This window comes from Pleurodeles waltl, chromosome 3_2 (assembly GCF_031143425.1).
Source record: "Pleurodeles waltl isolate 20211129_DDA chromosome 3_2, aPleWal1.hap1.20221129, whole genome shotgun sequence".
Classification (NCBI taxonomy): Eukaryota; Metazoa; Chordata; class Amphibia; order Caudata; family Salamandridae; genus Pleurodeles; species Pleurodeles waltl.
In genome coordinates this window covers 66399032-66975747 of record NC_090441.1, presented here as the reverse complement: position 1 = coordinate 66975747, position 576716 = coordinate 66399032, and the positions used below count along the sequence as shown (strand labels likewise).

Genomic DNA, 576716 nt, shown 5'->3' with positions numbered 1-576716 from the left:
CCGGAGGTGGGGCTACAGCTGTATAAGGCTATCCCTACCCAGTCCCGATGCAGTTTAGCAGACTCCGCCCTATCTAGGTGGGTCTCTTGTAGCAGAGCTATATCTGCTCACTTCGATTGGAGGTATGAGAGGATCTTTTTTTGTTTAATGAAATGGGTTAGGCCATTGAGGTTCCAGGATACGATCTGCATAGAGGTAGATGTAGTTGGGGGAGAGCCTGTCATGTGAGAACTACTGTGCTGATCGCACCTGAGTATCAATAGAGGGTAACAGATGTATGCGGAAAAGGTGAGGGGTAATACAAGGGCAGTTAGAGGGTTAAGAGCGAAAATATGTGAGCTATGGGGGGAGGGAAGGTGGGTACTAGCACTAGCTCAAGAAGACAGGCGAGATGGAAGACAAGGACAAGAATCAGGAGGAGGGGATGGGAAGGGTGGAAGATTAGGGTGGGGGTATAGTTTCAGGGGGTGGAGAGTGCAGGACGGAGAGGATACAGAGGTAGGGCAATCAAGAGACAAAATACAATTAGGACGACCAAGGAAGAGGGGAGAGATAGAAAGAGATAACAATAGGAAAGAGGAACGAGGGGGTAATAACAAAGAGCTGTGAGGAGGGGGGGTTTGTAAATGGTTACACAAACAAGTAATAGCAAGAAGGAAGTGGGGAAAAGAAGAAGAAAAGAAGAGGGTAGAAGGGGGGGAGAAGGGATAAAGGGAGCTGTAGCAGAGCACTAAAGCTCCGCTCTTCAGTGACTGTAGTCTGCGGGTATAAGCCCAGACCGAGAAACCCCTATCCTGACCACCAGGCCCCACAACTAGGAAGGGCAGGCGCCCATGGAATAGCAAGAATGTCGGAGCCCCCTTTTATCGCCTCTCCACCCTTAACAACAACATCTTGCAGCAGGATCCACCATGGGGGTACCAGAGAAGAATCACAAGTAAACAAGTAGGAGTTTGACAGTGTCGTGAGGGTGGCGGGGGGAGGTGGGAGGGAGGGGTCAATGCAAGTGTGCAGTGGTGAAGGAGTCAAGGAGTACATGCAGGGGAAGAGAGGGGAAAAGGGTGAGGCGCCGGTCAAAGGGAGGGGGAGGAGAGGACTTAATTGGCAGAGAGCGGGAGGGGAGGTGCCGCATCAGAGGGTCCAGGCAGAGGGGGAGGAGGTAGGGGAGAGGGACACGGCTCTCAAAAGGGGGAGGGCCGACTCTTAGGGTCGGGCCATGATCCCGCTGGCCCGTTATTACAATGCGACCTTCTTGCGGTGTGAAACATCTGTGTTAAAGTACGGGAAAGGAGCGAGAGGGGGCGTGGAGGTGGAGAAAAATTGGATCAGTCGTATCTTGTACAGCGATTCAGTGTGTAGGTGTGGGGAGGGGGGGAAATTATTTTATATGCTATAAGAGTAACGGTGGTGGGGGGAGCATCAAACAATCACTGATTACTTGTAAGAATCGACCGTTCTCTCCATGCGAGGAGCCGTGGGGGAGGGGGGCACAAAGTCGACCTGGTTGCAGAATGTGATGGCTATGAGGAGGGACAAGGAGTAGAACACCAGAGTAGTACCAGTGGCTAGGTTGCAAACCAATGGAGACATGTCTCAAGCTTAGAGCAGGATAAACAGAGAAAACAGAGCACAGTGGAAGAACAGTACTCAGTACTCATCTGCCAGTTGTCGTGATAGTAAGTTCGATAGAGATAAGATCGGTACATCATTTGGAGGGTGACGGCGTCACCTTCAGCAACCTGCAGGTTGTACATCCAGTTCTCTCACTCTCAGGTAGGCTCTGGAGAAGGCTTTAGAGGAGAGCGCGACTTGTCTCTGTCTGTTACCTGAGTATACTTTGCCACTGCGTGCAATACCTGACCCTGTTGTTGTGGTTCCTAGAGAGTCTTTCAAGGTCTCTGCCTCTGTTCAAAGTCTCTAAGGGGTCGTGATCCGGTCGCTCGAGAGCAGTTTCCTTAGGTAGTGAATTCAAGGCCATTATGATCAGAGCCTGGGATGGGGACCGGCTGGCCGTGTCCATAGGGTGGTCTGAGAAGCTGTTGAGGTAAAGGCTCAGGTCCATCGGATCGCAGAAGTCCTTGGATACATTATTCTTTGTGATACACATCCTTGCCGGTTTCAATAAACCAAACTTGATCTCCAGCTGTCGCAGACGGGGATGGAGGGCTAGAAATGCTTTTCTGCGCTCACTAGTCTCTTTGCAGAAGTCAGCCATCATCCGTATCTGGAGGTCGTTCATACGGAATGGACCCTACATACGTGCTTTTTCCAAAAGCTGTTGAGCCTGCGTATGTTGCAAGAAGCAAGCAATGATAGGCCGTGAGTGGTTGGCACCCTCTCGACGTTTGGAGCCCAGTCTGTGTGCTCTTTGAAACTCCAGGGGGGTCAAAGGTTAGGCCAATGAGTTAAGGTAAATTATTCTTTAGGAAGGACTGCACGTCCGCACCCTCTATTTCTTCTGAGAAGCCAAGAAAGCGGACATTGTCTCTACAACTTCTGTCTTCTAGATCGATGACCTTGCTGCGGAGATACAAGAGCTCCTTGTCTCTATCCGAGGTGAGCACGGCCTGCGTCTCAACTGTCGTCACTCGCTGCTCCAGTACAGTCACTCTCGACTGGAAGCCCGCGATATCCAGACGCATTGACTTTGTATCCTCTGTTAGGGAGGTCATCATGCTATCCATCCCCTCGAGCCTGCGGCCCACCACCGAGATCTCCTGCAGGATATGGTCCATGGTTGCACCCTGTGAGGTATCCACCATGACGCGAGACTGGTTAGTTGGGTGCTCTTGGGATGCCGGGGATGGGTTTTGGGTCTGTCTCAGAGCTTCTGAGAAGAGCAATTGTCTTGCTGGCTTACCCAGGTGTTTATTTGGTGATCTGCCCACTGGCATTGCCGGTTTGTGGGCACTGGGGGGGGGCTGCAGGCGAGGTGTAATCTCCTCAGTGGTAGGCTGTGCGATCAGTGGGTGGACACGCCCGCAGCATCAAGGGGTCACTGCCGTGGTCACCGCAGGCTCATGCAGGTCTTGTCCTACACTCCCAAATGCTGTGACAGACAAGCCCAGGTCTTGGATAGAGAAGCGGGACGAGGAGGGCAGCAGGGGGGAGGACAGAGCCCAGAGTTCTGAGTATCTCCTCTCCACGTGGTAGAGACGCGGCAATAGCCTTCCTGCTATGCCCACAACTCCTTTCTCTTGCAGCGGTGGCAACCTGGTGGTATCATGCAGAGGCCAGTCGCGGTCCCCTCCTGGCACAATATGGAAGAGTTCTCTGTATTAGAGAGGAGGGAAGGAGGGAGGGGGGTGAGTACCCCGTGTTGGTTGCTCCGCAATTGGGGCAAAGTGGCTTTGCTTTCTCTTGCAGCCCCTCAGCATTATTCTGTACTTCTCCCATTTCGGACAGGGGTGGGGGGCGCCTTCCCCATCCAGTCGCCTCCCCGAAGGATTGAGGATGTGGTGGGGAGGGGAGGGGCATACAGGGCTCCAGCAGGATGCCTGAGTGGGGCCTCACGCCCTCCCCCCTGTGCAGCGACTGCTTGGCGTGACCGTGGCCGGAGAGGTCAGGGCCGTTTCACCCCCACCTCCTCACCGTGTTTCCGTCCGAGGCCCGCTGGCCCAGGGGGTTCAAGCGAGGCCGTGGCTTCTCGGGTGGGTGTAGGCCCCGGCAGTCGTCGGGACCACAAGAGGCAGGATCGGGTCGGTCACGGTTCGATCCAAGGGGCTCTGCAGAGACCTCCACCCCTCACAAGCACCTGGCTAGTCTTCCAGGAGGGGGGCACACAAGGCCAGGGCACCCCCCAGCCTGGCTCGGGGCCCGCTGTCGGTCGGAGAGGCTCGGCTAGGGGGCCATTTTCAAATGTGGCCAGAACACGCCCCCATACAGTTTTCATTCTTTTAAAATTTAACAGTTGCAAATGAAACAATGTGCAGGAAACAGTCTTTTATAGGAGCACATTATGAGTTCAGCTGTAAAATTACTTGTGTGTGATGCAGTTTTACCACATCAATAACAAGGTAAAATTGTTCTACAGCATGCAAAGACCATGATCTATTGCTACTAGAATAGCACTGGTAATAAATGAAAAAGTAAAATTCTGCAAAAAACTATTTAACTCTGTTACTAAACACCATGTCTTGCTTTTCCCCAAATAACCCCAGATCAAGTGATAAAGTACAGAAAGAAACATTATTTCCCCTTTTGTGCTTTACCTCTCAATTTAGTGTGTGATTGGAATGAACACTGCTTTATTTCTTTTAACTTTGTGAACTTGTATGGTCCACAATTTTACAATGTATCATGTTATGATTTGCCCTTTATTATTTGAATTTTCTCAATGAGATATTGGCCCCTCATTATGACACTGGTGGTATATCCTGCTTACCACCACACTGACGGTGGCCAACTTACCGCCACGCTGGTGGATATCCGTTCACCATATTATGACACACACACCCCACCCCGACAGAATACAGCCACATACACAAATCCGCCAGACCAAAGGTCAGTGATAAACTGGCAGTCCCAAAACCTGCACCGTTACGCCAACAGAACAATGCCCATCACATTATGACGCAAGAATCACCACAGCGGACATTCAATGGCGGTAAACCACTGGCGGTACATACCGCCACACTCACAATAGACACCCACAGACCAAAAACACCACATTGGCCAATTCAAACACACACCTGACACCCATACACACACCACACCCACACCACTATAAAACACACACCCACAGTACCCACAACCCCTTACAAATACAAATCATTGGCACGAGACTGACACCAAGACCACTGCGACAACTAGAGCAACACACCACTCACACACATACATCCCTCATGCACTCCAAATCACACACCCCAACACATTACCCACCACACTCTTACCAACACACATCACATAACACCCATGGCACCACAAAGGCACCCCCGTTTCACTGAGGAGGAGCTAAGGGTCATGGTGGAGGAAATCAGCAGGGTTGAGCTACAGCTCTTTGGAGCACAGGTGCAGCAAATATCAATAGCAAGGAAGATGGAGCTATGGCGGAGAATTGTGGACAGGGTAAATGCTGTGGGACAGCACCCCAGAACAAGGGACGACATTAGGAAGCGGTGGAACGACCCACGGGAAAAGGTATGTTCCATTGCAGCAAGACACCAGCTCGCTAGACAAAGACAAACCCAACATGCCAATGAAGGACATCCTCACACTGGGGCGCTCACAAGAATTAGCGCGAGCCAGAGCAGCTCACATGGAACAACCGCCGGCAGCACAGATAAAGGCGGAGACGGCCAACGCGGTAAGAGCAAACACACCACGGCCAAAAAGAGAACCGTATAAAGGAAGATTGTGGGGCAAGCCGTGCAAGTGGTGCGGTGGCCCGGCACCACACCCGACCACCTGCCCCGCCTGGGGAAAAATATGCAGTGCATGCGGGAAGCTCAATCATTTTGCAAAAGTCCGCAAATCAACACCGAAACAGGCAAACAACCCCACAAAGAAAACCGTCAAGATGGTGGAAGCCTCACTGGCCCTAGACTCAGACAGTGACGCGGACAACGATCAGCACACAGTCCATGTAATTCACGCTGTCAGAGGCCGACGTTTACCCACATGCACCGTCATAGTCAAGGGCTCCCCGACACAGGCGTTGGTGGACACAGGCGCGTCCATAAATTTAATGGCTATGGACGTGTACAACAAGCTGTCACAACCACGACCAGCACTCCGGCCCACAAACATACAAGTGTTTGCATTTGGAAACAGCCGACCGCTAGACATAGCAGGAGTTTTCACAACTGACATTACCCACGATAACACGGAAATGGCCACCAAAGTATATGTCTCCAAAGACGGAACAGGATTCCTACTTGGTTGCCGCACGGCCCAAGACCTCAACCTGGTACACTTTGCTTTCGCAATCCACGTGAGCGCGCTCCAAGTCCTAATGCAAGATTTCAAGTCTCTATTTGAAGGCATCGGATGCCTCAAAGGATCGCCACTACGCCTACACATTAACAAATCTGTGGCCCCCACAGCACTCAGACACCGTCGAATAGCGTTCCACCTACGACCCAAAGTGGAACAGGAACTACGTCTCCTAGAGCAAGCAGGAGTCATTGAAAAGGTGTCAGGCCCGACACCGTGGGTCTCCCCCATCGTAGTTGCCCGGAAACCCAAGCAACCGGAGGCGGTCAGAATTTGTGTCGACATGGGCATACCAAATCTAGCAATCAAGAGGGAGCGACACTTAACTCCTACAATAGATGACATCCTCAGCGAGTTATCAGGATCCTACTGGTTCTCCAAAATGGACCTTCAGTCAGGTTACCATCAAATCATGCTACACCCAGAATCACGGCCCATCACCACCTTCTCCACCCACAATGGCCTCTGGAGACACAAGAGACTAAACTTCGGCATCTCTAGCGCAGCGGAAGTGTTCCAGCATGTCATCAAAGAGGTCCTGCAAGGACTCCCGGGAATCCTCAACGTGAGTGATGACATCTTAGTCCACGCACCCACTGTGGAAGTACATCTGAAAAGGTTACGAGCAGTGTTCGCCAGACTACAAAGAAAAGGGCTAACACTACATAAGGACAAGTGTGACTTCGTAAAACAAGAAATCTGTTTCTTCGGATCCCGGATCTCTAAAAACGGAGTCGGACCTGATCCCCTGAAAGTCAAGGACATCCAAGAGGCACCGGCTCCCACATCAGTTTCAGTGGTAAGGAGCTTCCTAGGCATGGTCACATACTGCAGTCGCTTTATGCAGAACCTGGCGGAAATCACAGGACCTCTGCGGCAGCTTACACAAGCGAATCGACAATGGCAATGGGGCGAGGAACAAGAGAATGCATTCCAAGCCACGAAGAGAGCGCTATCCGCAGAAACCACACTGGCGTTCTTCGACCCACAACGGCAGTCACAGTTAGTCGTCGATGCCAGCCCCACGGGACTAGGAGCAGTGCTAGCACAAAAGCAAGATTGCGGAGAATGGGCACCCATCGCGTTCGCCAGCCGCACACTTACACCAACGGAGCAGCGATACTCGCAGATCGAACGTGAAGCCATTGCTATACACTGGGGATGCCGTTATTATCACCTCTACCAGTATCGAAAACCATTCTCAGTGGTGACAGACCACAAACCCCTACTACCCCTGTTCAAAGGCTCCTCCTCAAAACCACCACCGAGGATAGAAAAATGGATCCTACAACTACAAGAATACGACTTCACACTGGAATACCAACCAGGCACAAGAAACCCAGCTGACTTCCTCTCCCGACATGCCCGCACAGCCACACCACAAGAAGCAGAAGAAGCACAGGAAACAGAGGAGTACGTCAGAATGATAGTGGAGCGCACCAGGCCCCTACCCATACCACTCAGCGAAGTGGTCGAAGCAACTGCCCAAGACGACTGTCTACAGCTAGCCATTGCAGCCACCAGGACGGGGAACTGGCGAGCCCTACAACGCCCGACACCTTCAGAACGCAGGAAGCTCAAGCCTGACTGCATGCATTGTTCAACATACGGCAAGAACTCTCCGCAAGCGAAGAAGGCTGCCTACTGAGGGGCCTCCGTTTAGTTATCCCGTCCAGTCTGACAACCAGAACAGTATCCCTAGCTCATTGGGCGCACCAAGGCATTGTAAAATCGAAAGCCCGCATCAGAGACAAAGTGTGGTTCCCGGGCCTGGACAAGCTGGTGGAAGATACAGTAAAACGATGCCTAGTATGTCAGGTCAGTGGCAGCCCAGACCCCCCCAACGCCGATCATCACAGAGGAGGGGCCCACAGCGCCGTGGCAACGAGTCAGTGCAGACTTCGGAAGCCTTCCCGATGGCTCACATATGATCATTGTGGTAGACGACTACTCGCGCTATCCGGAAGTCGAAATCGTACATTCCACCTCCGCCCATACAGTCATCCCCAAAGTTTAGAAAATGATGGCCACTCACGGACTCTTCGGAGAAGTGCGCGCTGACAATGGGCCCCCTTTCAGCAGCCATGAATGGGCAGAGTTCCTAGCGTCCACAAACACTAGACATCGGCGCATCACGCTGCGATGGCCACAAGCAAACGGGGAAGTGGAGAGATTTGTAAAGACACTTAACAAAGTTATTCGCATAGCGGTAGCAGAAGGCAGAGATCCGGAACGAGCGATATATACCTTCTTAAGAGAAAACAGAGTCACGCCACACGCCACCACAGGAGCCACCCCCAGCCAGCTTTGTTTTGGGAGAGTGGTGTCGGATGCCATCCCACATCATCCATCATGGGCAGCGAGGTTACCACCACCAAACAAGTCAGAAGCACGAAGAACCGGCACCAACGCAAAAGCCTCCAAGAGACGGAGAGCCCGTGAAACAATGATACGAATTGGGGACACCGTCCTGGTAAAGGAAATTGTTTTTAAAGTGTTGCTTTTTTTAAATGGAAGTGTGAAAAATGCATTTTTTTCTTTAGGCAGTTCGCTGAGGATGTTTAGTGTTCAACAATAGGGGTTGTTTGGTTCCATTTTGATAAGTGTGGAAAACTGCACTTTAATTTGCAGACTTAGGGCCAGATGTAGGTAGAAAGCAAATTGCGAGTTGCAAATTGCGAGTCCTTCTGACTCGCAATTTGCAACTCGCAATTTGCTATGCAGAAAGGTGTCTCAGACACCTTCTGCGACTCGCTATGGGGTTGCAAAGACCCACCTCATTAATATTCATGAGGTGGGTCGCAGTTTGCGACCCCATAGCGAGTCTAGGCACTCACGGGGATGGTGGCCTGCTGGAGACAGCAGACCACCATGTCCCTGACTGCTTTTCAATAAAGCAGTTTTTTTTTCTATCTGCAGCCCGTTTTCCTTAAAGGAAAACGAGCTGCAAATTGAAAAAATTACCGAAACCTTTTGTTTCGGTTTTTTTCAGAGTAGGCGGTGGTCCATAGGACCACTGCCTGCTCTGAAAAAATAATTTTGTGATCATTCAAAGGTTTGCGAATGAGTTACCATCCACTTCAAGTGGATGGTAACTGCGAGTTGATTTGCGACCGCTTTCGTGGTCGCAAATCAACTTACATCGCGGTACGAGTCGCAAATAGGAAGGGAACACCCCTTCCTATTTGCGAGTCGGAAACACATTTCACAAAATGTGTTTCTGCATCGCGTGCGGGCATTAGCACCTCGCAAACGGCGTTTTTTGCTGTTTGCGAGGCGCTAATGCCTTGCTATATCTGGCCCTTAATCCCTTTTGTAGTGTGACTTGATTTCCGTTTTTCTGTGCTGGATATTTTAATTGTCATCTCCGCTGTACAGTATTTCTGGTGGGATCTTAGTAGGTAACGTTTCATTAGCAGACCAACTACGCAGACCCGGGTTTGAAAGGAACCTTATTTAAACTGAAGGACTGCCCGCTGTGGGTGGTCCCTCTTTCCCCATAAGTGAAGTTGTTTGACTGGCAGTTTGTGGGTCGGTGAAATAGTGGTGTCCATTTGGAAAGCAGCATTAGGTGCATATAGTAGTTTCTCTGCAGCATGTTTTCGATTCCTTCCAACATATCCCTTGTACTTTTATACCCTTGCTTTTTAAGTGTAGGTTTCTGTCGCCTTTCTTTGACTATAACGTACCCATTCGTCTTTAATAGCAACCCCCCTCTTGTTCTGGGTTTAAGATACAGCCACACATTAACCAGTCCAAATAGGCTTGTGCTTGGGTGTCCTGCTCTGGGATTAACACTCCCGCTTAATCGGGAAAACGGTAGTTCATTTCAAACCATTGTATCTAATTCTGTTTGATCAGAAGCCTGGCATTCCTGCAGGAAGAACCCATAAATATAGTGTATGTGCATATATGTGTGTATTCATGTGTGTTTGTATGTGTGTGTGTATGTATATATATATATATGTATGTATGGGTATATGTTGTTTCTGTGTTTGGCATGTTCGTGGGTCATTGCATGGCTCCTGGGTGGGTTGTTATACTAGATATCTATGAATCCCTGCTCTCATCTTATCACACTTATCTACCCATCATCATATGTCATGTCTCTATCAAACTATCCTCCATTCCCACTCTGACTCATCCCAAATCCTTTCTACTACTTTCATCTCCTAAATAACTCTGCCTAAGCTCTTCCCTCCACTTCCACATCTAACTCACCAAACCTCAAACTACTACCATGACCTCCCAAACAACCCTACTAAATTCTCACTCATTTATCTCACCCTGCTACTATGCTGTCCCTAACCCTTCCACACTCTTCCCTCCTCCATCCCCCTTTACTCATCCCAAGCCTTTGGTTTGAGTAAATGAGGGATATACTCCCAATTAACACTTCTGGATTTCTTTCCTCCTCCACCCCTCCATTACTCCAGTCAATCTAACTAACAAACTCTCATATCCGCGGCTCAAATTAACTCATAATAATACTAAAACTGCACTCATATTTCCCGATACTAATCCATCACTAATTCTTGTTGGGTTCCAGAGTAGCATGCTGCTCCCGGAAAAGTGTTTCGACGCCTCGTCAGGGGTAGTAAGCGCTATATAAATACTATTACAATACAATACAATACAAATATTGCACTCATTATTAGTTGTCTTGCACACTCTAAAAGTGAGCCAAGTGATGGAACTGATGTCGAAGATCACATAATGTTGGTCATGTGATGATTCTGATGAAGCCAGGATTCATAGGCTGGTCTTCTGGTTCTGAAATAGGCCGCGGAGTCACTAGTCTCTCCTCTTGCCCAATTCACCTCACACTTCTCCACTTGATAAAGGGAAGAAGAGTGAAAAATTATGACACTGAAGTGGGAGAGAGACAAAGGGGGGAATCATTATGTGTCTGCGTAAGTGACAATTTCTGAGAATGTTGCACTTGTTAGCACAGTATTCTGATTACACTCTACACTACCACAATGTTTCTATGTAAATGGCTTTTTAAAAATGTATCCTATTTGTTTTTCACAGAATAACATCGCCGACGTAGTATTATAAATGATACAATGTGATACACGTGCATAGTATTCCTAAGATTCTTTTAAACCCGCTCTTACAGCCGGTATCTCTTTTTCACTAATATAGCTGGCATATGCTCTTTAAAATGTATCGTCTAATCCTTCAAAGTCTGACAAGGGCATTAAAAGATAAGGCAATCCATTTTAAGTATGAGCTCCAGTCCATTACATTATGTAAGCAGTTGGGGGGACAGAAAGACATACCGATCAGATGATGTGTCATTTCATGAGAAACAGGCCGAGGAAGCAAAGTGAATGCTTAGGGTAACACACTATGTCAAATGGCTAAGCTCTTATATGAACACACATTTCATGACTTCACACCCGTGAATGAACAATAGACACGTCTACGAGAACTATTGAAAATGAGCCTTTATGGAAAGAAATGATGCACGTTTCAGAGAATTTATATATCAGGAGACCGTTAAAATTAAATTGATCGCACATTAAGCAATTTTTTATCGTTCTCTGCATTACCTACATATTCTCAACTTTTGCATTTGAAGACTTTGCAGTGCCATCAGTTACTCCTTGAAGATGAACGGGATTTTGCTGCTAATTCTATGTCAGGACCGGAGGCTCCGATTATGCTTTCTCTTTCTTTACTGACTTAAACAGCAGCCAATCAAATACAAGTAACAGAAAAAACTACACATCCCAAGATGCCTAACATACTATCACATGGTCCAATCACTATCCATGTCCTCTGTCATGGGTCCTTTGATCTTTGATGTCACTTCCTCTTTCTTTGCTGCTTCGCAGCAGATAAGTACACGTTTTTTCATTCTCTCTTATATCACTGTATTTACTTAATGCTAAACGCTTTAACAATTGTGTTTTAAGCGTCGCGATTCAGCGCGCTTTTATTATGTTTGTTTAAGCGCTCGAGCGCTTTGTTTTTCTTGGCCTTTTGCCAAGTTTTGAGCCCGTTTCGGATAGTGGAGTGGGAGCGGGAGCGGGAGCGGAGCTGCGTTTCAGCAGTCTCCTTTCTATTTGTAACTTGCGCGCGCGCGCGCGTCTTATCGAGCCGATCTCTTTCCAGTTGTGGAAACGATCGGCTCGAGTGTACTGCGTGCTTGCTCGTGTGCCCCCTTTTTCTTTCTGCCGCTTGCTTCCTGACGCCCAGCAGAGTCAACTGACTGGGTTGTAAAATTTAATAAGGCTATTGCTGAGAGTGCCTTTCAGGCAGCTCCCTCCACACTTTAATAAAGGGCTCCTTTTTTCCTGTGCCTGAATTGGGGTTTTTGCACTCCCCCTGATTGATTCCTCTTTAACCCCTTGGTATTACAGTACTCCTCAAGACTTTTATACCTTTATATATTAATCATGGCTCAGTGGGATGACCAGGAAACTGAATATTATGCAGAGGAATTGGGCAATCAACTGGAAGTTGATCTGGTGGAAGCCCTTGATACCAGGGTTCAACAATCCGTAAATGATGCCCTGGTGAGAGCTCTGGGTCCCTTTTCAGGGCAGCTATTTGACTTTGCTCATTCACAGGGTTGGACACAGGGTCAGCAACCACAACAAGAGCCTAAAAAAGTAAAGGACAAAACAAACAATTTGGAATCTGGAGCGGAGGTTAGTGACACTCATGCAGACGCATTCGAAAAACTGCGCAAGAAACGCGGCGGTGAGCATAATTACAGCTCAAAAAAGGAAGCATCCTTTTCTTCCTCCTCCTCTGACAAAAATTCCTCCTCTGATGATTCGGATGATTCCGACGCTCCTATGCCTAGTAAAAAAGCTAAAAAAGCACCCCCTCCCTGTCAGGTTTTGGACTTCGATCCCACAGAAATCATACACCCCAGGGTCTCCAATTGGGTTCCCCCTCCCGAAGTGGCTCAACACGTTCAATCCAATTTGCGGAAAAGTTTCGATAAGGAAGTCAGGTCACGATTGAAAGCAGAGTGCCCCAGACCTGACCTAGAGGGCAAAGTTTCTGATACCCAAGAAATAGACCCCACCATAGTCACCGTTATGAGGAAATTTTCTAAGGACCCCAAAAAAGGTTTGGATCGATCCTGGCGTAATTGCCAAGACAGATTGTTGGATTTTTCAGGGCCTTTGACCAAGATCCTGGAAATGGCATATGTGGCCAAGGAATCAGGATCCCTGGTGGACACCAATGTTCTTATTGGTTGGGCACAAAGATCTATTTGTCTGTTAGGAAACTCTAATTGTGCCATTTCTGCAGAACGCAGAAAATCTGTGCTAATGCGCATTGATCCTAAGTTATCGGATCTTGCGACCTCAGAAGCGGGCCCTTCGGCTGAAGGACTTCTTTTTGGATCTTCTTTCATCAAAGACTTAGCTAAGTTCTGCTCCACCTTTTCTTCTCTTGACAAGGCCCAAATGTCTCTCAAGAAGGTTTTTAAACAAGGCCTTTTTGTCAGGGCCGGTCGTTACGGGGGACGTATGTCCGGCCGAGGATCATATAACAGTCCCCAAAACTACTACCCGAGAGGCAGAGGCGGCTGGTACGGGGAGCAAGACTCCACCTTCTACCCCACACGTCACAGGGGAGGACATCCCCGTTTCCGCAGGGGCCATCGCAGAGGGCACCAAGGAGCCATACAGGACTCAAGTTTCACAGGTGAGCATTATTCACTTCTCTCAGGTCAGACTTGGGGGCAGAGTAGCATCTTGCTTAGTAAATTGGAAACGGATATCCGGAGATCCATGGGTCCAAGGATTTCGTCTGGAGTTCATCAGTACTCCCAAACAACTCTCCCCTCCGTTGCAAATGTGTTTTTCCCTAGCAAATCAATATTTTATAGACAAAGAAGTGCATGCTCTATTAGACAAAGGAGCCGTGCAGTTTGCTTCTCCTCATCCTTACGGTTTCCTAAGTCCTATTTTTGTTGTAGACAAGAAAGGAGGAGGTCACCGTTTAGTCTTGAACCTAAAGGATTTCAATCATTGGATCCTATACAGACACTTCAAGATGGAGGGCATCCACATGCTAAGGGATATCCTTTTGGAAGGGGATTGGATGGTTCGACTGGATCTAAAAGATGCTTACCTGTCTATTCCAATTTTTCCTCCTCACAGGAGATTTCTACAATTCCAGTGGAAGGGACAGTGTTTGGAGTTTCTTGCCCTTCCATTCGGTCTGTCGTCAGCCCCTTGGTGCTTCACGAAGCTCCTGAGACCTGTGATGGAGTGGCTCAGAGCCAAAGGAGTCAGATTGATTATATATCTGGACGACATTCTTCTGATGGCCCAATCCCCTCAAGTCCTACTCTCACACTTGGATTGGACCATCAGCCTTCTGCAAGACTTAGGTTTCCTTATCAATGTGCAGAAGTCATTGTTGAAACCTTCTCAGGTGATAGAGTTCCTGGGGTTCCAGATAAATTCCATTTTATGTCAACTTCTTCTTCCCTCTCAGAAGATCCGCAACATCAAGAGGGAATTGAGAGCGGTTCTATCCAGTCAGACCATCTCATTGAGGAATATTGCCAGAGTAGTGGGCCTACTTGCTTCATCTATTCAGGCGATCTTCCCTGCACCCCTACATTATCGAGCACTTCAAAGACTCAAGATCAGACATCTGCAATAGGGTCTGAGTTATTCAGAACAAATCCCACTGACTGCCGAAGTGAGATCAGAGGTTCAGTGGTGGCTCCAGCACATGGAAGCATGGAATGGCAGGGTGATTTTCAGATCTCACCCAGAGGTAGTGATAGAATCCGATGCCAGCAGATGGGGTTGGGGAGCTCGCTGCAACTCCCTAGTGACGGGGGGCAGATGGTCAGAATGGGAACAATCCCTTCATATCAATTGCCTGAAACTTCTGGCGAGATCCTTTGCAATAAAGAGCTGCACCCCCCCAAAAAAAAATTGTTGCATACTCTTACGGATGGACAATGTCTCAGTAGTGAGGTATGTCAACAAATTAGGAGGTACGAAATCCAGAATCCTAGCGGAGATTGCCAAGGATTTCTGGCACTTCTGCCTAACTCAACGTCTAGTGGTCATAGCGGAATACCTTCCGGGGGACCAGAACATCATCGCAGACTGGAACTCCAGATACCTGTCGGATTCCAGCAACTGGAAATTGGACCCTCTGATTTTTTCTCAGATAGTCAGGGAATGGGGCAGTTGCGAAGTGGATCTGTTTACCTCACGACTCAATTGCCAAATTCCAAAATTTTACAGTTGGCGTCCAGCCCCTTGTGCAATAAAGACAGATAGATGCCTTTCTTCAGGATTGGTCCCAGTTTCGAGGTTATGCTTTTCCACCATTTCTGATGATTGCCAGGGTTTTGTCTCAGGTGCAGAGACAGAAGACAGAGATTTTTCTGGTGACACCTTTTTGGAGAGCACAGCCTTGGTTTCCCATTGCTCTTCATTTAGCCTGTGCCTCTCCTCTTCTAATTCCGCCTCGTCCGAATCTTCTTTTGAGTCCGGAGGGCCGTCAGCATCCACTGGTCTTGTCAGGGAAGTTGACTCTTCTAGCCTGGTTAATTTCAGGTCTAGATGGAGTACCCCAGACGTTTCGAAACAAGCTGCAGAGTACAGTAAGCAGGCCTGGCCGGTAGTACCCATAAGAGATATGACTCAGCCTGGCGCAGATGGTCTAGTTGGTGTGATGGAAGGGGTACCAATCCAGTGGAAGCACATATTGGTATGATTGTTAACTTTTTAGCAGAGCTAGCTAGTTCGGGTTTGGCTTATCGTACGATCAACAACTTTAGATCTGCTATTTCAGCAGGACATTCGCATCTAGAAGGTAAGCCCATTGGAGAACATCCGTTAATCTGCAAACTTTTGAGGGGTATACGTCTTTCGAAACCTCCTCAAGCTAAATATTCTGTATTATGGGATGTTAGCATTATCTTAACATTTTTAGATTCTTGTCCTACCAACAGGTTTTTATCTTGCAAGCAACTTTCAGCCAAGCTGACCATGCTTTTATGTCTTATCTCTTGTAAAAGAGTTTCAGAAGTCAGAGCCTTGGATTTAGCTGGTAGAACCTTTTCGCCAGAAGGAGTCACTTTTTCAGTGACAAGAAGGACTAAAACAAATTACAGGTCAGTATCCAATCCAGTTTATACTGAAAATTCGAAATTATGTGTAGTCCAATGTTTAAAGGATTATGAAGTTGTCACAGAAGAATTTCGACAAGATGCTAAAGGTCAATTATTAATTTCTTTGCAAAAACCTTTTAAACCAGTTACCTCAGCCACTTTGGCTAGATGGATGAGATGGTTGATGAATGAAACGGGTATTGATACCTCTGTATTTAGGGCTCATTCTGCTAGAGGGGCTATGGCTTAAAAATCTTTTGCCTTAGGTTCCCGATTAGAAGACATTATGAAGGCAGCAGATTGGTCTTCAGAAAATACTTTTCGTAAGTTTTATCACAAACCAGTATTGGACGTAGCTACTGTAGTAATGGAACAGCTTTAAACTAGCATAATCGGAGCCTCCGGTCCTGACATAGAATAACAAAAATTCTAGCTATCACGACAAGAATTTTCAATTCTATTAAGGACACAGAGGCGAGGATTATCCCACCCTTATATACAATGAATATTGAATATCAATTATTGTGCATATTTTTGATCTATTGTTATTTCTCCCTCCCATTTATTGTCTATTATAGAGATATTGAGTCATTTCAATTTCGTTGGGATATTACCTACCTGTTTATTGTTACAGGTTCTGAGCAGAAGAATTCCTGAAATTCGTATCTTCAGGGAAGTTTGGTTTTAACGTTTTATCCGGGTGATTATCCGGTGTTGAGCTATCCAGGAGTCGGATCTCCAGTAAGAAGAAGATGTTCATGGCTCCGGATTTCGGGATGGCGTAATAAGTTTTGTTTTCAAGTTGATCTTATCTGTTCTGACCAAAGGAAGAGGAAGTGACATGAAAGGTCAAAGGACTCATGACAGAGGACATGGATAGTGATTGGACCATGTGATAGTATGTTAGGCATCTTGGGATGTGTAGTTTGTTCTGTTACTTGTATTTGATTGGCTACTGTTTAAGTCAGTAAAGAAAGAAAAAGCATAATCCTCGCCTCCGTGTCCTTAATAGAATTGAAAATTCTTGACGCGATAGCTAGAAAAAAATGTATTGACAGACTAAAAGTAGCAAAGCAGATTTTGAAACTTGGCTGCCTCATGTGACCACTTTGTGTGATTCTCACCACACCAATCATTCCTCTGAGCCACAACGCCTGTCTATGGCGAGGGACCTGTAAGTGCCTTTAAGAAATTCAGGTGCATATTTACAAGGAAGTGGCGCAGAGCAGGGTTGCTTCACTTCAGAAATGCAGGGATGAGCTGTATTCACAAAAATAAGGCGCACCCCTGTGTTTCCCCTAGCACTGGCGCTAAATTTAGCTGCACAGCACCAACACAGGCACCCTTGCACTATAGTGCAAGGGTGCATGCGTTGCAGGGAATGATTGTCTGTGTGCAGGAAGGTGTCCCTTCCTGAACATAAACAATCTACAATACTGATTTGTTACTCCTACGTGTGCTGCAGAATGCAGCACACTTAGAAGTAGCAAATCGTCAATATTTAATGATTGTCTATATGATAAAAAAAGGACACCTTCCTGCACACAGACAATCATTCATGGCATTTTGCTCTTTCTATGTGTTCTCCAGACTGCAACACACATAGAAAAAGCAAAAACAAGGAGAAATAAAAGTATTTCTCCTCATTACGCCCCTCTAACGCCACTCCTGGGATGCCATTAGATTTTGGCAATGCCTCAGATTTACATTTTCTTGTAAATCTGGGCCAGTGTCATAAAGCAATGGGTGTTGCTTGGGTATGCCCACAGCAAAACCCACTGCACTCCCCTCTGCTGCAGAAAACTGCATCGGGCCCATATTTACCAGGCTGAATTAAGCCACAAAAAGTGGCTTAATGCTGCCTTGTAAATATGGCGCAGGGCACAGCGCCTCCGGAGTGTCACAAAAAGTGATGCTCCAGTGGCGCTAGGGGCTTGTAAATATGCCCCTCAGTTTGCAGTATTTTTTATGCAAAACATATTAGACATTCAGTCATTCATATTGTTGTGACAATGAGTAGCTCTTCAATGAGGAGTGTCTTTGGGCAACATTGGAATGGCTTCCAAATGTTCAAAACGATGACCTGTGTCTTGACATGTGAAAAGGACATTTCAACATGAGCTTTTAAGCCAACAGGTATATCCTTTTAGAGAATACATGTGAAGAAATGTGCTTTGAAATGTGCTTTTCCTGTGTATTCAAAACTCTACTGCGTGAGAACCTCATCTACAACCATTATGTGTTTTTGGCTCGCTCTCTTTACCTGTCCTATGGGTGCCTTTGACTTCTGGTACATTCCTGGTCACAACTGGGTACCGTAGTTTTACTGACTCCTGAGTAGTTTTGTTCAGAGTTTCAGGTAGAGGGGTGCATGCTGGCCGCAATGCTTGGCATGCTCTGTTGTATGAATTAATTATACTGATTAGACCTATGCCTAGGCTTTCAAATACACCAAAGCAGCGGCCTCCCTTAAGTGTGTTGTTTTCTGGACTATGACTAGAAGATATGGTTCTGTTGCACTGTTTGTAAGGTGACGATCTTTATGGCTGTGCTCTGTTGGATTGAACGCGCTGTGCTGCCTAACCATTGTAAGCTTCCATGCTTTTCTCCAGGTGGACAGTTATTGTGATGGTGTGCATCATCATCTTTGTGTCCTGTGGGCTCCCAGGTTACAGGTGGCATTTTTTGGAGTACGATTGGATGGAAAATGCTGGATACGAGGTGCACATGAGTGCCATTTCCAATATACTGCGTGTGGGGCAGTTGTGTGTGGAATTAGTGGATTGCAGTGCTGTTGTGGTGTGGACTTTTGGCTAGGCTCCTGAGAGTCACTTTTCAATGTGTGTGAAATCTATGCCTGTCTCATGCATTTTCTTCTGGGGTTTTAACCTAGGTCTTTTAAAACTCCAACTCCTTTCATTATTATTCAAAGTGTGGCTTTCAGTATAACCTTCTGTTTCAAAAAATGTGTGGAAAACATACAGATTGTGCTTGGTGGCTGTGATAGTGAATTTCACTTCTAGCTATTTATGGAGGTGGGGGGCTACCACAGGTGCAATCCTTGCTCTGCACATAAACATACATAGCGGCTTTCTTCCTACTGTTTTGGATGTTTTTTAAGTGACGCTGTGCTCGAAATAAGAAGACCCGCTTTAAAACGTCATCATCATAGGAGTTTCCTGTTTCAAGGTCATGGACTTGTGCTTCCGGGGCCTGTGAGTTTATGTCATAGAAACAAAATAATGTAAATATACATGAGCTCAAAAACTTGAAGCAACCAAGAGCACTCTTTGGACAACGTTAATATTCTTTCTCTATTAGAAGTAGTTCTTGTTTGAGAAAGAAACAGACCCTGTCTTTGAGCATTGATATCAGTCTACTTTCCAGTAAATACCTGATTAGCACCATAACTTACATTTCTTTACAGTACTTATACGGCTGAAATACTAGAAGTGGGGTATCCTGCCAGGCTGCCTCTGGGGTCACACATGGCAGCTCCAATACTCCTGATCAGCGCTTGTCTTGCTTATCCTGTGAGTGACGAAGGTTGGACATTTGGTATCCTGCAGCACCAGAGCACAAGCAAAAATGCAGACCACCCAACAGGGAGGACAACCTGCTAAAAACAGAGCAGTTGTCACCCTGGATATTGCCCCCAATCCTTCGAGCTCTGCTTGCTCTTTCGAGTAAGTTCTTTTTGGTTACCCGATCTGCATGCAATACGTGTTTTCAGCCCTGTAGCTTAAGGCTCTTAGAAGAGAGATGGTCGAGGGGTGGAAAGGTTTGATTCAATCCCAGGTAACCCGCCCTCATCTTAACAAAAACTACAGACATGGCCACACCTTTGTCATGTACACCACATCACCCTCACTCTGATGGAACTTGACAGTCCCCCTTGGCAGTTCACACTGTCTTCAAAACCAGCTATTTCTCAAGAAACTGAAGACCTAGCAGGTCAACTAGGAGCACAGCTGGACCTGGATACCATTGCAGGTGATAAGCTGCGCCATACAAAACTACATAAAGTAACATAATATATACAAACCCATCACAGCCAGGACCCCTGGATGTCTAGCTGACATGCTCACCATCTCTGGTGGTGATGTGCACACATGCAACCAGGATACTATCAGATTGGACACAAACAAGTGCAAAAAGAGAAACAAGGCAGCAGGCTTTCTCCATACACTCAGGAATTAAAACAGTAGTCCCATTTGCAACACGACTTCCCCAACCCTGCTCCAATGTAGAAAACCTCTAAGCACACACTTCTTCAGAGAGCATTACATCATGCAGTAACAGTCCTACCACTGTTAGCCTTCCATTACATATTGACTCTAGGCCTGATAACAAGTTTGGTGGTCGGCCCGTGGTGAGGAGACCGCAGCGGAGCTGACGGTCTCCCCACCAGCCCCATTACCAATTTTCCACTGGGCTGACCTGCGGAAACCAAGCCCAGTGGAAAACGTGCGGCGGCACTGAAATTGGATCCACAGGGAGCCGAGTACAATGCTGTTGCACAGGGGGCCCCACTAGCACCCTCGGAATCCACACTGCCTGCACAGCCCCCCTGGAATCCCCGCACTTGTTCTCCACCAGTCTTTCCATGGCAGTTGAAACACCATGAAAAGCTGCTGGAGAACATGGTTGTAATCAGCACAGTGGCGCTGACTTTAGTGGCGCCGTGCCTGATTACCCCCATGACTGCCGTCATGCCTTCGGGATCAGAGATCTTGACGGAGACAGCGGTCTTTTGGCAACACTAACAACAATCTTGTAATATAGTGGTCGGAACGCCACAGCTGCGGCAGTCTGATCTCCACCGCAAGCCTGGCAGTCTTCGGACCACCAGACTCATAATCACGTCCTAAGTCTTTGCCTTTGATCATATATAGCACATTTATACATACAATGTACTGTGAAATCCTAAATCATCTTTGTATCATGCAGATAAATGCCTATGTATTACAGTATGCATAAATATTTATGAATATAAAAAAGAATAAAGTAATGTTTCCTGCATCAAATATGGATGTATTTTACAGCAGTTATGAGCTTCTAATAGTTTTCCATATGCTTACTAATTCTCATGATTCAGGTAGGCCCAGGAACCATGTAACTAAATGTCGAACATTCGACATAAGTAAAGAAGCACAACCTCACTTGTGAATCTGGCAAGGGAAAGCAAGATTTTAGAAGAATATTATTAAGTTATAGTTAGGCTCACATTTTAAACATATGAAATCATAGAAATTTACCAGTTATAGTTAGAGTTACTGCAAGTAACTATAACTCGTGCCCTCAAGTAACTATAACTCGTGCCCTCGCCATGCACAGTTTTTTTGTGAAAAGTTTTACTGCAAGTATTACATTGAAATTATCAATGATGCTATCAAAGATGTCCTGAGTGCTGACATTTGTGGGGCAATCTGTAGTGTATGGCGACGGCACGAGTCCCATGGGTGGGTGGTCTCTAGGGCCATCACTAGCTCCTCAAGGGGAGCCGCGTGGCCCCCCTCCAACCTTAAAGAAGCCCTGAGGAGGTGATGATCCCTGGGGCCAAGGGTGTCTGAAACGGACCTTGTATAATTATTTCTAATATATAGAATCCCACACACTATTAAAATATAGCACCGGGGAGGTGGTGGTCCCCAGGGCTGTGGGGGAGGCAGATGGGCCTCCCCTACACCAGTATTCATTGTAGCCCTGGGGAGGTGGTGATCCCCAGGGCATGGGAGCTGTGTGGCCCCACCACACATCATTTCTACATTGCCCCGGGGAGGTTGGTGGCTCCGGGGGCTGATGGGCCTCGAGCACACACCCATAATTATTTTTGTTCTGGGGAGGGGGTGGTCCCCGGCATGCAGGGGGCATGCACCCCTGCTAACAATTAGAGCTTTGCCCTGGGGAGGTGGTGGTCCCCGGGGCTGCGAGGGGGCCAGGTTGCCACCCTCGCACTTCAACAAAACAATGCCCCCGGGACTTGGCCCACCCAGGGGCTTAAGAAAAACAAAGCACGGAAGCCTGTGCTTTTTTTTTTTTTAAAGTTTTTGCCAGATCTGCCACGCATCCGGGTAAAAATTTGAAATAAAATGCTTCTGAGACCCCACCACCAGAACTAAAGGGTCAGGGTGTCTGTACCCTGTCCTCTTATCTTTTCTTTTAAAAAAATTTCTGGGACTCGGCTAGCGAGTCCCAAGATGGCTGCCAACACTTACTGGTTGAAGTGTTGACAGCCAATCAGATCTCAGCACGGGGACAGTTGGACGGAGGATAGATAGCCCTATATATCTATAATTCCAAAACTCTAATTTCTCCAAAACTACTGAAGGGATTTACACTAAATCACAAAAAGCTTGTTTTTCAGGACCTAGAGCTAGCTTTCAGCCAAATTTGATGTAATTCCGTCAAGCGGTTCGGGTTGTAGTCACGTTCAAAAGTTTTGAAAAATCCTATTTACTTAAAATAGGGAAAAACTGTTTTGGGACACCCCTTTTTCTTGGCCTCGCCCTGACGAATCACCCATGAACCTTCAACACAGCAGCTGATTTGACAAAGTGTAAGTTTTGAAAATATAGAAAAAATGGTCCTAACTATAACTACCTACTGGCAACCATATATATATATATATATACGTATATATATATATATATATATACTTTACCTACTGGCAGTTGCCAGTTGGTAGTTATAGTTAGGGCTACGTTTCCATAGGAAAAATATTTTTGACTTGCCTATATCTTTGGCGTTATTTGACAAATCTTCACAAGATTCTCCTAAAAAAGTGTGGCGGTGATTCTAGTTGCACATGGAAAGCTTCGGGATGATCTGTCAAGCAGATGCCAATTATAAGGGAGGGGCTAAAAAAAAAGTGTGTTTCAAAGGTAATTCCCATAGGTGTTTTGAACACAACTACAGTCCGAACTGCTTCACCAAATTTGGCAGAAAGGAAGAAAGCTAGATTTTGGTGTAGATTCATTCAGTAGTTTTCGAGATATTAAAAGGAAAATCAATTTGGATATCTGGGCGGAGCCTAAACAGAGATCTCATGGTGCGATCTGATTGGCTGTCAGCACTTTAACCAGAACCTGATGGTAGCCATCTTCGGACCAATATACATGATAACACTCCTTTTAAATGCATTATAGTGAATGGCAGGTTTTGAGGGTCACAAAAAGGAGAACGTATAAAGGGTGATAAATTGTAGTTACAATATAAATCATTTGTTGATGGTACCACACTAATTTTATTATTTGTGGTATGCTCTAAGGTCATTTTAGCCTGCTGGGATTTCATGAATCGTGTCTGAGAGAGAACTGTCTAATAAGCAACTACAGTGCTAACATTCTGAATTTATGCCAAAAGTTTGGCACATCTGAATGCCATCTTGATGGAATCCAAGTAGAAAACTGAAAGCATTTTCTACTGAGGATACTGCAGTAAATAGCATTGGGGGGTCACCAATACGCTGTTATTTTATTCTGCAACTCTCTTTTCCAATCTAAGTTGCTTACCCTTGGTAATTAGATACTCTTTTTCAGAGGCTTCTTGAATCTCTCAACAGCTTCATTCAGTTCTGGGTGATACAAAGAGGTTTTTCTCTGAGTGACACCACATTCACTTAGATATTGCTCCATCTCTTGTAATCAAAATTGCGGACCATTATGTGACAGTATGTACCATGGATAGCGCTCTCTTTTGAACACTTTTTCTAAAAATGTTATTACATTAAAAGAAATATCTTGCACACAACTTACTTCTACCCACCATGAATACAAATCCAATAACACAATCAGATAAGCGGTATGATGTTCTCCATGTAGAGGACCCACAATGTCAATTGCTACTTCCTTCCATAGAAGCTTTGGTAGATCCATAGGCACATTTATGGTCTTATTTACCTTATCACTCATGTTACATTGAATGCAATCCCTAACTGCATGTTCAACCATAAGAGCTAAACTAGGCCACCAAAAATCCTGACGAATCCGCTCTTTTGTTTTTGCAATCCCCATGTGACCTTCTTGTGCCAAAATATTTTTTTTTTCTCAAAGATTCGGGCGGAATTAATCTCAGGCCACTCATTAAAACACATCACTTACTGCTAATTCTTCTTTAAGAATTGTCCATGGTTTACTCAGCTTGTCTATCTGTCCTGACAGTATCAACTCCATGATGTTAAGTAACTCAGAATCTCTTGCTATCTCACTTTTCCATTCATTCTAATGTATGGCACAAAGGGTTACTTCACACACTTTAACTTCTTGCTCATTCAAGTCATCCAACTCATCTTGAAAATGTTGAGTGTCCACTATTTTCACCAAAAGTGATAAACAGTCTACCATAAAATGCCTTGCTCCTGGAATAAATTCTACAGTGAAATCGAAATCTTCAAGGGCAACTAACCATCTTCTAATTCTTGAGGATATGGCATCTAACCCTTTCTTTTCAAATATTTCCTTCAAAGATTTATGATCTGGCCTAAAAGTAGTTCCTCAGATCAAATTCCTAAATTTGCCCAAGGCCTAAAATAATAACTGAGTAATTCAACTCAGCTCCATTCAAACATCTCAAAGCACAAGCAATTTGGTATTCCTTGCCACTCTTCATCTGAGCAAGTACTGCTCCTAATTCTTTGCTACTAGCATCAGTGATTATGCAGGTATCTTCTCCTGGAATGAATGCTTGTAATATGGATGCATTGGCAAGATACTTCTTCACTTGTTTAACCCCTTCCCCGCCACGGACGTAATGGTTACATCCATGGCAGCGCCCGTGTGGCGCCATGGACGTAACCATTACGTCCAGGGACTGGCAGTCGGGGGAAGCGCTAGCGCTTCCCCCGAGGGCCGCCCCCCAACACCCCCAGGCCAGGGCTGAAAGGGGAATCCCTTCCCCTTTCACGCCCACCCCCCCCCGCCCCCCCCCATGACGTCAGCGCGCGATCGCGCGCTGATTTCATGGAAACGGGGAATGACGCGCTGGAAGCCATTTGCTTCCAGCGCGTCAAGGGAGAAGGTGAGTATTTCACCTTCGTGCGGGGTGGGGGTGCTCTCAGAGAGGCATCGAGGGAAAGGAAAGGGTTTTCCTTTCCCTCGATGTCTCTTTGAGCATTCCTGCTGCCCGATCGCGATGCGATCGGGCAGCAGGAATGCCCACTAGACACCAGGGATTTCTGTATGTGTGTGTGTGTGAGTGAATATTAGTGTAGGGGAGCGACCCCTTGGGCAAGGGTCGCTCCCCTTTGGGGGCACATGCTTTTTACGTCGTTTCTGCCCCCCCTGGGGGCAGATTGGCCCTATTTTTAGGCCGATCTGCCCCCAAGGGGGGCAGAAAGCCACTAGACACCAGGGATTTTATTGTTGCTGTGTATTTTTTGTGTTGGGGGGCGGCCCCTTGGGCAAGGGTCGCTCCCCTTTGGGGGCACATGTAATTTACGTCGTTTCTGCCCCCCCTGGGGGCAGATTGGCCCTATTTTTAGGCCGATCTGCCCCCAAGGGGGGCAGAAAGCCACTAGACACCAGGGATTTTATTGTTGATTTGTATTTTTTGTGTTGGGGGGCGGCCCCTTTGGCAAGGGTCGCTCCCCTTTGGGGGCAAATGTATTTTACGTCGTTTCTGCCCCCCCTGGGGGCAGATTGGCCCTATTTTTAGGCCGATCTGCCCCCAAGGGGGGCAGAAAGCCACTAGACACCAGGGATTTTATTGTTGATGTGTATTTTTTGTGTTGGGGGGCGGCCCCTTGGGCAAGGGTCGCCCCCAGGGGCCCTCATGTATTTTTGGGCAGTTCTGCCCCCCTTGGGGGCAGAGAGGCCTATTTTTTTTAGGCCTTTCTGCCCCCAAGGGGGGCAGAATCCCAATAGCGCCAGAAATAGTATGTATGTATGTGTGCTTTGTGTTGGGGGGTGGCCCCTTGGGCAAGGGTCGCTCCCCCCAGGGGCGCAATGTATTTATTGTCGTTTCTGCCCCCCTTGGGGGCAGATTAGCCCTATTTTTAGGCCGATCTGCCCCCAAGGGGGGCAGAAAGCCACTAGACACCAGGGATTTTATTGTTGATGTGTATTTTTTGTGTTGGGGGGCGGCCCCTTGGGCAAGGGTCGCCCCCAGGGGCCCTCATGTATTTTTGGGCAGTTCTGCCCCCCTTGGGGGCAGAGAGGCCTATTTTTTTTAGGCCTTTCTGCCCCCAAGGGGGGCAGAATCCCAATAGCGCCAGAAATAGTATGTATGTATGTGTGCTTTGTGTTGGGGGGTGGCCCCTTGGGCAAGGGTCGCTCCCCCCAGGGGCGCAATGTATTTATTGTCGTTTCTGCCCCCCTTGGGGGCAGATTGGCCCTATTTTTAGGCCGATCTGCCCCCAAGGGGGGCAGAAAGCCACTAGACACCAGGGATTTTATTGTTGATGTGTATTTTTTGTGTTGGGGGGCGGCCCCTTGGGCAAGGGTCGCCCCCAGGGGCCCTCATGTATTTTTGGGCAGTTCTGCCCCCCTTGGGGGCAGAGAGGCCTATTTTTTTTAGGCCTTTCTGCCCCCAAGGGGGGCAGAATCCCAATAGCGCCAGAAATAGTATGTATGTATGTGTGCTTTGTGTTGGGGGGTGGCCCCTTGGGCAAGGGTCGCTCCCCCCAGGGGCGCAATGTATTTATTGTCGTTTCTGCCCCCCTTGGGGGCAGATTGGCCCTATTTTTAGGCCGATCTGCCCCCAAGGGGGGCAGAAAGCCACTAGACACCAGGGATTGTATTGTTGATTTTTATTTTTTGTGTTGGGGGGTGGCCCCTTGGGCAAGGGTCGCCCCCAGGGTCCCACATGTATTTTTGGGCAGTTCTGCCCCCCTAGGGGGCAGATATGCCTATTTTTTAGGCCTTTCTGTCCCCAAGGGGGGCAGAATCCCCATAGCGCCAGGGATACTATGTATGTGTGTGTGTGCTTTGTGTGGGGGTGTGGCACCTTGGGCAAGGGTCGCCCCCCCCCAAAGGGTGCAATGTAATCTGGGTGATTTCTGCCCCCTCCCCTTGGGGGTAGATTGGCCTATTTTTTTTTTAGGCCCATCTTCCCCCAAGCAGAGAAGACTAGACTCGGGAAAATGAAAAAATGGTTAGTGGCGGAGTGTTTGTCAACTGGCGAAGTATTTACTTTTATGATAATAACAGTTTTTCTCCTTTTTGTTTTAGTTCTAAGCTTTTGCTGACTTTGCTGTGGCTTGTTGCAGTTTTGGCAGTAGTTGTCCTGCGGTTTGCGTAGTTGCATGTTTTAGGTAAGTAAATAAATTTACTCCAAGTGAGTATTGTTGCAATGCATGAATGACATGTTTGTAGGTGGTGTACTGAATGCAGGATTGTGTGTGAAATTGTCCTTAGAGTTATGCACAATGATTATTGTGTTGTCTTATGTCTAATTTGCTTTTTTTTTTCTCTTTTTAGTGGGATATCGTTGGTGATTGCTGTGGCTGTGCAGAGTAGTTGCTGGTGAGTCAAGCTTTTTCAGGCAAGTGAGCAGTATAGTTTTTGAGTTTATAATTCTTAGTGATAAACCTATACTTTGTTACTTATCTTACACAGTGCTGGTTGTTGGTGGTGTATTTGTCCAGTTAATTTTAGTAGGAAGGATCATGGCCAGCCGTAGGATGACCGCTCAGCAGGTTGTTAGTGTGCTTTTTGAGTCATCTTCTGACCATGAATATGAGACTGACTCTGCATCTGAGGCAGAGGAGGAAGTGCAGGATTCTGGAAGTGAATTTTCTGTCAGAGATGAATCATCTGATGATGAAGCCACTCTCAGTGCTGATGAAGGGCCTGTTTTAGAGGAGGACAGTGATGTGCCAATGGTGCAGGAGCCAGCGGCTGAAAGGCTTCCCATTGGAAGACCTGACGCATGGGTTGCACCAAACATGGAGCAGCCACAGTTGCCTGCGTTTACTGGTTTTCCAGGGTGTCGAGTTAATACGGAAAACTTTTTGCCCGTCAACTTTTTTGAGTTGTTTATGGACGATATATTTTTGGAAGAGATTGTTGAGCAGACTAATTTGTATGCAGAGCAGTTTTTGAGGGACAACGCTGCCAGACTTAGGCCACACTCTAGAGCTAGCCGGTGGATTCCCACAAATCTGGAAGAGTTGAAAAAGTTCTTGGGTTTAACTTTTTTGATGGGGCTGATAAGGAAGCCGTCGCTGTCTTCATATTGGTCTACTAGTCCCTTGATGGCAACTGCTATATTTCCTGCCATCATGAGTCGTAACCGGTATGAGCTTCTTCTTCGGATGTTGCATTTTGTAGATAATGCTTTAGCCTTGCCACGAGATCATCCTGATTCTGACCGTCTTTTTAAGATTAGACCTGTCCTTGATCATTTGGTAGATCGGTTTTCAGAGATCTATGTTCCAGGGAAAGAAATATCTGTAGATGAGTCTTTGGTCCTGTTCAAGGGTCGTTTGGTTTTTAGGCAGTACATTCCTAGCAAGAGGGCACGGTATGGAATTAAATTGTATATGCTGTCAGAAAGTAGTACAGGATATGTTTATAATTTCCGGGTCTACACTGGTAGGGATTCCAATATTGACCCCCCTGGTTGTCCTCCCACTTTTGGAGTTAGTGAGAAAATTGTGTGGGAACTTGGTAGACGACTGTTTAACAAAGGTCACCATTTATATGTAGATAACTTCTACACTGGAGTTCGGTTGTTCAAGGAGTTGTTCAGAGTGGACACTGTTGCTTGTGGCACAATCCGCTCTAATCGGAAAGGCTATCCAAAAGAGCTTGTCTGTAAAAAACTTGAGAAGGGACAGTGCAGTGCCTTGCGGAATGATGAGCTGCTAGCTCTGAAATTTGTAGACAAGAGGGATGTATACATGCTAAGCACCATCCATGATGAGAGTACTTCACCTGTGGCTGTTTGGGGTCAGGTTGCCGAAGTGCGCAAACCTGTGTGCATCTTAGACTATAATAAGCACATGGGTGGTGTTGATAGAGTAGATCAGAGGTTAGAACCTTACACTGCTGCTCGTAAGTCTTATGTGTGGTATAAGAAATTAGCGCTTCACTTGTTCCACTTGGCAACTTTTAATGCTTTTGTTGTGTTTAAGGATAGTTCTCCAGAGTCAAGGATGACATTTGTGAAATTTCAGGAGTCTATCATAGCTAGCCTTGTTATGCTGGAACAGGCAAGAGTTCCTAGAGAAGCAGTGGTGGAGGATGTGGCTAGATTGAAAGATCGTCACTTTGCTGAGCACATTCCTCCCACGGCCAAAAAAAACTTTCCTGCTAAGAGATGTAGAGTCTGTGCTCGAAGAGGTATCAGGAAGGAGACTAGGATGTACTGCCCTGATTGTCCTTCAAAGCCTGGGCTGTGTGTGGGTGGCTGTTTCAGGAGCTACCACACACAGAAGAATTATTGGGAAATTCCGTGAGCGTAAACTGGTGTTTTATATTTTTATATGTTCGGTTTCACGGTTGGCATTAGTCATGTATTCAGTTAGAGCTTTTGTGTTTGTAGTTTTGTACTAATTTATGATTAGTGGTTTCTTTGTTGTTTAAAAACAAAAAAAAGGGGATGGCATGTGTAAAGTGGCGCTTGGCTGGCGGCGTGGGTGTGGTGGCGCTTGGCTGGCGGTGTGTGTGGGGTGGCGCTTGGCTGGCGGTGTGTGTGGGGTGGCGCTTGGCTGGCGGTGTGTGTGGGGTGGCGCTGGGCTGGCGGTGTGTGTGGGGTGGCGCTGGGCTGGCGGTGTGTGTGGGGTGGCGCTTGGCTGGTGGTGTGGGTGGGGTGGCGCTTGGCTGGCAGTGCCGGCCAAACGCCAGTCCACACACTCATCATCTGGTGTGATTGCTGTATCAGGCATGTGGGCGTATGAAAGTGATGGGCCCTTGACTGGCGCTGTCTGTGGATGCGAGTCTTGAAATGTGCTGGGCCCGTGGCTGGCGGCGTGAATGGTCTAGTGCATGTCATGTATGAAAGGTGTGTGAATGGACTGTAAAGCGGTTGGTGCCTTGTCGTGGCTTTACAGCTCACGAGCTGTGAGTCATTGGTTCAGTTTTTTGGCCTTTCAGTTATTACCAGTGCATTTCACTTTTGTGAAATCTCTTGTTAATAAAATTTGATCTACTGAACCATCACTCACCCTCGTGCCAAATCCAACCAGTATGTGTGGTACAAATGACAAAACCTGCTCCGCTGTAATCAGGCGTCGCAGCACACTTGAGACACGCTAGGTGCCTCAGGTGGGACCCCGATGATGAAGCATGCCACCAACTTGGTTGGTGGGTGAGGGGTCTTCTTCACATAACCTAAGTGTGTTTCTTTTCACAATTTTAGTGTTTGGCACATCACGGACGTATGTGCACACATCAAAGTGATATATTCCAAAAATACCTGTGTTTGGGGGGGAGGGCCCACCTATGTTTTTGGTCCTGGGTGCGGCCGTCATGTAGGGAAACCTACAAAACCCAGAAACTTTTTAAAACTAGGCACCCCAAGGAGTCTAGGGAGGTGTGGCTTGTGTGGCTCCCCCAACATTTTCTTACCCAGACTCCTCTGTAAACCTCACAATTTGCATAAAAAAGCATATTTTCCTGATTTTTCTTAGTAGGATCACCGCTCCAGCACAAAATTCCTACTCCCCAGTTTTCCCCTCAGTCTCCCAAGTAAAATGACACCTCACTTATGTGGGTCCCCAAAGCAGAGTCCGTCTAAAGATGTATAAAAGAATATGCCCTTATAAACTTGCTGTGCTATCCCTTCTATCCCTTCAGGTTTTGGGCCTTATTATTTTGCAGGCACCTGGGCCACCCACACAAGTGAGGTATCATTTTTATCGGGAGACTTGGGGGAACGCTGGGTGGAAGGAAATTTGTGGCTCCTATCAGATTCCAGAACTTTCTGCCACAGAAATGTGAGGAACATGTGTTTTTTTAGCCAAATTTTGAGGTTTGCAAAGGATTCTGGGTAACAGAACCTGGTCCGAGCCCCGCAAGTCACCCCTCCTTGGATTCCCCTAGGTCTCTAGTTTTCAGAAATGCACTGGTTTGGTAGGTTTCCCTAGGCGCCGGGTGAGCTACAGGCCAAAATCCGCAGGTAGGCACTGTTTTCTCCCAAAATTGTGGATGTGTCCACGTTGCGCTTTGGGGTGTTTCCTGTCGCAGGCGCTAGGCCTACCCACGCAAGTGAGGTATCATTTTTATCGGGAGACTTGGGGGAACGCTGGGTGGAAGGAAATTTGTAGCTCCTCTCAGATTCCAGAACTTTCTGCCACAGAAATGTGAGGGACATGTGTTATTTTAGCCAAATTTTGAGGTTTGCAAAGGATTCTGGGTAACAGAACCTGGTCCGAGCCCCGCAAGTCCCCCCTCCTTGGATTCCCCTAGGTCTCTAGTTTTCAGAAATGCACAGGTTTGGTAGGTTTCCCTAGGTGGCGGCTGAGCTAGAGGCCAAAATCTACAGGTAGGCACTTCGCAAAAAACACCTCTGTTTTTTTCCAAAATTTAGGATGTGTCCACGTTGCGCTTTGGGGTGTTTCCTGTCGCCGGCGCTAGGCCTACCCACGCAAGTGAGGTATCATTTTTATCGGGAGACTTGGGGGAACGCTGGGTGGAAGGAAATTTGTAGCTCCTCTCAGATTCCAGAACTTTCTGCCACAGAAATGTGAGGGACATGTGTTTTTTTAGCCAAATTTTGAGGTTTGCAAAGGATTCTGGGTAACAGAACCTGGTCCGAGCCCCGCAAGTCACCCCTCCTTGGATCCCCCTAGGTCTCTAGTTTTCAGAAATGCACAGGTTTGGTAGGTTTCCCTAGGTGGCGGCTGAGCTAGAGGCCAAAATCTACAGGTAGTCACTTTGCTAAAAACAGCTCTGTTTTCTGTGATATGTCCACGTTGTGTTTTGGGGCATATCCTGTCGCGGGCGGTAGGCCTACCCACACAAGTGAGGTATCATTTTTATCGGGAGACGTGGGGGAACGCTGGGTGGAAGGAAATTTGTAGCTCCTCTCAGATTCCAGAACTTTCTGCCACAGAAATGTGAGGGACATGTGTTTTTTTAGCCAAATTTTGAGGTTTGCAAAGGATTCTGGGTAACAGAACCTGGTCCGAGCCCCGCAAGTCACCCCTCCTTGGATCCCCCTAGGTCTCTAGTTTTCAGAAATGCACAGGTTTGGTAGGTTTCCCTAGGTGGCGGCTGAGCTAGAGGCCAAAATCTACAGGTAGTCACTTTGCTAAAAACAGCTCTGTTTTCTGTGATATGTCCACGTTGTGTTTTGGGGCATATCCTGTCGCGGGCGGTAGGCCTACCCACACAAGTGAGGTATCATTTTTATCGGGAGACGTGGGGGAACGCTGGGTGGAAGGAAATTTGTAGCTCCTCTCAGATTCCAGAACTTTCTGCCACAGAAATGTGAGGAACATGTGTTATTTTAGCCAAATTTTGAGGTTTGCAAAGGATTCTGGGTAACAGAACCTTGTCCGAGCCCCGCAAGTCACCCCTCCTTGGATTCCCCTAGGTCTCTTGTTTTCAGAAAGGCACAGGTTTGGTAGGTTTCCCTAGGTGGCGGCTGAGCTAGAGGCCAAAATCTACAGGTAGGCACTTCGCAAAAAACAACTCTGTTTTTTTCCAAAATTTAGGATGTGTCCACGTTGCGCCTTGGGGTGTTTCCTGTCACCGGCGCTAGGCCTACCCATGCAAGTGAGGTATCATTTTTATCGGGAGACTTGGGGGAACGCTGGGTGGAAGGAAATTTGTAGCTCCTCTCAGATTCCAGAACTTTCTGCCACAGAAATGTGAGGGACATGTGTTTTTTTAGCCAAATTTTGAGGTTTGCAAAGGATTCTGGGTAACAGAACCTGGTCCGAGCCCCGCAAGTCACCCCTCCTTGGATCCCCCTAGGTCTCTAGTTTTCAGAAATGCACAGGTTTGGTAGGTTTCCCTAGGTGGCGGCTGAGCTAGAGGCCAAAATCTACAGGTAGTCACTTTGCTAAAAACAGCTCTGTTTTCTGTGATATGTCCACGTTGTGTTTTGGGGCATATCCTGTCGCGGGCGCTAGGCCTACCCACACAAGTGAGGTATCATTTTTATCGGGAGACGTGGGGGAACGCTGGGTGGAAGGAAATTTGTAGCTCCTCTCAGATTCCAGAACTTTCTGCCACAGAAATGTGAGGGACATGTGTTTTTTTAGCCAAATTTTGAGGTTTGCAAAGGATTCTGGGTAACAGAACCTGGTCCGAGCCCCGCAAGTCACCCCTCCTTGGATCCCCCTAGGTCTCTAGTTTTCAGAAATGCACAGGTTTGGTAGGTTTCCCTAGGTGGCGGCTGAGCTAGAGGCCAAAATCTACAGGTAGTCACTTTGCTAAAAACAGCTCTGTTTTCTGTGATATGTCCACGTTGTGTTTTGGGGCATATCCTGTCGCGGGCGGTAGGCCTACCCACACAAGTGAGGTATCATTTTTATCGGGAGACGTGGGGGAACGCTGGGTGGAAGGAAATTTGTAGCTCCTCTCAGATTCCAGAACTTTCTGCCACAGAAATGTGAGGAACATGTGTTATTTTAGCCAAATTTTGAGGTTTGCAAAGGATTCTGGGTAACAGAACCTTGTCCGAGCCCCGCAAGTCACCCCTCCTTGGATTCCCCTAGGTCTCTTGTTTTCAGAAAGGCACAGGTTTGGTAGGTTTCCCTAGGTGGCGGCTGAGCTAGAGGCCAAAATCTACAGGTAGGCACTTCGCAAAAAACAACTCTGTTTTTTTCAAAAATTTAGGATGTGTCCACGTTGCGCTTTGGGGTGTTTCCTGTCACCGGCGCTAGGCCTACCCATGCAAGTGAGGTATCATTTTTATCGGGAGACTTGGGGGAACGCTGGGTGGAAGGAAATTTGTAGCTCCTCTCAGATTCCAGAACTTTCTGCCACAGAAATGTGAGGGACATGTGTTTTTTTAGCCAAATTTTGAGGTTTGCAAAGGATTCTGGGTAACAGAACCTGGTCCGAGCCCCGCAAGTCACCCCTCCTTGGATCCCCCTAGGTCTCTAGTTTTCAGAAATGCACAGGTTTGGTAGGTTTCCCTAGGTGGCGGCTGAGCTAGAGGCCAAAATCTACAGGTAGTCACTTTGCTAAAAACAGCTCTGTTTTCTGTGATATGTCCACGTTGTGTTTTGGGGCATATCCTGTCGCGGGCGCTAGGCCTACCCACACAAGTGAGGTATCATTTTTATCGGGAGACGTGGGGGAACGCTGGGTGGAAGGAAATTTGTGGCTCCTCTCAGATTCCAGAACTTTCTGCCACAGAAATGTGAGGAACATGTGTTTTTTTAGCCAAATTTTGAGGTTTGCAAAGGATTCTGGGTAACAGAACCTGGTCCGAGCCCCGCAAGTCACCCCTCCTTGGATCCCCCTAGGTCTCTAGTTTTCAGAAATGCACAGGTTTGGTAGGTTTCCCTAGGTGGCGGCTGAGCTAGAGGCCAAAATCTACAGGTAGTCACTTTGCTAAAAACAGCTCTGTTTTCTGTGATATGTCCACGTTGTGTTTTGGGGCATATCCTGTCGCGGGCGCTAGGCCTACCCACACAAGTGAGGTATCATTTTTATCGGGAGACGTGGGGGAACGCTGGGTGGAAGGAAATTTGTGGCTCCTCTCAGATTCCAGAACTTTCTGCCACAGAAATGTGAGGAACATGTGTTTTTTTAGCCAAATTTTGAGGTTTGCAAAGGATTCTGGGTAACAGAACCTGGTCCGAGCCCCGCAAGTCACCCCTCCTTGGATCCCCCTAGGTCTCTAGTTTTCAGAAATGCACAGGTTTGGTAGGTTTCCTTAGGTGGCGGCTGAGCTAGAGGCCAAAATCTACAGGTAGTCACTTTGCTAAAAACAGCTCTGTTTTCTGTGATATGTCCACGTTGTGTTTTGGGGCATATCCTGTCGCGGGCGGTAGGCCTACCCACACAAGTGAGGTATCATTTTTATCGGGAGACGTGGGGGAACGCTGGGTGGAAGGAAATTTGTAGCTCCTCTCAGATTCCAGAACTTTCTGCCACAGAAATGTGAGGAACATGTGTTATTTTAGCCAAATTTTGAGGTTTGCAAAGGATTCTGGGTAACAGAACCTGGTCCGAGCCCCGCAAGTCACCCCTCCTTGGATTCCCCTAGGTCTCTAGTTTTCAGAAATGCACAGGTTTGGTAGGTTTCCCTAGGTAGCGGCTGAGCTAGAGGCCAAAATCTACAGGTAGGCACTTCGCAAAAAACACCTCTGTTTTTTTCCAAAATTTAGGATGTGTCCACGTTGCGCTTTGGGGTGTTTCCTGTCACCGGCGCTAGGCCTACCCATGCAAGTGAGGTATCATTTTTATCGGGAGACTTGGGGGAACGCTGGGTGGAAGGAAATTTGTAGCTCCTCTCAGATTCCAGAACTTTCTGCCACAGAAATGTGAGGGACATGTGTTTTTTTAGCCAAATTTTGAGGTTTGCAAAGGATTCTGGGTAACAGAACCTGGTCCGAGCCCCGCAAGTCACCCCTCCTTGGATCCCCCTAGGTCTCTAGTTTTCAGAAATGCACAGGTTTGGTAGGTTTCCCTAGGTGGCGGCTGAGCTAGAGGCCAAAATCTACAGGTAGTCACTTTGCTAAAAACAGCTCTGTTTTCTGTGATATGTCCACGTTGTGTTTTGGGGCATATCCTGTCGCGGGCGCTAGGCCTACCCACACAAGTGAGGTATCATTTTTATCGGGAGACGTGGGGGAACGCTGGGTGGAAGGAAATTTGTGGCTCCTCTCAGATTCCAGAACTTTCTGCCACAGAAATGTGAGGAACATGTGTTTTTTTAGCCAAATTTTGAGGTTTGCAAAGGATTCTGGGTAACAGAACCTGGTCCGAGCCCCGCAAGTCACCCCTCCTTGGATCCCCCTTGGTCTCTAGTTTTCAGAAATGCACAGGTTTGGTAGGTTTCCCTAGGTGGCGGCTGAGCTAGAGGCCAAAATCTACAGGTAGTCACTTTGCTAAAAACAGCTCTGTTTTCTATGATATGTCCACGTTGTGTTTTGGGGCATATCCTGTCGCGGGCGCTAGGCCTACCCACACAAGTGAGGTATCATTTTTATCGGGAGACGTGGGGGAACGCTGGGTGGAAGGAAATTTGTAGCTCCTCTCAGATTCCAGAACTTTCTGCCACAGAAATGTGAGGAACATGTGTTTTTTTAGCCAAATTTTGAGGTTTGCAAAGGATTCTGGGTAACAGAACCTGGTCCGAGCCCCGCAAGTCACCCCTCCTTGGATTCCCCTAGGTCTCTAGTTTTCAGAAATGCACAGGTTTGGTAGGTTTCCCTAGGTGCCGGCTGAGCTAGAGGCCAAAATCTACAGGTAGGCACTTCGCAAAAAACACCTCTGTTTTTTTCCAAAATTTAGGATGTGTCCACGTTGCGCTTTGGGGTGTTTCCTGTCGCCGGCGCTAGGCCTACCCACGCAAGTGAGGTATCATTTTTATCGGGAGACTTGGGGGAACACTGGGTGGAAGGAAATTTGTAGCTCCCCTCAGATTCCAGAACTTTCTGCCACAGAAATGAGAGGAACATGTGTTTTTTTAGCCAAATTTTGAGGTTTGCAAAGGATTCTGGGTAACAGAACCTCGTCCGAGCCACACAAGTCACCCCTCCTTGGATTCCCCTAGGTCTCTAGTTTTCAGAAATGCATAGGTTTGGTAGGTTTCCCTAGGTGGCGGCTGAGCTAGAGGCCAAAATCTACAGGTAGTCACTTTGCTAAAAACAGCTCTGTTTTCTGTGATATGTCCACGTTGTGTTTTGGGGCATATCCTGTCGCGGGCGCTAGGCCTACCCACACAAGTGAGGTATCATTTTTATCGGGAGACGTGGGGGAACGCTGGGTGGAAGGAAATTTGTGGCTCCTCTCAGATTCCAGAACTTTCTGCCACAGAAATGTGAGGAACATGTGTTTTTTTAGCCAAATTTTGAGGTTTGCAAAGGATTCTGGGTAACAGAACCTGGTCCGAGCCCCGCAAGTCACCCCTCCTTGGATCCCCCTAGGTCTCTAGTTTTCAGAAATGCACAGGTTTGGTAGGTTTCCCTAGGTGGCGGCTGAGCTAGAGGCCAAAATCTACAGGTAGTCACTTTGCTAAAAACAGCTCTGTTTTCTGTGATTTGTCCACGTTGTGTTTTGGGGCATATCCTGTCGCGGGCGCTAGGCCTACCCACACAAGTGAGGTATCATTTTTATCGGGATACGTGGGGGAACGCTAGGTGGAAGGAAATTTGTGGCTCCTCTCAGATTCCAGAACTTTCTGCCACAGAAATGTGAGGAACATGTGTTTTTTTAGCCAAATTTTGAGGTTTGCAAAGGATTCTGGGTAACCGAACCTGGTCCGAGCCACACAAGTCACCCCTCCTTGGATTCCCCTAGGTCTCTAGTTTTCAGAAATGCACAGGTTTGGTAGGTTTCCCTAGGTGGCGGCTGAGCTAGAGGCCAAAATCTACAGGTAGTCACTATGCTAAAAACAGCTCTGTTTTCTGTGATGTGTCCAGGTTGTGTTTTGGGGCATATCCTGTCGCGGGCGCTAGGCCTACCCACACAAGTGAGGTATCATTTTTATCGGGAGACGTGGGGGAATGCTGGGTGGAAGGAAATTTGTCGCTCCTCTCAGATTCCAGAACTTTCTGCCACAGAAATGTGAGGAACATGTGTTTTTTTAGCCAAATTTTGAGGTTTGCAAAGGATTCTGGGTAACAGAACCTGGTCCGAGCCACACAAGTCACCCCTCCTTGGATTCCCCTAGGTCTCTAGTTTTCAGAAATGCACAGTTTTGGTAGGTTTCCCTAGGTGCCGGCTGAGCTAGAGGCCAAAATCTACAGGTAGTCACTTTGCTAAAAACAGCTCTGTTTTCTGTGATGTGTCCACGTTGTGTTTTGGGGCATATCCTGTCGCGGGCGCTAGGCCTACCCAAACAAGGGAGGTATCATTTTTATCGGGAGACTTGGGGGAACATAGAATAGCAAAACAAGTGTTATTGCCCCTTGTCTTTCTCTACATTTATTCCTTCCAAATATAGGGGTGTGTGTAAAAAAGACATCTATTTGAGAAATTCCATGTAATTCACGTGCTACTATGGTCACCCCGGAATTCAGAGATGTGCAAATAACCACTGCTCCTCAACACCTTATCTTGTGCCCTTTTTGGAAATGCAAAGGTTTTCTTGATAGCTATTTTTTACTCCTTATATTTCAGCAAATGAATTACTGTATACCCGGTATAGAATGAAAACGCACTGCAGGGTGCAGCTCATTTATTGGCTCTGGGTTCCTCGGGTTCTTGATGAACCTACAAACCCTATATATCCCCGCAACCAGAGGAGTCCAGCAGACGTAACGGTATATTGCTTTCGATAATCTGACATTGCAGGGAAAAGTTACAGAGTAAAAAGTAGAGAAAAATTGATGTTTTTTTCACCTCAATTTCAATATTTTTCTTTTTCAGCTGTTATTTTCTGTAGGAAACCCTTGTAGGATCTACACAAATGACCCCTTGCTGAATTCAGAATTTTGTCTACTTTTCAGAAATGTTTAGGTTTCTGGGATCCAGCATTGGTTTCATGACCATTCCGGTCACTGACTGGAAGGAGGCTGAAAGCACAAAAAATTGCACAAATGGGGTATGCCCCAGTAAAATGCCAAAATTGTGTTGAAAAATTGGGTTTTCGGATTCAAGTCTGCCTGTTCCTGAAAGCTGGGAAGCTGCTGAGTTTAGCACCGCAAACCCTTTGTTGATGCCATTTTCAGGGGAAAAAGCACAAGCCTTCTTCTGCAGCCCCTTTTTCCAATTTTTTTGAAAAAAACGAAATTTTCACTGTATTTTGGCCAATTTCTTGGCCTCCTTCAGGGGAACCCACAAAGTCTGGGTACCTTTAGAATCGCTAGGATGTTGGAAAAAAAGGACGCAAATTTGGCTTGGTTAGCTTATGTGGACAAAAAGTTATGAGGGCCTAAGCGCGAACTGCCCCAAATAGGCAAAAAAAGGCCTGGCACAGGAGTTGGAAAAGGCCTGGCAGCGAAGTGGTTAAATTCTTCATTACAAGCTTCATTCCAAACAAATTCTACCTTTTTGGTCAACAAATCACTTAAATTAATGGTCTGCTCTGTAAATGATTTCACAATTTTTTATTCAATTCCAAGAGAAGATGTAAATTCTTTCTTTGAACAAAATCTCTTTCAAATTCATTATGGTTTCAACTAGATCTTCCTTCGGTTTAATGCCATGTCCTGATATGTGATGTCCTAAATAGTTAACTTCAGTTACACAAAATTTATACTTATCTCTCCATAGAGTCAAACCTGCCATTAATAACCTTTCCAACACCCTCTTTACCCTGACATCATGTTCTTCAGATTTCTTAAAAGTAAATATATCATGCTGATAACAACAAATTCCCTGTGTTCCTTTGAAAATATTGACCATTACCCTTTGGAAAACTGAGGCCACTGACACCATACCAAACGGCATGCGTATAAACTTAGAAGCCTCCGTGGGTGTCATGAAAGCTGTTAGTTCTTGAGATGATTTGTCTAGTGCGACTTGATGATAAGGAGAAACTAGGTCTAAGGTAGTGAAATATCTAGCTCCTACCATGGTCGACACTATCTCATTAATGTGGGGAAGAGGAAATCTATCCACTACAGCTTCTCTGTTGAGTGCCCTCAAATCAACATACAAAAGAATCTCATTGTTGGTGTCAGGAAAACTATTGCCAGCATTGTTAAGTTCTTCCCTCAGCAAAAACGATTCCCCTTTTCCTTGTACCTACGTTGGTTGCAGCGGCATCCTCACGCCCGGTGGTCCTTGCAGAGGCTGTTCTTAGAAATAGCATCTTCAGGTTTAAATGCCACTCAAGATGGTGGTCGCAAATACTTTTGAGGTCAGCGCTCTAGTGTTTCTACCTTAGTCTTGTACTGAAGCTTCCCTCCAGCTCTTTCTCTCTGGGAGCCCTGCACTTCAACTGTCATCCTGAGGAGAATGAGCAGTGTTCCTGGGAGCTTCGTTTCATAGAGAATTCTTCCAGTTTTGAGTAATAAATTATTTTTCTTGTTACGGTGTGCACACCAGCTACTTTTTACCATTTGAAGAAGCTGAATTTTTTAATTCTTCCAACAACTGGCTATCGGGTTTCTGAGGAGCATTCATTTTGGCTTAACAAAACTTCAAACAACTGCAGAAAGGAATCCTTTTGTATGACTTCCAGACTTACCAATACATATATGTACATATATATTCAAGAACTCTTTGCTTTGCAGACTTGTCAGTCTTAGAGAGAAACCTCAGTGCTCATACTAATTCCTAGAGGCTGTGATTGAGAACACTGAACCTTGAGAAGGAGTTTTCGTTTCCTGTAAAAGACATTAGTAGTTTGTATATTTGTGAACTTTTGAGCTGTTCTCCAGAGAACCTTGCCTTGGAAACCTCTGACTCCTGGAGAAAAGAAGATATTAAGTTACCATTGTTCTTTTAGAGAGAGGCTAGTCTCTCAAAAGATCCAGGTTAGGATAACAATAGAATTGGGTGAATGAGAATGGCTGAACAGTTGAATGTACTTATCTATGCTCTTATCACCCGCCTGCAGGTCCTCCCTTTAGAAAAATCCCAATAAGTAAAAAGGTGCAGGTTTACAGAGGCACACACTGAATATCCTATCTTGAAGTGGGAAACACAGGCTGGAAATGGATCTAGAGGCGGTCTCTCTTTTTCCATTCCAATTCCCCTTTCCCCCTAGTGGATGCAGAGTTCAGATAATCAGTTAAAGTCTGAGCACGCATCTGTTGGAGGGAGGTGGATAAAAGGCATCTGCTCCTGTGGAAGTTTGATTTAATCTTCTGACAGTTGGACTTGTTTTCTTCTACAATGGGAGCTAACCTTTCTGTGGCCTCTACAGGCTCTATATTGGCCATTTCAATGAGTCTTGTGATCTCTCTCTGAACTCCTTCTTGTACACTGATGGGTATTCTTCTTAATTTAGCTATTACAAATTAGGCCCCCAGCCTCAACTTAATGTGATGACTGTAACCTTGTAGACACTCTAGTTCATCCCTAAACAAGTCTTTGAACATATATATTCGTTTTCATCTTCTATTACTTCTTGTACCTGAATAGGTGGATTAACATTAGGATTAAGTGTAACTCCCAACCGGCCCTTATGTGGCCAACTTATTACCTTATCACCTTTGTCTGACACATATATCTTGGCAACTGTAAATCTTCCATTGTACTCTAGAAACCTAGAAACATCTTTATAGGTGATCCATCATACCCTGGGGGTTTTACATCTGGCTTATACAATTTTACATTGCCTGCAAAATTGTTAATATGTACTTCTTTATAAAACAAAGTTAATTGTGAACAGGAATCAAACTTTATTTGAATTTTATGATTCTCAACATTAACCCATTTCGAAGGATGTCCATTCTTACATTCATTCACTTGAAACACGATTTCCTTTACTTCCTGTTTTTGTTCTTTCTTGTTCCTTCCTTTACAACACATTGAGAAGTGACTTTTTTGCTGCACCAATTGCACACAATATGAATCGCAGGGCAAAAACTTGCATTGGCCTTATGTCCAGCAGTCCCACATCTGAAACAGGAACCTTGAAATTCAGAACTTTCTTTTGGTTCTACTATACTTCTTTTTTACCTGAAGTGTTAGATTTCTGCTTGACCTGACATACAACTTCCGTAACATTGTCTGTGTTAATTTTCTGTTTGTTCTTCTTGCTTAATTCACCTACACATTTCATCATATGTTCAACACACTTGGCAATAAACTTTTCTAGTGGTAGTTCATTCTTTCGCCACAAGTCTTCTCTTATCTTATCCTAAAAGCATTTTAGTTCAAATTGGTCCCTTATCCTTTCTTCTGTTAGAGCTCCAAGTTTTCCACTTGCTGCCAATTTCCTATGTGCTGTAGCAAAATCCTCTACAGATTCATCCTTCACTTGTTCTCTAATGCCAAAGTATTGCATTTCATTACGGTGCTGACTTTAGGTAAATAGTGGCGATCTAACTTCATAATGTTGATTTAATATTCATTCAAGTTTCCTTGTTCTGTATTATTTAAGTCTGGCAAATCCTCCAAGATTTCTTCTCCTTCCCCTCCTAAACAATGAAGCAAAAGCTCATTCTTTCGCTCTGCACTAAGGTTTGCTCAACAAATCTTACATAATTCGCAAAAAGTTTCTTTCACTTCTGCCATTTGACAAGTGGCTCTCCAGGACTTTTGAGAGAAAATGAGGGAGACGTTTTGCATTTCTGTCTATCTGCGTGACCTTTAAGCTGTCCAACTTATGGGGTTTTATTAGTATAGCACCACACACACACTTTCCACCACACTCAATACTAAAACTGTATATGTAGGCAAGAATCAAAACTTACCCAAAGGGAACCTTATAGTATATGTGCTTCACTGACCCTCAATTCACCTATGAAACAATTTTGGTAACAACAGTCTTATTTACATTAATGCAACCTAATTTAGTTACTATATTTTAGAATTAACATAAGTAAAGTGAGATTGTCACCGTATTTCTGTATGTCTTCCTGTTGAACAAGCAATGTAGAAGGTATGCTTGTCACCGTTTCAAGGACAAGCAACAATCAGACTGGGAATTGTGCATTGTTTAGTGTATATGTGCCTGTCACAGAAGGTGTGCTTGACACAGTGAACAGGACAAGCGCTGTAACTGACCTAAGTTTTAGTCAATCATTCAACTTCCTCAGATTGTGGACGGTACTCCTCACGAACGCTGCACAGGGTGAAAGAAGCTAGACTGCTATGATGCTCACTTTTGTTACCATTGTTTGTTGGGCCTGCTACTTCCCATCCGCCAATGGCAAATGCTCTGACAATGCTCAATCCAATATGGACACTTCAACATGAACAGATATGCCCATGTTACCGTCGATGGCGCAAAAGTGTGATGACGCTTATGGCTCATCTTGTGCTTTTGACTCAAGCGTAGGTCCACGCCCGAGTTCCACTCCTCGTCCAGGAAGCTTGTGACAATCATGGCCTGAACCCAACAGCAAGGCCACTAAATTGTAGCGAGTATGCCAGGACACACCACAAATATTTCTTAAATCTTTGCTGATCCACAAACATGTGATCCACTCCTAGATTCAAGCATAGCGTTGCGCCCAAACAAAGATAGTAAGACTAACTGTACAGCAGGTGCCGACGTCCTTAGTTGCAGCTAACCGAAGCAAACAAGTCCCGAATCAATCTTGAGGTGATAATCTCATCGCTGGTCGCCAAATGTGAAGTTGTAAATCCCCATATAAGACGCTAGATTCAAGAAGTCCTTCATTTATGCCTCAACCAACTGGTCACTCTAACAACTGCAGCCTCTTGTTCAAACCCACACCATTTTTTCCTCATCAGGTTCTACATTTTCGTTCTACTTCAACGTTCCACATCAACGGGAGTCCTCTTGAGAACACAGCCATCTCACAGTATATTACTGTCAAATGTGTTTTGTGACAAAGTAATTTTTATTTGCATACACGTGTATCTAACAGGTTGTCCGTTGTTACTTTCAAAGTATGTTGTGTTGACGCAACCGTGTCCATATGCGGGCTGTGTCCTTGTCGCCATTATTACTGGAACTTTGCAGCTCAAGTACAGTCGTAATTGGTTCTCCACGTCAACTTTGCTCTTAGTTTAGGCCCAATTTTGGTAGATGCATTTTGTGTTTTTAAGATTTGCTGATGTTGTTTCGGCGCTTTAGTCCTGGACGATTACACATATTGCTTAATTCTGGAAGGACTGCTGCTTTGTTAGATATGACAATTTATCAGATATGCTATCTGGCTGACCTTGTTTCACATAGTAACGGGGATAATGGTGCATGTAATGCGCCCCCAGCGCTAAAGCGCGGCTAAGAAGTGGCCTTTCCTGTGCCGGGTTTGCAGTAATTACACAGCAGGGCATCATTTGCCAAAACACTGGCGGAACAAATACTGAATTGCCTGGATCCTTCAGGCCCCCAAATTACGTTAGTGAAAATGTCTTGTTCATCAAATAATTGGTTTATTCAGCTTCTTCCGTGCTATTTGCAATGCCTAAAGCATCACGTCTAGAAAAATTGCTACGTCTTTCTTTCTGTGGAGCTGAAATGCAGAGATGTACGTCTTCCGCGCTGTAATACGTCCCCTAAATAAGAGGAGTGTAGTTGCCCCACTCACTGGGAGCCACCGGCTCACAAGATGAACAATCTAGACCGCATCCTTCCGGGCAGGAAAAAAGATTTGCCAGCGCAGTAGTTGTTGACATTAATCATCTCATCTGATACTTCACGTGCTATTTCTCAGATATGGCCCTTTCCTGCTGGCCTCACATCCATCTCCTTAATGCCTCAGTCGCCATCGACGACCTGCTTTATTCGAGATAAATAAGTAATTAATAGTAATGTCACTAGACTGGACGCCTGCATCCCAACTACCCTGCACCATTCCCTGTCAGCATGGTTGACAGTCTCACACCACTTGCATCCCACACTGCCCTACATGTCCTCCTGCCCAGCTCCCCTCTCTACCCCACATCGCTGACTTCCCAGCGTCACTCCACATATCACATCTCTGATACCCCACACAAACCCCTGCCCTACACGCTCAATGGTGACGCATCCTCAGCAGTCGTACACTACTCTCTGTCCCCTACTGCCTTGCATGCTCCCTCTCTAATATCTGTAACTGCCCCACACCACTTCCTGTCCGGTACTAGCCCCTTTCTCACATCTCTCCCTGAACCTGACTGTTTTCCGACCCTGCTTGTCCTACTCTAATCCCTGCTCCCCAGCCTTTCACTATTTCTACTACCCTACATTCACTCTACAGTTCAAGTATGGGTGTTCCACATTTGCAGCACGTGTTGTTTTAGTGTACTGAAATATTCACTTCTTATTCGTGAGCTGTTTCCTAATTAAAAATACAAGTGCAGACCGAGCAGAGCAGGTACCCGAATGGTCGGAACCTGTTCCCTGAGCAATCCATTCAAAGCAACATTTTAAGAACAAAAAGTGTGGGTGTCGACACAGACTACCTGCCATGGCTTTTAGTGTTAAAGGATTGAAATGTTGAGTGATGTTAAGCATTCAGATTTATCTTAAATGGATCCTGAGTTTTGCTAAAGCTTCAATAATTTTAACTCTATGTTTTTGTCAGTGTGATGAAATGTTAACTGCCCAGGAAATAAGGGCCCTTTGGGACCTAACCCTGTCTCTTAAAGGTAACTCAGTTGCAGCATCAAGTGGAGCTTCTTATCTGTCTGCTGTTGCACCATAAGGCGGAGCCTCTTTTTCTTTCTGAGTGTGGTGATGCTTTAAGAGGTTGGTGAAGGACCTTTACTTGCCGTCAGTACCATTAATGTGAAACATACAGAAGGACAAAGGGCCCGATTAGTAGGTTTGTGCAACAGCGACAAAGTACTCTTTCTGCCAAACTTAAGGTCCACCCATCTCAATTAGAGTTATGCCGACCTTAATGATGCCAAAGGTGGAGACTACCCTGTCTTCTCCATCAACATTCATTCCTGACGGCCTGACATAGTAGGAGCTGGCAGAGGCTTGGCCACTTGTCTGCCTACCATATTTAGAATAGGTGGACAAATTGATAGTGTTCACTGTCCATCACCACCAGGTAAAATCTGGCAGTAAAGGACAGTGCAAACTGTAAAGAGGACCCTACGTAATGAGAGAAACCTCCCATGGCGAGGAGTTCATTGTATTTTATTTTCAGAAATAAGATCCCACTTTGGGCACAATGCCAGCTGCACTTCATGAATTGATTTCCCATGCTAAAAAATGAAACAACCAAAGTATCTTTCATTCTGTCCTACGTGACCAAGGATGCCTTGATGAGGGCTACAATTCTCATGCTTAAACAAGATACTTGTTTGTCTCAATTCAACACCTTTTTAGATCGATATCGAGCAGTCTTTGAAAGCCACCAGATTAAACAAGATGCTCACATGGCATTCCTTTAATTGAAACAGATTTCCCAAGAACTCGTAATTTATATTGGTCATTTTCAATGGCTTATTTCTGAAGCAGCTTGGATGGATGAGGAGGCTATCACTTTCTACCATGGGTTACATGCAGATATTAAAGATGCATTATCCAGTCCAAATAATGTAACCCGACAAATGGAACAACAAATAAAAGGGAGAACAAGAAAAAAGAGACTATCTCCACGAAGATTCACATTTATGTGCAAACCCACCTCAGTGGTTGATTCCAATTCCTCAGCTATTGAAGAGCCAATGCAGATTGGGTCATGAAACAATTATCTAATGACGGAGGAGAGTGAAAATGAAAATGGTCTATTGGACCACTTTGTATTAAATTGCCGTGAGCCTCTGAAAAGCTGCCATGCTTGTCCTTAAGTAGCAGGACTGGGATGAGCTCAGTGGCTGTAATTCTTGCTGAAAACAGAGCATTCTCCATCATGGAAATTAATTTATCCTTACTGACAGGCCCACTCTATATTCCAGCACTGGTGGCATCAAGAGCCTCCAGCACTTTTGTTGATCATGCATTTGGAATGAAAATGGTCATGCCATTAGTGATGATGGAAAAGACAGAACCCATATAGGCTATTTAAGGGAAGGTCCCGATCTGCAGAGACATGGTCAAGGAAAGTGAAACACTCATCACGGTGTCACTTACAGGCCATCCGTAAAAGATAATTTTCAGTGTCATTGACACACCCACATTTACCATCATTTTGGGAACTTCTTGGCTCTGAAAGCACAACCCACAGATAGACTGGACTAAAGGAACCATCTGCTTTTCTTCAGCCTATTGTCAAGAAGACTGTTTTTCGTCCAAGATTTGTGCAGTTTTTGGAACAGGGATATTGAGTTGTCCAGGCTGAAAACTGAATACAAGGAATTTGAGGATGTATTCTAGTAGTAAGGAGCTGACCAACTACCTCCAAGTAGGCAATATGACTCACAGACAGATTGGACTAAAAGAACACTTTGCATTTCCTCAGCCATTTCTCCAAGATTTGTCCAGTTGGTGGAACAGGTGATACTGAGTGGTCCAGACCGGCAACTGAATACAAGGAATTTGAGGATGTACTCTCCAAGAAATGAGCTGTCCAACTACCTCTACCTACGCCATATGACTGTAGAACTGATTTAGTTTCTGGGGCCACCATCCCTCATGGCCAGATCTATGCCCTTACACGACAGGAAGAAGAGGGACTTAAGAAACATATTGATGAAAATCTTGCTAAGAGATTTATAAGACATTCAAACTTGCCAGCAGGGGCTCTATAATGTATGTACCAAAAGCTAATAAGGAGTTGAGACCGTGCATCGATTATCACAAATATAACATTATCATCATCAAGGACTAACATCCATTGCCTCTCATCTCTGTCCTTTTAGATCAGCTACATAATGTCCAATACTTCACAAAACTCGACCTCTATAGGGCCAACAACCTGGTTCGTTTTCTTCTAGGAGATGAGTGGAAACTTTTAACAGAATATATGGGCACTATGAATATTTGGTGATGCCAGTTGGCCTTTGCATTGTCCCAACTGCATTTCAGGTCTACTGAGACAACTTATTGGATCAACATGTTGCAGCCTACCTAGATAACATTTTAATATTTTCCTGCAATCTCCAAGAACATCATAAACATTTCAGGGAAGTTCTTTATCAATTATAACAGTACAGGCTGTATGTTAAGCTCTCAAAATATGTTTAATGCTAATACAGTCACCTTTCCGACACATTACATAATTGCACATGGAATAAGTGTGGACAAAGCAAACGTACAAGCAGTTGCCCAGTGGACCCCGCCAAAGACTATTGAAAACATTCAGAGATTTGTTGGCTTTGCCAATTTCTTTTGTCAGTTTATCCACTTGTTCTCAGGCTTGATTGCACCAATCACTGCCTCACTCAGAAAGTGGTGTCCTTACAACAGAATACAGAATAGAAGCAATCCTTCTTGGTGCTTATAAATGCATTTACCGCCATACTTATCCTCAAGTATCCCAATGTTAACTTTCCCTTCTTTGTTGAAACAAATGCATTTGCCACTGGTATCTGATCCATCGTATCCCAGTGGAAGATAACTCCACAAAAACAATGCATCAAGTCGCCTATTATTCCAGAGCCTTAACAGAATCTGAAAGACAGGACACAATTGACAATTGCAAGTTATACGGCAAAAAAGCTATATTTAATCATTGACATCAAAATCTAAAAGGAGCCATTTATGAAGTAACTGTATGGACAAACTATAATAATCTGTGCTTTTTAAAATCTATGAGGCATGAAAACAATCAACATGCCTTCAGCAGGAAATCACCATGTGAAGACATATGCATTGTTGGAGAAACAACACTGTGCTTGAAGAAACTTAACCACCTACTCATTCTTTCAGTATTTCAATTGAATGCTTAAAAAGCAAAATCTTATTTAGATGATTTGAAGATGGTAATTAAGTCAAATGACAGGAAACAACGGGTACAAAAACAAGTTTCCAAAAGAAGGAAACAAGGGGGGAGAGCCACCCTTTCACCAAGGAAAACTTTATTGTCCCATGACACAGCTACAGAATCAGCTATTGCAGTGACATCACGGTATCGCTATGGCTCGTCATCTTTTTTATTAGACGCACTAAAGAATTGCTAATCGGCATCTTCTGGTGGCATAATCACCCTGAATCCATCTATTGCTATGTTTCCACCTGTGTCACCTGTCCCCAAGCAAATAGCAGTCCTAGTAAACCCCTCGGCTGTTGTGACCCTTGCCCACCATAACAGCCCTGACAATTCATATCATGGACTTTATTGCTGATTTACTGTTATCTAAATCTTGTACAGTCCTGTTGGTTGTAGTTGACTTGTTCACTAAGCTAGGTCATTTTATTCCTTTACCCACACTTTCAGCCTCACAAAAACTGGCAAAGTATTTAATGAAGGAAATAGTTTGATTACATAGGGGGTCATTATGACCCTGGCGGAAGGCGGAGAAGCAACGGTAAGACCGCCAACAGGCTGGCGATCTTTTTCTTTGTATTATGACCATGGCGGTTACCGCCATGGTCATCCGCCGGTTCTCCGTTCCGCCCGCCAGGGCGGAGATGACTGCCGGGCTGGAGGCCTGGGTCTCCAGCCCGGCTGCTGTCACTAGACTGCCGGCGGTATTTTGACCCGGCTTACCCCCGTGGATTTCCTGCGGTTGGAACCGCCATGAAATCCATGGCGGTAAGCACTATCAGTGCCAGGGAATTCTTTCCCTGGCACTGATAGGGGTCTCCCCCACCCCCCACCCCCACCCCGACTCCCTCCTCTACACCCCCCACCAGCTCTGCCACCCCCCAAAGGTGGCAGGGTCCCCCTCCCCACCCCGACCCCCAACATCACAGAACACACACACACACATGACACGCACGCAGGCAACACCAACACACGCACGCACACACACTGACATACATGCCTACATCCACACACACAGTCAGACACGCACACCCACATACAAACATACACGCACACATCCATACAGACATACATACAGACATACACGCACTCATTCCCAAAACACACAACACCCCCGCAAGCATACACGCACTCACACACCCCCTCTACATACACAGACGCACACCCCCATGCACCCACACAACACACAACACCCCCCACCCCCTCCCCTAACGGACGATTGACTTACCTGTTCCGTCGATCCTCCAGGAGGGGACGGGAGCCATGGGGGCTGCTCCGCCGACACCACACCGCCAACAGAACACCGCCACGCCAAATCACAGGACGTGATTCAGTGGGCAGTGTTCTGTTGGCGTGGCAGTGAAGGTGGAGCAACCTCCACTTCCCCGCCGCCCGCCAGTATGGCTGTTGGCGGCTCTCCATCCGAAAAGGACGGAGAGCAGCCAACAGTCATAAAACGCCGAGCGGCAAACCGCCACTACTGGCGGTCTTCCGCACGGCGGTCCCTCGGCGGTCTGGTAAAAAGACCGCTGAGGTTGTAATGACCACCATAGTCTTCCTGCCACCATCATTTCAGATCGAGGCTGTCAATTCACATCCAAATTCTGAACATCCTTAATGGCCCTGCTGGGTATTAAACCTAACATCTTAAGTAGCTACCCTTTTCAGACTGCTGGACAAAATGGCAGGGTAAATCAAACCATCAAACAATATCGCATATGTTTTGTCAAAAATTATCAAGGTGATTGGCTCCGCTGGATTCCACAAGCTGAATTCATGAATAACTATTTTTTACACAGTTCCCTAAAGATGTCACCATACTTCAGCACTTATGGATTGTATGTACAAATGCTCCCACTATAACTGCTCCATTTACAAGTTCCTTCAGCCAATCCCTTGATCACACTGATTATGCAAATTAATGAGGATATTGTCAAGCACTTGCAGAAAGTGAAACCATTTACGAACATTTTGCAGGCCTACATGGTTCCCCTACAACTTGTCAAAACAGAAGACGCAGGACCTGATTTATATTGGCTGATGGATTACTCCATCACAATTGTGATGGATATCCTGTCCGCTCTATTACAAATGCCATATATCCTATGGTACTTGTAATACGGCAGAAAGGATTGTGACTGAGTATTCCATTCGCTCAGATCTAAATTAAACCATCAGTTTGGTTACACATTTTCTTTGACTTCCCAGACAACATAGAAAATTCAAACACTGATTTTTAGGTCCATTTCCATCTCCAGGATAGCCAACCCAGTAACTGTCCAATTTCAATTATCCTCAAACTGTTTCCTTATTGTAGGATACTGGCCCTCTATGTAGTGTGCAAAGCTAGGCACACTGTGCATGGGGTCCAGGCAACCACACATTGGTTTACAGAGGTAAAAACTAGATCACCTAATGCTCTAATTTTTAAAGTAGCATGGTCGAGCAGTTAGGCCGTTCTTGGAGAACTGCAAAGCATTTGTTGTACTCACAGTATCAATCATGCATCTCACACATTCAAAGAAATAACTTGAGATCAATTTATAAAAAATACTTCAGATAATTATATAATTTTTAAGACCAAGATTATCAAAATTGGTTCAGTACTTTTTGAGATATGGATTTTTGAAGTTTAAGAAAATTAGTCTTTTTGTGCATAATTACACACCATAGGAATCAATAGAAGTCACATTTAAAAATTCATATAAAATCACACAGTTAGTTTACTAAGTTCTTCTTTTACAGGTTGGTCAAGGTCATCAGTGGGCACACTGTGCCAGCTGGAGAAGTATGGGCAGCTCCTGGTTCTGGTGGGAGCAGCAGTGAAAAGTCTCTGGAGCTGGTGCAGGGCAACTGTGGGGAACCACTTGGAAAAGGTCTGTGTAGGTAAGTTTAGAGGTGGTTCCTTGGGGTCCCCATTGAGTGTTGAGGTTGCAAGGGGTAAGGGACACTTAGGGCACAGTAAGTTCTTTGTTGCAGGGTACAGGGCGGCCGGGTGCAGAGCGACTTGGTGAGCCTTGAGCTGTGCGCAAAGATGCCCTTTGGATCTGGAGGTAAGTCACTTCAAGGGTTGTTTGCAGGGCAATGGAGGCACTCTGGCGGGAGGTCCATGGTGTTCCTGAAGTCCCTCGCCTGGGGCTTCCTCCTAGTCCTTTTTCAGCCCAGTGTGGGCTGGTTTTCCTGGTGTCTGATGTCAGCTGACCAGTACCCAGGGTATTGATAAGGAGGGCGCAGTGCCACCAAACCTGTCGCACTTTCAAGGTTTGTTCTCATGGTTGTTGGTGTTTTGTCAGGTCAAGCTGCAACTTCCGGTTCAGGAGTTAATGGCCGATCAGTGAATTGACCCTCACTGGGTTGCTGGTTTCTTCCTTGTTGCAGAGTGATACATCCACTCTGGAGGGAGTTCTTGGGTGATTGGTGAAGCCTGGAGGTCCTCTGGGGTTCTTGAGGTCAGTCCAGTTGTCCAGCTTCTACTCAGCTGCAATTGTCGGGTCCTGGGTGCAGCTGGAAGGGTAAGCATCTTTTCTTTGTGCAGCAGGTCCACAGTTCTCGTGCCTTGGATCTTCTTGATGCTGGTCTTCTTTGTGTCTTTTGAATCTGATTATCTGGTCTAGGGGTGCCCATTAAATACTGATTTAGTGGATGTTTTAGGTGGAACCTGGCAGTGTCCAATGGGACACTTACCTTTGGGGGGCTACACCCACTACAGTGACCACTTCCTGTGGGGAGAGTCACTTCTTTATCCCTGATTGGCTATTTTCCTTCCATCTAAGATGGAGGAAAATTAAATGGAGTGCCCACCTCACAGCAACACCTTAGGGGTGGTACATGCCAGATGGGGCAGCTCCCCCTACTCTTTGTGTGGTTTCCTGCCTTTGCTCCTGCCAAAAGTGGGGGTTTGCAAAATGGGTTGGTCATCTGCTGTTAGCAGCAGGCCTGGGGGTCGAGTTTGAAAGGCAGGAGGCCCTTTGAAGCTCACCGCCATGGCAGTGCACATTTCTGAGGGAGTGGGTGTTTGCACCTTCACCCAGGAAGGGCATTGTTCTACAAACCAGAGAGACAGGGCTCTCCCTTAAGGTTTGTAAATTGTGTGTCTGGAGGTGGCAAGCTGGATAGAACCAGTCAGCAACCATGCCAGGATATTTAGCATTTGCAGGGGGCACCAGTAAGGTGACCCGTGGGTACATTTAGGGATAAATCCAATACTAGTACCAGTTTGGATTTATCATTTTGAGTTGTTTGATACCAAACAACCCAGGGTTCAGAGTGGTAATCATGTAGCTGGGATACTTGTGTTGACCAGTGTCCATCACATGTATTAAAACTGGCTGCTCTGTTCACTCACTATGTCCCAGGTTTAGCAAGGACACAGTGGGGGCATATTGCTCATGCAGCTATGCCCCTGCATATGACATGGTGCACTCTGCTTTAGAGCTGTAAGGCCTGCCAGAGGAGTGTCTTACCCATAGTATATGCAGCGTATTGTGGACAGGGCACACAGGCAGTGTGCCATGTTGAGTTTGTGTTTGCACCAGTACACCAAGCCTGCAATGGCAGTGCTGGGGCATCTAAGTGCATGGCCCTAGAGGGTAGCACAATCAATGCTGCTGCCCTCCGGAGCCTACCCATAGTACCCCATGCCATGGGTACCTATGTACCCTTTTACTAGGGACTTAGGGCCAGATGTATGAAGCCTTTTTGCATTCGCAAACGGTGCGAATGCCCGTTTGCGAATGCAAAAAGGCCTTTCAGAATGTATGAAAGGCATTCTGAACGCAATTTAAAGGAATCGCTAAAATAGCGATTCCTTAAAATTGCGACCCCATTTAGAGAATCGCAATTTGCAATTCTCTAAATTCAGCATCGCAAATAAGGAATCCTTATTTGCGATTCCTTAAGCACATGTATGAAGCAATTCCTTAATGCGAATTGGGCATTAAGGAATCGCTATTACCACCAAGTTGACCTTGGTGGTAACCATGTGCAAATTTAAAAAATGCATTAAAAAAGCATTTTTAAAATTGACATGAAACGCACACATGCCCTTTTGGCATGTGTGCACCTTACATGTCATCCAAAATTGTTTTGGGGTGCAGCAGAGGGGGCCTTAGGCCCCCAGCACTCTGGAGTTTGCATTTCCCAAATTGCGAATTCCAGTTAGGAATTCGCAATTTGGGAAATGCAAAAAATTCACACTTATGGGCCGGCAGGCCCATAGGTGCAAATGGGGGCTGTATCGCAATTTGCGATTCTGTAATAGCATTTGCGATTTTTAAGAAATCGCTATTACCGAATCGCAAATATGATACATTGAATTTTGCGAATCAGAAATAGCGATTTTTAAAAATCGCTATTTCCGAATCCAAATGGCTTTTTTCATACATCTGGCCCTTAAAGTGGTAGCTAAAGATGTATCCATTTGTGCCAATGAATTACAACAGTTTTAGGGAAAAAGCACTGGCCCAGGGAATCTGATTAGCAGGGGTCCTGGGTACTACCATTTTTAGGCTACATCATACATCAGGCAAAAAAGTGGGGGCTAACCATGTCAAAAATTTGCCTTTTCTCACACTTATTAAAAACAGTAACTAAAATACCATTATGTAAACACCTCCTGCACCTCCTGTAAAATACTCTGAAGTCAAGTACAGCAGCTGGATGACTGGAAAGGATAATGACCAGTGGATCGTTCATGGGAACCTGCATTGTTTGTAAATCCATTATGTTTGGTCAAATACTTCAGTTGCCCTAACAAACTAGCGTGTGTTTTTGGAGTGGAGGGAACCATTAGGGTTGTAGGGAGGTTTCACCATTTTATGGACATATCACACTCGACATGCATAAGAAAAGGATATGGAGACCGTGGAGCGTACAGTAGTGAGTACTTTCAACTAACTTGGCACATACCAAAAGTAATGTTTTTCAATTGATATCCACACATAATAACATATTGGGTCTGATCATCGGTGGTAAACAACTACAGCTTGAGGGTTTGCAGTACTAAGAAGTCCATGGCACTATTCCAGTGTTTCTGCCTTCCCTTATCCCTCTTCCCTGTTTCCCCTAGTGTCTTATGTGTATTGCTCGTTCTATTTAGTACTTGTAGTTGGAGGCATTAGGATGGCACAGCCATCCATACCACAGCATCCTGAATGCTTTATTCTGTAATTTGTGCCTTAGTTGGTTACAGCATGTTGTTTTGCTTCATTATGCTCGGATCTTAGCCAGTATGTGTTTTGCCTCTTATATCGTTTGTAAATTGGTACTGGTACACTATATATGTGAGAAATATTTATTGAGGTATGTCTTCCTGTTAAGTATTGTGTTGTTTGTCCTTCTTGTAGTCTGGCAATGGTAAGTTCCTCAAAGCGGTTGGTCCACATCTAGCTATGAGATGAGTGCGGGTTCAGGTCTCGCTCCTTGATCTCCAGTCAGATGAGCTAGTTCTACTTCCCTTTGGGAAAATGCAGAGCTTTGCAGTAGACAGTTAAACCCAGCATCTCCTGTGGATAGTCTCTTTGTCAGTTCTAGCCAGACGAGCAAGCCTCCTGACTTCTCGTATGCCCCAGTGACACATCTCTTGTGGTGTGCAGGTTGCAGGTGGGAGGGTGAGTACCATCCTGTCCATGAACATAGAGCCATACAACAAGGAAAAGGCCAAAATTCTGGCTTAAGCGTTTGGGCTCACTGTGAGTCCACTCAAAAAAAGAGGCACTGTGAAATATAGAGATGTACAAGCTCCACCGAGATATCCTCAGAGCACTCAAGGGTTGGTAGATCCCTCGCCCCCAAAGATGCAAATCATACAAGGAGTAAGTGACCCTACCTCCCTTCCTGCCAACTGAAAACATGTAAGAACAGGGATTTGTAGCTATACCCAGGATGCAGCTAAAGGGCTATGGTTTTTCAGTACCAACATATATGCTCTGGTTGCTTCCTGAAACTGCAGTAGCATTTGAGACCCAGCTGCAGTTGCCCCTCCTCTACCGGCACCCATTCCAATACAGAGTGCCAGTCCTGATTATCCCAGCCAGGGCTTTCCCCATGGACCCTTCCTCCATACCGAATTCTTACAAGAAGGTATTCATGGAAGAACTGGCAACTGAATACAAAAATTGACACTGAGGTGAACTTCAATCCAGAATCAGAAACCCTCAAGGACTTGTAAGCATTTAGGTGCTAACATACTTTCATGGCCAACATTTTCGGAGGACTGTCCATTGAGGCACCGATGCACAGGCTGGTGATTGAAGGTATCTATTCACTGGTGGCACAATAACTCCTCCCCAGAAAGCTTGCCTTGACATTTGAGCCCCAATTCCTCAAGTACACTTTGAAGCTTTAAAGAAAACCCTTTTTTGAGCTTGCAATCTCAATGTCTTTAGATAACAAACTGTCTCCCATGGACAGTCCAATCTTTGTCCCTCGGAAAAGTCAGCTCAGTCTGTTGTGATGATAGTCATTCCCATAAAGGACAAAGCATCATCCTAACCTGCAAAACTCAGAGCCACTGAAAATCAATTATAATTCAGAAGGTTATTTGAGACTTGTTTATTCTCAATGTGATCCAGCAAAGAATTCACACATTCACATTTTCTACCTACAGACAGATCCGCTCCAGGACCCCAGTAGCTCAGGGATACTGGCCTCGTGTATCAGCAGAATTCCTTTACAAACAACCCCTGATATTAGGTAGAACCACATCCCCCTAGAAACGTACCACCCACATATCAGTCTCAAACAAATACATAAAAGATTAATCAACACAAACCCAGGAATTGTACACTTTTCAAAATTGCACCAGACAAACCTAAATTATCCGCTATCTGGACAGATCACATTACGCAGTACCCTGTGTTTAAAAAACAAGTAGAAAAATAAAACAATTTCAATAATGTTTCAATGTTTAAGTGAAAAAAAGCAGGCTGTATCAACACCATCAAATAGAACAACCTAAGATGCAACAACTTATATCACCTGCCCACAGGTAATCAACTTTCAACCTTTCTTTTCTACTCTTTATACTTCCCCAGATTGCATCCTCTTCTTGTCTTTGTACCTCTGAGTGTACCTTACTCTATCACATGGCTTCCATCATACTGTCTACTATACTTCAATAAACTAAACATATTTCCTTCATACAAATCTTAGACTCTCCTTTTTGGGTGTGCAAGACTTGTATACTTTGCTGAAGTGTAGTTAAGTGAAACTGCCAAAAAAGTATGGACATTTTGCGTGTTTATACAAAATGCATCTTGCGCTTAAGAAATTACCCAAGTAGTCTGTTCGGGTAAAAGTTTGAATTGAAAATGCAATTTTGAGTTGATTTCCAGTCACCATGTTCAAAATGCACCCGCTCACTTTTGGATTTGTAGTTTTGCACTGAAAATGTATCAGAACGGTTTGCTCAGGTGAAAAAATCTACCTAAAATATTTGTTGACCTCCCATGTTAAAGGAACAGCCACTTAGTTAAAAACCCTGCTGCTAACTTTCGGATTTGTAGTTTTACGCTAAAAAATTACCCAAATAATCCGCTCTGGTAAAATGTGTACCAGAAATGCCACTCGGGCTGAAAAATTATCCGAACAGTATATTTTGCATTCACATTCCTCTCTGAAATTATGCAATGTGATTTAACAGCGAAGTCACAGTAAGCTTGCGTAAATGTTGTTATGTAAAATTACCAAAATTACACCAGGTAATTAAAATGTTGCCCAGGCCTACTCTCTTTCTGAGTAATCAATCCTCCTTTACCTAACCTTTTTTCAACATGTCTATACATCCCGCTACGCATCCCACTCCCATGAATCACAAGTTCTCCATTGTAACCTCTCCTTGAAATCTCACAATATCTAACCTCTTCCACCCTACAGACTAGTCCTTTTTTTACTCGCATGAAGGCACTCTAATTATTACACCTAACTCCTAATAATTAAATTCACCACTAGAAACTGGGGATATGCTTCTGTTCCCAGACGAATTGCCAACACATTTACAACAATAATGAGTAATCACTTGACTAACCAGTAACTTTCAGGGTCGGAGTAGTGTGCTACTAGCCATGAGGTGCTTGCAGGTCTCATTATGGGTGGTAAGCGTTATATAAATGTAATTACAATACAATACAATAAAATACATATCCACAAGGAGACCAAATCTCTGCAACATAGTTTGGTGATGTACCTGAGGCCAAGGTTAATAATAAGACTGAGATCAGGTACTGGCTGCATCTGACAAGTCACCTCACTGTCCTCAGGCTGTGCTCATGAAGAGTACAGGTTTATTCTAACCTGGGCAAAAAAAGCTGCTGCAGTCGCTGGACTTAATTGACATTGCGAGAGGTACATGAACTTTCGTCTCTCCTCGTGACAGCAATCATGTCTCAAGTACTTTGACCTTAAGATGGATGCCCACACGTAGATAATCATCCTTCCCTTTGTGAATTTGTTTAGTCCCTTAACAGACAAGGGCGGTCATTACAACATTGGCGTTAAAAGCCGCTTATCGCCGTGCAGAAGACCGCCAACACACTGCCGCGGCCGCAAAATCCGCCACAGCTATTATGACCCACATCTCGGAAGCTGCCAAAAGTCAGACACCCACACAAGTCCGCCACACCAAAGGTCAGTGATAAACTGGCTAAAACAAAACCTCCACCATCACGCCAACAGAAATACGCCCACACTATCACGACACACGAATCCACGTGGCGGTCTTTCAACTGCAGTATTCCATTGGCAGTACACACCGCCGCGCTGAAAACACACACCCACATCGCCCACAAACCCCTACGACCACAATTACCGAGAGAAGGCCAGAGAGAGACACCACAAACAACTACCAAGCATCCACAGGCACACAACACCCATCACCCACACATCTACCACGCACCTCACACAACACACCACTACATATCACCACACTTATCACCACACACTCCACCCCACACATCACCTACACCACCCCATGGCACGGCAAAGACACCCCAAGTTCTCAGAGGAGGAGCTCAGGGTCATGGTGGAGAAAATCGTCCGGGTAGAGACACAGCTATTCGGATCACAGGTGCAGCACACCTCCATAGCTAGGAAGATGGAGCTATGGCAAAGAATAGTGGACAGGGTCAACGCAGTGGGACAGCACCCAAGAAATCGGGAGGACATCAGGAAGAGGTGGAACGACCTACGGGGGATGGTGCATTCCGTGGTCTCAAGACACCACCTGGCGGTTCAGCGGCCTGGCGGCAGACCCCCACCTCCTCACCCACAACTAACAACATGGGAGGAGCAGGTCTTGGCGATTCTGCATCCTGAGGGCCTCGCAGGAGTAGGTGGAGGAATGGACTCTGGTAAGTCAAAGCTTTACTATTACATCCCCCACCCTACCTGCAAGCTATCACATACCCCCACCCTCACCCTCACCCCAGCACCCCAACTCCTCACATATGTCCCAAGATCACAAACCACACATCCCAACACCAAGCCCTGCATGCAACAACAAAGCATGGATGGCCATCACCAAAGCATGCCCACTGCACATACCCATACACCCCCCTAAACCATCATCACACAAGCTTCCACACAGGAATGCTAGCACTGGGGTATACGGTCACCCACCCATTGCACACCATAACATACACAGATTTAATAAACATCCTTTTATTCCCCTGCAGGACCCCTACCCAACGTCACCGGACAGGAGGGTCCACACATGTCCACACCACCAACAGAAGAGGCCCACAGTGATGACAGCAGCTCTGTCCAACTGGATCTAGATGACCAGCCCGGACCATCGGGGACCTCTGGACAGTCGGTTCCCCTCACACAGGCACAGGCCACCACAGACCTTCCCCCCTCTGGAAACACCAGCACAGCACCCACCCAGCGGGCCCATACCTCCGTCCCCAGGACACGTCAATCAGCAGTGTGTCCATCACTACAGGGAACCCAGGATAACCCACCACCCCAACAACAACAGGGACCTGGGGGCAGTGGTAGTGGGCACACGGTCCAGGGGACGGAGGCCCAGGAACACAGGGGAACTGGGAGGGCTGCTGTGTGACAGGGGGCGGACATGCCCAGGGAACCCACTCTCCACGAGGCCCTCTCCTCCATCATGGGAGCCTACCACCACTCCCAGAAGACGATTGCAACGGTACTGGCCAAGTTTCAGGAGACCCAGCGCATGCAGGATGAACAGTATATGGGCTTCAGGGAGGAACTCAGAACCATCAGCTCCACCCTGGGCACAATCGTAGGGGTGCTGAAGGAAGTACTCAACACCAGGAGGGACACTGTGGCACTACAAGGGGCCCCTGACACTAGCATGGACGATGAACTGCCCACCACCTCCACCGCAGCTAGTGGACACTACGCCCCGCCACAGGACCACCACACCAGCACCCCACCTCCTGCAGAGGGAGAACCACCCTGCAAACGGTCCCTGAGATCCAGGACAAAGACATAGCACGATGCCAAGACCCCTGCCAAGAAATGAGACCACCCTGATTGTCATTCTACTGTCCCACTTTGTCACCCCGTCCATAATTAAACTGCCCCAGCTCCACTTCCTATGCCCATATGGGCAATGCACCTGTGAGACTAATAGACTGGACTCTGCCATGGACACTCCTCTGCCATGACCCCTCACCATTTCACTACCCCCTCCAATATTGAGTATTTAAATAAACACACCTAAAGCACAAAACGATCTGGAGTTTGTCTGTGATTTCGAAATAGTGTATTAGCAATTACAGTTCTAAAATGTTTTTTAAATAGTAATGTCAACATACCTATGTCACACAGCTCTAGTCCATGAGGAATCTAAGCAGATGTCGCACAGTGGGACCCACATCTGTGAAATCGTATGGGAAAGTGACAACTCAGTGACCATACATTGGGTGAAAACGACAGACAGGAGAGAGGTAGTAGTGTCAAAGTACATGTAGTAGGCAGGTTTGGATTCCTACCTGTGTCTCACTGGAAATATTGCAGAATCCCTGAGTCCCTGTTGTGTATGTCTTCTTCCTCTGCTTCCTCCTCATCACTGTCCACAGGCTCCACAGCTGCCACAACACCGCCATCTGGACCATCCTCCTGCAGAAAAGGCACCTGGCGTCGCAAAGCCAAGTTGTGAAGCATACAGCAGGCCACGATGATCTGGCACACCTTCTTTGGTGAGTAGAATAGGGATCCACCTGTCATATGGAGGCACCGGAACCTGGCCTTCAGGAGGCCGAAGGTCCGCTCGATCACCCTCCTAGTTCACCCCTGGGCCTCATTGTAGCGTTCCTCTGTCCTTGTCCTGGGATTCCTCACTGGTGTCAGTAGCCATGACAGGTTGGGGTAACCAGAGACACCTGCAAATGGCGAGGGACAACTGTTAGACACACACTAACCTGTAGGGATAACCCCAGACCCAGACAACCATTCCCAATGACTTGCTTCCAGGTGCTCACCTATTAGCCACACACGGTGCCTCTGGAGTTGACCCATCACATAAGGGATCCTGCTATTCTGCAGGATGTAGGCGTCATGCACTGAGCCAGGGAACATGGCATTCACATGGGAGATGTACTGGTCTGCCAAACATACCATCTGTACATTCATAGAATGATAACTCTTCTGGTTTCTGTACACCTGTTCACTCCTGTGGGGGGGGGGACCAAAGCCACATGGGTCTCATCAATGGCACCTATGATGTTGGGGATATGTCCCTGGGCATAGAAATCACCTTTCACTGTAGGCAAATCCTCCACCTGAGTGAAAACGATGTAGCTCTGCATGTGTTTCAGAAGGGCAGACAACACTCTAGACAATACGTTGGAAAACATAGGCTGGGACATCCCTGATGCCATGGCCACAGTTGTTTGAAAAGAGCAACTTGCAAGGAAATGGAGCACTGACAGCACCTGCACTTGAGGGGGGATTCCTGTGGGATGCCGGATTGCTGACATCAGGTCTGGCTCCAGCTGGGCACACAGTTCCTGGATTGTGGCACGGTCAAGCCTGTAGGTGATAATCAAATGTCGCTCCTCCATTGTCGACAGGTCCACCAACGGTCGGTACACCGGGGGATACCGCCATCTCCTCACATGTCCCAGCGGATGGTGCCTATGAAGGACAACAGCGAGCACAGAGTCAACCAACTCAGAGGTACGTACCCACAGTTTACACAGAACACCATCCATACACAAAAGGATCCTGTATGTGTGTTGAGTCTGGGCCTAGGTATATGTGACGCAGTTGAAAATGAAGTCATGTGGGCCCCTGAAATGGCGGCTGCCTGACCTCTTAAGTGGGACAATGGGATGTGAGGTAACTGCGCTGGCGTTGTACACCATCGCGGTAGGCTGTCGAAGACTGCGCGCAATGCTGCAATGGTTAACATTGGACCCTATGGGTCCCAGGAGCCAATGACGATGTACGCCGGCGGTGACGGTACGCACCGCCGCGGACGTGACCGCCATTTTCTATCTGTTCAATCACTCTATACCTGATCTTCAACAGGAGGGGACCTACACTGCAAGTGCTGCTGTGACCTCGGTCTGGAAGAGACAATGGCTTGTGCGTCTGAGGAAAGGGCCCCTGCCTTCACATCGGAGGAGTTGGAGAAAGTCGTGGACAGGGTCCTCCCCCAGTACAACCTACTCTACGGTCCTCCAGACAAACAGGTAAGTACACAGGGAGCATGTTGTATGGGCTATGCCTGTGTGGAGAGGGCTGGATGTAAGAAGGAAGGGGGCAAAGTGCTGCCTGCATGAAAGACGGTGAATGAATGTGCCACATGGCAAGGGTAGGGATGGGGGTCACCCACTGTATAGACTTGAGAGACTGTGGCTTTGCACTCCCCAGGATGGAACAGTGGGCAAGCCACCCACTGTAGAGACTTGAGAGACTGTGGCTTTGCACTCCCCAGGATTGAACAGTGGGCATCCCACCCACTGTATAGACTTGAGAGACTGTGGATGCACTTCCCAGGATGGAACAGTGGGCATGTGGCCCCCTCGTGGATTTGGCGTTGTGCACTCAAGCGGCTGAGGTGCCCCCCCTTTCCCTCCCCCTGAGGTGCCTGTTTTCTTGCTGTCTGATGCCCCTGCAGTGTTCTCTCCGTCATGGTCGGGGATCTTGTGTGGGCCTCACCCATACCGTGTGGTCCCAGTGTTCCACGGACTTTCTTTGTGCAGTACCTGGACTCCTATGCCTGGTATTTATTTTGTACATTGTGTATATAGATATTTCTGCCTACTTGTTTTTAATATATTCCGATGGTTACACTCATTTTCTTTGGTCTTTGCATTCTTCCAGGGGTTTGGGGGGTGTAACTGTGATGTATTGATATGCATTAGTGTGTGTGTTGTGGTGGGTGAGGGTGGGGGTGTTACGTGTCTGTGTCCCTGTTTTTTCCCTCCCCCCTCCCCTGTGTCGTAGGTGCTGTACTCACCGTGGTCTTCGCCGCCGGCATTCGTGCTCCTGGTAGAGGAGCAGGAAGACTATTGCAGGGAGGATTTGGAGTTCCGGTTCCATGGTGTCCTCGTTCCTCGTGGAGTGTGTAGAGGTGAGCGTTTTCCCTTCGAAATTCCTGTTTCCGCCGTGTTTTTATCCGCGGTGAATCCGCTCCGGAAAAGGTGGCGGATTGGCCTGTCATAATAGTGTGGGCGGTACATTGTCTCCCGCCTGTCTGTTGGCGGTGACCGCTGCGCTGTTTGTTTGTACCGCCGTGGCAGTCTGAGTGTTAAAGTGGCTGTCTTTGTTGGCGGTTTCCGCCACGGTCGTAATTGCAATTTTTTTACCGCCGGCCTGTTGGCGGTCTTACCGCCGCTTTAACACCGACTGCCAGGGTTGTAATGACCACCAAGGTCTTTTAGCATTGCAAGATGGGCAAGGTCATGGAAAAATAGCCAGGTGTCATGCAAATGGTACTGCCAAGAACCAGTTCCCACTTCAAGTCTACAGTTTCTCAGGGAACCAACATTTAAAGACAAGACTTTCTGGAGAAAACAACAAGTCAACTTTCTAGATTTAACTGAGGATAAGAAGCCCAAATTACTTTTCCTGGACACCCTGAACATCATCATCTCAGGGGGCCTACTCAAGTCCAGTCAGTGGGTAGGACAGGGGAAAGGGAGTAGATTTGGTAATTTAAAAAAATATTGCACTTAATATATTAACACGCAGAATTAACATATAGTCCTCATAAGGAAGGCAGGTGACTTTAAACTGAAAAATTGTATGTAGCAGCCACATTTACACAAATTTAATTTTGAATAACTGAGCGCTGCATTTATTTTTTTACTCACAACTGACCTAGTTGATGAATGTGAAATGTAATGCTGCCTGCCCTTCACGTAGGCATATGTTTCAATAAAATGTATTAACTTGAGTAAATCGCTGGCACGTAACCTTGCAAATGTTTCTGATTTAAACAAAAAACATTGAAAAATTGTGAATAACGACCTTATATATTAGTGAGGTAATGTAGAAGCTGAAACATGAAAATGCAAGCTACTGAAGAAAATGAATGAGAGAACCAGATGCACAGTTATACAGTGCAGTGAAAAAAATGTATATTAGTCTAACAGACAATAACAGCTGTTGATAAAATGAATAAGACCACTTATTTAGTGGCTTAACTAAGAGTGTTCTCATGGGCAAAATGTATTCTTTTATGTGGACATTGAATCATATAAAGTAAAATGTAAGAACACTTCCTCATAACACTTCCTCATCAGAAATGAATGGGGGTACATACTGTTGCTGTTTGTGGTATTGTATCCCGGAGAAAAGACGAAGTAGTGTGCCATACTTGCAAGCTGATTGGATGCCTGGTTGAAGAAACATGATGCAAAAATCTAAGATTATTATTACCTAGTGGCGGTCACCACTAGGTAGTTATAGTTAGGACCATGTTTCCATAGAAAAAATATTTGTGGACTTGCCTATATCTTTGGCAACGTTTGACGAATCTTTCCGGAATTTTCCCAAAAAATGTGTCTATGATTCTTGTTGCGCATGAGAAGTTTCGGGTTGATCTGTCAAGCAGGGGTTTTGAACATGACTAAAGCCCAAACTGCTGGACGGAATAACACCAAATTTAGCAGAAAGCTAGGTTTTGTTACACAGATTATGCTTTTGGTTATTTGGTGTAAATCCATTCATTAGTTTTTGAGATAATAAAGGGAAAATACATTTGTATATCCCCAATGACTTTACGAATAATAAGAGCTCATGCTCAGAGCTGCGAGCTCTGATTGGCTGCCAACACTTCAAACCAGGAAGTGCTGGCAGCCATCTTGGGACTTGGCTTGTGCCCTAAGGTAAGTGTAACTTGTGCCCTCGTCATGCACTGCTAAATACCCCACAAATTATGGCACTCATGATATCTTTGATAACATCATTGATAATATAAATGTAATGTTTGCAGTAAAATCTTTGATGAAAAAACTGTGCATGGCAGGGGCGTGAGTTATAGTTACCTCAGGGCACAAGTTATAGTTATCTGAGATAACTCTAACTATAACAGGTGAATTTCTATGGTTCTGTATGTTTAAAATGTGAGCCTAACTATAATGTCCACTTAACCTTTGTTTTTTTAGGTGAATGTTTATTTGAATGCCTGTTCTTAGAGTAGCTCTACACACTTACACATTGTGACCTACCCTGACTGAGTCTATGCAGGCTAAGACTCTTGACTTTTTTCCAACCTCTCATTAAGGGAAGATGTGCTCTGATTGATTCTGATATTTGAATTTGAAGCTTTATACTTTGACTCTTAGATATTGTGCTCTTGATGGGTTCTAACGGACACCTTTTTCTTTGATGCTCCATTCACTTTTTTAGCCATCCTCACTCTTAGACTAGGGATTCTTTACTTTATGGAACATGCATTCTGAATTGCTTATTAAATATTGATTATGTATTTTGCTTATTGATTACTTTGATGAAATTGATCCTGCTTAAATATAGATGAGCATATAAAAATATTCATTGATAAAGCTTTCGAACTCTCATCAAACTCCCATTATTGATCTGAGAAAGATTGAAACTGTGATGACTAATTAACTAATATATAGCTCCTGCTTAATCTCATCTAACGTCACAGATCCCTACAGCCTAGCTGCTGGGATGTTACTTTGATAAGTTGGTTGAATTTTCTTGTAAACTAGTAATTGTGAAGGGATGTCCTAGGACTCTAGCAGGGGAGAGGGGAGTCATTCTCTCCAGTACAATCTATGAACCAAGGTAATGACTAAAGCATTGTCCTTTCATTTGTGAGGATGCCTATGTTCTAACCTCCTTACAGGTGCGTCAGTCCATCCCACTTCTGCCCCACTTGAGATCCCTAGAATCCTGTCAGTAGTTTGAGTCTCCTCCTCTTAAAAGTTACACAGATAGAATCCCACTCCCAGAAAGACAAATTGGATACTATTCCCAGTAAATCATTGTACAGAAAAGGAAGAAGGTCCCTGCCATATATTTGTCCTCTGCAATCTAAAACTTTTCCTGATGTGTGGGGCTATGTGCATTCCCCATGCAAGCCCTATGTGTGTGTCCAGTAGCTACATCTGGCAGAACACTACATAATCACTTCCACTCATGGCAGTTCAGCCATCCTTGCTACTGACCGTGCAGTGGGGGGCACAGACTCCCATCCTCTTTGTGTGGTGCCTGTTTGGCATCCTTCTTCAGCAGTTTCTATCCACCACCTACTCCTCATAGTATAGGTAGAATTGCATTATGTATTATTCTTCAGTCAGATTTGTATTGTGACGTAAATGTGTTGGAGAAGGAAAACAATATTTCTGAAATTGAAAGCCTTTTTTCCAGCAGTTAAATCCATGCTACTTGGGCAACATGACAGACCTCTTTTATATGAAAAGACAGTGAGAGAGCACCTACTACCCAGAGCTCCCCAGAGTTCTGGCTCTCAATAACTCTGTGGGAATGGGTTGGGTAACACGACCTGTTCTTTGTCTTCCTCATTGTAAAAATTGACAAAACAGGAGCAGACAGCCATGCCAAGCATAGCCACTCATTGCACAACTGGTAAATTCTCCACAAATCCTTAAACCAAATGTTCGAGTCATGTGATGGTCTAACTACAGATGCCTTTTCTACTTCCCTGAATACCACATGTAACCAGTCTGGTTCTGAGAGTTCAAGATCAGTGACTGTTCTTGATGCTTGGTCATTGTAGTAGCTCCTGCTTGGCATCACAGATTCTGGATTTTTAACCTTTGCATCTGCTTTGAAAGGATTACATCCACTTCCATCGAGGAATAGACACCTTGCCCTGGGTGCCTGGATGGAGTGAGAGTGCTGCAGCTCCCCCTACCATTGCTCAACTTTAGTATGTGGTTTTTAAGGATCTAATGTCTGCAGTTAATGGCATCAGAGAAATTGGAGGCACTGGCAGCTGCAGAGATTCTCCACCAGGTCTAGGTACAACAGCAAAATGGATGATATTGTGACACTGGGCACTACAACATCAACCTGTTTTGTGGATGATGTTACTTCTTTTTTGTATCAGCTTGCACCCAAATTACACTGGCAAGATTTACCTCACAGACATTTAATTCATCCAAAGACCTGGGTCGTCCTTCTTAATGTACATCAAAAGCCATATGATGAGCCGAATGCATAATTTTCATCCATTCAGAAGCTCCATGGACTCTTGTAACATCAATCTAACCTTGGCCAGGTACATGCATAAAAGTTTTATTTACTGGCCTCAAGTAATTTAAAGTTCTCTATGTGAAAGATTTCTTATTTGATGCCCATAACATGGGTAAGCCAAGTACGTGAACTGCATGCCTTTTGAGCCTCAGTACCTTTGACAGTTTTTCAAATTGTCCATAGTAGAATTAGGGGCTCACTCCACCTCTGCCTCAAACGTATTACTGCAGTTCCATCTGAACAAGGGGAGTTTTTCTTAAAACGTTCTCTTCATCGTCATGGCATCTTGGCTTAGCAGATACTACATATGAACATCGGTTGTGCCTATTGTTTTTATTGTGACAAAACTAGGGACAGCATTGTACAGAACACAATTCATTATATATGGAGGCAATGATGCCCCTGCAAACAGCTAATAAGGCTACCACTGCTATTCAGACCAAACTATGTATCACCAACAACTACACCTTGCAAGGAGACCAACCTTTGTCCAGTGACAAGGCATACACTACAAGATACAAGGTGGTTTAGATGGTAATTACGAGGTCCATCAGACATACATGAAATGTGGGCCCGCCTTATGCAAATCAGTATGGGAACAGTCCATCCCAAACTGCTCTAAGAGAGAACACAAGCAATCCCAGACCTGTTTTGGCCTAGTTGGGCCTTGTCAGAAATGCACAGCTTGGGTCTTCAGTCACAGTGAGAAAATGGACCTATGTCTAGAAACTGGCCATTTAGGGAGTTACATCAAACATACAAAAGGTGATGGGAGAGATTCTTGAAAATAGTCTAACAATTGTCAATTGTATATTGTCCATTGTGCCACTCTGGAGAGAGAAACACTTTATGCAAGCCAGTACTGACCCTGCTCCTCACAAGAACAGCCCATCCTGAACTGCCAGGCGTGGACCCTCAGTAAACTTTGGAAGGTTGAGCACTATGCAGGCTGTTAGGTTGAGGTGAGATGTTTATATAAATGTGTATTATTGGACCAGTGTGCAGGTGGTGAGACTCGCTGTTGCACAAGGTTGGATGTCAGTATACTGATATGAATTCCTGTATGTAGAATCACAATAGGATGCAATAGGTAGACATAGGCCTAGGGGCAACACAAACCATATACTTCAAAAGTGGAATGCGAATCACGAATGTTCCTCAGGCCTATTTGAAGTTGTAGAGGGTCGCTGGGACTGTAAGAAAACAGTAAGGGTGTCCAAAATACCCCACCCCAAGACCCTGAAAAGTAGGAGTAAAATTAACCTACTACCTTAGAAAGACAGAATAGTCATGATAGGGGATTCTGCAAGAACCACAAGCACCAGCAAAATACTGAAGACGGATTCCTGGACCTGAGGACCTGTAAAGGAAGGGGACCAAGTCCAAGAGTCACAAAAGTGTCCGGGGGGTGGCAGGAGCCCACTAAACCCCGGATGAAGGTGCAAAAGGCTCCCTACGGGTGAAAGAAGTCAAAGATTCTACAACAACAAAAAGGGCTAGGAACTTCTCCTTTGGATGGAAGATGCCCCTTGGAGCGCTGGAGGTTGCAGAAGTATTTGCATGCAGAAATACTGCAAACAAGCCTTGCTAGCTGCAAGAGTTGCAGTTAAAGATTTCAGGTGCTGCTGGGGACCAAGAAGGACCAGGATGTTGCCCCATGGAGGAGGAGACAGAGGGGGTGCTTAGCAATTCAGCAGGCAGCACCCGCAGAAGTATCAGAACAGGCACTTAGAAGACCTGAGGACAGCGGTCAACTCAGAGTCACAAAGGAGGGTCCCACGATGTCGGAGGCCAACTCAGCGAGTTGGGCAATGCAGGACGGAGTGCTGGGGACCCAGGCTAGGCTGTGCACCAAGGAAGTCCTGGAAAAGTGCACAGAAGCCGGAGCAGCTTCAAATCACCAGTACACAGGTTTGCTGTCTGGCATGGGGAGGCAAGGACTTACCGCCACTAAATTTGGACAGAAGGGCCACTGGACTGTGGGAGATACTTGGACCCAGCTCCTGTGTTCCAGAGACCACGTTCGTCAGGATGAGAGGGGACCCAGAGGACCGGTGATGCAGATGTTTGGTGTCTGTGTTGGCAGGGGGAAGATTCCGTTGACCCACGAGAGATTTCTTCTTGGCTTCCAATGCAGGGTGAAGGCAGACAGCCCTCAGAGCATGCACCACCAGGAAACAGTCGAGAAAGCCGGCAGGATGAGGTGCTACAATGTTGCTGGTAGTCGTCTTGCTACTTTGTTGCGGTTTTGCAGGCGTCCTGGAGCAGTCAACGGTCGATCCTTGGCAGAAGTCAAAGAGGGAAGTGCAGAGGAACTCTTGTGAGCTCTTGCATTCGTTATCTGAGGAATAGCCCAGAGGAGAGACCCTAAATAGCCAAAAAAGGAGGTTTAGCTACTGAGAAAGGAGGTTTGGCTACCAAGAGAGGTAAGCACCTATCAGGAGGGGTCTCTGACGTCACCTGCTGGCACTGGCCACTCAGAGCTGTCCATTGTGCCCCAACACCTCTAAATCCAAGATGGCAGAGGTCTGGGACACACTGGAGGAGCTCTGGGCACCTCCCTTGGGAGGTGCTGGTCAGGGGAGTGGCCACTCCCCTTCCCTTTGTCCAGTTTCGTGCCAGAGCAGGGCTGGGGGATCCCTGAACCAGTGCAGACTGGCTTATGCAGAGGTGGGCACCATTGATCCTAGACATGTTACATGGCCATGTTCGGAGTTACCATTGTGAGGCTACATATAGGTAGTGACCTATGTGCAGTGCACGCGTGTAATGGTGTCCCTGCACGCACACAGTCTGGGGAATTTGCCCTGAACAATGTGGGGGCACCTTGGCTAGTGCCAGGGTGCCCACACACTAAGTAACTTGGCACCTAACCTTGACCAGGTGAGGGTTAGACATATAGGTGACTTATAAGTTAGTTATCTGCAGTGGAAATGGCTGTGAAATAACGTGGACGTTATTTCACTCAGGCTGCAGTGGCAGTCCTGTGTAAGAATTTTCTGACCTCCCTATGGGTGGCAAAAGAATTGCTGCAGCCCATAAGGATCTCCTGGAACCCCAATACCCTGGGTACCTAGGTATCATATACAAGGGAATTATAAGGGTGTTCCAGTGTGCCAATGAGAATTGGTAAAATTAGTCACTAGTCTGCAGTGACAATTTAAAAAAGCAGAGAGAGCATAAAAACGGAGGTTCTGCTTAGCAGAGCTTCAGTGATACAGTTAGGCACCACACAGGGAACACATATTGGCCACAGACTTATGAGCCCTGGGTTCCTGGTTAGCAGGATCCCAGTGACACATATCAAACACACTGACAACATAGGGTTTTCACTATGAGCACTGGGCCCTGGCTAGCAGGATCCCAGTGAGAGAGTAAAAACACCCTGACATATACTCACAAACAGGCCAAAAGTGGGGGTAACACGGCTAGAAAGAGGCTACCTTCCTACAATTCCCATGTAAGGAACAAATCATTATCTACCTAGTCATAGTTATTATTGCTAATTATTCTTTTTAGCATGCAATATATATTAAATAAATAACCTTTCAGTTTGCTCGATTCATTTTTACTCTGTACAAGGTTATATTTCATCAGAATCATTTTGTAATAGACAGAGCACTCATCCACACACCATTCTAAAAACAGATTATATTGTCCACCTTGTGTACTCTCGATTTCATCCCTCACCAATACTCTGGACAACCTCAATCATGGTGAGTAGCCCATGCCTTCTTTAGATGTTCTGGGTGCCCTCACTGGCTCTTCTCCAACCATGGTGCCAAACAAGGAATTTGTACAAAAAGTTGTGATTCACAGTTGTGAGCCACTTTTTTCTTGATGCCTAGGTCTTTCAAGGGCTATATACCTAGAAATGTGTTTGGATTTGAAAGTCCTCGATTTAAAGTTAGGACAATCTCCTCCGGAAGCCACCTTGCCAGATGTGAAGGGAACACAAAACTGTTCCTCTACGGAAACTCTCAAGAAGAATGTGCTTATAACGATGGTACAATAGGCAAACTCGCAGAGAAGGAAGATAACTACAAGTAAGAATCCATACAAAAACACCCAGAAGCGTTGTGGCACATTAAGTGAAGTTTCCTTCTAGTTGAAATACTGTGTCCTGAACTAGAAGGGATCTTGGGCCCACAGTAAGTAATTTCCTCATACTGTATTGGAAACCTTCAATAAAGAAAAACTATGGCATGGCGGCCATGATGGAATAGGATGAGGACTAGGAAGTCCCACCCCATATTGATACATCACGTCCTGCACCAACTCTCACCCTGTTTTGGGAGCAACATGTGACCAACAAAGTCCTCCACATTCCGGAGAGAGAGCTGTCCTCACTTCAAAATGCTGAGGGAAAGAAGACAGGCAGCGGAAAGAGCTGCGTACTGGCAGTAAGTTCCTTTGTGGGCCATCCCTCTGGCTACGGCAGGAGCGCTCTGCGGGCCTGCCCGACGAGGTCTATTTTTGCCCCACCCAATCTCGTACTTCACATACTGAGCAGTGTGAAAGGACAACCTTTCCCTGTCCTTCTCAAGAGCAACAAAGACTGTGGTACAAAGAGGAAATGTTAAGAAGGACTCTAAGAGCAACATTTAGTTTCTGTAGGCTCCACGCCTTGCCCTTCTCTCTGAACAACAAATTAAAGACTGTTGCAAAGTTATAAAAACGTGCATTTAGCAAAGCCATTGGGTGCCAAGTGGTGGGTCACCTCCTCTACCCCTGGCATCTTGGTGAATTAATATTCATACCGTCAATGCCAATTACCCATACCCAGTTGTCTGAGATCACGTGCACACTTTGTGCAGTAGGCCTGCCACACTCCACTCTTTCATGCATCTTGTTCCAATTGCTATATATATCCCAAGAGCTTCCTTCAGATGTCTCAGCAGCTTTGCCAAGCGGCCATGGTACCACTCTTTCTCTTTTGAAGGGCTGGGAAGTTCTGAAACCTTCCACTTTTGCTTCAATATTTCTTTTCTCCTTTCTAACGGATCGATCAGTGCAGGAGATAAGAAGACACATTGAGCAGCCTTGCTTTATACAATGATAAGGCACATTATCAGGACTACAATTATGCAGGCAGAACGAATGCGGCACAGTCTAAAACTGAAAAAATATAATGACTTTCGCATGCCAGGCTGTTCTGCAAATTGCCTTAGCTTCAAGTATCTGATAATATCCCTTCGGTTCATTACATAAATGTATAGCAGCATCTCTTCGACACAGCTAGACTCTCTGCTTAGATTTCTCTGCACTAAGAAAACGGTTATGACTTACACACTGGAGGAAATGGTGCATTACTATGAATCATTATCAGAAGTCCATTGAAGGGCTTGAGTCTTCCATAGATTAGAGGATCCTGGGAGATTTCTGACACAGCTGTGTGTTCTGGAAAAGCTAAGAAAGCTGGGGCAGAGTTACATAGATGCTTTTGATTACTTCTCCCTCCATCCCATGCATGAATCCAAACTGCTGTGTTTTTTAAAGTCTCTACCAGCAGCCGTCCCAGTCCACCAGCCCTCGGAATCTGGCTGAGCTCATAGTCACTGAAGAAGCAGGAGAAGGGCTGGACCAGAGTAGAAGAAGAGCCTCTGGCCCACCTAGACATCAGTCTACCTTGACACTAAGGGACATATTTATGAGCCCCTAGAGCCATCCGAGCTCCACTTTTCATGGCGCTTTAGTGGCGCTATGCCCTGCGCCATATGTACAAGGTGGCCCTAAGCCACTTTTGTGACTTAACGCCACCTTGTAAATATGACCCCTTCACATGCATCCCTTTGCGTGGAAGGAGCGTGCAATGAGTGTTGCTGTGGGTGTCCCACAGCAACACCCATTGCATCTTGACGCTGCCTCACATTTACGAGTTTTCGTAAACCACCACACCTCATTTTTTTCTTTTTCTATGTGTGCTGCATTCTGCAGCACGCATAGAAAGAGCATAATGCCAGACATGATTGTTTATGTGTGGGAAGGTGTCCCTTCCTGCACATAAACAAAGGCAGAAAAATCATGTTACAAATGAATACATACATTAAGGTAAAATCCTATTTAGTAACATGCACAGCGGCGGTGGCTGAACATGTGGGGGGGGGCAACGACAGGGATGGGGAAAACACAAATACTAAAACAAATAACTTACCGTTCTTCCGCCTCGTTCCTCTGCTCTCCTGGTTCCAGCAGTTCCTGGGACACCAGCACAGGCTTCCAGCGCAATCCTGGCGCTGCTCTCATGCTATGCTCAGCATGAGAGCAGTGTCAGGATTGGTCTGAGCGGCTTGATCTGCCGCGCAGACAGTACTCTGGGGTCTGTGCAGTTTCTCCAACCAGACTGCAACACAGCCAGATTGGAGAAACCTAAGTGCGCATGTCAGTTTGGCCGACCTAAGACGGCAGGCCAAACTGACATGCACACTTAGTGCACTCCACTCCTCCTCCCCACTCCCATGGCACAGCACCGCCCCTCCCTGCACATGCTGGCTTAGCCATCAGCTGAAAAATAAAACGATAATGAATTATAGTTTTACTTTTCAGCTGCTGGCTGTTAGCAAGTGGGGCGTCGCTCCTCCGCCATCGTGGCTCCAAAAACCACAACAAATGGCCGGTATTTTTCTCCTGGACAGGTAGCAGCCCTAGCTTGTACTGAAAACTTCGTTGGGCCTGGGGGTATTTCTATAGGGATATTATGGATTTTCCACCCATACGAGTGCCTGGGTGAAAACGTCCTAACTCTTATATCTACGCAGTACTTTTAATTTCACTGTATCCTCCCAACTAAAAGAGCAGCTTTCTAGGAAGCGCTCAGGGAGTTCCGAGACTCGCATGGAACTTGCGCATTATCACTTCCGCCCGTGGGGGCGCCTCCATCTCGGGCAGATCGCTTTCCAGGAACGCATTACCATCCTGTTCAGACATCTTGCCGTACGCGGTAGAGTTCATTAAGACAGCCTTGGCCACAGCGCTGATTTAACAAGGTCGGGGCTCGGTAGGCCGCGTCTGCAGCCATGACATCCTGTTTGTTTCCGTGGCCGAAAGTACTTAATTAGGATATGCGTTTCTCGAACAGAGAAGATAAGAGAAGACAGTCGAGACTTAATTAAATTCTTAAGGGACCTTTGGTTACAACCCGTGTCAGCAGCATGGCAGAGGTGGGCGAACCCTCTGCTCGCCGGCTGATAGAGATAGGGGGCGCGATAGATCCACTCAAACGGAAGGGTAGGGGGCACGCTGAACAGCCTTTAGAGGAGGCAATTATTGCACACAAATAGTGTTTTGGTCATCTTAAGTGCTGTACAGAGCACTCCGACGATGTATTCCATGAACGTACCTTTGCATGATACATTTTTGATCTATCACCACAGAAAACTATGTTATGCTTGCAAGTGGGGGGACGTGGACTTGTTTATAGATAATGGGCGGGGCATATTTACAAGAAAGTGGCGCACAACTTTTCTTGCGTCGACCCTGCCCCACCTAACGACACCATGGTTGTGCCATATTCATTATACAGTGCACCATGGCGGTCGTTAGGAAAATAGCATCAACATTTTTGACGCTATTGTGGCGCTTTGCTCCATTAGCGCCACAAATGTTGACGCAAGTGCAGCAAAGCACAGGAAGGGCCACTGATAAAAATGGATGGGTCATTTTAACGCCTGCTGTGAGGAGGCATTGAAAATGATGGAAAAAAACGGCACAGTGAAATGTTGAAAATATTTCACTGCAGCATTTCTTTGGGCCTCCGTGCACAGGAATGCCCGCCTTGCATACATTATGCTTGGTGCAGGCATAATGTGGTGCAAGGGTTTACAAAGTGGCGCAATTCAAGCATTGCGCCACTTTGTAAATACGGCGCAAGAGAAAGGCCTCCTTAACGCCACCATGGCGTAAAATAAATTGACGCTAAAATGGCACAAGGTGGCGCTAGGGGCTTGTAAATATGCCCCATAGTTCTTATGCCCATTCCTCAGGATTTATATGCCCTGCACTACCTGGGGTGGGTACACCAGGATACATGCAGAATGCCACCGGACAGTAAATTATACCTGCCATTAGATGCTTTCTCATTGGGACTGACCAAAGGGATGCAGGCTGTGAACGTTGTTTTATCCTTTACAAGCTCCTAATGTGTTTGCAAGCGAGCTGGCACCAATATGAACCGAAAATTAGCTTTTTCCATTTTTGAAATGACATTGCAATATATCATGTAATTGTTGTTATTGTTTCTTCTCTGCCCTGAGAGCTTTTCCAGTTTTCAGATCGAAACGTACCTAACCAAGGACTACCTAACTGTCCTAGACCGAACTGAATACATTGTTTCAACTCATGTCACCTGAGTAGACTCTGAGAACGTCCAAATCCAATGTAATAGTATTGTGAGAGAATCCTCAAATGTATTTTGTAGTAAAATGATTCTTCTTGTTTATTTCCTATTGATGCATATCATGAGACCCCCGTACGTATCATGTAGTAAAATGTGAAATCCTTTGTCTAAAGTCCTATAAACGAACATACTTTTCCTCTGTTTAATGGAACACCATTTCCCATTCTTACAAGATGAATCTATGCTAGATTTTCTATTGAACGTTGCTAAATTCTTTGTACTTATGATTTATACGCCTTGATGCTATTTTATGTACGCTTCCTAAATAATCCTTTATATAAACCCTTAAAACATTGACCTGTGTCTGTCATTCCTATGGAGAATTATATTGCCTGTTCCTATACTGGAGCTCTTATGTATTGGAGACGGGTCCAATCTCTCGCAGAGGGACTACACCACTCCCAGTCTGAATCATTACCAAGCACTTTGTAAGTTTATTGTGAGACTGATTGGCGCACTGAAAAGGTCAACAACCTTTGCTGACCGCAACTCGCCATGAGCTAAACCATCACACTGTGTGGCACTTTGTGCACAACAGGCAGTACTTTATCGCACAACACAAAATAATATGGGGCAACATAAAACTAATATTAGACATTTGAGTCCATAGCTTATAGTTTGAAATCTCTCAGTCTTTTGGATGTAGCTGTGAACACACATTACTGAGATAGTCAGTTCTGCTCTGCTTGCCAATTAAAAACAAAACGTCAAGAAAACAAACAAACCTTATCACCACGAGAAAAGGGGGTGAAAAAAAGAGAGAGAAAAGGAGAGAGAGTTTGAGAGAAATCAACCAATTCAACCAGCAAGTTGAATGGAAGAGGACCTGGACTTGACTCCCTAGTTTACAGGATAGTGCAACGTCATGGATCACAAGGATGAAGTACAACTTATCTATGAAAATATACAGAGAAATAAGACAATATGTTTGTTGCAATAAACAGAGAGTCACAATGCTTTAAATTATGAATAACACACAGTCAGGGAACCACTCTGCGACTAGCTCCCAGATAAACCTGGAAACGTGCCCAAGAACTAAAGAAGGGACGAACTCCACAGTACCAGTGAGTCCGAGTTGTACTTGCAGCCAAGGAGGCGCACAGGATCAAAGGCAAGGAGTTGGGTGCACATAAGAGGTCGAGGGAAACTCACGAGGGGAAAACAACAACAATGCAGGAACGATATCGGATGTAAACTAGAAAGGAAGTGAGACAGTCATAAGTCCGGTGTTGCAAGACACCAGCTTTCAGTTCAAACACTTCATATGGCTCTACCTAATGTGACCTGGAAGTTCCCTAGTCACATACCGGCTTATGGTGGCTGAGGCAGTGTATTGCTTAGGCCTGGGCACACTTTTAATTATGCTGGTGAGGTCAAAGAAATTTTGTATTACTTTTTTAACAAGAGGTGTCTGAAAATTATTCCAATATGCCCATTCACGTAATTATGAGTAATTTGGTGCAACAGTCCTACCACAGGAGCACTGGAAAAACAAACTTAGGGAGCAGCTTCTACTGTTCCCCTTCTGTTTCATTTAGTGCTATTTTCTGTTTGCGCTAAGACAATATCGCTAAATGCTGGGTTACTCTCCTTACATAATTACATGTAATCTCACAGAAGTTTGTTGTAATTTCACGTAATTATGCTACGGCAAAGTATGCAAGTTATGCCCACCCCTATTGCTGAGATATCTCTGGAAGGGTCTATCCTACATGATTGTAGTTTGCTTCCATTGTCCTGTCCTCCATGTGTAGTGTTTCTTAATCATTTTCTGATTCATTCACCTTAGAGATCTGACATCAAGACTGGGGCTTGATCTTTACTCAGGTACTTGCAGATCAGGCAACTGTTTACTACAGTTTGCAAGTAAGTGAGAAGTTATAGCTTCTGGTGAACACAGACAGTGGTTACTCAAAGGTGCTGGTGTTACTAGGCATATGCCTCTAATTAATAGTTCATCATCATTATCACCATAATGATAGAAGCATTTTCCTTTCACATTCCATGGGAAGGGATTCTCTTTGGAGAATGGCTGGCCAGATGTTTTTATGAGTTACCACCAGGACTTATCGTAGACAATCTTCTGACACATGGATTTCACAGAGAGAGATGCACAAAGGTCTTGAGCCTTCAACAACATCCATTACATACTGCTCTGAATCTTCAACTGGCTGTTCTTCTTTGAGCATCGTAGAGGTCTGGAGAGATAATAATCCAGACTGCTAAAGCCAGACTCGTCTACCACGTGGAAACTTGGATAGATTTCTGCAGCTGCAAGAGTTTGTAAGTCTTCAGGGTGACTTGTATGAGGATCATTGTGACAGAGGGAACAGGGATTTGAGGTCCCAGCCACTCGGGTGGGATGTCTGAAGATGTTCTGATGTAAATATTGCCCCTCCACTCCCACAGGATGATAATTGCCTCTTTCTTGATGTGAGAATAGTTCATTGCTATTTTTCAGATGTAGAAGGGCAGCCCAAACGTTCCTGAAAGTATGACCTCCTCACCTCATATAGCATCCATTCTTGGCCAGATCAGAGAGATCCACACTGTCCTGAGCTTAAGTTGGTGCGACTATTAAAAAAGTAGATTTTGAAACAGGAAATGTTGTAAACAGCAGCAGAATTTTGTGAGGGAGCCTCACCCACCCCAGGTAGGTTTGGGAGCTTATCCTGATTAAAAAATGGGATCAAAGGGTGCATTTTACAGCACATTTTTCAGGTACATCTGTCAAAAACATGTTTTCTACCCTGCTCTGGGGTAGAGCACATGAAATATTTCAGTTCTTCCAGTGGCTCAGAGACACTGAGTTTTTGAATTCTGAAGAAAAAAAGAACACTTATTAACAGGTATGCTAGACCCACCTGCTGCTCCCACCATGTCAGCATTTATGGTGAAAAAAGGTCACCAAGTTAATGGTAAATCTTGGCGGGATGGCGATTGCTATACCTGGAGCAGCTGTGTATCTCACGCCAAGCACCAAGCCAGCCTTCCAAACTGTAAATTGGGTCCAATGGGAATATTCAAAAAGGTAAATTTAGTCATAAACGTACGTTTTTGACTAAATTTCCCGTTTTCAGGCTTGCCTGGTATTTACAAAGGGATTTGTGGCTGACATATATGCAGCTTTCTCACCATGAGGGTTGCAAAATCAGGACTTGTCAATCCCATTCAGTTGGTAGAGAGAGTTTCAAGTGTTTTGAGTTGTAAGGTTAGCTATGCCCACTTACATGAAAGTGTGTGGACGTCCCAAACTTTGATCCGAGCTTTGATCCGAGCCCACTCTGGCCTTGAATGGTCAGAGATTTACTCCAGCACAGAACTTGCATAACTCCCCTTTTAGAGTGGGAAAGAGAATGACTCACCCTCACCTTTGGTAGGGTTGTAGGGAAAAATCGTTCTCTGCGCAGAAAAAAGTGTGCCTTGCATGAATGGCTCTTTTTTCCGCTTTGCGGACTTCTCCACTATGGAGAGCACCACTCAGGGGGAATAGGAGAATTTTATCTTTTATTTATTTAAACTATGACATTCCCAGAAGTATGCCCAGAAACTTGTGTCTGGAGCTTTTCAGGCATCCTTAAGGGAATGTTCATGAATTCTTAAAAGTAGTAAACCTGCATGCACACATAGAAGTACATCTACAAATGCAGATTTACTATTTTTTCATGCATCGTACCGAATGAGTCTTATGATCCTGAGAGAGCGTAGCTTATATAATCTATATTAACATGAAATGTTTATGAATTAATGTGTGATAATGCCGCATAGAAATTGTAATAGGAAATTTTGCTTAAATGTGCACTTGAAATGTGACCACGGGGAGTGGCCACCAATACATACGTAAACTAATAATGATGACTAAAATGTTTATAAAATGTTATATTGAATAAGTTCTATACTAATTATTAATCATTGTGTTATTAAATTCATGCTGAAATTCTTGTAGGCCTTAAGTTAGCATGAGCTGAAGCTTAGCTCCTTGGTTCTCATATTAAACGTATTTTTCCTATCTTGCAGTGTGCTGACTCGCAAAAGGACATGACCCCTTGTTTTCTTCAAACTAGAATCTAAAAGTAACCATAGCAGATCCGTTCTCACGAATTCTTCATTGCTTGTAGGGTGATATTAGACAAAATGTAACAGTGTAGATTAATGTAATGTACAAGGTCATTCAAACCGGTGAAGGCAATGGAGCTACTGACCAAAAGATGTGCAAAGAATTACAGAAAGATGAAATCATACCGGACGTGCCACCTCTGAAGACGTAAATCATGTGGACCAATGAAGTGTCTGTAAAATAATATGGGGTGAAAGATTAATGACCTAATGTATTTTCTAATAGGTTAAAGATAGTGGGGTATAACAATTGTCCAATAGAATTTTAGGGGAATGTACAACGAAAAAGGGATAAAAACCATTGACACAGGGAGTCATTTAGAAATAGGTAGGGAATGCTATTGATTTTATCCAGAAACTTTGTCACTCTGTTTGGTGACTTATTGGTTTGCTTAGAACCATCCTTGTCCTTAGATTGCCCATTTTACACTTTACCTCCTTATTTTGCCCCGGAGCTGAGTTCTGACAGATGGCGATTTGACTGATGTCCTGAAGACGAAGACTGAGCCTGAGCGCTGACCTAAAGTTTGGAGGGTAATTATGACAATACAATTGTGATTTGTCTGTTTGCATTTCCTTTCTAGGTACCAACTGCTTACTTTCGACAGGGACCATAGTTAGATGTTTTCCAAATTGGTGTTCTAAAATTGTTTTGCATGAAGCCCAACATGCTAATGCTAATCAGTGGTTAGGTCAGGTGTTCACTAAACTGATGCAAATAGATAAACGACCGAAACTATGTTTTGTTGAACTGACGGGTTATTGACACTCTGCTAAATTGATCTATGTTCACGCCATGTTCTATTCTGATGTTTGTAATTCTTGCCTTAATGAAATCTTACCAAAGTTGCCATGTTGTGACCATGCTAATATGTTTCTTGGTTTTGAGATTAACGCATCTGCTTTTAGAATTGTAATCAATAGGGAATACAACTTCATAAAATTCTACTAAACTGGTGTGGTTACTCATGATTGAAAGGTCATGGTAGTGTCTTGAATTAATTGATGACTTTGACTAAAGTGAAATGTATTGTTGTGATAAATATTGATGACATTATTGACGTATTGATTGACATATTGATTAGCTATCTCGGCCTAAGGTGTCTCTCAACTGGGTCAAAAGATTCATTGGCCTGAAACGAGTCCTGATATGTAATAAATTATCCTAAAGGGACGCGTTACCAATCCTATGTATTTAACTGCTGCACGTTATGTAGATACTATATTAAAATCTAAAAATGGGTATTACTGTTTCTTCTTGTGGCTCTCCGAGAGGAATTATATTTCTTTTAATTTTTTCTAGAAAACAGGAAACAGACACTCCTTTCATCAATGATAATTCCATCAGTGGTTTAAACATGCTTTTCCTGTCCTTGTCCAAGGCAGAGGGATATCACACCTTCACAAGCAATAATTATAGTCCACACATTGTGAGTGACAGAAAAAAGATAGCTACTGGAAGTAGAAATGCTACAACTACAGACCATCAATTTGAGCATTGAACCCGAAATGTAGCTCCTAGAAGTTGGCACTGTGCTTGGCCCTATCTCCAGAAACTCAGAAGGTGTAAATCAGAAATAATCTCAAGAGCCATAGCTAGTTCTCTGATTATATGATGAAAAAATGGAACCCGAAAAAGATTTTCCATTGTGGCGATGGAAACAATGAGGGGGGCAGTGACTTCAGCCAATCTGCAATCAGTGCGCTGATGGTCAAGGACTATTCCTTAACAGTTCTTGGTTTATTTTTACCCAACCAGGCAAATAGTCAAATTACTGGTGCAGGGTATGTCTCGTGCCTTTCACAACAGCGTTTCCGTGGTCCTCCTGGCCTTGCTTCCTGTCACTCCTGACAACTATGAATATACAAGTGGCCTTTACCTGGCGAACCAATCAGAAAGTAACGAAGAAGCACGAATCAAAATGTTGGCCTATTTGAAATGCAAGACCATCATCTGACTACTAGATGGCACTCCTGATAGTCAGTAAGATAAGGCAACCTGTGCTGGGTCATGTTTGAATAAAATATTACTTGTATATTAGGTAAAGGACGTCTGCCAATGGTCACAGGAATAAACAGATTTTTGGTGCTAAGCCACACTTAACAGATGTCTCCACTTTCATGTGCTAGGGCCAGTGGACCCTTGAATTAGCATCCCTTTTCTGGGCCAATAGAGCTTCCTAAAGATGTAGATATTCCTCATTATGAACTTCTGGCAGAGTACGCTTGAATGAGTGCCTGCCATCACAGAATTAGGGGTGGGCAGTGAACTCCGCTCACGGAGTTTGCAGAGTTTTTCCCACTCCTCACAATATTAGAGCGCAGAGTTCCAAAAATTCTGCTAAATTGGCGAGCGCGAATTTTCAACACGGGAGGTTGGTGAGGATGGTCACTACCGCTCGTGTTGAGAAACCTTCCATTGGCAGTGAGGAAGCTGCAGCTTGGGTAGAAAATCTATTCGAGCTGCAGAAAAGAAGAAGCGCCCTCTTGTGCTGTGCAAGGTGCAGTTCGTGCTGATTTTTCAGTGCGGGGCAAAAAAATCAGTGCAAAAAATCAGTGCGAACGGCTCAACCTAAAGCACTCCGTCGCCTGCAGAATTCCGTGTAGCATGGCAGAGTTTTTTGGTCACTTTGCGGAGTTCCACGGAGTGGAACGCCGCAAACTCTGCCCAGGTTTACACAGAATAAGGTGCCCAATGTACTTAAACAGAGAGGTTAACTAATGAAAGGAGCAGTACAACTGGAGAAGTGAATGGTGTTATCTTTCGCACATGGCAAACCTATAGGTATCAATGTACAAATTGCTTATTTCTCTATTTTTCCATCTGACTGTGGATGCTAGAAAGAGGGGAGTTTTGGTTAAATGCAAACGACGGTTGAATTTCTTTCATAAGTAGGATCTGGATTCCTAGCTTTTGCCACTAACACCATGTAGAAGTATTTAGTGAATATTTTGTTTTATAAATTGTACAGATTGTAGCAAAAAATGTGGTTGTAGACCAAGGAAGAAATCTAAAGACAATGCATGCCAAGGTTGTTTTGGTGATGGTCATTGATGAAGTTACAGACATACGGTAAATGTTGGCATATTTTAACTTTATAATTCCGAATAAATGCTTTAAATTCTTTCTTGGTTACTTTGAGTCATTAAGTAGGTGACTTTTTATAACGTATCTTGGTATATTTAGAAATACCAACCTGTTTTCCTCAGCTACTTGTGCCATTTGTAAATAGAGTGAAATTACGTAATTCAGTCCCCCTTCGCAGTTGCGGTTCCATTCAATGGGCTACGGGGCTCCGCCCCTTTTCATTTCCTGAGTCGTCATTAGTTATATTCTCCAGAAATGCTAACAGCATTGTCACTCGTTGAGACCAGGCGCTTTCTTTGCAGACAGGTGTGGCAGTGCGCATGTGTCTGCTGTCACATTTTTTTGGGGGGCTTATTTTTCTTTAGGCCTGCCTCCCTAAAGCCTTCCAGGCCTCAGGAACACATCCCCTGCAAGATGATGCAGCCTTCTTAACTGAATGAACACAGCTGCCCTGCTCCCATTTTGTCATAGGGCAGGGTGTGATCAGACGTTACAGGCGTGAGTTGAGGAAAGGATGTCAGCCTTTCGGGCATCATGGATATACTCAGTGCTTGAAATGGGAAAATTAAAGTTCAGGTACTCTGTGCCAGAGTACCTGCTTTTGTTTATGAGAAGTGCTGGTACTCTTCAATTAAAAGTATTACGTTTTTCTTGAGATGAGCAGGTACTCTCCCTCTCAAAATAAAAAAGTGCCGGTACTCAGTACCGGACAGTACCAGCCCGTTTAAGGCACTGGGTATACTCCGGAACCAGCCTGATATGCAGAACAGCACGTGGGTGAGTGTTGAGAGTGTCCATAAACCCCACACCCCAGTACCCGCACGCACTTGGAAGTATTCTACCTGGAGTATTTAAACGCGTTATGGTAGAAAAGCTGATCTGAAACTGGAGGTGCAATTGGGAACACGTGAGCAGTCACAGCACAGACAAGAGCAAATGACTTAACTAGAAATGTATTGGGAATGGGAGAGTGCTAGACGGCCCCTGTGGAGTGCCTTCGCACACTCCGCATGCGATCGGCTGCTTGCTTTTCACATTATTGCATTTGCTGCTTTGTTCCGGGGGAAGCAGTCATTTGTGCTGTTCCAAGAAGTGTGGCTACCAGGAAAGTTCCAGCTTGGCTGGGAAATCTTGATCAGCCGACGATGCTGCAACTCACTCTCTTGCGCCCCTTTTTTGATTCCCAAGAGTCTCATTGGATAGAGGAGGTGCTATGCTGGGCACGTTTAATAGAAGATGATAAGTGTCCTCACCTGAGCCCCCTGAAACAGATTTTCAAAAGCTCAGGTCGGCTTCTGACAATTACATCAGCGTAGCAGCCAAGTTGTCCATCTGCCTGTATTTATTTCAACGTGTTATATTTTCGGCGTGTTTATTTATTCACGACATTTCATCAGGTGTTTGTGACACTTTGTAGAAAAAGGAACACATCAGTTATGCCCAAGCAGTGAAATACATGACTATTTTTTATGCAATGCAATGGTATTAAAGGGAGTAACCCAATGATCTTGAGAACGTTTCCATAGATGTAAGTGGCCAGCATATATAGGTGGGCGTTTCCTTGATTGCAGTGTGACTGTGTTTTTCACGTGTGGCTGATTAACTCTGATTGGCTCTGGTTTAGTGGCTGCCAAGGAGCTGAAATGGCGGGACTCAAGGATAGGGAGAAGACTTTGGCAGAATACAAATGCCATGCAAGTCATGCAGTGAAAATGAAATTATTTAAAATGTTGGGATTTTGTATTGTGCAGCAGACGGCATTGTTTGCTACCCATGAAAGACTGTAGTATTGCTAGCACTTCACCATAGTTGCAGACAATTTCAAGGAATTGAGCTTTGCTTTTGGATACATTCAAGTTGCTTGCATTGCATTGTAGGCTCGCTGAGAAAACTGAATTTTTCCTTTTCTTTGTTGATTAAAAATATTTACCTGACCATGGTCAGATTTCACATTCAGTTGGATTGTGTACTTCTTACACTCTCTTTCTTTGTTTTCACACATTAAATTGCTTGTCTATTAAGTCAGCTAAGTATTTGGCCTCAGTCTGGCTCAACATACCAAAGCATTCCTCACATTTAGCTACTTGTTAAGGTAACCTGTCAGCAATTTAGTTTCCATTTATTTTATTTTATTTTACCTATTTTTGCATTCCCTAAGAGTGGTAGCTATTTCCAAGATTTTTTTTGCCCCGTAGCCTAGTACACTTATAAAGTGCATACTTTGATCTGAGTCCCCTCCAGATTGCTATAACTGGTCACGATTGAGAGCCCTAGAAATGAGGGGGAAGGTAGTGCGAGCTTCTCACAGTGCGTGCCGGAGGGCCACAGCGGTATTTAGAGTTCATGGTCATCCAATCATTGGGCTCACTGACGAGCTCACAGACCAGTGGCCAAGTATTCCACTTCCAATTGTGATTCTGTGCAAATGTTTGAAGAGGGTACACAACATGGTAAAAGTAAAAGAAAATGCAGTGCTTACAGGTGAGTGGATGAGTTCTGTGTTGGGGATGAAGTGAAGGAGATTCAGGGAAGTGCATTTCAGGAGACAGTGAAAAGAGGATGCTAGAGAGGAAAGATGAGTTGTGTGATCTGCAGATGGAAGAGTAATATAGAGCTAAAGGATGTACATGACTGGCATAGCGTCAACATAAGAGGAGTGATTAGGCCACTATGAATAGACTACCCCTTCCACAGGCCTCAGAAATGCAGGAAAATGGGGGAGATCAAGGCATTTTCCTATCAGTGACTCTATAGCTCACATGGTGCCTTTCAAAGAGGCATCAGTATTTTATGTATGTATGAATCTATTCATTCAGTCACTGGGACTCCCCTGCCTTTCTCGCATTCTCCCTGCAATTTCAGAAAGGAGTTTATGCCCCATCAATTACACATTTCACCAACCGCCTCTGCCCCTTTGGCACCTCTAGTCATTTCACAGATCCAGTTCATGAGTATAATGGGCGAGGGCTTAAGTCACTTATCTGGCTCACATGAAAGTCTTTTTGTGATTGTATTAGCAAATGTAGCTTTACATTTTTTGGTATACTGTGACACTACAATTAAACTGAGAAGAATTAAGGTATCTGACAGTTCATTTATTGGGAGGCTTTTAAGTGTAGCAAATTGCAGTGGTCAATTTAGCCCCCATTTGTTACTTAGACTTAGTACCTCTCCTGTAAATGTTTTTATAAAAACATATAAGGGAGCAGGGAAAAATTGTTGCTTTTGCCCCTATCCTGTGGTTCTGCTGTGGGATCACATGGAAACAAAAAAAACCAAAAAACTGGCAGTTGCCATTTTTTAAAAAGTAAAATTATCCCTGGGGTGTGCCAGGGCCCGGGGTCAGAAACGTTAAATATTTGGGGAGGGGGCTATAGGGTCCCCCCTCCCTGAGCTGAGTACTGCCTCGGGGACCCCATCCTCCGACACATCTTTATTTATGAAGGGGAGAAGGGTGTGCGGTTCCCCTCCCTAAGCAGAATACGGCTCGGGGACCTCATCCCCAGAGGCCTATTGGGGGAGGTAGCGATGTTCAGCCCCCTCCTTGTGCTGAATTCAGGCCTCAGGAACCCCACCCCCCAAGGCTTGTGACTTTTGACTGTATCCCGACGAGCCTAACCCCAGGACACTGCTTGCTCCCTACCAACAATCTGCACTGTTCCTGATCCGGGCAGGAGCAGAAACAAAAGCTATTCCCACCCTGGAGCAAACTTGAAAACCAAAAAGTGTGCTGGCAGGGAGCTGAGGGTGCAGCGGGGTCCCCGGACCTCACCCCATGGCCCCTTTAGCAGCACTAGAGTGGGCTCCCAGCCCTGACTATGAAAATATAAAAATAGGTTGTAGAGCGGAGTAACCACTCATTGCACATTCAATGCTTCTGCCAGGAGGAATGCCCCATAATGCCTTGTGAGACTTTACATAGTTATTTTTGGTTCCTGGTGGTGCCCTAAAAATGGACGTTAGCACCACCAATACTTTTTTATTGTTGTGGAAACTGATGGCAGTGCAGTAGTCGTCCAGCAACAGTTAAAACATTTTTTTAGTCTCTGACCAGGGGACAGCTTACCATATTTTTAAAGCACTCCTAGCTGCAGCTCTATGCTCTTCAGCTGGAGTGTAGAGCCCCCTTGTGATTAGCTCTATAGCTGCATAATGTAGTCTGAAAATTGTTTAAAACTTTATTTTTTAAATAAAACGTTACCATTTTTTTAATACAAACCCTTTTGTTGTATGCTACACTGTGAAGTAATGAAACACAGATTTGATTATATTTTTGGTGATATTTTGACAAAGACAATAGGAGTTATTTATATTTGTTGATATGTTGACCCCCCCTTCACAAAAGCCAATAGGCCCGCTTTTTATATTTTGGTGTTCTGACCCATTGACAAAGTCAGTAAGTTTGCCTAACTTAATGTGACCCAGTTTATGTTGTTTCATTGCATAGTCAGCCATGAGCACCGAAAGGACTATGGGCACCTGGCCCTGTGCCCAATGCCCCACCAGGGTTTGGCGTTATGTATGGTAATAAAATATTACTTCACGTTAAAAAGCAACCAAACAAATTCAGTAAAAAACAAACATATAGTGATGTTATAGGAAATGTAATTTTATCTTAATTTACATAAGAAAAACGTTAGAACTTCACTGAAAAAAACAACTGTTAAGGTGATGTAATAGGTGAAAAGTTCAAAAACAAAGTAACGTTTTACACTTTAAAAAAACACTGAAATTCACCAGTAATAGTTATCACAAGTAATTTTAACTGATGCCTGAAGGTAACTATAACTTTCACCGTCACCACTGTTCTGGACTAGTTTTTGACATGCCATCGGTGAGCATTTTTTGCTTTGCTGATAACTTTGGCAAATCTTCATGACGAATCTTCATGACATTTTCAAAAAATTGTTTAAGAATGCAGATTTTGTAGGCCATATGCCCGTAGGGGGAAGCAGCCTAAGCAACAACTTGGGAACAACGAGGTGCGGTGTCCACAAAAGCGGAACAATGGTTTCATGAACAGCATCCCTGTTTTTCTCTGCCTTAACCACGCATGTCCTAAACAACAAAAATGCGTGGTCACGGCAGAGGGAAACAGACTCAGGATCGGAGAGGATGCGGTGAGGTAAGTGGGGCTGGGGAAGGGTTGTGGGGTAGTTTTAGGGGCGGGGTGGGTATAGTTTTAGTTTTCAAGGGTGGGTGTGGGGGTCGGGGTAATTTTAGTTTTTAGGGGCAGGTGCGGGGTAATACTAGGTTTCAATGGTGGGGAGTCGGGGTAGTTTTAGGGGTGGGGGTTGGGGTAGTTTTAGTTTTAGGGGCGAGTTGGGGGGTCAGGATGGTTTTAGGTTTTCAGGGCAGGGGTGGAGGGTCGCAGTAGTTTTAGCGGCAGGGGTGGGGGGTCGGGCTGATTTTAGTTTTTAGGAGTGGGGGAGTTTTAGGGATGGGGTGGGGATAGTTTTAGGTTATAGGGACAGGGGTGGGGGTTGTGGTAGTTTTAGGGGCAGGGGTGGGGGTTGGGGTAATTTTAGTTTTTAGGGGTGGGGTGTTGGGGAAGTTTTAGGGGCAGGGGTGGGGGAGTCAGGGTAGTTTTAGGACCCACTTTTTATATTTTGGTGTTCTGACCCATTTACGAAGTCAGTAATTTTGCCTAACTTAATGTGACCCAGTTTATGTTGTAACATCACATAGTCAGTCATGAGCACCGAAAGGAGTATGGGCACCTGGACCTGTGCCCAACGCCCGACCAGGGTTTGGCGTTATGTATGGTAATAAAATATTACTTCACATTAAAAAGCAACCCGAGAAATTCAGTAAAAAACAAACATATAGTGATGTTATAGGAAATGTAATTTTATCTTACTTTAACATGAGAAAAACCTTAGAACTTCACTGAAAAAAACAACTGTTAAGGAAATGTTATAGATAGGTGAAAATGTCAGTAAAAAAGTAACGTTGTACACTTTAAAAAAACACTGAAATTCACCAGTTATAGTTATTACAAGTAATGTTAACTCATGCCCTAAGGTAACTATAACTTGCACCGTCACCACTGTTCTGGAGTAGTTTTTGAAATTCCATGGGTGAGCAATTTTAGTTTTGCTAATAACTTTGACAAATCTTCATGACGAATCTTCATGAAATTTTCTAAAAATAAAATTTGTTTACGAAGGCAGATTTTGTAGGCCTGTAGGGGAAAGCAGCCTAACCAACGAAGTGCCTTGTCCGCGAAAGCAGAACAGCGCTTTCGTGAACAACGACCCTGTTTTTTCTGCCTTAACCATGCATGTCCTGAACAACTAACATGTGTGCTGAAGGCAGAGGGAAACAGACTCAGGATCGGAGAGGATGCCGTCATGTAAGTGGGGCTGGTGTAGGGTTGGGGGGTAGTTTTAGGGGCAGGGGTGGGGGTAGTTTTAGTTTTTAAGGGCGGGAGTGAAGGGTCATGGTAATTATAGTTTTTAGGTGCGGGGTCATGCTAATTTTAGGTTTTTAAGGGGGGTGGGGGACCGGGGTAGTTTTAGGGGCGGGGTGGGGGTTGGGGTAGTTTTATGTTTTAGGGGCGGGGTGGGGGTAGAGGTAGTTGTAGGGCCCACTTTTTATATTTGGGTGTTCTGACTCATTGACAAAGTCAGTAAATTTGCCTAACTTAATGAGACCCAGTTTAGGTTGTAACATCACATATTCAGTCATGAGCACAGAAAGGACTATAGGCACCTGGCCCTGTACCCAACGCCACACCAGGGTTTGGCGTTATGTGTGGTAATAAAATATTACTTCGTGTTAAAAAGCAACCCGAAAAATTCAGTAAAAAACAAACATATAGTGATGTTATAGGAAATGTAATTTTATCCTACTTTACATAAGAAAAACCTTAGAACTTCGCTGAAAAAAACAACTGTTAAGGTTCTGTTATAGATAGGTGAAAATTTCAGTAACAAAGTAACGTTTTACACTTTAAAAAAACGCTGAAATCCACCAGTTATAGTTATCACAAGTAATTTTAACTCATACCCTAAGGTAGCTATAACTTGCACCGTCACCACTGTTCTGGAGTAGTTTTTGACATTCCAGGGGTGAGCATTTTTTGTTTTGGTAATAACTTTGACAAATCTTCATGGCGAATCATCATGAAATTTTCTAAAAATAAAAGTTGTTTAAGAATGCAGATTTTGTAGTCCTGTAGTGGAAAGCAGCATAAACAATGACTCAGGAACAACAAAGTGCTTTGTCCACGAAAGCAGAACAACGCTTTCATGAACAACGACACTGTTTTTCTCTGCCTTAACCATGCATGTCCTGAGAAAGAGCATGTGTGCTTAAGGCAGAGGGAAACAGACTCAGGATTGGAGAAGATGCGGTTAGGTAAGTGGGGCTGGGGTAGGGTTGGGGGTAGTTTTGGAGGGGTGGGGATAGTTTTAGTTTTTAAGGGCGGGGTGAAGGGTTGGGGTATTTTAGTTTTTGTGGGGTGGGTGTTGGGGTAATTTTAGTTTTTAGGGGTGGGTTTGGGGGGTCAGGGTAGTTTTAGGCTTTAGGGGCAGGGTGGGGGTCCCGGTAGTTTTAGGGGCGGGGTATTTTTAGGTTTTAGGGCCGGAGTGGGGCGTTGGGGTAGTTTAGGTTTTAGGGTGGGGTCGGGGTAGTTTTAGGGTCAGGGATGGGGGTCGCTGTAGTTTTAGGGGCAGGATTAGGGGGTGGGGGTAATTTTAGTTTTTAGGGGTGGGGGTCGGGTAGTTTTATGTTATAGGTGCGGGGATGGGGGTGGCGGTAGTTTTAGGGATGGGGTAGGGGATTGGGGTAATTTTAGATTTAGGGGAGGTGGTGGGGGGTCGGGTAGTTTTAGGTTTTAGGGGTGGGGTGGAGGGGTCAGGTAGTTTTAGGGGCAGGGGTGGCGGGGTTGGGGTTGGGGTAGTTTAGGTTTTAGGTCTGGAGGTCACAGTAGTTTTAGGTTTTAGGGACGGGTGGAGGTCGCTGTAGTTTTAGGGGTGGAGTGGGGGTTGGGGTAGCGTAGGTTTTAGGGGCATGGCGCAGTAGTTGTAGGGGCGGGGTAGGTGGGGTCCGGGTAGTTTTAGGTTTTACAGATGGGGTGGCTGGTTGGGGTAGTTTTAGGGGCAGGTGTTGGAGTAGTTTAGGTTTTAGGGGCAGGGGTGGGTGGTCGGGGTAGTTTTAGGTTTTAGGGGCAGGGTTGCTATAGTTTTAGAGGCGGGGTCGAGGGTCAGGGGGATTGCATGTTGGAACCATGCATGGCGTTCCACACATGGCTTTACCTGGCATGCCTTTACAATGAAAAATCGTTGTTGAGGCATTTGTGGTAAAGGCATTAGTGGTAACAACGTGGTCGTTGATCCGACTGCATTGTTCAGGCATGCATGGTTCCAGTGGGTACTGAGTTAGCCTTAGTAAGAAAGTTGGGTTAACATAGTAGCTTTAATACCGCTTGTAAAGTTTTGCCATTGCAATCCCTCGGTGCAGTTCATACATACGTAATTTTCAGTTCGGTTGTTCTTTACAAGATCCTTTAAAATCCCTGAAAAGACGATATGGGACAATATATCTCATTATCCAAGGCAAGATCATGATCCATGTACACCTCCAGGACACACTGCTTTTAATTGCAAAATTCCGTCCTGTTGAAGTCCATGTTTTCTGTCCTGAAAAAAATCATACATTTGATCAGTATGCTTAAAGACATGAAGACCCTTAACTTTGTGTGAAGGTGCTACAGGCAGCCAAATTGATCCATGGTATTTGACTATTAGCAGCCATGAGCAATGCTGTCTGTCTATTATGTTCCAGTGTGGAGAAATAGTGTCATTGAAGGAGGCAAGCCTCACTTTGTAAGGACTGTTACAAGGAAGGAAGGGCGATTAGCTGGAAGGGTTTTAGGCAATAAACAGTGCAGACAAACAATATGTAGCAATGTACCAACTAGATATGGCATGATCAACATCATTATGACAGAAGTTCAGGAGGACTCTTATGCAGTCATTGATATTGCTATGATCACAGCCACTTGCTTGAGGTAGTAACAGACCTCCAATTTGTTGCCCCCACCAGTAATAATGCGCATGAAATGAAAAAACTAATCATATTAAGCAATTGCTGTGTGGGACACAAAGTGACAGCAGATCAGTTGCTTTGGGGTTTTTTGTAATCTACTTAGGCGTTAGTGGACACTGGAAGAGATAAAAAAGGCCATTGTTAAAAGTGGTAAACAAGTTGAATAGTTCATCATTTCTAATGGCGGTCACTTCTAACAGTGCTTTCTTTTCTATAATCCTAACCAGTGTACTTGGTATTAGTTTCACTGCTCTGTAGGGAAAGGTAGCTCAAGAGAGCAGTTGATTTTTTTAAAAAGTAGCAATGTCTACAGGATGTGTCATATTCATCTAGACGAAATGCTGCCTATCCTCATGGCCTTGCCTAAATTCTGGTAGGGTTGAAGGGGCCACCTTCACCTTTCCCAAGGGCAGAGAGGATGGATTCACTATCATCATCACTGTTTTGAAGCTGCAGAAGAAGAAGACATCTGAGAGCAACACTATTGTGACTTTTGGACTTGGTCCCCTTGTTCCACAGGTACCCTAGATTGGAAATCCACAGTTGTTGCATTGCTGGTTTGTGTCTTTCCTGCATTATTCCTCTAACACGACTATTTTGTCCTTAGGGGAACTTTAGTGCACTTTGCACTCACTTTTCAGGGTCTTGGGGAGGGTTATTTTTCTAACTCTCACTATTTTCTAATAGTCCCAGCGACCCTCTACAAGGTCACATAGGGTTGGGGTCCATTCGTGGTTCGCATTCCACTTTTGGAGTATATGGTTTGTGTTGCCCCTATCCCTATGTTTCCCCATTGCATCCTATTGTAACTATACATTGTTTGCACTGTTTTCTAAGACTATACTGCATATTTTTGCTATTGTGTATATATATCTTGTGTATATTTCCTATCCTCTCACTGAGGGTACACTCTAAGATACTTTGGCATATTGTCATAAAAATAAAGTACCTTTATTTTTAGTATAACTGTGTATTGTGTTTTCTTATGATATTGTGCATATGACACTAAGTGGTACTGTAGTAGCTTCACACGTCTCCTAGTTCAGCCTAAGCTGCTCTGCTAAGCTACCATTATCTATCAGCCTAAGCTGCTAGACACCCTATACACTAATAAGGGATAACTGGGCCTGGTGCAAGGTGCAAGTACCCCTTGGTGCTCACTACAAGCCAGTCCAGCCTCCTACAGCCCGACTGATCCTCAACATACCCCGCCGAAGTCACATCTCCCCTCACCTAAAGGAACTCCACTGGCTCCCGGTAGACAAGAGGATCACCTTCAAACTCCTGACCCACGCTCACAAGGCACTTCACAACACTGGACCCTCCTACCTCAACACCAGACTCCACTTCTACACCCCAACACGTCAACTCCGATCCGCCAACCTCGCCCTCGCCATCGTACCCCGAATCCAGCGCAAGACATCCGGCGGCAGATCCTTCTCCTTCCTCGCCGCCAAGACCTGGAACTCTCTCCCCACATCCCTTCGCCAGACCCAGGACCTCCTCGCATTCAGAAGGCTCCTCAAGACCTGGCTCTTCGACCGCTAAACCAGCAGCGCTCCCCCCCCCCCCTCAGCGCCTCGAAACCCTGACGGGTACATAGCGCGCTTTATAAATACTATGATTGATTGATTGATTGATATGGTGTGCAGTTCACAGGACCCTGGAGCAGCCATTATTTGCATCGGGACCCCTCCCCCTTTACTGACATTGTTGTGAGGGTGAAAGAGAACTAGGGCAGCTAATAGCTGTCCCTCTGTGCCATGTTGCAATGCTCCCTTCCCTGCCCATGGTGGGATAAGTCTACAGGTATTTAGGATAAAGCGGAGGGAAACAGTATAAGGTCATTTGGGCTGGGTGCTGGTCTCAGGGGCAAAAAAAGGCATAAAAGAGAAATAAAGCCCAACTACAATTTGTGATATCTTTGGAACAGCTCATTGTGGTCAGAAAATGTCAGTAGACTTGCATTACATGTGGACTTTGAGGATGCAAGGAACTAGATGTCCTGCTTCTAGAAAGAGATCTGCCCCAGCTGAAACTCTAGAGTTTGAAACTCCTCAGCCAACCAACCTATGTATTTTCCTGGGCTTCCCACAATGGAGCAAGAGAAAGTAGAAAATCCAAGTGTGTTGAACCTGCGGCAGGATAGATCGTGGTGCTGATTTGCGCAGGCTAAATAAAGGTTGTAGTTAGGCACTGTTGTTGGGCACACCTCCAGGTCTACATTTAGGAGAGCCCAGAAACCAGCTATGGAGAAACCACCAGAAGGTAAGGGAGGAGCAATGTACTACCAGCATTTGATGTTTTTCACATTGAAATATAAAATATCTTCTGCAGGATATCAACTACCACTATATCATGAAGGTAAACATATGTAGGAAAGTATAGATTTAGTACTCTTAAGTCTACATTGTGGTTCTTGACAATATATATTTTTTTATGTATTAATTGAAAAGTCATATGTTAAAGTGTGCCATAGAATGACACTATAGTTAGGTATAGAAAAAAAACATTAACTCACAGTTAAGTGACAGTGTCAGTCATAGTGTTACATATTACAGACAACAAAAACATTGACATTCACCAGTTATAGCTCATTGAATGTCACTTTTTAACGGACATTTTCACCTTATTACAAAATCTCTTCAACATTCGGTTATTATAGTGAATTTGTTATGTTTGTGACATCTTAAATTACAATATTAATGACATCAGCTATTCTCTTAATACTGTTCAATTTACTCTATATTAGTAGTGTGAATAGTAGTGGGGTCATACAGCCTATTAACCAGGAGATTTGCTATGATTTTGAAAATAAAACATTTGTTGGAGGGGTGCTCCCTGTAGCCCACTAGAACACTTAAATTCATTTTTGGTGTTTCCCCTTCCCCTCTGTGGGGTTCTACAAGAATGAAAGTATGTAAAAAAAAAAAACACATGTAGGGCATTATGGGGTACTCCAGCTGAGTGTAGTAAATATTTAATGAGGAGTTCTGCCACTTTCTTTAATGAAGTGGGAAGGCTGTGACTCTTTTTTAATACATTTTTATGCTATGGGTACCTTGGACCCACCCGGGGCACTTACAACACTCCATTTTTTTAAACAGCATCATGGAGAGCCCACTCCTGCACTTCCCGGCTGACTGTTTGCTTCATCTGTCTGTAATGTTTTTTGGGGTGGCCCAGTCTCACCCAGGGTAACAGCAGGCTTTCTTTTTTTTAAAATAGCAGAGTGGGGAGCCCGACCCTGTGCTGTTGAGCCAGCTCCCCATCTGCCAGCATAGTACGTCAATGGCGTGGGAGCCAGCAGCTTCTTTCTCCCCGCCAGCTCCATGCAGGCAAGGTGTGCAGCTGTGGTACACACCCCACTTCCTTGATCATAATGAGCAGGAATGACACATCTCTGTGCGAACAGTATGTGAAAGCACCCCTCTTACTTTTCCATTTCTGGGACCCTATCCACCATTCGTTGGCCGCCGAAGAGATAGGGGGACCCTGGAGAAATGGGGGCCACATGGGCTCCACATACCACTTCGGGGAGGTAGCCCCACACACACACCCCTTCCCCAAATGTATTTAATAATGCAAAATGCACTTTTGGGACGGAAAAGTCCCTCACATGGTATTTGGTATCCTCAGTACTCCAACTGTAAAGATGTCTGTATCCCTTATGGTGATTTTTATTGCCATGGGCAAACATAGATCATGGATGCGAGCCATGATAAAGGCCTGTCTCATGGATTGCAGTGTTTTGGGACCAGGAGCATTCTTAAAGAGCTACCCTTATATTGGTAAAAGGCTACTGCCTTTGCCAGGAGTTATGCAGCGCTAGCGGGGTGGTAGCATATCGTGGCAGCATATTGTATAGTGATCAGTAGGACTGAGCACGCCTTTTTACCTGTGTCACTGGAGTGAGGCCTTCAGACTCACTCATTAATAGCTCTGCTGTTGTATGTTGTGTGCTTAACTCACCCTTGGCCTACATTTGTTTGGTGTGTAGTGTTTTGCAGTACGTGTTAAACTTGTGCTAGGTGAATGTGTTTGTGCAAATGGTACAATACATGGATGATACGGCACTGTGCACCTTACCTTGTGTGTGCTATATGGGTATATTGGGTCTATGTGTGCCTGTGAATGGTATAATATATGGAAAATTCTGGGTTCTGTTTTGGAAGACTCCGAGCTTACTAGAGCAACATGAAGAGGTTGAGAAATCCCCCTAGAGAGATTTGTGGATTGCTGCTCTGTGGGAAACACCGGAGGAAGGAATGCATAGGGCTAGGAAGAGCAGCTCATCACTTGGAGGGGCTCACAATGTGCATATCTCTTGATGAAGAAACCTAACTTTTTTAGAACTAAAACCGTCACCCAGACTTAGGTGACATGCTTCATCATTAGGTTCCTCCTCACACCACTCACCAGGTTGGAAGTGGTGTGGGCTATAACTCTCCAAAGTTGACAGGAGCACATTTAGTTGTACTCTGGGATAAACACTAATGTGAGCTATCTGGTATGGATGAACGTGAGCAGAGTGGGGGATGAAAAAAGTGAACATACCTAAAAAAAAATGCTTCTTAGTGGACTAAATCATGACTTTATTAGGTCTCCTCAACGTACAAATTAAAATGAAAAAGGGGATGTGACTTCAACCAGTCATATTAATGAGGTCAACATGTTGCTGCCAATTCTTATAAACCTACAAAAAGTTGTATGGCATTTGTCAGGGTCTAAGTTGTAATCCTATCACTCTGCAGGTAGAAGTGTTAGTGAAAAAAGAGCAGAAGTGACTACAGGGTGTAAATCAAAAATACAATCGGTATCCCACATTCAGTGTGTCTTGATCACTGGAGTAAAACAATAAAGAGACAAATAGAGAGCATTAATGTGGTGGCATTTATCATTTAAGATGGGCACATTTGCATACCTTTCAATAGGCTGTAATCATACCAAACATGCCAACGGTCCCACCTAAAATCCCATAATGTGAGAAATTCAAACCCAAATACCAGTAATAGTGTCTATTTTGTGTCTTTGATTTGAGTTCGGAATGATGAATTATGGGTCTATAAATGCTCCCAGATGACCCCTATGTGGTAGTAGTAATATTTTGATACACATATCACTGTGGCTGACATTCAGGTGTGAACCTCTAGTCATTCCCATGGCCTGTGTTGCAAGGCTGTCAGATCTGGAGTCGCTCCTGCTGTGACAGACTGCTTTCTGGAGGAAAGTCTGGGCACAGAAAAGAAGAAGACATACCGAAAGTAAGCAGACCCCCAGCATAAACTTCAATGACTCAGATTTAAAATCACATTTAGCCCTTCATTACGTGTCTGGTGGTCCTGGGACCGCCAGACTTGCGGTGGTGGTCAGACCACCACCAAAGCACAAGTCCAGCCTCCACATTACGACTCTGGCGGAGCCGCCACGGTCCGACCACCGGCACCGCCAGGTTTCCGCCAGTCGACAGCCTGGCGGTGCCGGTGGTCTTAATCCACCAGGGCAGCGCTTCTCCATATTACTAGTCCCCTCTTCACCGATTTTTGCATGCTGGTTCCACTGCCATGCAAAGAGTGGCAGAGACAGGGGGCCCCCTGGGGACCCCTGCACTGCCCATGCACTTGGTATGGGCAGTGCAGGGGCCCCCATGGACAGCCCTGTTGCACTTTTCACTGCCTGAATCACAGGCAGTAAAAAGCGCGATGGGTGCTGTCTCACCCGACACACCGCAACACTGCCTCCGGCTCGATTACAAGCTGGCGTCAATGTTGTGCCTGTTTCCCACTGGGCCAGTGGGAAACTCGTAATAGGGCCAGCGGGCGGAAAACCGGACTAGCGTTTGAGCCTCCCACCATACCCTTAATGAGGGCCTTAGTGTCTGGAAAAAGACTATAAGAAGAGGACCTGGAGGCCCCAAAACTGTCAAGTGTCATGCAGCCAGTCAAGCTGTGCAAAACGTCGGCATGTGACCAGGACTGCAGTCCAAAGCATGCTAGTCTCCCAGCTGGGTGAGAGAACATCACCCAGGGTTTCAAAAAACAACTGCCCCTGGATCCTGGAGCTCCCATACTGTCTGCTTGCCAGGACCAGTGCTGCCCGTGAGGAAGAGGAGGGCTAGAGTGAGCGGCGAGGCCCAGTGGTGGATCCTAATGATTGGATCCCTGTAGCGAGCAGTGAGGAGATGTCTGCTGCACCGATTGGGTCATTTCTCCTGTGAAGGGAAAAGTTGATGACCCCCGTGTGCTAGAGGAGAGCCGCCGTAAAGTGAGGTGTGAACTTTACTGCACAGATATGGTCATTGCCTGTGTGCATAGAAATGTCAGAGACCCTGTATGCCAGGTAAGGGTACTGTGAAGATTGCCGCTGTGCAAATCAGGCCATAGCCTGTGTGTGGAGCAAAGTCAGTGACCAATATGCCAGGTGGGGCTGTCGCGAAGATTGCTGCCATGCTGATCGGGCTGTAGCCGGTGTGCGCAGTGAAGTCAGTGTTCAGTGACTCTGTATGCAAAGTGGGCCAATCAGGCCTAGTCCATGTGTGGAATGATGTGGGTAACCAAATATGCCAGGATGGGATACTGTGAAAACTGCTGCTGTGTGGCTTGGGCCATAGCCCGTGTACAGAATGACAATGATGACCCCGTATGCTGGTGGGAGGGGCCTACAGACACAAGGAAAGGAGTATGGTCTGGTCAAGTCCTTTGACGTGAAGTGGAGGCCATCGTAGAGACCCGAGCAGCACAAGCCCAGAAGGAAGACCAGTACCAGGAGCGTTGCACCCCACACCCCACCTGGGGGGAGAGTCTCAAGAAAGGTACCAGCATTGAAGGAGATTTGAGGACCTCCCAGTTGCCACCTCCGCAGTACCACATGTGTGGAACATGAGGGCACTTGACTGCTGCCCCTCGTGGGTCACATGTGAAGAACTTATCAGAGACAGCCTATGCAGCTTCAGTGCCACCAAAGGGGGTGCGCTGGGAGACACAGAATGTTCAGATCTTGGTGGAGCAAGGAAGACTGCTGTTCATGCCAGATGGCCCTGAGAAACTTGCCTGCCCTATAGTGCTCCAGGACTCATGGGCCCCATATGCCTTTTAAGACACTAGAGCCATGACCTCAGGGAGCTATGTGTATTATTTGTGAATGATGTATTTTACTTTGTGTTTCTATATAAATACTCCTTTTTTCATGAAACAAAGTATTTGACTGGACAATAATTTATTGCTGCTAAGGAACGTATTTTGAGTTGTGAGCCTGTGACTCCCTGTGTCTACCTACCCCTCAACCCCAGAGAAGGCTTGCACTACTACTGAGAGTCAAGAGCTGAAGGGGTACTTGGCCCAGCTGATCAGGGTCCATAGTAGGTCGAGTCCTGGGGAGTGAAAGGCCCCAACACCCACAGTTGAGCCCAGTAGCTCCTGCTAGCTCTGTGGCCCCCTGAACACATTTTTAAGTGGGCCCGAGTCCCTGGTACACCCAGGGGGAATTTTATTGAAAAGGGGCTTGCTGTCCATTTTTTTTTTACAGCAGTACTGCAGTACTAAAGAGATACTACATTACCAGAAAGGACATTTTCATTTAGGCCCCAAAAGGACGCTCTCTCTGGGACTCCCACCCTCACCCCACAAGGCTCGGGGGTCAGGATACCCCCACCCTGCCTCCTTTTGTCCTTTTTGTATAACATTTTCTGGACTAGGGACCAAGTCCAGAGTCCTACAGTGGCCACCACCACATTTATGTTTCAAGTTGTGTCAAGCCTATCAGAGCCCTCTCCCCAAAATGCTCTCCTTGGTCAATCAGGAGGCTTGCATTTTTTAACTTCAGCACAACTATCGATTTATCCAAAGATCTTGAATCTTAATTTCTCAAAAATTACTGAACTGATTTAGAGTTATAGTTAGGTCAGACTTTCCATAATAGGAATGATTTTTGTTTTGCAAATAAATTTGATGCCACTTGATGAATCTTCACAAAACTTTAAACAAAAGTTGATCCACCTCAACTCCTTCCTGGAATGTTTTTGGGTGATCTGTCAAACCGGGCTGAGAAAAAGGGGGTCCGAATTTTTTTTTTTCCCATGCAGTTCCTACAGGGAGTTTTAGACATCGCTACAGCCAAATCAGCTGAATGGAATTGCACAACATTGGCAGAAAGCTAGATCCTTACCCAAAAAGTGTTATGTTTTAACTGCCATTTTCATCTAATTATAACATCATTTCATGCTTTTGTTTTTACAGTGACTTTCTGAAATTTTGTTTAGCCTAAAGTAAGATATTAATAACATATCTAAATATGGGCCTGATTTAGATCTTGGCGGTGGGGATACTCCGTTGCCACGGTGATGGATATACCATCCGTCGAAATCTAATTATCATAGAAAACAATGGTATTTAGTTTTCGGCAGACCGGATATCCATCACCGTTGCAACTAAGCAACCCCTCCATCGAGATCTAAATCAGGCCCTATGTCACTTCAAGATACGTAGAAGTGAATTTAAGAATAGTAAATAATCATTTACAATTTCACTTACATTGATGATAAGTTCTAGTCGATATTCTGGAGTCAATATTTCTCTTCTAGTGCTACATGTAATGTGTCATTTCTTTTTGTTCTAAATAAAGCACTGTGTGAATCACACAAGTAACCAGACAGAGGGCCAGATTTACAAGGCCCACACTAGCATCATTTTGTTTACGCTAATGTGGCGCTAAGAAGGCCATTCTCCTTCGTCATATTTGCAAAGTGGCACAATGCTTGCATTGGGCCACTAAGTAACCCCTTAGTAACTTCTTGTGTCAGTATGCCTATGTCAGGCATAATGTCTGCAAGGGGGGGAGTTCCCCCCGCAGGGAGGCCCATAAAAATACTGCAGGGAAATTTACAACATTACTTTCAATGTGAATTTGACTCCCTTTACTTTGCAGGAGTAGCGCCACAATTTATGGCGCTAATCCTACAAAGTACCACAATAGCATCATAAGTTATGATGCTATTGTCCTAACGTGCGCCATGGTGCTCCTTATTGTAAAATTCAGTGCACACATAGGCCCTCATTCTGACCCCGGCGGTTTGAAACCGCCAGGTCAGAGGGCCGGGGAAGCACCGCCAACAGGCTGGCGGTGCTTCATGGGCAATTCTGACCGCGGCGGTAAAGCCGCGGTCAGAAAAGGGCAACCGGCGGTTTCCCGCCGGTTTACCCCTGCCCAAGGGAATCCTCCATGGCGGCGCTGCTTGCAGCGCCGCCATGGGGATTCCGACCCCTTTCCCGCCATCCTGTTCCTGGCGGTTCTTACCGCCAGGAACAGGATGGCGGGAACGGGTGTCGTGGGGCCCCTGGGGGCCCCTGCACTGCCCATGCCATTGGCATGGGCAGTGCCGGGGCCCCCTAACAGGGCCCCATGAAGATTTTCAGTGTCTGCTTTGCAGACACTGAAAATCACGACGGGTGCCACTGCACCCGTCGCACCCCTTCAACTCCGCCGGCTCCATTCGGACCCGGCTTCATTGTTGAAGGGGCTTTCCCGCTGGGCCGGCGGGCGGCCTTCTGGCGGTCGCCCGCCGGCCCAGCGGGAAAGTCGGAATGACCCTCGCGGTCTCTTGACCGCGGAGCGGTCTTCCGACGGGGTTACTTTGGCGGGCGGCCTCCGCCGCCCGCCAAAGTCGGAATGACCCCCATAGTGTCGTTAGGGGGATCCAGGGGCAAGAAAAGTGGCACCTCACAGCTGATGCGTCACTTTCTTGTAAATCTGGCCACGTGTTTCCAGAGACTTTCCCTCACTGCATCAAGTCAAGGACATTTCAGCTGTCCCAGGCTTTCATTATACAATGTATCAATTAGAATGCTTGAATAAAATTTCAGAATGCTGCAAACCGAATGTCTCACTACCATGAGAGAAACTTAAAATGTATTCTGTAGTAAAATGCTTCATCTCTCATTGGTGCACATCTTGAGAACCATGTACTCATGTAGAATGTATCAACGTCTTTGTTAGAAGTCCTTAAAAAACAAGTAGATTTCTATGTACAGGAGACTTTGTCCCAACCCTTAGAAGGCAAATCTATGTCGGATTTTATTTTGAACTGTAACCAGTTCTCTGTACTTATTATCTGTATTCTTTTTTTTAATCTGTTTTTAGTAGTCGCCATTGCAACAAAACCAAACGATAATCTGTATTCTTTACTACTAAATTTACTGATCTTATGTCCTCTGTGATTTGCATATTAATTATTTATATAAAGCATTGAAACGGTCAACCTTGTCTATCATTCTTACAAGAATGTGTATCACCTGCTATGGAGCTTAATTTCAGCCAGTGATGGCTCAAGTCAGGGAGCACCAAAGTCCGTATTGGGACTACACCACTCCCGGTCCTTGCTGTTGCATGCCCCATGAGCTGGAATTAGGATAGGTTTGCTCGACCACAAGGTCATTCAGCCAAAAATGATAGCAGTCACCAGAAAATCAACAAATGGGATGACACAGGATGACACAGCTGTACAAATAGTGCAAGAACTTTAAGCTGAGGGCAAGATGAATTTTAAAGAAAAATGTATAGAGCGCACAACTATCAACTACCAAGTTCCCCAACTTAAAAAATAAGCGAATATAATTATCCATGCCAAGTTTCCTGGGTCAATGCATGACTAGCTTCTCCAGTCCAAGTTTTTTCTTTGATTTTCAATACTTGTAGTCTTGGTGGTCCATTATAAAACCAGGACTGCAAGTCTCAGAATGCAAATAAAGAACCTGGGGCCAGATGTACAAAAGGATTTAGCATTCAGAAACGGCGAATTGGGCCATTTGCAACCGCTAAATAGCCTTTTAATATGTACCAACCCTATTTTCCGATTTGGTAACCTATTACTGAATCGCAAAATAGGTTTTGCGAGTTGGTATTAGAAAGGGGTGTGTCCCCGCCTAATAGCAAGTTGCAGGGCCATGCATGAATGTTTTGTGACAAATGCGGTCGCAAAACATTAATCTTTTACCAACTCCATTAAGAAAGTGGCAACCCATTCGCAAACAAGACCTTTGTGAACTTAGAAGCCAACTTTTTATTAAGAGCAGGAAGTGGTCCCATGGACCACTGGCTACACATAAGAAATGAAAATAAAACTTTTCATTTTTGTTTTTGTTTTGTTTTTGCTTTATTTAAAAAGCAATCACAGGCATGGTGATCTGCTGACCCCACTAGGCTACCATCCCTGTCAGTGCAGGCCATTCCGAATAGGTCACAAATTGCAACCTGCCTCATGAATACTGATGAGACAGGTCCCTTGCGACACATTTGGGAATTGTAAACAGAGTTCAACACACTGTTTTTCAATGCAGTTTGAGACTTCCTAATAGTGAATGACAAAACTCCACTATTAGGAAATCGCAAACCACTTTTTTGTTACATCTGGCCCCTGGATTGGAGCAGCACATCACAAATGGACCAGGGACATTTTGCAGCTATGCATAATATAGGCCAATAGCAGTTCTATTCTACAACCAATTTAATCTTCTTTAAGCCCTTTCAACATTGAGGTCGTTTTATTAGATGGCATTCTGGCAACCAAACATTTATTGGCTTCACTAGAAAAGAGATACACACAAGAGGGTTAAATGATTACTGAAAATAGCTCTGGAAATATATATAATAAATATAAATAAATAAATGCATATTATATAAATAAATACATTGAAATAATAAAATAAAAAAATAAAATAAATAAAATCTAATAAATATCACCTGAATCTGTCACCCAAATATTCACTGTCCAGGGTTGATACTCCTGGCCAAAATGCCTTCAAATTACCTATCACTACAAAAGTAATTAATGCTGGAAGGCCAAATCAGTTTAGCTTGCATAACGCAAGCTAATGTTAGTCTTCGTGACTAACCACTTACCAGGCTTTAACTACTCAAGAGAGGAGCTACAGTGCAGCTTGACTTCATATTACTGGTGTCTACCTATTAACTGTCTCCATTCTCCCTAGCATGGTTTATTTTCCTCTCTGTTTTTTTGTGTGCTTTTAGTTTGTGTTACTGCTGTGGACATTGGACAGAATGCATGTTGGAATTCGAAGGTTCCTTGCCGCACCTCAACCTCTGCATGAGACCTCCCATACATGAATACAAGAGAGCTGCCATGTTGTGTTGAATATTGTGTGCCAAGATGTAGGTCACATCCATCGAGTGAAACTAAACATAAAGGTGTGAGATTCCTACCAAATGAGACTGTGCACAATGGTGCAGGACTCGCACTCAGTGAAGAAGTATGGGCTTCAAGATGTCAGGATTGGGTGTGAGAGTGAGCGATACACATTTTACATTTAGTGAGTGCCAAACTACTTTAAAGCAGAACACTTATAGCCAAAGAGTAAGACCTGTACTGCAATGTGTAAGGAGCGCAGTCTATGAGGAAGAAGTATAGCAGTCATCCTAAGAGATTGTGGCACTACCACCAGCATGTACGTAAAAGTTTAGAATTCACACTGAATGAATGAGACTGCACCAAAGTGTAACACTCCACCAAGTGAGGCAGGCTGTGCTCCTGGAATTGAGACTTTCAAGCATGGTGATGTTGTGCCCCCAAAAGCCGGAACAGCAACCAATGAGTGTGAGAGGGTTCCCGAACAAAAGGCTAAGAATCAGAGAGTGACATTGTGTTCCATGATGTAAAACTCAAACCCAGTGTGAAATATTGTGGGGCCAAGGTGTAGGACTCCAAGCAGGTGAGGGTGAGCTACAAGTGAGACTATGAATTAAACTGCACCCCAATAACTGGCAGCCGCGCCCAGTGAGTGTGACTGTGTATTGTAAGTTAGGAGACTTATATCCAGTTCATGAGACTGAAAGCACATAACTTAGCTGTGCCATTATGCTTTGAAAAGAGTAATCAGCCACATATATAACTTAGGTAAATTGCTTTCATGTAAATGTGATGCACTGCAAAACCATATTATCGAAGTGCACATATAACTAAAAGCCTGCAAACTTTTAAACCTAATCTATGCAATTATTATTCAAATGTATTGGTGTTGTAATGTCAAGAAACAATATATTTCTATAACCATTTTCTCCTTATTTTGTGATTATGGGACTTTCACGAATAAACCTCCATCTCCACAGCAACCTTCCAGATGAATGGAAGCATGCAGAGTTTAGACCCCTCTGAAAGAAACCCTCCACCAACCCCAATGACCCCAAAAAATGCAGGCCGATCTCCCTGCTCCCATTCCCAGCCAAAGTGCTCAAGAAAGCCATCAACTAACAGCTCACCGACTACCGCAAACTAAACCACCCTCTTGGCACGTCACAATCAGGATACGGGGCCAACCACAGCCAGAGACTGCACTGATTGCCTCCAATGAGACATCAGGACTCTCCTCTACCAAGGAGAGTTGGCAGTTCTGATCCTTGTGGACCTCTCACATTTGATACAGTCTCCCAACACACTCCTCTCCACAGATGCCACAACATAGGCATTCAACAAAACGTCCTCAAGTGGGTCGCTTCTCTTTCCTCTCAGGCCACACGCAGAGCATCCGCCTTCCTCCCTTCACTTCTACACCCAAGAATATCACTTGCAGCATACCCAAAGACCCCCACAATGCCAAAGCCAACTTCCGCAACACGATGACCAACATAGCAACATGGATGAAAAACAGCTGCATCAAACTAAACACCAACAAAACTGAAGTCCTGATCTTTGGTAAGAACACCTCCATATGAGACCACCCCTGGTGGTCAGCTTAACTTGGACCAACGCAATCTCCATCAGACCATCAGCATCATCCTCGACTGGCAACTATCCATGAATTGACAAGTAAACTCAGTCGCTTCCTCCAGCTTCTACATTCTCTGTATGCTTTGCTGAATCTTCAAATGGATCCCTACCAACACCAGAAAGACAGTCATGCATGCCCGGGTCACCAGCCCCCTCGACTAAGGCAACACTCTCTATGCCAGAGTGTCCTCTCAGCCTCTTAAAAGACCCCAGACTCCACAGAACACCGCAGCCAGACTCATCTTCAACCTCTCCAAGCCCTTAAGCATCACCCCACACCTCAGGAACCTCCACTGCCTCCCCGTCCAGAATAGATGCCAGGTCAAAATCCTCAAACTCACATACAAGGCTCTCCACAACCTACGACCATTTTCTGAGCTTCTACGTCCCAGTGAGACAACTATGCTCTGCCTCAGTAAACCTCACACACCCCCCGCATTCATCGCAGCTGCAGCGGAGGCTGCTTCATTTCCTACACACCCGCCAAGTCCTGGAACAGCCTACCCCCAGAACTGCCCTGTCCCTGGTGGACTTCAGATGTGGACTCAAGATGTGGCTTTTCGACTGAGGCATGGTACCCTCACTGCCCAGATTCCCTTAGTGGTGATAGAGCTGTGCTTACAAATGCTATGATTGATTGATTGATTGATAATCAAATGTATGTCAAAGGTCTGTGTTTGACCTTTCAATGTGAGGTCTGTTCTTGTTGTTTAATCTATTTGATTTCCAGGCACCTCTGTACCAGCCTTCAATTAACGAGAAGCACATTGTTAAGTACAGATAAGGTGGCGTGAAGATGGGTTGCCAAGGGTTTGGAGTACTAAGGAGGAGCTGTAAGAACAAACTCCCCTTTCAGATTCCTGAACTTGGGAGTAATCCAAGGTTGTGCAGATGTGTACTCGAGAGAATGAAGGCTAATTGGATATAACCCACAATGGTGCCAGTGCAAAATGGAAAATTCCTTGGCTGTGATAACAGCTACTGGAAGGTTCAAGATTGGTTAAAGAGTTGTTTAGTTAGTTCAAGATTCAGATTCCTTATGCCCTTTGACTAGAGAGGACATTTAGAGAGGCGCAGACCTCCTTTTTTTGTTAGACCAAGTGGCTTTGTACTACTCACATCTCTCTTGGTAGAATTTCTACTGCCATTTTTCTCCGAACTTATCCTTAGTTTATTAGAATAATTAGGAACTTTGGAACAGATGTATGTAGTTTAATGTTTGCGTTTTCCTATTAGCAAATCTTAGATATTAGGAAATCGCAAACTACAATGTATGACTGTGTTGGACACTGTTAGCAATTCGCAGTGGGTCGCAAATGGACCTGCCTCATCAATATTCGTGAGGCAGGCTGCAATTTGTGACCCGTTGTGAATGGCTACAATCACAGGGATGGTGGCCTGAGGGGATCTCCAGACTCTCATGTCTGATTGCTTAGAAATGAAGTCATCTTTTTTTGTAATGCAGCCTATTTTCCTTCAAGGAAAACGGGATGCATTACAAAAAGTAAACCACTTCCTCACTCTTAAAAAATGTTTGCACCCCTATTCGCAAAAGGGGGAAGGGTCCCTTGGGGACTCCTTCCCATTTGCGAATGGCTTACCAACAACTTGAAGTTGGTGGTAACTGCGAATGTTTTGCAATCACATTCTTAGTCGCGAAACATACTTACATCCCTGTGAGACTCGCTATTAGGAAGGGGCGACCTTGCTACACCCCTTCCTAATAGCGACTTGCAAACCCTATAACTCGCAAAATAGGGATGGTACATGGCAAAAAGCCTTTTACCGGTCGTAAATGGCCCAATGGGCCGTTTGCGACCATTAAAGAGCTTCATACATCTGGCCCGTAGATTCAATGGTGAGGCAGTAAAATCTGAGCTCGAATTCAAAGCATCATATGCTTTTTCTTATATACTGCATTGTTGCCATAGAGATATGTTTTTTACATACTGGTGAAATGTAATATTGTTTGACGCTTTTTATTCACCTTTGGTTATCCTTTACATATGTAGTTTGCTTTTGAGACTCATTTAAGTAAGTTTGACTGTGATTCTGTAATGAATTTCTTTCTAAACGTTAAGCTTGTCTCTCAGATTTAATGTGTGACCAAATGGGATACACTGTCATTTAATGTAGTGAGTCGGCCTCAGAAGATTTCTCGGACTCAGAAGATTGGAGAAAAGGCAGATCTGGATCAAGACTCTACTCCTTGCCATTTGCACCTTCTCAATTTCCGTACCCTGCTTCTGTGCGTTCTCCTCTGGTACATGTGCTCCTTTGCTGACCATTTGCTCAATGAGTTTCCCCACTGTCTGGCCTTTACAGCTTCTGCCTCAAGCATACTTTTGCGTTTGGAGTTGGATCCCGGATGTTGAACCTCGGAGCACTGGAAACAGTGACTGCTTGACAAGCTATGCAGTCAAGAGGCTCAGTGTCCATTTCAGACAAAATTCATAATATCCTGGTCAGTGGGCTTCACATGCAGTCGCTGCATTAATGCAACCAGATAGCAGGGCCAAACTCCCATTTTACAGGGAAGTTCATTAGGGCCCTCCTAACCTATTTTCATGGCATACGGAGCAGGGAACCTTAATTGTTTTACAGTATTACTTCATTATCCAGGCGTTACCCACCCTCCTCTTCTGTGCACCAGCTCCCTCATTCATATAACACAGAAGGTAGTTGTTTGCAGTGTGAAAATGTAGTCTGCAACACTCTTAAAATGTACTCCATGGATGGTTAATGTCATCAAACTTTGGAGAGTTGAAAACACAGATATGTACTAGAGGTTTATCATATTCAATACTAAAAATCACTGTAGCAAGATGAATAATGACATTCAAACCTTCTTCTTATAGATAGCTGTCGACCTTCTTCCAGCTGATGCCAGTGCCCAGCTGTCTGTCCAAACGAAGTGGCACTATCCAATGTTTCTGTCCTTCTCTCTTATGCCAGTCCTCTTTCTCTTGGCCTACTCCTAGCCAAGACATCAGTCGAGCTATGGTTGGAGAAGCAAGGAAGCACACTTCACATCTGTGGGTTCCGGACTACAAGGTTAGTGCTCTCTGGCAAAACCGAATGCCCCAGGTGGTATCTTGTAGGCATGCACTCTCCATCTTAAATATCAAGTGAATAATGTGCGTCATGTGAGTGTTTATACCTCAAGAAAAACTAACATTTGGCTCAAGACTGTGCTTTAGAAGCTAAGAAGATAACCGAAAAGGATGTAGAGGGTGTTTACACTACATTAGTGCTGGAAACTGAGAGATGTGAAATTGATATCGTTGATTTGAAACACCTGTTGGTCAAAAATGTAGAATTAATATTAATTGACAAAGTGATTGAGAACGTTATTTTAATGACAAAAACAATACATTTGACTTTAATTGGCATATTGGTAGCAAGCATAGGCCCAGATTTAAGAGGGCCTAGTGCCATCTAATGACACATTAACATAATTATTTTACACTAATGTGGCGATAGATGGGCAAAAACACCACAAGATTCACAAAGTAGAACAATGCTTGCATTGCGTCACTTTTTAATCCCTTGCGCCACATTATGCCTGCACCAGGCAGAGGGGGTCATTACGACCCTGGCGGAAGGCGGAGAACCGGCGGTAAGACCACCAACAGGCTGGCGGTCTCACCTTGTGGAATTATGACCATGGCGGTTACCGCCATGGTCATCTGCCGGTTCTCCGTTCCGCCCGCCGGGCTGGAGACCTGGGTCTCCAGCCCGGCGGCCGTCACTATACCGCCGGCGATATTTGGACCCGGCTTACCGCCGTGGATTTCCAGCGGTTTGAACTGCCATGAAATCCATGGTGGTAAGCACTATCAATGCCAGGGAATTCCTTCCCTGGCACTGATAGGTGTCTCCCCCACACCCCCCACACCCACCCGACTCCCTCCCCAACACCCCCCACCACCCCTGCCACCCCCCAAAGGTGTCAGGGCCCCCCTCCCCACCCCGACCCCCAACATCACATAACTCACACACACCCGACACGCATGCAGGCACCATCAACACACACACGCACACACCCCGACATACATGCCAACATCCACACACACAGTCAGACACCCACATTCAAACATACACGCACACATCCATACAGACATACCCACAGACATACACGCACTCATTCCCAAACACGCATCACCCCCACAAGCATACACGCACTCACACACCCCCTCTACATACTCAGACGCACACCCCCATGCACGCACACAACACCCCCCACCCCCCTCCCCTAACGGACGATCGACTTACCTGGTCCGTCGATCCTACGGGAGGGGACGGGAGCCATGGGGGCAGCTCTGCCGACACCACACCACCAACAGAACACCGCCACGGCGAATCACAGGACATGATTCGCTGGGCGGTGTTCTGTTGGCGTGGCGGTGGAGGTGGAGCAACCTCCACTTTCCCGCCTCCCGCCAGTATGGCTGTTGGCGGCTCTCCGTCCGTAAAGGGACGGCGAGCTGCCAACGGTCATAATAGGCCGAGCGGCAAACCGCCTGCACTGGCGGTCTTCCGCACGGCGGTCCCTCTGCGGTCTTTAAAAAAGACCGCCAAGGTCAAAATGACCCCCATAATGTATGCAAGGAGGGCGTTCCGGCGTTAGGTGGCAGAAAAAAATATGCAAAGAAATCTAGGGGATTTCGCACTTTTAACGGCTGCTCAGAGCAGACGTTAAAAGGAGGCTTACATTGGTTTCAATATTTTTCACGCTAATCCTGCAAAGCGGAGAACTAGCGTCAAAAGTTTTGATGCTAGTTCCCAAACTACCACCATGGTACATGGAATAGTAAATACAGTTCACAATTGGTGGCATTAGGGGGGCGCTAAGGGGCGCAAGAAAAGTGGCGCTGCACTAGGTGTAGCGCTACTTTTCATAAATCTGCCCCATAGTTTTTTATCTGGTTGTAAGGACCTGTCTGCAGCGAGAGATAATAAACCTGCATATCAAAGACTGTTCAAAATTCGGTGGACACTCAGCTCCTATAGAGACTCTTGTCGCAGTTATCTAACCGCTACACTTCACAAATGTGAGAGAAACCTGCAAGTCAGCAACTTAACCGTGACAAAACAAAATAACTTCAGAGGGCCACACCAATTTTTGAATATTTTTCTAATTGTAACACGTTTTTTCTATACAATAACATAATGTGCTGTGACAAATTATTTTCGGAGGCAGTGCCATGTGTAAATTACACATTAGAATAGTAGATGATTATATGGCAAGTTATGGCGTGACCCAAAATGATGTACCCCTAGGCCCTGGCAGAATGTGATGAGGGGACACAAGTCTCCCATATCTCACATATATTCATTGCTCTTGAGCTGAGTGAGGCCCCTCTTGAATGCTTGGGAGCCCCCTAGAAGTTTGGGGGCACCCTACACCACAGGGCTGCAGGGGCCTGCATTACGCCCCTGATGGGAATTCAAACCACGGAGAAAAATATGTCCTACTGCTATGTGTTTTGGAGTATACCATGCTGGTATATGGTGAGGTTTGTGGGTCTGTGCCATATTATACAAAATCCTAGGCAGGGCAACATCGAATTGATCCAAACGCATTTGGAAGATTCAGAAGACAAAAACCTGAGTGTTGGCAAGTCAATATTGATGAGGACCTTCAATTGTTTTTACACTGATCATTATGTTTCTATCTATTGAAAAGATCAATCTTGTAGATTTGACGGGGTCTTTGCTTTTCTCAAAAAAACTATGTATTTCTTTATGTGTGGGCAGTATCTTTGATTTTTTGTCACTGTTTTCATCATAGTTTTTTCAACATATATTTATTACCTTGTCTATATTTTTCAAAATCATTTACTTTTTTCAACATAGTTAATGTTGATATGTGGGTCATTACCCATGGGTAGGTTTACAAATAGTTAACCATCAATTAATTCTATGAGCATTAGTTGCTTGTTAGTTTTCCTGGCCAAAATGTGGTTATGAAGGTATTCAATATCCCAAAAGGTGCTTCTCTTCGTGCTCTAAATTTGAGATAACTCGTATAATGATTCATACATGACACTACACATGCCGCAATGTTGCAGGGTCTTATAAAAACAAAACTGATAATTTTCAAGGGTTGAACCTGCTTTTGTGTAGTGGATATTTATGATCAGGCGAAACGTATGGTATTGTATTGTTATGCCACATTATTTCATCTAAATGATACATAGAACTCTGTAAGGCTGCTTTTTAAAAAAATGGTGAAAGTTCTGTGTTTTATATGTAGTACCTGGTGACGTAAATAAATATATCTCCTACACTTGCCTTTTCTATCTCATAGCGGCCACTGAAGTGAATCAGTCTGTGTCTTTAAATCCTGTGTGTTTAAATTTCCATAGAAGCAGAAGAAATACATTGTCAATGTCCCAACAACATATTCTTCACAGCCAACACGTGTTTTGCGGACTCTCTGCTTTTTCATGGCTTGTGAAAGAGCATATGTCAGAACAAAGAGATGAAACTATGGGTCTGATTTTGAGTTTGGCGGAGGGTGTTACGTCACTACAAATGTGACAGATATCCCGTCTGCCAGATTACTATCCCATTATAGGCTATGGAGATCGCAATACGGGGAACGGGATATCCGTCATGTTTGTGACAGAGTAAACCACCCGCCAAACTCTAAATCAGGCCCTATGTTATCTTTTTACAGATAATAAGACAGGTTCTTTCACATTAACATGCTTTTGAGCTTCATTACACCCAGTCTTCATACATGTTTATTCTACACTAATTGGAACCCTAAATATGTTAATACAGATCTCTTCATTATACATAATGTTAATATTGTATCCCAGTAATAATGTTCATTTAACAAATGAAATTACATAAATTGAATAGGTATGGGTATAAAGAAAAACAAAAAAAAATATCAGAAAGACTTTGACACTGGAAGGAAAGAAACCAGAGAGATAGCTTATGGGGAAGGACCAAAAGAACAATATGAGAGTCTGAATAGCATCACTTATCATGTCAGGTGAATCCTCAATCACACCTTCTATGGTGATCTTATCAAATCAAATCAATGTATACCTGCAATTAGATATGAAAGATTGATCTTACACCCTAAAGTATCTATAATTGCTGACACCCATTCTGTCCATCTCTGTTGTCCAATCACTGATTTGAAAAGCACGTTGTATGATTAAAACCGAGCCGGTGGACTTTCAATCAAAACACAATCACTCCAAATGCCAAAAAATTGCTGTAAGCCTGTGAAAAATAATTAGATCTAATCACTTCATCATATGGGAAGAAATGTGAGAATCATTTTCTCATGTTAACAGCGGAAGCACATCTCACCTCAGTTAACCTTTCATGCAACAACAGTCCTCACATCATATTGGGAACCTCCAAATTAGGAACACTTTCGAGTTTCTGTCTCTCTTCAATTAATATTCTTACAAATCAATCAAAAAAATAGTTTTCAATATCTAAGCCTTGCAGCCACAACCAGCAACATGGAATCACAAGAAATCCATTCTCTGTTATCATGAAGGAGACCCACGATATTGCAAATCCATGCATATTCTATTCTCACTTGTCAACAGCGGTTGCATCCAAATCAAATACAAAGATTTCTCCAATAGAGTAGAATACTACCAACAAACATTATATCCATGACCATGAACGATCAGCCACTTATCACTGTTCCTCTAGTCTGATCATACAGAGTCACCCTTTGCAGAGACCGCATTTTGGCTGTTGGTGTTTGCAAACCCCCGACTCCCTGTTTGGTGCGTTCTTTCAAATGCCTGCCAACATAGGCCCCAAGTATTCCAAACAACTGGAAATCTAGACTTTAGTCATGTTAACTATTTGCTCCTAAATTTTCAAATTTCAATAGTGTCCCAAATTAACACAGGGTTTGTTAACATTAGATGGCAATATCTCCATGGTCCTCTGTATAGTCTTCACTATATACCTAAAATGTCATGTGCAGACTATCATTTTACTTGTTTGATTCTAGTCGCAAAACGTATAGGAGAGACGTAGAAAGAATAACATATAGAGGAAGTTAGCAATGACTCAAAATCAGTACAACCATCTATTGCTTCCTATAGAGCGTTTTACGTAAGAGCAGCTTTTATTACAACATTCAGTATATAGTTTCACATGTTCCACATCACTCCTTATTTAAATTAAAGAAGAACGAAAAGAATTCTGAAATCTTAAATTAGTGGTCTGGTCTGCCTCAAACTACTATCTCGCCATTATATATGGTGACCCACACCCTATATAAGTGTATTTGTAAAACCACCTTAACCGTTATGAGTGGTAAGATTTACAGTTGGTGGTCATTCACAAGAACTAATCTGATGGCTATTAATCGTTTTAATCATGCATAATATTACTTTACATTAGCCTAACGTTATGCAGGGGTAAAACCACTGCAAAGGGGCAAAGTGGCAAAGGGTGCCCAGTGGGTGGTTCAATGCATTATTTGCCTTGAAATTTGTGAATGCCATCAAACAAGTCTGTTTGTGAGCATTAAAAAAAATAATTTCTGACCATTAACCAATTTAGTAATGGTTTGAGATTTACAGTCAATGACTAAAGAAATGACAATTCCAGGGTGGAAAGTGGAACAGAATATCCTGAAACTTTTTGGGGTTTGCAAAGAAAGGGGTTTCTCCACTCGAAAAAATATTTTGTCCATGTAGGGAAAAAAAAAAAATATGTGCAATTAGAGGTAGGCATTGGCTACTGTAGTGCTGAGCTGTACTATTTGTCAGGGTCGGACTGGCCTGTAAGGCAATGAGGCAGTGCCTGAAGGACTGGTGCGACAGGTCAGTGAGTGGGCCCCTTTTTTGGTTGTTTTTGGGCCTGCTGTATGACCTGCTGGACAGTTTTTTTTACTGTTGATTTCCCTGATGTTAAACCAAATATTGCTTGTAGCAAAGTCAAATCCATGCAGGCTTCCAGGTGGACGTCAATTCTCTGAAATGCTAGGGGTAACAGAAGTGACATCTCATGCTCTTTGACCTTTTCTTTCACTTACACACACATACACATTTACATGCACTCTCTGTCACATAAACACACTCTCACCCACAAGCAAGCACACAACAAACATCTAAAAGCATTTTTACTTACCTCAGCTCCAGTGGAAGGGCATATTCCAGCTGATTGTACTCCATTTTTATTACACTGGTAGTGAATAATATATTATTATTTACTATTAGTGTGATGAAAAAATTGCCAGAAAACAAAGAGGGCCCGATTCACAATCAGAGGAGTAGTATCTTTATGTCTGCACTCGGGGTGGATCTCTGCCCGAGTGCGGGTGTAAAGATACTAATCATAAATGCCCTTTGTGAATTCTAGACCAAACGTCTAAGTTTACCTTTGTGAATGGGGCCAGAGAGTGGTTGAGTTGCCCAGTGTTCCTGGCACAGAATTTGCCACCGCTGAGACCAGGGGTCGCAAAGACAGTGCCAGAGGTCACAGAGGGGCAAGGCAGGGGTCGCAGCTGTGACCTCTGGCGAACCTTAAATGAAGACCATGGGCTTCCATATCTTTCATTTCAAAACAATTATACAGCGTGTCTTTGCAAGTTCAAAACTGCCCCAATTTGCAAATATGGGCGACTTTTTTTTAGCTACCTGATTCATTAATAGGTGCCAGTTTTATTTTGGTGCCCGTTCGAACCTGCTATTTGTGCCGTACCACACTGTAGGAATAGTAATACTAACATCTAGGTCAGTCACATGACATTCCTAGCCGTAACGTTTCACATATACTGGGAAATTTTGTAAATTGTCTGACGTGGTAATACTTTGGAGGAGTATGTGCACAGGTGTATATTTACCCATTTCCTTTGTGAATCTGGTCCTACGCGTTAAACTTAAACTGTTTGCTAAATTTATTTTTGCAGTTAGTTTCACGTGTTACCAAATGCATAACTTACACCTTGTCCACAGTCATTGAAGTTTCTAAAATACATCCTGAGCTGGCCCTGATGTGATCTTATTTCAGAGTTGTGTGGATTTGATGTCCTGCTATATGCTCCACTCACTCTCAACACTGACATTGGAATGCCCTTTCGTATTTGTTACACCCACTTCTTCCAAACCAATCGATGCCCCACACCCACTTCGTTCTGTCTAACTTCCTGTCTTTAATGGTTTTTGTCTGCCTTTATAAACAGGGTAAGGTCTCCTCCTTTTAGTACAATTTTGATGATGTGTGTGTCAGTATGCAGGAAGATTGAGACTGTGACAATGTCCCAAGCCTCCACCTTGGTGCTACAGCGAACCAAGCCAACACTTTATACCAATGCGCAAGCTTTCGTAATAATTAACCAAAGTACGCATTTTAGAAGGGAATCTTTAAATATACAGATTTTAAGGGACATGCTTCATTTTCGTAATTGTACCCTAAGTTTAAGTTGCTTTCCAGCTTTTCTAGCTTATTTTGAGAGGTGAGATTAAGAGTAGCATGGCTATCACAATTCATACATTAGTTTTTCACATCATAGTAGCCACATTTCTGACCCATGACAGTCTTTTTCAGAATAGCAGCTCCTTTAGAAATATTATCTTTGATGAAATATGCCCACATTACCCTCTCACAACAGAAAATGGACATCAGTGATGCAGTGTAATTATTGAGCTGTATCTTTGTGTTCAACACTAATTGCACCGGGATGCTCTATCATGTATCTGATCAATTTTCATGCTGAGCTTTGTTCCGTGGGCTTTCAAATTCACTCTAGCACCGTGCATGGCTGAGCATCCAGTATTCCTTGTATTCAGTACTTGGTAAAATACGAACCTCCCATTACGTTCACAACACTTCCTCACCCCAGTCCTTACCATATGAGGTGCAGCCACCTCAACCCAACACCACGTGACATAGCCCAAAATACTTACAAACCATCCTTCCCTTCAGGCCTCTACCCATCATAATAACATTTAAAAGGGGAGCAGACCTGCACCACGTCCTGTTCATTTGTCTGTGTGCCTTAGGCAGGCCCGTAGCCAGAAGTATAATTTTAGGGGAACATGGCTGTCAGCTATAACCAAACATTAAAACTGTTCATTATAGGTACATTCTTTCCCAAGTACTTGTAGGATAAAGCTACATTATGCAAGGTTTTAAACCACACAAAGCTTTTTGGTGCCTTTTTTTTGTCATTGATGTGATTGGTTGTACTACTTAACATCGTCCCCTCAGAATATCATGGTGCAAGAATATTCAGCACTCCGTCCATCATCCTTTTGTGTTGCTAAAGTTGCCCTAAGTGGGAAGGGTATGCCCAGACGTGGGTCCCGTGCTCACTGTGCCACTGATTTCAAGCTAGCCTGGATGATGAAGGGTGATACCCTGAAACCGGTCCCAGGATGCTTGTTTCCGGTCCAGGGAGGACCTGGCTTGGCAGTTCGAGCTGGACTGTTCCCATGAGGAACAGGGTCAAGACTGATTTGCATATGGATGGGTCCAAACTGGGGTGGCATGGTGAGCAAAAGAATGATGGATTAAACCCAGATCTGTGACTGGGGGTGAGTGTTTGAAAAGTTTCAGCACTCCGTCCATCATCCTTTTGTGTTGCAAGAATATCGATGACACAAGATTGAAAGATAAGTGCATATTTGGAAGTATAGATTTACTATGCTTAACTCTACATCTATGTAGGCTGAAAATATATAAATATATATATATCTATATAGATAGTAATCCCAATAGTAATTCACACCGTAGTCCGTGAACTTCTTTAATTCTTTATCTCTATTATCAACAACAAATAGCAACTGCACCAATGCGTTTTGACCTCGCTGTCTTTCTCACAGTTGGTTAGTCTTTCCACTATGATTGTCTTATATACTGACATTCCAAACTACCCATTATGAGGTATCATGGAACATGTAGTAATTACTTTAAAATCGCGCTTTAACTTAGTCTTGTCAATACGATTTTTCAGAATTATTCCCAAATCAATTAAATCAGTGTATTGTGCAATTATGTGTTTGACCTAGTGCATTGTCATGAGAGTTCCAAGCACAATAATAATTGCATACTGGCAGGTATATCCAGATATCTAGCATCCTGTGTATTCATCAGAGTTTCGGTATAGTAGCTCTGGACTTTATTACAATTACCTTCACTATTAACACAATATGCACTGTTAACAACAATTCTGTCATTGGTGATCCCCTTTCAATTAATCAGATCTAGTATGAAATTATTGATAAATCTAACCCCTAGACATTGGCTTCAACTAAAAGGGGTGTTTCAAGATGTCATTCTTGACAATATGCACAAAACCTCATAAATATTTCTCTTATGTGATAACTATCATCTCAATTTCCCAAAGCAGCCAAAACTAAACATAACATTTTCAGATGAACATAAAGCTCTTTATCATAGTTCAAACCAAAAGGAGTCTTAGGCCCTGATTTATACTTTTTGATGCAAAACTGCGCTAACTCAGTTTTGCGTCAAAATGTTTAGTGCTGACTAGCACCATTATTTAAAGCCACCCAAAGTCATATTTATGCTATGACACTGGGTGGCGCTAAAAATAGTCTAGAGTCACTTTTTTTGTCAACTTTAACCATTGCGCCATGTTATTAGGCAAAATGACTTTAATGCAGGAAAAATTACTTTAATCCATTTTACGACATATAAAAATATGTCTCAAAATGGAAATGCACCAGTTTTGCCCACAATAGTGTCAAATACAGACGCTTATGGAGAAAACAGTGCAAAGGAGAGGCAAACTGGACCCAGGAAGTTAGGAGAGACCCCATGGAGACCCCAGTGAACCAGGAACCAACCAGGAGGACACAGACAAGACCCAAGGGAGGTAGACAAAAAGGAAAAAGTGGCGTTTCAGTGAGGAGGAGCATTAAATACTGGTGAGAGACGTGACGGACCATCAAAATCAACTCTTCGTCATCTCAAAATTGCCAATTGGAAGGAGAGACGCAATTTGGCAGCAGATAGAAGATTAACAGTGTGGCAGAGGTCAGGAGAACCGTAACAGAGTGCAAGAAACGCTGGCATGACTGCAAGCGAAGGACAAATGAAAAAATGTAAAGGAACAAGAAGGCAGCACTGCAAGCTGGAGTTGGGAGTCCAGCACCACAAGAAGACTTGGACGAGATCAAGGAGATGGTTGCAGCGGTCATCCCGGAGGAAATCGTCACAGGAGTCACAGGACAGGACAGTGCAGACTACCAGGAAACACCACAAAGTTGCATGGTGGAAATGTCAAGCTCAAGAAGGTGGAGGCACATAGGACTCACACAATGCATGTCAAAGGAGTGCAGAGGGACACATTGCACACGAAGCAAGTTGCAACGTGCTGACATAAGCTACACATGTTCCTATGACTTGGGTGTGCCATGCACCATAACACATACACAACCTGGGCATATTTTGATCACTAGGCCTAAATACCTACATGTACAAATGCAGCACATGGGATGGATGGCATGTATAATCACTCAGCCTCTGTTGTGTCATCACAACATCCCTTGCACATAGTCATAGCAACCCTACCAACACAACCAAGACTTCAGAGACTAGGTAGTCAGTCAATACCATTCCTGGGGTAACGTCATGGTGGTGTCCCTTGCAGTAACACCTTGCAACTGCCTTGCCTCATAGGCCAAACACATGTGTGCTGCATCTCACAGGACACAAGTCATTGCAACTGTCCCAACAGTCCCCAGACATGTGCCAGTAGCACCACCACCCTGCACATTGACAACACATCCAAATAAGGCAGCCACTACTCCATCATGCAGTCAGGATGCCCCCTGTGTGCAGGGAACAATGAACTGAACAGGTGCTGGAGGAATAGCAGGCTGGTCCTGTATCATTGATAACATGCCACTACCCAGACCAACTAAACTGGTGTCGTGTTGAACCACACATCTGGATGCTGAACAGAAATGTGCCACTATAGATAATATAGACCACGGATAGGTCACAACAATCATAGGCTGAGCCCACAACTACTCTGACACAACCATGTGGGACACATATGACTGGGAAAATAAACACACACATACAACACATGGGGTATGACTGTGAACATAATGGCGTATAATTCCACATCGGCGGGTGGGGGATGGTGCATGGGCAAGTCCGGTCTTGGTAAGACTGCCAGTGCAGTGTATCCTTTGCAGCTGGCTGTATGAGTTACACGTTGGGATGGCGGGTGGAAATCTGTCTGCTCATGGTAGCTCTGTGGGGCACAACATCGTTGATGGATCAAATAGAGTCTGTACCAGTTTTGGGGTGCATTTGGTGTGACAGGACACGCTGCACTTAGCCATGCAAATCAGGCAGTGGAAAGGGCAAAGGGCCCGGGCATGGGACCCCCTGCACTGCCCATGCCAGGTTCATGGGCTGTGCAGAGGCACCCAGGAGCACACCACACCACATCACCACCAGCCTTTGCATGGGGGTTTCACCACCATGCAAAGGCTGGTGGAAATTCAGAAACAGACTTGGAGGTTAGCGTTGAACGTAACACTGGTCTGGTGTCACAGGACAGCTGGCATTGCCAGTATGTAAGCTGCTGGAATCCTGAAAGTGCCAGTCCATTGGCCCATGAGGCATTCCCCATTGACAACAGTTGCCACTACCACCTGTGCTGTTGGGGCTGGTCGAATAGACAATGGCAGTCAAGTGCCCATAAGACTGACGCACATGGAATTAGGGACCAGAATGACTACCTGCACAATCACCATCAAACTAGCTTTAGGCCCTGACCTAAGTTCAACTCCTATTAACTGGATATGTCCATAGACTCATTTACCATCAGGCACTGTCACATACATAATGATGTACACAACAGAAATCTTATTCCCATGCTGGCCTTCCCTGGGTCAACCCCTGTGCCTGTGTCAAATTAGCAGCACTGCCACCATGCTGCATCTCATGTATCATAGTGCAAGGAGGGCTGCATTGAGGGGGAGGACACAGGTGTGTAGGAAGGCGAACCCACCTGCACAGACCAAAGATGAAATTGAACTCTGCTAGGTCCATGAGTGCTATGCAATGTAGCACACATGCACAAACATCAACATGAGGAGCTATCAATGGTAACAAGCATAGTGTCCTGGCAATGCCATCCCTGGGGTGGTGCAAGGTCTCAGCACCACATGGGTGTATGTGAAACATGTAAGATTGGGACAGGGGGAAATTGCCATGTGTTGTGCTGTGGCATGAGCACAGCAACACCCTTTGCAAGGCCTCACAATGCAAATTGATGCATAGGGAGGGTTGACAATGACAGGATAGTGTCAAGCCATAAAAAAGATATACATCACACCTAGAAGATATGACGCAGCCAATTGCGTAAACTAGGCTTCCCTTCCTGTGACACGCAGGCGGGGCATTGAGCTGATAGACTGCAACCATCATGTACAGGAACAATGTTTGGGTGCTAAGATGATAATGATCCTCCAAAACCAAGTCACTGACGTGACACATCAACTGTCACAACACAGATAGACTGATTTTACACCATCTCATTGCAGAGAATGATGGCTCTCCAACGGATCTGCCTGTCCTGGAATATCCTGATGACCTGGATGACCAGCTGACAACCATCAGCCAAGAGATCCTCCAAGAAGTCCTTGTATCCCTCCAGACACCACCTCCAGTCGCAAGGAGGAGTATTAATGTAGCAGCCATCCCAGAGGCCCCACCCAACACCTTAATAGTATGACCTGCCAGCACCGACACAGCTGAAGACTCTGAGGCCCCAGGGACCAGCTTTGAGAGGACAGTTGTAGGAGTCCAGCAGGAGCTGGCCAAGGAGGTGTGGGTGGGAATGCAAACTATGGCAGCTAGCCTAGAGGGTATGCGCATGTGCATTGTTACGGCCACTAAACAGACAGCAGCCAAACGAGGCACACACTCGCCAATGCATGGAATCCAGCAGAGTCTGTGGGACATAGCTGCTGCCATGAGGGAGAGGCCACAACAACTGCCCTCCCAAACTGGCAGCAGGGGGATTGAAGACAAGCTGGACTCCAGGCACTGGGAAGTGGCCTCCCTCAGGGTAGACATGGCTGTCTACCACAGGAATTTTGCTGCTATCTTCAAACATCAGCAGCTCCTCCTTGCTGCAGTGATGCCATATGTAGTTCCACAGATGGCAGCTGCCAGGAATTGGGAGTCCACATCTCCAACCACTGAAGTGTGTGTGGCCCCCTCTCCATCCCCACACCACCATCAAGGGCAGAGAAGATACCACACACTTCGGAGGATGAAGATGTGGAACAGATCATCTTCACCTGTAGGAGTTCCCGGTAGCACCAGCCCATGCCACATGGGCAGTGATTTTCCTTTGTCCTGTGCTTGACATCATGTCAGTATTAGCACAGTTGGAGATATGCACTCTTCTGCAACACACTGTTGTCCTTTCTGCTATGGATTGCAATTGTCTCTCACTTCTCAATTGGCAATTCCTGTTCCCCTGCACTGAACAACACTTTACCCAAGCATGTTCCATGACATGGCCCCAACCCTGGACTTGTGTTGTGTCACAATTGGATGGATTTCACTAATGGGGTCACAGACATGGACATTGTAAAAATTACACTACAACACTTGTAAATAAACACCACCTAAACAAGCAGCATGTCTTTGTGTATTGTGACACATCTACTACGCTTAGGATTTGTGATGTGTGTAACATGTCTTTAGTCACAGAGTGCCAGTAGAAGAGTGCAGGAATATGGGGACACATATCTACGCACAAGGCACCTACATGATGAACGTTGATGCTGGTCTCATCCCCTACAAGCAATTCACTGAGTATGTAAAAAATGTTGAACACATGTATGCTTCACCCACTACATACGGCAGGAATGGCTGTGAAACAGTTCTCGGGCAATATCGTCAGCTGGGAGTACCAGTAGAGCACATGGGTGTGAACCAGAGGTACTTAACCTCATCTGCAATTGGCACTGGTCAGTTTAGCATGATAGATATTAAATGTAGGCTGTTGTCAGATGTCTCACAGTGCCCAGCATTCCTACACAGGACCCAAACAATGACAGCTGAATTACCACACCCACCTGTCCAATACAAAGTTAACGTAGACACCTTGAGTGGTGGGTACACTCAATGACAGATGCATAGACAAGTAGATGTAAGTAGATGTGTTGTAGCTGCCAATGTGACAGCTTATTTGTAAGAAGGTGATGAACATGTCAAGAGAGGGATTTGGAGGCATGACGGAATCCCTAGGCCAACACACAATTTTCACTGTACACTTATGGGAAGACCCTGAGACCCAAGCTTATGACATATAAAGTTAGGGAGTACCCAAAGATTTTTAATAGGAACTAAACTAAACTAAAAAGAATGAAGAACACCTATCCTAACCTAACCTAAAATCCCCTAACTATACTTAACCAACAACTGACCCTAACTACCCTATGCTAAATTTACCTAACACATTTAACTACACACTCTAAACATTGGCCCTCCCACCCACTCTATATTATGAGACACATGCAGGACAAAATATACTAAACTACACATATACTACCTTTATCTAAACAAATATATATATATATATATATATATTTTTTTTAAATATTATATATTTTTTTACTACAACACATAAATGCCCCAACATTACCCCCCACCCACCCACAAAGTAACATGTAAAAAGTAGTAAACCTACCCCACAAATCCACTTATCCTAACTAAACTACTAACCTAATCTAACCTGACATTAACCCCCTAAAACCCACTATGAGACATTAAAACAAGTGAGGAGGGAGGGGACAGAACTGGGGTGACAGTCACAAAGCCAATTACAGCTTTGCTCTCTTGAGTTTTTTTTTTTTAATGAACATTAAGTCCCTTTGTGTTTTTTTCTACCTCCTTCTCAAGACTGTCCAACTTTGTAACGACCAGTGCGACATCCCTCTGTAGCTCCTTGATCATATTCATGTCCATTGCAGCAGGTGGTGTGGGTTGCTGTACAGATATGGATGGTGTAGCAGCTGGGGCTGTACTGGTGGTGGCAGCTGTACCCACCTGCACAGCTATGGAGCGTGGTCCTCTCTGCGTGGCCAGTGTGGGTCCCCCTTGGGTGATTGCCCACCATTCCCCGGTGAATCTCTCCCTGCGATAGTGGCGTGCCATCTTCCAGAACCCAGATTCCACTGCCTGGATGTGCCTATAGTGGACTGCCCTCTTCTGAAATGCCTGCAGTTCCTCATTGTTCATGTTGGCAGCTGCTAAATTGAGACAGGCAACCATCAGTGTCAGCATTGTGTGGAGGATGTACAGATTATTAGTTTATACTCTACATCTAATTGCACATGCACTCCAACTCACATTCCAGAAAAAACAAAGGCCCTGATCAGTGGTTCCCAACCTTTTGACTCCTGTGGACCCCCACTTTATCATTACTGGAACTCAGGGACCCCCACTGAATCATGTTTGGAAACCGGGGACCCCTCCCACTGAGTCATTGCTGAAAGCTGGGGACCTAGGGCCAGATGTAGCAAATTGCAACTCGCAATTTGGAATCTCAGACACCTTCTGCAACTCGCAATGGGGTCGCAAAGACCCACCTCATTAATATTAATGAGGTGGGTCGCAGTTTGCGACCCCATTGCGAGTAGGGGCACTCACGGGGATGGTGGCCTGCTGGAGCTAAATAAGGCAGTTTTTTTTTTCAAAGTGTAGCCCGTTTTCCTTAAAGGAAAACGAGCTGCACTTTGAAGAAAAAAACGAAACCTTTTGTTTCGGATTTTTTCAGGGCAGGTAGTGGTCCCTTGGACCACTGCCTGCTCTAAAAAAATATTTTTATGTCCAGTCACAAAGGGGAAGGGGTCCCTTGGGGACCCCTTCCCGTTTGCGACTGGGTTACCATCCACTTCAAGTGGATGGTAACTGCAATTCTTTTTGCAACCGCTTTCGCGGTCGCAAATGGAATTGCATAGCATTGCGAGTCGCAAATAAGAAGGAAACACCTCTTCCTATTTGCGAGTCGGAATCCGACTCGCAAAATGCATTTCTGCATCCGGTGAGGCTTTTGCGACTCGCAAACGGCATTTTTCGCCGTTTGCGACTCGCAAACGCTTTACTACATCTGGCCCTTAATCTGTTAACATTATTTAATTTTCTAAGCAGTAGTGGACCCCCTGAGGAGGCTTTGTGGACCCCCAGGAGTCCCCGGACCACAGGTTGGGAACCACTGGCCGTGATAAATACAACAACAATGCTGCCTTAGCATCATTTAATTGACACCAAAGCGACCCACAACAAGATTAGGAACCAAACCAAATTAGGTGTGCATAGATTTTGTGCCATGTGTAACAATGCAAAGGCAGCGTCAACTTCACATAGATCAGGGCCAAAATTCCTCATCATCTGTGTCAATTTTCAGCCATACATCACCAGTATCTTGAATATGTTATTGGGAGTATGGAATGCTGTTGGTAACCATAAGGGGTCAGTGTTGATAGGTACACATGCAAGCTTGATCAATATGACTGTCACCTACACTGTGAGCATCACATCAACCTACAAATTTGTTGTTCCTCTCCCCCTGTGCCTCGGGGGGTGGCCATGCAATCCATCCACTCAACTGTCCTGGTCATCTACCAAGGCATGCCCACTCATACATGGAGTCAGGGAGTAGACCATATGTTAGGAGGGCTGCCAACTAGGAAGCTGGTATCCATAGGTCTATCAAATCTACATTCATGTGTCCAGGTGTAGACACCCATCAATACCTGATCTGCCAATACTATTCCTAACACACCCATATCTATGCCAGCACACGCCTGGCCTTGACCTGCATGCACACCTATTACATTCCACATAAGTGTTACGAAAATGGAGTACAAAATAAGGAGCATCATGCTGGGGGACAATTGCCCACCTAGTCCTACATATACATTACAATACAGGAATGCACCAAATTGTGTTAAAAATGGTGCATGACTGTGTTGTGAGAATGACGGTGTGTCCCAGTGTCATATTCTCACAGCGGTGCACTGCTTAGTCACATATGGGCCTACATGTGGCTTGTCATCACCTTGTTTACACGATGCTGCCCATTGAGCACCACAAGCCTCACAAGATATGACTCTCTGCTCGTGCATGGGGAACCTTTAAATGGGACACAATGTCACCATCCAGCCTACTTTGATATCTGATCATTTGACAGCTTATCATTTCTAGCATTGTGTGCAACCACACCAATCACACCAATGACTCAATCACACCAAACCCTCAATTATTACACAGGACAGACATTATCACACTTACTGGATACATCTGGGTCCTCAAATCTTGCCACTTCGCCAAATGTGTAGGGGGCAGGTCCACCTGTAAGCTATGGATGGAAAACCATGCTTAGTGTCATATCACTGTCACTACTAGTGGACAGCATATTACAGTGTGTAGTATTTTAGAGGCGTGAGCAAGTTATGCTGGTGTATAACAGTGCAACAGACACACCTCTGCAAACTCACAATGACACTGACACTCGGGTGAGTGAGAGCCAGACATCTGCACACTTACACTGGGCCTGAGACTCATGTAGCGCTACACCCTGCAACAACCATATGTGGACAATCTATAGAAGATGAAATTCCATGATATGAGGGTGAGTGGGTTGACAAATACATGACACTACCCTGGTGCTTTGTAAGACAATTGATACAGGTATTGAGGCTTGTCCTGCAAGGCACCCAGAGGCACTTTGTGATGAACATGCGGCTCAATTATCAGTCCGCAATGATCATGTGTTGAGTATTCCATGACTGATGTGGCAAAGTTGTCTGATGGTATCTAATGCCCCATTCATAGTGCCCCCAAAGGGGGTAAGCCCCCTTTGCTAACATGATGGCAATGATCATGTGTGTGCAATGATGACAATGTAGCACCATACGTGCATTGCCCTACTTTGTTGACACAATCCATTTAAATATGGTAGGCTGGCGGTGTCTTGGTGAGTCAAACATAACACTATACTGGGGCACAGGTGCTGCCTTGGGCCCTGAAATGTGTGACTTGGTGATGGTTGTGCATGACTCACCAGAAAACTGATCTGCATTGGTAAAATAGTAGGTCATGTGAACTCCATGTCTAGACTGGTGCAATTACACTTCATTCTGGTTGCATGCAACCAGTCCACAAGCATAGCATGCAACACTCCAACACATCTGCTACTGTCATTCAAGAGCGGTGAACAGTAAATAGTATGCCAATGGGATACTCACCAACAGGGCCACCGATCACCACACCAAGATGGTCAAGCCGATGCTGCTCACTGGCCACCAGATCTGCCCAGCGATGCTTGAGCTACTGCTCATTTCTGGTGCTGCGAAACACCCTCTTCAGGTGGTGGAGCACCTTGGCAGAAATGCAGAGAATGACGGCTGTGAGACAACAGCAACCAGGGCACCCATTGTTTGGAATGAGCCACTTGCCAGCATGTGCAGAACAGCTAGCAGCTTTGTCACAGGTGGTGTGTTGTGTGGAGTCTGCAGGCTAGCTGTGATTAGTGGTTCAATGTGGTGCAGCAGGTGTAGTATGGCTTGCCGGTTCAGTCTGTAGGTCCTTATGATGTCCCGGTCCCTGAGGCCAAGGAGGGATGTCCTGGTTCTGAAAAGACTCTTCTGCGTTCTGCGTTGCCTTTGTGGGCCACGTTGTGGTGGTGGTGATTGCTGTAGTTGTTGTTGTCCTGTGCATTGTTTCACAAGCTGGATCAGTATCACCTCCATCTTCTCCTGTGGGTTGATAATGTTGCTTCTGTGTGTTCTCCTTAAGTAGTGATGACTTTGCCTCATTTTAACGCCTGCACTGACACAGGCATTAAAATTTGATGCAAATTGGAGTTAACGTAATTTGTTGGGCCCGCCTCCCACCCGCATGTCTTTTTTGCCTGGGTGAATAAATATGATGCTAGGGGGTTAGAGTCATTTTTTGGAAGGGAATGCCTACCTTGCATCTCATGGAAGCAAGGAGGTTTCACACATCTGAACAATGATAACACCAATATTTTGATGCTAGACGGGTCTAGTGTCAAAATATAAATATGGCGTTGTTTGCACTGAATTAGCATAAAAAATGTAGCTAATTCAGTGCAAACAGAGTATAAATATGCCCCTTAGTTTGCAGTTGAATAATGTATCTTGATTCAAGCTCCCACATTCTTTTTGTTCTGTCGCTACCTCTCTCATGTTCTGGTACATGGTCAATACCATAGTATCTCAACATTTTCTAGTCACTAGTTTGATGTACCCACAAGTGCTTGGCCACTGCATAAGCCTGATCATCATGTTTAATCATCCTACTGTGTTCCAAAATTCTTTTCCTCAGTATTCATGTAGTACTTCCTATATACCTTAAACAACAATGGCATTCAATGTTGTAAACTGTGAATTTGGTCTCATGTAATTCTATATTTGATCAATATTTCCACATTATCTCTATTAGAGAACACGTTTGTTTTTAGTCCAATTTTGCATGCCTTACAATAATTACATTTAACACTAGTTGTTGCTTAATGAACTAATTGCTTGCTGGTTTTTGAGAGACATGGCTCCTGACTAATTTGTCTTTCAAGGATTGTACTTTTCAATGTGTAAGTAAAGTTTTGTTACCCACTCTGAGGCCAAGGTCACGATCATTGCCTATCAAATTCCAATGTTTCTGTAAGATCTTCTGTATTGCCCCACATTCCTTACTGTAGGTTGTGATCATGCTAAAGGATTTCTCCTCTTCTATCTTTTTGCTGTACTCGGCCTTTGGAATTAAAACCTCATTTCAAGTCTTGATTCAGATTCTCTCCATACTTTTATTCAGGATACTCTGCTTATAGCCTCTGGCCTTGAATCTTTGTATTGTTTCAATGTATTTCATTTGTACACCCTTGTCATTGGAGCAATTTCTACGCATATGTATCAGTTCCCCATATGGTATACTGGTCAGGAATGCTTTTGAATGAAAACTATTGCGATGCAGCACACTATTTGTAGCTGTTTCCTTGCGGTAGGGGTTTGCCTCTATGTGACCATTTTGCACATAGACTGTGAGATCAAGAAAGTGTATTTGTTCATCACTTGTGTCACATGTAAATTTCAATTCTAAATCATTGAAGATAAAGATGTAAAAATATGCCTTGAACTCCTCTTTAGTGCCATGCCAAATCTCAAAAAGGATGTCTATGTATCTTACCGATGACACAATTTTATTAAGGTATCATAGCCTTGGCTCCATCCTATTTTCCTCTTCCACCAACCCATTACCAAATTTGCATATCAGTGACAGAAAAATGTCCATAGCTGTTCTGCATAACTGATGATAAATCTCATGGTTGAAGAAGATGTTATTTTGAAAGCAGAGCTCTATCATTGACAACAGCATTTTCATGTGCTCCAATTCTTTAATGTTGTGTTGTCTCAAAAAATACTCGCAAGCTATCAATCCCACTTCATGAGTTTTTGATGTGTATAATGAAACTACATCGATGGTTGCCAATAAGTTGTTTGTAATTACTACTGGGACAGATAAAAGTGAAGCTTCACCATGAAACAGTTGATTTCTATACTGACTCCCTAGGATATCCTGATTTCACAATTAGCAAAACAATTGCGAAATCAGCATGTTTGAAAAAATCCAGTAATTTTTGCAAAAGTGCCCATAAAAAATCAAGGCTGATCCTCCTTGTATTGGCTTTGCACTTTGCTGAGACAATAAAAGGAAGGTGAGGAACAGGTTAACAGACGGCATAAGTGTTAGGTTGCTCTGTTGCCTGCCTTTAAAATGCACAAGCCCTCCTCCTGTGCTATCAGCCCCCTGCCCTGCCCCTGCCTTTTGTTTCCTAGGCCCTGCTGCCCTTCACTCGTTATTTATTGTTGCACCTTTCTATAGTGCAAACTCTGCATGTATTGGAGCGCATTCAATCAGCTCCACTTACATTACACATGTTTTCATGTTTTTTTAGGTACTGCCAGTTTAAGTGATTTGCCCAAAATCATATGTTGAGCTGATGTCAGGACACAAACCTGATTCTGCAGGTCCAAAGTTTGCAGCTCTGGCCATAAGTTTACCACAGAAAAGAGGAATCACCCCTCATGTGTCACCTCTCTCCTGTAGTAAATAGCCCAGCCCCCAACAACACCTGGACACTCATGGCTCCCTCTCCTCACCCCACTGCCTTCCCACTCCTGAGTCTCCAGTGTACCCTCCACTCCATTTGCCCCCTGCTGCCCTGTGCACCTCAGGAATAGCATTCGTTCAATGCCAGAGGGCAGTTTTCAAATTTAGAAATGCACTCTGACATCAGACACTGTCCTGTTCCGAGATGCAGCGCTGCTGGATATTTCTGCCAGGTCACAGAAAGTGACTGGTCAGAGTCTCCAGTAGTGACCGAGTGGTATTTTTGTGACAAGCACATGTTCTGCCTGCCACAAGACTACTGCACAATTTGGGGGTTGTGGATTGCAAATGTTCATTTTTTTGCCACAGAATTTGCCATCCCAGGCCGCAAAATCCTGGGGGGATCTGTCTATATTTAAATGTACACTAGAAAGCCAAATCTCATCTACAGGTGAACCTGGACTTCTCAGAAAGTAGATTGTACTGTCCACCAACTATACCAGCAAATATAGATATGGCAGAAATGCATTTAGAGGGAAGACATCAGATCTTCTCACCAATAACATGTAGCAACAAATAACAAGAGAATGCCATTGCTGAGCAATTTGTAAAACGTAATATCAATCAAGCAAAGATGGTTAGACTTTAACAAGACTTCTAAGATCACTATGCAAGGTAATTTTCAGATCTTACATTGCAATTCATTTTAGAAAATGTGTGCCCTTTCGTGCATTCAAACAATACTGCCCCAGGTGTGTTTGCTAAAACATGATAAGCTATGAATTCCGATCTCTTTCTCTCTTACCTCATCATCTCCTAATCTCTGTCTCCACTGCCTCTCTCATCCTTTTTCCCATACCTTTTTCTATTTGCTGTTCTATCTATTTATTTTCCTTTTTCTGTCTCTCCTGCTCTCTCATGCGTTTTCTATTTACTCTCACTTCTTTCTCTACTTCTCTTCTTTTCTAGAACCTCATCTCTTTATCTTCGCTGCTATTCTCAGTATTTTTATTCTATTCCTAGCCCTCTTCTCCACAGATCATGTATGGCAACAGAAACTTTCTCTCGACTGTGCATGGCCATGAACCTCAACTGCCACCTTTCTTTGGCCACTGTGCTTCTAGCTGTTCTCCAGTCCTGGCAGCCTACCATCACAGGGGCCTTCAGGAATTGGAGAAGTCCCCTACGACCATAGGAAAAAAGTTAGGGTAACGTGGCCATTAAATCCATGCAGCTTGTTGTCCATTCTTGTTAGACAGGACAGCAGGTCCCATGGATATTGGGGGATTTAACTGATTTAGGGTAGAAGTCAGCCAGTTGATGTCCACTGAAATACTTACACGATACAGTGGACGTTAATGGGTCATCCACAGTATTCCAGAAGAAAATGGTTCTAGTAAAAACATCTGAAATATTTTCTTTTCCAAAATACAAATCTGTATGAATAGGAGATTCTTTCCTTGAGTCCTGAGCATGATTCTTTTTTTTTTTTGCTGTATTGTGTAGCATGATGTGCCTGCTGATATCACAGCAAAACAGAAACTGAAAGTAGACTATTTTAATGGAATCTGTGGGGATACACAAATGTCCTACCATGCAGCATTTCTACTCTTCTCCCAGTAAAAATAGTACCCCACTTGTGTGGCTGGGCCATCACTCCTGAAACGAAAGGCCCTGAAGTCCCCAAAGAAACATCAATGTTTTGCAAATTGACCCACTGTCAGGGAGACCAGATCCTCGAGGTCTGCGCACGTTCCCAACATGTCCACCACTAGACAGCTCCAAGACTCCGATAGATAAAATCACAGAGCCTGAGAGAGTCCAAGCGGGGGAAAAGGGGATTAGGATGGGAACAGCTGGGAAAAAGACCTGTAGGAAGCAAAAGGTTAAACCACAAAATATCAAGATTATATCACATTGATTTTCACTAGACTATAGAAAAGGACTAAAAACTAGGCCTCAAGACGTCTGGGTACCTGGGAAGAAATCAAGAATGATTAATACAACTTCTCAATGAAACTTCTCATGAAATGTTACACATTGTCTAGGATTATAAGAACCTTCTAGAATTATGTTTTCACAACAAACATGGTCTTTTTACATGAGGACAAAAAGTAATCTGAAACATTTCCTGGAACACAATAGGAATTGTATTAAGGACTTAATATGCATATATAATGTAACATCTTGAATTTTAACACCTAGTTTTAAATGCAGGAAATGAATCGTGCACACTGCCGATTTCAACCAGGATATGTAAATGCCATGAAATGATCGCGCACTCTGCAAGCGATCTGAAAACATCAGTTTTAAATGCGGGAATGAATCGCGTGTCTTGCCGATTCGAATGCCACCATGTAAATGCCAAGAAATGGTCGCGCACAATGATTATCAAAGTTTTAATGCAAGGAATGAATCGCGCGTCTTGCCAATTCGAATGCCACCATGTAAATGCCAAGAAATGGTAGCGCACCATGAGTATCAAGAGTTAAATGCAAGGAATGAATTGAGTGTCTTGCCGATTCGAATGTCAACATGCAAATGTCTAGAAATGGTCGCACACACTGTTGCCGACCCGAATCTCAAAAGTCAAATGCCAAGAATGAATTGCGCGTCTTGCCGATTTGAATATCAACATGTAAATGCCAGAAACCACAAGCACATTCCCATGCACAAGGAAAAATCTTCCAACATTAAACTAGGCCCAAAAACTCGAATACCTTCGAAAACGGGATCGGGGGCCCAGCCAGACCTCCGTCTTACCGCCCTGATCAAGGATCACCAATACAATGAAGGGCAAAGGCCTGGAAGATCAAGGTAGGCCTCCGGAACAGGAGCTCAGGAAATTGCTGCTGCTCTGCACCGGGACCTCTGAATAGTGAGCACGTGGAGCTGGGCTGGCTCCCTTATATAGAGCCTGGCCCAGCCCATAAACCACACCCAGTCATGCTGCAGAGAAAGCTTTTAGAAGGCCCTGGAAAGGGACCACACCCTGACACACTCTGAAAGCCTGCAGCAATACATTGCGAATGAACAGTATTTACAAGCACCTTGAATATAAGCAAAAGGTTAAACCACAAAATATCAAGATTATATCACATTGATTTTCACTAGACTATGATTCTAAGCATTTTCATACTGTAACCATGGATAACTTAAGAAAAGGACTAAAAACTAGGCCTCAAGACGTCTGGGAAGAAATCAAGAATGATTAATACATCTTCTCAATGAAACTTCTCATGAAATGTTACACATTGTCTAGGATTATAAGAACCTTCTAGAATTATGTTTTCACAACAAACATGGTCTTTTTACATGAGGACAAAAAGTAATCTGAAACATTTCCTGGAACACAATAGGAATTGTACTGTATTAAGGACTTAATATGCACATATAATGTAACATCTTGAATTTTAACACCTAGTTTTAAATGCAGGAAATGAATCGTGCACACTGCCGATTTCAACCAGGATATGTAAATGCCATGAAATGATCGCGCACTCTGCAAGCGATCTAAAAACATCAGTTTTACATGCGGGAATGAATCACGTGTATTGCCGATTCGAATGCCACCATCTAAATGCCAAGAAATGGTCGCGCACAATGATTATCAAAGTTTTAATGCAAGGAATTAATCGTGCGTCCTGCCGATTCGAATGCCACCATGTAAATGCCAAGAAATGGCAGTGCACAATGAGTATCAAGAGTTAAATGCAAGGAATGACTTGCGCGTCTTGCCGATTCGAATGCCACCATGTAAATGCCAAGAAATGGTAGCGCACCATGAGTATCAAGAGTTAAATGCAAAGAATGAATCGCGCGTCTTGCCGATTCGAATACCACCATGTAAATGCCAAGAAATGGTCGCGCACAATGGTTATCAAAGTTTTAATGCAAGGAATTAATCGTGCGTCCTGCCGATTCGAATGCCACCATGTAAATGCCAAGAAATGGCAGCGCTCAATGAGTATCAAGAGTTAAATGCAAGGAATGACTCACGCGTCTTGCCGATTCGAATGCCACCATGTAAATGCCAAGAAATGGTAGCGCACCATGAGTATCAAGAGTTAAATGCAAGGAATGAATCGCGCGTCTTGCCGATTCAAATGACACCATGTAAATGCCAAGAAATGGTCATGCACAATGGTTATCAAAGTTTTCATGCAAGGAATGAATCGCACGTCTTGCCGATTTGAATGCCACCATGTAAATGCCAAGAAATGGCAGCGCACAATGAGTATCAAGAGTTAAATGCAAGGAATGAATCGCGCGTGTTGCCAATTCGAATGCCACCATGTAAATGCCAAGAAATGGTAGCGCGCCATGAGTATCAAGAGTTAAATGCAAGGAATGAATTGCGTGTCTTGCCGATTCGAATGTCAATATGCAAATGTCTAGAAATGGTCGCCCACACTGTTGCCGACCGAATCTCAAAAGTCAAATGCCAAGAATGAATTGCACATTTTGCCGATTCGAATATCAACATGTAAATGCCAGAAACCACGAGCACATTCCCATGCACAAGGAAAAATCTTCCAACATGAAAACTAGGCCCAAAAACTCGAATACCTTCGAAAACGGGATCGGGGGCCCAGCCAGACCTCCGTCTTACCGCCCTGATCAAGGATCACCAATACAATGAAGGGCAATGGCCTGGAAGATCAAGGTAGGCCTCCGGAACAGGAGCTCAGGAAATTGCTGCTGCTCTGCACCGGGACCTCTGAACAGTGAGCACGTGGAGCTGGGCTGGCTCCCTTATATTGAGTCTGGCCCAGCCCACAAACCACACCCAATCATGCTGCAGAGAAAGCTTCTAGAAGGCCCTGGAAAGGGACCACACCCTGACATACTCTGAAAGCCTGCAGCAATACATTGCAAATGAACAGTATTTGCAAGCACCTTGAATATAAGTCTTCAGGATTAAACTCTGCAATGCAAAAGGTTAAACAACAGCATATCAACATAATGCATGAATTACATTATCTCATAAGTGCTGTTTTTTTGCATTCCAGTCGCCCGTAGAGCGCGCACTGCCCTGATGTTGACAGTACTCCCCTCACCCAGACGCGCTCTAGGGCCTGGCTTGCCTGGATTGAGACAATGAAAACGCCTCACAAGTAGTGGAGCATGAATATCAGATGCGGAAACCCATGAGTTACTTTCAGGGCCATAACCTTTCCACGAGATTAAGTACCATAGGTTACGCCCTCAAAGTTTGTAATCCAACACCTTCTTGACTTCGTATTCCACTTCCCCCTGTACTAGAACTGGAGCTGGATGAGGACGGACCTTCTGGACTGCCTTTTTGAGGAGAGAAGTGTGGAACACTGGATTATGACCTTGGTAATTGCAGTTTATAGGTCACAGGATTGATTTGCTGAACGAGAGTGTAGGGACCTATGAATTTGGGATTAAACACGTGCTTTTTCTTGAAGTCTATGGGGGTTATTCTAACTTTGGAGGAGTGTTAATCCGTCCCAAAAGTGACGGTAAAGTGACGGATATACCACCAGCCGTATTACGAGTTCCATAGGATATAATGGACTCGTAATACGGCTGGTGGTAAATTCGTCACTTTTCCGTCACTTTTGGGACGGATTAACACCTCCTCCAAAGTTAGAATAACCCCCTATATGTCTTGTAGAAAGCAACACTTTATCACCTGGTTGATACTGAGGTCCCTCACAATGTTTCTTGTTGTAATGCTTTTTGTATTTTTGTTTGGCTTTTTCTAAATGCTGTTGAATTCGTTTCTGGGTCTGGTGAAGGTGTTGAATGGTTTCTGACACAGCTGGTGTAAGAGAACTTTCTTGAGGGATCGTGATGGGCAAGATGTCAGGATAATAGCAAAACAAGCCAAAAAAGGGTGTAACACCAGTGGAGGTGTCAAATGAGTTATTGTAGGCTAACTCAGCTAACCAGAGCAATGATGTCCAAGAATTAAGTGCTTTCTCAGGGTAAGCACGCAGGTATTGCTTCAATGTCTGATTTAGTCTCTCAGTTTGACCATCTGTTTGAGGATGATGGCTAATAGATAGTGTGGACGTGACTTGAAGTGTTCTGCACCATGTTTTCCAAAAATTGGAGGCAAATTGCGACCCTCGATCAGAGAGAATCATTTTCGGCAGCCTGTGATAACGGACCACTCTATTCAGTAAGATGGTTGCCAGTTCGCTGGAGGTGGGCAATTTCTTACAGGCAATGAAATGTCCATATTTCGTGAGACTATCTACTACCACAAGGATTACTGAATGTTGTTGAACCACTGGTAGTCTTTTAATGAAGTCTAAAGAGATGTATTCCCAAGGTCGACATGGAGTTGGGAGCGGATGCAACAGCCCTTTCGGTTTTGAATGACTTGTCTTGATGCGAGCACAGACTTTGCAGTTGTTTACCATTGTTTTGACATCTTTTGTCAGAGTAGGCCAAAAAAAGTAGCATTGGATTAATTCAAGAGTTTTGGGAGTACCTGGATGACCTGCCGTAGGTATAACATGCAACCAATGAAATACTAACTTGCGAAGCTCGGTAGTGGGCACAAACAAACGAGCGTAATGGAAAGGTAGTCCTTGCTTGATTGACCTTTTGGGATCTGCTTGAGCCCATGTCTGCCATTTCTCAATGGTGAAGGAATTACGGATGTCTTCAAAGAAATCTTCAGTTTTTATGATGCATAGGACTTTGTCTGGAGCAATGATAGCTCTGGAGGGTTGGACTGTAGGCAACATGGTAGACTCTTGGCGGGACAAGGCGTCTGCTTTGCGATTGTCTTTACCAGGATGGAAAGTTACCCCAAAATCAAATTCAGCAAAAAACAACATCCAGCATAATTGCGAGGAGTCAAAAGTCAGGCTGAACTCATGAACTGGAGATTGCGATAATCAGTGTAGTTGGCACCCAACAAATTATGGCCCTCATTACAACCCTAGCGGTCGGTGTTAAAGCGGCGGTAATACAGCCAACAGGACGGCAGAAAAAAAAATGGAATCACGACCCTGGCGGAAACTGCCAACACAGACAGCCACTTTAATACTCCAACTGCCACGGCAGTACAAACAAACACCCAGGCGGTCACCGCCAACAGACAGGCGGAAGACAAAGTACCGACCACCCTATCACAACTCGGCAATCCACCACGTTTTCCGGGGCGGAACCAACGCGAACAAAAACACGGCGGAAACAGGACTTGGAAGGGAAAACACTCACCTCTCCACACCCCACAAGGAAACAGGACGCCATGGAGCCAGAACTCCAGATACTCCCTGCACTGGTATTCCTGCTCCTCTATCAGGAGTGCCAAAGACGGTGGCGACGACCATGGTGAGTACTGCACCTACAACAAAGGGGAGGGGGGAGGGAAAAGAGAGTGACACACACATGCAACACGCAACACCCCCACCCTCACCCACAACACCATACTCACAAATACATGCTGCAACATTACATATCACCACCACCCCCCCTTCAAAAACGCAAGGACAAAAGGAATTGATGTGAACGAATGTAATCAATAAAAATCAGATAATGAAATTTCAAAATTCATTAAATACAAATATGTACACCAAGTACACAAGTCCGGATATTACTCAAACATCGTCCGTGGGGATGTGTGAATGGTAGTGGGGGTGGTGAGTGCACATGAGCGGTGTGTGTTGATGGGCGTGATGGTGATGGAGGTAGTGGCTGAAGATGTAGTGCATGCAGGTGTGAGTGGAGATGAGACAGGGAGGGAGGAGGACGACTTGGAGGAGGGGGACACAGTGGAGACAGTGGATGCTGGTATGTCTGCATGGGTATAATGCTTGTGTGAGTGTATGTGGGATGTGTGGTGCTTATGTTTGCCTGAGCCACCCTTGTGTGTTGAGGTGTGTGCATGCTGGTCTGATGGTGTGCTTGGGATAGGCTGAGGCACAGGGGATCAGGTCTGGGTGGAGGAGGTTGGAGGGGGAGGCTGGACACAGGGACAATGGCTGCCATCAGTGCTGAGGCCAGAGCCTGAAATGCTCTCTGTTGGGCTGCCACGCCAGAATGAATGCCCTCCTGGTATGCATTTGTTTGTTGCAAATGCCTCTCAACACCCTGGATGGCATTCAGAATGGTTGATTGCCCAACAGTGAGGGATCTCAGGAGGTCAATAGCCTCCTCACTGAGGGCAGCAGGGCTGACTGGGGCAGCGCCTGAGGTGCGTGGGACGAAGGAGATGCCCACCCTCCTGGGTGAGCGGCCACGGGATACACGCTGAGGGGCTGCTGGGAGGGCGGTGCTGGTAGGGGGGTTGGCGGCTGTACCTGTTGATGCGGGGGGCACAGAGGGGCCCGCCACCGCAAGGGAGCTCCCATCAGAGGAGGAGTCGCTGTCACTGATCTCTGCTCCTGTTCCCGCCGTGGAGCTCCCCTCGCCCTCCGTCCCACTGGTGGCTTCAGACTCCGTTTTCTCACCCTCCAGGGTCAAGTGGGATGCAGCTCCCTCCTGCTCCGGTGCCACTGCTCCTCCGCCTGATGATTCTATTTCACACAAGAACAGGGAGATCACAAAAAGGGGGGGAAGACAGAAGAAAGACATGTTCAGTGCATGCAATACCACTACCGTTGGCGGACACTACAGACACAGCAGCCCTCTGCACTATGCCATACACTTATAGTTCCTAGATTATTCACAGGGCCATGGGGTACAAGGTCTGTGCCCGATTGCTGCACACATGGAAGTCACAGGAGCCTGACTAGGTGTAGATGGCTCTTACCATTGGTGGGGTTGGGGTGCCACATAGCCTGCCTCACAAAGCGACTTTGCCTACAAAGCTCACCCTGGCCTAGGGGAACCCACTGCCCACTTCCCCCACCCAGACACCTCGTAAAGCGCACAGAGTCAGATGGATGTGACGTTACTCACCCCCTTGTGGCTGCTGTGATGCCCTCAAGCTCCCATCCAACTTCGGATACGCCACCACCAGGATCCGGAACATCAAGGGGGTCATGGTGTGATGGGCACCCCTCCCACGTTGGGAGGCCATCCCCAGCTGGGCCTCCGCCATCTTCTTGCTCCAGCGGCGAATGTCCTCCCATCTTTTCCGGCAGTGGGTGCTCTGTCTGTGGTGTAACCCCAGGGTCCGGACGTCCTTGGCGATGGCATTCCAAATATCCTTCTTCTGGTGGGCGCTGACCTTGAGGAATAGTACAGGGGAAAAAGAAAAAAACTTTAACTGTCCGGACAGTCACAGGCATTGGCCCACGTTCCCACCCTTGCCCTGATGCACATACACTCACTGTCCGCTCATGCAGGGCTCAGTCCCCCCCATGTATCTTCCATCCACACCACTCCAAACAGGCATTTCCCATGCAGCATGCTCACAGTGTACTCACCTGTTTGTCTGGAGGACCGTAGAGTAGTGTGTACTGGGGGAGGACCTCATCCACTAACTTCTCCAACTCCTCCGAAGTGAAGGCAGGGGCCCTTTCCCCAGACACATGAGCCATCGTCGCTTCCAGACTGAGGTCACAGCAGCACTTGCAGTGAGGGTCCTCTCCTGTCGAAGGTCAGGTATCAAGTGAGTGAACAGACAAAAAATGTCGGTCACGTCCGCGGCGGTGTATACCATCACCACCGGCGTACATCGTCATTGGCTCCTCAGACCCATAGGGTCCAATGTTAACCAATGCAGGATTGCGCTGCGGTGTTCGACCGCCTACCGCGACGGTGTAGAACGCCAGCACAGTTACATCATACCCCCTTGTCCCACCTTACAGGTCAGGCAGCCGCCATTTCAGGGGGCCACATGGCATTAATAATAACTGTGTCACACCTATCTAGGCCTTGCATACACACAGTAACAGGCACATTGTGGATTGACAAATGTGTGCTAAAGACTTTTTGTAATACCTCAGTGTTGGCTGACTCTCTGCTCGCTGTTCTCGTCCATAGGGCACGTCCGCTGGGGCAGGTGATGAGATGGCGGCATCCTCCGGTGTACAGACCGCTGGTGGACCTGTCGACAATGGAAGAGAGACATGTAGTAGTCACATACAGACTTGATTGTGCAACAATCCTGGAACTGTGTGCCCAGTTGGAGCCAGACCTGATGTCAGCAATCTGCCATCCCACAGGGATCCCCCCTCTAGTGCAGGTCCTGTCAGTACTCCATTTCCTGGCAAGTGGGTCTTTTCAAACTACAGTGGCCATTGCATCAGGGATGTCCCAGCCTATGTTCTCAAACGTGTTGTCCAGAGTGTTGTCTGCCCTGCTGAAACACATGCGCAGTTACATCGTGTTCCCTCAGGAGGAGGATTTGCCTACAGTGAAAGGTGACTTTTATGCCCTGGGACATATCCCCAACATCATTGGTGCCATTGATGGGACACATGTGGCCTTGGTACCCCCCTCCGCAGGAGTGAACAGGTGTACAGAAACCGGAAGAGCTACCATTCTATGAATGTGCAGATGGTGTGTTTGGCCGACCATTACATCTCCCATGTGAATGCCAAGTTTCCTGGATCAGTGCATGACGCTTACATTCTGAGGAATAGAAGCATCCCTTATGTGATGGGGCAACTCCAGAGGCACCGTGTGTGGCTAATAGGTGAGGACAAGGAGCCCTTACCCTGTGAATAGTTGTCTGGGGTTGTGCCTAAGGGTTAGTGTGTGTCTAACAGTTGTCCCTCGACATTTGCAGGTTACTCTGGGTACCCCAACCTGTCATGGCTACTGACGCCAGTGAGAAATCCCAGGACAAGGGCAGAGGAGTGCTACAATGAGGCACATGGGCAAACTAGGAGAGTGATTGAAAGGACCTTCAGCCTCCTGAAGGCCAGGTTCCGGTGCCTCCTTATGACAAGTGGTTCTCTCTACTACTCACCAAAGAAGGTGTGTCAGATCATCGTGGCCTGCTGTATGCTGCACCACCTGGCTTTGCAAAGACAGGTGCCTTTTCTGCAGGAGGATGATCCAGAAGGAGGTCTTGTGGCAGCTGTGGAGCCACCTGTGGACAGTGAAGAAGAGGAGGCAGAAGAAGAGGATATCGACAACAGAAACAACGTTATCCAGCAATACTTCCAGTGAGACACAGGTAAGAAGATGTCACTGCCTAACACATCTCATACTATTGTTGGAGCTAGCATAAGTTTGTCACTTTCACCCACTGTATGGACCCTGACTTGTCACTTTGCCTTTCCATTTCACAGATGTTTGTCCCACTGTGTGACCTCTGCTATATTACCTCATGGACTAGAGCTGTGTTACATTGGTATGTTGACAATACAATGGACATTGTTATATTCCATAGTTATTGCAAATACACATTTGTGAAAGCACAGACTGACTCCAGATTGTTTTGGAATTCAAGGGTATTATTTCAGTGCTAATTAGTGGAGGGGGTTGTAAAATGGGCAGGGGTGATGGTGGAGGAATGTCCATGGCAGAGTCCAGTCTATTTGTTTCACAGGTGCATTGTCCAAAGGGGCATAGGAAGTGGAGCAATGGCAGTTTAAGGATGGACAGGGTGACAAAGTGGGACAGAAGGATGACATTCGGGGGGGCTCATTTCCTGGCGGGGGTCTTGGCATTGTTCTCTGTCTTTGTCCTGGATCTCAGGGACCGTTTGCGGGGTGGTTCTCCATCTGCAGGGGGTGGGGTGCTGGTGTCGTGGTCCTGTGGCGCTGCCTCCTGTCCACTAGTGCCAGCGGAAGTGGTGGGGTGTCCATCATCCAGGCTAGTGTCAGGGGCCCCTTGTTGTGCCACAGTGTCCCTCCTGGTGTTCACAAGGTCCTTCAGCACCCTTACAATGGTGACCAGGGTGGTGTTGATGGACTTAAGTTCCTCCCTGATCCCAAGATAGTGTTCCTCCTGCAGCCGCTGGTTCTCCTGAAAGTTGGCCAGTACTGTTGCCACCGTCTCCTGGGAATGATGGTACGCTCCCATGATGTTGGAGAGGGCCTTGAGGAGAGTGGGTTCCCTGGGCCTGTCCTCCCCCTGTCGCACGGCAGTCCTCCCAGTTCCCCGGTTTTCCGGTGCCTCTGTCCCCTGAACCGTGTGCCCACTGCCACTGCCCCCAGGTCCCTGATTTTCTTGGGGTGGTGGGTTTGCCTGGGTTCCCTGTAGTGGAGGACACACTGCTGCTTGACGTGTCCTGGGGACAGAGGGATGGGCCCGCTGGGTGGGTGCTGTGCTGGTGATTCCTGAGGGGGGAGGCTCTGTGGTGCCATGTGCCAGTGGCAGGGGAACTGACTGTCCCGAGGTCCCATATGGGCCGGGCTGGTCATCTTGATCCAGTTGGACAGAGCTGCTGTCATCACTGAGGGCCTCTTCTGTGAGGGGAGAGGACATGTCTGGAACCGCCTGTCCGGTCACTTTGGGTAGGGGTCCTGCAGGGGTGTAAAGGCATGATTATTGCATCTGTGTGTGTCATTGTGTGCAATGGGTGGGTGACCCTGTACTCCAGTGCTTGCATTCTTGTGTAGGACCTTGTGTGATATTTGGTTTGGGGTCTGTGTGGGTATCAGTAGTGGACATGCTTTGGTGATGGGTGTCTATGCTTTGGAGTTGCATGCAGGGCTTGGTGTTGTGATGGGTGGGTTGTGATAGTGGGACATTTGTGAGGTGTTGGAGTGATGGGGGTGAGGGTGAGGGTGGGGTATGTGATAGCATGCAGGTAGGGTAGGGGATGTAATAGTTAAGATTTGACTTACCAGAGTCCATTCCTCCTGCTACTCCTGTGAGGCCCTCAGGATGCAGTATAGCCAAGACCTGCTCCTCCTATGTTGTTAGTTGTGGGGGAGGAGGTGGGGGTCCACCGCCAGTCCTCTGTACTGCAATCTGGTGTCTTGAGACCACGGAACACATCTTCCCCCATTAGGTCGCTCCACCTCTTCCTGATGTCATCCCGTATTCTTGGATGCTGTCCCACTGCGTTGACCCTGTCTACGATTCTGCGCCATAGCTCCATCTTCCTTGCAATGGAGGTGTGCTGCACCTGTGATCCGAATAGCTGTGGCTCTACCCGGACGATTTCCTCGACCATGACCCTGAGCTCCTCCTCAGAGAACCTGGAGTGTCGTAGAGGTGCCATGATGTGGCGTGGGTGATGTGTGAGGTGGTGTTGGTTGTGATGTGTGAGGGGATGTGTTTGCGTGTGTCTGAGGTGCGTGGATGTTGTGTGTGTGATGGTGTTGTGTGCCTGTGGATGCTAGTGTTGTTTCTGGTTGTGTCGCTCTCTGGGCTACTTTCTCAATTTTGGTCGTGAGGGTTTGTGGGTGATGTGGGTGTGTGTTTTATATTGGATTGGGTGTGTGGGAGTGGTGTGTGTATGTGTATCAGGTGTGTGTATTTCGAATTGTCCAATGTGGTTGTGTTTTGTAAATGTGTATGTAATTTGAGCACGGCGGTGTGTACCGCCAATGGAATACCGTGGTTGAAAGACCGCCACGTGGATTCGTGGGTCGTGATAGTGTGGGCGTATTCCTGTTGGCGTGACGGTGTCGGTTTTGTTATCGCCAGTTTATCACTGACCTTTGGTGTGGCGGACTTGTGTGGGTGTCTGGATTTTGGCGGATTCCGGGCTGTGGGTCGTAATAGCTGTTCCGGAACTCCGCCACCGCAGCGGTGTGTTGGCGGTCTTCTGCACAGTGGTAAGAGGGATTTACCTCCAATGTTGTAATGAGGGCCTATGTCTCCATTCTTTAAAGGTGTCACAAATCACCAGAAGCTCTTTTTCAGCAATGACATGGGGGGTCATTCTGACCCTGGCGGCCGGTGACCGCCAGGGTCACCGACCACGGGAGCACCGCCAACAGGCTGGCGGTGCTCCCAAGGGCATTCTGACCGCGGCGGTTCAGCCGCGGTCAGAAAGGGTAAACCGGCGGTCTCCCGCCGGTTTACCGCTGCCCCATTGAATCCTCCATGGAGGCGGAGCGCGTTCCGCCGCCATGGGGATTCAGACACCCCCTACCGCCATCCTGTTCATGGCGGGAAACCCGCCATGAACAGGATGGAGGTAGGGGGTGCCGCGGGGCCCCTGGGGACCCCTGCAGTGCCCATGCCAATGGCATGGGCACTGCAGGGGCCCCCGTAAGAGGGCCCCACAAAGTATTTCAGTGTCTGCTTTGCAGACACTGAAATACACGACGGGTGCAACTGCACCCGTCGCACCCCTGCAACTACGCCGGCTCAATTCTGAGCCGGCGTCCACGTTGCAGGGGCATTTCCGCTGGGCCGGCGGGCACTCTTTTGGAAAGTGTGTGGTCGGCAGGTAAAATATAATTCCACTTGAGCCAGGAAAGATTGCTCTTTCAAGGGATCGCCTGAAAAACGTTCTGGAGGAGCTAGGGGAATGGCCGAAGGAACGTTGAGGGAAATGTTCGTAGGAGGATTAACTCCAGAAGCTTGAGAAGAAGGACCAGGCCAAGACACACCTAAGGGATTTTGTTCCTTCTTCCCTACCCTTTACTGTAACTTACTCACTCTCTCAGCTAGGCTGGCTGCTATATCTTTTGATGACACTATCTCTGCTTGGAGCTATGTGGTAACCTTGACTAGCTCATCCAATGTGGCCATGCTGAGAGCACACGCAAACCAGGATGGATAATTAATTAATGGGCTCACTATTCTCTCAGGGAGACAAGAACCTCGGGGTCTGCGCACGTTCCCAACATGTCCATCACTAGACAGCTCCAAGACTCCGATAGATAAAATCACAGAGCCTGAGAGAGTCCATGTGGGGGAAAAGGGGATTAGGATGGGAACAGCTGGGAAGGAGAGCTGTAGGAAGCAAAAGGTTAAACCACACAATATCAAGATTATATCACATTGATTTTCACTAGACTATGATTCTAAGCATTGTCATACTGTAACCATGGATAACTTAAGAAAATTACTAATAACTAGGCCTAGAGACGTCTGGGTACCTGGGAAGGAATCAAGAATGATTGATACAACTTCTCAGTGAAACTTCTCATGAAATGTTACACATTCTCTAGGATTATAAGAACCTTCTAGAATTATGTTTTCAGAACAAACATGGGGGGTCATTCCTACATTGGCGGGCGGCGGTCGCCGCCCGCCAAGCGGGAACCGCTGAATGACCGCACCGCGGTCAAAAGACCGCGGCGGCCATTCTGGCTTTCACGCTGGGCCGGCGGGCGACCGCCAGAAGGCCGCCCGCCGGCCCAGCGGGAAACCCCCTTCTACGAGGATGCCGGCTCCGAATGGAGCCGGCGGAGTCGAAGGGGTGCGACGGGGGCAGTGGCACCCGTCGCGATTTTCAGTGTCTGCTTTGCAGACACTGAAAATCTTAGTGGGGCCCTGTTAGGGGGCCCCTGCAGTGCCCATGCCACTGGCACTGCAGGGGCCCCCAGGGGCCCCACGACACCCGTTACCGCCATCCTGTTCCTGGCGGTGAAAACCGCCAGGAACAGGATGGCGGTAAGGGGGTCGGAATCCCCATCACGGCGCTGCAAGCAGCGCCGCCATGGAGGATTCCCTGGGCCAGGGGTAAACTGGCGGGAAACCGCCAGTTGCCCTTTTCTGACCGCGGCTTTACCGCCGCGGTCAGAATGGCCAAGGAAGCACCGCCAGCCTGTTGGCGGTGCTTCCGTCATTTTAGCCCTGGCGGTCACCGACCGCCAGGGTTAGAATGACCCCCATGGTCTTTTGACATGAGGACAAAAAGTAATCTGAAACATTTCCTGGAACACAATAGGAATTGCATTAAGGACTTAATATGCACATATAACGTAACATCTTGAATTTTAACACCTAGTTTTAAATGCGGGAAATGAGTCGTGCACACTGCCGATTTCAACAAGGATATGTAAATGCCATGAAATGATCGCGCACTCTGCAAGCCATCTAAAAACATCAGTTTTAAATGCGGGAATGAATCACATGTCTTGCCAATTCGAATACCACCATGTAAATGCCAAGAAATGGTCGCGCACAATGATTATCAAAGTTTTAATGCAAGGAATTAATCGCGCGTCTTGCCGATTCGAATGCCACCATGTAAATGCCAAGAAATGGTCGTGCACAATGATTATCAAAGCTTTAATGCAAGGAATGAATTGTGCGTCTTGCCAATTCGAATGCCACCATGTAAATGCAAGAAATGGCAGCGCACAATGAGTATCAAGAGTTAAATGCAAGGAATGAATCACAGGTCTTGCCGATTTGAATGTCACCATGTAAATGCCAAGAAATGGTCGCGCACAATGATTAGCAAAGTTTTAATGCAAGGAATGAATCGCGCGTCTTGCCGAATCGAATGCCACCGTGTTAATGGCAAGAAATGGTCGGGCACAATGATTATCAAAGTTTTAATGCAAGGAATGAATTGCGCATCTTGCCGATTCGAATGCTACCTTGTAAATGCCAAGAAATGGCAGTGCACAATGAGTATCAAGAGTTAAATGCAAGGAATGAATCGCGCGTCTTGCCGATTTGAATGCCACCATGTAAATGCCAAGAAATGGTGGCACACCATGAGTATCAAGAGTTAAATGCAAGGAATGAATCGCGCGTCTTGCCGATTCGAATGCCACCATGTAAATGCCAAGAAATGGTAGCGCACAATGAGTATCAAGAGTTAAATGCAAGGAATGAATTGCGCGTCTTGCCGATTCGAATGTCAATATGCAAATGTCTAGAAATGGTCACACACACTGTTGCCGACCCGAATCTCAAAAGTCAAATGCCAAGAATGAATCCCGTGTCTTGCCGATTCGAATATCAACATGTAAATGCCAGAAACCAGGAGCACATTCACACACACAAGGATAAATCTTCCAACATGAAAACTAGGCCCAAAAGCCCAAAAGCTCGAATGCCTTCAAAAATGGGATCGAGGGCCCAGCCCGACCTCCGTCTTACCGCCCTGATCAAGGATCACCAAGGACAAAGGCCTGAAAGATCAAGGTAGGCTTCCTGAACAGGAGCTCAGGAAATTGCTGCTGCTCTGCACCAGACCTCTGAAATAGTGAGCACATGGGGCTGGGCTGGCTCCCTTATATAGAATCTGGCCCAGCCCACAAACCACACACAGTCATACTGCAGTGAAAGCTTCTAGAAGGCCCTGGAAAGGGACCACACCCTGACACCTTTTGAAAGCCTGCAGCAATACATTGCAAATGAACAGTATTGACAAGCACCTTGAATATAAGTCTTCAGGATTAAACTCTGCAATGCAAAAGGTTAAACAACAGCATATCAACATAATGCATGAATTACGTTATCTCATAAGTGCTGGGTTTTTGCATTCCAGTCGCCCGTAGAGCGCGCACTGCCCTGATGTTGACACCCATTCTGGCAATGTGAGAAGCTATGATGTTTAGGCCAGGGCTCTGTCCACATCTAGGGAAATTTGCAAGGCTTATACATTTCTGAAAACAATGCACAGATAGTAGTCCAGGGTGGTGTGGCTTGCATGGAACCCAATACCTTTTCTTACCATTTTTCTTAAAAACACCTAACATTGGCTAAATCACAAAGGCCCCTCATATTTCTGTGAAGAAAACATCCAGAGTTTATGAGGATAAATTAAAATTCCTACCACTCAGTGTTCCCACACATCTATCAATAAAATCAGTAGCCCAAATGTTCACTAAGAATTATCCATTTAGTACATTTATTACATAGGACCTCATAACAGCAATGTATTTGCGATAACCATAATTTAGATAAAGATAAAGTAGAATTTGAAAAGAGTCAATAAATTTCAAAAAGCAGATTCATACTACACATAGCTGCAATTGGTCTTACATTCATGAGAGTTAGAGCTATTGGAGTTGACAATGACAATGGCCCTCATTACAACCCTGGCGGTCGGTGATAAAGCGAGGATAAAAGCGCCACATTATGACCATGGTGGAAAGAGCTCAGACACACAGCCACTTTACTACACCGACCGCCAGGGCGGAATCAACAGCCACCACGGCGGTAGCCGCCAACAGCCAGGAAGAAGCCAATGTTCTGCCCACTGTATTATGACAGGCCAATCTGCCACCTTTTTGGGGCGGTACCAATGACATCAAAAGCCTGGCAGAAACACTGCACTGAAGGGAAATGACTCACCAAGGAAGAACCACGCCGCCATAGAGCCTGAACTGCAGATCTTCCCCATTATTTTCTACGTCCTGCTCCACCACGAACACCAATGACGGCAAAGACGACCACAGTGAGTACAGCCACCTAACACATGGGGGGAGGGGAAGAGATTGACCCACATGCAACACGCAACACGTAACACCTCCAACACCATACACACAAGCAGATGCAGTAACATAAAATATTGACCCTGTACCCCTCAGGAATGAATATAAATATAGTAGAAATATGAAAAATCTATCTAAAAGTATATACATTTGTACAAACAAGGGACACTGCCCAGTCTGCGTGGGCCACATGGCCACATTACAAAGTCCAAGGCCCCACTTAACTCTTGCAACAACATGGAGGGAACACTGCAGGGGCATCAGTACAAAAACAGGCAGGCACCTCGGGGGGACAGGGGAACGGGGGGTACCTCAGCCTTAAGATGGAACAAATCCACTGGTCCTGGAGGGGGCAACATGGCCTGTGCTTGGTCCTGGGGAGTGCAAGACCACAATCTCTCAAGTGGGTGACTTGCCCACTGGCTCCGGAGGGGGCAACATGCCCTGTGCTTGGTCCTAGGGAGTGCAAGGCCACAGTCTCTCAAGTGGGTGACTTGGCCACTGGCTCTGGAGGGGGTATCATGCCCTGTGCTTCTGATCCTGGAGAGGATGGGGTGAGTGGGTGCCATACCCAGTGGTTCTGGAGGGGGGCATCGTGCCCTGTGTTCTTCCTCCTGGAGAGAATGTGGTGAGTGGGTATCCTCAACACTGGTTCTGGAGGGGGCATCGTGCCCTGTGATCTTCATCCTGGAGAGGATGGGGTGAGTGGGTGCCATACCCAGTGGTTCTGGAGGGGGCATTGAGCCCCATGAGGCAGATCATGGGGAGAGCAAGGTCACAGTCTCTCAGGTGGGTGTCTAATCCACAGGGTTTGAAGGGGGCAGACCGCACAACATCCCATGGACACAGGGCTACAGACTGTCTGCCGGCAGTGATGGCTGCTCAGTGGTGGTACTGCCGCTGGTGGTGATGGTGGGGGGAGGCTCCTGCCCAAACCCTGCAGCCTTGGATGGCTGCCCACTGCTGCTGGTGGCTGTGGTGGGGGAGACTCCTGTCCATCCCCTGCAGCCTCAGATGGCTGCCCACTGCTACTGGTGGTGGTGCAGATGCTGCTGGTGGCAGTGGTGGGGGGAGACTCCTAGCCCATCCCCTGCAGCCTCGGATGGCTGCACCACCATGGTTCGTGGTGGGGGCTCTGACCCAGTCCCAGCACCAGGCCCGTGTCCTTTCTGCCTGCTGGTGCAGACCCCTTGCCCTTCTTGGCAGCAGCTGGGGTTTTGTCCTTCCCCTTCCTGGCAGCAGCTGGGGGTGGCATGAGCTTCCTGTCAGCAGCTGAGAGTTCCTCCTTCCCCTTCCTGTCAGCAGCTGGGGGTGGCGCCTTGATCTTCCTGGCAGCAGCTGCGGAGGGCTCCTTGCCCTTCCTGGCAGCACTTGGGGCAGGCACCCTTCCCGTGTGGCTGGCTGGTGGCCGGGATCCTTTACCACCATGAGTTGCTGTGGATATTACTGAGCCCATGGACTGGGTGGCTGAGGTGCTTGCCTGGGTTTTACATACCCTGGCCAGACGTGAAGGACGGGGAGGGGATAGGGGTAGGGAAGAGGTCAAGGGTGGAGAGGAAAAGAAGCTTAGGGACATTGGGGCGGGAAGAGGGAGAAGTTTTGGGAGTGGAGGAAGAGGGAGTGGTTGTAGGAGGTGTCTGCCTGCTGTGTTTGGGTGCAGGTGCATGGGCTGGATGCTGTTGTGAGGTGGATGGCTGTTGGGTGTCTGAGTGCTTGCATTTGTGTACTTTGGGAGGGGGGTGACAGACACAATGGGAGAGGACACAGGGACGTGTGCATGGATGTTGGGGTGGTGACTGCCAGTGAGGTGTGTGTTCTTATAGATGTGCTGGTGATGGAGGTAGTGGATGAGGATATAGTGCATGCAGGTGTGAGTGTAGACGCAACTGGGAGGGAGGTGGTGGACAAGGAGGAGGGGGCCACAGTGGAGGCAATGGGTGTTGGTATGTCTGCATTCAGATGATGTTTGTGTGAGTGCCTGTGGGATGATGTGTGGTGTTTGTGTTTGCCATATCAACTCTTGTGTGTTGTCCTGTGTGCATGCCTGTGTGCCTGTGTGCTTAGGATAGTTTTGGGTTGAGGGGAATGGGATTGGGCAGAGGAAGTTGGAGGGTGGAAACAGTGACAATGGCTGCCATCAGGGACGAGGCCAGAGCCTGGATTGATCTCTGTTGGCCAAGCCAGTGTGAATGTGTTCCAGAGATGCATTGGTCTGTTACATTTGGGATGCCAGCCCCTGGATGGCATTCACAATGGTTGACTGCCCAACAGAGATGGATCGCAGGTCAATAGCCTCCTCACTCAGGGCAGCAGGGCTCACTGGGGCAGGGCCTGAGGTGCCTGGGGTGAAGGAGATGCCCACCCTCCTGGGTGAGCAAACACAGGTAACTCGATGAGGGGCTTCTGGGAGGGCGGTGCTGGTACGGGGGTGGCGGCTGTACCTGTAGCTGGGGTGGGCACAGAGGTGTCCACCACCGCCAGGGAGCTTCCATCGGAGGAGGCATCCATGTCGGAACTGTCCCTTCCAGTCTCCCCCATGGTGCTCCCCTCGTCCTCTGTTCCACTGGTGCCCTCAGCGTCAGTGGACTCTGCCTCCTGGGTCCTGTGGGAGGCAGCTCCATCCGTCACAGGTGCCTCTGCTCCTCCGCCAGATGATGCTAATGCACATAAGGACAGGGTGACAAAACAAAAAGGGGGGAGAGACAAAGGATACACATGGTCACTGGCTACATCAACACCACCATTGGTGTACATACCACACTCACACACAGGGAACAGCCCTACACACTATGCAATGCACTGTCATTAACAATGCTAGTCACCAGGGCATGGGGAGGGACATAGAACGCCAACTGCAGCATACCTGGGACCCACATAGCCCTGCCCAGTAGTGGATGCCTACTAGGGAGGTAGGGGGAATATCAAATCAGAACCCTGCCCAACATGGGACCTACTCTGCAATGTCATGCCTGGTCTAGGGGCACCCATAGACATACATCTCCCACCCGGATACCACCCCATCATGTGTACGTTTGTAATGATGGGCACTGTACTCACCCCCTTGTGGCTGCTGTGATGCCCTCAAGCGCCAATCCAGCTCCGGATAGGCCACTGCCAGAATGCAGGCCACTAGGGGGATCAGGGTTTGACAGGCACCCCTTCCTCGTTGGGAGGCCATCCCCAGCTGGGCCTCCGCCATCTTCCGTGCCCAGCGCCTCAGGTCTTCCCACCGTTTTCAACAGTGGGTGCTCTGTCTGCCGTAGACCTTCAGGGTCTTCACGTCCTTGGCGATGGCACGCCATATACCCTTTTTTTGATGGGCGCTGACCTGCAGAGGAAATATACACAGGGAAAGGTATTCATTAGACCGTCCTGTCTGTTACACTCATAGTCCACCATTGCCCTTCCCATCCCCTTTCGCACAGACATGGCCCAATATACATGCTGCACGCTGCCCAGGGCCCATCCACCAAACCCCCTACACAAGGCCTTCACACACAGCACTCCATGCACTCATGCCCTATTCATCGTGCTCACAGGGTACTCACCTGTTGGTCTGGAGGCCCATACAGCAGTCCGTACTGGGGTAGGACTCCATCCACTAGTCTCACCAACTCCACCGAGGTGAAGGCAGCGGCCCTTTCCCCAGTCACATGGGCCATAGTAGGTTCCTGACACAGGTCACAGCAGCACATGCAGTGTAGGTCCTCTCCTGTTGAAAGTCATGTAGTAAGTGAGTGAACAGAGAAAATGGCAGAAATTTTGAACGTGCACCACTGAGAGTAGAACAATTAAGTCCACTTAGTCCATCTCATCACAAGAATATCTTCTCTTTATTAGGTTTTCCTTGAATGTAAAAACAAAACAGCCAACGCGTTTCGTCCTTACCAAAGGACTATGTAGACTCATATACATTAATAATACATACAAAAAATATAAAATAATTTACATGTAAATTTCAAAAACAACATATTAAAGACATACCTAACAACATAAATTCATATAAAGGCAAGAGATAACAACACCAAAATATAATCAATTATCTGTATACATGAAAAAACATAAAAACAAGCAAAACTGTCAGAACAGACAGAACCAGCAGCGATTAACAAAAAATAGTACACCTAAAACAAAGACCAATAAACACTTTGATTTCATTACTGCATTACATTTCGGGTAGGTGCCTTTTGATGTCCACTTTCAGATCTCTCTGTATATGAGCGAAACTATCCAGTTTTTAGGACATTGTTGTGGCGTTTCAAGGAACGCTTATCTTTTCAGTGGGTGTCTTTAGTTTAGTTTTATTTATTCAGTTATTTAAATTTTTCACATAACTTTGAACGTGATGTAGTAAGTTACTATGACTTTTTGTGTGATACCCCTATATTGGTTTATATCCTGGGTCTTTCATGATCAATTGGTCCTTTTTGAGGCAGTTTATTTATTGTTATATATTATGCATTTTACTTCAATGAGAATAAGATTCAACACCATGGGCCTGATTCTGATGTTGGCGGGCGGCGGGAGCCGGCCGCCAAGCGGGAACCGCCAGAAGACCGTACCGCGGTCGAAAGACCGCGGCGGTCATTCTGGGTTTCCCACGGGGCTGGCGGGCGACCGCCAAAAGGCCGCCCGCCAGCCCAGTGGGAAACAGCCTTCCCATGAGGACGCCGGCTCCGAATGGAGCCGGCGGAGTGGGAAGGTGCGACGGGTGCAGTGGCACCCGTCGAGTATTTCAGTGTCTGCATAGCAGACACTGAAATACTTAGTGGGGCCCTCTTACGGGGGCCCCTGCAGTGCCCATGCCATTGGCATGGGCACTGCAGGGGCCCCCAGGGGCCCCGCGGCACCCCCTACCGCCATCCTGTTCCTGGCGGGAGACCCGCCAGGAACAGGATGGCGGTAGGGGGTGTCAGAATCCCCATGGCGGCAGAGCGCGCTCCGCCGCCATGGAGGATTCTCAGGGGCAGCGGAAAGTCGGCGGTACACCGCCGACTTTCCGTTTCTGGCCGCGGCTGAACCGCCGCGGTCAGAATGCCCAGCGGTGCACCGCCAGCCTGTTGGCGGTGCTACCGCGGTCATTCGCCCTGGCGGTTTTTACCGCCAGGGTTAGAATGACCACCCATATTCTTTAAGGATAATTATACTCATTATTGCCTTAGTATTAGATGATGTTTTGTTTTATTTTTCACCTTTTTTTGCTCTAAGTTTTATTTGTATGTCTTACTCAATATTTACTATTTCTGGCCTTTGGGCGTTATTTGTTTTGGTTCTCTTTCTCTTTCATGTATCTTCTGCCTTTTTTTATGTTTAGTTTACCTTTTTGGTATTGGTTGCTTATCGACATTTAGGATCAAAAAGAAGTGCCAGAATGTGAGGAGAAATTAAGTATCATGTATGCAATAAGGTATGATTCTTTCTATTCTTATCACTATTAGATAATCAAGATATAGGTTTATTTTTGTAAAAACGCTTTATTACATATAGCCTCAATACATTGTGTTGTTTTTTTATAATTTTCCTTACTGTATTGTTTCTATTTCCCTCTCTTTCCTCTCTGTCAGTACTTATTACTACTAACATTGGTATTTATGTTTATTGGTAGACTCTTTGTTTTAGGTGTACTATTTCTTTAATCGCTGCTGGTTCTGTCTGTTCGGACAGTTTTGCTTGTTTTTATGTTTTTTCATGTATACAGATAATTGATTATATTTTGGTGTTGTTGTCTCTTGCCTTTATATGAATTTATGTTGTTAGTTATGCCTTTAATATGTTGTTTTTGAAATTTACATGTAAATTCTTTTATATTTTTTGTATGTATTATTAATGTATGTGTGTATAAACACTTAGGCTACATATGTTTTTTATCAAGTTTCAGCCCTGAAGAAGTCCTTTGGTATGGACGAAACGCGTTGGCTGTTTTGCTTTTACATTCAAGGAAAACCTAATAAAGAGAAGATAGTCTTGTGATGATATGGACTAAGTGGACTTAATTGTTCTACTCTCAGTGGTGCACGTTCAAAACTTCTACTATTGTATCTCTTTTTGAGTTAGTACCTTGGTGGCAGGTACTGTGATCTGTGCACACATTGAATTATTAATATTATTTGTTTATAAGGATTATACACAAGTTGGTGATAGGAATAGGTGCATTTTCCCCTTTTTTTGAACCTGCTGCCAATCATCTTATCTTTTCTTAGATAGAAAATGGCAGTGACATTTGCGGCAGTGCATACCGTCACAACCGGCGTACATCACCATTGGTCTATGTACCCCGTAGGCCCCAATTTCATCCAATGAAGCGTTGCATGGCGGATCTCGACCGCCTCCCGCAACGGCGTACAACGTCAGCGGAATCACCTCACTTTCACCTGTCCCTCCATACAGGACAGGAGGATGCCATTTCAGGGGGGGCAGTGCATGGAACATAAATGCGTCACAGATCACGATCGTACATACAGGACATATGCCACTAATACATTTATAATTCACATCATGCATTGAACTGTAGAGGCAACAATGTACATTTTATGACTGGCTCCTCACTCTTTTGCCCCATAGATTGCAACTGCTTCGGATGAATAGGAGATGGAGATATCTCCCATGTACAAGCCCCTGGTGGACTTGGCGGCAATGGAGGACAGGCACATTATCCTCACCTACAGACTTGACAGTGCCACAATCAAAGAGCTGTTTGCCCAATTGGACCCTGACCTGATATCTGCTATCCATCACCCCACTGGGATCCCCCCTCTTGCAAGTGCTATCTGTGGTCCATTTCTTGGCAACTCGTTCTTTCCAAGTGACAGTGGGCTTGGCAGCAGGAATGTCACAGCCAATGTTCTCAATTGTGCTGACAAAAGTGTTGGGTGTCCTGATGAAACACATGTGCAGCTACATTGTTTTCCCCCAGGTGGAGGATTTGCCCATGGTGAAGGCTGACTTCTATGGAATGGGACATATCCCCAACCTAATTGGGGCGATTGATGGAACACATATTGCATTTGTCCCCCCACTGGCAAAATGAACGGGTCTTCAGAAATCAAAAAAAGTTTTCACTTGATGAATGTGCAGATGGTGTGTTTGGCGGACCAGTACATCTCTTATGTCAATGCTATGTATCCTGGGTCGGTGCATGATGCCTTCACCCTGCGGAATAGCAGCATCCCACATGTGATGGCCCAACTACAGAGGCACTGTGTGTGGCTAATAGGTTAGCCCAGTGGGTGTTGGTATATGGGTATTGTGTGGGCCATGAGGGATAGTGTGTGGCTAACAGTTGTTCAACAATATTTGCAGGTGAATCAGGTTACCCCAACCTATCATGGCTACTGATCCCTGTGAGAAATCCCAGGATAAGGGCTGAGGAACGTTACAATGAGGCACATGGGCAAACAAGAAGGATTATTGAACATACATTAGGCCTCTTGAAGGCCAGGTTTTGGTACCTCCATCTGACTGGTGGATCCCTGTGCTACTCACCCAAGAAGGTCTGCCAGACAATCGTGGCATGCTGCATGTTGCATAACCTTGCCTTGAGATGCCATGTGCCTTTTCTGCAGGAGGAGGAGGCTGGAGATGGACGTGTGGCAGCAGTGGACCCTGTGGACAGTGAAGATGAGGAGGCAGAGGATGAGGCCAACAGATCTGCACTGAGTAGACAATGCTTCCAATTACACACAGGTAAGACAGTGTTACATCGCATTTCATTGTCATTTTTTGTTTTACATTGTCACTGGCATGCTGTTATTTCCCACTTCTATGGCCACTTACTATACCCTTTGCCAACTCTTTTTGCAGATGTTGGTGCCCCACTATTGCTCCTGCTCCTGGTGTTGTCACTGCAGCCAACTACAGGTGTTTCCTATATTGACATTACTGTACTGTTGAATTGCAATATTTAAACCTTGTAAAACGAATACATACTGAAATCATTTGACATGCTCCATACTTGTATTTTTTCAAAATGTGTTTATTGCATTGCTATGAAGAAAAAGGGGAAGTGCATTGGGCTGGGGTGATGATGGAGAAAAGTCCAGGGTATAGTTCCAGTCTGTTTGTATCACAGGTGCAGGGTCCAAGGAGGCATAGGAAGGGGAGCAATGGCAGTTCAAGGTGGACAGGGTGACAGAGTGGGACACAAGGGTGACAATCAGGAGAGTCTCATTTCCTGGCGGGGGTCTTGGATTGCAGGAAACGTTTGTGGGGTGGTTCTCCTTCTGCGGGGGTGCTGGTGACCTGTTGGTCCCATGCGAGGCCTCCTGTCCACTAGCGGCAGCGGAGGTGGAGGGCTAGTGGCAGGAGCCCGCTGGTGTAACACTGTCTCCCTCATTATTATGGCCATGTCTGCCAGCACCCCTGCAATGGTGGCCACAGTGGTGTTAATGGCCTTCAAGTCCTCCCTGATCCCCTGGTACTGTCCCTCCTACAACCACCTTATCACCTGCACGTTGTCCAGGATCTGGCCCAGCATATCCTGGGAATGTTGGTATGCTCCCAGGATTTTGGTGAGTGCCTCCTGGAGAGTCGGTTCCCTGTGCCTGTCCTCCCCCTGATGCACAGCAGTCCTCCCAGCTTCCCTGTTGTCCTCTTCCCCTGAACCGTGTGCCCACTGCCACTGACCCCCAGGTCCCTGATTGTTTTGGGTTTGTGGTGTGCCCCGGAGTCCCTGTAGTGGTGGACACACTGTTGATTGATGTGTCCTGGGGACAGAGGTATGAGTACGCTGGGTGGGTGCTGTGGTGGTGTTTCCTGAGGAGGGAGGCTCTATGGTGGTGTGTGACTATGGCTGGGTAACTGACTGTCCGGATGTCCCTGATGGGCCAGGTCGGACATCCAGATCCAGGCGAGCAGAGTCACTGTCATCACTGTGGGACTCTTCTGTGGAGGGGACCGGATGTTGCTGGTCTCTCTTCTCCGGTGACATTGGCTAAGATACCTGTGAGGATGTAAATGCAGTGTTATTGTTTCTGTGTGTGACATATTGTGCATGGATGGGTTACCCCCTATGGTTGATTTTTCCCTGGCATCTTTCACTTGTGTACGTTGGTGTATGGTGGGGTGATTAGTTCTCTCTAGTGTGCATGCTTTCGTGATAGGTGTTCATGCAGGTCTGTGAGTGGTGTCCATGCATTGGTATGGCATGCAGGGCTTGGCTTTGGGATGAGTGGTTTGTGATGGTGGGGTGTGTGGGTAGTGGGGGTGTGATGGGCGTGATGGTGTGGGTACGTGATGGCATGCAGGTAGGGGGGTGATAGTATTATAGAGTTGACTTACCAGAGTCCAGTCCTCCTGCCCTCAGGATGCATGCTTGTTAAGACTTGCTTCTCCCATGTTGTGAGTTGTGGGGGAGGTGATGGGGGTCCACTGCCAGTCCTCTGTACAGCTAGGTGGTGTCTTGCTGCAGTGGAACGCACCTTCCCCTGTTGGTCGTTCCACCTCTTCCTGATGTCATCTCTTGTCCTGGGGTGCTGTCCCATGGTGTTGACCCTGTCCACAATTCTCCACCATAGCTCCATCTGTCTAGCAATGGATATCTGCTGCACCTGTGCTCCAAATATCTGTGGTTTTACCCGGATGATTTCCTCCACCATGAACCTCAGCTCTTCCTCAGAGAAACTGGGGTGTCGTTGTGGTGCCAGGGGTGTTGTGTGAGTAGTGTGGGTGAGGGTGTGTAGGGTAATGTGTTGGGGTGTGTGTTGTGAGGTGCGTGGGTGGTGTATAGGTGATGGTGGTATGTGGCTCTGGTTGTGTGAGTGGTCTTGCTGTCTCTCTCTCTGTTGGCAATTATTTGTAATGGTAAAGGGTAGTGTGGGTGGGTGTTTTATAGTGGTGTGGGTGTGGTGTGTGTATGGGTGTCAGGTGGGTGTAGTTTGAATTGTTCAATGTGGTGTTGTTTTGTTTGAGTGCGTGTATTTTTAGCACGGCGGTATGTACCTCCAATGGTTTACCGCAGTTGAATGTCCGCTGTGGTGATTTGTGGGTCATAATGTGATGGGCGTAGTTCTGTTGGCGTAACGGTGTGGGTTTTGATACCACCAGTTTATCACTGACCTTCGGTGTGGCGGATTTGTGTGTGTGGCTGAATAATGACGGATTGGTGTGTGTGTGTCATAATATGGTGAACGGATACCCGCAGCGGTGGCGGTATGTTGGCGGCAGTCAACATGGCGGTAAGTGGGATTTACAATCAATGTCATAATGAGGGCCAATGTCTTTTACCTATGTGTTTTGGTTTGGAGTGTAGTGGATGCATGCTAGGTACCACAGCAACCATCCCAGGCCTGTTGCTGCGGGAGAGGGCATAACAAGGCTGCCATTTTGGGTGTTTTTGCCTTGTTACTACAGGCTGGCTGTGATACCCTAGAGATGCAGCCCTTTCTAGTTTGTTTACCTAAATGTTTATAGCACCAAACAAGCCACAAAGAGGCACCTTCGTGGCATTTAACCCAGAGAATGAGGGAGTCAAAAGAATTAGGAGCAAAGAAAAGGGAGCAGCTGTATATTTTTGTGTGTGTTAAAGCTTTAAAGGAATTATTCCTCTACATTGGCAATACCAGCCTAACTTTTTTTTAAAAATTGACTGCATACAAAAAGAATAACAGAAGTGGTGGCTTAACTTAATAGGAGGCTTCAAATGTGTGCACATTGGTGAAACAGAGCTTCAGTGGTAGATTGGGCCAACAGAATAGGTTCCAGAGGTGCGACATCTGTGACCTTGGCTCAGTGTTTTAAATGGAAATACAGAAGGGCTGGTACTCTGTATTAATTTAAAGCACTGCTTTTGGTTAATATTCTTATGACAGCCCTCAGCTCAGGACTGGACTCTGTAAAACAGATACATGTACCTGAATCTCCTGGGCCTTGACGGTGCCTTTGAGGTGCATACATTTGTGCACAGGCTGATGGTTTTGATGTTGGACGTATCTCTATTGGGGTGCTACTCAAAATGTAAAGTCTCAGAATAGGGCGGGATGCCTGGGTTTGGGTTTTTTTTTTTTGCCTAGACCAATGGTGCCCACTGAGGTTCCTACAGGGCTGGTTCATTGGCATCTTTTCAGGCTATGAAAATAATTCAAATGTATGTTTTTTGGGGAATCCAACATCGGTCCGGAATCATCTCAGAGTTTCTTGATACCACATAAGATAAATTATGTAGAAATAATTTATATGGAACCTATTTACAAAGTGGATACCCTGCAAGCCTGCCATCAATCCTGCCTGCTTGTTGTGTTATACAAAAAAGACTTCAGTCACAATGGCACATTTGGGTTACATAAGTACAAGCAGTGGCTGGTTCTGCTGGCCAAAGTTTGTGAAAGAACAGTTCTCCTGTTTAAAACATCTCCTGCCCATGGAGTCCTTACTGTTACTGTCCAGGATTGACTTTGAGATGTAGTCCGTGGGGTATGTACCCACATAAACAAACACATCTACATTCCTATAGACATGGGATGCATGATGAAGCACTGAGTAGAAGCAGGAGTGAGAAAAGAGCACTTGATAGGGTCAGAAAGATATTTTCTTGACATTGATTTTCCATTTACTTGGTAACCATGGCAATCAGAAATAATGCATAGAGTTTACATCAAATGAGGCATGGGAACTTAGTGGAGTGGTTACATGAAGCCTGGGGTTGGAAGAGAGGAGAGCAGGTTAAACATTATTGGACTGTGACAGACGATGCTTGAATCATTATACACAGGAGTCCAGAGGGTGATGGGGAAGTGCTCTGCACCTATGACAGTGACTGTGGGGGGTATTCGAGGTAGTGCCTCTTCAAACAGGAAGCAGTGCTATTCAAGCACTGTTTTAGACAGCGGTTCCGAAAGTGGCATCTATAAGGTCACAGTAGCTGTGAGGGGACTGTCATCAAAGCCATGACACCAGTGAATTCTGAGAGGAGGAACTGATGGAGTTTGCTCCACTTTTGTGTCCTATGACATGCTGTTGCTCTCACTATGGCACCCCTGTGTTAGCTTCTTTGAGCTACAGGGTTAGGAAAATGGCTGCCTCTACTAACTGAACTTTATTTGAAGAGGCCCAAATTACATCCAAAGACTGGACTTATTTTGCTATCATGCTTGAGGAAGTGAAGTGCTTGGGCCTGGAGTCATAACTCTTTTTCCACCATTTTGGAGACAACACCTTTTGCCATCTTCTGGCCTAGAATTGACCTATGTGCCTGGTTGGTGACCCTCTGGAGGTCATTAAGAGCATGTGCTATCACCTAGTGTTAAACTCTACTTAAGTCAGTTGGTTAATGCACCCACTCCAGAGGTCTAGACAAAACGAGAATGTCACAGATTACAATCCTGACACAGCTTTTTCACCTCTTCATCTCTGCAAGGTTGATACAAATTAATTCTAGCGATTTTGTTAAGAATGGCACCTGCTTCGCAGCACTATGAAATGGCAGAACTCGTCTGACCAAGTGCTACATAAAAAAAAATGAATTATTCACAGACTTCCCCAACACGCACCAGTTAAAGAACCCTAGGGGAGAGAATGTGGCATAAGGGCCAGAGTGCTGGCTCAACATCCTGTGATTCTGGGCAAATTACTTAATCTCCCCTTGATTCCAAAAATGAATGTGTTCTTGTGTAATGTAAGCGGTGCTCATGTAAAGCGTTGTAATACCTCTGTATTAAGTTTGCGCTAACGGAACTCTATTTGAAGGTGTCCAATTTACATCCAAAGGCTAGATGTTTTTTGCCATGAAGCTTAAGGCCGTAAAGTGCTTTGATCTTGAGTCATGACTACTTTTCCACCATTTTGGAGACAACACCTTTCGCCATCTTCTTGCCTAGAACTAACCTATGTGCTTGGTTGGTGACCCTCTGGAGGTTATTAAGAGCACGTGCTATCACCAAGTGTTAAGCTCTACTCAAGTCAGTTGGTTAATGCATCAACTGCAGAGGTCTTGACAGAATGAGAATGTCACAGATTACAATCCTGACATAGCTTTTTCACCTCTTCATCTCTGCAAGGTCGATGCAAATGAATTACAATGATTTTGTTAAGAATGGCACCTGCTTCGCAGCACTATGAAATGGGAGAACGTGTATTACTAAGCGCTATATAAAAAAAGAGTTATTCCCAGACTGCCCCAACATGCACCAGACAAAGACCCTAGGGGAGAGGATGTGGCGTAAGGGCCAGCGTTGCCGACTTTGGAATTGGGGAACACGCTTTGAGTCTCGGTGCCGGCTCAACATTTTGTAATTCTGGGCAAAACACTTAGGGGGTCATCACAACATTGGCGGTAAATGCCGCATACCGCCGTGCAGAAGACCGCCAAAACACCGCCGCGGTTGCGGAATTCCGCCACAGCTATTACGACCCACAGCTCGGAATCCGCCAAAATCCAGACACCCACACGAGTCCGCCACACCAAAGGTCAGTGATAAACTGGCAATAACAAAACCGACACCGTCACGCCAACAGGAATACGTCCACACTATCACGACCCACAAATCCACATGGCGGTCTTTCAACCGCGGTATTCCATTGGCGGTACACACCGCAGTGCTCAAAATACACACACACTTACAAAACACAACCACATTGGACGTTTCGAAATACACACACCTGATACACATACACACACCACTCCCACACATCCAATACAATATAAAGCACACACCCACATCATCCACAAACCCTTCGACCAGAAATTTAGACGAAGGCCAGAGAGACAGCACAGCATAAACAACCCCACCATACAGAGGCACACAACACCATCACACATACACATCCACGCACAAAACACCACACACCCCTAAACATCACCCCACACATCACAACACACACCACCCCACACATCACCCACACCAGCCCATGGCACCGCAAAGACACCCCAGGTTTTCTGAGGAGGAGCTCAGGGTCATGGTGGAGGGAATCTTCCAGATGGAGCTATGTCGCAGAATCGTGGACAGGGTCAACGCAGTGGGACAACACCCAGGAACACAGGATGACATCAGGAAGAGGTGGAACGACCTACTGGGGAAGGCACGTTCCGTGGTCTCAAGGCACCAGATTGCAGTTCAGAGGACTGGCGGCGGACCCCCACCTCCTCCCCCAGAACTAACAACATGGGAGGAGCAGGTCTTGGCTATACTGCATCCTGAGGGCCTTGCAGGAGTAGCTGGAGGAATGGACTCTGGTAAGTCAAATCTTTAACTACTTCATCCCCCACCCTACCTGCATGTTATCACATACCCCACCCTCGCCCTCACCCCATCACTCCAACTCCTCACATATGTCCCACTATCACAAACCACAGATCCCAACACCAAGCCCTGCATGCAACACCAAAGCATGGACACCCATCACCAATGCATGGCCACTGCACATACCCACACACACCCCTAAACAATTATCACACAAGGTCCTACACAAGAATGCAAGCACTCGGGTACAGGGTCACCCATCCATTGCACACCATGGCACACACAGATGCAATAATAATGCCTTTACACCCCTGCAGGACCCCTACCCAACGTCACCAGACAGGAGGTTCCAAACATGTCCACTCCCCCCACAGAAGAGGCCCACAGTGATGACAGCAGCTCTGTCCAACTGGATCTAGATGACCAGCCCGGCCTATCTGGGACCTCTGGACAGTCGGTTCCCCTCACACTGACACAAGCCACAACAAAGCCTCCCCCCTCTGGAAACACCAGCACAGCACCCACCCAGTGGCCCATCCCTCTGTCCCCAGGACACGTCAAGCAGCAGTGTGTCCACCACTACAGGGAACCCAGGCTAACCCACCAACCCAACAACAGCACGGACTAGGGGGCAGTGTCAGTGGGCACACGGTTCAGGGGACAGAGGCCCAGGAACACAGGGGAACTGGGAGGGCTGCTATGTGACATGGGGAGGACAGGCCCAGGGAGCCCACTCTCCACGAGGCCCTCTCCAACATCATGGGAGCCTACCACCATTCCCAGGAGACAATGACGGTACTGGCCAAGTTTCAGGAGACCCAGCGGCTGCAGGAGGAACAGTATTTGGGGTTCAGGGAGGAACTCAAAACCATCAATACCACCCTGGGCACCATTGTAGGGGTGCTGAAGGAACTCGTCAATACCGGGAGGGACGCTGTGGAACAACAAGGGGCCCCTGACACTAGCCTGAATGATGAAGTGCCCACCACTCTGCTGGTGCTAGTGGACAGGAGGCACCACCACAGGACCACGACACCAGCACTCCACCCCCTGCAGATGGAGAACCACCCTACAAACGGTCCCTGAGATCCAGGACAAAGACAGAGAACAATGCCGAGACCCCCGCCAAGAAATGAGATCACCCTGATTGTCATCCTTTTGTCCCACTTTGTCACCCTGCCCATCCATCAACTGCCCCAGCTTCACTCCCAATACCACTTTGGACAATGCACCTGTGACACTAATAGACTGGACTCTGCCATGGACATTCCTCCACCATCACCCCTGACCATTTTACAACCCCCTCCACTATTTTGCACTTAAATAAACACCTGTAAATCACAAAACTATCTGGAGTCAGTCTGTGCTTTCGAAAATGTGTATTTGCATGAACTGTGGAAAAATGCAATATCCATTGTATTGTCAACATAACTATGTCACACAGCTGTAGTCCATGAGGAAACAAAGCAGATGTCACACAGTGGGACCCACATCTGTGAAATTGAAAGGGAAAGTGACAACTCAGGCTCCATACACTGGGTGAAAGTGACAGACAGATGAGAGGTAGAACTAGTGTATCAGATGTAGCAGGCAATGATGTATTCTTACCTGTGTCTCACTGGAAGTATTGATGAATCATTATGTTTCTGTTGTCGATATCCTCTTCTTCTGCTTCCTCGCCTTCACTGTCCACAGGCTCCACAGCTGCCACAAGACCTCTAGCTGGACCATCCTCCTGCAGAAAAGGCACCTGTCGTCTCAAAGGAAAGTTGTGAAGCATACATCAGGCCACGATGATCTGGCACACCTTCTTTGGTGAGTAGAATAGGGAACCACCTGTCATATGGAGGCACCGGAACCTGGCCTTCAGGAGGCTGAAGGTCCTATCTATAACCCTCCTAGTTCGCCCATGGGCCTCATTGTAGCATTCTTCTGCCCTTCTCCTGGGATTCCTCACTGGGGTCAGCAGCCATGACAAGTTGGGGTACCCAGAGTCACCTGCAAATGTCGAGGGACAACTGTTAGACACACACTAACTCTTAAGGACAACCCCAGACCCAGACACTTAGTCACACTGAATAGGCTCCATGTCCTCAACTAATAGCCACACAAGGTGCCTCTGCAGTTGCCCCATCACATAAGGGATGCTGCTATTCCTCAGAATGTAAGCGTCATGTACTGAGCCAGGAAACTTCACATGGGAGATGTACTGGTCGGCCAAACACACCATCTGCACATTCATTGAATGGTAACTCTTCCGGTTTCTGTACACCTGTTCACTCCTGCGGGGGGGACCAAGGCCACATGTGTCCCATAAATAGCACCAACGATATTGGGCATATGTCCCAGGGCATAGAAGTCACCTTTCACTGCAGGCAAATCCTCCACCTGAGGGAAAACAATGTAGCTGCGCATGTGTTTCAGCAGAGCAGACAACACTCTGGGCAACACGTTGGAGAACATAGGCTGGGACATCCCTGATGCTATGGCCACTGTCGTCTGAAAAGACCCACTTGCGAGGAAATGGAGTACTGACAGCACCTGCACTAGAGTGGGGATACCTGTGGGATGGCGCATAGCTGACATCAGGTCCGGCTCCAACTGGGGACACAGTTCATGGATTGTGGCACGGTCCAGTCTGTAGGTGACAATTACATGTCGCTCTTCCATTGTCAACAGGTCCACCAGCGGTCTGTACACCAGAGGATGCTGCCATCTCCTCACCTGCCCCAGCAGACATGCTCTATGGCGGAGAACAGCGAGCAGAGGGTCAGCCAACACTGAGGTACGAAAACACAACTTTAATACACATATTTTTAAATTCGCTATGTGCCTGTCTTAGTGTGTATGCAAGGCCTAGATATGTGTGACAAATGTAAAAATAATGCCATGTGGCCCCCTGAAATGGCGGCTGCCTGAACTGTAATGTGGGACAAGGGGATATGCGGTAACTGCGCTGGCGTTGTACACCGTCACGGTAGGCAGTCGTAGACCGCGGCGCAATCCTGCATTGGTTAACATTGGACCCTATGGGTCCCAGGAGCCAATGACAATGTACGCCGGCGGTGACGGTACGCACTGCTGCGGACGTGACCGCCATTTTCTCTCTGTTCACTCACTTGATACCTGATCTTCGACAGGAGAGGACCTACACTGCAAGTGCTGCTGTGACCTCAGTCTGGAAGAGACAATGGCTCATGTGTCTGGGGAAAGGGCCCCTGCCTTCAGCACGGAGGAGTTGGGGAAACTAGTGGATGGGGTCCTCCCCCAGTACACGCTACTCTACAGTCCTCCAGACAAACAGGTGAGTACACTGTGAGCATGCTGTATGGGCAATGCCTGTGTGGAGTGTTGTGGATGGAAGATAGGGGGGTGAGAATGAGGTGTGCATGAAACAACGGTGAGTGCATGTGCACCATGGGAAGGGTAGGGACGCGGGCCAATGACTGTGACGGTCCTGACTGTTATATATTCTCCTTTCCCCCTGTACTATACCTGTAGGTCAGCGCCTACCAGAAGAAGGATATTTGGCATGCCATCGCCAAGGAAGTCCGGACCCTGGGGGTCCACCACAGATGGAGCACCCACTGCTGGAAAAGATGGGAGGACATTCGCCGCTGGAGCAAGAAGATGGCGGAGGCCCAGCTGGGGATGGCCTCCCAACGTGGGAGGGGTGCCCGTCGCACCATGACCCCCCTGATGTTCCGGATCCTGTCGGTGGTGTATTCGGAGTTGGATGGGTGCTTGAGGATATCACAGCAGCCACAAGGGGGTGAGTACACTATCATTCTGCTTAATCAACGCACATTAGAGGTGTCTGGGTGGGGGAGGTGGGCTGTGGATTCCCCTAGGCCAGGACGAGTTTAGTAGGCAAGGTCCCTTTGTAAGGCAGGCCATGTGACAGCCCACCCCACCAGTGTTCAGAGTCAACTACACCTAGTCAGGCTCCTGTGACTTCCATGTGTGCAGCAATCAGGCATAGGCCTTGTACCCCATGTCCCTGTGATTAATTAGGGAACTCAAAGTGCACAGCGTAGTGCAGAGGGCTTCTGTGTCTGTAGTGTCTGCCAACGGTAGCGGTATTGCATGCACTGAACATGTCTTTCTTCTGTCTTTCCCCCCCTTTTTTGTGGTCTCCCTGTTCTTGTGAGCAATAGCATCATCAGGCGCAGTGGCACCAGAGCAGGAGGGAGCTGCATCCCACATGGCCCTGGAGGGCGAGACAACGGAGTCTGAAGCCACCAGTGGGACGGAGGGCGAGGGGAGCTCCCCGGCGGGACAGGAGATGAGACCAGCGACACGGACTCCTCCTCTGATGGGAGCTTCCTTGCGGTGGCGGGCCCCTCTGTGCCCCCGCATCTACAGGTACAGCTGCCACCCCCACTACCAGCACCACCCTCCCAGCAGCCCCTCAGCGTGTGCCCCGTGGCCGCTCACCCAGGAGGGTGGGCATCTTCTTCGCCCCAGGCACCTCAGCCCCTGCCTCTGTCAGCCCTGTTGCCCTCAGTGAGGAGGCCATTGACCTCCTCAGATCCCTCACTGTTGGGCAGTCTACCATTCTGAATGCCATCCAGGGGGTAGAGAGGCAGTTGCAACAGAAGAATGCATACCTGGAGGGCATTCATTCTGGTCAGGCAGCCCAACAGCGAGCTTTTCAGACTCTGGCCTCAGCACTGATGGCAGCCATTGTCCCTGTGTCCAGCCTCCCCCCTCCAACTTCCTCCACCCAGACCCAAACCCCTGTACCTCAGCCTATCCCAAGCACACCCTCAGACCAGCATGCACACACATCAACACACAAGGGAAGCTCTGGCAAACATAAGCACCACATATCCCACAGGCACTCACACAAGCATCATACCCATGCAGACATACCAACATCCACTGCCTCCACTGTGTCCCCCTCCTCCTCATCTTCCTCCTCCCTCCCTGTCACGTCTCCACTCACACCTGCATGCACTACATCTTCAGCCACTATGGCCATCACCAGCATACCCATCACCACACACTGCTCACGTGCACTCACCACCCCCACTACCATTCACACATCCCCTGTGTCCTCTCCCAGTGTGTCTGTGAGCCCAGCTCCCAAGGTATACAAACGCAGTCACACACCCACCCAACAGCCATCCACCTCACGGCAGCCTCCAGCCCATGAACCTTCAACCAAAGTCAGCAAACGGACACCTCCTACAACCACTACCTCTTCCTCCACTCCCAAACCCCCTCCATCTACCTGTCCCAGTGTGTCTAAAAAATGTTTCCTGTCCAACCTTGACCTCTTCCCCTCACCTCCCCCACCCCTTCAGTCCCCTAGGGCACGCCTTTCCAGGTCCCAACCCAGCACCTCAGCCACCACATAAGCGGGAACAGTGGTGCCAGCAGTAACCGGCTTCTGGAGTGCGCCAAGCAGCAGGGTAGCCAGTGTGCCAAGGAGCCAGACCACGGACAGTGCCCCACCTCAGAAGCACAAGAAGTTGGCCACTGCCCGGAGGGAGAAGGGCAAAACACCTGCCACCAAGGGCTCTCCCAGGACTACAGTTGGGAGTGGGAAGACAGCTGCGCCACCATCCAAGGTGGGGAAGGGGCACAGAAAGAAAGGCAAGTAGCCACAAACCTGCACGGCGGACAGGACCGCCACCAGCATCGCTGCCAAGGACACTGCCGCCACCAGCACCGCTTCCCAGGACACCAGCGCCACCAGCAGCACTGCCAAGGACACCGCCACCATCAGCACCGTTGCCAAGGACACCGCCGCCACCAGCACCACTTCCAAGGACACCGCCACCACCAGCACCGCTTCCCAGGACACCGCCACCACCAGCACCGCTGCCAAGGACACCGCCGCCACCAGCACCGCTGCCAAGGACACTGCCGCCACCAGCACCGCTTCCCAAGACACCGACGCCACCAGCACCACTTCCCAGGACACCGCCGCCATCAGCATCGCTGCCAAGGACACCGCTACCACCAGCACCGCTTCCCTGGACACCGCCGCCACCAGCATCGCTGCCAAGGACACCGCCGCCACCAGCACGCTCACTGAGCCACTCACCAGCACCGCAGGCCAATGAGTGCCGGAAGCACCGCCGCTACTGAGGCCGCAACGAGCAGGATGAAGCACTCTGGGCACAAAGCCCCCTCCAGAACCAGTGGAGATTCACATCCACTACCTCAGTCCTTTGCAGGATGAAGCACTCTGGGCACAAAGCCCCCTCCAGAACCAGTGGAGATTCACATCCACTACCTCAGTCCTTGGCAGGATGAAGCACTCTGGGCACAAAGCCCCCTCCAGAACCAGTGGAGAAAGACATCCACTACCTCTGTCCTTGCAGGATGAAGCACTCAGGCACAAAGCCCCCTCCAGAACCAGTGGAGACTGTTATCCACTTGAGAGACTGTGGCTTTGCACTCCCCATGATTAAGCAGTGGGCAATCCACCCACTTGAGAGATTTGAGAGACTGTGGCTTTGCACTCCCCAGGATAAAGCAGTGGGCAATCCACCCACTGGAGAGACTTGAGAGACTGTGGCTTTGCACTCCCCAGGATAAAGCAGTGGGCAATCCACCCACTGGAGAGACTTGAGAGACTGTGGCTTTGCACTCCCCAGGATACAGCAGTGGGCAAACCACCCACTGGAGAGACCTGAGAGACTGTGGCTTTGCACTCCCCAGGATAAAGCAGTGGGCAATCCACCCACTGGAGAGACCTGAGAGACTGTGGCTTTGCACTCCCCAGGATAAAGCAGTGGGCAATCCACCCACTTGAGAGACCTGAGAGACTGTGGCTTTGCACTCCCCAGGATAAAGCAGTGGGCAAACCACTCACTTGAGAGACTTGAGAGACTGTGGCTTTGCACTCCCCAGGATACAGCAGTGGGCAAACCACCCACTGGAGGGACCTGAGAGACTGTGGCTCTGCACTCCCCAGGATACAGCAGTGGGCAAACCACCCACTGGAGGGACCTGAGAGACTGTGGCTCTGCACTCCCCAGGATACAGCAGTGGGCAAACCACCCACTGGAGAGACCTGAGAGACTGTGGCTCTGCACTCCCCAGGATACAGCAGTGGGCAAACCACCCACTGGAGAGACTTGAGAGACTGTGGCTTTGCACTCCCCAGGATAAAGCAGTGGGCAATCCACCCACTTGAGAGACTTGAGAGACTGTGGCTTTGTACTCCCCAGGATAAAGCAGTGGGCAAACCACCCAAAGGAGAGACTTGAGAGACTGTGGCTTTGCACTCCCCAGGATACAGCAGTGGGCAAACCACCCACTTGAGAGACCTGAGAGACTGTGGCTTTGCACTCCCCAGGATACAGCAGTGGGCAAACCACCCACTGGAGAGACGTGAGAGACTGTGGCTTTGCACTCCGCAGGATAAAGCAGTGGGCAATCCACCCACAGGAGAGACTTGAGAGACTGTGGCTTTGCACTCCCCAGGATACAGCAGTGGGCAAACCACCCACTGGAGAGACCTGAGAGACTGTGGCTTTGCTCTCCCCAGGATACAGCAGTGGGCAAACCACCCACTGGAGAGACCTGAGAGACTGTGGCTTTGCACTCCCCAGGATAAAGCAGTGGGCAGACCACTCACTTGAGAGATTTGAGAGACTGTGGCTTTGCACTCCCCAGGATACAGCAGTGGGCATTGAGCCCCCTCGTGGATCTGGTGTTGTGCACTCATCCGGCTGAGGTGCCCCCCTTTCCTTTCCCCCTCAGGTGCCTGTTGTATTTCTATCTGATGCCCCTGCAGTGTTTTCTCCGTTTTGATTGGGTATCGAGTGTGGGCCTCGCCCATGCATTTTGGGCCCAGTGGTCCACGTAGTTTAATGGTGCACTACCTGGACTTGTATTATTGGTGTATATATTTGTTTATAGTGTATATATATTTTTGAGTACTGGATTTTAATAGATTACAATTGTTACAATCATTTCCTTTTGTGTTTGCATTCTTTTGGGGGTTGTGGGGTGTAACTGTACTGTATCAACATGTATTAGTGTGTGTGTTGTAGTGGGTGAGGGTGGGGGTGTTTTGTGTTGCGTGTGTGTGTCACTCTCTTTTCTCTCCCCCCTCCCCTGTGTCGTGGGTGCAGTCCTCACGTGGTCTTCGCCGCCGGCGTTCGTGCTCCTTGTAGAGGAGCAGGAAGACAAAGTCAGGTAGAATATGGAGTTCCGGCTCCATGGCGTCCTGGTTCCTCGTGGGGTGTGTAGAGGTGAGCATTTTCCCTTCCAAGTCCTGTTTCCGCTGTGTTTTTGTTCGCGGTGAAACCGCCCCGGAAAAGGTGGCGGATTGGCCTGTTGTAATACTGTGGGCGGTACATTGTCTTCCGCCTGTCTGTTGGCAGTTACCGCTGTGGTGTTTGTTTGTACCGCCGTGGCAGTCGGAGTGTTAAAGTGGCTGTCTTTGTTGGTGGTTTCCACCATGGTCGTGATTCCATTTTTTGGCCGTTTTACTGCCGCTTTAACACCGACCGCCCGGGTTGTAATGAGGGCCTTAGGCCCTCATTATGACATTGGCGGTAAATCCAGCTTACTGCCATGCTGACAACCACCAATTTTACTGCCGCGACGGCGGATATCCGTTCACCATATTATGACACACGCACCAATCTCACAGAATTCAGCCACATACACAATTCTACCAGACCAAAGGTCAGTGACAAAGTGGCGGTATCAAAACCCACACCGTTACACCAACAGAACGACGCCCACCACATTATGACCCATGAATCACCACAGTGGACATTCAATGGTGGTAAACCATTGGCGGTACATACCGCCGCGCTCATAATGGACACCCACAGACAAAACAACACCACATTGGACAATTCAAACAACACACACCTGACACCCATACAAGCACCACACCCACACCACTATAAAACACACACTCACAATTCATTGGCACGAGACTGACACCAAGACCACTTAGCCAACTAGAGCCACACACCACTCACACCCATACACCACTCACGCACTACACATCACACACCCCAAAACATTACCCAACACACCCTCACCAACACACGTCACATAACACCCATGGCACCACAAAGACACCCCCGTTTCACAGAGGAGGAGTTAAGGGTCATGGTGGACAAAATTGTCAGGGTAGAGCCACAGCTATTTGGAGCACAGGCGCATCAGATATCAATTGCAAGGAAGATGAAGCTGTGGCGGAGAATTGTGGACAGGGTCAACGCCAGGGGACAGCATCCAAGAACAAGGGATGACAACAGAAACAGGTGGAACGACCTACAGGGAAGGTACATTCCATGGCAGCAAGACACCAGCTCTCTATCCAGAGGACTGGCTGTGGACCCCCACCTCCTCCCCCACAACTCAAAGCATGGGAGGAGCAAGTCTTGGCAATACTGCATCCTGAGGGCCTGGCTGGAGTCAGAGCAGGACTGGACTCTGGTAAGTCAACTTTCAACAATTATCACCCCCCCATACCTACATGCCATCACATACCCTCACCCTCTCTCCCATCACTCCACTCCATCCCACACACTCCCAATGCCAAGCCCTGCGTGCTGTACCAATGCATGGACACCCCTCACAGCCCTACATGGACACTCATCACTAAAGTATGCACAGCATAGAGAACTAACAATCCCACCATACACCAACATACACAAGTAAAAGCGGGCAGGGCAACACCAACCATAGAGGGGAAGCCAGGGATGTACAATATGTCATACACATTAACCATAACACATCATTTACATCCCCACAGGCACCCCAGCCAATGTCACTGGAGAGGAGGATCCAGCACTATCCAGTCCCCCAACTGAAGAGGCCCACAGTGATGACAGTAACTCTGGTCTTCAGGATCTGGACGATCTACCTGGTCCATCAGGGACCACTGGACAGCCGGTTACTCAAGCCCAGTCACAGACCACCACAGAGCCTCCCCCATCAGGATACAACACCACAGCACTCGCCCAGTGTACCCACACCTCTGTCCCCAGGACACTTCAATCAGCAGTGTGCCCACCTATACAGGGACCCCTGGCCACACCTCATACCCAAGACAATCAAGGACAATGTGAGCAGACGTTAAATGTGACAAAAAAATGACACAAAGAAATCTCTTAGATTCCTTTGCGCCATTTGTTTGGCCCTCCTAATGGGGGAATGCCCCCTTTGCATACATTATGCCTGGTGCAGGCATAATGTAGTGCAAAGGAATACAAAGTGGCGCAATGCATGCATTGTGCAACTTTGTAAATTTGGCCCGGCGATTTTGGCCTCGTTGGACCACATTAGCGTAAAATATTAAGGTAATGTGGTGCAAGGAGGCGCTAGGGGCTCTTAAATCTGCCCCTTTGCATCGTCCATAGAGCCTCCCAAGAAAAAGAACAACTATGCCTACAAGTTAAATTCAAGATATCGTGCTCCAGGCTTGCACCATTTAGCAACATACCACCTTGACCAACAAAAAATCCATAGGGGGCACTACTTTCTCAGTACAAGCTGTCAAAGTCAAAAACTCACTACCAGACAGCATTTGCAGCATCCAGTAGCTTATACACTTCAGCATACAGTTGAAAGCATGGCTGTTTCCAAGATAACCACACCACTCCACATCCCAACTACAAAAGTCGGAAAAACAGTTGCACCCTCAGGCTCAATCTTCAGCTTACAATCCATAGACTGAAAACAACTCTACCGCAACTACTTTAGATAGGCACGCAAGTTAAAGTGGGCCGACCTGTGGTTTGCTGGGTTTTATATAATTATGAAATTTTCATAAATACCATTCCTAGCCCAAAATAATACTAACACTCATGGGTCAGCAGCAAACTGTAACATACACCTCTAGTCACATGAGATGTATGTGCTACAAGGGTTTCAATCACCATTACTGCACAGCCCAACGAGCCACCACCTAAAACACAAACTCAACATGGCACAATGCCTGTGTGCCCTGTTCACCATAGCCTGCATTTACTATGGGTAAGATACCCCTCTGCCAGGTCTTGCAGCCCTAAGGCAGGGTGCTCCATATTATACCTGAAGCCATAGCTGCATTAGCAATATGCCCCCACTATGTCCTTGCCAAACCTGGGACGTAGTGAGTAAACAGAGCAGACATTTTAATACATGTGCTGGACACTGGTCAACACGAGTTTACCAGCTACACAATGGGCACTCTAAACCCTGGGCTGTTTGGTATCAAACTAGTCAGAATGATAAATCCAAACTGGTGCCAGTATTGGATTTATCTCTAAATATACGCAGGGGTCACCTTAGAGGTGCCCCCGCAAAAGCTAACTATCCTGGCATGGTTTCTGACTGGTTCTAGCCAGCATGTCAACTCCAGACAGCCAATATACAAACCTTGGGGGAGAGCCTTGTCTCTCTGGTTTGTAAAACAACACCCACCCTGGGTGGAGGAGCTAACACCCTCTCCCTCAGGAATGTGCGCTGCCCTGGTGGTAAGCTTCAAAGGTGGGAAACTACACAACGGGTAGGAAGAGTGACCCCATCTGGCATGCATCACCTCTAATGTGTTGCTTGCGAGGTGGATCCTCCATTTCATTTTCCTCCATCTTAGATGGAAGGGAAGTGACCCTTCCCACAGAAAGTGGTCACTATAGTGTGTGAGCTACCTGAAGGTAAGTGTCCCATTGGACACTACCAGGTTCCCCAGTGTTTAACTTGTGCTTGTTGTTTCCAGTGCGGAGCACTAGCACTTATTTTTGAGGGTGGGCACCTATTTTTCTGCCTCAAGCATTTACTGTGCACAAAAGACACATTTGGGAAAGATGAAGGAAGAAAAAAATGAAAAAGCGTCACAATAGGAGAAAGCAGAACACTGGAAGAGTGAGCTGAAGGGGCAGCGAGTGGCTTTAAATGGACTAAAGAGGCCGGAGATGGCTTCAGGATTACGCTCCCTCAATATTCTGTGTTTGCACATTTAATTGCAGCAGCCGCATGTTTAAGAGAAGGGCTTTGGGCATCGATACATTTTTATTTATAAATTAAGCACTGAAGTTCCCCCTAAAACGCCCACTAATTTCAGTATTTAGTGGGCATCCATGGACCAAGAAATCAGATTTGAAAGAACAAAAAAGATCAGCCCAAAGAAGAACCAAGACACGATATCTGTGGACCTGCTGCACATGAAAAAGGCTCCAAACCCTGCCTGCTGCACCCAGGCTCCAACAATCGCTTCTATTGAGGAGATGGACACTGTGCTGCCCTCAAGAAACCCAGAAAACCACCAGGCTTGACCGGTCGCCCAAGATCTCCCTCCAGTATCCCCCGAAATGGCAGTTGCAGCTAGATCTGATGACACACCAACAACCACAAGGACAAATTCTGCAAGTGTGCCAAGTTTTGTGGCACTGCACCCACTGGTGGCCGTACCATACCAATACCCTGGGTACTGGTCGGCTGACATCAGACACTAGGAAAACCAGCTTGCCCAGAGCTCAAAAATGACCCGGAGGAAGCCCCAGTCAAGAGACTACAGGAACTCCCTGGACCTCCCACCAGAGTGTCCGTAAGTGACCAACAAATAGACCTACCTCCAGCCCCAAAGGGCTCTTTTTCCCTCAGCCTCTGGCTCACTGATTCGCTCTGCACTCAGCTGCCCTGTGCCCTGCAATGAAGAACCAGCTGTGCCCCAAGGGCCCCTCACCCCTTGTGACCTCGACACTCCAAGGGAACCCCTAGGCACCACCTTTAAATCTGCAAGAACAGACCTTTTCTAGGTGGTCCCCCCTCAGTGGCCCTGCACCAGCTCTGGAATCAGGAGCCACCTGAAGTTCTCCAGCTGGCACAGTGTGCCCACCAATGACCTTGACCAACCTGTAAAAGCGAAACTTGGTAAACCAACTGTGTGATTTTATATGCATTTTTAAAAGTGACTGCCTATTGATTCCTATGGTGCGTAATTATTCACTGAAAGCCTGCATTTAGTAAATCTTCAAAAATCCATATCTTTAAAAGTACTTAACCAATTTTGATAATCTTGATCTTAAAATGTAGTCTCGAGTTATTCCTTCGAATGTGTGACATTCATGATTGATACTGTGAGTACAACAAATGCTTTGCACTTCTCCAAGATTGGCCATACTACTCAACCAAGCTACCTAAAAAATTAGAGCATTAAGTGATCTTGTTTTTACCTCTGGAAACCAATGTGTGGTTGCTGGGACACCCTACACAGTGTGTCTAGATTTGCACACTACATAAAGGGCCAGCCTCCTACACAATGCCAATCCCAAAAGATCTCTCCACTTCTCTCTACATCCAAACATACCAACTCAGGCCCACAACAATACTGTCGCAGGTCGAACAGTATGAAGACCACTGAGGCTTTGTTTAGTTAGTGGTAAGTGGTTTATTTTTTTAATTATACGGAAAGTAGGGTATGTTTAACAAAAGCACAGGTGTTCTCGTCTTTCTTAGTCGCTTTGTTCTTCCTTCGTATCTTTTCCCCAGGTTCGTAATTGTATGTTCTTGCTTCTGCTTTTACAGGTGACCCAGCTGTCTTGCTCTCTCATCAGAATCCAGGGTGGTGCCAAAAAATAGAAGGAAAACGCTAAGGTAAGTATTGGGTTTTAATTGGGGATCTTCCTTTCCTATTATCTCTGGACTGGGAGGCGGTACACACAAAAGGAGGGGGTTGGTGCCAGTGAGGAGTGGTTCAGGGAATAGTGTGCACACATCTACTCTTAGTGTAGGAATAAGTGACACTGGTGAGTGGATTATAGTGCCCTTCCTTCTACCTCCCTTTCCACCCTTCCTCTTTGACCCCTCCCCAGTCCCTTCTCCCCAATTTCCCTTTTTCTTGTCCAAAAGGACCGTACCTTGTCTAGCCACGACCCTCCAGGGTCGTGGCTGGCTTGGTGGTGTTCCTCCTCCTGGTCTCCTGTTTCCAGGTCCTGGAGCTCTTCTTCTCTCTCTCTCTCCTCCAGCTCCTCGTCTGCTTCTTTCCTGGTCCTCTGTTCCTCCTCGATCTTCTCTCTCCTCGCTCTCTCCGCGTTCCTCGCCTGCTTCTCCCGTTCCAGCGCGTCTCCTTCTTCTGTCCCTCCAGCCCGGGAAACCGACGTCGTTTCCGGGCAACGCCGTCCTGCCTGCCGCTCGCGGGCCGCGTCTCCCTGGCAACGGGAAGACGCGGAAATGACGTATCGGCCTCGGCCGATACGTCATCCGCCGTGCTTGTAGCCGGGATCGCCCGGCTACAAATACATAACATTTCTGAGTGGACCACCCAGTACAGTAACCAGCTAGACAGACTATAATCTGTAAACACATATAGGGGGTCATTCTGACCCTGGCGGTCCAGACGGAAGCACCGCCAACAGGCTGGCGGTGCTTCATTCCCTATTCTGACCGCGGCGGTAAAGCCGTGATCGCATCGCCGGGGCCGGCGGTTTCCCGCCGATTTTCCCCCGGCGGTGATAATCCGCCAGGGCAGCGCTGCCCTGGGGATTATGACCCCCTTACCGCCAGCCTGTTTCTGGCGGTTTACACTGCCAGGAAGAGGCTGGCGGTAAGGGGTGTCCTGGGGCCCCTGGGGGCCCCTGCACTGCCCATGCCACTGGCATGGGCAGTGCAGGGGCCCCCTAACAGGGCCCCGGCCTGCTTTTCACTGTCTGCATGGCAGACAGTGAAAAGCGCGACGGGTGCAACTGCACCCGTCGCACGGCCGCAACACCGCCGGCTCCATTAGGAGCCGGCTCCTGTGTTGCGGCCTCATTCCCGCTGGGCCGGCGGGGATGTTGGAGTGGGGGCTGTGTTATTGCGGCCGCATGGCGGCCGCTTGGCGGTTCCGCCCTGGCGGGCGGCGGTAGCCGTCCGCCAAGGTTGGAATCACCCCCATAGACTGCTGCTGCTAGTTTTTTTTCCCTGTCTGCTGGATGTCCTACTGCTGTTACTCCTTCTGTTGGGGGCATTTCTGCTTGGTGGTCTGTATTGCCTTCTCATAACTTGAGGAATACAAACCTTCATAGGAGTGATACAGATGTGGTTATTTGCCCTTCTCCCACCATAGACACTTTGGGAAAGAGTAATGGGACAGAACGAGAGGGAATCATTGGTGTTCAGGGACCTGGTATGCTTCAGTTCCCAATGCATTTTTACCACGGACTAGACCTTATATGCTTGATGACTTTTAATATATATGTACATTTCAAATGATTAACTCTCAAATGGGGCAAAAAACAGTTGTGCAGCCATGGTAATACATTCATACCTAAATCCCACTCTCTGTACACTACAGAGTACTTGTTTCTCTAAAATATACTTGCCAAATATTGTATATGGCATTTTCAAAAAGGATATAGTGTTGAAAGAACTTCATGGTGTAAACTTCACACAAGAAAGGGTTGAAGCACAGGGTACATACAAATACTGCCATATTCCTACCTTATATCACGGAGTTCAAAGGTTCCACAAATAGGAATCTCATAGTGTATTCAACAGAAAACAAAGCCCTCAGGCCAATCTTGCCAATGTAGGATCATTTGGATTCTGGTACCTGAAACTGCCCATATGACAAGAGCAAGGATATCCCAGGGATGTAGCACTACCGTTGCTGGGAAGCCCCACACTTCCATGCTATTGCCTGTTACTAGTGGAAACAAAGATGCCATTCCACATCATGACACAGTAGCTTGCAACATGCTATCCACTTGTTTCTAGTGGAGTTCTGGCGTGCACATTTTCATTGCCCGCAGTTTCAATGATGCGATTGGCCTTGTTGTATAAGAACTTCATATCTGGATGAGATCTTGAGGAGCTGAGGCTGTGACTGTACTAATTTGTGTGGAATCAAGAACTTTTGGAAAAGAAAGATAAAGAAGATACAAGAGAAGCTTTTGAATCATTGTTTTGGACTGATATCTTTTGGATACACCTCTATGTTTTAAAACTCATGAAGATTTGGAAACGGTTTTGGGTTAATGGTGAGCCTGTTTTTGTGAATCTGTTGCCTGCTGACTCTGTTGTCAGGAGGACACGTGATCCATGCTGTGTAGCATCTCTGAGTATCTGTGTTCCTCCGTTTTGGCTTCCACTGCCTGTTGCCAGGCTGGGTTGTTCCTGTTATGTGATGCTTACTTTTGGGCTTTCTCAGGTTAGACCTCTATCTGGCGGTTGGGGTGGGGGGCACTTCACTTCCATTTTCTTGGGCTACTTCCTTTGCCTCTCACTAAGTTGATGAGTGCACAGCCTACGAGCATATTTGTAATGTATTTCTCTACCCTTATTGATAAATGGAGCGACTGATGCAGGCTATCCAGAGTGGGCTGTAGGGCACATATGAAATCTCTACTCTGTATTCAGTGGTAACAGAGAAGCAATCAATTGTCAAAAGATAACCATAGAAAGCATGATCATCAGTATTAGTTCCACATGCCTTCAATAAACAGGTTACCATGGAATGTACTTTGCCAACCAGAACAAAGTGGGGAAGGGTTAACTATGGGTACATTCTATATCAAATTGGAATTGTTATGCATCAAAATAGATACTTCTTTGCTGTACTTGCTGTAAGGAAAAGTGGGAGTCCTGACTTTCCAGGTGTTTCGTGAAAGTAGCAATTTGGTTTCCCTTGAAGGATTAATAATCCCATGGATGGAATGTGCTGTCATTTGGCGGGGGTGTTTAAAGCCCAAATGTTCTTGTTATGAATCAAACAGAGGCTGTGGGGGTCATTCTGACCCTGGCGGTCCGAGACAGCCAGGGAAAAAATTACCAAAGCACCGCCAACAGGCTGGCGGTGCTTTTTTCCCTATTCTGACCACAGCGGTACCGCCGCGGTCGCACCGCCGGGGCCGGCGGTTTTCCGCCGTTTATGCCCCGGCGGGGATAATCCTGGGGATTATGACCCCCTTACCGCCAGCCTGTTTCTGGCGGTTTGCATGGGCAGTGCAGGGGCCCCCTAACAGGACCCCGGCCAGCTTTTCACTGTCTGCATAGCAGACAGTGAAAAGCGCGACGGGTGCAACTGCACCCGTCTCACGGCCGCAACACCGCCGGCTCCATTAGGAGCCGGCTCCTGTGTTGCGGCCTCATTCCCGGTGGGCCGGCGGGCACAAACTTGGTTTGCGCCCGCCGGCCCAGCGGGAATGTCGGAATGGGGGCTGCGTGAGTGCGGCTGCATTGGCGGCCGCATGGCGGTTTCCGCCTGGCGGGCGGCAGTAGCCGCCCACCAAGGTCGGAATGACCCCCTGTGGCTGTAGCATTGCATTAATAAGCCGAGTGGAGCACCATGTGTTATGGCGCACTGGAATTGGGAGGGTTAATACATATGCTATGGGAAATGGTAAAGGATGGTGAGATAACTTTATCAGTGAAGGCATATCTTATTAAAAGAATCATGACGAAGTTCATGTCAGTAGATCCTATTTTGTCTGGTTAGTGTAAGTGCAAATGGATTTCTGGGCCATCTAGTTTATGGTGCTTTGGTTTTCAGGTCAAAATGTGGTCTTTCAGGGATTCTAACATGATTCCTACATTATATTAGATGCACCCTGGCTGTCTCCGTTCCTTTGGCCCATCATTGGTACTCATGCATTCCATGGCCCTCATTATGATATTGGTGGTAAGTGATAAAGTGGCAGAAATAATCCAACAGGCTGGCAGTAATTACCTCCAAATTATGACCATGGCAGTGAGAAATCCCATAGACAGCCAATGTACCACACCATCTGCCAGGGCGTTAACACCACACAGGCCGGCGGTCGCCATCAACAGCAAGGCAGAAGACAAAGTACCGCCCGCCATAGTATGACACAGCTAACCGCCAGGATTTCCGGGGTGGTACCAACAGCATCAAAAGCCTGGCGGAAACAGAACACAGAAAACAAAAGACTCACCAACAAGTAGACAGAGGACTCCGCCGTTTCCATGGAACCGGAACTTCAATTCTTTCCAATACTCTTCTACCCCATGCTCCACCTGGAACGCCAACGACAACGGTGAGTACAGCCGCCTAGCACACAAGGGAGGGAGAGAGGAAAACGAGAGGGACACACACATGCACAACACACACCAGACACACACACCATACACACAACCAGCTCAAGATGTAAACCAATGGCACACGACACACAGAACAATAAAACAAGGACCAGATTTCGGAAGTACTGAAAATGTATTAGAAAGGGAAAAACCACCACATGAACCAGATATCTACAATTGTCCACAAAGGGCCAATGCCCAGTCCAAAGTACAAAGGGCCCACATGGCCACAAGACACAGTCCAAGGTCCAACTTGTCTCCTGACATCAACTCCACAGAACTCTGCAGTGGCATAATTTTGCAAGTGGGCAGGCACCTCAGGGGGATGGAGGACACCTCAGCCGAATTCTGGAACTTTCGCACTGGTTCTGGAGAGGGCTCCATGCCCATTTCTCTGTGCTGGGGAGTGCAAGGCCACACTCTCTCAGGTGGGTGGCTTGCTCACTGGTTCTGTAGGGGGCTCCATGCCCATTTCTCTGTGCTGGGGAGTGCGAGGCCACAGTCTCTCAGGTGGGTGACTTGCCCACTGGTTCTGGAGGGGGCTCCTTGTACAGCAGTCCCAGGAGGGTAGCCTACATGCCCTCTGCTGGAGGTGAGGGCTGCACTATGTCAACAGGTGAAGGTGCCTCCTGCCAGCCTCTGCTGGAGGTGAGGGCTGCACTGTGTCAGCAGGTGAAGGTGCCTCCTGGGCAGCCTCTGCTGGAGGTCAGGACTGCACTGTCTCAGCAGGTGAAGGTGCAGCCTCTGCAGGAGGAGTGGGCTGCACTGCCTCATCTGGAGGTGAGGGCTCCGTGACCACTGGTGGTGGTGGTGTCATCCTGCCAGCCTCTGCTGGAGTCGAGGGCTTCTTCCCCTACATGGCAGAAGTTGAGGGCTTCTTCCCCTTCATGGCAGGAGGTGCGGCCTCCTTCCCCTTCATGGCAGGAGTTGAGGGCTTCTTCCCCTTCATGGCAGGAGGTGTGTCCTCCTTCCCCTTCATGGCAGGAGTAGAGAACTTCTTCCCCTTCATAGCAGGAGTCGAGGCTTCTTCCCCTTCATGGCAGTGGCTGTGTGATCCTTACTCTTCCTGCCTGGTGGAGTGGGATCCATCACTGTCTTGCCTCCACGACTAGGAGGTACCTCCACTGTTCCCATGGACTGTTTGGCTGAGGTGCTGGGCTGGGTTGTTGGGACCCTGCTCTAAAGGGCAGGAAGGTGGGGTGAGGGCGAGGGAAGAAGTCAAGTTGGGCAAGGAAAAGCTTTTCAGGTATGTGAGGTGGGAAGACGGAGGAGGGATGGGACTGGAGGTTGAGGGAGTGGTTGTTGGAGGAGTACGTCTGCTGGACTTGGGTGCAGGTGCATGGGGAGTGTGCTGATGTGAAGGGGATGGCTGTTGGGTGTCTAAGTGCTTGCGTTTATGACCTTTAGGGGGGGCAGACAGGGTTGGAGAGGACACGGGACACGTGCATGGATATTGTGAGGTGTGTGTGCTGCTTGGTGTGCTGATGCTGGTGGTGGATGTTGAAGCAGTGCATGCAGGTGTGAGTGTGGACGTGACTGTGTGGGAGGTGAAGGAGGAGGAGAAGGGGGAGACAGTGGAGGCAGTGGATGTGGTTGTGTCTGCAACTGTCTGGTGTCTGCGTGAGTGCTTGTGTGTTGAAGTATGGTGCCTGTGTTTGACTGTGCCACTCTTGTGTTGTCTTGTGTGCTTGCTTATCTGTATGTGTGCATGGGATGGATTGGGGATGAGGAGACTGGGACTGGGAAGTAGTAGTTCGAGGGGGGACAGTAGGGACAGGGACAATGGCTGCAATCAGAGAGGAGGCCAGAGCCTGAATCGATCTCTCTTGGGCCGCCAACCGACCGCGAATCCCCTCCAGGAATGCATTGCATTGCTGCATCTGGGATACCAGCCCCTGGATGGCATTCACAATGGTTGACTGCCCTACAGAGATGGATCTCAGGAGGTCAATAGCCTCCTCACACAGGGCTCATTGGGGCAGGGCCTGAGGTGCCTGGGGCAAAGGAGATGCCCACCCTCCTGGTTGAGCGGGCTCGGGAAACTCGCTGAGGGGCTACTGGGAGGGCGGTGCTGGTACAGGGGTGGCGGCTGTACCTGCAGCTGGGGTGATCACAGAGGTGTCCACCACCACCAGGGAGCTTCCATCAAGGGATGTATTTGAGTCAGTGTTGTCACCTCCTGTCTCCACTGTGGTGCTCCCCTCGCCCTCCGTCCCACTGGTTCCCTCAGCGTCAGTGGACTCTGCCTTCTAAGTCCTGTGGGATGCAACTCCCTCTGTCACCAGTGCCCCTGCTCCTCTGCCAAATGATGCTCATGCACACATGGACAGGATGAAAGAAGATAAAGGGGGGTAGAGGGAGAAAGGGAACACTGGGTCAATTACTTCACCAACACCACAGTTGGCATACACAGCACCGTCACACACAGGGATCAGGATTGAGCACTATGCATTGCACTGCCATTGACTTCGGTAGATGCCACAGCAAGATGAATGTCAATCACCGCCAACTGCATCCCTCCTGGGACCCACTATGCCATGTCTGACATGGAATGCAACCTTGCTGGGTTACCTTGTTTTCCCTTCCAACCATTACCCTGGAGCTGGATCACACTGCAATGTCTGGCCTGGTATTAAGGGGCACCCACTAACTGACACACACCACCCGGATCCCATGCCACCGACAAATTATTGTTGTAACGGCCACTGTACTCATCCCCTTGTGGCTGCTGTGATGCCCTCAAGCGCCCATCCAGCTCTGGGTAGGCCACTGCCAGTATGCCAGCCAACAGGGGGGTCAGGTTCCAAATGACACCCCTTCCTCATTGGGAGGCCATCCCCAGCTGGGCCTCCGTGGTCTTCAGTGTCCATTGTCTCAGGTCCTCCCACCGTTTCCAACAGTGGATGCTCTGCCTGCCATAGACCCCCAGGGGCCGCACGTCCTTGGCGATGGCACGCCATAATCCCTTCTTTTGATGGGCGCTGACCTGCAGAGGTGATACAGACAGGAGGACACCATTACGCATACAATCTAGCCTGTCACACATATTGCCCACCAATCACCTTTCCTTACACATTGGCACACACATCGTTCGGCACACAGCATGTACACCACCACATGACAGCACCCCCAATGACACGATGCTTGCACACACATCTCCATGCATCCTTCCCACATGCATTGTGCCCAAGATGTACTCACCTGTTGGTTTAGAGGCCCATAAAGCAGTCCGTACTGGGGTAGGACCCCATCCACCAATCGCTCCAGCTGCTCCAAAGTGAAGGCAGGGGCCCTTTCCCCGGTCACACGGGCCATAGTAGGTTCCAGACACAGGTCACAGCAGCACACACAGTGTAGGTGTTCTCCTGTTGAAGGTCAGGAAACAAGTGAGGAATCAGATAGAAAATAATGATCCATTTCGCGGCGGTGTACATCGTCACCACCGGCGCAGATCCCCATTGGCCACTGTACTCCATAGTGCCCCATATTATCCAATGAGGAATTGCATGGTGGTGCAAGGCTGCCTTCCACCACAACGCCCAACGTCGGCAGAGTTACCTCACTTCCACATGTCCCTATATACAGGACAGGCGGTCACCATTTCATAGTGATGGACAATCATCAGATTAACCTTTACTGCGTCACTGCCTAGATTTGCACATACCTTGCCATTCCCACTGTCCCATCACATAAATGCAACATGTACACTTAGGTTGTGGTTCCATTGTTCAAACTGTGACAGCCTACTCACTCTTGTGCCCCTTAAATACCTGCCACTGCGGATGAATGGGAAGAGAAGACAAAGGCCCGTGTACATACCCCTGTGGACTTGGCTACACTGGAGGACAGGCACATTATACTGAGTTATAGACTGGACAGGGCCACAGTCACAGAGCTGTGTGACCAATTGGAGCCTGACCTGATATCAGCTATCTGTCATCCCACTGGGACCCCTCCTCTTGTGCAAGTGCTATCAGTGCTCCATTTCCTGGCAACTGGTTCTTTCCAAGTGACAGTGGACTTGGCAGCTGGAATGTCACAGCCAATGTTTTCTATTGTGCTGGCAAGGGTCTTGTCTGCCCTGGTGAAACATATGTACAGCAACATTGCTTTCCCCCAGGTGGAAGATTTGACCTCTGTGAAGGTAGGATTCTATGCAGTGGGCCATATCCCCAATATAATTCTCCCACGTCACTGCCTTCATCCTGAGGAATAGCAGCATCCCAAAGGTGATGGCCCAACTACAGAGGCACAGGGTGTGGCTAATAGGTGAACCAGATCCCCCACCCACTGCATGTCAGTGTATGCCTTCAGGTGTTCTCCCCATTGGATTGTCTATGGCGAAATGTTGTCCCTCAATACTTGCAGGTGACTGGCTACCCAAACCTATTGTGGCTGCTGACCCCTGTGCGGAATGCCCGGACAGGGGCTGAGAACCGTTATAATGAGGCACATGGGCGAACCAGAAGAATAATCGAGCGGACCTTAGGCCTCCTGAAGGCTAGGTTCAGGTGCTTCCATCTGACAGGTGGATCCCTGTGCTACTGACCTGGAAAGGTCTGCCAATTAGTACTTGCATGCTGCATGTTGCACAACCTGGCCCTCAGACGACATGTGCCTCTTCTGCAGGAGGAGGGAACTGGAGATGACCCTGTGGCAGCAGTGGACCCTGAGGACAGTGAGGATGAGGAGGCAGAGGATGAGGATGAGGACAACAGAACATCAGTTATATGACAATACTTCCAATGACACACAGGTGAGACAGTGGAACTGACCTTTACTCTGATTATTGATTTATCTGTGTGGATGTACCATGATGGCATTCACTTCCTTTGCATCTCAACTTACTGTGACATATGGCTTCCCATTTTCCAGATGTTGGTGATATGACAACATTGTCCTGATGTGATCACTACAGACAGTTACAGGTCATTATTTGTTAGATATCACAGTGTTCAGATCATTTGTACTCGATGTGACTGTTCCCACAAATGCACATTTAAGACACATAAAACAGTGTTACTCAAATTGTGTTCAAGGGTGTTTATTGTAGTGCTATAAAATTGAGAGTAAAGTGCAATAGAATGGAGTGAGAGGAAAGTCCAGGGTATTGTTCCAGTCTGTTTGTATCACTGGCCCAGTGTCCAAGGGGCCAAAGGAAGTGGAGCAAAGGCAGTTCAAAGGTGACAAAGTGACAGGGTGGGACACAAGAGGGACAATCAGGAGAGTCTCATTTCCTAGTGGTGGTCTTGGTCTTGGCAAGTGTCTCTAGCTTCTGTCGCAGGGAACGTTTGCGGGGTGGTTCACCTTCTGCAGGGGGAGGGGTGCTGGTGGCCTGTGGGTCCTGTGGCAGGGCCTCCTGTCCACTAGCTGCAGTGGATGTGGTGGGCTGGTCAATTGACTGGCTAGTGGTAGGGGCCCGCTGCTGTGCAGTCCATTCCCTCATGATGTTGGCCTTGTCTGCCAGCACCCCTGCTATGGAGATCATGGTCGTGTTGAGGGCCTGCAAGTCCTCCCTGATCTCCTGATGGTGTTCCTCCTGCAGCCGCTTGTCTCCTGCATGTTGTTCAGGATCTGGCCCATCGTGTTCTGGGATTGTTGGTAGGCACCCAGGACATTAGGGAGTGCCTCCTGGAGAGTAGGTTCCCTGGGCCTGTCCTCCCCTTGGCGCACAGCGGTCCTCTCAGTGCCCCTGTTGCCCTGTTCCCCTGTCCCCTGAACGTGTGCCCACTGCCACTGACCCCAGGTCCCTGATTGTCTTGGGTATGAGGTGTGGACTTGGGTCCCTGTACAGGTGGGCACACTGCTGATTGACGTGTCCTGGGGACAGAGGTGTGGGGACGCTGGGTGGGTGCTGTGGTGTTGGTAACTGATGGGGGAGGCTCTGTGGTGGACTGGGAGTGGGCTCGGGTGACCGACTGACCAGTGGTCCCCGATGTGCCAGGTTATTAATCCAGATCCTGGAGTCCAGAGTTACTGTCATCACTGGGGACATCTTCTGTTGGGGGACTGGATAGTCTTTGCACCTCCTCTCCACTGAGATTGGCTGGGGCACCTGTGGGGATGTAAGTCATGTATTATGGTTCATGGCTGTGACATGTTATACATTCCTATCTTCCCCTCTATCGTTGCTGTTGCCCTGCCACCTTTGTTTGTGTATGGTGGTGTATTGTGTGCCAGTTAGTTCTCCATGCTGTGCATGCTTTGGTGATGGGTGTCCATGCATGGTTGGGAGGGCTGCCCATGCATTGGTATGACATGCAGGGCTTGGCATTGTGGTTAGTCATATGTGTAGGTGCACTGTGTGTGATGGAGTGGAATGATGGGAGTGAGGGTGAGGGTGTGAGATGGCATGCAAGTATGGGGGATACGTGGTAAATATTGACTTACCAGTGTCCAGTCCTCTGGCTACTCCAGCGAGTCCCTCAGGATGCATTAATGCCAAGACTTGTCCTCCCATGCTGTGAGCTGTGGGGGAGGAGGTGGGGGTCTACCACCAGTCTATATGGCGAGCTGGTGCCTTACTGCCATGGAATGTACCTTCCCCCGTAGATCATTCCACCTCTTCATGATGTCGTCCCTTGTTCTTGGATGCTGTCCCATGGCGTTCACCCTGTCCACGATTCTCCGCCATAGCTCCATCTTCCTTGCAATGGATATAGGCTGTACCTGTGCTCCAAACCGCTGTGGCTCTACCCTGACTATTTCCTCCACCATGACCCGCAACTCCTCATCTGTGAAACGGCGGTGCCTTTGTGGGGCCATGGGTGTTGTGTGGTGTGTGTGTAAGTGTGTGGGTGTTGGGTGGCGGGATTGGGTGTGCGTAATGGAGTACATAAGGGATGTATGGGTGTGTGTGTAGTTGTCGCAGTGGTCTTGATGTCTGTCTGGTGGCAATGATTTGTATTTGTAAAGGGTTTGGGTAATGTGGGTGTGTGTTTTATAGTGGTCTGAGTGGGTGTGTGTGGTGTGTGTATGGGTGTCAGGTGTGTGCTGTTTGAATTGGCCAATGTTGTGTAGTTTAGTATTTGAGTGTCTATTCTGAGTGCAGTGGTGTGTACCGCCATTGAATGTCCAGCATGGTGATTCGTGGGTCATGATGTAGTGGGCGTTGTTCTGTTAGTGTAACGGTATAGGTGTTGGTAATGACAGTTTACCACTGACCTTTGGGATGGCTGATTTGTGTATGTGGCTGTATTCTGTTAGTTTGGTGTGTGTGTGTGTGTCTGTGTCATAATATGCTGAATGTATATTCGCCACTGCAGCAGTATGTTGGAGGCCGTCAGCGTGGCGGTAAGTGGGATTTACCGCCAGTGTCATGATGAGGGCCTATGTCTGTTCTCTTGCCATTGCCAGGGACTCTTTTAGCATTCTTCCACATCTTGCGTTGGAAGCTAGTCATTTCCACAGGGATATTGTCCATTTTGTCAGAGAGTATTTTATTGCAAGCTGCAATGGATCTCTCACTATCGTTCAAGCTCTATTTAGCGGCAGATCAGAGTTGCAACCAGGGTCAAAACTTCCATCTCTATCCCTAGCAGAAGCATTAATCACAAGAGGTATCTTGACATTTTAACAATGAACTTTTCAGCAGGTGCTTTTAAGTCGCAGGTTTCGTAAGATATTGCTAAACACATCACCCCCCTGATGTCAGGCCCCTCCCAATCCAGGTCAGCACCTGGTGTGGCTGCACCGCTTGCACCACCCTAAAGTCGGCCCTAGTTGCAACATTGAGTCCCAGGTACTGATGTGATCAACTAGTCTCTAATGCTCTGTTTCAGTCTCTTTCAAATTGTGAACTTCTGAGCATCCAGTGGTTGTCTTTTGCTCACAGAGTTGCCATACTGTAGTGCCACTGGAAGCATGTACAGCAGGTAGTGCAGGTAGTATAAGTCACAGGTTTCTGCCCAGGATACAATAGAAGTGTGAAATACATTTGTGGGAGAAATGTGGTTGTGTAGGGATCCTCAATGGTAAAGCCAAAGAATACCTGTGGTAATGATTAGGGCAATGGGTGCAGTTGCCATGAAGAGGGGTATATTTAGTCTGTCCAGTTTTCAAGGTTTATTTTTTGTGGATTTCAGTGGTGTTTCCCAGTGTTTCCCAAACCTTTTGAAATCAGTGCTTAGCAGTGTTTATTCAGCTGTCCAACTCCTAAAATAGTCAAAAACTGTGTTTTTTCAGTATTACAGAACATTTTGCTTTTTTGCAATGACTGTTATAAAGCACATGTTTAATTTAAAGGAAAAGTAATGCAGGGTATGTAGTGTCTTAAATTTTAAGCATAAAAGGTCTGTGCATTGCACTCTCACCACACTCACATACCAGTACCCTCCATTATATCTCTTTATTTCTCACATGTACTCTGTTAGGACTGTCTCTTCTTTACTGGACTATTCATGGATAAAACAAGTAAGACTGTTATATTAAAATGTTTTAGTAAACAAATTCCTGGACTCAGTCAGTGGTTATTAACCATCTCTCTACTGCATATTAACACCTTTTACAGGTGGCAACCCTGCCAACTGCATAGTGCCTTGTGAAACCATTAATATTTTGAATGACACCAGATTAATTAGTAGCCCTGCATTCTAAGGCACCAAAAACATAATCTTTTAAGCATGGTTGTCAATGATTTTCTGCACTCTTTGCCTGACTTAATTAAGGTTGCACTTCTATTGTGTGTACATTGATAGCTGCCAAGTGCCCCCATGAGAAATGCCTCCCTTTCAGTCAGTCCTGACCTCTTAACTCAAATCACATTGTATCTGGGACTTGAAATGTTGCTGTTAACATTGTAACTATGGGCTCAAAAACCCCAGTAGTAAAGGTATGTGGAAAGACTTATGTCATGTTTTCACCACTATACCATATGTGTTTTATGACAACATTATTTTCACAGGTACCTGCCACTACACCTTGCATTGAATATTTAAAGCCTTTAGTGTTTGGCAGGTGACCTGCTATTAATAGCGACTTCTTAGGAAAGTGAGCTGATGTATCAAAGGGGTTTATCCATTCTGTGTCTGTGAGTAAATGTGAGTAAATGTGAAAGTACAAATTGGCCAAGATTCTTGAGTGCCAGCCTTTTCAGTGTGAAAGTGTTAAACACTGCCAAAAGATCAATTATGATTTTATTATTCCCAGATTCTCTACAGTGTATAAAATAATTAGATCAAGCTTTAAACATGCTTCAAAACTCTGCACCTTTAATGCAGGCATACACCACTAGAGGAAACCAAAGGTGGAAGAAACAATATTTTAGTGAGATCCCTAAACAGCAAAACACAAGCAAAACATGCTTAATTCAGTCTTTCTTCCTGTTACCTTGTAAACAAAGTTACATTGTGTTGGCTCCTTCAGACATAAATATTACTCATTCTCTCTCACTTTGCTTTTTTGAAATATGTTTTGTTTGTGGTTGTGCATATGTGTATCAGTGTTTATAAGTTTACACTGATGAGAGCTGTTATTGTATGTTTAAACCTAATACCGGATAGCCTAGGTATGTTAATATTTTAGATGGTCTCCTGTTATGGGTAATGTGACAACTTTACAGACATCTGCTCTGCATAAGGCAAAGTTTCACTCTCATCTCCTCACTCACTGTGGTTGCCCCTGCAGTCCGCCACAACAGCCCCCACAGACCACTCTAAGCAAAACCACTTATGGTCATCAGGTACAGTCAATTAATCTCCAGTATGTGAATGTTGCACCAGACAGTCCCATGGACAACCAGATCAAGCTAGGTGACGAGGCTCTACACTAAGGTTTTGGGGCCTTGGTCCATTTGTAGTCAGAGGAACAATGCAGGACACATAACCTCGATTGGAGACACCAACTTGTGGCTTTGGAGTGGTGCAAATCTGCCACCCTTGCACCAGTGGCCCAGTGGATCAATGCTGACCACAGGATTGTAGGGTTAAAGAGCTCATCCATTATGACTCTTCACAAAGCCCAAGAGCCCAGACATCATGCTGCTTAATTCAGGGCAATGGAGTCAATGGAGCAGAGGAGAAGAGACGGTACGCTGTCTCGGGCTGACCATGTAGGATTGGTTTGGTCTCACATGTCAAAGCAGGAGATCTATCTCTTGTTGTATGGTCTGGAACAGTAGACAAGAGGGGCTCCAGCAGTGGGAAATGCATGGACCAAGTCACATGTGGGAGTAGCCTAGAGGGTGGAAAGGTGTCCGAGCAGAAGGTCGCTTTTGCATAATAAAGACAGAAAATATAAAGATGTTCTGGTGCTGCGAGGTGTAGGATAGCCCAAGGAGCCAAAGTGTGCCAGTCCAGGTAAGTTGTGTGGAGAAAAACTTTGAGTTAGGAGGATTATACTGATCAGCTGCTTTACCAGGGCCCTTGAGCCCACAATTTTATTGATATATTTCTAAACAAAATAATACACTTTGCTCATTGTACTATTCATTTTGAAGGCACATTTTCCACCACAATCATAAATAAAAAACCCAATTTTCTGAAACATTCGGGGTAATTCCCTCCAACTTCCGAAAATTATCTATCAATTTCTTTTAATCATATTTTCCTAAAACCCGTAGGGTACGAAGAAAGACAAATAAATTATCATCAAGGTAGAATAAATCATTATATTCAAGCTGAACTTTAAATATTGCTGTTCAGCTCTAAATACAAACAATGAGGCCCACTACTCCTGGAAGCGCAAGAATCGCCTTAGATTTGTCCAAACCCAGAAAAGGTCTCATGTAGCAGCCTCCAGTCATGGTTAACTAACAGCTTAAATGGTTTTCCGTTTTTGGGTCAGATTACATATTTTCCCTCTGCAAATCCCACAGGTATTACACTGAGAAAATGGGACAGGGAAAAGCATCTATGATCTTGAAAGTAGGTTGTTAAGCGCAGTAAAACGGTATCCATACGTCATTCCCAATTCCGCCTACAGAACTGCCCAGGCGTACAGCAGCAAACCAAAATTGTAATGATGATTATGTTACAGTTTCACCTAAAAAAAAAAAAAATGTCACCAGTGGATGTATAAAGCTCACCAGGATTAAGAGAAGGGGTGCGGCCTGCACAAAAGCACGGAAATGTCTTGCCATGTGTGGGCCATCTGTCAGCTGCCATTCATCCATGTTATGCCATCAGAAGTGCTGTTCAAAGGGGCGGGGCTTTTGTGGTGGAGAATGGGTAGTGTGCTGCTGTACCACAAAGAAGTTGGAGTAAATGCATGGAGTGGTTCCCTTGAGAGCACAAAACTAATCCCAATAACGAATAACCACTAAACTAACCATTAACTTTGGGTTCCTGAGTAGAGTGCCACTCGCAGTAAAGCGCTTCGACACCTCATCAATGGTAGTAAAAGATATACAAATGCAACTTCCATTTCAAAGCGTTGATATTGTGAATCAACAGTAAGACATATTCTAGAGCAGTATTCCATCTGCAGAGATCAAGGTAGCAGCTGTTCCATAATCATAAAATTACAATAGTTTATCTAATGCTAAACGTTTCCCATATTGGAGCCCTAACATGACATAATTATTGCACAAATTTGAATTGCCATAACCCTATCCCTAATGCTAACCTATACATGTCCTTAACTTTAATCATTAATCTTTTTGTATGTCTAACCTATCTCTCATGCTGAGCTTATTTCTACTGACAAGCCTTACTCTAAACACAATTTCAACCGTAATTACTTTTATATTAATGTTATGTTGCTTTTTATTAGATTTTTTTTAGATTTTTTAGATTTTGAAAATATACTACTAGATTCTTTGGTTTTTTCATCTTCATCAGCTTTCTTCATTATTGCATATTTTCACTGCGAAATTTTGATTATTTTATTTCTGGATTATGGTTACTTTATTTTGAAATAACCCCATATTTCTCCGTTAGAAATAATATGGAGAAGTCAAGGTAGGACCAGCCTGGCATGGTCACCCATGTCAGCAGTTCAAAAGATTGTGTTCGAGGTGCCAAGCAGAGGCATATCTGGCCAGGCCAAAGGTTCGTTTTAAAGACATCTACATAGCGTTGCTCTCGGGTCCTCTGGCAACTTGCTGGCAGGACAGACAATGATGACGGGTAGTTCGGTGAACCTGGCTGAAGTTATGCTTCTTAAGTAAAGTGGTTTTCAAAGCCACCTACAGTGCTGGTGACTGTGTCTGAAAATTAAGTACGTTTTATTAGTGAGTGGAAAACAGTACAGTAAGGGCCATATGTACGAAAGCTTTTTCCCATAGACACAGAATGGGTAAAATCCTTTCGTACATCTGGCCCTAAATCACATATGCTACTGACATGTTCCATCACATATCTATGCTTCTTTGAAGCAGTTGAACAAGGGCACATCAGGAGAGTGATGGAGCTGTGCCTTATCCCTGGGATTTTGGGCTGATGGTGTAGTTTGCGTACAACGCCTGTGAGGTTGATTGTTTTTGCCAAGGGGTTGGGTCTGGGTTTGGAATAATTAAAATAAGTGGGCGTGGTGCTCTGTTGCTAGTTTGCCAGGATTAGTCCCTATAGGTTCGGATAAGATGAATCATTGTTTGCAGGGTTTTTCCAGGTAAACGTCCAGGTGTTTTGTAGTTCAGCAGACAGGCCACGTAGGCAGAACAGAGAGTGGTAGGCTCTGGAACAATGTAGGTTGGCACAGGTAACTAGGAATGGTAGAACTAAGATGGGGGACAAGCACCATTAGCCATGGGAGGAAACCAGTACTGGTAAGTCCAGGAATTAAAAGTCAGAAGCCCAGGAAAAGTAGGACAAGTGGGTCCAGAAATAAAGCGGAGCAAGTAGAAGACGGAAAGGGACTGGTCACAAGGAACCATGATTCCGGATTTACAAAGCCAATGGCAGGAAGGTAAGAGGAAGGATGGAGGGGAATGGTGAACCCAAGTGGTCTATGAATTTAGAGAACTGTGGCGCGAGGGATATCATTTATTACATAATTTCTCAATGTTTAGGTGAGGTTGCCATATTACATAATATCTCAATGTTTAGGTGAGGTTGCCATATTTTTATCAGAGAAATGTTCCACACCCACAGTCTCCATGTAACTACATGAGCCAGCAATGGGCGCGAGCTCACCTCTTTCTAAGTGTATTTGGGACATTGTGTCCCTGTATTGTTTTATAATTGCAAACTGGCCTATGCACAGAGTTTTACAGCACATTTGCAAACTACACGGACAAATTTAAACATACATTTAATAGAATTCTAAACGGGAAGATTAAGGCGTCATATTAATATTTAAATTTTTAATTCTGACAGTGCTCTAAAGCATCTGCGCTAGCAAGTGTATTTACATTAAATAGAGAGTTAATTGTGAGCAAGTCAGAAATATTGATCTGAAAAAAGAGGATATATTAAGAAGAGTGAATGGGAAGAAATAAACTTAGAGAGAAAGATAGCAAGAAGAAGGATGCAAATAAGTGGAAAAAGCTGATGATATAGGAGCGAAGACGAGAGGTAGAAAGAGTGTAAAAGCGAGTAGTAGTGAGAACAATAGAAAAGAAGAAGCGAGGGTTAAAAGAGCATAAAAAGAGAATCAGGACTGGCAAAGAGAAGGAAAGTAAGAATAAGAAGCAAGAGAACAATAGAAAAGGTAAGTGAGTCAAGAAGCAAGAGAAAATAGGCGGGACTGGGTATGAGTTTTCATTGACATCCACAGGCCATGTTTTACATCTGGTCCCTGGTCCCTGAACTTGCCCTCTGCATTCCAATAGGCTGTAGTGTTGTGGATACAATGCAGAGCGGCGTGCACTCCTTCTGCGGTGCACGTCTTTCCTAAGGATGGGTCCAGTGGTGCAGTCCCATCCAATGAGTACATTTTTATTCCTATGCAGTGCCCTCTGGATCCTGCGGTGCAGGCTTCTCCTGGGCAGAACTTCCCATCGCAGCGACAATCCGTAACCTGGAATATGTCTTGTCCAACCAGTGTCACCCGCTGCTGGGGTGTGGATACCAGGCACAGCTTGGCTGCAACCTCCAACCGCAGGGCAGTCAGTCATATTCACTTACTAGTACTAAACCCTTACTCCATCCCACTACACTAGGAGTCATCGCACATCGTCCACCTAAAGAAAGAAGAATTAAATTAAAAAAGAGAAGACCATGATATTTACTCCTAGTGCAATATGTAAGAACAGTTATGTAGAAGTGAAGGCTGATAAAGTATGACAACATTTTAGCAGAGACCTCAAGTTTCACTCACGGGGAGACTCACAGGTTTGGATGTTGGGTTCAGATTAAACTAGATATCACACCTGCTGGTAAGGGATATACCCTGACCTTAAAATGCACATCTATTCAGAGCTCTATATTATGCAAATTGGCATGTGCAAATTAGCTCATGGGAGCTGCAGAAGCGTCTGGAAGGAACACCACCTGTGGGGCTCCTCTAGACGCCTGCATTTGATGGAAGGAACTGATTTCGGAGCACTGCTTCACAATTTATGCAAGGCATTCTTTTGTCTTAGCTATTTACATTAATTTTGATTTTGTTATTTAGCTTACATCAGTTCCTATATTGTCCCTGAAGTCAAAGTTTGCCAGACACTCGTTCCCGCAATGTCATCAAAATCCTAATTAGTGCTCACACCGAACAGTTTTCAAAACGTGAGAGCTGTAGTTTACGTGATATGCATTCGAAGCCCAGACACTATTTAGAAAGTGGTTTACTTTGTTTCTACCTATATATCACAAAAAATGACCCCTGCCGTGCAAGCTGCACAGACACTGACCATGTCCTTCTGTATGGTGCAGTGACTGTGATAGAGCCAAAAGGAGGGTGTGTGCACCATCCAAAGGCTCGCTGCAGATTTTAAATTCAGCTGTTCTCGAGTGGATGGATCTTTGACTCAAACTGAGGCTTAACATTAGCAGTTCATAGCATATCAACAGCAGTGAAGCTCCTACTGCCCCACAAGAAAGACAGAGAGTATTCCATTTGCAAACTGTGAAGGTTAATTAGCAGAATACCAAATTCCAAATGTAAATCAATCAAATCAGTCTTAAAACGATACATTTCTAGTCACAGCATGTCAGTATAATCCAAGCAAATCTGAAAGGGCAAAAAAAAGTTACAATATAAAAACACAAACAGAAAAGTAATATAATAAACAAAAATTAGGGGTAAATAAGTTTTTTAAGTGTGGGATGGGACAGATTGAAGAGGGATAAAAGAAGGCCCAAGCACCATAAAAAGCAAAAAACAAGATGGCCGCACCCATGTGAATTGCATTGTGCTGTTTGCGTTAGAATTTCAATGAGAGGACATACTTCGCATTGCCAGTGACATTAAACATCACACAAATGGGCGTGGCAAGAAACTCCGCCTGCTAGTGGAACTCCGTGTAGCGCAACTGAGTTTTTTTGCAACTTAACATAGTTCTTTATAGCCGACTATGTGAACTCTGCACAGGAATTGTGGCCACTTGATTCTGGCATCTTGAAAATAAGATGTGCAGAGGCCACTCTAGCATCTGACTGGTTAGGCCAGGTAGATGACTTCCTTGATCACCTCTGATAGATGAGTCACCTCAGACAGTGATCAACCCCCTTTTAGGGCTCCCCCAAGGGTGGGTCCTCAGATTTGTTGAGCAAGACTCTACAAGGAACTCTCTGAAAGACATCTTCTGCTCCTGGCCTCTGGAACCGCTGCTGGTCTGCTTTGGAACGGAAACCCATCTGCTTCTGTTGGGAAGGCTCCCATTGCAAAATTGTTTCTACAGGTCCTGCAAGAATTCTGCAACATAAAAAGCTGTGCATCCTCCTGGGTCACAAGGATACATGGACGTATGAAGGAATCTCCCTTGGGGTGAAGAAGTCACTCCCCAGCATCCGCAGGCACCTCAAGAAAACATCAACCAGCTGGTGGGGTCTGCTTTTCCACGGATATCGAAAGGCTTTGCTTCACAGGTTGTGGGTCTTTGGCTTCCTCTGGGTCCTGCTAGTCTTCTGACCAGCATGGGAGACTGTGGGCCCCTGTTCCTCCCATTGGACTGGAACCCCTGTGCACCATGACTGTTGATTTTGCCAAGGCTTGTTGACTCTTCCACCAGGAGATCTTCAGGCGCCAAGAAGTCCCTGCCTCAAGCACTCTGCAACGCGAAGATCAGCCCCTGTCCTGCAACTCCTGCAACGTGGGGCTTCTGTTTTGTTGTCCTGCTGAGGCCTCCTTGGGACTCCCTGTGTGAGTCACCTGTGGGTTACTCAGGGGGGCTCATATGACTTCGGATGGCCCTCCTGGGTGCTGGGGGCTAGCCCTGACTCCCCCTCAAGGGTAGAGTCTCTGGATCTTGTTGGTCCCCAAACCAAAACTTTACAAATAGATCTTTAGCTCCTGCTTGTATTTGCCAGTGCTTGTTGGTGACCTGGCTGGGCATTGACCCTCCTGCAATCCAGCGACCTTGGAGGGACAGCTCATAGGTGACTCCTGGGATCTTCTGCAGCCTCTGGACCCGCAGCTGGACTTCTTCCTCTTCCAACTTGCAGGACCTTTACCTCCAGGAGGGTGGGAATTGCCACCTGCACCATCTGGGCACTTCCAAGGGTGCTGGACTGTGTCCCCTGCCTTTTCAGGTCCCCTACATCTGGAATACGTCCCTGGGTTCCACCGGCCTTGTCCACAGGTTGTGACAGCAGCTGGACAATCCGAGGCTTCCACTGACTTCAGAGAAAGTCCCTTCTCCCCTCTGTATCCGGGTCCCCTGGTGTGGGTACTCCTGTATTCTTGGTATCCTCGGGTGGGGGCACTCTCCAACCTTCCTCTTGTCTGTTTATTTCCTCAAGGTCCACTGGGAAGGGTCCTGAATCACACAAGCTCCAATCACTACTCCCTGTGTTGGTCTATGGGACAACTGGGTAGATAACTACCTTGCACCCGGTCGCTGGGGACACTTACCGTACTTGCCTCTGGTGTTTTCATCTAGCCTCAGCCTCTAGCTAACTACCCCACTTACCTTGGTTGGGTTCACTATTTTGCATTCTACTTACTTAGTATATGCATGCTAACCCCCCATAGGGCCCTGTGTATTCTATGCTATTCTGCAGGTTATTTTGTGTATATATTGTGAGTAGATATCTCCAAAGGGGGATATACCAATGCTACTAGTTAGTTCGGTAATAAAGAATCCTTTATTTTTGCAACACTTGTGTGGGTCTTTCTTGTGCTTGAGTTACTGTCTGACTACTTTGGTATTGCAAGTGCAGTACATTTCTCCTGGATACGTTTCAACTGCTTGCCTCAGTTACTATCACCAGGGGTTGCCTGGACTCAGTATAGTAAGCCACACCATAGGTGTACACCATAAATTGAGCCAGCCTCGTACAATGGCCAGGTAGGGTAATAATGAGATGGGGTGATAGTTTTTTAAGATGGAGGCATTACCCCCTGCTTTTTTCAAAAATGGAAGTCCCACTGCTTCCATAAAGGTACGGGGAATCATGTCCTGGCCTAAGGATAGATAAAGCAACGTCATAGCTGGGTCTGGGAACTCGGAGAAGACCGTTTTTAGGATGTGTGAGGGCCAGATATCATTGGGTGATCCAGATTTGACCTTGGTCATCAGTTTTGATAAATCATCTTTAGTGATAACTGGAAATGCTGTCAGTTTTGTAGGGTTTTTATCTTCCGGAAGGCCAGCACTAATAGAGGAAGTGGAAGGTATGTTATTTTTTATCATCTGAATTTTTTCGATGAAACATTAATTAAAATCTTTACACAATTTTTTAGTAGAGACCACCAGTGCATTTAAGCGGTCTGGGATGGCAAGTTTGATAACCGTGTCAAATATTACTTTAGTGTTGTTTACTGACTTTAAGATTTTGTTAGAAAACTAAGAATGTTTTGCCTCCCAAATCAATTTCTTATAAGCTTTGTGCTGCCATACAAAGCAGTCCTTTTTGTCCTGCTAATATGACGTCCACCATAGCTGCTCACATTGACGGAATGCAAGGTTTGCTTTCTTCAAATCATCAGTATGCCATTTAGATTCTATGTGATGGCATATAAATTTTGTTTGGCGCATCGGGATATACATGTAGCTGTCTACCTTGAGCCAAGTGGAGATAGACCTTTCAGAGTCATTTAGATTCTTTCTGACCAAGGGTTGGGACTTGGCCAAGGAGTTACGAAGGGTGTTCAGATTAACTCGCTTCCAACTTCTATAAGGAGTGCCTGGACAGAGGAAGGATTTCCTCAACTTTGTATCATGTAGATAAAATTTGATTAAAGGATGATCTGACCAGGTACAAGGAATACCCACGAGCTTGGATATACTCAAATTTAACAACCAGACCTCTATATGAGTAGCGGTAGACACTTGCTAATCAAAGTTTGGACTAGACAGATGGTCAGTAAGATCTGCAGAAATACGGCCTCCTGTTTCCTTATTGGCCCACAGATTGAAATCACCCAAAAGTAATATCTTTGCATAATTGACACAAATGTAGATAAGGCATCAACCAATGATTATGGCCTGGGAGTCTATATATTAGAATTAATATAAAGGAAGAGATGGGCAAATCTAACCTGATTACCAAGTTTTCTGCCATTGGAACAGGTAAGGAGGATAGTTTAATGAAGTATAAATGCTTTTTTATAGCTGTCGCAACTCCACCACCTTTTTTAACCTGGGGCCTATTGATGCTAAGTAGGCAATAATTTTGTGGAAGAGCTGCTAGGATATCAGGCACACAGTCATCTTTCAATCAAGTTTCTATGAGAAACAGTACATCTGAAGATTCTGACTCAAGAAGATAGCATATCTCAAGTAGATTCTTAACATCAAGAACGTATTAAGATAAACAAGAACCATATGTCTGGACGAGGGCCAAAGGCCATTATCAACCATAGTAGGGGGAGTAATATCTAGCAGCAGCCTCTCCGGCTGTGAAGAGGATGGAAGTTGGATTTTAAGAATTCCCAGTTTATCCAATTTTTCTATGAGAAGCGCCTCAAGATAGGAGTTAGTGGAGGCTAGGGACCTGAGGTCTTTTGATAAATATACCAATTTTTGGACATTATGTCTGGCCACTGACACTGGATGGGAGCAGACAGACTTGCCATTGGTGCACCTTTGGAGTGCTGGCAGTGCCCCTGCTGCGTGTATCCATGCTGCCGCCAGAATCAAATATAGCCAGGAGCTCTGACTGACTCCGCCCACTCAGCAGCCTGATTGGCTGCTCCTAGCGAATGCCTGACGGAGCTCAGCGCAACAGAGATGAGTGTGAACTGAACAAATTTAAAAGTTAAGAAAGCATCTGTTTAAAAATACATTACCCCCCAAGCTGCAACGTGTGCAAATGACAGTAAAAATGGCCAGAAATTTCAATTAAAATCTTAGACAGCATTCTCCCACCAGTAGAAATAGGTTGGCACTGCCTGAATTAAATAAGGCCGGGAGCTCTGACTGACTCTGCCCTCACGACAGCCTGATTGGCTACCCCTCAGCTAATCCCTGACAGAGCTCAGCGCGACAGAAATGAACACAAACGGGCAAGTTTAAAAGCTTCAAATGCATTACCCCCAAGCAGCAAAGTGTTCAAATGACAATAAAAATGCCCACAAAGTTCAATTAAAATGTTAGACAGGGTTCTCCCGCCAGTAGAAAACATGTCCGCGTGCTGCCTTGTCTCTCCTTCACACCCAGAAAACCCAGAAACCCAAAAAACTGCACTAACCAATCCTGCCGCTGCTCTTGTGCTGTTAAACAGCATGAGAGAAGCGTCAGGGAGTGGCCTCTTTCAGCACTCTTAAGAGCACTGGAGGCCTGTGCTTTCTCCAACCCAGCTGTCTTAGACAGCTGGGTGAGAGAGGTTTGAAATGTGCATGTCTGGCCGGCCATGGCAAGATGGCTGGCCAAAGGGGCATGCGCACTTTAAACATAAGTGACACGGTTCAGTGCAGTTGTTTAGTGCAGTTTCCTGGGTCACGCATTGGAGCTTCGAGGAGAAACGAGGAGGACGTCGTGCAGTAAGGCAGGAAAATAAGCGGTATTTTTCAAAGTTTATTAATGTGTCACCTGTATTTTGCGTGCCGCACCACTGTAAATACAAGGCAGCCGCCACTGGCGACACTTCTCCGCTCTCATGGAGGAGCCACTCCTATGCTTATTTGTGGATATTAGAATAATTTAGAGACTTGCTATAAATTTAATAAAAACTGACCCAGCACAGAGCTGCTGACCTTGACCTGACCCCGCACATGCATCCTCTGTCATGGCTGCTGAAACCTCTGCTTGCGGGGCCGCCCAATGTCTATTTTACAGAGAGCATGGAAACAACAGGACTGAAACCAATTACAGGTATGAAGGCTGAAATCCCCCGGTTGGGAGGAGATTACTGGCTTAATTAAATTGTGAAAATTCTGTTGCATTAATTTACGAGGCAACCGTTATGAAAATTACTTTTTTCAAACAGAATGTGACAAGGAATTAAATATTGGAGACAAGCTATTCGTCACGCAACTCCCTTTTAATCCAATTATTTGGGCCAACAATTACTATGAAATGACCTAACCTTTACTTCTTTGTTAGAAGACAACAGAGAGGGAATGTTGGATCTCACACCACTGATCGAGCTCCTAGAACTTGGTCATCATTACTCCTTTATTTCTTTATTATTGTGATTTTGGACTGCGCAGATATAACCTGGGGGCATCAGAGCACTTTACAAGCGAACAGCTACAAAACAATCACAGCATGACAGCATGAATACATTAGAGATGCAACCTCGGAGGAATTAACAGCAGGTAATCGAGTGTAAGTGTTAGTATAAGTTCTCAGACAATCACCTCAGGAGTATATTTGAAATACAGCATCGGGAATAGTAAAACACATTGGCAAGCAAAAGGGGGCAAAAATGAATTAACCAAAGTGTTTTTCTAAAAGGAGAGCTTTGAGATCTTTTTGAAGGTAGCATAGTTCATGAACCATTCTTGTTTGACAGTGGAGGCTCCAGGAGATGGGACTGAGTGTTTCTTGACCACTATTATGGAGACAACATTTTCATTTTTTTAGTTGGTATCTGGGTAAAGATGAGCACAGTGCTTTGAGTGTGGTGGGGCAGGTTTAAAAGGTGTCCTTACCTTAATAGGTAAAAATTGAAGGTTTGGCACCATAGGAGTAATGTAGTTAAATTTCGTTCAAGCTGTCACACAGCTGGCTGTAGCATGTAGAGCTGCTCTGAGTGCACCTAAATGAACTTTGGGGATGCCAGAGAGAAGTGCGATCCTGTAGTCACATTTAGAAAGAACCATTACCTGTGCAACTGATTTTAGGTCCTGTTCTTCTGGCATGAGTTGCCTGACTCCCCAAAGCAGCCTTTGGCCCTCATTTTGAACATAGCGGGATTTCCCGCCGTGTTCAGGCTGGCGGTCTTTTCATCGACCGCCAGCCCCCTGGAAAACCTGCCAGCTGTATAATTTTTTCTCCGCCAGGCCGGTGGGCGGAGACAGTGTCTTTGCCCGCCGGCCTGTCGGGGAACACGGGCGTAACATTAAGGGTGGCTCCATTAGGAGCCGCCGCCGCCAATATTGGTGTGCGGCGGTGCAGCAGCAGCCATCGCGCATGTCACTGCCTGTAAATTGGGCAGTGACATGCGCAATGGGAGCCTGCTTGGAGGCCCCTGCACTTCCCATGCAAAGTGCACGAGCAGTGCAGGGGCCCCAGGGGTGCCCCACGGCCCCTCCTCTGCCAGCCATTTCCTGGTGGGATATCCCACCAGGAAAAGGCTGGCGGCAAATGAAACATTATCCGCAGGGTAGCGCAGCTACCCTGGCGGATGGTGTTTCATCCCGCCTCCAGGCTGCCTGGGCGCGGGAGCATGGCGGTGGGTGATGACTGCTGCTGGCAGCCGTCAACCAGTTCATTATGTGGCGGTTCGGCCCGCCATGCCAGCTGGCGGCTTCAGCCGCCACTGCCGGCATGGCGGGCCGAACCGCCAAGTTCATAATGACCATCTTAGTTGGAACTGGACGTTCTTGGCTACAGGATGGCTCTGGAGGTTAAGTTGGCTGTTGAGGGTGAAACCAAGTGACTTGGCATTCTAGAGGTTTGGCCATCCCAGGCAGGGAGGCGTTTGCCCCAGTCTTTAACAGAAATGTTAGCTTTCTTCGAAGATATTAGAAGGAATGATGTTTTGCAGGGGTTTGTTTGAGGTGGTGTCTTATATCCATGATTGAATTCTTATCAAGTTGTTGAATTGTCCAGGGATGCGATCAGCAGCTAGATTTGGGTATTGTCAGAGTACAGGTGAAAAAGGATCCCAGAGTTCCAAAGGATCACACAGAGAGGTTTGAGATAGAGATTGAATAGGGTTGGAGAAAGGTCAAACATTGGAGGATCCCTTGCCACAGGCTAACTGGCTTTGAAGCAGAGTTTCCGATTTTCACTACTTGTGAGTGGTTCCTTAGATTAGAAGTGAATTATTGAGGGATTACACTCCCAATTCCCATTCAATGCTTCAGGGTGCTTTTTCAGAGCCTGGTGGCTGACCGTGTCAAATGCAGTGGAGAGTTTGAGGAGAACAAGAAGACAAGAATTTCTAGGGTCAAGGATGCAGAGAGCGTCTGCCACAATGTGCAGAAATGCAGTCTTTTGCTGTGGCCCTGGTGGAAGCCAGATTACAGTGTGTCTAGGAGGTTGTTTGCATGAATGTGATATGACAATTGAGAGGCTACGAAGATTTCCACCATGTTACCTAAAATGGGAAGTGTGGATACTAGATGAAACTTGTTAAAGTTATCGAGATAGATTTTTTAGACAGTCTGTGAATGTATCCTTTTCAAGGGAGAAGTTGACCAAAGTGGGCCAAACAGGGAGTAGATGTTTGGTGAGGACTTTTCTGATGGAGCCAAGAATAGTGTTGCAAAGATGATTCAAGGCTTTCACCTTGTGTATCGTCAACAAAGGTTCTAACTCTGAAATTGGGGTGAAAGAGGGCCATGACTTCAGTGCCCTGCAAGATAGATTCTCCGCTGCTTTATTGTCAATGGTGTCCAGCAGGGAGACGTTTATGTCTCTGACTTTATTGTCGAATAACCACACAAGGTTGTTGCATAGGGCTACAGAGGACTTGGGTGAGGTACTGGGCCCGCAGGGTTTGTCAGAAGGGGGAAGCCAACACCAAAGCATTGCCTACTACAGTAATCTCTGAGAACTCCTGTCCATGTGCTCTAATACAGTTTAATACCATTAGACTTTAAAAGTCTATTGGCTTTATCATATGATTTTCACAATAAATGTCAGGCCTACTAACTTCATGCATATAATTTGGTCCTGCCCCCTTCTCACACCATACTGGGCCTACATAACCAACATCCTCTCTGCCATCACAGCCAAACGTATGAAAGAATGGCCCACAGTAGCACTTGGGATCTTTAATGGGTCCAAAAAAGACCGCGTCGCAACTAAAGTAAGAAATCTGATCCTCAATCTAGCAGAGTGTACGATCAATTCCCAGTGGAAGTCAAAACTCTCAACCTGATGGTGGTGTGGTCCTGGTGCGGGCTGGTGCAGAAAGCTCTGCACCACGTTGAGAGGAGGCCAGAGGCCTCCGCAAGCGTTGTCTTGCATCGACTTTGGACATGTCCTTGGATTACTTGACAATGCTGGCTTAGCGTGCTCCCCCATAAGATTGCAACAACAATATTAACCTCATTTCCATCAGAGATTTCTCTTTCCATAGGGAATCCTACAGGATGTAGGCAGGTGCCCACTCGCCTGGCAGCTTTAAGTTTATCCACCAACCCATCTTCTCTTCCCGATTTACTCCCACCTCAGCCACACTGTTGAGAACCTTTACTGGCTCTACATGGGCTATTAGCCCATCTCCCTCCCCCCTCCTTCTTCGCAAGTTCAGAATTTACACTGTTAACTTTCAGCACAGCAGAACTGTTTCCCTGCTATTTCAGGGGTCTCCAACCTTTTCAGTAATAAGAGCTACTTATGTTCAATGAAACTCATTGAGAGCTACTATGATTATTAGTGTTGCAATAGTGACAACATCAGACAAGATTACATGAGTGGCCACCATATGAAAGATTAGTACCGGCGATCACCTCAGTGCCTCAGGCGTGGTTGCCAGCAGTATTTAAAAAAAAAAAAATTGCCAATATGGAATGCCTCTACTTGGGTAATGCATCACAGCCACAGCAGCAATGCCTCTGGTACCAAGGTAATAACATATATAAAAAGTCTCCCCAGTGACACATTATCACTCAAATATCAGAGGTAAATATATTTTGGAACTTCAGACATGTTTCTACAAATAGCTTATGAGTTATGGAAATACATACATTTCCATCTCAAATATACACTCTCAATTCTGGTATATATATGTTAATTCAGCCAGGCAAACACTTCTAGTCTAATGAGCTGAACGGGGGGGCTACTTAAAGGTGACTGGAGAACTACCAGTAGCTCAAGAGCTACTCATTGGAGAAGCCTGATTTAGATGTTCATGGCAGAGCAAGCGATCACTTGTAACATGTTGCCACCAAAGCAGATGTGATTGGTTTGAACTTTTTCTATAGCACACATCTGCACTTCGTTCTTAAACAACATCCTTTCTTGTAACTTTAAGAATGCTCAAAGTAAACTGCAGTGTTCCAAAATGATAAAATGCAAATAATTATACCTATGACTGTTAATATAACTTTTTTTCATGAGCCTATTGGACCTATTCCTTTTATCACTAGCAGTCCTATAACCAACTCAGACCTACTCGATTCCACATTAGCTTTCCCACAAGGGAACTATCTATCGCAATAGAGTTATTAAATCAAAAATATGTACACATTTACAGTTGGCAAAAGAATACCCTTCCTAAAAGGGGGCATAAGAAAGATTCTCAACGTGCAAATCTTCTATCCCAAAGGTTTGTCAGAGGATGTAAACAACAATCTATCCTATCGTAATATGTGAGATTGCCTTTAGTAAAATACCTGTGTACAGGCATTAGCATAGTGTAACAACAACTCAACCTGGAAGGTCCATTAACTTTAACACATGCTTTTTACAATAAATAAGTCTGGCCTGCTGGATTGTTGGCACTTTTCATAATAAACAGGTCAAACCTATAACCTTAATCAGTGGGTTGTGACAATAAACAACTCAGTCTTGCTGTACTGAGCGTAAGGTCCCACTAATGCAAAAAGATGCAATACAGTCTTTTTCAGTGGAAACACATACCTTCTGTTTTTAAGATAATAGACATGTGGGCGGAGACAAACCACTCTCTCAGTAGTGCTTGCTAAAGCTCTTATACTCTTATTTCCCATAAGGTATATGACTGCTGTGCTGTCAACCCAGACTTAAAACTGAGACTTGCCAAGGCTGTTACTTGCTCTGGAAGGAGGAGGAGAAAGTCTTTAAACTCAGGCCAGCATCCCCAGTCCAGACAGCCCAACCTTTGCATCCTGACGAGGACGCATGGGTTCTGAAACCCTCTTATCCCATTGGTTATTGAGGACTTGAACCACGGAGTCTAAGAGCAGGACACTCTTGCCAGCCTTTGACACTTAAACTATTATCTGCCCATTGAAGTCACGCGATGCTCCTTCTGCGGAGGTGGGTCGTCCGGATGCTTTCATAGGTGGGTAGTACCTACTATTAAGTCTTTAGAGATAAGGACGTGTGATTAGCGTCCTATTCAGATCTTTGAGTGTGTGCAAGTTTTGAAAGGAACCCAAGATAAGATCCACGTCCCAGCTATTGTTGTTTGTACGAGGCCTTGGCGCTAATGGCTCACGCACTGCTATAATGACACCTCTTAACGTCCCATCATGCTTCACATCTGAGAGCTCCCCGCCCCGCCCCCACCCAGCTGCCAACAGCAGCGGCCGCATCATATTTGTGAGTGTGCGCGTTTTGTAATTTATTATGCTCTTAGCGGTTTAATTATGCCATCAACTGCTTCTGTCACTTAGCGGGAATAAGGAAAGATGCAGTCTATTAGAGGGAAAGTGCATTGTTCTACACTGCCTAATAGCAGGGAATGAAGAGTTTCCATCCTCCGCTGCGCGCCTTCGTAATCACAGCCGATGACATCTGTCCAGGCTTTTTATAGCAGGAAGACAACAATTTAATTAACCAAGACTTTTGTCTGGAAGCGGCCCTTTGAGCATGTGAGAAGATGGAATCTTTGAAAAGACAGTGCCAGCGGTGCAGGGCACTGCACCAAGAGTAGATCATGGCGCCCAATAGTTTAATCTTCGACTACTCAATGGTGCATTTCATTGCCAGTGCCATTAGTATGTACTGGGTTTCTTTGGATGGCCGTAATTTCCCTTTCATAGAAAAATTGTACCACTAATTTAGATGCAAACGATAGGTGCCATAGAAACACAATACATTCTAAATCATTTGGCCAACAGAGGTATCCTCTTTCCATTCAAGCATAAAAGCCAGCTCTGGTGCCATTGATGCAGTCTGACTTCAGACACCTTCAGCTGCAGGCAGCAGACAGTACTGTCTACAGTAATTCCTAGACTGGACTTTATGCCAGCCTCCAAAGCATGATTGGACGGCTTTCTTGACTGACTTCACCCCTGCTCTTAACTAGATAGATTTGTCCATATATTTGTTTTTTCCCACCCCTGAAGCATTTCTTCTTTAGCCTTGCTTTTGATTGGATAATAAGTTTTCTTCCACTGCTGACGCCATCAAACTGCTCTTCTCTTTTTTTGAACTTCATGTGTTATTTGTCAGTCCATGGGACAAGGGTGGCTCCTCTGGAATGGCGGAGGAGCGTCTCCCCCGCCAGCAGCAGCAGCTGCAAACCTTTAAAAATAAAACAATAATAAACAATGTATATTATTGTTTTATTTTTAAAGGGGTGGGACAATGGGGGATTGACAGCCATGGAGGGGAGAGCACAGAGCACTCCCCTCAGTGCACATGTATGTTTGGCCGGCCATCTCTCCAACCCGGCACTGTTGCCGGGTTGCAGACAGCAGGCCCAGGCTCCCAGTCTGCCTTGGTGCGCCAAGCCAGGGCGATCCAGCCAATCATAACGCTGCTCTAAGAGGCGTTATGATTGGCCACAGGGCAGGCTGGGAGCCTGTGCCTGGAGTGTGGTGGAGAGCAGCGGTGAGCTTCAGGTACGTTTTATAAAAAAAAATTTTTTTTTCAAATGTTGTTTTATTTCCCCCGCCACTTTGCCCAGTCTCCAGCTGTGACTGCCATGGGAGTGCACATCCTGCTCCTTCCTCTGCTGAGACCATGCTTAAGCTCTTTCCCTGCTCTTTCCAACTCTTTTCCAGTTCTCCCACCCCATGTCTGCGCTCTTACATTCTCTCCCAGTAGTCCTCCACATCTTGCAATGCATTGGATGGCAGACTTGCAAAAGCCCTAGAGGTTGCCCCTCAGCCCGAACCTCCCCCCGTCTCTCTCACTAACAACTCTCCCTCCAGGGTTGGATTGGGAACCCAAAGGAGCCCTGGCAAATGTTGTCAGACCAGCTCACATAGGGAGCATAGTGAGTGAGCCTTACCACTATATTGGGTGTTGGGGGCTCCCGGCCCCCAGGAACTTTTGGGAAAAAATGGCAAACACTGCATTCTAGAACACATTTTTCATTATCTATTCAGTTGCATTAGTTTTTAAAGCATAGTAAATGATGACCTTGCAGTGCACCAGGATACAGCAATCTTTTTATGGGTCCTTCAATAATTTAATCACCATCTAACAGTGCCTCTCGTCTCTCCATAGCCCCTCTCTCACATGTATTTCATTTGTTTTATAGGACCTCTCCTGCCAGTGTTGGAGCGCTTTACCTCAAAAACGCATATTGAGTCAATGAATCGTGTGTGTAAATCAGTGTATATAAAATGTTGATAAGTGGGACTACAAGGTGTAGTATTCCCATGTCATCAATACTGGTAGGCATTTTTAAGAGTGCTTGGTATGGAGAAGCATAAACTCGTGATTAAGAATGTAGTACAGTGGTTAGGGTTGACTTTACTAATAACAATGTATTTCTGCCCAAATCAACAATTTTTAGCAAAATTAGGATAATCAAAGACTGGAAACATAACATAACCTTCTAACTTGTACCATGCAGTTTGTATGCAGCTCTTTGATGGCAGTTCACAGCTCACTGTGCTAGATAATGATTGTAACTTATGAATTGCACAGTAACAAAAGGATCTCTGTGACAAAAGCAGTAATGCGCTGAGTTATGCACCTAAAATACTGTTCTGTGATCTGCATTATACATGGTTTTTGTAGCAGGCATATTAACCCTATGTACTACCCTGGATTAGTCAAAACTGCCACTATACAAAACCCTGATCTCTCTCCATCAGGTACATTAATCACCAGAGTTATCTTGGCCCTTTTATTGTTGTCTGAAAACTGCTGGGTATACATGGAACTCTGCAGTGCTTTTCAAACTACTGCACTGTTATTGAAGTGGCTTCTATTAGGCCTGACGCATATAGGCAGCAGTTCCCCCGTATTTTTCACTTTTTTCAGTAGATTTTGTTAGTTTGCATCCACCAAGAGCCTAGGGCTCGGAGCCCTTTCCCTCTCATAATGCAAAGTGAAAGTGCACACGTCATCCATACGGCAGAGTGGCTCCTATAGGAGAGTACGCATGGCTGTAGTTATCACAGGGTGCACATTTACACCTGACTGTTTCCTAATAGGAACAGAGCCTGTGGGCTCGGGCTAACCATGATGCACAAGCACCATGTTGACAGCTGTGCCGAAGTGTCACCTGCGTTGGCAGGAGGTTGCATGCACAAGGGGATGCGTGCCTGGGAAGTGCCGAACACCCATGCATGTTTGCAGTACCCTTGGGATTTGACCTACTCACAAGGTATATGGGAAACTGAGTCTTATGTCCAGTTGCACAATTGGATTGCAGGGGAGCAACCTCATACTGTAGTGAATCCTAGTTTGTTTTAATGGGATACAGGAGTTAGCTTAGCCTGTGGCTTGCAGACTCCTGCCCCCATCACCCAGTGACTTTTACCCTACTTTGCTTGCTCTTTTTTAGTGCATTTATTTAATTATTTCTTTTAAGATGGCTGCCTTGTTTTGACTTAGGCCCATGTTTTAGTTTGCATTATCAGTGTCACCGCGCTAAGGCGTCAAGATCAGGCGACAAATACAAACAAATTGTAGGTGTTCACTTTAGGTACTTTCCCTCTTCATGCTTTCGAGGGAATTGTTTATATTAATTACCGTCCCAAGCACGCCTTGTTATCTATTGTTTGGGACCAAACCTACATCGGGGGTCCAAGTAGATCTGTATAAATACTCCATCAGATAGTCAGAGGGATTCCAACCAGATGCCATTTCTGCTATCAATGCTGCACGTTGCCTCAATGCTGACCCAGTCTTCGTGTTCCTACGGTGTCTGAGCTAGAGACCTCATTCCAAGGTAACAAGGGTTGGGGGCTCTTCTCATGGACATGGCATTGGCAGATTGAGGTTTAACATTCCTAGCTCTCTTCTAGGTTAGATGCTAGGCCTACCATGCTAGGGTATTAGGACATATATCATGTTATTTCATGATATTGCAGGATGGTGGGGGTCTTTGTATTAATGACTCTTGTCTTTACCATTCTGTTTCTAGCACTGTTCATTATCCTAATCATTGCAGCCCATGCAACTTATTGCAGATTGCAATTTTACTAAAATAAAACCTATTCCTGCATCTTCTTCATTGCCTGTGTGTGATTGAGACATGTTGCTAATGTGAGAATGGGGTAATCTCTGTTTAACCACAACACTCCCTGAGATGTCACACTCTCGTAAAGACTGCCACAAATCACCTTTGACTGTTTTGATTTTTTGGTGAGGTACTGCTTGTGAGCCGGAAGGGTTGGGATGACAGTTGCATTTTGTTGTAGGATTGGCATAGTCGCCTACAAACATAAGTACTGTCACCCTTAAACCAGCAGTCTTGCCTAGAACAAGATTCCAACTACGACAATACTGTTTGGTATCATTGAACTCAGGATAACAAACCTGCACCGTTGACAACAGTAGTTTGTCATCACTGCCCAAGAAGTGCCAATTCAGGGAAGTGGGCATATCTAGTTCGGGACTGGTTCAGGACTGGTTCAAGTGCCCCATAAATTAGGGTTCATTCCATTGGCCCCAGGGGAACAGCACACCTGTGCATTCCCCAGATGGCCGCTATAAAACTTTGACATCCAGAATGACAGATACCTGTCATATGGGGCCTGTACAAATAGATGGAGGAGAGGTTGTGACACTTGGCCTTCCTGAGCCAGAGGCTGGCTCCCATGAGGATACAGATCTGCATTCCAGGACTGCAGGGCAGACAGGCAGGAAATTTAGGGGAGAGATCTATGGTTCACCCTTTGAACCACCCCCAACTTCAGAGCATTGACCTAGCATAAAAAGGGGGTACGCAAAATTTGCAAATGCGAATACCACCTACAAATGCACAGGAGCAGTGCGGCTGGACCGTGTTGGTGCACTGGCAGAGGGATCTGGGTGCCAACGAGAGATAACTGTCAAAGGAGGGGATCCGTACCCCTTCCAGAATAAGAGATTGGCCTGTGGCTGATTGCCTGCTGCAGTGTGGCATCCTGAGAATGGCTCTCCAAGCTTGCCCCCTGTTTTTCGATGGAGGGCTCAGGGTCATCAAAGAGGGGGACTTACATCATAATCGGTAATATCTGTAGAGCGGTGCCCTCTGTTGTGTGTAAACTGTGCCATATTCCACCTGGTTGGAGAAGTGTGCATGCGGCCTAAAGAAAAAGTCCGGAGACTGGGCGCATCAGGTGCAGGGCAGGAAAGTACTGCGTGCATGACTGGTGTGTGGCCCTTGAAGTTGAGGACCACTGCATCCCGAGATGGCTGTGAAGTGAATGGATCACTATGGCGCAACCCTGCTGGGGCTTCACGGAGGACGAGAGGGAAGCATTTCTCTTGTGTGAAACCTCGACTGCATGCTCATTGGGTGCTGTGCCTGTTCATAGGTTGGGACCCTGAGAGGTGCGGGCACGTGGCCTATTGCAGCACGACCAAACTTGTGTCTAGTCGGTTTGTCTGGAGTGAGATACCAGTATGGCTAAGGTCATAGCATACTTGATATTAATACTTGGATTTGTATAGCGCGGCTAATCACCCGTCAGGGTATCCAGGCACTGTCCTTCGGCACAGGGAGAATAAGTGATTTGCCCAAAATCACAGGATGTTGAGCCAATGCCGAGACTAAAACCTGGATCCCCAGCTATAAGGTCAGCAGTTTTGGCCCTTACACCACATCCTCTTGAGTACCTCAATCCAGAGGGGTGTGGGAAACCAGGAGTTGGTTGGAATCACTTTGTGCCTCAGGGAACCCCAAGTCATCGTATCCCTGATTAGTGTCCTCTGTTGTGCGGGAACATGGCCCTGAGCACTTTCTACATTGGGGTGAACCTATCTGGGGGGCCAGTTGAGTTTCCTGGGTAACAGACAGGGTGTCTCCAGTCTGGAGGCACAGACCTGGTAACTTGAGGACAATCTGAACTGTATGGGGTGGGTCGAGCCAACATACCCTAAGAGCGTCTCTCCATTCCAGAGATGCTGAACTTGGTTACTATTTTGCAGCATTTGATCGTCTGGTGGGGCTGGGCACCTCCAAGTCTGTCGGCTGGTCTGGGGACCCTCCCCCTGTGTTTTATAGACCTCTGAATTAACTTCCTATTTGAAGTCTGAAAGTCTCTGCCTTGTCTGTCTGCTGGCCTTTGTTTTTCCTGTCTCCCACCTTAAGTGTGACATCTGGGGAGTGTGATCTGGCTGAAAGCAGCTAGGGGCTCAGGGGAAAAGTACGATACTTTAGAGGTTGCTGTGGGGTGAAGCAACTGGAGTGCTAGGTGACATGTGGAGGGTGGATTGGGACACAGGGTGTCTGAAATCAGAAGGGCATCCACCTGCTAGCTAACAGGCCACAGCGTCAGAGAGCCCAAAGTAAGTGCATACAAAAGTGTGTGAGTGCGCTCCTGTACCAACTGATACCCGGGCCCTGTGCCTAGGCATGGGGTGGATGTGAGACCTAGTGAGTACGACTGAGTACTGGGGTAGCACTGTGGTGTTGGTGGGTACTCTGGTTCTACCAGGGATGTCCTAGGATTAACATAGCAGTTTACAAGTGCGGCTAAGGTCGTGGGCCTGGGTGGGAGAATGTGAGTACTGTGATATACAATTTCTGTGCTGCTGATGCCAGCCCTTGGGCACATCCTGATTTACACGTGTTACACTGATTGTGGGGGACATGAGGGTGGGCCTAGTGCTGACAGCGGGTGGGCACCTTAAGCGGGTGCGGGAGGGAATGTGTGTTTTCTCCAAATGATTACACAGTGATTGAGGTTTAATGCAATGGGGCCTATCATCATGTGTTGCTTTCTTCATTGAGATTCACGCCTATGTTTACAGTGTCTATTATGTGTTGCATGCAGATTTACCTGTAGGCGGAGAACACATTGTAACAGAAGTGCGTTGATCATGTGTGAGTGTTGAATACAAGTTCTCTATACATGAAACCTGTGTGAAGTCTCTTATTGGGGTTGTTCAACGGGGGTGTTGTTGGAACATGCTGTGCTGTTGCTTTGCACATTGTTCTGAGATAAGCCAAACTGCTCTGTGCCAAGCTACTCAAGGGCCATCACAGGTTATCTAGCGGGTGTACCTGACCACCCAGGACAGGAGCAGCTTGTTCCGCCTGGCTGGGCCAACACCTGAGTCAGCTGGACCAAGCTGCCCCCAACAGCCCCCCAGTAACAAAATTGGCCTCCACCCTTCCATCCTCTGGGGACAGTGCCCAGTACAGCCAGTATGGCCCTGTCTCTCTCCCATTACTCCTCCACAGAATGGCAGGCTCCAGATAGCAGGCTTCATGATGCCCTCAGTGTTGTTCCGCAGGACTGTCCTGTCCCTCATTGTGCCCCTTGCTGTCTTTTCTTCCTTTCTCTGACACTCCTCTCTCACTGCATACTGTCCTCTGCTACCGGTTTCGCTAATGCTGGATGCTTTTCTTTTTCTTCATATATTTTTATTATGTTTCCTTGTAGCATACACCATTTATAGCAAGACATGGCAGTACTAGTGTGTGGGCAAGATTGGCCCAGTTGTCTTATACAGCAATATATCCATATAGTACTAAAATGAGAACCATCATCCAATGTTAATGCGAGCATCAGAATCATGCAACTGAATAAAAAATACCGGCCATCAATTCTATCAACCTTGCTCGTCTCCCTGTGCCCACCCCGGCCCCCCGATTTCCAGGAAAATAAAGCAGTATCAGTCAAGCATTAGGCTACAATGCTGCAAGACTCACAACACTGAGGCCCTCATTGTGACCCTGGTCGAAAATCCCGCTTACTGCCACGCCGATGGAGGAAACAGTATAGAGAGATCAACAAAAAATAGGAAAGGTTAGAAACAATAAGAAGTGAGGGCTTGAGAGTAATCTCTGGCAAGGGGGGGGGGAGGGGGGAGGGGGCATACCCATTGCGACGTAATACATTGACAAGTTAAATGAATCAATAACTGACATAAACAATTGACAGTTGAAGGCAGGCAACTACAGATGGCTCATCAATGTTGTCACAGCAGTTAGTAGCGCGCCCTGTATTATTCTGTGTGTGTTATTGGTTGAGATGATAGACGCCACAGCAGGTGTGTGGTGTTTTGTAATCCGCTATGTGTGCACTTAATGGTGTGGCTACAGGTAACTGTAGTGTAGCCATTTTTAATGTAGCTTTCTGCGCGTTTGCTTAATGTATTAGGCCTCTGTGCACTTTGCCCTAGATGCATTTTATTTAGCCTCGCACTGCTATTTTACAATAACCAGTTTCACGGTCTTGTTTTATTTTCTTCTATCACATTGTTTAGCTTACTTCAGCACTGAAGTTCTCAAACAATACATTCTTGCTCGCTCTGTGCTTCAGTCAAGGAAACAGTCTGGTACATTGCCGATAGACGTGGTAGAAGTTTAGTCTTTAGGGTTCGTAGAAAGTACACATTCTTACGTAGGGACGTTTCTTAGAACACCGGCGTGTTAGTTATAAAAACACTTCCTAGTCATGGTACACGTAAGAGGGAGATTCCGACCAGGAACCCAGAACTAGATGCTGACTGCCATGTTGCAGATGCTGATCCCGATCACAGGCCTTTGCTCAGGTATGAGGGTCGATTTCCTCCCGGGAGAACCTGAAAGGCAGGCTTAGAGCTTAACATGCTGTGCTCAAAATATAACTTAGAGAGAGAACGTAATCTAGTTGCACTATGATAGCATTATTCTTATGTTTCACTCTCCTCGTTACTATTTCAATCCTACTGTGTTGTATGGTTCTGGTTATTGCGGCTCACGCCTTGTTATCTAAAATGCAGTTGTTTTATTAAACCAATCTTTAAAACTCAAACTGCCTTTGTCATTTATATATGAGACCACACTGTGTATGAGAGAACTGGTTGGGACCTGAGTGACCACGACTTCCCTGGGAAGCACTAAGATGTCATGCGCTCGGCTGCCCAATTGTCTTTTCCCTTTGGGAGAGATAAGGCACTGCTAGTTAGCCGGAGCTCAATCCGGATTTGGGGTGACAAGGGTCCTTCGCCGTGGGTCAGACTTAGTCCCCCACACTGTGAACGATCTTGCCGCCCAAAAATCCAGTAGTCTCATTAGGATAATGAGAGCCTACGCGACATAACGATTGTGCTGGGCACGGGTTGTGTACCCCGAAACGCCCTAGCTAACTATATGACATCCCAAAGTATGAAATCTGAAGTGTTGTACCGGGTCATCTTCCCATATGCGCGCCCTATTGTCATCTCACTTAGGCTATGCTGTTGACATGCAAGGCATACTTGTCTGGTGGTACCGCTAGTGGCTTCATGGGGGGCGAGTGTCATCTTTATTCTCGAGTGAGATGAGGGTATCCCATGTGTCCAATCCCTTGATTGTCAACCCTCTATCTCGGAGTGAGTGTTGTACCTGTGCCTCCGCCTTTGCCCATTTCAGCAGGTCACACATCCAGCGGTGTGTATCCAGCGTATTTGGTGCTTCCCATTGCATTGCCAGAAGGAGTTTGAACAACACGAATGCCAGTTGGATGCACCTGTGCACCTGTTTCCCCCCCTTGGGCCTCGGGCGGATACCTAACAGACGGGATTCAGGCGTGGGGGACAGTGGGTGTTCCACTAGTTCAGCGGTTAAAGAGGTTATGGCATGGCAAGATCGCAAGACCGGCAGGCAGTCCCACGTCATGTGGTAAAAGTGGCGTCCGAGTCGCTGCATTGTGGGCATTCCTGATTAACCTGGGGGAACACACGCCAGAGCCGATACGGGGAAATGTAAGTTTGATGCAAATAATTAAATTGTGTTTAACAGAATCTTGGATTACGCAACACTTCTCTTGTCAGACTGAGTGCAATGCACCATGCCTTTTATGATAGCGGCATAGGAAGAACCCGGTCCCATCTAGCTTGTGCTCTTGCTTGAGCCACATCTGGGCTCCCAAGTAGAACACCCCTGAGATATGCTGCGATATGCTGCAGTGAGTTCCCAGGCCGGCTAATAAGTCATGTAAGAGAGGGGAAGTCAGGGGTTCGTTGTCCCCACCACGCCATGCTCTGCTTATGAGCTTTTGCAGTACGCAGTACGTTATGAACCGTCCCGGCCCCACGTCGTGTGTTAGCGTGAGCTCAGTGTAGGATATGATGCAGCCCTCTTTGAATATGTCCCCAATTGTCTGTATGCCCTGTATGCAATGAAGTCAGCCTGTGTTGTCCAGCTAGTTTCCACACCCCAGAAATGGCCAGAAGTGAGATCCTGGGTGAGTATGGTGGATCCTGGCACCCATCAAGTATGTAGTTGCACTAGCACTTGCATGCTACTTTCCATTAGAATGTTATGTCGACGTGGAGGACTGTTGTGGTCTAATAGCCATTGCAGCACGTTGGTGTCTCCCAAGGTGACATGTACCAACTTTGTCTCTGTGTTCAGGGGGTCCTGCATCCAGCGCAATGTCCAATATAATTGTGCTGCTGCATAGTACAGCTCGTAGTTCGGTGTGCCTAGGCCCCCTCGTGCGAGTGGTAGATGTGTGTCAGCAAGTGCTATTTGCCGTCGTCCACTGCCTCACACCAAGTCAATCATCAGACTGTTCAGCGAGGGGAAGAAAATACGGGGGATTACTGTTGGTAATGCGGAGAAGTGGTATAGCAGTCTTGGAAGTATTATCATCTTCGTGATCACCACCCTTCCCATTGGGGATAGCGGGAGCGAGCGCCAAAACTGCAGAGAGCCCCTAACCGTGTCCCAAATTTCCTTCTCTAAGGTGGACTGCATTGTGATATATTTGAATACCTAGGTATTTAAATGTGGCATAACACCACGGGATTTCATGTGTCGTGATAGTGGAATGGAGACCCTCAGGAACCGGTGTCAGTTGGAACAGGCAGGACTTCGACCAGTTCACATGCAGGCCTGATAGGTCCCCAAATAGGTCCAATAGTTGCAGTAGGTCCGGAAGCGTTGCTGTGCAATTGTGCAGATATATCAATGCGTCGTCCGCCTAGAGGGAAATGATCTGGTGTTTATCAAAATCAGGTATGCCCCACATTTGTGCCCTTCGTCTAAGCTGTGCCGCCAGTGGTTCAATAGCCAACATGAATAATAGGGGCAATAATGGGCAACCCTGTCTCGTGCCCCTCCCAATAGAGAAACTTTCTGATATAATCCTGCCTGTCTTAACCTTGGCAGTAGGGCCAGAATACAAGATGCTGATCCACCTCATAAATAGCTTCCCGAACCCCATATTCCTCAATGCCTCCATTAGGAAAGGCCAGCCTAGGGTAGCGAACGCCTTCTCTATAACAAGGGATACCGCAACCCGCTCGTACTCTAACTCTGGAGCATTCAAAAAGAGCTTTAACAGACATCTAATATTTATGAAGGTATTCTGATGGGGAATGAATCCTGACTGGAACCAGAGATGACATTAGCGGGAGCCAACGGTTTGCAAGGACCTTACCCAGTAGTTTGCAATCCAGATTTAACAGTGAGAGGGGGCGATAGGACCGAACATCCAGTGGGTCACAACCTGGCTTGGGGAGCACCACTGTTACTGCCTCGCGCTGGGAATCTGGGAGCTGCCCTTTTGTTAGTGCTTCATACAACATTTCCATATATGGTTTGATTATCTGCGCTGAGAATGTGTGGTAGTATTCCGCCATAAGACCATCGCTGCCCGGTGCTTTATTACGGACCAATTGTCACAGAGCCAACTGAATCTCATCAGAGTCTATGGGTTTCTCTAGTTCCATCTGTTGAGTCATAGAAAGCCAAGCTAGGGGGAGTGTATGAAAAAAGTCTTCCAAATGCGCTGCTGATGGGGGGGCCTCGCCATGTACAGTGTACTGTAGTATTGCTTGAATGTATCATTTATATCCGCCTGTGCGTTAACCCCTGCACCGGAATCTAGTCTTATGGCCCATATGAGAGTGCGCTGTTGCTCATCACGTACCAACCATGCCAGTAACCTGCTCGATCGGTCACCCCCCGGGTGTATCCTGGCAATGTAATGATGGTAATCATATTGTCGTAGGTGTGAATCAACCTCGTTTCTGCGTGTACGTGGTTCCCGTACCACCCCTCGCTCCACTTCCCACAGCTCTGTTTCTATCTGTAGCAGTTCGCGGGACAACGTGCACCGCACTCCACCCGCCGCTGACAAACAGAGCCCCCTCACTACCACTTTCTGGGCATCCCCTTCTACCGCTCGCGATGCTGCCGTCCCACCATTAATTTAAAAATAAGTGGAGATGCACCCCACTTATTCTTGGCGGAATGGAGGATCAAGTAGCAGGTCCGGCTGCAAGCGCCAAGTTGGAATGCGAGCGTGCGTTCTACCCCACTGAATGGAGGCCATCAGTGGACAATGATCTGATATCGTCTTAGTCAAGTATGACGCCCCAGTAATGTGGTTGGTCAGCCCAGTAGAGGTGCGGCCCGATCCGGATAATCTTCACGCCCATTCCGCCCCGGACACCCTACCGTCCACTTCATCGATGAAGTTGGAGCCCGTCACCGGGGGGATGACATGGCAGGTCGATGGGTGAAGACAGCAATGTAGGAGCGCTGGATCTTGTTGTGCTCGCCCCCCACCGCTAAGCCAGGCACCATCCCTTCTGTGCGGTCTACTGTGTCACAGATCAGATCCTGGGGGACGGAGCAGTTCGCCCAGAGCCAGTGGCGTAAAGCAAGGTTTAAATGTCCTCTGCTGTGCACGGAGTGAGTTCTGGGCCAAATACGGAGGGGGAGGTGGAGGCACTGGAGTGGCCCGCGATAAGTTCGAGTCCATGGTCTTGTCCTCACGGTGGGTAGAGTACTGCGCAGATGTGAACAGATTAGCATCTTTTAAGACCTGCACTTGGCTCTCGGCCACCTGTGATCTGGAGGGACGCGTCCCGATACTGGGTTTCTTCCGACGTCGAGGCTGAGGTGTGATCCATGCATCCTGCTTGGAGTCATCGCTGTTTGGTTTGACCAACCCCTTGGCATGTAACCAAGTCCAGGCACCCTCCGGGGATGAAAAAATGTGGGTTCTCTCCCCGTCTATCACCCGAAGACGTGCCAGGAATAGTAAAGAGTAGGTGAGGTTGCTATCACGTAAGAGTTGTTTAACCCTCTTGAAAGACACACGCTTGCGGTGCACCTCAACGGTGTAGTCAGGATATGCCATAATAGCATTGTTGTTCATCTGCCTAGGGCCCTGTGACCTGAAGCTCTGGAGGATCTGATCTCTGCAGTGCCCATGCCAGTGGCACTGCAGTGCCCGTTACCGCCAGCCAGGTTTTGGCGGTCAAAACCGCCAGAACCAGGATGGCGGTAAGGGGGTCGGAATCCCCATGGCGGCGCTGCCTGCAGCGCCGCCATGGAGGATTCCCTAGGGCAGCGGGAAACCGGCGGGACACCGCCGGTTTCCCGTTTCTGACTGCGGCTGTACCGCCGCGGTCAGAATGCCCATGGATGCACCGCCGCCAGGGTCGGAATGACCCCCTGTGTCTTTTAACCATTGTTCTAAGAATGCCTCAGCATTTGGCATCTCCACCCACACCGGGAACCCCACAAATCTAATGTTGTTCCTCTGCGTTCGGCCCTCCGCATCCTCCGCTCTGCGTTACAAGAGAGCAACCTCAGTTTCCATTCGCTGTAGCTGGTCTCGCAGTTCCTTGATTTCGGGCCGAACTGTGGTGAGCGTGGTTTCATTATCAGAAACTCTGTCCACCAGCTTGCAGTGATCCGCTCTGAGTAGGTTCACTTACAGTGCCACTGAGTCTGTTTTCCCCTCCAAAGTTACTTTAGTGTCCAGCGCGGCTTGTAAGAGGTTGTCGAATTGTGCGGAGTGAGCTCGAAGTGTCTCGTTCATCTGATGAAGTGCAGCAGCATGGTCTCCGGCCATATTCGTGGGGGGCGGCACCTCTTCTTCCGCGGTCGGTTGCGACCTAAGCGGCTTTGGTTTAACCATGATTGTATGCGGTTCTGTCCCCCAGCAAGTAGTTACATTGAGCGGGCACGGCCCGGGCTGTTGGCCAAACACCCTGTCACGTTGTGGTACACATGCTGCCGTGGAGGCCGAGACAGCAACGAGGTCTTGCCCTGTTGGTAGGTACCGGTAGTCTTGCTGAGCCCTCCTTACAATCTCTTTGGCTCGATCAATGTGACGGCTGGCTTGAAAGCCACTTGCCGGTCAGGGCAATCCTCGCGGACCCTCAATTCCTCCCACAGCCGCGGGAGAATTCATGCTGATATTTAATACGTTGAGGACTGCAATTCTCTCACAGGAAGTCGTTTGTCACAGCGCGTTGGGTTTCCCCACGGGTAATAGGGTCAAAACGCACAAAGGGGTCCTTAACGTTGTGCTGCTATCTTTTTAGGCCTGAGCCCGGGCCACATGGTCGACCCGCACGGAGAACACCCCAGCCGCGGGTGGGCTATACGTGTGCTCTCCGCTGACCCCTCGGCCACACACGGCCTCGTCTCTTTGTGGTGCGTCTGCTGCCGTGGGCGCTGCATCCTGCATTGACAGTAAGTGCCCGGAGTCCCAGGAGATCCACCTCACACCACACCTGGCCCAGTCCGTGTGCTGCCTGTCTGAGAAGCTGTTCACTAGATTGGGCGGCCTGCTCCAGCCCCCCGGTGATCACTGAGGCCAAGGGCGCATTTGCTGCTAAAGTCCGTCTTTTGGTGTGCAGCCACTGTCTCTCAGACAGCCATCTGCTTTTACAGAGTGGGCCCCCCAGCAGTGGAAGGCACAACACGTCCGCAGGGGGCCTCACCTTGATTTCCATTAGTGACGTTCTTGACTGGGCGTCCGCTTGTGCACCACCCCCCCTCCCCCGTGGGGCTCACAGGCACGCCGGGCCTGTGCGAGCAAGTACGAGGGTGCTGCTGCGTCCTTGCGTGGAGCGCTCCTCAAGCCGGCCGCACAATGGCACCACGGCCGATGCCATGATCTCCCCAGCTCCAGCGTATCTGTTCTTGTGGCTGAGTGTCTGTGCTCAGTCCGCGCGTACCCTAGCACCGGGGGTCACCCTGATCGGGGCGGCAGGCACCAGGGCAGACTGGGCTGGGAGAACCAGAGGATTGGTTTCGGGCCACGAGCGGAACTCTTTAGCAAGCATCTGCTCCGGTCGCCATCTTGGCCACGCCCCCTTCTGGTAAGTCACATTTCAACAATTATCACCCCCCATACCTGTATGCCATCACATACCCTCACTCCCATCACTCCATACCATCCCACAAACTACACCATCACATCTCACTAATCCAAATGCCAAGCCCTGCATGCAGTACCAATGCATGGACACCTCTCACAGCCCTGCATGGACACTCATCTCTAAAGTATGTACAGAATAGGGAAACTAACAATCCCACCATACACCAACATACATAAGTAAAAGCTGGGAAGGGCAATACCAACCATAGAGGGGAAGCCAGGGATTTACAATATGTCATACACATGAAGCATAATGCATCATTTACATCCCCACAGGTACCCCAGCCAATGTCACTGGAGAGGAGGTGCCAGCACTATCCAGTCCCCCAACAGAAGAGGCCCACAGTGATGGCAGTAACTCTGGACTTCAGGATCTGGACAATCTACCTGGCCCATCAGGGACCACTGGACAGCCGGTTACCCAAGCCCAGTCACAGACCACCACAGAGCCTCCCCCAACAGGAAACAACACCACAGCACCCACCCAGCATACCCAAACCTCTATCCCCAGGACACGTCATTCAGCAGTGTGCCCACCAGTACAGGGACCCCAGACCACACCTCGCCCTCAAAGACAATCAGGGACCTGGGGTCAATGGCAGTGGGCACACCATTCAGGGGACAGAGGCACAGGCCAAGAGGGACACTGGGAGGACTGCTGTGCTCCAGGGGAGGACAGGACCAGGGAACCTACTCTCCACGAGGCGCTCTCTGAGATCCTGGGAGCCTATCAACATTCCCAGGACACAATCGGCCATGTCCTAGACAATGTGCAGAAGAACAGGTGGCTGCAGGAGGGGCAGTATCAGGGGATCAGGGAGGACTTGCAGGCCATCAACAACACGCTGATCTCCATAACAGAGGTGCTGGCAGACATGGTCAACATTATGAGGGAGGCAGTGTCACACCAGCGGGCCCTGCCACTAGCCAGTCATCTGAACAGCCTTCCACTTCCGCTGCCTCTAGTGGCCAGGAGTCCCCGCCACAGGATCCACAGGCCAGCGGTACCCCTCCCCCTGCAGAAGGTGAACCACCCCACAAACATTCCCTGTGATCCAGACAGAAGCCAGAGGCACTTGCCAAGACCCCCGCCAGGAAATGAGACTCTCCTGATTGTCCCCCTTGTGTCCCACTCAGTCACCTTGTCCACCTTGAACTGCCATTGCTCCCCTTGGACACTGCACCTGTGCTACGAACAGACTGGAACAATATCCTGGACTTTCCTCCATCATCACCCCATCCCATGGCACTTTCTCTGTCTATATATCTGTACTACAATAAACTCCCTCTGATAGAAATCGATTTCGAATATGTCATGTAATACAAATATGTATTGAGTGAAACAGGTACAAACATTGCAAATAAACTGTGCATAGAATGAGCATGGAATCAATGACCTGTAGCTGGCTGTTGTGATCACACCAGGGGAATTTGTTAAATCACCAACATTTGCAAAGTGAATAGCCAGAGGTAACAATAAGTGGGCATAGAAGTGGGAAATACCAGCATGCCAATGCCACACAGAATACAACCAAAGTCATTGAAATGTAAAGTTGCTCTGTCTCGCCTGTGTGTCGTTGTAAGTACTGACGGATCACAGATGTTCTGTTGTCCAAATCCTCATCCTCTGCCTCCTCATCCTCACTGTCCACAGGGTCCACTGCTGCCACTGGGCCATCTCCAGTCTCCTCCTCCTGCAGAAAAGGTACATGGCGTCTGAGGGCCAGGTTGTGCAACATGCAGCATGCCACAATTATCTGGCAGACCTTCTTGGGTGAGCAGCACAGGGCTCCCCCTGTCAGATGGAGGCACCGGAACCTGACCTTCAGGAGGCCAAAGGTCCTTTCTATTATCCTCCTGGTTCACCCATGTGCCTCATTATAACGTTCTTTTGCCCTTGTCCTGGCATTCCTCACAGGGGTCAGCAGCATTGATAGGTTTGGGTACCCAGAGTGACCTGAAAATATTGACAACATTTAACCACACACTATCCTTTATGGCCCACACCATAGGCATACACCAACATGTACTGTGTGGGAACCAGGGCTCACCTATTAGCCACACCCTGTGCCTCTGTATTTGGGCCATCACATTTGGGATGCTGTTATTTCTCAGGACAAAGCAAAAACAACAAGTGATGGACAGAATGCTGAACATTGTCAAACACTCACCCCCGAAACAAGCATCCTGGGACCGGTTTCGGGGTTTCACCCCTCATCAGCCAGGCTAGCTTGAATCCAGTGGCATGGGAAGCACAGGACCCACGTCTGGGCATATCCTTCCCACTTAGGGCGACAAAGCAAAAACAACAAGTGATGGACGGAATGCTGAACATTGTCAAACACTCACCCCCAGTCACAGATCTGGGTTTAATCCATCGTTCTTTTGCTCACCATGCCACCCCAGTTTGGACCCAGCCATATGCAAATCAGTCTTGACCCTGTTCCTCATGGGAACAGTCCAGCCCGAACTGCCAAGCCAGGTCCTCACTGGACCGGAAACAAGCATCCTGGGACTGGTTTCGGGGTTTCACCCCTCATCAGCCAGGCTAGCTTGAATCCAGTGGCATGGGAAGCACGGGACCCACGTCTGGGCATCCCCTTCCCACTTAGGGCGACAAAGCAAAAACAACAAGTGATGGACGGAATGCTGAACTTTGTCAAACACTCACCCCCAGTCACAGATCCGGGTTTAATCCATCGTTCTTTTGCTCACCATGCCACCCCAGTTTGGACCCAGCCATATGCAAATCAGTCTTGACCCTGTTCCTCATGGGAACAGTCCAGCCCGAACTGCCAAGCCAGGTCCTCACTGGACCGGAAACAAGCATCCTGGGACCGGTTTCGGGGTTTCACCCCTCATCAGCCAGGCTAGCTTGAATCCAGTGGCATGGGAAGCACGGGACCCACGTCTGGGCATACCCTTCCCACTTAGGGCGACAAAGCAAAAACAACAAGTGATGGACGGAATGCTGAACATTGTCAAACACTCAGCCCCAGTCACAGATCTGGGTTTAATCCATCGTTCTTTTGCTCACCATGCCACCCCAGTTTGGACCCAGCCATATGCAAATCAGTCTTGACCCTGTTCCTCATGGGAACAGTCCAGCCCGAACTGCCAAGCCAGGTCCTCACTGGACCGGAAACAAGCATCCTGGGACCGGTTTCGGGGTTTCACCCCTCATCAGCCAGGCTAGCTTGAATCCAGTGGCATGGGAAGCACGGGACCCACGTCTGGGCATACCCTTCCCACTTAGGGCGACAAAGCAAAAACAACAAGTGATGGACGGAATGCTGAACATTGTCAAACACTCACCCCCAGTCACAGATCTGGGTTTAATCCATCGTTGTTTTGCTCACCATGCCACCCCAGTTTAGACCCAGCCATATGCAGTTTAGACCCAGCCATATGCAAATCAGTCTTGACCCTGTTCCTCATGGGAACAGTCCAGCCCGAACTGCCAAGCCAGGTACTCACTGGACCGGAAACAAGCATCCTGGGACCGGTTTCGGGGTTTCACCCCTCATCAGCCAGGCTAGCTTGAATCCAGTGGCATGGGAAGCACGGGACCCACGTCTGGGCATACCCTTCCCACTTAGGGCGACAAAGCAAAAACAACAAGTGATGGACGGAATGCTGAACATTGTCAAACACTCATCCCCAGTCACAGATCTGGGTTAAATCCATTGTTCTTTTGCTCACCATGCCACCCCAGTTTGGACCCAACCATATGCAAATCAGTCTTGACCCTGTTCCTCATGGGAACAGTCCAGCCCGAACTGCCAAGCCAGGTCCTCACTGGACCGGAAACAAGCATCCTGGGACCGGTTTCGCGGTTTCACCCCTCATCAGCCAGGCTAGCTTGAATCCAGTGGCATGGGAAGCACGGGACCCACGTCTGGGCATACCCTTCCCACTTAGGGCGACAAAGCAAAAACAACAAGTGATGGAAGGAATGCTGAACATTGCCAAACACTCACCCCCAGTCACAGATCTGGGTTTAATCCATCGTTCTTTTGTTCACCATGCCACCCCAGTTTGGACCCAGCCATATGCAAATCAGACTTGATCCTGTACCTCATGGGAACAGTCCAGCCCGTACTGCCAAGCCAGGTCCTCACTGGACCAGAAAAAAGCATCCTGGGACCGGTTTCGGGGTTTCACCCCTCATCAGCCAGGCTAGCTTGAATCCAGTGGCATGGGAAGCACGGGACCCACGTCTGGGCATACCCTTCCCACTTAGGGCGACAAAGCAAAAACAACAAGTGATGGACGGAATGCTGAAAATTGTCAAACACTCACCCCCAGTCACAGATCTGGGTGAATGTTTGACAATGTTCAGCATTCCGTCCATCACTTGTTTTTTTTGCTTTGTCGCCCTAAGTGGGAAGGGTATGCCCAGACGTGGGTCCCGTGCTTCCCATGCCACTGGATTCAAGCTAGCCTGGCTGATGAGGGGTGAAACCCCGAAACCGGTCCCAGGATGCTTGTTTCCAGTCCAGGGAAGACCTGGCCTAGCAGTTCGGGCTGGACTGTTCCCATGGGGAACAGGGTCAAGACTGATTTGCATATGGCTGGGTCCAAACTGGAATGGCATGGGCAGCAAAAAAACGATGGATTTAGGCCCAGATCACTGTACTGGGGGTGAATGTTTGACAATGTTCAGCATTCCGTCCATCACCCCTAGACGTGGGTCCCGTGCTTCCCATGCCACTGGATTCAAGCTAGCCTGGCTGATGAGGGGTAAAACCCCGAAACCGGTCCCAGGATGCTTGTTTCCAGTCCAGCGAAGACCTGGCCTAGCAGTTCGGGCTGGACTGTTCCCATGGGGAACAGGCTCAAGACTGATTTGCATATGGCTGGGTCCAAACTGGAATGGCATGGGCAGCAAAAAAACAATGGATTTAGGCCCAGATCACTGTACTGGGGGTGAATGTTTGACAATGTTCAGCATTCCGTCCATCACTTGTTTTTGCTTTGTCGCCCTAAGTGGGAAGGAAAGGGTATGCCCAGACGTGGGTCCCGTGCTTCCCATGCCACTGGATTCAAGCTAGCCTGGCTGATGAGGGGTGAAACCCCGAAACCGGTCCCAGGATGCTTGTTTCCAGTCCAGGGAAGACCTGGCCTAGCAGTTCGGGCTGGACTGTTCGCATGGGGAACAGGGTCAAGACTGATTTGCATATGGCTGGGCCCAAACTGGAATGGCATGGGCAGCAAAAAAACGATGGATTTAGGCCCAGATCACTGTACTGGGGGTGAATGTTTGACAATGTTCAGCATTCCGTCCATCACCCCTAGACGTGGGTCCCGTGCTTCCCATGCCACTGGATTCAAGCTAGCCTGGCTGATGAGGGGTAAAACCCCGAAACCGGTCCCAGGATGCTTGTTTCCAGTCCAGCGAAGACCTGGCCTAGCAGTTCGGGCTGGACTGTTCCCATGGGGAACAGGGTCAAGACTGATTTGCATATGGCTGGGTCCAAACTGGAATGGCATGGGCAGCAAAAAAACGATGGATTTAGGCCCAGATCACTGTACTGGGGGTGAATGTTTGACAATGTTCAGCATTCCGTCCATCACTTGTTGTTTTTGATTTCTCAGGACAAAGGCATCACGTACCGATCCAGGACACTTAGGCCCATATTTATACTTTTTGACGCAAACCTGCGCCAACGCAGTTTTGCGTCAAAAAAATTAGCGCCGGCTAACGCCATTCTGAAGCGCCATGCGGGCGCCGTATTTATTCAATGACGTTAGCCGGCGTTAGCCGCCGGCGCTGTCTGGTGTGCGTTAAAAAAAACGACGTACACCAGGCAGGGGGAAAATGGCGTATGGGCGTCCAGAAACGGTGCAAGTCAGGCTGAGGCTAAAAAATCGCCACAACCCGATTTGCGCCATTTTTTTACGACGCCCATCCCCCATTGAAATGACTCTTGTCTTAGCAAAGACAGGAGTCATGCCCCCTTGCCCAATGGCCATGCCCAGGGGACTTATGTCCCTGGGCATGGTCATTGGGCATAGTGGCATGTAGGGGGGCACAAATCAGGCCCCCCTATGCCACAAAAAAAAAAATACTTACCTGGACTTACCTTAATGTCCCTGGGGTGGGTCCCTCCATCCTTGGGTGTCCTCCTGGGGTGGGCAAGGGTGGCAGGGGGTGTCCCTGGGGGCAGGGGAGGGCACCTCGGGGCTCATTCTGAGCCCACAGGTCGCTTAACGCCTGCCCTGACCCAGGCGCAAAAATCCGGCGCAAATGCGGGTTTTTTAGACCCGCCCACTCCCGGGCGTCATTTTTGCCCGGGAGTATAAATACGACGCATATGCATCGCAGTCATTTTTTAAGACGGGAACGCCTACCTTGCATATCATTAACGCAAGGAAGGTGTTCACGCAAAAATATGACGCTAACTCCATGAACTTTGGCGCTAGACGCGTCTAACGCCAAAGTATAAATATGGAGTTAGTTTTGCGTCGAATTTGCGTTGAAAAAAACGACGCAAATTTGGCGCAAACAGAGTATAAATATGCCCCTTAGCACTGACATGGGAAATGTACTAGTCCGCCAAGCACACCATCTGCACATTCATTGAGTGGAAACTCTTATGATTCCTGAACACCTGTTCATTCTGGCGGGAGGGGGGGAACAAATGCAGTATGTGTTCCGTTAATCACCCCAATTATATTGGGGATATGTCCCATTGCATAAAATCCGGCCTTCACAGTGGCCAAATCCTCAACCTGGGGGAATGCAATGTAGCTGCACATGTGTTTTATCAGGGCAGACAACACTCTTGTCATCACTATTGAGAACATTGGCTGTGACATTCCTGCTGCCAAGCCCACTGTCAGTTGGAAAGAACCAGTTACCAGGAAATGGCGAACTGATAGCACTTGCACAAGAGGGGGGATCCCAGTGGGCTGACGGATAGCAGATATCAGGTCAGGCTCCAATTGGGCACACAGCTCTATGATTGTGGCCCTGTCCAGTCTATATGTGAGGATAATGTGCCTGTCCTCCAGTGTAGCCAAGTCATTAAGGGGTATGTACACAGGGGTATGTCTCCATCTCCTATTCAACCGCAGCAGTAGGTATCTAAGGGACAAAAGAGTGAGGATGCTGTCAGAAACTGAACAATGGAGCCACAACAGAAGTCCGCAATCTGTAAACATGTTATGGGACAGTCTAATTAGTGAAGGATGTGCCTATTTATCCTGTGATGCAGCATTATTCTGTAGGCCTGCCCCAGCACCTGAAATGGCGTCCGCCTGTCCTGTGTGGATGGACAAGTGGAAGTGAGGTTATGCCGCTGACGTTGTGCACCATGGCAGTAGGCGGTCGGAAATGGCCGTGCAAATCCTCATTGGTTATTATTGGGCCCTATGGGGTACAGTGGCCATAGGTGATCTATGCTGGCGGTGACGGTTTACTATCGGATTGTTTCCTGACCTTCCATAGGAGAGGACCTACACTGCATCTCCTGCTGTGTCTGGAACCCACCATGGCCCATGTGACCGGGGAAAGGGCCCCAGCCTTCACTTCGGAGGAGCTGGAGAGACTGGTGGATGGGGTTCTACCTCAGTATGGTCTGCTGTATGGGCCTCCAGACCAACAGGTGAGTACACTGTGGGCACGATGTATGTAGCATGAATGCATGGAGTTGTGTCTAAAGGCATTGTGTAAGGGGGGATGTCCTCTTGGCATTGTACACTTTGTTTGCTGGGCTATGTGTGTGCCAATGTTGATGGTGGGCCATTCGTGTTACTGGCTGCCTGTTTGTCTAATGGTGTTCTCCTGTCTGTATTGCCTCTGCAGGTCAGCGCCCGTCAAAAGAAGGGTACATGGCGTGCCATCCCCAAGGAGGTGCAGACCTTGGAGGCCTAAGGCAGGCAGAGCACCCACTGTCGGAAACGGTGGGAGGACCTGCGACGCTGGGCATGGATGACAGCGGAGGCCCAGCTGGGAATGGCCTCCCAACGAGGAAGGGGTGCCTGTCGGACCCTGACCCCCTGACAGCCCGCATACTGGCGGTGGACTATCCTGAGATGGATGGGTGCTTGAGGGCATCACAGCAGCCACAAGGGGGTGAGTACAGTGGCCATCATTGAAGCTCATGGCTGGAGGGTGGTATCCGGGTGGTGGTTGTGTGTCAGTGGGTGCCCCTAGGCCAGGCCAGACATAGCAGCGTAGGTCCTCTGTTGGCTAAGGGTCTGAAGGGGAAATACTGCCTACCTAGCTTGTTAGCATCCACTACTGGTCAGTGCTGCGTGGCTCCCAGGTGTGCTGCAGTTGGCAGTGTGTGCTCCTCCTCATGCCTTGGTGTCTAGCAATATCATTGGTAGTGCAATGCATAGTGCATAGGCCTGTACCCTGTGTATGAGGGTGCTGTGTACGCCAACGGTAGTGTTGGTGTAGTCATTGACCAACTGTATCCTTTGTCTCTCTTCTCCCCCTTTCTTGTTTTGTCATCCTGTCCTTATGTGCATTAGCATCATCTGGTGGAGGAGTAGAGGCACCAGTGACAGAGGGAGCTGCATCCCACAGTACCCTGGAGGCAGAGTCCACCAACGCTGAGGACACCAGTGGGATAGAGGGCTAGGGGAGCACCACGGCGGAGACTGGAGGGGACAACACAGACTGATACCTCCTCCGATGGGAGCTCCCTGGTGGTGGCGGACACTTCTGTGACAACCACAGCTACAGGTACAGCCGCCACCCATGTACCAGCACCGCCCTCCCAGCAGCCCCTCAGCGAGTTACCCGTGCCCGCTCACCGAGGAGGGTGGGCATCTCCTTCGCCCTAGGCACCTCAGGCCCTGCCCCACTGAGTCCTGCCCTGAGTGAAGAGGCTATTGACCTCCTGACATCCATCTCTGCAGGGCAGTCAACCATTGTGAATGCCATCCAGGGGCTGGTAGCCCAGATGCAGCAATCTAATGCATTCCTGTAGGGCATTCAAGGTGGATTGGCGGCCCAACAGAGATCGATTCAGCCTCTGGCCTCCTCGCTGATGGCAGCCGTTGTCCCTGTTTCTACCATCCCCCCTCCAACTACGACTTCCCAGTCCCATTCTCCTCAACCCCAACCCATCCCAAGCACACAGCAAAACGAGCATGCACTCAAGACAACACCCAAGAGCGTCACAGGCAAACACAAGCACCACACTTCATCCCACAGGCACTCCCACAAACACCATCCAGTTGCAGACACAACAACATCCACTATTTCCACTGTCTCCCCCTCCCTCTCCTCCTCCCCCTCCCACCCAGTTACGTCCACACTCACACCTGCATGCACTACATCATCATCCCCTACCTGCATCATCACCACACCAAGCAGAACTGGCACACACCTCCACAACATCCATGCACACGTCGCCTGTATCCTCTCCCACCGTGTCTGTCCCCCCTCCTAAACTACAGAAACGCAAGCACTCAGACACCCAACAGCCATCTACCTCACAACAGCATACAAACCATGCACCTGCACACAAATCCAGCAAACACCTCCAACAACCACTCCATCATCCTCCACTCCGATTACTTCTCCCTCTTCCCGCCCAATGTCCCTAAAAAACATTTCCTTTCTCAGATTTACCTCTTAGCCTACCCCCCGCACATATGGCCAGGGTATCACGGAACCAGCCAAGCACCTCAGCCAAACAGTCCACGGCCCAATTTCAGCAGTACCTACTCGCGGTGGAAGGGATTCCAGGCCACAAATACTGAAGGGGAAGGAGCCTGCACCAGCCACCAAGAAGGGGAAGGAGCCTGCACCTGCCACCAAGAAGGGGAAAGAGCCTGCGCCAGCCACCAAGAAGGGGAAGGAGTCTGCACCAGCCACCAGGAAGGGGAAGGAGCCTGCAGAGCAGCTGTCACAGAACCCCCACGCCAGCTGTGGTTGTGCAGCCATTAGAAAATGCAGCGGCTGAGCAGGAGCGTCCCACAACCACCACAGTGCAGCCATGGGAGGGTGAGGCGCTGAGCAGGAGCCCCCCACAACCACCACCACAGTGCAGCCATCGGAGGGTGCAGGGGCTGAGCAGGAGCCTTACACAACCACCACCACAGTGCAGCCATCACCCCGGCGGACACCATATAGTCCAGCCTCCGTGGGCAGCTGTGCGGCCTGCCTCCACCAGAACCAGTAGTCAAGTAACCCACTCCAGAGACTGTGGCCTTGCACTCCCCAAGACCAAGCACAGGGCATGTTGCCCCCTCCAGAACCAGTGACCAAGTCACCCACTCCAGAGACTGTGGCCTTGCACTCCCCGGGAACACGCACAGGGCATGTTGCCCCCTTTAGAACCCGTGGGAAAGACACCCACTCCAGAGACTGTGGCCTTGCACTCTCCAGAACCAAGCACAGGGCATGTTGCCCCCTCCAGAACCAGTGGAAAAGACACCACTCCAGAGACTGTGGCCTTGCACTCCCCAGGACCACGCACAGGGCATGTTGCCCCCCTAGAACCAGTGGGAAAGACACCCACTCCAGAGACCGTAGCCTTGCACTCCCTAGGACCAAGCACAGGGCATGTTGCCCCCTTATGAACCAGTGGCCAAGTCACCCACTCCAGAGACTGTGGCCTTGCACTCCCCAGGACCAAGCACAGGGCATGTTGCCCCCTCCAGAACCAGTGGCCGAGTCACCCACTCCAGAGACTGTGGCCTTGCACTCCCCAGGACCATGCACAGGGCATGTTGCCCCCTACAGAACCAGTGGGAAAGACACTACTCCAGAGACTGTGGCCTTGCACTCCCCAGGGCAAAGCACAGGACGTGTTGCTCCCTCCAGAACCAGTGTGGTATTCACCCACTCGAGAGTCTGTGGCCTTGCACTCCCCAGGACCAAGCACAGGACATGTTGCCTCCTCCAAAACCAGTGGTCTTGTTTCTGCATCCGGCTGAGGTTCCCCCCCGAGGTGCCTGCCTATTTGCCAACTGATGCCCCTGCAGTGTTCTCTCCGTATTGGTGCAGGGATTGAGTGGGGCCTTGGACTTTGCCCTGTGTCCATGTGGCCCCTGTGAACTATGGACTGGGCAGTGTCCATTTTTTGTACATTTGTACATGTCTGTTGCATTGCCACATCGACTTATTATTTTTGATGTTGATCTTATTACAGTCACTTTAGTCAATTCTTGTTGTCCTCGCATTATTCAGCCGATTATTGGGGACAAATTGTTTTCTTGTGCAGCTGGTTGTTCTTGTGCAGCTGGTTGTGTGTATGGTGTGTGTGTGTGTGTGGTGTGTGTGTTGTGCGTGTCACTCTCGTTTTCCTCCCACCCTCCCTTGTGTGCTAGGCGGCTGTACTCAACGTCGTCGTCTTCGCCGGCGTTGGTGTTCGTGGTGGAGCATGACGTAGAAGATCATCGGAAAGTCTTGCAGTTCTGGTTCTATGGCGGCGTGGTTCTTCCCTGTGTCTCCAATGGTGAGTCCTTTGACTTCTGTGCCCTGTTTCCACCAGGCTTTTGATGGCGTTGGTACCATCCTGGAAAAGGTGGTGGATTGTGTTGTCATAATACGGTGGGCGGAACTTTGTTTTGTTTGGTGACTGTTGTTTCCGCCCTGGCGGTCGCTGTGGTACATTTGCTGTCTTTCAGAGACATCACCGTGATGGTCATAATTTGGCGGTATTACCACCACATTATCACCAACCGCCAGGGTTGTAATGAGGGCCTGAATGTCTTGGCAGGGTCTCATCAGGGTGTTCAAGAGGGGTACGTATTGCATTCAATTTAGTCAAATATTAATTTCACTGTTCCATAAGATTACACCTCCCACCCCTTGCTCTGGTATTTGTTTGAACTGAAATCTCTTCAGATGCCTAACAAATCATATCTTTCTGCCCTGTGGTAAGAAGAGGAACATCATCGGTCCAGAAAATGTCAATACATCTTTGTGCCAGTACAGTAGCAAACCTCTGAAACCTCCTCAATTGTTTGTTGAAGAGGACAGAGCACAGGGTCGCATGGCAAAATGGAGGCAGTGATATCTGATACACGGGATGTTACATTTTGTTAGAAGTCAGCTAATACGGGGAAAAGCCACGCCATGTGTAGGAAATCTGCATCTGCCTGCTGACATCTGCGGCATGCCGTCTTGGCAGGTAGGTACATTTTTGCAATTCCTTCAGGTGAAATGTATGTGTGGTGTAAATAATTAAATTGCATACATTTTAAACAGGCGTTTTGTGTAAGCATTTTAATAGATCCCTTACACCTCCTCCACATGGAATCCTGTAGGTCCCTTGATAGTTTCACCTCCCACCAGCCCTTGAGAGCAGGGAACCCAATGCCTGCAACATCATCCTGTAAGGCTCTGTAAATATGTGAAATAGCCCTCCTCGGTATTGTCAAGGCTACCAACTATAATGGGCCAGCAACCTTTACAGGGTACCAATCTAAGGGGGTCATTATGACCCCAGCGGATGGTGGTAAAATGGAGAAAAGTACTGCCAACAGGCTGGTGGTACTTTTCCCCATATTAAGACATTGGCGGTTTGGCTCAAGCCAATCCGCCAATGTACCACACCATCCGCCACGGCGGTAACAACTGCTGGGCTGGAGACTTCTGTCTCCAGTCAGGCAGCCGTCACTAGCCCGCTTGCGGGATTATGACCCCACCTACCACCATGGTTTTCGTGGCTTCCTTACCACCACGAAAACCATGGCGGTAGGCACTATCAGTGTTAGGGAATTCCTTCCCTGTCACTGATAGGGGTCTTCCCTGCTCCCTCCCCGTCCGCTGGTTTCCCCCCACCCCCCTCCCTCTCCGGACCCCCCATGGCATACATGCACCTTCACTCACCAACAAACACAGGCATACACACACTCATGCCCACATTCATCCACGCATACATACATCCATTCACACACACTTCCACACACACACTGACTACATACATGCACACACTCATGCACTCACACATCCATACACGCACACACTGAGAACACGCATCACAAACCTGCATACACGCACGCACAGACATACACACACACCCTCACTCACACACACACACACAACACCCCCCTCCCCTGTCAGACCACCCAACTTACCTGATGTCAGGGGGTCCAACACCGCCAGACCGTATCATGGGTCATGATACGGTCTGAGGCGGTCTACTGGAATGGCGCTGCTGCTGGCAGCAGCGCCACCTTACCGCCATCCACCGGCATGACCACAGCCAGATTTCCGCCATCCTTCTGGTGGAAATCCGGCTGTTGTCATAATACAGCTTGACGGCTGGTAGCCGTGGCGACGGTCTTTTGGCGCCCATCGCGGTGGCGGTAGGAGGTATATACCACCAATGTTATAATGAGGGCCTAAGGGCCAGATGTAGGTAGCTAAAAAATTGCGAGTCGGAAATTACGAGTCGTTGCGCTTTGCAATTTCCAACTCGCAAAATGGTATCCAACAAGAAAAAGCGACTTCATTTTGCGACTCGCAAATTAAGTCGCACCGCAGATTGCGAGTCCGCTGTTTGCGAGGTCGCTTTTTTTGACCTCGCTAAAAACGAACACGCAAATTGCGAGTGGGTGTCGCAAATTGCGACTGTGCCGCAAATTGCATGCAGGTGAAGCAGAACACTCTGGAAAACACTTCCTGGCTCTTAATGATGACATCACAGCCAGGAAGTTTACTAATACACCTGGGAGGAGGGAGGACCACACCCATTTCCAACTGCTGAACAGCCAACAGGAGGAACAGCAGCTACAATGGAGGAATCAGCCAGAAAGATAAAATGTTCAGAAAAAGAACTGGAGGTGCTGACGGATGAATGCTGCCAGCACCATGATCAACTCTTTGGGAGAGCAGCCCTCAGTGTGCCAGAGCTGGAAAAAAGGAGGATTTGGACTGAAATCCAAGACAAAGTAAATTCAATGGGTGTGAGCCACAGGAGCATTGAGGAACTTAAAAAAAGGTGGTATGTCCTGCGCTCCCTGACCAAGGAGAGGGTGGCAGAGCGCCTCCGGGAGATGAGGGGAACTGGAGGAGGACCATCTACCATACCACCACCCACACCCTTGGAGGAAAGATTGGAAGAGACCCTGGAGCCAGAGGCAGTGTCCGGAATAGGAGAGCTGGACACGTCAGCGCCAGGACCATCAACCAGTGAGTACCATGAAACATGCATGTACACCCATATCTGCCATACCCCCACCCACCTAGTACACAGCAGCATGCACAACCAAAATAGCTCCATTTCAGAGTAGCAACCACCTGAATGTTGCATTATGGGCAATGTAGTCAAGTAGGCAGCTGATAGGCAACAGTTTATTAGGAAGCATACAACAGATGGTAGATACTGACAGTGTGTTCCCTATGTCCCACAGGTCTCCCACAAGACACCACCTCCAGCTACACCGTCCAGGGGCCAGAGGTTAGCCACCAGGCAGCACAGGACCCAGGAGCAGCCACCACAGGGACCTGCACCACCCAACCACAGTCCCCTCCAGATGCACCAGTGGCCATACTGGAGATTGAGGCAGCACCCGGTCCCAGCCACAGTGCCAGCGTACAGGACACAGATCCACCACGCGTCGCAGGCGATGTGTCAATGTCCCTACAGTGTCACAGGGAGAAGTAGGGGACGCCTCAATTTCTGCCGCCGAGGCTCCACTCATCCATGGTCAGCGCCTGCAGACAAGGCAAATGAGACTGATTTCAGGGGCCATGCGGCGCATGGAAAGAAATCAAACAACAGGGCTGCAACAGGTCCACACAGAGCTACAACACCTGAACAGCAATGTAGGTGACCTTGCGCTCTCAATCAGACAACTAGTGGCCGAACTTGTCACGGAGAGAGAGGGTGCAAGGCGCCGTGACCGGCAGCTAATCCACCGCCTAGACCGCATGGCTGCCTCCATCGTCCGGCTGGCTGTAAATACCACAGGGCTGTCACGCCGCACAGTCAGCCTACAGGTGGACATGGGCCACTTTGCCAGCGATGTGGATCCTGGGCTGGGACGCATAAGCCACGCAGTCGACATGATGGAGGCACGACAGGTGGCTAGGGGCGCGGCAGACATGCCGCAAGACAGTGAGGAGGGCTCTACTATAAGTAGTGCAGCTGCCACAGACACCAGGGTGTTGCGTAGTAGAAGTGCACGGCAGGGCACTGCAGACGCTCCAGGAACCAGCCATGCTGGGCGTCCCAGGGGTAGGGTGTGAGCTACGCACTGACATACAATGGGGGCACATGAGGTTAATGTGTCCTCATAGCAGGTGGACTTTTACAGCCCCTGATCAATAGTTCCTGTAAATAGTTTATTGGTTCACATCATTAAAGTTCTTGTTTGTTCCACTTCACACCTGGGCTCTTTGTGTGTGACATTCGTGTGTGTGGTGACAGTTAGCACGTACCTTCCAAAGTATTGGTTTGCAATGTGGTCCCGTCTCTGTCTGCCTTGATTTGCAATGCTTCTATCCCCATGATGGCGATGTGGTAGCTCTTGCTCGTCATCCTCCGAATCTGGGTCTTCTGGGGTGAGATGTAGCCCACATCTGGTGGCAATATTGTGCAGTATAGCACATGCGCCAACGATCTTGAATGCTGTTAATGGGGCATACTGGAGGACACCTCCACTTCTGTGGAGGCATCTGAATCTTGCCTTCAGCAGTCCAAAGGTCCTCTCTATAATATTTCGGGTCCTCCTATGTGCACTGTTGTATCGCCTCTCTGTCTCATTGCTGGGTGTTAAGTACGGGGTAAGTATCTGTGGTCGTAGTGCATATGCACTTTCACCTGTTTGGCACAAAATGTACAATGTTAGATGGGCATAGATGGGTTCCACATTGACCTGTGTGTATGTCTGCAAGGTGTATTCAGCTATACGTAGGAGGTATCCGTCTCCAAACACCCCACGATCTAGGCGTTGGTGTATCCCACTGTGCCTGAAAATATAGGAGTCATGTGTACTCCCTGGAAATTTGGCAACCATGTCAGTTATAACATAATGGGTGTCACATACCACCTGGATGTTCAGTGAGTGGGTACACTTCCGATTGCGAAACAGATATTCCAGATTTGCAGGAGGGCATATTTGTATATGTGTCCCATCTACACACCCTATTACATGCGGGAAGTTGGCAATCCTGTAGAATTCTAACTTGGTGCTGTTGATTTCTGCCTCATTCCTGGGTAGGTATATGTATCTGGACATGTGTGTGAGTATGGCATCTAGGAATGATCTGAAGAACCGTGAGAGTGCACTTTGAGATACCCCACCTGCCACGGCAATGACCCCCTGATAGCTACCCGAGGCCAAGAGGTGCAGTGAGCATAGCACTTGCACATGTGTGGGGATGGCGCTGCCGCGCACAGTCTGGCATTGAAGCTGCGGATTGATTAGATCTATTAAATCTAGTATTGCTGCACTGCTAAGTCTGTATTTATCATATATCTCCTCCTCAGTTTGTTGGAAAAGTGTCTGTCTGGTTCTGTATATCTTCTCTTGTCTCTGGCTCCTCCTCCTCATCTGCTGTGAGGCGTGGGCTCTCCTCCTCCTTGCTATCACATATATCTCCGCCATCTTGAGTGACCCAGGTGCCTTCTGGGTCCCCTTTTATACTTTGGTTATGGTTACCACCTGCTCTGAGTTAGTGGTAAATTGGAAGTGCAAAATGGGCTTTTTGTGACTAGTCGCAATTTGCGAGTGGCTATTTCATATGGTTTGCGACTCGCAAATTGCGACTTCCTATTTGCGGGTCGCAAAATGGGGTCGCTATTTTTGCGAGTCTGTAATGGCTCGCGTTGCAATTTGCGATTAGGGAATGGGATTTTTGCATCCCATTTCTGATTTTGCGGGGTCGCAAATTGCGATTCGGGCCATTTGCGACTCGCAAAAGTTTGCTACATCTGGCCCTAAGTTCCTTAATTTCCCTGCCACCCCTTGTAGCGCAGAAACTTGAAGAAACTGGCCCAGGTCTAATGTGCTCACCTCTGTTAGATCCACAAAAGTGCAAAGTCTACCCTCCACTACTATGTCACCTCCATGTCTTGTATCCACCAGTGCTCCAGGCATCTACCTGATAATCCTCCCACAGCCGACTACATTGTAAGGGTGCACAGAGGGAAGAGGTTAGGGGCTTAAGGCGCAGTTTCCCTACCACGGTGTATATGTCGGCATGCTGAAGAAAGTGCTGAGGATAGTACAGTAAATAATTTCAACCAGGGTACTGAACGCCTTTTCAATATCTAGTGATGCCACCCACCCGTGTGTATCACTGAGGTGTACCCATTCCATAACTCCAAATAACTGGCGGAGGTTCAGAAACATGTTTCTGCCCGGTATAAACCCATTCTGATTCGAATGGACTACTGAATGGATCATGGGGTTAGGCTATTTGCCAGGGCATTACTCAGCACCTTGTAATCAAGGTTAAGTAAGGAAATGGGACTATAGGTAGCTACCTCAAGTAGGCCTCTATCGGGTTCCAGGAGGACTGTTATCAGGTCTTCCCATATGCTATCCGGTAAGCTGTCTCGGGTTCTGGCCTTCCTGTATATCTCCAAAAGTGGCTAAGCGAGGGAGGCTTCGAATGTTGCATAAAACTCTATGGTTGGTCCATCAATACCAGGAGTTTTGCCCCTAGCTATCGGCTTGATAGCCAGTTTGACCTCTTTGAGCATCAAGGGGGTGGTCCAGCTCCTGCCATAACAGTTGATTAAGGGAGGGCATGACAAGGGGGCCTAGGTATGCAGTAATCACTTCTGAGTATATGCCCAGATGCTCTCTGTAAAGTATCCTGTAATAGGCTTCAGGTTCCCTATTAATGGACAGTTGAGAGCTCACTACAGTCCTGTGAGTGTGCAAATTGCACCTATGACATTATGGGAGTGATCAGAGTGCAGCAGCCAGGCTAATAAGCTACTGGCCTTGTACTCCAAGGCATGTTGACTTTTAATGTAATCCTTGTAATCAAACATAGATATTTGCGGGCAGACCTCCCTATACTTATCGCCCAGTAGCCTATTTTTCAGCTACCTTGGACCCAGTCGCAGCAGCTTTACCAGGTTGTCTGCATGCTCTTGTCGCAGTTGGTCAAAGCATTTCACAATGTGAGGGAGTAGTGATGGGATACCCTTTGACTGTAATGGCTCCTCATTCTGTTGAGATTTTACTGACAAGGACGAAAACACAGTAGTTGACTGGTTCCAGATTGACAAGGTATGAGACGAGCATTCTAGGTGCTCCAAATGTAACCTTGAAAAGGTGTACAGTGCTGATTCCGACAATATTACTTCCGAGTGATACAGTTGAGATTGAAAAAGAGGAAGACATTGAGCATGATTGTCTTGAGGTAACTGAGCTGTGTACAAAACCAAGACCTGATATCGGAGATACTCGATTGGAAGAAAATGACCAAATTGTCTTTGTTGATGGCTCATGACTCAGAGATGGTACAGGGACACTGAGAGCAGGATATGCAGTATGCACAATCACAGGTACATTAGAAGCTTCTTGGCTTTGAGGTGTATATTCTGCACAAGTGGCAGAAATGGTAGCTCTTACTAGAGCTTGCCATGTTTCTGCGAGGCTGGGAGTCACAATCTATACTGACAGAATCGTTCATGATTTTGGTCAATTGTGGTCGCAAAGAGGTTTAGTGACATCTATTGGTACACCAGTCAGAAATGGCGACAAAATAAAAGAATTGTTGTATGCAATACAGTTACCTGAGGAAATTGCTGTGGTGAAATGCAGTCCACATCAAAAGGCACAGGATTATATCTCATTGGGAAATGGATATGCGGATCAAGTCGCAAGTTTTTGCGCATTGAACTGTAATCGTTCAAAGACAAATGGAAAGCAATGTCAGAAGAAGATAACACATGTACAAGTTTTGCATGGAAAGTGATTGATACTCTGGAAGAGTTGAAAACATTGCAAAATAATGTTGACAAGGAAGAGAAACGTCTTTGGGCCAAAATGAAATGTGTCCAATGTCCTGATGAGATATGGGTTTCTGAGGAGGGTCAGATGGTCCTGCCCAATAGTTTATTGTCGGAAATGGCTAGGTATTATCATGGCCAGGCACACATTGGGAGTGATGCCATGGTCCAGGGTTAGATTGTTTAAGATCGACTGGTTTAATCCTTAATTTAGGCAGGCAGCAGAGGCAGTATGTCATTGCAGTATAATTTGTCAGCAGCTAGGTGGGAAAAGGGACAGTGATGAATTTGAGCCACATTGGAAGAGCAGGAGGTCCATTCAGCAGAACGCAATTGGATTTCATTGAGATGCCTGTGTGTGGAGGTTTGAAGTACATGTTGGTGATAGTGTGTGTCTTAGTCACTGGATTGAAGCATACCCTACAAGAAGGAATGACAGTCTCACAGTAGCAAAGCTGTTACTCAGAGAGTTGATACTACATTTCGGGTTTCCGATCTCTGTAGAATCAGATAATGGAACTCACTTCAATAACAAAGTGATTAAACTCTTATGTGCAGCACTAAACATTGAGCAAACGTTAAATTGTAGTTACCGCCCTGAAGCATTAGAACTGGTGGAACAGATGAATGGTATCTTGAAATCAAGAATTGCAAAAATGTGTGCAGCTATGAATCTGAAATGGCCAGATGCATTGCCTTTGGTGTTGATGTCAATGAGAAACAAACCTGACAGAAAGACAGGGCTGTCACCCCATGAGATCCTCATGGGCAGAGCAATGAGATTACCAGCAGTTCCAGCCAAAGCACTTGTGAATATTATAGATGATATGGTATTGGACTACAGCAAGGGTCTGCTGATGTGGTTTGCTCTTTCTCTCAGCAGGTGCAGGCCACCACCCTGCCACCCATCCACGATTCAGGGCACAATCTGAGAGCCGGTGACTGGGTCGTTGTCAGAAAGCATGTTCGCAAGACTTGTTTGAAGCCGCATTGGAGAGGTCCTTATCAGGTGGTGTGAACAACCACGACAGCTGTAAAGTGTGCAGGACTCCCGAACTGGATACACATGAGCCATACAAAGAGAGTGGTATGTCCACAGGATCATGAAGAAGTGTTGTTGAAAGCACCAACAACAGTGAAACAGGTTGCTGCACCTGAACTGGAAAAAGAGCCAATAGACCCAGAAGTTGAACCAGAGCTTGTGGAAGATGGTTCTATTACCCCTGTAAGAAACAAGAGTGAAGAATTATAGGAAGGTACAGAAGCACCAATCTCGACGGATACAGCAGGAGAGCCTAACTCAGTAGAGGTTCTCTCAGAAGCAGACGGTGCTGAAAAGCAGAAAGAACAAGTGCCATACCAAGAGGGGGAAAGAGTTGAGACGGATCAAAGTCAAAGTGATCCGACTCCTACTGAGCCTGTTGCAGATCCATCAAGAGAAAACACCATAGAGAAAGAGAAGGAGAAGAATCCAATCTTGAAAAGAATATTGGCAGAAGGAGCAAGAAAAGGAGATAATTGCCCTGAATCACAGATTGGGAAGAAAAAGGAATGGGTCATAAACGAAACAATAGAGGAAGAAGTGGATACTACATGAAAAGAAGAATTGAGTGAAGGAGAATTAAGTGGTGACCGAAGGTTGAAAAGAAAGAGAATAGCAAGTCGGCGTTACGCAGGTCCTGAGTGGGCGTATGCAACTACCAATGAATAGCTACACAAACTTATGTCTTTTCGTTTTGATAGAGAAGTTCCAAGTCAGTACTTTGATGTAACCTGAAGGTGATCAGGGAGCTGAATTGTTGAGCCAATCTGAAAAAACCCTAAAAGAGACTGTTGAAAATAAAACCAAAAGAGACATTGATAACCTGATTTGACATCGAAAGCCGGATGTGACAAGCTGCTAATCGATTTGACAAAAAGGAAAAGGGTTCCTGGATGTGAAACTAAACTGTGAAAGAAGAAGTTTTTCCTTATTTTTGATTTTTATTGCACTTTATATAAGAGTTACTTCTGCTTTCTGATTCTTTATAGATCATGGCTGAGCTAAATAGTCAAGATAGAAATATTAGGCGCTGTAGGTACAAGAGTATTGGTTTGGCAGTTATGTGTGAAATAATGTTTATAGTGATGATTGTGGGAATGTCTGTTCATGATATGAAAAGAGCTACTATTACTTCTGAAACTACTACACTATAACGACTTTAGAGAGGTTTAAGCTAGATGAGAAATATTTGCATGACTATACAAATGCTCAAGGAGAGATTTCTTCTAATGGTTTCTATCGCTTGTTGAGTGAGTATGTTGAAATGATGGTTTGCGAAGAATTGTCCTGTGTGTACGCAAATTCCTTTGTCAGTAGAGGAAGGAGTTACATACCATAGTTTACCCTTAACCTATGAAATAAGCTGTAGCCTGCTACTAGCAAGGTTCTATAACCAAGAATACATACAGTATTTTTATTCCAACCACGATATTGTGTTTTCATATGTTCCTATTATTAGATACCTGAGTAAAATAGCTAGAGAGCATTATATAGTTCTAGTTAGAGGATTTTTTGAGCCTAAATAACATTTGGGACAGCCTATGCGTATCGTAACAATATAACATGCTTGCTTACACCTTTAAAAAAAAGCTTCACAGGACATACTGATGATAGGAGAAAAGCACTAAAAGAGAAATTAGAGAAGAGTTTAGAGAAGAGGACTTACAAGAATGATTATGCTTACACTGCTAGTAAAACGAAAGGGAAATTAGCATTAGATGCATTACACGTAGGAAAGCTTTGTATATATAAGCCAAAATCATGCACCAACACTTTATTTATGGGAACGAGTGAATGTAGGCATGTGTTTTTGTTTCAGAGTAAGTGGACTTTTATGGTAAATGGTCAGGACCCCACGATTCCTGGGATCTATTATATTTGTGGACTTAATGCATATTACCATCTTCCAAGAGAATGGTATGGGACATGTTATTTGGGGATAGTTTCCCCTAAAATGTATCAGATAGATGACTTAAAGAAGTTTCCGAAATTGGCAGAATTACATCATAAGCGACAGAGGAGGGAAACCTCTTCTGCAGTTGTGGGAGATGACTTTGGTGCAATGATTCATTCAGTAGGAGTCATTCTAAATTCGATCAAGATATGTGTAGGAAAGTACCATCTTGCCTGGCATGTTACCCCCATATTTCACTGCATATATGTTGTTTTAGTTGTATGTGTCACTGGGACCCTGCCAGCCAGGGCCCCAGTGCTCATAAGTGTGCCCTGTATGTGTTACCTGTGTTATGACTAACTGTCTCACTGAGGTTCTGCTAATCAGAACCTCAGTGGTTATGCTCTCTCATTTCTTTCAAATTGTCACTAACAGGCTAGTGACCAATTTTACCAATTTACATTGGCATACTGGAACACCCTTTTAATTCCCTAGTATATGGTACTGAGGTACCCAGGGTATTGGGGTTCCAGGAGATCCCTATGGGCTGCAGCATTTCTCTTGCCACCCATAGGGAGCTCTGACAATTCTTACAGAGGCCTGCCACTGCAGCCTCAGTGAAATAACGTCCACGTTATTTCACAGCCATTTTACACTGCACTTAAGTAACTTATAAGTCACCTATATGTCTAACCTTTACCTGGTAAAGGTTGGGTGCTAACTTACTTAGTGTGTGGGAACCCTGGCACTAGCCAAGGTGCCCCCACATGGTTCAGGGCCAATTCCCCGGACTTTGTGAGTGCGGGGACACCATTACACGCGTGCACTACATATAGGTCACTACCTATGTGTAGCTTCACAATGGTAACTCCGAATACGGCCATGTAACATGTCTAAGATCATGGAATTGCCCCCTCTATGCCATCCTGGCATTGTTGGCACAATCCCATGATCCCACGGGTCTGTAGCACAGACCCGGGTACTGCCAAACTGCCTTTTCAGGGGTTTCACTGCAGCTGCTGCCAACCCCTCAGACAGGTTTCTGCCCTCCTGGGGTCCAGCCAGGCTTGGCCCAGGAAGGCAGAAAAAAGGACTTCCTCAGAGAGAGGGTGTTACACCCTCTCCCTTTGGAAAATGGTATTAAAGCAGGGGAGGAGTAGCCTCTCCCAGCCTCTGGAAATGCTTTCATGGGCACACATGGTGCCCATTTCTGCATAAGCTAGTCTACACCGGTTCAGGGACCCCTCAGCTCTGCTCTGGCGCGAAACTGGACAAAGGAAAGGGGAGTGACCACTCCCCTAACCTGCACCTCCCCTGGGAGGTGCCCAGAGCTCCTCCAGTGTGCTCCAGACCTCTGCCATCTTGGAAACAGAGGTGCTGCTGGCACACTGGACTGCTCTGAGTGGCCAGGGCCAGCAGGTGACGTCGGAGACTCCTTCTGATAGGCTCCTTCAGGTGTTGCTAGCCTATCTTCTCTCCTAAGTAGCCAAACCCTCTTTTCTGGCTATTTAGGGTCTCTGCTTTGGGGATTTCGTTAGGTAACGAATGCAAGAGCTCATCAGAGTTCCTCTGCATCTCTCTCTTCACCTTCTGCCAAGGAATCGACTGCTGACCGCACTGGAAGCCTGCAAAACTGCAACAAAGTAGCGAAGACGACTACTGCAACTCTGTAACGCTGATCCTGCCGCCTTCTCGACTGCTTTCCTGGTGGTGCATGCTGTGGGGGTAGTCTGCCTCCTCTCTGCACTAGAAGCTCCGAAGAAATCTCCAGTGGGTCGACGGAATCGTCCCCCTGCAACCGCAGGCACCAAAGAACTGCATCACCGGTCCCCTGGGTCTCCTCTCAGCACGACGAGGGAGGTCCCTTGAATCCAGCAACTCTGTCCAAGTGACTCCCACAGTCTAGTGACTCTTCAGTCCAAGTTTGGTGGAGGTAAGTCCTTGCCTCCCCATGCCATACTGCATTGCTGGGAACCGCGTCTTTTGCAGCTACTCCGGCTCCTGTGCACTTTCCGAGGGAATCCTTTGTGCACAGTCAAGCTTGGATCCACGGCACTCTAACCTGCATTGCACGACCTCCTGAGTTGTTCTCCGGCGGCGTGGGACTCCTTTGTGGAACTTCGGGTGAGCATCATTTCACTCCTCTTCGTAGTGCCTGTTCTGGCACTTCTGCGGGTGCTGCTTGCTTCTGAGAGGGCTCCTTGTCTTGCTGGGCGCTCCCTCTGTCTCCTGACGCAATTGGCGATATCCTGGTCTCTCCTGGGCCACAGCAGCATCCAAAAACCCTAACCGCACGACTTGCAGCTAGCATGGCTTGTTTGCGGTCTTCCTTCAGGAAAACACTTCTGCACGACTCTCCACGGCGTGGGACATTCATCCTCCAAAGGGGAAGTTTCTAGCCCTTGTCGTTCCTGCAGAATCCTCAGCTTCTACTGCCTAGTAGCAGCTTCTTTGCACCCACAGCTGGCATTTCCTGGGCATCTGCCCACTCTCAACTTGGTCGTGACTTTTGGACTTGGTCCCCTTGTTCCACAGGTACCCTCGTCTGGAAATCCATCGTTGTTGCATTGCTGGTTTTGGTCTTTCCTGCAGAATTCCCCTATCACGACTTCTGTGCTCTTTGGGGAACTTTAGTGCACTGTGCACTCACTTTTCATGGTCTTGGGGTGTGCTATTTTTCTAACCCTCACTGTTTTGTTACAGTCCCAGCGACCCTCTACAAGGTCACATAGGTTTGGGGTACATTCGTGGTTCACATTCCACTTTTGGAGTATATGGTTTGTGTTGCCCCTATCCCTATGTGTCCCCATTGCATCCTATTGTAATTATACATTGTTTGAACTGTTTTCTAATACTATTCTGCATATTTTTGGTATTGTGTACATATATCTTGTGTATATTTGCTATCCTCATACTGAGGGTACTCACTGAGATACTTTTGGCATATTGTCATAAAAATAAAGTACCTTTATTTTTAGTATATCTGTGTATTGTGTTTTCTTATGATATTGTGCATATGACACTAGTGGTACTGTAGGAGCTTCACTCGTCTCCTAGTTCAGCCTAAGATGCTCTGCTAAGCTACCATTATCTATCAGCCTAAGCTGCTAGACACCCTATACACTAATAAGGGATACCTGGGTCTGGTGCAAGGTGTAAGTACCCCTTGGTACTCACTCACTACAAGCCAGTCCAACCTCCTACAATATGAAAGTTGTCTACTATTGTGGATAACATGCTGACAAATTTTACAGGGGCAATACTCCTGATAGATACTGAATTAGCTGCGGATAGAGCTATGACGCTTCAAAATAGGCTCGCTTTAGACATTCTTTTAGCGAAAAAACGGCGGAGTCTGTAAAATGATTAATGCAAGGCATTGTTGCTCATATATTCCAGATAATGGTAGGGAGATAAGAGATTTACTCACTAATCTGACTAACTCAAGTAAGGATTTGAAACAATTGAAGTAGCCAGGTTTTTGGGAAAAGGTTGGAAAAGGATTTGCTTCAGTGGGAAATTGGCGTAGTCAAATTTGGAATGGGGTATTATTAAAAATCATACGGGGAATAGTAATTGTGATTGCTTGCATATTAGGATTATGGGGTTCATGTAAATTATGTCAAAAGATAACATTGAAAAGATCAAAAAATAATCAGAGGAGGGAAGAACGAAACAGAGAAATAATTTATAGAGAAGATTTGAGAAGGAGTCAAAATACAGCAGAAACTGAATTTTGAAATGTTGTTAAAGAATGGTGTGATGGAGGGACTGTTGAAGCAGATATGCTAATTAGAAATTATTAATGAACGTTTACGTGTTTTAATTAACAAGAAAGCTAAACGTAGAAAAATGAATGTGCACATTTGAAAATGTACCCACGGGGAATGGCAGCCACTTATACGAACTTGTACTAAAATGATTAAAAGTGCGTGGAAATAATGAAAATGTATAATAATAATGTAGTAATGTGTCATATTAAGATGTATAACCTATGTTTGCATTATTTTGCAGAGTTAACTTAGCCGACGTTGTGGCCTAGTTTCCAGGCCTCACTCAGGAGCCGAATTAATAAATGCACAATGTAGAAGTTTCTGGTGCATTGAACTGACCGTGAACTGTTTGCTGTTTAATAAAATTTGCTTTGCTAGAGTTTTCTGGAATGTACCGATGAACAGGAGATGATGAAACTAAAAATGTTACAGTTTGGTGTAAACTTCAGATGTGAGGAGAGAATTGATGATGTCAGAAGACACGATTTGAGATTCTGTCATTGGGCTCATGCTCTTGAGAGCCTGATGCGTTGCTGATTGATTGATGACCTGAAGACGAAGACTGACTTTGTTGCTGATCCATTTCGTGGATAGGTAGCTATGACAATGTGACTGATTAACCTTTCTGCCTTTTCTTTCTAGGTACCAACTGCACTGTTTTTATAGGTTATCTACTAGCTAGATGTTTTCTAAATTCATGTTCTAAATTGTTTTCGCACGAAGTCCCACATGCTAAATGCTAATTTGGGTTAGGTAGGGTTTCTTGGGGGACGTTGACAGTGACAAATGATTGCCGAACTGATTGCTGAACTCTGATATTAATGTTGACATATTCATCTTTGTTGGCTTATGCTGAATCATTAGAGCATATGTTTTCTCAAGTTCTGATTAGATTATGTTATTGGTGGTCATTAATGAGTTAACTTTGAGCCAATTGAATAAAGCTTGATCTAACCTGATGACTTAGCATTGTAGCCAATAGGGAAATAAAATTGATAAAACATATAATAGAGTTGTAGTTATTCGCGAAATATTGATATATTGTCTCATGTTTAATAATTCTCTTAGTGGTTATTGATTGATTACATTGATAATTGATGTTCTCCGATTACGACATAGTTAGGATACTCCATGGGATCCAAAAGGTTCATCGGCCTATACGCGTCCCCTTGTAAGTTTACTTACTAAGGACCAGGCACGCTAGCAGGTCTGTTACCCAGTCACGTTCAGCAGACCACATCTGGTCCACCTTATCGAGCATCTCCCTTTGAAGAGCTCTTTTCATGCCAAACTGTGTAGACATACAGGTCCCCTGCATCACCACCTTAAATGCTTCAAATTTAATCTGTTTGTGGCAGTACCTTCATTCTCCGTAAAGTATCTGTCAATCTGTTTACCCACATGAGTGCAAAAGGCAGTATCTCCCAGGGCAGCAGGCTGGAGCTGCCAGGCGGGGATCACTGGGTGAGGTCTACCCCACTGAAAGGTCACCAGCAATGGGCAATGGTCAGACAATGTTTTGGCTTAATACTCCGCCCTCTTACAATTGCACATCAGTGTCCTGCTACCATATGTCAGATCTATTCTGGTGAGGAGTACTTGTATGGGAGAGTAATGCAAATATTCACAGATAAGTGGGATTAAGAAGTGCCAAATCTCAGTGACCTGCATATTAAGAGCCCATTGATGTAACTGTTGGGTATTAATGTGAGATTGTGTTCCTGAAGTCAGGGAGAGGACCTATCTAATGCAAGATCTGTGGCACAATTGAAGTCTCCACACCAAAACGATGGGGACAGCTGGGAATGGAGTGCAAGACAGCTGAAAATTTGAGGTTGGCCCACATACGGTGCATATAATACCACAAATGTGAGGGGTTCCCCATCTATTGTGTCTTCTGCAATAACATAGTGGCCCTCCAGATCCATTAATGTATGGTCTAGGATGAGAGGTACCCCAAGGGCTACCCAAATTAAAACCCTCCAGCACAAGCTGAATAAGTGGTGCCTAATACCATGCCGCACCAATGCTTACAAGACCTTGTGAGTTCCCCTGCAGTTAAATGGGTCTCCTGGGGAAATGCAAGCTGAACATTATGCCTCCTTAGGTATGAGTAGATGCTGTGATGTTACTATACTTGCCCATACCCCTCACACTCCAAGTCAATTTGGTATATTCCCTGGAATCCATATAAGTCATGTGTGAGGAACAGCTCCTGCTGCTATACACAGGTCAGGAAGCAGGTTCGCCAGCAGGGAGACCAAGCAATATGTCAAACAATTGAAAGAATAAAACGGTATTAACAAACCCCAACAAACCCCACATCCGACTGCAGTTAGTCACAACCACTTAGTGACCTTTAATGATCCAGCAACTACTACAAAGTCTATCTGTGATGGGGGGGGGGGGTGTGATCCAAGCAGTCACTAGCAAATCCCACAGTCCAGATGCCCACTGACATACCAGTATAGAAATCTATCCGTGCAGTGGAGTACTATCTACAAACTTCTAGCCTTTCCACCTCCCGCACCCATGAACCCCATGCAACAAAGCAGTCAAAATAAAGGAAAAAGAAACAACTATAATACTCAGTTAGACTGAAACAGGTCCACAGTCCTGGGGTTGATCTGCGGGCCATCCCTCAGCTCCTCTGGCAAAGCCATGGCCCTCCTGGCCAGACAGAGAGGAATGTTTCACTGCCTTCAGCACCTCCGCTCTGCCCAGTGCTGCCTGCGCCTTTGTAGGTCTGCCACAGATACCTCCGGTGTTCCTGGCAGAGTATTGCTGGCCCGCCGAGTCTCCATCATTTACAGATGAAGATGTGCTTTGGTGCTCCTCTCTCATTTCCAGCCAGGACCACGCAGCCTTGGGTGTTGTGAAGAACAGCGTCTCAGTGCCAGAAATAATTCGCAGTTTCACTCGAAATAACAAAGCATATTTAATGTCCAGGGTGCAAAGACGCTGTTTCATATCTTGAAATGCATCTAGTTGCCTGGGGACATCCATGGCGTAGTCCGGAAAGATGAAAACAGTACTATTGTTGACCTGCCAGGGGCCCTTGGCACATGCAATTGCAATATACTATCTCTGAAACTGAAGAGCCTCACCTCCACTGGTCACGGCGGTGCTCCCGGCACAGGGGGATGACCAAGCACCCTATGTGCCATCTCTACTGAAAAGAGCTTGGAGATCCTTCCTCCAGCACCTCCTCTGCCAGTCATGTCTCCAGACACAAGTCCATTCTCAAAGCCTTCCACCCCTTCAGGGAGGCCCACCACCCTGATTTTATTCCTGTCTCCCAAAAGTTCCACTTCCTTCCCTAGTGCCTCGATCTGTTGTTTTTGGTCTGTTACAGAAGGGCACATCGTGGCTAGTTCCTTTTTTTGTTCCGGCACTCTGTTATTTAACTTCTTGTGATCCTCTCTCAGGAACCGGACATCAACCATCAATTAATCCAGTTTGGGTTCTATGGTAGACTTAAAGCTACTGACAGCCACCAACAGTTCTCACATTTTTTTGGTGTGTTCCAGCAGGAGGAGGTCCACTGCCGTTTGCGACGGTTCCATAGAGGTGCACATGTGGACGCCATCCCCTCCTTTCCTAGTCTTTACTTTAGCCATTATGAGATAAAATGTGAAAAGTTGATGTTGCTGTGTCGCTGTGTAATTACAGGGAATATCAGGGTCAGGTCACAAGTAGTGTGCATATGGAAGCTGTCAACTAACAAAGAAGGTAGCCAGAGGAGACTTGCCCCTCACAGGGCAGTACTTGTTATGGGCTACGCTCTACCCAAGTAATGCCCCAAAAGCATAAGAGGCAGCAATATAATAGATCTGAGAGAGGTACCTGTGGGCTTGGAGCCAGCATGTGTCCTGTCAATACGTTTGTGCCCTCAGTATCTTGAGTAGAAAAAGTGGCAATTACACGGGGAGACTCCCAGGGACAGGGAAATACGCAGCAGATGGGAACTTTAAAGGTATCACCATGCAGGACAATGAGGAGCACTCCATTTGGCCAGACCCTATTCTCCTGATATACAGAATGTGAGCCTTTTTTCCACAGTCCAGTCATGTGTGCAGGGTGTCTGAGGGAGTGCAATTCCTATCTCATGCCTTGCATAGCAGGTACACCAGACCTCTACAGTGAGCATGCCTCATATTTGCAATCCTCAAGCACTGTCAGGTGCCCTCCTGCAGGTTCAGCTGGTCCGTCCTTGCAAAGGAGGGGGAAAGACCCAGTCGCCTTGGGCACATCCCAATCTTCTTCCTGTATGTTCAGGCTGGTAGCAAAGTGTCCCCATGTGGCCAGCCCTAGGAGAGAAATGAGTGCATCATGCCACTACTCACCTCCTCAGACTGCTGCACCCACATTGTTCAGCAACACTCGTTTAGGCTCCCGCGCACTGTAGAAGTGCCCTTACGGTTAACTGCTGCATCGCCTTTCTCCTCTGGCAGTCTGGTGGTGTACTCACGTGCCAGCTGCCGAGACCCAGCAGTCAGCGATCTTGGCCCACAAGTCACAGCCAGCAGTGCAGGCCACGACCGCTCCTTCACTAGTTGGGGTTGCTGGAGGTGTCAAGCGGTATCAAACAGTGTTGGGATGTATGCTCCCAGGTTCTGCTGACAGGGCACAGTTACCCGCACACCGTTACTGTGGCCTGTGAGGGAAATGAAGGTGGATAAACTATCTCAGCTGGTCAGAGCATGCGTTTAGGCGTCCATCCCGGCCGCCATCTTGGACATGTCCTCCCATGCTGGATGCTTTTAAAATGAGCTGGCATTGGTAAAGTCAAAAGTTGCAACTTGCTGTCTTAATAGTATAGAAAGCATTTCTTTCTATACTTGCAAGTACAGAAAACACCATTTCATATACTCAAAGATGGCTGACATGCTGCAGCACGCACTGTGACAATGCCACCAGGCAGCCAGATTGGATGCTTATAAACAATGTATTTTTACTTTCACAATTGTAGCCGCCTTGCGTCACCATGTTCCGTCACACAATGTGATGGCCATCTTGAAAGTATGAAAACATTGCTTTCCATACTTTCAAAATGGCCACTATGTTGTAACATCACATTCCATTACAAAACAATGGGGCATATTTACAAGCCCCTTGCACCACATTGAGTCACATTAGTGTAATTTGTTTTTACACTAATGTGGCATTAATATGGCCTTTTCTGCCTCACCATATTTACAAAGTGGTGCAAACATGCATTGCGCCAGTTTGTAACCCCCTGTGTCACATTATGCCAGCGCCTGGCATATAATATGCAAGGGGGACATACCCCAGTTAGGCAGGCCTTAAAATGATGCTCCCATTGTTTTCAATGGGCCTCCCTTTACTTTGCAGGATTAGCGCCAGAATTTTTGCCGCCAGTCCTGCAAAGCACCACAATAGCATCAACATTTTCTATTGCTATTGTCCTAACGACTGCCATGGTGTGCCGTATTCTAAATACGGCGCAACCATGGTGCCATTAGGTGGCGGTAAAGGCATGCAAGAAAAATGGCACATCGGGACCGATGCGCCACTTTCTTGTAAATATGCCCTAATGTTTTGTATAGCATTAACATAGTCGGTCACCACGGCTGGCTTTGCCGGTGCCAGCACATTTTAAAAATGCCAACATTGACAAAGCCAGAAGGATGTAAGACTAATTGGCTTCTTCTTGCATCCAGTGTGATATAATGGCCCCAGACTATACGTAGCTATTTACCTCTAAGAGTCATGGTGTCCTGCTTTTGCATAACATAGTTGTGGTTTTACTTAACTGTCGACTTCCCATCTACTTTCACAAAAACCTATAGTAATTGCTGTCCCCCGAAGATTTTCTTATTGTACAAAAATTTTGATTAGTTCGACCTTTGAACGTAAATAGATAAAGTTGATCTGATTTTGGCTTACTTATTAGTTATTGCTTTGACTCCTGTATTCATGTCTTATAGAACGGTTGCAAACAGGTGGTGACGGGCAAGCAACACTTTGTGGGGGACCGGCGAAATCCCATGAAAAAGGTAAGCTTAATCATGCCATCTTTGCTGACTGACTGATGCTTGCCATTGTAAACTACTGTGTGTCATCAGTCCCAAAACCCTGTGACCAAAAGTCTAGTCTCAAAGGCCTGTCCTCAAAGTTACTGTATTGTAGATTTATATTGTGCCTACTACCCCTGGCAAGTCAATAAAACACAAGGTGTGTCCCAAAAAATCTACTTCTGAAAGAAGTGCCCACCAAAGACAGTTAAATGAGTTCCAAAGAAAAGTCCCAAAGCCCAGTTTTCAGAGGCCTGTGAGCAAAGACTTGTCACCAAATCCTTGTCCCCAAAGACCTTTGACCCCATGGCTAATCTCTAAACGCCAGAATTCAGAGGCCTATCTCCAAAAAGCCAGTTTCCAAAGGCTATTGACTTAAAGAGAGCATAAAACTTCAGACCATAGGGGCTGTGTACCAGGGCCAGTTTCCAGATGTCAGTCCTCAGTGGCCTGGTATCAACAGCAGTGTCCAGTGATCAGCACCCGATTGACTGCATGCCACGGATAGAGGACCTGCTGTTGCATTCGTTATGGGATTTTGTCAATTTTATTTCTTTTATTCATCCCTAATTTGCAACATTTGTTCCTTTCCTTGTATGACTTTGGGATCTGCTAGGTGACCTGTGGCTCCTTTGGATATGTATATTTCAGTTTTCCCGTGTAGTTTGTTCCTTGTGTATATGGGGGGTGGAAATTACCATTCGTATTTCCATATTGCCTTTTTATTTACATTTCTGCCTGTTTTTTCTCCCCGCAGGCCAGGTATTAGCATATGTATTTTATTTAGCATCAGAAAATACAGTAGCTAGATGTATTTACTATACACTAAGGCTCTGAAACTCATCTCTACCGAGATTCAGCAACCTTACCTACAATTCTAGAGAGAACTGAAGATATATATGTTCAAGCAACACCTCATTCATGTGTAACCACCCGAAACAGCAGCCAATCATTCAAGAGACCCCCAACCTCTAAGCCTGGTTTTCTTCTCTGTAATTACACAAGATGTATGGCCTTGAGGAGACCCCATCTACTCACTAGGCACTTGATGTACCCCATGGTTATACAATTCCTCTATCACCGCTCAAGCTATACCTTCAGGTAGTTTCCTCTCTTGCACTCCCCTAAAGTAACCTACAGCTCTTCTTTGCTTTGAAGCTAGGGTTCCACTTGTTGAAATATCCTTACAAGTTTCAAGGAACAGTAGGGCAAAGCCCAGAGGCCTGTGACCTAGCTGCTGTCTAGACCAGTCCTGAGGGCCAAATCCAGTGCTTAATTTGTAAATAAAAACGTGCCTGTGCCCAAAGTTCTCCTTTGAAACACCAGGCTGTTGCAATTATATGTGCAAGCATTGAATCCTAAAGCCATCTCAGGCCTCTTTAATCCATTTATAGCCACTCCCTGCCCCTTCAGCTCTCTCTTGCAGCTTTCTGCTTTCTCCCTTTGCACGCTTATCCAATCTTCTCTTCCTCCTGTCTTTCCCATATATGTTGTTTGCTCACAGTAAGTGCTTAATGCAGAAAACTTAGGGGCTGATTATGAGTTTGGTGGAAGGAAACATCTGTCCACATACTCCTGATGGGGAATCTGTGCAGTGCTGGCGACCTCTCTGCCGGCCCCATTACAGCTTTCCCACTGGGCTAACAGGAGTTAACCAAGGTTTACACTAGTCAGTCAGCCCAGTGGGAAAGGTGCAGTAGCATTGTCGCTGGCTCAAAGTAGAGCCAGCAGCAATGCTGCCACACGCAGGGGGCACCAGCACCCTCGAAATGCACACTCTCTGCATAGCAGGGCATGGGCAGTGCAGGGGCTCCCCCTTGGGCCCCGTGCACTTGTTGTCCGTCAGCCTTTTCAAGGCCGTTAGACAGCCATGAAAAGACTGGCAGAGAACAAGGTTGTAATCATCATGGCGGCACTGAGTTCAGCTCCGACCTGGCCGATTATAATCAGGACCACCATCAGCCCGTAGGGATTGCTGATCCTGGCGGGGATGGGGGAGGTTGGCGGGTCAGCCCACCAACCTCGTACTGTGGTGGTCGAACCGCCACAGCCGAGGCATCCGACCACCACCACGAGGCTGCCGGTTTTCACAACACCAGTCTCATAATAAGTCCCTAAGTGCTGGCCCTCAAAAATAAGGGCTGGTGCTCCGTACCGGAAACCATCAGCTCAAATTAAGCACTGGCCAGAGCCCATGGACTCTGTTTCCATCAACTGTACAGTAAAAACAAGCATTTGCAATGCAATGGGTCTCGCGTTTGCTCACAACAGAGCTATTAGCATTGTAAATTCCTAACTGGACTTTTCTTGCCAAATAAATTGAAATTGAAAAGTAAAACAGTTGACATGCGCGAGCCGATTCAAAGCGCAACGGCCGCCATGAGCACGAAAGAGGGACACAAAAGGAAAAAGAAGTTCGCTCGCAGTCAAATGTATTGACAAAAGTGCAAAATCCATGTAACAGGGTCGATGGCCAAGGCGGTAACAAAATTGCCCCAAGAGGGACAAACGTAAAGCATTTACCAATGATAACAAAGGATTTTTGAAAGGCAAGCCCATGAACGAGTGACAGTGATGGGCGTGCGGTGGGTGCAGTTAAAAGCCCAGAGCTAGATTACAACAAATCAGAGTGCTTGCGTGCTCGACCTAACAAGGGTAGGCCAACTTGTAAAAACTGATCTGCTAAATGTTGTGTAAATTTGAGAAAACTATGTGAAATTTGCAAAATATATTCTCTGATATCTTACGTGAACTTTGAGTGCAAGGCATACCTTTGCATTCAGAAGTCACACAAGGTGCATGCCTGAGACAATTTCCGGGAGAAAATGTCCTTTGGTTGTGGTTTTACCGTTTCCCTAGGACATTTTATGCTCCAACTTGTTTCCCATGGGCAAAAAATATGTGAAATTTTGCACAGCTGACAAATTTCATAAAATTTTCTAGGATCATTTTTTTTGTCCAGTCCTAATAAAATGTCGTGAATAGTGTGTGCATGTGCAAAAATTGGTTAGACATGCAACACGAGGGTGGCTCTCTGCCAGCGACGGCCGCCGCAAATATCAAGGGGGAGGGGGTAAATAATAAAAAAAAAAAATTAAAAAGACTTACCGTTTCCACCACCATCTCCTGCCACCTCGCTCGTCCTTCCTTCTCTGTTCTGGTGTCTCAGCATTTACTGGAACACCAGAAGAAGCTCCTCATCAATCCTGGCGCTGGTTTCGTGCTCGAGCTAACATGAAAGCAGCACCAGGATTGGTCTGAGCAGCTCAGACTGCCGCTCACTGACAACACTGGAGTCTGTACAGTTTATCCAGCCCGGCTGTGTATATAGTTGGGCTGGAGAAACCTAAGTGCACATGTGTGTTTGGCTGGCCTGAGACAGCCGGCCAAACACACATGCACACTTAGTTCACTCTCTCCTCGTTCCCCCTCCCATCTCCCGAGGCACAGACCCACCCTCCCTTCACATGCTGGCTGAACCAGCAGCAGAAAAATAAAACGATATTGAAAGACCGTTTTATTTTACTGCTGCTGGTTCTTAGTCAGGGGGGCAATGCCCCTCCGCCAGTGCAAAGGAGCCGCCCCTAATATTCTGTATAAAAGTCGGGCCGTTACAAAGTCTAAACGCTATTCATCGCAAGGCACCAATTTTCATAATCTGTTCACAAATTGAAATGTTCTCGTTTACGTACATTTACCTTGTGTCTATCCACAGACCAGTTTACGTAAGTTTTACGTAAATCGCATGGTGAAGTCTGCTAGCGCAGCACACATGGCGGGGATGATTTTACAGTCCCCTCAAGACATTTCTGAGCCGCCTCCCGCGAGAGAAAGCATCACACTCATCAGGAAATTATTCGAGCTACGGGTAGTTTAGTAATCTGGATCTATGCCAATTTATGCTAATGTAATACAGATCACACACAAGTTTAGTCCCTAGCCTGTTTTTTTTATTTATTTGTGTACTTTTTCTCATACCCCCTTGGTATTTTTTTACCACTTCAGCTGATTTCCACTTCTGCTGTCCTTTCGATTTGTAATTATTGTCTATCTGCACACGCTACTCCTTTCAGTTATCTCTGCTCCTTTTCAGTATTGCCATCGGCCTCACTTTTGTACTCTGGTCTACAAGTGCATTCTTCGCCTCATTTCTCTGCACCTCTCTGCCTTCATTTGAGAATGGAATCTTATCGCTTGTTTTATTTCCTTTTGTTGTCTCTATAGAGAAAATATAATGATCCTTGACAAAGAAAAGCCTTCTACTACACCGCCACCAATTTCGGGGGTTCCCGTCACTCTTTCCCCTCTGGAAAGGGAATTAGTCCGTCCCTTAACTGGAGTAAGTGTCTGACCATTTTCAGGGTTGGTAGACTGTGCATAGTCTTCAAGGGCATGTACCCCATAGACCACTCGGTTTACAGAAGAGAGGGTGCTCATGAACGAATTAAGCACGTAGGTGAGACCAGTGAAAATTTAGTCCCAGGGTGGGATCTGCTGGGAAATTCAGGCAAGTAGTACCTATTCTTAAGCAGCATGGGCATGGGTGGCAGAGGTAGTCAAGGAGCGGAGGTAGAGGAAGAATGGAGATGCAAGGACTGGAAATGGGATTGTTGAAGTAGCTAGAGAGCAGGGCAGGCGCCACAGAGACACAACATCACAGAGGCAGGCTAGTTACTTACTTTAGAGCCGAGGACAGGAAGGGAGGACCGCTAGGTCAGGCAGGATGCCAAGAAGTGAGAAAGACAGAACTGAGCCTGCTGGAAAGATGGAAAGGAACACGTGGTGGAAAGTAGGGGCAGAGAACCACAGGTGATGGCCATAATTGGGAGAGGAGTCTGTAAACACCTCTTTTTAACAAGATGGAAATATCCATTGCTTAAATCAATGTAAGGAAACAGCAGAGCTTACGTTTTTAATCTCATGAGACTAATTGGGTTAAGTTTCTATTGCTGGTCTGGGAACGTTCATATGTGTAGCACTTGTTTTCTGTGCCCAAAAATTCAGACTATGGCCCAGATTTAAGAAAAGTGGTGCTTCACATTGCGAAGCGCCAATTTTCTTGCACCTCCCACCATGTGTGCACCGTATTTAAGGTACAGCACACCATGGCGGTACTAGGAACACTAGCCTCAAAAATGTTGATGCTAGTCGAGCAAAGTGCAAGGAGGCCCATTGATTTCAACGGGTGCATCCTTTTAATGGCTGCTTTTAGTAGTCGTTAAAAATGATGGCAAAAATGGCACAATGAAATCTTGCAGATTTCATTGTGCCATTTTTGCGGGCCTCCTGGCTCTGGAATGCCCCCTTTGCATTCATTATGAATGGCACATGCATAAAGTGGCTCAATGGGGTGCAATGCATGCATTGCGCCACTTTGTCAATGTGGCGCAGTGATTTTGCAGGTCTAATGCCACATTAGCATATAACAATTACGCCAATGTGGCACTAGGCCTTCTTAAATTTGGGTTTATGTGTCAGATTAAGCCCTGTGAGCCTGAAACACGCATGGAGTGACTACTATGCCAAGTGGCCCAGCAGTTTGGGACAGACTCCTTCCTTTAGGGAAGGATTGTATAAATGTGCATGTCAAATCTCTGAAATCAGTTTGCAATGGTGAAAGTCAGCCAGCTACAAAATGATCGAATGGTGCTCCAGAGGCATAACAATAGCAGCCCCATTTGTTAAACCTAAGCAACTCAAGCGTTTCCCTCATAATTTCAGTCTCTCATTAATCATGATCATCAGTATCCACTATTTTTTTTACATTCAATTGGTTTGCAGTTGTGTGGATTTGTTGTAGAGCAAGTCCCACAGCTACGGATGCAGGACAAAGCAGGATCTACCACCTAAGCACTGCTTCTGAAAGTGTGGAGTAACTTGTGGTATGTAGTGTGGACATGTGCAGGACTAATCAGAAGGGCCTACGTACCAAATAGACCTGAAGACTCTGGAATTACAGTGTGGGAGGTGATGTTGGGCTTCTGGGACGGGAACAAATCTGGATTTAATGTTATAAGGGACCTCTCAAAATGGAGGGATATGAGTGTGAACGGGAAATGCCATAGTGCCTTACACCGCTAAGTTCGTCATGGCGCCGGCCCTGTTGTAGTGATTCCTCTCTTGTGAATTTTATTTTGTACTCCTTGCATGGGAATTAGCCTTTTGAGAACTTAATTTTCTCTAAAGTGAAATATAGTTGGAGCGGGAAATGGCACCAAGTCTCTCATTAGCCGCAGCCATTTTGACTAGAGCAGTTAAATTTGCTAGAAAATGGCATTTATGAGGCGCATCTGAACTAGAAGTCAGAGATCCAGGGAAACTGAAGTTTCTGCTTCTGGCAGTTAAAGCTGAAAGCAAAATTAAACATGTAGAAAATAAAATGAAAAGCCAAAAAGACCTTGGTGGGATATGTTGTAGACTCCCTGACAAAAATGTGGCTGTCCCACCTCTTAGTAGGCTATTATGTATGTACGAACAGAGAAGCTGCAATGAACCATCTCTTTCGGGCACCTGCAGACTGGCGCTCATGGTACCAGAACGTGCTGAGGTTGAGCCTTAACAAATAAGCAGGATTTCATTTTAATCTATTTCGCCCCCAAAGGGCTGTGCCTTTATTAAAGAGAACCCGAGAGATGAGCGATAGGGGAACAGTGGGGGCCTGTTTGGTGTAATCTTAGCAGAAGAGATTACAAATTGCCTGTCGGGAGTGAAGGAGACCATTCCTGCCGCCGGGGGCTTGCGACGAGCCGGATGGATAATGATAAACGTTCGGAAGCCCGAGATGGGCCATTGTGATCTCACTATTTCATTTTTTATTAGATCATTTAATCCCTTTTATTTCAAGTTTCTGCCTTTGAAGTTGCTGATGTTACAGAAATGTGCACTTTGTGTAACAGATGGACTGCCGAAAGGGGGTTCCGTAGGTTTCCGTTTAAACCCGCAGACACGTGGAAATTAGCTGTGCGGCAGGCTAGCCAGTCAGTGTTAATTAATGAACATTGATGTATTTTGAGTGTTGGATTTGCGTAGAAAATGTATTAACGTAGAGAAAAATAATGCACACATTTGAAGGCGCGCCCACCAGAGTGGCTGCCAATGTACTTATTAATGGCTTATTAATATGAAATGTTGAGCTTATGTTTGATTAATGTAGTAATGTGTCATAATAAAGGTTATGCCACATGTATTAGCTTTATTAATTGTAGGCCTTAACTTAGCGAGGTCTTGGCCTAGTTGCACAGCCTCATGTAAAGCAGCATTTCTTGAGTGTTTTATAAAATGGATGCTTAGAGAATTAAATTGTGATTTTCTACTATACTCACCATGTGCTCATAGCTGAAGGCCGTTCAAATTAGATACTGCTTGCTAGAAGATGCTGTACTTGCTAGTGAAACAATGTTTAGTGTAATGTGTGTAAGACTGACCTTCCCAGGAGAAGACAATGGATGCACTGACTTGAGTATAAGCTGCAACAATATTGATACCTGACAAGCCAAATGAGGAGAGCGGAAGAAGAGGAGCCAATCATTGACATGTGAACCATGTACTAGTAAAATTGTAGATTTGAGGTTTTAGTTTCGTTGGACTAAGTGTGAACATGCGATCTCCTGACCAATTAGGATGTGGGAAGTAGTTTTAGGAAATCTAACTTAGCCAGACTGCACAGAGAGAAGAGGGGTCATTAGCTATATTCTTTCGAACTGCTTAGAGAGACTTTGCTTATTCTGAACTTTCTTGCTGATTCCTGATGTCTTGCTGACTGAACTGATGTTCTGTTAACAAAGACTGTCACAGCTTGCTGAACCATATAGAGGACAGGTATACTGACAATGTTACTGATTGTTATGTCTATTTGCTTTTGTTTCTGGGTACCAACCGCTATTTTGATAGAGCCATAGTTAGATGTATTTCCAAATTTGTGTAACTAAATTGTTTTGCATGAAGCCCAAACATGCTATTCTAATCGGATGTTAGTTCTCACTGATGAAGTTCACTACATGTAATAACAGTTGATGTCTTTTCTTTACTGAATCTAAATGTATGTGATATCCTTTGCGCGGTTATTCTTGTTATCAATTTATACTATAACCTTAGAATGTGTAGTAGCTCAAGCTTTGATTAGATTGCAATTCTTTTGCCACTTTGGCCAGGCAGTATTGTTTCTGCATGTTTATCATTTGATTTTGAGACTAAGTTACGTGACATTAGCATTGTTAAAATAGGGAAATAAGCATTCCAACTTTTACATCAAGGTATGGTTATTCATGACTTTAAGGTCATGGTGTGTGGAAATTACTGACTCCTACTGATTATTAATGTTATTGATTTGTATTGGTACAGGGTTCATGGTGGGAAAAACTCAAAGTGCAGTCAAAAGGTCCATCGGCCTATTCGCGTCTCCCTAGTAAGTTTACTTAATAAGGTCTGACGCGCTAACAGAGATGGTAGCAGAGACTGATGGCTTGTCTCCTTAAGAGGCCATCAGAAAGGCCCGGTACATGGTTCATATCCTTAAGAGCTCTTCATACATGTCCAGAGAGAGGTAGAAGAATATTTGGTCGTAAGCCAGAAACAATGGAGATGGAAGTAGGATAAAGGTCAGTCTCGTACAAAGAGCAAAATAATTCGTAGATTTGGTGAAAATTAGTGACATTTTGGATTTTCTAGAAATGATGATACAAAGTGGAAAGAAAATGTGCCCCTAAGTGCTTTAAATGACTTTACCAGAATTTTGCAGCTTGCCATTGATTTTTGAGGATGTTCTCGGCGTTTTAGTGACATAGTGAATGAAGTAGGTTTTGCGCTTGCACAGCTTATGAAAATCACAGGTGAATTGTGATGTTTGTGAGGGTTTAAGGTGTTCTCCAAATGAAGTTGTAGAAGGATTGTGCGTACTCCGAAGTGTGAGAGTAGGGAAGTCGTCGAGCTTCACATCTCTGTGGTGCTTTGTGCTCAAAAATTGTAGACGTGGTTGTTGATGTACGGATCCTGTGCGGTCGAAGACTCCAGAGAATATTGAAAAGTGTATGAGACAACTTGTCTGGTTAATTAGGTCGATCAGGCATGGTCGACAAGTCAGAATGTGAGTCAAAGTGAGTGAAAGAATTTTTCAACTGAGATCTGGCGAGTCCTATGTGCACCAGGACAGACCCACTGATCAGTTGAGAGTGAAATTTGCGGGTCGAATTTTGCTTGCGTATCAGGGAAACTGAGAAAGAAGAAGTAGCTGCTAGAGTGAAACGCCGTCAGTGAAAAATTCGTAAAGTTTCTGAAGAGATTGTGTTACCTTACCTGTAGTAAATTCACAAATTGGGTTTTGACTTTGTTTAGTGCTTGCAATAATTATGCATTTGTTTATAGTTCAAATTTATTTGAGTTTCAACAGTGATATAAAGAAAGGCAGAAACCACCCTCCAACAGGGAAAGAAACAACTGAGGAAAATAGCCCACGGCCATTAATCCCCCCCAAACCCCTTCCCTCCCCCACCAAGGTGCCTCTATGACCCACGAACATGGGAGAGTGGTGCAATGCTATTATTGTGTTATACGTGGCTATTTTCACTGCAGTCTCAGTGGCTGCTGAACTGCGCGCCGTGTGTCTGTGTCTGGCCCTATAGTAGATCACCTCCCACTCTGCAGGTGTGAATTGTCTCTCCAGTTCTGTCTCCCATCTCTTCTGGCTTAGGATTCTAGGCTGCTGGGCTGTGTTCTGTATCAAATCATACAGTTCTGAGATTACGTGTTTATCTGTTGTCTTAGTCAGTAACCATCGCTCAAACTTCAGTAGGGGTCGAGATGCTCACTCACGCATCATGGGGCTTATCACCGAGTGCTGTATCTGGAGATATCGCATTCTCTTGGTCTCAGGCAGTGAATGTGCCTTCCTTAAGCTATCAAAGGACATTATGCCCTCTCTGTCGAATAGGTGTCCGACGGAGCAACATTGTTGAGTGGATCAGAACCGGTAGGGTCCCTGACTCTGGCCTGGCGTGAACTCTGGGTTCCCCACTATCGGGGTCAGAGGAGATGGAAAGGTAGTAAGCTCCTTAGTGCGGACCACTTGGTCCCATGCCTTCATTGTTGCTCCGGTGATGGGGGAGGAGTATAGAGCCCATGGTCTATGACAGCGCTGGAAGAATCTTCCACAGGGTGCTCCCAGTGACTGTTCTATCCATGAAGAGCCATTGCTTATCGGACTCTGGCAAGGACGACTCTAAGAAGTATTGGAATTGGGCTGCCCTTTAATATTTCTGAAGGTCAGGAATACCCAGTCAGCCCTTCCGCGGGTGTTGACAGGATAAGTGTCTGGTCATTCTGGGCTGCCCACCAGCCCAAATAAAGTGGCTAATATTACACTGTAGCATATGGAGGACTCCTGGTGGGGTTCCGCCGAGAGAGTCTGAAAGAGGATTAGAGCCCTGGGCAGGACTGACAATTTTATGGCTGCTATTCTTCCCAGCCATAATATGGGATGTGCTCTCCACTGGGCCAGGTCTCGTCTGACACACCGAAGTAGGAGCTGATAGTTCATGCATTAGTTTAGTGTGAATGTGAGTTTGGGAGGACAAGCCGCAAGACTTTGTCAGCCGCAGTACGTGTGAGTGTGAGGTCATTGGAGCCGCGCTGTGATAGGTTGGTTAGTGAGAAGGGTCGCGCACGGATTGGCAGCCATCCGTGAAGCAAAATTGGTTGATAAGGTGGGTGAAGAGAATTTTGGGCTTAAAAGTCACTTCCTGATTTTGAATAACATAAAAGAGGCAAAAATGAAGTTTTTCAAAGCTTTAAAGAGCACTTTAAGGGGAGATACGTACATTACAACGAGTTTAGGGGATATTGCACCGCCTAAAGGTACATCAGCTTACAGTGTAATCAAAGAAAAGGGTGCTGCACCATGTCTTTGGTTGAAGTAATGGTGCAAAGTGACAGAGCAGGATGGGAGCTTCGCGTTTCCTGCCCATGGAACATTTAATTTGAGGAGCTTAGAGAATCTGAGAAGGGTGCTGTATGATCTGATACCCCCTCTGAGACCAGCACAGTTTGAGGCATTAGCGATCTGGGAATTTGTAGCCAGACAGCAACAGCAATAGAAATTTGAGAGGAGGATGAGGAAGGCAGAGAAGACACTAGCAGAGGCTAGGTGGGACAATGCTCAGAAATTGTGGGTAACCGAAACTTTGCAGGGCATTGTTATTCTGAGAGATTACACAGGATAGCTAGGGAGAAGGAAGGAAAGCTACCAGAAAAACAAACAGAAGCCCTTCCGAGAGTAGGGAGTGGATGCCAAAGGAGTCTAGAGGATCATTGACATTTGAGGAAGAGTCAGACGATGGTGAGTTTATTTTGCAGTTATTGAGAAATCGTCCCCCACCATATGCAGCACAAGAGGGTGGTCCGAGCACTAGTGTACATCCTGCAGCTCCAACCCAAGTTAACATGACGAGTCCACTGCAGGGTAATCCGAGTATGACACAGAGCCCAATGCAGGGCACTCTCAATGCACCTACTACTCCAGTAGCACAAAATCAGGTGCCACAGTAGAATGTCCAGAGAATTTACCCTGATGTACCTATAGTGGAAACTACCACAAACCTAATAGTGCCTACAGGTCAGGTTTTTCTGAAACCAATCTTGGTTCAGACAGAGTCAAGTCCACTTTTACGGTCTCAAGTGCAGTCACAAGCAATGCCAAAGTACACTCCGATTACAGGGACCCAGATAGATATGTCTGTATTGAGGAGTCAGAATAAGGAAATGTGCAACCACAGAATTTGAGTATCAGACCAAGCCCAGATGCTGTATCTGTACCTGCTACCATTGGTCCAGTTGTACCTTTGTTCACACAAAGGAAACCCAGTGCAGATGGACAGGGAGTCCCGAGTCAGAATTCAATGAGGGGAGGACTCAATGAGAATATCCGAGTAGTCTCTCCCTTGGAACAGACCTTTGACGGATCAATATAATTGCTAGACCTTAGTCCATTTAGAGTTCCTCCAGATACTGTGATAGGGTTGAATGTTAGTCAGGGCCTGAAACTAATGACACCTCAGTCTCTGAAAAGAGTGGTGCAACAGGTGCCACATGCCAGGGCCAACAATATTTTGCTGCAAGGTTTGACCGCCCAACAATTGACTGAATGGCTAGACAAGCTGAATCCCACGCAGAGTGCTCCCAGGGGAGAGGAGTGCTTGAAATATATGAGATTAGGAATGGAAGCAGGTGAGCTCATTGAAGGAACTATGGGTGTGAACAGATTAGAGTTCTACACAAAAGCAGAGGTGAGATATCTGTGCCTGAATATTACCAGGGAAGTGAGCAACGTGCATCAAACGTTAGCAGATCTGGCAGAGAAGTACGACAAAGAAATAGAGAAAACAAAGCATTTGAAAAGGAGTTACAGGTTAGATTTTGACACAAAAGACTTTGAACACATGAGATCTGCAGGGATGAAGGCACACCTTCGAGAGTTACTCCAAAGTGTCCAGACATGGGGAGCATTTGACCAATGGGAAGGCAGATGGGCAAAAAAAGAGATAAAAGGAAACGAGATTCTGTGGAGCTCATTGCAAATGTGCAGCAGAGCAAGGATCCAGTGAAACTTTTAACAGTGAGTGAGATTTCCAGGAGGGACCTTTGTTCCTGTCCCTTGGAGCAGAAGTGATATTGTGTCCTTTACCAATGATTATCCCAGATTGAGAGAGCAGCCAGTAGAATGGTACCTGCAGACAGACAGGTTTGTGAAACTTGCAAAATGCCTTTGGGAAGACTTGAACACTCTGTTAGAGATAGTAGTCCCAGCTGATCTGTGAATGGAGTGTAAGAGTAGTATAGATTGGCAGGCAAAAGAACCAGAGAGAGATCAGGTTACGGGTGCGCCATCGGAAAATAGTTATAAGGGGATTCCCTGAACAAATAAGCGTAGCTCAAACAGGGAGCGGCATCTCCTGAGGTAATTAAATATTACTACAAAGTGGTTGAAATTTTGAAAGCGAGAATTTCGCCAAAATATATTGTCTGGCAGAGAATAGACAGGAAAGCTCAGGAAGCCAAGGAGTTAATACATGCATACTATGAGAGATTGTTACAGGAGTTCAAGCATTACAGTGTGACGGAGACAATTGAGCCGAAAGATATGATTCATTTTGTGTTCAGATTTGTTGAAGGATTGAGACCTGAAATTAGCCAGATGATGAAGAGGCATTTGATCTGCTGGCAAGCAAAGCCGATTGATGAGGTGTTGCAGTATGCAAAGTACTGTAGTGACGAGATTGAGTTGAAGCAGAGAAAGTTGAAGAAAAAGGCAATGGTGATGCAAATTAAAGCGGCACAAACAGGGATGCAGGGACATTTTCCACAGCAGAAGCAGGGAAATGCGGTATTTCAAAATCGGATGAGAGGTAGGGGTCAAGGAAGAATTGTTAATGGAAACTGTAGCCCTGATTTGAATACTGTAGTGGTCCAGAATGATATGCAGGGAATGAAGAGAGTGATGCCTTGTCACGCTTGCTGATTGGTCGGACATTAGAAGCGGGAGTGTCCGATGATGCAGGAAGGAGTCATTCAGCAAACAAGTGACATCAATTCATTCCAAAATATGAGAGGACTGAGAATGAGCGGTCATAATCCGAATTTTCATAATAATGTGAATCAGATGCAGAATTTTCAACCCATGCAGCTGGTGCAAATGCCATGTGTACAAATGACACAGTTGCAGCCAATGCAACAGCAGATTCCAATGGTACCTAGACAGCAAATACAAATACCTCAAGCCCCAGTGGAACAGCAGGGGGCGATGCTTCCTCAACAGGTCACAAGTCACAGGTCTAACCAGAGTAATAACACAGTTCACCAATTCCCGTTACACAGTGAGAATGGAATAAACAATGATTGTGTGAGCGACAGTTCAGATGAAGAGGAATGTGTGCTTGCAGCTTCTCTAGAAGTAGATCTAGAAGTAGCTTCTCTAGAAGTAGCCTATATGTGAAGGGAAAGGTAATGGGTCACAAGATTTCATTCTTGGTTGACACAGAAGCTACATGCTCTACAGTGACAACTGTAGAATTTCCGAATTTGTCCCTTTCAGAAAGACAGTCCAGATCATAGGAGTAGCGAATCATTATTTGACCAACCTAATTACAGAACCAGTTCAGGTTTAAATTGGCAACTTTAAAGGATTGCACAAATTCGTAGTGTGATTCAAGTCCGGTATCCCTACTGGGAAGACACTTGCTGTGTAAAACCAGGTGCTCAGTTACTTGCTCAAATGATGGAATAGAGATACAGACAAATAGTGATGATGAGGATGACCCAGCTCCGGAGACCGAGTGTGAGGCTTTAAATGAGGAATACCTCATGATTAATTTCTTTCCAGTGTTCACAGTGAAGGAGCTTCTTCCTGATCTGCAGGCAACGGTTAAAGAGAGAGTGTGGGATTTAACGGGGAGAGAGATTGGCCTGATAAAGGGAGTTGAGCCAGTTAAAGTTCCTGTAAAGCCAAATGCGATTTTTCCTCAGATTCGCCAGTACCACATGCCACAGGATATCCTAATGAGGGTTGCTCACATAATTGTAGAATTTGTAAAACAAGGGGTTTTGAAAGAAGTGCTGAGCAGCCCATGTAATCCACCGATGATGGGATTGAAAAAGCCCTGTGGGAAAGTTCGAATTGTCCAGGATTTGAGAAAACTAAATTACATTGTGATCAAATGTTGCCCCGTGGTGCCAAATCCAGCTGTGATTTTGTTTCAGATTCCATGTGATGCTGAATGGTTCACCATCATAGACTTGTCACAAGCCTTCTTTCTCTGCCTCGACATAAGGACAGTCAGTTTCTCTTTTGTTTCAAATTTTTAGACAAGTTTAATTTTGGTGTTGAATTCCTGAAGGGTTTTCAGAATCACCTTCCATATTCAATCAGATCTTGAAAAAGAATTTGGAGTCGTTGGAATTGACTTTCCAATCGACCTTGTTACAGTACATTGATGACTTGCTGATTACATCCAAAACGAGGGACGAGTGCAAGTATGACATGATTGCCTTGCTGAACCGATTGGGAAATAATCGTCATAAAGTGTCTCCACTGAAATGACAATATTGTCAGAAAGAGTTGAAATACTTAGGTCACCAGATTGAGAAAGGAATTAGGAAAATATCCAGAGAAAGGGTCACAGCCATATTGCAAATGAGTCCTCTGACCACACAAAGAGATGTCAGGATGTTCCTAGGGATGGTAGGCTATTGTCGCCAATGGATACCCAATTTTTCAGTAATTTCCAAGCCATTGCAGAAGCTGACCCATAAGGAGGTTACCATTCCCCTAGTGTTAGATCAGGCTTGCATGAAAGCATTTTCTGAATTGAGAGAGAGTCTGGGCAAAGCTCCGGCTTTGGGTATGTCTGATAACACAAAGGCCCTCATTATGACATTAGAAGGCAGTGCCGCTTACCGCCATGCTCACTGCCACCAACATACCGCGATAGTATACCACTACCCGTATTATGACCCACACATAGAAATCCGCCACTAGACAGACAGACACAAAAGTCTGCCATCCCACACCATTACGCCAACAGAACTACGCACACAGCATTATGACCCACGAATCACCGCAGCGGACATTCAACCGTGGTAAACCATTGGTGGTGCATACTGCCGCGCTCAAAATACACACACACTAGCAAAGCAAAACCACATTGGACAATTCAAACTACACACACCTGGCACACATACACACACCACTTTAAAACACACACACACACACACATTACCCACAACCCTTTAACACTAAAAAAAACACAACAGACAGAGAGCCACACCAGGAGCACCCACAGAACCAGAGCCACAGAACACCATCCACGCACCTCACAGCACAGACCCCAACACATCACCCCACACACACTCACACACACCACGCACACTACACCCATGGCACCACAAAGACACCCCAGGTTCTCAGAGGAGGAGCTAAGGGTCATGGTGGAGGAAATCATCTATATAGAGCCCCAGCTATTCGGATCACAGGTGCAGCAGACATCGATTGCAAGGCAAATGGAGCTATGGCGCAGAATCGTGGGCAGGGTCAACTCCGTCGGATAGTACCCCAGAACAAGGGATGACATCAGGAAGAGTTGAAATGACCTACGGGGAAGGTGCGTTCTGTGGTTGCAAGACACCAGATAGCTGTACAGAGGACTGGCAGTGGACCCCAACCTCCTCCCCCACAACTAACAACATGGGAGGAGCAAGTCTTGGCAATCATGCACCCTGAAGGCCTGGCAGGAGTAGCAGGAGGACTGGACTTTGGTAAGTCAAATCTTTACTACTTTCACCCCCTACCTGCATGCCATCACTTACCCCCACCCTCACTCCCATCACTCCACCTCCTCCCATACACCCGACCATCACAACCCACTCATCCCAATTATAAGCCCTGCATGCACCACCAATGCATGGACAACCATCACCACCGCATGCACACTAGAGACAATCACTAAGCCAACCAAATAACAACTCACACAAGGCAAAGCTGCCATGGTAATAACAACTATAGAGGGAAACATACCCAACATCACCAGAGAGGAGGTGCCAGCAACATCCAGTCCCCCCACAGAAGAGGCCCACAGTGATGACAGCAGCTCTGCACGCCTGGATCAGGATGACCAACCTGGCCCATCAGGGACCTCTGGACAGTCGGTTACCCAGGCACAGTCCCATCCCACCACAGAGCCTCCCCACTCAGGAAACACCACCACAACACCCAACCAGCGGGCCCATACCACTGTCCCCAGGCAATCAGCAGTGTGTCCACCACTACAGGGACCCCACAAACACAGGTGGATCAGGGACCTGGGGTCAGTGGCAGTAGGCACACGGTTCAGGGGACAGAGGCACAGGACAACAGGGAAGCTGGGAGTACTGCTATGCGACAGAGGGAGGACAGGCCCAGGGAACCAACTCTCCATGAATCACTCACCAACATCCTGGGAGCATACCACCATTCCCAGGAGACCATGGGCCAGATACTGGCCAAGTTGCAGGAGACCCAGTAGCTGCAGGAGGGACAACACCTGGGGATCAGGGAGGACCGGAGGAACATCCACACCACCCTGGTCACCATTGAAGGGGTGCTGACAGACATGGCCAACACCATGAGGGAGGCAGTGGCACACCAACGGGCCCATGACACTAGCCACACTGATGAACAGCCTTCCATCTCCGCTGATGCTAGTGGACAGGAGGCCCCCCCGCAGGAACAACAGGCCACCAGCACCCCACCCCCTGCAGAAGGAGAACCACCCCACAAACGGTCCCTACGTTCCAGGCAGAAGACAGAGAATACTGCCAAGACCCCCGCCAGGAAATAAGACTCTCCTGATTGTCACCCTTGTGTCCCACTTTGTCACCCAATCCACTTGAACTGCCATTGCTCTACTTCCCATGCCCCATTGGACAATGCACCTGTGATACCAATAGACTGGACTCTATCCTGGACTTTACTCCACCATGACCCAAGCCCAGTGCACATCCCCATTTACTACTCAGCATTGAAATAAACACCCTTGGAAAAAACAGGTATGGAGTATGTCAAATGATTTAAGGATGTAGTTGTAACAATCTGTAAACATTGGAAATAGACTGCACAGTTATGTATACATAGGTATGACCTGTATTGTGCTACAGTCAGTACACCAGGAGCCACGGGAAGGCACAAATATCTACAAATAGACATGTTAAAGGGTACAATAAGTGGCCATTGTAGTGGGAACAGCAGCCAGCAAGAGAAAATTTACTTCACAAAACAGCAATGGAAGGTGAGGTTACAGTGTCTTACCTGTGTGTCACTGGAAGTACTGTTGTATGATAGTTGTTCTGTTGTCCACATTCTCTTCCTCTGCCTCCTCTTCATCACTGTCCACAGGCTTCACCGCTGCCACACGACAATCTCCAACCTCATCCTCCTGCAGGAAAGGCACCTGGCGTCTCAAGGCTAGGTTGTGCAACATTCAATATGCAATGATGATCTGGCAGACCTTCTTGGGTGAGTAGCACAGGGATCCACCTTTCAGATGGAGGCACCCGAATCTGGCCTTCAGGAGGCCAAAGATGTGCTCAAAGATCCTCCTTGTTTGTCCATGTGCCTCATTGTAACGTTCCTCTGCCCTTGTCTTGGCATTCCTCACTGGGGTCAGTAGCCATGAGAGGTTGGGGTCACAAGAGTCACCTGCAAATATTGAGGGATACCTGTTAGCCACACACTCACCCGTAGGGCCAACCCCACCATCATATACCAACATACACTTGGTGGGGAACATGGGCTCACCTATCAGCCACACCCGGTGCCTCAGGAGTTGGGCCATCACATATGGGATGCTGCTATTCCTCAGGATATAGGCATCATGCATAGACCCAGGATACTTTGCATTCACATGGGAGATGAACTGATCCACCAGACACACTATCTGCACATTCATAGAGTGAAAGCTCTTTCAATTTCTGTACACCTGTTCATTTCTCCGGGGGGGGGGGGAACAAAGGCAATATGTGTACCATCAATAGCACCAGTGATGTTAGGGATATGTCCCATTGCATGAAAGTCAGCCTTCACTGTGGCCAAATCCTCCACCTGGGGGAAAACGACGTCGCTGCGCATGTGTTTCATCAGGGCAGATAACACTCTGGTCAGCATGTTAGAGAACATAGGCTGTGACATTGCTGCTGCCATGGCCACTGTCACTTGGAAGGAGCCACTTGCCAAGAAATGGAGCACTGATAGGACTTCTACAAGAGAGGGGATCCCAGTGGAGTGACTGATAGCTGAAATCAGGTCTGGCTCCATTTGGGCACACAGCTCTTGGATTGTGGTCCTATCAAGTCTGCAGGTGACGATAATGTGCCTGTCCTCCATTGTTGCCAGGTCCACCAGGGGTCTGTACACGGGGGTATGTCTCAATCTCCTATTCATCCTCAGCGGTTGAACTCTAGGGTGAAAAACGGTGAGCAGCTGGTCATATTCAAACATATCCTCATAGTAAAATGCCTTGCATGTTGTGACAGAAACAGTATGTTAACGTGTAGTACCGGAAATGTGCCTATGTCTGCTGTGACGCAGTTAGGTGACATAGCCTGCTCTCCCCTGAAATGGAGGGACAAGTGGAAATGAGGTAATTCCGCTGGCGTTGTGCGCTGTTGCAGGAGGCAGTCGAAGACCACCGTGCAACTCCTCATTGGTTATCATTGGGCCCTATGGGTTTCAGGAGCCACTGGTGATGTAAGCCGGTGATAATGGTACACACCGCCGCGGACGTGACCGCCATTTTCTATCTATTCACTCACTTGCTACTTGACCTTCAACAGGAGAGGACCTACACTGCAAGTGCTTCTGTGACCTGTGTCTGGAAGCAACCATGGCTCGAGTGTCTGGGGAAAGGGCCCCAGCCTTCACTTCAGAGGAGTTGGAGAGACTAGTGGATGGGGTCCTACCCCAGTACCATTTACTTTATGGTCCTCCAGACGAACAGGTGAGTACACTGTGAGCATGATGCATGGGGCATGAATGCATGGAGTGCTGTGCGTGTAAGCCTCATGTAAGGGGGGGTGGCTGAGGGGTCTTGGGCAGGGTGCTGCATATATGGTGGTCAATGTCTGTGAGTAAGGGGATGGGAGGGATATGGTGGGCCATGAGTGTAACAGGCCGGATGGTGTGGCTGATACCTTTTTCTATGTATCTTACTCTGCAGGTCAGCGCCCATCAGAAAAAGGGTATTTGGTGTGCCATCGCCACGAACGTGTGGACCATGGGGGTCTTTGACAGGCGGAGCACCCACTGTCGCAAATGGTGGGAGTACCTGCGCCGCTGGGCAAGGAAGACGGCGGAGGCCCAGCTGGGGTTGGCCTCCCAACGAGGAAGGGGTGCCTGTCAAACCCTGACCCTCCTGATGTTCTGCATACTGGCAGTAGCCTATCCGGAGCTGGATGGGCGCTTGAAGGCATCACAGTAGCCACAAGGGGGTGAGTACAGTTTCAAAATCAGAAAATTGCACGTGGTGGGGTGTTATATGGATGGGGGATGGCGGCCTGTGGGTGCCCTTAGGCCAGGACGAACATGGCAGGGTAGGTTCTATGTTGGGCAGGGTCTGATGCACTCCAGCCCCAAATATGCTAGTAGGCATCTACTACCGGGCAGGGTCCTGTGGGTTTCAGGTGTGCTGCTATTGGCGCTAGGCATTGTACTCCATGGTCTGGTGACTAGCATTGTAACTGGTAGTGCATGGCCTAGTGCATAGGGCTGTTCCCTGTGTGTTGTGTACGCCAACGGTGGTGTTGTTACTGGCATTGACCAAGTGTATCCTCTGTCTCCCCCACCCCATTTTTGTTTTGTCACCCTGTCCTTGTGTGCATTAGCATCATCTAGCGGAGGAGCAGAGGCACCGGCGGCGGAGGGAGCTGCATCCCACATGGCCCATGAGACCGAATTCACCGATGGTGAGGGCAACAGTGGGACGGAGGGCGAGCGGTGGGGGCACCAGTGGGACGGAGTGCGAGGGGAACACCATGGTGGAGACTGAAGGGGACAATTCGGACTTGACACCTCCACCGATGGAAGCTCCCTTATGGTGGCGGACACCTCTGTGCCCACCCCAACTACAGGTACAGCCACCACCCCCATACCAGCACCACTCTTCCAGCAGCCCCTCAGCTTGTTTTCCAGCCCCAGTGTCCCTAAAAGGCTTTTCCTCTCCACCCTTGACCTATTCCCTGCACTCCCCCCCATCCTTCACTTCGGGCCAGGGTGGTCAGGACCCAGGCTAGCAACGGCCACTGTAGTTTCTGCAGCCACTGCAGTTGTGAAAGGCTCCAAGGAGACACCCGTCAGCATAGCCAGTGTTCCTGCACCAGCTGCCAACGGCAAAAAGATAGCAACAGCTGGCAAAGGCAAGGAGGCACCACCAGCTGGCAAAGGCAAGGAGGCACCACCAACTGCCAAAGGCAAGAAAGGGCCACCAGCTGCCAAGGGCAAGAAGGGACCACCAGCTGCCAAGGGCAATGACAAAGGCACAGACGCCGCAGGCAGGATGGATATGGAGCCTGGTGCTGGAGCAGCATCTGAGCAAACAACATCAGCCATGGCACTTCAGCCATCCGAGGCAGCAGGGAATGGTCTGGAGCATCACCCCACCACCGCCAGCACTGCATCCAGCACCGCCACCTGCACCGCCGCCAGCACTGCCACCAGCGCTGCCACCAGCACCACTGCCAGCAGCAGCAGCCCCAGTGGGCAGCCGTCCGAGGCTGCAGGGGAAGGGCTGGAGCCTCCCCCCACCACTGGCATAACCGCCGCCAGCATCACCACTGCCACCACTGAGCAGGCATCACCGCCGGCAGACAGTGTGTAGTCATGCCTCCATGGGCTGCAGTGCGTCCTGGCCCCTGCAAATCCTGTAGGTGTGACACCCGGGTGAGAGACTGTGACCTTGCACTCCCCAAGATCTGAATCACATGGCACAAAGCCCCTCCAGAACCATGGGAAGAAGGCATCCACTCGCCCCCTCCTTGCTAGGATGAAGCACACTGGGCACAATACCACCTCCAGAACCAGTGGAAGAAGGCATCCACTCACCCTCTGCTTGCCAGGATGAAGCACACTGGGCACAAAGCCCCCTTCAGAACCAGCGGAAGAAGGCATCCACTCACCCCACCACTGCCAGGATGAAGCACACTGGGCACAAAGCCTCCTCCAGAACCTGTGGAGAAGCCATCCACTTGAGAGACAGTAGCCTTACACTCCCCAGAATCAAGCAGTGGGCAGACCACCCACTTGAGAGACTGTGGCTTTGCACTCCCCAGGACCAAGCAGTGGGCAAACCACCAACTAGAGAGACTGTGACTTTGCTCTCCCCAGGACCAGGCAGTGGGCAGACCACACACTAGAGAGACTGTGGCTTTGCACTCCCCAGGACCAAGCAGTGGGCAAACCACCCACTAGAGAGACTGTGGCTTTGCACTCCCCAGGACCAGGCAGTGGGCAGACCACCCACTAGAGAGACTGTGGCTTTGCACTGCCCAGGACAGAGTGATGGGCATGTGGCCCCCTCCAGAAGCAGTGGAATTGTATAATCTTCCGGCTGAGGTGCCCCCCGTTCCCCTTCCCCCTGAGGTGCCTGTGTATTTTCGGTCTGATTCCCCAGCAGTGTTCTCTCCATATTGAGGCTGGAGTCAAGTTGGACATTGGCCTATGTGACGTGGCCCTATGGCCCACAGACATTATGGACTGGGCAATGTCCCTCTCTTTGCATATATTGTAGATACTGTTTTGTGCTTTGAGGACGTATTTCTAGAACTTTATATTATTACACTGACTTTAATCACTTCCTTTTGTCCTTGCATTATTCCTGAGGGGTATGAGGAAATTCGATTTTTAATACGATCGTATCGACCCGCCATTTTGTGGCCCGCCGCCATTTTATGTTGCCTTCACTCAGGCAGCACAGCGAACGAAGTCCATTCTGCCTTTTCTGCTTATTCTGCAACATGGTGTTCAAAACAGCCTTCTGCCTCTATCTTTACAAGGCTGGTATTAAGGTCTGACCGAGTACACTAATCCCTGTCTGGTTTTCTAATCCTTGTTTCAACTATCTGTAGGCTCACACTATTCTCCGCCGATCTTATCTTATCGTCTGGCCTTCGCTGTCCTTTGCTAGTATTCTCTCATTTCACAACTGTCCTCCAAACGCACACAAACTTATCGCACCACATGCAACTTCGTTGTGGATCGGTTAATGAATTAGTTCAAGGGAGGGGTGACAAACACAGCTGGAGGGGAGGCAACCTTAAGTCACTTGATACTTTGTTCTGTCTTGTTTTCCGACATTTCTATTGGCTCTGTTCTATCTTTACATTATTCTTACTGGCTCCTTTCTATGTGTTCTGGGAGTGTATGTAGTTAATAAATGGTTTTTATACGGTATATAAGATTGTGCGCCACAAAGTAAAGTGGCAGTCTCCTGAGAACATACCTTGTGTACTTCTTGGACAACTGTACTAGCTGCAGCTAATAAAATCTGATCTTTTACGCCTGACAGAGTGTCCCGTGTCTCTGTTAGTTGAGGCAGGTGAATCCAAGGAGATTTCAGGCGTACCCTGCGCCGCCAGGCCCATAAGGTTCTGGTTCTTCAACTGGCGCCCAACGTGGGGCGGCTTCAGCGGTACCGGTTCTGCCTGAAGGTCGTGAGGAACCCCGCAAGAAAATTCTGGAGGAATCGCGAGCCACGTCAAGCGACCCCTGTATGTCGAAGTGGTCCGAAGGTCTTTTTCAGCGCGGTTACTCCTTCCTGACGGCTACTGACGACTGCTGCCCTGACTGCCGCCCTGCCTTGGCCCTTTCTTTGATGATGTATGGTAAAGCGAGACGATAGACGGGCCTCTGTTGGTGTAAGAAGACATCCTTAGTTAAGTATTTGGTGGGTCGCGCCCACAAAATTTTGGTCTTTGTTTTGTCCTTAGGTCCTTAGATTTGGCCATTGCAGTGGCCAAAGCCGAGGGGTAAGTGCATTTGTGCTGTGTAAACTGAAAGTTTTACCCCCTTGATGTTTGTGAACAGCCAGTAAAAATCGTGAGATGTCTGGTCTGACTAAGTTTGGAAAACTTTGTTGCTTTGGTTGTAATAGGGACTCCCAACTTGAGGACTCCTGTCCGATTCCTTCGGTTGGAACTCCCACATATGAGCTCTATTCTAAACATGGTGTTGGTCCTATTGCCTTTAATAAGACATGGACCCGATATACAAAGAAAGATGGTGTTTTAAAATGGCCAGAAAATGGTAGTTTCGAAACTGATGTGCTAGATAATTTAGAAGCAACGTTATTTAAAAGAAAAGCCCGGCCGGCAATGTTTGACTCTTTTCGCCTTTGGCGTAAGGAAGCCAAACAGAGAGAAATTAAACAAGCGAAACGAGATAGGAAAACACAGGGAATGACGATTATACAGGCTGCTCAGCAATTCAAAGATGATGAAATAGATAATGCAATGGAAATTTCAGACAGACAGCATCGAATGGCAATAGATAAATGCTATCCGACGTTGCCTATCTCTTCCCTTGATAAGAGAAAAGATTTTGAGGAAGATCCCTTAATGTCCCACTTATTGAAATTGCCTCCGCCCTATGTACAAGGTGCTAATGCACCCCCGATGTTACAGCCTGTTCAGCCGCCAGTTGTGCTTCCGCCTGCTCCAGCTTTTCCACATTTGCCTCCTCAAGTATTGCCTATGCCAGCTTTGCCTTTAACTCCTTTGCCTTCTGCTCCTTTGGCAATTCCTAATGCTCCTTTAGTTAATTCACCTAATACCTTGTCCCCTATCCTTATGTCAAATTCTCCATCTATGCGTAAGCGATTTGCAGATACTGTCTCTGGTCTCTTATCACCTTTCTTTGAAGCTTTAAATGTGTCTCCAGCTTTTTCTCGAAGACAGTCTCGTAGTCAATTCCCAGACTCCGAAGAGCGAGAAAAATTGGACTCACTTGCTTGTAGATGGATCAAGAAGGGTCCCCAATATAGTACGTCTGATATTATGTCCACCTTTCTGCAATGGAATGCACCTACGCAGAGATATGTTTTTAAAGTTATGTGCGATACTCTCGCTAAAGAATGGGAGGATATGAATTTGGGTTCGGTCCCACAGGATCTGTTAGATGTTCAGGCTGACTTTGACAAAGGACTTATTGTGGGTCCTAAGGTTGAAAACGCTGTCAGAACACTTATTTCTTTCAGATCCCTATTGTTCTCACAGACTTTTCCTGATTCTGATCCTTCAGTTAGGACAGCACTGAAAAACTATCCCATGAGAGAGGTTTCTCCAATATGGAAGGAAGAAGTTGCAGCAGCAGGTGCTAATCCAGCTATTCCTGCGCATTTTCAGCGCATATGGATACATGTCCCCTGGAAAAGGTCTGAAGTTTTAGCACTTAAACAGTCACTACCAGATTCACGCAAAAATCCTGCTGGTTACTATAAAGAGTTGTCGCAATAAGTTGATGCATGTACTATGAATCTAGCAGATATTGACATGTTGATGGGAAATGTAGTTCCACAGACAATATGGGCTAAAATTCGTAGAGAGGATCACGCTCAAGAATTAGGCGGCGATTGGAACGCTATTATTGCCGCAGATAGAGGTCAAGTAGGTGGTGCAAAGCCCGACGCTTTGATCTCAGAACTCCCTGGTAGGATTATTACATTAATGAAAACAATGATGCCTGCTTTGAGAGTTAATTGGGATAAGCTAGCAGCATGTAAACAAAAGAAAGATGAAACTGTTTCCGATTTCTTTACCCGATTTGAGGAGACATTCATTGATCACAGTGGTCAAGATATGGCTACAGAAGGGGGACAGCGATTATTTGTGGATAAGTTCGTATATAACTTGCTTCCTGAACTATCACACAAGCTAAAAGACTCAGAGAGTTCATGGGCAGTTTCTTCTTCCGCCCAGATATTGGCTACTGCACAATATTATGAAAATAGAGACAAAGAAGAAAGGGAAAAACAAGAGAAAAAGACGAAAGAATTAAAAACTAAAGTTCTCTTGCAACAGGCTTATCCTCCTCGTTATGTTCAGCCTCAGTTTCAACAGCCTCCGCAGTTTCAGAGGTTGTATCAAAAGCCTGAACCATTCATTCCAAGACCTTTGCTAGGTCCCAATCAATGTGCTTATTGTAGGGAGGAAGGTCATTTTAAGAACAGTTGTCCGGCATTGTTGCAGCGTAATGGAGCAACATCTGCTTCACGAGGTCGTGGTGGTCTTCAGTCAGCAAATAGAGGTAGAGGTCGAGGTGTGTTAACCCAAGAGCAGCGTTCTTTTGTTCCTCCAAATTCCGGAAATTACTTTGACCAGCAAAATGTTAGGTCTACACAGTATTACAGTGAGGATCAGTATATTGAAGGAGGGAATGAAAGTCTTCATTTTGAATAGGACAGCCATGGACAAAGTAAGGGGGTTACGTCAATTCCAGTGGATCAGAATGGACCTTATGTTAATGTCACTACAATGGGTGTTTCAGAGCCATTTCTTTTAGATACTGGTGCCATGAGAAGCTCTATCATTCATTCTAAACTCCCTGGCGCACCTTTGTCTGGCTTAACGAATGTATCTGTAGGATTTTCTGGCGCCCCTGTTCGCAATCCAGTTTCTTGCCCTTTGCCTGTTTCAATAGGCCCTTATGATTTAGAAGCTCCGCTTCTTCTGACGAATGGTTGTGGTGAAAATCTGTTGGGTTTAGATCTATTAAAAAGAATGCATGCTACGATATATTGTTCACCTTCTGGTGTATACCTCACTCTAGGACAGAAAATGACTAGTCCAATGTACTTATCAAAAGATCAATTCCCACCTGAATTGCTTTCTCTTCCCGAAACGCTTTGGGCTACGGGTCCGAATGACGTTGGTTGTCTTGAGATCCCACCTTATGTTGTTACTCTTAAACCCAATGCTGAAATGCCACGTATTCCGCAATACAGAATCTCTACTGAAGGTGAGAAAGCACTTCTGGAAATTGTCCATGATTTGATTCAGAAGGGTGTGGTTGAGGAAACGAGAGGAAATACATGTAACAGTCCTGTTCTTCCGGTTCTTAAACGCACTGATCCTTCTCAGCCTCCTGTTTATCGTTTTGTAATTGATCTTCGGGAGGTAAACAAGATTGTCGTACCGCAGTTTCCTGTAGTCCCAGATATCACTGCTCTGTTGACGATGATACCTTCTACAGCGACTTGGTTTTCAGTTATTGCTTTATTGGCTAAACCGCTGTTGGCGCTAACTTTAAAAGATACGCCTCAGCCTCTTCCGTGGACTGACGAATGTCAGAAGAGTTTTACTGATTTGCGTATTGCTTTGTGTTCTGCTCCTGTATTGGGTACTCCTGATTACAGTAAGCCCTTTACGCTCTATGTCCACGAAAGAGAGGGTTGTGCATTGTCAGTCTTAACGCAGCGTTTTGGAGATCAACAGCGACCATGCGCATATTTCTCAGCTACGTTAGATCCAGTAGCTAAAGCATTGCCTAGTTGTCTTAAGGCGACAGCGGCAGCAGCAATTTCTATTCGACAGTCTGCTGGAGTAGTGCTAGATAATACTCTCATTGTTATGGTGCCACATGCAGTGGATACTTTACTAAATAGGACAAAAACGCAGCATCTTACGAGTGCTCGGTTGTCCGGATATGAGCTGACGCTTTTGGCTAGTCACATACACATCAAACGATGTAATACCCTGAATCCAGCTACTTTGTTGCCTCTTCCAGAAGAGAGAGATGTCTCTGAACAGCATGATTGTTTTCTCCGTACTGAAGAAGAGACTAAGGGTAGAATTGACCTAAAAGACACGCCATTAGTGAATCCAGATGGAACACTATGGGTAGATGGTTCTTGTTTCAAGCTCCCGAATGGAGATACAGTTTCAGCCTACGCTATTACTACTTTGCATACGATTGTGGAGACAGCACGCATTAGACATAATTCAGCTCAGGCAGCTGAATTGATAGCCTTAACTAGAGCTTGTGTGTTATCCAAAGGAAAAAGAGTAAACGTGTACACTGATAGCCAATACGCTTTTGGTGTAGCGTTTAACTTTGGGCGTTTATGGAAGGAAAGAGGATTCTTTACTTCCCATGGTACTAAGATACAACATGGTCAATTAGTGACTGAACTTCTTGAGTCACTTACAATGCCTACTCAGATAGCGATTGTGAAGTGTAGTGCACACAAAAAGATTGTGGACGATGTTGGTCGAGGAAATGCATTTGCAGATGAGGTAGCGAAAAAGACAGCCAGAGACAACACAAGTCGAATGTATGTTGCAGGTCCCGCAAACTGCGTAAGAGAAAAGGGAATGTGTGAAGATACAGTAGAGAGTGTGAAATCAATTCAAGGAGAGGCTACGGAGAATGAGTTGAGAAAGTGGAAGGAAAGTACAGGAATGTTAGATGAGATGGGATGTTGGGTTGAATTATCAGAACATCAACGTTGGCTGTTACCAGATGCTTATGTACTACCTGTAGTTACTATGGCACATGGTCCAGCTCACCTAAGTGCAAAAGGAATATGTAAACTTCTGGCTCCAGTGTGGCAAAATGAGGGGATCCCAAAGTGTGCAAATAATGTAGTAAAACATTGTATTGTTTGCTTGATGTACAATCCGGGAAAGGGAACCCCAACTCCAGCAGGTCATTTTGCTCCTCCAACATATCCATTTGAGGTGTTGCAGATCGATTATATTCACATGGAACGATGCAACAACCTCAAATATGTTCTGGTGGTAGTATGTGCTTTTTCTAGATGGGTAGAAGCCTACCCTCTGAAGGACAATACTGCTTTATCAACTGCCAAAATACTTTTGAAAGAATTCTTCCCTAGGTTTGGTTTGCCGCGCATTGTCTGGAGTGACAATGGGAGCGAATTTGTGGGTCAAGTCATGCAAAAAGTTTGTGCAGGTCTTGGCATAAAACAGAAGTTCCACGCGGCGAATCACCCACAGTCGGCTGGTTTAGTAGAATGCTACAATGGAACCTTGAAGCTTAAAATTGCTAAGGTGCAAGCTAGCACAGGACTTAATTGGCCTGATGCTTTACCATTGGCTCTTCTGTCCACCAGAACAGCAGTACACTCTCGTTTGGGGCTTAGCCCTTACGAAGTGATATTTGGTCGCCCAGCTAATGTATGGGGAGTTCCTCGCCCTAAGAAATACTCAGACTTGCCATACCCGATGTTGATTGACTACTTGCATGACCTTACAACTAAATTGCGTGTTCTTCATCAACAGGTTCAGAGTGCTCTACCAGAGGCTTCCACAGACCCAGGTCATTCCATCCGACCAGGTGACTGGGTCTGCACGAAAAATTTCCAACGACAGAGAAATTTGGAGCCCAGATGGAGAGAGCCACGCCTGGTTCTTTTGACCACAAGAACAGCAGTTAAAGTCGAAGGAAAGAAAAACTGGGTGCATGCCGTGCACTGCAAGAAAGTGCCTTTGCCCTTGCCTTTCGATCAGTGGGTCCGTAGAGGCATCAGTGACTCTGAAAGTGAGAAAGTTCCGCAATTTGTACCATTCAGTGATGCGCGTCTAATTGGAACACTTTCTGAGAAAGAGGACGACGACATCCTTCAAGAAGCAATACCATCGCATCGTCGCTTGAACACGACAAATCCAGGAACATTGTTTCAAAACCAGACTGCCTCTGGACAGGAACGCTATAATTTGAGACCAAGACCAAAGAACTTGTAAATTTCTCTCCTATGTAGTACTCTATCCCGGTTGCAGGGTCACGGTAGGAGTCTTAGTTACGACCTGAGTAAGTGGCAATAGGCCTGCAGGACCTCACAGTGTCATAGGACGGTAGATAATCGTGACTACAGTGATTGAGGAAGATTGCCGTGAGCATCCACTTAGAAAGATGGAGGCTACATTAGATAAAAGAGAAAGTAAAAATGTAAAGAATAATTGTAAAGAAATATATAGTCGTTGTAGTATTGCTCTATGCGTCATTATATTGTCGTGTATTCTTTTGGCATCTGTAAACTGGATCATTATTACTCTGCAGCAAAAAGTTGTCTCTTCTCCTACCTCTACATCTTCTTCTACTATCTCTCCGCACCTATTTCACACTCTTCCCCAGCATGAACTCATCAGAAGAACTGAATACTTTAACAATTCCTTCGTCCAGTTGTTACATCAACATCAGTTAGTGATCAATACAACTGACTGTTGGGTGTGTGGACTCATACCACATACGGTAGAAAAAGGAATGCCATATTTAGTTCTTCCATTCTCCTATGAAGGTTCCGCTTGGGCTTATTTTGTCATTTTCAATAATGCATATCAAAGTAAAATTAAACAACCTGTCAGTTCACATAGTGTTGGTTCAGATTTCAATCATAGTTTATTGATAAAGGGAATGGTAGCTATGGCTAAAATCATGGAAAAAAGTGAAGCTTCCATAGATGAAAGAAAAGCATATACCAATTGGAACATAACTGATTACATTTCCAGCCTCAATGATAAGGTTAAGCAAGGAAAATCTCCTCCGATACGGGTCATACCCCAACAAGGAAATTTCTGTCTGCAAATAAATGATAGAACTCCAAACACCGGACAAAGAGAAAGTTTATTTTCCCATACATATGTTTATTCAGCCCTGAATTCACCGCCGTTAGTACCATCTCAAGGTACATACTTCGTTTGCCACGATAGGGCTTATACATGGTTGCCAGCTGATTTCTCTGGTACTTGTTATATAGCCTTTCTTCTTCCCCCTACATACACCGCTCCTGCGAACCATCATAAAAATAGATATGGCAGAGGGATTGTGGATTCGAAAGACACAGCAGGACAAGAGGGAGGAGATTTCCTCAAAGGATTTCTTCCCTTCTGGGGTCCAATGGCCAACAGCAGAAATATAAGGCAATTGGTTCGTGTCGTAGAAACCACCATAGACATCACTGTAGGAGCTTTAAGTAACATTACAGCTGAACTACAGGCTGATCGTCTTATGACCTTGCAGAACCGTGTTGCCTTAGACTTTGTTCTTGCGGACCGTGGTGCAGTATGCAAATTGATCGGATCAAGTTGCTGTATTTTCATACCTAATGACGCTCCGACAGTATACCAAGCTATCTCTAAGTTACACATAATCTCCGAGTCGATTCATCAGGACGAAGGAGATTGGTCCTTTTCAGAGTGGTTTTGGGGATTACTGTCCAAATGGGGTTGGAAGGTATTGACATTCTTTGGAGTAATTTTAGCTTTTATATTCTCTTGTTGTCTTTGTATGCACTGCGGTCCTGCCATCTGCAACCTATGTGCTACTGCATGTATTCCCAAACCCAAGTCACAAAGAGCAGAGAATATCAAAATGATGGTACAGCAACAGCTTGATGACCTCATGGCCATAGACATCGACTCAGATTAACATGAGTTTGTGTATCTTGCCTGAGTTCTGGCAAAAGGAGGGTCTGAGGAAATTCGATTTTTAATACGATCGTATCGACCCTCCATTTTGTGGCCCGCCGCCATTTTATGTTGCCTTCACTCAGGCAGCACAGCGAACGAAGTCCATTCTGCCTTTTCTGCATATTCTGCAACATGGTGTTCAAAACAGCCTTCTGCCTCTATCTTTACAAGGCTGGTATTAAGGTCTGACCGAGTACACTAATCCCTGTCTGGTTTTCTAATCCTTGTTTCAACTATCTGTAGGCTCACACTATTCTCCGCCGATCTTATCTTATCGTCTGGCCTTCGCTGTCCTTTGCTAGTATTCTCTCATTTCACAACTGTCCTCCAAACGCACACAAACTTATCGCACCACATGCAACTTCGTTGTGGATCGGTTAATGAATTAGTTCAAGGGAGGGGTGACAAACACAGCTGGAGGGGAGGCAACCTTAAGTCACTTGATACTTTGTTCTGTCTTGTTTTCCGACATTTCTATTGGCTCTGTTCTATCTTTACATTATTCTTACTGGCTCCTTTCTATGTGTTCTGGGAGTGTATGTAGTTAATAAATGGTTTTTATACGGTATATAAGATTGTGCGCCACAAAGTAAAGTGGCAGTCTCCTGAGAACATACCTTGTGTACTTCTTGGACAACTGTACTAGCTGCAGCTAATAAAATCTGATCTTTTACGCCTGACAGAGTGTCCCGTGTCTCTGTTAGTTGAGGCAGGTGAATCCAAGGAGATTTCAGGCGTACCCTGCGCCGCCAGGCCCATAAGGTTCTGGTTCTTCAGGTACAGATTGGATATGTAATGTTGTTGCATCTGTTTGTGTATATGTTGTTGGGGGTGGGAGTGTTGCGGGTTGCGTGTGTGTGTTACTCTCTTTTTCATCCTCTCCTCCCTTGTGTGCTAGGGGCAGTGCTCACTGTGGTCGTCTTCGCCGCTGTTGGTATTCCTGGTGTAGGAGGAGGTAGACCAGCATGGGTAACACCTGTAGTTCAGCTCCATGGTGTCGTGGTTCTTCCTTGAGTGTCCAGAGGTGAGTCTTTCCTTTCTGTGTACTGTTTCCACTGTGCTCTTGATGGCGTTGGTGCCGCCCTGGAAAAGCTGGCCAATTGGTGTCTCGTAATACAGTGGGAGGAACCTTGTCTTCCACCTGGCTGTTGGCGGTTACCACGGCGGTGATTGTTGCTACCGCCATGGCGGTTGGTGTGTAAAAGTGGCTGTCTGTGTTGATGGTTTCCGCCGTGGTCATAATTAAAAAAAATTACCGCCGGCCTGTTGGCGGTATTACCGCTGCTTTATCACCGACCGCCAGGGTTGTAATGAGGGCCAAAGTCCTTCACGTTGTTTAGTCATGAGCGTGATGCATGTTCTTTGTCTGTCTTGACTAAGGTCCATGGAGGTGTAAACTGGCCAGTAGCATATTTTTCACCTACTTTGGACCCAGTTGCAGCAGCTTCACCAGGCTGTCTGCGTGCAGTTACAGCGGTTGGACAGTGTGAATGCGCTGTGATGAGACATCCCCTAACAGTAATGGTCCCTCACTCAGTTGAAGTTTTACTTACCCGCACCAAGACCCAATACCTGACAAGTGCAAGTTTGACGTGTTATGAGACTAGTATTCTAGGGTCACCAAATGTGCAGTTGAAAGGATGTACAGTGCTGAACCCGGCAACCTTGCTTCCAAATGAAAATATTGAAAGTGAAAAATTTGAAGATATTGAGCATGATTGTGTTGAAGTAACTGATTTGTGCACAAAACAGAGACCTGATATTAGAGATACCTGATTGGATGAAAATGACCAAATTATCTTTGTCGATGGTTCCTGTTTAAGAGACGATACAGGAGTACTGAGAGCAGGACATGCTGTGTGCATAATTACCAGTATACTAGAAGCGTCCTGGCTACGAAGAGTATATTCTGCCCAAGTAGCAGAACTGGTAGCCCTTACTAGAGTGTGCCATGTGTCTGCTCAGCCTAAAGTACCATCTATACAGGTAGCCAGTATGGATTTGGAATAGTCCATGACTTTGGCCAATTGTGGTCACAGAGAGGTTTCATGGACTCTTCTGGTTCACCAGTGAGAAATTGTGAGAGAATTAAAGAATTGTTGCAAGCGATTCAAATGACTGAAAAGATTGCCGTGGTGAAATACAGTGTACATCTGAAATCACAAGATTTTGTGTCAATGGGAAATGGATATGTGGATCAAGTCACAAGGTTTTGCACATTGAACTGTATATCGTGCAAGGATAAGTGGGAATTGTTACCTGAAAAAGATTAAACATGTCCGAGTTTTGCTTTGCAAGTAATAGATACATTTGAAGAATTGAAAACATTGCAGAATAATGCTGACAGGGAAGAAAAATGTTTGTGGAGCAAAATAAAATGTGTACAGCAACAGGATGAAATCTGGGTTTCAGAAGAGGGTCAATTGGTTTTGCCCAATAGTCTGTTGTCTCAAATGGCTAGGTAGTATCATGGTCAAGCAAATGTTAGGAGGAATGCCATGATTCGCCTGTTCAAACATAATTGGTTCAATCCGAGGTTTAGACAAGTTGCTGAAGCAGTTTGCCATTGTTGTGTCATTTGTCAACAAATGAATGTGGAAAAGGGACAGTGGTTAGTTTGAGCCACAATGAAAGAGCAGGAGGTCCATTCAGCAGAATGCAAATGGATGTTATTGAGATGTCTGTGTATGGAGGTTTGAGATATGTGTTGGCGATTGTCTGCATCTTTAGTCATTGGATTGAAGCGTACCCTACACAGAGGAATGACAGCCTCACAGTAGCGAAACTACTGCTTAGGGAACTGATACCACGTTTTGGGTTTCTGATCTCTTTAGAATCAGATAGGGGAAGTCATTTCAACAATGAAGTAGTGAAATTAGTATGTGCAGTATTAAACATTGAGCAGAAGTTGCATTGTAGTTACCGCCGTGAAACATCAGGACTAGTGGAACAGATGAATGGTACCTTGAAATCAAGAATGGCGAAAATGTGTGCATCCATGTGAAATGGCCTGACGCACTGCCATTAGTTCTGATGACAATGAGAAACACACCCGACAGGAAGACAGGACTGTCACCGCATGAAATCCTCATGGGCAGAGCAATGAGGTTGCCAGCAGTTCCTGCAAATGTGCTTGTGAACATTACAGATGACATGGTGTTGGAATACTGCAAAGGTCTGGTTTGTTCTTTCTCTCTGCAGGGGGAAGCTACAGCACTGCCACCGATCCAAGATCAAGGACACCCCCTTAAGGCCGTTGACTAGGTGGTGGACCGGAATCACGTGCGGAAGACATGTTTGGAGCCTTGGTGGAAAAGCCCATTCCAGGTAGTTCTGACCGCTACCACAGCTGTGAAGAGTGCTGGAGTTCTGAACTGGATACACGCAAGCCACACGAGAAAAGTGGCATGTCCTTTGGACGATGAAGAAGAGTTGTTGAGAGTATCAACAACGACCAGACAAGCCTCAGAGGCGGAGGAACTGAGACCGGATCTGAGCCCAGTGAGGACGGTTCAGTCACTCCTGTGAGAGACGAATGAGAAGACTTTAAGGAGGGTGATAGTGAGCCTATCTCAATTGAGGCAGCAAGAGAGTCTAGTCAGGGGAGGGCTTTCCGAGAAGTAGATGAATTTGAGAGATAAACAGAGCAAACGCCAGACCCGAGGTGGAAGAAGTGGAGAGGGATCAAAGCCAATGTGATCTGACTCCTCCTGGACCAGTTGCAGGTCCGTCATGAGAAAATCCTGCAGAGCAAGAAGACATTTCAAGTTCAACACTGAAAAGAACATTGATCAAGGGTCCACTGAAAGGAGATAAGTGGCCAGAATCACAAGCAATAGGAAAGAAGCAGTTGTTGTGACAACAATAGAGGAAGAAGTAGAGAAGACCTGAGTGAAGGAGAATTGAATGGAGATCGAAAATTAAAAAGAAAGAGAATAGCAAGTTGAAGGTACGCAGGTCCTGAATGGCATATGCAACAACGAGCGAATGGAAAAAATAATTTTTGTCTTTTTGGTTTGATCAAGACATTCCAGGTCAATGTTTTGGCACTTGAAGGAAAGTAACAAACTGAATTGTTGAATCAAATTTGAGAAAAGGTGCAAAGAGAAAAGAGACTGTTGAAAGTAACTGGAAAAGACTTTGATAACTTGATTTTGACAAGATGACCTGATTTGACAAGCTGCTAAGCTGATTTTGATAAGCTTACCGAATTTGAGAAAAAGGATCCTGGAAGTGAGACTGAGAGCTGTAAATAACTGATGAAAGAAGATTATTGTTTTTGATTTTTGCTGTACAATTCTAAATTTTATCTTCTACTTTCTGATTCTCTACAGATCATGAGTAACATTAGCCATCAGCGTAGGAAGAACAGGTGCTGTAAAAACCTGAGTGTTGGTTTGGCAATTGTATGTGTGCTATTGTGTGTGATACTGATTGTGGATATGACTGTTCTTGACAAGAGTAAAGCCAACCATACTTCAGCTTTAAAGACAACTACTGTTTTAACAGTGATAGAGAAGTTACGGTTAGATGAGAAGTATCTGTATGTAGATAATGCACAAGGGGAACTTTCGTCTAATGTGTTCTATCGCTTATTGAGTGAGTATGTTAAGACAATGGATTTGAAGAATTGATTTGTGTCTACGCAGATTCCTTCATCAGTTGAAGAAGGAGTTACCTATCACAGTTTGCCTCTCACTTATAGGATAAGTTGTAGCCTGTTACTAACCAGATTCTATGACCAGGAGTAAATTCAATATTTCTATTCCAACCACTATGTGGTGTTTTCGTTTGTCCCCATAATTAGGTACCTGAGTAGAGTAGCCAAGGACAATGACATAGTATTAGTGAGGGGTTCCTTTGGGCCTATATTAACTTTGGCACAGCTTACGCTCACAGGAATAATCTGACATGCTTGCTTACACCTTTAGAAAATAGCTTTTTAGATCACACAGATGGCAGGGGAAAGCCATTGAAGGAGAAGTTAGAAAAGGGCTTAGAGAAAAGGACTTATAAGAATGATTATTTTTATAGTGCAATAAAAACACAAGGGAAATTAGCTTTAGATGCGCAACACATAGGGAAACTTTGTGTATATAGGTCTAGATCTAGCACTGACACTTTGTTTGTGGGAACAAGTGAATGTAGGCATGTGTTTTTGTTTCAGAGTAAATGGACATTTATGTTGAATGGACAGGATCCAGCGATTCCTGGCATATATTACATCTGTGGACTTAGGCCTTCATTATGACCCTGGTGGGTGGGGGAGAAGTGGCGGTAATACTGCCAACAGGCCGGCGGAAAAAAAAATGTAATTATGACCATGGCGGTTACTGCCATGGTCATCTGCCACTTCTCCACTCCGACCGCCAGGGCGGTGACGACCACTGGGCTGGAGACTTCGGTCTCCAGCCTGGCGGCCGTCACCAGACCGCTGGTGGTATCAGGACCCTGCATACCGCCATGGATTTTGTGTGGTTTGGAACCGCCACAAAATCTATGGCAGTAGGCACTATCAGTGCCAGGAAATTTCTCTCCCCCACTCCTGAGTCCACCCCCCACACCCCTGATCTCCCTACCGCCCCCCAAAGGTGGCAGGACCACCCTCCCCACCCCACCCCCAACACTGACACACACACCCCGTCCCCACCCCACCCCTAACATTGACACCCCCCTCCCCACCCCCAATATTGACCCCCCCACATGCACACATACACTACAAAAACACATACCCGCACACATACAAACAGACCGACCCGCACACATTCCAGACACACAACACACCCCCTGCATGCATACACGCACTCACACACCCCTCTACATACTCACACGCACACCCCCATGCACACACACAACAAACAACACTCCCCCAACCCCACTGCCCTAACGGATGATCACCTTACCCGGTCCGGTGATCCTCCGGGAGGGAACTGGGATCCCTGAGGGCTGCTCCGCCGCCAGCTCCCTGTCACCAGAATACCGCCACACCGAATCGTGGGTTGGGATTCAGTAGGCGGTGTTCTGATGATGGGGCGGTGGAGGTGGAGCAGCCTCCACTTCCCCGCCGACCGCCAGTATGGCTGCTGGCTGCTCTCTGTCCAAAAAAGGACAGAGGGCTGCCAGCAGTCATGAAACGCTGCGTGGAAAACCACCTGCACTGGCGGTCTTCAGCACAACGGTACCTCGGCGGTCTTGAAAAAAGACCGCCGAGGTTGAAATGAGGCCCTTAATGTTAATTACCGTATTCCTAGAGGATGGTATGGCACATGTTATTTGGGGAAAGTTTTCCCATAGATTTTCCAACTGGATGACTTGAAAAGATTACTGAAATTGACTGAATTACATTGCATTAGAGAAAGGAGAGAGTCTCCTTCTGGTATAGTGGGAGATATAGTTGAAGCAATGATTCCTTCAGTAGGAGCTGCTCTGAATTAGATAAAGATTTGAAAGTTGTCTGCTATTGTGGATAACATGCTGACACATTTTTCAGGAGTCATGATACTGATAGAGACAGAATTGGCCGCGGAATCACTTGTAATCACTCTTCAGAACCGCCTTGCGTTAGACATTCTTTTAGAAAAGGATGACGGAGTTTGCAAAATGCTTAATTCAAACCATTGTTGTTCATTTATTCCTGATAATAGTAAAGAAATTAGAAGCTTGCTTACTAATCTGACTAATGAGAACAATGATTTGAAAGAGTTGAATGAACCAGGTGTTTGGTAGAAAGTTGGCAAAGGATTTGCTTCAGTGGGAAATTGGCTCAGCAACATTAGGAAAGAGATATTATTGAAAATAATACAAGGAATATTGATTATTGTGATTGCATTTGCATTGGAGCATGGGATATGTAAATTGTGTAAAATGATTAGAGGAGGGAAGAAATAAAAAGGGAAAATTGGTTTAGGGAAAGTTCAAAAAGGGAACGAAGATATAAGGGGATAGCTGATGCAAAAATTTGTGTGGGAAGATTCAGTGTGATGACATATTTAGTCATCAGAGGAGGGATTGTTAACGTTGCATTATTAATGAGTTTCATTAATGAATATTCATGTATTTTGAGTGTTGGATTCATGCAAAAAATGTATTAATGTAGAAAAAAATAATGCACACATTTGAAGGTGTACCCACCAAAGTGGACGCCAGTGTTTATGAAGTGTACTTATTAATGGCTTATTAATATGAAATGTTGAGCTTATGTTTGATTATTGTAGTAGTGTGTCATATTAAAGGTTATGCCTTATGTATTAGCTTTATTATTTGTAGGCCTTCACTTAGTGAGGTCTTGGCCTAGTTACACAGCCTCATGTCAAGCTGCATTTCTTAAGCGTTTTATTAAATGGATGCTTAGAGAATTAAATTGTGTCAGCACTGTACTGACCATGTGCTCATAGCTGAAGCCTGTTCACATGAAAAACTGCTTGCTAGAAGATTCTCTATTTGCTAGTAAAACAATGTTTACTGGAAACATTCCTGTCCTGCCCAGGAGAAGATAATGGATGCACTGACTGGAGTATACGCTGCAACAATATTGATACCTGATGAGCCGAATGACGAGAGCAGGAGAAGTGGAGCCAATCATTGACATGTGAACCATGTACTAGTGAAATTGTAGATTTGAGGTTTTAGTTTTATTGGACTAAGTGTGAACATGCGATCCCCTGACCAATTAGGATGTGGGAAGTAGTTTTAGGAAATCTATCTTAGCCAGACTACACAGAGAGAAGAGAGGTCATTAGCTATAGTCTTTCAAACTGTTCAGAGAGGCTTTGCTTATTCTGAACTTTGATGCTGAATCCTGATGACTTGCTGACTGAACTGATGTCCTGTTAATGAAGACTGTCACAGCTTGCTGAACCATATAGAGGACAGGTATACTGACAATGTTACTGCTTGTTATATCTATTTTCTTTTATTTCTGGGTACCAACCGCTATTTTGATAGAGCCATAGTTAGAAGTTTTTCCAAATTTGTGTAACTAAATTGTTTTGCATGAAGCCCAAACATGCTATTCTAATCGGATGTTAGTTAGGGTTCTAAAGATGAAGTTCGCTACATGTAATAACAGTTGATGTCTTTTCTTCGCTGAATCTAAATGTATGTGATATCCTTTGCACATTTCTTCTTGTTATTAATTTAGACTGTAACCTTAAAATGTGTAGTAGGTCAAGCTTTGATTAGATTGCGATTCTTTCGCCGCATTGATCAGCCAGTATTGTTTCTGTATATTTATCATTTGATTTTGAGACTAAGGGGGTCATTCCGACCCTGGCGGTCAAAGACCGCCAGGGCCGCGAATGACGGAAGCACCGGCAACAGGCTGGCGGTGCTTCCATGCCCATTCTGACCACGGAGGTAAAGCCGCGGTCAGATAACCGGGGCTGGCGGTTTCCTGCCGGTTTACCCCCGACTGGGCGAATCCGCCAGGGCAGCGCTGCAAGCAGCGCTGCCCAGGGTATTCTGACCCCCTTCTCGCCAGCCTGTTTCTGGCGGTTTTCACCGCCAGGAAGAGGCTGGCGGCAACGGGTGTCCTGGGGCCCCTGGGGGGCCCTGCACTGCCATGCCACTGGCATGGGCAGTGCAGGGGCCCCCTAACAGGGCCCCAGCCTGCTTTTCACTGTCTGCCTAGCAGACAGTGAAAAGCGCGACGGGTGCAACTGCACCCGTCGCACACCTGCAACACCGCCGGCTCCATTCGGAGCCGGCTTCAGTGTTGTGGCCCCCTTCCCGCTGGGCCGGCGGGCGCTAACATTGTTAGCGCCCGCTGGCCCAGCGGGAAGGTCGGAATGGCACCAACGGTCTTTTGACCGCGGAGCGGCCAAATGGCGGTTCCCGCCAGGCGGGCGGCAACCGCGGCCCGCCGGGGTCAGAATGACCCCCTAAGTTAGGTGACATTAGTATTGTTAATATAGGGAAATAAACATTCCAACTTTTACATAAAAGTGTGGTTATTCATGACTGCAAGGTCATGGTGTATGGAAAGTACTGACTCCTATTGATTATTAATGTTATTGATTGTTGATGTTATTGATTTGTATTGGTACAGGGTTCATGGTGGGAAAAACTCGAAGCACAGTCAAAAGGTCCATCGGCCTATTCGCGTCTCCCTTGTAAGTTTACTTAATAAGGTATGACGTGCTAACATCAGTCTGTAGTCTTCCCCACTGCTCCGAGCTACTATGCCTCAATGCACCCTGTATAGATCCTGAATGAGGACATTTGGATACAAGGCTTTCACCCTCTTCCAGGTAAGGCTATAGCGTCTGAGAGCGTTCTCTGGTCCACTCTTACATCCTTCTGGGCATGTGGTGCAAGGGATGCTGTGTAGTGCGGTGGGGCATGGAGGAAGGCACTGAAATGGCGGTCACTGGCACCACTTTTGACTTGTGTTACTTCCCATGTCCCCTCCTGCTTCACTTGGAGATAGCTGTGCATTGTCAATGAAGTCCTCTGAAAAGAGCTACCTGGGGTCTCTAGATCATGATCCCGGCAACAGCTCTTGCACCACCATGGATGCCCCTCCAGGAACGCCTGGTATGCCAGAGGGCTGCTTGATAGAGTTCATACCATAAGGTGGAACCCGGTCACCAGTTAGTAGTCTACATAGAGCATTCCTACTGTTCTAGCGTCGTGGTGGATAGGCTGTAGTGAGCCATGTGGTTGAATTTCACCACTCATACCAATTCACCCTCTCAAGTGCAGGAGATAAAGGAACATGAGGAAGATTGTACCTTCCACTCTAATCTTGTAATCACAAACAACATGCTACACAATAATCTAAGCTTAGGTCCCATTCCAATCAAAGGAGATTACACAGATATTGGGGGATCCTGTACCCCCTTTTTTCCAAAATAACCTCCCCGCACTACAGGGAGCCAGGACGTCATTATAACAATTCTTGGCTAATGTGGTGGACTAATGAGCAGGCACTGCACCAGTGTTGGTGTGTGTGGCCATGACTTACAATTTGGTGTTGTTCCTGGGTCCTGTCTACAATCTGGGTAAATCCTTTGATTGGTTTGGGGACTCAGCCTAGGTCACTGTGTCACATATGTTTTTGTAATTATAAGAATCTCACTCAGGGCCTGGTTTAGGGGGTGCGGCTGGTGTGGCCGAACTGGGTGCTGACCTGGAAGGGGGCATCTGACCTCAGGGGGGGGGGTGCTGTGCTTACAATTTAAAAGCACATGCTGCACATTTCCTTCTGCATCCATCTGTCAGGCAACACTAAAAATGTCGAGATACCAATGTTTCCAAACGTTCTATTCTCAATTTGACAGTATTAGAGACAGAGGTGAAAGCAATGAAGCCCGTCCTGCCCTTTGCATGGGCCAAGCAGGCAGTGCAATATCTAGCTTACAGATTCGCACTATCCCAACAACTACAGCTGAGGGTAACTAGACCTCCCTGCTGAGTGAGACGCGTGGAACATTAGCCAAGTGGAGAGGCTATGGGCTCTCTTGACTGGGCCAATTGGCGGCTATAAAGATGACGCTTCTACCCAAAGTGTTGATCATTATGCAAACCCTGCCATTACAACCCCACCCAGGGTACTTGACACTATGCAGAGGCTGATCTGGGAGTTCACCTGGGCCGGGAAAAAGGCAAGAATGGCGCAGTCACAGGCTTACCTGCCGCAGTCTGAGGGAGGATTGTGAATCCCTCATTTGGTTAGTTACTACCAGGCTGCCCAACTACGCTACCCGGTGGAATGGTCCTGGGCAAGCACTGAGAAACACTGGTGCTTTATTGACCAGGTAGTGGTGATGCAACATATTTGGAAGATCTCCTGGCTCCCTTGGACACATTGCCCCCGGGAGTCTCTATCTCCCCCATCCTACGAGCCAGTGTGGATGTTTGGGATAGGGTACAGACACGTAAGTGTCTATCTTCTCCCATATCTCAGCAAATGCCGATTATTGGCAATCCAGATTTCCCCCCAGCTCTTACTGGGCCCTCATACAAGATCTGGCAGGACTCCAACTGTAAGAGATCTTTTTAATGCTCACAGCATTATGGAATTTACCCAACTACGGTCGGCTTATGACCTTCCGTGAACAGTCTATTGGCAATACCTGGTGATCCCACATTGGGTGTCCTCTCCAACAATTATACCGCATGCGAGTAGGGCCTTTCTTCCCTTTGATAAGTGGTTACTAACACGCACAAATGATAAGAGGCTTATATCTGACATTTATGGCTTTTTTATTACACAGCAGATCCTGCCCCAGACGTCCGCGAGGCGCAGATGGGAAACCGAATGTTAGTGTTCCTTTACAGACAGGAAATTGCAGGATGTGCTACACCTTGTACAAGTGACAGTCAGCAATATGAACACTAAAGAGTTATTTTTGAAAAAGTGCATTATTGGTACTTCACGCTGGCGCGGGTCGCCGGATGGCAGAGGGGCACCACTGATCGGTGTTGGCGACAATGTGGGCAGCTGGGTATACTAATATTGCCTCTGAATAGCCTTCTTTTGGGACAACATTTTGAACATTATTGATGAAGTCTATGAAACCACAATACCACGCTTTCCCAGTTACATACTCTTACGGCTTCCAAATCTTCACACATACCCCCTCAAAGACCCGAAAGGTAGAGCCATCACATTGACGATCGGACGGTTAAACAGCTTCTTTCAGCCCAATTGGGTGCAGAGGTGATCCCCTCACACCGACTGACTACACAAACTATGGGATATACTGAGAATGGAGAAACTGACAGCAGTGGCTACTGGATCCCTGCCCCCTTTTGATAAAACATGGGGTCCCTGTATTTCCTGTCTCCCTGACGAATTTAGGGAACTGACATGCTCACGTTATTTACACATCCTACATCTGATTAGTTGGGACACATGCTCGACCGAAATGATGCAGTCATAGGGATGTAAAGGGTTTGCCCATAGGGGGTGTCAATGAGCTGGCTATAGGTGCGGATGTGATTGTCCTGTCTCCTTTGTTATATATTCTTACCCTCCACCCACCCGTGGTTGTAGGTGGTGTTGTTGTACATCTTTATAAAATTTAATAAGGTGATTTAATCCCTAAAAAAGTAGAGATAACACTTGTGATTAATGTTCCTGACAGAGAGATCGGAGTTTTGTCCAGAGATGGTTTTCACTTACCATAAAGTAGCGCAGAGGGCTAATTTGCCTGCTGCAAAGAACACCTGTATTTTAAGTGGATAGCTGACTGGATTAGTAAAGTTAGCCTTTACTAGAACTTTAAAACAAATGTGTGTGAGAGAGGGACTATGGAGAGATGAGGGGCACAATTGCCTGGTGGTAGTGCAGAAATCTGAAGAGGAGGTCATGGGGAGGCAGGGGTGGCTCCTTCGCAGTGGCGGAGGTGCATCGCATCCCCTAGCTGAGCCAGCAGATAAAAATAAAACAATATCTTGCTATCATTTTATTTTTCCTCATTTTTCACTTGCTGGCTCAGCCAGTAGTGTACAGGGAGGGGTGGGGCTGGGCCACAGGAGGTGGGAGGGGTGCACTAAGTGCTCATGTGTGTTTGGCCAGCCAAACACGCATGCGCACTTAGGTTTCTCCAACCCGGCTGTATACACAGCTGGGCTGGAGAAACAGCACAGACCCCAGGCTTGTGTCTGAGCGGCACTCTGAGCCACTCAGACCAATCCTGATACTGCTTACATGGTATGTTTACCATGTAAGCAGTGCCAGGATTGGTGGGGAGCCTGTGCCGGTGTCCCAGCGAATGCTGTGTCACCACAAGAGGAGCGAGGCGGCAGGAGATGGCAGGGCGATAGGAAGCAGTGTTGTCTTTCTTTTGAATTTTTTTTTGTTTCCCCCGTCGTCCCCTGTTATCCTCCCTCCACCCTCCTTGCCATATGCAGTGGCCACCGCTGTGGGGAGGGAACCAAAAAAGATTGTCGCACAGGGCGCCACCACTGCAAAGGCGGGTCCTGATCTCCTGATCTTACTACTGCCTGGCTTAAAACCCAGGGACCAATCGGTACTAAGGCTTTACTTTGCCTGCCTAAGGTCTCCTAAAAATGTGTAAATGCCCCATCAAAATACACTGGGATTTCTGCACACCCTCCTGTATCTCTCGGTCTCCTCCCTCGGTTCTCATTAGTCGTTGTCCTTTGTCAGGTACGAGCAGCTCGTTCAGTCTTCATTTTTTCTTTACAGTCTTGTAATTGAAGTCCCGGATTCATAACAAGAACAGCCGAAGGCAAGGGCTAGATCAATAACCCAGTTGACCCCTTTCAGGAAGGTAGCTGACCATGGGCCTGATTACAACTTTGGAGGCGGTGTTAATCCGTCCCAAATTTGACGGATATACCACCAGCCGTATTACGAGTTCCATAGGATATAATGGACTCATAATACGGCTGGTGATATATCCTTCACTTTACCGTCACTTTTGGGACTGATTAACACCTCCTCCAAAGTTGTAATCAGGCCCCATGTCTTTTTCGAAAAGTCCTCAAGTGTTATTAACCAGGCTGGGCTCTTAATTTCTCCATCAGACGAAAAGCATCTATTTATTTATTGATAAATAAGTGACCTTTTGGAAGTTTTAACTAAACACATAAAAACTAAACGGTATTTGAAAATAATTATTAATAATACCATTTGATCATTAATATCTTTTCATAAACATAGAGAATTAAAAAAAAAATCTGTACTAAAATATGTTACCCAAGTACTAAAGTCACATATTAAAACAGTTTTTTGAATTTATATGCATTGATAAAAAATATGTATACTCAAACTAGCAGTGTAATTCCAGTATAACAAACTAGAAGGCCGGGCAGCCTTGCTTGCCTTGCAGGAGATAATGCTAGCCAGAGTAGACATTTTCCATGCTTCCAGTGGTGCTGCCTGCTTCTGGAGCTCCCTACCACTCTAACCACTGGTGTATTGAATTTTGTGTACTATTTTATCACTCCTGTTATTTCTCAGTTACAGCGGGAGGATGGATAATGGGGCAGTAATTAGGGGTGCTTTAGGCTGCCTCCTTTTCCCCTTCCGAGGCAAAATTCCATCTCTAACCCTCTCTATCTCTATTTTTTATGTTTACCACCATCCCAAACCACCCTGTGTATGGTATCTTGCTGCCCCTTGTTGCACCCCATGGCCATCAAATTTTTTCTTCAGCCATGGGATGTTTTTTTTCCTCTGCCTTTCGCATGACTTCTTATCTGCTCCCAGCTGCCCTCCACAATCCCCTTAAGCCTTTCTGGCCCCTTCCTGCCCAACATGGCCACCAAGTGGTGACAGAGATCATGTGGTGTTTTTCTGTGTCCCTTCTCTTACCACTCCTCATCTAGCCGCACCTTCCCAAAATCCTTCCCTGCCTCTTTCTGCACTCCACAACGTCCATGATACGCTTCTAGTTGGGTTACTTTTTGTCAGTGTCTTCATTACCCACCACTGACCTGTCCCTCCCAACAAATATCATCTACAGAGATGGTCCAGGCCCCTCCCTGTACACGGCAGGTGCCATGTTGCGTCGACTGTCAGGGGGTTATCTTATCCAGGGATGCCTGCTGCTTCACGTGCCATATTCACCTTTTGCAGGCACAATGTTTGCTTTGCTTCGGATGCCTTCGGACCATCTCTGTGTCTGCCTTATTTACAATTTCCAGGCTGTGATCCAGTCAGGGGATTTTCAGGCTTTCAAGTTGCCTTTTAATCTGTTTTAATCTGGTTACTGGTAGGATGTATAGTGCCAAGTGATCACATCGCACTACTGCGAAGCACTCCGACTCCAAACTCTCTGGAATTTCGGTATTTGAACCCAAGTTTCTTTGTTACTTCTGGGCTCCCAACTTCTAGGTTCTTATCTCATGTTGCCCTTTGTCAGGTGTGAGTAACTCATCCAGTCCTATTTTTTCTTTACCCTCTAGGTTAACAACCAGAAAAGCTAGAATACAATAACTAGGTTGTTATCACAGCTGATCCTATGATAAAATACACAGTGCACACTACAGGGATCAAATGGCTGTTGTCAAGGTTGTGTTTTTTTCTCTGAATACCTGATTGTCTCCCCACCATCAATTTAGAATTTCTCTGCGTCTGTATTTCCGCCTATCTCTGGCTTCTGATCCAAGCTTGCGGATTCCAGGCACGTAGGAGCTTGTGATCAGGGATGCCCAGTTTTGGGCACTGATGGAGTTTGTAGAGATGTTCCCCATACTCTGCGTGTTGCACGTGTATGATGGAAGCTTGCACTGCTGTGTCCTAGTCACAATTAATTAAACAGTTGACTTTAGACTGAGCCTGTTTCATTACAAACCTGCCAAATCCATAATGCTGTAAGTTCTCACTGCTGGCTATAAATAAGCAATGTAAGACGTATTTAAAAGATATAGAGATTATGCATTTTTAAAATATGTATTTTGTGGGCTGTTGGGAAGCTGATCTGATGCACTGTGACACTTTTTATTGCATTTAAACTCTTGCTATTCAGAATAGACCTCCTCAAGACAGTCTTAAGACAGTCGATCAGAACACTTGTTTCTCAGGAGGCTAAATATTTTGCTCGACTGGCAACCTGAAAGATAGCTTATTGTCATATGGGACGAGTAAGAGCTGTGTTACACGAGGAGCAGATTTGCCGTCAAATGTTATGGCCTTTATGAGCTCAATATTATGAGATATAGTTTGAGGGACGAGGCATGAACCTGTAAAAATTCTTGTAATCAAAGACCAGCTTAGGTGTAAGAAATCTGAACTTGTAAAATATATGTAAATTATATCCTCTTTCCGAGACTGAAATCTGCGACGTTTCTGCACACTGATGGATAGTTTGCTGTCTGAACCTGGAGGATTCTTTTATCCAGCAGAATGTATTTGCTGCAAAGTGCCTGAGCTTGGAAGGGTTTTTTAAGCTAAAAGGTAGCTCTACTGTCTGATGTAGCAGTGGGGGTAATTATGCTGTCAGATGTCTAAGCTGTGGAATTTGTATATCTTGTCTGATAGCCTTGCTTTCATATGCTTCAGCCAATAGGATCTCTGTAACCTAAAGATTACATGGTTAGTTTTGCTACTATATGCCTGCACCTGTGAGCGTTATATAATCCAAAAGATACCCCTGTAGCCAGATGATTAACGGTTGTGTGATCTGTACAAGCTGAGGGCTTGTGCCAGTAGGACAACGTCCTCATCAAAGTTTTCATCTGAAATAAAGTTTTATGTCAGAACCTGCAACATAAATCGAAGCAGGCTGTTGCCTGAACACCTACATAGCAATACTGAATAATGGCATATTGTTTGAGATTGTGCAATCATTATTTTTGTTTAGATACTGTTTGATATGGCTGTGGAAGACCAGATGGAATGCAATCAGTCTCTGAAAATGTCTGCACTATGAGCCTTTGTTGCTATAATATTGGACAATGATTTATTCTTGATAATAACAGAAAGTCCCAGCACTCCTCTTGACTTTCTTGGAGTTCTGGTATTACAATTGCTTAAGTCCCTCAGAAATCTGTTATCGCACATTCAGAGGTGAGTGTCAACATACCTTTGGTCTTCATAATACTCAAGTCCAGTCAAATGGCAGGTTCACTCTGAACTCACTTTGCTCTTGGAAACACCCAAACTCAAATAAAGCTCTGCAGTTTATAACTCAAAATGATCTACGTGTGCTCTTCATTATACAGACTAAATTGGAGATATATTGTTACAATGCTGAGAGAGTTCCTCAGAGATCAACCAGACAATACTGAGAGGCACTCAGAGCTCCAGATAATTTGCAGGCTCAGTCAGCACTCTGGTTTTGACGGTGCCCAGACCATGGGGTCTCCCATTTATCATTCTCTGGCTGCATCAGTTCTATTTTTGTAATGCTTAGGCTCATTCATCTGTTCGTGCTAATACTGAGACTTGCTCAGAGCATTTCACCTGATGATCGATTTGCAAAGGTATGTAAATAAAGTTGACTTTAAAAATGTCAACTTAATCAAAGTTGACTTAAAATTGTCAAGGTAATACTTATTACCAGGGACAATTAAAAAAATGTTGAATTTATTGTGTTTTTTAACTTTTCTCAAGCTTTAATTTATCTAACTGTACCGGGAGTGGGGGGCATCTTTCACCCTCCTTCCCATCTGGAAGTGGTGGTTCCCTGTAGCTGCCTGTAGCTGCCTGCTCCTCACCATGACCCTTCCCTACTCTTAATTTGTGAACATGGAGCACCTCCAGCCTCCTGCTCCTTTCCTGTACAACTTCCCACTCGTCTCTTCTTTCATGGGGGACACCACCTCCCGCGTCCTTGTTCTTTACGGCTCCTCCTCCATGGCCCCTAGCTTAGGGCCCATCCTAACCCACCCTTCCTATTATTTCTCTAGTCTGGGGACCCCCCCACCACCACAGCTCCCCTGCTGGGGTTGTCACCTTTTCCTGAGACAAGTACAGTCTATTTTTTCATGTTTTGAGATTCTACAAAGGCATGGATGTTTTGCTTGGATATGATTTTATACAAAACCATCCACGTGTTTTTAACATGCTTTTGTTGTCTATGTTTACTTTAGCTATCAATCATTATGGCAGCTCTAGGACACATTTTCAAGTGCTGCTTTTTAGGTCGAGCACACACGTGTTGTAATCTATCTGTGGGCTTTTAACAACACCCACCGCACGCCCATCATTCTCACTCGTTCATGGGCTTGCCTTTCAAAATTCCTTTGTTACCATTCGTAAATGCTTTACGTTTCTCCCTCTTTGGGGCAGTTTTATTGCCGCCATCACCATCAACCCTGTTACATGAATAACTGCACGTTTGCCGATATGTTTGGCTGCGAGCAATCTTCTTTTTCCTTTTTGGTTTCTCCTTTGGGCTCATGCTCATGGCAGCCATGGCGCTCTCAATCGGCTTGCTTATGTCAACTGTTTTACTTTTCATTTTCAATTTATGTGTCAAGAAACGTCCAGTTAGGAATTTACAATGCTAATAGCTCTAACTTGAGCAAACGTGAGACCCATTGCATTGCAAATGATTGTTTTCTTATGTTTGCTCACGTATTTAGTGAGAAGAGGAAAAAAATACTGGTTTTAAGTGATTTTCCAAATTTTTGTACTGCCTGAGACATTAAAACACCGGTCATCCCAGTAAAAAGACAGCAAGGCGGCAACCATGCTGATGTTCTCCTCTGCAGTAAACCTCGCCCAGCCTTACCTTGATTTTCTAATGTCTGGAAGGAGACCGCTGCGCACCCCTGCTCGCATAATACTCACTCTTTCCTGTTGATTGGCACACTGTCCTGAAGAGCACAGCTTTCTTGATGCCAGGATGTCCTGCAGCTAGCTATTGTATAAGACCCGTGCTACACTTGACTTCCGTCACCACCACCTTTACACTGTTATGTAGTGCATCGTACAGCATAACTTTTGTTTACTACTCAAGTACCTATGAAAATTTTTCTGTTTTCTTAGGGAGGTAAACAACTTTTTTGATACATCTCTTTTGAATTTGACTTTTTATGATACCAAACAAGAGAGTGGGGGGGTTAATTTTGCTTGCGCACATTTGGGCCCATTGGATCCTAAGTGTAAACTCTAGAAAGCAGGCTACAAGTGCCTTTTACACATCTGGGTGAGTTAGAGCAAATTATAAACATAACCTCTGTTCACTTCTACAGGAACCCATCAAAAGTGTCACTAAAATTCAAGCCATTTCACAGCTATACATTGCAGTCATGTATAAGAGAACACACTGTGGTATATGGAATATTGTTCTCTGAACTCCAAGAATGGCCTTTGACTAGCTTCAAAGGGCCTACGCTTTATTCATCCTCCTTCTGACCCCCCTCCAGGTCGTCTGGGTGTGTTACAGCACCTACTATTACCTTAGACGAAGGAGAAACTTTAAGACTGGTCCAGATGATATTCAGCCAGGATAAAATGTAGGTATTAAATATGTATTTCAATAGGCTGGGATAAAATACCCAGTGATTGCTTAGCTTTCTAGGACTCAGAGGCATGCTCAGGACACACAAAATTAGAAAATCAAACATTAGGCTGCTCCTCATACACTGAGATAGACAAAATGAAGCTGTGTGTGGATTTAGGTGAATACACAACTGCCACGTTTTTGATTTGCTTATGTGTGACATTTCCATGTTCTCTATATGCTTATGCTTGACCCATGAACGCAGCATGTGACAGATTCATAAGTATTAGAAGGCAGTTATGTCCTGTAGGAGGCTGGCCTGGCTTGTAGTGGGCACCAAAGGTACTTACACCTTGTGCCAGGTCCAGTTATCCCTTATTAGTAGAGAAGAGGTGTTTCTAGCAGCTTAGACTGATAGAAGGTAGCTATGGCAAAGCAGCTTAGGCTGAACTAGGAGACATGCAAAGCTCCTACGATACCACTTATATCATATGCACAATATCATAAGAAAACACAATACACAGAGTTACTAAAAAAAAAAGGTACTTTATTTTTATTACAATATGCCAAAAGTATCTCAGTGAGTACCCTCAGTAAGAAGGTAAGTAATATACACAAGTTATATGTACACAAACCAAAATCAGGTAAGTAAGAGCACGAAAAGTAATGCAAAGTAGTAGAGAAGAGGTGTTTCTAGCAGCTTAGACTGATAGAAGGTAGCTATGGCAAAGCAGCTTAGGCTGAACTAGGAGACATGCAAAGCTCCTACTATACCACTTATATCATATGCACAATATCATAAGAAAACACAATACACAGAGTTACTAAAAAAAGGTACTTTATTTTTATGACAATATGCCAAAAGTATCTCAGTGAGTACCCTCATAAGAAGGTAAGTAATCTACACAAGTTATATGTACACAAACCAAAATTAGGTAAGTAAGAGCAAGAAAAGTAATGCAAACAGTATAGAATTACAATAGGTTGCAATAGGCAAGCATAGGTATAGGGGCAACACAAACCATATACTCCAGAAGTGGAATGCGAATCACGATTGGACCCCAGACCTATGTGAGCTTGTAGAGGATTGCTGGGACTGTAAGGAAACAGTCAGGGTGTCCAAGATACCCCACCTCAAGACCCTGAAAAGTAGGAGTAAAGTGCACCTACTACCCCCCAAGAGCACAATAGTTGTGATAGGGGGATTCTGCAAGAACAACAAACACCAACGGTGCACTGACAACGGATTTCTGGACCTGAGGACCTGCAAGGAGAGGGGACCAAGTCCAATAGTCGTGACAGTGTACAGGGGGGGCAGGAGCCCAGGAAACCCTGGATGAAGGTGCAAGGAAGCTGTCTCTGGTTGGAAGAAGCTTGGAGTTCTGCAAGAAAGAAGAGGACTAGGAACTTCTCCTTTGGAAGACAGATGTCCCACGTTGCGATGAAGCTTGCAGATATGTTCCCATGCAGAAATACCGCAAACAAGCCTTGCTAGATGCAAGGATTGCGGTAGAGGTTTTTGGGTGCTGCTGAGGACCAGGAAGGACCAGGATGTCGCCTTTGGGAGGAGGAGACAGAAGGGGCACTCAGCAACTCAGAAAGCCCCCACAGAAGCAGGCAGCACCTGCAGAAGTACCCAAACAGGCACTTAGAAGAAGAGTGAACTGGAGTGCATGCGAAGTTACAAAAGTGGGTCCCGCGACATCAGAGGACAACTCAGAAGGTTGTGCACTGCAGAACGGAGTGCTGGGGACCCAGGCTAGGCTGTGCATGAAGGAAATCCTGGAAAAGTGCACAGGAGCCGGAGCAGCTGCAAATCACGCGATGCACAGCTTTGCAGTCTAGCATGGGGAGGCAAGGACTTACCTCCACCAAACGTGGACTGAAGAGTCACTGGACTGTGGGAGTCACTTGGACAGAGTTGCTGTGTTCCAGGGACTACGCTCGTCAGGATGAGAGGGGACCCAGAGGACCAGTGATGCAGTCTTTTGGTGCCTGCGTAAACAGGGGGAAGATTCCGTCGACCCATTAGAGATTTCTTCGGAGCTTCTGGTGCAGGGTGAAGGCAGGCTACCCCCAGAGTATGCACCACCTGGAAACAGTAGCAAAAGCTGGCAGGATTAGGCGCTACAATGTTGCTGGTAGTCGTCTTGCTACTTTGTTGTGGTTTTGCAGGCGTCCTGGAGCAGTCAGCGGTTGATCCTTGGTTGAAGGTGAAGAGGGAGATGCAGAGGAACTCTGGTGAGCTCTTGCATTCATTATCTGAAGAATTCCGCAAAGCAGAGACCCTAAATAGCCAAAAAAGGGGGTTTGGCTACCAAGTTAGGAGGATTGGCTACCAAGAGAGGTAAGAGCCTATCAGAAGGAGCCTCTGACGTCACCTGCTGGCAATGGCCACTCAGAGCAGTCCAGTGTGCCCCCAACATCTCTGTTTCCAAGATGGCAGAGGTATGGGACACACTGGAGGAGCTCTGGGCACCTCCCCTGGGAGGTACTGGTCAGGAGAGTGGTCACTCCCCTTTCCTTTGTCCAGTTTCGTGCCAGAGCAGGGCTGGGGGATCCCTGAACCGGTGTAGACTGGCTTATGCAGAGATGGGCACCATTTGTGCCCATCAAAGCATTTCCTGAGGCTGGGGGAGGCTACTCCTACCCAGCCCTTAACACCTATTTCCAAAGGGAGAGGGTGTAACACCCTCTCTCAGAGGAAATCATTTGTTCTGCCTTCCTGGGCCAGGGCTGCCTGGACCCCAGGAGGGCAGAAACCTGTCTGAGGGGTTGGCAGCAGCAGCAGCTGCAGTGGAGACCCTGGAAAGGCAGTTTGGCAGTACCCGGGTTCTGTGCTAGAGACCCGGGGGATCATGGAATTGTCCCCCCAATACCAAAATGGTATTGGGGGGACAATTCCATGATCTTAGACATGTTACATGGCCATGTTCGGAGTTACCATTGTGACGCTATACATAGGTAGTGACCTATGTATAGTGCACACGTGTAATGGTGTCCCCGCACTCACAAAGTCCGGGGAATTTGCCCTGAATTATGTGGGGGCACCTTGGCTGGTGCCAGGGTGCCTACACACTAAGTAACTTTGCACCCAACCTTCACCAGGTGAAGGTTAGACATATAGGTGATTTATAAGTTACTTATGTGCAGTTGTAAATGGCTGTGAAATAACGTGGACATTATTTCACGCAGGCTGCAGTGGCAGGCCTGTGTAAGAATTGTCAGAGCTCCCTATGGGTGGCAAAAGAAATGCTGCAGCCCATAGGGATGTCCTGGAACCCCAATACCCTGGGTACCTCAGTACCATATACAAGGGAATTATATGGGTGTACCAGTATGCCAATGTGAATTGGTAAATTTAGTCACTAGCCTGCAGTGACAAATTTGGGAAGCAGAGAGAGCATAACCACTGAGGTTCTGGTTAGCAGAGCCTCAGTGAGACAGTTAGTCACCACACAGGGAACACATACAGGGCACATACTATGAGCACTGGGGCCCTGCCTAGCAGGGTCCCAGTGATACAAGGACTAAAACAACATACATACAGTGAAATATGGGGATAACATGCCAGGCAAGATGGTACTTTCCTACATGTCCATGTCATGCAACTGAATTTCTGAGATGACACCTCCTTTGCATAATGTATTTGTCTTGACGCAGCATCAAAGCATCTGAAGGGCTCCTCAAGTGCATATGCAAGATTGGTAAGCTACTTCCCTTTTCTAACATGATCATCATTGAAGCAAAAAAAAAAGATTTCCAACTTAGTTGACTAGCTGAACCTATTTAAGGTCCATCTTGCAGTGATGGCTGATCTGGTCTTCAGGAGCGGTTCCCTTGCTAAGGCGGAGGAGCATCGCCCCGCTTAAGTTTCAAAAAAGCAAAAATAAAATGATAATAATGTACTACGCTACATTATTATCATTTAATTTTTCCTTGTAGTAAGGGGTGGGCTGGGCTGGAGGAAGGGGGTGGGACAAGGGCTATGCACCACAATGTGAGCATGTCTGTTTGGCTGGCCGTGTTGGGCCGGCCAGACATGCACACTTTGCATGTTCTCTACCCGGCTGTATTGAACAGGTGAGTGGAGAACATGCACCGGCTCCCACTCCCAGTCTTAGCGGGAAAGCAGGCTACTCAGACCAATCACGATGCTGCTGTCATGCTGGTGACAGTAGCGTTGTGATGTCTGGGAGCCCATATGAACCAGAGAAAAGGAAGAGGACAGAGGGAGACAAACGTGTCTCCCCTCAAAGGTAAGTGGTATTTTTTATTATTCATTTTTTTTATCCCCTCCCCGTCCTGTTTCGCCCCGTCCTGCCCCGTTACCCCTATTCAGTGGCAGCCGCTACTGCTGGTCTTATTCAAAGATGCTGTTGTTATGTGAATATAGCCTTTAGTGAAACTACAACCTCAGCGGCTGGTGGAGCGGTCATCCTAAAACATTACGTACCATGGGCGCTGTTTTAAAATATTTCAGAATCTGCGCCTACTGGTGTAACAGGTGGTGGTGAGACTCTTCCTCGGTCCCCAAAATGTGCCTTTCACTTAACATGAAGCCTCCATATTCTGTGTTGAAAGGAGACTCTCATCACATGCTCAGACTGCAGTACAGCCACACTTAGGGCCAGATGTAGCAAACATTTTGCATGGTGCAAGCTGCGAAAATCGCAGTTTGCGCCATGCAAAATGCCGTTTGCGATGCTCATTCACAAGTTGCGAGTCGGTACCGACTCGCAAATTGTGAATGTGACTCGCAAATAGGAAGGGGTGTTCCCTTCCTATTTGCGACTCGCATCGCTATGCTAAATAGCTTTGTGACAGCGAATGCATAGGACACCTTCCCCTTTGGGAATGTTGCCAAAAAGGGTTTTTCAGAGCAGGCAGTGGTCCAATGGACCACTACCTGCTCTGAAAAACCGAAACCAAATGGTTTTGTAAGTTTTTTTATTTTGCAACTCGTTTTCCTTTAAGGAAAACGGGCTGCAAATAAAAAAAAAACTGCTTTATTTAAAAAGCAGTCACAGACATGGAGGTCTGCTGACTTCAGCAGGCAACCATCCCTGTCAGTGCAGGGACTCACTATGGGGTCGCAAAATGCGACCCACCTCATTAATACAAATGAGGTGGGTCTTTGCTTCCCCATGGCGACTCGCAGAAGGTGTCTGAGATACCATTCTGCATATGGTTTTGCGACTCGGAAATTGTGTGTCGCACCGAGTCGCATTTTCCGAGTCACAAAATCTAGTTTTGCTACATCTGGCCCTAAGACACAGAGGTGACAGCGGGAGTTTTTCCATAAGTGTTTCCGGCAGTTTCCAAGTAAATTGCGATACGTGTGTTCCCACGTGCTATGGGGGGAGGACGTACAGAAACATGTTTGATTCCACCTATGTAACAATAACAGAACCTCCGGTCACACGTACAGACTCTATTATAATATTCTAGAGCGCAGCTTCATGACATTTTCACTTCTGTGGATCCCACTGAATGCTGGAAGCTGAGGAAACACGCATAAGCATTTTCAACAATTTGAACCTCAAAGCAATACACAAACAAGTATATATCAACTCATGCACAAACTATAAAATAATTAACCCATTAACAAGAAATGCAAATAAATTTAAAAAGCGTCTTAACGGGAATGTTGGAGCTTTTCTTATGTGTGTGTGTGTGTGTGTGTGTGTTTTTAAAGATATCTGTATGTTTTCCATTTCCTTTATTTTTAGTAATAGTTTACCTTAGCCTATATTACTTTCTTTAAAATATTTTATTACTTTTATATGTTCATTTAAATGATTACGTTTACATTCATAGATAGATAGATAGATAAAGAACATTAAAATATTTCTTAATATTTATATTTACAAACACCTGTGATATAATGTCCTGTGCTCTGTGATGACTCCTGACACAATATACTTAAAACTAACCTGCAGTGTAGTGACTCACAGTGTTGTGTCTGTTATGAGATAACTCCTAACGTAATGCCCTCGATGTAGGGGTAATGGGCGGGTGGGGAAGGGGTGATTTTCCCTGCCTGTGTAGGCAAGATGGACTGGTGATCACAAATCAAAATATATGCCAATCCAGAGGCCCTGTCTCAGGGCTTTCTAATACAATGTCCTCAAAGATGAGACTAGAGTCAAAGAATCATGGGCCAGATGTAGCAAATAAAAAGTTTGCGAGTTGCAAAATGCGAGTCCATGCGACTCGCAATTTGCAACTCGCAAATTGGTATGCAGTACGGTGTCTCAGACACCGACTGCGACTCGCTATGGGGTTGCAATGACCCACCTCATTAATATTCATGAGGTGGGTCGCAAATTGCGGCCCCATAGCGAGTACAGGCACTCGCAAACATGGAGGCCTGCTGTCGTCAGCAGACCTCCATGTTCGTGACTGCTTTCAATAAAGCAGTTTTTTTTTTTTAAGTGTAGCCCGTTTTCCTTAAAGGTAAACGAGCTGCACTTAAAAAAAAAAACGAAACCCTTAGTTTCGGTTTTTTTTTCACGGCAGGTAGTGGTCCCTTGGACCACTACCTACCCTGAAAAAATATTTTTGGGTCCATTCACAAAGTGGAAGGGGTCCCATGGGGACCCCTTCCAATTTGCGAGTGGATTACCATCCACTTGAAGTGGATGGTAACTGCGACACCATTTGCGACCGCTAACGCGGTCGCAAATGGTATTGCATACCACTCAGAATCGCAAATAGGAAGGGAACACCCCTTCCTATTTGCGATTCTGAAATGCATATTGCGAGTCGGTACTGACTCGCAATATGCATTTCTGCATAGGGAAACGCGTTTAGCGAGTCGCAAACGGCAATTTTTGCCGTTTGCGACTCGCTAAACGTTTCCTACATCTGGCCCCAAGTGCCCTTGATATACAAGATGCAATGCATCCGGATGAGCGAGACTATAGTTTATACTCACCTTTCTGTTGGCAACATTGAAGAATAGAATTCTTTCTAATTTCGCATCCTATTTTGGGTGAATTTAGTATCTGTTTGTGGTTATTGATTTGGAAGCTAGGCTCGGACAGCCAACGGAAGCTAAATGTTTCTCTTTTGCAAGATTACAGTTTTAAAGATTCTATTCATAGAGACCTTTTCGATTTCTTCGGCGGGGTTCATGTTATGCTATGAAACTGAATGGGTTAAAACCTTCTTTCAAGAAAAATCAGTAGCTTTTCTTCTGCAAAGAAATAGGCCTCACCTTTGGAATGTGCCAGTCTGAGAAGACACTTTAAATAGCTGGAAAGATATAGGCCCATTATCAAAATCTTGGCTTTTTGGAAGCACTTACTAATTCTGTGACTGAGGGAAAAACGGGGAGTAATTATTGGGTCTTAGGTGAAAGGACAATAAAACTACTAACACAGAAAGTTCAAAAAATAGACATGGTCCATCCATTCATTCTATTAAGCACAGAAGTTATTAACAAAGTCTTTGCTGGCTCTTACCACGACCTTTATCTAGGTAAAGGAAGCCTAACAAATCTAGCTCTTGTTACACTTTTAATGGTGCAAACTTTCCCGTGCTCTGTTCATGTGACTGTGAGGGGCACATTTAGGCCCATATTTATACTTTTTGATGCAAAACTGCGCCTACGCAGTTTTGCATCAAAAGTTTTAACGCCATTTCATTGCGCCACCCGGGTGTCAAATTTATACTTTGACACACGGTGGCGCAAACCACTGGTGAGAATCATTTTTTTTACTCAAACCAATGCGCCACGTCGTAAAGAAAAATGACGTTAATGCAGCGCAAATGACTTTTATCCGGTTTACGACATCGCAAACCGGCTACGTGACATTTTTTGACGCAATAGCATCAAAAAGCGGGGCAAACACTGCAAAATGTGCAAAGGAGCCACAAAATGGATTCCAAAAGCTACAAGAGACCCCAGGAAGATGACAACCGACCAGGAACCAATCAGGAGGACCCACACAAGACCCAGGTGAGGGAAAAGAAGAAAAGGAAGTGTTGGTGCAGTGCAGAGGAGCATGAAATACTGGTGAAAGAGGTGACGGAACACCAGCATCAACTTTTTGTCACCTCTAAATTGCCAATTGGGAGGAGAGAGGCAATTTGGCAACAAATTGTCAATAAGATCAACAGTGTGGCAGAAGTACGGAGAACAGTCACTGAGTGCAAGAAACGCTGGCATGACTGCAAGCGCAGGACCAAGGAAAAAATGGCCAGGAACAGGAAGGCAGCACTGCAGACTGGAGGTGGGAGCCAAGCACCGCAGGAGGCCATGGATCACATGGAGGAGATGGTGGCAGCCATCATCCCAGAGGAGATTGTCACAGGGATTCAAGGATATGACAGCGCAGACTACCAGGAAACAACACAGATGCAGGGTAAGTAACATTGGGAACAAAAATGCCTAATTGTTAAGTGAAAGCAGGGGGGGGTACCTAGTACACAATGCAATTCAGCCATGATAATCAGGTAGTGGAAAGGCCAAAGGGGCAGGGCAAGGGGCATGGGCTGTGCAAGGGAAACCTGGGGCACAGCACACTACACCAACAACCTATGCATGGGGGTACTCAGCCATGCCAAGGATGTTGGAAAAGCAAAGCCAGTCCAGGAGGGTAGGGTACAACGTAAAACTGGCATGCTGTCACACGACAGCTGGTATTGTCGGTACATGAACTAGGGCTCAATTTCCAGCCTCAGCCCATATCCACAAGTGGATTTTACCATTGACACCAGTTGCCACTACCACCTCTGCTGTGTGTGCAGGTCAAGTAGCTAATGGCAGTTACGTGCCCATGGATCAAACACACCCAAAATAGAGGGTTCAGGATGACAATATTATCAATCCCCTGTAATCAATAAAAATGTGCAAATCCTGTCAAATGTTAATGTCCATAGTCGCTACAAACATCAGGCATTGTCATAAACATTATGAGGTACACAGCTGTAATGTCATACCCATGCTGCACATGTCAGGGTCTACCCTGTGCCTGGGTCACAATAGCTGTAATGCCACCATGCAACATCTCAAGTGTCATAGTGCTAAGACAACAGAATTGAGGGGAAGGACATATGTTTCAGGCTAGTGAAACACACCCGCACAGTCAGAAGAGGAAATGAAACACTGCCTGGACCATCAGTGCAATCCAATGTAGCACACATTCCCTAACATCAACATTACACAATACCAATGCTGACACCTGTATTGTGCCATGCCAATGCGACACATAGTACATGCTAGGTCCCAGCAACATATAGCTGGATGTGAAATATCTGAGACTGGGTCAGTTCCAGATTGTTAAGGGTGGTGCAAGTACCATCAAAACACCCACAGCCATTGCAAGGCCACATCATGATAATTGAAGTAGACAGAGGGTTGGATAGGACAAGAAGGTGGCAACATACAATTTGGGCAGAACCTACACCTGGAGGATGTGACACAGACATTTCCCCAAACTGCCCACACCACATGTGACATGCAGGTGGGGCATAGGCCTGGGAGAATGCTAATATCGATGACAGTAACAATGAACATGAATCAAGATCACAATGTGCAACTAATAGGAAGCCAGGAAACTCACATTACAAATGCCACAACACAGACACACTAATTGTACAATATCTCATTGCATAGACGAAGGCTCTCCCGGGGATATGCCTGTCCTGAACTTCCCTGATGACATGAATGACGAGCTGACAAACATCAGCCAGCAGACCCTCCAAGATGCCCTTGGAACCCTCCAACCCCACCTTCAGTCGCAAGGAGGAGCACAGAAGTAGCAGCCATCACAGAGGACCCACCCACCATCCCAATTGTACAACCTGCCAGCTCCAACCCTGCTGAGGACTCTGACGACACTGGCACCAGCTTTGAGAGGACTGTAGTTGGAGCACAGTAGGAAGCTGGCCAAGGAGGTGCAGGTGAGGATGCAAAATATGGTAGCCAGCCTAGAGGGGGCGCGTTTGTTCGTCATCTGCAGAACAGGCAGCAGCCATGCAAGGGAGAACATCTATCTTGCAAGAACTTCAACAAAGTGTGAAGGAAATCAGCACAGCAGTAAGGGAGTTGCCACAACACCTCGCACACCAAACCTTTCACTGCATGCACAAATGCAATATTGACCCCCACAGGGCCACCCTCGCTGCCTACCACAGTGATGTAACTGCTAGCTATACTTAAGAACCAGCAGCTCCTCCTTGCTGTAGTACTGCCCTTCATAACTCAAAGTTGGCAGCTACCGGGATTTCTAACTACACGTCTTCAAACACTGAAGTATGTGTTGCCCCTTTAAACCCACCACCACCAAGGGCAGAGGAGACGACACACACATCAGAAGATGAAGACGTGGAACAGATCACCTTCACCCGTAAGAGTACCCGGTAGCACAAGCCCATGCCAAATGGGCACTTATATCCAAGGTCCTGTGCTTCGTAACATGCCAGTCTTGCAACAGCTGCTCACGTGCACTGTTCTCCAGCCCACTGTTTTACCTTAACACTATGCTCTGTGATTGTCTCTCACTAGCTCATTGGCAATTCATATTCCTCTGCACTGTATGACACTTAACCCCAGCATGTCCAATGACATGTCCTTTTGCGCTTGTGTAGCATCACAATAGAAGGCGTCACACCAATGGACTCACAATCCTGGACTATGTAAATATAGCACTACAGCACTTTAAAATAAATAGCACTTACACAACCACTTTGTCTCTGTGTAATGTGACACATCAACCATGTAGGATATTAGTGATGTTTGCCTCATGTCAATGGCCAGAGAATGTCAATAAAACTGCCTTGAAAGATTGTGGGATGATAACTATGCACTGGGGTCCGGATTGTACCATCATATGCCCTTCCTGAGGGTTATTTCTGAAGTAAATAAAAAAATTACAGTATAATGTTTTGTTGGACAGAATAAGTCTGCTTCAAGGGATGTCTAAGCAGAAAATCAATGTCTTAAATTTTTTCGTCTAGACAATCTTTAGGTATGTGACATCTGACTATAAACTTTCATCACACACACATACCATACAGCAGGAATGGATGTGTACGAGTGTACGGACAAATATGTAACCCGACAGTAAAATATAAGAAATTATATGTGTGAGTTATGGATACAGAACTACATAAGATTATACCATCACTCACCTTATCAGGGTTCTGTCAACATCAGGGCAGTGCGCGCACTACGGGCGACTGGAATGCAAAAATCCAGCACTTATGAGATAACGTAATTCATACATTATGTTGATATGCTGTTGTTTAACCTTTTGCATTGCAGAGCTTAATCCTGAATACTTATATTCAAGGTGCTTGTAAATACTGTTCATTTTGCAATGTATTGCTGCAGGCTTTCAGAGTGTGTCAGGGTGTGGTCCCTTTCCAGGGCCTTCTAGAAGCTTTCTCTGCAGCATGACTGGGTGTGGTTTGTGGGATGGGCCAGACTCTATATAAGGGAGCCAGCCCAGCTCCACGTGCTCACTATTCAGAGGTTCCGTTGCAGAGCAGCAGCAATTTCCTGAGCTCCTGTTCCGGAGACCTACCTTTGATCTTCGAGGCCTTGTCCTTCATTGTATTGGTGATCCTTGATCAGGGCGGTAAGACGGAGGTTGAGCTGGGTCACCGATCCCGTTTTCGAAGGCATTCGAGTTCTTGGGCCTAATTTTCATGTTGGGAGATTTTTTCCTTGTGCATGTGAATGTGCTCTTGGTTTCTGGCATTTACATGTTGATATTCAAATCGGCAAGACGCGCGATTCATTTTTGGCATTTGACTTTTGAGATTCGGGTCGGCAACGGTGTGCGTGACCATTTCTAGACATTTGGATATTGGTATTCGAATCGGCAAGACGCACAATTCATTTCTTGTGTTTAACTCTTGATACTCATTGTGCGCTACCATTTCTTGGCAGTTACATGGTGGCATTCGAATCGGCAAGACACGCGATTCATTCCTTGTGTTTAACTCTTGATATTCATTGTGCGCTACCATTTCGTGGCATTTACATGGTAGCATTCGAATCAGCAAGACGCGCGATTCATTCCTTGTGTTTAACTCTTGATACTCATTGTGCGCTACCATTTCTTGGCGTTTACATGGTAGCATTCGAATCGGCAAGACGCGCGATTCATCCCTTGCATTTAACTCTTGATATTCATTGTGCGCAACCTTTTCTTGACATTTGCATGGTGACATTCGAATCGGCAAGATGCGCGATTCATCCCTTGCATTAAACTCTTGATATTCATTGTGCGCAACCATTTCTTGACATTTGCATGGTGGCATTCGAATCGGCAAGACGCGCAATTCATTTCCTGCATTTATACCTTGATGTTCAGACCGCTTACAGTGTGTACGATCATTTCATGGCATTAGCATGTACTTGTGAGAATCGGCAGTGTGCGTGATTCATTTCCTGCATTTAAAATCTTGATGTTCAGATTGCTTAAAATGTGCGCAATCATTTTATGGCAATCAACACTTTGATGTGTAGTTTTTCCTGAAGTGCACACAATTATCCAGGGCCCTAGAATTTTCTGCAGAGGTGTTAAATTGAAGAGGTTATATTCTATGTGCATGTTAAGTCCTTAGTACAATTCCTGTTGTTTTCCAGGGAATGTTTGGATTTCTTTTAGTCCTCATGTAATGAGGCAGTGTTTGTTCTGGGACATTGTTCTAGAAGGTTTTTATATTCCTAGACAGTATGTTACAACTCATGAAAAGTCCCTATGAAACATTGTATTAACCATTCTTGATTCCTTTCCAGGTACCTAGATTTCCTGAGGCCTAGTTAGAGTCTAGTGCTAGGCCATTCATGTTTTTTCAGTCTAAGTGTTACTTGATGTTCCAAGTATCATTGAACTCTAGATTCAACAAAGTGTTATTTCATGTTCAGAGTACCATTGAACTCTAGATTCAACAGAGTGGTACTTCATGTTCCGAGTACCATTGAACTCTAGATTCAACAGTGTGCTCCTTCATGTTCCAAGTATCATTGAACTCTGGATTCAACAGAGTGTTACTTCATGTTCCAAGTATCATTGAACTCTAGATTCAACAGAGTGTTATTTCATGTTCCGAGTATCATTGAGCTCTAGACTCAACAGTGTTAATTCATGTTCTGAGTATCATTGAACCCTAAATTCAACATAGAGTTTTATGAACCTAAATGTGATTTTATTCTGATGTTGTGTTGTTTAACCTTTTTGCTTCCTACAGGTCTCCTTCCCAGCTGTTCCCTACCTAATCCCCATTTCCCCACTTGGACTTTCTTAGACTCTGTGACATTCTAATCAGAGTATTGGAGCTGTCTTGTGGTGGACATGTTGGGAACGTGCGCAGACCCCGAGGATCTTGTCTTCCTGACAGGTTCACATGAACATCAGGCTGCAGGCAGATGTACCACAGTGCCCAAGATTCCAAATCTGATCTCAAAGTATGACAGATTGAAAACATACATCCAAACTTAACAACACATTGGGAACCATATTAACCCTGAGTGGTAGGTGCAATGGATGGCAGTTACATAGAGAAGTAGCTTTGGTGTAGCTGCCAATGTGACAGCTCAATTGGGATTTGGATGCAGGATGGAACACAAATGCAAATACTCAATTGACACGGTTCACCCATGCCAAGGCTCTGATCTCCAAGCATATGACACATACTGTAAAGGAGTACCTAAATATTTATTTAACTGTAAAAAAGGATAATAAAACTAGGGGAAACACCTTAGCTAACCTAACCTATCCTAACTACACATTACCCACAACTGGCCCTAACTACCCTAAGCTAAACTTACCTATCACATTTAACTAAACAATCTAAACATCAACCCCCCACACCCCTATATGACGGGACACATGGAGGACAACATATACTAACCTAAACACATACTATCTTATCCTAAACAATTATATATATATTTATGTATTTTTCTAAATATTTTTTTAATACACAAAACCCCCAACATCATCCTCCACCCACCCACAAAAAAACATGTAAAAACATCATACCCTGCACCCCCAACCCACTTATACTAACTAAACTAACAGCCTATTCTAACCTAACACTAAGGCCCTCATTCTGACTTTGGCGGGCGGCGGAAGCCGCCCGCCAAAGTCCCGCCGGCAGAATACCGCTGCGCGGTCAAAAGACCGCCGCGGTAATTCTGAGTTTCCCGCTGGGCTGGCCAGAAGGCCGTCCGCCAGCCCAGCGGGAAACCCCCTTCCATGAGGATGCCGGCTCCGAATGGAGCCGGCAGAGTGGAAGGGGTGCGACGGGTGCAGTTGCAGACACTGAAAATCTTGGTGGGGCCCTGTTAGGGGGCCCCACGACACTCGTTTATATATTATATTATATATTGAAATATGGAAAAAGAGGTCAACCTCCAGTCAAGTCACATATCAGATCATGTGCCACATCATACCTTGCTATGTGTCCAGCACACAGGAGTCAATCACACAACAGCTGCAAACACAGCACAGAACTGAAATATTAACACTTACTGGATCTGTCTGGGTCTGCAAATCGCGCCACTTCTCCAATTGGAGGGGGCATGTCCACCTGTGAAGCATGGAAGGGTGAAATGTGCTCAATGTCTGTGCACTGTGCAACACTTTGAAGAAAAAATTACTGTGTGTGACATTATATCTGATAGTCCAGCCCCTCAGGCATGATGACACTCCAATATACATACCACTGCAAACATGTATTGACCCTGTCACTCCAGTGAGTGATACACACCCATATGCACCCATATGCACACATGCAGTGGCCCTAACAATCATGTGGTAACAAACATGATTCCTCAGTTGGTTGCAGATTCATTTATAGAGTGTACACCATTTATTCATTTGTTACGCTAAACATGGATTGGCCATTTATCTAAATTAATACAACAAAGAAATATATGCTGACAGTCTCTATTTGGTTATCCAGGACAGAATGCATGGGCACAGGTGTAGTCATTGCACCTTATATGTGTAACTCATTGCCCTGTGTACCGTTATCGGGTATTGGAATTCACAGTTAGCCACATTCATCATCTTACATTAGCCAAGTTGGGTGATCTGCAGGTATACAACAAACTGACACTGTCCCATTATTGAAACATGGTTTAGCAAATGTCCTACTGTGACAATCTTGATGATGTAGGTTTCAATTTGTAGGCACCTTGGGAATGGCAGCTGGTCTTCTGATCTTAGCATACACCCATGTCTGTGATAGCCTTCATACTGGGAAGTTAGCTATTGTACATATGCTGCTCTAGATCAGCAGGGGTGTACCAAACGTAAAGTAGGAAAGTATTTGGGCCCTCTATATGTATGATGGAATTGGTCAGGGGTCCATTGCACAACATCATGCAAGTAATAAATTGTGAGCATGCAATCACCAACTTCAGGTATCCCATGATGACCCAATAACTTATGAGAATTGCATGGCTATAAAGTGACAGAGGGCAAATACATCAGCTCTGTTCCAGCTATTGAGCCCAAGGCAAATTAAAACACACACGAACAATGAACAGAGGGCCAGATATATTTTTTATTCCTCAATTTGTAGCATTTGGTTCATTTTTTACGCTACAGCTATGGAAAGTAGCACCAAACATTTAGATAAGAACCCATGTACATTACTTTGGCATCCATTTCTAATTTAAATGCTGCATAAACAAAGTCAAAGTATCAGCCTAAGATATTACCTGAGGTTAGGAAGAACTTTGCATGTATGGCCAAGAATACAGTTCAGACATGTATTCCAAATAATGGAGGATTACATTAATTCCTTGCTTTAGCTTGTGAAATACATCTCTTTCCTGGTACACTCACAAACCATGAATGAAACATATGTTTGAGCTGCATTACCATCATCTATTGACGTCAAAGCAGCACCAATTTACAAGATCAAGTTGTGTTTTGTAGGTTTGTGCAGCTGTTGCGTCAACAAATAACATTAATTTGTAGCTAATATTTCATAAGTCAGGGCCATTGTATATTTAACTTGCATTCCACATGTCCAAAAACATTGCCTGCAGCATATCAACAAATCTCCTACTGTCACTACAGAGCATTTAAATGTGCACATTACTCTGAATTGTACTCACCAACAGGGCCACCAATCACCACACCCAGGTGGTCCAGCAGGTCTTGCTCTCTGGCAACAAGGTCAGCCCAGCGATGCTTGAGTTGGTGGTCGTTGCGAGGTGTGTTGAAAATTCTCTTCAGACGGTACAGCACCTTGGACCACCTGAGCCTCCTCGTCTCCGTGTGATACCCCTGTATCACCCTGTCACCAGCCTCAGTGATCAGGGGGAGGAAGTGGCACACCAGCCAAATGAATGCCCCCAGCTCCTCCTCACCCATTCTCCCCAGACGTGGCCTACCCAACATGACCGAAATAATAGTTATAGGAAGGGGTACAGAGGAAAATACAGGGAAAGGAGGGAGGAAAATGAAAGTAAAGGAACCCACAAACAGCCCAACAATCCCCAAACTAACAATACCCACTACACATTCCCAACAGTACAAAGACAAAATTAGACACCAAATATGACAAAAACAAACTTACACTGAACAACTGAGACAATTACTAAAACAACAGATGACAATTAGGATGGCACACAGGAGGCAAAAGCACAATTTGGACAGACAAAACTCTCAGCACAGCCACACATTCTAGAAAAATCACAGACTGCAAAGTGAAAGTGACAGTACACCCACTGTACCATTTCTGTAAACAGGATATCCTATTACATCACTTCCTGTCTCAAATGCGGTGCGTTTTTATTGTGATGCGTGAAACTTTTATGATGCTTACGGGCTTCGCGTCAAATTTTTTTGATGCAAATACTTAAAAAGTCCCCCACATTCATAGTTCCATATATTTGTTATTGGTAACCAATTTCATGGGGTACAGTGTAGGAATTACCGCTCGGGCCCAATGGATGTATAATGGCTGTGAGCGTCATTTTTACACGCATATGCGGTGAATTTTTACGCATATGCATCTTTTTTATGCGTTTGCGTCAAACTATCTGTCTTTAACTGTGTTTGTGTCATTTCTCTACTTTTTAACGTACATGAAAGCTGTAACTGTACAGAGATAGGCTGTCTGCGCCTGCATTGTGTGTTCCAGTGTTTGGGCACATGTGGCTAACCACACTACTGCGGACCATAATACTCATGTTGTTATACTGGATGAGCACTCTTAACTGACGCAACAGCTACTAAAACATTTTGAATAAAAATTTGTATTACCTAGTTTGAGCAGGTAGTGTGTCAATAGAGGATAGCAAGGATACGCAATTTAATACATTCACTCATGTCCTGTGTGTTTATGTCTGAGAATTGGCTATTTCAATTGTTGTTGGGCCTCTGTGTGAACGTCATAAGACATGCTTTCATTAATGAACTTGTATGCATGTGTTGTAAATGTGGATAACCATCAGATGCTATTCATTGTGGCAATGAGTCAGGATATGTGTTTGTCATACATGTAGCATCTAATGCTGTGTGAACTTCCCTGACTTTTGGGACAAAACATTTCCCATGACAAACTATGCACAGGATATATAGAGGGCGGTTGATAATGGCAATGTTACAAGAGTAAGCCATCACATGTACTGGAATGTTGGAAACCACTTCCTGGTCACTTGTTTGCATACTACCCATGAGTCAGGCATTTGAAAATGCTACATAGGTACAGTGTTTGTGACACAGAGTCCCAAAACCAATCCAAAAATGTAATGTCACTCCACAGTTTGAGTCATATAAATAACCTATGTTTCTCTTGTGGTAGTGGAGCACCAGCAGACCAAGCTGCATGTGTTCACATATTTCCAGTGGTTAATTGCACAAAGGTGTCCAGTTCAAGTGTGTGGCCATGTGTACCCTGTGTCATTATTGGCCTCCATGCTGTCACAGTTACGTGCAGGTCTAGTCATGAGTCTGTGGAGCCATTCCCTCCATTAACAGAGTATCCTTTAAAGCAGAATTGACCGAAAGCCAAAGAGAAATTGACAACACACATGGGAATGGTCCAGCTATGGCACTGCAGAAGTTTTATCAGGCTGACAACAGGGCAACCTTGGTGTGCTCACAAACTGAATGGATCAGTTGATGGAAACCAGCAGGTTTCATCGCAACATTTGTACACAGGGTGGCCTCTAAAATTCCCACTGCAACAGGGAACATCAGGGCCTCTGTGTTGATTAATCCCACAGCTAGTCACCACGCAAGCACCATTATTAGGTTGCGGCCAATGTGAATCTTTGTGTGGGCCGTCAGGGCACAAAATGTTTTGTCCTTTCATGCACATTAGCAAACGTTGTTTGTTGTGCTGGAGGCACCGTACCGAATTCATGCATACAGGCATAGTAATCTGTCAATGTTTGTCACTCATGTATACATGAAACCCAGACAAGGGATAGGGCCGGGATTAGGCTATTTGAATACATGTCCCAGACCATGATACGATAAGTAAACTGATTACACTATACAATCTATTTGAGGATTCATTGTGGATCTACCAGACACAATACCACAGGAGGAAAGTGAGGGAATGGAAAGCAACTATGTTTTAAATGTAGCCACAGGGGAACCTCTATGGTAACACAAAGACAGGAACCAATCAGACTAACAGGATGCCGGCTCTGTCAGGAGCTAACATGAACAAGGCAAATGCACAGTGAGCAGACTCTGACTGGGAAAAGCTGGAACAACACTGTGGAAAATAAAAACTGTATTTGTGCTGTGGGCTGCAATGTTACACAATAACCCAAGGCCTGTGTTACACAAGTGGCAGTGCAGGTTCAAATGGCTGGTCTGCATGGAAGTGCTCACAGGTGTGTGCAGCTTCAGTCTCTCACAAGTCCTGTAGGTGAGAATCAAGTTCAAAGGGCCAACAGAACCTCTCACATGGGAAGCAATGGACAGGTGATTACCGGTCCTAGAGACTACCATGCAGTGCATTATCGGACATGAAGTCCATGCAGACAGATGAACTAGGACTATGGTATCCATACTAAAGAGGGAAGCACACTGGTACACTGGAGTCAGAATGTGAGTCTGGGTGTGTGTAGATGAGGGATTATTAGGGTACAAATAGTCCAGTTACAGGGCCCCCTAGAGAAGGGTAGGGAGAAAATAAAAACATGCCTGTGGCAGGACTTCTAACCTGGGATGGCATGCGCAGGGCGTGACTTGTGAGCAATGCTTGTCACACCTGGGGGACTCATGCTATCCATTTGCAGCTTACATGGACTTCTTGTCACACATGCTCCTTACAGAGATAGCTGATGTCACACTTATTGCTGTCAAGGGTCTGGTCATACATTCCTGTTACCAATGCAATAGCACATCCACTGCCTCATGTGTGAAGCAGTTTTTTAACTTATGATTGATGGTGTCTTAGTTGTATGCCATATTCTGCAATGAACCATGTTGCCAACATGGATGTGTGCCATAATTGTGCTACTCTGATATTGCCCTTCAAATGTGAAATGGACAGGATATGTGTCATTTACACTGTGTGTGAAGTTGGATGTACACTCATACCCATCAAATGTGATGTGGCTTTTTCAGTATCCTAATCTGCAATGATCCATGAGGCTAAACTCTGATAATGATTCCTAGGGATCATGTGATGCATAAATAATTACCCACGCCATGATTTAGTGATGAATTGAGGTGTTTAATGAGATATGGTAAGACAGTGGTGATGGTGACTATAGTTAAAAGAAGTTTTGTACAATGTGCTGTCTCCGACACAATCCTGCTACAGTGTTTGATGGACAGCATCCTCCTCTTCAGGCATTTTTGGGTCTGGTTCATAGAGGGGAATGTTCCTCCTTACACATATGTTGTGCAGGATGGCACAGGTCAAAATGATCTTGCAGACCATTTCAGGTGAATATAAGAGGCTGCCTCCGGTGATGTCGCGGCACCTGAATCGTGACTTCAGGACGCCAAAAGTCCTCTCTACTATGGTGCGTGTCCTCCAATGTACCTCATTATAGACACGCTCTGATGCTGTGCTTGGGTTGGAAAATGGGGTCATGATCCATGGCTGGATCCCATACCCCTGATCAGCTGTAAGAGAAAATGAGTGAAAAAATTTGATGTAGTTTGCACCATGATTATCACTTTGCATGGCAGTTGTTATCTTGTGTTGTCTGTGACTCATTTGTGTTTGTGCTATTGTGTGGAATCCTAGGCTTCTAGGATGTAGCATCAGCATTGGGTTGTTTAATTATATAAACTGGTGTTTGGTTGATGGACCGGATATCAGCGGTGTTGTTGTACACTTGCAGTACATTGTGTACTCTCATGCATTATGTCATGTGAAAGAAGTGTCCGTGTGTCTTCACTGGGGGTGACATGATACTTCCACACACAGAATCGATCCCACAGTAGTGGTAACACGGTTGCACTATGTGGCCTGAAGATCCCATCCAATTCAACATATGTAATAGCATGTGAAAAACAACAGTGAGGACCTTTGATTTGGCTAGGTGACAATGTACAACACATCTCCATATGTTGGCAGCACTGAAGTGTTGACAATTGACAATGCAAAATTAACCCATGTGTGACAAGTTCTATGCACACCTATTTTTGTGCCCTCACTGAGTTGGCTCATGTGCAAACGTGTACCTACACTACTAAACCTGCTCCAGGTAAGCTGGCTAACTTGGTTGTGGGGGTGATGGTTTAATTGTCAGAAGGTCCATATGCCTCTACATCTGTTGTGCATATGTGTAATTGTCTCAATCAGTATGTGTAGCAATGAGCACTTTGCAATAATGTCACATCAATATGTGTTGTTAGCACAGTCCACTTGCTTATTGGTAGCAGGCAATGTCACCCCAGGAGTGATGTGAGATGTTGGTACTGCCTCAATGATTCCATGTCACCTTCATTAGAGTCATCATCATCATGCTATGTGTCTCATGGTGTTTGACCTGCAGCGAAACACGTTACACACCCCTTACACAGTATGTATTGCTTGGAAGGGTGTGTGATTGAGTGTTATTGATGTGATATTGAAAGATTAATCTTCCAAGTTGTACTGCCAGTTACGGCCATGTCATTGTCACTGTGTGGTTTTAAATTGGTCCCTTGTGGCTCTGGGGTGGCATCTATTGTTATTTGCATCCGTCATTTGTCCATAGGTGTGTATCCCATTGGGTCAGGATTGCAAACATGACTATAAGTGTCACAACCTCAGTGTCTTCCTGGCCACGTGTCAATGTAGTGATGTATGTGTTGTGTGTCCTAAAGGGTTGCTGTGCAGTGTGTATATAACTGGGTTTCTGTACTTACCAACAAGTAGGCCATTTCCATATCGTCTATCCTGGAAGTGTTGATTGATGGTGCAGTGGCGGAAGATGAATGAATCATGTACACTCCCAGGATACTTTGCCACAATGTTGGTGATCAATCCACGGTGATCCACAATGGCCTGCACATTGATGGAGTGTGTGTGCTTCCTGTTGCGGTATAGATGCTCGGTTGCAGCAGGTGGCACAATCCGTACATGTGTGCAGTCAATGGCACCAAGCACATGTGGGAAGCCGTTGATTTGGTAGAAGCCCGGTTTGGTCTCCTGCTGCTTCAGCTGTGTGTTGGGGACGCTGATGTGGCGGGGTTTGAGGGAGATGATGGCATCCAGTACCTTGGGTAGGAAGGCAGAGAATGAGGGCTGTGAGATTCCGGCAACCAGGGCACCAGTTGTTTGAAAAGAGCCACTTGCCAACATGTGGAGGACAGCCGGCAGCTTGGTCTCTGGTGGAATGGTGTGGGGTGTCTGCAAGCTGGGTGCCAACTGTGGATCAATGTTGCGCAGCAGCTGCGGTATGGCTGCCAGTTTAGTCTGTACCTCTGGATGATGTCATGTTCCCTGAGGCCCAGAAGGGTTGTCCTGGTCCAGAATATCCTCTCCTGCTTTCTGCATTGCCTTTGGGTCCCTGCTGGTGTGGTGAAAGCTGCTGCTGTTGGTCCTGTGCTCTGCGTCTTCATGCATGCTGGATGAATAGCATCTCCATGTCTTCCTTTTTTAGCTCTGATGTTGCCTCTGTGTGTTTTCCTTAAGTACTGGTGTGTTTGCCCATTTTAACGCCTGCCCTGACCTGGGCGTTAAATTTTGAAGCAAATCGAGCTGTGCGTCATTTTTCGACTCTGCCTCCCAGCCATGCGGCATTTTTGCTCAGTTGGATAAATATGGCGCACGGGTGTTTAAGTCATTTTTTGGATGGGAACGTCTACCTTACATGTCATTAACGCAAGGTGGTTTCATGCTTCCAGAAAATGATGCACACAGCGGAATTTTGACGTTTGCTGGGTCGGGCATCAAAGTATAAATATGGTGTTAGGTTTGCACTGAATTTGCGTTTAAAAAAATGACGCAAATCCGGCGCAAGCAGAGTATAAATATGCCACTCAGAGTTTGATGGAGTGAAAGCTAGTCATAAATTGCAGGGCAAGAGACCCGCCAAACCTGTGCGTCCCCTGCCTTTTTTTTTTAAAGGAGGGTGGACCACTAGGTTTCTGACAGCAGTGGAGGGTTCCAATCCAGAAAGGTATGACTCAGCAGACAATCTTCCACAGGACAGCCCGGGCAATTTGTGGATGATCCAGACACAGGGCCACCGGATTTTCTTTTTAGAAGAAAAGTGTTTCCACCTGGATCAAAAGTTGCTAAAAACTTGGCCAAGTGTTTGCACGCAGTTGAAGGCCCTTCATAAAGGTTAACTGGGCATCTTTCAGTTACTTATTTCTGTATTTGGTTGTTAAACTGTTACTAATGAAGTGAAATATTTGCCCAGGCAGTATTAACATGTGTAAAAAATACAAATTATTGAAGTAATACTATAAAAAATGTGCCCCATTATGCTGCATAATTTGCCTTTTCTTGCCATATAATTTGGTCAACCCTGCCACATAATTTGGTGTTCTCTTGCTGCATAATTCCAAAATCACTGCCTATACGGTCTAGCAACCAGATCTATAAATGAAGCACACAGCATTTAAAATCCTCTAAAATAGGGCATCTGACTGTAGAGTTTGATGGATTCCCTTTAAAATGTAATAACACATTTATGAGTGAGCCCATACCATTCCGACTTCAGGAATAGTTTTGAAGGTCTTTGAAAATTGCACTGACATTTCTCATTCCCCAAAGCAATGAGTAACCCTGATGAATGTAAAAGTTGTAGGCCCATTATTTTTCATTTATTATAGACATGAATATTCTAACTGGTATGAAAACTATGCATTTAGAAGCATTGGGCATCGTTTACAGCAAACCGGCACATCGATCACAATGCGCAAGTTTAATTGCACTGCCCTATGCCCCTCTTAACAACACCATGGTAGTGCTCTATTTAAAATACAGCACAACTGCATCAGAATTTCTGACACAGTTGTGGCTCTTTACTGGGCTAGCATATAAAATGTTGACGCTTGTCCAGCAAAGATCGGGGAGGCCCATCTAAAACAGCCTAGCTTCACTTTAACGTCTGCCCTTGAGCAGGCACAAAAATATTATGCTAGAATGACACAGTGAAATCTTGTAGATTTCACTGTGCCATTCCTGTGGGCCTCCTAGCGGGGGAATGCCTTCCTTGCATACATTATATCTGGCGCAGGTATAAAGTGGCGCAGGGGTTTACAAACTGGTGCAATGGTCCCATTGCGCCAGTTTGTAAATATGGCGTGGATTGAGGGATTGTTCTGCACCGCCATAGCATTTAAAAAAATTATGTTACGGTGCCATAAGGGGCTTGTAAATTAGCCCAATTGTGCCTCCGCTTGTGCGTTACACCCCAGTGGGGTTTGTCAAAGAGTGCTATGTTCACTGGAATGTTACACCTCTGAGTGACATTAATTAAAAGGGACATCCCCCTTACACGTTTTTCAGCATTAAACAGCCCACATTTTATTTTGTCAATTGCTACTTCTGTCACTTTTTAACAAATTAAACAGTTAAATGCTTACTCCTTGGCAGTCCCCATCTTTGTTCCTCCTCTTTTTTTTTTAAACTATTTTTTATTAAGTTTTCAAAGCGGTACATGTGTGAATGGCATAAGCACAGAGGTAAATGACAAGCCGATATTTCAAGTGTAGCACATAGGGATATAAACATAGCTTTCTCCCTTACAAATATCAGGAAGGGAGCAGACGCTTCCCAGTAGAGGCCTGAAATGTAATTAAAATTCAGGTAGTGAGATGGCAGTTCCTCGGTATAGCCCTGCTTATCATGACACAATGGCATGATGCTCGGTACAGACATGAGCCACCACAACCCTTACTAGTACTGAAAATCCAGAGAGATCCTCACAGTCCGAAGAAAGGGGTTTCTAGGATCGCCAGGCACTCAAACACGAGGTTAGCAGTTATGGTATATTGTCGTGCCACAGGGGTGGTTGGGAAGGGACCTCAAATGCTCTTGAAGAGCTCCTTCTGTCCATTCACCTTATAAATGAACTGTTCACATATTGGTACCCGTAGCATTGCAGACCACCAATCCACCATTGCCAATGAGCGGAGAATGGTGCAGATCGGTGGCTGCAGATTTCCTTGCCTCAGTATCCATATCTTGGCTGCCACCACAGATGTAGCCAGCCACATGTGTTTGTGTGTAGCGACCCCTCCAACACCCAAGGTGGCATTCAACACCACCAACTGGAATGAAAGGGGACGTGGAAGTCCGTGAATTACAGACATTAGAGCAATATGTGGCCAGAGCAGTGCAGCCCTAGAGAATATGTAGTATGTGACATGTAGGTATGCATACTTCAAACCGAACAGAGGGAAAGCAGCAGTAGGTCCTCCCCTTGTAGTCTCACTGGATGAGCAGTATCAGTTCTATAGTATTTTAAAGCACAGGAATGGTATCTTGGTTTCTTCCATATCATCACCCCATACCACAAAGTACTGTACAATCGCGGGTGTCTCAAGTATCAAGGGATATCCCTTAAACCTTTTTCTCAGACAGTGGTGTAGTTGGCAGGAATGTCAAGCATGGGTAAGGTCCATGCCAAATTTGCCACACAGCCACTCAAATGTTCTAATAGTGTCATCACATGGATCATCCATGATTATACATTTGCCATCCCAAGATCTCCAGGCAAATAAGCTGTTCCCAAACTGCAGCCCATGGTTCTGCCCGAAGGAAGCCCTACTAGGCAACATTGGTCAAGTTTCAGTTTGGTATACATGACACTCAAGTCTTTCCACATAATTCTAATGATTGGGCTGTCTAGTGCAGATGGTAGGGAGTTGTATCTATATAGAGGTAATGGCCCCTTCCTGGACTATTAACGTATCAATTACCAATGAAACCCACAATGGAGGGGATTCTTTCCTGTGAAGGACGTATGCCAATTGTGAAAACTGATGTGCTAAATAATATTACTGAGTGCAAATGAGGGGGAAAAGCCCTCTGGAAGCGGTATGTGTGAAGAGCCTGCAAAGTTTTAGTGTCAGGCGAACAGACAACCCTATTAATATCCGCCTCATCTGTGGGAGGATCGAAGAGGATGTAAGGAATGGAAGTATCCCAAAGTAGTAGGAGGAGCGAGGAACAACAACCATCTTTAATATTTTGGCTCTACCTTACAAGGACAGTTTCAGTTGGGACCAGCAGGTGAAGTCAATCACAATTTCCCTAGTTTGATACCCAGAGAATGCCAAAAAGTGCTGAATGACCCATATTGTCGCAGGAAATGAAGTCAAGTCTACCAAGAGTCAATAGTCTCTGGCCCATGTGCAGACATTATTTAACACTTTCCTGGGGCATCAGCACTCAGAGCAGCTTATCGCCATGAACAAGGGCTTCAGTGATAGCAGCAAGGGAAAGAGAGGGCAGAGATAGTGGGTGCCACTGTGAATTGGAAAGGATATTGATATGAAGCCTCCACTAGTCACCTGTTCAATCGGGCCCCTGCTCTTCCTATTAAACTTAAAAACAAATGTGCACCCCAGGCAAAATCATTCTAGGATCCTGAAATGATGCACCCTTTCAATGTAGCCAAATGCATTCTCTACATCTAAACATAAGGCAATAGTGTTTGGGAGGCTGTATTGTGTTATCCATATCAAATGACCTAAGAATCTGCTGCAGTTTCTCAAGGTCCTCCGGGGTACAAAGCCCATCTGCAAATTGGGAATTAGAGTGAATTACCTTCCGAAGTCTCTTGAAGAAGAATGATGATGGCTTTATCTTGTCACGTAACCCAAGGAACCAGACATTCCAGTCTCTTTAAAGACTGCATAAAACATTAGCACTAATTGAGGGGAGTCAATTGTATAGAACTCGCCAAAGAACCCATTCTCCCATGGGTATTTGCATGTAGGGAGGTCAGTTATGGCCGTCTGTAACTATTCCAAAGTGATGTCACCCTCTAACAAAGCCTTACACTCAGGGAAGAAAGAAGATAAAGGAAGTCCATCTAAAATGATCCTTTATTCTGATCTACATTGCTCTAGTCAGAGCTTTGCAGAGCATAAAAGTAGGATGCAAATGCTGTCACGACTCACGTGCTGCTTGCGCCTGGAATTTGCAGATCTGGTGGCGTGGATCTTCAATGTTCGACTTTGGCCCAAAAAGGGGCGACTCTTTCTGGTAGCCACGGTGCTGTAGGCAATGGAGACGCCAAGAACAGACCGTGCCCTTCAGAAAATAGCGCCAGAGGGAAAAAACCCCTTAGGAAAAGGGGAAAAACCTCCAAACAGGAAGATTCCTGGAAAAAACAAGAACAAACAAACAGGAATCCAAAAGGAGCAAAGGTCAGGAAACACAGAATGCTGAAATCCAGAACCAAAAGGGGAGGAAATCAGGAGCGAAGACACTAACTGAGCAGAAAGTGTTGCAGCGCAAGGAAATGAAGAAAACACAGCCCTTATATACCAAAAGACAGGAAGTGACCCACAGGAAGTAAAAGGACACCATATTAGACAGGGAGAGGTACATAGAACAAAACAGAATAGAAACCATAGAGAATAGGGAACAATGAATGCTGGGAAGAGAAAGGTAACCTGGGAAGGGAAGAAGACATAAAAAAAGTACAACAAAAAGACCCCAGAAAGAAGAAAAGAAAGAGGACAAGAAGGAAGAAAGAAGAACAGGTAAGGGGGGTCAGGAGACCCCAGCAAGGCGGTGGAAAACGATAGAGCGAGGCCCCATGCAATGCCTAGGGCCTCGAAAAGTGCATGAAAGGCTGGGGGCGCGCCGCGTTTTAGAAACGCGCTGTGCGCCCCAGCCGAACACCCGGCTTGTGCCGAACATTCGGCTCGCGCCGCACCACGCGGCGCGACAGTAGGTCCCCCTCCCGAAGGGCCAGGTTTGAGAGGAAATAAACGGTGAAAGCGTTGAATCAGGCGAGGAGCGTGAACAGAAGATGCATCTTCCCAAGAGCATTCACTGAGAGGATAACCCTTCCAATGAATCAGATACTGAAGGCGTTTGTGAAAAAGACGAGAGTCACAAATTTCCTGTACTTCATATTCAGGAACATCATCCACGAGTACAGGAGGTGGACAAGGAAACTGACGTGAGTAAGGGTCAGGCACATAAGGTTTAAGCTGAGAAACATGAAAGACCGGATGAATCTTCCATGTATGAGGTAAGTGAAGACGGACAGTGACAGGATTGACCAACTGAAGAATACGGAAAGGCCCATAGTAACGAGGTGTGAACTTATTTTGAGAAAGACGTGAGGGTAAGAATTTGGAGGAGAGCCAGACTTTATCTTGCGGATGATAGTCTGGATTGGTAGCACGTCTCTTGTCAGCAGCCTTCTTCATATATCTCTTGGTATGTAACAAATTAGATCGAATTAGTCTATGGATTTGGAGAAGGCGTTTGGAGAAATAGGTAATAGTGGGTAGAGGAGAGTTGGATTGTGGAGAAGTAGGAAAAGAGGTAGGATGAAAACCATATGAACAGAAAAAGGGAGTGACCTTGGAGGCACTATGGACTGAGTTATTGTAGGAAAATTCTGCTAAAGAGAGGTAAGTGTTCCAGTTACTTTGGGTAGAATTGCAAAAGCATCGAAGATATTGCTCTAGTCCTTGGTTCAGACGCTCGGTCTGGCCGTTGGTCTGAGGATGGAATCCTGAAGACAGGGCTCTATTAATATTTAGTGTTTTACAAAAATGCCTCCAAAATCGGGAAATGTACTGAGACCCTCTATCAGATATTATGGTATGTGGAAGTCCATGGAGACGGAAGATATGATCAATTAATATTTGACTTAGTTCTTGAGAAGTGGGTAGCCTTTTCAGGGCAGTGAAATGAGCCATCTTCGTGAAAGAATCCACTGTGACCATGATGACCCGGTTTCCTGCTGATGGTGGGAGTGAACACATAAAATCAGTAGAGATGGTATGCCATGGGGCCGGTGGAACAGGCAAAGGCTGTAGTAATCCTGCCGGTCGGGTATGGGGTATCTTGATTTGGGCACATATGGGACAGGCCTGAACGTATCTTTCCACATCCAGCTTCCAGGTAGGCCACCAGAAAAATCGTGAAAGAAGTTCTTGTGTGGCCTTGATGCCTCTATGAACAGCTACAGGTGAATCATGGCACATTTGTAATGCCTTTTCTTGCACCTTGTTAGTGGGGAGGAATATCAGGTTTTGATAATAAAAATATCCTTGTTTCTTATGTATTAATGGTCTTAGATCTTCAATGTCGTGGTCCGATAGGTTGGCGTATTCCAGTTGTACTTCTTCCAGGAAAGACTGAGCCACTCCAATGATCTTACGGGGTTCCAGAAGATACTGAGATGAGGAAGGAGTACACTCTGGATATCGGCGAGACAGAGCATCAGCCAGAATGTTTTGAGATCCAGGAATATATGTGATAAAAAAATCGTACTGACTGAAGAAAAAGGCCCAGCGGGCCTGACGACTATTCTGGCATACAAAATTTCGTAAACATTGTAGGTTACGGTGGTCTGTCCTCACCTCAAATGGTTCCTTGGAACCCATCAGAAACTGTCTCCACTCAAGGCAGGCTGTTTTCAGAGCCAATAATTCCCTTTCCAGTACAGAATAGTGTTGTTCAGCTGTGGAAAGGATATGAGACAAGTAGAAAACAGGATGTTCAAGACCATCATCCTCTTGTTGTTGGAGTAAGACAGCTCCGATGGCTCTCTCAGAAGCATCAGTAACGACTATAAATTGTTTGGTGGTATCTGGATGTCTCAAGATGGGGGCTTGGGTGAAGACTCTCTTTAATTCTTGAAAGGCTGCTTCAGCCGCCTCAGTCCAGACAAACCCTTTCTTTAAATTTTCCTTTTTTAAGGTGTGAGTTATGTGGCTAGTCAGTCTGGCAAAGTCTAGAATGAATTGTCGATAGAAGTTTGCTAACCCTAGGAAACATTGTGTTTCTTTTATGGAAGAAGGAGAAGGCCACTCTAGGATAGCTTGTACCTTTTCTTGATCCATAGCTATGCCAGTGGGACTTAAATGATAGCCCAGATATTTGACTTCCGTCATGTCGAACTCACATTTTTCTGGTTTGCAAAATAGTTGATGAGCACGAAGTCTTTGAAGAACTTGTTTCACATGGGAAGAATGGAGTTCAGGATTTCTAGAATAAATAAGAATATCATCTAGGTAGATCACGACTGTCTGATTCAGAAGGTCTGAAAACACTGAGTCCATAAATCTCTGGAAGATTGCGGGGGCGTTAGTGAGGCCAAACGGCATAACCCTATATTCAAAATGGCCAAATGGAGTCCTGAAAGCTGTCTTCCATTCGTCGCCTTCTTTTATGCGTAAAAGGTGGTAAGCTCCTCGTAAATCTAATTTAGTAAAACGTTGAGCCCCTCTGATAGCTTCTAGTATGTCCCTGATGAGAGGCAAAGGATAACGATCTTTAATTGTTATTTTATTCAGACCTCGAAAATCCAGGCAAGGACGAAGATCCTTTGTCTTCTTGGGCACAAAAAAGAGAGGAGCCCCAGCCGGAGACGACGATGGAACAATAAGACCACTCTGTATATTTTCGTCCAGATACTCTTTTAGAACTTCTCTTTCGGGTTCCGTGAGAGAGTACATCCTCCCAAAAGGAACAATTGTGCCGGGTTCCAATGGAATAGCACAATCATATTCTCGATGTGGAGGTAGCACAGGTTTCGACGGTTTTTGGAAAACATCCTGAAACTCCAAATAGTGGTCTGGGACCCCTTGGACCGTATTAATGGACATACCAGTGGCACCTTCAGTATCTAAAGATCTTTTCGGAGACCAATACTTGTCGGAAGTAAAACAGTTCTCATGACAAAATTGCGAAGACAAAGAAACTGTCCGGGTTACCCAATTTATATACGGGTTATGTCTGATGAACCACGGAATTCCAAGAATGATGGTATGGTTGGGGGACGTGATAAGATCGAAGGAAATGTGTTCTTGATGGTTTCCCACCTGTAGACTTAACATCAAGGTAGTGGTGTCTACAGGACCCGAGGATATCAAGGATCCATCCACAGTGTGTACCTGTTCGGGTACTTCTTTTGCTTGTGTAGGAACTTGGTGAGCAGCAGCCCACGTCTTGTCCATGTATATACCACTAGCACCACAATCTAGTAATGCCATAGTCTTTTCTTGACGACCGTCAGGAAGTTGTAACAGGACAGGAAAAATGAACAAGGCGGTTGTATTGTCATTAAAGGAGCTGATGGAAGGTATAGCTGTAGATCCCGTCCCCTCCCTTCTTACAGAGGACGGGAGGTGGCGTTTCCCGAAGGCCTGGGCGGACGTACAGGACAGGTACGAAGCATGTGACCAGCAGAACCACAGTACAGGCACAACCCTCTCTTGCGTCTGTCTTCTCGTTCACTAGCAGAGAGCGGACCTCGGGTAGTATCCACCTGCATGGGTTCCCCTTCGATGTCTCTAGCAGGAGTGCGAGGTTCCTCGGAACGCTGTAGGCAAGCTCGTGAGCTACTTGGCTGGGAAAACCCTCTACTCCTTTTCTTTTCCGATCTCCGTTCCTGAAGACGATATTCGATGGACAGTGCTTGATCCATCAGGCCACGAAGCTCTTCTGCTCTGGTAGAATGTACTAGTTCATCCTTTATTTCTTCTTTGAGTCCTCTACGAAATAAAGTTACCAGAGTACGTTCCACCCAAGTGGTCTCTGCCGCCAGCTGACGAAAACGGGTTATATATTGCAGGACGTCTTGCGAGCCTTGTTGGATGTCACATAGGGCTTCTTCAGCAGAGGCTTCCAATCCAGGACGGCTAAACATCTGTTTGAAGCGACTCACAAAGGTGGAATAGTCCGACAATACCGGGTCGTTGGAGGACACCATCGGGGTTGCCCAGGCCAAGGCTGGACCGGATAAGGCACTGATAAGATAACCCACCTTGGTCCTGTCGTGGGAGAATTGGGTAGGTCGGAAGGCGAAGTACACTGTTAATGCATCCAGGAACTCGCGAAGCTTGGTTGGTTCACCAGAGAAACAAGGGGTGGAAGCGGAGATAGTTGGAACATCACTGGTGCGGAGAGCCAAAGCCTGTCGTAACGCAGCATTTTCATTGCGTAGTTGTTGCAATTCCTGAGCTTGTTGCTGAATCGTGGTCAAAAGAGATTGTTCCGGATCTGCAGCAGCCGCCACTGAGTCATCCATGGTGTTTGAGGATGTCGGAATGGTTGGGCGCTGCAATCTGTCACGACTCACGTGCTGCTTGCGCCTGGAATTTGCAGATCTGGTGGCGTGGATCTTCAATGTTCGACTTTGGCCCAAAAAGGGGCGACTCTTTCTGGTAGCCACGGTGCTGTAGGCAATGGAGACGCCAAGAACAGACCGTGCCCTTCAGAAAATAGCGCCAGAGGGAAAAAAACCCTTAGGAAAAGGGGAAAAACCTCCAAACAGGAAGATTCCTGGAAAAAACAAGAACAAACAAACAGGAATCCAAAAGGAGCAAAGGTCAGGAAACACAGAATGCTGAAATCCAGAACCAAAAGGGGAGGAAATCAGGAGCGAAGACACTAACTGAGCAGAAAGTGTTGCAGCGCAAGGAAATGAAGAAAACACAGCCCTTATATACCAAAAGACAGGAAGTGACCCACAGGAAGTAAAAGGACACCATATTAGACAGGGAGAGGTACATAGAACAAAACAGAATAGAAACCATAGAGAATAGGGAACAATGAATGCTGGGAAGAGAAAGGTAACCTGGGAAGGGAAGAAGACATAAAAAAAGTACAACAAAAAGACCCCAGAAAGAAGAAAAGAAAGAGGACAAGAAGGAAGAAAGAAGAACAGATACGGGGGGTCAGGAGACCCCAGCAAGGCGGTGGAAAACGATAGAGCGAGGCCCCATGCAATGCCTAGGGCCTCGAAAAGTGCATGAAAGGCTGGGGGCGCGCCGCGTTTTAGAAACGCGCTGTGCGGCCCCAGCCGAACGCCCGGCTTGTGCCGAACATTCGGCTCGCGCCGCACCACGCGGCGCGACAAATGCACTATCCTTTGTCATCAAACTAAGAAAAGTGTTAAAATATTTCTGCTCTAGAAACTCAGATATAGGGGGTTATTCTAACTTTGGAGGAGTGTTAATCCGTCCCAAAAGTGACGGTAAAGTGACGGATATACCACCAGCCGTATTACGAGTTCCATAGGATATAATGGACTTGTAATACGGCTGGTGGTAAATCCGTCACTTTTCCGTCACTTTTGGGACGGATTAACACCTCCTCCAAAGTTAGAATAACCCCCATAGTCTGTATCCAAGAGACGCAGAATTCATTGTCAGAATCAGCTAAACTGAATAGGGATTTGGTGGGACAGTGGTTAGCAGCAGCCCAACGCAGGACTTCCTTGAAATGAATGATGGTTCTACCAGTTATTCTAAAAATGTGACGTGGTTATCTTCATTAACTGTTAACAAGGTGTTGCACACATGGAACTACTCTGACTAGGTCTGTATTTGCCAATTTAAAGAATCTCTACACAACGCTAGCACTGGTATCCGTTTATGTACAAAATGACAAAAAGCTGCCCTCTTTCTCACTCCTGTCCATGCTACTAGCCAAATTTTGTCAAATTGGTATGAAAGTGGGAGATGATAGGAAGTTGGCAATTGACCCTTTGCTGGACAAGTCAGGCCCCATTGATGCTACAATGAAAGTGACATGCATGATCATATATCTGACCACAGCTCCTGGATCCATGGAGCCTGGCAGCAAGCACTCCTATTACTACTTTCTATTGTTAGGAAATGGCTGCCCCAGTCAGTTTAGGAGAGGATTCGCAAGCAGTCGCTCTTAGCCCCGGCCATGCCCAAGCAGGTAAACTTCCACATATACGGGGCAGTAAAATGCAAAGTGATGTGGAGTAGTCCAGAATTTAGTCTTCAAAGTTGCCTCATCTCTGTCGGAAGGGGTCCACGTTTACTAGACTGTGCCTGAGTAGAATCAAACCTAGGGCGAGATTTACAAGGCCCTAGTGCCACTGGAGTGTCACTTTTTGTGACGCTCCAGTGGCACTGTGTAGTGGGGCACATTTACAAGGCGGGTCTAAGCCACATTTTATGGCTTAACGCCATTGTAAATATGGGCCCCTCCAGCGCAGTTTTCTGCATCAGAGGGGCGTGCAATGGGTGTTGCTGTGGGCGTTCCACCGCAACACCCGTTGCTTTTGACACTGCCCCAGATTTACAAGAAGGCGAAAATCTGTAGCAACATCAAAAAATAATGCCACCCAAGGGGTGGAGTTAGCATGGCACAACAAGGAGGAATACTTTTATTCCTCCTTGTTTTTGCTTTTTCCATATGTGTTGCATTCAGCAGCATACATAGAAAGGGCAAAAGGCCATGAATGATTGTCTGTGTGCAGGAAGGTGTCACTTCCTGTCTTATGTGCAGAAAGGTGTCCATTCCTACACATAAACAATCTTTCACAAATGACGATCTGGTACTTGTATGTGGGCGGCATTCTGCAGCACACATAGAAGTGCCAAATCGCCATTGTAGATTGTTTATGTGCAGGAAGACACACCTTCCTGCACATAAACAATCAATGCCCTCAACGCAGACACCCTTGCACTTTGGTGCAAGGATGCCTGCGTTGGCAATGGTACCTAGATTTAGCACTGGTGCAGGGGAAACAGAGGGGTACGTTGTGTTTTAGTAAATACGTCTCATCCCTGCGTTTCTTAAGTGACGCAGCCAGGCGCTGCAAATTTTGGCACATCACCGCCCTGCACCGCTTGCTTCCCATGCCTTACCTACAATTCGTCCTAGCTGTAGCCCACAACTTGATATAAAAGATGCCCGAAGTGCTAACCATTAACTTTTCATATTAGTACCCGTGGTCCTGCACTTGTAGTGAGAAGCTGTAGAACTTAATTAAAAACACACGAAACATCAAACACTAATTTTGTGCTTGGACGCATTATTTGACCAGAAAACGTGAAGGTTTTCATATTTAGAAACCGCTAATTAGCAGTAAGGGTTCAGCTGCCCCAGACTGAGACTTTCACTGCCTGGCTGGCTGCTGCTCTGTTCGACCTCATGTTCGCACTGCTGCTAAGTAAAAAGTGACACCAGGGAGGGCTTCTGTATTCCTTGCTCAGGCCTTAGATGGAAACACCAGCCTCCTTACTCCTCCGATCCCTCCTGCATCATCCACAGCGAGGCTCATTCATGCCGGTGCCACATTGTAGATAAGGGGCCTAGGGTTTGGAGGTGTGATGAAATGGTAGAGGGATAGTATGTATAACAGGGGTGCCTGCAGCCTGTATGAGAAAAAACAGACTGTGGATAACATGTGTGCTTGCAGCTTGTATAAGAAAAAAAAGAGTATGTATAATGGGGTGCCTGCAGCCTCTATAAGAAAAAAAAGAGTATGTATAACAGGGGTGTCTGCAGCCTGTATAAAAAAACAGTATGTATAACAAGGGTGCCTGCAGCCTGTATAAGAAAAAAACAGTATGTATTACAGGGGTGCCTGCATCCTGTATAAGAAAAAACAGTATGTATAACAGGGGTGCCTGCAGCCAGTATAAGGAAAAAAAAGTGTGTATAACAGGAGTGTCTATGAGAAAAAAAAGAATGAGTAATATTGCAGTGTGGCTGGCTGGATCTAAAAGGGAGACTGCTGCCTGATCGGTATGCCGACAGCTTCATGCCATGCGCCACTTTGCAGATCGGCGCCCTGGGCGCGTGGGCCCAGCCCACCCATGCTTAAAGACGGCCCTGCCACTCATATGCCATTGAGACCACCACTCTCTGTGTGCAGGCAGTGGGAGGAGGTGGGATCCACCCCCAGCGGTTTCTAGAGCTACAGGGAGTTAACGGTCCTCAAACTGCTGTCCGAATGAGGCCACCTGTTCGTGTCGGCCAGTGGGTATCCCATCTCTGCAATGGTCAGCACCAGTGCCCCCCACTGGCAAAACCGGTGCCCCCACAACTTAGTATGCAGTATTTGTTGGTGCTAAGCCCAGTGGAAACAGATGGCCCATGGCGCTCAGATATGGAACAGCCGCTCCTCACGGCCAGGCGCTCCCTCCTTCCTTACTCCAGCCTGTTTCTTGACAAACACCCCTTGGGACAGAGGCACGTGTTGATCGTGCCAGTACATCTACATAACCTGACAAATTAATGTGTGCCTCTCTGTAACTTGAAGAGTTACAGAGAATGGTAAGTTGGGAGAAAGCAGGAGGCTGACAAGTGTTAACTTTCAGCTATTGAAACTGCAAATATATGACAGATAATGAAAAAATAACTACACGACTGTGGGATATTCCTCATTTTACACCTTTGGTTACTCATTTCCGGGACTGTCCATCCTTAGTTTATATTACTTGTGTTCTGGTGAACCTCTGTCTCCAGATTGCAAAGACTTAAGATTCCCATGCCCCTCCTGGTGCTTTCCCGCTGTGTAATAAGTTGATATCCAATTTAAAAGTACTGTTTTTGTAGTATCGCAATATATGCTTATTTTCTATATAATGGTTAAAAGATTCTTTCTGGTTTTTATCCATCTTTCCAACTGTTAATAGTCCAGTTTATGATTTTAAGATTACTTGCTGTATAAATTGTAGATCTTATTTTCCTTTCCTTTTTTGCAGATTTTCCTACGTTTTCTCATTTTCTTCTCATTTGAATTGTTGCTACTAAATGTCGATCTTGATTTGTGAAACACGCGTGTTTGCAATGATTTCAGAAAGTTTGATTTGCTGTGCTTTTCCACCAAATATTTGTTTTGATTGCTTTTCAGCATTGTGTAACTGGATATTATTAGAGTTTCATGAAGTCTTGGCATTTGGGGTGGACTTTTTCTATTAGCACAAAACTCCAAAACGGATTTGCATATATATGGGTTGGAATGTGCTGGGATGAGAGGCAGTGTGCTCCCTCCCCCCCTTGTGTTAAAAGGTTCCCATGAGCCAATGAGCTGATAAGCTCCCCTGGGATGTACCTGTGTGCCTGTGATTCTATGACCTGTGAATACTTGGGCTGCATACCAGCAACCCCAGATTACTTTTCTCTGCTACTTCTGCTCTCTACTGAGGAAGGGCTAAACCCAGAAACACGTGTCTAGAGATAACAGCACCACCTGCACCAACTTTGAGGAAAAACTACAGCAACATTGACGTAAGCCTACTGCAGTTACCAGGATGCAATGGGGTGTGCTGTGATGAGACGCAGTGTGCCCCCTCCCCCCTTTGATTTGCATATAAGCTAGTCTCTGTTTAGGGTGGCACAGTGGGAGAAATATGATGCACTGGGATGTGGTCCTGAACTATCAGCAGTGGATTAGATTAATTCAAGCATTCCTTCTATCACCATAATGTTTGCAGCAGTAGGTGCAATGGGGTTGCTTGGCATAGATCTTCTCACTGTTCCACAGTAGTCAAGCTGTACCTCAGGGATGAGCCTTAAGAAGGATAAAACCGGTCTGACATTACTTGGGTTCCTCTATGCAGGGGATCTCACTGCAGTTCGGGATGGATTTTTCCTCTTGAAAAAGGAGTAACGCTGATTTACATATGGCTAGTCTCTGTGCAGAGTGGTGTAGTGGGAAAAAATGATAAACTGGAATGTAGCTCTCAGCGACTTGATAGTGCTTAGATTATTTCAAACATTCCTTCCAATAGCCTTGTTACTTCTTTGCTACTTCTGGTCACCTTGTAACTTTTTCTGCCTTCTACCTGGTAAATCTAGCTTCCAACTCCTAGCAACTCACAGATTTCACCGAGACCCAGTCCAGCGTTCTATGATGACATAATTAGCACTTCAGTTCTGGCTGAGCATTTTCTATTTGAAACCATTCATGCACACAACTCTCCAAAAATAAATGCAAACCTTTGTAAAATTACCACATATTTGGAATAAGTAAAATTTCATTGACACTTGGTGTCTGCCTTTTGTCAGTGTGCGGGGACTTAAAATATATCTCCCAGTCCCCTGGTTTGATAAACATCTATTACAGATTTTTTAGTCTTTGGAACGTATTTGGCGCAGAGGTCATGATGAGGGTGCTAATAAGAACTATAAAAAGACTACCAAAGAGCATCACAGGGCTGTTAGAGTACCCAGACTTGTACCTTATCCCGAAAAAATTGATAATTCCTAACAGTTCAACAAAGATGGTTACTGTATTGTAAAATCACTGATGCATCCCGCGTGTCTTTCTCATAGCCCATCTCTTTCAAAGGAGAAATGTAATGAACGTGCAGATTTTTTTCTAAAAAACAACAACATCGACACACCTTACAGAGATAATTCTGGTAATTACTTTTTGGAGAAGCTAAAAGTGAGCAACCAAGGGGAGGGACTCTCTCTGCTAAATTTCACGTTGCTCGATAAAAGCAAGTTAGATGCTTTAGCGTCCTCTGTGAAATCTGGCTCTTCTTTGGTCTCAGCTCCTGCACGGGTGCTAAAGCAGGCTTTCCATGGACCCAGCTCCTGCACGGGTGCTAAAGCAGGCTTTCCATGGACCCAGCTCCTGCATGGGTGCTAAAGCAGCCTTTCCATGACCCAGCTCGTGCTAAAGCAGCCTTTCCATGACCCAGCTCCTGCACGCGTGCTAAAGTAGGCTTAGGCTTTCCATGACCCAGCTCGTGCTAAAGCAGGCTTTCCATGACCCAGCTCCTGCACGGGTGCTAAAGCAGGCTTTCCATGGACCCAGCTCCTGCACGGGTGCTAAAGAAGACTTTCCATGACCCACCTCCTGCAAGGGTGCTAAAGCAGGTTTTCCATGACCCAGCTCCTGCACGGGTGGTAAAGCAGACTTTCCATGACCCAACTCCTGCACGGGTGCTAAAGCAGACTTTCCATGACCCAACTCCTGCACGGGTGCTAAAGCAGGCTTTCCATGACCCAGCTCATGCTAAAGCAGGTTTTCCATGACCCAGCTTGTGCTAAAGCAGGCTTTCCATGACCCAGCTCATGCTAAAGCAGGATTTCCATGACCCAGCTCCTGCACGGGTGCTAAAGCAGGCTTTCCATGGACCCAGCTCCTGCACGGGTGCTAAAGCAGACTTTCCATGACCCAGCTCCTGCACGGGTGCTAAAGCAGACTTTCCATGACCCAGCTACTGCACGGGTGCTAAAGCAGGCTTTCCATGACCCAGCTCGTGCTAAAGCAGGCTTTCCATGGACCCAGCTCCTGCACGGGTGCTAAAGCAGGTGCTCCTGCACGGGTGCTAAAGCAGGCTTTCCATGACCCAGCTCCTGCATGGGTGCTAAAGCAGGCTTTCCATGACCCAGCTCGTGCTAAAGCAGGCTTTCCATGGACCCAGCTCCTGCACGGGTGCTAAAGCAGGCTTTACATGGACCCAGCTCCCGCATGGGTGCTAAAGCAGGCTTTCCATGACCCAGCTCGTGCTACAGCAGGATTTCCATGGACCCAGCTCCTGCACGGGTGCTAAAGCAGGCTTTCCATGAGCTATTGACTTTATCGATAACAACGGCATCGGTCCTGCAGGCTTGGAAGCATTCAAGGGTTCATCCTTTACTGAAGAAACTTGCGCTTGATGTTTCCAAACTCGATAATTACCACCAAATATTTCTTCTACCTTTAATGGTGAAAATTCTGGAAAAGCCTATCAATCTCCAACTTTTGAATTATATTGAGCAGCATCATTATCTTGAGACCTCTCAGTCAGGCTTCCACCCCTGTCACAGTTTTGGCTGTGATGGAAGAACATAAAGCTGTGATAAATTTGCGAGGACCTTAGTGTGGCATTTGACACTGTGTCCTCTTGGGTATTGCTCAGGAATCTGGAAGAGTGTGGGTTTCAGGCTCAGCTCTGAGCTAGCTTACGTTTTATTTCAGTGACCCCTTTCGGTGACCCCCTTTTTCAGGTGTCATCCAAATTCTCCATGTCATCTGTAAGGCTGAATCAGTATCGGGGTCCTCAGGGTTTCCGAGTTCTTTCCTTTTCAATTTTTAAACCTCGACCCTTCAGCATTTAGTGGAGCTTTTTGCTTCTCTGTAATTTCATATGCAGATGAAACCCAGATTATTATCAGACTGATGCTTGATGAGAACAATGTCTCGTCTAAATTTGAGGTCTGCTTCTTGTTAGTGTCTCAGTGAATGAATGTGAACTGTCTAAAATGGAATGGAAGTAAAATGGAAGTCATGGCAATGGGTAATCAGCCTACTTTCCAAAGAACTAGGCCCAGCCTCAGTACCAACATCCATAGTGAAAACTCTGGGAATCTGGGTGGATATGTACCTTAAGGGACATATTTATAGGCCCCTAGCGCCACCTTTTGCCACATTAAGGTCATTTATTTTGACATTAATGTTGCCCAATGAGGCCAAAATTCGAGCGCCTTATTTACAGGGTGGTGCAATGCATGCATTGCGCCACTCTGTAACCCTTTGTGCTACATTATGCCTGCGCTAGGCATAATGTATGCAAAGGGGGTGTTCCCCCATTAGGTGAGCCAGAAAAATGGTGTAAGGAAATCGATGAAATTTCCTTGTGCCATTTTTTTAGCACTTTTAATGCATTCTTAAGAGCAGGTGTTGAAAGGGGGCTGCCATTCTTTAGAATGGGGCCCTATGTACTCTGCAGGAGTAGCGCCAATATTTTGCGCCATGGTGCACCGTATTTTAAATACGGCGCACACATGGTGGCGGTAGGGGGTGCTATGGGGAGCAGGGAAAGTGCGCTGCACTCAGTGCAGCGCCACTTTCCATAAATCTGCCCTTCAGTTCGATCAGCAGATCAACAAGAACACACCATACTGTTTTGCCCCACTTCGATGCTTAAGGAAGCTTTTCTAGTCTCCGCCCTTCAAGAGTCAGAAAACTGTCATCCAGGCTGCTATCATATCTCGGCTGCACTATTTCTGGGAGTATTTAAAGCCCTTGTCAGGTGGCTACAGGTTATTCAGAATGCAGTGGTTTGTCTTCTGAGACACTTACACAATTACACCCACACCTCTGACCAACTCACGTTTCTTCACTGGCTCCTGGTGGACAAACGCGTCCAGTTTAAAACTCTCTGTTTTGTTTACAGAACTTTGACGGGTTGTGGTCTTGCTTATCTCCATTGCATGATCTCTGTTGTTCCACTCAAACTCTTCGGCTTCTCAGCATCACCAGGCTGAGGTTCCAAGACTTAAGCATGCCAAGGCTGGAGGATGCCCATTTAAGTATTTTGGCACGAAATTGAAGAATTTTCTCTGCTGCTGCAGTCATCACCCTCCTCCCCCAGCTGCAGACTACCCATATGGACACTGTATTTCACAAACTTTTGAACACATGGCTTTTCTTAAAAATAGGCTGCTGCTCGTTTTTCCTTTGGTGCTCTTTTATGCTCCACAGGTCTATTTTTCTGCTGGCTGTTTTTAGCGCTGGGAAACTCTGACTTTTTAGCTATGCGCTCTACAAATTCTATTGGAGGGGCTCGCGGAGAGAGAGAGACTCGTTCTAGTCTGTAGGGCACGTTCGGGAGGACAGGAAGTGGCGCAGGGGCGCCGGATTTGTGGAAGGTAAGTGGGGGTGGGGTTTGGGAGGGGGGTTTATAAGGGGGTGGAAGGGTGGGGTCGGCCTCTTTTTCTGCGCCGACCTAGTCAGGAGGGCGGTTTTTTGAAGAGGCAAGTGCGGGCGTAGGAGTAGAGGCAGGGCCGGGGGAGGGCCGAGTTAAGCGTAGGAGGTCGGGTGGGGCAGGGTTGTGCAATCGAGGCTCAGCGGCCTCGACGCGCCCTCTGGGAACGGCCCCAGCGGTTTTGGCAGGCGCGCGGAGGCCACGCAGCCCCCAGCGCCTATCTACCCAGCGCTTCTAGGGAAGCTCAAGGCCAGACGGGCTACGCATTTACGGGGCAGCGGGGGGCGCTAATAATAAGGAAGGCCTGGCGGGCCCGGCCACAAGACAGGTGGCACTTTATTAACGCGCGGGAAGCGCAAACGCTGCGTGATACCCAGAGGCAAGGCCCTGTAACTTATTTTTGTTTTTTCAGACACAGAAACTAGCCAAAAGCAAACCTAGCGACAGGGCCACAAGGGGACACCTGAGAATTTGGGGCACAGTGGGGGCTACAAACATGTTGGGATATTGAATAGGTGCAACACAGAGAGCGGCACACCCAGGGCTGTAGCGCCAGGGGGCACAGGCATCTGCTGGATCACAGGTTTGTGGGGGCTTCGCGCTAGATATAAAGCCACGCAGCTTTTATTGTTTTGGGGCTGCGCAACGCCATGGCAACCAGCCATAACGCGGAGGATGCCAGGGCCGAGCTTCGCATTTTGGGCGAAGCCGGCCGGGCGGATTTACTCAGGCCTGGGGTTCTAGAACAGGCCTGGGTCGGCATGACCCGGCCAACGTGGGCTGCGTCAAGCGGTGTGGCGACGGCAATCGCCGCATGCGAGTCACAGGATTCAGAAGGGGACAAGGATGAAGTGACAGGGGGCCAAGAACAGGTACCAGTGGTGAAGATGAGAACACCAAATGCACTCAGTCCCTTAATTTTCAGTGGGGAAACACAGGGTACACAGGACCCAGGCCAAGGGACCACAGGAGAAGGCAGCGGAGGTTCAGCAGGGGGTGGGACCCCCGGGGGTGAATGGGACATTACGAGGGGGACGGGCCCTGTTCTGCAAGGGGAAGAGAGCGAGCAGCCCGTGCCGGGGCCTAGTGGTGTTCAGACCCCTTTAGACCTGTCCTGCCCCGGGGGGGGGGGGACAACAGCCCGGCGGGTTATGGGGCCCCAGCCAAAAAGCGAGGGAAATACGCAGGGAAACCCAGGGGGGGGGCAGGTAGACCCAAGGCCCACCGCGACAGGCAAGAGCAGCAAAACACAAGTCAAGCGGGGAGGCCGGGGTGATGGGGGCTCCGGGCACCTCCGTGCAAGGAACATGGGACCAGGCAGATGCATGGGACTTAGAAGCCAGGATGCGGGAACAGCGTAGGGCTGTGGCGGAAACCGAGGCCAGGTGGGCCCAGTTGTGTAAAGACAGGGAGGAAGCGGGCACACGGTGTGAGGCAAACAAAAGGGGTAGGGAGGTCACAGACACCAGGGGGACTCAGCCGGCCAGGGTAGGCGCAAGGAGCTGGGTTTGGATACCACAGACGGAAGCAGGAAAGGGACAGGAGGCTTGTGCGGCCGAAGGGAGGGTCGGCGCGGGAAGCCCCAGTGGCGCATACAGCCATGTGGGAAGAAGCAAAATGATGTCAGCAATTGAGGTTGGCAAGAGAAGGGGGATGCTAACGGGGCGCAGTACGGCCCAAACACGTTGGTCCGAAGCACTAGAGGGGTCTGCGGCGGCCTTCTCTACTCCGTGGGAACGTGAGTGTCACAACGATGGCATGCGCCATGTGGGTCAAGAGTCAACAGAGGCAATGCCAACAAAGTCACGGGGATATGCAGAAAATAAGTGTGAGTGGGTAGGCGAGGAAGAGTTGGAATTGGATTATGATGAAGATGGAGGGATTGGGAAGACTGAGAGATACGGGATGAGGAGGTGAGCGATGTCAAGAAGGGGGGGGCGTGGGCGCAAGTGCGGCGCAACCCCTGCCGCTGCCTTTGTTTTTCAGGACACCGTCATGGCTGAAGGGCCAGCAGGAGTATGGCAAACAATGCCACGTGGCAGAGGGAAGCGGAGAATGCCGTGTAATTTGGGGGAGACTGTCGGAGGTAAGGGGACATGGTGGTCGGTTCGGGGCGACGGGGGGTCACAGGGGTGACATGCACAAGCAAATCCATTGGTGTGGTGTGGGAGATGGGTCAGTGTTGGAGACACCAGGTTTGGTTTCGGTACAGAAGGGGGACGCGACCAAGGACAAGGAGGCCGCCTCCATAACAGTTACAACAATAGGTAGTCAGACGGCAGGGGAAGACACGAATACTGAGGACAAAGAGGGGGAGGTCACAAGAAGCGTCTTCCGTACATGGGTTTGGCCATGCCCCTGGGGTCCCATGTCGCGGACAAAACAAAGGCGAGGATCTAGAAACACGAATACGTAGATGTTTTTAAGCTACTACATAGGGACATACAGGCCAAGGAAGGATCTAAGGAGGAAGAATGGGAGTTAGCACGCAGGCCCAGGGTTCCTATTACAATGGACAATTGGACGTCCACGTTTCTGATATTTGCCAGTATATATTGTGAAAGGTACCCGGACAGGGCCATTGCGTTTTTCAAATACATGGACATTATTAGGAAGGCTCTTTGGGAGGTTTGCATGGCTGAGTTATGACAAGGAATTTAGGGCTCGGGTGAACGTAAATCCTGAAAAGCCTTGGGGAGATGTAGATCCGGAGTTATGGATGCAATGGATGGCATCGGCCCAGGCAGCGGCGTCCACACATACGGCGAGCGGGCTGGCAGTAATATATAAGCCTTTTCATGCACGCCCCGCCCCGGGAGGGGCGGGCGCTGGCTTGTTGGAACTTCAAAAAGGGGTTCTGCTCACGGGCTCAGTGTAGGTTTAAACATGATTGCTCCAAGTGCGGGGGGGTCATCCAGTCATTCAGTGCTTCTCCCTTTCCAGCCCTGCGGAACAGTGGAGGGCGGCGAGAGGAAGGGGCTCACAAGGCCATACTGCACCAAAGGGGTCCTACACCAGTTAGACTAGAAGTTTTGTTGCCTTGGTTGCGCATTTATCCAGAGGCGGATAAGGCTTGACAATTGGAGTGGGGTTTTCTAAAGGGTTTTAGGGTAGGTTATCAAGGTCCCCGACAGAGGAGGTGGGCAGACAATTTGCGGTCGGATAAGGAGCAGCCTCAGGTAGTACGTGACAAACTAGCAAAGGAAGTGGCACTGGGGAGAATAGCTGGGCCATTTTATGATTGGCCAAGCGATCAATTGATGATATCTCCTTTGGGGGTTGTACCCAAAAAAGCACCGGGCGAGTTCCGTTTGATCCATCATTTGTCATGGTCTGAAGGTGCCTCGGTCAACGATTTTATTGCGCAAGAGGACACCAAGGTAATTTACGCCTCGGTGGATGATGCAGTGAAGCTAGTTTTGAGGTGCGGGAAAAAATCGGAAATGGCAAAATGTGACATACAATCAGCCTTTAGGCTGTTACCCATTCATCCAGCAGATTTTGACCTCTTAGGCATGCAGCTGGACAGAGCCATATATGTGGACAGGGTTTTACCTATGGGTTGTACGATATCATGTGCTTTATTTGAAACATTCAGCAATTCTTGCAGTGGGTTTTTGTTAGAACTAGTGGCCACAGGGAGGTGAATCACTATCTTGATGATTTCCTATTTGTAGGGGCAGCCGCATCCGGGGCATGTGGACGGGCTTTGGCAGGGTTTCAGAGGCTAGCTCTGCAGACAGGAGTGCCATTGGCCCCGGAAAAGACAGAAGGACCGCTATCAATTTTGACTTTTTTGGGCATTGAGCTAGATGCAGAAACAATGGTGGCCAGATTGCCAGCGTCAAAAGTGACAGAAATACTGGAATTTCTGGCAGCGGTGCGAATACTTTGCAAAATGGATTTACGAACGGCCCAAAAACTGCTAGGATACCTTAATTACATTTTGTAGGCGATTGGGGCTGTCTATGTCGGGAGCAGTGCTACCACATCATAGGATAAGAGTTTCCTTGGCCCTGAGAGAGGACATCAAGGTATGGGAGATTTTCCTGAAGAAATTTAATGGGGTGCCCATGTCTTTTGGTGACTCGGATACGGTCTGGCAGGTTCAAATTTTTTCAGATGCGGCAGGGGCGTCTGGCTTCGGCATCTACTGGGACGGGAGGTGGTGCGCCGAAACATGGCCTTCACAATGGCTGCAACAGGGGAGGAGCATTGCTTTCCTTGAGTTTTTTCCACTATTAGTGGCACTGGCAGTTTGGGGCCAAGAGTTAGCCAACAGGACAGTGGTTTTTCAGGTAGACAACATGACGGTAGTGGAGTTGGTCACCAGACAGAGGGCTAGGGACCTCAGAGTTTTGCGTTTATTGCGCCAGTTTATGCTGCAATGTTTATCTCTCAATGTTACCTTTAAAGCTGCACACATTCCGGGGGGTTACAACGAGATTGCAGACTCCCTATCTCGTTCACAGTGGCGGCGTTTTCGCGAGTTGGCGCCAGGAGCGGAGCGGAACAAGACTGCGGTCCCTGCAGACATTTGGGAGTGGGGGCGTGATGATCTCGGGGCTGGTGGAGATGTCTTTAGCGGTATCTACACGGCGAAGTTACAGGCTCGCATGGTTGGAGTTTCAATCTTTTGAGTTGTTCGTGGGCAATTTCTGGGCACAAGGTCCACAGACCTTGGAGGCACGGGCTTTACGCTTTGTGCTGTTTCTGATTAAGGAAGGTCTATCCCCAGCCACAATAGGAGGGAAGCTGGCAGGTGTTTCATTCTATGGGAAACTTTTCTTTGGTGCTGATCCAGCACGTAATGATTTATTAGGAAGGATGTTGAAAGGTTGGGGTAGGGTCAGGGCCAGTGCGGTGAAAACGGCAAGAGAACCAATTACTTTTGAGATACTGCTGGAACTTTTGCATGTTTTGCCGGTATGTTGTGAGGATTAGTACTAAGTAGGTCTATTCCGTTTATGCATGGTTTGGATGTTTTTCGGTGCGTTTAGAGTATCCGAATTGTTGGGAGTAGGGAAGGAATTTGGGGTAAGAGTGAAGGATGTTTGCATGCAAAGGGAAAGCACGGGGTTTTGCTCAGGCGTTCAAAGACAGATCAATTGGGGAAGGGGAAATGGGTATGGTTGGAAAAAGGGGGAGATGTGTTAGCGTGCCCAGTGAAAGAATGGATGGTTTTCAAGCAAAAGCTGAGTGGGGCCGGAGAAACAGGGGTGTTTGTGCATGTTTCAGGCAGAAAACTTACTAGCTATCAGTTGTTGCAGGTGTTGAGGATGGCGCTTGGGCGGACGGGGCGGCGTGCATGGGATTTCGGCACGAATTCGTTCAGGATTGGGGCAGCTACAGCGGCAGCTCATTTAGATTGGGACTGGGCTAAGATTAAAGCCATAGGTAGATGGAAATCTAGATGCTGCGAGCGTTATGTCAGGCCTTGATGAAGACATACTGAGGGGGGGGTTTAGATGTTCATGACAATTTTCATAGTGCTTTTTCTTTGCAGGATGCATGGCCGGGCCGCAGAAAGACAAGATGGTGACATGGCTCGTCGGTCATTCATTCGTTCACTGGGCGGCGAAATTTGCAGAGAAACACATTTACGGCAGGTCAATGGGACTGCCCAGAAGACACCACAAAGTTTGTTGGTGGGGAAAGAGTGGCATGAGGTGGGGGAGTTTACTTCCATTTATTACGGGTAACCTGCCACAATGGGGATGTCCGAACTTATTACTGATTCATTTGGGGGGAAATGATTTGGTGAAGCAATCAGGGCTCACATTGAAACAGTTCATGCAGAAGGATTTGGAACTATTGAAACAAAAACTATGCGGGACATGTTTGGTGTGGACGGAATTTGTACCCAGACGGGTGTGGAGAGGGGCAATCAATCATGGAGCTATTGAGCGGGCTCGGAAAAAGCTGAACAGGGCAATGAGGGTATTCTGCTGGGCCCAGGGGATCAAGTTACTGAGGCACAAGGACATTAAGGAACAAGATGTGACATTGTTCAGAGCGGATGGGGTACATTTGTCACAGTTAGGAAATGCGTACTATTTGACAGAGTTGAGGTTGCTGTTAGAGAATTTATGGGGAAAGAATCTGTGGATCAGGGAAGAAAAGGGAAGAAACAACACCGGAAACAGGTGGGTTCCCGGGGTGGGGCAGCAAAACGCTACGTGGGTTTTGCTGGTTGGCAGGAAATGAGGGAGGGTGGAGAGCCAGATGCGGGCTTGTCCACCCTTCCAAGGGGAAAAACAAGGAGGTGAAGGATTAGAGTGGGGGGGGGTATGTTACAAGCAAGGAGGGCATGAGAGGAATAGGGGAGTGCCTAGGGAAGGAGAATTGAAGAGAGCCATTGGAAGAGAGAGTGAAGGGCAAGGGCATCTTTTAAAGTTAGGGTTGGTCAAAAGGGAGGTATACAGTTCAAAGTTATTGATGTTTATGTTTAAATCCTGTCCTAAATAAATGACCTTTTACACCAACAATGGGTGTCACTGTATGTGTGTCCCGATGGAGGGGCCCGCGGAGAGAGAGACTCGTTCTAGTCTCTCCGCGGGCATGTTCGGGAGGACAGGAAGTGGCGCGGGGGCGCCGGATTGGTGGAAGGTAAGTGGGGGTGGGGTTTGGAATGGGGGTTTATAAGGGGGTGGAAGGGTGGGGTCGGCCTCTTTTTCTGTGCCGACCTAGTCAGGAGGGCAGTTTTTTGACCACCCACCCGGCAGATAGGAAAGGACGAAGGAAAGGTGACATTAGGGGGCGTTTCAGTAATGAGGGTTGGGAGGAGTGGTTTTGACGTCATTCAGGGCAGGTGATTTTATAGGGTTTTAGCAGGAGATGGGGAGGGTGGAGAGCCAGATGCGGGCTTGTCCACCCTTCTAAGGGGAAAAACAAGGAGGTGAAGGATCAGAGTGGGGGGCGTATGTTACAGGCAAGGAGGGCATGAGAGGAATAGGGGAGTTCCTAGGGGAGGAGAATTGAAGTGAGCCATTGGAAGAGAGAGTGAAGGGCAAGGGAATCTTTTAAAGTTAGGGTTGGTCAAAAGGGAGGTATACAGTTCAAAGTTATTGATGTTTATGTTTAAATCCTGTCCTAAATAAATGACCTTTTACACCAACAATGGGTGTCACTGTATGTGTGTCCTGAAAACTAAACTCAATTAACCTTGGTCCAGGGTGCTAATCTCTCCACTGCCATGCATTTCTCATAAGCAGACACAAGTACTGTAAACCTCATGGCGGTCACACCATCTCCCTTCTTGCAGTTGTGAGGTCTATAACACGTTTCTAATGTGTTATCTTATCTGGCGTGTATCACTTACTCGAGTTTAAATGTAATAATTATTTGATAATTACTCCCAGGAGAGCCATTTAAAGCTCCAAATTAATTTTAATGGATTTCTGAAGCCAATAAAGAGGAGAGGAGGAAGAAAGCAGTGACAATTAGTACCGAAGGCAGAGGGGAAGACTAATTATCATGTCAGTTAACACTCATGACCGCGCTTCCATCACTTACCTTTTAGCGTCCATCTTCAGCCATCTCTGGTTGTCTGTCACAGTTTTATTTGGTAATACTAGAGGTTTCATGGGTTTCCTTCTCTGATCCCAGGACCTGCAGCTCTAGAGCCACTGTCAGGGCCACCGTGCTCGCCTCCATCATGAACCAGTCTCTCCATCACTCAAATGTGCGAAATCAACTAGTGACCCTTTCATTTCTGTTCTTTATAAATAAGGTTCTGTTACGAAACCCCTCGCCACTACTTAGTTCAGGTAACTGCTAGGGGATGTTGCACAAACCAACCTCACCATGTTGAGGAGAACTATCCAGATTATGTGAGGCCTTGCCACCTGGGTGATCCACAAACTAGTTATAATCATGTTCTTTCATTGCCTCGACTTCTGGGTCACTTTGCTCCCCGGTTTAGGGGGTGCCTTGTCGTGATTATGCTCAGTCTCTCCTCCCTCCTTTGCTTCATCCCCACAACTCAGGATCATCACTATAATAACTGTCTCAGGCCCATGACCTTGGGCTGTGAAAGTGACAGAAATGACATGTTTATTAGCTATTAAGACACAAAGCAAACTTCGCACATAGGTCATCATATGCATTTGTTCTAATGACTGGACATTGCCTATGCCCCCATTCATCATTAGCACACCAGGGCATCACATTTTACCCATCCATTTTAGTGTACTGGGTACTATTTTGCCCCTTATTTGTCTTATTGAATTATTGAATTGGAAGTTCATTCTGCATAAGTGGGCCTGCTCTCCCGTCCACGAAACCTGGAGAAACCGATTTGTTTCCTCCACTAAACCGGATTATAAAACATTATTAAATTTACACAGGCGGCAGCCATCTTGCCTAGCAACTTCTGATGCTAGACTTAACTTCATATCTGAATGGCAGAACAAACGTGTGGCAGACATAAGCGCCACGCCTCAGCACAGCGGATGCAGGAATGAGCATATAACCGGTTTTCTCATAATCTGTAATGGGTATTCAGTCAAATGTCTGGAAAAGTCAGTAGTCCGCATTATTAACAAGACTGTCTAACCCGAATATCTTTATGGACTAGCTGGCCCTCCTCGTCCAGACTAGACTGTTCTCTTCTGCTGCATGCGTATAGCCAAATGCAGGGATCTCTGGATGAGGGTGGAAAGGGAGACAATTCCCTCTGATTGCCTTAGCATTTCCGCTACCTAAACAATTGGCTTGTCACCAAAAAAATGCGAGGTTCCATAAAAAATGCGAGTCACAGCTTGGGGACGACATATGATAAGAGGGCATTTCTACCCATGATAGAGCAGCTTTGGAAAGCTGGAGGCATGTGCTCTGAAACCTGACTCTCTGCAGAAACATCACACAGGAAAACGGCGCGTTGTGAGCCCAGTTTTGTTGCTGGAAATCAAAAGTGGATACTGGATGACAGAGGGAAGAGGAAGGTCTCTTAAGCTGCGGTAAACCCACAAAAATCCACTTTCCTCACGCCCACCCCACCCAGAGGCCCTTCCTACATTTACACCAGCTCAGTTGATAAATATATCTGATAAGTCGTTATGTGACTGGAAAGACCAGTCCCACATAGTAATTCCACATTCCATGGGCATTCCACACTCGTAATTGGGCAGTACTCTGTCCAGTTTAGTGCACGATAATGATACATTTGCATGCAAATGTATTGTACCCCCAGAACCATCCAACTCAATCAGGAGGCAAATTACAAAAGTAAACTGGTTTGAAAGGGGCAGCTGGAATTCCAGGCCTTAATTTGAGACTTCATGAAGTAGATGTATGTTTTGTTACCTGTCTTTTTATCCTGTGACGAAATCGGAATCTTCTTTAATTAATTATGGCATCATTTGTGTTTTAAATGGCTTCAATAATTTGAAAGATTTGAATGAACGAAAAAAGATTTACAAAGCACATACGCATGCCCGAAGGCTTTGGTATTAATGATGCCCTATGCCGAGAATGTCATTTCCAAAGCTGTAAAGACTATTCAACATTGCACTGTAATAGCTGAAGTTTTAGGATCAAAGAAAACATTGACACGTCGTCAGGGATTACCTGTAGAACTGTCCTCGAAAATAAATGACCTTGTCTGCAAGCCTTAAAGAAAGATGTCCACACCGTTTCCCTTCCTATTTCACCATTCATCACTGGGAAGAAGAACAGCAGCATAGTTATGAACCATGAATAGGTACACTATGTGCTTGCTGTGTCTTGTACAAATAGGTTGTCTTCTTTGATAACACTGCGAGGATGCCCTCTCATTTCATTTAGCATATTATCACACACCAATTACTAACACATTCAGACCAATAGAGGCAGTGCTAAATTTAAGCTGGTGGTTGCAGGTAGGGCCCACCGGCACTCATTTTTATAGGACCACCATTTATTTTTCCTCATCAAACTTTGATCCAGAGCAAGAGAGAGAAAAGGTAGAGATAAGAGAATGATGGTAAAACAGTGACAAAGGAGGGCCACAGGGATGAAAATGAATTACAAGAGTGAGATAAAGACTATGGGCCTCATTACAACCTTGGCGGGCGGCAACCACTGCCCGCCAATGTGTAACCGCCGTGCGGACGCCAATGTGGCCGCACTCCCACCGTGCCCATTTTGACATCCCCGCTGGGCCGGCGGGCGGAAACTCTGGATGTCGGCTGCAACATGGGAGCTGGCTCCTAATGGAGCCGGTGGTGTTGCGGCCATGCGACGGGTGAAGTTGCACCCGTCGTGCGTGTGGGGCTGTGCTAGGGGGCCCTTGCACTGCCCATACCCAGTGCATGGGCAGTGCAGGGGCCCCCAGGGGCCCTGTGACTTCCCTTCCCAACAGCCTTTCCATGGCGGTTCCTACTGCCATGGACAGGCTGGTGGGAAGGGGACTCGTAATCCCCTGGGCAGCGCTGCCCTGGCGGATTAAAACCGCCGGGACAACTGTGGCAGGAAACCGCCGGGACGACCGTGGAGGGAAACCGCCGGTCCCGGCGGTGCGACCACGGCGCTTCCGCCGCATTCGTAATTGCCAAAATTGTACCGCCAGCCTGTTGGCGGTACAATCACCGAAACAGCCCTGGCTGTCTTTGATCGCCAGGGTTGTAATGAGGCCCTAAGTGTTTGGTGGTGGAGGATGGATGAGAGAGGCATTGGTTGGAATTAAATCCACGAGCCTTGGTATTGGACACCCCAAACTTGGATAGCGCCAGCCGCTGGCTTCTGAACTAAACTATGGGACTCAGCACTTATTGTTTTACAAATTATTCACTGAATAGTGGTACAGAATAACAATAAATCATCACTTTATTCAACCATCTTTCTTTTTGGGTCTTATCACAACTGTATCAGCACAAATTCACCACGCACCCTATTAGTACAGTTAGTACCAGCACACCAAAGCAATGGGAAGCACCTAGGACAGTGGTTCTTAACTTGTGGCCTGAGGATCCCTGAGGATACAAGAGGCCTATTTTGCAGGGGTGGGTGGAATGTTTGTGGAATTTGGCGCATTTGTGCGGAGTTCTGGCCAAAGGCGGAATCTTTTTCCCACAATTCTCCAGAAACGTGAGCTGGCGAGCGTGATTTGGCACCCCTGAGCTCAATTTTCTAACATGGGCGGGTGCGAGCAGTCATGGCCAGAAAGCTGCTTCTCATGTAGATTTGCTGCTGCTCAAGTAGATTTTCTACTCAAGCTGCAACAAAATCAAATTGAATTGCTGCGTTGTTGTGCAGCGCATGGGACTTTTCACACTGATTTTTCAGAGCTGCTCGTGCTACCGGTGCTAAATTGAAGCGCAGCATGCATATTTGATTCCCGTTGAATCTCGTAGGGGGTTTTATGTAACTTCGGGGCCTTCCAGACATTCTGTGAGTTCTGCCCACCCCTACTATTTAAGGGTCTGCAACTGTTTTACAAAATGAAATAATATTTAAAACAGTACATTAAAATGAATAAAGTATATACAAATAAAGATACAACATTTTAAATTTAAAACCTTTATCTTCATTTAAAAAATATTTCAATATTTGAGCATTTGCTTAGTGTATACTTTTTCCTGTATTTTTGTGTATTGCTATTGAGCTTCAAATCATAGAAATTGCTTAGGCCAGGGGTCCCAGCTTCCAATAATGACTCAGTGGGGCTCCCTGGATTCCTCTAATGATTCAGTAGGGTTCCATAGAAGTCAAAAGGGTAAGAACCGCTGACCCAGGCTTTAGTTTTACTGCAGTTCCTTAAATAGGCATGTAAGGCCCCCTAATTAAGTGAATGTGAGTAAAATGTGTCGAACACAGTGCATCTACGAAAATGCACAACTAAGGACTATGCAGTGCGCTCAATATGCGAACCCCACCTGTGAAATTGATTAAAAAGGGTTCCTTCTGAGAAGCCGGTAGTTCTATTATACAACTTATGGTACTCGATTTCAGATTGGCTAAAGGATGGATGGCTAAGTCTGCCTTGGTGGGTTTCTAACCTGTGGCCAGCAGATCACGGCCTGTCCAAGCAATGAATGTTAAAACTGAGCATGCCTTGGATGGACTGATAGAACACGCTCAGTTTGCGGACCAGGCTTGAGAAATCGATCCTGCACGTTCTTGATCTGGCTATTACCTTCAAAGAGGGCTTCCGATTTGACTACATTGAAAATGTTTGGTAGATCATATCAGCTATCAGTTTATTCATGATCACACATCACGTTTTAAAACTTCAAACGTATTGCGTAATAAGGCTGGCAATACATCACTGCTTCCTGTTTGTGCTTCAGCAGAACTGTACTAGCGCAAGTTCTCCTTCCACCCCTAATTGCAAGCAAGAATCACCACAAACAACCAGCATTTTCTTCTCATCCTACCGCTGGAGGATTCCACGGACAGTTGGCATTTCATTTCCACATTACTAGTTCTTTCGGAGTTACTTTGAGCCAGTGGGCATGGAAACTAGCCACGAACAGTCCTAGATGAATCCTAGCCCAATGCCACAACACACACAGCATGTTGGTATTTCCCTAGCCATTCACTGGTTGTAGTCTTTTTGGCCCTACTAGACATCTGCCAACCAACTGTTCATTTTAACTGCCTTCTTGTTAGATAAGGACAGAACTACTTTTCTTCGAAATATTAGCAGGAGCTAAATGAAACCGACACGAGCAATCAAAAATTAGTAAATCAAACACAGCATTTGTCATTAAATAAACAGCGCACATAGAAAGAAGGAAAGCTGAGAATGGAAAAATAATACTAATTAGAAGAGTAACTGCAATAAAACTGATAAACATTGAGTCGGTCTAGGGAGAACAAACAGCTGAGCTAGGTAAAAAGGAACACCAAGTGAAATAATATCAACAAGAGACGACTGAGTAACACGATCACTCATTAGAGAAAGGAAGAATTGTCTGATACATTTATGCCTGTACAAAAGTAACAACAGCAGTATCATAATTCAGGGAGCGGGCCAGGTCATTTCAACCACCTGCGATCACCACGTCGACCTGCCGGTAGCGCCCAAGGACAGGCAAAGGGCCCCATAAACGGCCCCAGGAGTTATACTCACCTGCCTGGAGCGATGACACACAGTGCAGGCGTTGAGAGTTTCAGAATTAAATGCCGATGGCCTGACCAATTGAAAAGACCCAAAGAATGATTTGAGAATGCATATTAACCAACAATCCACTGACCCTTCTTGCAGAAATTCACCGCAGTACTAAGGAAAGTACAGTAGTAGCAAACTGCCTGCCCAAGACTTCAGACACTCAGGTTTAGGAAGAAACATTTGGCCATTTCTTCACATCCATAGTAAAGGCAAAGATAAGGGGTTGGGGGTCCACTTGCTCAGTGTTTGAGGGCTCATGTCCTTCCATATAAAATGCAAGACACAAGTGACTCAGGCAAGAAACAAAGCAAACCTTTCAATGAAATGAGAGGAGTATAAAGGATGATGTTCAACACAACCAAAATCTGGCAGAAGCCCTCGTAGAGCCATGTATGCAGATGACAGGTGGGCACACCAAAGAAGGCCATCTGCCTTCACCTACCATGAAGCTTGCTGACCAAGCCACATGCAGTAATCACTAATCAAGGTAATCACAAACGAGAAGACATACAACTTCTCAGACAGAAGCCCAGATCCAACAAGGAAGCTGCACCAACCAAAGGAACCACCCAAACCATCTATATACAATAGCCAATGCCACACCTAATGAACACCCTCACGCACTAGTGACCTCCCAGGTCACGAAGTGTGACAATGATGTGATCATTACAGTGATCGTGGTTTCATTAGAATCCAATACTTTCTGGAGTATTATTTACTGACAGATTCGTAGGGAGCGACAAATAAAGAGCATGCATTAAGATAGCTGCTCTGTTAGTGGACAATGTATGTGTTATGTTCAAGGGAGGAGAGGGAATTGTCCTTCCACTATTTCCTTTTTCAGCAGTAGAAATGAACAGTGTCAGACATGGCACTCATCATTCATTACATTGGCCGTGCACAGGAAGGCAAATGGACTGATGTACTCAGGGCCTCAAAAGCAGAAACATGATCTTCCTTTCCACTGCCAGCAGGCTATCAAGAGAGCAGGACTCCTTCAGTGAGGCCCTCGAAAGAATACATTTCTAGCAGCCAGGTCAGCAGCCTATTTTTCTTTTCAGGAGCATTTTAAAACCGTCAATTGATTACCGAGAGCTGATGAAGCAGGAGTTATGGTAGAGTCTCATACATTAACGATGGTATTGAGAGAGCTTAGTTTATGTAATCTATATTAACATGAAATGATTATGAACTAATGTGTGATAATGCTGCATAGAAAATGTATTAATGTATTTTGCTAAAACGTGTGCTTGAAATGTGCCCACGGAGAGTGGCCGTCAATATATACGTGAACTAATGAAACTGACTAATAATTATAAAATGTTTATTAAAATTATGATTATGCATTAATATTGAAAATCTATATGCTAAAGTTTTGGTAATAAATCATTAGGCTTCAGTTAGCATGAGTCGAGGTCTAGCTGCCAAGCTCTCATATTAAACGTGTTTTTTCTAACATGCAGTGTGCTGACTTGCTGAAGGACATGAACTCTTGTTTTTCTCCAAACTAGAAGCTGAATGTAACTGTAGTAGATCCGTTCTCATGAAATTCGACTTGCTTGTAGAAACATTTTAGCTGACTGCAACACTGTAGACCAATAGCAGGTACGAGGTCGCCTGAACCGGTACAGACAATAGAGCCACTGACCGAAGATGTGCAAAAGACCACAAGACTATGAAATCATACCGGACATTCCACCCGCTAAAGACGTCAATCATAAGGACCAATAAAATAAGTGAGAACTGTTATGGGGTGATAATTTCGATGAGCTAATGTAAAGACAATTGGTTAAAGATAGTGGGGTGCAACCCCTTGTCCAACCAAATTTTAGGGGAATGTACAACGAAAGTGGGATAAAAACCCTTGACACCGGGAAGTAAATTAGACTAGAGAACTAGAGAGAGGAGATTAGGAGAGAGTTAGGGAGATGCTGATGCGATTTGCTATGACCCAGACACTTTGTCACTCTGCATAGAGACTTTGCTGTTTAGTTCTTAAAACCATTCTTGCCTTAAATTGCCCGTTTACACTTTACCTCCTTATGAGGGAAGTGCCCCCTTTTTCCCCGATTGCTGTATTCCTGATGGTGAACCAACTGATGTCCTGAGGACGAAGACTAATCCTGAGTGATGACCCAAATACGGAGGGTAACTATATGACAATGAAATTGTGATTGTCTGTTTGCTTTTCATTTCTAGGTAGAAACTGCTTCTTTTGACAGAGACCATAGTTAGATGTTTTCCAAATTGGTGTTATTAAATTGTTTTTCATGAAGCCCGACATGCCAATGCTGATTCTAGGTTAGGAGAGGGATTCACTAAACTGACGCAAATAGACAAATGACTGAATATATGCTTTGTTGAATAACGTGATGTTACTCTGCTAAAGATAACCTATGCTGACGCCGTGTTATATCCTAATGTTTGTGATTCTTGCTTTGATGAAATCTTATCAGAGTTGCCATATTGTGACTATGCTAATGTGTTTCTTGGTTTTGAGACTAATAAATTTACTAGTAGAATTGTAATCAATAGGGAATAAACTTCACAAAATCATATTAATCTGGTGTGGTTATTCATGACTGAAAGGTCATGGTAGTCTTTCGAGTTTAATAAATGACTTTAAATAATTTGAATTGTCGTATTACTGTGATCTTTGATGACATTATTGACATATTGATTGACATGTTGATTAGCTATCTCGTCCTAAGGTGTCTTCAATCAGGGTCAAAAGATTCATTGGCCTAAAACGAATCCAAAAGTGAGTAAATTGGTCATAAAGGGACGCGTTACCAGTTCTGGTAGCAGAGCGACAGTTTAGGCCCTTTGGGGCCCTAGGACGGAGGACTATTGTTTAGACTGTTTTTTCGAGATAATGCAAATTGGAGGTTTGATGGGTTTCTAAATTCCCCATGACTTTCCCGGAATCTCGGAGCCTGCCTAAGTGAGTTGGGTATGTTCTCGGCGTTTTAATATATGTGGTGTAGAATTTGCGCTTGCTCAGCTTCTGCATATTGCAGGTGTTTTGTGAAGTTTGTGTGGATTCAGGTCAGGTAATGTTGTTTTAGTAGGAGTGGTAGTACTCCGCAGCATGAGAGTAGGGAAGTCGTCGAACTTCATGTGAGTGTGGCGCTTTGTGCTAAAACCTTATCCACATGGTTGTTGTTGGTGATGTACCGACCCGTCGTGGTCTAAGACTCCGGAATATATCGACAAGTGTAGGAGACACTTGGATTTATGTTGTAATTTGTGCGGTTTAATAGGTCAATCGGGCGTGGTTGACAAGTCGAGTTTGAGTCAAATTGTGTGAATGAAATCTTTGATGGAGATTTGGCAAGTTCTAAAGTGCACTAGAGCAAACCATTGACAAGTCGAGAGTAGGATTTGTGGGTAGAATTCTGCTTGCGAGTGCGGGAGCTGAGAAGGAGAGAGTAGCGGCCGAGGCTTCAAGTGAAATCTCTGTAAAGTTCTGAAGCGATTGTGTTACCCTTCCTGTAGTAAACCGGCAAATTTGGGTTTTTGTTGTTAAAAGGTGCTTGCAATATATTGCATTAGTTGGTGCGGGAGGACGACAAGCTGCAAGACTTTGTCAGCTGCAGTGTATGTGAGTGTGACGTCAGTGGTGCCGTGCTGGGATAGGTCAGTTGATGAGAGGGGTCGCGCACGGATTGGCAGCCGTCCGTGAGAGGCAATAGGTTGAGGAAGGTGGGTGAAGAGTGTTCTGGGAATTAAAGTCACTTTCTGATTAGATTCTAAACAAAATAAAAGACGCAAAAATGAAGTTTTTCAAGGCTGTAAAGAGTGCCTGGAAGGTAGATACATTTATGATGGCGAGTGAAGGGGAGCCTACACCGCCTGAGGGTACTCCAGCTTATATTGTAATGGAGGAAAAGGGAGTCACGCCATGTCTTTGGATGAAGCAGTGGCACAAATTAACAGAGAAGGAGGGATGTTTAGCGTTTCCAGAGCATGGAGCGTTCAATACAAGAATCGTGGATGTTAAGTGTGCAAAAGCCGCCTCCGAGACCAGCTCAGTATGAGGCATTAGCAGTCTGGGATTTAATGGCAATACGACAAAGATAGCAAAAATTTGAAAGGAGAATGAAAAGGGCAGAGAAGACCTTAGCTGAGGCTAGATGGGACAATGAGAGCAGGATGTGGAGAAGAGGAATAGTTGACTGACTTAAATTGTTTCCGGCAACAACCCAGGAAGATGAGACACAGGGAAAGAAAGCCACCTGTAAGACAGACAAGGGCTCTAGTAAGTCAAAGGAGACTCAGAGGTCTTGGGTAGATGAAGATGATTCAGATGATGAAGAGTTTCTTAATCAGTTGTTACATGATCGCCCGTCACCATATGCTATAAATGACACTGCTCCGAGCACTAGTGCGGGTCCTGAAGATCCGGCACAAAGTAAGGGAATTACAAATACAGTGTAGACAAGTGATAGAGTTTTGATACAAAATGGTGTCAGTGTACCCACTGCACCAGACACGCAGATACAGTTGCAACCTCCACCACAGATTCAAAGGATTTATCCGGGTGTCCCAGTACTAGAGACAAATACGAGTCTGATGGTGCTGCCTGATCCGATATATACGAGATCAAAGCTAGTGCAGATTGAGCCAACTCTTCAATTGCTGCCCCAGCCGCAGCAACAGCTGGTTCCAAGTTACAATACAATTTCAGGACCTCAATCAGTAGCTACAGCACCTATGATGAATCAAGCTATGGGAGTTAATGATCCACAGGGGTTGGAACCTGGTCAGACACCAGCTGCCATATCGTTACCAATTACTGTTGGTCCACCAGTACCGCTGTATGTGCAGGGTAAGCCTGGCGTGTGTGATCAGGGAGTGATGACCCAAGAGGCAATAAGATGAGGGTTCACAGGAACTCCCCAACTAATGACACCAAGAGAACAAGCAGCAGAAGGACTCAGGTCTTTGCTAGACCTCAGTCTGATTGGGGCTCCTTTAGAGGAGATGAGACAAGCAGGGCTAAGTGTGCTAGCCCCACAGACACTGAGTACAAATACGACACAGACACCATTGATGCAGTCAGGAAACATTTTGTTGCAAGGCTTTTCCGCGCAACAGTTGAATGAGTGGTTAGAAAAGATCAACGATTCACAAACTACTGCAGCGACCGCAGAGAGGTCAGAGATGGATGAATACTTACATTTTGTGCGACTAGGTGTGGAAGCTGCGGAACTAGTGGAAAGAACAATGAAAGTGAACAGATTAGAGTCATACACAGAAGCAGAATTGAGGTATCTGTGCCCCAAAATCTCTAAAGAAGTGGGAAAGGTGCATCAGAGGTTGGCAAACGTGGCAGACAAATACGGCATAGATATGGAGAATACTAAACATTTGAAAAGAAGCTACAGATTAGACTTCGATTCTAAAGATTTTGATCACATGAGGTCTACCGGAATGAAAGCGCATCTTAAAACTTAAAGAAATACTGCAAAGTGTGCAAATTTGGGGAGCCTTAGAGAAATGGGAAGGCAGATGGGCAAAGAAAAGAGATAAAGAGAAAGGCGAAGGTCCGGAACCAAAACAGGCTAAAGCCACACCGGACACGGGGACAATAAAAATGTTACCACTGAGAGAGACAGCCGGAGGGGTTCTAGTCCATGTACCGTGCTCTCGAGGTGACATCTTGTCATTCACAAATGATTATCCCAGGTTGAGGGAGAAGCCAATAGAATGGTACCAACAGACGGACAGATTTGTGAAGCTGGCAAAATGTCTCTGGGAGGACTTGAATACCCTGTTTGAGATTATAGTTCCACCTGACTTATGGCTTGAGTGCAAGAGAGGTGTGGATTGGCCGACACAGGAACCAGCAAGGGATAAGGTGACTGGAGCACCATCTGAGGAGGTGATGACGTATTATCATAAAGTGATTGAGTTTTTGAAGCAGAAAGTGTCGCCGAAAGTGACTGATTGGCAGAAAATCGATCGAACATCACAGGAGGCTAAAGAATCGATTCATGCCTACTATGAAAGATTGTTGAAGGCATTCAAACATTACAGTGGTATTGAGGTCATTGAGCCAAAAGACATGAATCATCTTGTGTTCAGGTTTGCTGAAGGGCTGAGACCAGAGATTAGCCAGATGATTAAGAATCATTTGATCTGTTGGCAAGCAAAGCCGATTGATGATGGTATTGCAGTATGCAAAATACTGTAGTGACGAGATTGAGTTGAAGGAGAGAAAATTGAAAGAGAACGTGATGGTGATGCAGATTAAGGCAGCGCAAGCAGGGATGCAGGGGAACGGAATACAGCAGGTGTTACAGCAGCAACCGCAAGGGAATGGCATGTTTCAGGCACAACCGAGAGGTCGAGGTTTTGTGAACTGCAGTCCAGACTTGAATACTGTTGTGGTTCAAAATGATGTGCAGGGGAAAAAGGTGTCACCATGTCACGCGTGCGGGGCGTGGGGTATTGGAAGCGGGAATGCCCAATGGTGGTGCAAGATGGTGTTGTTCAACAAAGCAATGATGTTGGTACCTTTCAGAATGTGAGAGGTCCAAAAATGAGAGGGCAAAATCAGAACTTCCAGAATAACATGGTTCAGATGCAGGGGTTACAGCCTGTGCAGAAAATGCAAATGCTGCGTATTCAACCAGCACAAATGCAGCAGGCACAACAGCAGATTCCCATGGCACCTAGACAGCAAATGCAGATACCACTAGCTCCGATGGGACAGCAACAGGTGATGCTTCCTCAACAGGTCACAGGCCAAACGATGAGTCAAAATAACACAGTACAGCAGTTCCCATTGCGTGCTGAGGATGGAATAAACGATGAATGGTCGGATGATTGTTCAGACAGTGTAGAGGGGAAGGTGATGGGTCATGAGGTTTCATTCCTAGTTGATACAGGAGCTACACGCTCTACAGTCAGAAGTGCAGAGGTTCCGAAACTACCACTTTCGGGGCGTACCATAAGAGTGGTAGGAGTAGCAAATCAGTTTCTGACAAATCCGATTACAGACCCGGTCCAAGTTGAGATTGGCAACTTCCAGGGACTGCACAAATTTGTAGTCTGTGATTCTAGTCCAGTATCCCTACTGGGAAGAGACTTATTGTGCAAAACGAGGTGTTCAATTACCTGTTCCAATGAAGGAATTGAGGTGCAGACAAACAGTTATGATGAAGGGGACGATAGACAATTTTCAGAGCTAGAGACGGAGATTGCAAATGAGGACTACCCTTTAATAACATTATTCCCGATGCTTACAGAGAATGACTTGCCACACGAGTTGCAGGGGACAGTGACAGAGAAAGTGTGGGACCTGACAGGAAAAGAAGTGGGACTAATAAAAGGAGTAGAACCAGTCAAAGTACAGGTTAAGCCGAATGCAGTGTTTCCTCAGGTACCGCAGTACCACATGGCGCAAGATGTCCTCATTCAGGTAGCGCAGATAATTGCGGACTTTGTGAAGCAAGGGGTTCTGAAAGAAGTGCTGAGTAGCCTGTGTAATTCACCAATAATGGCTTTGAAAAAGCCTTGTGGGAAGGTTCGAATTGTTCAAGACCTGAGGAAAATAAATGAGATAGTGGTAAAATGCTGCCTCATAGTGCCAAATCCGGCTGTGATCATGTTTCAGGTTCCGTGTGATGCAGAATGGTTCACAGTTGTGGACCTGTACCAAGCATTCTTTTCAGTGCCTCTTCATGAGGATAGCCAATTTCTCTTCAGTTTCAAATTCCTGGATAAGGTGTACAGTTGGTGCAGAATTCCTCAAGGGTTTTCTGAGTCACCTTCCATCTTCAATCAGATATTGAAGAAGGATTTAGAGTCGTTAGAACTGCCTTTCAGTTCGACTCTAGTACAGTATATTGATGATTTGTCAACTGCGTCCAGAACAAAAGACAACTGCAGGTATGACACAATTGCCTTACTGAACCATTTGGGAAAGAACGGACATAAAGGCGGTGATTCTAACCGCGGCGGGCGGCGGTCGCCGCCCGCCATGCGGTTACCGCCAAATGACCGCACCGCGGTCACAAGACCGCGGCGGCCATTCTGGCTTTCCCGCTGTGCTGGCGGGCGACCGCCAAAAGGCCGCCCACCAGCACAGCGGGAAAGACCCAGCAACGATGAAGCCGGCTCCGAATGGAGCCGGCGGAGTTGCTGGAGTGCGACGGGTGCAGTAGCACCCGTCGCGAATTTCAGTGTCTGCTAGGCAGACACTGAAATTCCTTTTGGGGCCCTCTTACGGGGGCCCCTGCAGTGCCCATGCCATTGGCATGGGCACTGCAGGGGCCCCCAGGGGCCCCACAGCACCCCCTACCGCCATCCTGTTCCTGGCGGGAGACCCGCCAGGAACAGGATGGCGGTAGGGGGTGTCAGAATCCCCATGGCGGCGGAGCGCGCTCCACCGCCATGGAGGATTCTCAAGGGCAGCGGAAAGTCGGCGGAACACCACCGACTTTCCGTTTCTGGCCGCGGCTGAACCGCCGCGGTCAGAATGCCCAGCGGTGCACCGCCAGCCTGTTGGCGGTGCTACCGCGGTCATTCGCCCTGGCGGTTTTTACCGCCAGGGTTAGAATGACCCCCAAAGTGTCCCCAAAGAAACTGCAATACTGTCAGAGAGAGGTGAAGTACTTAGGTCACCTGATTGAGAAAGGGTTGAGAAAAATAACCAAAGAAAGAGTGACAGCCATATTGCAGATGAATCCCCCCAACAACCAAAAGAGATGTCAGAATGTTTTGGGGAATAGTGGGCTACTGTTGTCAGTGGATTCCCAACTTCTCGATTATCTCTAAACCGTTGGTGAAACTGACAGGCAAGGAAGTTCAGGATGACCCGGATAACATAATCTTGTCCGAAAAAGAGATGAAGGCATTCATGGAATTGAGAGAATGTATGTGCAGGGCACCAGCTTTAGGTATGCCTGATTACACAAAGCCTTTTCTACTGTTTTGTCATGAACATGATGCATGTTCTTTGTCTGTTTTAACACAGGTCCATGGAGGTGCAAACCGCCCAGTAGCATATTTTTCAGCTACTTTGGACTCAGTTGCAGCAGCCTTACCGGGTTGTTTGCGTGCAGTTGCAGCAGTTGGTCAAAGCCTCACCCAGTGTGAAGGCATAGTGATGGGACATCCCTTAACTGTAATGGTTCCTCATTCAGTTGAAATTCTGTTAACCCGAACCAAGACGCAGCACATGACAAATGCTAGGTTAACTAAATACGAGACCGTGATACTGGGGTCTCCAAATGTGTCCCTCAAGAGATGAACTGTATTGAACCCGGCAACTTTACTTCCTATTGAAAATGCAGACATTAATGATGCTGAGGAAGTGGAACATAATTGTCTTGAGGTAACAGAAGTATGCACCAAACCAAGACCTGACATGAAAGATACTCAGTTGGAAGAAAATTACTACATTATGTTTGTTGATGGTTCATGCTTGAGAGATTCAGTAGGAGTACTGAGAGCTGGTTATGCCGTGTGAACAGTCACCGGTATTTTAGAATCTTCCTGGCTTGAAAGAGTGTACTCTGCACAAGTGGCTAAATTAATTGCCCTTACTAAGACATGCCACGCAGCTGAAAACCTGAAAGTCACTATCTATACTGACAGCAGATACGGATTCGGAATTGTACATGATTTTGGCCAACTTTGGTCACAGAGGGGTTTCATGACCTCTTCTGGTTCACCAGTGAAAAATGACGAAAAGATTAAGGATTTGTTGCATGCGATTCAGTTACCTCTTGAAATTGCCGTGGCGAAATGCAATGCTCATGTTAAGTCACAAGACTTTGTGTCAATGGGAAACGGCTATGCAGATCAAGTCGCAAGGTTTTGCGCATTGAACTGTATATCATTCCAGAATCAGTGGGAATTGTTACCTGAAACTGAGGATGAAACATGTTTGAATTTTGCATTAAGGGTGGTTGGCACATTAGATGAGCTAAAATCGCTGCAGGAACGTGCCGGCAAATAAGAGAAATGCTCCTGCCAGAGAATGCACTGTGTACAAAGAGCTGATGAAAATGGTTTTTGCAAACAGTCTTCTGTCACAGTTTGCGAGGTTCTATCATGGCCAAGCCCATACAGGGAGAGACGCAATGATTAGGTTGTTCAAAATAGATTGGTTCAATCCAAAATTCAGACAAGCTGCAGAGGTTATCTGTCACAGGTGCATCATCTGTCAACAGATGAATGCAGGAAAAGGGACGGTGGTGAATATGAGCCACGTTGGGAGAGCTGGCGGTCAATTTAGCAGGATGCAGATGGACTTCATTGAAATGCCTGTGTGTGGAGGACTGAGGTATGTGTTGGTGACTGTGTGTGTTTTCAGTCACTGGATTAAAGCTTACCCTACATGTAGGAATGACGGTCTCACAGGAGCAAAGCTGCTGCTTAGGGAGTTAATACCACGTTTCGGATTCCCGATCTCTTTAAAATCAGATAGGGGCAGAAACTTCAACAATGAGGTGATTAAGCTCTTGTGTGCTGCATTGAGCAGAAACTGCATTGTAGCTATCGCCCTGAAGCATCAGGACTAGTGGAACAGATGAATGGTACTTTGAAATCAAGAATGGCAAAAATGTGCGCAGCTACCAATCTGAAATGGCCAGATGCATTGCCCTTAGTGCTGTTGTCAATGAGAAGCACACCTGACATGATTCATTGGCCTAAAACGAGTCCCAAAGTGAGTAAATTGGACATAAAGGGACACGTTACCATTTCCTCTAGCACTCTCAGAAACTTTCATACATGGGCAGATGGGATGGCACATGCAGCTGAGTGTTCAGTACAATGCTGTAGTTTGAGAATCCATTCCGAATGGAAGCAGGGTCTAGTCCCTTTAGCGAAAAATGCACTATACATTGATATCAGGTACAATACTGGGGATTCATGCGAACATTGAGATAAACTCTATCAGACAGTTACTAGGTGGCATGTTACACTAGGCCCTGAGTGGGAGTGATGGTTTTGACTCATAAAGAGAAAAACAGTGACTGTTTTTGTGACAAAAAAGTTGAAATTGATTTGATTAGCCAATTTACATTCATCATTAATGTGTATTGTGTGTAAATCTGGTGTCGTCCAAACACAGTCCAATGTACGACTACAGTGCCCACGTTCAGCCAGGAAGGGTGATTCATTGGTTTTGGTTGGTCTGTGTGTGAAGCTGGCTGTCTGTGAGTTAGTGGGTTCATTGGAGGTTTAAAACTTGGGAGCAGAGGGTAAATGCCCATGATGTTGCATAGGCACAACACACATGCCACGGATGTTGCTCTCTCTCATGTTGTCATATTGTTTTCTCCCTGGGTGGACAAGTGTTTGACTTGTTCATAGCCACTGCGCATCCCACATGTTGTGTGACACCGTCAGCCAGTCCAGACTTTGTCCCAACAGCGTCTTGCTTCCTGGAACTGGGGTTCAACCTTTCCCATTCTAATTATGATTTTCAAGCCCCAAAATGCAAATTGTTGTTTGATTAAAGGCCATGATGGACTGAAGGTGTCATGCATGCCATAGGGTCACGCAGTATAGGTGGCTGGAAGTTGTGTGTGAACATATACTTGGTCTGATCGTACTTTCTAGCCATTGGCTTTTGTTTGTTGACTGTCTTGTACACAGTCACAGCTAATACAATTCTTATTCTTGACAACTTGCCACAGTCAATTTATCAATATTGTTTATTTCGGAATTATTCACAATTCCATAAAAAGCTGTAAGATGAAAAGTAAAAAATTTAAAATCACAGTTATAATTTATAACAGTATTAGGAATCAAACAAACATCACATAAACAATCAGGTCCACCTGCTGATGATCTTAGGCACCCTCCTTCTGCCATTAAAAAAATTCTTCGAAAGGAAGAGACAATGTAGATGAGTATCACTAAAACATGGTGTCAATCACAGAATAAATGTGCAATTTTGAGTGCATGTGAAAGGAAACTAGCCACAGAATAACATATAAAATCATCTTCCAGTAAATGTAAAAATATTAAAGCTGGAAGTACTGGATTAAAATGAACGAAATTTTGAAAAAGTGAGAGGGTAAAAGTTCTCTTTGTGATCACATAAAATGTACATAACATGACAAAATTGAGTGCATCTTGCATGGACACAGAGTCACGGCCACACGGTCTGAGGTTCATACCCCCAGAGAAAACTAAAAGCCAATGTAACTGATTCAGTCTGAACCTCATCAGCAAGAAAGGATGGTTAGGTACAATGTCCCTAATGAGATAAGGTTCTATCTTGAGATAGCGGGCTGAGATTAAAACTTTCTGTGTCCAGAAATGATCCCGGTGGCCCAGAGAAGAGAATGAAGAATAGGCATACCTTAACCAAGGAAATTTATGAACGTAATCAATTTATAAACAGTCCCAAATGATGGCGGGTTCAGGTGCCTCTCTGGCAGTAGCCAAACAGAGATCCATCATAGTAATGGACGAAGAGCAAGTGTATCCTCCAGGTAGCGAGCCCCTAAATATAGTTCGGCAACAGTCGCCTAAAAAAATATTTTCAGCCATTTGCAAAGCTGGGCTATCCTTATATCCCTATATATATATGGTTACCATACGCAACCACAGATATGCACTTAGCCTAATATACTTTAAAGAGTGTTCTGAGAGGTTTCTTGTCCAATCGCTTGGCAAAGTCAGAGGCGGCCATAGTAGCTCGGATAAATGTATTTCTCTTGGTGATTACAAGGGGAAGCTATGAACAGGTATCATCAAATATAACCCCCAGGTAAGAAAACAAATGCACGTTTGCCAATAACCTGACCCTGAGCATGAAATGCTTTAGTTCTTGGTTGCTTCAAACCTGTCACCATCACTAAGGACCTGCTACAATTTGTAGCCAAGTCCAGAGAGCTTATAAAAGTCACAGAAGAATATATTAAGTTCTGCAGTCCCACTCCTGTCCCTGCTAAGACACCCAGTCATCTGCATATAATAACACAAGAAGGGGCTGGTTATCTTCCTTAGGAATTTCCTGTCGATTGCAAAAGGGATGCTGTTCTAATCAATTCATAATTAAATTGAAAAAAAACGGGGTCAAAGTGCAGCCTTGTTGTACCTCACACTGCACACTTGAAGGACCCAAACAAGATCCATCAACATGATATCGAACAACCGTCAACTTATTATGGTGCAGCTTGTGGAGAAAAGCTTCAATATTTGCATCCACCCCCATAGTCAAGAGCATGACCCATAATTGTGCTCGAGTGACTCTGTTGAAAGCTTGCGTTAGGTCCATAAAAGCTATATATATGGTACCTGGTTTAGCGATTGTATACTTATCTATCAAATATTGGAAGTTCAAACATTGGTCAGCCATGCTCAGCACCGGTCTACAGCCATACTGCATGTCTGAAATCACATAATTCTTAGTGGCCCAATCAATTATTCAGTTCAGGACTATCCTCCCAGCAACCTTGACCACAGAGGCGCTTAAAGAAATGGGCCAATAGCATTTGGGGTCCACCTTGTTTCCCTATTTGAAAACTAGCACTATAATCGAAGTGGACCATAAAGGCAGAATTCCTGCCCTAATTGTTGTAATCAGTCTCTCAGTAAGAGCTGGAGCCCAAAGTTCCGGTTCACATAGGTACAAATCTGCTGGTATTCCGTCCAGACCTGGGGCCTTATGTTTTACACAGTTCTAGAATTCTGGTCTTTACTTCCTCGAAAGAGAAGACCAGAGTTGATGTACCTCGAATGTCAGGAACGACAGGGCAGTCCATCACAGAGGACGGAGAGGGAGCGTAGATGTCCATAAAGTGACTCACCCACTTTTCAGTTGGTGTACGAGAGCAAATCTCTGCTCGGTTAGATGGGGCGAGCAATGGGCCATTGACAATGGCCCAAAACAAGATCCTATTGGCTAGGCAACTGGCATCAGTGAGCTGATCCCCTGCTTCCTCCCTCAAATAGGCTTTACGCTTTCTAATCTCACTTTTATAATTAAGACGTCAGGACGCAATCTGCAACTTATCTCTGGGAGATGAGGCTTTGCTTACATTTCTATGTGCCCTCAAACTCGAAGTTCCAAACTCCCTTAAGCAGGGATTTGAACTGGTAAAGACAGGAGCTGACATACACCATCCGCTGCATTAATAGAAGCTCTTATGATGTCTGACCCTTTTGAGTCACCTGATAAGCAAATGGTAAGACCAGAGTTGCACTTATTAAACAGCTTTGCCTGCAAGTCCATAAGGACAATTTTTGCCCATTTAAGTCGCCTACCCTAGACCATTGCCTCCTCTTCTCTAGCATTCCCACTCCAACTACCACGTGCCCAGACCAGTTGCAAAATAATGCTAACAGGGTTATGATCACTAAAGATAAACTTGTGGATTCTTTAGTTGGAAACGAGCCTATACAAAGAATGAGAGACAAAAATGAAATCAATAATGGAATCACATCCTCGCCCTATGAACGTGGTGGGGTTCGGACAGGACCCCGTGGTTTAAAAGCAATTCTGTTGAGAATCTATGTTAAGTTGATGGATTAAGAAATTTAGAAAATCACCCTGTGGTATTACATAAGCAAACAATTTATACTCCTAAGGTAAGTAACAGGTGGATTTGACACAAACTACTCCGCCTTCGCATGGCTGAATATCCCCGAACAGTAAGAACACAAAAGAATTGTAAAACTGATCAGAAAAGAATTCCATAAAACCATATAAGGCCTGGAGGTTACTAAGGTGCCACATTGGAAGTATAAACATTCAACAAAATATATTCAGTTTTAGGGAACTTGACCATCACCGCGTGGATAAAAAGGCAACCTGTGTCTAATACTGTTAACTGCGCTTTTAACGATAAGGATATCAGGGTGGTCAATTCACCATTTGCCTGCCCCATAGGGGATGGCTAAGCAAGGACCTGAAAAGCTTTAAAATGATCTAAACAAACAGAACCTGAAAGGTCCCATGTTTCCTCAAAGCTTATATTGTGAAATTGATTAATAAACTGAGGCCAGATGTGACGAAAGACCTGCCTTATTCCAGCTAAGTATCTCAAGGCCTCCTCTTCCTTCTCCTAGGACTATAGTACATGGCCTCTGAGCTGTACAACTGATAAGGCATCAATCACAGACTAAAGAACTTATAGGATCAAACCTGTTACTCAAAGGAAATATATTAGGGCCTTGTAGACGCAAGAAGCAAACGTAGTTAGTATAGTTGACCAAGGCAGCAAGAGGCATATGAAGGACAACCTCCACTGATGGCTGAATGGCCTCGGCAGGACCAAAGCGGCTTATGGAAGAAGCCCAGCTGCATCCACATATGGATGAACTCAGCCTCTTTGGGGCCATGGACTGAGCCAAAAATCGTGCCACTGCTCCAGGCTTATTAAAATATAAGAGAACACAGTCACCCCGAAAAACCTTTGTGTCGGGCCTGAACAAGCCCACCCTCCTTGCCATGATATGGTGTTGGGCTTGTCCTTCCCCATACCCACCTGTTTACCCAGCCAACGTATCACTTTATTTTCTAACTGAGTGAAGTCCTCCTTTTTACCTTCCCATAATGGAGGAAACAATACACATCACAACCACGTATGGCGTAGCGTCCGGTGGCAGGTTAATGATAGCCTTTGCTAGAATACAGCGACCCTCCTGGTGAGGAGACCTGTAAACAACATTGCCCTCACACACCGTTCTCTTAAGTGAGTTCTCATGCAGACCATAATTAGCCACCAAATGGTTATTCTTGAGCCTTTGGTTTCTTTGACCTGGAAAAGAACAATGGCTTGAGCCCCCTGTCCTACCCTTTCTCCAATTTTTCAAACCTGCAGGATTAGACTCGTTGCTACCTCCATTTAAAAGTGGGACCGGCCCTAAAGATGGCCCACAAGCAGTAACAGTGGTGGTAGGGGACCGAGAAGCTGCTGTTCCATGCACCCTCGGTTGCAAAACCAAATCACCTATAATCTTCTCCATTGCCCCGATTCTAGCTACGCATTCATTAAACTTTCTTATTATCAGCCCCTCTATTTGGGAATACAATTCTGGCAACTGTCGGTCGAAAGAGATGTCCATAGGTTTTTTTGTGTTTCCCCAAAAGTTACTCAGGGGTGTCCAACTGACGAGTGTTTTTTTTCGGAAGTGGTCGCAAGAAAAGTTATTCCTTTTCTTCGGAGTTTGCTGGACAGATTCGGTTGAGAGATTTAAAAGATCCGGAGTACTTTCAGCCGCTGGCGCTCTTAAATGAACCTCCGCTGTGAAAGTTATGAGTTTTCCCGCCATTGCAGCCAGGGTCACTTAATTTTATGGGTAGAGTTGGTGTTACAGAGCACTGTGTTAGTAGCCTCCACAACCCGGCTGACCTTCTGTTCTGTCTCAGGAGCGAGACGACCCAGCTCCTCTTAACTGTGATGATTTAATCGTTCACTGCTCCGAGCGCGAAAGTAAAACAAACAAGCACTGGCAAAGCCAATACATCGCGCCTTTTGGCTTTGCCAGTGCACCCCTATGGGCTGTGCAAATGCTCAGCCATCAAGCAAAGTTGTTCTGCGTCGCCAAAAAGAAACAAGACGGATAGTAATTTGCAGCTATATCAGTAAAATTGAATATTGTTTTAAAGTAACTAAGGCCAAAATGCGACTTCACAAACAAAATAAAGTGTTAATACAGCGTAATACCGCAGACACTTTCACTTCAAAACAATCATAGAGTGGTGGGAATCAACAAAGAACTTGTGTGATAGACCATAAACTCGAACAGTAGACATAGTAAGCAAAGTTGAGAAACTTAAAGCAGTCTATCTGCTAGTATAAAAAAGATGTGCTTTCAAAGGTTAAAGTATCCTTTAACAGTAATCCGTTGATTTGTGGATGTAAACAGTCATATACATAAACAGGAGGGGAGAGACGGATGTTGTGTGTGCCGGTCTTAGGTAGGCCCTCCCCGCAGTGCTGTGTTGGCAATGAGGAGACACACACATAAGTTGGTAGTATAATTCGCCCTTGGTACCAAACCACAGGCTCTTTTATTAACTGAGCAGTCTTGCGTCAGGGGCATACCATTGTGCCGTCCCCACTAGGGGTGTGGCACCTAATTCAGTGGGACTTCACCCCTCCGTCCTTGGAGTGGTCCCACAACATAACATTCCTCCTCCATCCACAAAACAAAAACAAAAACAAAACAAAACAACTGGCACTTGCAAACAAAAAATCATACGGGAATCCTCAGGAGTCTGGCAAACAAACACCACTCACCAGATGAAGCACATCACAGCTGGTAGGTACAAATGAGCACAGAGGAAGTTCGCCAATCCTGCCTAGGTCAATACAAAGTCTATCAGCCTCGAGGAAGCCGGAGGATGAGGGCGAAGGTTGTACCTTCCCAAACCCTTCCTTGGAGGGTCAGCATTCCCCGGACCAGGGAGCAGCACATCTTCAGAGGGAGTCTCTCCTTCAGTATTCTAAGCCCCCATTGACGCACCAGGACCTGAATTGGCACAAGTCTCTCCCTTGAAGAGACCTCAGCCTCGGCTGGAAAAGAAGGGATTATCTCCAACCCGGCACTCCCCTCCAGGGAGTCTATCTCGGTGTCCTCGCCGACCTGGAGAGAGGTTGGCGATATCGCTTGAAAACAACACATTCCTTGTCATGAGTTCAGGACCCCTCTGGGCCGTGATCAGAGTTCCACTCATCTTGATGATTGTCCATGGTTTTGGTTCAAACAGGAGTTTGAATTTTCCCCCAGGTTGGTTATTCTTCACAAGCACCAGCTCACCCACCTGTAGACTCTGGGGGAGGGCGTGCCTCTTCCTGGACATCCAATTATTATTAAACTGTTGTTTGTTCAACTCTTCTGCCACCTGGTCATGGACACCGGTGGAAACTTCAGGGTGTGGAATGGTGTCCCCTACCGGGCGTGGCATCAACACAGAACTAGGGGTAGCTTTGGTTGGGACATGGGGAGTGAGCCGGCATTCTCGCAAGAATGTAAACAGCACAGTTAAGGTTCTTCCCTTGAGCCACAGCAATACGAAGGACTTTGTTGAGGGTCCTCATAAAGCGTTCGACCTCTCCTTTTGCCTGAGGCCAGCGCGGAGTGATCTTGCTGTGGTGAATGCCATGGGATGCCAAATTCGCTGTTAACGCCTGACTTGAAAACGGAGCGACATTGTCAGTTCGAAGCTCTTTGATGAGCCTGACCGTCACTAGGACCTTTTCTATGTGGGAAATGACTTGATCTGAAGTGGTGAATTCCAGGATTTCCACCCCGATACTTCGAGAAGTTGTTGATGATTACTAGCATGTGACGCCCGTCCAGGATGCTTCCTAAATCAGCAATGGCGCAATGCCATGGGGCCAGAGGAATGGGTCCTGTGATGAAGGAAGCTGGGGGATCAGGCGACCCCACAGTTTGACAGATGTGACAATGTTGTATAGTTTGCTCCACTTGCTGGTCCAGACTGGGGAACCACACTTTACATCGTAGTCTGGCCTTGATTTTCACTATACCTTGATGAGCCTCATGGGCCAGGTCGACCACTCGTTGCTTCAGGGATCCAGGGATGACCAGCTTTGGCCCTCGCAACTGACAACTTTTTGGCGACATGGCTAGCTCCTGTCGAACATGATGCAAGGAGGGGACCGCGTGGCCTGGACTTCAGACGTCCTCCTTGATAAGTGATGCATCATCATGTGCCAGCAGCCCGTGAGGGCACTCGAAATGGCCAGCTGCAGGCATTCATCCACTTCTGTGGCAGTTCTGATTTCATCCCCGGACATGGGAAAGGGTTGCAACCTCTCCACCACCATCCTCACGTATTCCTCCACATCCGCAGCATTGGCTTCCTCCTTGGCCATGGCAGGTCTGTCATGTCTTGAGAGGTAGTCTGCCGGATTTTGGGCTCCTGGGCTGTACACCACTGAGACCATATACTCTTGTAGCTGGAGTATCCACTTTTCGATCCAGAGAGGTGGTTTGGAGGATGACCCATTGAATAGAGGGACGAGGGGCTTATGGTTGGTATGCACTGTAAATGGCTGGCCATACCGGTGAAAATGACGCCAACCCCAGTGTACGGCTATCGCCTCTTTTTCAATGTGTGAGTACCGTTGCTCAGTATCAGTGCTCGGCGAGCATACGCAACCGGGCCCACTGTCCTTCCTGTCTTCTTTGTGACAGTACAGCCCCCAGACTCGCTGGATTGGCATCCACGACAGTTCCATTTCTTTTGCCGGATTGAAATATACAAGGATGGTGCTCGCGGACAGTGCTTGTTTGGTCAGGAGAAAGGCAGCTTCTTGAGATGGACCCCCCTCCCACGTCGCAGTAGCTTTGGTCAGTTCCCTCAGGGGGGTGATGAGAGAGGTCAGGTTATGAATGAATCTCCAGCAGTAGGTGACCATTCCTAGGAAGCTATGGACACCCGTGACGGAGGTGGGAGTGGGTGCCAAATGAATGTCTCTTACTTTCTCCGGATCGCGTCTGACACCATCTTCTGAAAAATGGTACCCGAAAAAAGCAATGTCTAATTGCAGAAATGCACACTTCTCTTGATGAAGGGTCAACCCACTCTCATGCAGGCATTGGAACGTGGCCCGCAACCTTTTGAGGTGCTCCTCGATGGTAGGGGCATGCACCAGGAAATCATCGTTCACATGATGACACCTCTTAGTCCACTTAGCACACCCCTTATAGCGTCCTAGAACACTTCTGCAGCGCTCAACATCCCGAAGCTAAGACGCTTATATCTCTGCCGTCCAATGTGCGTCGAGAACGACGTTATGGTTCTCGACTGTGGTACACGTTTACCAGTTTTTTGAGGTACCCTAGGTGAACACTGAAGCTGAACAACACCAGGTTGAGTTCCTCCGCAGTGCGGCAGCTCAGTAGCATTCCTGACCCAGCCTTGGTGACTTAGACCTTGGCTCCGGTAGTTTTGGTGTCGTGGGTAATGTCTGTCGTGAAGACTCCCGCCAGTGGGAGTGGCGTTGAGGATCCAAACGCATATACCTGTATAGTGGTGGGGCAAAGTGTTGGGCAGAGGACAGTGTTTGGAGTACTGATTGTGCCAGGATATTAATGGAGGCCCCAGTGTCAATAAGAGCAGAGACTTGCTGACCCGCAAGCTTGACATTGTATCGCAGAATCCTTTTCCGTGTAGGGTCACCAGGTTGCGTGGTATGAATGACATAGACAGCTCCTTCCATGCCATCATGATAGTCCATGTCGCTTTCCTCCTCCTGATGAGGGAGCGCTTGAGCAATACAGACTGTTTTAGTCTTGCTGGATTTTGGCACAGGCATGGAGCAGCGTACCTTGGCGAAATGGTTGAGTTTTGCATTGCTTTCCGTGGGCAGGGCACTTACCCTGGTGTGGGTACAAGCATGCATAGCAGTGTTCGACGGTTTAAGTCTGTCCTTTTTCTTTATCACGGTACCCGAGGCGACCGCATTCACAGGTTCCGTCTTCACTGGTTTCTGCAATGCAGATTCGATGTGCACCGTGCGCTCCCTGGACAACTGTTTTGAGTGACTCATGATGAGTATGTTAGCCATGGACATGCCTGGGACCTGCAGGATGTGTTCTCTCAGCTTGGTTGAGTGGCGCGCTTGAATAAATTGTGCTTGTACCTCGTCATCTGTGTCTGGCAGTCTGCAGGTGCTGGCTAGGTCCTTAGTTGGGCATAGAAGGTGTCCACTGACTCCTCTGGGAGTTACCGGGCCTGACGAAGAAGGAACCTCTCGTGGTCCGGGATGGCGAGGGGTTCAAAGTAGGCAGGGAGGGCCCACTTCAAAGACTGATATGAGTAGAGTGGGCATTCTTCCACAGCCGCCTTGATGATTTTGTGGATTGCAGCACCTCCGAGATGGATGAGCATGGGCCGTCGCCGGTCAGGGTCCAGTGCCAAGGCTGCAAAGTAAGTCTCTAACCTCTCAACCCACGTTTTCCACCTCGCTGCCTGAGCTGACGGGGTCCTTCGACCACAAACGGCTCCAGCGCCGGGATGGACGCCATGGTGCAGCACAGCTGGAGGCCTGGTGATGCAGGCTTGACAGAGAGCTGCGGCTTTGCTCCTTTATTTTAATTTCTATTTTATTTCCGTTCTGCAAAAAGGTGTGCTCACCCAGGTCACATGTGGCAGTAGTAACAGGGCCCTCCTCCTCTGCTTGTGGGTGGTTGGTGTCAGACTATGCTTGTGTGCACTGCAGGGTGTGTGCACTGTGCCTGCTCACCATGCAGGATTAGCTGAAACGTCCAGCAGGCGTTTCAGAGCTGGACGACACCTCTGCAGCCCGTTTTGTAGGGCAGATGCTCCTCTTTGTGTTCCCACACCGCTGGGGGGTAGGGCTACAGCCCCGTCATGATGCATGTGTTCTGAGTGTCTCCTGTCTTGTCCCGGTGTGCGGTGAGGCACTCCTCTCTGCCCGTCTCTAACCGCCACCCAGGATGAGGAAAACAGCACCACCAGGCCGGTCCACCAGGAGTGCCAGGGGCCCGCGCGCCTGATGAGCGAGGCAGCCGTGTGCCGGCAAACCCCTGCTCACCGGAGGACAAGACGTATGCTGCGAGGCAGACACTGTGAGGCTTCCCTCGCAGGAGAGCAGGCATGGGCCGTCATCGTGGCCGTCATCGCCAGTTTGTTGTGTGTGCCGGTCTTGGGTAGGCTCTCTCCGCAGTGCTGTGCTGGCAATCAGGATGCACTCACATTAGTTGGTAGTATAACTCACCCTTGGTGCCAAAGTTCAGGCCCTTTTTTAACTGAGCCCCTTGCATCAGGAGCATACCATTGTGCCGTCCCCACTAGGAGTGTGGCACCTAATTCAGCTGGACTTCACTCCTCTGTCCTTGAAGTGGTCCCACGACATTACAGAGGAGAGGATATGACGTAAGGGCCAGAGCTGCCGACCTGGGAGCTGGGGAACCAGATTCTATTCTCGGCATCAGCTCAACATCCTGTGTACTCGCAGGCTGCCAAGCCCCTGTAACCACCCAACCCTGCACTGCGCAAGGCCTTCAGCCCCCATTCCCTGTGGGGAGCCTCACTATCTCTGTGGTCCTAGATGGCTGCCCGCCTGCTGCGGGAGCTGGCATTGCTGTCACAAACAGGGAGCTACTAAACATGCAGTGAGAGAGTAACCAGGGGATGGTGGTCCCTGGGGGTCTGAAACAGACCCTTCATTATCCTATTTCAGCCCCAGAGAGGTAGCGGACCCTGGGGCTGCGGGGGGCTGCAGATCCCCTATTTATTTCAAACAAATTGCCTGGGGGAGGTGTGGTCCCCCGCACACTTATGTAATAAAGCTCTGGGGAGGTTGTGGCCCTGTGCACCCTCCTCTTTTTTTAGTAAATGCTCCTGGGACCTAGCACAACTGGGTGCTCCATTCAAAACAAGCATGGGAGCCCGAGCTTGTTTTTTAAAAATTGTGGCAGTGAATTCATCAATTCATCGCATGTTTGTGTCAAAATTTTAAAAAGTACTCTTTTGCCCTGGTGGGGTTCCTCAGGTACCCCTGCACCAGAGCTAAGGGGTCAGGGTGTCCCTACCCTGGCCCCTTTTCTATTCTTTTTATCTTTTTTTCAGGGACTCAGATGAAGCTATTTCCCTAGATGGCTGTCAACACTTCATGGTTTAAGTGTTGGCAGCCAATCAGATTTCTGCACGAGATTGGGAGTATTCCCGAAGTCTTCACACCTCCACATATCTATATTTAGTTTTCTTTTCATATCTCAAAAACTACTGAATGGATTTACACCAAACAAGAAAAAAAGGCTTCTTTGTGGACCAGAAGCTACTTCTCTGACAAATTTGGTGTAATTCTGTCCAGCCGTTCAGGCTGTAGTCATGTTCAAAATCCCTGTGGGAATTGTAATGGGAAATGCACTTTTTTGACCGCCCCCCCCCTTTTCCCTGCCCCCATTGGATGGATCACCCTTCAACTTCCCATGTACAAGATTCTTGGGAACACCTTTTTTTGGAACATTTTGTAAAGATTCGTCAAATGGTGCCAAAGATAGGGGAAAGTCAAAAAATGCTTTTTCTACTGAAACATGGTCCTAACTATAACTACTTACTGGCGACTGCCAGTAGGTTATATTTATATATCCACTTAACAAAACAAAGATGGAAATGCAGAGAAAAAACACTTGCTTTTCCTTGACCATTTGCAAGAAATTAGGATGATTTGTACTTGGGTACCTGCTCTGTTTATATCTGTAAGTGTTTTCCATTGAGGTTTTATTTCTATGAAATGAGCATCATACTAGAATGAATCCTGCCCTGCATATTTATCCAAGAAGAGGCCACCACTTTGCGCAGAATGTCTACCCAACTGGAGTCATTTTTACTGGCTTATTAGTAAGTGATACCTCAAAATGTATAGTGCATCTCCTACACTAAGCCTCCTAAAGGATGCAGTCATAAGTAATGTATTCAGTAACCCTGTGTATCTGTAGCTTTGCCAGTGTGATTGTTCCTCAAGCAATTTCATCAGAAAACCTTACGAGGTGGACTAGCAGAGAAAACACTTGGGTGTTTCCGTCTTTTTTATTCTTGTTGGGGAACGCGGGAACGCCTCAAAGCCCCGCGGTCCAAGCTGACTTCCCACCTCATGCAAGAGCCGGAATTGCTCCTGCATACAGGGAGCTGCTGGAAATGCAGCTCCCTGCATGTGGGAGCAATACTTTCATCTCTTTCCCTGCTTGCATGTCTGTGGGCAAGAAAAGAGATTAAAACTCTGCTTAAAGCAAAGAAGAGCATTTTGGCAGCTCCTGCTTGGTGGAAGCGGAATGTTTGCTTTTGCTTGGCAGGAGCTATCATAGCTCCCGCCAAGCAAAAGCAACCAGGGTGGGCACCTCAGGAGATAGCAGGAGCCAGCCCTTGAGGGTGGCAGTCCCCAGGGCCATATATGGCTCCAGGAGGGGTCCCTCCTTTGTTATGCATGGGCTGGCCCCAGGGAGGTGGTGGTCCCCGGGGCCATATATGGCCTGGGAAGGGGGCCGCGCAGCCTCTCTCTCTTCTTTAGAAATTTCAGAGGCCCCCGGGAGGTGGGGGTCTCTAGGGTGTGGGGAGTTTGTGTTAGAAATGGTGTCTCTGGTTGGCAGTGAGTTTGCACTCTGTCCAAGCAGGGACCATCACTCTAGTCAGGGCAATGGAGAAACACACTTGAATAACCCCTGCTTACCCCCTTGGTAGCTTTACACAAGCAGTCAGGCTTAGCTCAAAAGCAATGTGTAAAGTATTTGTACCAACATACACAGTAATACAGTGAAAACACTACAAAATGGACACTGCACCAGATTAGAAAAATAGGCAATATTTATCTAAATCAAACAAGACCAAAACAACGAAAATCCAACATACAGCAGTCAAGATATGAATTTTCAAAAGAATAAGAGTCTTAATGCATAGAAAACAATGGAAACATTGATTTTACACAAAGTACCTGGTTTGTGTCAAAAATAAAGCTGCACGGGTGAGCGTGTGTCGGGAAAGTCAAAGATGTGTTGATTCCTTACTCGCAAGTGAGGGCGTGCGTCGTTTTTTCTCTGGTTGGGCAGGCGATGTGTTGTTTTTCTCCCTTGCAAGAGAGCAATACATCGATTTCCGGAAGGGGCACCTTGGATCCGCGCCGATTCATGATGATTTTGACGCCCAGGGACAATGCCTGAGAAATCTGATTGCATGATGTTAGAAAACCACGCTGCCTGGGGTTTGCTTCATTATCAGCAGCCGCAAACGGGTGTTGCATTATTTCTCCAGCCGCGATGCGTCGATCTCCCAGACGCGATGCAGATCGAGCGTCTATTTTAGCCGCAAAGCAGGTGGCGTGTTGTTTATCAGCCACGATGCAGATGGTGCAGCGAAAATTTCCGTGCACGGCGTTCTGTGCATGGATTTCAGTCCTTGTTCTGTCAACTTAATCTTTCAAGTGCCCAAGGACTGGATAGAGCACCACTTGGCAGGTCAGGAGTCTCAGCAGGGAGCCCAGGTGCTGGCAGAGGAAGTCTTTGATAGCCCTGAGACTTAAAAACAGGAGGCAAGCTCAGTTCAAGTCCTTGGAGATTCTTCTCAAGCAGAAATGCACAACAAAGTCCAGTCTTTGTCCCCTTTCACATGTAGAAGCAGCAACTGAAGGATAGCCCAACAAGGCACAGTCATGGGCAGGGGCAGCACTCCTCCCCAGCTCTTGAGCTTTTTTCCTTGGCAGCGGTTCCTCTTGGTTCCAGAAGTGATCTAAAGTCTGGGGTTTTAGGTCCAATACTTATACCCCTTTCTGCCTTTGAAGTAGACAAACTTCAAAGGGGAGTCTCTGTTGTTTACAGGATCCTGCCTTGCCCACACCAGGCCCCTGACACACACCAGGGGGGCAAGCACAGCCCATTCAGGTGTACGTGACCACTCCTCCTTCCACTCCCAGATGGCTCATCAGGATATGCAGGCTATAACCCAGCTCCTTGTGTCACTGTCTAGAGAAGATTCACAAACAGCCCAACTGTCAGTCCGACCCAGACAGGGAATCCACAAACAGGCAGAGACACAGAATGGTTTAAGCAAGAAAATGCTTACTTTCTAAAAGCAGCATTTTCAAACTAACAATCTAAAAATCAACTTCACTAACAGATGTATTTTTAAATTGTGAGTTCAGAGACCCCAAACCCACATTTCTATCTGCTCTCAAAAGGAAACTGCACTTTAAGGATATTTAAAGGCAGACTCCATGTAGAGAGATAGGCCTTGCAACAGTGAAAACCGAAGTTGGCAGTATTTCACAGTCAGGACATACAAAACACATGAGTATATGTCCTACCTTAAACATACACTGCACCCTGCCCATGATGCTACCTAGGGCCTACCTTACGGGTGCCTTACATGTATAAAAAGAGAAGGTTTAGGCCTGGCAAGTGGGTGCACTTGCCAAGTCGAATGGGCAGTTTAAAACTGCACACACAGACACTGCAGTGGCAGGTCTGAGCCATGTTTTCAGGGCTACTGATGTGGGTGGCACCACCAGTGCTGCAGGCTTACTAGTAGCATTTTATTTCCAGGCCCTGGGCACCTCTAGTGCACTTCACTAGGCACCTACTTTTAAATCAATATGCCAATCATGGAAAAGCCAATTACACATACACTTCACACAGAAGCACTTGCACTTTAGCACTGATCAGCAGTGGTAAAGTACCCAGAGTACCAAAAACAGCAAAAACAGAGTTCAGCCCACAGTCAAAATATGGGAAGCAGATGGAAAGAAAGACAGAGGAGACCACACCAAGGATGCCAGATCTAACACTGGCCCTCCGCAAAGATGTTGTATTTGCCCTGGGGAGGTGATGGTCCCGGGGCCCAATGGGGTCCACGTGGGGTCCATGGGGTCCATGCATAATGTGAAGATTAGCCATGGGGAGGTGATGGTCCTCAGGCCCTTGGTAAGCCTTTGGAGGAGGGCCCTGTGTGCCCCCCTCTATTTTTAAATAAGCAGTATGGCCCAGCACCTGGCCCACCCCGGGGCTAAGATAACAACAAGCATGGGAGACTGGGCTTGTTTTTTTTTTCATTCTCAGCGGATCCTCTGCAGATTTTGCTAGTTAAAAAAATGCTTTTTTGAAGTAGCAGGATCCCAGGGAGACCTCAGTACCAAGGCTAGAGGGTTAGGGTATTCCTAACCTGCCCCTTTTCTTTTATTATGTTTTCTTTTGGGACTTGGCTAAAACCAAGTCCCTATATGGCTGCCAACAAGTCCTGGTTGAAATGTTGGCAGCCAATCAGATCTCAGCATAAAATCTTGTGTTCCACGGAGCCTCTGTGTCCCAAGATTCCTATATTTCTTTTTCCTTTAATATCTCTAAACCTACTGAAATGATTTACACCAAATCAAAAAAGCATACTTTCTCTACCAAAAGCTAGCTTTGTGCTAAATTTGGTGTAATTCCACCCAGCAGTTTGGGCTGTAGTTATATTTAAAATCCCTACAGGAAAATGCATGGGGAAAATGTATTTTGGGACCCCCCTTTTGTGAAGATTTGTCAAACGGCGCCAAAGTTATTGGCAAAAAATTATGAAAACTAAGTCCTAAATATAACTACCTACTGGCGATATTTATGTATATGGTCAGCCCAAGACAGTCAAGAAGTAAGGTCAAGTGGTCCGCACAAAGCATACATTAGATATTATTTAGATTGATAGATTTCCACACTACCCTAAGACCATTACTCCTCGGAAGAACATTGGTCAGTGATGACAAGGGGGTGATGCACTGTACAAATCAGTATGGCGGAAAGAGAATTATGGTCCATGAAAGTAGTAGAGATAATCGCTCCATCCTCAATGTGCTCAAAAAAGTTCCTACTGGCAAAAATATAGTCAATAGTGGATGAACAGCACTTCCAGCACAAGTGGGGATCCTAAGGATTCGCTGAAAAACCCATGTCAGTGTATTGCAGAGATTGTGTTTAAACACATAGGGGAGTAGAATCAATTGTGTGCAATCACTAAGGCCAGCTAGGATAGCCAAAAGTGAAGTTTAAAGATATTCAGTCTAGGTCCAACTAGGTCAGCCTCCTCAGTGCCAAGTTTAAGTCCCCATGTAAGATGATATTCAGGCCAGTGTCTGGATAGGTGGAACTAAGTTGCAACTCCCCAATAAAATGAAAAAATAAGCAAAATTGAGGTTTTTGTTGATGGAGAAATTGTCATTCTAAAAATTAGTGAGAACAAAGCTTATAGAATTGGGCCAGTGAACTGCCGAGGTGGCAAAGGAATAGGCCTAGACTCCAGGACACCACAAGCCAAATTCTCTGAAGAAATAACCCAGTGGCAAAACCTTCACATCTCTAAGTCTAACAAGTTCAGTGTACGAAGAAAAAATAAATGCTACAGCCTCAAGTGGATTACAAAAATTAAAAACAACACAATCACCGTCAAAATTCCTTGTCTAATGTACCCACCTATGCCACTCTGCAAACAAACAAAATGTCTGAAAACAAATTAGCTTTGTAGCGAACAAGAGAATTGAGCAAATGGGTGGTTTTGTTCATTAGCTGTTTGGTTTTCACCATTGTCTGAGATTCAAGTTTCAGGTCATTGGCTAGAACCACAACATAAGGGCAGGCAGCCTGGGATAAATGTAATATTGATAGACTCCCCCTAGAGTTGACCTGGGCAAGGAGAGGATGGTGAACGCCATCAGTCGCTGGGTGTGCAAGTAGTGCAAGGGACTGCTGTATGAGGGGTCCCTGAGGCAAGGGACCAGGCTGTGATGAGTGAAAGGGCAAACAAGGGTGAGACGCACCCTAGTTAGCATCCACAGTTGTTGGAAGTAGAGTGGCCACAGGCTCTCAAACAAGGTTAGAACTCCCTCTGCTGCAAATGCCTCGCTGGGGTCCAGAGCCTCTAACTACTTTTTTTCAATGGCACACAGTCACTCAAGCACTGGGGAGAGCCTGGAAGATAAAACGTTGGTGAACAATTCACACATCCAGGTAAAACTGACATTAGATTCAAGATCATGGCCGAGAAGGAGGGGGCTATTGGGTGGGAAAGGTCACAGGGTTTTTGAGACCGATAAGTCAGTCGTAACAGCACTAGATCTGGATTTTTTTCTCTTTCTTTTTACACTTCACTGGAGGAAAACAAGTCAAGGGGGAAAAGACAGTGTCAAAGATGGTGAGTGCACTGTAGAAAGGTGGCATTTAGAAGTTGGGCCACCAGACCCACAACTTTGCGATCCTCCAATGGGCACAGGTGGATCAGAAGTAAGGACAGGTGTGGACAGGACAGAGCAATCAGTGGCAAGGGATATGCAACGCTCAGCAAGCTGAATCCCTTTGTCGATGACGCCCACTGCATGATTAATGAGCCCATCCAGAGTGGAGTCTTTGGGTTTTGCAGAGACAACCAGCTTTCGTTTGCCCATGTTAAACCTAGGTCCCCTTGCTTCCATGATACAAAAAAAAGATGGGCCATGCAAAAGTAGGCTCTTCGGGAAATAGGCACTGTAAACCCCAGAAGTAATCCAAGAGAGTTAAAGAAATGGCCCAAAGATACGTCTCAACTTCAGCCTTTTGAGTTGAGTAAGCGAGGGGACCTAATTCCCTGATCCTGGAAGGAAAGACTACGAGGAGGGGCCGGCCCGGTCTCCTCTGTGTGATGACTGGCGAAGAAGAACACGCTCTTGGTTCAGTCTTTGCCTGGGCACATGCATTGCGTTGCAGGAATGCAGAGTGCTTTTGAGAACTGGATTTGGCCCCTCCTCCACATGAGTGGGGAAAGCAGCAATGGAGGCTGGTCAATCTAGGTCCACCCAAGCCAAGGCAGTTCAAAGCTCCTGCGCTGCGGGAAATACGAATCGCTTATGACTGCTGAATTCGGCCCCTCCTCCACACCAGCAAGGAAAGCAACAAGGGAGGATGGGGGACAAACTTTCACCCCAGCCAAGGTAGTTTAATGCTCCCTATAGACACACTTTACATGTATCAAACCCTTCACAGACACTGAACCTACATAGAGAAATGACATAGACATGAGTAGAAAAGTGGATATTGTTAACACTGTTTACTCTATGGAAAGAGTTTACTCTGTACCACACTGTTCACAGACAGTGAAACTCTCATGAGAAGTACACCACAGAGTATTTTAAAGTATGCTAAACACAGTGTACACTCTATGCAAAACGTATCCAAATAGCAACTATTCGCTTAAAATAACCAAGGTCTGAAGGTTCTAAAGATCATAGTACCTAGAGCCTTCATACCGTGGTGAAAACATTAGAGAGGTCCACACAATCGTCTATGTTAAATAGAAATTGTCATGCTAAGCCGATTCAGTCCAATAACTTGCTAACAACCTGCTAGAAACCTTTTTCTTCAGTACCAAAAAACTTGTGTGGGACATAATGAACACAAGTCAGCTGTCATCTGCACACAGAGTTGCTCTTCAAAACAAAATGTATAACATGTTCAATACCTCTACATATGGTGCATTAGGAGTGCATGCATTTTGTAAACACTTATACCAATTAGCTGAACACATGCTGTACAAAATTAGGTAGAAAAGTAATATGGTAGCTACCTTCCACTATGTAAATTGTAAAACAAGCGTACATACACAATAGATGATGTCATCAATTATGTCATTTGAAATGTCATCAGTGATGTCACAAATGATGTCGTAGAGCATATCATGAGTGATAACATACGTGAGGTCATACACATTACAGGGGTGCAAGTTATAGTTAGTTCTGCTAACTATAGCTGCTGAATTACTGTTTTTTAGTTCAAAACATTAATGTTGTCACAGACAAATTCACCTACCTATAAGGTTACTTTTACCTTCAGTTTGCTGAATATATATTACTCAATTAATTGGTAATAACTTTACTGAATTTGGAAGGTTGGAAGGCTTAGTTAGGACTGCTAGGATTTGAACTTTAGACCACTGTTCCTTACATTTTGCTTTTTTGGTAAAGTTTGGATTTCCGATGTGGCCTAGGTCTGAAAGGTTTTGGTGTCATCATGGAGGACTGACAAGGACTCCTTTAGTGGTGTGAAGTAGAGAGTGGTTGGGAGATAGACGTGTATGCTGCTGCCTATAATCTCCATCTTTGTATGCATGTTTGGTACTATTTTCATAGATTACCGGTACTGGTTCTGGTTCAGTGTTGTTCAGTTCAGTTCAGATCTGGTTAAGAACTGCAAGATCCTTATGATCTTCTTAATTTCAAGTGGATGTGGATATTTCTTATCTTTAAACACACAAGAGGTGATTTGAATAATGCTTGCAAATAGTCTAGACATTGGCAATCGCTCAGGGTAGCATTCCAACCGATGATTTTTTTACCCACCATGCTAACTCATATAAGACTCAGCCATATGCAAATCACTCTAAGTCCTGCTCCAGTAGGAACAGGTCAGCATAGCCTGAACTGCAAAACATAGTCCCACCTGAATGGGAACACAAGCAATCCAAGACCAATTTTAGCCTATTTGAGTCTCTTCAGTTGGTTGCAGTGTGGTTCCAGTAGCACAATGAGCATACCCCAGAACATACCCCTGGCCAATTAGGGTGTTACATCAAATACAAAAAAGGTGATGGAAGGAGTGTTTTCAAATTGTCTCACTAGTGGCAGTCGCTAAGGGTAGCATTCTTCAGATTAAACCGAGCCATATGCATTGGTCCTGCTCCAATACGAACAGCCTATTCTGAATTACTAAGCCAGGTCTTCCCTGAAGTGGAACAAATGTAACAAACGGCCTATTCCCCCCTATTATGGCCTCTTCAGTCTGGTGCAGTTTGGTTCCAGTGGCACAATGAGCATGTCTAGGTGTACCCGTGGCCACTTAGGGCTTTACATCATACACACAAAAGGTGATGGGAGGAATGAGTGCAAATTGTCTAAACAATGGTTTCACTAGGGGTAACATTTCAGCTCATTTTATTGCCTACCACACCATCTCAGATTAGACTCATCCCAATGCAGATCAACCTTGATCCTGGTCCAAAGGGAAAATCCCAGCTAGAACTGCTAAGCCATGTCCTCTCTGAACTGAAACACAAGCAACCTAAGACCGGTTGTTTGTGTCCAGAGAAAGCCCACGCCTATGCCTCACTTGTCTTTAAGTTACAATGCATTCAAGTTCCACTCATTTGTTTTCAAAACATTTTCAGGTGAGAATACTATATTCAAAAATGTGTTGTCTACATTAAATCCCAATTACAATTGCTTTGAATTTTTCTAAAAGAAAAAGTCTACAGAGTGGAGTAATATCATCATTGAACAACACAATAGAAAAACATGTTGGATAGGATAAATCCTACTCACATTTAGCATTTATTCAAAAATAATTTGGCAAGTACTTGTAGAAACCACTATTCTATAACCTCTGATCAACACTACCCATGAACCCTTTGCTTTCTTTTATGTTATGTCATCATTGGAGGTCATGCCCCCAAAGCCTATGGGCAGGTATACAAACCAGTTGTGGCTCGCCGGAGGGAAACGGCGCGTGGCGGCGCAGTGCAGCACATGGAGGGGGGGAGACACAAAAAAATATAATAATAAAAAAAAACTTACCTCGCCGTGCCGATCTGCTCCACACAAGTCTTTCCTAGCTTGCCCTGGTTCCAATCTTAACACTGCTTTCATGCCACTGGCAGCATGAAAGCAGCGTTAGGATTGGACGGAACACCCATGCAGGGCACTCCAAGGAAGAGTGTGAGCCTCTGCCTGCGTAGAAAGCCTAGTGCTCATGAATGTTTGGCCGGCCCGAGCCAGCCAGCCAAACATACATGAGCACTGAGGAGGAGTGTAGTGCTGTGCCCCTCCCTCTGTCCCTGTCACTCCCATGGCCCCGTCCCTTTTAAGTAATAACATAATAAATTCAATTTAGTATGTTTTTGGTGGGGGAGGGGGAGCAACGCTCCGCCGCCATAGCAGAGGAGCCGCCCCTGAGAAATGAAAACACACTTTACATGAAAACATTAAACAAATATTTGATATATGAGAGCTGGCAGAGGATGGGAAAGTGATGTGATTGCCCACTACTTCTGGTGTTTTAGTGATAGAGGAGGGAGACCCCCTGAACTGGCATTCGCCTAGAAAGAACCTCTACAGTATCTCTCTTTAAATCTAAGCCCTCTCTCCTCAAACTGAGACAAACTATACTGGCACAAATATCATTAAAATATTCCTGTTAATGCAAAGAAGCTACCTTTTAGTCCAACTACGTCACAGAGCTAATTGAGAAGTCAAAAAGTAGCGTACAGATGCACTTAAAGTACATTTCTAAAATATTCAAAGTTCTGTAACCTAATGTGTGTTCAGCCATCCAAAGTGTTGCTTGAAATTGCATTATTTTGTGTTTCTTCTTTTCCTACTTACCACAATGTGAGCTCCCTTTATGTGTTTCGCACAAGTTTTGACCTCTTAGGACAAAGACAAACAAGACGAAGTCAGATCATAGGTATTAAGTGTGACCGAATACTGAGTCTAAAACAGACGTGAACTAATAGCAGGATACAAAAGTGTTAGAGTAACACACAACTTCAAAAACGTGTTGCTAAACACCTGCGCAAAAAAGTCAATGTGCCTAGTGCAGAAAAAAAGATTTAGACTTCCCCATGTCAATGAATGATTAAAACAAAGTCCTGATTCAAAGTAATAATATGTGTAGATACACAATAAAATTGTACTGTTAAGTTAGCACCAACCACAAGGGAGAATAAAGGGCCAGATGTACCAAGCATTTTTCAAGTCGCAAAGGGGCCAATTCGCAGAATCGGCCCGTTTGCGACTTGAAAAATGTTTTTGGGGATGTACAAAGCCCAAACTGCGATTCGGTAACTTGTTACTGAATCGCAGTTTGGGTTTTGCGATTCAGTATTAGGAAGGGGCGTGTCAAGGGCACCCCTTCCTAATACCGAATCCAAATGGTGTGTATGATTGTTTTGTGACCGCGAATGCAGTCGCAAAACAATCACAGTTAGCACTAGTTTCAAACTGGTGCTAACCCATTCGCAAACGGGAAGGGGTCCCTATGGGACCCTTTCCCCTTTGTGAATGGCAGCGAAAATACTTTTCCCATGGACCACTGCCTGCTCTGAAAAAATGAAAAGAAAACTTTTCACTTTTGATTTTGAAATTCATCTCGTTTTCCTTTAAGGAAAGGGGCTGCATTTTTTTTTAAAACTGCTTTATTTAAAAGCAGTCACAGACATGGTGGTCTGTTGTCTCCAGCAGGCCACCACCCCTGTGAGGGTGGCTATTCCCAATGGGGTCACAAATTACGACCTACCTCATAAATATTCATGAGGTAGGTCATTTGCGACCTCATTAGGAACCAATACAGTGTAAAGTAGTGTAAACTCGCAGTTTGCGAGTCGCAAAACTGGATCTTTGTACAAGTGGCCCCAAATATCTGAGTTAGCGAATTACACAGACATGATTAACAAGTAAATTACTATGCACCAGACCGAGGACCGTAAAGGGAAGAGAAATCCCTAACCGGGGAGTATAACAAGAACCAGACATCTCTGTCCCTACCTATTAGAACAACACTCTCAGATCAGGAAAGCCTGATGACAATCATTTCAAGCAAACTAAAGTGAATAAAGAAGGGCAACACAAATCCCTCAACTCAACTGGAAATTACTAGCAGATTAAACTAAATTTGATCAACACCCATTCAACACAGAATATTCAGTTGGCATCCACAGTTTGCTCACCTATGTCATGGCATAGACCTTGCAAAAACACGATTGAGAGACAATCTAACAGCTGTGGGGATGTGCTGCTTTCTAAAGTTATGAAATGATCCAGGAAGCAAGGAGAGGACTGGAAAGTGGTGGTGGTGTGGATGTGTATGTAGCTGCAGGTACTTTCAAGTGCTAAACGTCTTTTAAAGCAAGTCAGCTAGTCATTTAGCTGGGTAGTTAGGTTCTCATCAGTGAAGTAAAACCTTGTCTGATGTTCTTCAGTTGTCACTCTGTTCATGTGTACCAGTAATTTGTAGGCAAGTTTGAAAAGTGTTTTAAGTTGTTCTCTGAACCATGAATAGGGTCTGATTTAGATCTTTGTGGTAATGGTCCTGCCACCGGTTTTCCATGGGAAAAACAGTCCTCCGTCTTGCGATCCAGCTGCCAAATTTACATGTTGGCGGAACCATAGGGGAGAGACCACCCGAATCCTGCCGACTTGGACAAGAATTTCCAGCCGCCTTGATGGCAGCCTTGAGAACTGGGGCTGACGGCGGGACTCCAGCCACCATTATCGCCAAGCAGATTTGGAGGTGCCTTACCGCCAAGCCAGCTGTGACGGTCCGACCTCCACAGCTAAATTGGCAGATTGTGGGCAGTGGAAATGAGGTAAAAACCTACCTTTTTTCCCCATTATGCATTTTCTACTGGACAACACCTTCCGTCGCTGCTGCCACTGGATCACGGTGCAAACACGGCCACCCCCATCACTGGACTGACAGATAGGTAACCTGAATTGACTTTGTACGTTGTGTGGTCACCACGTATGGGCACACCACCACTACAGTCATAGTACCCCAGGGTTCACTCTCGTTACTAGTACTCTTCAATCTTCATTTCTGCCCATCTAACTGAACAGCACAGCCAAGAATTCTAGATGGACATGGATGACAACCAGATCCACTTCTGCTTGAGAAAAGGAGTTGGTTACCAGAACCACAAGGGGATACCAGATAATGCATGGGCCACACCTATATCTGACAAGGAATCACTTTCTGTTTCAGTGATTCTCAAACAGATATTCAGTGGCTGGGTTGGGCAACTATCCTTTTCACAAGTCCTCCTTCTTTGGGAACTGATCCAGCTCAAAATGTCTGAAATCTTGGAGTAATTTTTTAACTAGAGTCCCCTTTCTCCCCCCAAAATAGAATCAATTCCATCTTTCACTGCTCTGCAAACGTATACCACTCCTACAAACAAAATCCCAGAGTGAAGTTGAATAGCTCCCTTGTGAGTTGTGGTTAGATTATTGCATAGTTATGAGAATAGGCTTTCCCCAAAAATACCTGGATTGAGATCGGTCAGACCTGCCTTGAACTCACTGGGCTGGCTACTGGTGAAGAGCAGAATCAAATGGAAACAATTATCCATCGGTCATAAAACATTCTCCGAGGAAAGGATCATGGCCCATGTAGAAAGCTTGCAAAGTACTGTGTATCAAACATGAAAGCTCAGTTAGCCAGGGCTAACCATTCTGTGCCAGCGAGGAGACCATAGAGTGGTTGCAGGGCATCCTCGTTGAATGTTGACTGTGGGAGCGAGATGGAGAAATTTAGGCAGGATGTAAGAGGTATTGTATTGTATTGTTCGGTAAATCCATCCTCAAGATTTATATTAGTTGTCTGGATTACTAAAAACATCTCAGACACTAGCTAACAAAGGGAACCCCAAATGCGTTCTATATGAAGCTGGGTGAAGACGTGCCAGCAGGAGAGAAGAGGTGGTGCTTAGACGGGTTCTGTGAACAGGGATTGATGGGTGCTAAGAGAGGTAACTGGCCCATCAGCTACAGAGAGAGACTAAGAAGGAAACGAGAGACACATGACTGTAAAAAGAGGTGCGGTGTTAGACAGCCAGAAATGGAATCATGGGAACAGGAAGACCGAGACGATGGTTACCTGCTATAGGATGAGAGCGGCCGCAAGGCAACAGGCACAGAGAAAAAGCCTGATCAAAGATGGTGTCCAATCAGCTCGAATGATGAGCAGGCTGCGACTCACTGGTATTATGGCCAGGGCTGGAGTACATGGCATTTAAGCCAGAGCATTATTTTATGTCACAGGGTAATTATTACTAGATGTTGTGTTTTAAGGACCAGAGTACCCGGTAAGATTGATGATTGCTGGGGGAAAACAACCTTAGGATGCAGGAACCTCAAAAGTGCACTTCGAACGCAACATCATATCTGGGCAGGTGCACGAAGAAGGAATCCCCTTACTCTCTGTCCAGGACTAGCAGTACTTACAGGGTGTACATCGAATAAGTCAAACAGCTTAAGAGGAATCAGGTAAATACTCAGCGTCTGACGTCATTGGACCTGTCATTGCTGCTCTTTTGCTCACAGACTGCTGCCCGACATAACACTGAATGCACTTACCTCTCTCACAGCGCACTTCACTCACTGTGCGCACTCTGATCAACACACCTCACTCACACTGCGCGCACTCTGATCAACACACTTCACTCACTCACACTGCGTGCACTCTTAACACATTTCACTGACTCTGCGTGCACTCTTATCAACACACCACTGACACTGCGTGCACTCTTATCAACACACTTCACTCACACTGCGTGCACTCTTATCAATACACTTCACTCACACTGCGCGCACTCTGATCAACACACTTCACTCACACTGCGTGCACTCTGATCAACACACCTCACTCACACTGCGCGCACTCTGATCAACACACCTCACTCACACTGCGCGCACTCTGATCAACACACTTCACTCACAACATACACTCTGTTTAATGCACTTCACTCACAACATACAATCTGTTCAACACAATCTAGTCCCACTACATACTTCTCACTGCACACACTCTAGTCGATACGCTTTACTCCCACTACACACTGCTCAACACACTTCACTCACTGCGCACACACTGTTCAAAGAACTTCGCTCACTGCATACACATTGTTCAATGTACTACACTTACACTGCTGACAATCTACAACATACTTCGCTCACACTGTTTACACTCTATTCAGCGCACCTTACATTGCTGACACTGTTCAACGCACTTCACTCAAGCTGCATACACTCTGTTCAGTGCATTTGACTTATCTTGCACACACTGTTCAATACACTTTACTAAGACCACACACTGTTCAATACACTTCACCCACTGCATATATACTGTTCATTGTACTTCACTCACTGCTGACAGGCTACAGCATACCTCACTCACGCTGCTTATACTCTTTTCAGTGCACCTCACTCACACTGCATACACTGTTCAACCCACTACACTCACACTGCATACACTCTTTTCACCACTCCGCGCTCACACATTCTGATCAGTACACCTCACACTGCTTAAACTGTTTACCACACTTTCCTCACGCTGCATACACTCTATTCTACTCACATTAATACCATTGTATGCACTCTGTTGAAAACACCATTCACAATGCATAGTGTTCAAAGCACCTCCCTCACAAAGGGCCAGATGTAGGTAGCCGTTTGCATGGTGCAAACTGTGAAAATCGCAGTTTGCGCCATGCAAACAGCCTAACGCGATGCACATTCACAAATTGCGAGTCGGTACTGACTCGCAATTTGTGAATGTGACTCGCAAATAGGAAGGGGTGTTCCCTTCCTATTTGCGACTCGCATCGCAATTCAGAATTGCTTTGTGACCGCGAATGCGGTCGCAAAGCAACTCACAGTTACCACCAGTGTCACACTGGTGGTAACTCATTCGCAAAAGGGAAGGGGTCCCCATAGGACCCCTTCCCCTTTGTGAATGCCACCATACATTTTTTTTCAGAGCAGACCACTGCCTACACTGAAAAAACGAAACCAAATGGTTTCGGTATTTTTTTCATTTTGCAAATCGTTTTCCTTTAAGGAAAACGGGCTGCAAAATGAAAAAAATGCTTTATTTAAAAAGCAGTCACAGACATGGAGATCTGCTGCCTTCAGCAGGCCACCATCCCTGTGAGTGCAGGGAATCGCTATGGGGTCGCAAAATGCGACCCACCTCATTAATATTAATGAGGTGGGTCTTTGCGACCCCATAGCGATTCGCAGAAGGTGTCTGAGACACCATTCTGCCCATGCTTTTGCGATTCTGAAATTGCGAGTCGCACCGACTCGCAATTTCAGAATAGCAAAAGTATATCTTGCTACATCTGGCCCAAAGTGTGTACTCTTCAACACACCCTTCTCACAGTGTTTGTACTATTCAACACACCACTGTTGCACTGCTTACACTATGTAGTAGCAAGGGATTGTTTGTCACTGAAGTGTAGGCAGCTAGAACGGTCCAAAGAAAAGATCTCTAACTTGCCCAAGTTCAGCTCCTGTCTCAAAAGTCATTGGCATAGTTTGGAGTATCAATGGTGCTTCAGCAGTTTTGAAGTCGGTGACCAAAGAGTGAGTATAAATAGGGTATGTCAAGCTTGTGGGGTTGTCGATATTATGGTGGTCATTCTGACCTCGGCAGTAAAAGGCGCCTACCGCCGGTCAGAAATCCTCCATAATCCCGCCGCGGTCGCGGAAACCCGCCACGGTCATTCTGACCCGCAGAAGGCAAACCTCCGAAAATCCGACAGCCACAACAGACCGCCAGACCAGCGGTCGGCGGAAAAGTGGAGGTGACAAAACCTCCACCGTCACGCCAACAGAAATACGCCCATGCCATTACGACCCACGAATCCACACGGCGGTCATTCAAACGCGGTATTCCATTGGCGGGACACACCGCCGCGGTCAGAATACACACAAACGAACAAAACTCAGCCACATTGGACGATTTGAATTCCACACACCTGATACACATACACACACCACTCCCACACACACAATACAATATAAAACACACACCCACATCACCCACAAACCCCTACGCCAAAAAATTCTGAAAGAAGGCCAGAGCGAGACACCACCATCCACAAACTAGCAGCCACAGCCACTCCACACCATCACCCACACACTATCCACACACAAAACAACACACACCACCACACTCAACACACTTAACTACACATACTCCACCCCACACATCATACACACCACCCCATGGCACCCCAAAGACACCACCGCTTCTCAGACGAAGAACTCAGGGTCATGGTGGAGGAAATCGTTCGGGTAGAGCCCCAGCTGTTCGGCACACAGATACAATACACCAGCATTGCCCGGAGGACGGAGCTATGGCAGAGGATTGTCGACAGGGTCAACGCTGTGGGACAGCACCCCAGAAATCGGGAAGACATCAGGAAGCGATGGAACGACCTACGGGGGAAGGTGCGTTCCATGGTATCCAGGCACAACATCGCCGTGCAGAAGACTGGCGGAGGACCCCCACCTCAACCCCCACAATTTACAACATGGGAGGAGGAAGTCTTGAACATCCTGCATCCTGACGGCCTCGCAGGAGTCGGCGGAGGAATGGATACTGGTAAGTTGAAGCTTCACTACTGCTTCCCCCCCACCTGCATGCCAAATCATACCCCAACCCTCACCCCCATCCTCGAACCCCACCCTCACCCCCACCCCCATCCTCACCCCCACCCTCACCCCCACCACCATCCTCACCCCCACCACCATCCTCACCCCCACCCCCAGCACACCTATTCCCTGCCAATGTCTCACCATCACAACCCACACATCCCAAAACCTAGGCCTGCATGCGTCCACTAAGCATGGACACCCATCACCAAAGCATGCCCAATGCATATACACATCCCCCCCACAAGCCACCCTCACCAAAGCCCCCACACACGAATGCCAGCACTTGGGGACACGGGAACCCACAGATACACCCATATGCCACACATTGAAACTATAACCATACCTCTATACCCCTGCAGGACCCGACCGTCAACACACCGCCGCGGAGGGCCCAGAATTCTCCACACCCCCCACCCAAGAGGCCGTCAGCGATGACAGCAGCTCTGTCGACCTGGACACCGATGACCAGCCCGGACCATCGGGGACCTCTGGACAGTCGGTTCCCCTCACACAGGCCCAGGCCACTACAGACCCAAACCCCTCTGGGAACACCAGCACAGCTCCCACCCAGCGGGCCCATGCCTCTTTCTCCAGGGCGCGTCAATCTGCGGTGTGTCTACCACTACAGGGCACCCAGGATAACCCACCACCCCAACAACAACAGGGACCTGGGGGCAGTGGTAGTGGGCACACCGGCCAGGGGGCAGAGGCCCAGGGAAACAGGGCAACTCGGAGGGCAGCTGTGCGACAGGGGGGGGACGGGCCCAGGGAACCCACTCTCCACGAGGCCCTCACCACCATCATGGGAGCATACAACCGCTCCCAGGAGATGATGGCGACGGTACTGGCCCGGTTCCAGGAGATCCAGGTACTGCAGGAGGAACACTATCGGGGGTACAGGGAGGACATCAGAGCCCTCACCTCCACCCTGGTTACCATGGTAGGGCTGCTGCAGGACCTCGTCAACACCAGGACGGACACTCAACAACACCCAAGGGCCCCTGCCACTAGCCTGGACCAAGAACAGCCAACCACCTCCGCCGGCGCTAGTGGACAGGAGGCCCCCGCACAGCAGCAGCCCACCAGACCCCCACCTCCTGCAGGAGAAGAACCACCCCGCAAGAGGGCCCTGAGATCTCGCAAGAAGACAGAGTAGGATGTCAAGACCCCCGCCAGCAATGGATACCACCTGATGTCATCCCACTGTCCCACATTGTCACCCTGTCCATCCTTGAACTGCCCATGCTCCATCTCTCCACAGGCCTCTGGACAATGCACCTGTGTGACTGTTACTCTGGACTCTGCCATGGACATTCCTTCACCATAGCCCCCACCCACTTGAAACCACCCTTCCCATTTTGAGCACTTAAATAAACACCTATTTTGCACAAAACTATCTGGAGTCTGGCTGTGATTTCAATATATTGTAATTGACATGACAGTGCAAATATGTCCTTGTACATAGTGAAGTCAACAAACAGCTTCCACAAAGCTGTAGTCCATGGGGAAACGAAGCACAGGACTCGTAGTGGGGACCCCAGATCTGAAATAGGGAGGGAAAAGCCACAACTCAGTCATCATACACTGGGGCAAATAGACAGGCAGCAGAGATGCAGGAGAGTAGTTCACATTTACTAAATTATCTTTGAATTGTTACCTGTGTCCTATTGGAAGTACTGTTCAATGATTCTGTCCCTGTTGTCTGTTTCAGCCCCGTCGTCTTCCTCCTCGTCACTCTCCTCAGGTTCCACCGCTGCCACAACACCACCGTCTCGACCATCCTCCTGCAGGAAAGGCACCTGGCGGCGCAAAGCCAGGTTGTGAAGCATGCAGCAGGCCACGATGATGTGACACACCTTCTTAGGTGAGTACATTAGGGATCCACCTGTCATATGCAGGCACCGAAACCTGGCCTTTAGGAGGCCAAAGGTGCGTTCGATCACCCTCCTAGTACGCCCATGGGCCTCATTGTACCGTTCCTCTGCCCTGGTCCGGGGATTCCTTACTGGGGTCAGTAGCCACGACAGGTTGGGGTACCCAGAGTCCCCCAATAGCCATACACGGTGTCTCTCTAGCTGTTCCATCACGTAAGGGATGCTGCTATTCCTCAGGATGTAGGCGTCATGCACTGACCCAGGGAATTTGGCATTTACATGCGAGATGTACTGGTCAGCCAAACACACCACCTGGATGTTCATTGAATGGTAACTTTTTCTGTTCCTGTACACCTGCTCCCTGTCTCTTGGGGGAACCAAAGCCACATGGGTCCCATCAATGGCACCAATGACGTTGGGAATATGTCCAAGGGTGTAGAAATCACCCTTCACTGCAGCCAATTCGCCCACCTCAGGGAAAATGATGTAGCTCCTCACGTATTTCATCAGGGCAGACAACACTCTGGATAACACCTTCGAAAACATGGGCTGAGACATCCCAGAAGCAATTCCCACTGTTGTCTGAAATGAACCACTTGCCAAGAAATGGAGTACTGACATGACCTGCACCAGAGGGGGAATCCCTGTGGGTTGGCGGATGGGGGACATCAGGTCGGGCTCCAGCTGGGCACACAGTTCATGTATAGTGGCACGGTTAAGACGGTAGGTCAGGATAATGTGGCGTTCTTCCATTTTCGACAGGTCCACCAGCGGTCGGTACACGGGAGGATTCATCCGTCTCCTCGCCAAACCCAGCGGACGGTGCCTAGGAAGGACAACATGGAGCACACAGTCAAGCAACCCACAGGTACGTACTCACAGCTAGCACAGTAAACGATTCTCTATGCAGTGAATGGCGTGTCTGAGTGGCTATGCAAGGCCTAGGCCTGTGTGACGCAGTTGAAATTGAGCCATGTGGGCCCTGGAAATGGCGGCTGCCTGACCTGTGAAGTGTGACAATGGGATGTGAGGTCAATGCGCTGGCGTGGCACACCGCGGCGGGCGGCTGGCGAAGACCGCGGCGCGAAGCCGCATTGGTTAACATTGAAGCCTATGGGTTTCAGGAGCCAATGGCGAAGGGCGCCGGCGGTGGCGGAACGCACCGCCGCGGTACGCACCGCCGCGGACGTGACCGCCATTTTCTATCTACTTATCCACTTGCGACTTGAACTTTCACAGGAGAGGACCTATACTGCAAGTGTTGATGTGACCTCGGTCTGGAAGGGACAATGGCTGCTGCGCCTGGGGAAAGGGCCCCTGCCTTCACTGGAGAGGAGTTGGAGAAACTTGTGGATGGGGTCCTCCCCCAGTATGCGCTACTCTACGGTCCTCCAGACCAACAAGTGAGTTTAATTCAATCTGGATTTGGGGCCACTGGCTGGCTTGGGGGCCTGGCGGGGGGCCTGGCGGGGATGGGGGGCATGTTGGGCCTGGCGGGGGGCATGGCGGGGGGCATGGCGGGGATGGGGGGGCATGTTGGGGCTGGCGGGGGGCCTGGCGGGGATGGGGGGGCATGTTGGGGCTGGCGGGGGGCCTGGCGGGGGGGGCCTGGCGGGGATGGGGGGCATGTTGGGCCTGGCGGGGGGCCTGGCGGGGATGGGGGGCATGTTGGGCCTGGTGGGGGGCATGGCGGGGGGCCTGGCGGGGATGGGGGGCGTTGGGCCTCTGGCAAGGAAAATGCAGACAAACTTGAACGTGGTATTTCTCCCTCCCTGTACGTGTCACATAGGTCCGCGCCCATGAGAAGATCGGGATTTGGCGTGCCATCGCCAAGGAAGTCCGGACCCTGGGGGTCCACCATCGACGGGGAACCCACTGCCGCAAGAGGTGGGAGGACATCCGCCGCGGGACCAAGAAGACCGCCGAGTCTCTGCTGGGGATGGCCTCCCAACGTAGGCGGGGTGCCTGCCGTCAACTGACCCCCCTGATGTTCCGGATCCTGGCGGTGGCCTACCCTGATTTGGATGGGCGCGTGAGGGCAGCACAGCAGACACAAGGGGGTGAGTACAAGCATTATCTACTCTGTTGTCGCGCAGTGGAGGTGTCTGGGTGGGGGAGGAGGGCTGTGGGTCCCCCTAGGCCAGGGCGATATCTGTAGGCTGGGCACCCCCGTAAGCCCCTGTGTCCCCAGCCACCACCCTCAGTAGTTTGTCAGTACAGCCATCCCTGGGCCGTGTCATCCATGGGTGCAGTTGTCAACTCTAGGCGTGTAGGGCATGTTCCACGGAATGCGTAGCGGACCCCAAGTGCGCAACTTAGTGCAGGGGGCATCTGTGTCTGTCATGTCCGCTAACTGTACCGGAGATCCATGTACTCAATATCCCTTTATTTCTCTCTCCCCCCCCCTTTTTGTTTGTCTTTCTGTGCTTGTGTGCATCAGCATCATCAGGCGGAGGAGAAGTGGCATCGGGGCAGGAGGGAGCTGCATCTCACATGGCCCAGGAGGGCCATGCCACAGAGTCAGACTGGACCAGTGAGACGGAGGGCGAGGGGAGCTCCACGACGGGGACGACTGGACCCTGCAGCGACACGGACACGTCCTCGGAAGGGAGCTCCCTTGCGGGGGTGGCACCATCCGTGCCCCCCGCCATTACAGGTACAGCCGCCACCCAGCGCACCATCTCCGCCCTCCCAGCAGCCCCTCAGCGTTCGCCCCGTGCCCGCTCTGCCAGGAAGCCGGGCATCTCCTTCGCCCCAGGCACCTCAGGCCCTGCCCCTGTTACCCCCGCTGCCCTCAGTGAGGAGGTCATTGACCTCCTCCGAACGCTCATTGTTGGGCAGACTACCCTTTTGAATGCCATCCAGGGGGTGGAGAGGGAGGTTCATCGCAGCAATGCGTACCTGGAGGGCATTCATTCGGGTCAGGCTGCCCATCAGCGATCGTTCCAGGCTCTGGCCTCAGCACTGACGGCAGCCATTGTCCCTGTCTCCTGCCTCCCTCTACTAACTCCCTCCTCCCAGTCTCCTGTTCCTCTGCCTGTCCCACCCACACCATCAGACCAGCCTGCACACACCTCAACACCCAAGAGAAGCTCATCCAAACATAAGCACCACAGATCACGCAGACATTCACACATGCAACATTCCGATGCAGACATGCCAACAGTCACTACCACCTCTGTGACCCCCACCTCCTCGTCTCCCTCCTCCCTCCCTGTGACGTCTACACTCACACCTCCATTCACCTCACCATCAGCCAGTGTTTCCATCACCAGCACACCCTCCACTCCAGTCCGCACACGTGCAGTCACCACCCCCACTGCCATTTACACGTCCCCTGTGTCCTCTCCCACTGTGTCTGTCACCCCCTCTTCCACACCACACAAACGCAGCCACCCACCCACCCAACAGCCATCCACCTCACGACAGCCTATCCCTCCTGCACCTGCACCCAAAGACAGCAAACGTGACTCACCTACAACCACATCCTCTCCCTCCACTCCCATTCCCACTGTACCTACCACTCTCCATTGTCCCAAGAAACTCTTCCTCGCCACTGCTAACTTCTTTCCTGACCCTGAGCCCCCCCCTCCTTCTCGTCGGGGTAAGAAGAGCACCTCAGCCACCACCAGCCCTGCAGCCCCCTTGACAAGGGTGCAGGGGTATTGGAGCCCACCAGCCCGCATGTCTGGATCTTCGCCCAGCAGCAAGGGGACAGCCAGCCCACCCCCTGGGAAGAGGAGCAGAAGGCGGAAGGGGCGCCGCAGGAGCCCGGCTTCTACATCCCCCCCGGACACCACCCAGAGACAGTCACCAGCCACAGCTCCAAAGGGAGGAAAGGGCCACAGACTCCCGACTAAGGAGGGCAAGGGCAGCAAGTCGGAGAGGTCAGGCAGCAGGCCTGCTGCCCAGGAGGAGCCCACCACCCCCATAGCCGCTGCCCAGGGAGGACCCAGCCCAGCTGGCCAGGAGGGCCCCACCACCCACAGCCCAGGTGGGCATTGAAGGAGCACCATCCCCGCTGCCCAGGAGGGCACCACCAGGCAATGAGCAGTTGGCCATAGACCGGCCGCCGTCTCAAGCCCCGCTGAACTGGGCCCCGCCGTCTCAAGAACCGCTGAACTGGGCCCCGCCGTCTCAAGAACCGCTGAACTGGGCCCGCCGTCTCAAGAACCGCTGAACTGGGCCCCGCCGTCTCCAGCACCGCTGAACTGGGCCCCGCCGTCTCAAGAACCGCTGAACTGGGCCCCGCCGTCTCAAGAACCGCTGAACTGGGCCCCGCCGTCTCAAGAACCTCTGAACTGGGCCCCGCCGTCTCAAGAACCGCTGAACTGGGCCCCGCCGTCTCCAGCACCGCTGAACTGGGCCCCGCCGTCTCAAGAACCGCTGAACTGGGCCCCGCCGTCTCAAGAACCGCTGAACTGGGCCCCGCCGTCTCCAGCACCGCTGAACTGGGCCCCGCCGTCTCAAGAACCGCTCCGCTGGGCCCCGCCGTCTCAAGAACCGCTGAACTGGGCCCCGCCGTCTCAAGAACCGCTGAACTGGGCCCCGCCGTCTCAAGAAACGCTGAACTGGGCCCCGCCGTCTCAAGAACCGCTGAACTGGGCCCCGCCGTCTCCAGCACCGCTGAACTGGGCCCCGCCGTCTCAAGAACCGCTGAACTGGGCCCCGCCGTCTCAAGCACCGCTCCGCTGGGCCCCACCGTCTCAAGAACCGCTCCGCTGGGCCCCGCCGTCTCAAGAACCGCTGAACTGGGCCCTTCAAGGCAAGACCCGCTGAACTGGGCCCTTCAAGGCAAGAGGCGCTGAATTGGGCCCTTCAAGGCAAGAAGCGCTGAACTGGGCCCTTCAAGGCAAGAAGCGCTGAACTGGGCCCTTCCAGGCAAGAACCGCTGGCCCTTTGGCAGACGTGGCAGGGCAGGATCTATCTCGGGCAGGGCTGCAGGATGTCCTCTGGCCAACATGCCTCCTCCAGTGGCAGTGGGGTCTGTTATGGACTGTTTGGACTGTGGCTTTGCACTCCCCAGGATGGCCCAGTGGGCAGGCCACCCACTGTATGGACTGTATGGACTGTGGCTTTGCACTCCCCAGGATGGCCCAGTGGGCAGGCCACCCACTGTATGGACTGTATGGACTGTGGCTTTGCACTCCCCAGGATGGCCCAGTGGGCAGGCCACCCACTGTATGGACTGTATGGACTGTGGCTTTGCACTCCCCAGGATGCCCCAGTGGTCATGGAGTCCCCTCGTGGATCTGGCGTCGTGTACTCAAGTGGCTGAGGTGCCCCCCCTTCCCTTCCCCCTGAGGTGCCTGTCCTATTTTCTTTCTGATGCCCCTGCAGTGTTCTCTCCGTGGAGTTCTTGTCGTGGGACTGGGCCTTGCCCCTTTGCACAGGACCCCTGTGGTCCACGGACAGTGGTTGGACTACATTTAGTAGCTGTATATATTTTGTACATAGTTTATTTATTTATTGGGATTACTGGTGTCCATATTTCAATATATCTGCCCGTTTATGATCTCTTCTTTTGGTCTTTGCATTATTTCGGGGGGGGGGGTTTGTGGGTTGTGACAGTGATCTGTGGGAATGCATTGATGTGTGTGTTGTAGTGGGTATGGGTGGGTGGGTGTGTGCCGGTAATCTTTTCCCTCCCCTGTGTCGTAGGTGCAGTACTCACCGATGTCTTCCGCGCCGCCGGGCGTGCTCCTGGTATATGAGCAGGTATAGGAGTGCGGGGATGACCTGCAACTCGGGTTCCATACTGCCGGAATCTCGCGTGGAGTGCGTAGAGGTGAGCGTTTTCCCGTTCGTAGTCTGTTTCCGCCGTGTTTTTATCGGCGGTGCTCCCGCCCCGGAAAAGGTGGCGGATTGGTGGGTCGTGATAGGGTGGGCGGTACATTGTCTGCCGCCTGGCTGTTGGCGGGGACCGCCGCGCTGTTTGTTTGTTCCGCCGTGGCGGGCGGAGTGTTAATGCGGCGGGCTGTGTTGGCGGTTCCCGCCAGGGTCAGAATTGCATATTTTGGACCGCCGGCCTGTTGGCGGCTTGGCCGCCGCATTATCACCGACCGCCAGGGTCAGAATGAGGGCCTATGTGTCCTGTATTATAGTGATATATATTGTGGAATTGTGTAAATGCATGTGTGCTTAGTGTTGAGCAGTTGCAGTTGTTATCAGACTTGTCGCAGTTCAAGATCCTGGGATAGATAAATATATCATGTTTTAACTCGTCTATCAAGATTTGTAGTGTTGCTCCGTGAGGTACTATCAGCCGCATCATTAAGATAGGGACCTACAACTCATTGTTGTGAGTGTACTAATAGTGATTGGTGTTGGTAGATCATGGTGCGTAGAGGAGAAGCTCCAAATGTCAGGGTGATCTCCCCACTAGACTAGATCTCACTCGTGTGTGTGTTAACGTTGGAAAGCGTTATTCCCACCATCCCTTTGAATTAATGATTATTTTGAACTTCTTTAGTGGAGGAGACATGAGTTATGTGTTAATTGTGCTTGTTTAGCCTTTTTATAAAAGTTCCACTTATACGAAAGGAAATTGTAAATGAGGGTGAGCCACTGTGAGGTGCTGAGATTTACTTCACCAGATATTTTGCGGATATTGGTCAGTTGGTGTAGGTGCCGCACTGGTATTGGTTGTTGCATCATCAGTTACCGCTCTGTGATAAGTTTGCATAGAAGGATCCGGGCTGAAACTGGACACTAGCACCGCTATGTATTATATTGAGATTTGGTGAAACAGCTGATTATCTAAATTCTGACCACTTCATTTCAAATTGCTGACAATCGCTACTAAACTGGAGTGTTTCAGGTTCTTGAGAGATTTAGTGAGGGGTGATGTAAGTGTTCCCCTCCAAGAGGATGAGGAAGCTCCTCCTGAAGGTATGCCAGGTCATTATGTGGCCATGAATGTTGGGCTCCAGACATGTATTTGGCCTAATCAATGCAACAAGATCACTGAGAAAGAGGGGTCCTTGCAATTTCCTAGATAAGCCACTTTTAATGTAATCATAATTGAAAATTTGAGACCGGTGTTATATGATTCAAAATCTCAACCCAGACCAGCACAGTATGAATTGTTTAATGCTTGGGAGTGTGCTGTACACAGAAAGGCCAAAGAAAACCATCATAATAGAACAACAGGGGATTTTTGTGGTTGGGTCGATGCTAAGTGGGATGCAGAGACATGAATGTGGAAGACAGACATGATTGAAGGATCCAGATTATATCACATATTAACAAATGAGAATCCTAGGAAGAGAAAAGCTGAGGGAGGAAAGGATACATAGATCCAGGAAAAGTCCATCCTTGACAGTGATTCTATTGCTGACATTTTGGAGGATTTGTTTATCTTCCAGATTGCCTTCCTACAATGTTGCTCAGCCTATTGGTGGTCGTGTTACCCAATATAAATGTACTTGTTGGCTCTACTTTAAATCAGACAGAAAGACCAGCCTCAGTAGTTCCAGTTCTGACTGTCCTCAATGAGTTGGGCCCTACTATGACAGTCCATATTAATATTGTCCCAGTTGTCCCAGTGCCTGTAGTGATGACCCCTGTCATAACAGCCCACATAATGACTGTTCCAGCTGTGACTGTACCAGTAAACATGGCTCAATACCTATAGTTTTAAGAGCTACTGGTGGTGTGCCCACTGTCACTAATATGCCCAGGAGCTGACCCACTGGAAGTGGGAGTGCAGATTGAATCCTAACCGAGTATTGAGTAAGGGCCTATACTGTTAATTCTATGCAGATGCAAAATGTACAGATGCAGAGACCACAGAAACCTAATATGTCACAAGCCCCAATGATGCAAGTCCTCCAATCCCTGATGGCCCCATATAATTTGGGAAATCCAAGGTTCAATACAACCAGGTTTTGAGAGCTAACCCAAACCCTTTTGAGAATTAAGCTATGTTCCATCAGTTCCCATTCTTTGAAGCTTAAATTCTGATCAATTACAATTACAGTGCTTGAGGGGGAGCATACTTTGTGTAGTCTTGGAGGTAGACCAGAGTTTTCTGTTTGTGGAAGGGGAAGTGAATGGCCATTTGACAATAGTAGTACCCGTTCCACTGTTAGAACAGTGGAAGTCACAAACCTATCCCTCTCAGGAAAGCAGACCCAAGTAGTAGGTGTCACAAACAGATTGCAACCCTTTGGTCAGAGAAGATCCCAGTCAGAAAAGGAAAGGCTCTTTTGAAGGAGACTACATATTTGTGATATGTGATTCCAGTCCTAGTAGGTGACCTATTCTGCAAGTTAAATTGCACTATTTATTTTAGATTGGAGGGTGTTGAGTTTGAGGCCTACAATGAAGAGGTTGATTTCAAACTAGCCAAGTAAGGGACGGCTGTTGCCTTAATGACTATAGACTAATTATCCCCTGACCTTAAAGACACTGTTAACCCCGAACCCTGGGACTTCTCAGGCAAAAATATCAAACTCATTGAAGTTGTAGAACCTGTCTGTATTCCTGTATTCCTGATAAATCCAGGCCTGAATATCCTCGAAAACAACAATATGGATGGAATTGCTCCAGTGAATGAGTCTATGATACAACAGGGAATATTGAAGGAAGTCAAGGGAAGCACATGTACCTCTCCCATTATGGGACTCCAGAAACCAGGCAATAAGCACTGCATTGTGCAGGACCTTCGAAAGATTAATTTTGTTGTTTCTTGGTGTCCCGTGGTACCAAATCCTGCCATAATATTGTTTCTTATACCAGGTGAAGCCAAAACGTTCACAGTTGATGATTTATGTTAAACATTCTTTTTGATCCCACTGCATGAAGATTCAGTTTCTTTTCAGATTTAGGTTCCAAAATAGAATTTTGATATGGTTCAAAGTTCTACCAGGATATAAGGAAAGACACTCAGGGCCTGATTCTAACTTTGGAGGACGGTGTTAAACCGTCCCAAAAGTGGCGGATATACCACCTACCGTATTACGAGTTCCATAGGATATAATGGACTCGTAATACGGTAGGTGGTATATCCGCCACTTTTGGGACGGTTTAACACCGTCCTCCAAAGTTAGAATCAGGCCCTCAATCTTTAACCAGGTCTTGAAAAAGAATCAGGAGACTGAAAGTTACTGTGTAGTTCAATTCTTGTGTATTTTTACAGGTGATCAGCAACAAGTTATATTTATGAATTGTGATTTGTCGGAGAACAATCTTCAATGCAATTATGTATAAATAATTTCTTATAAGAGATTATTTTGCTAAAAGTGTAAAATGATAATGTTGATGTCACAAGACAAACAAGACACCACTGTCCCATTGGATCATTTTGCTGAGCATGTACAAAAGGTGTTCCCAAGGAAACTGAAATACTATCAGACAGAAGTCCTAAGTCTGGGACATCATATTGAGAAAGGAGTGAGGAAGGGGTCACAAGAGAGAATTTCTTCCATTTTGAAAATGAACCCTCCCACTACACAGAGACAAGTCAGGATGTTTCTGGGAATGGTGGGTTCCTGTCATCAGTGGATATTCAAATGTTCTTTAGTGGCTAAATCTCTACAGAGGTTGACACACAAGGATGTGTCTGATCCGATACCATGGGACAACAACAACATGAATGCCTTCCTAGAGTTGAGAATCTTTTTCGCACCCCATCTCTGGAAAGCCAGATTCCAGTAAAAAATGTGTACTATTTTGCCAGGAGAGGGAGTGCTCTACTCTCTCAGTGCTTACCCAGTCAGATGGTAACTCTCGGCTAAATGTAATCCGCCTGTAGAAGTGGTTTTAAATGATTTCTACTTTAGTGGATAAACATGCAACTGATACAGATGGGTCTTTATTGGCCATTGATCCTTAATTAATAGCTATTAGATCTATGGTTCATCAGAACCAACTTGCTTTAGACAAATATTAGCATAAGAAGGGGGACTCTGTAAGACTAACAATGTTGCACCTGCATACCAAAAAGATCAGGGGATATGGCAATAGCATAACTGGTTTGGAAGCTTAGTTGAAGGAACTAGAAGCAACAGCCGCTTGTGAAGCCATTTGGAAGTGTTTTTGCAGCCATAGGTAGCCGGCCTGGCATTATTGGTAGTAGAGTTTTAGGTGCTATATTGAGGCCTATTTTGATTATTGGCACATGCCTGATTAATCTACTTGCTATGATTAAAGGATTTACATTTATACGATCAAAGAAAGTGGTGGTTGAAAACAGAGAATTAAAGGGAAAAGGGATGCAGTAGAGCTAGAAGAGAAGCAGTGTAAGGCTTATGATAAGATGAAGGAATTGGAGAAGTCAAGACGTAAGATGTTAAAGATAACATTATTTTGAAATCGTGCCAGAAGCTTGATTTGTACTCTGTGATGACTACTGTAGGCATCAGAGGGAGGACTGGAGCTGCGGAATATAGTACTCCACATGTTTATATGCAAATTATACTCAATGTGTTTAACCATATTAATATGTGTGCAATTGTCTCTAAACAAATGTAGTAAATGACTGTATTTACCTTAGAATAAAGCCACACATATATTATTGAGATGTAATGAAGGTATTCACTCATGGTAACTGTACTGTACTGTGCCATCTTGATTTAAAGTTATCCTAACTTGTAAGCAGGACCCAGTTACACTTTTTTCACATTAATAAAATGCTTTGCAAGTTTCTTGTTCTTTTCTCCTTCTGATGGTGCCTTATCAGGCTTCTCATTAGCTAGAATAGGCTTATTGTTATTGTACTGAAACTGTTAGGAAATAATTGGAATTTGGGTGAGGGAGTGCAGACCATGGTGGTGGGTAAGATCTTTTCCAGGCAGACCGGATCAGTGATACATCCAAGCTTGAGCAGATGTGTGTTTCATTGTCCAGCGCTGGGTAACCAGGGACTTTACCTGCTCCAAGAGAACAACAGCCTCTGACTGAACTGATTGGTGGGAACTGATGTGGACAGCCTTCCATTACTTTCCTTCATGTATTATGTCTTTTGTAGGATAGTTTAGCAGACCCTGTCCTGACTTCGCTGACAGAATATCTCCTATCAACCCTGCTTAGGGTTGCTTCATTGGTTCATTTAATGTTGACACTTTCCGCTTAGAAATCCCCTTAAATTTTTTTATTAGAATGGGAAAGTTCCTTTATGGAGCCTGTCGACCTAATATTCTGTTGGCTATATGTAATCATATTTTGCATCTTTTTCCTGATAATGCACAAATTCAGATTGCACGGTCATTTGAATATAAATGTTTATGTTATAACTGACTTACTTGCTGGTTACTGACTGAATTGTAACTCTTAATAAATTGTTAATAAAACCCTTAGGGTTTTGACACTATCCTCTGTATCATTCTTCTGGAGCCACATTAGTTTCACTGTAATTGACATGTATTTGTAATGTTAGCTCCTTTCTTATGCTTGAAGTCGACAATCAAAGGTCCATACAACCAGTGAAGGATACTATTTGATGACAAAAAAGATTGAGGGTCTCTTTTTACTAAGTTTTGGCACAGGGCAGCGCCACAAGTCCTTTTGATGCACCGCCCTGCGTCAAAGCAGTAGGGCAGGAATGTGCTGTATCCGTAAGATACAACGCATTCCTGTCCTTGTCCCCTGTGCTGGTGCACAAATTGCTGCCTAGTGGCTTTGCAGGCACCCTTGCACCAAGATGCAAGGGTGCCTGCGCTGCATGGATGAATGTTTATGTGCAGGAAGGGATTCCTTCCACATAAACAATCGTAAATGCAATCATAAATAGAAAGAGAGAAAAACGTGGAGAAATAATGTTATTTCTCCCCGTTGTGTCACTTTAATGTCACCCCTGAGGTGGCGTAGAAATCTGACGCATCCCCATACATGTAAATCTGAAAATGCATCAGATTCTGTTGGATTCCATTGATGTTTCATGATAACACCCACTGCAACACTCATATCCATATTTACAAGGCCATGATAAGCCACGTAAGGTAGATTTGCGTGGCCTTATAAATATGGGCCGACACACTGCGCCACAGGAGCGTAAAACAAATGATGCTCCGGTGGTGCAGTGTGCCACTAGGGCCTTGTAAATGAGGCCCTGAGATTTAAGGATTCCCGCATTGTGCAAAACCCACTCATGCTGTTTCTGTACAAGAGGCCCTACTCTCCTTATCCTCTGAGTATCACGCAGCATTGCTACTGTTTACACTGCAGGCCATTTCTCACAGTGCTCACATCTCTAACAAACACACAAAACTCACAGTACGTTATCTCTACAAAATATACTTCACGCTGCAGGTAGTATTGTCATCACACCTACCTTACATTTCTAACATCTTTGTCTGGAAATATCCCTCACTCACAGTTCTAACCCTATGCTCAACAGTCTCATCCTTCCTACATTGCTCAAGGCACACCTTACACTATTACCCTGCCTTACTTTATTTCTCCCATTATTGTCTGTGGATTTCTCTGCAATCTTCCAACAGAAGTGACATTTGCAGTGAGTTCACGCCAGCTTCCACAAACACCACACACACACACTGGTCCCACTCCTCTGTGCAATGGCAAGCATACATGCTGTGAACCTTTAGAACATGGTCAGGCCCTGTATTCAACCAACAGCAACGATTGCCACTTGCAGCAGACAGGCTTTTAATCTCTATTCTGACTCCTTCCTCACTGTCAATTTTTGCTAAGCCTTCTGCACGCTCTATGTCCCCTCTTCCTCAGCATTGGCACAGTGCTCCTCAGTGCTGCCCCCTGCTGGTGGGTCAGACAGTTTTTCCTCATCCCTTGCATTGTCGGCCTCTGGGGGTGGCTTGCTCTGCTCCACTGTCACCTTAGGCTGTCTGTCAGTTCCCAGCTTCTCTGGTGCTGGCCCAGACTCCCCACAGAGATGTTGAAACACAGGCAGACGCTTGTGTGGTTGGGGGCTGCCCACCCAGAGCCCTTCCCTTTCTCTGTGTGTGATGAGATCGGAAAAGACTGGGAGGCGGCGGGAATGCGGGCTCCACAGCGTAGTCAGGGCGTTCCCAGGAGCTGGAGGGGGCGGGGAGTCCAGGAAGTTTGAGGTCCGAGACGCACCCCTACCTTCTAAGTCCTGGAGGCTGGTTGTGTTGAGCCAAGAGCCATCGAGACCTGTGAAGGCAGGAATCAGCAGGTTTGTGTGCCTCAGAAGCTGGTCAGAAGAGCAGGAGATATACCAAGGCATGGAGCCCGATCCGACCACTCGGAGCCGCAGGCGAGAATTCATCAGGGCCAGTTGCTGCCACCAGCTGTTGAAGAGATCAGACCATACAGGAATTTCTGTGACATTCTCTACCTAAGATAACTTATGATAAGCAGCCTAAGTCCATCTCTTTGTCAAGGGAACTCAAATGTCACTCTGCCACCACCACCTCTTAAGCCTACCTGGCAGTGTATATCCTTATTGTGCTTCAGTGTCCAGCAAGTCCTAAAGGTCCCTTGCACACCACCCCAGGTGCAGCAGAGGAAGTCCACCCACTCATAAAAATAAAATTCAAATATCATTATGTGATTGGATTTGTTGGATGTATGTCAGAACGACGCCTGCCGGAACGACGGATGCCTGAACAACAAGGTCGGAACAATGACCTCATTGTTACCACTAATGCCTTTACCACAACGATTTTTCGTTGTAAAGGCATTCCTGGTAAAGGCATTAGTGATAGGCATCCATTGTTCCTGCATGAGTCCCTCCTGGCCCCCACCCCCACCCCTAAAAATTACCACGACCCCCCCCCACCCTCCCTAAAACCACACCAACCCCCCACCCTTGCCCCTAAAACTACCCCGCCCCCACCCCACCCCACCCCTAAAACCGACCTCCACCCGACCCCCAAAACCTAAAACAACCCCAACCCCCACCCCATCCCTGAAACCTAAAGTACCCCACCCCTAAAACTACTCCGAGCCCCCACCCTGTCCCTAAACCCCCCAACCCCGCCCCTAAAATTAACCGACCCCCTCAACCCACCCCTAAAACCTAAAACCCCATCCCCCCACCCCAGCCCCTAAAACTGACCCCCACCCCAACCCCAAAACCTAAAACAACCCCAACCCCCACCCCATCCCTGAAACCTAAAGTACCCCAACGCCCACCACCAAAACTACTCCGAGCCCCCCACCCTGCCCCTAAACCTAAACCCCCCCAACTCCCCATGCCGCCCCTAAAATTACCCGACCCCCCGAACCACCCCTAAAACCTAAAACCCCAAACCCCCACCCCGCCCCCCAGCCCTAAACCAGAAAATACCCCGACCCCCCACCCCTGGCCCTAAACCTAAAACTCCGACCCCCCACCCACACTCCCCGGCCCTAAACCAGAAAATACCCCGACCCCCCCACCCCGGTCCTAAACCTAAAACCCCAGCCCTAAACCAGAAAATACCCCCATCCCCGGCCCTAAACCTAAAACCCCGCCCCCCAACCCCCACCCCCCGGCTCTAAACCAGAAAATACCCCGACCCCCCACCCCCGGCCCTAAACCTAAAACCCCAGCCCCCCGCCCCCCACCCCTAAAACCGAAAATACCCCGATCCCCCACCCCCGCCCCAAAAACTAAAACCCTGACCCCCCACCCCCGCCCTACTTCCCTGAGTCGTCGCCTCGTCCTCCTCAGCCGACTCCCTTGTTTGTGCCTCAACCACGCATGTGCGTTGTTCAGCACATGCGTGGTTAAGGCACAAAACAACAAAGTCGTGGTTAAGGAAAGCAGGACTTCATTGTTCCGGAGTTGGCCTTAAGGGCGTTTCCCGGATTAATTATGTAAAAAATATGGTCTAACTTGAGAAACTAAACTAAAATTTTAGAGCCTGTCGACAAAAGCCATTTTATAACTATTTTCTAAGCACTATGTGTGCCATAAAAGCAGAATGAGTTTTGAACACATGGTGGCCCTTCATAGATTCATAGAGTGACGTGGCTGAGCAGGATAGCCCCTTTCCGGTTGCTCTGATAAGAAATGGGAATTAACGAAAACGCATTCCACTCAAGAACTTCAGCCATGTAAGAAACTTTCACAAGTTTAGGTTCAGCCCTGTCGTGATCCCGAGCATCCTACATCATGAGACCTCTGACACGTCACTCTACGTCTCGATCAGGTGAAACAGCACAAACTCGTACTCAGTACAGTCAAACACATACAAGGCCTCTTCTCGGTCAGCTTGAACCCTCACCGGGAGCCTGGTTCTTTGTCGCCTCCAGCACCCTCCGTGGCTTTATCACTTCTGCAGCATACACAATTCAGCAGGAGCCATGTTCAGGTCTCCAGCATGCCAGGCTTCCAGAGGAAACCTGGTCTGTACAACTGGACTTAAGGACAGGTGTGTGGCAGCAGCCCCCCATTGTGACATCATAGGGCTCTGTGAAGTGGGAGTGATGCTGTCTTGGGGGTGGGTGCCTCTGCCGTTGTCATGCCCTGGATTAAAAGGCCTTTCGTTTTAGGGGTTACAATCCTTTTGAGGTCTGTGGATTTTCTGATTCTTGCTGTTTTAGGACTAACAGTTGATTGAACCAGCTCAGTGTTATTTCCCATTATTCTAGTAGATCCCAAGCCCACCTCTTCCAGAGGAAAAAAATCTACAAGGAAATGTATATTATCTGTTTAGTCCAATCTATATTCAGTATGAGAAAGCTGTCTCCCCAAATCACCATATTGTATAGTGTCCGTGACACAGTTCTGGTATTCTGTGGCATACAGCATGTTCAGAGGTAGCGTCGAACCAGTCTCTAACTAATTAAAAAGCACCAAGCACTTTAATGCATAGGATGACCTCACTAGCCATAGACACCACCTTCTTTCATGTGGAATGGTTTGTAAGTGGCAGGACTTGAGCACACGGAGTTTAATCTGTGCTGGGCAATGTATTTTCGTATGCGCCAAAGAAGCACAGAAGAGGCAGAATCTCATTGACAAGAAAGTCTTTGTGAAACAATGCCCTTAGAGCCACGTCTTTCTAGAGCTTCTTACGCAGTAGCGTCAGTAAAGAATCTATTTCAAAATCTGAGCAAGAAAACAGGTCACATAGGAAATACTGAAAAGAACCCACAAACGTCTAAATCCTGAAAAAGACAGAATCTAAAAATAGACTGAAGTTGTGCCCGGTTCTGAAAAATACTGAACCCAGTCCTGGTTGCCTCATTTGGAAGAAATTGAAAATCCTCTTATTTCTGGAGAAAGTGCTGCAGTCATAGGAGACTCTCCCGGTAGAATTCCTTGTTAAAGGTTGGAGGAACTTTCACTGGTGGTCTCTCCTCTGGAATTAGCACTTTCTCCATAAATCCGAGGATGTTCGATTCCAACAGGCCTGAATCAGGCTCTAAATCATGAGCAAACCTGTAGTCCCGTCCAAATATCGAAACTGACTGAAAAGTCTAAAATACTCCTTTTTTTCTGGAGCAAATAATAAAAACCGATGAAATATTCTCAAACACTGGGACAGAATGATGGATGAAATTCTACTACAGAATTGATTTGCTATTGTTAAGAAGATTTCATTATTATTTCCTATAAAAATTGAAGGGCTTTCCATAACCTCTCAACTCAAAATGAGGATCTTGAAAAGAAGACATGCGAATCTCATCTGATTCCTAATATAGGCCAAAGTCAGAAGTGTGGTGTCCCCATCTGTCCTTGTGAATGTGCTAAGACAAAGCCAAGTCCATGTTGCATGTACTGCTGCACGTGCATGGGAACCAAGACAGGGAGCCAGGAAGTGGTGCAAGCAGTGCTCATTGGCAGAGCCCAGTGCGTGTATGCGCCTACATTGGTGAGTACTTGTGTGTATTAAATAGGATTCTTTTTGATGAGAGTGAGGTGTTGGTAATGTTAGATCTGGCGAGTGCCTGAGGGTAGCACTTAGGTGACAGCTCAGGCTGTCTATGCTTCTGTGGAAGGTGAGATGGTTTGAGTCCAGTTCCAGTGTGGCCCTAAGCTAGGGATGGGTCCTGGCTGAACAAAGAGACAGGAAGCTCGGAGACCCTAGGACTAGTGATAGCGCGTCCAGTCCTTGTAAATTACTTATACTTGGAGGTCGGTGAACCTTTTGACCAGGTTGAGTTCTCCTCATCCAAAGAAATCGTTGGATCCCTCAAATCAGTGATCAATAATCATTTATAATCAATAACCAATACTCAATTAGTAATCAATCAACAAATTAGTTAAACAGAAATCAGTAATTTAACACACCATGACCTTTCAGTCATGAATAACCACACCTGTTTATTAAAAGTTAATGAATTTATCTCCCTATATTAACAAAGCTAACACAATGTAAGTAAGTCTCAAAATCAAATGATACACATATATGAACATTACTGGCTGTCCATAGCGACGGAAGAAACGCAACCTACGTAAAACTCGAATGATTATACACTCTGATATAGCTGTGCAAATCACTAATAAAAGTAACTGAAATTGACTAATTGCATACATCTGTAAGCATAACAAGACTTCAATTCAGCACGGTGCATCAAATGAATACCTCAACTAACTTCTGATTAGCATTGGCATGTGGGGTTTCATGCAAAATTAATTTAATCAACATAATTTTAGTAAACTTCTAGCTTAGGCTCTGTCAAAATAAGCAGTTGGTACCTAAGAAGGAAAACACAATGAATAGTACATTTATCCTTTCATAATTACCAAATACAATCAGCATTCAAGGTAAGTCTTCGTCCTTCAGGTACCGGTTCGATCAGCATGGGGCAGACTTCAAAGGGGCAAAGTTTATGTCAAGTTTTCCTTGCAGCAGCAAGGAAAATGGGGGGGGCAAAAGTTATTGTATGGGCAAGGCAAAATAAAGTTAAAGTTAAAGTCTCTTGGGTGAGAATTCTTTAAAGTCTCTCTCTGGGATAGAGAAAAAGCATCAGAGTGTCATCAAAATGGCTTCTCAAATCTGGCTTCAAAATGGCATCAAAGAAAATGGCTGTCTTCTCTTCGTCCGATGGGATTAAGTAAGAAAAGTTCCAAATTCTTCAGGTTCTTCCATTGGAGGGTCCATGGGGTGATTTCTCTTTGACCAATGAGTAGTGTCTTTTCTCTTAATACTCAACTACGCATAAGGTGTCCTTGGAGTTTTGGAACATAAGTAGCAACAAAGTTGCCAATTAATTCTGCATCAGTGTCTTCATTGTCTGCAGCTGCAGGAACTGACCTTGAGCTTCAAAGGGGATGAAAGTTGCCTAGCACGCAACTTTGAGATAAGTGTATTAGTCATTCTACTGGAAAAATACAGCTTTTAAAGATTCAAAACACGTCTTTGTTAATACAAGTGAAAACTACGCAGTTAAAATTGAGACCAGGCAACTAGGCCAAAGCCTCTGCTAAATTTAAACTAAGCATATAACAGTTTTAACGAGAAAATCATAGAATATAGCTTCAATTATGACATATTAATACATTTGTTGGTTTTCATGATTAATTAAGCTTGTTTATACTAATGGCGACCTACTTCGTGGGCACATTTTCTACATACATTATTTTTCTTTGCTAAAATCACATTGCCTTATACGATTTTGTTGCATGATATATAAATGTTTGTTAGTCTTTCTTTTTCTGCTTCATCACTAGATAAGTGAGTATTTGCAAGGTTTATGAGATACTGACATGCTCATCCCCTGCGACCTATCATTGCAGCAGTGACTGTAGTGGAGATGAAAAAGGAACAGATTACAGTCTGGAGTACCTTGCAGAGAAGAGAGTATGTACTGCAGATCACATCACGACTAGAGCTACCAATCTATGGCTTAGAAGGCTAAGATGGGAACCTTGGCACTTAACCAGGCGAAGGACCCCATCCAGGCCTAACATACAGCCAGCATGGCAGAATCAGCTGCCTTCCAGGAAGGCAGTGTGCTCCCTTTGAAAGGACAAGAGTCGGCTCCTTACATTGGCTCACAGACCGGGGACTGCCTCTTTCGCAAGACATAATTCTCACATCAGCCATCCAAACTGTAACATGCACACCAAATGCAAGCTCATGACCTCACCCTTAATGTGACAAATGCATTTAAGATGTAAAAAGTCTTACAGATGAGATAACATCTCACATTACCCAAGGCACAAAGACCATAAATGCAGTATTATTTATTGGTTTGAGTTTGTATTGATTACTTAATTACAGTGTGCTTTTAGTTGTTAGTTATTGGTATACATTTGTGAGGTAATGGAATATATGAGATCATAAGCAGTGCGTTGAGAAGGCGCAAGTTATGGTTATTTCAGTTAACCATAACTGGTGAATTTCAATGTTTTTTTTTTGTTTAAAATGTTACATTTAAACTGACATTTTTACCTAACTATAACATTGTAAGCTTTTGTTTTTTTTTCAGCGAATTCCTAAGGTTTTTTTAAATGTAAAGTATTATTTTATTTCCATACGTAACTATGCTAATACCTTGTTGTGCACAGCCTTTAGCCATGTGCAGCATGGGGTTTACTGCCCGCCCTTGGCCAGGCCCTGTGCCTAACCACCGAAGGGCTTCCAACCCTTGTCTCAAGGACCTTAGGATCAAGTGCTCATCTGTGGCCCAGATCCCCCCCCTTTTTTTTTAATTTAAAAAAATGGGTTTGTGATCCTGCAGAACTCATTGCCCCCCACAAGGTTCAGGAGGTCAGGTGCATACGCTGCCCCTTTGTACCTTATTTTTTTATCATTTTCAGGACACCAGGGCTGTCTGCGTGGCCTGCAATGGCAGCCACAACATCTCTCTTCAGTTACAGACAGCCAATCAGAATGCAAGTTTCCTGCTAATGCGGGAGCAAGGCAGACAAAAGGCCAAGGAAAAAAGCTTCCTTGGCCAATTAGATTGCTCTATTATTGAAGGTGTGTGCCCCTTGGACTTCTGAGCCCCACAAAACCAAACGTTCAGATATCAGTAAATTATGAACCCTAATTTCGCAAAAACCGCTGAAGGGAATTTATACGATATCACAAAAAACATGCTCCGTGTAAAGATTTACCTTTCTGCCAAATCTGGTGTAATTCCATTCACTCGTTTAGACTGTAGCGGTGTCTAAAATTCCCTATGGAAATTGCATGGGGAAATTGTGGTTTGGAACCATCTTTTTTCTTGGCCCCTGCTTGACAGATCACCCTGAAACTTTCAAGGAGGTAGCTGAGGTAAATTAACTTTTTTTTGGAAAGTTTTATGAAGATTCATCAAACAGCACCAAAGTTGTTGGCAAATCTAATAATTACCAACAAGCACAGGATCAATTATCTCAGCGAGAGCTGGCAATTTGAATTCAGCTTGGCTAACTAACTGGGAATGATTTCTCCACTGCTCCCAAGTTATGTGCCTGTTGACTGAAATTTTAAGGGCCCATGTAAATTACATGTTGCCTCAATATTATTTTAATGAGTTTATTTGTTTTTGATAAACTTTACATATGCAGGTTCTCAGACAAACTACAATATTGTGTTCGCCATGCTTTTAACTTAAACATGTTGACTTTACAAGCTGGAGAACTCAAACAGAAATCCCCAACCCCTTCCTGAAAAGCATCTGCATTTTGGGTGCAAGAACTGTTAATGTGAGGTAAGTAAGATTTATTGAAAATGATTGTGGCAGTTTTTCTGCCTTGTGCCAGAATACAGTGAATGTGATGCAGCATGATATTCCAAAAACGTTCTTGAATGTGCGAGGCGAAGCAGGCAATTACACAGTGTAAGCCTCGAAATATGGGTACCACTAAAAATGTTTTTGGGATACACTGCTCCCATACATTAGTTCACATCTTGCAGTCACGAAGGACTTAAACATTTTCCCCCCATTCTTCAAACCTCAGTACGCAGCCTCATTATGTCCTCTAATGTTTCTTGCACTTCAGTTTATTCTGTTTTCCACTGGGTAGCTTAAAGAATCCTTTTCCTCTTATCTCAATAAAGAGCCACCTTTCCTCTTGGCTCACCTCATCACCAGGGCAGTGGTGGTGGGGCATGGATGTTTCTAAATTCATGATTATAATCTATCATCTCTAATAATTGTTCAATCAATGTAATGTTATCATTTAGTATAGGTCACTTTACAAAGAAATACAGCTTTTGAATTTTGAAGCATCTTTAGCATCTATGAACTGGACTCCTCATCCCCTTCAGCCCCAGAGTTCTGAATGTTAGCACTGCTTGTGATGATCCCACAGGAGACAGGAACTACCCCAGTGCAAAAACAAATGGTTTTGAAGTGAGTGTGGGCTAAATGGGAACGCATTAAAACCATTGTTTTGCATTGTTTATTTATAAAGCACTGATGCGCTGCAGGCAGGTAGCGCGACCAGTCAGGCCCCCAGCAACAAAACCAGGCCCCACGCTGCCAGCCCACAGTGAAAATGCTCAGTGCCTGGTAGCACCAGTGCAGGACTGCCAGGGGCGAAAAAAAGTCTACTAGGCAAGAGATATATTTTTTTTAATAAGAGAAAGTGGTGGGGCAGGCCCACATTGTGCCATACCACCCACCCCAAAAGGCTCAACATTGTTTCTGCCCACCTGGGGCCTACAACATCCCCATCCTCATGGCAAGCTACAGGAAATGTGGTTTTTTTTTGTATGAAATGGGTCAACAAAAAAGTGATAAATCCCAATTTCCTCTCGCTTGGGCATGGTAAATGGCTGCACCATTTAGGCTCTGGGCCAGCCAGCAACCACGAGACCCTATGAACTCCAAGCACTTCTGAAACCTAGAGACCTAGATGAATACAAGGTGGTGCGGTTTGTATTCATCCCATTAAGTTTTCACACCTGCAATTCACTGCAAACCTTAAACTAAGCTAAAATCACACATTTGCCTCACATTTCCAAGATGGAAAATTCTGGAATCTGTAAGGATCCACAAAAGTCCTACCACCAATCGTCCCCACATTTCTCCTGATACAAATAGTACTCCCACCTTTGTAGCTATGCCTACTAGCTGTGCCAAGAATGGAATAACCCAGGCTCCATGTAAAGACCATAATGAAAGCACAATGATTTTATACGGTCACACTAGGTGGCAGGAACTTTGTGGGTCCTCAACAAATTATGTAACTTTCCCTCACAGAAGTGTGAGACAAAATGTGATTTTAGATATTGTTTCAGGTTTGCAAGGCATTCTGGAGAAGAAAAACTAGCGGGATTCATGAACGTCCCATAATCCCTAGAGTCAACTTCACGTCTAGATTTCAGAAATGTTTGAGTTTGGTAGGTTTCCCTTAGTGGTGGCTGAGCCAGGGCACAATACCACATCTACCCACATTGTTATAATAGGTCAATGGGTTAGAATGGGTTTCAAGGAGAAATTTGGGTTTCTCCATGTTGCGTGCTTCTGCCTTTTCTGTTGAGGGCAATAGGTTGGCCTACTCATGTAGTGTACATTTCTTTTTGGGAGAATTGTGGCAGCACAGAATAGTAGAACACTGGTTATTATCAATATGATTATCAATTGAATTCCCCTCAATTTTTGCCTTCCAACTGTAAACCAGTGTGCATGAAAGAACATATTTTGAAAAATGCCCACATGATAATATGATTAAGCCCAAATTGTGCATGGACCTGCATGTGTTGTTGCACTTGAAAAAGTGGTATAATTCATAGAACTCGATTCATCAAACTGTCACTCAGCGCAGCGCAGCAGCTAAAACACTGTGCTGCGTTACGTGACAGGGAGGGATCAGGAGATACAGATAAGACACACCCCCCTCTTCCTTGCGCCTGCGCATAATTTCGCTGCCGAGAGCCACACACACATTTGCACCATAGTGTGTGTAAGGCTTACATAGGTTTTGTACTGGAATGGCTGGACAACTTTTAACATTTCTCCTACTTTGTAAGTGTGCTATACAGTGCAGCACATATGCAAAGTCAGAAAAGAAAGGACAAATGAAAACATTTCTCCTTTTAATGCCTGCTTTCAAATTTTGTTCATTTTTGATGCAAAACTATCTCTCAGATTTTTGGTAGTTAGGGTTTTGCATCAAAAATCATTGCTGGTTGCATGAGAACACCCATGTAAAGCCCCTCTTAGACCTGACACGCTGATGTAATGTTTCCCCAAAGTTTTTGTTTTTTTCTACATGGTTTTTCGGATTCTCTTTGAGTGGCTTTAGGGCCCTAGGCACTTTCCCACTGTGAATGTAGTGTGAAAGTGTGCACGCCTTCCTACCTATCCCAGGATAGTGGCACTGACCAGTATGTGCACATATGCACACTTGTAAGCCCCTATGTAGTTGGCCTGCCATAGCAGGCCTAACTGGGTGCACCAGCGCCGTATGGTGGTCATGAACTTGTAACCAGCCTGCCCCTCCAGGCTTGTGCATGCGCCAGGGCACATGTGCCCACTTAGTGAAAGAATACCCCTGTGTGTTTTCACTACACAAAAGAGCTACTCTTACCAAACTTTAATATCGGGATAGGTTACAATTGATCCTGAACAGCAACAGTGGATTGCATTGGAGCCAACTCAGGGTACTTACTTTCATTGGATTCACAAGGACAAATCCCTTTCCATGATAAAGGCAGTTTTGTCAGTAATGCTCTAGAAATGCCACTTCTAAGAAATGGGCATTTTTATGTTCTAAAAAGGCTCTTTTGGTGCATTTTAAATTAAACTCCATTTCACTAGAGAATGGGGGAAAGCATCTGTGCTCTTCCCAGTGACAGCCATAAAACGCGGGCACCCAGAACGCCAGGCCTCTGCCAGTTGAGGGCCTGGCTGGATAGATTGGAGAGAGAGGCTTTGACACTTGGCCTCTCAGAACCAGATCATGGCCCCACTAAAGATAATGATCTGTATTTCATGGCAGACAGGATTGGAATTTAGGGGAGACATCTGTGGTTCAAAGGGGAACCATTTGAACTATCCCCAACTTCAAAGGCACACTTCAGTATATCTACTGGTACCACACTTCAGCAACGTAGAACTACGCTTGCATGAACATGGGATGTCGGACTGCGTGGTGCACACTGCCAGAGGAATCTGTTGTGCACAAAGAGTATTTACTGCCCCCCAGGAAGGGACCAGGCACCCTTCCGACATTGTGGTTGGCCTGGGAAAATTGGTCTCTACAGTGTGGCACTCTGAAGTGTGCTCTCCAAGGGTACAATGTGGAGGTCTTGGGGACATCAAAGTCCTCCTGTGAGGGGCCTACACCTTCTACTGGTGCCATCTGGAGAGCGGTGCCCTTGTAAATACTTGCCTCCTCGGATGGACTTCATCCAGCAGCAGTGGTGTGAGCGCTGAGCAGTGTGATACTAACTTTAGACCGGATCTGCCTGGTGCAGTGCCTTTGAAGTATTGTCTGCATTTCAAGGAGTGTGGAATTTTATTGTGGGGTCACAACATGCATAAGTGGCTGCTTTGTTGTGAGTGGATTCACCGGTTCGGGACCCCGTGTGGCCCGCCTTTGTTGACTGCATCACATTTCTCTTGTGTGACTTCCGAGTGCATGCTTATTGTGTGCGGTATCCGTGTTATAGGTGATGACCCTCAGAGGTGTGGGTGTCCCACGAGTAGTGTTGTATCCTCCTCGTACGACCCTGCTGAACTTGTGTCTTGTGTGTGTGTAGCGGATTGTCTGGTGCGGCTCAAGTCATCGCGCACCAGACGTTGTGCTTCATTCCAGGGAGGTACGACATTGAGCACTTTGTGTGTGCAATTGGAACCTGCCTGGTACGACTCAAATCAATGCTCACCAGATGTTGTGCCTCATTTCAGGGAGGTACGGCATTTGTGTTTGTGATTTTAATCATCCGGTGCAACTCAAGTCATTGCGCACCTGGCGTAGCTAGGGCCCAGCCTCAAACAACCAGAACATGCCACCTCCAACAGACCCCTTGATGCTAATTAATGCAAAGCAGCGCTTTGCTCTACTTTGTGTTACTTTTAGGCAATATCCAGGGCAAAAAGGTTTTGTGCTGGAAAGTAGATGAAACAAACATTTTGTGCTGGTTTGCGTCACTTTTGGGTCACTTTTGTCACGCAAACGCAGCAGAAAATGTTGGTAAATCTGCCCCATAAACTCATTCAAGAGTCCCATTACAATCACAGGTATTAATTAGAGCGAACCAGCCACAGTGTCCTCAACTTACCTGGCGATAAATGTGGCTGCCACTTTCCAAGACTGAAGGCACAGCAGCCGGTATTTTAAAGGCATTCAGAATATGACAATAAACCTTCTGTTCTGTCAAAATGTATTGCATTATACATTCCTAAGTCCTCTACCCCGCAGCTATCAAGCGGCCAATTTAATTGTGTGCACAATTAATTTTTAAGTGACATTCTTAATAATTAGTATCCGCTGATGTTCTCCCTGCTGGCTTCAACATTGTGCTGTGATTTTTTTATTTTGTTCATTAGTCCATGAATAAACAAAACATTACCGAAAGGTTGAAATTTCATCTAAGATATTTTCATACATGCCAAATCCTCAACCAGCCACTCAAAAACTCAGGGCCAGGTTTACAAAATGCACCATATCTACTAAAATATGGTCACTTCTGCGCCCTCTCTTTGCGCTAGTGCACTTCAGGCAGTCTAGAACAATGCATTACGGGCAGAACCTTGTGCATTTCACAAAAACAATCCATAGAGACAGATTCTCTTTTTTCAGTGGAAAGAGGAAGTAACAAGAAGAAATGGAAATATAGCTCCTTGTCATACCTTTCTCGGGTAGGCACATGATTTTGGGGAAAACCTAGGTTTACTGATTCTAGTAAATCTGGGTTTGCATTGAAATAAATAGGTGGATGCATGGGAACACCCATGCTCCACCCATGTAATGCCTACCTGAAGCAGAGTAACACAAGGCAGCCCAAGGCGCTACGTTGAGTTCCTCTGCAGCTGAAAAGTCTCAATTTGTGCGGCTTTGTGAATGTCTCTTCAGCACTTGCATTGCCTTGTGCAAGAATGACACAAGTGCATTGTAAATGTGGCCCTTTTGTTGGGTGGGTAGCAGGGTACTTCCCACGTTTTGGACCATGAGTGAAAGCTCACAGAGTGAAATATGGACTCGGATTTTTTTCAGCATACTGCTATATTTGTTGAGAACTATCAGCCATGTTGAAAATTAGGAGTTGCTCTAAAATTTATATTTTTTGTAGACAGAAGTTTGTATAATGTGAGGACACATAATTCAGGCTTGCAGAGCCACTACCTATGCACAAAGTACCCGAAAATGGAAATCATTGCAGTTCGTACAGAAGTGTGAACGTTTTTTCCAGTGCAAGGCAGTGCCACCCTAATGGCCTTTTCGGGCACCGTGCAAGTTCCAGATGACAATACCAATGACAAAACGTGGACTTTCAACTTAGTAGTTATGTGTGGGTTTGTGAGTTTGCAGACTTAATTTATGCATCAAACATAAAATATACACAAAAGCAATTATGTGTGTATGCTCGGTTTATACGCGCAAAAGGCCTCTTTTGTTAATTTAAAGAAATTTATATTATTCACGAAACACTGTACACTCCTAGAAATATTTACTCACATGTTCAGGTTGATAATGGAAAGGCAACACCTCCAAAAATGATTGTGGTGTAGGTGAAGAGGTTTCTTCACAGTGGAAAATTATTTTCCATTATTTCCCATTTTCCATGTGGATGGAAAACAACAGTTGCTAAGGTAAGTATTGTGCACCAGTCATTCTGGTAATTCTTCACTTGGTCACAATGGGCTAGATTTAACTTTTCCTCAATCGTAAGTAGCTCTAGAGTACTTTCATGGTTACCTCCTACACTGAGGTCCCCCCTAGTGTGTGAGAAATCTCTTAGCTAGCTGTGAGCCTCCATGGTTACCTCCAGCACTGAGGTCCGCTCCACTCTGAGAAATCTCTTAGCCAATTGTGAGTATCATCAAGGTTACTTCCTGCACTGAGGCCCCCACTGTTTGAGAAACCTCTTAGCCAGTTGCGAGTATCTGCATGGATATCTCATGAGCTTAGCCCCCTACAAGCCCCTGCTTGAGAAATCTCTTGGCCAGGTGAACCTCTTTGTTTGGTAGCTAAAAGTCAGAGATTTGAGAAGAGGGGCATATCAGAGGCATCACCATATGGGTCCAACTGTCTCACCTCATAGATCTTCTGGCTTAGGTCATGTTTTAGGGACCTGGGAGCTTTCAGAGGGGTCTTGGTGTGAAGGTTTTGTCAGAAAGGAATACCAAAAGGTCTGTGGAGGTGTAGCCTGCATGGACAATGTTTTCTTTAGAACCAGAATGTTGTGTTTTAAATTTGAGCATTGAAAGTCCTTCTTCTGCTTCTCCGATCAACTGTGCTTCCTTCCACAACTAACCAGGTTATCATCTCCTGCTTTTCCCCAAACATCCTAAAACACTTTAATATGGAAGTGACTGGAACGCCTGACTGGGTAGCTCTCTTTTCAGTCAAATCACCTTCGGATATGGTGTAAAACCTGCCCAATGTATGTTAGGCCAATCATCAGTGTAGAACCCTTGATGAGTATGTCATGGTTCTGTGCCTTAAATAACCGCTTGTGTGGTTCCTTTTCTTTTGCTCTTGATCAGCTTTTCTCCATTACAACATGTCTGTCAGGTTCCTGTCCTGGAGTTGTCCTTGCTAGGGTCAACAAGGTCCTAATACCATGCTGCATGTGTGAAGAAGAGCTGTCTGTGTCGAAGGGAATGAAGGAGAGCTACCTATGTCTAAACGGTTAAAAAAAACAGAAAGTCTTAGAGCTGGAGAATCCCCTGAGGGCAGCCTTCCTTTTGCCTAGCCAGAATAGTTAGCTGACCTCTATAAGAGAAAAATACAACTATTTAAACCTTTTCTTCAGCCATCATTTCAAAACTTTAACCAAACTTTAATCAAAAATATCAATTATTTTATGCTGTTGAGAAGGATCTTCCTGCCTCTAATATTAGTTCATAATGCAAACTGACCAAAGCACTAGTGCTATCAGGACTGGATTACTATAATGTGGTTTTTTGTCCGGGTTCCAATGGAAGATATACCTAAACTCCAAAAACTAAAAAAATGGGCAGTTAGATTCTGTCTCAATATTAATTAATCCTCCCACAGCACCCTGACTCTCATGAAGCTGCAGCAGCTTCCAGTGGCACAGAAAATACAGTTCAAATTCTCTACACTGTCTTCAACGCTCGGGGTGGATCTTATGCAAAATATCTTTGATCACTGCTCTCGAGCTATACTCCAACCATAGACTGAGATCCATTATTACACACCTAATCATCCAGGCCACGTTTAACTGCAAATTTAACAGTGGGAGATCTATCAGCATCATAGGAGCTCAGCTCTGGATCTCAGTGTGCTCAACTATTTGCAATCGATCTAGTCTATTTTAATTCAAAGAACATCTTAGACAAAACTCTTCAAAGAAGCTTCTCCAGCGAACCAGACATGAAAAAGGATTGCTTCCCCCTTCTTAGAGAAACAGGCCTCTCTTTGAGCTTGTCCTCTCCACTTATCTAAGCTGGGATGTCTGCCACCTTAAAACCCCGCAACCTCTGATCACTGCTCCAGACAGAACTTCAGATCACCAAGAACAGTTGTTTACAATGTTGCCAGCGCTACAAAGTGGCAAATTTATAAAAACAAGCACTTTGCAAAACAAATACATTATTAATTACTATGAGAGCTCCTGTGTCAAGAGTAAGGTTTCCTAGGGTCCATCATAAATTCACACACACAGTGCTTTGCAAAACAAATACATAAATAATTACTATGAGAATTGCTGTGTCAAGATTAAGGCTACCTAGAGACCATCATAAATTCATGCATACCATCATTGTAACAAACCAGCGCCATAGAGGCAATACAGTTTCTTAAACTCGACCTGGTGAGGTTCACAAACCCACAATGACAGTTTTAAGAATTGTCTGAGGCAATGCTGGTTTTGTCGTGACAGCCTTCCAAGGCAGTATACTTATGTGAGTTGGTTAAGCTGTATAACCATTTGATTTTAGGTGATACACTCCAGGAGTGCTATGTCGTCAGCTAGGGCATTCGGGTTCGGCTCTCCTTCAGCCCACACCTAACAGAAATCATGCCGCTCTTGGTACTGCTGATTTTAGGCAGAGGGCACAACTTTCTTGGGACTTGGTACCAGCACAGTATTTTGTAGTCAATTAGATGAAACGTCCGCAGCAATACCGAAAGGTGGCAAAGCAAGCATGTAATTAGAAAATCACCCATGTGGTGCTGGGCTGAGGAATGTGTTGTTAAAAATGTAATCTAAGGCATAACAATTTTCTGTTTTCTCTAAATCATTGAAACTATTTTTTTTAAACAAACCTTTATTTCAACAGAAGCAAAGAAACACCGAGCTGTAATATGTCACTCAAAATTACAACTGAAAAATCATTGGCTAATTGCCATAAATATGCATTTTGCTGTGTTGAAGAGAAGTGGGTGTTCACAAGCAACATCCGTACATTGAGACATCTTCAAGCAATAAATAAGCATCTTCCTAGTTTCAATAGTCAGCACCTATCCCTCTGCATTTCTCTCCAGCACTCCAAGTCACCCCTCATTTTTGGGAGATATCAGGAAACAATCACATACATTCCCTCTGCCATCAACCAGTCATGCATTTCCAGATATTATAAACTGAATGCTGGACATCTGCCTTGTTTCCAATGCAATACATCTTTGTCAGAAGCAAGCCCAACACTATCATTCAATATTGCATGTGTTTTTTCTTCAGCCAGAGGTGTAGACCCAACAATCACTGGTCAACACTCATAGCAACCACGTTTGCGACCGCTGGCCGTAGGATGTCCATGACCCTGATCAAAACGCATGACACATCTTCATGACCATGCCATCTAAAGCCAGTCAGCCCTATCTGACTGACTTCTTAGACAATTCCTGTACAGTGGTGATAATACATTTTGTTGGACAGGAGGTGTGATGTATGCCGTAGGTAGATATTTGGAATGGATGAGGTGAAATTGAGCAATGCTTGATACCTTCTTAACAACCTCCAGTATCCTGTTCCACTCAGCATCTGTAAGCTTCTCTCAGAAGTACCTATCTCTTTTAATCCTGTCCCAGGCAGTCACTTCAAAACACCTTGTAGAACGTGGACAGCGGGTGGCCACTGTAACAAAAGTTCCATTACTGTGTTAGATTCTTGTGGTCATCCTAGGAGTCTCTCCTAAGTGGCTTTTGTCAACCTAGGCCCATATCTATGAAGATTTTGCAGTGGGGTTGTGTCACCGTTTTGTCACAACCTCGGAGAAAAATCTATTTTGGGATTAACAAAGCCATACAAGTCCTGATTTATGTGACTTTGTAAAAAGCTCCTTGTGTTACCTTGCTTCTGGTAGGCATTACATGGGAGGTGCATGGGCGTTTCCATGCATCCACCTATGTAGTTTGATGCAAACCCATATTTACAAGGCTTGTAAACATAGGCTTGTGCCAAAATGGTGCTCCTACCTGTGGCTGGTGTAACGAGGAGAAATATCCTTATTTCTCTTCATTTTTGCATGTGTGTTGTATTCTGCACCACACATCCATAGAGGAAATAGCCACAAAGGATAGTTTTTGTGTAGGAAAGCAAACTAGCTTGTCCACAATGCAGGCACCCTGGCAGCATGATGCAAGGGTGCCAGCGCTGGTGCTACGCAGCCACAAGTGAGCTAGTAAACCAATTAAATATATTTAAAGTGTGTATAATTAAAGGTTAGGGTTTTAATGCTATAAAGAAATAAATGAAACACAGTAAATGGTTTAATTTAAAATATATGCTAAGTATACATCAAGATCAGGAGTAGATTATTAAGTTATATTATTTATATATTAAATAGAGCTAACAATAAGGTTATGTTAATAAATTAATTGTAAATTAAATTTATATAAATGATAGTGTTACGCTATGGATAACAAATTAAATAAAACATTTGTATTAAGAAAAACAAAAGGGTTACAATTAGAAGTATGAAAAATAATTCGGAACAACAAGCATAAAGGAAAGTGATGTAGCTGTAGTAGCACATGACGTAGTGGCAGCAGATGTGGTAGTTGTGATCAGGCGTAGGTCGATGAAGTGGTGGTTGATATAGAGGCATACAACTGCGTTTACATAACTTTACTCAGCATCAATATTTTGGTTCCACTCTCATTCTTGAAGTACTACTCAGGAGGGTTCTTTCATTTTTCTCAGACCTAGCTAGAAAGGATTGGATTGCTGAACGTAGATAGGCCCATCAGACCATAGCAGGTGGCAAGCCCGTCCGCACCCCAAAAGATCTGTGGAGCTAGATCCCTTCCATGTAAGGTCAGTCCTGCCCTTTCCAATAATGTATTTTCTCAAAATGGCATGCATGTCTCTTAAACCTTTAATAATGAGTCTAGGGACCACCTGCTGTGGAATGTATAAACTTGCAGCAGAGGCTCCTCCATTAGGGTGGAGGATCGTAGCCACCCTGCCAGCAGCAGCCGCTGCAAACCCTTTAACAAACAAAATAATAATAAACCATGTTTATTATTGTTTCGTTTGTTAAAGGGGCAGGGCATGGTGGATGATGAGGATGAGTGGAGTGCACAGTGCGCATGTATGTTTGGCCAGCTGTCTCAGCAACACAGTGCCGGGCTGGAGAGAGCAGGCACAGCTTTCCAGTCTGCATGGGAGAGCCTTCGCTGGGCACTCTCAGCCAATCCTGATCCTGCTCTGTGGAGCATCATATTCCCGCAGGGTAAGCTGGGAGCCTGTGCCTCTAGTGACGGGAGGAAGAGGAGTGGCGCGGCACTGCGGCAGATCAGGTATATTTTGTTTTATCATAAAATGTTACCCCCTCCCACCATTAGCCCTGCACCCCGTGTGACGCCCCGCCCCACCCCTTGTGAGCGCAGTGAGCCACGACTGTAAACTTGGGGTTCCATGGCACCTTTGCATCATTTTTATCTTCAGAATCAGTGGTGATAAGTCCAAGTCATAGCATATCACCTAATGGACTTTATGTTGGTTTGGGAATATCGCTAACGAAGAGAAGGGAAACACAGTTATCCCAGGCACTACATGACCATACACTGGCAGAAATATGTTATTATAGTAGAGTCATTATGATAATAATAATAAGCTGATTAGAGCAACAGCTGCCCTAATAGATTCAGGTCTTGTAGCAGGCTGGGTAACCATTTTCAACATACCAGTTATTGCCCACCTTACCCAAGCCATTGGACTTTTGTTTTATGAATCGAGTTGACAGCCAAAGTAATGGCACATGTAGCAGTACCTGGATTTAATAATGTTGTTGTTGGTAGCTTATTGGTTTTAGGTAGATTATTCTGTGGTATGTTTACTTAGATTATTCTGTGGTATGTTTCACAAATACTCACCTGGGTGTTTGACTTGACTTTGATTGACTTCTGATGCCTAGCATCCCATTTCCAAATATGTCTTCTAGTTTGTACCCAAAGGGCAGCGGAAGGTACCAGTGGATAGATCGATCTGCAGACTATGCAGACTGGGTGCCTCTGACTAGTTTTTGGTTTAGGGCACCCCATTTAATTTTCTTTAGGGTATCACTCCATTGCCTTCAGTCGATAGTCACTCAGGGCCAGATGTAGGAAACTCCCAAATTGCGACTTGCAATTTGCGAGTCCCTGCGACTCGCAAATTGCAAGTCGCAATTTGGGATGCAGAAAGGTGTCTGAGACACCTTCTGTGAGTCGCTATGGGGTCGCAAAGACCCACCTCATTAATATTAATGAGGTGGGTCGCAATTTGCGACCCCATAGCGACTCAGGGCACTCACGGGGATGGAGGCCTGCTGGGAACAGCAGACCTCCATGTCCGTGACTGCTTTTAAATAAAGCAGTTTTTTTTTTTTCAAAGTGTAGCCCGTTTTCCTTAAAGGAAAACGAGCTGCACTTAGAAAAAAAAAAACGAAACCTTTTGTTTCGGATTTTTTCAGGGCAGGTAGTGGTCCCTTGGACCATTGCCTGCTCTGAAAAAATATTTTTGGGTCCAGTCACAAAGGGGAAGGGGTCCCATGGGGACCCCTTCCTGTTTGCGAGTGGGTTACCATCCACTTCAAGTGGATGGTAACTGCGAGTCCATTTGCGACCGCGTAAGCGGTCGCAAATGGAATTGCATACCACTACGACTCGCAAATAGGAAGGGAACACCCCTTCCTATTTGCGACTCGGAAATGCATTTTGCGAGTCGGTTCCGACTCGCAAAATGCATTTCTACATACCAGATGGGGTTTAGCGACTTGCAAACGGCGTTTTTCGCCGTTTGCGAGTCGCTAAACCTTTCCTACATCTGGCCCCAAATCTGTGGTCTTTGCTCCTCTCACCTGCCAGGCGATAACACCTCCAGACTGATCCGAGTGATGGCGACAAACATAATTTTCTTGGAGTAGTCTGAGGTGCCTATGAATAGTTTAGAGATATGGTGACGGTGCCAGCATCACGCAATGTGAAGCCTTGCCCTAATTTGGTTATTGGGCCGGTTTATCTCCTTTTTGAGTTGGGGGAAATCCCTACTCTGCACAAAGTGAAATTTATGCAGGGACCAGAATTCACCGCTGTGCGATAATTCTTGTACCCCTCTGTTTTCATTGATAGGTTTCTTCCGGTAAAAACTAGAGAAATTTAAAGGTGGTAACATCCGGCAAAACATACATTTGGGTACAATAAATACTAACCCTGTACGTTATACCTCATTATCAGGAAAACTTGAAATAGTACGTGTTAAGGCATCCGAGACATACCTAATGCCAGAGTAATAAGTATTCTGCGATATGCGTGCACATTCTTTAACAGAGCCACGCACACCAAGTATTTATAAAGCACATTAATCCTACATTATTGGTCTGCAATCTGCACGCATTCCCATAACAGGAGTCAACATTTGGCATCAATATATTGACGTCTGGGAAATTCTTTTAGTGCACTCTATTTCATGTTTGCATTAAAGTATTGTACATATCTTTACTGTATTCTACTCTGATTAGTACTTTTTGGGTAATTGGTTTTCACTGTATCAGATATTGGGTTCACCTTGAATTTTGGCTGTCCCTCCCTCAAATCTTTGGAAAAGGTGAACGTAAGTTTTTCTTACACATATACGGGGCCATAAAGGCTGATGAGATGCCAGCAGAGAGGGAAAATGTATACTACAATATGCATTCTGACGGCCAACAGACATATAGAACTTTCCCAATATTTATGCCTCTGAAGGTGCATGACACTTGAATGATAGATGGAGCTATGGAAAGGGAAGTGAAACAATGTATGCCTCGGAACAGCATAAAAGAATGATAACATTTCTATACTTGCACACCAAGGATCCTCATTGCCACACGAACTCGAAACCATATATAGGTAAGTTCATTAGAAGACAAATGACCAACAACCTATCATGTCCCCACCACAAAGCCTCTTTCTGGGGTCTGTGCACGTCTAAGCTGGGCCACCACAAATGAAGTCTTGACAAACATTTCAACACAGACACCTCGTGTGGCCTTGGTAAACACTGTTCAAAATGGTTGCTCTCACAGCTTCCGGCGGAACGTATTTGCCAACTCTGAAAACACCATCTCCCAAGCAGCTATGTTCATGTACCACGTGACAATAAAATTCTAATTGTGAATGCAAGGACTAGAATAATGGCCTACCATCAGCGAAGTAGCTTTTTAACGATATTCAGTATTTCATCATTATTTTCGGTGATCATGAGGATCAAAAAAGGGGATAGAGATAATGGGGGGAAGCACCACAATGGTAAATACCCCCATCATTCCGACCACCTCATGACAGAGTGTTATGTATTTTGCCTCTTCAATGTTACATTACTGCTTGTTGAGATGACTGTTATAGATAGGCCTGGGCGGAGTTCAGAGTCCGACTCTGCGGAATTCCGTGGAGTTGAAAAAAAACTCAGCGGAATTCCACAGAGGGGGAATTCCATGACCTGCGGAGTACTGAATGCACCCGATTTCAGAAGCGGAGATTGCGTGCATTCAGGAGAGGGCCGTAGGCAGCAAAAGCTGCCGTTTCAGGCCTCTTGTGCACCAGTCTGTCCCATGTGCAGTGCACACAGGACAGGTCGGTGCACAAGAGACCTAAAAGGCCAGGATCGTACGCAGCAAAAGTTGCCGTTTCAGTCCTTGTTTGTGCAGCAGTATGCACAAACAACAAGAAAGAGACAAGGACTTACCTGGGTCTTCAAGGGGGTCCTTGTCGTCCGATGGTGACAAGTCTGAAGCGGCTGCCTCCCTCTGGCCTCTGCTCCGGTGCACGCTGTAGCCCATAACTGGGCTGCAACGCACATCGGGTGAAAAGGTGGGACTAGCAGAGTTTTTGGCCTAACTCCACGCTCCAAGTTCCACGGAGTTCCAAAAACTCTGTTAGATCCACCAGCGGAGTGGAGCTCTCTGCACACTAGTTATAGACACTTCTGTCCCACCATAACACTTGCATTAGCAGGTATTTATCTTTTCAAAAGGTCTATCTAGATAACAAAATAACAGAACAAACTTGTAAAGAAGGAGCCAAAACCTTAATCATAGAGAAAGTGCAATGGTGGGCTTATAAGGCAAGGTGGGGGGGTAGAATGTATACGTGGAAAGATCAAGAAAATGCTAACTGGAAGGAGCTCTGGGAGTTCTCAGCAGAACAACAAGCAGTCTTGTCCTGAAAGACAGGTGTGGAACCAGAGTAAAAGGCAAAATTAATGTAGCCATGCCTAACAAAACAGGGGCTTGGGGGACAGCCGACTTCTTGGAGGTCTGACCCCTGGGGTACTTTGGGAAATGGAGCAGTCCAACGACTGCTCCAGTTTAAATTGGGCTTTTTTGGGGCTACGTTGGGCGGCCGGATCTATAAGCCGGCTGTTTTATGTGCCAGCCACCATTTTGGTTATGTTACTAGGTTGCTGGTCACAGTTAGTAATATTGTTTTCTTGGTAGTGTGGTGATATGCATTAATAGTTTGCACTCACTCCTAGAGCAGGCTGAGATTGCGCTGGATAAAGTGGCCAGGGCCCTGCAGCTCCTACAGGAGGCTTGGTGCCTGGACTTGGTCATTGAAGGCGGGTAAGCAGTGATGGGTCACCTGAGGAGGAGGGCATCGGTAGGGGTTGCTGCAGGGGTTTTGGCTTAAGGGTGGCCAGTTCGGACCCCCACGGCATCGAAGAGTGAGACAGGAAGGCGAGGCAGCTCTAGAGGCATGAAAATTACCCGAGGGTGTGCACATGATGCCAGGGGGCAGAGTTACCGGATATTGAGAGGGAGAGCAACGTGGTTGGCAGCGCAGTAGGAGCAGGGGAAAGCACATGGCTCCCATTGGTTATGCTTGGGCCGAAAGAGCCCTTCGTACCAGATCGATGGGAGAGGCAGGGGAAGGGGGCGACGAAGGGGCCAAATGAGCCCTGGAAAGGTGATGGGGGAGAAAATATGAGCCATATGTAGTAGACAGGGAACAGCCACAGGGGAAGCAGTGGCAGGGAGCAGTACCTGATCAAGTCTGGCAGAGGATGGAGGGGTCGCTACTGGGTCTCACGGAGGGGATCCAGGGCTACCTAAAAGGGGCAAAGTGGCACGGGGGGCAGTCTCTCTGGACAGGGAGGGTTTTTCAGACAAGGTACTAGTAGGGGCAAGGGACAGTTAGCTAGGATGGGGCTGGGGGCAAGTGAGGCACCAGGGGCAAACATGCACGTTATAGCTGTGGCGCTGAAAAGGGGTGATGGTGAGACAGAGGTGGATGTGGGAGACCCAGAGTTTTGGTCCCAGATCAGGGGAGAGGAGGATGTGCGGCGGTGGTTAAGTAGGGACAGGCCAAGGAGAGTGTGCGTTATGAGTGGAGGGAGGGGTAAAGTGACAGGTCCAGAAAAACGGTGGCAGGGCCTAGGTGAGGAGAGGGTTCATGAGGCATGGACAACAGTCAGTGGGAAAACAGAGGGCAGATGGGAGACAGTAGGAGGAATGGGGTCACACAGTACAGCGTGTGTCAGGGACCAGCCCACCAGATATGTCTTCCCCTTGCAGAGCCCAGCGGACGACAGAGAAGACTCCTGGGAACTCAGTACAGCTCTGGAACCCCAAAGGGAAGACATGGCCCGGCATGGCCTGCCAGACATCATCAGTGGACAGCAAGATCACTGCCCCACAAAGGCCCAGCATGGTTTCGGTAGTGCACTGTGAACGATCTTGCCACTCAAAATCCAGTAGTCTCATTAGGATAATGAGAGCCTACGCGACTAAACTTCTACCACGTTTACCAGCAATGTACCAGACTGTAGCCTTGACTGAAGCACAGGGCGATCAAGAATGCATTATTTGAGAACACAGTGCTGAACTAAGCTAAACAGTGCAATAGAAGAAATAAAAACAAGACCGTAAAACTGGTTATGGTAAAATAACAGTGCGAAGTTGAATAAAATATATCTAGGGCAAAGTGCACAGTGGCCTAATACGAGAAACTAACGTGCATGAAGCTATATTAAAAATGGCTACACTACACGCTCACCTTGTTGGTAGAAAGTGGTTTAAGCCTAAGCTAAAATGCCCTAAGCTAAAATATATTTAAAACCCTACTTAATTTTAACAAGTTAAGAGGACACACAAGCATACTATTTGGCAATTTTAAAATGAGCATGCGGCCAAAAGCCGAATTCAAAGGAAAATGTCAATTTAGGACCGTCACCCCGGGTGTTGCTCCGGCTAACTAGCAGTGCCTCATCTCTCCCAAATGGAAGAGACAATTGGGCAGCCGAACGCATGACATCTTAGCACTTCCCAGGGAAGTCGTGGTCACTCAGGTCACAACTGGTTCTCTCATACACAGTACGGTCTCATATATAAATGACAAAGGCAGTTTAAGTTTTAAAGATTGGTTTAATAAAACGACTGCATTTTAGATGGCAAAGCGTGAGCTGCAATAAGCTAAGGGGACAAGCCAGACTGATGATGGGGGGGACAGGGAAAGAGCAGGTACAGGCAGGTACTAGCAAAGGAGGAGAGTCGGAGGTAAGTACAGGGAAGGACAAATCATAACCATTAGAGAGCAAGCAAGGAACTGAAAATTAAAAAGATGCCTTATAAAACCTCTAGGGGCTCACCTAATGGAGGCAACTAAGGAGATAATATGGAATGGGGTATATGTGGAGTTATTGAAGCTCTTTCACAGGGAACTAAGGGCAAAAGAGGGATCTAAGGAAGAGGAGTACAACCTGGCTAAGCACCTTACGGTTCCTCAGACCACTGAGAATTGGATTACAGCCTTCGTAATTTCTGCCAGCGTTTGCTGTGATTAGCACCCGGAATGGTGTGTGGCAATTAATAAGTACATAAATACTATTAGAAAAGCACAGATCAATTATGGGGGACAAGCATGGGGCCAGTAAGATGCTGAGTTTAGGGTGAGCATGGCAGCAGATCCCTAGGTACAATGGGAGAAGTGAACTCTGACCTGTGACATCATACTATGGGTTGTTCAATCGGCAGTGCTTGAAGTATGACCTATTGTTTAGAACACAACATGTACCAGGGTGGACAATGACATTGTGTATGCTTTGTCTTGTTCACAGTGCTAGAGATTCCATTGGCTGGTCAAGGAGGAGGACATGGTCAGGAGCAGAATGCCTCAAGATTTATGGAAAGTAGGCAAGCAAGGCTGCTGCAGCTAGTGGTAAAGTCCCTGTCGATATTCACAAGACAGGCCTATATGCAGGCTTGGGAGCACGTCTGGAGCAGTGGTGTCAAGTGGAGGGGGGAGCAAAAAGGGCGGATTGAGGATGTAGTGCAGTTCATCTTGTCGCTCATTGAGAAAGGACAGTCTAGGGTAACAATCACTGGTAAGCTGGCAGATGTAGCTTTTTGTGGGAAGTTGCTTTGGGGTTATACTATATCAGCTGGGGAATTGGGGAGTTGTATATTGGAAGGATGGGCCAAAGAGGTGGGGCGACAGGGCCCAAGGAGACAACCATTGACCTGGGAAATATTTTGTGAGGTGAGAGTCTCAAGGATGTGTGCGTCAATGAGGATGAACAGGTTTTGTTCACAATTTTGATGACAGGATGTTTTTCAGGGCTTTTCGAGTATCTGAGCTATTAAGAGGGAGAGGGGGAAGGGGAGTTATATGGGAAGAAGTATGTCCCGGCAAAGAGGGTTTGCAAGTCTGGTTGCTCAAGTCTAAGATGGCTCAAAAGGGGCGTGGCAGGTCAGTGTTGCTTTGCAGATGCCCAGTATCCCCATTTTGCCCGGTTTCTTAGGTGGCAGTGATGCACAATAGGGTATTACAGATGGAGGGCATGATTTTCATTCATAGGACATACCAACCAATCACAGCTTTTCAGCTGCTGGCAGCACTCCGTAAGGCACTGATTTATGTAGGCAAAGAGTGAAAGAACTATGGTACTCATTCATTTTGCATAGGAATGGCCACCGAAGCAGGGAGGAGGGGATGGAGTAAGGAGCACCTTATGGGCCTTGGTGGATCGGTGTAGGACTGCTTTCAGCGCTATGTGCGGGGGGTTGCTTAATGAGGGTAGGATGTGTCCTTAAACTTTTGTGTATTTCATGTTCAATTCCAAGCCCTGAAGCAGCTGGCCTATCACTCTGGATCATAAGACATTAGTTTCTAAAATGAGCAGAGAGACAGTCGAAGTAGAGCGTGGTTGGATGCTTGACCTCACCAAGCTGAGAGTTCATTGGCAGGGAATGGGAGTATGAGGTGGTCGGGTTTGCTGCATGTTTCGAAAAAATTGATGGTCAGGGGCTAGTGCCCGGATATCTTACTATTCCATCTAGCCAAAAATGACCTAGTTTGTAGAAAAGAAGTAACATTATTGAGGTCCTTGAAGGACAATTTGTCAGAAATACTGAGGCAGTGGGCAGGTACTCATGTTATGTGGACAGAATTTTTTCCGCAGTGTGTTTGGCAAGGGGCTTTGAAGTCAATGGCAATTGAAAAAACAAGGAGGAAGGTAAATAAGGTGATGAGGACATTCTGTAGACAGAAAGGGATAGGTAAAGTAGAGCATAAGGATTTGACGTATGAGGCAGTGGCATCCTTCTGGGGGGGATTGTGTTCACCTTTCATTTATAGGCATGGAGCTGTATTTGCTGCAGTTACATGAGGTGGTGGGTAGGACCCTCAGTCTTGACTAAGGGACCAGGGGTTGGGGAAACAGAAAAAGTTGGAGTAGTACCTCTCCTTTTTCTGGGTGGCAGTTGGCAGAGAAACTGGCTTGGGTTAGCCAAGTTTATTGTTGTTGACAGCGGCCATCCAGGCGGAAAGGGAACGGGTACATTAGCACGCCCTTTGACGAGGCAGGAAGTTTAAGGTTCATTAACAAGTTAACTCAGTTACAGGTTAATAGTGACAGCAAAACTGTTTGGGAGGTAAAAGGTCTCAAGTGGGGAAGTTTAGCACAGGATAGTACAAACTTGCATGTCTAAGCTTGGGGTGAGGGACATTTTAGGGGTATGAGAGTAGTTTAATGTAGAGACTTCCTTGTATAGTGAGGTGTAGTTTTGTAAGGCAGAAGGCCAAGAGTTTCTGTACATATGTGATGGGTACCTGTTTCAAAAAAGCGGCCTTTTTCACACAAACTGGTGTCATGGTGTGTGCTAATCCCCTATTGCCCAAGAGAAGGTTGGAGGTCAGAAAATGGAGCATATCCTCACTGCTGGGTACATCAAGAGCAAAATACTTGGTTGGCTTATTGTTCTTATACAGCACTACCATGCAGCCTTTTGGTTGCCTCGAAGTGCTTTCAGACAGTTGGAGGATGCAGAAATTCCAAAACATAGCAGGTTCGCCAGTCAAGAGAGTAAGCATTGTGCATAAACCTGGAAGACCTTGGAGGCGATATGTTCCTTCTGGTGGTCACAAAGTTGCATTTTGTTTCTGCGCACAGACACAGTCAGGCTGTGTCTGCACCGGAAGAGGAAACATTCTGAAATAAGCACATGCTTACCACCAATATATGAAGAGTATTCTAAGGGTCAATAATCTTTCATAAGAACACTTTATGGTGCTTCTATTTGCACCTACAGTTGGTGGCAGACTGCTGGATTGCATATCTGCTCCGCTGGACTCTGCATCATTTAAGGAAAGCATTGTTTCTTTAGTTTTTTTCTGGAGGATTAACAGGCCTTATTTTGCTGTTGAATAAAGCAGGATTCAGACTGCTATAAGTGAATAGAACAAGTAGCAGACATCAGAGGAAGCCCTGACGGCAACACTGCTTCTTATGGCTCCCAGAAACCGCACTGTGACCCCTGAGCAGCCACAAATGGGTTCAAAAGACCCAGATCTATATTAGATGTCTGGACTCAAGACACTGTCAGGATAGTACAGGCTGGTGATTTTTGGAGTTAAAAACAAAATCGCAAAATCCGCAAGAGCTGCAGACAGCAACTGGTCGTTCACGTTCCTGTGCATTAAATTCAGGTAAAGAAATTAGCCAAAGTACAGCGGAATTTTTTTTTTTTCATGAAAATGGGGAAAAATGGCTGCAGAAGAAGGCTTGTGGATTTTCCCCTGAAAATGGCATCATGGCTAAAATCACCAGCTTTCAGGACCAGGCAGACTAGAATCAGAAAACACATTTTTCAACACAATTTTGGTATTTTACTGGGACATACCCCATTTTTACTATTTTTGGTGTTTTTAGCCTCCTTCCAGTTAGTAACAGAAATGGGTGTGACACCAGGGCTGGATCCCAGAAAGCTAAACATTTCTGAAAAGTAGACGAAATTCTGAATTCAGCAAGGGGTCATTTATTTAGATCCTACAAGGTTTTCCTACAGGAAATAACAGCTATAATAGAAAAATATTGAGGTGAAAAAAACTGCCATTTCTCTCCACGTTTTACTCTGTAACTTTTTCCTGCAATGTCAGATTTTTAAAAGCAATATACCGTTACGTCTGCTGGAATCTTCTGGTTGTGGGAATATATAGGGCTTATAGGTTCATCAAGAACCGTAGGTGCCCAGAGCGAATAAATGAGCTGCACATTGCAAGGGGTTTTCATTCTATACCGGGTATACAGCAATTCATTTGATGAAATATAAAGAGTGAAAAATAGGTATCAAGAAAATCTTTGTATATTTTAATATGGGCAGAAGATAAGGTGTTGAGAAGCAGTGGTTATTTGCACATCTCTGAATTCTGGGGTCCCCATACTAGCATGTGAATTACAGGGCATTTCTCAAATAGATGTCTTTTTTACACACTGTCTTACATTTGGAAGGAAAAAATGTAGAGAAAGACAAGGGGCAATAACACTTGTTCTGCTATTCTGTATTCCCCCAAGTCTCCCTATAAAAATGGTACCTCACTTGTGTGGGTAGGGATAATGCCCGCAACAGGAAATGCAACATGGATACATCACATTTTTACATTGAAAACAGAGCTGTTTTTTGCAAAGTGCCTAGCTGTGGATTTTGGCCTCTAGCTCAGCCTGCACCTAGAGAAACCTACCAAAGCTGGGCATTTTTGAAAAGTAGACACCTAGGGAAATCCAAGTTGAGGTGACTTGTGGGGCTCTCACCAGGTTCTTTTACCCAGAATCCTTTGCAAACCTCAAAACTTGGCCACAAAAGCACTTTTCCCTCACATTTCAGTGACAGAAAATTCTGGGATCTGAGAGGAGCCACAAATTTCCTTCCACCCAGCATTCCCCCAAGTCTCCTGATAAAAATGGTACCTCAGTTGTGTGGGTAGGACTAGTGCTCGCGACACAAAATGCCCCAAAACACAAAATGGACACATCACATCTTTCCAATGAAAACAGAGTTGTTTTTTTGCAAAGTGCCAAGCTGTGGATTTTGGCCTGTAGCTCGGCCGGCACCTAGGGAAACCTACCACACCTGTGCATGTTTGAAAAGTAGACACCTATGGGAATCCAGGATGGGGTGACTTGTGTGGCTCTCACCAAGTTCTGTTTACCAGAATCCTTTGTAAACCTCAGAAGTTGGCCAAAAAAAACACTTTTTCCTCACATTTTGGTGACAGAAAGTTCTGGTTATGCATTGCATTGTGCCACTCTGTAAATATGGTTCGGCGAAGTTGGCCTCGTTGAGCCACATTAGCGTCATATAAATGACGCTAATGTGGTGCAAGGAGGCGCTAGGCCGTCTTAAATTTGAGCCCCAGTCTGCAAAATTTTGTGTTAGAAAAAAACACCCAGTGGCAAATCCTATAGTCCGGGTTGCATTCTGAGTCATTTCTAAAACATTTAAAGTAAGTCTGCAGCAATGAAAAAACAAAACAAAACGTGATTGCTTTCTTTATGCAATCCAGCTATGAGATAAAGAACTTCATAGTGTGATGATTTAGGCCCATATTTTTACTTTTTTGCACTGCATTTGCGTCATTGTTTGACGCAAAAGGCGGTGCAAACTTACAAACTATAATTGTATTTTGTATGTTTGCGCCACTTTTGCATCAGAAAGTGACACAAATGCACCACAAAAAACTTATAAATATGGGCCTTAGTTCACTTGTGAGATGTAAAATGCATTACAATGCAACCATCCCATAAGAGTCAGAATGATACACTAAAAAGCCAACATGAGGTGAGTATGAAATACTCCTCTGGGCGGAGCAAAAGTCCACTACATGTACATTTTAAAGAATTGCTAACAATAAGTATCAGAGAACCGTGCTCTCAGGCCAGATCTAAAAACGGATGTGCCCACTGGGTGGCACTGTGCAGTCATGCACACATTCCAGTGCTGCTGCTGAAAAGAGCAGCTTCTTTATCAGAGGTGCCCGTTGCTCAGTCTAAAAATAGTAAAATCATAACTACAGGAGGTATGAATAGAGCATGAGGAAGTGCAGCGTTCAGCTTAGGGCTGAATACTCCTAAAACCTTCCATCAAGCAATACAGGTTTAATGTGCTGCAATAAGTGGTGAATTGTGCTATAGTATTAGGAGCTTCTCTAATGATCAAAGGTGACCCAAAGTATCCTTTATTCACTATATAGAGTCTGGTCCTCCTGTAGTGACTGAGGCCCACGGGAACCAGGAGTGATTCTGAGTTGCAGTATAATGTAAATATATACATATGCGCGTACATGGTATTTCTATAGTGTGAACATAGCCAAAAGGCAGACGAGTTCTGTATATGATCAGAGGCAAGCTTAAAGTTGGCAAGTAATAGGAGAGGATGCCGAGTTGTGGACAGTTAATGCATTGTGATGCAGTGTTCTTTAAAGAGGTGAGCCTTCAGCTCTTTACTATACGGGAGCAGGTTTGAGGTGGTCCTGATGGATACAAAGGTGTTCCAAGTCCTGGGAGTATAGATGGGAAAGGCTGGCTGTGTTGTTTTATTCCTTTTTTACACTTTGTAGTCTGCAGTCTTATGATATCCTGAAAGCAGGTTTGTCGTGAACCCCCAGCCCCCAGAGATGATGAGCTTGTCTCCAAGATAAGCTGGGGTGCTGATTGTGATGGCTTTGTTAATGATGCAGCTGGTTTTGTAGTTGGTGTGGGCTGGCAAGGGAAGCCAATGGAGGTCCATTACTTGATGTAAAATGTAAAGGAAGGAAGCACAGAGGAATTCAAGCACACAGCGTCAATAAGCTGGTGAATGCCGCAAATGGGTCATTGATAGGTATGTCAGAGGTGGTACACAGTCAGGCCCAGAGTTAAATACCCCAATGTGGTATAAACTATATAACTAGGAGACATCAGAGCCCCACTGGAAAAAGTGGCAACAACTGGAGCAGTTGTGCTTATATTTTAGGTTGAATATTTTTTGCATTTTTGTACTGGTATCCAAAAACTGAAGGATGTTGATAATGCTTTCCAAGGAGGAAGACTGAGCCATGGAGTCCATATTTGCTGTTATTTATTTATGTATTGTCTTTTATGCCTGTAACTTCACTTTAAACAGGTTTCAGAGCACTGTACAATCTGAGCGTAAACAGCAGGCCGTAAGTAACCCATTTTGAGTTCATTGTTGCTAGGGTGTGTGATGTAGTTTGGCCTCAATGGCAGGTGTTTGATGTGGTGTATGAGGTTAAGTCATGTCCACCAAACACATTGCTACAAACATCGTTGCCCATAATCATGGGGTAATGTGAGAAATAGGCACAGCCCCGCATACCCACAATTTTAAGAGTGATCAGTTTCCTAAAGCTGAGACTGTTATATGAGTGCACAAGTTGTGGAGAGGCAGAGTCCACCATGCAATATATTATATGGAGCTCACCTAGATATATACACTATACGAGGTCCACCTAGAAGCAAACACTGGCACAACCACTTGAGGAATTGTGAAACAACCACAGTGTGATAGTTCTGTGGCGGGGGGCTAAAGAATTAAGGTCCTGATATCAAGTGGGCTGGAATGAGACAAGGTATTTACTGCACCTGAATATAATTACTCTGCTGTAATGTCTTTACTCGGTGTGGTAAATACCACTCATTTTAAGTATTTCGCTTCGAAATATGGCATAACTTGGAGACTATTTTAAAGCACCAAATTGTGCATTTTTCCCTTTCATATTGCCTTTTCACCCCAGATGGGCAGTGTTGTGCTATGTGCGTTTACTCCATAAGGAAGGACCAAGTAATTAATTTAGCAACATACAATAGGCTGGTATGCTGTAAAATGAGAAAAAATAGGAAATAGGTAAAGTAAAGAAAGATGGTAACAGATGGTAATATGGTAATATTACTAGGAGCCATGCATCTTTTTAAAGGCATGGACCGTGCATACCGCTGTACATATACACCTCAAAACCGAGATAAGAAGTGGAAGAATGATCACATTTGACAACCTGAGCTAAAACTACACAACATTTCAAGGCCCGGATTTCACCTACTGCTACTAGGCTCAAGGAGGCCATTTTTAAAGAAAGGCCTCACACCCAAAACCTCTTTATTGCTCTTGAAGGCACCAAAACGAAGATGAGCATCATTCAGGTGAGCCCTAGTCAAGTCAAGGCTCAAATACTAGCTGTGAAGGTGAAGCACGAAATGTTTATTAGCTCATTGACAGAACAAGGGACAAGGTATGACTTTGAGTTTGGTGGATAGGTTACTCTGTCATAAATGTGACGGATATTCCTTCTTCATTACTACAAGTGCCATAGGGTGTAATGCACTTGTAATAAGGTGGACGGGATATCTGTTATGTTGGTGATGGGATAACCCATCCACCAAACTCTAAATCAGGCTCAAAACTGGCCCACTGCAAGTTACCCTTCTGGCATCATCCTTTCAAGCCAGCAAGATTCCTTTTTTAATGACCTTTGCTCTTTCTAATTTACACGAGGAGGCATCCTCTTGCCTTTCTAAAATGCATTCAGAAGCAATTTCCACTTTCTTTATTGGGGAATAATGGCAATTGGGGGTAAGAAAGAAACAGTGTGATGAAGTGAGACTTACCCTCCTTCCATTGTTCCTGCCATTACATCAGCAGGACATAGAGTTGCTAGGACTATTTTTTTCATTTTTAGCTCAGCTCCTATCTGATCAATGAGTCTTGCAGAAAGTGTTTTTCTATATCTCTCCATAATTTAACTTTGATTCCTGACTCCTCTGTCGGACTCCTTCCCACTACCCAGACATTCGTATTAGCCCTACTCTCCAGGGGGCTTTGGTCCAAACACTAGTACCCTTTGGTCCAAACACTCATTGCCAAAGAATCCCATTTCCTGTTCCAGACATCTCCTGATTGACACACTCCTGAACGAAAATGTCTAAGGTTGCATTCTTATTCCAACTGACATCTTTAAGCACTTCCCATGCTGAAAGCGTACCTTAACTACTCAAGTTCCTAATTTCCTTGTTCAGTTCTCTAATCATTCCCATCTACACGTAGGAGAAAACGTAGGGCCCAATGTAATATAGACCAATGAATCTAACGAATTCTGAAACAAACATCTTTACAAATATCATCCTGTCAATCATGTAGGATTGGATGAAAGACAAGAAAGCGATAACACCTACTATTGACCAGTCATTTCTCCTAACGATATGATCCCTAAGGGTGTGAAGAAATAAAAGCCAACTCATAAAAAAATGTAAACATTTTCCATTGTTTCAAATAAGGCTGTTTGCTGGGACTTTTTCTTTTTAATACATACATGAATGATAATCTTACAGTACGTCACTCTTTAATATCCCCAAAGTAGTCCAAATTATACCAATTCTTTTATATGCCAGTGACTCAGTGCCCATTACAGACATTTTTAGAGGCATATTTATATGAGAGCCTTGCGTCATGCTTGCAGCACGCAACCTGGTACATGCGTGACGTAAACTTCTCAGCCAGATTTTTTTAAGCCAAGCAAAGCCGCTTTGCATGGCTTTGATTGGCTTGAAAATCCTGGAGTATTGCAGCATAGCGCAAATCGCTGTGTTGCATTATCCCACACAAGGAAGGGGTGCCATGGTCTTTGCGTGGGTGTTCCAACACAACTCCTATGGTTTTTGATGCATTCCCAGAATTTCCAAGCCTGGGAAACCTGGGAATGCTCCAAAAAGATACACCTCCGCAGGAGAGGCATAACAAGGATAAATATATGTATTTCTCCTCGTTACTTCCTCTTTCTATGTGTGCTACATTGTGCAGCACACTAAGATAGTTGAATATGCTCTAAGGATTATTTTTGTGCAGGAAGGGGCACCTTGCCCTTTCCCAGTCATGCAGTGCAGCACAGCAGGATGATTTGCTGCGATACACTGCACCACTTTGACATAAATATGGCCCTCAGTGATTTGAATGCCACATCAAAATACCACTACACAAACTACACTGCTATCAACATGGGATGGGGAACCCTACTTCAAAAAAAAGACAAATCAATACACTGGAAGACAACAATCTGGTATAATGTTGTGAAATTTCTCTATCTGGGTATCTGGTTTGTTTCACCTTTATCAAGATCCTTTCAGCTGATAAAGGCCAAAAATAATCTAACATAAAAGCACATTCAAATCCAGGTTTGGCACTGATTCGTCACATTACAGTCCAGCATTACTGAAGCTAAGATTGAATCATTCCTACTGTTGCCAACCTTGCAATATTGCTACATCTTCTACAGGTCTTCCTGGCCCCAGAATGACTGTACAAGAGGGTTCTTAGAATTAAAAACAAATAAGAGTGTGCTTTACTGCGTTGTAAAGTAAAGCTTAGCAGCAATCAGTCATTGGATGGATGCTTGTCGGCAAAAAGTCCATGCATCCACAAAAATTTCAACTACTGGCCAGAAATCTGCAAAAAATATATCACCAAAAGGAAGCCTTTCACTCCAGCTACAACAGCCTTTCACGCCTCCGCTTGAAGTATGCAGTCAAGTCCGCCTACCAGATTAGATCCACAGATACATCGCAAAAAATCATCCTGACCGACTTCCCCTCCCCCATAGGCAATATTACTCTGACAGGAGGTACATCATATGTATCATTATTGGCACACGTAGAGATGGGCCAGCTCTGTGACAAAAGTGGACTTCCTCTTACTAAACAACCACATAAAGGAATTGGACAGCTCCTGCAATGAAATATGCACTTGACTCTTCAGCTCAAAGGAAGACATCTTTCATTTATTTTTTCATTTCCCCAGGTAGGACCATAAATGATTTGCCACACCATAAAAATCTTTGATACTGTTAATGTATGAGCACAATCAATGGTGCAAAATAAGAGCAACAACTCAAGAACCCTAATGTGATGTACTCATTACTCAGGGCAGATTCCTTCAAGGATTCTTTCACAAAGCTAGTCTGATAAGGGACAAAAACTGATATGCATTATCTGGAGTCACTCAGACAGTGTTAGATACTGTATACTGTCCCCACAACCTGTTTTCATCCTTTTTCCTGACTCTGTTAAACAAGCTTTCATACAAGTTATTTAAATGTGCAGTGTCTCTTTTACTGATTTATGCAGATTAACATATTTATGAATGTCTTTTAATCTTTCAATTTTTCTTGTTTTAATATTTGTACATAAAGGCCACAAGCTGTTCAAATGCTAATGAACTTGAATTTAATGAGGCAAAGTAAGTCAATCTTTTCACTAGACTTCTGATTTCTGTGGTTAGAAATTGCCCCCAGGTTTTTGCTAAAAGTGGAACATTGTCTTCAGTAAATTCAGGATACGAGGAACTACACTGGTTTGCAAGGAAGGTTTCAGTCAGGGATAGATTAAATTAGAACCAGTATATGCAGTAGGTGCTGCAGTGGTAGCAACTCTAACAGTACAGAGATCCTCACCAGGCATGTGGGAATCTCCAAATATGGCATGTGGTCCACCACCACGCTGTTCCAGAAGTTATGGCCCTGGTCCCCTTGGCAAATCAGTGGAATGTTCACCATGGTCTAACTGAGCCCCTCACACTCAATGTAGAAGACAACCAGCACAATAGGCAACAAGGTGAGCTCAGTGACTACAGCTTCTAAGTGATCTTGCACTGAGATTTTGGAGTGAAAACTAAGGGGCATATTTAAGAAAAGTGGGGCTGAACACAGTACAGTGGCACTTTTCTTGCACCCCTTAGCCCCCCTAACACCACCATGTGTGCACCGTATTTAAAATATGGCGCACCACAGCGGTAGTTAGGGGACTAGCGACAGAATTTTTTGCGCTAGTCCGACGCTTTGCAGGATTAGCGTAAAAAATTTTGACACTAATTTTGCAAAGCACCGAGAGGCCCATTGTAACCAATGGAAGCCTCCTTTTAATGCCTGCTCTGAGCAGGCATTAAAAGTGCCGGAAAAAATGGCGCCAAGAAATCTTACATATTCCTTTGTGCCATTTTACTGGCACCCCTAAAGGGGGGGATGCCCCCTCTGCATACATTATGCCTGGTGCAGCCATAATGTTGTGCAAAGGGATACAAAGTGGCGCAATGCATCCATTGAGCCTCTTTGTAAAATTGGTGCAGTGTTATTGGCCTTCTAACGCCACATTAGTGTAAAAACATTACATTAATGTGGTGTTAGAATGGCACTAGGGGCTCTTAAATATTCCCCTATGGCAGTGCTTAATTTGTGCTTGTTTCCAGTGCGGAGCACCAGCACTTATTTTTGAGGGCCTGCACTTATTTTTCTGCCTCAAGCATTTACTGCGAGAAAAAGACACATATGTGAAGAGAAAAACTAAAATGCGTCACAATGGGAAAAAGCAGAAATCCGCAAGAGTGAGATGAAGGGGCAAGGAATGCCAATAAATGGATTGAAGAGGCCAGAGATTGCTTCAGGATTGCGCTGCCTTTCTGTTCCGTGGTCACACATTTAATTGCAGCAGCCGAGTGTTTAATAGGAGGGCTTTGGGCACCGGCACCATTTTATTTACAAATTAAGCACTGCCCTAAGGAGCATATTTAAAAAAAGTGGTGCTGCACACAGTGCTGTGCCACTTTTCATGCGCCCCTTAGCACCCCCCCTAACGCCACCATGTATGCATCATATTTAAAATACGGCGCAGCATGGCGGTAGGTAGGGGAATAGTGTCAGAATCTTTTATGCTAGTCTGGCGCTATGCAGGATTAGCATAAATTTTTTTGACGCTAATCCTGCAAAGCACCCAGAGGCTGATTGTAATGAATGGAAGCTTCCTTTTAATGCCTGCTCTGAGCAGGCGTCAAAAGTGCCAGAAAAAAATGATGCAAAGAAATCTGTCAAATTTCTTTGCGCCATTTTTTTGGGCCCCGAAAGGGGGGGATGCCGCCTTTGCATACATTATGCCTGGTGCAGGCATAATGTAGCGCAAAGGGTTACATAGTGGCGCAATGCATGTATTGGACCTCTTTGTAAATATGGCACAGAGTTTTTGGCCTCTTAATGCCACATTAGTGTAAACAAATTACATTAACGTGGTGTTAGAATGGCACTAGGGGCTCTTAAATATGCCGTATGGCAGTGCTTAATTGGTGCTTGTTGTTTCTGGTGCAGAGCACTGGCAATTATTTTGGAGGGCCGGCGCTTATTTTTCTGCCTCAAGCATTTACTGCGAGAAAAAGACACATATGGGAAAGACGGAGGAAGAGAAAAACGAAAAAGCGTCACAATGGGAAAAATGCAGAAATCCGCAAGAGTGAGCTGAAGGGGCAGGGAGCGCCTGTAAATGGATTGAAGAGGTTGGAGATGGCTTCAGGATTGCACTGCCTTTCTATTCCGTGTTCAGACATTTAATTGCAGCAGCCGAGTGTTAAGAGGAAGGCTTAGGGCACCGGCACCTTTTTATTTACAAATTAGGCTCTGCCCTATGGGGCATATTTGAAAAAAGTGGTGCTGCACACAGTGCTGCGCCACTTTTCTTGCGCCCCTTAGCACCCCCCCCAACGCCACCATGTGTGCGTCATATTTTAAATATGGCGCACCATGGCGATAGTGAGGGGACTAGCGTCATATTTTTTATGCTAGTCTGGTGCTTTGCAGGATTAGCATAAAAAATGTTGATGCTAATCCTGCAAAGCACACAGAGGCCTCAATGCAACAAATGGAAGTCTCCTTTTAATGCCTGCTCTGAGCAGACGTTAAAAGTGCCAGAAAAAAATGATGCAAAGAAATCTGTCCGATTTCTTTGCGCCATTTTTTTGGCCCCCCCTAATGGGGGAATGCCACCTTTGCATATATTATGCCTGGCACAGGCATAATATAGGGCAAAGGGATACAAAGTGGCGCAATGAATGCATTGCGCCACTTTGTAAATATGGCACTGCATTTTTGGCCTTCTAACGCTACATTAGCGTCAAAACATTATGCTAATGTGGCATCAGAATGGCACTAGGGGCTCTTAAATATGCCCCTATATTTTAAGTGGCTAGCTGAGTGGATTAGTAAAGGCAGCCTTTACAAGTGCTTTAAAACACACATGAATGTATATGAAACGGGAGCGATGGCGAGATGAAGGGCACATTTGCTAGGTGGTAGTGAGTAAAACCAAGGAGGAGGTCATGGGGTGGGCACCACAATAAACTGTCGCACAGGGCGCCACCAGTCCTAAAGCCGGCCCTGAATGGAAAGCAGGATCGAAGGGCTGAAGTCCTTTTATTAGGCATGAACATACATAAGATTCTACCTCTTCTGTTCTACTTCAAGTCCATTTGTGTTCTGAAGTCTCTGGAGTTGTAGCATTTATTATAGTAGTAATTGCTGCAACGATTTGGCCATAGGACCTCAACATATTGTAAGAAAGTTTGCAAATTGGAATTGGAATAGGAATGAAAAGAGACAGCCTGATTTTTGGGAAGGCCTACTCCAAAAGCAAATGTATGCCAGAGGCCTGTAAACTATAAAAATGTTATTATCATGAATCTTGTCTGTTCTTTGTGAGTAATTTGTGCTTTCTTCTACCCTCGCATTGCTAGACATTTAAGGCTAGTTGTGCTTGTAATTAAAGCCATCCTTCAAGAGATCTGCTAAGAGGCCAGTCACTCGTAAAGACCATTTGTTATGCAGTGGGAACCACTTTGCACCTTTTAGCTGAGCTGGGGTTATCTAATTAAGCAGAGGACATTAATTAATTATCCCCACTCTGGGAGAGTCTCGCGGGTCTCGTTTGGGGATTCTCCAATTTAAGGCATAGATAAATAACTTTAATAAAAATCGTCCTTGGGACATATTATTTACCAGATATCTATGTTCACCAATGAATATCACAATGCTGCAAAGATAATTGTACTTGAACATTCTTAAGAAACCTAGGTGTAGAAAAATGTAAAGGGCTGTTTCAGCCTAATGTAGTAAAAAGTACCTTTGACTTCAATTAATGAAAACACACTCCGATTCTGAATTTGCCTTCTTTTTCCACATTATGCTTCTAGACTGTGTGAGTTCCAAGGCACCACTTACAGGTCACTTAGCTAATGTAAAAAGTCGGCTTTTAAACACTGCAAAAAAAGTTGAATTTGACATGCCTGTTGCAGCATCTACTTCTCATGTCAAGCTTTTTGAAATTACTCATGTGGGTGGTGTTAAAGACACTGCAGTCCACAAGTGACACCTTACATTACTGCCACTGGTACAGTCTCTTCTTAATATTATAGTGGCCCTACCAAAAATGGAAATAGGCCAAGTTATGGATAGCCAAATATTTACCATGCTTAGGGTCATAGGTCACGCAATGGGAGATATTTAATTAAATCCCAGTGCCCGGAGTCAAGCATCCCAGTCTATCCAGTCAGAAACAAATAGATAAAGAACACAAAAGATGCACTTTCCTCCAAGTACCGCCTAGCAATGACACCAAGAGAATCCCTTGATTTCATTGTGGGTACAATCAAACGTCAGCCATAAATCTAAATCCATAGTATTATATCCTATTAAGGATGCAGGTTTATGGCTTTTGGAAGTTCTTGTCTTTCGACAAGAGCATCGAGAAACCAGCAACTGTTGTAGATATCCAGATGTATTCCCAAAAACATTTGTAAATGTATTTTTTCTCCTGTGAAAGTATGCAAATGGTCAAAAACTGTGCAAATGTTTTTGCTAATGGCTTTCTTTAACCCTTAGAGAAATACCTTCTCTTGCAACCCTACACATTTTCAGATTGTTCCCTTGTCCTGCCCATCCGTGACAGGGATTTTCGCCTGCCCTTGAGAGAAGTAAAACTTCAACCTTTTCATGGGTCTAAAGAGGTCTGAAAATGTTATGTGAATGCCACATGTTTATTTTGTAGGCGTGCACAATATCAAATGCATTCCAGCTCTGAAATGCAAAGTTCCAGCCACCAGATTACATTTACTCACACAGAAACCTCCTTGTGGATAAATATGTCCAAGAGGTAAAAAAAAAAAATCCTGAAATAGAAACGTGGTTTACACTTATAACATAGGCGAGTTGCATATGCGAGTATGGTCCATGGACCAACGTCTTCTTTTCACTCCCTTAAACCAAATGTAGATTTCGAAGTAAACAAAGGCTTCCGATGGATGGACCCATACTATGGCGCACACTGTTTAAATGTCCGGAAAGATAAGAAAGGCTGCACTGGCCATACCGGCATCGGGCGTTTCCCTGGGAGGCTGGAAGGTTGGGGGCTGCTTTTGTTAATTGGGGGGAGGGGGGGTGACTCTATAGCAGTGAGGCAGTTTTAAAAGTACTGTAGAGGTTCTTGTATACCCAACAGTTTTCAGGCAACAATAAAACTGGCAAGACAACTCTGGTGGTGAATGTACCTGCTGGAGAGAGATCAGGTTTTGTCTGGTGGCAGTTTTGACTCATCTAAGGTAGCGCAGAGGGTTAATATGTCTGCTGCAAAGAACCTCCACTAGGAAGATCACAGAGCAGTATTTTTTGTGCATAGATGACTGTGATACTGCTTTTGTCACAGAGATCCTTTTGTTACTGTGCAGTTCATAAGTTACAATCATATTCTAGCACAGTGAGCTATGAACTGCCATCAAAGAGCTGCATTCAAACTGCATGGTGCAGGTTAGAAAGTTATGTTTTTTCCCAGTCTTTGATTATCCTAATTTTGCTAACAATGGTTTGTTTAATTAGATATACATTGTTATTAGTAAAGTCATCCCTAACCACTGTGTTACATTCTGAATCCTGAGAATGTTTCCCCAGACCAAGCACACTTAAAAATGCCTGCCAGTATAGATGACATGAGAATCCTACTCGCTGAAGACCCCTTTGTCTTATGTAACATTTTCTATGCACTGATTTACACACATATGATTCCTTGCTCTGTATGTGTGTTTGATGTAAAGTGCTCCAAAACCCTATGCTGGAAAGAGGAGCGCTATAAAAGAAATTAAATACATGTGAGAGAGAGGATATGGAGAGGCACTGTTAGAGGGTGATAGTGAAGGAATCATTGAATAGGCCCCAATAAAGACTGCCATATCCTGATACACTGTAAGATAATTGTAGCGGTCAGGCTCGGTTGTTATACACCCTAATCGGGGCTGATCTAACAAAATGTGGCAGTGCTTCTTTGGGTTGCCGGTCCGGCCCTGAACATGAGTCTTTGCTAGCTTTCTGTTAATTGAACACACATATTACTGTTACCATCACTGTTTCCTTTTTGTCCTTGATGTGCACTATAGAAATAAATAAGGCCTTTCTATTACTAAAAGATTGCTGTATGTTAATATTTCTAGAATTTAGTAACAAGGAATGTTTTCATGCTTCTACTGGTCATGCATCCAACTACTTGTTATGTTTCTCCAGTAACCTCCTTTACGCATGTTCAAAGTATCAGTTGCAAGATCTCTTGCATTTCAAGTTGCGTCTTGCTGCTGTGGTCCTCTCTGGGTTTGACAGAGGCAATAATGAAGGTCGAACCCAATGGCTAAAGGCCTCAATGAGATAGAGAAGTTGACTGACTGAAAGATTGAAGAGCTTTAGCTGGATCTACAATGGTGCAATCTGCTTTGAAGTAATTTTCTGACAATTTATTTTGATTGGTAAACAGACAGGTGGGGACATGTCTCATGTAAACATTGGGGCCCCAATCAGCTTTCTTTCATCTTTGTGTCCTTAGCACATCAGTGGCTCATGCTTCCACCATGTTCCCAACCTCAAGGCGATTTGCTTAGCTAAAGCCTGAGGTGGCTCCAGAAAGCAAGACATCCATGCTCCCTGAAACCAGAGTGATTTGTGAGAGGGACCTTTATCAATCATGGTTATAACAAAACAACCGTGAACTAGCTGACTACAAGAGCACAGTTGACCTTTATGTATGCCCTTGTTTAGGGTTGACTTTGGATTTGTGTTGATCTGTTTTGGATACTTGAGTACAATTTTGTAGTATTTTTTAATGTAAAAGTGTTCTTCATTCCCCCCCACCTCTGATAAGGGAAACACTACGTAAGACTTTCTGGTACTGGCTTAAATTAAAGACACCTGCAATACTTTTTTGCTTTTGCTCAGTAATTCTGCTTTCTCTCACTTTCTGTATGCTGCCAATTCAGACACTGTCTTGAAAGCATGAGTGCCCAAAGTTTATTTTTCACTAGTTTTTCACTCCTATGCTAGTGCTTATGAGCGACTACCGTGGACCACAACAGAGACCAACAAGGTCAACAACAAGAAGTGGGTCTTGCTCAAATGAAAGGGTGTAATGCACCACCCTCAGAGTGAAGGGACTGACAAACAAACAAGATAAACTTGAAGCCTATCTGCATGAACTCTCCATCACAGACTGCGGTACTGTGAACGTGCAACCCCAGAATGTAGGGAAAAGTGTGACTATATTTGGCCACATGATCACTAGCCCAGGACTATGCTGCCTCCGAAGGGCAGGGGCAACTTCATTTTATGACAACAGTCTCCCCAAGTGTGAATTGGTTCTCATTAGTACCCCAGAGAAATGCCCTGTGTTGATTATGTGCAGTATGGTCAATTACAAATCTGCAGCTTGTGGCATGAATACATCACATATCTGTATTGTTCTTTATTTATGTCTGCTAGATACAAACATCGCGATATACATCCCAAAAGGTGGTTAAGCCACAGAAAGCCACCACCTTTAATTTTTACTCAAAAAGCCTAAAAAGTAAATTATAAAATTACAAATCTTCGGCTGCACCCTTCTCATGTCTATGAAAATATATAGCACAAAGTATACATATTTATGTCTGTATGTATATATATATATATATATATATATATACACATACACACACACACACACACATTCTCATATATATATATATATACACTTTGTACTCTACATGAAATAAGAAAATAAATTACCTCTTGAGTTGATAGATGGTGCCGGCAGTGCATTGCGAGGGCATAAGTTATAGTTAGCTCAAGCAACTATAACTGCTGAATTCCACTGGTTTCGTACAAGTGAAATGTGAGCCTAGCTATAATGTCTCTGTAGCATTAGTTTTTTTCAGTGAAAAAAAAAAGATATATATATATATATATATATATATATATATATATATATATATATATATATATATATGTTACTACCTACTGGCCCTTGCCAGTAGGTAGTTATAGTTAGGACCATGCTTCCATACGAAAATCTTTTTTTGACTTGCCTATATCTTTGGCATTGTATGACGGATCTTCACAAAATGTACCCCAAAAAAGTGTGCCGGTAATCCTGTTGCGCATGGAAAGTTTTGGGGTGACACATCAAACGGGGGCTGAGAAAAAGGGATAGTCAAAAAAAGTGTGTTTCCCAGGAGTTTTGAACAACACTACAGCAAGAAGCGCTGGACGGAATCACACCAAGTTTGGTGGAAAGGTAGATTTTGTCTGCAGACTGTGCTTTTTTTTATTTGGTGTAAATCCTTTCAGTGGTTGTAGAGAAATTTAAGAAAATGCAAATTTGTATATCTAGAGCCGCAGTTCCTCCGTGACGACTTTGAGAAGAATAACAAGCTGCTGCAAGGAAATGCAGAGTTCTGATTGGCCGCCAACACTTCAACCAGGAAGTGTTGGCAGCCATCTTGGGACTGGGCTTCAGCCGAGTCCCGAAAAAAAAAAAACACAGCAAAAAAGAAAAGGGGACAGGGTACAAATACCCTGACCCTCTAACCTTGGTATAGGGGTCCTGAATTTGCAGGAAAAATTGATAAAAGAAATCAAGCACAGTCTTTCGTGCTTGTTTTCAATCAAGCCTCAGGGTGGGCCAGGTCCTGGGGGCATACAGAGCTTTAAAATAAAATAGAGGGGGGCTCACAGTGTCCCCCTCCAAGGATCTATTTGTGCCTAGGGAACCATCACCTCCCTGGGGCTAATGTGAATATTAATGTGGGGCCCCACCTGCTGGAGCCATACATGGCCCTGGAGACCGCCACCACCCTGGGCCATCTCCTGCTATGTCCCGGGTGGCCACCCCAACACATAGCTGTTTACTTATGCTTGGTGGGAAGTTTGACAGCTCTCACCAAGCAAAAGCAAGCACTCTGGAAGCAGAGGTTTCATCTCTTTCCACACCCACAGACAGACATGGCCAGGCCCAGGACAATGGCGTCCCCGGGGTCAAAATCAACTCAGGGAGGGTGTTCGTGCGGTCCCCCTCCACTATTCAATGAAGGCCGAGCCTCAGGGGATGGGGACACCGGGGCCAAGCTTGGCCCTGGGATGGGGGGGACACACTGCCCCCCTCCCCTATTAAGTTGTGGCCAGGCCCCAGGGCAACGGGTCCCGAGGCCGTTCTGGCCCTGATGCTGATTTCACAGAAAATCATCTTCAAGGAGAAGCACTTACAAGTATAAACATAGCCGGTGCCCCTGTAGAAGCTCCACTTCTATAAAGAAGAAATAATCCTAACTCCTGAGCTTGGTGAAGGCAAAGCAAGTGTGCTTTTCTTGGCAATTCCATATTGAAAAACGACCTGAAATCCTTTGTGGAGGTGAATGCATTGTTATTGTATTGGAGCACAATCTGTATGCGCACAATCTCATCATTGCCCAGGGAAGGTGGTGGGCCTGGGGACAGCGGGGGGCTGAGTGCCCCCCACATACAATTAGATTAAAGCCCCAGGGAGGTGGTGGTCTCCTGGGCTGCGGGGGGCATACCCCACATTAGTTTTGTTTTTAGCCCCGAGGAGGTGGTTCACCCCATTATATCAGAAGTGCCCCAAGACTTGGCCCACTGTTTGGCTTCTGAATTACAAAGCGTGGGAGCCCGTGCTTTGTTTTAAAAAAAAGATTTCACAAGATCCGTGGATTCCTGGCGAATCTTTTTTTTAAATATGCCTTTTAGCCCTGGCACAAGAGCTAAGGGGTTCAGGGTGTCCATAACTTGGCCCCTTTAATTTTTTTAATTCTTTTTTTGTGGTACTCGGCTGAAGCCAAGTCCCAACATGGCTGCCAAGACTTCCTTATTGAAGTGTTGAGAGCCAATCAGATCTCAGCATGGATTCAAGAGGGGTTGCAAATCCTATTCACGCCCCTATATATACAAATTTGGATTTCCTTTAATTTCTCAAAAACTACTGAACAGATTTACACCAAACAACAAAAAGGGCTCTTTCTGGACCAAGAGCTACCTTTCTGACAAATTTGGTGTAATTCCGTCCAGTGGTTTTGTCGTTATCGCTGTTCAAAATCCTCATGGAAAAAAGAATGGGGAAAACTTATTTTGGGACCCCCCTTTTCTTGGCCCCTGCTTGACAGATCACCCCAAAACTTTCCAGACAGAAGCTGAAGTGAGCGTCGTATTTTCTTGGAAAATTCTGTGAAGATTCATCAAACATGCCAAAATTCTTAGCAAAATAAAAAAGGCTCTTTCTATAGAAACTAAATCCTAATACACTGACCACCAATAGGATCTCTCTCTCTCCCTCTATATATATATATATATATATGTGTGTGTATATATATATATATATATATATATATATATATATAGTTTTTTTTTAATTTTCCTAATAACTTTGGCAATGTTTGAAAATCTTAACGACACATTCCAGAAAAGATTCATCCACCCCAACACATTTCTCGAAAGTTCTGGGGTGATCTGTCAAGCAGGGCCACGAAAAAAAGGTGGGCCCAAACACAATTTGCCTGAAAGATAGAAGTTAATCCAGAATGTGTGCTTTTTGTGATTCAAAGTAAATCTATTCAGTAGTTTTTGGTAAATTAAGGTTTAAAATGTATGTATATCTGGATGGTGGGTTTGTGGGACTTTTGCACGATGTGGGTCCCGGGCACACTGTGCCAGTGGAACCAAGTTATACCTGGCTGAAGAGCCCTAACTAGAGCCAAACTTGTCCTAGGTTGTTTGTGTTCCGGTTCAGGGAGGAAATGGCCTAGCAGTTCATGTTGGATTATTCCCATGAGGAGCAAGATCAAAACTGATTTGCATATAACTGGGTCAAAACTGAGGTGGCATGGTGGTAAAAAACAATGAATTGGGATGCAGCCGGGGGGTGTGGCCAGCAGCCGATGAAGCTGCACGTGTAGATCGGCTCTCCGGGGCCGAGAACGGGACCCGGATCGAAACCTAGCCATAAATAAGCCCAGATAACTCAATCAAATGCGATCCCAACATCGGCGGACCCCAGAGCAGAACCCGGAGCAGTGTCGACACTCCCGATCAAGTAAGAAAGAAGAAAATACGATCGAGCTCCGGAGCTCCAGAAAACCAAGATGGCGGCCGTGTGGGGAACCAGGCCCCACATCATAGAAATAACAAAGTTCTCCGACCCGGAGACGCGATCTCGACAACACGATACCTCAAACTGAAGCAGTGGGGAAGCGGCGACCCCTACGGCCACATTAAGAGAGAGGCGAGGAGCAGCGGCGTGAACGTATCGGGTGAGGGCGCAGAGCCCGGTGGTCCGAAAATCCAAGGCGGAATATGCACCGGGGCGAGAGGGCACATTGAGACGCCACGCACCTGGAGACAGCGGCGCCCACTGGGGACCCCCATCCCGACACGGCTGGGGGCTTGCAGCCTCGACAAGGACCTGCACGAGCAGGCGAGGTCCATCCACGGCTAAGAACAGAGTCGCAGCCCGGAACCGGAAAACCCGAGCGACCAACCTCCCGGAGATTGGAGAGATGGCAATGGAAATGGGGGAGCAAACTGAGCACTCAACCAATTCAAGCGCAGTGAGTAACCAATGATCCAATCACTACCCAGAAGCATAAACCCCCCCCCCCGAGGGGCCACCCCAGAGACACTAATCTTAGACTCCACGGAAGCGACCGGGCCCCAACATTAGAACTAGAAACATTAACTTAAATCGACCCAGCCGCGCACTGGCCTAAGTACCCCTGTCGAACCAGGAGCATAGGGAGAGAATTGCGTACTGACTGCAACTTACCTTGTCCACCACCGCCCCAGTGGGTGGCCCCGCCGCGATGAGGGCTGCATGAAAAGCTAACCCCCTCGCTTAAAACCCTAATCACCTAACTGACGTAAACTAACAACTTACCAAAAGTGAGCCCTCCGAAGACCATAATTGGACGCCCATATCCCAAACTGCTGCAAATAGACATCTTCACCTCTACCAACATAAAACAAAACTAACAAAATGGGCAAGCCCAAAAAACGTGATGGTCAAGACCAAGAAGAACTAGCGACAGACAAGATGACCGGACAGCCTCCCCACTCGGCCTCCCAGAGTACATCAACTCAACAAGAAACAACCCTGGATACAGTCCTACAAGCCATAAGGGAATCCCGCAAAGCTCTTGAACAAAAAATAGACAATCTAACGGTGGACTTATCACTGCTGCAAGACGATCATCGAAAACTCACAGAAAGAGCGGGGGCCACAGAAAAAACATTAAATATGGTGACGTCCACACAAAAGACATTGACCATAGAGACATCCGAGATAATGTCCAGAATCAAAACCCTGGAAACCAGAGCTGAGGATGCCGAAAATCACTCCTGCAGGAGCAACCTGAGACTAATCGAAATACCGGAAGGTATGGAACTCTCAGCAGCAAACATGGAGACATTCCTAGAAAATTGGCTCAAAGACGCAGTCCCACCAGAAGGCTTTTCAGCATTCTTTGCGATCGAAAGAGCCCACCAAGTCCCCGGCAGACCTCCTCCACCGGGGTCCAGACCCCGCCCGATAGTAGCAAAACTGCTGCACTTTAAGGACAGGGACTATATCCTTTCGCAAACTCGTATTAAAGGGGAAATCATACTAAACAAGCAGCGTATTATGATATTCCCCGACTTCACCAAAGAAACTCAAACTCAGAGAGCTTCCTACAATAACCAAAAACGAACCCTACGTGAGAAAGGCATCAAATATGCAATGCTCTTCCCAGCTAAACTGAGAGTTGAACATGAGGGCAAGACGTACTTTTTCTCAACCCCACAGCTGGTAGGAGACTGGCTAGAAACCTTAAACTTTACATCTCTAGGCGCACCGAGTAGATCCTCCTGCGCACCTGGCAGGAAACGTGGTAGATCCTCTAAAAGGGCACTAGAAACTGCACCCTCCAGACACCAATCACTACAAGGTATGCGCAAAGCAGTAGATGCAGCAGTGGCCTTGAACAGAGGAGCCTCACATCACTCGCAAACCTCAGGTGATGCCTCGGACCATGACTCGAGCTGCGGGAGTCTCTCGATCTCATCGCAAGACACTTGCACTAATCTTCCAAAAGTGACCCCAGAACGGCAGTAGAACTCATCTAACCCCTCAAGAACCTGACAGCGATCACCCAATTTACCAAGCGATCACCCCCTATACACAACCCCTGCAGAGATGAGCCCACTAGGCAACCACTAGGGAGTAGTAAACCCCGAATACTCATCCACAGGCGGCAGATATGCCTCAGCCGGGTCCCCGGAACGACCAGGGGTGTAAGCTCTCGGCCCTGACGCGCCTCCCACCTCCAATAGGAAATAAGATAAGTTGTATGGTTTGGACGGGGAAAGTTTTGTTATCCGGTCCTGGGGAGAGGGAGTTGGGGAAAGTTCGAGTTAGAGTTGGGAATGGGACAATTCATGCAAACACAATCACTTTAGAAGGCAGTACTCAAACTAAATATAGGTCGATAAACATAACCTCACGCATCGCAGAGCCCGTGAGTAACCCTGTCAACACAGCCAATATTAACCAAGATAATGACTACACAGTATAAAATAATAACCTGGAATGTAAGAGGCCTAAATAACATGTCCAAACGATACAAAGTCCACAACTATCTTAAACGAAGGGGGATACACATAGCCCTACTACAAGAAACTCATCTGATAGAGCAGGAAGTTAAAGCCCTCAACAAAAGATGGAGAGGCCAAATAATTGCCACTAACTACTCAGCCTATGCTAGGGGGGTACTTATGTGAATCCCTCCCGGGGTCCCTTTTCAAATACTCCGCAAGGTCATTGATAAAGAGGGAAGATACGTGATGACAAGTGGAAGATTAGGTGGTAGAGAAGTGACAATAGGAGGCGTATACGCCCCTAACCACGACCAAGGTAAATTCCTCGACAGATTATCACTAGAAATAGGTCCTCTTTTGGCAGGGATAAATATAATTGGAGGGGACTTTAACTGCATTGCTAGTAACACTCTGGACAGATCGCACCCCCCAGTGTCACAATCCCAATCGCTGAAAACGGCGAAGCAGTTCATAGAATGGCAACAACAATGGCAATTAATAGATAGTTGGAGAACACTTAGCCCACACTCTAGGGACTACTCATACTACTCACCTGTACACGATCTACATGTTAGACTCGACTCCATCCTGGCATCCCCTGAACTACAGAGCGACGTGGTGGCAGCGGAATATCTTAGCTGAACGATATCTTATCATAACCCCTTGATAGCTTCACTATCCTGGGGCAGAGAGAGACCGACAATCCCAACCTGGCGCCTCAGAGCGGAAATGCTCGAAGACGAAGTGTTTAAACATACATTACATACAGCTATTGAGGAATTTTTTAAACACAACGAGGGAACGGCATCTACCAGGTCCATTGAATGGGAAACTTTTAAAATAGTAATCCGGGGAAAGTGTATTGCTGAAAATATAGGTGCCCGAAAATCAATAGAAGCAGAACTTCTTCAACTGGAAGACTCTCTTAGAGACCTGGAAAGAAGGCGCCCCACACAACCTAGCTTACACCCTACAATAGTGGCAACCAGGACGAAAATTCACGTAGCTGCTAATACAATTGCTCGCTTTGATTATAAACAACATGTAACCAGACTACACTCAGAAGGGGACAAAGCTAGCGCTTTACTAGCCTGGCTCGCGCAACCCCCAAAAAAACAAACTGTCATAGTCGAAGTCGAAAACTCACAGGGCACACACGTCTACACCCAAAAAGAAATTAAATCTGACTTCCAAGAGTACTATGCACTTTTATATGCCCCCCCCCACCATAACACTGACCCCTACCCAGTTGCGTGAATTAGAGGCTCTCACCACCCCAACCTGACAACAGAAGAAAGTTCAACTCTAGCGACGCCTATATCGATTGCGGAAATAAAATCTGCAATCCAAAGTATGGCCAGGGGTAAAGTTCTAGGAGCGGACGGGCTTCCACTAGAATTTTATCACCAGTACCAAGACCTGCTAGCCCCTCACCTTTGCGCATTATATGCAGAGGCGTGGAATAGTAACACCCTCCCCCAATCCACCAACATAGCCATTATGATTCACCTGCTGAAACCAGATAGACCCGCCACAGATGTTCGCTCTTACCGCCCCCTATCAATGCTCAACATAGACTACAAAATATTAAGCTGGATCCTAGCTGACAGATTACTCCCCCATATGCCCTCATTGATTCATCAAGACCAATCGGGTTTCATACCCAAACGCAGCACATCCCAAAACATTAGACGCCTCATATCAATACTCCACTCCTTGCCCCCAAACTTACCACAAGCGGCGATCATCTCGGTCGACATAGAGAAGGCATTTGACAGCTTAAGATGGGACTATCTGGAACAAGCTATGCTAAAGTTGGGGCTGGGCAAAGGATTTGTAAGGTGGACCAAACTACTATATACTAACCCTACTGCAAGAGTAAAAACAGGCAATTACATATCTCCTTCATTTCAGGTTGGCAGGGGCACAAGACAAGGATGCCCATTATCCCCCCTTCTTTTTGCAATCGCAATAGAACCCCTAGCGCAAATGGCAAGAACCGGCCTCTACTATAGGGGCATCCCAATAAATAACTGGTCCCACCACATCGCATTATACGTGGATGACATGTTGCTCTTCCTACAAAACTTAGAAACAGACCTACCTGGGGCCATGAGAATGATGGATAGTTACGGAACTGCCTCTGGACTTCGGATTAATTGGAGGAAATCAACCATCTTCCCACTGCACAAAGAAACCCCAGAACCAAATGATACAAGAGGCCTTCCCTGGTCACCTAACACATTCAAATACCTAGGAGTAAAGATTTACCACTCAGTAAATGACCTACTAGAAGGAAACATACAAGGAGCACTCAGAGGGATTAGAACCAGTATGCGCTTCTGGGAAACACTGCCACTAACAGTCACAGGTAGAATTGCTCTTCTTAAAATGATAGTGCTACCCAGACTGTTGTACTATTTTTCAACCATCCCACTCATAATTCCGAAAGCAGTATTCAAAGAGATAGAGTCCATGTCTACAAATTTCATTTGGGGTCTGAGTAGACAAAGAATGGCACTAAGATCACTCCAGAGACCTACAGCTGAGGGTGGCCTAGCCGCCCCTGAAATGGAGATATACTACTGGGCAGGACAACTACAATGGGTAGCAAAATTATCGTGCAACCCTCCAATCGACACCGAACTATGCCTTCCCTTAAACTGCCCCATAGACAGGATATTGGGCATACTACTGAACCCCCGGAAATCCAAGCTACTGCTCCTGATAGAATGGGAGTCTGCTAGACACTGTTGGTACCAACATCTGAAACGCTTCCGCATTAACACTCCTTATGCCCCAGAAGCTCCACTATCCTGCATGATCCATATCTCAGGGAAGCAAAATATCCCAGGTCTCAACAAACTGATATCACATAATATTACTAAACTAGGAGACCTATACGGAGGAGGGAAACTCCTCACCTACACTAAGCTACAAACACAATATAACCTCCGCCCCGGTTTATTCATTACCCACAAAGGCATCATTAAAATTGCTCAAAAAACATGGAGAACTGGAAACCTTGAACCCCCCACTGATAATAGCTGCAATACCATTTGCTCCATTGGAGATCTAAAAGGTGTAGTATCTGGAATCTACAAAGCGCTACAAGCTAGCACACGCCTACCCCTAGCAAAACTTAGCGCTAACCTCATCCTGCCTTCACCAAGAGTTAAACAGCACAAGTGCAGTGGTGGAAGGCATACCATGTAGTGATGAGTGGTAGTGAACATGTCCTTTTCACCCTGTGTCACTGGAGTGGGGCATTCCAGCTAACACACCTTTTAAAAAAATCTGCAGTTGTGTGTTTAGCTGACCCTTGGCCTACATGAGGTTTATTGAAAGTGTGTGTGTGATGGAAACGTGCTGAGCACGTGTTCTTGCAAGAATTACACCACACAAAGGGTGAAGTATGGTACAGTGCACACATGTAAATGTGTGTGTGATGATAGGATGTCCTTTTCGAATAACACACTCTGGTGCAGTACAGAAAGCCTGCAGTAGTGTGTGCATGCGTAAGTGCGTGTGTCGCATGTGGGAATGCTGGTGGTAGCATAATACATTAGGATAACAGAACTAGGCAGTGGAGTGTGCTGTGAATGTACCCTGATTGCAGATGTTCCTGCACTACTACATTACATGGAGGACCTTGGGTTGCATTTTGGGAAGCCCTGGCCTGCCTGGTAAAAACATGAGGAGTAGAGAATCCCCCCTAGATAGATTTGTGTATTGCTGCATTTCTATGATCTGGTTGGGACAAACAGTGGATGAGGGGAGAGCCAGACTCTCCCTGTGCATTTCAAGGGGCACTTTGATTAAGTTACAGGATCACAAGGAAGAGTCCTGGACACATCTCAGGAAGAGAGAGGTGGGTCTGAGAAGGAAATCAAAATAGTAGGACTGAGTGCCCAGATTAACCTTTTGATGTCCATATCACTGTGGCTGATATCAAGGTGGTCACTCCCATGAATCTTATTGTGGGTTAATCAGCTTTGGAATCCTGCCTGCTGAAACAGACATCCTTCAGGAGGATGGGGAAAGATGTCCATGTCAAAGAAGCAGAACCCCAACATAAATCTTCAAAGGTTCAGACACTAAGGTGGTCATTCCAACCTTGGCGGTAAAAGCCGCTTACCGCTGTCAGAAGACCGCCAACATACCGCCGCAGCCGCGGTAAACCGCCACAGTCATTCTGACCCACAACAGGCAAACCGCCAAAATCCTCTTCGGGACACAGGTGCAGCACACCACCATTGCCAGGAAGATGGAGCTATGGAGCAGAATAGTCGATAGGGTCAACGCTGTGGGACAGCACCCAAGAAATAGGGACGACATCAGGAAGCGGTGGAACGACCTACGGGGGAAGGTGCGTTCAATGGTATCCAAGCACAACATCGCGGTGCAGCGGACTGGCGGCGGACCCCCACCTCCTCCCCCAGAATTTAAAACATGGGAGGAGCAAGTCTTGGCGATCCTGCATCCTGAGGGCCTCGCAGGAGTATCTGGAGGAATGGACTCTGGTAAGCCAAATCATCACTACTTCATCCCCCCCACCCCACCAGCATACCAACTCATACCCCCACCCTCACCCCCATCACATCCTGCTCCTTGCAAATGTCTCACCATCACAGCCCACCCATCCCAACACCAATCCCTGCATGCGACCACAAAGCATGGACACCCATCACCAAAGCATGCCCACTGCACATACCCATCCCCCACCAAATCACCGTCACAAAAGCCCCCACACGGGAATGCCAGCACTGGGGTACAAGGGCACCCACCCATTACACGCTATGGCACACACAAATGCAATAACCATACTTTTATACCCCTGCAGGACCCAAACGCCACGTCACCGCCCAGTAGGGTCCACAAATGTCCACTCCACCCCCAGAAGAGGCCCACAGTGAGGACAGCACCTCTGTCGACCTGGATCTAGATGACCAGCCCGGCCCATCGGGGACCTCGGGACAGTCGGTTCCCCTCACACAACCACAGCCCATAGCAGACCTTCCCCCCTCTGGGAACACCAGCACAGCACCCACCCAGCGGGCCCATCCCTCTGTCCCCAGGACACGTCAATCAGCGGTGTGTCCACCACTACAGGGCACCCAGGTGAACCCACCACCCCAACAACAACAGGGACCTGGGGGCAGTGGTAGTGGGCACACGGTCCAGGGGACAGAGGCCCAGGGAAACAGGGGAACTGGGAGGGCTGCTGTGCGACAGGGGGGGGGACAGGCCCAGGGAACCCACTCTCCACGAGGCCCTCTCCTCCATCATGGGAGCCTACCACCACTCCCAGGAGACGATGGCGACGGTCCTGGCCAGGTTTCAGGAGATCCAGCTTCTGCAGGAGGAACAGTATTTGGGGTTCAGGGAGGAACTACGAAACATCAGTTCCGCCCTGGCCACCACTGTAGGGGCTCTGAATCAGGTATTCACCACATTGCGGGACACTGTGGCAGGACAAAGGGCCCCTGACACCAGCATGGACCAAGAACTGCCTACCACCTCTGCCGGCGCTAGTGGACAGGAGGCCCCGCCACAGGACCAACAGGCCACCAGCACCCCACCCCCTGCAGAAGGAGAACCACCCCGCAAGCGGGCCCTGAGATCCAGGAAGAAGACAGAGTAAGATTACAAGACCCCCGCCAGGAAAGGATACCTCCCTGATTGTCATCCCACTGTCCCACATTGACACCCTGTCCATTCTTATACTGCCCATGCTCCACTTTCCACAGGCATTTGGACAATGCACCTGTGATACTAATAGTCTGGACTCTGCCATGGACAATCCTCCACCATCACCCCTCACCGATTTGCAATCACCCACCAATATAGAGCACTGAAATAAACACAGTTATTGCACAAAACAATCAGGAGTCTGGCTGTGATTTTGTACTAATGTATTAGACATTACCGTCCCAAAATGCATATTTACATTGTGATGCCAACATACCACTGTCACACAGCTGTAGTCCATGGGGAAACAAAGCAGATGTCACGCAGTATTGCCCACATCTCTGAAATTGGAAGGGAAAGTCACAACTCAGTTACCATACACTGGGGGAAAAGGTCAGACAGTAGAGAGGTAGTAGGGGTTAAGTATATGTAATATGCCGGGTTGGAATCTTACCTGTGTGTCATTGAAAATACTGCTGTATTACTGTGTTCCTGTTGTCTATGTCGTCCTCTTCGGCTTCCTCGTCTTCACTCTCCACAGGCTCCACAGCTGCTGCAACACCACCATCTGGACCATCCTCCTGCAGAAAAGGCACCTGGCGTCGCAAAGCCAGGTTGTGAAGCATACAGCAGGCCACGATGATCTGGCACACCTTCTTTGGTGAGTAGAATAGGGATCCACCTGTCATATGGACGCACCTGAACCTGGCCTTCAGGAGGCCGAAGGACCGCTCGATCACCCTCCTAGTTCGCCCATGGGCCTCATTGTACCGTTCCTCTGCCCTGGTCCGGGGATTCCTCACTGGGGTCAGTAGCCATGACAGGTTGGGGTAACCAGAGTCACCTAATAGCCACACCTGGTGCCTCTGGAGTTGACCCATCACGTAAGGGATGCTGCTATTCCACATGATGTACGCGTCATGCACTGAGCCAGGGAACTTGGCATTAACATGGGAGATGTACTGGTCTGCCAAACACACCATCTGTACATTCATCGAATGATAACTCTTTCTGTTTCTGTACACTTGTTCCCTCCTGTGGGGGGGTACTAAAGCCACATGGGTCCCCTCAATGGCACCTATGATGTTGGGGATATGTCCAAGGGCATAGAAATCACCTTTCACTGTAGGCAAATCCCCCACCTCAGGGAAAACAATGTAGCTCTGCATGTGTTTCAGAACGGCAGACAACACTCTGGACAACACCTTGGAAAAGATAGGCTGAGACATCCCTGATGATATGGCCACTGTTGTTTGAAATGACCCACTTGCAAAGAAATGGAGTACTGACAGTACCTGCACTAGAGGTGGGATCCCTGTGGGTTGGCGGATGGGTGACATCAGGTCTGGCTCCAGCTGGGCACACAGTTCATGAATAGTGGCTCGGTCAAGCCTGTATGTCAGTGTGACATGTTTTTCCTCCATTGTCGACAGGTCTACCAGCGGTCTGTACACGGGAAGATTCCTCCATCTCCTCGCATGTCCCAGCGGACGGTGCCTATGAAGGACAACAGCGAGCACAGAGTAAATCAACCCACAGATACGTAACCACAGCTTGCACATAACACGATTCCCAATGCATTGAATGGTTTGTATGAGTGTTGATGCAAGGCCTAGGTATGTGTGACGCAGTTAAAAGTAAGCCATGTGGGCCCTTGAAATGGCGGCTGCCTGACCTGTGAAGTGTGACAATGGGATGTGAGGCAAATGCGCTGGCGTGGCACACCGTGGCGGTAGGCGATCGAAGACCGCGGCGCAAAACAGCATTGGTTAACATTGAACCCTATGGGTCTCAGGAGCCAATGACGATGTGTGCCGGCGGTCGCGGTACGCACTGCCGCGGTATGCACCGCCGCGGGCGTGACCGCCATTTTCTATCTGCTTAATCACTCGATACCTGATCTTCGACAGGAGAGGACCTACACTGCAAGTGCTGCTGTGACCTCGGTCTGGAAGAGACAATGGCTCATGCGACTGGGGAAAGGGCCCCTGCCTTCACTGCTCAGGAATTGGAGAAACTCGTGGATGGGGTCCTCCCCCAGTATGCGCTATTCTACGGTCCTCCAGACCAACAGGTAAGTACACTGGGACCATGCTTTGGGGGCAATGGCTGTGTTGAGTAGGGTGGATGAAAGATGGTGGGTAGGGGAGCGAATGAGGCATGCATCAAACGACGGATGACAGGATGTGCCACATGGCAAGGGTAGGGATGGGGGGCCACTCACATTGAGGGTGCAGAAGGTGATGACTCTTTTTCTCCCCCTGTACATTTCACATAGGTCAGCGCCCACCAGAAGATCGACATTTGGCGTGCCATCGCCAAGGACGTCCGGGCCCTGGGGGTCCACCACAGACGGGGCACCCACTGCCGGAAGAGATAGGAGGACATCCGACGCTGGAGCAGGAAGACGGCGGAGGCTCAGCTGGGGATGGCCTCCCAACGTGGGAGGGGTGCCAGTCGGACTTTGACCCCCTGATGTCCCGGATCCTGGCGGTGGCCTACCCCGATTTGGATGGGCTCGTGAGGACATCACAGCAGACACAAGGGGGTGAGTACACTCTCATTCTGGTGACTTTGCGCGCAGTGGAGGGGTCTGGGTGGGGGAGGAGGGCTGTGGGTATCCCTAGGCCAGGGCGATTTCTGTAGGCTAGGCCCCTCCATAAGGCATGGCCCTGTGCCCCCGCCCCCCACCTCTGTAGGCTGCCAAGTACAGCTATTCATGGCCCTGTGTCATCTATGTGTGCAGATGTCGTCCATAGGCTTGTAGGCCATGTCACACGGATTGAGTAGTGGACCCCAAGTGCGCGGGGTAGTGCAGGGGGCTTCTGTGTCTGTCCTGTCCGCCAACGGTGTCGCAAATGCATGCACTCAACATGTCTTTATTTTCTCCCCCCCCCCTTTTTTGTGGTCTTCCTGTTCATGTGTGCATTAGCATCATCAGGCGGAGGAGAAGTGGCATCGGAGCACGAGGGAGCTGCATCCCACATGGCCCTGGAGGGCCATGCAACGGATTCAGAATACACCAGTGGGACGGAGGGCGAGGGGAGCTCCACAGCGGGGACTCGGGCAGACATAAGTGACACGGACTCGTCCTCTGAAGGGAGCTCCCTTGTGGTGGCGGCAACATCCGTGCCCCCCGCAACAACAGGTACAGCCGCCACCCAGCGCACCAGCAGCCCCTCAGCGTTTGCCCTGTGCCCGCTCACCCAGGAAGGTGGGCATCTCCTTTGCCCCAGGCACCTCAGGCCCTGCCCCAGTCACCCCTGCTGCCCTCAGTGAGGAGATCATTGACCTCCTGAGGTCACTCACTGTGGGGCAGTCTACCATTTTGAATGACATCCAGGGTGTCGAAAGAGAGGTGCACCAGAGTAATGCATACCTGGAGGGCATTCATTCTGGTCAGGCTGCCCTTCAGCGATCGTTCAACACTCTGGCCTCAGCACTGATGGCAGCAATTGTCCCTGTCTCTAGCCTCCCCCTCCAACTTCCTCCACCCATACCTTATCACCTGTACCTCTGCCTATCCCAGACACACCATCAGACCAGCCTGCACACACCTCAACACCCAAGGGAAGCTCATCCAGACATAAGCACCATACATCACACAAGCATTCACACAAGCAACATCCACATACAGACATACCAACACCCACTGCCTCCACTGTGTCCCCCTCCTCCTCGTCTCCCTCCTCCCTCCCTGTCACGTCTCCACTCACACCTGCATGCACAACATCTTCAGCCACTACGTCCATCACCAGCACACACACCAGAACCCCCCGCACATGTGCAGTCACCACCCCCACTACCATTTACACGTCCCCTGTGTCCTCTCCCAGTGTGTCTGTCACCCCCTCTTCCAAGATACACAAACGCAGGCAGCCACCCACCCAACAGCCATCCACCTCACGACAGCCTCCAGCCCAAGCACCTGCACCCAAAGACACCAGACTTAAGACTCCTACAACCACAACCTCTTCCTCCACTCCCATACCCACTACACCTACCCGTCCCACTGGTCCTAAATTGCTATTCCTGTCCAAACTTAACCTCTTTCCTACAACACCCCCACCCCGTCCATCTCATAGGACTCCAGTCAGCACCTCAGCCACCACAAAACCGGGCCCTGTGATGACAGTCTGCCATGGACTGTGGAGTCCCCCACCCTCAAGGACAGCCAGTTCAGTACGGAGCCAAGGCACAGGCAGCCCACCCCCGGAGAAACACCCGAAGATAGTCAGCGGCCGGCGCGAGAGGGTGAAAACACCAGGCACTAAAATCCCTACCATGGCTCCGGCACGAAGTGTGGAGACAGGTGGCACACCGCCCAAGGTGGGGAAGGGCCACAGGCGAACAGGGAAGGCTGGGAAGGGCAGCATGCCCGAGGAGAGCGCCATCAGCCCAGCTGGCCAGGAGGGCCCCGCCAGCCCCATCCCAGGTGGGCAGGAGGACACCAACAGGCCCGGTACTGCAGACCAGGAAGGCCCCGCCAGCCACCCGACAGATGGGCAGGAAGGCCCCGCCAGCCACAGGACAGGTGGCAAATGACCTGCACGCCATGGCCTGATCCGCTGAACTGGGCCCTTCATCTCAAGCACCGCTGAACTGGGCACCGCCGTCTCAAGCACCGCTGAACTGGGCACCGCCGTCTCAAGCACCGCTGAACTGGGCCCTTCATCTCAAGCACCGCTGCACTGGGCCCTTCATCTCAAGCACCGCTGAACTGGGCCCTTCATCTCAAGCACCGCTGAACTGGGCACCGCCGTATCAAGCACCGCTGAACTGGGCACTGCCGTATCAAGCACCGCTGAACTGGGCACCGCCGTCTCAAGCACCGCTGAACTGGGCCCTTCATCTCAAGCACCGCTGAACTGGGCACCGCCGTATCAAGCACCGCTGAACTGGGCACCGCCGTCTCAAGCACCGCTGAACTGGGCACCGCCGTCTCAAGCACTGCTGCACTGGGCCCTTCATCTCAAGCACCGCTGCACTGGGCCCTTCATCTCAAGCACCGCTGAACTGGGCCCTTCATCTCAAGCACCGCTGAACTGGGCACCGCCGTATCAAGCACCGCTGAACTGGGCACCGCCGTCTCAAGCACCGCTGAACTGGGCACCGCCGTCTCAAGCATCGCTGAACTGGGCACCGCCGTCTCAAGCACCGCTGCACTGGGCCTTTCATCTCAAGCACCGCTGCACTGGGCCCTTAATCTCAAGCACCGCTGAACTGGGCCCTTCATCTCAAGCACCGCTGAACTGGGCCCTTCATCTCAAGCACCGCTGAACTGGGCACCGCCGTCTCAAGCACCGCTGAACTGGGCCCTTCATCTCAAGCACCGCTGAACTGGGCACCGCCGTATCAAGCACCGCTGAACTGGGCACCGCCGTCTCAAGCACCGCTTGTAGGAGGCTGGACTGGCTTGTAGTGAGTACCAAGGGGTACTTACACCTTGCACCAGGCCCAGGTATCCCTTATTAGTGTAGAGGGGTGTCTAGCAGCTTAGGCTGATAGAAAAGGTAGCTTAGCAGAGCAGCTTAGGCTGAACTAGGAGACGAGTGAAGCTCCTACAGTACCACTGGTGTCATATGCACAATATCATAAGAAAACACAATACACAGATATACTAAAAATAAAGGTACTTTATTTTTATGACAATATGCCAAAGTATCTCAGTGAGTACCCTCAGTATGAGGATAGCAAATATACACAAGATATATGTACACAATACCAAAATATGCAGTAATAGCAATAGAAAACAGTGCAAACAATGTATAGTCACAATAGAATGCAATGGGGGCACATAGGGATAGGGGCAACACAAATCATATACTCTAGAAGTGGAATGCGAACCACGAATGGACCCCAAACCTATGTGACCTTGTAGAGGGTCGCTGGGACTGTAAGAAAACAGTGAGGGTTAGAAAAATAGCCCACCCCAAGACCCTGAAAAGTGGGTGCCAAGTGCACCTAAGTTCCCCAAAGAGCACAGAAGTCGTGATAGGGGAATTCTGCAGGAAAGACCAACACCAGCAATGCAACAACGATGGATTTCCAGACGAGGGTACCTGTGGAACAAGGGGACCAAGTCCAAAAGTCACGATCAAGTTGGGAGTGGGCAGATGCCCAGGAAATGCCAGCAGTGGATGCAAAGAAGCTGCCACCAGATGGTAGAAGCTGAGGATTCTGCATGAACGACAAGGGCTAGAAACTTCCCCTTTGGAGGATGGATGTCCCACGTCGTGAAGAGTCGTGCAGAAGTGTTTTCCCGCAGAAAGACCGCAAACAAGCCTTGCTAGCTGCAAAGCTTGCGGTTAGGGTTTTTGGATGCTGCTGTGGCCCAGGAGGGACCAGGATGTCACCAATTGCGTCAGGGGACAGAGGGGGCACCCAGCAAGACAAGGAGCCCTCTCAGAAGCAGGCAGCACCCGCAGAAGTGCTGGAACAGGCACTACGAAGTGGAGTGAAACGGTGCTCACCCGGGGTTGCACAAGAGAGTCCCACGCCGCCGGAGGACAACTCAGGAGGTCGTGCAATGCAGGTTAGAGTGCCGTGGACCCAGGCTTGGCTGTGCACAAAGGAAATCTTCGTGGAGTGCACAGGAGCCGGAGTAGCTGCAAAACACGCGGTTCCCAGCAATGCAGTCTGGCGTGAGGAGGCAAGGACTTACCTCCACCAAACTTGGACTGAAGAGTCACTGGACTGTGGGAGTCACTTGGACAGAGTTGCTGAGTTCAAGGGACCTCGCTCGTCGTGCTGAGAGGAGACCCAGAGGACTGGTGATGCAGTTCTTTGGTGCCTGTGGTTGCAGGGGGAAGATTCCGTCGACCCACGGGAGATTTCTTCGGAGCTTCTAGTGCAGAGAGGAGGCAGACTACCCCCACAGCATGCACCACCAGGAAAACAGTCGAGAAGGCGGCAGGATCAGCGTTACAGTGTCGCAGTAGTCGTCTTTGCTACTTTGTTGCAGTTTTGCAGGCTACCAGCGCGGTCAGCAGTCGATTCCTTGGCAGAAGGTGAAGAGAGAGATGCAGAGGAACTCTGATGAGCTCTTGCATTCGTTATCTAAGGAATTCCCAAAAGCAGAGACCCTAAATAGCCAGAAAAGGAGGTTTGGCTACCTAGGAGAGAGGATAGGCTAGCAACACCTGGAGGAGCCTATCAGAAGGAGTCTCTGACGTCACCTGCTGGCCCTGGCCACTCAGAGCAGTCCAGTGTGCCAGCAACACCTCTGTTTCCAAGATGGCAGAGGTCTGGAGCACACTGGAGGAGCTCTGGGCACCTCCCAGGGGAGGTGCAGGTCAGGGGAGTGGTCACTCCCCTTCCCTTTGTCCAGTTTCGCGCCAGAGCAGGGCTGGGGGATCCCTGAACCGGTGTAGACTGGCTTATGCAGAAATGGGCACCATCTGTGCCCATGAAAGCATTTCCAGAGGCTGGGGGAGGCTACTCCTCCCCTGCCTTAACACCTTTTTCCAAAGGGAGAGGGTGTAACACCCTCTCTCTGAGGAAGTCCTTTGTTCTGCCTTCCTGGGCCAAGCCTGGCTGGACCCCAGGAGGGCAGAAACCTGTCTGAGGGGTTGGCAGCAGCAGCAGCTGCAGTGAAACCCCTGAAAAGGCAGTTTGGCAGTACCCGGGTCTGTGCTAGAGACCCGGGGAATCATGGGATTGTCTCCCCAATACCAGGATGGCATTGGGGGGGCAATTCCATGATCTTAGACATGTTACATGGCCATGTTCGGAGTTACCATTGTGAAGCTACACATAGGTAGTGACCTATGTATAGTGCACGCGTGTAATGGTGTCCCCGCACTCGCAAAGTCCGGGGAATTGGCCCTGAACAATGTGGGGGCACCTTGGCTAGTGCCAGGATGCCCACACACTAAGGGCCTGATTCTAACTTCGGCGGGCGGCAAAGGCCGCCCGCCGAAGTTCCCCCACCAAAATACCGCTCCGCGGTCTAAAGACCGCTGAGGGTATTTTGGGATTTGCCCTAGGCTGGCGGGCGGCCGCCAAAAGGCCGCCCGCCAGCCCAGGGCAAATCAACCTTCCCACGAGGACGCCGGCTCAGAATTGAGCCGGCGTAGTGGGAAGGTGCGACGGGTGCAGTGGCACCCATCGCGTATTTCAGTGTCTGCATAGCAGACACTGAAATACTTTGTGGGGCCCTCTTACGGGGGCCCCTGCAGTGCCCATGCCATGGGCATGGGCACTGCAGGGGCCCCCAGGGGCCCCGCGGCACCCCCTACCGCCATCCTGTTCCTGGCGGGAGACCCGCCAGGAACAGGATGGCAGTAGGGGGTGTCAGAATCCCCATGGCTGCGGAGCGCGCTCCGCAGCCATGGAGGATTCTGTAGGGCAGCGGAAAACCAGCGGGAGACCGCCGGTTTTCCTTGTCTGACCGCGGCCGAACCGCCGCGGTCAGAATGCCCTGCAGGTCACCGCCGGTCTGTCGGCGGTGCTCCCGCCGACCCTCGCCCCGGCGGTCTGAGACCGCCGGGGTCAGAATGACCCCCTAAGTAACTTAGCACCCAACCTTTACCAGGTAAAGGTTAGACATATAGGTGACTTATAAGTTACTTAAGTGCAGTGGTAAACGGCTGTGAAATAACGTGGACGTTATTTCACTCAGGCTGCAGTGGCAGGCCTGTGTAAGAATTGTCAGAGCTCCCTATGGGTGGCAAAAGAAATGCTGCAGCCCATAGGGATCTCCTGGAACCCCAATACCCTGGGTACCTTAGTTCCATATACTAGGGAATTATAAGGGTGTTCCAGTATGCCAATGTAAATTGGTGAAATTGGTCACTAGCCTGTTAGTGACAATTTGGACAGAGAGAGCATAACCACTGAGGTTCTGGTTAGCAGAGCCTCAGTGAGACAGTTAGGCACCACACAGGGAACACATACATATAGGTCACAAACTTATGAGCACTGGGGTCCTGGCTAGCAGGGTCCCAGTGACACATAACAAACATACTGAAAACATAGGGTTTTCACTATGAGCACTGGGCCCTGGCTGGCAGGATCCCAGTGAGACAGTGAAAACACCCTGACATACACTCACAAACAGGCCAAAAGTGGGGGTAACAAGGCTAGAAAGAGGCTACTTTCTCACACCGCTGAACTGGGCACCACCGTCTCAAGCACCGCTGCACTGGGCCCTTCATCTCAAGCACCGCTGTACTGGGCACCGCCGTCTCAAGCACCGCTGAACTGGGCACCGCCGTCTCAAGCACCGCTGAACTGGGCACCGCCGTCTCAAGCACCGCTGAACTGGGCCCTTTATCTCAAGCACCGCTGAACTGGGCACCGCCGTCTCAAGCACCGCTGAACTGGGCACCGCCGTCTCAAGCACCACTGAACTGGGCCCTTCATCTCAAGCACCGCTGAACTGGGCACCGCCGTCTCAAGCACCGCTGAACTGGGCACCGCCGTCTTAAGCACCGCTGGCCCATTAGCGGCAGGGGCAGGCCCGCATCTGTGTCGGGCAGGGCTGCACGAGCACTCTGGGCACCAGTCCCCCTCCAGAACCAGTGGAGACATGCATCCACTTGAGAGACTGTGGCTTTGCACTCCCCAGGATGGCACAGTGGGCAACCCACCCACTGGAGAGACTTGAGAGACTGTGGCTTTGCACTCCCCAGGATGGCACAGTGGGCAACCCACCCACTGTTATCCACTTGAGAGACTGTGGCTTTGCACTCCCCAGGATGGCACAGTGGGCAACCCACCCACTGCAGAGACTTGAGAGACTGTGGCTTTGCACTCCCCAGGATGGCACAGTGGGCAACCCACCCACTGTAGAGACTTGAGAGACTGTAGCTTTGCACTCCCCAGGATGGCGCAGTGGGCAACCCACCCACTGCAGAGACTTGAGAGACTGTGGCTTTGCACTCCCCAGGATTGAACAGTGGCCATGGAGGCCCCTCGTGGATCTGGCATCGTGCACTCATCTGGCTGAGGTGCCCCCCCCTTCCCTTCCCCCTGAGGTGCCTGTAGTTTTCCTATCTGATGCCCCTGCAGTGTTCTCTCCGTTGGAGTCAGGTATCCTGTGTGGGCTTTGCCCATGTGATTTGGGCCTAGTGGTCCACGGACAATGCCTGCTACAATGCTCGGACTTGTACATATATGTATATAAGTGTTTTTGATGTGTAGATATATATATATATATATATATATAATTCTGCCAGTAATACAATATATTCCAATGTTTAGAATCATTTCCTTTTGTCTTTGCATTCTTCCGGGGGGTTTGGGGGGGGTAACTGTGATGTATTACTGTGCATTGATGTGTGTGTTGTAGTGGGTGGGGGTGGGTGTGTCGCGTATGTGTGTCCCCGTAATATTTTCTCCTCCCCCCTCCCCTGTGTCGTAGGTGCAGTACTCACCGTTCTCTTCTGCGCCGGCGTTCGTGCTCCTGGTAGAGGAGCAGGAAGACAATCGCTGGGAGGATGTGGAGTTCGGGTTCCATGCTGTCCAGATTCCTCGTGGGGTGTATGGAGGTGAGCGTTTTCCGTTTGAAATGGCTGTTTCCGCCATGTTTTTATCGGCAGGGCTACCGCCCCAGAAAAGGTGGCAGATTGGTGTGCTGTGATAGGGTGGGCGGTACATTGACTCCCGCCTGTCTGTTGGCGGTGACCGCTGCGCTGTTTTTTTGTGCCGCCGTGGCGGGCAGTGTGGTAATGTGGCGGTCTCTGTTGGCGGTTTCCGCCAGGGTCGGAATTCCATTTTTTTACCCGCCAGCCTGTTTGCGGTTTGGCCGCTGGTTTAACACTGACCGCCAAGGTTGGAATGACCCCCTAAATCACATTTTGTGTCTGTAAAAGGACTATAAGTAGGAGAGACTGAGATCCCAACACTATGGGGGTTATTCTAACTTTGGAGGAGTGTTAATCCGTCCCAAAAGTGACGGTAAAGTGACGGATATACCACCAGCCGTATTACGAGTTCCATAGGATATAATGGACTCGTAATACGGCTGGTGGTAAATCCGTCACTTTTCCGTCACTTTTGGGACGGATTAACACCTCCTCCAAAGTTAGAATAACCCCCTATGTCATTTGCTGATCAGCCAGCTAAGCTGTGTGAGAAGAGGAAGCTCTGAAAGACTTCTACCTGTGACCAGGAGGGGTGCCCAGCCTACTAGTCTTCCTGCTGGGTGAGGAAGTATCACCCAGGAAAACTAAGATCACCTGCTCTGGAGCACCAGCACCTGCCCGCTTACCAAGACCGGTGTGCCCATGAGGAAGAGGAGAGCGTTCGAGGGAGCAAGGTCCAGAAGGGAGTCCTTATGTGAGGACTCTGTGTGAGGTTTGAGGAACCCAGCCCTGCACCGATTGGGCCATATTCCTTGTGTTGGACTTTATTGTCAACCCTTTATGCCAGGAGGGGCTGCCGTGGACTGAGTTGGAGAAGCACGGTCGGAGAAACCTGCTCCAGCCCACGGATCATGCCGCTGCCCATGTGCCTAACTGACTTGGCGACCCTGTATGCCAGGAGAGGCCACTGCTGATTGCCAAAACCCTGTGGCAGGAGAAAACTATCTGCATCAATCATACCGCTGCTCGTGTGCTCCACTGACTTGGCAACCACGTATGTCAGGAGGGGCCGCAGTTGCGTGGATCAAAGCCTGTGGTGGGAGGTCCCCATCCCTGCATTGATCAGGCCGTTGATCATGTGCTGAAATCACTTTGTGACCACATATGCCCGGGGTGCTCCCGTGCCCATCCACGTGAGGCTAGCATGATTGGAGTGTGAAGACTGGAGTGACAACACCGTATACTAAGGCGGGCTACCGGAGGAGCTGAAGCCAAGAGGTTCCGGTCATCACCTGGGGCCAGGAAACTGTTGTGACCAAGGTGGGATTCAACGTGTCTTGTGCACTGCACCAACAGAACCCCGTTGGATAAGGAGCCAACCCTTCACCCTCCACCGAGGGGGAAAAGACTTAATGCATGACCGCTGGAGCCGAGGCACCTCATCTGTCTGAAATCCGCAGATAGCTTGGCTCAGGAAAGAGAGCCCGCACATGCTCGGTGCTTCTATGTGACCTCAAGCGGCCCAACTTAGCCGATCCAGAACTGGACCACTGCAGAGTGCTTTGCCGCCAGAGCAGGTAAGCCAAGAACTAGGTCTTTGTGGCCCTGGGCACATACCATTATTGGTGCTGCTAATGCATAGACTATAAAAACCGAACTTAGTAGCAGAGTCGAGGGAGGAATTCTTATATATGCCCTATTGGTTTACATTCTCTGGATGCAGCCATCAGTGATTGGGAAATAACTCCAAACCCATTGAACTCTAGGTGGGAGGACAGGGAAAGCAAGGGGCTTGTGTTATTGTGATTTGAATGTCGTTTACCTTTGCATGGGTAGAGTTAGAAATTTAAAAAATATATATTTTTTTTAATTCAAAAACAAGTATTTGGCTGGGCAATTATTTGTTGTTGAGCTGCCCATGTTGAGTTGTGTTCACTGATCTGTATCTGAGCTTTCCCTGAAGAAAGCTTGAGCGCTTGAGCTATGCTACCCAACTGAGAGTCATGTGCAGAAGAGAGTGCTTTTAGGGGTGCAAGGAACTAGCAGAGTTTTACTCCACAGAATTCCACAGAGGTACATAAAAACTCTGCAAGGTTCCGCAGAGTTCTGCCCACCCTTAGAGATAAGATACCCTTCTGTGTGTTGTCTGTGTTTGAGGCTCTTTCCATAACCCACATTTCGTTTTGAGGAGAGCTCTGGTAGACCTGCAGTAAATGGCCCTCTTTAGTCAGCTGGTAATTTGAGGAATGCGCCCTCCCTAAAAATAGCTTTTTCTACCCAATACTTCTTTAAATTATATAATAGTGCAATTAGGGGCAATAGTGAAAAACAGTTATGTTTTTGTTGTTTTACTCCTGTCATACAATTGGCCCAGCCAATACTGTCTCGTACTCTTTTCAATTGGCCCAGTCAATTGTATCACAGGAGTTCTCCCCCAAGCAAACCCAGGTCAGCAGCACATATTTCTCATCTCTAATTTCATGTTTTTCCTTCTGCATGATTGACTCAGATTTTCAATTGGGAGTGCAGTGTACCAAGAGGCCAGGCTCTCCATATGGCTATGGATTACTACGATGGGCTTGAAGCAAAACATGATTTCCAGGTGTGTAAAATAGTCACCTTTCTCAAATAGCTTTTTGTGCTTTTGAGTAGGAGGAGATGTTTGCACTTTCATTATAACTGAACAGTTACCACATGAAATTACAATGCTCCCTTTATGAAGGGTTACTGTACAACAACAAAACATAACTGCTTTTCACTATCCCCCTTCATTGCATTGTTATTTAATTTAAAGAAGTGTTGTGTAGAAAAAATATATTTGTGACAAGGCTGCGTTCCTCAAATTGCCAGCTGCCTAAAGAGGGCCATTTACTGCAGTTTTGCATCCAGCAATTAGCAGAGCTGAGCGGAATAACTTCTGGGGTGGGCACTGGTAAACTGCACCATGTAGAGGTTGATGGAGTTTTGGCCAAACTACACGCTCCAAGAGGAGCTCCAATGGCGTAATGGAGTTTACCGTCCATCCCTAGGTGCTTTACCCAGTTGAGCAGGATTCTAAAAAGGGTGGGCCCTATGACATCAGGGGTAAAAGGCCTCCACCACCTCAGTTGGGCTTAGTAGCCAAGGGCCATATGTACGAACACATTTTCCCATAGACACAGAATGGGCAAAACTGCTTGCTACATCTGGCCCAAAATGCTAAGCCCAACTGAGCCAAATGCCCCCTGATTGGGATTCTGAAACTATGAATAATTCACTATGGGCATCATGGTAATTTATGGAGTTGTTTGACTACATAATGCAAATATTTGCAATGCTGAACCGAAGGAATAGGAGGCAAAAACGATCACAGATATTAATATTGCTGAATTTATTGACAGTTTTATGTTGGTCAGTTCAAGCTTCAATGTTGATCATGTACATTGATTACGCTATAGGTAGGGAAGAAGGGAAGCAATAAAGTGCTTTCTTTAAAGTAAAAAAAAACTAAAGTACTGACTGAATAGTAATTATTGATTGTTATTGGATGCCTGTTGAGTTCAGAATCTAACCCCACACCACCTACCTGAGTAAACATTGGGTTACTGAAACTCGCTCATCTGAGAGTCTAGTTCTAAAAGGGGGGAATCGATGACACGATTTTGGTGCAAGAATAAAGTGAAACTCCAGCTCACTAGTGGTAAAATGCTCTGATTATCACAGCATGAGCCTAGTATCTAACCCCCTGATTAACCGGCACTCCTGAACAAGTTCCCATGGTCTTTAAAGTGACAAAATATTTAAACACCCACAGAATGTTCTAAATTAAGATGCAAAATTTGTAATTTCTTGCCACGTAATTTACTCTACACTGCCGAATAACTTGACCGTTCCATTGCCGCCTAATTCCAGTGGCCCAGGTTATAAATAGAGGACAGTTGCAGCATCACAACCTGTTTAGATAGATGTATGGCTCTCAGGTCTGGCGCAAGTGCGAATACTCAGTGCTGCCTGTTAAATCATGTACTACTTTCACTCAGACCTTGGAAACCCCGCGAGAGTCTCCGTGACCTCTCCGCCAGACAGGAAACCCTGCTATGGCTTGCCGCCTGGTGCGTGTGTTCCTTTACTCTCCAGGCCCCGTTTCTATAAGCACAGAGGGCGCAACACTCTGCTGCAGCCGCTCAGGAGGGGCCAGGCAAAGTGCAAGCAAGCTGTAACCTTGATTAACAGAAGCATTTCGGAAAAACAGAGAGTGCTGCAGGGAGCCATATTTCACTCTTATAGCCTTTCTGTATCCTTCTGCAGCGCTCTCTCCCTAACTCATCCGCTCTCTTCCACGCCATCACTCTTTCTCGCTCCCTGATTCTCCCTCCTCTCATCATCTCATTTGCATTCTCATCACTTTCGGGTTCTGTTGCTGTCTCTCACATTCTAGCAATCATTCTCTCATTTACCTTCATTTTGTTTCATTTGTGTGCATTCATTTTCGTTGTCTGCAATGCATCACCTCGCTCTTTCATTGTTTTGCGTTCACATTCGTTCTAATAGCACGCAACAATTTTCTCTCACATACTCTTTTGCCTTCGATCTCTAAATCTCTATTTTTTCTTTCATTGATTTATGTATTCGTTTTCCCACATTTCTCTTCTCGATTTAAATCACCCCCGCCTTCCCTGATATAATCACCCCTCTCCCTATCACTTTCTGTCTCCCAGTGTTGGAAGCGGAAGACATTTACTCCTGTAACCAACATATTTAGGGTGGGGAAAGCACAGCAAACAAACAGAATAAGGAGGGATGGAGTCAGTGACAGCCAGCCTGTGGCCTGCCTAGATTACTAATTTGTAATCTTAATTTTGACATGTCCTACTCAACCTATCACCCGTGGCGGCTAGCTCGTAATTACAATGGGGGAGCAGTAGGAGGATACAATAAGAATAGATTTTTTTTTAAAAAGGCACTTACCTGATAATGATGTTCTCTCCTCGCGTCGTCTCTCCCACCTCCTATGCGCAAATGGTTGCGGGACCCAGGTAACTGCATAAGCCAGTTCTGACGGTGGTTTCACGCTGGTAACCAGCATGAAACCAGAGTCAGGATTGCTGAGAGTGTCCTCTCTCAACTCTCACAAGAGCGCTGGAGGTCTGTCCTTTCTCTAACCCAGCTGTCTTTAGACAGCTGGGTTAGAGAAGTTGAAAGTGCGCATGTCACAGGCTGGGCGTCGCAAGACAGCTGGCCAAAGGAACATGGCAGCAAAGAGAAGCTTCCACGTTCTGGAAGTAGAAGCTCCCAACTGGAAGTTCATACAGAATGTCCTGGTATTGTAATGTCCGTCACCAATCTAGTGCTCAGCCTGCGTATCCCTCGCTGCAGGACAGAGCTGAAAACTGGAGGGGGTGAGTGTGGCCACACAATGCTGGCACTTACAATGCTCACCACACTTATGCCCACAACGGCTGAGGACAGTGACCCCAGATGCTGTTCACTGCACGAGCCTCCACAATGCAGAAGTGCTAGTCATCAACAACAGGAAAGCTGCGAAAGAAAGACTATCAGAACCACTTCCAGACCGACTCTCTCACAGGGGACAGGAAAATCAGGATAGGTTCCCGTTACTGCACTTCCTCTAGATGCATTGAAAACAATATTATTAAGGCCTTGCAGACATCTGTTTACAGAGAATTATCAGGGATGAGCTAAGGAGTGGATGAGGGGGTTATTGGTGTCATCATCACCCAGATCGGTGTCCTCTTTTTATTCACTCTGGGAAAATGAAAAGCGGAATTGGCTGTAACAGAATTCAAACCTATGACTTCTAGGTTGCTCTCTCATTACCACAGTACGAAGGTTAATTCAGTGAGATAACATGTTACCTATATTTGCTGGCAAATAGTCTAAGGAATGTAAGGTACCTCCTGCATAGATCTATCTGTAACATATCAAGCAAATCTCTGTGGTAAATACTGGCATGATAACTGGCACAGGTGACGTGATTGCTGCAGGGATCTGTTTATAATTGTTTGGCCTCTGTTTTAATTAATCATAAAATACATTAGAGGGTCAATGCGCTTCTGCAGAGCACTCCGTGTAACCTGCGGGTTATTGGTTTGAATCCTACTAACATAGGTTAGCGGGTTCCTGCATGTATTGCTGCGCTCCTTGCCTAACCTGCAGGTCGCAAATTCTGTTCCTGGTAAACAGTTCATTGGGTTATGCACTTATGCAGACATATGCATGTAACCCATCTGTGTTTGATTCACAGTTTACTGTTGAATTAGGATGTATTTAACCCCTGCTATTGAGTACCAAAGTCAATTATGTATGTATGCTTTGTATACAAAGTCATCATTATTAGTCTAATTATACTCATTACATGTATTGTGTTTAGAACTAGCCTGCTATTTTCCTTCCTGTATTGAAAGCAGGATGCAAAATATAGATCAGCAATATCTGCTGTCTCTCTGTTATTTTGATATCCCATGCATTTTCACATTTTCTGTCTTACAGACAAAAGAGTTTATCATTTACCCAAAGTCTGGAGTGGCATAGTAGAGGTCCTCTTTGTTTTTCTTGATATCCTGCTGAGCATGGAAGCAAGGTGGGACTGTGTCGGGTTAGTTTGCTTTTTACTTCTGGCACCTACCAAAGGACAAACATTTGACAAAAATAAGGAAAGGGTCTGGACCACCACTCTTTTGTTTCATCTGCCACTCAGCATCCTCTGTAAAGCTACCCTTCTGACCAGCCCCCGTCCTGCATGCCACAGCAACGACATTGAGTCTGTATTTGCAGGTTGTATTTTTCAGAAGATGGTGGTCTACTCTTTCCCCTGCCACTGCACACCACAGGGCCTTCTTGTAGGAAAGTGCCCCTTTTGGCATGGTTACCCCCGCCCACATTATGCCTTATATTGATGCTGACTTGACTGAGGGGTCCCAGCACTAGTGTTCTTTCCCAAAAAATGTACCATTGTTCCCACAATTGGCACACCCCTAGCACATAGCCAGGTCCCTTGTAAAGGGTACCCAGGGTACCAAGGGCCCTGTGGCCAGGGAAGATCCCCAATGGCTGCAGCATGTATTATGCCACCTTAGGGGACCCCTCACCAAGCACATGTTCACTGCCATTGCAGCTTGTGTGTATTGGTGGGCAGAAAAAGACAAAGTCGACATGGCACTCCTCTCAGGGTGCCATGCCCACAAACCACTGCCTGTGGCCTACGTAATTCACCTAAGCCCTAAGGAAGGGTGCCCTATACCACAGGTGAGGGCATAGCTGCATGAGCAATATGCCGCTACAGTGTCTAAGTCCTGTGCAATGTGGCCATGTAAAGTACAGTGGGCTGGGAGTCTGTCATTACGAACACCACAGATCCATGATGGCTCCACTGAAGTATGGGATGGTTGATATCAAACCTCTCAGCACAATAAACCCACACTGATGCCAGTGTTGGATGTATTGAAAAATGCACCCAAGCTGACCCCCAGCAGAGAAGAATGAAGACACCAAGGGGGTGATTCTGATTCTGGCGGGCGGCAGAGGCCGCCCGCCAGAATTCCGCCCCCATTATACCGCTCCGCGGTCAGAAGACCGCGGAGGGTATTATGAGTTTTTCCCTGGGCTGGCGGGCGGTCTCCAAAAGACCGCCCGCCAGGCCAGGGAAAAACTCCCTTCCCACGAGGATGCCGGCTCGTAATCGAGCCGGCGGAGTGGGAAAGTGCGACGGGTGCAGTGGCACCCGTCGCGTATTTCAGTGTCTGCAAGGCAGACACTGAAATACTTTGCGGGGCCCTCTTACGGGGGCCCCTGCCGTGCCCATGCCATGGCATGGGCACGGCAGGGGCCCCCAGGGGCCCCGCGACCCCTCCTACCGCCATCCTGTTCATGGCGGCTTTCCCGCCATGAACAGGATGGCGGTAGGGGGGGTCAGAATCCTCATGGCGGCGGAGCGCGCTCCGCCGCCATGAAGGATTCCCCCGAGCAGCGGTAAGTCGGCGGGAGCCCGCCGACTTGCCGCTTCTGACCGCGGCTGAACCGCCGCGGTCAGAATGCTCGTGGGAGCACCGCCAGCCTGTTGGCGGTGCTCCCGTGGTCGGTGGCGGCCGCCAGGGTCAGAATGACCCCCCAACTGCTTTGGCCCCCACCCTACCGGCCTGTCTCCAGCTTCTGATGCCGCTTCTACAAAAAGGCAACACATCCTGCAGGACCAGCAACCTCTTAAAAGCATCAGGATTACTGCCTGCACACCAGAGGACCAAGATCTCCCATGGACAGCGTCCCTGTCCAGAAACTTGAACAAAGGACTCCAGAGACGCCCTGAATCCGCAAATCCTACCCACTCTGCACTGGACGCCCACGCCCCATGTCCAGTTAGCCCAACAGACTAAAGCTGGTCCCCAGGCGATTCTGACCTAGTGTCCACCCTGAGTTGACCCCTCATGTCCATATCAATGACGCCTGCAGACTAAATCCAGAGGACCCCCCCTTCCTGTGAAGGATCCGGACAAAGATACCCAATGCCAGAATGTACCCTGCATCTGCAGCCCCCTGGCCCTGGGGAGCCTAACATCCAGTGCAGCAACGTGCAGCAGGTGGACCTCCTCACTATCCAGCCTGTGGTTTCTCCGAAGCGACCCCTTGGACCCAGCCTGTAGCCTACTTGTTACCCCCGGGGTTGCCCTTTTCAAAAGCATTGGGAGCCTGGCGCTAAGTTTGCACCCTGCACCCTGTCACCCCTGTGCTGCTGGGAGTGTGTGTTTGGTGCTGATTTGTACCCCCCCCCAAGTGTGCTCCTAAACCCCACAGGTCTGTCCTCCGAAGATGCGGGTACTTGCCTGCAAGCAGGCCTGAGTGTCACCAGGCGCCATAGGAGCCCATTCTAAATCTTGCCTCAAGTTTGACCTCTGCACCCGGCCGGCCCATGTTGCTGATGGTGGGTGTTTGGGGTTAACTTGAACCCTAACCTGTGGACATCCTAATCCTTGGAGACTGGAACTGTAAGTCTTGTACTTACCTCGAAACTGTACTAACTTTTCTTCCCCCCTGGAACTGTGTTTGAAAATTGCAGTGTCAACTTTTAAAACAGATTATTGCAATTTATTTGAAAAATGTTTTACTTACGAAATTGAAACAAAGTGGTGTTGGTACATATGCTTGCTAGTTACTTGCAATTGTACTTACCTGCAAACTGAATCTTGTAGTTCTAGAAATAAAGTAACAAAATATATTTTTACTATATACAAACAATTGGCTTGGAGGTAGTCATTGAGTGTGGGCTTTATTTATTGCCTGTGTGTGTACAACAAATGCTTTGCACTACCCTCTGGTAAGCCTAACTGCTTGACCACACTACCATAAAAGACAGCATTAGTATTATCTACTTTAGCCTCTGTTAAGCCTCTGGGGATCCCCTGGACTCTGTGCACACTATGCCTCATTTTGATATAGTATATACAAAGCCAGCTTCCAACACTTCTTATCTGCTGTACTTCAGCTTCCTTAAGGCCTTCTGTCTTTAGGCCGACTTCTTCATACTTTCATTTCCAGCTGGTGACAGAAACATGATGATGATGATTCTTTCCTTTGTGTTCTTTCACTGTCTCTTTTCATTCTCCCCCATGCTCTTCTATGATTTAATTCTTTGCCACCTCTCTCTTTTTATCCATTTTGTGACCACCATGCTCTTTTTATGCTTCACCTCTCTGTCTTCCTGTCACTAGGGGTTTCCCCCCATAAGCAGAGCACTGGCAGAAGATAGTTAAGCATATTTTCTGCAGAAACCTCACCTTTCTACGTTGATCACTGTAAACAGTTCCAGCCACAATCCACATGTAAGCTGACTAAGCTCATGGATCCTTGAATTCTAGGCAAGGCGTTAGCAGAGATCTCAAGGCCAAGGTCCTTGGAAGTGAGTTCTGTGGGCTTTTGGACCATAATCCATCCACAGTGCATGACTTTATGAAAATATAAAAAACAAATGGGAAGACAGACTGTGATCCAAGAAGTGTGGCTGATACTCAGTCATTGGGTGCTCACTAGGTGTCAACCAAACTTCTCAGTACTTCGTGGTATGGGTCTCACACCATTTAAGCATGTCTGCACACCAAGGTGTGGGTGACACTAATAAGTAAGACTGTGCTAAAAAATGTAAGACTGTGGCCTATTGCTGCAAGGCTTTTGAACTATACGGACAGGGACAGCATTCTTCAAATTGCCCACATACATGGCCCATAGACAATAGAGTGCCACAAGGAGAATCTGTTTCCGAGCTTCACAATCCTTGTTCAGAGGAAGAGAAACTCTTTCGCCCAAGACAAAGTGAAGCTCCTCCAGCTGGGCATCTGTTATGCCCTTCTTTATCCTGCAAAGCTTAGCATAGAGAGTGACAACACCAGTTTTTTCATCACGATGCTGGAGGAGGTCTAACAGCGGCTGGAGCACAATGGAATACCAAGAGTAGAAGATGATGAAGGGCGAGTGGCAGTGCCAAGGAGGCGTCAAAGGGTGACACAACACAGGAGCAGGCTGCCCATAAAGCCAACAAATCACTGGGCAGAGGCTGAGAGAGCACTACTGGTGCAGATAGCATACCACAGTTTCACGGGAGTCTTCATCACCCATAGCAGAGCAAGTCAGAGCGATCTGGACTAAGTGGACATTGCAGGACTGCTCCTTCGGCAGGGGCCAGTAGTAAACTCGATGACAGTGGACATGATGGGTTGAGGTTGTGCCTATGCTCCAGGGGTTGGCATTCCCGTCTCAGACATGCGGTGTACCATCCTGCTGTCTGGCAAGAGATGGTAAGGTGCTGTGCACAGGGAGTCAGGGGCTGGGGCCCTTCCCCTGAGCACACTATAAGACTCTTACTCCTACTAAGAGACTACATAGGTCCTTGCAAGGAGGGTTTTACGCATCAGTCATAGTTTTCTAGCTGTTGCATTGTTGTTTTTTAGTTGTCTTTAGGGGATGTGACAAACATTTCCTAAGTTGGAGACTAAGCATTGTTTCGCTTATGTTTAGGAAGTGTGGCGTGGGAAAAGGTTGTTGAAGTGGCTTTTAACTCAGTGAGCAGACGCAGACAGCTTAGAGTGGGTGTATGGCATGTGTGGCTGAGGGGGGGTGGCGGAGCTGAGCAATGGGTCCTGAAGACTGATGACAACCAGTTCATGGACTATAGCTGACCAAGGGAATGGATGTCTCAACATTCTCAATTGGAATGTTAATGGCCTGGGAGAAAAAAATCAAGCGTGGGGTGGTGGTTCAGTGCATTAAGAGAGGTGCATCACACTTCGTCTTCCTGCAGGAGACTCAATTATTAGGAACATACGCTAAATTCCTAGGGTAAGGACAATATGTTACCCTTGGGCATGTAGGATTTTCATGGGGAACCAGGGGCATTGCCATTTCGAGGAGAAAGACCCCTCCTTTTAAAACCAGCAGACGGATCTGAGCCGAACCATTCTTGGGATTCAGGTATCTGATGTGTACAGAGATTTACTCTCATTAACATCTATGCCCACCTCTGTTCACAGAGGGATACACTGGAGAAAATAGGCCTGCTCGTTTTGGAGGCCGAAAACCACAGCGCCAATAGTGGGAGGGTACTTTAATGATACTATGACATTAGGCCTAGACAAGACGAGGGCACAGTCCATTAGAGGCCCACAACACACCCCACTGTCTCAATTTGCGCGTGCACTGGGGCTAATAGATCTGTGGAGACTCTGACACCCTATGATGAGGGCATATTTGTTCTTCTCAGGGGCCACAGGGACGTTTTCTAGGCTAGACTACATGTTCACTTTCATGGGGGCCCACCCATCTGTACCAGAGGTGGCCTACCTAGCAAGGGGGATCTCTGACCACTCGTTGTTGCTAGTCACCCTAGATGGAGGGGGGTGTTGTGGGAGGGGACAGTGAAGGCTCGATGCCTGAGAACTCCCAAAACTTAAACATGGTTAAACAGCTGCGACTAGACACAGAGACATACTCTGTGGACAATAAGGCCTTGGTTAGCTCCACCATCATTGCGTTTCGAGGCCTGTAAGGTTATCTGGTGGGGCACAGCTCAAACAATAGTGGCACGCAAAAAATGGGCCATAGAAGACACACTGACCGCCCTTGAGCGCCACGTCCAGGAGTTAAAGCAGCAAACTTCTGCACTGCCTGAGGCATGTGCTCTCTGGCGGCTTAATGTGGCTAGAAGGGAATATCGCACCATGGCCAAAGACGCACCCGTGGTTACTATCTAGCAACCCAGAGGAAACTGTATGATGTGGGAGACAATGCAGGGCGCTTACAGGCCTGGCTGAGTCAGAGGGAGGAAGAGGCACAATGGGTTGGGGAATCTATTACCCTGACTGCAGAGATACTAAGGGGCATATTTGTACTTTTTGGTGCAAAACTGCACTAACGCAGTTTTGCATCAAAAAGTTTTGCACCGGCTTGCACCATTCTTGAGCTCCAGCCAGGCACCATATTTATGGAATGGTGCTAGCCGGTGTAAAGGGTAGGCTAGTGTAAAAAAAAATGACATTAGCTGGGTGGGGGTGGCAGTATGGGAGATGGAGGTTTTGCACCAAAAAATGACATTAGGCAGGTTAGAGTAAACACAAAATTACTCTAACCAGCCTAGCATCATTTTCTGAAGCAAAACCATCCATACCACATGACTCCTATCTTAGGAAAGTCAGGAGTCATGCCCACCACCCCAATGGCCAGCACAGGGGACTAGGGTCCCCTGGGCATGGCCACTGCACCCAGTGCCATGTAGGGGGCCCATTTCAGGGCCCCCAATGGCACTTAAAAATAAAATACTTACCTGTACTTATCTACACTTACCTAGGATGGGGTCCTCCATCCTCTGCTGTCCCTCTGGTGTGGGTGGGGGTGTCCCTGGGGCCTGAGGAGGGCACCTGTGGGCTTATTCCATGGTGTTTTACCATGGAAATAGACCCACAGGTCCCCTGACCAAGGCGTTAAATAATGGTGCAAAGCAAACTTTGTACCATTATCTGACCGCTCCTTCCCCGCGGGCCTATCGCCAAAGAATAAATACGGAGTTCGTTTTTCACAGAATTTACATTTTAAAAAAATGAAGCTAATTTGGCGCAAAACAAGTATAAATATGTTCCTAACAGTTATCAAAGATATACATCAGGAGTTTGTGACGTGTCACCTTGCTGTTTACACAGCACGGTTGCAGGCAGACGACCATGAGTCAGAGCGTTTCCTGTAAATACTGGGTCTTTCGACCCTGTTGCAGGAAGACGTTGACTTGCATGATGGTGACCTAACACTCAATGAGCTTGCTGAGGCTGTTGTCTAGATGCAGATTTGGAAGGCACCAGGGCCCAACGGGTTCCTGGTGGAGCTATTTGGGAGGCTGGTGGGGCTCCTGGGGCCACACTTATTGGAAATGTTTGAAGTGGTGCGAATGCAGGGACAGCTACCGACTGACCTCTGACATGCATTAATTGTGCCTATACATAAGGAGGGAAAGCCTAGGACGGACTGTGGGCCATAACACCCAATCTCACTCCTTAATGTTGAGACTTAATTGTTAGTATCCATGTTGACATGTAGGCTAAATAAAGTTATCACATCTCTCATTCACTATGACCAGAATGGGTTCATCCCCCAGCGGCCTACACAACAGGATATGAGATGGTATTATAATTTGCTATATGCTGTGACAGAGGTGGATGCTCCCCTGGTCTTAGTTTTTATTGATGCTGTAAAGGCATTTGATTCTGTTCATTGGCCATACCTGGCCCTGGTCCTGAAAAGCTTTGGACCCCTTTGAACAGGGCTAAGCTTAAAAAAATGGGGCAAATCCCCTCGCCCAATTATCTAACATGTCAAGAGGCCGAAGGCTCATTCTTCCACACTCTATGGGAGTGCCCGGAGATCTAGGAAATTAATCCTGCTGGAACGTAGTGTCCTGGGTGTCGATAGGGATATTGACCTCCCAAGGAAAAAGCTCCTATTTTACTCACTGAGGTTGATAGTGGCGAAGAGGCATATCGCCCAGACTTGGGAGTCACCCACTATTCCAAATAAGAATCAGTGGCTTACTGGGATGGACACATATGGGAGTGAAAAAAGTTGTATATTCAGCCAGAGGCTGCCACAGAAAATTTGATGGGGTTTGAGGAATGTTCGGAAAGTTCAATGGACTGGCTCTTACCAATGAGCAAAGTCTTGCACATCAAGAAGCTCATACAGAACCCTGTTTCACCTGTTGGATAGAGTAATGTCATCAGTGGGGGAGGCCCATAACGGATCTGCATTCCTGTGGTGGGTGCAGACTTACAGGGCCCTTGTCTGGGGTCTCCGAGACTCAGGGGGCCATGTCTAGAGAGTATACACATCCTGATATTATTTAATGTGCCATGTTTCAAGCTCACACTTTTGTTGAATGGAAAAAGGTCAATAAAAACAACTTTTAAAAATGTAAGACTAGCACACAGTGAGTGGCACTGTGCTTCAAGAAGTGCCCACTCACATCCATTTAGACAGACAATTATCTACCAGAATAACACCCAATGAGAGAGACTGTGCACCAAGTTGTTGGCCTCACACTCAATGAGCAGGGCTGAATTCCACAGCGTGGGACTCAAACTCGGTAACATTACACTCAATGAGTGAGTATGTGGTCCATTTTGTAAGACCTGCACCAATTAAGAGAGACTTAGTTAATGCCCAGAAGATGGGCTTGACAGACTGATTATCAGCAAAAGGGATGACAGTGGTGGCTAAGGGTCATTTTAGGGTGAAAGCGGAGCAGTGGAAGGTATGGATGCCAGATGGGGATCTCTGATGGTCATATGATGGTTTCTGGGACTACTTAGGTTTGGGAAGGTGTCTCAAGGCTGGCTGACAGTGTCTGAAGATTATCCTTTGGTTGGTGCTTACCAAATTAGGGTTGGCTGAGGGTCTATTAGGATTAGATGAGTGTCTCAAGGCTGGCTGACAGTGCCTGAAGATTATCCTTTGGTTGGTGCTTACCAAATTAGGGTTGGCTGAGGGTCTATTAGGATTAGATGAGTGTCAGTGAGGAATGGCTGGAGTAATGCGAGCCCTAGCGAATACCCACTGAGAGGTAGCAGACATTCTGTGATGATGGAAGCTGTTGACTTACCAGTGGCCACCTAAAAAACTTTAGGAGATAGTAGAATAGATTTGAAGGGGTAGGATGAATAAGTGAGGGTCTTTTGGAGGATCTTACTAACCCATGTCTTTAAAAGTGCATCAGTCAACCTGAGGCATTTACAATTTATTACTGCAAAGGTTCCTGGCATTGCTACAGGAACTAAACAAAGGGCATCATTCAAAGTGCTTTTTGTATCCGGTGGAAACCCCTCAACATTGGAAAATTGTTGGAGATGGCACATGCTACTTAATAGTCTCTATGCCCCCTGTCAGCAGTCAGCTCTGTGCAGCAATGCCCACTCTCTTGGACAACCTATTGCCATTGTATTCTCTGTTAGTAGGCTGGGGATAGAAAAAAATGGTCACAGATTAGTATGTACCTAGCAGTTCCTGCTAGCTCTGCCCTTCTTTATCCAACATGCTTCTTGAACGAGTTGGGCAGTACTAGGTGCTAGAATTCCATGGATTGATGTGCTCTCCACTTTTCTTCACCTGGGTTTGGCTTCCTCGTGGGGCGGCTGGCTGTAGAGTTAACTTTCCTTCCACTTAACCTTTAAAAGGTGAGCTAAAATGCTTTGGTCACCTCTACATGTATCATTCAGCAATTGCATAGAGTGTGCATAAGCAAAGAACTTTGGGACTGTGGAATAAATTATTGGATTACAAACAGTAGCTTCAAAGCAGGCTAATAATTTGCCTCATTTGTGGTTAAAGGAGGATTTTCTAGATTCCCTATCACCTGCTTACTCCAAGTGCTATATCTTCATAGCCTTTGCACGTGTTTATGCTGGCACCTGGCCCAAGTCAGGTGATTCGATTTAGAGCCCAAGGTATGCTGCTCACAATCTCAGGCACTTTCGTAGTGATCCGAGAAAATCCAATGATTTCAATTTTGCCTCAAAACCATGTATGAAGGCCTGTCCATAGATGGAGGGGGGGCATTCTAGTGATGAAGTGTAGGAAGGATAGGGGGGAGATAAGATTAAAATAGAGTCAATACGCAAAGTAAGAAGGTGTTCCTCTTGCAACATATGGAGTTAAATGCAGGGCTAGTTTCAGAATAATACAACACTAGGCTACCACCCTAGGTGTCATTAGAGAGTAACGCAGACCGAGCAAAGGGTTATCAGAAATGGCCCCTTGACAAGAAAGATGGTAAATCCCTAGTTTGCCTGGGCTGACGTAAATACCTGCATCAGTCCAGATAATGCAGTCTTCTGTATAGTCAGCCGTTTTCCTGTGAGGGCGGGGAGACACTGGGGTAACTTTAAGTAAATCAATTAAGAATCCACCGTTGCTCACTTCACTGGATCTCTTCCCTCCCATCGGTTCTCTCCATCTCTCTCACTCTCCCGCTCTCCTGTTTGCTACATAATTTAGATAACACCATAAAAGGTTAGATATAATGAATGAGCCACAATTATCAGAATTACATTACTGGATCAAGAATTACTGTGTATTAGAAACGGACCCAAGAAAAATAAACAGTGCAGCTAGTGAAATATTTTTTAAACGAGGAAAGGGTGACTGGATTATAAACCACAAGCCAAGTCACCTTGAATCAATGACAAACCAGCATAGGGCTCAGAAGTGCCACCCGGTGAGCTGTACTTGAGCCAAGTAATGAAGAATCAAATTTACAATGGTGAAGAATGAAGGAAACTGATGGCAAGCATCAAGTCGAAGCAGTCGCTGAAGCCATTGAGCCATGTCAGACTAGTCCACAGCTGTTAGTACTCACGGGAAGTCGAGGTTGGCAAGCTCAACCTGTAGATAGCCATTGAGCCCCATCAAAGATAAATGCAGGCATTCTGAAACACCATTGAGTCCTCTGAATCCCCATTGAATCCTTGGAATATGGTTATAGCTTGAGAATTAGATACAGGTCATATTCAGGTGAATTTGAGACAGTGGTTCTAGTGCAAAGCTCATAGCTTGCCCATCAGGATGCATTATACTGGCTTTGAAGGTTTGAGTCTGTGATTCAATCTAGGTGTGGTCCTTGGTGAGTCAGTGCTGAATGTCAATGCAGCAATTAGATCTGTAAAAAGAGATGTAAACTGAATTAAAGGTTTTATAGACCTTCGGTCAGTCTCTCCAGAGCACTTTCTTTCTAGCATGCATTTTGATAAGTTCTCTCCAATATACACAGAAGACAGGGAATCCCACAGGACTGGAAGGGCCTTGCTTGAACAGGGTAATCCCACTGCAAAAGCTGCACAGACTTGGTGGCCATAGCAAACCCAGCACTCTACACATACCAATGCCTTGGGAAGCAGTCAGGAGGTAGTCTTGATCATCCCAGAGCGCATGTTCTTGGAGGCAGATCTTCTTCCCTCCTCTCCCAAGGAAAGGGTATTTGAAGGGTTACAAACCTTGTCATAGGATAGAGGCTACTATTGAATCACCCAGAAAATTCCCAACAAGACAAACCAGACTTTGCTAACCTGTGCCATCTTCAAAGTCATATGTCTGGCAAGCTCATCAATCTCCATTGGCCCTTGGCACATCCACAGTCATAACACCATCACACCGGATGCATAAAAATGCAAAAAAGAAACAAAAAAAAGCATCAGGCTTTCCTTATCTCTGTGCTAGGACCTGGAACAAAATCTCTGACCCATCAGGACTGCCCAATCCTGCTCTAATTTAGGAAGGAGCTTAAGGCGTACCTCTTTAAAGGATAAGGATAATTATGCTCCCACAACCCAGCTACTTCTCCAATCACTTGTTGACAATATCTATCGCCTTATTTTAACACTATACAAGGCTCTGCTGCCTTTTGGTTAGATTTTGCACTACACAAATACCACATGCATACCCTCCTTTAACACAAACTTTGTATTTTCTGCTGTATGAAAGATATTTTTTTATGGACATTTCCCAGAGACCACTGCACAGAAAAGATCCAATATGGGAGGAGGAGAGATGCTCTCTAGTCCACAGCTACATGAAGGTCCCAAGCATACTCCCTAGTCCCACTACCCACCGCCACTTTTGCCCACTGCAGCCTCTGGAGGACCAAGAGAATCTTTACAATCTCTTGCAAACAACTTTCAAATTCCTTTCAGCGCAGGTGGAGCCTGAAGTTTAAGTTTGCCCCTTAGGATGAATAAGCAAGAGGTACACCTCTGCTCTCGAACCAAAACCTCTTCCTGAGCAAGGCAGCCATAGATTGCACTAGGAGCATTTGTATTCCTTAACTTCCCTCTCCCAGGCAGAAAAGTGAATTCACTTTACCAATTTTGACCTGGAAATTATTGAACAAAAATATGTTTCTTATTGCAGCCTCCTGCACAGAACTATTGGTATGTGCGTGGACTGTTTCTCATCAGCTGCTACTATCAGTGAAATGGTGATTCCAGGATTTTTTTTTTACTTTTTAAGTGAGCTAAAAATTGTGCAGTCGACTGCGGAGCAAGAAGTCTATTGTGTGACAATGGCGGGGAAAACCCTAGAGTGCTTCTACATCTCAAACAGTAACTAGGCTGCCTGTCCACCTTTTATGGAGAGAGATACCCTTCCGTTAGTTCAGGAAATGAGTGAGTACCTGGGCATTAAGGTCACTCAATGTAGTGTAGATCTCTTCAAGGCTAATTCCATTCTCCTTTTTTAAGCAATAAAGAATAACTTGTAGAAATGACGAACAGAACCCCTCTCGTGGCTATGGCACACAGTGACCTAGAGAGGGTACAGAAGGCCCGTTTTAGGGGAGGGTAAAAAGGGAGGGTGAGAAAAGACGTTTCAGGGCATGAGTAAAGTGGGCAGTTGCCTAGAACCCCCGCCTTCTAGGGGGCCTCCTAGGAAAGTGAACTTTCTCTCTTTTTCACCTTTTTCCTTATCTTATTTCTCTCATCTCTGCCTGTGCCCACTTCTGACTTTGTCTTGTGATGCCCAGAATGTTTGTGCCATGGGCAAGACATATTTTAACTGTTTTGTGTTGCGCTTGTACTGAACATTTGGCATATAATTAAGTATTGCTTGGTATAATTTAACAGAACACAGGGCAATAAAAATTCAAAGTTGTTCTGGGCATAGGCCCCCCCAATATGCCTTGTCCAGGGCCTCCAAATCCTCAAGATATCACTGAGGGCGAGCAGTATACAAAACAGAGAGGTTGGAGAATTTCGGATTTCCTCACATAATGAAGTGCTGCGCAATTGTGACAACTCTATGAATGGTCCGGAGCGAGTATGGAGAGGCCACTGTGCTATCTGGATCACGCACTGACTGGGTGTTCTCTATGGGAACTACCATGGGTGAGAAGATAGGGCAACAATAATAAATAATTCAATGGCCTTGGGAGCAACCATAAAGGTCTAGGACATTGTAAAGTTTGTAATGGCAAGGTTTTGGTCCTTATTTTTAGTTTTTTACAAATTATCCCTTTTTAGAGTCGAGCCTGCGCAAGCATGCGCTTGCGAGATGCTGTAGTAGTTAGAAAAGGGCTCAGAGCCCGCCCATGTAACGTCAGTGTCTTTCATTGGTTCGTGGGCTTGCCTTTTAAAATCTGATTGCTTTCATCAGTGGAAGGCATGCATACATGGAAGGCCTCTAACTTAACCGTCCTCGGAGATTTTAATATCCACCTAGACAATCCTAACTGTCCATCTGCTAAATCATTATTAGCCTCTTTTACCTCTATGGGTATGGACCAGCATGTTACTGGTCCAACTCACACAAAAGGCCATACTTTAGACCTTTTTTTTAGCAATATCCCTAATCTTACCTTCTCCTCCTCTCTACCTCTACCCTGACGGATCACTATTTAGTGTCACTTACGTTTCCCTATGATGCTCCTAGAGAGACACAGCCCAGGTGCACCACAATGGGTCGTGGTTGGTCGAAGTTGGTACCTAGCACTTGGCATATGGCACTCTGTGCTTCTCTCTTAGCCAGTGACCATGCCTCCATTAATACGGTGGACCTGTTTAACAAATGGATTTCTACCTCTTTAAACTCAGTTTTGCCTTGCAAACTGAGGGTGAAAAAACCTGCTCATAAGTCTAGTCCCTGGTTTTCGTCTTCTCTATTGGACCTTAGAAAGAACTGTAAAAAATTGGAGAGAATTTGGAGAAAAGATTATAATCCTTCTGCTAAAGAAGCCTATAGATCAGCTATTAGATCTTACCATCATAATATTAAGACAACACAAGCTCTATATTACAGCAGTAGAATAGAGAACTCGTCCACTTCTCAGAAAGAAATCTTTCAGATCTTCAAGGAGCTCACTTTACCCCCTATGCCGCCCTCCCCTGTGGAAGCTTCTATTATGCATAGTAATGTATTAGCAGCTCACTTTCAAGACAAGATTAACAAGATAGACTCCGGTTTTCCTCCATCTCCCTCTCAGAATAATCTCATGGGGCAGGAGATGAATTTTCCTACAGGTATGACCCAGTTAACCCATTTTTCCCCCCTCACAGGTACTCTGATTGGGAATTTTCTTGCCAATATCAAATCGGGTTCTCCCTTGGATCCGGCCCCTCCTTCTATTCTTTTGAAGGCAGCAGATATTGTTGTTGGTCCTTTGACAGAAATACTTAATAATTCCTTGTCCACTGGTATTCTTCCCAGTTCCCTCAAACATGCAATCATAAAGCCTCTCTTAAAAAAACCTAGGATGGATCCCTCTGTCTTGGATAATTATCGACCCATTGCCCTTCTTCCTATATTGGCAAAAATTCTGGAGAAGCACGTGAACCTGCAATTGACCAGGCATCTTGAGAGCCACGATCATTTACATCCTTCTCAAATGGGTTTCAGAACCCATCACAGTACAGAATCGGCACTCCTTACTGTAACTGAATCTGCTCGGCAACTTCTAGATCAAGGTGGTCATGCTGCTATTATCCTCCTTGATCTTAGTGCAGCATTTGACACTGTCGATCATACTCTTCTCCTTGATAGACTTTCCAAGATAGGGTAAGGAGGTCCAGCCCTTGCCTGGCTCTCCTCATTCCTCACGGGAAGATCCTTTCAAGTTTTGGATCGCTCTTTTTTGTCTGACGTCAGGTCTCTATCTTGTGGAGTCCCGCAGGGTTCATCTTTAAGCCCCACCTTGTTTAACATCTATCTGTCATCCTTGGCCACAGTAGTCGCTCCTTATAACCTCTCTATGGTCACTTATGCTGATGACACGCAGTTGGTGGTTTCCCTCTCTTGTAGTAGGGACTCCCCCTCTGCCAACCTGGCCGACTGCATGAAAGATATTGGGGACTGGATGACCCTGTCAAAACTGAAATTTAATGACAGCAAATCAGAGGTAATGATTATAGGTAATGGCGCCCCTACTGCCCCTCTGGCTATGTACTCTGAGGCTTTTAACAGCCTGCCTCCTCCAATAACACAAGTAAAAAGCCTCGGCTTTCTGCTTGACCCACGCTTAACTATGGAGCCACAACCTCAAAGAATCTCCTCGATCTGCTTCGGCTTAATTAGAAGTGTCAGGAAGATTCTTGGACTTCTGCCATTCGCTGCCAGAAGAATTCTTGTACAAGCCCTAGTTCTCTCCCGCCTGGACTACGGGAACTCCCTATATCTTAGTTCTCCAGATTATGTAATAAAGAGGCTGCAGGTTACGCAGAACGCGGCAGCTAGACTTCTCATGAATACCCCAAGGCATATTTCCGCTAAACCAGCACTTGCAGCTCTTCATTGGCTCCCGATTAAGCAGTGCATTCAGTTTAAAGCTCTGTGTCTTGTTCACAGAGCCTTACACAATAAGGGTCCCCTTTCCCTTAGAAAACGTATCTTTCTTTACTCGCCCCTTAGACCTCTTAGATCTCGTTCTTCTCGACAGGTTTACATCCCTTCGGTCAAGAGATCATGGGGAGGTAATTCGTTCTCCATCAGGGCTGCTCGGCTCTGGAATGCCCTGCCCTTTGAATGCCGTCAGGAATCATCTGAACTTCTCTTTAGGAGGAAGTTGAAAACCATCCTCTTTCCCAGTTAATCTGCTTCCCCTGGCTCTTCCGACATTCATGGTGTACTTTTGCGCTGGGATGCCCCCGGGTAGCCATGCGCTCTACAAATCTATAAACTAAACTAAACTAAACTACGTCCTGCTTTTTCCGGTGGTTAGCCCTCCTCAAGCGCAGCGAACAAGTATTGAAAACATACGAGGCTCGCTGTTTTCAGTCCGGTTTGTGGACTATTTTTTCCTTTTTTTCGCAGCGCGATCTCGCTGGGCAGAAGTCGAACGCTTTGCATGACATCAACCCTGTTACATAGTTAATTGCACTTTTGCCATTTACTTAGATAATTGCACTTTTGCTGATAGGTTTCATTACGCGTGAAATGTAGCAGCACGATCGCACTCTTTTTTTCCATTTAATGAGGCGAGAAAAGTCAGGTTAGGAGTTTACAACTGCTAATAGCTCTCACTCCGAGAAATGCGAGACCCGTTGCATTGCAAACGCTTGTTTATATTCCTCTCCACATTCATCTGTTATAGTTAATGTGATACAATCCCCTTATTTTCCTCTTACCAGAAGTAGCAGACAGGGATGCCCTTTATCTCCTTGACTCTTTGTTTTAGCATTGGGACCATTTCTTCACCAACTAAGGTGAAGACAACTGAGACAATTTCTCCAGGTTCAAAATTAGCACTATCCACATTAAATTCATGTCCTATGCTGATGCTATTCTTCTACTTATGTCAAATCCAGAGAGTTCTTTCACTGCTTTCTTTCAAGAACTCAACCTTTACTTTGCTGCATCGGGCTACAAACTAAATGTAGACAAATCAGTGGTAATGCAACTTAATAAACATTGTGCCAAGCAACTTTTTATTGAGGCAGAACTATCCTGGAATCCCACCAAAACCAAATGTTTAGGTGTTTTGTATTGTTCATCTGTAAAAGACACACTCAAAAAGAATGCAGAGAACCTTTCTGCTAAGCTGCATCACTTCACTCAGAAAGGGTCTCCACTGTACCTTTCCTAGTGGGGTTGTCTAGATACCATTAAAATGATACTCCGATGCAGTATCAATTTCTTTCTCATGATGTCACCTATTAAGATCTCAAAAGAATTCTCTATTTACAAGATCCTTTCTAAATTTCTTTGGAATGGTAAAACACCTCGAATCACTTTGCAAAATTAAAACTTCCTAAGACTGTAGTTGGTATTGTCAACATTCCTGATTTTATTAACTATCACAGGGCTTTTGGCATTAAGCAGATACACTGTTCCATATCTCACCCGCTCCATACTCTGCACAAATTATGGTCCTCTCTGGAAGCTGCCATGTTATCCCCTTTTCTCGCACATTATTTTCATGTCGAACCCTTCGAAGCTTGGGTTGTCAGCTACTGTGTCCCACACTCCCACCTTAATAAAATCTGTTCTTGTTTCTCCTTTACCTCCCATCAGTAAGTTCTTGTATAGCCCTATTTGGTATAATAATTTGCTTAAAAAAATTATAAAACTCTAAGATGGAAAGCATGGATAACCAAAGGCTGATTCCTCATCTCCCAGTTAAACCACTCATGCACTCTCATTTCATTTGCTGAGTTATTTTCCTAATACAATGTCACATCTACCTTACATTGCCAGTGTAAAACGTTTTAAGTGGTATATGATGCCTTCATACAGCACTCCTCTCCTGAACCCTCACCTTAGTCAACTCCTCACCTGATCGCACTGTCCATATACTTTAAGGCTGCTACCATTTATAGGTATCTTAGATTGCCTGACCCACACAGGGCCAAAACTACCACAGAAATATCTTGGGAATCTGACTTACACTTTGTATGGCTGGTCTTTTGTGTGATGGTGTTTGGTGAAAAATGCATTCCACTGTATGTAGCGCTAGTCTCACCCAAACTTTATATTTTTTCTATGATAGGCGTTTTTATACTCCTGTTCGTCTCTTCAAGGCCAAACCCACATACAATGACACCTGCTGGTGTTGTAATACATATTTCTTATGTTTATTTCTGTTCAAGCTATATCCACCTTCTGATTTCGACCACCATTCATGTAACCACTTCTAATTGGAAGTCTATGGACAATGTTAATCTTCAATGATGGTGGAATGTAGTATGTCATCATCACAGGCTAGAACCTTTACTCAGTGCAGTTATCAGCCACACGTAATTGGTTTTGGCATCCATATCACTCACTTACCCCATGCCCCTGGGAATGATGCTACTTCTCCAACTAAATTCCTTCTATTTTATTTCACGTTTAATCTTGTAATATTTCCCAATTATGTGTAAGTCCTGTGGTTACAAATTGATTAATCTTTTATGTTTCTCTTTTCTTCTCTTTCTCTCTTCTTCTATCTCCCGCTCTCAGATTTTCCATTGCACTTCCTCACTCACATTTTGCCTTTTGAGATTTGCATAATTTCTAGCTGTGTTTAAATTTCGACAGCAATACGTGTATAAATTGCATTGTTATCTTATACCTCTTGTTTACTAAATACAAAATCTTTATCTAGGAGTCTGTAAAGGATGCGCCAGGGCCAACAAGCTATCCATCCCTGTTTACCTCACTCTCTGATAACTGACTTTAAACCAGTGCTAGGAAGGGGGGGTCTTCTGACACTGGGCGATTAGCAAGTCCTTGGAACTGGGCGATGCATTAAAAAAGGGACTGATTAGGACCTTTGAAGAGATAAAAGAAGTCTCTCAAGTACAAGGAAGCAGCCACATGGGCGTAGGAAGTGTGGGGGACGCGGGGGATATGTCCCCACCAGATTTTGGAGTGCGAGGGACACGGGGGGAGGACAAGGGTGGGGGGGATGATGGAACAGAAGAATTTTCCTTCTCTTCTGTAATTCGCAGGGCCATTAGCGCATGAAAGCACTACCTATACTGGCCCTGCACTTGATCTGTAACCTGCCTCCAGGACACTCACCCTCTGCCCTTTTGTTGTGCTGCAGCACACAAGGGATTCTTTCTCACCTTGCCATCATCGGCAGCCTGCAGTATGCACTTCTGGGAACAAAGGGATATGAGAGAGGACCTTTGTTGATTGCTGTCTGCATCCTGTCCCTCCTGAGCCTGACCCTTCCTGTCCCTTGAAGATCGAACCTTGAAGGTAGCAGCAAGATTTGAGAAGGTAAGAAGGTTTGGGTAGTTAAATAAAGTATTTCCAAGTATCTTTCTTTCTTTTTAAATACAGTATTGTGTTGCAGAGTATCTCCCTTTTTAAATTCAGTATTGTTGAGTTACTGTGAGATATGAGCAAGGCAGGATTTAGCGCGCTTGCGGCACCCTGTGCGACAATGTTTGTTAGGGCCCCTGATTCTGTCGCCTCTCTCTCACTCCCATCTCTCCTCTGTCTCCAGCTTGCCTGCCCCAGGGCTAATTATTGTCCCCAAAGTTGACATACTGCCCCCTCAACATTCGGGTCTCCTGTCTCTCCCTCAGCCATCCTGGCATTTGTGACAGCCCACTCTGAAGGCCAAGGGCTGTCTGTAAATCTAATTTCCTGCCAATGGCCTGTAGATGCAAAGCCAGCACTGTGGCAACTCACAGGTGTTACAGGACTTCACAGGCTGCGGTGGAACAGAGCCTGACACTGCTGGATAGACAGCGGAGAGACCAGCACACAGCTTGGGTCCCAGGAATAACCAGATGGCCTGAGAGATTGACAGGGCCAGGTAAGGCAGCAGGGCCGGCTCTAGGGCGATGCAACCAGTACCATTGCAGCAGGTGCTTACTTAGGATGGGGGCGCTGTGTTTGCAAGTATATTGTGGCTTTAAAAGCACCTGCTGGGTGTTCCTTGCCACCAACAGCTTTCAGGCAACAATAAAAATCTCAACATAATTCCGGTGATTAATGGTCTTCCTGAAGTTTTGTCTAGTGGAAGTTTTGACTCATCATAATGTACAGGGTTACTATGCCTGCTGCAAGAATGTCTACATGCAGAGCACAAAGTGTATATAATGTGAATAGGTCAGTGGGTTACTGCTTTTGTCAAATGTAGGAAAGTACCCTCTTTTTGGCATGGTTACTCCCACTTTTGGCCTGTTGTCAGTATGTTTTGACAGTGTTCACTGGGATCCTGCTAACCAGGACCCCAGTACTCTCTCCCATTAAATATGGTTGCTTGGACCACACACACCCCACATTTGGCATACTGGTACCCCTTATAAGTCCCTAGTATATGGTACCCAGATACCCAGGGCATTGGGGCATTGGAGGATGAGGGGTTCCCCTTGGGCTGCAGCATGTATTATGTATTATGCCACCCATAGGAGCCCATGTAAAATGTGTCTGCAGGCCTGTCATTGCAGCCTGCGTGAAAAGGTGCATGCACCCATTCACTTCAGGTCACTGCACCAGGTCACTGTAAGTCACCCCAATGGTAGGCCCTCCTAGCCCAGAGGGCAGGGTGCAAGTACCTGTGTGTGAGGGCACCTCTGCAGGAGCAGAGGTACCCCACAAACTTCAGCTCCATTTTCCTGGACCTCGTGAGTGCGGGGATGCCATTTTACCCGTGTACTGGACATAGGTCACCACCTATGTCCAGCTTCATAATGGTAACTCCGAACCTGGGCATGTTTGGTATCAAACATGTCAGAATCATACCCCAATACTATTGCCAGTATTGATTGTATGATTCCATGCACTTTGGGGGCTCCTTAGAGGATCCCCAGCATTGTTCCTACCAGCTTTCTGGAGTTTTCCGGGCAGCACACTCTGCTAACACCCCTCAGACAGATTTCTGCCCTCCTTCTGCTGCTTGAGCAGCTCATGCCCAGGAAGGCAGAACAAAGGATTTCCTTTGGAAGAGGGAGGCAACACCCTCTCCCTTTGGAAATAGGTGTTACAAGGCTTGGGAGGGGTAGCCTTCCCAAGCTACTAGTATGCTCTGAAGGGCACATTTGGTGCCCTCCTTGCATAAACCAGTCTGTTCCAGTTCAGGGACTTCAGCCCCTTCTCTGGCGCGAAACAGGACAATGGAAGTGGGCATAACCACTCCCCTGTCCATCACCACCCCAGGGGTGGTGCCCAGAGCTCCTCCAGGTGGCCACTTGATTCTGCCATCTTGAATCCAAGGTGGGCAGAGGCCTCTGTGAGCATCTGAGTGGCCAGGTCAGGCAGGTGACGTCATAGCCCCCTCCTAGGTGGTCACCCTGCTAGGTGAAGAATCCCCCTTTCAGGGCTACTTAGGGTTTCCCTCTTGGGTGGGTCCTCAGATTGACATGCAAGATTCCAGCAGGACTCCTCTGCAACCTTTACTTTGACTTCTGGCCACTGGAACCACAACTGGACTTCACAGGAACCTACAATCTGCAGCTCCAGCGACGACTTCACCCTGCAACATTGTTCCTCCAGATACTGCAACATTTGCCCGGCTGTGCTTCCTTTGAGGGCAGCAAGTCTTCAGTCTGCATGAGAAGAAAGAAGGAATTTCCTTGGAGTGAAGGAGTCACTTACCTGCATCCGCAGGCACCAACCGCAACAATGACCGGCTGCGTGGATCTCCTCTCCTCCTGAACTGCGTGGATCCTGCATCGGGGTGGTAGTCTGGGGTGATCTCCTTGGTCCTCTCTACCAGCTGTCCAACTTTGGAGTAGGTAGGTCCTTGCCTTCCCATGCACCACGTCTCTTGCAGCTACCAAGGCTTGATGTTATCTCCTCCAAGGGATCTTAAGGCTCTGTGTAGCCCCAGCCGCCAGCACTATTCTCTGTGAAGCACAGCCCTCAACGTGCTTCGCCTGCGACGTGGGACCTCTCTTCAGGTGTGCTGTGTGGGCCTCTCTGCAGCTCCTGGGCTCCTTGCCTGTAGGTCTTCTGTGGGGGCTGCCTCTCCTTCTCCAGACTCGCTGCCTTGCTGAGGGTCACCTAGGACTCCCCTCCATGGGTTGAGTCCCCCTGGACCTTGCTGGTCCCCGGCAGCTCCACTTTTCTCCTACTGCAACATTTGCCTTTGCCAAGGCATGTTGGTGGGTTTTCCATACCACAGACTGACTGCAATTCTTCATCCAGTGTGGGACGTCGACTGCATCCCCTAGGAACTCTTCATCTGCTCCAGTGCTGCATTGCTGACCGTCTTCGTCTCCTCGTCGACCAACTCCTGCATCCACAGATGGGTGGGTAGAGCCTCCTTCCACGCCGGACACTCCAACGTAAAATGGACTTGGTCCCCTTCTTTTCCAGGTCTTCCTCTTCCAGGATCCACCTCTAGATTCTTGCAGACTTGTCTGCGTTTTGCAATATCCTTCTCTGAAGTCCTTTTGGTGGGTTGGGGAAAAACCAGTAACTTACCTCTATTCTCCTGGTGGCTGGGGGGCACTCTGGTACTTACCTTTGGGGTTTCCTAGTTCCTCCAGCTCCCCTCTACTGATTGCACTTCCTTGGGTTGGGACCCGGCTTTCGCATTCCACTTTTTTAGTATATAGTCTAGTCCCCTCTAGGCCTTCAATATTGCCTATTGCTTTTCACTGTTTTCTATTGCTTTTCATGCTGATTTCTGTTTGCTACTGTACATGTAATAGTGTGTTACTTACATCCTATTGGAGTATTGCCTATCTAGTGTTTTAGTGTTTGTGTTACTGTAATAAGGAACCGTTATTTTCATAACATGTGTTTCTTTCATGTGTGTAAGTGCGTGTGACTACAGTGGTATTGCATGATCTTTGCATATGTCCTAGATACGTCTTTGCTGCTCATGCACAGCTACCTCTAGAGAGCCTGGCTTCTAGACAACCAGGCACTGTCTACACTACACTAATAAGGGGATACCTGGACCTGGTCTAAGGTGATAATACCATAGGTACTCACCACACACCAGGCCAGCTTCCTACATCAGGGAGCTCCTTTTTTGTCCCCTGCAATTTATACATTAAAACTGAATATAGAACAGTGATCAATTAACTCATCAAAGAGCTGCATGTAAACATCAAGGTATAGATTAGAGTGTTATGATTTCCCCCCACTTTTTCATTAACTTAATGTTGCAAAACAAGTTAATTTGAGCACAAATCAATTATTATTATTAAAGCGAGCCCCCAACCATGGTGTTATGTTTTAAATTCTGAGTTTGCGCTTCTTCAGATAAAGCACTCTTAAACTATACCTGTTACCAGTATAGATGACCTGTGACACCTACACCTTGCAGTCCTCTGTCTTATGTAACATTTCATATACACTGATTTACACACATATGATGATTGTCTCTGCGTAATGTCTGTGTGCTGTAAAGTGCTTTGACACCATAGACTGGTATGAGGGATAAATGATGAACAACACATGCGTATATCATGCATGCCTTAATATCGCGGTCTCAACAACGACCACACATGCCTTTACAACAAATTTAAATGTAAAAGCATGTTTGGTAAAGGAACATGCATGGTAAATTCTCCCCGCCCTGCCCCCTTACACCTGATACCATATTCCACCCCGTCCAAGCACTTAAAACTGCCCCTGCCCTGAGCCCTAAACCCCCCCTGCCCTGAGCCCTAAAGGTAACCCAGCCCTTTCCCTAAAAACTACCCTGACCCCCATTCTGAACCCTAAAACCTACATTGAACTGCCCTAAAAACTACCTTGATGCCCCTGCCCCCACCCTGAACCCTAAAACCTACCCCACTCTGTCTTAAATACTACATGACCCCCACCCTGTACAATAAAACCTACCCCAAACTGTCCTAAAAGCTACTTGACCCCCACGCCCTCGTCCTGAACCCTGAAACCTACCCCACCCTGTCCTAAAAACTATACCGACCCTACCCTGTCCTAGAAATGACCCCAACCTCCCACCCTAAACCCGGCCACAGCCCTTCTTACTTCTCTCTCCTCTGCTTCTTCCTGTTCCACTCAGACAGCTAGACCGCTCTCTATGCTGTAACCACGCATATGCGTGGTAAAGACATGTGTGGTAAAGGCATGTATTCTAGACCCATATGTGTGGTAATGGCAGCGTGGTCAATGCATTGCATTGATCGCGTTGTAAGGGATATTTCCCGGTATGAGTGGTGCTATAAAACTAATGAAATGCATCTGAGAGAGAGTGGTGATGGATAGTAGTGAGGGAATCCGTGGCGGAGGTGGTCACTGCGGGGCACCAACAAACAATGTTGTACAGGGCGCCACCAGCACTAAGGCTGGCCCTGTAAGACAGCACAGCAGTTCACAGGAAGGCAGCAGCACAGAGACTACCACGACAGTCAGACAAGGACATAGCAGCAATCATAGGCTACTGGCCTTCACAGGCAGGCGGGGAGCCAGAGACTGACACAGCCTGACTAGAAAAAAAGCTCCCAACAGGCAGCACAGTGCATGGCAGGCAGCACAGGAATCGACAGGAAGCACTGTGCCCAGCGGGCAGTACAGAACTCTTAGGACTTCACACAGGTGAACAGCAGCACAGAGCCTGTCGCTGCCTAACAGGCAGCAAAGGGCCCAGCAGACAGGAAATTACAGGCCTCACAGGACTCAACTGGAAGCGACCGCCACCCCCATCACCCCCTGCCCCCTACGGCAACCCTTTTGGGTGCAAACTTTGTGCAGGGGGCCCACCTCAAGGTTGTCCCTGTACCCCACAGAAATTTAGTGTCTCCTACGCCCCTGGGCGGCCAGTACCATTAAGTCCAGTTGAGGTATTGGGCTGTGCACAGTACATTTGAGCATCGAGTATCTCCTACAGGCAGCGGAAACTGATGGGCACTTGAGGTCAAGTATTTACCGTATCCTGAGAGTGGATGAGGCGACGCAGATGCAGAGCTTTCAGACTCCTTGGAACCAGGAGCTGCGAGCGCCTTTGTCAGATGAAGAGCGAGCTGACATTTTACATAACGCAAGCTGGGGCGGGGTGGGGGGTGTGGGGGGGGGGTTAAGGAGAGGGCAGAAGTGAAGGAGGGAAGGAAGCTAGTATGAACTTCTTTGCAGAATTTCACTCACTCCATACCCTTTACCTTCTATTTCACCTCTATATCCCTCCTCTCACAACATTCACCCCAATAATCTAAAAATATACCAATTCTGTGATGAGAGAAAAGACACTGCGAGGTTGTTTTAAACAGGGAAAAGATGATGGAGGTTGACCCTGGCTACATCATTTGAGCTTCGCAGTAAACTTCATAAGTGCCCGGTACAGTAGATCACACAGTAAAGGCAGGCGAGATACATCAACATCACTGCATTGACTGGATTCCTTTCATATCCCAAGAGGTGTCCCAGGTTAGCACATGAGAGATGGGAAACAAGAGCAGCAAGTGGCAGAGACTTGCATCAGTGGCATGCTTCACTTGGGAAAAGAGACGGTGTCGTTTATCACTCTGCCCAATGAACAACCCCAACCTACTTTGCTTTCTGTACCTCAGCTAAGACAACCTCAGGGTGCCTGTATGTGTGATACAGTACTAAGGTACAGTGTGACATTAAAAGTGTGCATCCTTGCATTACATGACATCGTCGACTTTTACTGCTTATAATAGAAAAATTCACAAAGTTTTAAAAATAGAAACATTTTACAAATAGAAATAGAAAAGAAATAGAAATGTTTACAAAGTTTTACAAATAGAAATAGAAAAGTTTACAAAGTTTTACAAACAGAAAAGTTTATCACAGGGTGTATGGCTGTGCTTTAAGTATAAACCTTGCACGTATGCATGTAGAGATGGGAGCAGCAGGGCTATGCTGCTGTGACACACAGCTAAACTGACACGTTCGCGGCTTCTTTATGATTTTTAAAAAGCGTATTCCTAAAAGGAAGTTTTGTGAAGTTATATGTGTTCAGCTTTTCAATCCTTCTAGTAAAGTACAAGATGATAGAAGAGGACGGACACAAACCTTTGTCCAGGACAAGCCCTGACCCACCTGCCCGAACATCCCTTGCCTAAGAGCATAATTTTTCATTTCTGCTTGTCATATTGAAAACTGCATCCACAGCAAAATTCTCTCAGCATGACCCCATCCCTGGGGCTTGTGGGATACACCTCATGGAGTGGCAGGGCACTGACCTCCCACCTGGACTGCTTGCGCTAAGCCAGGCCTTACTTGTTGCAGAAACAGAACCCCTTTAGTCATGAAAAGGCATACCCAGATGTCATGGTGAAATATCCCTACAATAATGTGCACAAGAGACAATAGTAACTGTTAAGGATCACATTTTGACGCTAAGTAAGTTTGAAACGTTTAAATTCTGATTGACTTGAGAGAGAGTGTGGTTGCCTTTGAGAAAGGTATGTATAATTGACAATTTATTTAAAGTGTATATGTGGTTTATAGAACTCCAATATCAAATAAGATAAATATTTTGATTGAGTTAAAGACTTTACAGTTAAGGTCGGAGATTTGTACCTGCGGCAGTAGTGAACCTCAGTGCTAACAGCAGGACAGCTAGTCCTGGGTGACAACTGAAAATCCAAAGGTGGCAAGCACTGTTTCTCCCATAGCAAGACTAATCCTTTCTTACAACATTCTTCTTTCTCTAGGGAAGCTCCTTTTTCATCATACAATCACTAGCCAATTGGCTTTTTCATCATTGTATGAGGGTTCCTGACAATCCTTTCTTTCAAAGCAGGGCATCGAAGACCCACAAACAGGATATACTTAGGCTTCCAGCCCGGCCTAATCCCAATAAAGAGGATGAGTCAAAGCTTTCAGGAATTTGCCCGGGAGCATCTGCCGCTATCCTAGTATCAGCACCAGTGAGGTAGCTGAAGGATCTGCTCTATCGTTCCTACCAGCTACACAGCTGAGGAGTAGTACAAGCCAATCCACAGCGTGCATCTGTATTTCAAAACTTCCTAATAAAGAGATTATATTGTGGAGTTCCTGCGTACCAGAAACTCTCTCAGGAGCTTATGCTGCTACCTCGATAGCAACGAGTGAGGCAGCTGAAAGCTCTACTCTATCATTCCTACGGACCGAACAGACCTCACTGCAACAGTCCTACAGGCCTTGAAAAACTTCACTGCCATGGGATTCCATTCTCCTTAGACCTTATAATATCCACTCTGTTAGAGACTGCAACTGTTAAGACCTCAGAGCTATAAAATCCAAAAATTAATCACCTTAGAAATCTTTGCTGTAGCATTGATCTCAACAGACCTGATTTGATTGGTGCTTCAGAATGATTCTCTATTTACCAATTATGGATAGTCGCACAACTAACCGTCATGGCACTTGATCTATCTATAGTTCATTATCTTGCTACTGTTAATTGAATCTCTATAGGCAACATTGGGTTTATTCTGGGGACACCGCTTTTAACTCTGTGCCAGATATATGGTCTCAACATACCTTAATACCTTGGTGTTGGAGGCCTGAATCTGGAGATATGGTTTACTTAGAACTAAATAGACTAGATCCCCACTCGTTGACATGTCACTAGAGAACACATCTCCAAGTACCCCAATGATGTGATGCTAGAGAAAAAATCCAAATGTAGCTCAAGTATACATATAGGCAGATATGTATGCCTACTTTTATGACTTTTCCGTACTGACTAAAATTTCTTATAATAAGGCTGTAAAGCTGCACCAGTAGACCTTTTCACCATCTTCAATTTTTGGTTTGTGGCGTTTTCAGTAGTTGAGAAGTCCAAAATGGACTGTGATTCTTTGTGCAAATGCACACAGAGAAAATATTTTTTCCAGTGCAGAAAGCCATTGCCCTACACCTCTACCAAATTTGGTGGCAATCAGTTCCCCTTTCCATCCTGGAAGGGGAGTTGCTCTAGCCCTGTGCTGGAATAAATTGCTGATGGTTTCCAGGCTGGCAAGGAGGCGGAAAGGAGTTTGTATGGGAATGCCTACAAATGCCTACAAGTGTACATTTCTGGTCATTCCCAAACTTCCAAGGCAAGTTGCGCCTTGAAATGCCCACCTCCCACTCCTTGAGTATAAGTCTTAATGCCTGCCAGGAATCCCTTTGTGAATTCTTAGATGACATACAAAAGGTAAACATAAGCTTACACCTACATGTGCTTCAGTGAATTGGCCCCAGAATATTCAAACATCACATTGCCCTGGGGCTGGGGAGGCTATATCTCGTACATTTCATTATCAGGGTTGTGAAAATCAAATTAGATCTCCATATATTTCACTGCCAGGGTGCTAGAGATGTAAGCTGCATGGACTTCACTGCCCTGATACTGAAGTCACTATAGACTTTATTGTATTGATTCCAGGTACTAGATCATCATAGATCTAATTGCCATTTTGCTGGAAAATAATCAGTGTAGCCTTCAGTGACATGGTACTAGTAGTGTATCTCTTTAGATCTCATTGTAAAGTACTTTGACAGACCTTCCTTAGCTCTCATTGGCAACATTCAGAGATCAGATCTTTCTACTCATTGCTATTGTGCTAGAGGCTGAATTACCAAGACTTCATAACCACGAGCCAGAGATTGGATCTTCACACTGCCATGCTGATAGAGACAAAATCAGTATAGGTTGTTTTCCATAGACTTCATTGCCTGGTCCATAGATCTGATATCTAGAAACATCACAGCCACCATATAAGAGAATAAATCCACATAGACGTCATTGCCACTTGGCTGAGACTGGATCTTCACAGACCTCGTTGCCATGGTGAAAGGGATGTAGGGTCTGATTTAAAGTTTGGTGGAAGGGTTACTCTGTCACAAACGTGACGGATATCCCGTTTGCCATATTAGAATTTCAATAGGATATAATGGGATCGTAATATGTCGGACCGTCACCGTCATGTTTGTGACTGAGTAACCCCATCTGCCAAACTCTAAATCAGGACCTAAATCTTTTGAGGCTTCATTGGCAGGTTCAAGAGTTTGGTGATTGGATTTATGTAGACTCCCTTGCCATCCATAGACTTCATTGCTAGGTCCAGAGATCTGGATCTCTACACATTTTAATGCTGTGGTATTTTAGAAACAAATTCACACAGACCTCCTTGCCTCATAAACATTATGTTGATGACTGGCTCTCCATAGACCTTGTTAGAAATTGAGTTTCTGGTTGGCAGATGTATGCAGCCTGTCCAAGCAGTAACCACAGTCCTAGTCAGGGAAGATCAGATACACACCCTAAATTTACTTATGCTCACCCTCTGGTAGCCTGGCCAAAGCAGTCAGGCTCAGCCTAAGAGGCAACGTGCTACGTATTTGTGCAATACTTCAAACAGTACATTAGTGAAAACACCACACAAAAGTACAACACACGGTTAAGAAATAGAGCTTAATGTAATACATAAAACAAGACTAAAAAGACAAAAATTCAATAAGTAGAACTAGAGATATGAATGTTTAAAGAATAAACTGTAAAACAGCGCTTAGAAGCAATAAGCGCCAAAGTGGGGTATCTGGTCGCACCAGACCGGGAAAAGTCAAAAGTTCAGGCTGACCGCGATGAAGTGTGGGTCTGGTACACAGACCAGCCTTGGCCCGCAGAACAAATTACCTTGATCCACGTTGTGTGTTCGTCAAAAAGATGCGAGGCACAGCTGAAGCAATGCATCGGTGTTGGAGTCGATACGTTGATCTTCTCCATGCAACTCCGCCAATGCATCAGTTCTGAGTACAATGCGCTGGTTACAAATGTGATGCGCTACTATGGCTCCTGTAGCACGGGATGCATCGATTCTGAGTGTGATGCGCTGGTTTTGAAAGCAGTGCACTGGGTTGGATCCACACAATGGAGTAGATGCGCTGGTTCCAATTCCTGCAACAGAGTTGATGCGTGGATTTCTGGATTGGCATCACTTCGCAGGGCAAGACTCGCAGATGGCAGAGTCCAGGTGCTGTAGGGGATAGGTTGAATGTCTTTTGTGCCCATGAAACTTCAGAAAAGAGGAGGCAAGCCAGCAAGGCCTTGGAGTCACTTTGACTCTGGGTTAGAGAGATGTGTGTCCAGTCCTTCTCACTCCCAGGAAAGGAGGGCAGCAGGGGCAGCACAGCAGAGCAGGAGTTCAGAAGAGTCTAGTAGAGTGACAGTATGTCCCTAGTAAAGGCAGTGCACTTTACTAGGGACATATTGGTAAATTAAATATGCCACTTGTGGACAAGCCAGTGTAACCATGTTTTAAGCAGAGAACACACACACTTTAGTATTGATTAGCATTGGGAAAGTGCCCAGAGTCGTAAAGCCCGCAAAAAATGAGGTCTGCAAAACAGGAGGTCTGAATGCAGAAAGTCAGGGGAAATCATGCCAAAGATGTCAGGTCTAACAGACCTCATTATCATAGTCTAGGAACCTGTATATCCATGGCACTGGATATCAGGTATCCATGGGCCATAGTGGCATGAGACTGGAGAATAGATGTCTGTACTTTGCACTAAACTAGTTGTAAAGTCAAGATCTCTGTGAACCACATTGAATCAAACATCATCCAAGTCCTTCAGACACTCTTGAAAGAAGATGCTGAGGATGCTTTTACTGTAGGATCAAGTGTTGTCATGTGGACAAGACCCATGTTGTGGAAAACTAAATTAAGCTTGAGCAAGTATCATCGTTAATCCAAACCTTTCCCCAATATTCCCATCACAGGGAAAAATCTTTCTCTCTTTATTCCCTTTAATTTCCCTTTATTTCATGACTCCATTGCTCCTCATCAACCCAGGGATAGTAGGACCTTCATCCCTGTTTCTTCCTTCCCTTTGTGAATCAATTTTCTATCCTCTCCCTCTCACACATACCTCTGTAGCTTTCTTTTTCCTTTGTCTATGTTTTCTTCATCACTCTTCACTGCCTTTCCAACATTCTCCTCTACTTCTATGCACTCTTTAATGATTCTCTCCTTCTACTCTCATGTCTGCATCCTCCGTACAAACCATACCTGCCAACACATCTGATTCAAGTGAGAGACTCCAAATTTCTAAAGCCAAGTGTGGCTTTATTTTATCTTTCTCCCACCTAAAATTGCCTCTACTTCTGTGCAATTCAGTAGGGAAAATAAAAATTCCTACGTTATTTTTTTCAAACTCTTCTTCATTCCTGCTCCCAAATTTTGCAATGAATGCAAGGGGCTTCTATTGACACCCATTTAGGTAGGGTGCTTTCTTCCCTTGCAAGTTATTTTTCCTTTGTGCTCAGTGTCATTGCCCCCTGAGGATGACCAACTGACCCACACTTTGCAGATGTGTCCTACAGTGGTGGCACTGTTCAATGGTCCACACAGAAGCACTGGGAAACCCCATTGTCCTCATTTTGGTTCCATGCCAAGCTTAAACCTTGCAAAGGGCAAGCAACTCTCACTCTTTCAGCCCTTTATGAGCTGTGAAAGAGGTACCTATCAATGAACGGAGTTAGGGGCTAGGAGCTGCAGCACACTAGGCATTCTGCACAATGCAGCATCAGGAGCAGCATCAGCTGTTGAGATGCAAAGCCCGCAGATAAACAGTGCTGAACATGTGAATGAAAATCATGCTGGAGACTGGTCCTGGGAGTATGCACTTGAGGGCATATTTGAGAAAAGTGGAACTGCACAAAGTGCAGTGTCACTTTTCTTGTGCCGTTTACCATCCCCCTACCGCCACCATGTGTGCACTGTATTTTAAAATACAGCGCACCATGGCACAGGGTAGGGGGCAATAGTGTTATTTTTATGACTCTACTGATGTACTCTGCAGGAGTAATGGCAAAATGTTGGCACTGCTCCTGCAGAATAAATAGGGGCCCATTGTAAACAATGGTTGCCCCTGTTTAGTGCCTGCTCTGAACAGGCATTGAAAGTGCCCAAAAAATGATGCAAGGAAATCTGTTAACCCCCTTCGCATAGATTATGCCTGGCGCAGGCATAATGTAGCGCAAAGGATTACACTGCTTGCACTGTGCCACCTTGTAAATATGACATGGGGATTTGGCCCTTTTTGGGCCACATTAGTGTAAAAAAAAAAAAGACGCTAATGTGGCACAAGGAGGCGCTGGGGCTCTTAAATATGCACCTTGGTGTTCATTTCTTCCATTAAACCTGTGTCAAAATACTGATATATTGTCAGATCAATGGACAGAGGACAACAGAGAGCATGGTATGATTTGACCAGGATCAAATGGTTTCTTAAATTAATAGATCCAAGACTGCAGCACACTGCTACTAGCTGCAAAGTCTATACTTTTACCAACACATTCCCTTTTGGTGAATGGAAATTTCTCCACTCCCCAGGTAATATTTAGTCCACTTTTAACCAACGCTAACAGTGAATCTAAATACTCTCAGTCTTGCCAAAAAGGGAGCAGATGAATACATTCAAAAAGTGATCACCCAAGAGCACACAATTTGGCCAAATGGTAGGTCGGGATTAAAAACGGTGTCTCCTTCCATGTTTCCACCTAGTCCACCAAACCACAAGTAGGAGGTTGTCTTTCCCAGATAAATTTCATTGTGTTGTGCACCTGCCCAACTTTAGAACACAGTGTTTATTTCAAGCATATTTACCTGAAGTGGTAAAGCTAAGTTTAGGTGTCAGGTATGCTAGTTCCATGGGTAAAATGTACCCTCTTGGGCAGGTCATGTGGCTGTATGTGGTCAGTGTGCAGTATGCGTGGTAGATACTGATATTTACCATCAGATAAGAATACTTCACTTCATACTTCACTCCATTAGAAGACCAGAATCTTTCATTTTCGATACTTGTCTCCCAAACTTTGCAAAAGCAAGCCGTCAATGCCTAATCCAGGAGCTAATAAAGGGGATAGAACTTAAATACAGTATGAACGTAATTACTTCGGATAAAAACAAACTCCACAGTCTAATATCATTACAATAGCCTGAGTTAAACGAAGGGTAGGTGGAATGAATCCCCAAAAATGCACCATGTGACTCTTGGTCCCCCCATGCTCCTTCTGATGTCTCTGGTCGTGCAAACTGTCTCTCAACAAGCAAAGTGTCCAGTAAAGTGACAATGGAAAGTTGACCACCCTACACCCTCTCTGGCCCTCCTCAATATTGCCACTCTCTCTTTCTTTGCTTACTACCTCTGGCTCATTTCTTCTCATTTTCTGTAATTCGGTTAAAACTTCCCAGTCTCTTCTCCTTTCTTCCCTTTCCCATTTTCCTGTTGCATACTGCCCAACGTCTCCCTTTTCCATTAGTTCCCCTGAGCCTCATGTACAAAGTGTTTTAACAGTTGCAAACCCTTAGTCGGTAAATCAAAGGCCGCTAAAACACTTTAAAAAAAGTGTACTAAACCCAATTAACGATTAGCAAAAGGTTTTCCAAATTGTTAAATGAGTTTAGGAAACAATGAAAAAATGATATTTGGAAGGCAGGTGTTTAGGACATCCCTAATAACAACTGATTTGTTATGGTATGTATTATTATTTGCAACCTAAATTGGATTGCAAAACATTAATATTTTACTACCAACTCAAAGAAGGAGGCAACCCATTCACAAGTAGGCACTGATCCATGGGACCTGACCTCTGCCTACTTCTCAAAAAGGTTTGTGTGATAGTTCATTTTTAGGTTTTATCTGCCGACATTGTCCATTTGGAGGTTATTGTTTACTATATAGGGTTTGGAGCCCCTGCCCCATTCATAGTATTCATTGGCATCATTATCACTCTTCTTTGCTGCCTGCTTATTGACTAGCATGTGCAGGTGTCACTTTCTTTTCTTTTTGTGGAACATGGACCAAGCACAGATTGATTTATCTTAATTAGTGTCCATCCACTGCTGGTGCTGTGATTGAGGTACTATTTCTTTCACTACTGTCACCTGGCTCCCTCTCGTTTATCCCAACGGTACGTTCTATGTTGCTCACCCACCCTCTAGCCCCTCAAAGTCTAAAACTCATGTATTTGCTAATAGCAATCCTACACCTGCATCTGTATTTTACAAGCATCCTCACTATTTAACAAAATGTCAAGAACCTCAGTAAATCAAGAAATTCTACCACAAACCGAAAATTAGAGTACTTGCAAACCTGTAAAAGTGAACCCCATTCCTGAGTACTCCGGCTTAAAAAATGCAAGCTATTGAATCAGATCAAAGTTATCAGATGTATAGATAGATTGTAGATTGAGATAACTGGTTACATATTGGATTTATTTAGCACGACCCATTGAAGCTCCATAAGGCAATTAAACAGCAACTCGGACAACTTTCCATACCACACCACAACACCACTGCACTCCATGCTCACATTGCCACTCCACTCCATGCCACATAATTCCATTCTACTTCACTCCATGACACACAATTCCACTTCACAAAACTCCACACCTACTCCATGCCACACAATTCACTCCACACTACACAATTCCATGCCACAAAATTCTACAAAGTTGTACTCTAAGTGATAGTTCCATTCTACTCCGCACACTTCATGCCACTCCACACCAAACAATTCTACACTATGCCACACAATTCCACTCCACTCCACACAATTCCACTCCATTCCATACCACACAGTTCTACTCCACTACAGGCCACACCACATAATACCACTCCACTCCCCTCAACTCCACACAATTCCATGCACCCCAATTCCATTTCACTCAATGCCAACTAATTTCACTCCACTCCACTCCACTCCACTCAATTCCACTCCATGCCACACAATTCCTCTCCAATCCACACAATGACTTGCCTTCAATTCCATTCCACACCACTTCACTCAATTCCACTCCACTCCACATAATTCCATAGCATTCCTTCCCACAAAATGTTACTCTATTTCACACAATTAGACTCCACTCCACACCACACAATTTGACTCCATGCCATACAATTCAACTTCACTCCACTTTACACGATTGCACTCCATTTGACACAATTTGACTCCAGTCCACATCATACAATTCCTTCACACTCCAGGCCAAACAATTCCACTCCAGGCTACACAATTCAACTCCCTACCACTCCACTCCACAAAATTCCATTCCACTGCACACAATTTCACTCCATGCCACACAATTCCATGCTACTCCATGCCACACAATTTCGCTCCATGCCACACAATTCCACTCCATGTGACGCAATTCTATTCCACTCTACACAAATCTACTCCTCTTCACACAATTTCACTCCACATGATTCCACTCCTCTCCATGTCACACACTGGTACTCCAGTCCAATCCATGCCACATAATGCTACTCCACACCACACAATACCAATCCACTCAACACAATACTACTCCACTTTTTGCCACTACACTTTTAAAATGCCACTCCATGCAACACAAGGCCACTCCATGACACACAATACCATTCCACTCCACACTGCAATGTCCTTTCACTCCACTCAACACCACATGCCACTCCATTCCATGCCACTCCACTCTACTCCACAGAATATCACTTTACTCCACTCAATGCCACTCCACTTCACTCAATGCCACTACACTGCACACAATGCCACACCACTCATTGCCACTCCATGCCACTCCACAGTGTCCCTACTCTCCACACCACACAATGCCATTCTACTCCAAGCAATGCTTTCCTCTTCATGCCACACAAACCCACTCTACTCCATTCCACACAGTGCCACTCCACAAAATGTCAGTGCCACTCCACGCCACACAATGCCACTCCACCCATGCCATCCAACGCCACTCCACTCCATGCTACACAATGCCACTCCACATAATCCCAATCCAGTTCTCACCACATCATTCAACAAAGCCAATAGAGCTCCCATAAGCGAGATCTATTGACCTTCCCAATGCTTAATGTTTTCTAACCAAATCCCGTTTCCTTTAAGGAAAACGGGCCACATATACAAATTTAAAAGAAAATAAATCCTTTATTTAAAAGTAATCACAGACATGGTTGTCGGATGACCCCTGCAGGCCAATCGTAGTGGTTTGCAATTTTTGACCCACGCCATAAACATTGATGAGATAAATCAAATTGCAAGCCACTTCGATTCTGTATTTAATTAACCTATTAGTTTACAGGTCGGTTCGTAAAATCAAAGATGATGTGCAATTTGGGACCCCTGTTACCGAATGGATTATTTGCACATGAGGTGGGCTGTTCAGTTCCTCTCTTTGTTCCACTCCCCTCTGTCCTGTCCGTGTCCCATTTCTATCTCTCTGTATTTTTATCACCTAGCCCTCTGCTGTCTCCTTCTGTGCTCCTCCTCGGGCTTCCCCTTTATTCAAAGAGCGCAGGACTATCTGCCTCCAGGCTCCTCCACGTGCATGGTCTGCTCATTAAGGATTCCTGTGGGCTCCTCTCCCCTGTGGCAGATTTACAGACGGCAATAACGCTGGAAGCTGGGGATGGGTGGAGGCTGGCAAGCGCGCCTGACATTTACGAAATGAACTTGCAAACATTTAATATTGATACATTCACTTTCAATTGTCGAACACGCAAAGGCGGAGACGTTTCAAATCTTTATTAAAACTCTAAATTTCATACTCCGGGCTGTCGATATTATTTCTGTATTTTTTTTATTGAGTGAGTACCATTTTGATTGATAGAACTCGGAGAATTCTAAACAAATCAGCGCAGAAAATGACAGACAGCTCAGCAAATCTAGGGCAGCCAGCTCAACCTCCCAACACCCAGCACAAGTTTTGAGCGCCTAGGGTGTGGACCTTCATCCATTCATATTTATTTTTTTGTAAAATTGTTTTTATCAGTATTTTGATACAATAAAGTATGCGAGCCAAGTTACAGAAGGCGTCAAGCCACTCACATTGTGCTGCAACTTCTCCCCGCCCTTCCCCAACCAGGTCAAAGCATAACAGTTAGGAGAGAAGTACATATCTCATTACGCCCGGCGCCCCTAGCAGTTGGCGTCGTAGGTCACTAAATTCACAAAAACATTGAACATAATAGTGAACAAGTCATTACAACACAAGTGTTCTATCCCTTTCAGCACAACTGATGCAGATTGAAAGGACATCAGCTCATGGGTCCCCTCCCTGACCCAGGATCGTCACCTCTAGTCACACTCATCTTCCCTTCCCGAACAGCCCCTACTCATGGAATAGATGCAGAACCCAAAGACGCGGGCTACAAGATGCAAGAGGCAAGCCCTGTGAGAGGAACCTAACCAGGGGATCCCAGAAATAGTCAAAGCTTCTTCGAGAGTCATTTAATTTGTCTGCTAAATGCTCCATGGCGAGGCTGTTCCACAGCCTCGTGTACCACATAGGTATTGGAGGTGGGTCCACTTTTTTTCCAAAATGACGCTAAAGCTGTCTTCGCCGCCCCTAACGCCAGCCACATGATGGAACTATCTCCCTGCGTTTGATGTTTCAATTCCGGAGTGCAGAGGCCCAGCAGAATATGCTCCAGAGAGGTCGGTACAGGGTAGCCCAGCATCACTTTTAAATGAGATAGGATTTAGTTCCAGTACAGACGGATGGCAGGGCAGTCCCACCGTATATGCCTGAAGTCCCCCAGCATTCCGCAACCCCACCAACACTTGTCTGATACCTGGGGGTATATTTTCTTAAGTTTCTCAGGGTAGAGGTACCAATTGTAAAGTAGCTTATAGTGTTCTTCCCTGGCTCCCATCAAGAGGTTGTATTTGGTTGTATCTTTAAATAGGCGATGCCAGCGGTCCTCCTCTACTGAGAACTCAGCACCTGCTCCCAGAAGGGGATGTGTCGGGGGTAGGCGTGCGCTGCGCAGAGGCCAATATTTTGTACAGTGTGGATATACTACCCCTCGCCCCTCCTCCCTACTTCACGAAGAGGGAGAAGGTCCCAGGTGGCCGCTTCTCGCATGTGAGGCTGTATAACCCAATTAATTAAATGAGTGTAGTGGAAGTGTTCGGATGGGGGCAGCTGAAAGTCCCTGCAACAGTTATCGAATGTACATAGCTGTTCCCCATGAAAGAGGTCTGCGATCCACAGACAGCCACCTTCCCTCCACTTACCGAAGGGCCCCGGCGAATTCCCCAGAGGAAAGGCCATATTAAAATGGATGAGTGTATGCGGCGAGGGAAAAGATGTAATCTCGTAAGCTCTTATCACCATACCCACACTACTAAGGTATGCATTCTTTGGTCGTGCCCCTTTGGGCGTCCCAAAATGCCCATCCCGTCACTGCCCTGTCCATAAGGAGCCACAACTTGACCGACTCCTGGAGGGACCATTCAGCTATGACACGGAGTTGTGCCGCTCTATAATAGCTGAGGAGGTCGAGGAGTGCTAAACCGCCCCCCTCCCTGGGGCGCATAAGTACCTTGTGTGACAGTCTGGCTCTAGACCTCTGCCATATAAACCTCGTGAACAACATATGTCTCCGTAAAAAAAAACGGTAGGAGTGTCAATGGGCAGGCTCTGGAACAAATATAGGAAGCGTCGGAGCACCTTCATCTTGATGCTATTGATACGACCCTGCCAGGTGAGCCAGAGCGATGACCATCTTTTAAAATCCTCTCGCAATGTCCTAAGTAGTGGTGGGTAGTTGGCCCTAAACAGGTCGGCAACCCTAGGAATGAGCTTGATACCCAGGTAAGTAATTTCTTTTTTAGCTCAAATAAATGGACTTGCGGAAGCCATCTGTCCCATTTCAGCGGGGGGTATGGTCAAGTTGAGGATATATGATTTCGCTATTTACTTTAAAGCCTGCCACATGCTCAAAAAGAGCCAGCTCCTCCTGGATTGTCAAAAGGGATGTGCGGGGTTCAGTGATGAACAGCAGAATGTCATCATCAAAAAGGGAAATTTTATGGTGGTCGGGCCAAACGTGATGCTGTTGAAATCCAGACATGCCCTAATCCGTGCCGCCAGAGGTTCAACACTAAGTGCAAAAAGCAACGGGGAAAAAGGGCATCCCTGCCTTGTTCCCCGCGACAAGTCAAAGAAATCGGAGGTCACCCCGTTTACCAGTATGCGGGACCAGGGACATGAGTAGTTGCTCATCACCATTGCAATCAATTGTTCCACAAACCCAAAACGCAGCAAAGTCTCCACCAGAAAAGACCACTCCACCCTATTGAATGTTTTTTTAGCATCTAGTGCTAGCAATAGTGCGTGTTCCCGTTTCTTTGTTACTTTTTTCCATCAGATGGATGACTAGTCTCAAGTTGTTGTGCATTTGTCGCCCCTTGATAAAGCCCGATTGATCAGGATGTATCAAATCCGGCAGCACCTCCTCAAGCCTCCTCGCCAGAATTTTGGAATATAATTTTGCATCGAGGTTGAGTAGGGGAATAGGCCTATAAGAGACACATAATTGAGGATCCTTCCCCGCCTTGGGAATAAGTGTGATCAGGGCCTCTCCCATAGTGGAGGACAATGCACCCTCCGCTCTTACATAATTGAACAATTCGGTGAGATGCACTGTTAGCTTCGCACTGAAGGATTTATAAAAATGGACAGTAAACCCATCAGGACCGGGTGCTTTATGAAGTGGGAGGGAGTTGATAGCCGCCTGAACTTTGGGGCTGCCAGTACGTCATTCGGCTCCCGGAAGACCTGCGGAAGGTGGGTGTGTTGCAAGTACCTCTCTTGAGCATGGGCATTCGGCTCATCCGATTGATAAAGATGCACATAAACCTCCCTAAAAGCTTGTGCCTTCTCATCGTCAGAATAATGTTCCCTCAGTCACATCATTAACCTCCACTATATAGTCCCTGGCTTGTTTGGCGCGTAGTTGCCTAGCCAGCGGAGGGCCCATTTTATTACCCTTTTCATAGTGCATTTTCTGAAGTCTCAACAGTGCTATTTCTGTCCTATTCGTGTATATGGATTGCAGTTTGCCTTTAATGGCAGTTACCTTCCTCTGGGCCTGCCAGGTTGGGGAGAGCTTGTGGGCCTGTTCGGCTACTTTTAGTTCATTTTCTAAGAGGTGTCGGTCTTCAGAGTTTAACTGATATAGCGAGGATGCTAAGGAAATGCACGTGCCCTTGATGACCGCCTTGAATGTGTCCCAGAGAATGGGGGGGGTAGTGTCTCCCGCTCTATTATGTGGGAAGTATTCTCTGATAGCTCTCCGCAAGTCATTGCGGGTGACTGAGTCACGGTTAAAAATATTTGGGAAGTACCACCACCTGGTTTTTGAGCGCGCTAGGGACCAATCCAGGCCAGTCTCCACTAGAGCATGGTCAGATATAATAATCAGATGAATGGCTACTGATCGGAGAGTCTGACGAAGAGGTCAATTTAAAAATATATAGTCTATCCTTGAATAAGATCTGTGGGAATGGGAGAAGAAGGTATAGTCCTTCTCTGTGGGTTAAGGGTAGGCCAAGAATCAAAGAGCCCTAATCTGTGGAGGGCCGACTTCACTGATCTTGCAAAAACACTTGCAGGTGTTCTCTGGGGGTGTGTTGTGTCCTGGGCGGGATCCCAGATCCGATTAAAATCGCCCAGTAGCAAATTGTGTTTGTCCACTGTTGGGCGCATAAAGAGTGGCTATCTTGCAGATCCTCCCGCCCAGGCTACCCTTGAACATTAGATATCTACCCTCCTTATCTTGTTTGGACCCCGTACTCTGGAAGTGAATAGACCTGTGGAATAGCAGGGCCACCCCACAGTGCTTTGTTGGCGCTGAAGCAGTGTATATTTGTGGGTACTGTTTGTGGTGTAGGCGCTGACCCTCACCCCTCTTAAGGTGCATTTCCATCAAGGCCACTATATCATAGTGAGGATCATCAAAGTACTTTCTCACCTGTGACCGCTTATTGGGTGAGTTCAACCCCTTAACATTCCATGATAACAATTCCAACATTGCACCACTGCAACCCAAATTCCCTCGCCCGAGCGAGCTTCATCCTTTGGCAATCTCCCAGATCCCTCCCCCCTTCTCTCCTCGTCCTAGTGTCCCGAATGTTCTTCTGGCCTCCTTGATAGCCCTCCCAGACTATGTAGGGATAGTGAACAGTAACCAAACAGAAAAAACACTTCAGAATAGGAAAAACCCCATGAACAACAGGTTGCAGATTGTCAAACCTCCTTGTGATCCTCATGGTGTGGACAGGGTATGCAACCACTGCTCTCCCACCAGACCCTCCACGAAAACCAATTCAGTGGCAGGAGTGGAGTCCCCCACCATCACTCATCCGTGGCATGAGAGGGACCACACCACACCTGTCCCTCCGGTGGTTGCATCCTCTCTGATCCTCAATTCTCCAGGCACCCCTCTCGAGGGGACCATCCCCCCCGCCCTGCGCAATGATGTCCCACACATGGGGCCACCCGGGAAGCTCGTTCTAGCCCCTCGCTGGTTCTGTGGCAGTTGCATGCCATGCGGAGAGTGCGATTTCTCGCGCATCACCAGGTGCGGTGAGCCCGTCTTCTGAGCTCTTCCCCTGTATTCCCAGTGAGGTCACCGCCTCCCCAACGTCCGCGAAGTGGCAAGTCTTGTTGTGCGCCTCAAAAGCCAGACCAAAGGGAAATGTCCATCAGTACCTTATGTTTTTCGATTTTAGTGCTTCTGTCACAGGGTGAAACTGCTGCTGTCAGGCCAATGTTGCTGGAGCAATATCCTGAAAGAGGGTGCAATGTGCCCCCTGGAAAGAGACAGAGGGCCTCATTATGACCCTGGCGGGCGGCGGAGGCCGCCCGCCAGGATGCCGCCCTCCAAAATACCGCGCCGTGGTCAAAAGACCGCGGCGGGTATTACAAGTTTTCCCCTGGGCTGGCGGGCGGTTGCTGAAAAACCGCCCGCCAGCCCAGGGGAAAACGACCTTCCCACGAGGATGCCGGCTCGTAATCGAGCCGGCGGAGTGGGAAGGTGCGACGGGTGCAGTGGCACCCGTCGCGTATTTCAGTGTCTGCAAGGCAGACACTGAAATACTTTGCGGGGCCCTCTTACGGGGGCCCCTGCCGTGCCCATGCCATTGGCATGGGCACGGCAGGGGCCCCCAGGGGCCCCGCGACCCCCCCTACCGCCATCCTGTTCATGGCGGCTTTCCCGCCATGAACAGGATGGCGGTAGGGGGGTCAGAATCCTCATGGCTGCGGAGCGCGCTCCGCAGCCATGGAGGATTCACACGAGCAGCGGAAAGTCAGCGGGAGACCGCTGACTTTCCGCTTCTGACCGCGGCTGAACCGCCGCGGTCAGAATGCTCGTTGGAGCACCGCCAGCCTGTTGGCGGTGCTCCCGTGGTCGGTGGCCCTGGCGGCCACCGGCCGCCAGGGTCAGAATGACCCTCAGAGTCCTGTTGTTGCGCCCGCTGGAGGATGCGTTCCTTAACTTTAAACAAGCTCAGTTTCACCAAAATGTCTCTGGGCCTCCTTCCATTGTTGGTGGCACGGCTCCCCACCCTGTGCAACCTCTCAACTTGTACCGCCGAATGATCCTCACCCAGGAGGGTGGAGAAGAGGCCCACCACGAAGGCCTCCAGATCCACTCCCTCGCTGCCCTCCTCCAGCCCCCGAAGTCTGATGTTGTCTCTGCGGGCGCGGTTTTCCAAGTCTTCGCACTTGAGCATGGTGAGCTGGAGTTGCGTTCTAAGGCTCGTGACTTCTTTCTTCACAGGGGTGAGCCACTGTTGCACCTCTTGGACCTGCATTTCCAGATCCAAAGTGTGGGTCCCAACTGAGTCCACATCAGCTTGGAGTGAGGACAGTCTACTATTAAAGTTCGCTTGGAACGTATCCAACTTTGCCTTAATGTCGGCAGTGAGCTCCTCTCTTAATTCCACCTTGAAGGTGCGAAGGGAGGGCAGGAGGTCCTCTTTTGTCAGCGCCATCTCTCCCGCCTGTGGCAAGGCAAGTCTTCCAGCTCCATCAGCAGTGAAATAGTTAGAGACCCTGTTGGCTTGCACTCTCCACCGAGGCATATGCGCTCACCAGGGTCTTATCTTCTAGGAGATCCTGCCGCCGCCCCTGGGTTTCCTCACAGGAAAGGGGGGGGCTGATCGCTCAGTCTCACCGCCTCAGTCACCAGCAAGAGCCTCTTCAAGCCAGGCCTCTGGGCGCCATCTTGGGGTCAGGCATCGATCCTCAATTCACCCCCCTGCTGGAGGAACGGGGGACTGCCGGTGCCCCTTCACTTTCGGGTCCTCAGCATGCGGAAGGTCCACCCGGGGCCCAGCGCCATCTAAGGTGCAGCCACGCCGCTTCTCTCCGCGCGGCCACCGGACACCTCAGGGGAGCCCCTCAGCTCACCCCTATTGCCAAAGGGGGCCGCCGCCTCCATTTCTTTGTTTGCCGTGTGCGGCCCCGATCCGTCGTCGGGCTGCGGCCCACGAAATCACCCGGGCCGCGCTCCTACCTGCCTTTGCACTCCGCCTCTTGGGGCGGCCCGCTCATCTGCGGGGCTCTGCCTCGGCGTCTTTCTGCTCCCCTGGCAGTCCCGTCACCTTCATCGGGTCATTGATGGCGGAGAATTCCCCACCACCACTGCATTAGACGTGGTCATGGGGAGGTTCGGCAGAGCCTCCGGATTTCACACCCGGTCGGCCAAGTTGGCTGGCCCTGCCCCCCATCCATTCATATTTTAAGTGCAGATCCTTAACAGTCACTGTCACCTGTTGCTTGCTCAACTTACAGTGTGAATGCCTCCCACTTGACCTCATATCTTTGCTTCCTATACTGGATGGTCTTCCCTACTATTCTTGGTTAACGGGAGACATCTGGAGATCTTTTAAAGTGGTGGATGTGGGCTAGGAGTGTGGGGGAAGGAAGTACTGCATAACGTTTGTGGTGTGCCAGGCAAGACAAGCCCCCTCAGATGTGGTGGGTCACCCTTGTACTAAAACCTGTGAACAAATACCAAAATAGTGGTCTGGCCTGGAGATCTGCGAGCATCCCATGGATACCCCATTTATCCTATAAATCCCTAAAAAACCCTAAATTAAAACTGGCATGAAAGCCCTTAGCTCTCTCAATTGGATATGCCCGTGACTCTGCATCCAGCTGGCATGGGTATATGGTGACTGATTTGTTCCGGACTTACTGAGTAGCTGGCGGAGGCACTCCCACTTCGATCTTGGTGACCATCTACCAGAGAAAAAATGGTGCCTGACCTCCCCTGCATGTAGGCTGAACTGAAGTGTGGCTGCTGATTACAACTGGTGGAACCCAGATTGACATTCTTAAGGTGTGTTGTAAACCCTAGACATAAGAAAGGACTGCAGTTCAGTGACAGATGATGTTGGGGCCCATCGTTCCTGGTGGCATTTGGTGCTACTTCTATGCGACGACTGCACAGGTCTGAAAGATTGCCAATTGGGAGTGTGGGTTGGTCTCTCAGCAGCACCAAAATGTTCACTACACAAAGATGTGATTTGGCACTATCTCCCCTGATTTTCCAGACAGTAGTCCTGGCCTGGGGAACGGGCTTCCAGTGCCTGGTGCCCTAGGGGATTCAGACAGGCAGACACCTGGCATGCGACCACTGCCGCAGTAGCGTGAGAAGTGGAAAGCACTGTGGAGTGGAAGGTGGCTAGCTTGTCCTCTGAAGGTGTACACATGCTGAAAGACAGGGAGAAAAGATTTGTGCTGAAGATGATGGCACAGATGTTCTCTGCGGAGGTTTCACTTTAGACATATCCGGCCCCTAAAGCATTATAGGTACTGAAGGGATCACCACCACATTAAAGGGGCCCAGCCCCTGACTCTTGTTTGTGCCACTTGCGACTCAGCTGATATTGGGACAGGATTGGCGTCCTAGGTTCCTTACCATGCGCTGAGGGTCAAGTAACTGCCTCACTGGCACATAGAATCTGGTTTGCTCTGGGTCCTGGGATGCTCAACTGAGTGCTGAATAGTGATCCCTGGTATCCTGGTTCTGTAATGCAGGTGGATACTTCTGCGGTTGTTATGGTCAAAACCAAGACAGTGGGAGGCGATGGAACCCCCACACAGGTTTGCTCTATGATATTACTGAGTTCAAAATTGTGCTCGAAAATAAAATAGAAGGCTTTTGCTTTGAAATGAACCTCATCTATGTTGATTTTCACAAGATGCTGACAAGACACGTGCACCAGAAGATGTGCTTGAAACTGTTACTGACATTGTTACTCCAATTAGCTAAATAGCCAGCTGAAGGAGATTACCCAAACTCTGGAACTGATAGCTGAGGACACTTGTGTTTTGAGGGTTTTCTGAAGAGGGTTGAGGTTCCTTCTCCAGGACTTTCTGGAGATCGGGATCATAAAAACACTGCGGCCTAAGAGGCTGTCATATGTATTTTTGGTGGGGTACTCACAGGGCGATAGTCTCCCCTTGCCGCCCCAAAACCGAGAAATTCCCCAAGGTTGATCCTAGCTCGTAGTGAGGGGACAGGGATACCATACTGCAGTATTCATGAAGGGGGAATATGAAGGTCTATCAGTAATGATGTTCTTGGTCTGCACACATCAGATTATCAGAAAATGATTCGACTCAGTGAAACGTAGGCTGAGGAATGATGACAAGATTCACCTTTTTTTCCACACTGGTGTGAGCTTGGGATTCCCTGCATGGTACGAGAATCCTTGTCACACTTTTGAAGCTTCCAGAGCCTAGTCTGGGACAAATCCTGCTGGACTGGGCCCTCAGGAGATACTAAAAAGAATGAGAATAATTTGGGTGCTTATTCGACATATAGGGTGGTGGTGGACCAGGATGACACCCTGTCAGCCGCAGAGTATTGACTTGAGTTGCTTTACATAATCCCTCTGCCTTTGAACCCTCTGTTGAAATTATGATATTGAAAAGTATTGGAGCATCGTTTAACCAGTTGTCCCACCGCTTCAGGTTATTGTGTGCATGTAGTAATAGATGTGGACAATTTACTCCATTCAAACTTTAGTTTTTGTGTATGTGAGGGGGGCTCAGGGTGTACCCTTGCATACATGCCACCTCAATTTTGTTCTGAAGCCCGCCAGAGAACTGTGCTAGGAGCAACATTCCTGGTCGGGATGCCTATATCTAAACGAGGTATTATTACACAGTATGACCCTAGGTGGGTGCCCCTTTGTCAGGAGTGAGACAACAGGTCGTGTAGCTGTCTGTGTGTCCTCACTGACTAGTTGAAGTTCAGGTTTACCATTTTTATGTTTTATGTGTGGAATTTTCGGTGCTTTAGTTGGGAAGGGGGCGGGTGGTTGTCTAATGTTATGCCTTGTCTCGTTTGAGGATGCTTGACTGGAAGTGTATGCTTGACAAGGCTAAAGAAATTGTTTGTTGTAAGTTAGATGATTGTAGGTCAGGATTGTGCTATGTTTTACCCTTTTAGTGTTTGTATCTTGCTTGTTTGCAGTGGGCAGGGCAGACCTATAAAAGTCGGTCGTCTAAGGATAAAAGAATGACATTGAAAATGTCCCCACGACGGGGAAATCAATTTGAGATCTGGGCAGTCGGTGTGTGACACAGGTAGTCACATGATGGCGAATCAGGTACAGCTACTGACATGGACTGTGCGTGCTTCTTGGCGAGGCAGGGTCTTCCCATAATTGAGGCAGCATACCGTCCAACTGGTATACCTACAAAAAATATATCTGAATGTGCCTGAACATGGCCACTTTGCAGATGATTGGATGGGACACATGTTGTTTATCCTCATACTCTGTGTACTTGGTATTGGTGACAGGGGTGGCCTACGGTGTTCCTTTCTGATCTGCGAAGGTGGTTATGGATACCAACATCATATAGGTGTTGCTTTATAGCTTCCTGGATGAAAAACAAGTCAGTCTCATAAATTTATAGAACCCCCCGTGGTGGCTGTGATTATTTTCTGGGTTTTACTAGCAGTGCTCAGTCCACCTCAGGATATCCCAATGATCTCAGCCGACACCTTTAGGAGTGCTTTAAATGAAAGCGTTGTCAGAACCCCTCTCCCCCAAATCTTAAGTTGAACCTGAAAGAAGAAGCACCCCCACAACACGTGTTCTCAGTTTACTTAACACCGTACAGCAGAAATGCTTACACCTTTTCATTCAAGACATTTATGTTAGAGGTACCAAGGCCATGTACCTGGATAGATGAGGTCCGACCATGTCTCCCACAAGTTGAGGCACACCGGGGTGTTGAGTTCTGAAATGTGAGATCTGGAGTAGATGTTCACATAGCATTATCATAATTATAATAATTATAATTGATGGGAATAGGGAATGGTGCTTCTTCAGGCAAAGCAAGGAGAGTTATGAAAGTTATGGTATGTGGTAGTCTCCAATAGCAAAATATGCAGCTAAGATTACAACTGGAAAAGACGTAACACAAATTAAAGGATATTGTGAAAAAACATGGATTAGCTGAGTTACCAATTTACGCCCATCATAATATATTGTTATTGAATAGGATTGAAACAACTGTACTCAGTGGCCATCACTGAAGTTCTCACTAACTTTGTTGAACAATTGTATATCCAGCATCCCCACCATGACATTGATTGGCTGTGAATTTATTTGGGAATGGCGGGGTTGCCCCAGTTTGACACAGATCAGAAAGAAATGTTTGAAGTATGACTTACTAATGGAGTACGGTTGATGCCACTGTGTAGCAAGCATAGAGGGAAGGCTTGGAGCGCTGACTGACTGGGCTCCTGGAGTTTTATCAGTGTACCTCATATATAATTATTTCCGAAAATACAGACATTTCAACATATAATAGTCCCCCAAGTGAAGGTTGTCATTTTCATAAATATGGTATTGTGCACTGACCTACTACCTTTTATTTTTAGTAAAAAACACACGTTTTATTGCCAAGACACTAATTATTGATTTTCACAAAGTGCTTATCAGTACTACTATCATACCTGGCAATCATATGATTTATAGGAATCCCTCTAGTTGCACATGCTTAGTGAAGTCATCTTTATCATGAAAGTATTGTTTGTGACATATGGGGTGCATTCAAGATTGAGTCTGTTTTTAATGCTCATTTATCATTAGCATCAGATTCCATGGTGGTGAAGGAATTAATTTCTTACTGGTAATTCTCATTATTCTGAATACCCTATTTCTTGAACCAATACTTACTGACATGAGGTGTTCCACCTCTACCCAGGCCCAGGTGCCTTCACCAGAACCAATCATAAAGGCTCTTTGCAAAGCCCCCTCCCCCTTCCTAACCTCCAGTCACCTTCCACCAACCTGGTGGTAAAAAGGTAAGGATCCCAGAAAATATCCTGCATATCCCCGAGCTGAAGAATCAAGGGGTCAGGTTGTGATCCGGGAAGGAACAGGGAGGGTGGGACGTAAGTATTAGTACGAGAAATAGGGTATTCGGAGTAATGGTAATTACTAGTAAGTAAATAGTTCATCACCTCCTCAACCCGATTTCTCGTCCCAATACATACTGACATAAGGATATACCAAAGCGAATCCAGAACAACCTGAATCCCCAGAGGAACAATGCCACACAACCATGGGGACTGCAGAAACATATTTATTGCAAACCAGAGAGGCATCAAACAGGAGACCAAACAGTTCACTTAGTAATAGCAGCCAATACAAGAGACTCAAAAGGCAAGGAATTATTCACATCCAACCTGTAATGTGTGAGAAATGTAGAGGGAGAATCCTAACTGGTTGCTTGACAAATGTCCAAAATAGAAACACCTTGAGCTTCTGCCCATGAAGCAGCCATGACCCTCGCGGACCGCACCTGGACACCACCCGGCATACAGACGTTTTAGGAATCATAAGCCAAGGAAATCAAAGAACGAATCCAGTGACTCAAAGTAGGTGTAGAAGCTTTCAGGCCATGAGAAAAACACCAAAGTTCACAAAGAGGTTCTCACAGTGATGAAAATCCATGGTGCGGTCACAGCCCTCAAGACATCCAACTTGGGCAAGGCTTCCTCCTCAGGAGTAGCAGGCTCTGGAAGAAAGTGGGCAAAGTTATATCCTGGTGCCAGTCAAAGAAAGAAACAACCTGGGGAGAAAGCCAGGGCCCCAATTGTAGGACAAGCCTGTCAGAAAAAAACTACAAATAGATAAGTCTGATTGACAAAGACCCAGGCACACCCAACCTCCGTGCAGAAGTGATGGCCACCAAGAAGAATACTTTCAAAGAACAAAAGTTCGAACTCAGACTGTCTAGAAGTTCAAAAGGAGGAGAATAAAGGGCCCGAAGAACCAAAGGCAAATCCCAGACAGGCACCATGGAATGAACATAAGTTTTGACCAAAGAAAAACCCTTAAGAAGATGGGAGCCCAAAGAAACCAGTTCAGGAATACCAAAAGGTGAACGAATCACCTGATTAGCCGTCCATTGCACCCTCAAAGTGGGAACAGCCAAACCCTTTTGGAAGCCCTCCTGCAAAAACTGAAGGATCCAGGAGGTTGGACAAGTTGCAGGATCCAAAGACTTATCCTTGCACCACTTAAAGAAGGAAGACCAATGATATGCATAAGCTTTCCTAGTTGATCCCCTTCGAGAGAGTTAAATGGAGGCCGTCACCAGAGAGGAAAGACCATTCAACATCAAACCCCTCCTTTCAAGAGCCATACCTAGACAGACACATCCATCGACAAGTGCCTGGTGGAAGAACGGGAGTCCGAAGGGGACATGGGTGGAACAGGAGGACCCATTTGCTGCTACCGCCATCGGACGCAACAGAGGAAAGCAACCCATCCAGGGCCAAAAGGGGGTGACAGTTTCCCTCCAAAGTCTGGCCAACAGCTTGGGAATAAGAGGGAATGGAAGAAAAGCATCCAGAAGCATCTGGGGCCAGCGCTGGGATAGAGCATCCAAACCCCAACACCCCAGATCTGGGGCTCACTGGAAAAAATGTTGGGAAGAAGGGAATTCTATGCAGAGACAAACAGGTTGATTTGGGGAGTGCCGAAATGTTGGCACGGCTAGTTGAAAATGCAAGGATCCAGACAGAAGTTGAGGGAAGAATGAAAAACCATGCTGAGCCTGACTGCTTGCACATTGCCCTTCCCTTGAGTACACGTTTTGGAGAGGAACAGTATGTGAGATTCTGCCCAACTCCCTATCTGAAATTCTAGAGAGGCCAGGGCCAGAAACCCCATTCCCTCACTGTTTGTTGCCATAAGATTTGGCAGCAGTGTAGTCTGTCCTCACCAAAACCACCTGATTGGCGATCAAAGGGGAAACATGCAGCAGGGCCAGAGAAACTGCCTTTAACCACCTCTAATTAGAAGAGCCTGGTTTTCTGAGGAGACCACTGTCCCTGAACAGAGAGGGTGTCCAAAGTACCCTCCCACCCCATTCGTCTGGCAATAAAAGTAAGAACCCTGGGATGGGGACAAGAGGAAAGCCCCTGACCAAGTTGACGGAACCTAGCCACCACTGTAGCATGTGCCAGATGTGCTGGGAGACAGGGACCAGAAAATCCAGTGGACAAAGTCCTGGTTTCCAATGAGAGAGTAGATGGTGTTTCAGAGGAACCAAGTGCAGCCGAGCCCGAGGGACAACAAAGATGCAGGATTCCTAAAAGATAAAGGAAGGACATTTGAAACCCCATCCATAAAGCATCAAGAGTCAAACAAGAGTAGCATCAAAAATCTACATACCATGTAACCCAGAAGACGTAGCAAGTCTCGAGCAGACGCCACATCTCTCTTGACCAGAGCCAGGCAGAGGTCATGCAACACCTGCTCTCGGTCTGGAGGAGACTGACCAAGCCCACAGTTGTCTGGAAACGGGCCTCAATGAACTGCAGATCCTGTGTAGGGGTAGAATGCAACTTCTCCCAATTGACAAATAAGCCAAAGTCCTCCAGAGTGTTGCACACCAGCACAATCTGAGACTGAAGCACGGACACCACAGGATGATGGAGTAGCCAGTCGTCTAGGTGGTATTGAACCATTATCCCCAGACCATGAAGATAAGCCACCAGAGCAGAGGGGCTATAACCTTAGTGAACACTCTAGGGGAGGTGGCAAGGCCGAAGGGAAGGACCTGAACTGCCAATGGACACCACCCACACAAAAGCGAAGAAACCGCTGATGGGGCTGATCAATAACAATGTGTAGATATGCATCTCTCAAATACGAGGAGGCCAGCCATTCACTTGGGCGTGCAAGAGGGATGATGCGCTGCAGTGTCCATCTTGAAACAAGGCTTCTTTAGAAAGAGGTTCAGATGCTTGAGATTGAAAATGAGTCTTACCTTCCCTGCAGGCTTCTGAACCAGGAAGACCATAAAGTAAAACCCTTTACCCTGCTGCTTCACTGGCAGTGGAACCACAGCATGTTTCTTGATGAGATCCGCAACCTCATGAGAGAGAACTGGAAGGTTGGAAGTGCTTGAGAGAGAGTATCCTTCTGAGAGGATCTGCAAAACCCATACGGCTGAAACATGTTTCTGCCAAATTGGAAGAAAAAAGGCAAGACGACCTGCCGCTGGGACGGCGGAATAGTCAGGAGTGCTTCCTTGCCTTGGGCGCAGGTGGAGACTGAGGCTTGGAAAAAGAGCGAGCAAGGAATGAGGAAGACTGTTTAGGTTTTCCCTGAAACCGCCTTGAGAGACTCCATGAGAGCTTTTTACGAGAAACCTTCCAAGAAGGGTCAGCTCAGTGATAGGAATGAAAAAGCTGGGCATGTTTCTGATTTTTGAAAGCCTTGTTGAGCATAGCCTTCAAATTCTCCTTAAAGAGACGGCTACCAGTGAAGGGCATATTTAACAATCCAGACTTTCGAGCGAAGTCCACTTTTGCAATCTGTCAGATACACATGGCAACGAGTGGAAACAGAAGCCATTGCAGAAGCCGACACCTTCAAAACACCACATGAAACATACAGCCAAAAACTTAGCTTGAGTTTCCATAGTAGCGAACAGCGAGGAACATTCAACCACTTCCTGGATCGCCACAAAAGATTCCTGGCAGCAGAAGCCCACTAGATACCAAGGATTTAAATAGAAGAGTTATTTTTGTGTTTTGGGGAGCGGCCCCTTTGACAAGGTTCACTCCCCTTTTGGGGGAGAATATTTTGGCCATTTCTGCCCCCTTTTAGGGCAGATAGGCCATTATTATTTAGGCCCATCTGCTCCCAAGGGGGACAGAAGCCCACGAGACACCAGGGATTTCTTAATGCTGTTGAACTTTGTGTTTGGCGTGCGGCCCCTTGGGCAAGGGTCACTCCCCTTTAGTGGGCAATTATGTTGCCCGTTTTTGCCCGTTTTTGCCCCCCCTAGTGGGCAGATTGGCAATTTTGTTAGGCACATCTGCCCCCAAGGGGTGCCAAAAACCATTAGACACCAGGGAAAGTTTCTGAATGTTTGATGGGGGGGGGGGGGTGTGTGGACTGGCACATAATTTGCATTTGTGATCATAATGTTTTATTTCTCCTTTTTATTCTAATGCAAAACTTTTGATTCCTTTGCTGTGACTTTGCTTGTGGTTCTGGCTGTAGTAGAACTGCAGTTTGCGTAGTTGCATGTGCTTGGTAACAAACACTTTTTGTACTGTCTTCCAAATGAGTATCATTGCCATGCACAAATGAGTTTTTTTCTAAATAGTGTAATAATGCAGCATATTTAGCTTACTTTTTTATTGTGTTTGAAATTCTCCTTGTATTTGTGCACAATGTGTATTGTGCTGTCTTATGTTTAATTTTATTTTGTTTTTCCTTTTTAGTGGGTGCTTGCCGTGGCTGTGCAGAGTAGGTGCTGGTGATTCTAGCTGTCTTTGGCAAGTGAGTGGTAATGTTTTTCAGTATATGTAGGTCTTTGTGATAAAGCCACACTCTGGTTATTAGTTATGGCTAGCCACAAGATGACCGCTCAGCAGGTTGTTGGCATACTTTTTGAATCTTCCTCTGACCATGGTTATGAGACTGACTCTGCATCTGAGGCAGAGGAGGAAATGCAAGATTCTGGCAGTGAATTATCTGTCTGAAAGCAATCATCTGATGATGACTCCAGTGTGGATGAAGTGCCTGTTTTAGAAGAGGACACTGATGTGCAGTACGAGGCATCTGGGTTGCAGCCTGGGGCTGAATGCCTCCCATTGGAACAGCTGAAATCTGGGTTGCCCCAAACATGCTGCAGTCAGCTAATTCTTATAGGTTGCCAGGGCATACCAAAACAGTTTGCAAAAAAGTCCAGATATTTAATAAAGTATATCAATGAAAGTCTTGGGCACGACTTGCAATCTCTTAAGGTTTATTCTTTCCAATGCATGATACAGCCAAGAAAGCATCTGACACGTGTTTCGTCATCTAGATTTTCTCAAGTCTGCAAGAATCAACGTACAGATGAAAACAACAGTAAGATGTAATCACAATAACAGGGCTATATGGCTGTTGTAAAAATCCATAATGCAATTCATAGGAAAAATAATTGTGTTGAATTTTCACAAAAGACTAGTAAGTGGATAGCTATGTATAGGCAAAGTTGCAGACAGAAAAGTCTCACACCCGTTAAGATCAAATAAATGCCAGAAGGTGGGGTCAAGTGAGAAAAGGGAAGAAAATATAGTAATGCCAGATCCCCTCCAAACAAACTTGTGATATCCCAGTCTAAGTAGGCCCAAGATTAGCAAGCCTCACCAAGATAGTCCAAGTGGTGATAATATTTAACAAAGATCAACCACAGACACAAGTAGTGCCTTAAAATTCTCCAAGAAGTGGTCAGTTGTTACTATAGAGAAAGCAACATACCATAAATTGTTGAGGATAACGTCCAAGTATAATAAGGAATATGTCGTACCAGAAATATTCTTTAGGAAAAGGAAAATTAAGAGAGTATGACAGTAAGATAAGCATTTAGAATCATATCTCCCGTAATAAGTTCAAGATTCTTACATTGTATTAATACATATATACTCACAAAAAACCCGTGAGAGAGTAGCTAAAACCATTGGTCTATTTCCAAAGTAGTATTATCCGTTCGCAAATGACTCCGAAGATCCAAACTTAAAAAACATTCCAAAAATGGGTAAATCGTTGATACAATAATAAAATCACCCATGCACATAGTGATACAGGGCCGTTCTCAAAATTAGAACTTAGGTCCAACGTGACCTGAATTGACAAAAAGTGGCGCAACCAGGAAGAGATAGTTTGCAACTGTGTTAATACAAGCATCAACAGGAATCATACATATAAGCGTCTGTTCAAATGCTGGATAAATTCAAAAGAGTTTGCAGAGAAATGGCCATGATAAGCCTGTAGTAAAATGTTATCAATACGCAGGTAGGTAGGCACATGTCTCAGGAGAGATGACCCAGGTAAAGTATGCATTACTACATGTATAAAAATGTATGTAATAGAAACGTTGCCAGTATATCCGTTGATTTTGAGCGTTAATTGGTCAAATTATAGAGCTATTACGATAATACAAGGCACAATAAGCCTGCCGTCTACTCAACGATTCATATATGTGGGTACGCATCAATTCAAAATAGTGACTAGGGAAACACAAAAAACACAAAAAATGGGAGAGATCTATTTGAAAGTCACTCTCACGCCATGGAATCGTTGCTGAGTAGTGCCATACCCATAAAATAAGTTACAACTACAAACACAATTAAATACTGTTAAAAGAATTGTGACCAGAGGTGTCCCTTGTATAACACGTGCAGAATATTATTATCACCATCAAGGTATTAACCATAATTCCATGAAGAATTTGAAAAACGCCCGCAGACTCACCTCTCATGTTAATGCCGTAAGCGGCCAAATTTTATGACAAGACCGGAGGCTCCTATTATGCGTTTCTCTTCTCGCTTTATTTACACAGCAGTCAAGAAAGAAACTACAAATCCCATGTGGCTAACCTAGAGAGCCAATGGGATTAGAAACGTAGTACATAACATGTTAACCAATAGGAACACTCTCGTGCCATTATGATGTCACTTGACTGCAAGCAGCTCTCTTTTCTTGCTGCTGCAGTCAAGGATAAGTTCACTTTTTATTTCCTCTAACATTGTAAAACAGTTAATGATAATATGTGGTATTTTATTGTATTTTTCTCATAACCTGTGTATTGCTATGTAGACGGCAAGTTTGACGCACTGTTTATTTTGCCCCGGTTGCCTGTATCCTTTTGAAGACAATTTCCATTAACTTCAACTGTTTTTTCTCAGAAGTTGTTCTCCTTATTTGAATTTTAAAAAAAGATAAATCCTAATATGGAATCTAAGATTTCCTCTGGGGAACAAGGTGTGCCCAATGAAATTGAGGATATTAGAAATGAACTTCGAAATTTTATAAAGAATTCTGTTCAAAAGGCTATGGCGTCATCCATGCAAAAACTATCAAAAAATGTAGAGTCAAATTTTTCAAATTTATTATCAAAATCTTCGGCCCAGTCTGCGGGGGAATGCAGTCAACGCCAGCCTGTCAACCCTACGGGTTCGACTCAAATGGAGAGTGAGTTTACCTCACATATGACAGAGGACGCAGTTCCTCACAAGGCTCCTGCCAAGGAGTATAATAATATGGCTCCTAAACTTTCCCTAAAACGGACAGCAAAACAACGCAATATTTCCCTACCCATGCCCTCTGCATCTACTCCTGACTCAGATGATGACATCCCTGATACAGATTCCGATTACATGGTATCTGATAAAGATGATACCGATTCTTTTTCACCTCCCCCTCATAAGAAGCCTAAAGTTCCCTATGTTTCCCCTACTCTCTTTGATGCAGAAGGCTTCCCCATGTTTGACCCTTCCCACATACTCCGTCCCAATTCCACGGAATGGTTCCCTGCTGACCATGTTGGTCGTTACGTGGCTCAAATTTTTTTTTCTCCCCTTGACAAGCAAACCAGAGCCAAACTTAAATCAGAATGCCCTCGCCCCGTGCTTCCACATAAGGCTACTTCTACCCCTTCCATCGACCAACAGATGCTGACCTTTTTCAACAAGCAGGGCAAAGACCCTCGCAAAGGGATAGATAAAGCATGGTCGTCCTGTCAGGACAAACTGTTAGACGTCATTGGTCCACTTACCAGAATTTTCGACATGGTTGAAACGGCTAGACTGGATGGTAGTTTCCTGGATCCAGAAGAACTTTCTTTGTGGATCCAACTTTGTTTTTGTCTTCTGGGCAATGCTAATGCTTCTCTAATACACGAGAGACGGAAGGGTCTCCTTATAAAATTAGACCCTAAATTAATCAACTTGGCTACGGTTCAACCTCAGATTCACACTGAGGGACAACTATTTGGGGACTCGTTCATCAAAGACCTCAGCAAATATGTTGCCACCTTTACTTCTTTGGACAAAGCACAACAGTCCATGAGAAAAATGTTCAGTCAACGTGTTTTTGCCAGGGCCGGTAGAGGCAGGGGACGCTTTACCGGCCGAGGTAACACCACCCAAGGCTCCAGAGGGTACTACGGTTCTTACCAACAAGACTTCAGACCGCAATTCTATCCCCAGCGCGGCAGAGGTTATCGTGCCAGATCCTTCAGACACAATAAGACCGCCAATCCAACAGGTAAGCCCCCAAGTTGGTTCCTTTCCAACAGGGGGTCGCATCTTCCATTTTCTTTCAAATTGGTTAACAATTACTGCGGATGTGTGGGTACTAAATACTGTACAAGGTTACATGATAGATCTTTATTCTACCCCAGTGCAAACGTTCTCCATTCCTCTTCCCCAATTTTCCACAGAAATGACCCACCTAATATCTCTCGAAGTAAACTCTCTCCTGCAAAAACAAGCAATCTCTATTGCCCAACCCCATCCTTCGGGATTTACCAGCCCAATTTTCCTTGTTCAAAAGAAGAACAAAAAGATGCGTCCAGTCATCAACCTAAAACATTTCAATCGATTTGTAGTATACAGACATTTCAAAATGGAAAAAATTCTCCACCTCAGAGATATATTCCTTCAAAATGACTGGATGGTCAGACTGGATCTGCAGGACGCCTATTTAGTGGTTCCTATACATCCAGACTCCAGGAAATTCCTTCAGTTCCACTGGCTCGACCAAACTTATCACTTTACCTCTCTACCCTTCGGGCTATCTTCCGCCCCTTGGTGCTTCACCAAGCTCCTGAAGCCTGTCGTGGCTTTCCTAAGGTCCCAGGGCATAAGGCTCTTAATTTACTTGGACGACATCCTAATTTTAAGTCAAGCTCCTCAGACTCTCCTTCTACACTTACAAACATCTCTCCTAGTGCCTTCCCAAACCATAGAATTCTTGGGATTTCAAATCAATTCCATATCAGCCACTCTGCTTCTTCCTTCAGCAAAAATAAGATCCATAAAGTCAGAGATTCTACAAGTCCTTCGCAGTTCTCTTATCTCTCTCAGGACTTTGGCTCGAATAGTAGGCCTGCTGTCCTCTTCCATACAGGCAATCTTTCCAGGTCCCCTTCACTATCGTTCCCTTCAAAGACTAAAGATTCAACACTTGAGGAAGGGTTTAGCGTATTCCGACCTCATCCCCTTGGACATGGAGTCCCGCACAGAGCTTCAATGGTGGATAGACCATTTGGATGCCTGGAACGGGAAGAGTATCTTTCCATCAGCCCCAGATCTTGTGTTAGAGTCCGATGCAAGTCGTCTAGGCTGGGGGGCCCAGTGTGGTCCCATCTCGACTGGAGGTACATGGACTTCCTAGGAGTCCAAATTGCATATTAATTGTTTAGAGATGCTTGCCGGCTCCTTTGCAATCAGAAGCCTGGCAAAACACAAAGTGCACTGCGCAATACTCCTCAGGATGGACAATATTTCTGCAGTAAGATACATAAATCATCTTGGAGGCACAAAATCCAAACCTCTAGCGGATTTGGCCAAGAGTTTTTGGGAATTTTGCCTTTCAAACCATCTTTCGGTACAGGCAGAATACCTTCCAGGAGCTCTCAATTCGGTCGCAGACTGGCATTCTCGTCATCTACGAGACTCCAGCGATTGGAGAATTCATCCTTCAATTTTTCACAAGATTCATTCTTTATGGGACCCGTTCTCGATAGACCTGTTCGCATCTCGACTGAACACTCAACTTCCCCAATTTTACAGTTGGCGCCCAAATCCCTTAGCCTTGGCATCAGATGCCTTCTTACAGGATTGGTCTCATTCCCTCAATTATGCCTTTCCCCCCTTTATCATGATCAACAGGGCCCTAGCTCATGCCAGACGTCAACACGCTTCTATTATTCTCATTGTTCCGTATTGGCAATCCCAAGCATGGTTTCCGTCCCTTCTGGAACTATCGGTGGATTTTCCATTGTTAATTCCGTCCTTCCCAGAATTGCTGTTGGACCCTCTCCTGCGTCCTCATCCCCTCATTGTGGACAACATTCTTACTCTATCCGCCTGGAAGATCTCAGGAATTCCCAACCTTTCCCTATCATTTCGTCAGAAGCTTCCCAGTATATCTCAAACTCCTGGGCCCCTGGTACCAAAAAAGCCTACAAGTCAGCCTGGTCTTTATGGGACGGCTGGTGTTTGGGAAGGCATCTTGATCCCTTTTCAGCAGATGTAATCTTTGTTGTTAATTTCTTGGCCGCAGAAGGCAGTAAAGGTAAAGCTTTCCGTACTATCAACCTTTATAGGTCAGCTATCTCTTCTAACCATATCCATGTCAATGGGAAACCGATAGGCGAACATCCGCTGGTTTCCAGATTATTAAAGGGAGAAAAATTTTCTAAACCTCCTTTACCTAAATATAACCAATTATGGGACGTTAATATTGTTCTAAAATTTCAGATTTCTTTACCGGATAATCCTTTTCTTTCTCTAAAGATGTTATCTGCTAAATTAACAATGTTACTGTGCCTAGTTTCCATTAAACGTTTATCAGATGTAAAGGCTTTGGACGTCTCCAACCGACAGTTCACCCCTACGGGAGTGCTATTTTCGGTTGTACGACGTACAAAGACCAGTTTATCGTCAGTTTTTTTTATCCTTACTTCCCACAGCATCCCAAATTATGTGTGGGCCAATGTCTTAAAGTTTATGAACAGAAAACTGCAGATTTGAGAACATCCTCCTCCCAACTTCTTATCTCCTTTAGGAAACCCTATCACCCGGTTTCGTCTGCCACCTTAGCTCGTTGGGTCAGGTGGATTATGTCCCTAGCGGGTATCGATATTTCCAGTTTTGGTGCTCATTCTACCACAGGGGCTATGGCCTCCAAAGCCTTTTGGGCAGGCTCCCGTTTAGAGGATATTCTGAAATCTGCAGACTGGTCTAATGACAATACCTTCAGAGTATTTTATTGCAAACCTGTTGACGATGTTTCACTAAATGTAATTAATATGCTTTAAACTCGCATAATAGGAGCCTCCGGTCTTGTCATAAAATGTAGATTTTCCTGGTTTATGACGGAAAGTCTTAATTTTATTAAAGACACGGAGGCGAGTATTATCCCGCCTCTAGTTTAAACAACTGTTTTTCTCCCTCCCTTTCTTCTAGCACCAGTTCCAGCCGCTCAACCAGGGTCCTAGTACGATTTCTTCACACCTTGGGAAGGCTTCATTCATCACAAGCATGGGATCGTATTCTCCCGATTTATTGGAGCATTCCTTCCTTTGTAGAATTTTGGATTTTTCTTCGGACGTTTTTGCTTTCCTGATGGCTTTGTTTATTCTGTGTTCTCTATTTCCGTTACTATTTAACAATTGACTTCATTCGCAAGAAAAGAGGGCTGCTTGCAGTCAAGTGACGTCATAATGGCACGAGAGTGTTCCTATTGGTTAACACGTTATGTACTACGTTTCTAATCCCATTGGCTCTCTAGGTTAGCCACATGGGATTTGTAGTTTCTTTCTTGACTGCTGTGTAAATAAAGCGAGAAGAGAAACGCATAATACTCGCTTCCGTGTCTTTAATAAAAGTAAGACTTTCCGTCATAAACTAGGAAAATCTACATTTCTTTTAGTAGTACGTAAAACGCCAGCATGCAGGTGTGTTTATGCAAGGGAATGCGTGAAGGTAGAGACAGAAAGCGGACTTGTTCAGTAAGGAGAATAGTCAGTGGAGAGAGCAGGGGCGCCATCTTAGAACGTGGTACATAGTATCTGATACCATCGTTCGTGGATGGTATTTTTAGAAAGATGAGTATATACGTGTTGGATATTATTGCAATTTGAACGGTGCTCTAAATAATTTAGACCCATAATGTTCAAAGAATAAATGCAGTGTATATCCATAGGTAACATTACATAATGGCTATAGAGCAAAGCCAAATACAACAATAAGTACAGTTAATAATTATTTCTGGAGTTAAAAAACACAAAAATATAAACAGTATTTATAAGTAGAAATTATAAGGTCTCTTAATGTCTAAAATTATTGTTATAGTGCACCGCATGTCACACAGTAAACATCTATTAAAAATTAAATAAATTTGGCATATAGATATTAATAGTGTGTCACAGTTCTAACAACAGTAATTAGTAGGTTCTGAAATGGGATTATTTACTTGTACACACATTAAATGTCAGTTCCTGCATATGTAAACCCCCCAAAAAGAAGGGTAATACTGCTAGATAAAAAAAAACATAACATGGTTCCCAGTACATATTTAGAGAAAAACATGTAAATCTTTGTCTATATTAAGTCAGGGTGGCCTGCCTTTACTGGTGTTGCAGGTTGTAGAGTAAATACTGAAAACTTTTTGCCTGTAAATTTCTATCAGTTGTTTATGGACAAGGTATTTTTGCGTGAGATTGTTGAGCAGACTAATTTGTTTGTTGAACAGTACTTGATGGACAAAAGTGCCAGCCCTGAGCCCCGCTGCAGAGCTACCCGGTGGACTCACACAAATCTCGAAGAGTTGAAGAAATTCTTGGGTTTAACTTTTTTGATGGCCTTCATAAGGAAGTCGTCGCTGTCTTCATACTGGTCTACCAGTTCCTTGTTGCAACTGCTGTATTTTGTGCAATCATGAGTCATGATTGGTATTTGCTTCTGCTTCAGATGCTGCATTTTGTTGATAATGCTTTAGCGTTGCCTCAAGATCACACTGATTGTGCCCGTCTTTTAAAGATTTGACCTGTCCTTGATCAATTTGTGAATCCATTTTCAGAGATCTCTGTTCCAGGAAAAGAAATAGCTGCCGATGAATCTTTGGTCCTGTTCAAGGGCCGTTTGGTTTTTAGGCAGTATATTCCTAGTAAGAGGGCACATTATGGAATTAAGATGTATATGCAGTCTGAGAGAAGTACAGGCTATGTCTATAATTTCTGGGTCTACAATGATAGGGATTCCACTATTGACCCCCCTGGTTGCCCGTCCACTTTCGGAGTTAGTGAGAAAATTGTGTGGGAACTTGGCAGAGGACGTTTTAACAAATGTTACCATTTGTACCTAGATAACATTTACACTGGTGTACAATTGTTCAGGGAATTGCTCAAAGTGGACACTGTTGCTTGTGGCACAGTGTGATCTAACCATAAAGGTTATCCAAAGGAGCTTGTTTGTAAAAATCTTGAGAGGGGACTGTGCAGTGCCTTGGTAGTGATGAACTGCTAGCTGTGAAATTTGCAGACAGGAGGGATGACTATATGCTGACTGCCATCCTTGATGAAAGTACTTCACCTGCCACTGTTTGGGCTCAGGTTGCTGAAGTGCACAAACCTGTGTGCATTTTAGACTACAACTAGCACACGGGTGGTGTACTCAGAGTAGATCAGAGGTTGGAACCTTACACTGCTGTTCATAAGACTTACGTTTGGTATGAGAAGTTGGCTATCCATCTCTTCCATTTAGCAACCTTTAAAGCTTTTGTTCTGTTCAAGGATTGTTCTCGAGAGTCAAAGATGACGTGTTCAGTTTCAGGAATCTGTGATAGGCAGCCTTGTAGTAGTGGAACAAGCAAGTGTTAAAGTGGTGGAGAATGTGGCTAGATTGAAAGATCGCCATTTTGCTGATCACATTCCTCCCATGCCCCCCAAAAAACAATCTCTGTAAGCGATGTAGGGTCTATATGCAAAGAGGCATTCGGAAGAAGAGTTGTATGCTCTGCCCTGATTGCCCTTCTAAACCTGGGCTGTGTGTGCCTACTTGTTTTAGAATGTACCACATTAAAAATAATTTTTGGGAGCACCTGTGAAAGTTGCCTATTCTGTGTCGTTTTATATTTTTTGTTCAGTTTCACGGTTGCCATTAGAGCTGTTCTGTTTGTAGTTTTGTATTTACTTACAGCTGGTTTGTGTTTTCTTTTTTGTAAAAAGAAAAAAGATGGCAATGTGCATGTGTGGTATCTGCAGAGAAGGTTGCTCTGCTGCATCTTTCAAGAAGTAGAATGTAAAGGGATTCTACATTCCTGAGGTGAGAGCTGGAGGAAGGCTGTGGAGGAGGTGGAAGAAAGCAGTGCTGCTGTGAGAATCTATGTGGATGGGATATTATTTTGGATTATAATAAACATCTTTTGAAGAGCTCAATACTACGGACTTTCTTTCTACACTGGTGACGAGGGCCTCTACTTGTGATAATATCCCAACACAAAAATGTACCCACGTTGGATTACAGCGTTGTGTCGGTTTGGAACTACTCCACATTTTCGTCTTCGTCTTCGAATTCACCTCGTTAAAAGACTTTATTCATTGGGGTGAGTTCTTTGCGTCTATTCATCTTATAATATTCATGTGGAACGTGTTTTTTTTAAAATACCAAAGAAAAGAACTTTCACCTTCTGGTTATTACTGGTCTTTGGATACCCCCCAAACTTTATATAGCGTCGAATTTGCGTTTATGCGTTGTATTTTTTGGGAACAGACTTGGTTGCACAGAGTAAATTTCTATTTTCCTGAGGAACTTTGTACTGCTTGTCACCCGGCATTTTTCACAATCAACGTTAGCGCGAGTGCTCTCCTCGCGCTTTCCCCTTGCGGCTGTCCAAGAACCTCACTGCTCGTGGCTAACGCTGAACTGCTTATCGCTCGGCATTTTTTCAAAATCAACTCTAGCGCGAGTGCTGTCCTCGCGCTTCCTCCTCGCGCCTGTCCAAGCACCTCACTTCTCGTGCACCGCTTAGTTACTACAACAGTGTAACCAAGCGATTCCACACACACGTTTCAACTCACGCCTGTTGTATTAGTGTGGCATCGCGTGTCTATTTTTCTCAGCAGCAATTCCGACAATAGTGAAAGGAAGATAAAAAATATATTCATACTTACCCTTTATAACTGCAGTGTTCTTTGGGGTGTAAAGTCTTCGGTACTCATTTACTAATGGAAAAGAATAAATAAAACCCAAAACAAGCAGGAATTCCTTTAGAAAACGCCCGCTTGGCGTCCATTTCAACAAAAGGACTGCCAAAGGTTACAAAAAATAATATTTAAAAAAAAAGAAGAAGAAGTACTCCTTACAAAAAAAAAAATATATATATATACTCACAATACAAAATATACCTCCGCCTCCTTTTTTCTTAACTGTTCCAGGTGAAGCACCAATAATCTGCTCCAAATGGAAAAAAATCCTTTCTTCATTACACTAGGGTGTGTGGTTCGAATTTGTCCAATGAAAGGAAAACCTCTCTTCTTATGCATTGCTTAGGGAGTGAAGGACAGGAAATCTTTGAAACTCTTCCTGAAAAGGATGATGATGGGACTGATCTAAACGAATTTGAATTGTGCTTGAAAAAGCTGGATTTGCACTATCTGCCGAAAATCAGCACAATACTGGAACGTTATCACTTTGGTACGAGGTAACAGAAACCAGGAGAATCTATTGAGGAGTACATAACAGCATTAAGGAAGCTGGCGGCTACATGCAAATTTGGAATGACACTAGAGGAACGCATAAGGGATCAATTCATGTTAAAATGCTCTAGCGACAAAGTCAGGCAGGAAGTCTGGAGCAAGGACGATCCTTCTTTACAGGAGGTAGTGACAATTGCTAAAAGTATAGAGCACACTTTGGCCTGTGTGGAAGAGTTGGAGAGAAGCAAGCACCCTGCAATAAATAAAATTGCTCAGAAAAATGAGCAACAGGAGGACCACAGAGACAGTGATGGAAGAAAAGATGAGACAAAACTCAGTCAAGTTCAAAAGTTGAAGTTCAAGGATACCAAGTGTTTCCGGTGCAGAAACCTGGGACATTATGCTTCTTACAAAAAGTGTCCTGCGGTTAATGCAATCTGCAAATTGTGCAACAAGCGTGGACATTTTGCAAAGTGTTGTAGGTCGCAAAAAGACTCTCCTTCAGTCAAGGTGGTGGAGGACTGCAAGGAAAGAAGAAGAAACATCCAAAGGACTTTGTAACCATGTGTGGCATTGAGTGTGAAGTTCTCTTTGATTCAGTAGCATGGTTGACTTTATTGTCCGATGAAGTGTTTGATAAGTATTTGAGTCACAGAGTGAAACTTAAGGATCCAGATGTAGTCCCAGGGGTTATGGTGGACAAATCATAGATTTGAGGGGATACTTTGAATCAGAAATTACTTTCAGATCTAACACTATTGTAGGGAAAATCTATGTCCCGGTGAAGGGCGATAGTGTGTTAAGCTGGCCTCATCAGAGGGAACTGAAGGTCAGTTTAGATCCCAATAACCCAACACCAGTTTTGCTTAAGAAGGATTTTGTGCAAATGTCAAGTGGTGTGTGCGAGATATCTACGGGCAATAAGGCTGAATGTGTTCCTGATTTTGTGCGTGAGTTCAGTGATGTGTTCAGTGACACTTTGGGATGCCTAACCAAATATGTACATCGCATTAGAATCAAGGAAGGGACTGTACCAGTAGTATGCAAGGTGCGACCAATTCCCATATCAATGAGAGATGTGGAAAAAGAAATACGTAGGTTGTGCAGTGAGGGTATGATAGAAACGGTAGAGGCATCAGAATGGGTTTCTCCCATAGTTGTTGCACGTAAGTCATCTGGTGAGATCAGATTATGTGTGGACTTGAGGAATCTCAACAAAGCAGTAATTAGTGACCAGTTTCCTCTGCCAAACATTACGGAGATGGTAACCTTATTACATGGGGCAAAGTATTTTAGCACTTTGGATCTGGCTTCAGCTTACTATCAGGTTGTATTGCATGCAGATTCCAAGGATCTCACCACTTTCATCACACCTTTTGGTACCTATAGATTTGTTAGGATGCCTTTTGGGCTAGTGTCAGCTGCCTCAGTATTTCAGCGTTTAATGCACAATTTATTTGGCTCCGAAATAGGTGTAAAGTATTTTCAGGATGATATTTTGGTGTATGCCTGAACGAAAGAAGAGCATGAGGAGAGAGTAAGGAATGTTTTGCGCATCTTAAGAGATCATGGCCTCACATTGAAGCTAAAGAAATGTTCTTTTGATAAAGAGGAAATTAAGTATCTGGGACACAGGATTACTTCTACAGGGTTGTATCCAAAACAAGATTTGATTGAGAACATTTTAAAGTTACATTCCCCAGAGAAGAAAGAGGAATTACTAGCATTTTTAGGTATGGTAGAGTTTCACGCCAAATTTCTACCCAACTTAGCCTCAAAAACAGAGAACATGCGTAGGTTGCTCTGGAAAGGAGTTGAGTTTGTGTGGGATGAAATGTGTGAGAGAGAGTTTAGTAGTGTCAAAAGTGAACTATCTAAAGTAGGATGTTCAAAATTGTTTAAACCTAGTGAGTTATGTGTAATCATGACAGACGCCTCTACTAAGGGTTTGGGAGCGGTCCTTTTATAAAAAGGAGATGATCAGGAGTGGAAACCAGTGGTGTACAATTCACGAACTCTGAGAGGAGCGGAAGTAAATTATTCCACCATCGAGAAAGAGGCCTTAGGTGTCTTTTGGGCTATTAATAAATTTAAGAATTTTGTGTGGGGAAAGGAGTTCCATGTGTATACTGATCATAAGCCGTTATTGGAGGTTTTCATGAGAAAAGGACTTGATCAAATCTCGACTAGAATCAGCAGGTGGATTGTTAACCTCCAAGATTTTAGTTTCAGAATGTTTTATGTGCCAGGAGTTTATAACAACACGGCTGATTGTTTGTCTAGACTTGCTTCTGAAATGGAAGAAGACTTCAACAGAGGTCAGGAAGATGAGTTTAGTGTGTGCATGTCACAGAGGGTATAATCGAACAGGATGAGTGGATAGAAGCGGTAGCTAATGATCCTGTTTTGCAACGTGTATGTTATTTTCTCAAGAACACGTGGGATTCTGAGAGTTTGAAAGATTCTGAAACATTGAAAAGTTTTTGGAAAGTTAGAAATGAGTTATCTGTGTCAGGAGAGTTATTGTTTCAGGGAGGAACGTTAGTGGTTCCAAGTGTTTTGACAGATAAAATAATACAATTGGGACACACGGGACACCAAGGAATAAGCAAAACTAAGGCTAGAATTTGCTTAAACTATTGGTGGCCAGGAATGGACTTAAGCATAGAGAGAGTGATTAGAGAATGTCCAGACTGTTGTAACAGTGATAAAATTTATAAAACAAGAGTACCATCGATCAATCAATCAATCAATAATATTTATAAAGCGCGCTACTCATCCGTGAGGGTCTCATGGCGCTACGGGAGGGGGTTACTGCTGCTCGAAGAGCCAGGTTTTGAGCTGCCTCCGGAATGTGAGGTGGTCCTGCGTGGTCCTGAGGTTGGTGGGGAGGGAGTTCCAAGTCTTGGCCGCCAGGTAGGAGAAGGATTTCCCACCTGCCGTTGTGCGGCGGATGCGAGGGACGGCGGCGAGTGCGAGGCTGGCGGAGCGAAGTTGACTGGTGGGCGTGTAGAAACTGAGGTGATGGTTGAGGTATTCGGGTCCCTTGTTGTGGAGTGCTTTGTGTGCGTGGGTGAGGAGCCTGAAGGTGATCCTTTTGTTGACGGGTAGCCAGTGCAGGTGTCTCAGGTGAGCGAAGATGTGGCTGTTGCAGGGTATGTAGAGGATGAGGCGAGTGGAGGCGTTTTGTATTCGCTGAAGGCGTTTTTGGAGTTTTGCGGTGGTTCCTGCGTATAGGGTGTTTCCGTAGTCCAGGCGGCTTGTGACGAGGGCGTGGGTCACAGTTTTTCTGGTGTCGGCAGGGATCCAGCAGAAGATCTTTCTGAGCATGCGGAGAGTGAGGAAGCAGGAAGACGAGACGGCGTTGACTTGTTTGGTCATGGTGAGAAGCGGGTCCAGGATGAATCCGAGGTTGCGTGCGTGGTCTGAGGGGGTTGGTGCGGTGCCCAGGGCCGTGGGCCACCAAGAGTTGTCCCAGGCGGACGGGGTGTTACCGAGGATGAGGACTTCCGTTTTGTCGGAGTTCAGTTTCAGACGGCTGAGTTTCATCCATTCTGCGACGTCTTTCATTCCATCCTGCAGGTTGGTCTTGGCGATGGTAGAGTCCTTGGTGAGGGAAAGTATCAGCTGGGTGTCGTCGGCGTAGGAGATGATGTTGATGTTGTGATTGCGTGCGATGTTGGCGAGGGGGCTCATGTAGACATTGAAGAGAGTCGGGCTGAGCGAGGAGCCCTGTGGGATGCCGCAGATGATCTCGGTGGGGTCCGAGCGGAACGGCGGGAGGTAGACTCTTTGGGAGCGGTTAGAGAGGAAAGAGGTGATCCAGTCCAGGGCCTGTCCTTGGATACCGGTGGAGCGGAGGTGGGATATTAGGGTTCGGTGGCAGACGGTGTCGAAGGCAGCCGAGAGGTCGAGGAGGATGAGGGCGGCTGTTTCTCCGTTGTCCAGCAGAGTTCTGATGTCATCAGTGACTGCGATGAGGGCGGTTTCTGTGCTGTGGTTGGCTCGGAATCCGGACTGGGAGGGGTCGAGAAGGTTGTTGTCTTCAAGGAATTTGGTCAGTTGCTTGTTGACGGTCTTCTCAATGACTTTGGGAGGGAAGGGGAGGAGCGAGATGGGGCGGAAGTTCTTCAGGTCGCTGGGGTCCGCCGTAGGTTTCTTCAGGAGAGCGTTGACTTCTGCGTGTTTCCAGCTCTTGGGGAAGGTGGCGGATGCGAACGAGCTGTTGATGATGGTCTGGAGATGGTGGGCGATGATGTTGTCAGCTTTGTTGAAGATGAAGTGGGGGCAGGGATCCGAGGGGGCACCGGAGTGGATGGTGTTCATGGTAGTTTTGGTCTCTTCCGCGCTGATGGGTGTCCAGGCATTGAGGGTGACGGCTGGGGTTGTGGGTTCCCTGGTGGTCGGCGGGGTCTGAGGGCCGAAGCTGTCGTGTAGGTCGGTGATCTTTCGATGGAAGAAGGTAGCGAGGGAGTTGCAGAGATCTTGTGAGGGCGTGATGGAGTTGGAGTTGGCGTTAGGATTGGAGAGCTCTTTGACGATGTTGAAGAGTTCTTTGCTGTTGTGAGTGTTCTTGTCCAGTCTGTCTTTGAAGGATGTTCTTTTGGTGGCGCGGATCAGCTGATGGTGTTCGCGGGTGGCGTTTTTGAGGGCAGACATGTTTTCTACGGTGTGGTCTTTGCGCCAGGCTTTCTCGAGGGTACGGCAGTTTTGTTTGGATTCCTTGAGGGTGTCTGTGAACCATTGAGGTTTCCTGGTGTTGGTCTGTCTTGGGAGGCGTCTGAGGGGTGCGAGGTTGTCCGCGCAGTTGGTGATCCATTGTGTGAGGCTGAGGGCTGCGTTGTTGGCGTCGGTGGAGATGGTAGGTTGGTTGTGGCTGAGAGTGGAGAGTAGCTGTTCCGTGGAGATTTTGTTCCAATGTCTGCGTGGGATGGGTTGTGTGCGGAGGTGGAGAGTCTTGCGTCTGATGGTGAAGTGGACACATCTGTGGTCGGTCCAGTGTATTGCGGAGGAATGGCTGAAGGATACGTGGTTGCTGGCAGAGAAGATGGGGTCGAGCGTGTGTCCGGCGATGTGGGTGGGGGTGTTCACCAGTTGCTTGAGACCGAGGTTGGCGAGGTTGTCGAGCAGGGTGGTGGTGTTGGTGTCGTTGTTCTGCTCCAGGTGGAAGTTGAGGTCTCCGAGGACGATGTAGTCCGGTGAGGCAAGGGCGTGCGGGGAGATGAAGTCAGCGATGGATTCGCTAAAGAGGGCGCGTGGTCCAGGGGGCCTGTAGACGAGAGTTCCTCTGAGGGTGGTCCTGGGGTCGGTGTGGTTCTGGAAGTGCATGTCTTCGGCGGCGAGGGGGATTTCTTCGGTGGAAGTGGTGACGTTGATGGAGTCCTTGAATATGATGGCAATTCCTCCTCCGTCTTGGTTGGTGCGGTCTCTCCTGGTGATCTTGTAGCCGTCGGGGATGGCTATGGCGATGTCGGGGGCCGAGGAGGCGTTCATCCAGGTCTCAGTGATGAAGGCGACGTCCGGTGCAGTGGAGCCAGGAGGTCCCATAGTTTAATGGCGTGCTTGTGGATGGAGCGTTCGTTGATGAGGATGCATTTGAGGTGGTTATTGGCGCGAGGTCTGGCTGGCGGGGCGCAGTTGCGGTGGAAGGTATGCTTGCAGGTAAGGCATGTGAAGGGTCCATGAGTGCGTTTCGGGTTGACTTGGAAGCAGGTTCTAGAGCGTCCTGGGTTGAGTGCGTGGAGGGAGGTGGGGTCGCGGCGGCGCTGCGGGGTTTGGGAGTGCTGGGGGCCAGGGGTCGTGGCGCTGGGCACAGCCGCGCAGCCGCTGCCATAAGAGGGAGGAGGGGGGAGGAGGGGTCTGCTGGGGGCGTGAGGGGGGGCGACGAATGGGAGCGAGGGGGCGGGGCCGAGCGGGTGGTGGCAGTGGGAAAGCAGAGGGCGGGGGTGGGGCGGTCAGATAGGAGAGAAAGGGAAAGAAGAGAAGGAAGGGAAGACATGGATTACAGAAGAAGAGAGGAAGAGAAGAATACAGAAGAAGAGAACAGAAGAAGAGAAGAGAAGACTACAAAAGAGCACAGAAGAAGAAAAGAACACGAAGGATGGGGTGCAGAAGAAGAGAAGAACACAGATGAAGAAAAGAATACGAAGGATGGGGTGCAGAAGAAGAGAAGAACACAGATGAAGAAAAGAACACGAAGGATGGGGTGCAGAAGAAGAGAAGAACACAGATGAAGAAAAGAATACGAAGGATGGGGTGCAGAAGAAGAGAGGAACACAGATGAAGAAAAGAACACAAAGGATGGGGTTCAGAAGTAGAGAAGAACACAGGTGAAGAAAAAAACACGAAGGATGGGGTGCAGAAGAAGAGAAGAACACAGATGAAGAAAAGAACACGAAGGATGGGGTGCAGAAGAAGAGAGGAACACAGATGAAGAAAAGAACACGAAGGATGGGGTGCAGAAAAAGAGAAGAACACAGATGAAGAAAAGAACACGAAGGATGGGGTGCAGAAGAAGACAAGAACACAGATGAAGAAAAGAACACGAAGGATGGGGTGCAGAGGAGGAGAAGAACACAGGAGACGAGCAGAACACGAAGGATGGGGTGCAGAAGAAGAGAAGAACACAGATGAAGAAAAGAACACGAAGGATGGGGTACAGAAGAAGAGAGGAACACAGATGAAGAAAAGAACACAAAGGATGGGGTTCAGAAGTAGAGAAGAACACAGGTGAAGAAAAAAACACGAAGGATGGGGTGCAGAAGAAGACAAGAACACAGATGAAGAAAAGAACACGAAGGATGGGGTGCAGAGGAGGAGAAGAACACAGGAGACGAGCAGAACACGAAGGATGGGGTGCAGAAGAAGAGAAGAACACAGATGAAGAAAAGAACACGAAGGATGGGGTGCAGAAGAAGAGAGGAACACAGATGAAGAAAAGAACACAAAGGATGGGGTTCAGAAGTAGAGAAGAACACAGGTGAAGAAAAAAACACGAAGGATGGGGTGCAGAAGAAGAGAAGAACACAGATGAAGAAAAGAACACGAAGGATGGGGTGCAGAAGAAGAGAGGAACACAGATGAAGAAAAGAACACGAAGGATGGGGTGCAGAAGAAGAGAGGAACACAGATGAAGAAAAGAACACGAAGGATGGGGTGCAGAAAAAGAGAAGAACACAGATGAAGAAAAGAACACGAAGGATGGGGTGCAGAAGAAGACAAGAACACAGATGAAGAAAAGAACACGAAGGATGGGGTGCAGAGGAGGAGAAGAACACAGGAGACGAGCAGAACACAAAGAGAATGCGCTGAGGTAGAAGAGCAGAACACGAGGAGGATGCGGTGAGGAAGAAGAGCAGAACACGAGGAGAATGCGGTGAGGAAGAAGAGCAGAACACGAGGAGAATGCGGTGAGGAAGAAGAGCAGAACACGAAGAGGATGCGGTGAGGAAGAAGAGCAGAACACGAAGAAAGATGGGGTGAGGAAGAGGAGCGGAACACAAAGGAAATGGTCAGCAGAAGAAGAGAAGAACACGGAAGAAGAGAAGAACACAGGAGAGGAGAAGAACATGAAGGATGGGGTGCAGAGGAGGAGAAGAACACAGGAGAAGAGCAGAACCCGAAGTAATTGAGCTATAGAAGAAGAGCAGAAAACGGAGGAAAATGGATACCAGAAGGAAGAGCGGAAAGTGAAGGAAAATGGACAGAGAGAGGACAGCAGAGGTACGAAGGAAAGTTGGAAGAGAGAGAGTTCAGGATACAGAGGTGAGTAACGAGGGGCTGGACGGGGGAAGCGCAGGGGGTACTTACGGTTTTGCTGGGAGGTGGCAGGAGCCTGGGCAGGTGGAGCTGCAGCGGCGGGGGAAGCGACCTACCCTAGGGTCAAGGGTCTCTGTCTCTGCCGCGCAGCGGCCGCCATAAGAGGGAGGAGGGGGGGAAGGGGTCTGCTGGGGGCGGGAGGGTGGGCGACGAATGGGGGCAGGGGGGGCCGGGCCAAGCGGGTGGTGGCGGCGGGAAAGCAGAGGGCGGGGGGTGGGGGGGTCAGATAGGAGGGAAAGGGAAAGAAGAGAAGGAAGGGAAGAAATGGATTACAGAAGAAGAGAGGAAGAGAAGAATGCAAAAGAAGAGAACAGAAGAAGAGAAGAGAAGACTACAGAAGAGCACAGAAGAAGAAAAGAACACGAAGGATGGGGTGCAGAAGAAGAGAAGAACACAGATGAAGAAAAGAACACGAAGGATGGGGTGCAGAAGAAGAGAAGAACACAGATGAAGAAAAGAACACGAAGGATGGGGTGCAGAAGAAGAGAGGAACACAGATGAAGAAAAGAACACGAAGGATGGGTTGCAGAAGTAGAGAAGAACACAGATGAAGAAAAGAACACGAAGGATGGGGTGCAGAAGAAGAGAAGAACACAGATGAAGAAAAGAACACGAAGGATGGGGTGCAGAAGAAGAGAGGAACAGAGATGAAAAGAACACGAAGGATGGGGTGCAGAAGTAGAGAAGAACACAGATGAAGAAAAGAACACGAAGGATGGGGTGCAGAAGAAGAGAAGAACACAGATGAAGAAAAGAACACGAAGGATGGGGTGCAGAAGAAGAGAGGAACACAGATGAAGAAAAGAACACGAAGGATGGGGTGCAGAAGAAGAGAAGAACACAGATGAAGAAAAAAACACGAAGAATGGGGTGCAGAAGAAGAGAAGAACACAGATGAAGAGAAGAACACAAAGGATGGGGTGCAGAGGAGGAGAAAAACACAGGAGAGGAGCAGAACACGAAGAGAATGCGGTGAGGAAGAAGAGCAGAACACGAGGAGAATGCGGTGAGGAAGAAGAGCAGAACACGAGGAGAATGCGGTGAGGAAGAAGAGCAGAACATGAGGAGAATGCGGTGAGGAAGAAGAGCAGAACACAAGGAGAATGCGGTGAGGAAGAAGAGCAGAACACGAAGAGGATGCGGTGAGGAAGAGAGCAGAACACGAAGAAAGATGGGGTGAGGAAGAGGAGCGGAACAGGAAGAAAATGGTCAGCAGAAGAAGAGAAGAACACGGAAGAAGAGAAGAACACAGGAGAGGAGAAGAACACGAAGGATGGGGTGCAGAGGAGGAGAAGAACACAGGAGAAGAGCAGAACCCGAAGTAATTGAGCTACAGAAGAAGAGCAGAAAACAGAGGAAAATGGATACCAGAAGGAAGAGCAGAAAGCGAAGGAAAATGGACAGAGAGAGGACAGCAGAGGTATGAAGGAAAGTTGGAAGAGAGAGAGTTCAGGATACAGAGGTGAGTAACGAGGGGCTGGACAGGGGGAGCGCAGGGAGTACTTACGGTTTTGCTGGGAGGAGGCAGTAGCCTGGGCAGGTGGAGCTGCAGCGGCGGGGAAGCGACCTACCCTATGGTCAAGGGTCACTGTCTCTGCCGCGCCGCGGCCGCCATAAGAGGTAGGAGTGGGGGAGGAGGGGTCCACTGGGGGCGGGAGGCGGGAGGGGGGGTGACGAATGGGAGCAGGGCGGGCGGGGCCGAGCGGGTGGTGGCGGCGGGAAAGCAGAGGGCGGGGGGTGGGGAGGTCAGATAGGAGGGAAAGGGAAAGAAGAGAAGGAAGGGAAGAAATGGATTACAGAAGAAGAGAGGAAGAGAAGAATACAAAAGAAGAGAACAGAAGAAGAGAAGAGAAGACTACAGAAGAGCACAGAAGAAGAAAAGAACACGAAGGATGGGGTGCAGAAGAAGAGAAGAACACAGATGAAGAAAAGAACACGAAGGATGGGGTGCAGAAGAAGAGAAGAACACAGATGAAGAAAAGAACACGAAGGATGGGGTGCAGAAGAAGAGAGGAACACAGATGAAGAAAAGAACACGAAGGATGGGGTGCAGAAGAAGAGAAGAACACAGATGAAGAAAAGAACACAAAGGATGGGGTGCAGAGGATGAGAAGAACACAGGAGAGGAGCAGAACACGAAGAGAATGCGGTGAGGAAGAAGAGCAGAACACGAGGAGAATGCGGTGAGGAAGAAGAGCAGAACACGAGGAGAATGCGGTGAGGAAGAAGAGCAGAACACGAGGAGAATGCGGTGAGGAAGAAGAGCAGAACACAAGGAGAATGCGGTGAGGAAGAAGAGCAGAACACGAAGAGGATGCGGTGAGGAAGAAGAGCAGAACACGAAGAAAGATGGGGTGAGGAAGAGGAGCGGAACACGAAGGAAATGGTCAGCAGAAGAAGAGAAGAACACGGAAAAAGAGAAGAACACAGGAGAGGAGAAGAACACGAAGGATGGGGTGCAGAGGAGGAGAAGAACACAGGAGAAGAGCAGAACCCGAAGTAATTGAGCTATAGAAGAAGAGCAGAAAACGGAGGAAAATGGATACCAGAAGGAAGAGCAGAAAGCGAAGGAAAATGGACAGAGAGAGGACAGCAGAGGTACGAAGGAAAGTTGGAAGAGAGAGAGTTCAGGATACAGAGGTGAGTAATGAGGGGCTGGATGGGGGGAGCGCAGGGGGTACTTACGGTTTTGCTGGGAGGTGGCAGGAGCCTGGGCAGGTGGAGCTGCAGCGGCGGGGGAAGCGACCTACCCTAGGGTCAAGGGTCACTGTCTCTGCCGCGCAGCGGCCGCCATAAGAGGGAGGAGGGGGGGAGCAGGGGTCCGCTGGGGTTGGGTGGCGGGAGGGGGGGGCGACGAATGGGAGCAGGGGGGGTGGGGCCGAGTGGGTGGTGGTGGCGGGAAAGCAGAGGGCGGGAGGTGGGGGGGTCAGATAGGAGGGAAAGGGAAAGAAGAGAAGGAAGGGAAGAAATGTATTACAGAAGAAGAGAGGAAGAGAAGAATACAGAAGAAGAGAACAGAAGAAGAGAAGAGAAGAGAAGAGAAGACTACAGAAGAGCACAGAAGAAGAAAAGAACACGAAGGATGGGGTGCAGAAGAAGAGAAGAACACAGATGAAGAAAAGAACACGAAGGATGGGGTGCAGAAGAAGAGAGGAACACAGATGAAGAAAAGAACACAACGGATGGGGTGCAGAAGAAGAGAAGAACACAGATGAAGAAAAGAACACGAAGGATGGGGCGCAGAAGAGGAGAAGAACACGGATGAAGAAAAGAACACGAAGGATGGGGTGCAGAAGAAGAGAGGAACACAGATGAAGAAAAGAACACGAAGGATGGGGTGCAGAAGTAGAGAAGAACACAGATGAAGAAAAGAACACGAAGGATGGGGTGCAGAAGAAGAGAAGAACACAGATGAAGAAAAGAACACGAAGTATGAGGTGCAGAAGAAGAGAGGAACACAGATGAAGAAAAGAACACGAAGGATGGGGTGCAGAAGTAGAGAAGAACACAGATGAAGAAAAGAACACGAAGGATGGGGTGCAGAAGAAGAGAAGAACACAGATGAAGAAAAGAACACGAAGGATGGGGTGCAGAAGAAGAGAGGAACACAGATGAAGAAAAGAACACGACGGATGGGGTGCAGAAGAAGAGAAGAACACAGATGAAGAAAAGAACACGAAGGATGGGGTGCAGAAGAAGAGAAGAACACAGATGAAGAAAAGAACACAAAGGATGGGGTGCAGAGGAGGAGAAGAACACAGGAGAGGAGCAGAACACGAAGAGAATGCGGTGAGGAAGAAGAGCAGAACATGAGGAGAATGCGGTGAGGAAGAAGAGCAGAACACGAGGAGAATACGGTGAGGAAGAAGAGCAGAACACAAGGAGAATGCGGTGAGGAAGAAGAGCAGAACACGAGGAGAATGCGGTGAGGAAGAAGAGCAGAACAAAGGGAGAATGCGGTGAGGAAGAAGAGCAGAACACGAAGAGGATGCGGTGAGGAAGAAGAGAAGAACACAGGAGAAGAGCAGAACCCAAAGTAATTGAGCTACAGAAGAAGAGCAGAAAACGGAGGAAAATGGATACCAGAAGGAAGAGCGGAAAGCAAAGGAAAATGGACAGAGAGAGGACAGCAGAGGTATGAAGGAAAGTTGGAAGAGAGAGAGTTCAGGATACAGAGGTGAGTAACGAGGGGCTGGACGGGGGGAGCGCAGGGGGTACTTACGGTTTTGCTGGGAGGTGGCAGTAGCCTGGGCAGGTGGAGCTGTAGCGGCGGGGGAAGCGACCTACCCTAGGGTCAAGGGTCACTGTCTCTGCCGCGCAGCGGCCACCATAAGAGGGAGGAGGGGAGGAGGAGGGGTCCGCTGGGGGCGGGAGGCGGGAGGGGGGGCGACGAATGGGAGCAGGGGGGGGCGGGCCGAGTGGGTGGTGGCGGCGGGAAAGCAGAGGGCAGGGGGAGGGGGGTCAGATAGGAGGGAAAGGGAAAGAAGAGAAGGAAGGGAAGAAATGGATTACAGAAGAAGAGAGGAAGAGAAGAATACAGAAGAAGAGAACAGAAGAAGAGAAGAGAAGACTACAGAAGAGCACAGAAGAAGAAAATAACACGAAGGATGGGGTGCAGAAGAAGAGAAGAACACAGATGAAGAAAAGAACACGAAGGATGGGGTGCAGAAGAAGAGAAGAACACAGATGAAGAAAAGAACACGAAGGATGGGGTGCAGAAGAAGAGAAGAACACAGATGAAGAAAAGAACACGAAGGATGGGGTGCAGAAGAAGAGAGGAACACAGATGAAGAAAAGAAAAAAAAAAAAGAATTGATGTGTGTCGGGTATGTCAAGTAGGCCGTGGGATGTGGTAGCTATGGATATTGTGGGACCAATTTATGGGAGAGCAGGGAGCAACTACATTCTAGTGTTAGTGGATCAATTTTCCAGGTGGGTCTAGATAGGTGTGGTCAGTAGTGTAGAAACTAAGAGGATAATTCATCTTCTAGAGGAAATCTTTGCTCAGGAAGGTTAACCCAACTCCATTTTAACGGACAATGGTTCCCAATTAATTTCCAAAGAGATGGAAGAGTATCTGAGGAAATTGGGGATCAAGCATAAATTTTGCTCATTGTACCATCCAGAAGGGAATGGAGTGGTAGAAAGGTTTAATAGGTGCATAAAGGAGTGTGTGCAACTGGAGGTGGCGGCAGGCAGAAATTGGAAAGAAGGTCTAAAAAGATTTCTGGTAGCTTACCGTTTAACTCCGCATTCGACCACTGGTGCTGTTCCTTTTGAGTTGTTCAGGGGTAGAAAGGCCAATACTACATTGGTGCCTGGATGGGTATCCGGGGACAAAAACAAAGCTGTTTCCTGGTCTCAGGAGGAGCATGACAGAAAGTATGAAAAAGATCGAGTGGTAGTGAGGAAGGAGTATTTTGATAGAACAAAAAGGACATGTACTGTCAATGTAAAAGTAGGAGATGTGGTGTTGATTAGGAAACCAACATTGGGTAAGACTGAGAGAAAATATTGGGGTCCAGTTGTGGTCACTAAGTTGTTCAAGAATGCAGTCAAGGTTAGTGACGGAAGAATTTGGAATCTCAATTGTGTTGTGATCTCTAAGAAGAAAGATGTTTAACTTTCTTTTGTTCTAACTGGCTATCTTTTACTAGTTAATGCCCCTTTCAAGAAATTTCTATTTGCACTTTCATTGTAACAATTGTATGTACATAGTTTTTTTTAAGTTTAGGTTTATATTTATAGCTAGATTATAACTATGTTTGTTGAGGGAAAGGTGTGTGGTATCTGCAGAGAAGTTTGCTCTGCTGCATCTTTCAAGAAGTAGAATGTAAAGGGATTCTACATTCCTGAGGTGAGAGTTGGAGGAAGGCTGTGGAGGAGGTGGAAAAAAGCTGTGCTACTGTGAGAATCTATGTGGATGGGATATTATTTTGGATTACTGTGAGAAAGTAGCCTCTTTCTAGCCTTGTTACCCCCACTTTTGGCCTGTTTGTGAGTATATGTCAGGGTGTTTTCACTGTCTCACTGGGATCCTGCTAGCCAGGGCCCAGTGCTCATAGTGAAAACCCTATGTTTTCAGTATGTTTGTTATGTGTCACTGGGACCCTGCTAGCCAGGACCCCAGTGCTCATAAGTTTGTGGCCTATATGTATGTGTTCCCTGTGTGATGCCTAATTGTCTCACTGAGGCTCTGCTAACCAGAACCTCAGTGGTTATGCTCTCTCTTTGCTTTCCAATTTGTCACTAACAGGCTAGTGACCAATTTCACCCATTCACATTGGCATACTGGAACACCCTTATAATTCCCTAGTATATGGTACTGAGGTACCCAGGGTATTGGGGTTCCAGGAGATCCCTATGGGCTGCAGCATTTCTTTTGCCACCCATAAGGAGCTCTGACAATTCTTACACAGGCCTGCCACTGCAGCCTGAGTGAAATAACGTCCACGTTATTTCACAGCCATTTACCACTGCACTTAAGTAACTTATAAGTCACCTATATGTCTAACCTTTACCTGGTAAAGGTTGGGTGCTAAGTTACTTAGTGTGTGGGCACCCTGGCACTAGCCAAGGTGCCCCCACATTGTTCAGGGCAAATTCCCCGGACTTCGTGAGTGCGGGGACACCATTACACACGTGCACTATACATAGGTCACCACCTATGTATAGCTTCACAATGGTAACTCCGAACATGGCCATGTAACATGTCTAAGATCATGGAATTGTCACCCCAATGCCATCCTGGCATTGGGGAGACAATTCCATGATCCCCCGAGTCTCTAGCACAGACCCGGGTACTGCCAAACTGCCTTTCCTGGGGTTTCACTGCAGCTGCTGCCAACCCCTCAGACAGGTTTCTGCCCTCCTGGGGTCCAGCCAGGCTTGGCCCAGGAAGGCAGAACAAAGGACTTCCTCAGAGAGAGGGTGTTACACCCTCTCCCTTTGGAAAAAGGTGTCAGGGCTGGGGAGCAGGAGCCTCCCCCAGCCTCTGGAAATGCTTTGATGGGCACAGATGGTGCCCATCTCTGCATAAGCCAGTCTACACCGGTTCAGGGATCCCCCAGCCCTGCTCTGGCGCAAAACTGGACAAAGGAAAGGGGAGTGACCACTCCCCTGACCTGCACCTCCCCTGGGAGGTGCCCAGAGTTCCTCCAGTGTGCTCCAGACCTCTGCCATCTTGGAAACAGAGGTGCTGCTGGCACACTGGACTGCTCTGAGTGGCCAGGGCCAGCAGGTGACGTCAGAGACTCCTTCTGATAGGCTCCTCCAGGTGTTGCTAGCCTATCCTCTCTCCTAGGTAGCCAAACCTCCTTTTCTGGCTATTTAGGGTCTCTGCTTTGGGGAATTCTTTAGATAACGAATGCAAGAGCTCATCAGAGTTCCTCTGCATCTCTCTCTTCCCCTTCTGCCAAGGAAACCTTCTGGAAGCCTGCAAAACTGCAACAAAGTAGCAAAGACGACTACTGCGACCTTGTAACGCTGATCCTGCCGCCTTCTCAACTGTTTTCCTGGTGGTGCATGCTGTGGGGGTAGTCTGCCTCCTCTCTGCACTAGAAGCTCCAAAGAAATCTCCCGTGGGTCGACGGAATCTTCCCCCTGCAACCGCAGGCACCAAAGAACTGCTTCACCGGTCCTCTGGGTCTCCTCTCAGCACGACGAGCGAGGTCCCTTGAACTCAGCAACTCTGTCCAAGTGACTCCCACAGTCCAGTGACTCTTCAGTCCAAGTTTGGTGGAGGTAAGTCCTTGCCTCCCCACGCTAGACTGCATTGCTGGGAACCGCGTGTTTTGCAGCTGCTCCGGCTCCTGTGCACTCTTCCAGGATTTCCTTGGTGCACAGCCAAGCCTGGGTCCCCGGCACTCTAACCTGCAGTGCACGACCTCCTAAGTTGTACTCCGGCGTCGTGGGACCTTCCTTTGGGACTTTGGGTGAGCTCCGGTTCACTCCACTTCGTAGTGCCTGTTCCGGCACTTCTGCGGGTGCTGCTTGCTTCTGAGTGGGCTCCTTGTCTTGATGGACGCACCCTCTGTCTCCTCACGCAATTGGCGACATCCTGGTCCCTCCTGGGCCACAGCAGCATCCAAAAACCTTAACCGCAACCCTTGCAGCTAGCAAGGCTTGTTTGCGGTCTTTCTGCACGAAAACACCTCTGCAAGCTTCTTCACGACGTGGGACATCCATCCTCCAAAGGGGAAGTTTCTAGCCCTCTTCGTTCTTGCAGAATCCACAGCTTCTACCATCCGGTGGCAGCTTCTTTGCACCCACAGCTGGCATTTCCTGGGCATCTGCCCACTCCCGACTTGATCGTGACTTTTGGACTTGGTCCCCATGTTTCACAGGTACTCTTGTCTGGAAATCCATCGTTGTTGCATTGCTGGTGTTGGTCTTTCTTGCAGAATTCCCCTATCACGACTTCTGTGCTCTCTGGGGAACTTAGGTGCACTTTGCACCCACTTTTCAGGGTCTTGGGGTGGGCTATTTTTCTAACCCTCACTGTTTTCTTACAGTCCCAGCGACCCTCTACGAGCTCACATAGGTTTGGGGTCCATTTGTGGTTCGCATTCCACTTCTAGAGTATGTGGTTTGTGTTGCCCCTATCCCTATGTGCTCCCATTGCATTCTATTGTGACTATACATTGTTTGCACTGTTTTCTATTGCTATTACTGCATATTTTGGTATTGTCAATCAATCAATCAATCAAGAAATTTGTATAGCGCGCTACTCACCCGGAGGGTCTCAAGGCGCTGGGGGAGGGGGGACCGCTACTGCTCGAACAGCCAGGTCTTGAGTTGCTTCCTGAAGGAGAGGTGGTCTTGGGTCAGGCGGAGGTGGATGGGGAGGGAGTTCCAAGTCTTGGCTGCCAGGTAGGAAAAGGATCTTCCTCCCATGGTGGCTTTTCTAATGTGTGGCACGGCGGCGAGGGCGTGGCTGGTCGATCGTAGTTGGCGGGTGGGAGTGTAGAAGGTCAGGCGGTTGTTGAGGTACCTGGGCCCCAGGTCGTGGAGGGCCTTGTGTGCGTGGGTGAGGAGACGGAACGTGATTCTCTTGCTGACGGGGAGCCAGTGCAAGTCTCTCAGGTGTCCGGAGATGTGGCTGTGACGGGGGATGTCAAGCATGAGGCGTGCGGAGGCGTTCTGGATGCGTTGGAGTCTTTTCTGTAGTTTGGCAGTGGTTCCGGTGTAGAGGGTGTTACCGTAGTCCAGTCGGCTGGTGACGAGTGCCTGGGTGACCGTCTTCCTGGTTTCGGTGGGGATCCATCGGAAGATCTTTCGGAGAATGCGTAGGATGTTGAAGCATGATGATGAGACGGCGTTGACTTGTCTGGTCATCGAGAGGGAGGAGTCCAGGATGAAGCCCAGGTTGCGTGCGTGGTCCGTTGGTTTGGGTGCGCTGCCCAGGGCAGGGGGCCACCAGGAGTCGTCCCAGGCAGAGGGTGATGATCCAAGGATGAGGACTTCCGTCTTGTCTGAGTTCAGTTTCAGGCGGCTGTTCATCATCCACTCGGCTACGTCTTTCATCTCTTCGTGCAGGTTGGTTCTGGCGGTGGCTGGGTCGTTGGTGAGGGAGAGGATCAGCTGGGTGTCGTCGGCGTAGGAGATGATGTTGAGGTTGTGTTGTGTACATATATCTTGTGTATATTTGCTATCCTCATACTGAGGTTACTCACTGAGATACTTTTGGCATATTGTCATAAAAATAAAGTACCTTTATTTTTAGTATATCTGTGTATTGTGTTTTCTTATGATATTGTGCATATGACACTAGTGGTACTGTAGGAGCTTCACTCGTCTCCTAGTTCAGCCTAAGCTGCTCTGCTAAGCTACCATTTTCTATCAGCCTCAGCTGCTAGACAACCCTCTACACTAATAAGGGATACCTGGACCTGGTGTAAGGTGTAAGTACCCCTTGGTACTCACTACAAGCCAGGCCAGCCTCCTACAATTACAATAAACATCTTTTGAAGAGCTCAATTCTACGGACTTTCTTTCTACAGCATGGACAGGCGCTTAGCTGGTGGTTTGTGTGGGCTGGCCATTGGCTGGTGGTGTGGGTGGCTGACACTTGGCTGGCGGTGTGTGTGAGCAGGCGCTTGGTTGGTGGTGTGTGAGTAGTGACTTGCTGCTGTTCAATACACACACTGCTAGCCAAACACCAGCCCACATACTCCATCAGCCGGTGTGACTGCTGTGTCAAGCATGTGGGCGTATGACAGTGATAGGCCCTTAAATGGTGCTATCTGTTGATGTGAGTGTTGTAATGTGCTTGGCCCATGGCTGGTGGTGTGAATGGTCTTGTGTGTCTCACGTAGGAAAGGTGTGTGAATGGACTATAAAGCGGTTGGTGCCTTGACAAAGCTTTACAGCTCACGAGCTGTGAGTGATTGGTTCCGTTTTTTTACCTTTGAATTATTCACAGTGCATTTCATTTTTGTGAAATCTCTTGTTAATAAAATGTTATATATTGAACCATCACTCACTCTCGTGCCAAATCCAATGAGTATGTGTGTGTACCAATAGAGTGAGGAGATAGAGCACGCTCACCTTCCCAAATTACTATCAACAACCACAAAAATCGAGCACAGTACCAAGTCTCTTTCTTCTGTGATGTCCCAAACACTCAAATTATAAAATCACTATTATTAACCTTTGTCCAAAGTTATCACAATTACAAGCACTCCATTTTGGTGGGAAACCACAAGATAAGTTTATTGCTCTTTTCCTCTCAGTTTGGGAATTCAACTCACAAGAAAAACCCGCTCCACTGTAATCAGGCGTCAGAGCACACCCCTGACACACTAGGTGTCTCAGGTGGGTTCCCAATGATGAAGCATGCCACCAACTAGGTTGGTGGGTGAGGGGTCTTTTTAACAAACCCTAAAGCATTTTTTCACAATTTGAGTGTCTGGGACATCACAGAAGTAACAGACTTGGTAGTGTGCTCACTTCTTGTCTAGGAAAAATCTACTAATTCTAGATATGTTTGAAAACTAGACACTCAGGCGAGTACAGAGTGTTGTGTCTCTTGTCGATCCCAACAAGTTTTCTTACCAACAGAGCCCTGCTAATTTAATTTCAAAATGTGACTAAAATCACACATTTTCTTTGCACGTCTGTGTCATATTATTCTTACCACTGACCATACCCCTCGGTCTCCCGATAAAAATGATACCTCACTTGTGTGGGTGCCCACAGCAGAGTCAGTCTAAAAACGTATTAAAAAAACTGAGCTGATGAACATGCTTTGGTGCCTCCTCAATCTCTACACGTTTTTGGCCCTTCCCTGTTGCAGGCACTTGCCCACCCACAAAAGTGAGATATAATTTTTATCTGGAGACCGAGGGGAACGCTGAGTGGTAGACAATTTGTAGTTCCACTCAGAATCTAGAACTTTGCATCACAGAATTGTGAAGAAAATGTGTTTTTAGACAGATTTTGAGGTTTGCATGGGATTCTGGGTAACAGAACCGGGTGAGAGTCACAACATCTTGGATTCCCTTTGATGTCTAGTTTTCAAAAATGTACAGGTTTGCTATGTTTTCCCTAGGTGTTGACTGAGCTAGAGCCCAAAATCCACAGCTAGGCACATTGCAAAAAACTGGTCAGTTTTCAGTGGAAAGACATGATGTGTCTCCTGTTGCGAGCATTAGGCCTACCCTCACAAGTGAGGTGTCATTTTTATCAGGAGACTTGGGGGAATGCTGGGTGGAAGGAAGTTTGGGGCTCCCCTTAGATTTCAGAACTTTGCATTACAGAAATGTGAGGAAAATGTGTTTTTTAGACAAAGTTTGAGGTTTGCAAGGGATTCTGGTAACGGAACCTGGTGAGAGCCACAAAAGTCTTCCCATCCTGGATTCATCGAGGTATCTAGTTTTAAAAAATGTACAAGTTTGCTAGGTTTCCCTGAGTGCTGGCTGAGCGAGAGCCCAAAATCCACAGTAAGGCACATTGCAAAAACAAGTCAGTTTTCATTGGAAAAATGTGATGTGTCACGTTGCGTTTTGGGGCGTTTCCTGTCGCAGGAATTAGGCCTACCAAAAGGAAGAAACGGAAAGGTAGAGGTACGTAGTTTATTACACCCGTCGTCCTCCCAGCATCAACTGCTGCTCTCCCCACTCCCAGGTTCCACGCAGGGAACCAGAACCCTGCCACCCCAACATTCTTCCTTACACACACCCCCTCCTTTATAATGACAACAAATAAGTACATTAGCAGAAAAATGATAACTAGTAAGACAAAACAAAACTTATATACAACACCATTATAATATCTGAAGTTATCAGAACTTTAGAACCCTCACTTCACCCGGTTAGGTCATAGAAGCTAATACATGCTGTAATCTCTGAACCTTGCAGGACTAGACCTTGACCTTCACAAAATTCTCCATCTCCGCTACCATTTCCGCAACACTTTCTTGTTTGCACTCCCATCTTACAACCCATATATTCAGCTTTATTTTCAGGTACAATAGAAAGAAACAGCATGTTCCACTTTTTCCTAATATCCAACACCACCACATGATCCTTGACCTCCTTCACTCTCACAGGAGAAGAAAAACGAGATAACCCTTTGCAGACAAACCCAGCTTCCTGGTCCTTCCTGAACATCCAACCTCCTGTGCATACTGTCCCTGGACATTTACTTCTTTTGTACTGTAGATCTAACATCCACCACACTTCCCTTTCTCTCCAAAACAATACCCTTCTTGTACATCCATTCCTTGTTTAACTTAGAACCTGCTACTCTACCTCTCAGCAAGGGGAATACATAGCTGTACTTATATGTGGTGTAGTCCTTATTCCCCACAATAACTTTTCAAAATAATCTTTCCATTTATTCTATTGATAAGAGCAAGTTACAGATTTTCATTTATGACCCTGTTGAACCTCTCTACCAGGGCATTGCTGCGGGGATGATATAGGGATGTTAAAACATGCTTTATGCCTGCTCCTACTAGCAAACATTGCATTTCTAATGACACCAGTTGTGTACCATTGTCGGTTACCCATTCCTCAAGGAAACCTTCCCTTAAAAACACCTCCTTAAAGAACTTAATAACAGAATCCAAACTTACATTATCCACAAACTTTACTTCTGGCCACTTGCTCATGTACTCCACCATCACTAAGGCATATTTAGATGAACTACCGAACACTCCAAATGGTCCAGATACATGAAATGCAACCTTGGACCACAGTATATTCTTTACTTCAATTGGGTGCACAAGTGAGGGATATGTTAGTTGAGTCTTGTCATTTAACACACACAACTGCATTCCCGGACGTAATGTTCTATGGCTTTGTCCACAGCTGGCCACCAAAAATCCTCCCTCACTCTGCGTTTTATAGTGCAAATACCGGGATGCCCCTCATGTGCTAAATCTAATACTCTGTTACGTAAACTTTCCGGAACTACCAATTGATCATTTACATTAGGCCATCCTTCTGTTATGAATTTCTTTACACTTTGTAAATGCTCATCTTCAGCTAATGCATCTAACCACTCCACTTTCTTTAAGGCCCCTTTGGATACTTCCGTAACAGATCTCTAAGTCGTCCATCACATCCAAACTGTTCTCATTTTCATTCAAAGGCAACCTTGAAAGACAATCTGCCACCCTATTCTTCACTCCTGGTACATACATCAGGTTATAGTATTGCCACTTTGCAATACGAGGGGTAGCTCTACCTTCAGCTTTTGTTGTGAATAAATCCACTAAGGGTTTATGGTCAGTTCTCAAAATGAACTCTCTTCCCCATAGAAACGCCTCTGCACGCCCCACCACAATGCTAACACCTCCTTTTCTATTGTGGAGTACGTGTTTACAGCTCCACTCAAGGTCCCTGATGCAAATGCTATAGTTTCTTCAGTCTTATTACTTCTTTGCTCCATGAGGATGGCACCTAATCCTGTGTTGCTTGCACCAGTAGTAATAATACATAAATCATTGATGTCAAAGGCCTTGAGGGGATGTGTTTCTGTAATGTCTCTCTTAATTTCTTTAAAACACCTGGTTCCAAGAGTATTTTGCATTTTTTTAAATAAGATTATGTAGGCATGCTGTCTATACAAACTTTGCGTAATACTCTACCAAACCCTAAGAATGACCATAGTTGGTCTTTGTCAATAGATTCAGGCACATTGTTAACAGCATCTAAGATTTTCATTTTGGGTTCTACACCCTTCTCAGACACGTGATGTCCTAGGTAATCCACACCTTTTGTAGAAATTTACACTTGTCCTTCCTCAAAGTTAATCCACTTGTTTTTATGATCTCCAAGACCTCCATCACCCTTGCATCATGTACCATTTCGTTCCCACCAAATATCAAAATATCATCCTGAAAATACACAATCCCTTCTATCCCTTTAAACAATCTATTCATTAACCGTTGAAATACTGCAGATGCAGACGCCAGTCCAAATGGCATGCAGACATATCTGAACGTCCCTTCAGGAGTCACAAAGGATGTGTAATGTCTGGAATCCCTGAATAATTCAATTTGATGATAGGCTGAGGAAATATCGAGTGAAGTGAAAAAATTTGCAGCACTCAACGTCAACAACATTTCATTTTTCTTTGGTAAAGGCTGCCGATCGACCCAGATATTCACAATAAGATCTCTCAAGTCCACACACAATCTTAAGGACTTATCCGCTTTATGAGCCAGAACCACAGGGGCTAACCATTCAGATCCTTCAATGGCTTCAATAATTCCCATGGAACATAGTTTGTCCAATTCTTTTTTGAGTTCTAATCGTAACCCAAGTATTACTCTACGAACCTTGTGTGCTACAGTCTTGGCGCCTTATTTTAATACTATGCGATGTTGAAACCCTTTAAGCTTTCCTCGTTCCTACCTAAATACTTCTGGATAGTCTTTGACCCAATCTCTTCACACACTCAGATTCACCTGGCGTATGGCCTCACTCTTGGACAGAACCATATCTGGATGATTAGGGTCTAATATGATTCCCAACTCTCCTTGTTCATCCCAACCCAGCAAGTTGGTTCCATCTTTTACAACGTACACAGGACCCACAGTGCATTTTCCATCAAATTGTAAATTCGCCTCAAATTTCACCATCACCTCCACCCTTTTTCCACAATATGCAAACATTTTTTATAAGAGATTCATTTAACTCAATGTCATCATTCATGCTAAAATCCTGTTATTTCCATTAATGTGAATGGTGAACCCGAATCAGCCAAATATTTCACATTTTTATTGTTGACTGAAATAACACACAATGGCGCTTTTCGTTTCTGTGCCACCACCATGGAAGATATTTCTATGGTTTCATCCCATTTCGGTCTAATCAATGAAAGCATAAGCACCTCGTTATTTTCCTCATCAGAATCACAATAACTTTTTCCAATTATCCTGACTGCCTGTGGAGTTCCACCCTTAGTATCAATGCCTGGTTTACAAACTTGTGCATAGAGTCCTTGCTTTCCACACTTGAAACAATTTTGGTTGATTGCTGCACAGTACTTAGAGTTACTCATGTGCAACTTGCTGCACAACAGACTGTCCCTTCTCCTCCGTCACGCTGGGTGATGAAGCTTCATGCTCCTGATGTGGCTTTGCCTTGTCCCCCTCAAGGTTTGACTTGACCTTGGCTTCACTTTCAAATGCTTAACTTCCACAGCCTTCGCTCCCTCATTCATCTCTTTCATGCAATATTGTGAATGTTCAATGTTCCTAGCTAACCATAAAGCAGTTTCCAAATCAGGATCATCCGTGGCTAAATGTTTTTCCTGCACTTTTTCTGTTGTTCATTCTCTCGATCAGTTGATCTCAGATGATTTAATCTCTAAACTCCCTGTAGTTGCAACTTGTTGCAAGAGTTCTTAACGCTGCCACAAAGTAATCTGTCGACTCTCCTGAAATTTGTGAGCGCTGAAGGAATCAGTGTTGTTCCAATACTATATTTTCCTCTGGTTGAATCTCTTATCCGGTGTTCTTATGACTGACGCATACTCATCAACGGTGGAAGTTGTTTCCTGTTCCTCGTCTCCCACTACATAAACACTGACTTCTTCTGGAGGAAATGTTTTCAAAATGTTTCTGCCTTCTGCACCCAAATTGTATATTAGTAAAGCTTTCTTCTTTTTCAATATGAACGTGTCTCCGTCAATAGCCTTTAAGTATGCCTCGAAAGTCTCCTTCCAAATTTCCATGGCACAATTGTCGTTCCTGCCACTTGCATGAATGGTGCTAATACTAGTATTTTATTCATTTTGTGCCCAGCGTGCTTCACGTAAAAATTACCAAATCTTTTTTTTCTTTAATTATAAGCAAGCTTCCTTTATACACACCTTACGAAATAATGCTATTATTTTGCAGGAATCACCACAGTCTCTTTTAATTTATGCGCATAGCTTATTACTGTATCCTGTTGGATTTAACAGTATCTGCTTCCCAACCTTTCAAAATGGCAGCCGGACATGCTCGGTTGTACACGCGTTGGAATTGTTTCTATATTCGGTTGGGCATAACACCATCTGCTTCCCAACCTCTCAAAATGGCTACCGGACATGCTCACGTATACGCACATAGGAGTTGTTTCTAGCACTAGTTGGGCACATACTCCAGTTTTTCTAACTTGAAACTGCTGCTGGACTCGTGCAGAATGCCAATAAATTGTGCACATGCGCAGACACGATTCTTCCTCACCACATCGCCCAGCGACCAATATTGAGCTCCTGCACACCTCTCGCCTGCTGTTCAATCTGATCCACCATGCACTAGGCCCCTGCAAAGGGCCCAATGCCGTCAGCTGTGCGCCTCGCTTCACAGCAAAGCCACGGGCTCCACTGCGCACTGCAGCCATTCTTCAACTTCGTTGGATCTCAAAGCTCATCACCACTGAAAGGAAGACACAGGAAGGTGGAGGTATGTAGTTTATTCTCTACACCTGTCGTCCTCCCGGCATCAACTGCCGTTCTCCCCACTCCCAGGTTCCACGCAGGGAACCAGAACCTTGCCACCCCAACATTTTTCCCTACACCTACCCACACAAGTGAGGTACCATTTTTATCAGTAGACTAGAGTGAATGCTGGGTGTAACAAAGTTCGTGGCTCCACTCAGAATCCAGAACTTTGCATCACAGAAAGGAGGAACATGTTTCTTCAGACAAATTTTGAGGTTTGCTTGGGATTCTGGGTAACAGAACCTGGCGAGAGTCACACAAGTTACCATATCCTGGATTTCCCTTGGGGTCTAGTTTTAAAAAATGGACAGGTTTGCTAACTTCTCCCTAAGTGCCGGCTGAGCTAGAGCCCAAAATCAACATGTAGGTACATTGCAAAAAATTAGTCAGACCGTTCAACAACACATTGCCCTCAATGCTTCTTAAATAGCGCAACAGAGGCACATTTCCTTTTGTTCTGTTTTTTTTTACAGACAACTTCAGAAGAAATTATTATTTTACTTTGCAAATCCTTAGGTGTGAGACATTATTGGGACGCTCTGCGGATATTGAAGAGTAATACGAAATTACAAATTGTGTTTGCTATCTTACACTTCTTGCAGTGGGCATGGACGGTTAGGTCAAAAGCAGTGGCTCAAGGGGTTCCCAAATGTATTAGGTTTAAGGGGCTTGGAACTAGGATTTCTATCCTGATTCCAAATAGTATTGTTGGTATTTAGCAATCTGGAGATGTATTTTTTCTTTTTTTTTTAACATATGATATTACAGCTAAATATTTTATTGTTCAGAAGATTTTATTCTTGCTCAAACATTTTAATACTTTAATATGTTTTAAAGTGTCAATGGATTACTTTTATGGCTTTTTCACCAAAATAAAGAATTGATTGGAGTGAGTTTTCAGTGGAAAAATGTGATGTGTTCACATTGTATTTTGGGACATTTCCTGTCGCGGTATTGGGCCTACCCACAAAAGTGAGGTACCATTTTTATCAGGAGGCTTGGGGGAATGCTGGGTGGTAGGAAGTTTGTGGCTCCCCTTAGATTCCTGAACGTTGCTTTACAGAAATGTAAGGAAAATGTGTTTTTTTAGACAGATTTTGAGGTTTACAAGGAATTCTGGGTAACAGAATCCAGTGAGAGCCACAAAAGTCACCCCATCCTGGATTCCCTAGGTGTTTAGTTTTTAAAACATGTACAGGTTTGCTAGGTTTTCCTGGGTGCTGCCTGAGCTAGAGCCCAAAATCCACAGCTAGACACATTGCAAAAAAACAAGTCAGTTTTCAGTGGAAAAATGTGATGTGTCACATTGCGTTTTGGGGCATTTGCTGCCGCAGGCATTAGGCCTACCCACACAAGTGAGGTACCATTTTTATCAGGAGACTTGGGGGACTGCTAGGTGTAAAGAAGTTTGTAGCTCCCCTCAGAATCCAGAACTTTGCATCACAGAAATGTACTCTTTGTATTTTACCAAATAAATCGCTGTATACCCGGTACACAATGAAAACCCATTGCAAGGTGTAGTTAACTTATTGGCTCTGGGTACCTCGGGTTCTTGGTGAACCTACAAGCCCTATAAATCCCCGCAACCAGAAGGGTCCAGCGGACGTAACAGTATGTTGCTTTCAGAAATCTGCCATAGTTGGAAAAAGTTACAGATGAAAATGTGGCCAGAAATTGATGTTTTTTTCAACTCAATTTCAATATTTTTTTTTCTCAACTGTTACTTTCTATAGGAAAACCTTGATGGATCTATACAAATGACCATTTGCTGAATTTAGAATGTTGTCTACTTTTCAGAAATCTATAGCCTTCTGGGGTCCACTACTGGTTTCACACCCATTTCTGTCACTAATTGGAAGGAGGTTGAAAGCACACAAAGTAGGAAAATTGGGTTATGTCCCAGTAAAATGCCAAAACTGTGTTGAAAAATATGGTTTTCTCATTCTAGTCTGCCTGTTCCTGAAAGCTGGTAAGATGGTGATTTTAGTACCGCAAACCCTTCATTGATGCCATTTGCAGGTAAAAAACAGATGCTTTCTTCAGCAGCACTATTTTCCAATTTTTCCCCCAAAAACTAAAAATATCGTTGTATTTTGGCTAATTTCTCGGTCCCCTCCAGGGGAATCCACAAACTTTGGGTACCTTTAGAATCCCTATCATGTTGGGGGAAAAATGACACAATTTTGGGTGGATAGCTTATGTGGACAAAAAGTTATAGCAGCCTAAGCGAGAACTACCCTAAATAGCCAAAAAAGAGGCTCAGCATGTGGGGGGGGGACACTTAGATCGAAGGGGTTAAAGTTACTGTAAGGAAATGCCTCCTTGGCATGGTTGCCCCCTAACTTTTTGCCTTTGCTGATGCTATGTTTACAATTGAAAGTGTGCTGAGGCCTGCTAACCAGGCCCCAGCACCAGTGTTCTTTCCCTAACCTGTACTTTTGTATCCACAATTGGCAGACCCTGGCATCCAGATAAGTCCCTTGTAACTGGTACTTCTAGTACCAAGGGCCCTGATGCCAAGGAAGGTCTCTAAGGGCTGCAGCATGTCTTATGCCACCCTGGAGACCTCTCACTCAGCACAGACACTCTGCTTGCCAGCTTGTGTGTGCTAGTGAGGACAAAACGAGTAAGTCGACATGGCACTCCCCTCAGGGTGCCATGCCAGCCTCTCACTGCCTATGCAGTATAGGTAAGACACCCCTCTAGCAGGCCTTACAGCCCTAAGGCAGGGTGCACTATACCATAGGTGAGGGTACCAGTGCATGAGCATGGTACCCCTACAGTGTCTAAACAAAACCTTAGACATTGTAAGTGCAGGGTAGCCATAAGAGTATATGGTCTGGGAGTCTGTCAAACACGAACTCCACAGCACCATAATGGCTACACTGAAAACTGGGAAGTTTGGTATCAAACTTCTCAGCACAATAAATGCACACTGATGCCAGTGTACATTTTATTGTAAAATACACCCCAGAGGGCACCTTAGAGGTGCCCCCTGAAACTTAACCGACTATCTGTGTAGGCTGACTAGTTTTAGCAGCCTGCCACAAACCGAGACATGTTGCTGGCCCCATGGGGAGAGTGCCTTTGTCACTCTGAGGCCAGTAACAAAGCCTGCACTGGGTGGAGATGCTAACACCTCCCCCAGGCAGGAATTGTCACACCTGGCGGTGAGCCTCAAAGGCTCACCTCCTTTGTGCCAACCCAGCAGGACACTCCAGCTAGTGGAGTTGCCCGCCCCCTCCGGCCAGGCCCCACTTTTGGCGGCAAGGCCGGAGAAAATAATGAGAAAAACAAGGAGGAGTCACTGGCCAGTCAGGACAGCCCCTAAGGTGTCCTGAGCTGAAGTGACTCTAACTTTTAGAAATCCTCCATCTTGCAGATGGAGGATTCCCCCAATAGGGTTAGGATTGTGACCCCCTCCCCTTGGGAGGAGGCACAAAGAGGGTGTACCCACCCTCAGGGCTAGTAGCCATTGGCTACTAACCCCCCAGACCTAAACACGCCCTTAAATTTAGTATTTAAGGGCTACCCTGAACCCTAGAAAATTAGATTCCTGCAACTACAAGAAGAAGGACTGCCTAGCTGAAAACCCCTGCAGAGGAAGACCAGAAGACGACAACTGCCTTGGCTCCAGAAACTCACCGGCCTGTCTCCTGCCTTCCAAAGATCCTGCTCCAGCGACGCCTTCCAAAGGGACCAGCGACCTCGACATCCTCTGAGGACTGCCCCTGCTTCGAAAAGACAAGAAACTCCCGAGGACAGCGGACCTGCTCCAAGAAAAGCTGCAACTTTGTTTCCAGCAGCTTTAAAGAACCCTGCAAGCTCCCCGCAAGAAGCGTGAGACTTGCAACACTGCACCCGGCGACCCCGACTCGGCTGGTGGCGATCCAACACCTCAGGAGGGACCCCAGGACTACTCTAAGACTGTGAGTACAAAAACCTGTCCCCCCTGAGCCCCCACAGCGCCGCCTGCAGAGGGAATCCTGAGGCTTCCCCTGACCGCGACTCTTTGAATCCTAAGTCCCGACACCTGGGAGAGACCCTGCACCCGCAGCCCCCAGGACCTGAAGGACCGGACTTTCACTGGAGGAGTGACCCCCAGGAGTCCCTCTCCCTTGATCAAGTGGAGGTTTCCCCGAGGAACCCCCCCCTTGCCTGCCTGCAGCGCTGAAGAGATCCCTAGATCTCCCATTGACTTCCATTACAAACCCGACGCTTGTTTCTACACTGCACCCGGCCGCCCCCGCGCTGCTGAGGGTGAAATTTCTGTGTGGGCTTGTGTCCCCCCCCCGGTGCCCTACAAAACCCTCCTGGTCTGCCCTCCGAAGACGCGGGTACTTACCTGCAAGCAGACTGGAACCGGGGCACCCCCTTCTCTCCATTCTAGCCTATGTGTTTTGGGCACCACTTTGAACTCTGCACCTGACCGGCCCTGAGCTGCTGGTGTGGTGACTTTGGGGTTGCTCTGAACCCCCAACGGTGGGCTACCTTGGACCAAGAACTAAGCCCTGTAAGTGTCTTACTTACCTGGTTAACCTAACAAATACTTACCTCCCCTAGGAACTGTGAAAATTGCACTAAGTGTCCACTTTTAAAACAGCTATTTGTGAATAACTTGAAAAGTATACATGCAATTTTGATGATTTGAAGTTCCTAAAGTACTTACCTGCAATACCTTTCGAATGAGATATTACATGTAGAATTTGAACCTGTGGTTCTTAAAATACACTAAGAAAAGATATTTTTCTATAAAAAAACCTATTGGCTGGATTTGTCTCTGAGTGTGTGTACCTCATTTATTGTCTATGTGTATGTACAACAAATGCTTAACACTACTCCTTGGATAAGCCTACTGCTCGACCACACTACCACAAAATAGAGCATTAGTATTATCTATTTTTACCACTATTTTACCTCTAAGGGGAACCCTTGGACTCTGTGCATGCTATTCCTTACTTTGAAATAGCACATACAGAGCCAACTTCCTACATTGGTGGATCAGCGGTGGGGTACAAGACTTTGCATTTGCTGGACTACTCAGCCAATACCTGATCACACGACAAATTCCAAAATTGTCATTAGAAATTCATTTTTGCAATTTGAAATTTTTCTAAATTCTTAAAAGTCCTGCTAGGGCCTTGTGTGTTAAGTCCCTGTTTAGCATTGTCTTTTAGAGTTTAAAAGTTTGTTAAAAGTTTGAAATTAGATTCTAGAAACAGTTTTAGATTCTTTAAAAAGTCTTCCAACTTTTAGCAAAATAATGTCTGATACAGAGATGAATGTGGTGGAACTCGACACCACACCTTACCTCCATCTTAAGATGAGGGAGCTAAGGTCTCTCTGTAATATCAAAAAAATAACCATTGGCTCCAGACCTACCAAAATTCAGCTCCAGGAGCTGTTGGCAGAGTTTGAAAAAGCCAACCCCTCTGATGATGACATCACAGAGGAAGAAATTAGTGACTTGGAGGCCAATGTCCCTCCTCCAGTCCTAAATAGGGAGAACAGGACCCCTCAAGTCCTGTCTCCAACTGTGTTAGTCAGAAATGGTGAGTCCCTCACAGGAGGGTCCCACATTTCTGAAATCACTGAGGATGCTCTCAGTGAAGATGACCTCCTGTTAGCCAGGATGGCCAAAAGATTGGCTTTAGAGAGACAGCTCCTAGCCATAGAAAGGGAAAGACAAGAGATGGGCCTAGGACCCATCAATGGTGGCAGCAATATAAATAGGGTCAGAGATTCTCCTGACATGTTAAAAATCCCCAAAGGGATTGTGACAAAATTTGAAGATGGTGATGACATCACCAAGTGGTTCACAGCTTTTGAGAGGGCTTGTGTAACCAGAAAAGTGAACAGATCTCACTGGGGTGCTCTCCTTTGGGAAATGTTCACTGGAAAGTGTAGGGATAGACTCCTCACACTCTCTGGAAAAGATG

At 46.5% G+C, this 576716-nt stretch overlaps 1 long non-coding RNA gene across 1 annotated transcript; it reads left to right on the top strand.

Annotated features, from left to right (window-relative positions):
* The first annotated feature begins 108476 nt into the window (after positions 1-108476).
* On the top strand, positions 108477-535210 carry LOC138286755 (uncharacterized). The gene is made up of 3 exons (XR_011202051.1): positions 108477-108668; positions 252390-252458; positions 535049-535210. It is a non-coding gene; the product is annotated as an uncharacterized lncRNA (long non-coding RNA).
* The last annotated feature ends 41506 nt before the right edge of the window (positions 535211-576716 follow it).